This window comes from Homo sapiens, chromosome 1 (assembly GCF_000001405.40).
Source record: "Homo sapiens chromosome 1, GRCh38.p14 Primary Assembly".
NCBI classification, from domain to species: Eukaryota; Metazoa; Chordata; class Mammalia; order Primates; family Hominidae; genus Homo; species Homo sapiens.
The window spans coordinates 175,279,428-175,839,597 of NC_000001.11; the positions used below are offsets into that span (position 1 = coordinate 175,279,428).

Consider the following 560,170-nt stretch of genomic DNA (forward strand, 5'->3'; position numbering starts at 1 on the left):
TCCTAAAGGCATCCAAGAACTGGTAAAACATAGCAGCAAGGATTTATCAGTCCAACATCTAAGGGAAGGCAGGAACCAAGAGAAGTAAGCAAAACTCCGAAACTGGTTTTACCCTAAGGGCTATTGCTGAACATGATGAGCCTGAGCTTCAATTTTCATATTATTTTAGGACAAGTGCCTCTGTGTGTATGGTGTGTGTGTGTGTGTGTGTGCATGTGTGTATGTGTAAAAGAGAGAAAGAGAGAGACAGAAAACAAAGTTCAAAGCCTATTCCCAAATTCTGTAAATCCAACGTGTCACAAGCTAAGTGTAGATGTGAGTGAGATCTAAACCCAACTTCAACCTTTCCACACACAGGAGATTTCACGGCAAGTAGCTTAAGCACCCAACAAAACAGGGGTTAAAAAAACAAAACAAAACAAAAAAACAAAAAAAAACCGTCTGGGCGCGGTGGCTCACGCCTGTAATCCCAGCACTTTGGGAGGCCGAGGTGGGAGGATCACGAGGTCAGGAGATCGAGACCATGGTGAAACCCCATCTCTACTAACATTACAGAAAATTAGCTGGGCGTGGTGGCGGGCACCTGTAGTCCCAGCTACTCGGGAGGCTGAGGCAGAAGAATGGCGTGAACCTGGGAGGCGGAGCTTTCAGTGAGCCGAGATCGCCCCACTGCACTCCAGCCTGGGCAACAGAGTGAGACTCCGTCTGAAAAAACAAACAAACAAACAAAAAAACAAAAAACAGAGCAAAAATCTGAATGGACACCTTACCAAAGAAGATAGATGACATGTAAGCATGTGAAAAGATACTCAACAACATTTGTTATTAGGGAATTGCAAATAAAACAACAATGAGATACCACTACACACCTATATGGTCAAAAGTAGAAAACTGACAATATAAGATCCTGGCTAAGATTCCGAGAAACAGAAACTCACATTTATTGCTGGTGGGAATGCAAAATGGTACAGCCACTTTGAAAGAGTTTGGCAGTTTCTTACAAAGCTAAACATACTCTTAACTATACCTTCTGGCAATCAAATTTCTACATGTTCATCCAGTTAAGCTGAAAATTTATGTCCACTCAAAAACCTTCACACAAATGTTTGTAAGAGTGTTACTCGTAATTGCCCCACACTGGAAGCAACCAAGATGTTCTTCAATAGGTGAATGGATGAACAAACTGGTATATCCATGAAATATTATTCAGTGATAAAAGAAATAAGCTATGAAGCCATGATAAGATGTGGAGGAATCTTAAATCCATGTTGCTTAATGAAAGAAACCAGTCTGAAAAGACTATATATTATTTGATTACAGTTACATGAAATTCTACAAATGTCAAAACTATACAGTCAGTAAAAGATCAGTGGTTGCCAGAGGTTTAGAAAGTGAGGAATGAATGAACAAAGCACAAGGAATTTTTTTTTTTTTTTAGGGCAGCGAAACTATTCTGTATGCCACTATGACGGAGGATACATGATGTTATGCTTTTGTCAAAACTCATAGGGCGGTACAACACAAACAGTGGACCTCAATGCTTGCAAATTAAGAGAAAAATCATTTAGGTGTCTGAGTGATCCCCAGAAATAATGCAACTGTGACAACAGAATCTAACTAGATCACAAATACATTTTAAAAGATCTCACTGAACAGGGTGGGAGAATTGGTGGGAGAGATAGGTGGTAGGTTTGGAAATAAATGGTGTCTGTTAAGACTAAAGGCAAATGGAACATAAGCACTGGACGCTAGCTGACAAAATTGCTTCCCATGGAGGTACAGGTTAACAATTCTGATACTACTACGGCTGTATACTGGAATTGTACAATTAAGTAAATGGATGGCAGATGGTGGGAGTTAGGTGTCTCACTGTTGGAGTGGGAATTTACAGAGAAGCATGGAGAAGAGGCTAGAATGAGCCATATGGACTAGAGTTGGGGACATCAGTAAGAACTTACGTCATCTGATATAGATAAAAATGGTTATGTGTGGGTTAATATACACACAGATATTTATTTGCCCTGTCAACTGAGAGGGCCTGAGAGAAAAAAATGACACCCAGTAACAATGAACACACCTAGCTCCCAGATCTTGATTTATAATACCATTATCCAATAATAATAATTTTAAAAGTCAGGCTTCTTGGAGAAATGGTTGATTCTAAGACTGGGGCAGGAAATATGCAAAATAAGCCTAGAACATCTTGGAATGCCATAAAGTAAGAAAGTGCTCAAACAAACACAAAAAAATTAAAAAAAAAACAAAACAAAAACTTCACCATGATGTAGGGGTGCAGGGAGCCAACTAGAAGAGCTCTCAAAAGCCAAAACTGGAGGAATTTGAGCCACAAAATGAAGTAGTATTGACTTATAACACAAAGTTAAAGCAAATATCCATGAGTCTATAGAGATAAAAATAAATGATTGAATGAATAAGTAAATGAAAGAGAAGAAACAATTCTCCCATGCAGAAAAATTGCAAGTAATTTCTGTAGATACTTTGCCCTCAAGGAGATGATGTATAACTCAAGTGTGGTCTGCACATAGTGACTTCCAAAAAATACAGTATGGATGGGGGAAAAGAAGAATAACCTAATAATGGAGAAACTTGATAAACAGTATCTCAGCCCAGTGAGTGGGGTCAACCTCAGCAGTGATAAGTCATGTTGATAGTATGTACCCTTGTTATGATGTGATGAAAATGGCACTTTACTTCTGTGTTATTCCTCCTCAAAACAAACTATGTCAAGTCTAATTACAAGAAAAAAAATCAGACAAATCCCAATTGGGAGACATTTTACAAAATATCTGGCCAGTAATCTTCAAAACTGTCAAGGTCATCAAAGACAAGGAAAGCCTTAAAAATCATCACAGCCAAGAGGAACCTAAGGGGACATTGTGACTAAATGTAATGTGTTATCCTGGATGGAATCCGGGAACAGAAGAAGGATATTAGGTGAAAAGAAATCTGGGCTGGGCACGGTGGCTTGCACCTGTAATCCTAGCACTTTGGGAGGCTGAGGCGGGTGGATTGCTTGAGTTCAGGAGTTTGAGACCAACTTGGGCAACATAGAAAGATCCCGTTTCCAAAAAACAAAAAACAAAAAAAAAAGAAAAAAAAAGAAATCTGACTTTAGTTAATAATAATGTGTCAATATCAGCTAATTAATTATAAAAAATATAATATATTAACTTAAGATGTTAATAATAGGGACAACTGGGTATAGAATATATGGAAGCCTTCTGTGCTGCCTTTGTAATTTTTCTGTAAGTCTAAAACTGTTCTAAAAAATACAGTTTATTTAATAAAAAAAGAATAAGTGCTACAGAGTTAACAGCAAAAAGATGATCTGATTGGATAAAATACAAAATCCAACTATATGCTATCTATAAAAGAAACACTAAAATATAAGGATATAGGGTAAAAGAAAAAAGAATGAAAAAAGATACATCAGGCAAAATCTAACCAAAAGGAAACTACTGTAATTATTTTAAGATCAGAAAAGCCAAAATTCTTACCAGAGATAATCACTTCATAGAAACAAACAAAAAAACCCACTTCAGTTTATCAAAAAGTTATAATAATTTTAAATTATATATACCTTAATAATAAGACATCCAAATATTCAAGCAAAAATGGTCAGAATTCAAAGAAGAAATAGACAAATCCATAATCATATTGGGTTATTTTATTTTATTTTGAGATGGAGTCTTGCTCTATGGCCAAGGCTGGAGTGTAGTGAGGTGATCTCGGCTCACTGCAACCTCCACCTCCTGGGTTCAAGTGATTCTCGTGCCTCAGCCTCTCAAGTAGCTGGGACAACAGGCATGGGCCACCAAACCCAGCTAATTTTTGTATTTTTTAGTAGAGACAGGGTTTCACCGTGTTGGCCGGGCTGGTCTCGAGCTCCTGACCTCAAGTGATCCGCCCGGCTCCGCCTCCCAAAGTGCTGGGATTACAAGCAGGAGCCACTGCACCTGGCCTCTTAGTAGGTCATTTTAATACTCCTTTTTCAATAATTGATTGAACAAGCGAATAAAAGTATCAATTGAAATTTAGAGTATTTTGAACAACCCGATGGAAAAACTTGACTTAATGAACACATATCATTGCCTTGACCAGTGCAGCATATCCATTTTTTTCAAAATACGCAGAATATCTTACGAAAATTGGCTATATGCTGACTGTAAAGCAAACCTACACAAGTTTTAAAAGACTGAAAAATGTAGATGGAGTCTTCTGAGCACAACCAAATTAAGCTAGAAATTGATGATAGAATGATAACTAGAAGGTTTATTGTTTTGAGGAAGAAAAAACACTTCTAAATAACCCTTGGTTCAAAAAAGAAATGCTTATGGAAATTAGAAAAAATTTAAATCGAATGAAAATATAAAATACTACAAATCAAAATGTGTGAGATGAAGCTAAAGCAGGACTTGAAGAAAATTTTGTACTCCAAATGCCAACATAAATAAAAAGATTAATCAAATTTAACAATGTATAAAACTGATAATACATCCTGACAAAGCTGAGTTTATCTCAAGAATGTAATATTTTAATATAGAAAATTATGTTTATTTTAACATTACTAGATGAATGGAGGAAAGTCATGTTATGATAACTAACAATAGGTGCAGAAAATATATTATCCAGTATAACATTTAGCAAAGCATTTAGCAACGTGGAAGTAAGCATTGTAAACATTTAGCAAAGTGAAAGTAGAAAAGAATTATTTAATTTAATAGAAGGTATCTATAAAAATAAAAGGGGAGAGAAGAAGAGAAAGCATCATTTGTAATGATACAATTTTGAAAACTTTCTTTTTGAGATTAAAAGAAAATGAGATGAGAGTGCTATCTCTCACCACTTACATTGCTCTGGAGATTTTAACCAATGAAATAAGGCAGGAAAAAAAGAATAAAAGATGTAATGTTTAGGACAAAAGAAATAATACTTTATTATTTAAAATATGATTTACATACTATTTTAACTGATGCAGTTTACTTTTACCTTTTTTTTTTTTAAAGAAAACATACAAGATATTATTTTATAGAATGGAAGAATAGGCCAGGCACAGTGGCTCACACCTATAATCCCAGCACTTCAGGAGGCCGAGGCAGGCGGATCACTTGAGGTCAGGAGTTTGAGACCAGCCTGGCCAACATGGTAAAACCCTGTCTTTACTAAAAATACAAAAATTAGCTGGGTGCGGTAGAACATGCCTGTAATCCCAGCTACTCAAAAGGCTAAGGCAGGAGAATTTCTTGAACCTGGGATGTGAAGGTTGCAATGAGCCAAGATGGTGCCACTGCACTCTAGCTTGGGCAACAGAGTGAGTGAGACTCTGTCTCAAGAAAAAAAAAAAAAAGAATGGAAGGATAAATGATTAGAATTAATGAGTTTGGTATGCATGCTAAAAGATTAGTGTACAAAATTAAATTATATTTCTGCGTATCAGCAACAGAGAGTTAGAAAATGAAATTTTTACAAAGGTAATCATTTACAAGATTACTTTTACAAGAATGCAAGGCCCCAACAATTCTTCGTGCAGGCCACAAGGGGTTGCTTTTGCAGTGAAAAATCTTGCAGGACAAGATAATGTCTTCCTCTGGAGAAAAGAGCAAGCCTGCTTCTTGCTTGCAATGGAATAATGGCTTTCCCAAGCTCAGTGTTCCTCAGCTGTCAGGCAAACCCCCTCCGTGCATAGCATCCACCTGTAATCCTTCATGGGACTTGGGTTGAGGAAAACCAATGCACATGCTGCTTGCTAGGCCGTAAGTAATAGAGTTTTCATCTCTTCAGGAGGCTTGTGTCTTCTGCCAGCATTCATGAAACAATAATAGGTCAACTTATTAGCTTGTAAGTAGTATAAAATCAAATCTCAGACCCAAAATAGTACCTGGAAGGGAATCTAATAAGAGACATGTAAAACCTCTTAGATGAAAATTATAACTTTTTATTGAAAGATATTAAATAAGACATAAATTGAGAGGTATTCGGTGTTCATTGACTGGAGGACCCAACATTGCAAAAAGGCCTATTCTTCCAAGTTGATGTATGGAGTTAGTGCAATTCCAATTAAAATTCTCACTGTTTTTTTTTGTGTTTGTTTGTTTGTTGTTGTTGTTGAAAACTTACAAGCTGGTTAAAGAACTTGTTTGGAAAGGCAGAGTCAAGAATAGCCGAATTCACTGACAAGAAAGAACAAGGTGGGAGGTCTTGCCCTAAAGATATTAATAATTGTTTTAAAACCGTAATAATCGAGATGGTGTAGTATTGGAACAGAGATCAACAAAAAGAAGTACATTAGAAAGATGGCACTGTGGATCAGTGGGCAAGATAGACTTGTAAATAAATAGTAATGGGGAAATTTGCTACTCATATGGGAAGAAACAAAAATACATTCCTGCCTCACATCATATATTGTGTTGAATGATATAGAATAGCAATTTTGTAGGTCAAAAGCTGTCAAGTATAGGCAATTTTATTCGACCTAATGAAACCTAATAATAATTTAATTCAACCTAATTAAAAATTCTGGGTAGATTAAAAACCTAAATGTAAAAGGTAAAACCACAACGTTTCTGAAGATAACATGGGAGAATATATTCTTGTCTCAGGATCAGAAAACAAGGCCAACAAACACTAACCATTAAGGAAAAGATTGATAAATTTGACTACATAAAAACCAAAAAATTCTCTTTATTGAAGACATCATAAAGAGGGTGGAAAGACAAGCAAATAGTACAAGATAAGATATAAATGCACATAACTGAAAAATGCTTCCTATCTAGAAAAAAAAAAACTCCTAAAACCAATAAGAAAATGACAAACAACCTAACAGAAAAATGGTTCAATGAGTTATGCAGATCTTTCAAATCTGACATATCTTATTATACAATATCAAAAAATTACATTTTTAACATGACTACTGATCTCATCAGAAAAGATCTTAAATGCTGGGAAGCTGTCAAGCTTACTGTGGTAGATACAAATTTTTCAAAATTCTAATTTTCTCTTGAGAGCTCAAATTTTATCAAGATTGTTTTCCTTGAAGTGACAGGTTCACTTGCTCATTTTTGAGGAAATGTCTGCCAGATACCCAAGTCTGAGAAAACCATAGTTTGTCAGTTGTTCTTTCAAGTAAAAATGGCATTTCATGAAAAAAGCAACTAGTTCAGCTGGTGATTCAAACAATCACGCAAGTTCTTTTCCTCAAGACGATCATTGTACTTGGGTATGCCGCAGAAGTGCTTTAAGCATTCTTTCCATTTAGTCACACAGAATTAAAAAGACATGCAATCACGGTCAAGATGTACTAAAGTTAATAATTTCTGCTCTTTTGTCAAGGATATTCTTAAGGGAAGTGATTTTTTGTTTGTTTTACTGGGAATAAAAAATATAATTACTGTGAGTACGGTTTGTTGCCATTGCCTTGATTTGTGCTAAGACCCCTGTAGTTTTGCCAACCATTGGTGCAACTGTCGATGTGAAGAAATTTTTCCTTAATATTGTTATAAAAATAGTGTGGATTTTGTGGGTCCCCTGAAAAGGCCTCATGGGCTCCTAAGGATCCATGGACTACAGTTTGACAAATGTTGACCCAGAGGGGTGATTTTGCCGATGTCAACAAGGTAGTAATAAAAACACCTAAAATCCGTGTGGTCATTATCTTTCTTTTCTGCCATAAGGTCTCTTGGGACCATTCTGCCTGAAATGGTAATCAGGGCATTTTGATGGGTTCTATATGATGAAGCACTTTTGACATAACTCATTTGACTACACAACTGACATGACTTTGGGATGGATGCAGTGAGTTCAAAGACGGACAGAAATTAAGTTCAACTCTCCTTAACTTTTTTTCAAACCTGGAAGTTAATAATAGACTTCTTCTTTTTAGACTGGGTCAAAACTTTCCTGATGTCTAAATGTCATAAATCTACTTACCATATTTTACAAGGTAAGATGCCTTTAATAGTGTTCAATTAAACTACATTTGGCCTGAGGATGCCTCCATACTTTGAATCCTTACATAATGAACTGCAACCTAACTTAGTACATAAAGTAACTCAAAGCCTAACTTCTGTCACAAATGGCTGAGGCTCAGCCAATCACAACAGTGGAGCTTCAGTCAGTTGCAGGCAGCCCACGGATCAGGTGATGTTCAGAAAAGGTAAACGCAGAGCTGTAACCAATAAGGCTGTTTCTGCACCTCACTTCTGTTTTCTGTCCATTAATGCTTCCTGCCCACGTTGTGGGGAGGAGCTCTCTGAACCTCTGCTGCTTCTGAGGGATTCAAGAATATATTTTTTGCTCAATTAAACTCCTAAATCTAATTTGTCTAAAGCTTTTCTTTTAACAGTACCAATTAACAGAAAACCCAACTGAAACTGTCTTAAACAAACAAACAAAAAAAGGAGATACATTCATGATTCCGGGTCAGAACTGACTTAGCAATTTGAAAATGTAATCAGAACTCAGTTTCTTTCAGAGTTTCTGTTTAGCCTCATGTGGTGTCAGCTTCATTCTAAGCCTGGCTTTTTTTCATTTTAAGCCTGGCTTTTTTCCCTAGTGCAGGGAAAATGAAAGCACTGGTTCTTAGAGTTTCTTTCATACACTACAAAATTTAGAGAGAGTGAGAATTTCATTTCGTGAAGCTAACAGACATCTGCTGTAATACTCTTGAACTGAATTGGGACATGTGTTTCCCCTTGAAAAGATAACTGTGAGCCAGAATGGGATTGTAATAATTGATGTAGGCCTGAACAACTGTGTTCTACCCCTGCAGCAGTGGTTTTCAAAGGGAAATGATTTTGCCCCCGTGGAACAACTGGAGGGAGGGAGGTGTGCTACTGGTATCTAGTGGGTGGAGGCCAGGGAAGATGCTAAACATGTAGCAATGTTATGGTGCACAGGACGGTCCATCCCTCCACCCGCCAACAAAGAATTAGCTGGCTCAGAATGTCAATAGTGCCAACATTGAGAAACTCTGCCCTAGGGGAAGGTGTGTATATCTGAATGAATTTGGGGGAATTTAGCAAGAATAAAGGGAATAGATGTTGGGGAGGCAGGCAAGTATTAAGTCTATTACGTATACTTTTCCCCACTTCTGGTCTATTGGAAGACCTTTCCTGTGGAAAACTATCTTCTATTTGGCCTCAATTCCCACTCAGGAAATTGGGAAGACATTTTTACTTTCATTAGGAATAGAAAAGGATTCAAATGTTGCTGATTGCCTTTGAATACTTTAAGGATTGAATAAGTGTGATAGTATCTGAAGTGAAAGGAAAAGAAAATTCTCTCTTAGGTGGACACTGTGAAAGTTGTCAGAATCAAAATGGAGTTGCTTGTGTTAAAAAAAAAATCTTGACAAATAGATCCAGGGAAGGCCATGAAGAGAAGGTTCTCATGCATATGTGACTGATAATAAGAATATCACAAAAGACTGAAAAAAACACAACTTTGCACAAAGGCCATTACAACCTTACGCAAAAAAATACTCCTGTGGGGACAGCTGCCCAGCAACTGCCTGTCCAGTCTTGAGCTAGTGCTACTCTTGTTCTTGATCCTTGTAGTCAAGGATAGTTAACTACAGTGTGTGTGTTCCCATTGTAATGCTGCACCCCCAAATAAGCATCACTTTCTTCTATACAGCTTCTCTGATAGAAATGGTGTCCAGAAGTGGGACCTTACATAAGATCACTTTTGGAAGGAATTGGTGATTCCTGGAACTGATATGCAGTACTCACCTGAGCTCTATGGGCTCTCTCCTTCATGGCTCACCTTTTCTGCACAAGGAGTCTTGTCTCAAGCCAAACCCCCTTCTTTTTGGTACAGGCTTTTTGAATTTATTCGGGATTTGGTTTTGTTATAAGGCTATCTTAAATAAAAACCTTGCATCTATCTGTCTTGGGACCGTGAAAGTGTTTTATTTTTTTTTCTTTTTTTTTTTGTTTGTTGAAAGCCTTTTCTTGTATAAAGACAAGTGTCCTGGTCTGAGTAGCTTGGTTTCTACAGGATTTACATTCTCTGTGGGGCATATCTTTTCTGGTGAATTCATCTTGGTTCTGCGTGCCTAATTTAATATTGTGTTTGATCTGTATGCCTGATTTAAAATATTTGTGAACACACTGATTTCAGTTTCATTTTGGCGTGGTTAGGTGTGCGTACAAATGATTTGACTCTTTTCCCTTGCTTGTTTTTGAAAATCTTCTGAGTGCAAAAAAGAACATTCTAAATGGTGGATGCAAGATGGCCAGTTAAAAGCCACTTAGGACAGTCACCACCATATAAACACCAGTCCAAACTCCTGATATCCCCCGATCAAAGTTATAGGATTTTCTTTGCTCTGGAAAGATTGATAAGAAAGGGAATGGGATTCTCAAAATTCTAAGGCATGCCAGTTTTTCTATGGCCCCAGCAGACTACATCGCTTTTCTCATGTGCATTTCTAAATCCATGGCTATCATGGAGATGATTTGAACTCACCAAGCCTGTTTTTCTTGGAGCTGAAGTAAAAACTGCAACTACAGAGTTAATATATAGAGCCTTCTAAGATCTCTCGTTATTTATTTATTTTTTTCCAGCCTACTTCTGACCTTTGTGCTGATGTTGAGATGAACACCAAATATTCAGAGCCTACAAAAATGATTAACAGGGAAATAACTTGAAGTGATGACTTGCTTTGTTCAATATGTCAGTTTTCATAAATGGTCTAGGTAAATTTTTGAAAAATAAATAATTTAGGTAAAAAACTGGGTAAATAACAAAATTAAGGCAGAAATAAATACGTTATTTGAAACCAGTGAGAACAAAGACACAACGTACCAGAATCTCTGGGACACATTTAAAGCAGTGTGTAGAGGGAAATTTATAGTACTAAATGCCCGCAGGAGAAAGTGGGAAAGATCTAAAATCGACACCCGAACATCACAATTAAAAGAACTAGAGAAGCAAGAGCAAACTAATTTGAAAGCTAGCAGAAGACGAGAAATAACTAAGATCAGAGAAGAACTGAAGGAGATAGAGACACAAAAACCCCCTCTAAAAATCAATGAATCAATGAATCCAGGAGCTGGTTTTTTGAAAAGATTAACAAAATATATAGGCCACTAGCCACATTAATAAAGAAGAAAAGAGAGAAGAATCAAATAAACACAATAAAAAATGATAAACGGGATATCACCACTGATCTCACAGAAGAAAAACTAGCATCAGAGAATACTATAAACACCTCTATGCAAATAAACTAGAAAATCTAGAAGAAATGGATAAATTCCTGGACACATACACCCTCCCAAGACTATATCAAGAAGAAGTGAAATCCCTGAACAGACAAGTAACAAGTTCTGAAACTGAGGCAGTAATTAATAGCCTACCAACCAAAAAATGTCCAGGACCAGACAGATTCATAGCCAAATTCTACCAGAGGTACAAAAAGGAACTGGTACCATTCCTTCTGAAACTATTCCAAACAATAGAAGAAAGGAATCCTCCCTAACTCATTTTATGAGGCCAGCATCACCCTGATACCAAAATCTGGCAGAGACAAAACAACAACAACAAATTTTAGGCCAATATCCTTGATGAACATCTATATAAAAATCCTCAATAAAATACTGGCAAACCGAATCCAGCAGCACATCAAAAATCTTATCCACCATGATCATGTCGGCTTCACCCTTGGGATGCAAGGCTGGTTCAACATACGCAAATCAATAAACACAATTCATCACATAAACAGAACCAATGGCAAAAACCACATGATTATCTCAACAGATGCAGAAAAGGCCTTCGATAAAATTCAACACCCCTTCATGCTAAAAACTCTCAATAAACTAGGTACTGATGGAACATATCTCAAAATAATAAGAGCTATTTATGACAAACCCACAGCCAATATCATACTGAATGGGCAAAAGCTGGAAGCATTCCCTTTGAAAACTGGCACAAGACAAGGATGCCTTCTCTCACCATACTATTAGTCCATGCTCTTCAACATAGTATTGGAAGTTCTGGCCAGGGCAATCAGGCAAGAGAAAGAAAGAAAGGGTATTCAAATAGGAAGAGAGGAAGTCAAATTGTCTCTGTTTGCAGATGACATGATTGTATATTTAGAAAACCCCATTGTCTCAGCCCAAAGTCTCCTTAAGCTGATAAGCACCTTCAGCAAAGTCTCAGGATACAAAATCAATGTGCAAAAACCAGAAGCATTCCTGTACACCAAGAACAGACAAACAGAGAGCCAAATCATGAGTGAACTCCCATTCACAATTGCTACAAAGAGAATAAAATACCTAGGAATCCAACTTACAAGGGATGTGAAGGACCACTTCAAGGAGAACTACAAACCACTGCTCAAGGGAAGAGAGAGGACACAAACAAATGGAAAAACATTCCATGCTCATGGATAGGAAGAATCAATATCATGAAAATGGCCATACTGCCCAAAGTAATTTATGTATTCAGTGCTATCCCCATCAAGCTACCATTGACTTTCTTCACAGAATTAGAAAAAACTACTTTAAATTTCATATGCAACCAAAAAAGAGCCTGTATAGCCAAGAAAATCCTAAGCAAAAAGAACAAAGCTGGAGGCACCATGCTACCTGACTTCAAACTATACTACAAGGCTACAGTAACCAAAACAGCATGGTACTGATACTAAAACAGATATATAGACCAATGGAACAGAACAGAGACCTCAGAAATAATGCTGCACATCTACAACCATCTGATCTTTGACAAACCTGACAAAAGCAAGCAATAGGGAAAGGATTCCCTATTTAATAAATGGTGTTGGGAAAACTGGCTAACCATATGCAGAAAACTGAAACTGGACTGTTCCTACAAAATTTGACTCAAGATGGATAAAGACTTAAAAGCCATAAAAACTCTAGAGGAATACCTAGACATTGCCATTCAGGACATAGGCATAGGCAAGGACTTCATGACTAAAACACTGAAAGCAATGACAACAAAAGCCAAAATTGACAAATGGGATCTAATTAAACTAAAGAGCTTCTGCACAGCAAAAGAAACTATCATCAGAGTGAACAGGCAACCTACAGAATGGGAGAAAATTTTTGCAATCTACTTATCTGTTAAAGGGCTAATATCCAGAATCTACAAGGAACTTAAACAAGTTTACAAGAAAAAAACAACCCCATCAAAAAGTGGGCGAAGGATATGAACAGACACTTCTCAAAAGAATACATTTATGCGGCCAACAAACATATGAAAAAAAGCTCATCATCACTGGTCATTAGAGAAACGCAAATCAAGACTACATTGAGATACCATCTTATGCCAGTTAGAATGGCGATCATTAAAAAGTCAGGAATCAACAGATGCTGGAGAGGATGTGGAGAAATAGGAATGCTTTTACACTGTTGGTGGGAGTGTAAATTAGTTCAATCATTGTGGAAGACAGTGTGGCAATTTCTCAAGGATCTAGAACCAGAAATAGCATTTAACCCAGCAATTCCATTACTGGGTATATACCCAAAGGATTATCAATCATTCTGCTATAGAGACACATGCACACATATGTTTATTGCAGCACTATTCACAATAGCAAAGACTTGGAACCAACCCACACATATACACCATGGAATACTATATAGCCATGAAAAAGAATAAGTTCATGTCCTTTGCAGAAGCATGGATGAAGCTGGAAACCATCATTCTCAGCAAACTAACACAGGAACAGAAAACCAAACACTGCATGTTCTCACTCATAAGTGGGAGTTCAACAATGAGAACACATGGACACAGGGAGGGGAACATCACACACGAGGGCCTGTAGAGGGGTGGAGGGCTACGGGACAGATAGCATTAGGAGAAATACCTAATGTAGATGACGGGTTGATGTTTGCAGTAAACCACCATGTTACGTGTATACCTATGTAACAAACTTGCACATTCTGCACATGTAACCCAGAACTTAAAGTATAATAATAAAAAAATGCAATAATGAGAAGAAAAAATAAAAAAATAGAAAATAAGTCAAATACATGTTTATAAATGAACTTTTCATGTGATTTAAAGTCTTAAAATTATGTTAAATTAAGTGATAGATATTAACGTCTAGGTCATTTACAAATAAGATAAAATACTGAGATGTAGCTGACAGTTCAAAATTTCTTGCTTCCTAGGTTTTCACTAGAAATTGAGGTTACTAAGAGTCAAAAATTCTAAGTAATATATAATTCTGTTCACAAAGTGTACCAAAAAGTAAGATGTGTTTTTAATGAGAGAAATTATAAGGAAGGCATAAAAATGTATTCCTCAGCCAGGCGCGGTGGCTCACACCTCTAATCCCAGCACTTTGGGAGGCAAGTGAGCGGATCACGAGGTCAGGAGATCAAGACCATCCTGGTTAACATGGTGAAACCCTTGTCTCTACTAAAAATACAAAAAAATTAGCCAGGTGTGGTGGTGGGCACCTGTAGTCCCAGCTACTTGGGAGGCTGAGCAGGAGAATGGTGTGAACACAGGAGGTGGAGCTTGCCGTGAGCCAAGATCGTGCCACTGCACTCCAGCCTGGGCAGCAGAGTGAGACTTTGACTCAAAAAAAAAAACAAAAAACAACAAAACGTATTCCTCATTGAGAAGAAAAAAATTTAGTCTCAATCCAGAGGCTTGTTTCCAGAAGTAAATTTAGAAAAGACGTAGAACAAGATAGAAAGGAACCAGTAAGTAGTAGAGTGAGAGATGTGAAGAAAGGTACAGGTATAAAGATGTATTTTTGGTAAGGAAGATTAAAAAAGAACAAAAGAAAAATTTTCTATGAGAAAGAATTTTGTGTAGTGAATTTTTTCCTAAAGTAAAATGACTAGTTATTTAAGAAAGAGGAAACACAGGACAAAGCAAAAGGCTGAAGCATGTCGTTGACAGTCTGAGTAAGTTGTGATAAGGTTTGTGAAGGATGAATTTAGGAAAGAAATTTTGTCTGTGATCAAGTTGGCTATAATTAGATGGAAATTATGTCTTTCTAAAGATTGAGCTTTGATATAAAAATTGAGCTTTTGATATGAAAAATTAAAAAGATTGAGCTTTGATATATAACTAAAAAATTTTGGTTCCCTGTGTTAGCACAACCAAGTTTCTTTTGAAGTATTGATCTTGTCTTAGTAAAAGTTGCAAGAGGTTTTGATTTTTGATTCTGAAATCTGTTTCTTTTAATTTTCAGTTATCTTCTGAACTGCAGCTTCTTCCTGTTGTACAGTTTATGTTTCTGCCACATTTCTTCCTGAGATACATTTAGTTTTTCCTAGTTTCTGGTTAGAAATGCTGTTTTCCTCATTTAGAATGATAATTTCAATTATCAAGGTAAAGTTTTCCTCTTGAAGATTCTTGGATTCGTATATCAGAAGTTCAGCTTTTGCTGTGTCTCTGCATGAGATTTGTAGGTCACATATCATTGCCTTCTGATCTCCTCCTTTCTCTCCTTGAGAAGGTCTGGGATGAGAACTCTCTCCTTAAATATTTTTGCCAGCTCCTATAATGTTCTCTCTATTTCTATCCCTACTGTTATGGCCTGACACTGAAATGTTTCCCTTGAAAGCCTAGCAAAGCAATGTTTTCCTCCAGTATAACTTGACTCCCTATTCTTGGCTTTTCTTGATGTGTCTTGATTGCTTCATGTAGCCAGAAAACTTCCCATGCTATTACTAAAAGCCATGGATTACCCTGCTCAAGGTGTTGGTTTTCCTGTTTATGTTCCTCTTTAATGTGGTGTACACTCATAGCTTTGAACATGTTCTTCCTGTGTCTGATTAAATTCAAGTGCCTTTTCATCAGGTTTGACTCCAGGATATCTAAATGGGTTTCCCATAAAAAGAAGCAATCATACTGCCAGAAGATTTTAATAAAAACAAAATCCTTTTGGTAACTGGCCTGAGAAACAAAGATTGTATATTTTATTAAGATAATTTCATGTTGTGTTTATTAGGTTTTTGATTACTTAGAGAAACTGAGTTTTGATGAGGTTAAGGATTTTTACATCCACGTAACTTTCTGTATTGCTTTTGAAGTCTTTTGATTATCACTCTAGTTAAATGAATAGCTAGTATTTCCACAGTGACCTGTGATCCTGTTTTGATCAAGTGTTTTAAACCTTTGGGTACCTTTGAAAGACTTCCCCATATCAAAATTCTAAATTAAGTATTTTTGACCTAAAATTGACTTTGATATTTTTCAGTGGTGTCCCTGGAGAGCTTCAAAGGATGTATTCCTCATCTTGTAGAGAGATATTAAATGATTAGGCTTATTTGGTAAATTATATGGGAAACATTGTCAAATGAGAAGTGATACTAGATCTTTTTCCAGTTACATTTATGGGTATGTTACTAATAAAAATGTTTCAAAACTGTATATAAAATTCTTTTTTTTTGAGACGAAGTCTCGTTCTTGTCCCCCAGGCTGGAGTGCAATGGCGCGATCTCGGCTCACTGCACCTCTGCCTCCCAGGTTCAAGCGATTCTCCTGCCTCAGCCTCCCGAGTAGCTAGGAATACAGATGCCTGCCACCACGCTGGGCTAACTTTTGTATTTTTAGTAAAGACGGGGTTTCACCATGTTGGCCAGGCTGGTCTTAAACTCCTGACCTCAGGTGATCCTCCTGCCTCGGCCTCCCAAAGTGCTGAGATTACAGGTGTGAGCCACCGCGCCTGGCCCTATAAAATTCTTAAAAGTGTAATATGTCATATCTGTAACAGTTCTGGTTATTATATTGAATGCCACAAAAATCCCAAATTCCCTTGTCAATTGCTGATTGTAATGAACTTTCATCAGATTTTTAACGATGGCTATTTTAAGTCTGTCTTCCACGTTATCGTCTCAATTTTTCTCTAAAAGCATTTGTAATCAGATTCATGGAAAAGATACTAACAAGTATTCTTAAATACAGGTTTCTAATAGCTTTAAAATCAATGGACTAAATAAAAATGTCCCAGAATTCTAATAAAAATACTGATGGATTCATGAAGATGCTAATCAAGACAAAGCAGAACAAAATTAATGACATTGGAAAACTGGTGAAAAAAACGTTTGTTTCCTTTTTCTTTGAGACGGAGTCTCACTCTGTGCCCAGGCTGAAGTGCAGTGGTGCGGTCTTGGCTCACTGCAGTCTCCGCCTCCAAGGTTCAAGCTATTCTCATGTCTCAGCCTCCTGAGTAGCTGGGACTACAGGCGCACATCATTAAGCCTGGCTAATTTTTGTATTTTTAGTAGAGATGGGGTTTTGCCATGTTGGCCAGGCTGGTCTACAACTTCTGACTTCAAGTGATCCACACTCCTTGGCCTCCCAATGTGCTGGGATTACAGATGTGAGCCACTGCACCAGGCCAAAAATAATGTTTTTATGACTTTTATTTGAAACATCATTCGTTCTTTACTTAAATGCTTTATTTTTCAGATTTAAGGAAATTTTATCTCTTAAGCTATCTATTTGGTAAGGTATACTGCTGTGAACAAAGGTGAAAACATTTGCTTTTTCTTCTTATTTGATCCCTCCAAAATTTGAAAACATTTGTGAGTATTCTTCTTCTTCTTGTTATTTTTTGCAATATGGTTACTTGCATAAATTCAATAAGAATCTGCTCCCTTTATACAGGATATGCCTTTACCTCATTATACTCCTGAAAGCAAGATGGGTCACCAGCAGCTCTGCTGGAGAAAATTCAGCCAGGGTTTGCACTCTTGCTGCGTCTGCTCAAACTGGCATAGTCTGATCCAGAAATATGGCCTCAGTAGGTGCCACCGGTGTTTCCATCAGTACATGAAGGATATAGGTTTCATTTAGTTGGACTAAGTGATCTTCTTTAAATGGATTATCCAAGGCATCCATGCAATGAAAGAAACCATGTTACCTATTTTTACATAAAATAAAAATTTTATAAAACAAGCAAAAAATATAACAGTATACAATAGAATTCATTGGTTATATTACCAAGGCTTTGACTGAAATGTCGTATTTGTGAATGTGCATAGAATGCCTGACTTCAAAGATTCTCACCCTTACAGTGAGTGAATGAAAATTGTCACTTCCTGGCAGGCCCAAGAACCTTCAGACTATAAGTGAAATCTAAAGTCTTCCTTGATGTGGCTTTCTAGCCTGAGGAAGTTTTGAGACTTTGATTTCTTTTTATCACTTTTTATCTCAACATTGATCACTTTTTATCTCTACGTTGAATTACACAGGAAATTCAGATTTGAGTTCCTATGCAATTCCTATGTACTTTCTATGTTTTAAAAACACTAGAATACTCCTTTTATTAAACTGTAGCCATATGCATTGTTTCCAAATTCTTGTTATCTATCTATAGACTGGACTAAATCCTAAATTCTTCTAGTTTCTTCCAGTTCAATTTTCTTCCATAGAATTACCAAAAATAAGAAATGCTTTGTTCTGGAAGCCCTATACACTGAAGTTATTAATAGGTAAATTTTAAGGAACAAGTCTCAGGGTTGATGTATAGGTCATACAAAGTTCATCAAACTGTCTGATGCCATCAACAAAGACATTCGAACTGCAAACCAGTACAAGAAGGTGATGTTTTTATGCTGTAGACAGCTTTTACCAAGATATTAGAACAGTATTCCATATCATAATGAGAGTCTTACGCCTCTTAATTTCTACCTTTTTCATTTGGCAGGATAATGGTTGTATGATTTATTTAATTGGTTGTCTTTTTAAGCCAAGGTTCATGGCTGAAAACTGTTATGCAAACTGGGATTGGCATATTACAATTAATTTTACTTTGTATTTTTATTTTTAAAACTTTGTATCTGTTACTTGTTAAATTTTTGCAGACATATAACTCCTGAGAAAATAATGCAGGCCCAACACTTGAGATGATGATAAAAGACTATGGAACAGACAAAATTGAACCTAATAATGAATTGGGGTAGATGTAGCCTGAGAGCTACTCCCTTCAAACCTCCCTTGTTGCTCAAATGTGGTTAAAGGGATTTTGACATGTCTCCTAGGCACCATTCACTCCTTCCCATGAGGAACCAGACCAACAGTCTGGGATAGGTCCATCCCAGCATCCAGGGACAATGAAAACCTAACTACAGGATGATTGATCACTGGTGCTTTTGGAGAAAGATCTTGATCAAAAAGGGGAAATGTGAAAGCTTTCAGAATCAAAATGAGGTCACTTGTGTTAAACAAACAAACAAGAAAACAAACAAACAAAATCCTGACAAAACCAAGGAAGGCCATGATGGGGAGGTTCTCATGCATAAAAGGCTGATAACAAAAACTGTCATGAAAGACTGCAAAAATCACAACATGGCACAAAGGCCATTGCAATCTTAAACACACACACAGAAAAATACTCCTGTAGGAACACTGCCCAGCAACTACCTGTTAACATTGAATTGGCATCACCCTTGTTACTGATCCTTGTAGTCAAGGACAATAATCTCAAAAACAATTATGTAATCCTCCTTACTTTTCCTTTAAAGGTCTTTGTCTTCCTTTATCTTCCCAACTATGCACGTAGTTTACTATGGCATGTGTATTCCAATTGCAAAGCGGTATTCTCCACAAAATACCATTTTTCTTTTAAGAGAGTCTCTGTTTGTTATGTAGGTTGACAACATCAAAGTATTATGGTTTCCCTAAATTATTAGGTAATCTGTGATTTTCTGGGCTTCCAGTTCCCTAGCTGGATGTTGTGACCAAGCCAACTGTATACTTATAAGGCCTTCCAAATAGTTTCTGCAAACTATTATACATCCTGAAATAAAATGCCTAAATATTTGCAGAGGCCCGTATGGCTGCTTCTCAGACAAAGAAGAGAGAACTCTGACTGTTGAGAGTATCCTCAGAATCCATTTCATCCTTTATACACACACATTTTTTTTTTCATTTTTATTTGACTTCTTAGAGAAAGAAGAGGCAGAGAATCTGAAATGCCTTTTCCTTTTTCAATCTGACTTTTTTTAGGTTTCTCTTGAACATAGACCCCCCACCCTTCTGCCCCCCACCTCCCGTATTTCTCTAGGGGTTTCACTCACTCTAGTCATATTTTCACACCACTACCATCAGTCCTCTGTCAAGGTCACAAATAAACTTCTGACCTTATGTCTTCTCTCAGCAGTATTCAACACAATTGATCACTCCCTTTTCTTTGAATGTTTTCTTTATTGGATTTTTGTTGCTGTTTTGTTTTTTTTTTAGACAAAGTCTCCCTCTGTCGCCAGGCTGGAGTGCAGTGGCACAATCTCGGCTCACTGCAACCTCCACCTCCCGGGTTCAAGAGATTCCCCTGCCTCAGCCTCCTGAGTAGCTGGGACTACAGGCACACGCCACCATGCCTGGCTAATTTTTTTGTATTTTAGTAGAGATGAGGTTTCATTATGTTGGCCAGGATAGTCTGAATCTCCTGACCTTGTCATCCGCCTGCCTCAGCCTCCCAAAGTGCTGGGATTACAGATGTGAGCCACCGCTTCCAGCCTTTACTTGGATTTTAGGATATCACACCCTCCCGAGTTTTCCTCTTCTCTCAGTACCTTCTCCTTTTCAGGATCCTTTCCCCATCAACCTTTTAAAGTTGTAATGTTCCACCTACCAATTATAATCCCCAGGGAAACTATAAAGAAAATAGCTAAAGAATGTAGTAAAAGAAATAAGTGGCAGGGCGCGGCGGCTCCCTCCTGTAATCCTAGCACTTTGGGAGGCCTAGGCGGGTGGATCACCTGAGATCGGGAGTTCGAGACCAGCATGACCAACATGGAGAAACCCCGTCTCTACTAAAAATACAAAATTAGCCGGGCGTGGTGATGGGTGCCTGTAATCCCAGCTACTCAGGAAGCTGATGCAGGAGAATCGCTTGAACCTGGGAGGTGGAGGTTGTGGTGAGCCTAGATCAGCCTGGGCAACAAGAGTGAAACTCTGTCTCAAAAAAATGAGATAGAGGAACAAAAAGATATAAGACATGTAGAAAAGAATAAAATGGCATAGGCAAGTCCTACCTTATCTGTAGTTTTATTAAATATAAAAAGATTAAACACCCTAATTCAAGGGAAAAAATTGGTGGGATAGATTAAAAAAACATGATATAACCAGCTGTCTGTAAGAGGCATGTTTTTGATTCACAGACAAAAATAGGCTGAAAGGAAAAGAATGAGCAAAGCTATACCATGCAAACTAATCTCTCAAAAGAAAGCTGAAGGGTCTACATTAGTTTCAGACAAAACAGACTTTATGGCAAAAATTGCTACTAGAGACAAAGATATTTTATAATGATAAAAGGGTTAATCCATCAAGAAAATAGAACAATTATAAATGCATGTGCACCTAACAACAGAGCCCAGAATCACAAAATAATATAACTGAAAGGGGAAAGAGACAATTTAACAGTAATTGTAGAATTCGATACCCCATTTTCTATAATGCATAGAACAACCAGAAAGAAGATCAAGAAAGAAATAGAAGACTTGAAAACATTGTGAAACAACTAGATCTAAAAGATACCTATAGAACATTCCATCCCAAATCAGCAGAAAAGTCAATATCTCAAGGGCACATGGAATATTCTCCAGGCCACAAAGCAAGTCTTAATAAATTTAAAAGGTTTTAAATCTTATAAAATGTATTCTCTGTCTACAATTGAAATAAATAAACAGAAGGAAATTTGGGAAACTCACAAATTAATGAGAATTAAACAACATACTCTTAAATAGCCAATAGTTTAAAGACCTAATCACAAAGGGAATTAGAAAATACTTTGAATTGGACGGAAATGAAAACACAACATACCAGAACTTATAAGATGCAGCTAATGCAGTGTTTAGAGGGAATTTTCAGCTGTGAATGCCTATACTAAATAATAATAAGATCTAAAATCAATAACTTAAACCTCACCTGGAGAAGCTAGAAAAAGGAAAGCAAATAAAACCCCAGGCCAGGAGAAGGAAGAAAATAATAAAGGGTAGAGCAGAAATAAATGAAATATGAAATAAAAAAATTTAGAAAATCAATGAGACTCAAAGTTTCTTCTTTGAAAATATCAACAATATTGACAAACTTTAAGCTAGACTGAGAAAAAATAGAGAAGACTCAAATTACTGAAATTTGGAATTAAAGAGAAAACATTGCTACTGGTCTTACAGGAATAAAAAAGATTCTAGGACAATATTGTGAAAAATTTATGCCAACAAATTCAATTGCCTAGATGAAATGGAAAAGTTCCTGGAAACACACAAACTACTGAAACTGGCTAAAGAAGAAATAAAACATCTCGGTAGATATATAACAAGTCAAGAGATTGAATTAGTAATAAAAACCTTCCTACAAAGAAAATGCCAGGCCCAGATAAGTTACTCATGAATTCTACCAAATGTTTAAAGAATAATTAATATCAGTTCTTCACAAACTGTTCCAAAATAAAAACATGAGGACACACTTTCGAATTTGTTCTATGAGACTGGTATCACTATAATACCAAAACATAACAAAGACTTCACAGACACACACAAGAAAACCACAGGCCAATGTCCCTTATAAGTATATAATAGATACAAAAATTCTCAAGAAAATACTAGCAAAGTGAATCTAGTAACATATACAGAGGGGTTATATACTATGATCAACTGGGATTTATCCCATGAAGGCTGGGTTGTTTCAATACATGACAATTCATCCAGGTAATAAAGGACAAAATCACACAATCATCTCAATAGTTGCAGAAAAATCCCATGATTATCTCAATAGTTGCAGAAAAAGCATTTGACAAAATCTAATACCAAAAGTACAAGCAACTAACATAAAATAAATTGAACTTCATCAAAATAAAAAACTTTAGTGCTTTAAACGAAACTACTAAGAAAGCAAAAAAGCAACCCACAGAATGAAAAATGTTTGCAAATAGTGTATTTGATAAAGGTATGATGAGAATATGGAGAGAATATAAAGAACTTACAGTGCAGCAAAAAAAAAACCCAATTAATAATGGGCAAATAATTTAATATGTATTTCTCCAAGGAAGATATACAAGCAGTGAACACATGAAAAGACACTCAACATCATTAGTCATTAGGGAAATGTAAATTTCTACAATGAGATACCACTTTACACCCACCACTATGGCAATTATAAAAAACGCAGGGCAATAAGAAAAGTTGGTGAGTATGTAGAGAAATTGAAACCTTTGTTCATTGCTGGTGGTGCAAAATGGTGCAACTGCTTTGGAAACATTGTTAGCTGCTATATGACCCACCAGTTCCACTCCTTGGTAAGTTTCCAAGAGAAAGAAAAACATATCTCGACATAAAAAACCTTGTGCATGAATGTTCATGGGAGCATTATTCAGAATAGCCAAAAAGTGGAAACAACTCATATGACCATCAATTGTTGAGTGGCTAGACAAAATGTGGAATATCTGTGTAATAGAATACTAACCAGCCATAAAAAGGAATGAAGTACATGTTGCAATATGGATGAACATTGGAAACACTACATGAAGTGAAAAGCACCAGACACAACTGACCACATAATGTATGATTCCATTTATATGAAATGTCCAGAATGGGAAAATCCATAGAGATATAAAGTAGATGTGTGATTTTCAGGGGTTGGAGGAAGGGAATACTGGGAATGACTGCTAATGGGTAAGAGGTTTCTTTTTGGAGTGGAAAAATGTTTTGGAATTAGGTCTTAGTGATTGTTGTACAACCTCATGAGTATACTAAAACCACCAAATTGTATACCTTTAAAAGATGTATTTTATGGTATATAAATTATACCTCAATTTTAAAAGATTCTTATTTCAAAAGTCAGGGCTTGGGAGAAATTGTAGTCATTCTTGACTTTTACCATTCCACAACCAATCCATCAGGAAATCCTGCCAGCTATGCTTAGAAATATATCCAGAAACAGATCACTTTCACCAACTCCATTGCTACATCCCCTGGTTTAAGCAACCATAATTTCTTCCTCAATTATTGTACTAGCCTCCTCACTGGACATTCTGCTTCCATACTTGCCTCCTACTCTATTCTTAACACAGCAGCTGCAGTGATGATGCCATTCTTCTATGCAAAAATCTCTAATGTCATTCCACTTCACTGACAGTAAAAACCAAAGTTGCTATTATGGTCCATAGGCTCTAGAGCTATACAGTCCAACATAGTAGCCATTAGTCACATGTGGTTATTGAGGCATTGAAATGGAACCTCAGCAAATAAGGAATTTTGAAAGTGTATTTGGAAGAACTCATGTGTGTGTGAATCTACTTTTCCAAGTGCGAATTTTACTTAGTTTTTGATTTAGAAAGCTAAATACAGGTTGCAATTGTTTACTAGGGATGCCATACAAAGTACCACAGACTGGCCAGCTTAAACAGAAATCCATTTTCTCATGATTCTAGAGGGTGAAAGTCTCAGATGAAGGTGTCACTGCGTTGATATCTTCTGAGGTCTCTTTCTTTGGCTTGCAGATGGCTATCTTCTGCTGTCTTACACTGTCTTCCTTCTGTGTGTGTCTGTGCCCTGATCTCTCTTCTTATAAGGACGCCAGTCATTATAAGGACGCCAGTCATTTGGATTCTTCTTATAAGGACACCAGTCATTTGGATTAGGGTTTACCTATATGACCTCATTTTACCATATTCACCTTTTTAAGGGCCTTCTCTCCAAATATAATCACATTCTGAGGTCCTTGGAGTTAGAATTTCAACATATGAATTTTGAGGAAATGAAATTTAGCCCATAATATGGGTTAAATATGTTTAATGAAAATTTAGCATCCAAATTGACATGGGCTGCAATCATAAATTATAAACCAGAATTTGAAGATATAGCGATGAGAAAAAGAATCTAAAATACCCCCCCACCCCACCCACTTTTTGAGACGGGTATAGATCTTGCCATGTTGCCCAGGCTGGCCTCAAACTCCCGGGCTCAAGTGATTCTCCCGCCTTAGCCTCCCAGGTAGCTGGGACTACAGGTGCATGTAAAAAATCTTTTTGATAAAATTCTTTTATATTGATTACATGTTGAAAAAATAGTATTTTGGATATATTGACTAAATATATTATTAAATCTACTTTACCTGTTTCTTTTTTAAGTGTGGCTACTAGAAAGTTTAGAATCCTATCTGTGGCTCACATTCTATTTCTATTGGCCAGCACTACTCTACAATGTAGCCTCACATTTTACCCAGCTAATCACATTTCCTGCTGCTCTATTCCAGTCTCTCTGTACCAGCTTCACTGGTGCGCCTAGAACTCTGAGGTCTTTGCACTTGCTGTTCTTTCTGTCTGGAACACTTCAGCTCCAGATGTCCCTGTGACTTGCTCCCCGCCTTCTTGGGACGTTATTCAAACATTGTGACACCTCTGATTGACTTTCACACATATGTATATATATATGCATATATATATACACACACATATGTATATGTATATACACACACACACATATATATATATTTACTGAAGCATAGTGAGGTCATAGGGAAGTGGAAAAGGGAAGGGGTGAAAGTCAGTTGGAGGTGTCACAACTGTGGGAGACCCTCTGAGAAACTAGGTAGAGCACATCTCAGAACTGTCTTGCTCAGGAGCAAGGAAGCTGGGGTATATCCATCACCTGCTTTCTCGAATTATTTGAGAATCACTCCTAGGGACAGTCATTCCATAACGTTTCCATAGAAAAACATTGAAGCTTGAGGTGAAATTCCATTGGCATAAATGAGAACTACCCACAAAAGCTACAGGTGACCTGGGGTAGAGCTAACAGTCTCTGCTCTACTCCTTTGCCCCCAACACTCCCCATCCTCTGAGACCAACCGAACTGTGTCCTCCAAAATTCACATGTTGAAATCCTAACTCCCAATGTGACTGTACTTGGAGACAAGATCTTTAAGGAGATCATTAAGGTTAAATGAAGTCCTAAGGTTGGAGCCCTGATCCAGTAGGATTCATGTCCTTATAAGAAGATACACCAGAACACTCGCTCTGTCCACCTGCACAGAGAAAGGCCACGTGAGCACACAGCAAGAAGGCAGTCGTCTGCAAGCCAGGAAGAGAGAAACAGAATTTGCTGGTACCTTCATCTTGTGCTTCCAGTCTCCAGAACAGTGAGAGAATACATTTCTGTTGCTTAAGCCACTGCTGTTTACGGTATTTTTTATGGCAGCTCTAGCAGACTAATCCGCTCTCTGTGTTTATTTATTTACCTTCTGAGGTTTACCACCATCTCACATAGTATTTATTGTACTAGTTTATTTCATTTGTTTGTTTTCTTCATCCACTATTGTATAGAGTCTGTGAGGACAGATATTTTTGTCTCTTTTGTCGTCTGCTATTTCACCAGTGCATAGAAGAATGCCTGGAGTGTATTTGTTGAATGAACAAATGAATTCATGCCTGTAGCTTCCATTGTGGTCAGTATCTTATTGATATTATGAAATATTAAGGACCACCTACATAATTTGTGGGGGCCCGGTGCAAAATAAAAATGTGGGAGTTTCTTGATCAAAAACTTCAAGTGCTGACAACAAAGTGTTAAATCACACATGGGACATTTCTAGCATAAGGCCCTCTGTGACTGTGCAGGTCACAAGCCCATGAAGTTGGCCATGTATGTGATCCCCAGGTATCTCTGGCTTGGGCCACTCCTTTGAATTTTAGTCCTACACATGCAGCTGCCAGTCTCTTTTGCCTGGATATCTGAAGGCATCTCTAGCTGATGCTCCAAATGGAGTTCCTGTTTTTGGCTCTCACCCAGTGTCTCTTCCTTAGCTGGGCAGCCACCACCTACCCAGTCAGGCTGTCCAGAGTTCTATACACCATCATTATAACTTCCTCATCCACATGTTTGGTTCTGTCCATTTAATTCCTAAATATCTCTTGAGGATATATATTTTCCCAGCTCTACTAAAACCACCTGAGTTCAACTTATCCTAATTTCTCATCTGAACCATTCCTGATTTCCCCCCAAATCTTGTGTACCCCTTCACCATTTACACAATAGCCACAGCCAACTCTCTTAAATGCAAACATGATCATCTCACTCTCCTGCTTGGGCACCTCCGATGGCTTCCCACCACTATTTTTTTTTGTTTGTTTGTTTGAGATGGAGTCTCACTCTGTCGTCAGGCTGGAATGCAGTGGTGCAATCTCAGCTCACTGCAACCTTCGCCTCCCGGGTTCAAGCAATTCCTGTGCCTCAGCCTCCTGAGTAGCTGGGATTACAGGTGTGTGCCCCCATGCCTGGCTAATTTTTTGTATTTTAGTACAGACAGGGTTTCACCATGTTGGCCAGGGTGGTCTCGATCTCCTGACCTTGTGATCCACCTGCCTCGGCCTCCCAAAGTGCTTGGATTACAGGCATGAGCCATCGTGCCCAGCCCCACCACTCTTATAATCGATGAAGATTCAAGCATGGCTTGCAGGGCCCTGTCTGATTAGGTCCTGCCGTCCTTCCCAGCTGCACCTGTGTTACCCATCCCCACCCATCTGTGCTTCAGCCACTCTGGTTCTTCATCATGGCCTGCTCCTCACCTTCACTTGGAAAGGCAGTTATTCTTTATACCATTTTACAGATAAGGACACTGAGCTTCAAAGTGACAAAAGGACTTACCCCAGGGCACACAACCAGTAAGAGGCAGAGTGTGTTCTGGAATCTTTATTGAATGAATGAATGCTTGCATGCATGAATGAACAAGTGAATGGTACAGTAAACAAAGGCCCTAGGTCAGGAGTACTTAGGTGGCTCAGTGGAGATGCATTGAAGGACATGGTCACCTGTTAGGACCTGCCAGGGCTCTCTTCGGCAGTGTGTGCCTTACTATGTGTGAGGAGGTGCTGTCTTGCTTTCAGTGTGTAAATATCATGCCTTGATGGAGAAACTGCAGCAGAGAGGCCCCGCTGCCCCAGCACATCTGTCACAGCCCACACAACACCTCCAGAGTGAGAGCAACAAATTCAACGAACTGCCAAGTTGTCTGTACCACCTGGGTGCAAGCAGGAGTGAGTGTGAATGTGATAGTTTCTGTTCCTTTTCTTTTTATAGGTTGGGAGCTGGGAGAGGTGAATGATTTTCAAGGTGGCTATGAGCCTTTTGCTCTTTTATATTGCCAGGCAGAATCAGGGCTAGGATGTGACAGGCTGTTCCCCCAATCCCAGGCCGCCGGGGTGAGGCTGGGGGACAGAGAGTTCCCAGCTCCTAGCTCACAGTCAGTGGGGTGGAGTGGGGGACCTTCTCTGATAGCCCACACTTCTGTCAGTGGGAAGTTTTGGATTTGTTCTAAGGGGCAGAAGCAGATATTCCTTCCTATGTGGGGCTATTGTGCAAAGTTTGGGGGCAAAGCCGGGTGGAGAAATGTGGGTATTTAGAATAATGGCTGCCTTTTCAAATGAAAACTCTTTAAACATTTGTTTCATATCTATGTAGAACTGGGGCTAAGACTGTAGTTACAAGGGGGATATGAGGAAGGTGCTGATGGCAGTGCTCTGCCTCTCTGTCCCTTGGGTCCCAGGCAGCCCACTCAACACAACAGAAATCCACAATCCTTAGGAGCTACTCAAAAGCCCCCTCCTAGAAGTTATCATCTATACTAGTAAAGCATGCCCTTTGCTGGGCTAACTCGAGAACCCAGCAGGCCTCTCAACTAGTGTCGTGGTCTCCTGGGAAGAGTTTTGAAAAATACAAGGGCTCATAGTGAGGTGCCCTCAACCCACACATCTGAAGGATTGCCATTAACTACCTGTTTGTAATGGCTGCTGAGGGCCTGGGGCAGCACAGGTGGTGGAGGAATGGACCGGAACCTGACTACTGTCCTTAGAGAGCTTGTGGCTCTGAAACATACCGGGCTGGCTTTTGCACACAGCCTGGTCTTCTTCACCATTCTTCCCCAGCAGAGTCGTTGTGGGGCTGGCCTCAGATGTGGAGGTTTTGTCCCACTCCTGCGTCCTCTGTTCCCTTCGGCTCCAACCCCACCCTTGTCCCCTTTCTGCTCTCAGGTGTCTATCAGCTGACCCTTGATAGCAGGTTGATGCTCTTATTTTGCCCAGAGCATTTCTTTAAGGCAATAAGTTGTTTTGGAGAACCAGGTGAGTGAAATTTCAGGCCATAACACTGTTATGAAGATAATAAGGCTGCTTTTCAACACCTTTTAACTTCTACCAAGTTAACACATTCTCAAGTTGTAAGAACATCTGCTGTAAAGCATTTTTCTGCCCATTTTATAGTTTGCCCTTCACAATAGTCTGTGAAGTAGGAAGGACATTATTCTTAATCCCATTTTACAGATATACGGACACTAAGCTCCTGAGTGACAGAAGGACTTATCCTAGGGCACACTACCAGTAAGAGGCAGAAAGAGGTTGACTACTGATATGGTGTGACTCTGTATCTGCACCCAAATCTTACCTTGAATTGTAATCCTCATCATCCCCACGTGTAAAGGGCAGAACCAGGTGGAGGTAATTGGATCACGGGGGAGTCTCCCTCATGCTGTTTTTGTGATAGTGAGTGAGTTCTCACAAGATCGGATGGTTTTATGTCTAGCATTTCCTTTGCTTTCACTCACTCTGTCCTTCCGCCCTGTGAAGAAGGTGCTTGCTTCTCCTTTGCCTTCCATCATGATCGTAAGTTTCCTGAGGCCTCCCTAGCAATGCGGAACTGAGTCAATTAAACCTGTTTCCTTTATAAATTACCCAGTCTCAGGTATTTCCTCATAGCAGTGTGAGAACAAACTTATGCAACTATATAGGTCTTTTGACGTCAAATACAATGTTCTTTCCTCTGCTCCTCAGATAATCTTAATATTTGCTCTTCTTGAATATTTTATGGATCTGTCCTAAATTTTACAGTACTAAAAGCTGTTAATTGAGTTTCTTTCATAGACGGAAGATACGGTTGATTCAATTCAGTTTACATCAATTCTATACTGAGTCCAAAGAGAGTTCTGGGCTAAATACTGGAAATAGAAATGGAAAGCCAAGGCTCTTCCCTTAAAGAGTTCACAGATGATGGGAATTCTCTTCTCACCGGTGCTTTCCCAATTGCTTCCCAATCCTCTCCAGCCCTTTGGAAAGAAAATAAACCCTTTACTCCGCCAAGCTGGAGGTCTTTCCTCCTCAGGGTGTTTTTGTCTTGGAAGAGAAATAAATGGTTCTGCAAATCTGGTAGTGGGTTGCAGCCAGGCTCTAATAGGAGAGACCTGTTTGGGGATGCTTCACTGGCTCTCGATCTGAAAGAAGACCCTGTGATAAACAGGATCATGACGGAGAGCAGCATACCTCCTTTAGCACCAAGAGGTGAACTTCGAATTGTCCTTCTTTGCTGTGAGCTCTGTGGTAAGGTCCACCCTTGCAGGAAGGGACTTTATCAGCGTTTCTTGAGAGACTGAACTGATCTGTCTGTCTGGCCAAGAGAAGTAGATGTGAGGACCATTGATGCCAGTCACATTCACATGTTGACCCGATCCCAGGTGACCTTCACAACTAACATGCCATTACAGAGACCTACTGTGGTGACTACATTTGTTTAAAACAAAACTGGACCATGTAGCCCAACAGTCATGGCCAGGACAATTGGAAAGAAAAATCAGCATTGAAACATCTCTGAAAAAGCTAGAGGTGAACATCTGCCCCCACCCTCCCCTGCCCCTAGTCGCTTCCTTTCTGTGTACTGGATTTCTTATCTGGGAGGATGAATTGGGTAAAGGGGTTTAGCTGAGGGTGTTTTCCTCTGCCACAAGCTGAGACTACAGCTGGTTAGCCCTTTGCTTTCCCTAACATCATGGAACACTCCCTTAGGCATGCGACTTAGATATTCACATTCTCCTGGGGAGCTTGGGTGGTGATACTGCCCTTCCTTGCTCTGTTGACTGCAATCCTGGACCTGAATATCATTCTTAGGTAGAATTGTGGCACAAAATCTTCTCTTCCTTCTATCTTTAGTGCCTAATTACCCTGTATTTCTTTCTTCTTAAGAAACCTTTAGGACATATGAGATTGTGAGGTATTTGGGGATCTTAAACAATCGATACCATTTATTATTGTCCATCAGGTGAAGCAACAGAGCCAAAGGTCTAATTTACAAGTGACTCTTGGTTTGAAATCTAAATGATTCCTAGGGAGCCATGACAAACTGAACCATTGTAAGACAAACTCTCATTTTCTGTAAGTGTCATTTTATCAATTCCACTTTCTACCTTGGAATCTAATCTCATACCACAAAAATACCCAGAGTAATTCCGACAAAATGAAACTAAAATAAAACACAGATATAAGCTTTTCAAACATTTATAAACTATATAAAGACAAATTCAATAGAAAAGCTATAACAATGTTCCATTTGGGCGATCCTTTTGTCTTTTGGGCTGAAATGAACCAGCCTGAAGCTTTTTGAAATTTGCTTCCATGAAGTCTGGATTGAAGTTATCTCTTCTTTCTGTGATAAATCTCCCTGTAACAGTGGCTCTCAACTGAGGGTGATTTTTTTTCCCCCAGAGGACATTTGGCAATGTCTGGAGACATTTTTGGTTGTTACAACATGGTGGGAGGCGGGGGTCCTACTGGAATTTAGTGGGTAAAAGCACAGGGCAGGTCCCTAAAACAAAGAATTATCTGACCAAAATGTCAATAGTACTGCTGTATTGAAACACTGCTTTGTAGCGTGGACATTTCAAACCGAGTTAACATTAGGTCATTTCGTTGAAAGATAAAACCAGATTTATGTGAATATGTCTCAATTTCTTTAAATGGTACTGGTTGGGGGTTGGGGAGGATAGGAGGGCAGGCCGTTCCACATTGACTTCTTTAATCATCTCTTGCTTTTCCAAGTCAATAAATCAACTGGGTTACCTTTAATTGCAACCCAGGTTGTTATTGTTGTTGCCAATCGTTTCAGTGTAGCTTTGGTTGTAAATACAAGCTTTGGTTATTACTTTGTGGTTTTTATTTGTGGGGGGAGAAATCATAAACAGTGAGTGGGCTCACAAATCAAGCCAGGTATTACCGGCATGCAGGCATAATATATGCGTTCCTCAGTTTTCATTGTTTATCTTGGATCTTTAAATTTCCTGTACAGCTAGCATACTGAATTTTCATAATTGCTACTGCATTTCTTATAATTTACACATATTTGCCAGAAACCTCTGAAGAGCTTGTTGTTTGTCATGAAGAGCACAGCTGTGAATGAATGCCTAGCAGTGATCTCTGATGATAGCAATTTTTATTTAAAGCATTAAAGGGCATCAACATCTAAAAGTTGATCCATACCTTCCACTGGCCCCTGGCCCCTGCCCCCGGGGAAAATTCTACAGTAATCAGTTTCTTTTTAGAAGGTTCTGTCAACTTTTTGGATTCAAGAGCCTCCTTAATTGCCACTTTTCTTAGTGTTAGAAGTGTTTGAAATGTGTCTGAGTTTTAAAAAAATATTGTCAGTGTTGAAATGACAACGCTCATCTAATTAACTGAGTTTTTTCACTGTGTATCTCTTTCCATTTTCTCATGAACACATAAACATAAGTTTGGAAATTTTACTTTATTCTATTTTAAAAACTTTGAAGCAAGGAGCCTTACATATGTGTGAAATATCTGAATAAGAGAGTAGGGAGTTTGGTAAAAACTGGTGGAAAAGGAAAGAGTCAAAAAGAGAATAAATGTCTGGCCGTCGGGCCATGGATTGCTGAATCTCTTTCTAGAGAATGACTTCCCCACCAGCAGGAACGTCTCTGGGAAAGGAACCACATCTGGTTTGTTTACTGCCTTGCAACTGTGTGATGGTTTATTTTATGTGTCAACTTGACTGCACCACAGGGTGCCCCGATTAAACATTATTTCTGGGTGTGTCTGCAAAGGTGTTTTTGGATGAGATTGGCATTTGAATTGGAGCACTGAGTAAAGTAGATTGCTCTGCCTAATGTGAGTGGGCATCGTCCAATCCATTGAGGACCTGAATAGAACAAAAAGGCTGAGGATAGAGGAATTTGCCTTTTGTTTTCTTTCTGCCCACCTATTAAGCTGAAATGTTGTCCTTCTTTAATGATTTGAGTGGGATTTACAACAGTGGCTTTTCTAATTCTCAGGCCTTTGGAATTGGACTGAATTGTACGACCAGGTGTCTTGAGTCTGTGGCTTGCAGACAGCAGACTGTGGGACTTCTTAGTCTCCATAATCACATAAGTCATTTCCTCATAAGTCTCTCTCTCTCTCTCTCTCTCTCTCTCACACACACACACACACACACACACACACACACACACACACACACGCAAACATAATGTAAATCCCCTATTGGTTCTGTTTCTCTGGAGAATCCTGACTGATACATACTGGTATTAAAGTTTAAATAAAAGAATTTTTTTTAACTGTGAAAAAGAGAGAGACAGAGAGAGACCAAATCTCTTCTGGGAGAAGCAGAGGGTGTGCAGGCCTTTCATCTTTTTGTATATCCAGAATCAGTATTGGATCTGGTATATAGTAGGTAACTATTGAATGTGGATGGTGAGATGAGTGAAGAGGAACAAGAGACTCGTTTATGTGTAGCTTTACAAGTCCAACGCATACTCTTTTTATAATTATTTGAAAGACTGGGCAATGGGGAATATTGTACATGTCACATGAGTGGAAAGATACAGGCCCAGAGGGCCCTAATTTGTGGTGATGTCTTATTGCTGACTGGCAAAGGGGTCACTGCTAAAGCACACATCCCCAGGGACACTGGGGGTATTACGGGCAAGAAGATGCTACTGGGTAATTGCACTGATTACTAATGTTGCTAACATTTCTCTTGCTTAATAATCCACTTTTAATATTACCCCTGGCAGTTCTTCGTTCCCATAACACAACAATAATTAAATTTGTGTTCAGTTGGTTGTAAATGCACCCAGAGGTCTTAAGCAATGGGTGAATTATACCCATTTAAGTTAGAACATAATGCTAGCATTCAGCAACCTCAGGAATAAATACTAATTACTAAAGTTCCTTTAAGTTTCACTGTATCACATTAGTTTCCATTTTCATTTTCAAGACAACGTACAGGACAAATGACAGGTTTTTATCTCAATATTACAGCAGTCACTCCTCCAGTCCCATAATCCTGAGCTATAGGTTTCCAGAATGGCTTATTTAAAACAGGACCAGGAAATGTGGCTGTTTTTAAAGGGCCACCTTGGTCTGACATTCCAGAATTTTTTTTTTTTTTAGGAAATGAGGAGAAAAAGAGGAAATGCGGCACAGGGCAAGGGCTAGGAAAGGTGCTTTGCCTGCTCTGTTTGCGAGGGTGCCTTCTATGGTAGATGGCCATGTGGCTGGAGTTTTGTCCCTGTTTTACACATGGCCCCAGGGGTGTGAAGAAGCCTGCTGGTGTCAAGCCTTTTTAAAAATTTATTTCCAGGGTTGGGATTCTGTTCCTTCTTTAAAGCACTCATTATTTCTCCCTTTTAACATGGAAGATGGAGAAAGGTCTCTCCTTTGTGGTCTTGGGTCTTCACAATGCCCAGTCTGTTCCTGGCTCTGTTATTGAACTTCAAGCAAACATGAGTACTAAACCACACCTGGCCCCGTTCCAGCAGGCTCTGCCGTTTCATGCCCCCGACCCTGGTTCATGAGGCTCCCTCCCACCTCTTTTTTTTCCCTTGGATAATTTCTGTTGTCATACTACCTCCCCCAGACAGGCTCCTAATATCCCCCTGCCCACTCCAGCATGGGAGAGCATGTCTGGGTTTGCGGTGCTTACCCTACACCGTTACTCAGTTATCTCTGCACTTCCTGACTGCCTGTGCTCCTGGAACTGGACTGGAAGAAGCTCCCATCACGACTCTCTTTTTGGGGCTGTTCCCTGACTGGGGTCTTACTTAATGTAACCCAGTGGTGAGAGTTGATCTTATATTATGCACTGGGTCCATTTTTAAGGGACAGAAAGGGAAAAGGTTTTTCCAAGTGACCAAAGCTGAGAGGCAGTGGCTAATGGTGCATTAGCTGGAGCTGCTCCCAGGCAGAGCAACAGAACCTGGCAGTGGAGGAGCTGACGGAGTGGAGGGCAGGCTGGCTCAGCACACCGGGCCTGTCAAATGTTCTCTGGCAGTACCCACAGATGGCACTAGAGCCTTGGGGATCAGACCACCCCTGGGCACTTCAGGGTTGAGGGAGCCAGGAGACGAGACTGGAAGGAGGTAGGCAGTGAGTCACCGTCTCTGTGGCTGATCAAGGACTCAAAACTGTACAAAAGGCCTGTCTGGTAATGCTAGGGCAGCAGAGACCACCACCCGTTGGTGACCTTTTCTGATGGTAAAAGCAAAGGGTGAGATGAAATTGGTGTTTTTACCTGAAAAGGCTGTTAAAGGTTAAAATGACAAAATAAAATTCAGAGGGTTTGGAGGATTTGGTGTTTACGATTCCTCAAAGTGGGTGGAAGGTAGGGAAGAAAGAGAAAGGAAGAGAGAGAGAAAGATGCAAAGAGAGAGAGAAAGATGCAAAGAGAGGAGAGAAGCAGGAGAGTAGAAGAGAGGAGAGAAGCAGGAGAGTAGAAAAGAGGAGAGAAGAAGGAGGGAAGAATGAGGAAGGGGGCTGAGATATTTAGGATATAATGAAAGCACAGAAACAGGGCGGACAAGGGGCATAGAAGGGGGAGCAGGGCCATGGGGGAGAACAGTCCACCCAAAGGGTGATGCGGAGAAGATGGGCTGGCAGAAGCAGGACTGAAATGTTAAGGAGGGGAGGCCCAGAGAAAAGAAGCCAGGCCCATTCTTAAGACAGGCATGCCCCCCAGTGCCCCTAGGACTCAGAAGACACGCATCTTTCTTTCAGGATCTTTTATTAACGTATAGAAAATGTGTTTAAAAAAGGAACTATACAGAGGCTAAAAGCAACCAGGACTAAAAATACTAGTTAACAATGGTTAACAAGCAGAGATTCCAGTCTTTGAGCTACAGTGCCATGAAAGGATCAGAGAAGTTGGTTTTTCCTCTCCCTTCCTCTGTACATTTTTATTTTTATTTTAGCTAATTAAAGTGTGCATCGTCTGAGGAGTATGTACTCCATTTTCTTTTTTTTTTCTTCCTTCCAGTCTTTCTTTTAAGTAAGCGCTTTTTCAAGCTCATTGTAGCTACAAAGTCAATAAATTGGTCTTTGTTATTTTTACCTGAAAAGGCTGTTAAAGGTTAAAATGACAAACTCAAATTCAAAGGGATTGGAGGATTTGGTGTTTATGATTTCTCAGAACAACAATCTAGAGACCACCAGGGTGGGTTTCAGCTGCTCGGAGCCCCAGTTAATGACCCCCTCAGTGTCACAGTGATTTGCTTAGGGTACTTGGGCATCCCCATGGGCCTGGGGAGTATTCGAGGTTGGAATCATTAGATGTGTGTGTTTGTGCATGTGCACCTGTGTATGTGTGCATGCATGTGTGTGTGTGCATGTGTGTGTGTGTGTGTGTGTGTGTGTGTGTGTGAATGATTGGAAGGAGGAGCCTGTGTGTTAACCAAAATAGACTCACATAGATTCTAAACCTTGAGTCTGTGGGACCATGGTGTGAGTCTGGGCCTCCGCAGTTGGTAAAGGAGCACTTAGTTGGCCGACATTTTTGCAGGAATTGAAGTGTCTATTGCATCTAATGCACAGGTGTCACTGCTGCCCAAGCAGCCCCCACACTGGAATGGAACCAGTGTTCTGGGGTTCTTTCTTGGGGAGATCTATTCCTTTATATATAAACATCATTCAATTAAAGGGAAGGGGTTTATGTCTGGAGTTTTGGCCTGGCAGCTAAAAATACCAGGTTGCCAAGTACTGATTTCCTTCTAAATTCCCCAAAGTAGCAGAGAAAGCTGATATTGTAGCCAACTGTCTTCTGATGCCTTCCCACCCACTAGGGATGTGGGGCAGGTAAGGAGTGGGGAAAAGAAACCAGGGGGATAAGTAAACTGAATGTATCTCCTGCCTTCTAGCCTCATTCCCCAAATATTTCCACTGATGTACTCCCGCAGGGGACTGTGAAGGTGTTTGTACCCCTGGGAGTCTGGAAGGAGGTAGCCTAAATCAGTCTACAACCTGCTGGAGTTAGCCTCAAAATTTATAGGATATCTGCATTTGTGCTATCCATACTGGTTTGAATACACTAATAATATAATCCTTTCTTCCCAAATTCTGGAGTAAAATTGATGCTCTGAGAACATGTGCCATGTTTATTCTGTGGCTTCTCCTTCCTCAATCCTGGCTACACTGCCTGCTCCAGCTTGAAAAAAATGACTGGATATCCCACTCTTCTAATGTTGGGATGTTCCCAAAAGAGTGGGGTGGGGGGTATTGGGTTTATGTTCTGGTTCTTATCTTCCCCCTCTCATTCTGTTGGGGACCCTCTCCCTCGTCTACCAAATTTAAAAAGAAAGAAAAGGAAAGAGATGTCAGAATGTTTCTTATTCCCCATGATGATGAGATTGAGGGTCCCCTGGAGTACATGGCAAAAATAATGCAAGAATTTCCTTTTCTTAAAAGTCAGAAGAAGTGGCATCAAAGCCCCCTTGTAAGAATATTAGTAAAATCCAAGATGGTGGTCACTCAGCTAAATAAATATAAAGAGCAGCCTCATGAAGTGGAAAAATCAAGGGCTTCAAAATTAGACAAAGGTTCAGATTATGGCTCTATTTAGTAGCTGTGTGACTTTGAGCATGTTACTTAACCTTCCTGGCCCTCCCTTCCCTCTTCTATAAAATGGTTAAACCTGACTTAAAGTTTATGGTGAGGATTTAGTAAAGTAATATATGTAAAGCCCTTTGCACAGTATCTGGTAAATAGTGGGTATGCAATAAATGCTATTTATCTTAGTGTTCATTTGTGGAGAATCAAATTAAAAAGCCTATACCAGACCCGAACTCAGCTCTGTTACTAATTGCCTGTGTGAATGTGAGCAAATTGCCTAAACTTTCTTGCCCTTGGTTTCCTTGAGAGGAAATAAAATGAGAGGATTATATTAGATGATCTTGAGTCCCATCCAGCTCTGAAAGTGTATTTCCAACATTTGCCTGTTGGAGGCAGTGTTGAGCATATTAGTGCTCCATGTCAGAATATTAAAGAGCAACACAGGGTCTCCCTAGGGGCTGCTAAACCAGTGATGGGAAGAAAATAACAGTTCATGCATTCTTGTCCTTGTGTTCACTTACTGACAGTGCATCTGGACTGAAACCCTTTCTTGTGACCTAGGTGTTCTAGACCTGTTGGGTGTATGGCTTGCTTCTCAGGGAAGATGTTTGCACCACCTGACCTGAATCCATGGTGCCAGTGAGTGAGTGCCAGTACCCAGGAGAGCTGGCCTCATAAGGATAATAGAGTTAAATGTTTTTGAACTGGAACTTTAGCATTAGCCTGGCTTCATGGCCCAGACAATAAGGAGCTGTTTTATGAAGTTATCAGAGGGGGCTGAGTGTGTCTGAGGAACAAGAGCTGTGTTATTTGGATGCACTGCAAGAGCCTTATTAAGCTTGAGGAAGGAGAGAGGATTTCCCCTTTGGAGAAAATGCAACACTGTCCAAAGACTGTGAGGTTTGCCAAGGACATTTGGACAATGAAGTGCTGCAGGTGCAATGAAGTCATGTTTCAGGCAAAGATTGACCTTAAAAAAATAAACAGAATGCTGGAGATGACAAATCAGGCTTGTGACTACTGGTGACGCAAAAGTCAGATCCAGGCAGAACTGGTTGAGCAAAGAAAGAAAGTCCTTCTGCTTCTGGTTTTCGGTGCAGTGACAGGCCTTGGTGCCTTAGTTTCTCCTCAAGTTAAGTGGGTGAATGGCAGAAGCTCTGGTGGGAGGCTGGAGGCCAGAACGTGAGAAGCCAATGCTGCTTCCTCTCCCATGGCCGCTCCTGCCTTGTCTCTGCCTTTCAGTGTGGTGCCACCGGTAGAAGGCTTGTTTTGAATCTCCAATGATCCATCAGCTTCTTCTTAATTTTATATTTTTCTTCTTTCCACCTGTTTCTCAAGGCTTGATGAATGTAGAACTGGCATAAACAAATCCAGAGTGGATACAATTAGAAAGAACCAGAGACATTTTTTCAAATTGGACCTGAATCTACACCAATACATCATCTTAAAGCATATAGGAGTTACTTTCCCTGCTTGCTTTTGAAAGTTTTCATTTGGTCTGTGAGTTCTCATCTGGACTGGTAGTGTCCAAATGACCCAGTATTGTTGAAGAAAGCTTTATCACATATGTGTAGGATTGGGTTATGGAAGAAGCAAAGGTTTGAGGAGGCATTCAGCTAAACATCTTCAGGAATGTGGTCAAAGAGAGGCTACAGGAACAACCCCAGGGGCCAGCCTGTAACTCAGCTTTCTTTAGAGGATAGACCCTCTCTGTCATGGTAACCTGGATGAAAGCAGACCATCAGGGAAGTGAGGCAGAGCTGAGTATGCAGCTCCTGGCATCTGGGTGGGAGGCAGACTCCCAGACTTCACACATCTGCCCCATTCCTCTGAGGTCCTGAGACTCCTCCTGCAGCCGTGGCAAGTTTGAAGCAAGTGAAAACAAATTATCCCAACTTCTTTGGGATTATTGAAACTGAACTGAATTTTGAATCTTTCAGAGGTTTCTTAATAAAAATTTAAGAGTGGACAGTGAGATGCAAGGAAGGCGGAAAGTGTCCCCCAACCCCATGCCCTACCTCCTTGGAAGAAAAGACATGGAACTAAGAAATCAGATTGACTAGTATTCTGGTGATAAGAAAGCAAGCAGTAGAATACCATATATCCTGGGCATGTGGCCCCACCTTTCCTGAAATTCTGGGTGGAGGTTACAAAAAAGAAAAAGAAAAAGAAAAAATGTTTTCATGTCCCTAGGGTATTTGCAAATCCAGGTCACCAGCTAGTCTATTTCAACACCCATAGCTTGGTGTATCTAGTGTTCTTGCATGTTCTGTCTTTTCTCCAGAGGAGAGGACAAAGAGGAACTCATAAACTCTTTCCCAACTGATGCTTTTACAAGAGCTATTTGAAAAGATTCCACAATGACTTTTTGTCCCTTAATCTACAGCTCTGCTCTGAGACTGGATTTGAAAAGTAAAAATGTGATTAGGATTGTTTGGTTTGGCATTGAGGTTATTGGCAACCATGGTTCTTTAGGTCTGGCTTTGAAATATCAGGGTGCTGGTTGGTTCTCAGGTGGAAGGAAGCGGGGCATTAGGAGTCCTACCACTTTATGAGTAGTAGAGGGGGAAGTTGGTAGGTGAGGGACAGGTGGATTCAAATATTTGTAGATGTTTGCTTTGCATTTCCTTGCTGCCATATGTTGTTGTTGTTCTTTTACAAATCAATCTCCCATACAAATCAGCTGGCCGGTTTTCCTGAGTCCTGGTTTGGCTCTCCTGGAAACTTGGAGACGTGGCCTTTCTCAACCCCGCTGACGTTTCACACGGGGTTTCAGGAGGTGACTGCCACCTTGTGGCCACACTTAGCAAGTCCCCTTCCACCAGTTCACTGTGGTCTCAAGGCCAACAGTTTTCCACAGACTTGTCATTCTTGCCACCTCTTCTACACCTGACCCCTTCACCTTCCAGAAATAACCCTGGTGAATGTGCATCTGATATGTTGGAAATTATCTTTATATGTTGGGGAAATGCAAAAAAGGGAAACTGCCTGGACCTTGGGTCTAGACAGTGAATCTATTGCAGTCATTGGTGGTGGTTTTGGTTTTGGGTATTAGTACATATCCTGATGTGTCTGTAGTTAAACAGCCTCTGAGAAGGGTCTACCTCGATTCCTTTTGAGTCCCTTGAGGGAAACTGGTGTGCATAGGGTGGGTGCTTTGAGAGTATTGCTTACTGGATCTACCTTTGGGAAATGCAGTTGTGCTTGGAGGAGCAGGATAAGCAGGAATCAGCGAGGAAAGTTATGAGCATTGAGTCAAGTTGACCATAGACCTTGGGATGAGAGTGGGGCACAGTGTCTTTTAAACATGGTGAAAACTCATGAGAAAATCACCCTATTAAATAAAAGGAATCTATAAATCCTTTTATAGAGGGTTGAATAAGCTGATCTTTGAAGTCTCTTTCTTGCTTCAAAATAAAGCTATGCAATGCCGCTGGTACTATTTATAAAAATGTTCCATAGTGTAGAATGGTTTCAATAAAAGGAAGATTTTTGTTTCCACTGATGTTTCTTGACTTTCACCTGAATTGACAACACATAATCTTTTTCCATTTCAACTTCCTTGATGAAGTGGGCGTGCTGGCACCACCCAGGTACCTGGTCTCTGTTTTTATGGACAAAAAGAGTTCAGCCTCTCACTCGGCATGATCTTTTCTGCAGTATTTTCGTGTGTGTGTGTGTGTGTGTGTGTGTGTTTTACTTATGACTCCTGAATCAATCTCTCTCTTTTCTTTCCCTCCCTCCCTCCCCTTCCTTCTTTCCTTCCTTCCTTCCTTCCTTCTTTCCTTCTTTCCTCATTAAACAGGGAGTCTAGTGAATTTTCATTACCTAATTGTGCTGTCCCACCATGCCAATTTCTACTTAGGTTTTCAGATCACAGATTAGCATCATTGACCGTCAAAACTGAAAGGGAAATTAGAACTCATTCTAGTCTAATCTCTCATCTGACAGATGAAGAAACTGGCCCAGAGAGGTGAAACAACCCAGCCGATGTCATGTCGTAGCTAAGATGACAGCTGTTGGCCTGTACCTCGGCCCTCAAGTTTCCCATGCAATGTGCTTCCTACTATTCATTGTTGCCCCGTCTCTAGGTAAGTCTTCTGTAATTTACATGCTTGTTGAAAGGATCTGTTTCTGTTTTTTCCTCCTCCCAGTTTGTTGAAGCCCATGGTTAACTGAGAAATGCAAGTGGTGCCTAGGTTTTTCAGGGTTATGCCTGTCACATCCACACTGCCGCAGTGAACAAAGCCTAGAAGCCTGCGGCAAGGGAAGCGCCTCCATTCAATGGTGGCTGGCTGCATCCCCATGAGGTCCGAGGCCTGATGGTCAGCCCAAGGGACTTTTCATCTTGGTTCTCAAAGCTTGGTAAGAGTGAGGATATTTCCATTAGAAAATTGCCGACACTAAGGCTCATCCAGTAACTGGTTGGCAAAGGTACACACTGCTCTGGTCAGACAAACATAGGCACTACAGAAAATGGTGCTGGGCCTTGAGGAATGGGAGAGGAAAGGGAGAAGACAGCTCAGGGAACTGGGCATGGATCTGGGCAGATGTTGCGGGGATGGTTGCTGATATTGGATTTGGAGGAGAAATTGAAAGGTCACGGCTTCTAGAGCATCTAGCTCTCTTGGGCTTAAGATCAAATTGTGCTAGTGAAGACAGTGCATCTCATAAAATGGGAAGTAGGCCCACAGTTATCACCTATTCACCTTTGGATTTCTGGATGTAATTTCCTTTGGCTATTGTCATTTTTCCTTTGCAAGGCAGAATAATAAAAGAAGATGGAAAGGCTTCTCATGATCTCACCTCATTAAGAAGGTCATTCCTGTTTCCCATAGGACCAAAAAAGAAAAAAAAAATCAACCTCTTTCCAGGATTATCAGTCAGGGGTATAGCTCTCTGGGCATATACCTTCTTCTCCTGACTCTTATTAAGCCACCTACACTAAGGAGGGCTTGGGTGAAGATAGATATGAGGCCTTCGGTTTGCAATTCAGAAAAAAAGAATCTGTGACAAATAGGACCAGAAATGGAGAAAACAGGGCTAGGGAAGATCTGTGTTTCCCATGGAAACTATAATCTCTATGGCAGTGCCCTGATTTTGACTTCTTCAGTCCTTTCCTCAATGCTTGACCCAAAAGTGCTAAAAACTACAACCATCTCCCCCTCCTACCTTTGCAGAAAGTGACTGTCTGTCTGACCTGAGGGTGGGGGCAGTGGCTGATGACTCACAGGCACATAGCCACTGTGCCACCCAGGGCCAGGAGCAGGCAATGCCTTGGGAACTAGATTCCAAAATGCTGGTTGGGCTTTTGAGGCTCTGGGGTCTAAGACAGGATGGGATTAGGCAAAAGACTCCATCAGGGCCAGAAAAGAGCCACTGTTCTTGAAAGGTAACAGGACATGTGGCTGGTATAATAAGAGTGTCAGAAGATGAGAATCTTTGGCCCATTATAAAGGACTTGGGGCTGGATGCAGTGGCTGTAGCCTGTAATCCCAGCATTTTGGGAGGCTGAGGTGGGAGGATTGTTCAAGGCCAGGAGTTTGTGACCAGCCTGGACAACACAGTGAGACCCCCATCTCTACAAAAAATAAAAGAAAAATCAGCCAGGTATGGTGGCTCATGCCTGTAGTCCCAGCTACTCAAGAGGCTGAGACGAGAGGATCACTTAAGCTCAGGAAGTCGAGGCTGTAGTGAGCTGAGATTGCACCACTGCACTCCAGACTGAGCAAGAGTGAGATACTGTCAAGAAAGAAAGGAGGGAAGGAGGGAAGGCAGGAAAGAAGGAAGGGAGGAAGGAAGGAAGGAAGGAAAAGAACCTGGGTTGTTGGGATGCGGTGTAGTTGATCTGTTTCCTTTTAAGGGGAATTGTTGGCAAAACTCTCTTGCTGAGGCTCTTTTCTCTGGGCCAGTGTGAGAACCTGGCCATGTCAGGCTGTGACAAAATCACAAATACCTGGAAGGCAGAGGACATCTCAGAAGAAGGGTAGAAAAATGTGTGTGCCTGTCACCATAACAATCTGCACCCCACGACTTGGCTTTGAATTGGCCCTTTAAGAAAACTTCCTACTTCTCCTCCTTGGTGGGAAAGGAGGTGAAGGTTGAGGAGGCCTGGGTAGGAGGGAGAATGGAGACTGAGGGTCAGGCTCCAGGGCAGCAGAAACCAAGAGCAGATGTTAGCCAGCGGATTCCTGCGACATCCCTGCTTCCTTCACATACTCTTAATATGTTGCAAAACACATTGCTATTACCCTCCCCCCTTGTTTCATATTATAAAATACAAACAAATGACAGAAAATATTGGTTGGCTTGCAGCCGCCCACTGCTCAGAACTGTAAGGACTGCCGTTTTCTCCCTGCCATGAGACGGTGGTTGTAGGGGCGCATCTTCATTTCCACAAAGGGGATGGAGAACTCATGGCCTTTCCAATGGTACCAGTTGATGCCCTGGGCGTGAGAAAGATAAGCATGTCAGGTCATCCCCCACCATGGAACGCCCCACTTCAAAAAAGGGGTAATTATGGGAACAGGGAATCCACAATGTGGGGTTAGCTATTTTCAGCTAACATGAAGCTTCAAGGCCGAGTTCCCAATAAAGTGAAAGGGGCAGAGTCTCTTTCTAGCTTTCTCCTTAAATGTGCCGGTGGCCTGGGTCTTTCCAGGGAACATGTTGCAGGTCATTCCTTATTGCCAGCTTTGTTTTTGGCTTCCAGGAGTGGCATGCACCAGTAGATGGTTGTGAAATCCCAACAGGGTGGAAGCATTTGGAAGAGAATAACTGTGTTTGACTGCTCACTCCTAATGGGAGACTTAGGCGGTTTCTACCTAGGGTGACAAACCCTTTTGGTTTGCCTAGAACTGAAGGGCTTCCCTGATGTGGGCTGTTTCAGTGTTAACACTTAGAAAGTCTAGTTGGTCATGGTGGTCTCCCTGTCACCCAGCTTAGCCTATAAACTTGTGGTCTCTGATAGGGAAAGATTGTCCAGTTCACACTGGTATTTTCGATGTCTACCTTCCTGGGACCATTTTTAGGGTAAAGTTGAGTCTGTGAAGCTGTCCCCAGGACTGATAAGCTCTCTTCATGGGATCTTCTGGATCCAAGGGCTTCTCTGGGTAAGTTCTGGCTCCTGGGTCCTTTCCTTTCCTTCCTCTGGCTTCTACTCTGTCCTGATCTTATCCCATTGTCTGCATTATTTTTCTCAAGACTCAAAATATTTCTTTTTAAAGGGAAATGAAGGACTCACATGTGCTTTTAAAATATAAAGCTAAGGGAGCACGGATTCCACAGCTCTGGCTCATTCATAGCAGAGGTGGAGCATCGCTTACCTGACTGTGCCTGGACTCCCCGTACTTCCCATTGAGGTTGGTCCGGTGGCAGTTCTTATACCACCATGCTCCCTTGTACGACATGGCACAGTTAGTCACTGCAACATCATTGTCTCTATCCTCTGTGGAGAAAGGGCGTCCTTGATGATAGCTGAGGGAGTCCCCTGCAAAAAAGATACATTCATTAGGCTGTCCCATTTGTCACTGCTTTATCAGGATTTTCTGGACACTTGACCCACTTCCAGCAAACCTGGCTTCCACTTATGGAACCTTTTCATTTCCACCCAGTTTCTCAGAGTGGCTGTGCTGAACTCTTACTCCACCTTACCCCTGGGGCCAACCACTTCCATGCTACTCTCTCCAACCCACTTCCTAATCCCTTTGACCACCTTTGCTGAGAATTTTCTCCACTTAACCCCATCTCATTGCCCACCCCACCCCCAACCCTCAGCTGTTTCCTCCCAGCCTGTACGTGGACACAGGCCACTCATGGTTCCTCCTGTCTTCAGAGGAGATGGTGATGAGCCAGGCAGACTTGGGCCATTCTAGGGCACCACCATGCAGCCTCAGCCTGGCTTCTCCCTGGCTTACCAGGCCTGCTCAGATGACACCCAAGAAACTGCATTCTGAACTTGAGGCCACATGGGAAGAGGGGCATCAGCAAATTAGAATTCCCATCCGTAAGAAACAGGATGATGAAAAAAACATAACCATGTCAAAGGAGAAGTGCTTGGGACATCTGGGCTGTATCTTGGGGAAGAGCGGACTTCAAGAGGGAGACATGGCCTGTGATCACTGTCACCAAATATTTGATGGGCTATTGAGAAAAAAATTAAATAAATTCTGTGGGGAAGTATGAGGATTAGTAGGTGGAGATGAAGACATTTATGCAGCCAACAGACACATAAAAAATGCTCATCATCACTGGCCGTCAGAGAAATGCAAATCAAAACCACAATGAGATACCATCTCACACCAGTTAGAATGGCGATCATTAAAAAGTCAGGAAACAGCAGGTGCTGGAGAGGATGTGGAGAAATAGAAACACTTTTATACTGTTGGTGGGACTAAAAACTAGTTCAACCATTGTGGAAGACAGTGTGGCGATTCCTCAAGGATCTAGAACTAGAAATACCATTTGACCCAGCCATCCCATTACTGGGTATATACTCAAAGGATTATCAGTCATTCCGCTATAGAGACACATGCACACATATGTTTATTGCAGCACTATTCACAATAGCAAAGACTTGGAACCAACCCAAATGTCCATCAATAATAGACTGGATAAAGAAAATGTGGCACATCTATACCATGGAATACTATGCAGCCATAAAAAAGAATGAGTTCATGTCCTTTGCAGGGACATGGATGAAGCTGGAAACCATCATTCTCAGCAAACTATCTCAAGGACAGAAAACCAAACACAGCATGTTCTCACTCATAGGTGGGAATTGAACAATGAGAACACGTGGACACAGGGTGGGGAACATCACACACCAGGGCCTGTTGTGGGGTGGGGGTAGGGGGGAGGGATAGCATTAGGAGATATACCTAATGTAAATGACAAGTTAATGGGTGCAGCACACCAACATGGCACATGTATACATATGTAACAAACCTGCACATTGTGCACATGTACCCTAGAACTTAGAGTGTAATAAAAAAAGAGAGGCATATTTAGGCTAAATATACAAGGATAAATTACCTAAATATTAGAGGTGTTCACAAGTGGAATAGACTGCTTAAAGAGGTGGTGAGATTTTTATTCTGAGGGGCAAACAGGCTGCGTGTTCTCTTTTGGGGATATTGTGCAGGGGGCTCAGGTAAATTGTGTATTTAAGGTGAGGGATCAGACTGTAATTAAATTATAACAGTTTATAAAACTTTTAGCAGGATCAGGATTTGTGGCTCAGGATGTTGTGAAGGGGGCTCATGCTACTTATTGAATGAAAGAGGTCTTGGGTGCTTTTGAGCTTGTGTTAAGCGAGGAAAGACCTATTCTGATTCTGTGGCTTCTGAGTCCAGGCTCACAGGGCCACTCAATGCCTCTGATGCCTCCCACCACAACTTAACTCTCAGGAGGTTGACCTTTATTTTATAGGGAAGGCTGACGCCCTCACTGGGGAGGCCCTAACTCAACATGACATGATCTTCATTCCGTCTTCTTCGTCTTCCCCTTCCAGTCTCCAGGGACTCAGATTTTTATGCCCATCTAGAGTTAACCCCACCATCTGCAACTCACTCTTTCCCATCTCTTCCAGATCCTGGAAAAGTTAAAACATATTGCTTACTTTTTCCTTTTTCTTTTATTTATTTATTTTTTTGGTGTGAGACAGTCTCGCTCTGTTGCCCAGGCTGGAGTGCAATGGCACAATCTTGGTTCACTGCAATCTCTGCCTCCCAGGTTCAAGCGATTCTCCTGCCTCAGCCTCCCAAGTAGCTGGGATTACAGGCATGCACCACCACACCTAGCTAATTTTTGTATTTTCAGTAGAGACGAGGTTTCACTGTGTTAGCCAGGATGGTCTCGATCTCCTGACCTCATGATCTGCCCGCCTCGGCCTCCCAAAGTGCTGGGATTACAGGTGTGAGCCCAGCCCTTTTACTTCTATTTTTTTTTTTTAAGTTTTCACCTCCTCTCACCTTAAGTTACATTTATATCCTTTGTCTTAAAAATTCTTAGATTAATCCTACTCCTTAATGATTATTTCTTTCACTATCAGTTCCTTGATTATGCGGTCTCCACCCACATCCTATCTTCTCACTCCCTGCGTCTCCCTCTGTCATCTAGAATTTGTCTTCATTATTCCCCTGGAGCAGTTCTCTCCAGCTTCCACTCTGAGGCTGCCTTCCACTGTCGCAGATTGCTCCCAGTGTTGGTCTTTACATCCTCCCAAAGCCTGGCTCCCCTTCCCATTTCTGCCTCATATAGCCACCTCATGTGTTTAACACATTAAGTCCTGGTTTCTGTCTCTCAAACCACTGTTCAGATTTATAATACCTTTTTCTTAATTTCCAACATTAGTCAAGACTCCTATTGTCTCCTATTAGGTCTGATGCAGCAGCCATCAGCCGCTCTATGTTCTTCGCTCGGACTTACTTTATCCTGTTTGTGGCTGTCACAGGAATCTTCCTAAACCCCACTTCTATTTTTCTTCTTGGGACCTACAATGGCCCTCCAGTGCTACCATGTTAAGACTGAATTCCTCTGCCCCTTGGTTTTCCAGCTTCTGGATCTGGCTCTACCTGCCTCACCAATCTTCTCTATTCCTCCTGAATTTACATTTTGCCCTGCTCTGCCAGTCCCTTCACAGCCTCCCCTCCTCCACAGCATCTGCTCCTTCTGTAACTTCCAGGGTTTATTTTCCTTACCATGGGAATCCCAGTCGAATGCAGCTGCCTTTATGATGCCGTCCTCCACCACCCAGACTCCTCTTCCACAAACACCCCTTAAACTAGAAATGAGATGCCAGATGCAGTGGCTCACACCTGTAATCCCAGCACTTTGGCAGGCCGAGGCAGGTGGATCACCACAGGACAGGAGCTCGAGACCAGCCTGGCCAGCATGGCAAAACCCCATCTCTACTAAAAATACAAAAATTAGCTGGGCATGGTGGCATGTGTCTGTAATCCCAGCTACTCAGGAGGCTGAGGCAGTAGAATCACTTGAACCCAGGAGGCAGTGGTTGCAGTGAGCCAAGATCACGCCACTGCACACCAGCCTGGGTGAAAGAGTGAGACTCTATCTCAAAAACACAAAAACAAAAACAGAAAAAACTAGAAGTGAGTACCATTGATTGTGTGATGAGTTACTTCCTGTTTCTTTTTAAAACTAGACGATTAGTTTTTGTAAAGGCCATGTTTTATGCTTCTTTTGAGTCCCCACAACTTGCACAATAAACTTTTAGGAGCTGCTCAACAACCTCTGATTGATAACTTAATTTGTAATTTTCAGTTCTGATCCAAGTAGCATCCTAGAGATTTGAATGTTTGCAGCCTTGGGAAATGGGGAGCAGGAGAAAAGGCTGAACTTGGATCGGAGGCCCTGGAGATGGGTTGATTCAGAAGGCCACTACTAAAGATAAGGTCCAGGAGAACTGGGCAATATTAAATGCCAGAAGAGAGGGGATGGGCTCTTCCTCTCCAGAAACCTTCTGATCTAGAAAGAACAACCATTGTGTGGTGTTGCCTAGAGGGGATGGCAGCCTAACGGAAGCCTAGCTTTTCATCTTTTGAAGAAGATGAACTGAATATTCGAGGTGAGAGATAAGACCCTAATTAGCTGATGATGAACAGCCAAACTGTTGGCAGGATCTGCCTCTGAGACATGAGAATAGCGCACAGTCCAACTGTTCTGGCCTCCATAGGCCCAGAAGCAAGACAGAGCTGGAACAGAGGGAGCAAGGGCCAGGCCCAAGCAAGGCAGATGAAAGCACAGGCGGATGAAGAGGAGGGAGGGAGGGGGTGCTGTAGGGAAGTTGGAGGGCTGGCTTCTTTTCCTGTAGGAGAAATCAGAATGGCTTTTCTACAGGCACAATTCTAATCTTAGAAGTGAATAGCGTCAGGTGATTTTTTAAATGATTTAGTCCGGCATCTTGTTTAATATGCTCCATTTCAATGGCTATTTTATGCCCAAAGTGTGGCAAATTGGGCCTTTTGTTGGGGGCACTTCAGGCTGATCTCATTGCTGTTGGAAATGATCTCAGATGTGAGCATAATAAAGGAAAGCATGTCTTCTCTTTGGAGTATCTGGCTAAGAAGAGAAATAATTGAACAGATGCAGTAACTGGAAGGACAACACCTTAATGCTCTTCTTAATTTCAAGAGTCATAAAAATGTTGTTAAAATTATACACCAGCATTTAACCCTAGAATTGGTGTTAATGAAAGGGCCAATAATGCCAAGTATCAAACATTAGAATATTTGAAAAAGCAGGTTTTGTGAAATGTGTTATAATAGAACATGGGAAACAGATTGGCAAAGCCCAAGAAGCAGACTGGGTGTTATGTTCTGAAAAAACTACTAATGCAACCAAGCTTGATGGGATGGTTGTTCTGTTTGGTAGAAATGCTGTAAAAATCTACACAGAAAACCTGACCGTCTATGTGGTTCTTGCGGAGGAATGAAAAGAAACATGGCAAATGAGGAACAGGTAAGTGGCATTGTTTGCTCCTTGACTAGGTGTTAGCATGACCGCTGATGGACAGGGTGGGGTGTTAGGGGCATCTCAGAGAGGGGTGACATCTGTATGATTTGCACTAATTCAAAGATGGTTTTCCTGGATGTCATTGCATGGGAGATTTCTACCCAGACAGTAGATGATTCTGCTCTCACTGCATAAGAGCCCATAGTGACTAATCTAGACAAAGAAAACAATCCTTCTTCATCTTCACATTGCATCTTTTTTAAACCTTAAAAGTACAATCACTCCACTGATTTTTTTCTGACTACTCAGTGAAGTAGGGCAGGCATCCTTATTATGATTTTCCAGATGATGAAACTGAAGTCCTGCAAAGTTGCTTTTAGGTGACTGGTCAGGGAGAGCTGGGACCAGTGCCAGTGGTTCCCAGTGGCATGGCCCTTCTTCTCCCTGGCCAGCAGCGAATGCTGGAACTCTGTGGGTGCTGCTGCTTCCTGAGGCAGCTTACGCCTAGAATCTGGGGGCTCTTGTCCCATGCCCACTGTCCTTGGGGTCTGCTCAGGAGCCATAGGTACCCGCAGTGCCGTTGTAGCTTCCTATGCGGAGTTTGTACAGGTTTCTGCTGTCCTCGACAGAGAACCTGTCGTAGGAGGCGAAGGCGGCCTCTTGGCCATCCCGCATGTCCACGCGCAGCTCATAGCGGCCCTGGGATGTGATCCTGTGTATATTGTCCAGCCCTGTGGAGAAGAGCAGAAAATGCACTGAGACTGGCCCCCAGCAGCTTTGGAAAATGGGAGGGAAATGCGTCTGTGGCTTCAAAACATGTTACAGGGAAGAGGAGGGGACTCCAGATTGCTTTTGCTCTTGGTGCTTCACAGGTTGTTATCAAATGGACCCTGCCAGACTGAATTTCTTCCTGCAAAGAGGACAGTCCAGGTCTGCTGATGGGTTTCCAACACAGGAAACTCAGGGGTTCTAATACCTCCTCTTGACCCAGTAACTGACAAGCCCTGAGCCTCAGGATTCCTGGCCCTGTCCCCTCTCACCTCCTCTGCCAAACCATGGTACTAGAAGAAAATTACAAGAGGTATTACATGGATGTGAGCCCTTGGGCATGAGTGATCGAAAGCAAGAGGTGAAAACATTGATTAGAGGAGTTCAGAGCATCTGGAACATCTTAACATCTCCTAGTAGCATGTAGGAAGGGCTCTGTCGAACTTTCCTTACACTGCCTCTCCTGCCTTCAGCCTAGGCTTCCTGGGGCTCCATAGCCAGGTCATAGAATATTATTCTCTGCCTCCTGACTCCAGTCCCTTTCTCTCTAATCTGCCTGCTACATTTGCACTGCTACCTTTCCACTGGCCTTTTCAGCCAGTTACCCTCATTCATCTGCTTCTTCCTTTGCCTCTAAACTTCCCAGGCCTTGGTCTAATATATTCTTTTAAGGTGCAAACCTTTGTAAGTCCCCAGGTTAGGCAGAGTCCAGATCCCTCTTGGTGATTCTTTCTTTCTTTCTTTCTTTCTTTCTTTCTTTCTTTCTTTCTTTCTTTCTTTCTTTCTTTCTTTCTTTCTTTCTTTCCTTCTTTCTTTCTTTCTTTCTTTCTCTCTCTCTTTCTTTTCTTTCTTTCTTTCTTTTCTTTCTTTCTTCCTTTCTTTCTTTTTCTTTCCTTCCTTCCTTCCTTCCTTCCTTCCTTCCTTCCTTCCTTCCTTCCTTCCTTCCTTCTTTCCTGCCTCCCCTCCTTCCCTCCCTCCCTCCCTCCCTTCCTTCCTTTCTTTCTTTCCTTCGACGGAATCTCTCTCTGTTGCCCAGGCTGGAGTGGAGTGGCACAATCTCGGCTCACTGCAAGCTCCACCTCCCAGGTTCACACCATTCTCCTGCCTCAACCTCCCAAGTAGCTGGGACTACAGGCACACGCCACCATGCCCAGCTCATTTTTTGTATTTTTAGTAAAGATGGGGTTTCACCGTGTTAGCCAGGATGGTCTCGATCTCCTGACCTCGTGATCTGCCCGCCTCAGCCTCTCAAAGTGCTGGGATTACAGGCGTGAGCCACTGTGCCTGGCCGATATTTTCTTATATACATTTTCTTGCCTGCTTGTCATGATTAGCCATGCCCTGGGACTCTCCAATTTTGATCTACCTGCCCAAACTTTGAACCATTCATCTTGTGTTGCTGGTAATTTCTCTGAGTCCTAATTTTTATCTGCTTACTGAACTAGAGTCCCCTTGCTTTGCTGTGACATCTGATCTCTACTTGAGTATGCCGTGATTTAGAATCAAACAATTGCAGAGACTGAAGGGAATTTAGTGGTTACTCAGGCCAGTGTCTGTTTTGCGGAAGAGGAAGCTAAAGTCCAAGAGAGGTGAAATGATTGGCTGAAGGTCATCCAGATCTTTTGGCTTTCCTGTCCCATTTGAGACTTAGAGCTTTACCTTGATTATAAGTCAAAGGCTGTTTGACTGCTGTTTGCTGTTGACTGAGTTGCTGACCCACAACTCACCCTAGACTTGTGCTTGTGCAGATGTAGTAGATGCTGATGTTGTTCTGCTGGGATGTCTTTAATTGGCAGATAGATCCATCCCCCAGGCTGCTACAAGTGTTGGCTGTTAGCAACTTGCAGCTGCCTTCTTCTTGGAAAATTGCCCTTGAGCAAATGGGAGTCACTTCATCCTGGAAGCTAAGCTCTCTCCCACCATGCCTTGGAGCAGACCTCCATCAGTGACTGATGTGGAGAGGTTCAAAAGCTTGGCCTCCTTGTCTAAGTGGTGACCAGCTCTGAGGAGCAATTCATGCTCCCAAGCTTCCTTAGGGATCACACTGAAGTGAGTCTCCAGCCAAAACCACATTTTTGCAGTTTTCTCTGCCCTATTTTTGTTCCCCCATTCCCTTCTCCCCAGTGAAGTCCCCCAGTAAGTCACTTGAACAAGAATCCCTGTTTTGATCTCTGCTTCTAGAGAACCCCATATAGTACATAAACTATGGGTCACAGTGTTATCCCCAACTTGAGTATTGCTTCCAAACTACACCACACCAGGCCTAGCATCTTCAAGAGCCCTCCCTGTCTCCCTCTTACCTACATCATCAAGTAAAGACTTCTCTTTCTGATTTTTAAGTTCCCTACTGTGCCTCTATTCAACCCACTCACCTCATTGTTTTCTTTCCCTCACTGGGATTGGGTTTCCTCCCTGGCCTAAGTTTGCAGTTGTCAGGAGAATTCCTGCCTTCCCTCCTTTTCATCCCTTTCCTTCCTCCATTCTTCTGACTGACTCATCCCTCAATGCCTTCTCCAGGAAGCTGGTCTCTTCCTTCTTTGAATATCTGTGGCCTTCATTTCAGTGACTCTTATGTTAGAACAGTGTTACCCAGTGTGGATGGCATCTCTGATGACATGAGATATATAAGGCACTAAATAACCTTGAATAATAGGAAGAAAGGTATTTCCAAATTTAATCTCAGTCTTTTGTAATAGAAGAAGGAGATACCTTAACCCTGATCCTAACCTTCACTCACAGTCTCAGTTTTGTTCTAGTGTTTTAGTGGTTTGTTTAGCATGAAAAGCATGAAACACTTCCTAATCTCCATTTTTAATACCACCACCACTGCCAGCAACAACAGGCTTGGAGTCCCTGTATTTAACTCTCATTTAGTACTATTAATATAGTTTCTTTTAATTGCATTTATTTTTGAGGTTTTCTTTTTTATTTATGGCACATGATAACTAGCTTTCTATTTTTGGCAATGCTATAACATTTCTTTTAAAAATAGATTTAATTAAAGAGTAATTATAGAAATTTTAAGTGCATGATAGTTTATGTATTTCAGAAAATATGACACAAATTGTGAAAATGGTATACAGCAGCTCAGCTTTGGGAAACGTGAGTCCTGTCTGCTTATGGATGTATCGATTCATGGGTATTACACTTGTCTCCCAAGTTGCTTGCTGATGCTTTCAAGGTAAGAATATTTTTCAATTTGTTTGACTTTTATGTCAATGTTTTTGTATGGCATTTACCTTACATTTTTATTGTCTATATCAGCAAACACAAATCTGTGGATTTAATATGCATTCCATTAATTCTTATCATTGATTGATTTATTGATTATCTACATTTTAGGTACCTACTATCTCTCAGGCACTGTCATAGGTACATAGGTAATGGGGTTAGAAGATAAATATGAGGTGGTCCCAGCCCTCAATGAAGCTCACATAGCAGAGACAGACAGGAAGTAAAATGGACACTATGATCTGTGCCACAAAAGAAGGAGTGGCCACTTCTCCCACAGGCAATAGGGGAGAAAACTGGTGAGGACTGGCTCTGTGGAGGAGAAGGTGCTTAGCTGTGTCTCTGAATATACACAGATGGCACTCACCACACAAGGAATGTGGGGAAAGGAGGACAGTTGGCTAGGAGTGCTCCTGGCAGAGGAAGCATCGGGGGTTTTGCATGTGTGGAGTTTGGTGTTGGAGAGGAGTCGGGGGAAGAGCAGGTGAGGTACTTAGGGTGTAGAGGAGTCTTCAGAGGCTGGTGAGAGAGGGCCTGTACTTTGGCTAAGGCATTGGGCCTTCTCCTGGTGGTAATGTGGAGTCATTGAAAAGTTTTACAAAGGGGATTAGCCATCGCCCATATTTGGGGTGTGAGGAAGATCATTATAGTGGTCATGAACCAACCTTTGCAAAGATCATGACAGTGAGAGAAATCTAACATGGCTGATTCCTTGCTTCTGGCCTCACTGGCTGGCTGCCCTCCTCACTCATTTCTGGGCATAGGCCAAGCTAACCATGGGAGGAATTTAGTTTATAGTTTAATTTTAAAGCAAGGATGATAATAGTCCTCCCTGAAACTGCTCCCCTCCTTTTTCAGGGACTGAAACTACCTTTGCAAGACTAACGAAAGGCCAAGAGATTAGGATTACGGAGGGATTTGAGTTCTGCTAAAATGTAGGCATAGTTTCTATAATCCCTTACTGCTCAGGGTCATGTGGCCAGAGATTTGTGACTTTCCTAGTTGCTCCTATAGATAACAGCACTATTGCAGATTGGTCTTTTGAGATGTTTTTCAGACTTTTGCATTCAGGCAACGAAGTGACCCCACCTGGACCAGTGACACATGACTCAACTGGGCCTGCAGCCCCCACCCAGATGCAGACTCAGGGCACGAGGACCATTTTCCACACTCCTATGATTTTATCCCCAACCAATTGGCAGCACCCATTCCCTAGCCCCTTGCCCACCAAATTATCCATAAAAACCCTAGCTTCTGAGTTTTTGGAGAGATTGATTTGAGTAATAACTCCAGTCCTTCCACTTGGTGGCCTTGTGTTAATTAAACTCTTTCTTTATTGCAATAATGCTGTCTCAGAGAATTGGGTTTATCTGTGCAAAAGACAAGAAGAACCTGTTGGGTGATTATAGCCATGTGGACAATGGGGTGGTCCTAGAGGCAGAGAGGCCGGTAAGAAGCTTGTTATCTAGGCACCCAGGAGAAGAAGATGAGATGAGATAGTGGCAGGGAAGACAGAGAGGAGACCACAAATATGGAACTTGATAATCTTTTCCTCTACCTCCCTTTATCCATCACTATGAAAATCTAACTAAGAGGGGGACACAGGTCATAATAAATGGACCACTTTCCAGAACTTGGCACCACCACCATCTGCCTGGCTTGGATGTGTGTTTACCATCTCACGCCAGTTTGGTTCTCGATCTATATTTCCTGCCGGTGTCAGACTTCTAGGAAATTGCCAGTCACCTCTAATGCCACTTTCATTTTTTCCCTTTTCTTTCCCAGGTCAGGTAATAACATTCTCCAAGGAACTAAGCGGAGTGGCTGTCCTCATTTCTCCCCTGACCTGCAGGCTGGCTGGCTGGTTGCCTTGCTTCTGGGAGATGGCCAGGCAGCCTGTTGCTCCCTGTGCCCCTCACCGACCAGGCAGCTCACTCCCTTTGTGGCAGCCTCATGTCAAAACCCATCAGAATAAGAGACTATTAATGAGGATGGGAAGAGACAGAGAAAAGAGGGAAACACCACAGTAAGATAAAAACAGATCAATAGTGAAGCTAAACAGAGCAAGAGGTTCTGAAAGCAATTCAGGAGCTGTTAGCTTCTCAACAAACACAGGGTTTCTGATAATCTCAGATGGACACAAAAAGGAGAGAGATGGACAAAAAGCCAGAGAAGCACATCAATGGAAAGCAATAAGGAGGCTTTACCCAGCCAGAACTCATCCTCCACGTTCCCGAAGCCAACACGGTAATCAGCCCATTTCCGGAAAAAATCAGTTTGGCCATTCTGCCGCCTCTGGAATACCTATGAAGGAAATAAAAAAACAAAAAACAAACAAACAAAAAAACAAAACCCAAAGAGATGCTAAGGAAAATAAACTGTGATAAGTAAAATTGATATAACTGGGTTTTATATCTGCAATGACAAAGATGTCCAAAGAAGGAACATTTCAGAGCAGAGCTCAGTATTTACACAGCAGTTTTTGTAGGAGACACTCAGAGCATTTCTCTTGAAGTGTAGAGGCCCCTGATGAATAGGCTCCAGTGTGATGTTGACACTAATTTGCACCCCTGCAATGTAGAAAGGACTCAGGATACATATCAAGCCCTAAATATCAGGGGAAATAGGCTTGGCTCTCAAACGAATCTTTTGCACTACAGAGTGCAGTAGAAAGCATTTCTCACCAAAAGAACAGGACCAACTTCAAATCAGCTAGTAACTGTCATCGTCCTATTGCAGGCAAAGCAATATTGCATATCATTCACTTTCTGAGCTGTTTAAGTGCTTATTTTATTTAGCCTCCAATATATCAGCCTTGGCTTCAATTTCCAGTTATGCTTTAAGAAGGAGGCACACATATGTCAGAAACATAAAAGAAAATGTCTCCCAAGAGTAGCTGTTATGAGCACATCACCATTCAAAACCTACCCATTTTGCACCAGGAAACATCCAGCACTGTTAGCAGAGCGAGAGAGGGCATCCAAAGAAGGGCGGAGGGGCTGGTTTTCCATCCTAAAGCGATCCAGCTAATGTTGGGCTGCTTTAGGGCCAAGTGGTGGGAACTCCCGGCTGCTCCGACCGGCTTGCATTAAGGAGGCTGCCCTTATTTTCCCTCACTCTGTATTGCCCTATCAGGCATGGGAGGAGGGTGGTGACAGGAAACAGTGTCTCTCTTTTCCTGACCACTGGTGCTCCCTGAAGGCTGTGTCAGCTCTGGGGAAGAACCAGGGAGACCCCAGGAAGAATGGGGAAGGGGAGCCAGCTATCCATGTTTGGGGCCTCATCTGCTTTCCCAACTGCAATCCTCAATTGGAGGCTTCTGATCATCTCTCTGTGGTGGTGATCACCTCCTCATAGAGAAATAGTTTTCCTCAACTGCCTGTTTGTTTGCTTGTTTGTTTTGTTTTTTGAGTCTTACTCACTCTGTCACCCAGGCTACAATGCAGTGGCATGGTCTCGTCTCACTACAACGTCCGCCTCCCAGGTTCAAGTGATTCCCCTGCCTCAGCCTCCAGAGTAGCTGGGACTACAGGCATGTGCCACCATGACCAGCTAATTTTTGTATTTTTAGTAGAGATACAGGATTTCTCCATGTTGGCCAGGCTGGTCTCGAACTCCTGGCCTCAAGTCATCACCCGCCTTGGCCTCCCAAAGTGCTGGGATTACAGGAATCAGCCACTCTGCCCAGCACCTCCACTGCTTTATTAGAGATGCATTTCTCAGCAGGCAAGATCCTTGGGCCCAACAGACCCGCGACTGCCTTTCCCCAGCACTCTCCTGCTTAACTGTCCTTTCCTCCTCCTTCTGTGAGGACAGATATAGTTATTCCTTTCCCTGCCTGGCCAGATATATGATTGGACTCTGAACATGGGCCTTGAGGGCAATGAGGAGCCCCAAGATGGACATGTGGGGGGTGATAAAAGGATGGCCAGGAGGATGGTGAAGTTGGCTTGGCAGGTGCTGAGCTAGGTAGACTAGAACACTGAGGACGCTTCTGTGCAAGGAGAGCACAGATTGTACTTACAATCCAGCCGCCCCCGTCGGTGGTCATATCACAGTACACTTGTAATTTCTGGCTCAGCTCCCCATTGAGGAAGATGGGGTAAACCCCACTCAAAGTGTCTCCATTCATCAAATGCTGGGCACAGTCTTGGGGATGAGGGAACACCCGGCCTCCTGCAAGGAAAATAGACAATGTCCAGAAAGGATTCTTTCTCTCACAGTGCACAAGAGCTCCTTGGATCATAGAAGGTCTTAGCAGGCCTCCTGGTACATCATCAACAGCTGTAAGAAATCCTCAACGGAGCTCAAGGTGTGGGTGTGGGGACTTGGCATCATCTTGGATTTCCCTTCCACAACTGTTGTTAGACTTATCAGACAACATACAATTTCATGGGATCTGAGAACTAAAGGTCTGTGTTCATGGTCTAGCTCCACCAGTTACCTATTTATTTGACTTTAAGTAAATCAGTTGGGCGTCAGTTTTCTTATCAGTAAAATGGGGATAATAAAAGTCTCCCCCTTGAAGGGCAAAGATGTGTTAATGCAGGTAGTGATTGGTTACTCAGGCAATGATTACAGATGCATGGGCCAAAATAAATCACTGCAGACTCCACCTTTCAAAAGAATGAGAGGCATCTGAGCAAAGCTTTCTGTCATCTTTACAGTAGCCATTAAGGAATGCCCAAACAAGCTCGGCATTAGCAAGAAGATGAATTATCTATTCCTTGTACAAAATACATCCTGATTGGACTAAACAATCAAGTAGCCATGTTTTACAGTTCAGTTTAAGTTTAAGGAGAGGGCAGGGGAAGTAAATTGCAGCTCATCTTTCAGAGACAACAGCCCAATTTGTAGAACAATATCTAATTAGCTGAAAGAGGAGCTTAAATCCTGTGTCTTGAAGAGCTTAGCTTCAGGGCAAATTTTAATGCTGAGCAGGCAAGCCAAGAAGCAGAAAGCCCACCGGAGGAGCTTTTCTGAACTGCAGGAGCTGCTAGAGTGAGCTAAAGGCAGAGCTTGCTGTGTGGGAAAGGGTGGTTTGGGTGCTCTGTAAATAGTATGATCTTCTGGGTTGATGAAGAGCATGCTGCGATTGATCTAGTTCTGCATCCTTGAACTGTTGCAGTCAGGAAGAGAGGCTGGGGAGGGACCGCACGTGTCAGTTACTGCAGTATACCCTAGTGGCAGAACCGGTGCACTACAGGTGTGACACAGGGCCCGCTGGTGGGTCAGAGTAAGTGACAGCACCTACCCAAGGATGGCAACATAGCAACCTCACTGAAAACCCTGAGCACCTAAGACCCCATCATAGATCACCAGTGAAGCCTCCTGTGTCAGGAAGAGGTGGTTAGAGTCGGTTTATGGAAGGCCCCCCTGGAGATGTGTTAACTGCCCCCGCACCAGGACTGCCCTTCAACTTGCTGCCACACACCCGTCGAGGGCGCACTGGCCTAACGTAGTTTAGAACAAAGGCATTGCCTACTGCAGGCATGGTTATACCAGGGAATGACAATAAATTTCTATAGAACCTATCCTTTACCAAGTGTTTTTATTTCCATTTAATTCTTGCAAGAAACTTGAGAGGACAGCAGATTGGTATAGATATACTTATTTTACAGAGAAGGAAACTGCACTCAGAAAGATTACATGACTCAGATTGCTGGAACTCATATTTTCAGATGGCTTAAGTGCTGTTTGCACTCTACTAAAGCAGGAAATATAATGCATGATTGAATTTACTGAAGATAGAAATCTATGCATACAGCAAAGGATTAATTAATACCTGCATTTATCTTACAAGCAAAAAAACCCCAAAGATTAAAGATCTCAAAAATTTCTATGTTCAAATCAAATATCCATACCCTCTCAAACTGATTTCCTTAATAGCTGCAGAAAAGCTAACTGTCATCTGCAGAGTGTCCTAGAACTCTTCATAGTTCCTGATCCCACCTACCCCTAGAGGCTACAGTTACATTTCAGGAGACAGGTGTGAGCTGTCTCTGTCTCCTTCCCTGCTGATTTGGGAGCACTGCTATTATCTCCTCATTCTTGACCTGGCCTCTGGAACAACCAGCCTGTCTGCCTTTCTTTCTCCCCTTTCATCTCACTGTTTGAGTTTCTCATTTTAGAAGATCAGCAATTAGTGCCCTTGGTCTTTAGCTTACTCCTAAGGTATGCACTAATAGCCCCTTTTCCTGAAGAAAGGTTTCTTCATGCAATAAACTCAGCTTCTTGAAGGAGCCAGAACCCCAAATTTCTTTCCAATATCCAATGTATCCCCAACAAAACATCTCCCCACAAATCTCAAAATGACAGTCTCATACAAATACACATATAAATCTAAACATCAGAATGGGGAAACAAACGATCTCATGCAGGCTTCTTCATATTGATAATGTAGATTGATTTAATATTTATATTACAGATACTTTTTAAAGGCTCAAACATATTAGTTGCTTTAAAGCTAGACCTACAGACAAATACAGTAAACTGAGATGACTTAGACAAGGGGAGTTTTGAATACCTGAATGGCTATCATATAAAATAGTGATTCATTTTTTAAAGTTAGAAAAATAAGAATAAAATTATCTTAAGAAAAAAGTGTTTTCTAAGGGGTGCCAAACACTGGATGGGATAAACGTCCCAGATTACACCCTGGGAGAGGAAGGACCATGCTTTCTTCCTTCCAGGCCGGCAATGAGCTGGTTGGTGGGGTGGCGGGGGGCGGGTACTCCCCAGATGTGCATGAGGCAATGATGCATCGTTGCTGGGTGCGCTTGCCTTCCCTTTGACAAATTGCAAGGCCATTTGGTTGTTTATAGATTCCATTTGCTGTGATTTAGTCAGTGGCATTAATGTAAAGACAACAAGCATTTTGCTCACACAGACTATCAAGAGCAGCAACCTGGGATTTTCACATCTTCGGAACTTGGAGAAGACCTCACATTTACAGCAAAACCATTCCTTTTCAACCTGCTTCAGCCTGCAACTCTAGTCCTTGTCCAAAATATTATTCCTTTTTTTGCAGACAAGAGAAGGCAGAGGCTCACTAATGGTTCTCAGACTGGGACCTTATTAAAATTCAGATTCCTGGTTTCCATAGCAGATTCACTGAATCAGAATATCAGGGGATGGCGCAGGGAATCAGTGTTTTACTGAAGCTTCTCAGACAAGTCTGAAGACCAGCTAGATTTGAACCTTCTCTTTGTCTGGCACATTTTCCTCTTCTCTAGAGGCCAAGAAGTGGAATTGGTAAACTAAGCAATGCCTCAGAGGAGCCCTGTGGTCTGTGTTCTCTGCCCAGATCCTTGTGGCTGTGTGGATGAATACTGTAGATTGAATGTCTGTCTCTCTCTCCCACTTGCCCCCTTTCCTCCTCTTTCCCTCTCCCCCTCTTTCCCTTTCCCAGTAGGTATGTCTTGAGTGGGCTGGTTCCAAGAATTGGATTGAGTGCGATAGGAAGGAGAGGGGATAAGAGATTGCATTTAGCCTGGAGTCTAAGCTTTGTGTCCTAGTATTTATTGTTTTGTTCTGCTTTGGGGGTTATTGGACTTTGCTTAGCTAATAATAAAGAACACACTGGTTCCTGTTCTGCTGTATTCAATGTGAACGTACTGGGGCTTTATACATTTTAGGAGACTGTCAGGGCAAATTTCAGGCCCTCCTAGCTCTCTGGATGTCACACCATTTAATATTATCAGAAACTCGCCTCTGACCCCAACATATATCAGCTCAGTAATTTTTCCCAAAGCAAAATCTTAAGACCAAGAGCAAAACTGGAAGGTTTTTCTTCCTTTTGGTGCAATAACTGGAGCCTAGACCGATGGAGAATCTTTTAATTTTTATTTTTTTTAGCACAGGCTGTGGTGATTACTAAGTTAAGAGAAAAGCCACAACAAGTGCTTGGTACACTGAAATGTCTCATAGTTAAGTGTTTCTAGATGTAATTGTGAGATCAACGGGACCATGGCGTTCACCAGAAGAATTGCTCTGAAATTGGTTTGTTTTGGGAAGTGGAGGCTGAATGCTGAGTGGAGTGGAGCAAGCTACATGACACGCAGTGCAGTCAGGGGACCACCACTGCTGGGACAGACTTTCTCTGTCCTGGCCCTGCTCTTTACTTGTTTTGGATTCTTGGGTGTTCCTTTAAAATGATCAGCTTTAATGGCCCTGGCAAGTGTCTGTCCACTTTTCTGGCCTCAGCATCAGGACTGAAGCCACAATGTCAGCATTTGTCTCTGAAAACAGCCTCAGCAGGTTTCTCTGTAAGCGCAGAACACAGTGTTGCGCCATAGAAGTGCAGGCGGCCACCTCTGGTTATCAACACTTAGATTTGCTTTTTCCCAGAAGCTTGTTTGTGGTTGACTCTCCCTTGTTAGAATCAATGGCGCACATCTGCAGAGTAGCTGGCTAGACTGTCAGGGGCAGCCTAAGTCTGCCAACAGGACAAGGTTACCTGCTCAGCCCACATGGGGTGAGCCACTTGGCTTTCTCACAGCGTCTTCCAGTATATTTACCTGTTTATACTCTTACTAATTCAACAAATATATAACAGAGTGTCTGTTGGGTTCTAAATACTGGGCTAAAAGATGGGAATATAAAGAAGGAAAAGACACAGTCACAACCTTTCAGGCTGCTCATGCTGTGGTGGGAGAAACAAATATAACCTTGAGCTCTAAGTGCTCTGGGAAAGAGATAAACATTGTGGGCTGGCAAAACCTGGATGTGGGCGTGCAATGATGCCTGGCTGGCAAGGACAGGGTGAGAAGTGGGGGCCCGGGATAGGGCAAAGGGTGACAACTGCTAATCAGAAAGTTACTTTAGGAACTGACCTGGATGCTGGCCACAAATTGGTGGAGAAGGGTGTTCCAGACCTGTGCAAAAGTACGGCCCCTTTGAGAAGTTGAAGGTTTAGCAGGAGACAGAGCAAGAATTGGGTGGGATGGAGGAAAGAGAGTGCTGGGGAGGTAAGCAGGGATGGGATCATGTCATTTATGGAGGCAATTGGAGGAAGAGTCTTTTGGTGGACTTTAAGCTCAACTTGTTAGAAAGACCATTCTCAGTGCAATGTGGAGAATGAATTAGATGGGGGTGAGCCTGGAGGCAGGACTCCATTCAGGATGTAGTGGTGGGAACCCAGGAGGAGAGTGACAATAGCCTTTAAGGAGGTAATAGAGTGAGTGGAGAATTAACTGAACAAGACAGCTTTGATGTGTTCACCCTCAACAGAGTTCCGGAAGAAGGTCATCAGGCTCTGCAGACCACCTGCCTTCTGCCCAAGGGCAAGTGCAACAGACATCTAAGACATCTAAATCCTCCCTTCACAGGTCAGCTAAAGGCATCCTAGTACTAGAGGAATGTTCTGACATCATTTCTCTTATTATTCCTTTGATCCACTTATATCAGAAGACCCAATTTCATGGCAGATTAGATTGATCACAGACTGGCAGTTGCAGCCTGGCCCCTGTCTGTGGCTCTTGATTCAACATGGCAAGGGAGGGCTGGGTCCTGATGACACTTCCTACTGGTCTCCCTGCTGCCATTCTGGTCCCACCTGCATTCATTCTCCACACTTTAGCCAGAGTGACCTTTTTATAGTGTGAATGTGATCTGATTTCATCCTATCTTTTACTTGCCCAAAACCCTTCAATGGCTTCTTTATTGCAATTAGAATAAAATCCAGAATCCCTACCATGGCCTACAAAGCCCTGTACGCTCCGTCTCTGTCCTGCACTCCTCCCCACTTTCACTATTCTTCAGCCTCATTAGCTTTCTTGTAACAGATGGAAAAGGCCAAACTTACTCCTCCCTCAGGGTGTAGTAATTACTCGTCCCTAGGCCTGGAATGCTCTTCTTTGTGGATTCACTCTCATTATTCAAGTCTTGGCTCACAGGTCTCAGGTAAAGAGACACCTGTTCTGACGACCCTAGTTGAGACCAGGGTCTGGGATCGGTGGAGGAAGTGGCAAGTGATAATCAAGAAAGACTTCCTACTATAGGTGCTGTCCTAGAAGTCAGCTCTTTACACTGTCCCTATTCCATTACTCTGTTTATTTATTTACTTAGCTTTTGGTCAATTCCCACTGCCTCATCCCCTTGAATGTAAGTTCCATGACAGTATAATCATCTGGCTCTTACCTTATTCATCACTCAGCACTTAGAACAGTGTCTGACCCAAAGTAGGTGCTCAATCAGTATTTGTTAAATGTATGATGCCATGTGAGCACTATATCCTATCCCTCCCCTATGGTTATGAAAAGGAAAATTAAAATTAGATTTTCTGAAAACATTTGGGACAACACAATTTAAAATAGGCCAGAGCAAGTTCTGTATATAGTAATATGTAAGGTCCTGCTGTAACATTCACAATGTCACCTTCAACCCATGGTGTTACTGGAAGGCAGGCCTCGAGTACAAGATGTCCAGGTTTTTGGCGTTTTTGAACAACGAATTGGACAAAATGCACAAACAAAGTAACACAGGAATGAAACGCAGGAATGAAGCAGAGAAAGCAGGGATTTATTAAAGCAAGAAAGCACTCCACAAGGTGAGAGTGCACCTGGGCAAGTGGCTCAAGGGCCTGCTTACAAAGTTTCCTGGGTTTTAAGTACTCCTTTTGAGATCTCTATCGGCTACCCCTTATCTGAATGAAGGCTTTGGTTTGTGGCTAACTAAAGGCTGGGGTGAATTGAATGCAGACGAAGGGATGGCCGGTGCTTAGGGTGGCCAATCCAGGACACTTTCCCTTTCCATCTGAGATGTGGTGGATGGCGGGGAGTTGTAGGGAGAGCAGGCTTTGAACCTTTGTTACTAGGCATGGGGAGATGGGGTTTTTTCTTTTGGTTTAACTTTAGGAAGTTGACACTAATTGGCCTTAGGGTTCCTGCCTTCATACCCAGGTATTTTCCTTTTGATCCAGCTTTGGGAAGTCAGCACGAATTGGTCTTAGATTCCCTGCCTCCAGACCCTATTCTCCTGCCTCAATAGTAGGTTGTATTATTGCTTGGCAAGATTCACTGCCTCCCTGTGGGGGATCACATGTCCCTGTCCTATTGAATAGTACAAACAATTCTATGGAAATCAATTCAGTAACTTAGATGACATGGACCAATTTCTTGAAAATCACCACATCCCCAAAGTTGTGCAAGATAAAATGAAAAGATAACCTGAATAGGATGAAACTATTTTTAAAAATTGAATTTGTGCTTAAAATCTCTAGAAAAAGAATTTCCAGGCCTAGGTATCTTCACTGTGAATTCTACCAAGAATTTAAAGAATAAAAATCATCAATTTTATATACTCTTTTCCAGGAAATAGAACAAGAGGGAACATTGCGCAACTCATTCATTGCAGCCAGCATTAGTCTGATAAAAAAACAAAAACAGAACCAAAAACAAACAAGACCAGCCTTGCCAACATGGTGAAACCCTGTCTCTACTAAAAATACAAAAAGTTAGCTGGGCGTAGTGGCGGGTGCCTGTAATCCCAGCTATCCGGGAGGCTGAGGCAGGAGAATCTCTTGAACCCGGGAGACGGAGGTTGCAGTGAGCCGAGATCAAGCCACTGCACTCCAGCCCAGGTGACAGAGTGAGACTCTGTCAAAAAAACAAACAAAACAAAACAAAACAACAACAAAAAAACCCCACAAAACCAAACAGCACCAAAAAAAGAGAGAGGAAGGCTTGGAAGAAAGTTTTGAAAAAGTCTGTTTTGCTTGTCTTTCATATTGCCATGGAGTAATCACTGCCAATCCTTCACATGTCTGTGGCCTTTTTCTAATACCTGCATTACCAAGCAGAGGAGCCGATAACCCCAAAGGGACACGAGCTCACAGGCCAGAATATCCATTCACTGAAGAGTAAGACTACTGTGAAAGAAAGACCACAACCATTATGAGATTGATCATCTGGTACAGAATTATTAGAACAGAATTTAAATTAAGCACAATAACTTTATTTAAGGAGGTAAGTAAATTAACAATATAAAAAAGGATTTTTTAAAAATCAAATAAATAAAAATTAATATATTAACAGTTTAAAGTAAGAATACAGCAGATAGGGTGAATAAGGGATTTAAATAAGCTAAAGAGTAAGCAAGTGAGTTGGAAGTTCTGATTAAAGAACTCTTTGAGAACATAAAAAGTAAGAATAAAGAGGAAGAAAACATTTAAAAAGCTAAGGTATTTGGAGGATAGACTATGTATTTCAACATCTAGCTAACAAAAGTCCTGAAAAGAAAAATAAAAGAGGAGAAAGTGCTTAAATAAAAATAAAGATAAATGTCTCAGAATTAAAGATAAAACAGATCAGATTTAAAGAGTGTATAGAGTGTGAAACTGGAGATAAAAACATAAATGAACTTCAAGACATATAATGAAGTGTAAGAGTTGCAAAAATAAAAGAAATATTGTTTTTAAAGCTTCTAGAAAGAAAAAGCAGATCACCTACAAAAGAACAGGAACCGGATTAACATTCGACTTCTCAATGGCAACACTGCATTTGAGAAGATAATGGAATAGTATTTTTAAATATGATGGGAACAAATATTTTTAGGTAGTATTTGATATCTGATTAAATTACAATTTCAATGTATGAAAAAAACCACAAAAGTTCCTTGGGCATATGAAATTACGGAAGGTTTGCCTTACAAAATCCATTACTGAAAATTTAGAGAACACAAATAAGAGTGACAAGTTCTAGAGATGTGAAAAGTAAGAATGATTAACTACTTGGAAAAACTTTATTTATATTGTCTTAAATAAAAGGCTATAATTAACAGAGAGAAAAGAGAAAGCCTATCCATAAGAATCCAGAGCCAAAACCTAGACAGAGCTTGTTTGTGGGGAGGTGAAGCGGGTAGGGAGGAAAGAGTCTAGTGGGATTTGAGAGGGTGCTCAAGTACTTGGATTGTTACACAAAGATGCCATATTGACACATTTAAGAAAGGAGGAGGGATAAACAAACAGGACTATGTATCTGAAATCTAAAGTCTGGTTCTTTGAAAATATTAATAAAAGAAATATATCACTAGGAAGACTGAGAAGTAAAGACAGAATATGAAAAAAAATAAAATGAAAAAGGGAAAATAGCTACAGATGCAGTAGAGATAATAAAACAATGAAAAGTCTTTTGAAGAATTTTATGCTACTAAATTCTGGAAATCAGATGAAATGAATATATTTCCAAAAATTTATAAAGGGTCAAAACTGGTACAAGAAGAAAGCAAGAGCATGGATGGATAATTATTTTAAAAAACTTAGACGTGGTAGTCAAATGTTTCCTATTCCAAAAACAAAGAAACGAAAAGACACAAACAAAACAATAACAATGTGCCCAGGTGGTTTTAGTGAGGAGTTCTGTCCTGAACAAGTTATTCCACAAAAGAAAAAAAAAAAAAAGAAGCAAAAAAGAAAAAAGAGTGAAAGATGAAGCTGTCTAGCTTTTTTTGTTTCTTTTTAGAGTGAGATTAGTGAACATGGATTTCAAAACCCAATAAAGAGGTATACACAAGAAAAAAATATACAGGTCAGTTTCATTTATGACTGTAGATGTGAAAAGTCTAAACGGATGGTAGCTAACCATATATAACAGTGCATTAACAAATCATATTCAGGAGAGATTTCTCTAAGGATTGTAATTAATATATCGAGAAAGAAGCTATTAATATAACTCACCTCATTAGTATACTAACTGATAAAAGTCATATAATAAATTAAATAGGTATTATAAAAACCATTTGATAAAGTTTAACAACAAAGCTTATTACAAAAACTCTTAACTTAGAAGAAAATTCTATACCTTGATAAATGTTTTAAACCTCAAATCTAAACAAACACTATTTGTGTTTATTCAAGATTAGCCAATTATATATTTTCTTTATTTTAGAAAAAATTAAATAGGCTTTTTTGTTTGTTTGTTTTATTATTTATTTATTTATTTTTGAGACAGGGTCTTGCTCTGTTGCTCAGGTTGGAGTGCAGTGGTGTCATCTCGGCTCACAGCAGCCTCCGCCTCCCAGGGTCAAGCGATTCTCCTGTCTCAGCCTCCTGAGTAGCTGGAATTATAGGTGTGCACCACCATGCCCAGCTAACTTATGTATTTTTAGTAGAGATGGGGTTTCATCATGTTGCCCAGGCTGTTTTCGACCACCTGACCTCAAGTGATCCGCCTGCTTCCAAAGTGCTGGGATTACAGGTGTGAGCCACTGCGCCTGGCCTAAATAGTTTTTTTTTTAATTTAAATTTACATTTTAATTTTTATCTAAAGGAAGTTTAAAAAGGAAGATTTAGCAAAGATTATGCAACATGATAATGCTTTAGTTGCATTCCTTTTGCGAATGCAACTAAAGTCAATGTACCTAATATTACTGTCACTATTTATCATAGTTCAGGAGGTCCTAGGTAATGTGATAAGAAAAGAAAAATAAATAAGAGGTATAAGAATTAGAAGTATAGAAATAAAATTGCCATTATTTGTAGATGACATAAAACATTTACCTAAAAAAATTAACGGAAACAATAGATACTTAGAATCAATAAGAGAGTTCAGCAGGATTGCTAGATACTGGATTGATATAAAAAATTAATGGTATTTTTCTACATTGGTAATAACCAACTAGAAAATATATATTTTTAAGTTAGACAAAAATTATCAGCAATACAAAATGAAATGTTCAGAAATTAGCCAAGAACATATAGAATGTTTGTTATGAATATAAAGGAAAAACTTACAACTCTATTAAAAAATAAGGATGATTTGAACAAAGGAAGATGCATTATAGGCCTTCAGAAGGGATGACTGTAGTATTACAAAGATGTCAGTTCTCCCCAAATTAATTTATAAATTCATTGTCATTTCAATCTAAATTCAAGTTAAAATTTTTGAGGGGGGGACTTGATAAACTTGATAAACTAAACTTGTTAAACTAAGATGCCTTTGGAAAAATAAAGGTCACCAATTAGGTAAGTCAACCTCGAAATGAAAACTAAGGAAAACTGTTTTACCATATATTAATGTATTAAGTTATAGCTATAAAAGCACAATGTGGTATTTATGGAATACCATATGGAAAAACAGATCTGAGAGTAGAATAGGGAGTTCAGAGGTCAAACAGAGATCCATGTACATATGGGAACTTAATATACAATGAGGCACCACAAACCAATACAGAACAGATGGATTATTTAATAAATGATGTTAGGAGAACTGGTTCACTATAGAAAGAAAAATGAAACTGTATCCTCAACTAATACCAGTATAAAATAGGCTAAATATAGAGAAATAAATCTAGAAAGTTAATAGCGGAACATATTGAAGAAAACCTTTTGGCTGAAAAGCAAAGAAAGACTTCTTAAGAAAGGTTTCAAAAGCTCAAATAATAATAGCTAATATTTAGTACAGGAACCCGGTGGAAAATTGACAAACTATATGAGCAGGAAATTTAGAGGAAAATAACACTCAAAGGACTAAAAAACATATGAAGAGATGTTTAAACTCAAACTAATGATTAAAGACATTCAACTAGAAAAATGAGATATAAATTATCTCTATGAGATTATCAAAAATGACAAAGCCAGGCCATGTCAAGGCATTTGGAATGATGCATGTCGTTAGGAAATAGGAGCTTCTGTGCACTGTTGGAGGGAGTGTAGACTAGTACAGCCATGTGGGAGGGCAGTACATGGTTAAACTATGTAAACACATCCCCTATGACCCAGCAATTCCTCTTCTGGGCATATATTCCAGAAGGCATTACCTTAGTGATCCATAAGTGGACATGTACAAAGTATTTACTGCAGCACCATTTGTGGTGGTGGGAGGTTGGAGACAATCTGATGTCCATTTTTGGGAGAATGGAGAGGTAAAATAAGATGGGTGCCCACCATGCAGTATTTTGCAACAATTAGAAGCAAAAGACTATATAGATGCATGACAACACGGATGGGTCTGAAAAACAGTGCTGAGCAAAAACTATGAGAATAGGGAATGAATTATGTAACCCAATACCGCTTACATATATTTAAAATATTTATACTCAAAGTAATTTTACAAGAACACATTTTTCAAAAATACATACAAACAAAAGGACACAAATTTAATGTATCAAATGCCTGCCTATGGAAGGTGGAAGAAGAGAAGAGGGTAAAAGGAAATAAATGAGTAAAAACAGACTGGGACCTTGCTGGAGATTGACATGGGTGGTATGTGAAAAACTGTGCAGTGTGATTAATTGAAACCTCTGATCTGACACCTATCCTTCTATTAATTTTGGACATGCATGGAAATGGTTTGTTCAAATGGGATAATTAGTGCCCTACCTCCTTCTCCACAGCCAGGTCCCAAAGAAAGAAGGTAGACTTCTCCTTTTAGGGGTTTGTTTGTCTTATAATAAAGCAAGAACTCAAGCTGTTTCTAAATAGTGGAGCAGAGAGAAGCCCTATCACCTCTGCACTTTGGTGAAAAGGATTTGTGGCATATCTGAGGATAGATAGCCGTGGATAGTGATCATGAGGCTTTCCTTTCTAACTAGAATATCTATCTGATAAGTATGTGAATTTCCATGATCTGCCATCTATTGTTCCAGAGTGTGGTGTTTGCCAATCTTCATTAATTTTCACAACCTCAAAAGCTGAAGCTTGTGTTAGAGTAGACTCCAAAGTTTTCTTAAAAAGCCCCACAGAACAGCTCAGCCTGGATGTGGAAGGGCAGGGACAGGAGCAAAGGTAATAAAAGAAAACTTCTTATTATCCATCTCTGGGTACCTCTGCAAATGATTGTCTTTACTTAACCTCAAGGTCAAGACAACCTATTTTATAGTGCTCACTGTCTCTTAGGACAAGCTTTAGTGAGAACCTTGTTTGCTTTTTATAGTATTAAAAGAGACAATGAAACTGCCTCTCAGACAATCATTTCACCAAGTCCTGGCTGCTCTGTGGGGAATATTTGTTTCCTCATTTATATTCATATCTCTAAAAGACAAGTAGACCTTGGATGAAATTTCAGGCGACAGTAAATTATAAATAATGTATCCATATTTTTTCTCTTCCATACTACTTGTACTTAATTCCCTCCAGAGTCTTGTGCAAACACCAGAGACAAGAGGACAGGAAGCTATTAACATGAAGGAAAGAATGAAATGGACTTATGTTATGTGGCAGAAACACAACAAGGGAAGACATCTTGATCAAAGGAGGTTTTTGAGGGTTTGTGAGTGCCAGTTCTTTTCTTTTCTTCTCTTTTTTAGTTTTATTATTACTTTTTGACATCTTAACTCTTTTCCAGGCCATCAGGTAGGCATCTTGCTTACAATGAACCTCTTATGGTCCACTTGGGACAAGGTGAGGGTTTATCCGTGGATAAAGGCAACTTTGGGCCAAACTTTAAGCTCTCTTGTTCCATCAGAGAAGGCATAGAAAACACTCAGAATGATGAGCTGAGATCAACCCATCCTAAGAGTAGGATACTGCTAAGTGGGAAAGTCAGGTACTGTCAATGAAGTTGGAAAGGATGCTAATTGCTAAAAAGAAATTAGCCTCTAAATCCATTAGCCCTGGCTTGCGATCACCTGGGAGGCTTCCAGTGTTTCTCAGACTTCTTGCTCAGCAAGAGTAATTCATGTCTGTGGGGTCCTGACTGGCAGCACTCCAGTCTTGCATATAAGTGAAGATACACTGCTCTTCAATTTTGCTTTTCCTTATTGGTAATGTCCCCAATCCCACCTCACCAAGTTTGTAAGCTGATACCCTTGTATTCTTTTCCTCCTTAATAAAATTTGCTCTTGGGCAGGGGTAGAAAACTTTGGGGTAGAGAGGTGGCACAGGCAACGAGAGCTCATTAATATTACCATGCAAATGACTATGTAGCCTAGTGGAATTTATTCAGGGAAATTTGCATTGAGGTGGCTGACAGAGCCTGAAATTAGAGGGAATTTGGGCATCACATCATACTCTTGAAGGTTATACCTCTTTGCCTGTCTTATCCCTACAAGGGGTATTAAAAATCGCCTTAGGCTTTATTTTATCAGAGACCCCTCTTCTGTGCTCTGCAGCTGAGATTTGACTATTCAATTTAACCAGTGTCTATTATGTCTGGTATGTGCCAGGCTTTGTGCAAGATACTTTCACATGCATTATTTCTGCCCAAGAATCTTTCATTCTGCAACCAGTCATTTCAGTGGGTTCTGATAAATCTCCAAGACAAAGCCAGCAGAGTTTGGTATACATGAGTGACTTACATTTAAATTTGAGCTTTCCAGTAAAACTGCGAAAGCTTCCAAACACAGACATATCTTTGCCATGTACCACAGAAGTAATAATACAAACTCTACATGGAACAGCTCAGTCAGTAGCTACACTCACCGCATAGGAAATTGGGCTCTTCTGTTTTCCCCTTTCTGAGCTGGTATTGGTCATGCCCCAAGAGCCTGGTGTCAACTGGAGTCTTGTAAACACAAACAAACAACCTAAATACATCCTGATAGTCCCCTGCACTGTCCACCAAATGAAGCCATTATTCTGCCTCCTCTCCAGATTTCCATGTGTGTTGTTAATCTTCTGCTTATTTGATCCTACTGAGGCCCCAGGTGGATTTGGGATCCCAGATCCAAAAAACTGTACACTGCTTGGCGCAGCTGCATCTAAGAGAGGGCAGTGAGGGGCACAGAAGCTGGTTTGCTTTTACAGCCCAGGTGGGTCTGGAGTGAGGCACAGCTGTAAGATGCCACAGAGACTTGAGGCACATTGTCATACTGCTCACAACTGCTAGCTGTGGCATCATCAGTGTGGGAATTAAAAGCCCATACTACACTGAGCAAACATTGAAACCCATGCATTTTGGGGATAAAATGATTAATTTAGACCTAATAAATATGCAAATTGGGAGCTCAGTTTAAGTGTCTGTCATCTGTGTCCTTTTTATAGAAAAGAAATTCTTAATTCAATGGAAAGCTCCAACCCGTGGGTCTTTAAGTGGTAGCGTGGAAAAGAGGACCATGGAGCCCTCTTTAATTAACCTGCGAATGTGCAGGGAAGGGCTTAACAAGAAGAGGGTAGCACCTTAGTTCTGAGATCAGACACCTTTGCAAGAGCATGGAGGGGGAGCATAATTGACTCCAGCCCCATAAAAGAGATCAAGTGTCTTCTAAGTTCCACTTGGTAAAGATACATCTTGGATTCATGTCTGTTTGTGTACCCAAGGTTTATTTTTATTTTTTAATTAAAACACTTGTTTCTCTGATTAATGTGCTCATTTAAGATACTTTGTGATGTATTGAAAAGTGTAAAAAAAGAAGGGAGAAGAGGACTCGTTCACAATCTCCGCACTCTATAGAACCACTGGGGATATTTTGTCATATCTGATCAGTGTCTTGCTTTGTCATTTAGAACGAGTGCAGTGGGGGAGACACCTGGTGGGGCTGGGGGACTTTCTCTCACCTCTCTGGGGATGGAGGAAGAGGCTCTGAGGCATGGACGGGAATCCAGTCATTCTGGTGCTCTGACATGGCAGGCAGGATGTGGCTGAGTATATGGGACATGCTCAGGTTTGCCTCACATGTATGCACCCACACCCCCATAATGTGGGCCAGGGAGAGAATTCAAAGTCGGGGCTGGGCAGCCTTACATTATGGACTGTAGAGAGGCACAGTGGGAGGTGGTAGAGAGAAACATTAGTAACACAGACCCCAGAGCTGAAACATCTGGCGTCAAATTCCAGCTCCCTTACTTAAGAGCTATGGGATCTTGGGTGAGTTACCTCACCTCTCTGTGGCCCAATTTCCTCATTTGTAAAAAATAGAGATGATAGTGCATACCACATAGGCTGTTGTGAGGATTACATTAGGTAATACATGTAATGCAGTTAAACAGTACTTGGCAAGTAACTCTCAAAAGTCAGATATTAGGTTATTTCCTGTTATAGAGATTAGGAATTTTTTTTATCCTTTAGCAGCGTTTTTCAAGTATCTTCTGCTGACTTAAGGAGGGAAGGCAGCCGGAACAGCTGCATTTAGAAGTAGAAGACCTGGGTTCAAGGTCTGACTCAGCTATTTACTAGCCATGTAAGTCTTTGGTTTCTGTGCCCCTTGGTTTCATCACCTGTGGAATGGGGATCATAGGCCTTCCTGACCAGTTGTTATATAAGAACTGAGTGAGATCATAGGAATGCAAAAGTCCTTTGTGTATGGAAAAGAGCTGCAGGTTTAATGTTGAGGGTTTACTACTGCTGCTTTTACTAAGTGAGTCTCTGATTACAGGTAGCAGAGGAAGGAGGAAGAGAAAGATAAACTTTGCTGGAAAACCACTTGCAGAAAACCTGAACTGGAAGGAACCTGATTTTTTAAATTTTTATTTATTTTTTTTTTTTGAGACGGAGTCTCACTTTTTCACCCAGGCTGGAGTACAGTGGCACGATCTCAGCTCACTGCAACCTCTGCTTCCTAGGTTCAAGTGATTCTCTTGCCTCAGCCTCCTGAGTAGCTGGGATTACAGGCACACACCACCATGCCCAACTAATTTTTGTATTTTCAGTAGAGACAGGGTTTTATCATGTTGGACAGGCTGGTCTCAAACTCCTGACCTCAGGTAATCTGCCCATCTAGGCCCCCGAAGTGCTGGGATTATAGGTGTGAGTCACCGCACCCAGCCAGAACCTGATGTCTTTACTTGGTGCATTTAATTGGTCCGGGTGGATCAGGGAGTTGTACTGCTGGTTCCTGCGGTTACCTTGTTAGTGAGAGGTTTCCTGGTAGGGGCTTGGACAGGGGAAAAGAAGGAGGAGGCAACTGAGCTTTTTTGATAAACTGCTCCCAGAGCAAGTCTCAGCAGAGGCTGCTGATGAGCCAAACATCAGGAAGTGGAGAAGAAGGCATCAAAGTGGCCATGCTCCCTCACCTGTGGTGAAAGCGGTGGAGGTGATGCTGCTCCACGTGGTGTCCTGTGCTGCCTGCAGGAGCACCGTGTAGTCTGTGTTCTCCAACAGGCCCTCCAGTCGAATCCAGGTGTCTTCTGCATCCACAATCAGCTCCTGTATAATGAGCCAAAGGAAGGGTGGTGGAAGGGAGCAACTGGCTTGCAATTTGGGAAAGTAGGGAAGGGAAGTCCAAATCCCATGGGCAGCTAGGTCAGTATTGCAATGGCCATTGTCATCCTCTCCATCCCACAATAAGGATTACTGCACCAATAAGCAGAGAGGAGAGCTCCCATGTGAGATTTAGGCCAGCTCCTATCTCAGGAATGCACATTGGGATAAATTTAGGTACCTGCATTATTGAATCTAGAAGTCTTCAGATTGCACTGTACTTGCTTGAGAGCAGAGAAAGAGCTGAGGAAGTGGGATCTAAGGCCTCCTTACTTCTATCAAGCAGACTAACTCTGCTGAAATGTATTCTGTGCTTTTGGTTTCTGCATATGATTTCCCTTTAAAAAGAGGTTGCTTCACTAACAAAAACTTGAAAATCAGTGTTCTGGATGAACTGTTTCAACTGATGAAATAAAACAAAAATTTGTTGTTTCTTTACTGTAGGCTACACAGATATCACCTTTATAATGCTTATCAAGAGGCATAAAAGCCTATTGAATTTGGTATCCAGCTCATGTTTGCTCAGCCCTGTTGTTGAAAAACTATTCCAATATCATGTACTTGGGAGTTTCCAATGTGCTTTGTGTCATTGTATTGGAAGCACCAGCACAACCCAGTGAAGTTGCAGGGGTAGAGACCTTCATTAGCTAGAGAAGAAAGCAAGCCTTGAGGAGGTTTAGTCCTTTGCCTCAACTTACGTAGAGAGTAGCAGTAGAGCTAGGACTATCATCCAAATCTTCTGGCTTGCAGACTAGGGCTCTCTCATCAACAGCAGGCTGGGTATCCTTGATGGGAAGCTGATGAGCAATCCTTGTGGATTGCTTCCTTCCCCCTCCCTCCAATGTCCTGTGGTCACTCCACTAGTCAGTTTCCACATGGCCTCACTTGGAAGAAATGGTCTTTTCCCTTTCCAGCAAAATCTCACCTTGCGGCTTCCATCGGTGGATTTGTAGGTCAAGACATAATTTTCAATCTCTGCCCTGGGAGGCTGCCAGGAGATCAGGGCACTTTGTCTGGTGACTTCACTGGCTGTCAGGTTTGCCGGAGGGTCCAGGACTGCAAAGAGGAGAAAGTGCCAGGGCATGCCTGCCTCTCCAGCTCCTCCCCCTGCTTGATTTCAGGTATGGGTATCTGTTGCCCACCTCTTTGGTCTCAGGATTGCTCACATGCTGACCCCTGCTCTGGCTTGGAAAGGAGCATAAAGGGTGCTCCTGGGTCAGATGATAATCATTCAGTGCCACGATCATTCTTGCAGCTACTTCCCCTTCCCTTACAGGGCCTCTAGGCTTGGGTGTGACATCTTCCACACTGACCTTCTATGCCTGAGATCTGGACCCTGATAAACTCTCATGTCTGCTTGTTCACTCGTGAACTTACGTTTCCACATATTACCTATGTCTACTTTCTCCTATTCATCACTCTACTCAGCAGCTCTTTCCTAGATATCTAGCCTTTTAATATCCATCAGACTTTTCTGGGGCAGATGCATTCCGAGTACAGACCTCTCTTGACCTGGTTCTTCTGCTGTCACCCAGGGTGAGAGCAGAAAACAGACATGTCTCTGCTGGCCAAAAGTTGCAGCTTAGTTTCACTGAATTTGGGCTGTAGTCAGTCCAAATAAGAACAGCTCATAGCTGCCCTGTCCAAAGCCTGTAAGTGATAATCTAGTCCACCACAAGAAAGCTGATCATTTCCACAAAAGTCCCCAGGGATACGGGTATGTAGGTGACCATGTACTCACGAGTAGAAAAGTTGGTGCTGATGGTGCCACTGGTGAGAGGTCCATTGGTGGCATACATGGTGGCAGTATAGTGGGTGCTAGGAAGCAGGTCAACAAGCCGAAATTCCTCACTGACTCCGTCAACAAGGATGGTCTCTCCAGCGACTGAACTCAAATGAATATGAATAAGGGTTGAATAAGGCTACTCAGTTTAGGAAAGATCTACCAAATCCAAAGGTATTTCACATGGATTTACTACTAGAGAATTTTGGAAAAAAATCTTTCATAGGTTATCTAGCTTAGTATCTTACTCTTTGCAAGGATTCCCCTCTCATCTCATATCATAATTGAAAAAAAGTGTTCTTTATGTGCAGGTCAAATTGTCTTCTCTATAACTTCTATTCGTGTCTCTGGAGTTATTAAGGATAAATCTAGTCTTTTGTGTACATGACCCCTTCCTCTCCACCACCCTTCCTAATCAAGTTCTCTCTCCACTAGACTGAGAAAATTCAGCCCCCACTTCCCATCACATTTATGTGACAATTTTAAAACCTTCACAGTCCTATCTACTTTTCTCTGAACACGTAACAGTTTATCAATGTCCCTGCTAAAGTCCAAAACTCAGAGAACTGAGAATAATGGAGAGGTACTGACCAATGAAATAAACAGGGTCAGTCTGTGCTTGTGCCACTTATATTAATTAGTAAGGTTTTGGGAATGCCATGTGATATTGTTATCACATGCCAAGATTATTGCTAATCAAAGATCTTCTTTGTAACCACTCCCCCTACCTCTCAATCCAATTTTGTTAGTTGATTTTTTATACCCATGGACAGAGCTTTGCATTTATTTCTATTGCATTTTGCCTCATTGATTGAGTTTTGGGCCACTGTTTCAGTTGATTAAAATATTTTTGAACTTGGATTCTATTGATCACAATTTTGTTTTATACACAAATTTGGTAAGCATGTCTTCTCTGAATTCATTCAAGCTGTTGATAAAACTGTTCATTAGTTCAGGGCCAACTCCTCTGTTGGGCAATTAGAATACTTGGAAATTATTTAATATTTAACAGTTTACTAGGCACATTTTCAGAATAGGTAGGGCTTTGAGATTTCAAGTTTCTTGTGGTCTAAAGGCATACAAACAAGTTAAAATTCAAACTAATGCTTAAGCTTTGGAAGAGCATGTATAAGGATATCATCTTTTTAATGTCCCCCTTTGCACATCATGCCATTGATTAATGCTCCAGCCATACCAAACTATGGTAGTTCTTCAGACTTCTTACACTCTCACATCTCTGCAAATGCCCACAGTCTGCTCTTTTTCTTGAAATTCCCTTTCTTCTCCTTTTCTTCTTTCACTTTATCTAAGACTTTTCTTCTTTCTTTCCCTCCACACCTTGACCCTATTCATAGTAGCCCACTGGACATGGCCCATGGTGTTCTGTGCATGTCTATAGCATACACTGCTCACATCAAGTTGTAACTATTTACTTCTCTGCAACATCATTAGAAGTGAGTTCCATAAAGATGAGAGCTCAATTTTTGTTTCTGAATCCTTATAGCCTTATAGAGTGTGTGGCACATGGTAGGGCATCAAAAGTATTTGTGGAATGAATGGAAGTTCATTGCTCTGTTAGAGCTGTGTGTTTAGTGTCTGTGAGCAGATGTGTCTGACTGCCTTCAGGGAAGCTTTGACAGAAGAGATAGGGTTGAAACCACGACTTGAAGGATGGGTTTTCTAGGCAGGCAAATGGGGGAGTTTCCTGGTGAAAGAAATAGCATGTGCAAATGCATGGAGGCTTGAGAAAGCATGGTGATAATTAAAAAATGCGGGATCATGTTATGAAAGGAGGGGTGACAGGAATTGAGATGGATTGTGCATGCTCACAGAGGGGTTAGGACATACCCATAGTAATGCTATCCCTTCTTCATGGAGGGTCATTCATTCAGCTACAGTCCCAGCTACCTCCAAATATGACCTTTCATGTATTTTTCCATGTTAACTAAGGACTAAGTGATAAGTGGGGTTTTCTGATGCCTTGCTGAAATACAAATGTACTAGCAGGTTTGCCAATGAAAACAAAGACATAAAGTAGTTTCGATAAAACTTATTCTTGGTGAATCTGTGCTGCTATATGGTAATCACTAATTCCTTTTCCAAGTTGTTTAATTGTCTGTTTTAGTTTTTACCTTCCTAAGCTTTGACAATAAGTTTACTTCTTTGCAGCTCACAGAATTAGCTTTCTCTGTCATTTTTGAAAACCAAGACATCTGCCTGCCTTCTGTCTTCTGGTATCTTTGTTCTCTGGATTCCTGAATATAACCCAAAACAATTCTGTGATCACATGTTTGATGAAGGCAGGGAAATAACTTCCCTAAGCCTAGAGACTTGGAGGACTCAACTCTATTTTGCTTTGGGCTTCTCTGTTCTGTTCAACTTCAAATGGTGTAAGGTGAACAAGCATGATACAGAAGACAGTGAACTTCAAGATTTCGTGTTAGTTAAACCTGTTGGGCTGGATATGAATAGAGAAGACAAAAACACGGAAGAGTTTAGCAGTCCTGAATCTTTTGTCACCTGTTAGCCTGTACTCTCTGTTTCAAACTTGGTCCTATATCTTCAGTGTTTTTCTTGCTCTGCGAATATTTAGAAAAGCCTGCTTTCTTGTTTGTAGCATTTTGGGGGCAAGTCTTAGCTCTGTTCTGAGTTTCATCTTCCTAGGGCTATTGCTCTGTTTTTGTACTTGCCCTTGGTTACATGCCTTTCTTGTACCTTTCAGATTCAGCTTTCTCAGCTCCTAGATTTGATACAGTTTGCAGAGTTTGGGGATATCTTCTTTTTTTTTTTTTTTTTTTTTTTTTAGATGGAGTCTTGCTGTGACTCCCAGGCTGGAGTGCAATGGCGTGATCTTGGCTCACTGTAACCTCCACTTCCTGGGTTCAAGTGATTCTCCTGCCTCAGCCTCCCAAGTAGCTGGGACTACAGGTTTGCACCACCACTTCCGGCTAATTTTTGTATTTTTAGAAGAGATGGGGTTTCACCATGTAGGCCAGGCTGGTCTTGAACTCCTTACCTCAAGTGATCCGCCTGCCTTGGCCTCCCAAAGTGTTGGGATTACAAGTGTGAGCCACGATGCCCAGCATAGAGTTTGGGGATATCTTGAGGGCTTCATAGTATACCTGAAGTAGGAACTTTTCTAATCTGTCCTTCAGATTGAAAAAATGTTTTGTTTATTCACATCATACTGGTCTGCAGCTCCAATTCCCACCATTCCCACCTGCCTGATCTGCAGGCCTGCAGACACCCACCTGCAAAGTGTGTAAGAACAATGACGTAGTTCTCCACCTCACCCACTGGTGCCTTCCACTGCAGCAGGGCTTCTGTTGGAGTGATATTGGTAGCAATCAGATCCACAGGGTTGTCCATGGCTGAAACAGAATAGATTATCAGTTACAGATAAGAGGAGCTGCAGGATAGAAATGCAGGGAATGATCTCAGAAGTTCCACTCATGGTGCAAGACTGCTGCTGCACTCTACAAAACAAAGAAGTGAGCAGAAACCTCTTCCCTTTCTCCTCTTCTGGTTCCATCAGCCTCTTCCATTTCTCCCTGCCTCCCTTCTCTCAAGTATCCAGTTCTCCCCCAGTCGCCCCCAGCTCTTCCTTTTAATTAATTCAATAACTTCTTATGTGCAGAATACTGTGCCAGATACTAAAGAGGATTTCAAGATATGGCTGGAATGAATTTTCAACATTTAAATCTAGATGGAGCAACCAAGAACCCACAGAAATTGTTATAATTTTTTAGTTAATGAGATAATCATACTTCCCAGGCTATTTGCACTTTTATAAATGTAAGGGTGTGCCTCATGGAAAGATCTCTGTTGAAGAGCTTCAGGAAGTGTGGTGGCAACTCCATAGGGGCAGGAGTATCCCCAGGACAGAGAACATAGAAGATCCACCCATGGAATGACTGCGTGGGCTCAGTCAGGTTGCCTCAAAAGTCATATCTGATTATTGGATGATTGCTTCACTGCTCACAAGTCTCACTCAGGACTGAGTCCTTGGTATTCTTTTTGTTGCATTAAGAGTCAAGAGGATTCTTCCAGGCTTAGGTAGGTCAAAAGGGCCTGTTAGAGGAAAAGATTGTGCTTGTCATAGGATCATCTTCCTAGTCTTACTTGCCCATGCTCTAAGTCTTTGCTTTATTACTGTGCTTCTCTTCCATCAGGTTATAATTTATCACAAGTGGATGTTATTACAACAGTTTAGTTATCAGCTCAACCCAAGTGTCATAAAATTTACTTTTGAGAACCAAGATCTGCTGTGGATCTTGCCCTATTCTCTAATTGAAAGTATTTTTTTCACTTGCCTATGTCCTTTATCACAAAGAAACAACCTGCACAATATTTTCATGTTAAAATTGGAATTGTATCCATAATCTGCATGTTCAAAGAGTTCTTCAAATGCAGCCCTTAGACTACACTTGGCTTGATCTATCTGAGACATGCATGATACCACGAGACAAACATGACACCCTGAAGGAGCACTCACTTCCAAAAGTTGTAAGATCATAGACCTCAACGTAAAACCACAACAAACATACAACAGCAAAATAAGACATTCTGGGGCAATCTAGTTATTGGAAGTTGCTAAAATAGCTCTGCCTAGACTTAAAGGAGGGCAGTTTGGATGGGCATACCATTTGGGTTGGTGTACCAAATATCTGCTTTAGAGATACTAGCTGCTCATGACCCAAGGATTTTTTTTTCTTTTGAGAGACAAGGTCTTGCTCTGTCACTCAGGCTGGCATGCAGTGGCATGATCATGGCTCACTGTAGCCTTGGACTCCTGGATTCAAGCGATCCTTCTGCCTCAGCCTCCCTGGTAGCTGAGACTACAGGTGCATGCATCCATGCCTGGCTAAAGAAATGAGTTTTTGATTGAAGTTGCTGGTCTCTTTTATCTTGGGGATAGGAGGCTCTTGAAATACATTTTATTGTCCTCAATGGGAAAAAGGCTAATTTCTTTAATATGAATTTCTTGGTTCAAGAAGGTGGGATAGAGGCTTCTTTTGGTGTATTGGACCTCACTTCTGGCCAACACTTGTTGATATTTTAATGGTCACAGGTAATTTAATAGATAGGGCAAAACTGAATGGCTGTGTTATCTGTTGTCATAAGCCTGGAAGGAGACTAGGGAGGATCAGAATATCCTGCGCTGTCTTTAGAAGAATAATTTTTGTGTTTGTGAAGGAATATTTCTTGGCCCATTGCCTTAGAGATGCTGTTTCTGAGCTTCCGAGAACATCTACGAAAGCAGTAAGGAATTCTAAAGTATATTTCCCTCATTTGGGAAATACCATTCTCCAGTGAAATTAAGCAACTGTAGAAAATCCAGGTGTTCTCCTAATGAGGCAAGCTGGATGTTTTCCCACGTGCTGTGGGAATGATGGCTTAACTAGGAGGTTTGGTCTAGGGTATGGGAATAGAACACTTTGGCTGTGCCTGCTAGTGAGTTCTGCAGCGAATCTTTGCATGTTCTGCCTGGTGTACTTGCTGAGGGGCCAGAGACGGAGGAGCAGTGGTGCTAGCAAAGGAGCCTTCTCTTCAGCCCCATTGCGTGGGCTTGTTTTCAAGAGGGAGGCCATGGGATTTGGACTACCTTTCCTCACTTTCCCATATTGCAAGCCAGTCTCTCCCTTGCACCTCCCTTCCTCTGGTCATTATGTAGGAGCTGATGGAGGATGCAGAAGACATCTGGATCTGACTAGGGGGCCTGTCAGAGACATGAGCTACACGGTGCCCCTGCAGGCAGCCCAGGATGCACACGGAGCCACATCACCTTCACTGCTTTGGTCCCGGGTGAGGGAGTTATGGCCACTTTGGTGCCTTCTTTCTCCCTGGAGCACAAAGCAAGAGCAAAGGCACCTTCTTGGTGGTTTCTGGCTATATCTGATGATGAATTTCATGACCCCATTCCATTACTGGAATAACAACCCTTTTCTTCTCGAGGTGAAATTTTCTCATCTGAGTCTTTTACAAAATCAGATGAATGATTCAGATATCTGTTTTAGAATTCACTTCCATTATATGTCTGAAAGGGCACTGTTTATGTTGGAAGTTCCATGAAAATTCCTAACCTAAACCAGCAAGACTTCTAGAGGGTGACTCTCTAAACGTTTAGTATTAGGGAGGAATATTGGGGGAGAGAAATTGCAAATTGCCCTGCAAGACACAGTGAGTTGGAGGAGCACCCCGAAATGGAGCCTTAGCCTCCAGAACCTTTCTACAAGCCCGAACAACTTCACCCAGATCTTCAGCCAGGGTTCTGACTTGACACAGCAGGGAGACATTCCCACCTGTGTGCACAAGAGTACAGATGCGCTCGCTTTCCTCCCTGCCCCGCACGCTGTTGAGGCTGATTTCGTATTCGGTAGCTGGGTTCAGTCTGGTGATGGTGAATTCTGTCACAGTGTTGGGCACCACTGAGCTGTCTAGTCGTCCCACTGGAGAAGAGAAGAATCTACAGTTAAAATTCAGCAGCCCTTTCATCCAAGCAGCCCATGGTACAGTCTATGTCAATAAAGCACAGATGGGTGTGGGACTCCGCACTCAGTGGGGAGGGATGATACATGGTTCATGGGCTGGGAATGTTGGAGTGTGAAGAGGCTTTGCACACTGGTCTCACTCCTTCATTTTATGGGCTCCTTGGAGCAAAGAAAAATGACCTACCTATTAAGTGGTTTTCTAACAAGCTGGTCTTCTCTAAGACAATGACATTAAGGCAGTGTAGAGGGCACCGATGCAAGGAGCAGTCCCCACAGTCCAGAGACAGTGTAGTCTGGAATGCTGTCCTGTGTCCTCACTGGAAGTGAGTGTGCCCTCCACTTCCTTAAAAATGCCACATGTACCAGCAAGAACTGGCAGGATGCAGGTGAGGTCTGGGCCAGTTTCCTCTGACTCATAACTTGTCTGGAGTGGCTGAAATGGGACCACATCACTGTGCTTCCCTCCAAGGCTCCATCTGGCTTTGCTGGGTCTTTAGCCATCCCTCTGGATCCTAGTCTTGAACTTCATTCTTGTAGGAATATTCATGTGACCCAAGCTCTTGGCAGATTCTTTTGGGGCTCTTTTTTTCTCAAGACACTGCCTAGATAATGGTGATCAGTTACCTCTGCTAGTGAAGGGCCTGCTCTCTGGGTGAATGTAATCAAGCCTTTCTCAAGAGGCATTGGTGAGTGTGGGGTTTCTTGGCTGCTCACCAGCCCACTCTCATTCTGATGCAGCATGCCACAGAGAAGAGGAAAAACGCAGGCAGGAGTGGATGTTCTGCGGGATATGCTAGTTCTCCCATAATCTTCACCCAAATCCTAGTATCTTTGAGAAATCAAATCACTTTGTTACCTTGGGTGGGTCGATATGATACTCGGTAGTAATCGAAAGATGCAACAGGAGGGCTCCAGGAGACCATCACTGAGTCCTTGGTCACATTGCTAATTGTGATGTCTTTTGGGGGATCAATTCCTACAAGGACCCAGTGATTGTGGGAAAAAGACAGAAAGCACAGTGTGAAAAAGAAATTCTCATCCCTGGTTTTATGTTGACCAAAAGCCAATGTTGTCCCAAAGGCAGACAAGATCTTTCCATGTAATAGGGTATCTTAAAACCATGGTCACGCTGATGTTTCACTTGAAACCTTGTAGGTATGACCAAAGCTATGTTCATGGAGAATATTTTAACAACATGAAGACAAGCTGGCAAGCTCTGTACCTGTTACCTATCTGCAAGCCAACTAGGAACTTTTTTTTTAAGTTCATATGTTTTGTTTTGAATTGGGAGAAACATAGGCATTTTCTCTGAGGTAATTTTTTAAGATAAACCAAATTTTGCCTGTATCTCTTATTCTTTAGCAGCCACCTTTGGTTTCAGTTTTGAAAAACTGCCTATTGACTATACAGGGATTTCAGAGCACAAGTCCAGAACAAATCCATTTTCCTAAATTGTATTTCATTTATGCTATGGGCTTTTTTTTTTTTTTACTGCTAGGGGATCACAGAGTTGATCAGCTAAGTGTTTAATCTACTTGTCCAGTTTGTGAGTTCTTGTTAGTAAGGAGGAAACTACCCAAACATACATATCTTCACCCACATGTACCTCATATTTGAAACTGTGTTTGGGAATAATGAGCTGGGACTGATCCAATTCATCTCTGAGTGCCTGTGTTTTCTAAGCAACATCCAAATCAACCCCATTCTCTGAGTGCCAGGTCACTACCTGATTGCATGCTAGTCCCATGTGAGACTAAGGAAGCATTATTGTACGAGTGAACTTTCTGGGCAGTTAAGAGATGGTTCTTCAGAATAGGAACAGGTGTCTCTTCACTGTAGAGGGATTCCTCTTGGAGACTAGCTTTCTCCAGTGCTTTTCTTCTAAGCTGGTAGTGGGAGGTCTTTTGGACAAATGCATTCAAGCTTTGACCTCCTCAAGACATTGACTTTGTCCCACCTTCCAAGTGGGAGTTTCTTATCTAATGCATCTTCTGCAGCACTGGAGGAAGTAGCTGTTTCAGAACAGGTCACAGACTTTCTCTAGCCATAGAGGAAATCCCCTACTCCTTGGGTCTTTCTCTTTTAAAATTTCATTGATTTGTCAAAGGCTACTGTGAAAACCCCTTTCATCACCTGCTGCCAAGTCCTCCAGCCTCACCTGTGGTGATGGAGCCCACAATGGGCTCAGAGGTCACTGTGCCATGGACAGCCACAAGGTTCACAATATACTCTGTGGCTGGTTGCAGGCCCATCAGGACAGCATGCCTCTTGGTGGCATCCAGGGAGACCTCCATCATCTCTTCCTCCTCATCCCTGGGGCTGTAGTTAAGAATGAGTCTGTCTGCTGGGGGAGATGGATCACTCCAAGTGATGTTCACACTGGAGGAGGTCACATGAGAAAAGTGCAGATGAGAGATGGGACGGAAGCCTGCAAAGCAAAGGAGATGGATGGTCCTGAAACACGTGAGGAGATGGGTCACTGGGCTAGAAGAACTTCTTGGCTAAAGGGACCTGCTCTCCTTGCTAATAAGGGCCACACCTTCACCCACTAACCAAGAGATTCCACCTCCTCACCCTCCAGTGCTGTTCACTCCACTTTTTCCAATCCAAATATAGGAAAATGGATTCTGTTAAAATGAGAACTACTTCTGTGAGTTAATCATAATACTGAACCAGGATTGAAAGCCTGTATCCTGGAATGAATTTTATATGATCCCATGGATCCTCTGAATTCCCACTGATTTACTGCAGCAGGGAAAGATGGACAGAATCAACTACTATGTCAAGGCCATAGAAAAGCCAGACACAAGTTTTCAGGCAGGTAACACTATTGCTCACCTCCCCTCTTTACTTCCAACCCTTCCCTCTTGATGCACTTATTAGTTTTTACTCTATCCTTTTCTACCCACCTCTCTTTTCTCCAAAGGAAATGGAACATTGGAAGAGTGACTTGCCTGAATGAATTTCTCACACTGAGATCCACTGATCCCTGAACCTGGCTGGGATTTCTGCTGCTCTGGTACCTGTGAAAGCATCCACAGTGGACTCCAAGCTCTGCTGCCGACCCCTCTCAGCAGTGACGGAAATGATGTACTCTGCCCCAGGCTCTAGATCTGTTAGTGTGTATGAGGTCCTGTCCTTGGGTACGGTGACTTCTGAGGCAATCCCAGAGGATGGGGTAAAGGTAATTCGGTAGTGGTCAATGGGGCCACTGGCCTTGGTCCAGATGAGGGAGATGGAGGTCTCCGAGGAGGCTGTCACCATGAGGTCTCGGGGACTGTCAAGTTCTGTGGATTGACATAAATGGCCTATTTTACATGTGTTCCCCTGGAGGGCAGTATTTATTGGCCTGCTTTGTGTGTTTCCAAGCTATCAGCAGGCCTGCTGACTATGAGCACTAGCTTGTCATTGCTGACACTTATCTAATATTTTGCTAAGTACCTTCCCTCTGAATGATGGCCAGGGGCTTGGCAAATAGATGAACAATCTGAAGAAAGCCGTGATGAGCTCTGATACCACTGGATTGCATCCACCTCTGGGACAAAGCTGGCTGCTGATTTTCAAGCTCGCCATATTCATTTTCTCCCATCCTTTCTCAATGAGCCAATAAGGATAAAATGGTAGCTACCACCAAGTAGGGATATGCCATTCCTGGCAACAGAAGCGCACCACCCTCCAACCCTGAGGCTATTTTGACTTGTTCTAACCATAGCCAGGCAGGCAGCTAGATCTGAGGACCTGGAGACTTTTGTCCATGTGGTTCTCTAGAGAGGCTGAACCTTGGGACAAGGACTGGTCTAAAATCCCTAGCCCAGCCCAGGCTGCTAGTACCATAGGTGCTGAAATGACTTTGAAATTTACCCAGGATTTGGAAGCAAAACTGCTGAATCCAGAGCAGCAAGGGTCTCAGCTGGACTTTTCTTCTGCCCTCAGATTTAATGGGTTGTTGCAAGTCTAGACCTTCACCCAAGTGGCGTTTGTGAGGACCTCTGTGGTGTATGCAGGGCGAGGATGCCCCATTCTGCCTGCTGTCGGGGTGGTCTAGATAAAAATATGGCCTGCAATGGCATCAACCTATTTAGGATTTTCCACCTCTGCTCTGTACAGCCCTGAGCAGCTCTTCAGACCACGGGGGACCGAGCACAGGTCTGTGGGGAAGAGGGTGACTCTGTCCTGCCTGTCAGAGATCAAGGATTAGGCATAGGGTGGATGTTGTTTCTAGGCTGACAGTTGTCACCAGAGCCCTGTTCACTGGAAGACATTGCTTTCTGATTAATTTTTGCTGGGACGAGCCTCCATGACTCCTTAGGCTTATAGGCTAACCTGGTCTTCTTCCTCAGCAGTCCTCCTACTCACCAGTCCTGGCATTCATGGTGGCTGGCACGCTTTGCTGTGAGTTCATGACGGCAGATATTCCAACTCCATACTCAGTGCCAGGTACCAGATCTATCAGTGGATGGAGAAACAAACATTATTCTGTGTATGGGGCAGGGCTAGGAAGGCTGAAAGTGGGAAGAAAATGATCTTAGACTCCTATTCATATCTTGTGTTTAGTCCTCCTTGAATCCTCTCCTAATTTGAACTATTAAGAAATCCCAATTTCACTATTTAGGAATCCCAAGTCAATAGGATGAACCAGCCCACGCAGAGCTTCCTTCTTGCAGGCAGGCTCTCTGGGAAGGCAGTGAGGCTGCCTTGTCAGTGACCTTCAGAGGTGTGCTCACATAAGTATACAAGGACTCCTTGTATGCTTAGCGTCTCAGGTTGGCTTGAACCAGCGAGAGGATTTCTTGCTTAAATTGTGAATTTCGGGAGTATGTAATCAAGAGAGACAGTGTGGACATAGACCTGAAAAGCATTCCTTGAATGTTATATACAAGGACCAAGCTACACCTTTTACAGGAGCTGAGGCCATATGGGGACTCCTGGGTCCCTTCTAGGGAGGAACAGTGGATGGACTTTTTTTTCTAAGCACAGGGCTGTCGAGTAGGAGCATGCAGAAGTCCTGTTGCTGTAGGCCCCCCGCCAAGTTCAGTAATTCAGGCCTCAGGGTATCTAAAGCTGTGGATCTAATTTTAGAATAACTTTCAGGGGAGTCCAGGAAGACAGAGGAGACACAAAAACTGTCCCACTAAAGGGTGTAAGCTTCTCTGAGGAAATCCTTTGGGAGGTTTACTACAAAGGATCTCTGAGAACCTCCTAGAATATCTGGAATTCTCTAGGTTCTCTCCTTGACCTCTTTCACATTTATTTTCAGACTAACTGGTTTGACTGGTGTACTAGTTTCCTATTGCTGCTGTAACACATCACCACAATTTAGTGACTTACAACAACAAAAGTGGATTCTCTTACAGTTAGTTCAGGAGGTCTGCAGTCTAAAGTAGTTCAGCAGGGCTGCCTTCCTTCTGGAGGCTCTAGGAGAAAATCCATTTCCCTGCCTTTTCTAGCTTCTAGAGGTTGCCTGCATTCTTTGGTTCATGGTCTCTTAATCTATCTTCAAAGCCAGAAGCTTGAAACGATCAAATCTGTTTTCTCTGTCTGACTTCTGCTCCTATCATTGCATCTACTCTGACTCTGACCTCCCTACATCCACTTATGAAAATCCTTGCGATCATGTTGGTCCCACCTGGATAGTACAGGCTAGTCTCTCCTTCTCAAGATCTTTAACTTAATCACACCTGCAAAGTCCTTTTTGCCCTGTAAGGTGGTTATATTCACAGATGCTGGGGATTCTTTGAGGGCTATTTCATCTATTACAACTGGCATCAAACTCATTTTTATCTATTAGGACTGGGGTTGTAGAAAAACCCAACAAAGGCAGGGCACGGTGGCTCATGCCTGTAATCCCAACACTTTGGGAGGCCAAGGCGGGTGGATCATCTGAGGTCAGGAGTTCGAGACCAGCCTGACCAATATGGTGAAACCCATCTCTACTAAAATTACAACAATTAGCCGGGTGTGGTGGTGTGCACCTGTAGTCCCAGCTATTTGTGAGGCTGAGGCAGGAGAATCGCTTGAACCTGGGAGGCTGAGGTTGCAGTGAGCCAAGATCATGCCACTGCACTCCAGCCTGGGTGACAGAGTGAGACTCTGTATCAAAAAAACAAAAACAAACAAACAAGTAAACAAAAACAAAACAAAAAAACCCAACAAAATCAAGTGATCACCCTGAGGGCCTCCAGTGGTCAGTCTGAGTCCTTCCGGTAGGCTCTTTTTGGGGCTTTGTGTGGGCTCATGGCTGATTGGAATGGTATTCTGTATTTATATAACATCTGTGCTTTTCAAAATGGATTGTGTTTTAGAGTCTCATCACAACCTTGGGAGGAAGGTGGGATAAGCAGTCTTTTCTCCATCTACATTAGCTTCCTGTGGATGCTGTTATAAATTACCACACACAGTGTGGCTTAAAACAGACATGTGTCCTCCCACGGTTCTGAAGTCTGGAAGTCCGAAATCAAGGTGTCGCCAGGACCATGCTTCCTCTGAAGGCTCTAGGAGACCTAGGTTCTGGTGGTTGCCAGCACTCCCTGGCATTCCTTGGCTTGTAGTTGCGTCACCCCAGTCTCTGCCTCTGTAGACACATGTGTGTCTGTGTCTTCCCCTCTTCTTATAAACACACCAGTCACATTGAATTTAGGGGCCACCCTAATCCAGTATGACCTCATCTTAACTCTACTGCATCTCTAAAGACCTTATTTGGAAATAAGGGTTTGGGGTGGACATGCATTTTGAGGGGACTGTTATTCAACAGAGTACATCATCTTTTTATAAAAAGAAACTGTGGCACGGAGTAAGTCTGTGACCAGCTAGAGATGCCCCCCCGGATTCTGGTCTCAGAGTTCAGGGCTTTTAGGAGGAATGGGACATCCTATTACTTCCTTCCACCGCTCAGGGCAGCTGTGATTTCTCTGGAATCCCTGATTTTGATCGGAAATACTTTGAGCAACATTCCTTTAACAAATGGCTTGGCTTGGTCAAGAGGAATGCTGCCTGGCAGCCAGGGGGTTCTTCATCCCCTTCCTCAGTAGGCTTTTGTGGAGTCCATGCAATAAATGTTGCTTAAGCATGGCAGAGCTTACCAGGCCAGTTTCTCTCCCAGGAATGCAGTCCCGAAGCCCTGTCTGGGTAGGCATTCGAATCAGCCCTCTTTTTTCTCTTCTTAAACCAGCTCCCTTTCTTTCCCAACCCTTAATTCTTTCTTTCTCTAAAGTGGCAACACCAGTGGAGGTAAACTTTGAAGTTTGACAGACTTTGACGTCTGACATATCTATATTTGGTCTCTTTCACTTTTTACCTGTGTAATTTTGATTACTTAACATCTATGAACCTCAATTTCTGAAGAATGAGAATAAAAACAGCATCTATATCAGAGGGTCATCATGAGGATTATATGAGTCAAAGTGTTTAAAGTCCAGTGCCTGGATCTTAGCGGTAGTAGCTAGTATTTTATTACTTTGCACAGAGAACTATTCCTGGATTTTGAGTACTTTTTTTTTTTTTTTTTTTTTTTTTTTTTTTGGTGAGTGGTCTCATCAACTACAAAAACCGCCCCAGGCAAGTACAGGCCGGTCCTGGGTGCACCTGTTGACTTCTTGTTATTGGTTTGCTGGGGCTTAGCCTGTTGGCTCTGTTGGAAACCAGTGATTCAGGGAGTCCAGGTGGCAGTGAGGACCTTCTCCCTGGCTGGGCCAAGTACCTATCTCTAGATTGAGTGGGTGATTGCAATACCCCCTGATCCATTTGAAGCACACATTTATCTCCATCAATATGTTCAGTGAGTTCCAGGTACATCCTTGGTTGCAGAAATGAGATTACCTTTGGGACATAAACTACTTTTATCAGGCAACTGATTAAGACCTTCAATTGCCTATAATGAAGTAGAAATTCTCCAACATAGATGAAGGGTGACAGATGGAGGGAGTAAGACAGAAATTATACGTTGCCAAACAGATCTAACATGTAACATTTTCATCCCAGTTTCTTATTTATGAAGCTTAAATGAAATGTTCAATAATTTACAATGGAATCATCTTCTCCCAGAAAACTGCAGAGCAGAATTTAATGTGTTCTCTTCCCAGGTTTTCTGTCTAGAGGATGGAAAAGTGGGACTTGCTTATAGGTTTGTGCCTGCTGCTTTCCTTTGATTTTCAGCAGCTTTCTTCCATGCTACAAGTGAATTGTTGCTCTTTGCCAGCAGGTTAGACACAGTTCTGCTGGAAAAAAAAAAAAACCACATGTATCCGAGGCATAGCCAGTGCACTTAGATATCAGCACTCTGAGTACTCCTAGGGATTTCTCACTTTTTAAAGACCCCATTGCTCTCTATCAATGCCCCCTTTATCTCTCCATCCAACTCCTGCAAGTGGTAACATATAAATGGCCCTGTTCCCTTTCTTAACAATAGCACAGAAAATTCATCCCATAGGAAATCACTACTCTCTGTTCCTTATAGAACTTTCTTTGTTCAACTTGGAGGTTGATGCTTTTCTCAACTCTTTCACCTCACACCCATTCTTCTTGGAACCCCTAAAGCACAGTCATACATTCAACAAATATTAAGGGCCTCCTTTGTGTCAGACACAAGGTGGTGTGAGCTGAACAAGACATTAGCCTTGCCTTTTGGGGGTGAAAAGGAATCTGTGCTAAAAAAGTAAAATAATTATTTAGTGAGCACCCATAATATGCCTAGCACTAAGCTACATGGAAAAGAATAATGACGAAGGGGAGGGAAGAAAAAGAGAAGTAAAAAATGAAGACTTTTTGAGTGTCTGATGGTAAAGAGTTATGCAAGTATTACTGAGCTTCTTAAAGATTCACACGTTATTTAATTTCCCTGAAGCACTACTGATAGGGTATTGCAGATGAGCAAACAGGGGCTCCAAGAAGTCTATTCCTTGGCCAAGGTCACAAAACTGATACATGATACAACTAGGTTTGGAACCCAAGTCTCTTGTTATTTTCTGACTCATGATAGCATGGTTCCCATCCCTGAGTCTTACAGGCCAGGAGGAAGGAGTGGAGTAAGCAACTTGGAATTCGAGAGTGATTTGGTACCTGTTATAGTTTGGATGCTTGTCCCCTCCAAATCTCATATTGAATTGCCATCCCCAATGTTGGTGGTGGGGCCCAGTGGGAGGTGTTTGGGTCATGGGGGTGGATCCCTCATGAATGGCTTGGAGCTGTCCTCCAGATAGTGAGTGAGTTCTCGTGAGATCTGGTTGTTTAAAAGTGTGTGGCACCTCCCCCCAACCCTTGCTCCCTCTCTCATTGTGTGATGCGCGGGCTACTCCTCCGGCTTCCCGCATGATTGTAAGCTTTCCGAGGCCCTCACCAGAAGCAGATTCTGGCACCATGTTTCCTGTACACTCTGCAGAACTGTAAGCCAGTCAAACCTCCTTTCTTTATAAATTACCCACCCTCAGGTATTCCTTTATAGTAATGCAAATGGACTAATGCAGGACCAAAGCAGAGGCTGCTAACTAAGAGGACAAGATCAGCATGGGACTAAGAGGACACGATCAGCAGGGAGAAGATCAGCATGGGCTGTAATAGTCAGATAAGTCTTTCCAGAGAAGGCATTTGAGTTGGAACTTAAAGCTGGCTAAGATAAGGAAAGATAGAGGGAAGGAAATATGGAATTCTCTAGTGGCCAGAATGGGGCATAATGAGCATTCATAGATTAATTAGGGCTAGAAAGGAACAGGAGTTAGCACATTCTCACCTGCAGTGCAAGGACTGTGGTGATAAAGGCAGAATGACTCACTTAGCCCTGTTTTGGGAACCTATTCTTCATGCCTGCTGTCGCTAGCAGGGAAAGTGGTAGGGAGAAGGAGGCCCAAGGAACTGAGATTGCTGTCTCTTGCTAGCAAAAACATGAGTAAGATACTTGGGGTCTGCAGACTTGGTTGGGATCAAGTGGACATGAGGAAATATGGACCTTTCCATCTTTAAATCCCTGAGATCATCTCCCAAGTGTCTGTGAAGCTCAAGTCTATGAAACTGAGGTTAGGGGTGTGATTGGCCCTAGTGCACTGGGTGCCTACCTTCACAGAGAGGGACAAACTGAGGACCCTGTCCCCAAGGAACTTGCAGTCAATCTGCGATTTTTATAGTGATTATGTTATTATTGTTAGTTTTCATGTTGGTTTCCTCACTAGACTCTTAGGTCTTTGGGTCAAAGATTTTATTTTTTTCAGTATGTAGTATAGTGAGAAAACATGCACAGAAGCAGCATGGTGCTGGTGGCAGTAGCGGTGGTGGTGGGGAGTGTTGGGGAGACTCCGAAGAGAGGATATCTGGACTGGGTTTTGAAGGACCCATGGACATCTGGTGGCAGGGAGGGCATCCCAGACAAAGGAAACAGGGCATGCAAAGGCAGCTCTGGCAAAATAATTCATGAAAACCCAGGGACTAATATAGGGTCCCTCATAGAGAAATTTCCCATCAGTGGAATTTGGAGACCAGAGGTTTCATGGGGGAGATATGTGGAGAATATCTTTGGAGAGCCCCTGAAATCACACCAGATAGGCACCAATCTACTTTTTAGTTAAATGGAGATCTGAGCAGTCAGCCTCCCCACACTTATCTCTTTGGATAATGACAGGTGCATCTTCAGGATTCCTGGAATGAGTCAGGCTTTCGAGGCCATCTCCCTGCTTTTTTGGGTGTGCATGATGTTCAAGTTTCAAGAGAAGCAGCCAATTCCATCCTGATTTAAAGGAAGGGACTGGCCTAACAAGCCCATTTTTGATAAGAAAAATAATACTTCTAAGGCCTGTTTCCAGATGGAACTTTCTTATTGCTGGTGGAATTAATGAGAAACACAGCTCATCAACCTTGTCATATAGGAGCATCCCTATTCTGGGTTGTTGCTGTGAACAAGTACTCCCTGCTGAGGAGTGGAAGCTGCAGCTGAAATATTCCCACCTGGCTTTTCCCCCAGCCCCCTTATCCCCAGCCTTTAAGACAAATAAGGAATAGGCCCTGTATGTCCCAGCTCCGTGAGGAAGAGGTATGTGGAAGCCTTTGTCCTTTCTTTCCTCCTCTTCAACTTGGGTCTCTGCAGCCCACTCCCCAGCTTCCCGCCCCTGGAAGGTGACACCATGTTTAGAGGGTGCCTTACCAAAGTGACCACTTGGGGTCACTGTGACTTCGCCCAAAGGAGGCTGAGCACTGTCTGGCCCGGGACCCCAGGCCCTGTGCCTGGTCCTTTCCTCCTCAGAAGAGCTGCAGGGCGTTGAAGGTCTGGTGCTGGGTTTGGTGTTTGTGCACTGGCCCATCAGGGAGTGCAGACATAGCGAGGTGGACATTGAGTGCCGTGGTCAGTGCTGACTTGCCAGCTGGACTCCCTCTGGAGTCTCAGATTTCTTCCCCTGCAGACAAGCACGTGGCCTGCCAGTGTACCCTGAGGAGCCGACCTTCTCACCACTAGATCCCCATTTGGGCCAGAAACCTTGAAGGCGGCAACTCCCAAAGCATGATCAGGACGTACTTGCAGGCATCAGCCTAGCGTGTGTGAGTGTGTGTACGTGTGAGGGTATGTGAAAGTGTAGTGTGTACGTATGAGGGCATGAGCATGTGTGGTGTGTATGACTATGAGTGTGTGCATGTGTGTATGAGTATGTGTGTATGTGCATGTGAGTGTGCATATGTGCTTAAGTGTAAGTGCAAGAGTCTGTAGGTGTGTTTGTGTGTACATGTGTGCATGTGGTGAGTGTGAGTGCATCATGTGTGGCTGGCTGTAAGTCTCTGTTTTCTTGCAGTCCTATGTTGTATCACATCTGTAGAAACTGTAAAGCTTCTGGATTTCCTAGGCCCTGTTGGCAATTTTTCAGCTTGTCAACTGGAGATAGAGATAGTCCTGGTGCAGGGAGAGGCAGCAGGTTAGCAAATGCCACCATGAGGCCTAAGGCAGGTGCCCTGTGGAGTGGGTAAGGGGTGCGATGAACGGGCCCTGGGTGGTTGTGAGAGCACGGTGCTCCTGTGACCGTATGGGCCTGGCTCCTTTTGCCTTGTTTCCTGGTCATGAGAATCCTTACGGATCCTAAGCTTCTGTTCATGAGGGAAGACCAGGTGAGAGAGAGTGGATGGCTTAGGGCAAGCCCCCTCCCCTCCTGCTAAAACACAACCACATGCCTTTTTGATGAAAGATTAGAGCAGTCACCTTGGACACAAAGGCCAGAGTAGTGTTTATAATTTGCGTTAGTCCCAGTCAGGGAAGTTGATTTTTTTCGCTAAATTGCAATCAGCAACTAAAAATCTTCTCCCTCCCTTCTCTCTCTCTTTCCCTCCCTCCTTCCACTTGGAGTTTTCTAAATGATTTGTTGTTTTTTTTTTTTGTTGCTGCCCAGAAAGCAGAATGGTATTGTACCCTGTTACATGGTGCCAGGTTCTAATCTGGCTGGTAAGATGTGTAACACTCAAGGACCCCTTTGGGACTATAGGTATGGTGCACAGGCCAAACAGACATCATACAGGCTAAGTGACTGAGACTAAAACAGACTTATTAAGGACACAGAAGCCACTAGAGCAGAGAGAAAAAGTCATTGCAGACATTGAGTCTGTTGTTCAGAAACAAATTCATATCCCAGAAGGAATTCTCTGGACATTGCCTACAGAGAATAATGGGGGGGGAGTGTTTGAATTTTGGGCACCAGCCTGGACTCTGTGTGGCAGAGGGCAACATTTGTAAAGAGGGAGGTCAAGAGGGGGTACTTGCTGCCAGCCAGCTCTGGGAATGTCTCAGAGACCAGGAGAGTCAGGAAGGGCCTGGATTCCACAACAAAGAGGAAAATGGTGGCCTCAGAGACAACGGCTTCTGCAGGGAATGGCAAATACAGGTGCCATAGAGCTTTAAGTGTTGAGTCAACAGTGAGAGTAAAGGGGGCCTGACCTTGTGCCCAGCAAAGGCCAGGCTGCCACGGCTTCAGGTCTGAGCTTTGTGAGGATTAATACCAATAAAAAATTGAATGGGTATTGAGTGCTTACTGTGTGCCAGGCTCCATCCTAAGTTCTTGAATAGGGATATATGTATGATTTCATTTAATTCTCGCTACAACCCAATGAGGTAGATAGGATGTCTTTTAGATGAGAGAACTAAAGTGCAGGAAATTTAAGAAATTTGCTCAAGGATGCACTTTTCATGAAGCTGGTCTCCCCCCTGAGTGGGGTACTTCCACAGCTGTGCTCTAAGTGAGTGCTTCTCACTCATAGATTTCCTTGAAGCAGGGGTCCTAAAATGCAGGCTCTGGGTTGGTAGTTCTCGGGGGAAGAGGCCTCCAACATCTCTGGGCGTAATGCCCAGGCTGCTGGTGGCTGCACCACGCTGTGAGAGGCAAGGTTCTAAACCACTAGGCCACATGGACTAAAGGAGGACATCCTAAACCATCCAGTAGCTCACAGACCTCCTCATCTCTTTCGTCTTCACCACTGTCATCCACTTACTGAGTAGTTTGTTGTCAGAAGCACTACCTTAAACTCGTTAAATGTATTGCCTCATGAATGCCTCATGATGGCACTGTGGGGTCAGTGGTATCAGTCCCCTTTAACAGATGAAGAAACAGAGGTTTAGAAAGATTCAATCAACTGTCCCAAATCACACAGCAAGTGGCAAGCCTGGGTACAGAGTTGAAAGTCTAGGCTCTTAGCATGTTGCATGGAGCAGAGCATTCAGATCAAACTGTGTCTGAACACAGGCATTGGAGGCTGAAAAACTTAACTTTTTACGCTCCAAGTTGGAGAGTGAGTGAGAAAGCACAATGTTTTAGAGCCAGAGTCAAACTTCTCCCTTTTGTCCCTTTCTCTTTTTCATGGCTCTCCCTTCTCTTCCCCCAGATGCCTCAGCAAGAGAACCAACAATCCTTGCAACTAGCATCTCAGCGAGTACAAATACACTTGATTTCCTTATGTGCCAATAATCCCTTCTTAAATTATGTTAAGCTATTTGCCTCATAAATCTCCTCAGCAGTGAACTCCCTGAGATAATTATGTGTAATATATAAATGTAATATTATATATATATATATATATACACATATATTTGAAATGTTTTAAATCTGACTGTAACAAAAAATCAACCTATTTAAGCCCCCTACTCAATAATAATTTTCCCATCGCTTCTAGGTCTGTGGCATTTAAATTTGGACTGTCCCTTACATTTTACTTCTTTAGCAGAAGCAGCTGTGGAAGGGGAATCTTCTGACTGGGACTCGAAAGGACTGGCTTTGAATCACAGCTGTGCCCCTTGCTAGCCTTGTGAACTTGGGCAGGTTTTCAAACTCCACAAGCCTCAGTTTCCTCATCTGTAAAATGGGAATGCTAACCATACCCACCTCATGAGGTGGTTGTGAAGATTAAAGAAGCTATAACTGTATGAGAGTTCCTGGAATAAGAGAGATGATCAGTGAGTGTCGGATCTTCTTTTTTCCCGGTAGAGGGAAATAATAACTAGGACGTGGGGTTTTCTATCTCTCTCATGATGTCATGGCGCATCCTCCATCTGAACAGTTAGCCATCGATTTTATATAACTGCTAATTACCAAATTAGCCTGCGGCTCTAGGCAGGGATGGGCTGCGCTTAGAATCAGTTCCCTCCTGTATCATTTCAGGGTTTTTTTTTTTTTTTTTTTGGATTTAGCTTAATTTTTGTGACTGTTTCTAGCTCTCTGCGAGGCCCTATGCCAGCTGGTCTATCCTTTCTCTGCTTAATTCACCCCCGTTAATCTGCTTGGTCAGCATATCTTCTCATCTCCTTGCTGTGCCTTTAGGAGTGCGTCTGTCTGGAAAAGGCATTTATTATATTTACTTTAACTGGCTGTGTTTGGCAAGGTGGTCTGGGATTTCAACTTGGGAGGAAAACTGCTTTGATTATACTGCCCTTGTTTACCGTATGCACTCTTTGCTGTGTATCCCTTGTCTATCAAGACAGCAAATACTTTTGCAGGAATCCAAGACACAAATTAAACAAAATCTCTGTCTGTGAGCACATTGGCAGCTCCTGGTCCATGACTGTTCTGCACAGCATCTCCTTTATCTGAAAACCACACCCCCATTTCCAGTCTTCTACTCTTTGGTGAGTTTGGGAAGGGAGGTTTTCTTGGATGGGTGAGCCAGAGGCCCCAGGAGTGGTGTTGCCTGGGTCTCACATTCCCAGGGGACAGGGAACACTTCCCAGCCAGGTATCATGGTGACCGAGGACACTGCCTTAGTCCATGCCATCATCATCTCCCTTTGACTCCAGCAGCAGCCTCCTAACCAGTCTTCCTGCCTCTGACCTTGCCCTTCTCTGTACAATCCAGTCATTACATCACCTTATTTAAAATCTTTCAATGACTCTCTGTTGCCCTCAAGAATAAACCTAAACTTTTCATCGGGTGCATAAGGCATGACTCGGCTCTCATTTTATCAGTGAATTCTTGCAATCCATGCCCAAGTCATAGTGAACTTCTGCAGCTTCATTCATTCATTCATTCATTCATTCATTCAGGAAATGGTGAACCCTGAGATTCAATGATGAGCAAAACCAAATATGGTGCAATGTTCACAGAGATTTAGGTGTAGGGTGGAGACTGACAGTCAAATAGTCATGCCACACATGTAAAATGATAACCTGAGGAGTGCTAAGAAGTGAATGGAAACTGGCAAGATGAAGCTGCCGGACAGAATGAATGGAACTCTCTCAGGAACAATATCAAATTTGACCACTAAAGCTCCCTAAAGTGGGGAGTAACCTGGGAGTGGAAAGGGAAGCCTGCATTGGCTAGATGAAGAGGTTCCCATCAGGCAGAGGGAACAGCATTTGCCAGTCCTATATAGCAGGAGGGAAAACGTATTTGAGAAATGGAAAGAAGCAGACTTGTGGGCCTGGAGCCCAGAAAACATCAGGGAACATGGGTGGGAGGTGAGCCTGGAGAGGGCAGGGGAAACCAGGCAGGGCCTGGTGTCCACACTAAGGGTCTGGGCTTATCCTAAGAGCAGTGGGAATTCCCTGGAATATCTGCACAGTGCAATGGCATAATCAAAAATGTACTTTGAAAAAGTCACTGGAAGGCCAGGTGCAGTGGCTCACACCTGTAATCCCAGCACTTTGAGAAGCCGAGGTGGGCGGATCACCTGAGGTCGGGAGTTTGTGACCAGCCTGACCAACATGGAGAAACCCTGTCTCTACTAAAAACACAAAATTAGCCGGGCGTGGTGGCAGATGCCTGTAATCCTAGCTACTTGGGAGGCTGAGGCAGGAGAATCGCTTGAACCCGGGAGGCAGAGGTTGCAGTGAGCCAAGATCACACCACTGCACTCCAGCCTGGGCAATAAGAGTGAAACTCCGTCTCAAAAAAAAAAAAAAAAAAAAAAGTCACTGGAGGAGGTGTGAAGAGTGGGCCAGGAGACAATGTGAGGGGGTTATTGCAATGGTTAAGATAATAGATGAGAACCTGGGAGACAGAGGTTGCAGTGAGCTGAAATTGTGCCACTGCACTCCAGCCTGGGTGACAGAGAGATTCCGTCTCAAAAAAAGGAGATGTTAGTAGCTTAGAACAGGTGATGGCAGTACAATGGATAGTACTAGACATATGTGCTAGGCACTTAAGAGATGAGATCAATAGGAATTGGCCATGGGTTTGTAAGATGTGTAGGTTGGGGAGACAGCTGTGAGGGTATAGACTCAGCAACCAGCATAACCCCAAGAGATAGGTCTTACTCACCTGTCAGGGTGGCCCTGGTGGTTGGACCAATGCCCCTGGGGACCAGTACCTCATGATATTGCTCACCCGCCAGGGTGCTGTACACAACCTTGTACTCCTGAACTTCGGCTTCACTGTTATCCCACTCGAGGTCAAGGCTGGTTGCTGTGCGAGAACCAACTCGCAAGTTCTTGGGGGCATCGATCTCTAAAAATAGACAGACATCACCAACATCGCACATGATAATGTAATGTACATTTGTGGTGCATCTTGAACTCTGAAAAGATTGGTGGTGACAGCCCACACCCCCTGACCCTCTGGCTCACATTTGAATGAACACTGTGGCTACCCTTAGCTTTTTGGTCTGCTGTGACAAATTCCTTGGGCAGGTTAGAGTGATACTTGGGAGCTGAAGATCAATACACTTTATGCTTCCCCCATTTCCATTCAAGAGTTCCAGTGGCATTCTAGAAACTTTAAAAGGAACCAGTCAACATCATAAGCTTAAAAACAAAACAAGGGAAACCCCAGGAGGAGAAAATCAGAGCCAGCTCCCGAGTGATGGAGATGGAATAGAACAATATCAAATTTGACCACTAAACAAAAAGAAGACTGTTGATTTCAAGGTTTTGAAGTGTAAGGTGCCTTCCTCTGTGTTTACTTGAATAAACACAGCTGTAAAGGTAAGACATATATGGAGGATGTGATGTAGCAGAAATAATATAGGCTTTGGAGTCAGGCTTCCGTTTGATCCCCAGCTCTGACATCTTTGGTAATGGAACCATGAGCAAGTCTTTTAACCCTGCTTGGCCTTGATGGCACCTCTGTAAAAGGGGCAAATCATACCAACATTTTCAGGTTGTTGCATGGATTAGGCAATCCATGGGCATCTGTACAAAAATAGGTGCCCAGCGCCTGTAGTCTCAGCTACTTGGGAGGCTGAGGCAGGAGAATGGTGTGAACCCGGGAGGCGGAGCTTGCAGCGAGCCGAGATCACACCACTGCACTCCAGCCTGGGCCACAGAGTGAGACTCTGTCTCCAAAGGAAAAAAAAAAAAAAAGGTGCCCAAGGCCTGGGCTGGCTTCCTGTTGCCTCTGAAGCTTTTCCTGAGTTCCATCAACCACAATGCTTGTTCTCTGCAGTTGCCACAAAGAGACGACGGGGACACTGCTTTTTTTCTCCCAGGACTGGCTATCTCCTCAAGCTGCTTTGGGCAGAAACAGCATAAACAACTTGCAGTGCAATAACGTGCTGCCCGGAACAACTGTCACTTAAAACGTTTAAAATAGTTCTTGCCTTTGACACTTGAATTTAACTTTGGAGTGAACTAGCCATTCATTGTGAGAAAACCTCGAGTGGACTGTTTTAATATGCAAAAGCAAGGCAAGTTTCCACCAATTGTTCTTGTGGAAGACTGAAATGCCGTGAATCAATGTGAGCGCAGAGGCTTTGGAGTGAGAAGTGTTCTGTTTAGCGATGTAAATTGGGTGAATCTTTTAGCAGATTTATGGCTCTGCAGCTTGTTTTCCTGAGAAATTCTTCCTCACTCACTGTACTTTAGCTTGCCAGATACTATGTATTCTTGACGTGTTATGTGTGTTATTTCTCCAGCAGTTGGATGGAGAGAGGAGCTTGGATAGAGAGGCATGTGGAGGAACACCTGCCCCTGCATTGTTGCCCCTAAATTTCATGCATGAGGAGAAGCTGGGCAAAGGGACTGGACTGGGCTTGGGGTGTGCAGCTAGAACTGAACTGGGGCAAAATTAATTTAGGTTTAGGGTTAAGGTTGAGACTTCTACCTAGTGCTCTTCACAACTAAAAACCCAGGCCTTGGAAATGTTAAACTATGGTTTTTGTTGTTGTTGTTGTTGTTTTGTATTTTTGATCATAGGGGTTGTGGTCTGTAGATTAAGGGGAAGTGTTGTCTCTGAAGGGACCAGATACCTCCAATGTCAATGATCCTGAAAGAAGTCAATCCTGAGAATGAGGTCTGGAAAGGTGGTTGTTAGAGCTAGGACAAGGTGAAATTGTTTGCTCCCTCTGGCCTTGAAGTCTGACCTCTAGGAGACTGGGGCCACCAAGGGCACCCCTGTAGGTGGGAGCTGTTCCCTGCAACGTCAGCAAGTCAAGAGCGAGGCAAAGACAGATGTCTAGTGGAGGCTGTGTGGAGAGACTTGAGACTATGGAATAGACATATCTAGCCACTAAAACATAAATTAGATTAAGTAATTCCCTTGCTTAAAACTTTTCTGTTGCTTCCTTTTACAAACTCCTAATTGTAGCCAGCAGGGCTCTGAGTGATCCGGCCCTGCCTGCTTCTCAGATATCTCCATGTACGACTTCTAAACTTATTCATTGCGCTCTAGCTATATTGCTTTTTTTCTGCTCTTGAAACTCATCAAGCTTATTCATACCTCAGGACCTTTGCACTGGCTTCTGCCTTTGCCTGGAATGTTCTCCAGATCCTCACATGGCTTAGGTCATCTAGGTCTCAGTTAAAACGTTACCTTTTCAGAGAGGCCTTTTCAAACCGCTTGATCCAACATGGCCACGCTTCTGTACCGTTTATTTCGCTTTTCATTATAGTACTCATAATCAAAATAATTTTGGGTGTTTATTTTCTTCTGCCTTGTCCAGTTTCTCCACTGGAATGTAATTAATGTGAACCAGGATCTTGTCTATCTGTTTATTCTGTAGCCTCAGTGCCTAGAATAGTGCTTGGCACCTGGTAGGTGTTCGATAAGCACACATCAAGTTGTAGAAAAGTCTTGTTAAATATTTCAGCTGTGGAGCATTGAGAATGCTTGGGGTGAGAAGGTGCAGAAAAAAGGATAGCTTTGACTGAGGGTGCTGGTCTTGTATGAGCAGGAAGTCCTACCCTGCTCTTTGCAGCCAGATTCTTGGCTGAGGTGCAAGTATCATCCAGGTTGAAATTGTGAAAGAATTTCCTGAAGAGTCCTAGAGCGGCATCACTGCCAAGCAGCTAGGGGCTTGAACTGTTGGGACTTGGAAGTTCCTATTAGTTTCCCAGGGCTGCCATAACAAGGTACCACCAACTGGGTGTCTTAAATAATATAAATTATTGTCTCTCTGGGCACGGTGGCTCACTCCTGTAATCCCAGCACACAGGGAGGCCGAGGCGGGCAGATCATGAGGTCAGGAGATCGAGACCATCCTGGCTAACATGGTGAAACCTCATCTCTACTAAAAATCCAAAAAGTAGCTGGGCATGGTGGCAGGTGCCTGTAGTCCTAGCTACTTGGGAGGCTTGAGGCAGGACAATCGCTTGAACCTGGGAGGCGGAGGTTGCAGTGAGCTGAGACCATGCCACTGCACTCCAGACTGGGTGACAGAGTGAGACTCCATCTCAAAAAAAAAAAAAAAGAAAAATTATTGTCTCACAGACTCAAGGTACAGGTGTCAGTAGGGCTGCTTCCTTCTGAGGGCTGTGAGTGAGAATCTGTTGCATGCCTCTCCTAGCTGCTAGTGATTTGCTGGTGATCTTTGGCGTTTCTTGGCTTCTGGAAGAATCAAGAATCATTCCGATCTCGGCCTTCATCTTCACTATGGTGTTCTTCTTGTGGGCATGTCTGTCTCTGTGCCCAAATTTCCCCTTTCTATAAGGACACAGTCATATTGGCTTAGGGCCCACTCTAATGACCTCATGATAACTGATGATCTGCAAAAACTCTATATCCAAATAAGGTCACATTCACAGGCATCAGGATCAGGACTTCAACGTCTTTTTAAGGAGCACAATTCAACCTATAATAGCAATAAAGAGAAATCTGGAGTATTCAGGTCAAAACAGCAGCCTCTGGTTGACCAGATGCCCTGGTGACTGTGCTTGGAACATTGAGGGATCTGCTTAAAGAGAAGGCCTCCAGAGGAGAGAAATGGTGCCAGGAGTTCCCTCCTGAGGGCAACTGAAACCAGAGCTGCTGAGGGCAGGGAGGGGTTTTGGAGATTGGCCTCTGGGTTTTCTAGGCTGGCTTCTCTCCAATCACCGGCCATGGTGCACTTTGTTCAGGGTTCTTTCCTTTTCAGAACAGCTCTAAGACCCAAGCAAATATCCACTCACCATGCAGGAAGCAAATCTCTGCTTTAATTGCCTGTGCAATTAGTGCACTCCTAGTGTCGGAGCCATCACCTGGAAAAGCACTTTGGTTAATTTGAATTTAAGCGGAGCTCTGAAATGACTGAGGGCCTCATCATGAGGGTCTGGGTACCCTCTCATCATTTAACTGGCACCTGCCAACCCAGGCCTGGAGAATCTGTCTGCAGTGCTGTTTGCATCTCCTCATCCCTTCTTTCCCCTCACCCTCCTCCAGCAGAGGGGAGCATATTTGAGGTGTAGGCTGAGGCTGTATTGAGAAGTCAGCCGCCTGACAGCTGCCAATCCACCAGGCAACTGGAAACAGAAAGCCATGTAGCAATGAACTGAAACTCATGGGGAGCTCCTAGGAGGCAGAATGTAATTGTCTTGATCAGAATTTTCCTGGGCCACCAGCCAATCCTGCTTCCATCTTGTCGACCTGAACACCAAGAATTTGTTTTCCATCATGCTGCTCAAGAGCTCTCCTCTCCTTTTTGCCGCTTCAAACTTCTTATCAGAGCAGAGCACAAAGAAACCACTTTTCAAACAAAACTATCTTGAAATTAAGAAAAGGATGCAGGACTCATTGTCCACAGAAGATACCACACCCCGGAGCAAGTGGTATTGTGGGGGTGGGAAATGAGAAGCTGACCTAGAATTAACCAAGAAGGGACGTGAGCATCTTTGGCTAAATGAGGAAGCAGAAGGGAAGAGAAATGGGCAGAATTTAGTTCATTGTTTCAAGATGCACATTCGGTCACTCCGGATTCCAAGATATGTTCAGTAAAAATCCCACTGGGCACCCCCTGGGTGACAGGGTGGCATCTGGCCCAGGCACTACAGAGAAAACCTAAAAGAGTATTTTTCAGAAATAAACTTTGCCTTCTCCATTTTGTCAGTGTCTGTACTTGCTCCTTTTTAAGGGGGAAGCTTTTCCCTGCCCTTGATGTTTCCTTCCTAAGGCTCTTGTCTCTCTTTTGCTGGAGAAAATGAGCTTACCTAAATGGTGAGTTTTGCAGCAAGGCCTGGGCATTGCCCTTCTGTTCCCCTCTCTCGTGGGACAGGCTGTTCCGAGGGTTCAGGCACCTACTTGTTCCTCTATGCTCTAAGTCCTAACCTGGATAGTCTCCCAATTTCTGCCATATGGAGAGACTTGCCTAGGTCCACAGTGGCCATCCAGTTTGCAAACCCATCTGGCCATGACACTAAGTTACATGCTGCAATCTAGGGGACATTTTGGTGTCCATCTGTTTCACTTTTTCCCTTATTTATCAATTGATTTTAAACCCAGCGGAACACAGGGGTGTTATTTATTTATTGAATCTTCTTGAAAACCCTGGACTCATTCCATTCTGTAGCAGGCTCTTATGCCACAGTCTAAGGTAGAATTCTTGAATTAGTGATTCTCCAACTTTATCCCATCTGAAGATGCTGGTTCTTAGATCTTACAGATGTTATCAGTTTTCATTGATCCCTGGGTCAACTTGGAGTTGGCAGAGATATTATTTGACATGTGACCACCCCAAGGCAAAGAGGATGAGACTGAGAATCCAGAAGACAGACACAATCACTAATCTGATCACAGGCCCTTATTGACCCAATTGAGGGTGCCAGAAAGCCTGTCCTTTGGATGGTGCCTGTCCTACTAGCCCACTAGCTGGCCAGACTGATGGGCACTGAGAGAGTCAGGGAGCAAGTCACCCCGAGGTCTGGCCTTTCCCAACTGTTGGCAAAGCTCTTTAAGAGTCCCAATGGCCTTGAGAATGTGGGGGTGGGTGGTAATCAAAGCAAGGCAGGTTTTATATGGGCTTTATGAACTTCCTGTCTGTGGGAGTCAGCCTCATATTAGCCTTACTGCTAGTGCTTACAAACGGCAAGGTGAGTCACAGAATTGGTCAGAAGTTCTGCTTAGAGTTGTACAGGCTGGGCTTAGCATAATGCCAATGCACATCATCATGGTGGTGTAGTCATCGTAGGTTTATAGAATTATTATGATAATTTCCAGCAAATGGTAAGAATGTGTCTTGAGAAAGAGACACCTTTCCTGAATTCTCACAAAATTTCCATTTGGACTAGCGATATGGATGCTTACATGTGTTCAAGGCAAACTTGTCATTTTACAAACGGGAAACCTGAGGCCCATAGTGGGGAAGGATTTATATCAAGCACAGATCTGGTTGCCAGTAGAGGTAGGATGAGAAGCTAGTTTTCCTCTCCTAGTGAGGGAGCGCTGCTTTTCCTGTATGCTGGAAACCTCTTGCTTCCTTCTCGCGGTGTCTATGACAAGGCCAATGCTCTGACACACCTTGCCTCATTCCTAATACTCCTCTTGCTGTGATGACACCACCGGTTGGCTCCACCCCTCTTTCCCTCCTTGTGCGTCTCTCCCCCACCGCAGCCTTACCTGTTGTGAACTGAGTGGTGGCAGAATCGCTCTCGTTGGTCCCTCGGACGGCACTGACTGACACCTCGTATCGGGAGCCAGGCCGCAGGGCCTGCACTGAGTATTGGCTCAGGGGAGGCTGCAGCCGGAAGGTGGTCCTCCCACCTTCCCCGCCCACCAGGCCATATTTCAAAAGAATGAAATCGACTTTGGCTCGAGGGGGAATCCACTCCACAAAAGCCACAGTGTCCGAGACATCGCGAACCAGGATCTGCGTGGGGCCGTCAATGACTGAGTGAGAAGGATCAAACAGAACAAAAAGTTTGAATGAGAAATAAGCCTTGGGTGTCAGCTCTCTCTTTTCCTCCTTATGGAAGTCTGGTGAGTCAGAGAGAGGATGGGTATTGTTACTGCATTTTACAGATGAGGAAAATGAGACACAGTAAGATGAATATCTTTCCTGAGGACATGTAGTTTGCCTTGATTCCCCTGAATTTTGGTCTAACTGCTCTTTTACCAGGCTGTAGTTTCCAGGTGATGGCACTTCCCAGTCTGGGCAGGGGAAGGGCACTTGCTGGCTTGAAAGAGTCAGCCCTGTTTCTTTCTGGAGGTCATGGGACAGGGAATTGAGAACTGGGTTTCTGGCGTGTGTCTGCCACTCAGCTCTCACCTCTTTGAGCCCTGAGGAAAGACCTAGGAAATGACCAGCCCACCTAAACATCCAAGACTTCCAGATTGGTTGCCAAAGAGGTCATCATGAGTATTCAAAAGATGTCCCTGCTCAGCCACTCTAACAGCACAGTCAACACAGTTGCTAAGACCATTTAAAAACCAACAGACATTTGCATATGAGGACATGAAACATGCCTTCTGGGTAAACTTGCTTCTCTGGATAAAAGGATAAAAAGGACCCCAGCTTCGGAACAGCCTCTTACGGGTCATTTTTCTCCATCTGTTCTTGCATATTTCTACAGCAGAAGGACATTGCAGTCACCTCTTCCAGGTTCTCTAGTGTATTTCCCTCATAAGCCCTGGCCCCTGGCACTGTGCAGGTCAGGGCAACACCTGGAAAGCTGGTTGATTTCCTGCAGGGCCCACCAGCTGTGGCTCCAGCACCCACTTGAGGTTCTGTTCATACTGAATTAGATAATGGGGAGGTGAGGGAATGTAGAAGAAGAAAGAAAAAGAAACAGCCAAGTGAGGAGAATAGGAAATGGTCTTCTCAACTTCTCATGGGATGTCTGCATGGCCAACATGCTCTTGCCTCCATGTTTTCATTTATTATTGGGGCTACACCCTTCTGGCTGGAGCTGATTATTAATGTTAATATTCTTTAAGGATTTGGAACTAAAACCAGAACTCTGGTTCTCTAATTAGCCTGTGTTGGACCGTGCAGAGCCAGGGCTGGTGTGGCCATTTTCTACCATTCTGATACTGATATAGAAAACATTTGATCTGGAGAAAAGGGGAAAGAGGGAGAAAAGGAAAGAGGGAGAGAGAAACCAGTGGCCATGCAGAGCTTCTAGAAAGATATATGGAATAACTTGATTCCTGATGTTCCATTTTCTGGTGCAAGTCTTTTGTGAGGCCCAGATGCATTTCTGGTCCTGGGATTCCCATGAGGCACTCTATGTCCTTCCAGTAAATTCTCTCTTTTGCTTCAGCTAGTTTAAGTAAGTCTCTCTTCCTTGTTACTGGAGAGCCTTGGCTAAGACTTGTTTCTAACCAGTCCACTCTGGCCCACCTCCTACTCTGTCTCCAGAATGAAGTTTCTCCCTCAGGGCCGTCTTAGGCTGACCTTGAGGCTTTCAGTTTTTCAAGGTTGAGCCTTTCCCTGGGTACCCCTCCCTCTTTCCGGGTCTTAGCCTAGTCCTGTCCTCTCTTAAGCTGCTTAGGGCTTTTGGTCCAGCACCAGCTAAAATGAAAATCACCAGACCACTTGGGTGCCACCTGGTTTGGACTTAAAATGAAGTCCTGGTTTTCATATTTGAGGTAGTAATGTGATTTAACAGAATATATCCAGTTTCTTTTCAGCATGCTGCACTTGGTGGTTTTAGATAACTTAGGCCTTTCACATTTAATTTAAATTAATTATGAAATGGGGGAAGTGGCCTCCTAGTTGCTGTGTAAGCATGATATCTGAAGCATAGTAGACACTCAGTAAATGTGTGTCGAGTAAATGAAATGAATGGAAAATCTTCTTTATCCATGAGAAAGAAGGGGAAGCATTTCAATAAACTGGAGCTTTTTGGAAAAAAAAAAAAGTGTCAGGGAAATGCAACTGACCACAAAAAGCTTTTGTCCTTCAACTCTTTAAATCCAGAAAACCCGAATCATAATGGATTGAACATATTAAAATGTGATTATGTAGCGCAGAGGGTTTTAGCTGTGGGAGGTCTTGTAATTTGCATTCACAAAATGGCCTGCCTAGAAGAAGGCAGCCTGAGTGCCTGATGAGGACACAGAGCTTCGCAGTAGGGGGTTGGTGTAGGTCAGACCTTAGCAGAAGGAAATAATTAAACAATCGTTTCCTAAAAACAGCACACAGGATTGGGAGCCAACCGTCTATTTTGTAGCCACTCTTGGATTCTGCCCTTTGTTGGCCACTTGGTAGCAATGTTCCATTCCAATCAAGGAGGTATCAACTTGCTTTCAGCTTTGGTCCTAATTTCTAAACAAACACAATCCCTGCTCAAAAAGTAAACTGGAATAAATGTCTTTCCATTTCTTCATGACTCTGTAGATGATGCCAAAATATTAAGGACATTTTTTCTTAAATGAAAATAATTCTGCCTAGCTTTACCACAAATTTCTAGATCTGGAATTTTAATTTTAAACTTAAGGAACTGCCAAACCAAAAAATACTGCAAATGTTATAAGAATGTGGTTTGACTATAAGACAAAGTTGGACTACCTTCTCCATGTTCTGTCAATATTCTAGGAGAAAAATATTCTTCAACTGCAATGTTTTCTATCCTCTTATGAACCATCTTCTCCTTTTAGCCTTTTGTCTTTTACTAATACTTTCTTAATATCAAATCACAGGAATAACTTGGGCACCTTGTAACATTTCATATCAGAAGAGGAGAAGCTGCACCTGCTATTGTTGGGCTCATCACAGACACTCCAAAATTTGGCACCTTGGTGTGCTGAGTACTTTGAATTAAAGAGGAATGAAAGAGCCTCAGAAACAGCCCCGGAAGCAAGCAAGGTCTTTCTGACCATCTGCAGTCCTCCCATCTCCTGACCCTTCTTCTCCCTTTGAAGTGATTCACAGAAATCAGAATTCCTCTTCCTCAGGGCAGGTAATAGAAACTAGAACTCCTTTTCCTCAAAGCAAGCCATAAAACCTAGAAAGGTAACTTTTTCCCTCCTCCCTTCTCCCTTGAGGACCCTCATTCCAGTGAGGTCTTGTCCCACAGAGGAGGTGGAGAAGAAATGCTTCACAGAGAGGCCAAGAAGAATCTGGGCAGACAGGCCTTGCTGGGTCTCCCCCTTAGACTATTACCATTAGATCATAGCCATTTGTCCAATTACGTTTCTACATGGCTGTCCATTATTCCTCAAACCTAAGCGTAAAAACAGACAATTTCCCCCAGGTCTTTGGGTCTTCATTTCTGAAGGCTCCTTTGTCATGTGAAACTTTGATTAAATAAATTTGTTACGCTTTCTCTTGTTAACCTGTCTTTTGTGATAGCAGTGTTGTTGTGATGCTTATATGATGGGTGAGCAAGGGCATCACACCTTTCTGCCCCCAAGTTATCGAATGTCAACTCTTCAGGTTACAGCATAACCTTGGAGCTGTGGAAAACCTCAGCCACCGGCCTTCTGGAGGGATTCCTACAGAGCACTGTAGCTTTTATGGTTATGGGGTTTCTTCTAAAACATACTATTTAGAGCAGAACCATGGTTTGAAAGCTTTTTGGGTGGTAAACTTATTTTTTAAAGGACAAAAATCTTAAATGGATGTACAAAATATAAAACAGATCAAAGTGGAGCTGTCCTGGTTGGAGGCATGAAAGAGGGAGTAATTAGAGGTCTGGCTTTCCACTGGATTCTAGCCTCAAGGCACTGCCATAGAACCTTGGTGCACTAATGGAACACAAGCTACTGCCACAATAGTTCTGAACCAACGTTTTCTAAACTGAGCTTAAGCCTTGGCACCTGATGCTGTTTGGTTTGGATTCAGTAGCAGAGCATGAATCACTAATCTATAAATGTGGTCTCATTACATTGTGTTGTGGTTCTCATCTCTGGTCAACTCAGCCTTTTGTCCTGGACTTAAAACTGGCTTTCTGGTACATCAATTTCTGTTTATGAAAAACACATAAAGCTGTACCAATAGTCACCTATCTCAATTTCTGTTACTGACAGAGAAAGTTGCTTAGCCTCTGAGTTTCAGCTCCATCAACAATAAAATGAGAACCAAAACTTATGCCAGATGCTATTTATAACTTTCGAGACATTCTTGGTGAGGACACACACACATTTATACATCACAATAGCTAATTTACAGCATTGAAGTTGAACACTCTTTGTTAGCTGAGGATACAATAAGGCAAAATATGACAATTAATGAATCAATCCTGGAAATATAATAATCTTGAATGAGGTGATCTGTGGGATGAAATAATAATAGACTTAAGCCATCACCTTGAACAGTGACCCAACCCATACCTACTTATTTTTGAATGACTTGTTTCCTACCACTTTCACTTCTGAGTATGTTCTGAGTATATGTGCGTATACCAAGTATTGAGCACTCACTCTCATCAGCACAGAGCTGATTGCTTTGTGTGCTTTATCTAATCCCATCCTCATATTAACTTAATGAAGAAGGTATTCTTGTTTATCATAAATTATTCTTGCTTATCTTGTAAAATAAATTGAAGTTTGGGAAGGTTCAGATGACTTTCTCCAAATATCATCATAGGTAAGAATGAGTCAGCTCTTGCTGCTTCCAAAGATCATTGACACCAGAGGCTGACAAATGAGTGTTCTTCATGAGTAAGATCAGCATAAATACAATGGAAATATTAAAAAAGAATTGTCTCCATGAAACACTCTCCCAGATGACAGTATTTGTAAGGATGAGTAATAGGGAAGATGATGAGCTAAGCATCTGGTAGAGTAGCTCCATTGCCAGGTACCAGAATTGTCCCAGCTCTAGGAGAAATTCTAGCACCTCTGTTGTCTCTCCACTCCTTGGGCAATTCTGTGGTTCTTTTCCAAGTGACCTAGTAGGCAGCTCTAGGGAGAAGGGTTGGAGGCACTCACCTGTGGAGACGCTGGCCGAGGTAGGGGGGCTGCGGGCCTGTTCTTTCAGAGCCACCACATTGACAATGTATTCCTCCCCAGGCTTTAGTCCTGTCTGGTTAAAGGACGTAACATCGCTGGGGACCTGAGCAATCACTCCCCCTTCATTGTTCTGGACAGTGGGGAGAAGCAGAGAGCAAAAGAGAAAAGTCACTGGGAGAGAAATCTGATGAGAGAAAGATAAAGGTGTGGAATACTAATTGTGGATTGTGAATTTAAAATGGGGGCGATGTCTCTTTCCTCCATGCTGACAGCTGAGTATCTGGGGCCAGAAATAACTCCCCATAGACTCCATAAGAATGACACCACCCTATGAGGATTTGGCAAATGGAGGATCAATTTTTAAGAACATTTCTTTGGCCACTCCTGAGTTTGCTGAGTTTGCCAATAAAAATTAGTGATGAGGTGGTGCAGATTGGCTCTTGCCAAAGATCAAATGTTTGATGGTTGCGGTTAACATTCATCAGAGGTTTTTGGCATTTATCGTAATGAACATGCCCCCGGCTATTTAGGAGAGGATAGTCATGTGTGTTTGTGTGTAAACATCTTTATATACACACACAACACATTTCAAACTAAGACATTGCTATGAGATAATTGTTTATGAGCCAGAGCTAATATTTTGCTATATCTGGAGTTTCTCATGGTGCTACATTCGGTGTGAATCTGTCGATGTCTTGTTTCCCCTTCACCCAGATGAATTAGGACTCAGTGACACAACCACATATGAAGTACAAAGAAAGGAAAAAGGAAGCTTGGAAAAAGATAATACAAAGAAGAGAAGAAGGAGACAAGAGGGAGAGGGAATGAGAAAGAGTAACTTGACGAAATTGAATCTAGGATTTATTATCTATCTTTCTATCTTATCGTTCCCTCTCTCTCTTTCCCTCCATATACTTTCTATGAGTGTCCTTAGAAATGGAGGAGACAAGAGGGCCTCTTTTGGAGGGCACTGCCATTCTCCCCTATTCTTTGGCCTCTATTTATGGTACCCAGGGTGCCTTATATGTAATTTACAGTCATACTCTTATAAATCAGTGTGATGAATGCTCCCCAGTGGCCTCAACCTACAGATCACAACAGTTATTAAACCATGTGGCCATGCATTTGACCTTGGCATTCCCTGGTCAGCCTCTCTTTTAATTAGAGTTTTACATATTGGGTATAGGTAACAGGAGAACCTGGCGTAATTTTTCTTCCTGAAAAACATTGGTAGCAATGTTCCATTCCAATTGACATGATCGTTTCAATTGTTATGTAACTCAATTGCCACATTTTATTTATCATTTTAACTCAAATAGGACACATTTGTATAGATGTCTGTTTAGATTTATTTACCTTGCTGTGATGTGACTATAATATGACTGTAAATAAGAAAATGGGGCATACAGATTTAGTGAACAGAGCCCCGGGATAGGTGGTGGGGACCCAGGTACTCGTTTTAAGCCTGTCACCAACTAGCTGTATGATGTCCTTCAAGTTTTCTGAATCGTAGTGTCTATAAATTAAACTAAACTAGATGTAAAATGAGGGGTCGTACCTGTGAACTTGAAGGTCTTTTGTAACTCCAACAGTTCACAGCTCTAAGAATTTTGAAGTAAAAGAATGGTGAAATCATGGTCTTGTTAGCCAAAAATGTGTCATTTGTCATTAAGTCTGATGAATGGCTAAAAAATGTTCTTTGATGTTGAAGAATAAAGACAGAGGGAAGGAGTATAATTGAACTTTATATCCTCATGAGTGGTACAGTTAGGGAGGACATTGGTAGGGTCAACAAATTCTGGAAATTTAGAGCCAGGCATACACCTGTGGCAATTCGGAAAAGTTAGTTTTAGAATTAAGAAAATAAATAAAATACTGCTTTAGAGAGTAGAAAGGAATCTTAGGATACTTTAAAAGTCATAGACTAATAAAAAAGTTGCTAAATTAATAGGATACAAATGTATTATGAATAATCCAGGAGAGCCAAGGTGTTTTGTTTTATGTCTGTAACCTTTAGGGATTGATGCCATGCAAGCTGACTTTTCTGTGGTGCATCTGTCTGCACAGAATGAAGCTTTTGGCTGATTATGTGATGGATTCAGCCTGGCTTTTCTTATGTCCTAAAGAGAAGCCTCAATTTTTTCAGGGTCTGGTTTTCATGCTCACCAAAACTATGGCTCATCAGACCCCAGAGTTATCTCAGCAGAGAGCTGGAGCTGGTGGCTGCTTCCCACATCCTCTGTTCTGCAAGGCCAGGGTGCCATGCTCAGGGCTACTCTTGTCAGCAGGTCGTTACCACATATTTGTCACAGAAATGTTCTATATCCCAGACACCCACAACATGCCATTTTGTGTCTTTAATGGCATGGAGAGAGATATTGGGTAGCACTTTCCTTGCTGCCCCTGATTCCAAGCTAAAGGTACAAATATTCCAAATAAGTCTGTTTGGCAGTGTAACAGGTGAGTGTTACCTTTGGAATGAAGCTGATTTCCCACCCATCGAAGGAAAATGAGAAGGGCTCCCACTGCACCTCCACGGTGGTCTCTGTGATCGTCTTAAATTGTAGCCCTTGAGGAGTGGAGAGATCTGGAACACAGCAATGTAGGTGACAATGTCATGGCTAACCCTTGGGACAGACAGCATTGCCTGGTGCTTTGTCTTGGTGAACTCCCTCCACGCCATGGGCGTGGTGGTGTCTGGTGGACAATCCCAATCTTGCTCCAGACACAGTGAGTCCCAGGTGCAGAATCAACCCACCCCATGTGGCTCTAGTGCTCGATGTTGATGGAATACATGAGTTAACTTAAACACAATCTATATAAACAATTTTTAATGCTTTTTATTGCATTAATAGGTTACTATTAAAATGCAGACATCATTTTTCTTTTCTTACTAATGTGGTAGATCTTGGCATATCATATATAGTACAGTGCCTTTTTCAGAGGACTTGAGCAGTATCTTTAGAAGCTTTACAGGACTCCCGGGAGGTACTATGATGGCTTCTATCAGTGTTCTCATTTTGCACACAGGAAAAGAGAGGCACAGAGAAAGCTGGCTAAAGTTGTGGAGCAAACCAGTTTCAGAATTAATACTAGAGTGATTTCCTTGATCATCTGATGCACATTGAGAGTATTTTGTTTAGCTCAAATCACTAAGTCTAGGATGGTCTGAATTTTTCATTTCATGTATCTCCCTCTTTTCCTCCCACCACCCCTTCTCCCCCAACCACACAGTCACATACACATGCACAGGTTTTGTGAGATGGAAGTGTGCTTGTCCTAATGGAGTTTCAATTATCAGCCCTGAAATATGACAGCATGACTTTTCTCAGTTCTCCAGGAAGCCTGCTCCCATTTTAGCTTTGCCTCTCATGGGCTATTCCCATTGGAAAAAGGACAGATTTTCTCATCCTTCCTGTTTGGAAGAGTTCTCATGCTTCTTGGTTGGAAGGCAGGGCTGACTGCAAGCCCACTTGAAGTTGTGTCAGGTGGTTTACATGATTTTGTCCTTGTCACCTGGGAGCTTGCCTGAGGGAATGCCCTGAATTGGCATAATAAATGCCACAGGAGATGGAAACCTCATCACTGTGCATGCATGTGGATCAGAGAGGAGACGCTTGGGAGTTAGGCCAGGCACTTAGGGTGGTGACTCATCCCGGAGCAAGGTGGGAAAAGCGGCAGATGGTGACCTGCCTCTCTGCACAATCATTGCAGATATTTAAAACCAGTTCTCAGGCACCAGAGGATTTTTTTTTTAAAAAAAGGTCAAATATAAACAGAGATAATTATAGGCATATTAACAGAGTCAGCACTCTTCTCATAGCGGAGTCCAAAATTATAGCAGAATTTCTGTCACCTGAAAAGCAAGGGGACAAGATGACTTCTTAAATTCCTTCCCCTCTGCCTGTCTCTATCCTTGCATCCTTCAAAGGTCAATTCAGTCCTGGAGCTTCCATGAAGATTTCAAGGCTAAATCTTTCTACCTTGACCTTTTCCTTTTCTGAACTTTCGTGGCATTTGTTACCTGAATACCATCTACCTACACAAAATGGGCTCAGATCTCTTACCCCTTATCTGGTGGTAAGTCCTATTTACTGGCCCGGGGGCTTTCTGAATTCTAGAGGGCTTATGTTTTCATGGTTACTTCTTGTTCCACTTTCTTGGTATTGCTAAAAATCTCTGTATCACTCATACCTCATCTCCTTTGAATGTTCTCTTCTCTCTTCCCAGATTTTAATCAGATACAGCCCCTTTTTCATGATCTCTCCAAAGACTTTCCACATAAGGCACAGAGGCATTTGTGTGCATGCAGGTTTTGCAGTAGACTTGGGGTGATGAGAACTTCTCTTGCCTAAATTATTCTGCCTGGCTTTTGAAATTCTAAACTAAAACAGGCTTATTGTATCAATTTAAGAATTCAGAGGGGTATAAAGAAAAATATAATAATTATTTCCTATCTCCTTCTTATTCTACTCTGTGATGTAGTCAGTGTTAATAATTGTTATGTAATCTTTTATATTTTTCTATGCTTGAACATACACAAAATATAGGTACACACCCACAGAAGTTTCCCTTTATGTATAAAAAAAACTGTTCATTTCTTATGGAGAGCAGTTTAGATTGCTTTCTGTCTCCATCTCTCTCTTTCTTCCCTGTGAATCCTTCTAAATTATGCTCTAGGGCTTCAACTTTTATAACTAAAATGAACTATTAAGATATTTCACTAAACAAAAGACCAGGAGGAAATTATGCCACCTCTCTATCAGGAGAAGGGGATGTTGTCAGCTGTGGTTTTAAATAAGATTTTTTTCTCACTTTGCTATACACTTATGGTCGAGAACACACCATTTAGCACTTGCTTCTTAGAGGTCCTAGTTCATATCTCCTTGTTTTGGATCCCTAACTGATTCAAAGTCTGTAGATGTCTTACACTTTCCTTGACTTCTAGTCAGAGTCTAGCTTATAACAAGCCAGTACTCCATAATTAAAGTACTTTTTGTCCTTTTGGTTCTATAATTTATGAAAGCTGCCTGAATTTGGAAACTCTCTTAATCGAAAGTGCCTTTTTAATGATGTACCCTTTCTAAATGGGTCACATCTCTAGCCCTTCCCCTCAAGGGCAATAACTATTCCAGGCATCCCTGAAGAACTAAGAAAAGACGCTACTATCATGAATGCCCATGATCTCATGTAGGAGAAAAGAAAAATGAAGCAGGACGGGGAAATGGTACGTACGGGTGGCCACCTTGGCAGTGATGGGAAGGCTGAGGATGTTGCTAATGACAGCGTAGACGCTGATGTTGTAGGTGAGACCTGGCTCCAGCTCCGTGATGGTGACACCACTCCAATCTCCAGGCACCCGCTGCTGGAGCTGGAGGCCCCCCAGGGCCGTCGGCTGGTAAGAGATCACATATTCCGTCACTGCCATCGGCCCGTCCCATTCCAGCTCAATGGACCTGTCGCTGATACCAGCCACTCGCAAGTCCTCTGGAGGGGCAACTACCGGGAGGCAATACACAGATAGCATGAGCTCAGAGGATTGCCTTCCCCATCCTGGACTCAACTTTCTTCCTCACATCTCACCCCCCATGCCATGTCTATATGTCCTGCTGGGCTCAATGGCTTTAAGTGATTTGTAACTTCCTTTGTGAGCAGGCTCTTGTCTTTTTGGTGCTTAGTACCCCAATCTCTATAAGGTCATGAACATGCACTGGAGCCAGCTCCTACTGGCTTGTAAATGCTGATTGTCAAATTTTCAGGACTGTTTCAAGACTGTCGTTGAATACAGCCATTATTAAAGATTCAATTTTATAACCTAATACTTAAGTAAATTATATTAAAAATAAAGGTAATAGATATTCAAAATTTATCACTCTCAAATTATTTGACTACATTTTACTATTATGTGTACCTTTAAGATAATTTATGTGTGCTCTGTCTGGTGAAAATATTCTATGATTGTACTCTACTACACATCTGTTTCCAGCTCCATGTTTACTGACGTCATGTTGGTAATTGAAATTGGCCATGGAGAGAGTATTTACATCATGGAAACTGGCAAATGCTACACAACGGGGCTTTTAAATTTTTTTCCTTTAGGGAGCCAGGTTGTTAGGTATTTAACAGCACACCACTGGCCAACATTTTTGGTGGTTTAATAAGTTATCGTCATCAGATTACCCTGGGAGCCAATATCTGATTTGGCAAGTGGAAATAAAGACTCATTCCTGATTATCTTGCAAATTATGAGAAGCCAAAACAGTAAGTCCTGGATACCACGGCCTGATGAAGACACTCAACAGCCCATTATTGTAGAATTTTCCCTTTTAAAGACCACTTATGTTCTGAAAGAAATCTAGCTTGTGTTAAACTAATTTTTATTAGCCTCAATCTTGGAGATGATGATGATAAAAAAACATTCTTGAGGACCTTGCTTTACTTTCTTCTGATTTCTCAAATGCTACTTGGAGTCACCAAAGGGTAAAACACAGAGAAATAGACTTTTGTGTATCGTCTTGGAAAATGAAGATTCACCAGTGTTGTGGCCATTAAATAATCAAGCCTTTAAGACTAACTAAGAGGCTAACTCCAGTGTGTCTGTAATTAGACCTGCCCATAGATTAAATCAAAGATCAAGCCGATATTTAAATGGTCATTATTAACTTATAAATTTATATGTAGTGGAGGCTTCGATGAGTTTAAGAGTTGTCATAGGTTTTGAATTTCTCCCCTGGGTAATCTCACCCCTCCCCTTTACAACCAGGTAGGCTGAGGCCAGCTGTGTTTTGCTGGACCTTGTGAGTGGAGAGTGCTGTCTCCTCATTGTACTCACATGTGCACCCTCAAATCCTCAGCAAAGACAGAGACACAAGGAGACCTTTAACAGATCCAAGACTCACAGGATAGAATCAGCAGCATATATATGCACTGCTGGACATTTGCTTCAATTACTTTTGCCTAAAACCATTCATTGAATAAAACAGTCTAGAAAGCAGAGCTTCTTGAGGATGGCAAATGTTGACCAAAACAAAAATTAAAAAAAATTTTTGTTTAAAATTTATAAAACTCAAGAAGTGTAAACGAAATTTAAATAAGCTTTCAAATGATGTTTTATAAACTGTATCACCTATAGTTTTGACCTTATTAAAGCTTTGAATTTCACTAAAACCTTTGGGACAACCTATATAACACATACAGAATGACTCCTAGGCCATGAGAAGAAGAGTTGATATTTAGAACCTGTCAGGATTTTGCATGATTATACTGAGCACTTATTATGTACCAAGTACAATGCTAACCACTTTTACATAGATTATTTCAATTCACCCTCTCACCAACACCATGGGATTAAGGTATCATTATTACTACCATTTTATAGATGACGAAATTGGGCCACACAGTCAGCAAACATAGAAGCTAGGATTAGAATGCAGGCAGAATGACTATAAACCTTCTTAGCCAATATACAATACCACTTTACATTTATATAGCATTTCACAGTCTATAAACTATTTTCATATATACCATCTAACAAGAATTTAAAAAAATATTTAGTAGCAGTCATATGAGGTAGTTCATGTAGAGATAATTATCCCAGCTTTACCAATGAGGAAACTGAATCCCAGGTTAAGGGATGTGCCAAAAGTCAGAGTGGGTCATAGCAGAACTGACTGTCAAACCCTGATGTTCTACAGTTTTCATTCTTTCCCCTACAATTTAGACAGCAGGTTACAGATTGCGCGAGATGCCTCCTTTCATTTATACATGGTGTCCCAAAGTAAACTATATTAGGAATAATTCAGACGATCTTAATAGGTGTGATCTCTAGACTGGTGCTCATCCTACAGGTAAGAAAATTCTTTTTAAACAGGTTCTCTAGTGCCTGTCTCCTGTGATTCAACACATTAACTCCAGGTTTCCTATGCAGGACTTCTGTCATAGTGGCAGAAATGGCCACTCCAAATTTCAAGTCACCAGCAATTCTTAGGGCATTTGGAACAAATCAGCGTATTCCTTTTTGCTTCCTTCTTCAAAGCTAATATTAACAATAGAGGGTGATCTAAGAAGAGCATTTTGGGATTTTAAAGCAAAAAAAAGAGGTGCAGAAGGATTTTTAAAAAAATCTTGGCAACTTAGCTTGAGGCCTGAGCCTGGTGGTAAAGTTGCCTACACTTCTGAATGAGAAAGCAGCAACTGGCGTCATTCCTCGTGGAAGTGGTCTTGACAATGGTGGCTCAATGGAGGAGACCACCACCACTTTCACTCTAAATTAGCAGCAACTATGTACACTAGGCATCAGTAATCCTTATAAAAGAAAATTATATTGAACTGTACTGCAAACAATCAAAGAGCCTCATGCCTTAATTCAATGAATTCACGGTGGGTGCAAAGTATTCTTAGCCTTACTTTCTTTGGGGTGTCAACTTTGAAACTTGAGGAAGAGCATGCTGTTAAAGAGGAATAAACTGTGGCTTGAGGAATCAGGGTTGCTTATCTGCAAAGATGCCATGCTGTTTCCTCTTTAGATTTTGCATAAATGTTGCACTTATGTGGTGAGAGCAGTTGGAATTAGTTCCATGATGTGTCTTACTCCAAAGAGTAAGTGGTTTCGGGTGCCAAAGGTTGGGCTGGCTGCAGTCCTGACAGAGCAGAGGCTGACACTGATGAATCTCCGCAGGTCTGACTGAAGTCCAGGAAACAGCTTTCTGGATTGTCTCAAGACCCTGTTCTGATGGTTCTTTTATCCTGCTGGCTCCGGGGGAGTTTTGGCCAGCTCCCTGGCCAGCCCCAGCACTAACCACCATCACTGGGGACAGATGTGGACAAATGGTTGAATGTGCTTTTCCACCCTACCTCTGACGTCTCATTTTTTTAATCATGTGATGGAGCTCAGCTTTCATATCAAAGGCTACTTCTTTGTGTATATGGCTTTAAAATTTTTATTTTTCAATTCTATTCTACTTTGCATTCCAGAGAAGATAAAAGAGTGCTAGAAGCTGGTAGGAGACCAGGATTCTTTTTCTTACTCCGCCATTAATTAGCTGTCTGGCTCTGGGAAAATCTGTCTCACTGACTGCTGCTTTTTAAATCTGTAAAATGAGAAGCTTCTTTCTAAGGCCTGTTTTAAGTTCTCATATTCATGAATGTTTTGTTCTATTATCTGTACATGGGCAGAGAATGGAGGCAGAAGTCTTGAGATTTTGTCCCTTGGCACACTATGAGGATAGATCAAGGCTAGGAGTCAAAAGTAGTGACCTTGGCAACACTATTCAATTGTGCTTAAGTGCTGCAGACCTAGGGGGCCTCAGAATGCAATCCACACAATGGGCAGCTATTTTCTACGCCCTTGCCAAAGAGAAAAGAATGCCCTATAACGAAGTATATTTTGTGGCTCTCAGTGTTTTCACCTTCCTAACCCTTCTCTCTCCTCTCCTCAGTCCCATGGGCAATGGGAACATCGTGCTGTGGTGTGTGCACCCGGCCAGGAACGTCAAACAGTGGATAAATAGCCCCTTCTCCTACAGTCTTTTCACAAAGAGCAAGCAAAGGAGCACTTTAGATAATGACCTAGATACTTCTCTGGAAGAGACCTGTAGCACTTGGTTTAAAAAGCAGGCCTTAAGAGCAGACCTCCTGCAAATGAGTGGTGGCTCTAGGGTTGCTATAGAAACAGATGGAGATTATGCAACTGTCCTTCTTCACATGCTTTGGGAACCTGTAAAGTAATTTATCTGGGCCTATTGAAGTGTTCCTCAAGCAGCACAGAGGTACCATGTCAGAGGTAACGTGCTCATAGTTTGGACTCAACCCAGTTGTAGCTATGCTAGCAGCTGCTGAGTCTTCCCTGAGGTAGCCAGGAGGGTTCAGTGTAAGTCCTGGATTAGATCAAGATTTTGTTTGCAAATGAACCTATCCCTGTAGAAAGGCAGGGTCAAGAATATGACAGGTATGTCCAGACCGCCAAAGAGTAAGTCTACTAAGAAGCATGTGCGCTACAGAATAGCATTAACACAGCGATGGCCCACACTGACCCTGGGTGTCCTCCAGATGGGGTCTCATGGAGCCTCATCCCCTGGATGGAAACTGGAGCCATTTGTCAGCCTGGCTTCCCAGAAGGTGCCTAGTGACTTTGGATTCAGAAACAATAAGGCTTAACTTCTGCTTGAATTTCACTTTGGGATAATTGGTGTGGTGACAATATTTTTAGAAAGATATTTCAATTCAGTAAACAAAATTGGGAGGCTAAATGAAATAATTGGATATGGAAAAAATTAAGGAACATTAAATTTTTTTCCCTAAGCACAGTGCATTATTGTTGTTTTTCTTTTCATTATTACCATTGATTTTTGAAAATAATTTAAGTTGAAGTTACATGTGCGGGAACATTGCCTGCCACGTAGGAGTGAGTAACTCTGGCTTACAGAAGTCTGGTGAATCCGGCTTACCAGGCTTTCCCCCTTAAACTGATGTCACATGACTTATCAGCAAATTCCTAAAATTGCTCCATTAGAAGGTTTAAAATGTTTGTTTGTTGTTATTTTTTATTTTAAATAATCCCAGTGGGCTCTCTGAGCCCTGAATGGAAAAGACCAACCACTTAATCTGTACTGTTTAAAACATAAACAAATGTATGAGCAGTAGTCACTGATTTAGTCAGAAGAGGATGAGCTATAGTGAAATAATAAACATAATCTGATTTGCATAAAAAAGGGAATCAGGCCGGGCGCGGTGGCTCACGCCTGTAATCCCAGCACTTTGGGAGGCCGAGGCGGGCGGATCATGAGGTCAGGAGATCGAGACCATCCTGGCTAACAAGGTGAAACCCCGTCTCTACTAAAAATACAAAAAATTAGCCGGGCGCGGTGGTGGGCGCCTGTAGTCCCAGCTACTCGGGAGGCTGAGGCAGGAGAATGGTGTGAACCCGGGAAGCGGAGCTTGCAGTGAGCCGAGATTGCGCCACTGCAGTCCGCAATCCGGCCTGGGCGACAGAGCGAGACTCCGTCTCAAAAAAAAAAAAAAAAAAAAAAAAAGGGAATCAGCCCCAATGAGATACTTTTTTTTTTTTTTCTCACTGTTGGGTTTAGATCCCCATTTTAGTACATCATCCTTCTATCAGCTTTGACAGTGTAGACTATACATAGGGTTGGTTCTAATTTGCTAGATAGTCATCTGGAACAAAGTGAGTCATACTCTTAATATTCTGTACTAATTGTTAGCATGTTAGCTGTTGCCCAATGTCCTTAGTACTTTATTCCTGTTTAGATTTAAGTCCTTGTCTAAAAACACTCTGCCCCACTGGAATCACTTCATAAATTAATAACATCTTGCAATCTGTAAGCTCCAAGATAATCAGAGAGCCTCACAGACCAACCACCATCTCTTGCAGTAGCATTGTGGAAGGCATTCCTGGAATATGGCAACTGGTGAGGGAGACAATTTTGAGCAGGTGGAACGCTTGGGATCCCTCAGAGTTAGAGAATGGCCTTGCCTAAGGTGGTCCCATGACTTCACTGTCTACCCTCCCCCACCTCAAGGGCAATGAAGTGTTGTCATCATTGTTACCACTACCTTTTTCCTAGTCTCAGGGGTAACAATCCAGCTCTCAGCCTGAACTTGACCTTTTCCTATTTCCACTCTTTATCCCTTTTAATCTGCCTCATCAAGACTCAAGAACTCAGCTCTCTTGGAAAGCAAATGAGTACAACTCAATTGAGAATTATTTTGCCTAAACTTCACTTTCTCACTCATCTTTCTTCCCAAGCTAACTGGAGGCATCCAGCTAGTTTGCTGGACCACCCTTGCCAAACACCCCAGAGAGTTCCCCTGCCTACCTGCTGAGCAGTCAGGGCCCTGGTAGCCCTCTTCACAGACGCAGAGCCCCTCCTCACATTGTCCTCGCCCACTGCAGGCATTCAGACACTGCCGCTGGCCGCAGTCCTCACCAACGTAGCCCTCCTCGCATAAACAGGTACCGTTGGCACATCTCCCCTTCCCCGAACAGTCCCCAGGGCACCTCAGTTCCCTGCAGTCCTCGCCAGTGTAGGGCTCTTCACAGACACACTCCCCGTCCACGCAGAGCCCCCGGGAGCTGCAGTCTGTTGGGCACCGGAGTTCGGAACAGTCATCCCCGCTGTACTCGCTGTCACAGATGCACTGGCCATCCACACACACCCCCCGGCTGGAGCAACCCAGCGGGCAGTAGGGCTCCGAGCAATTCTTGCCAAACCAGCCTTCGTTGCAGATGCAGCCACAGGACTCAAAGCTAAAGTTGCCGTGGCCACTGCAGTGAGGGATATAGTCCAGTTGTCCTGGAATGGTCAAGGAGAAGGTCAAAGAGCAGCAGTGGCCTCTCCTGTCAATGGTGCTGGGGAAGGATGGGCAAAGGCCTCTCTACTCATTCTCTGACCAGATTTCTGTTGCTGAGAGTGAAGCTCAACGTAGTTTGGTACATATTCAATTTAATAAATATTTTCACCTAGCATGGGCTGTCTGTGCCTAGCACAGGGCTGGGGGCAAAGATGAATGAGATCTGGGCCCTTGTCCTCCAGAAGCTGACCTTTAAGGTGTCTTAGGATGGATTCCTTAGAAGTAGGTCTTTGCTAAAGATTCATGTAAAAGTGATTTATTGGAAGGTGTTCCCAGAAAAAACTGGTAGGGAAGAGTGGAAAGTTGGGAAGGGAACGTGCTCAAGCCCAGGTGCATTATCAAGCCAAGTTCCAGAAGAGTCACTTGGGTTCAGTTCTGCAGGGTGCTCTGGGCAGTGCAGGTCACATCTCATTGTGGGTTAAGGTCTATGTCCCTGAGGGCATGCGAATCCCCCAGCCCCTCATTCTCTCTCTGGGCAGCCCAAGAAGTTTCCAACAAACTGAGGACAGCCTTCTCACCAGGATGCCCAGGTGCTGGCTATGGGATTTTGTGAGGGACCTAAGGAGGTATAGGCTGAGCACTGAGTCCACTGTGCAGAGAAAGGTCTTATGTGTTACAAACCTGTCTCGCTCCCTCCCTGCCTGCCATCTGACTCACTCTGCTCATTCATCAAAACCCAGCTCCATGGTTACTTCAAAGGCTCCCCAGGACCTCACTCTCATTTAGTTACTGTTTGCTATGACCCCTCTGGGATTCTACGCATGTCTCTGTCCTAGACCTTACTGTGGGATAACTACAGTGGTTAATTTATCTGCCTAGCATGATTCAAGTAAACGTATTAAACAAATACAAATGGAGTACCTGCTGGCATCCTTCTTTGCACTTGGCCTTGAGGATATGAAGTCTAGTAAGTTACATCCTTGTTTAATTCTGCCACTTCATGCCGCCCCCATGAAAATATACTTTACTGACATTATTTAACTTAGCTCTTCCTTGCAGATTTTTCCCATGTTTGCCAGGGATCCTGGTGGAAGGCTGGCAAAAAGTTCACTTATAGAAGCCCCAGCTTCCTGAGCTGCAGAGTCCATGCTCATGGAAACCTAGGACTTTCCCCTATTCTCCTGCTCCATTGAAAAGACAAGCTGACCTGACCATTGTCATTGAAGCACAGGAGAACTGGACTTGCTCTTCTGTTCTGCAGATTGTTTTATTTATAGTGTTGGTTATTGGGAGGAGAAGGAGGTGAAAGGAACCCATGAAATATTTTAGTCCTCAGTGACTGCCTCTAGACTTGCTGTGTCTCAGGGTGAATGTGTCAGGTACCCCTCTACATCTGCGGGCCATCCAGGCTCTGTTAAAATTTCACTCTGCCACCTCCAGCTTTCATCCCCGTGAAAGCCTTGAGATCATGGATCCTATAGAGGTGAGTGCTTGAACTCAAGACAAATGCCTCTTGTCATCAAAGAACTGAATTGCATGGGGTCTAAGGTACCTTTTGGGAGAGAAAACCTGTGCACAAAGGGGTACAGATACAGTTCCCACTCATTGGCGTCAGCCGATAATAGCTGTTGCTTATACGTTACTTACAGAAGCCAGGCTGACATCTGAATAGGTGCTTTTATTGTTAATAACTTCTTGTTGCTCTAGTCTAGCACCATTTGTAGATGAGGAAAGGAAGGCACAGATATGGAACTGCTTAGGTCATCAGCTAGGAAGCAGTAGAGCCAGGATCTGAACTTGGGAATTCTGACTCTGAAGACTTAATTATGTCTTGCAGAGAGGTAAAGGTAACTCACAAGGGTTACTAATTAGGGGGTGGGCAATGTTAGAAGTAAATCCCCTGAGATTTCAGCCTTTTGGAGGGTGCACTAAGTTGTGTGAGTGTGTTGTGTGTGAGAGCATGCGTGTGTGCATGCGTGAGAGAGAGAGTATGTGTGTGTGAGAGTGTGTGTGTGTGTGTGTGTGTGTGTGTGTGCATACGCTTCTGTGTGCTTTTTGAGGGGGCAGGGGCTAAAGCTTCCATCTCACTGGAGAAGATGGGGATAGGTCCTCTGAGACCTTAATGACTATCATCTACTCAGATGGGAGAAAGGCTGCGATTGAGTGAACAGAGCGTCTGCATTCTCTAGTCCCTCAGGTTAACATGGATAGATATCAATTCAACAGCCTGTGAAAACCAAAGATGAAAGAAGACAGACATCAAATTCCCTGCTCGCCATCGAAGTTGCTGTGCTGAACCGATGAACCATTACCTGACTCATCCCCCCAAAATCAGGTTAATGTATTTCAAACTGGCTATGCAGTGTAGAAAATCCCTGAACTGAATCCCTCGGGGAAGAACTGCATTTAGATCTTAGAGACATATTAACCGGCAGCTACAGACTAGGACACTTTTTTCCTTTGACCGTGTGAAGAGATGCCGGGGTTTTGCTGGGAGTGCGTTTTCGCTGGAAGTGCATTGGTCCTTCTTGTTCACTCTCCCTCTCTGCTCAGCCCTCTCCTTCCCCTCCTGAGACCACGCTGCGAGCTCCCGGACTCTACCTGTGGCAGCACTTTCTTGGCAGCAGTTGGCGTTGCACTGGTCTCGCAGCACCGACACCTCCCTCTCCAGCATCTCGATCCGGCTCAGCAGCTCCTGCAGCACCTGGGCTGAACTGGCACATGGACAGGCCTTTTTGGGGAAGTTGATCCTGTGTGTAAAGGTGACCTGGCTCTCGTGGTCTGAGGTCTGGCCCATGTACTCTGCCAGAGTCTCGTCTTCTGCACTCACCTCCTGCTCAGCAGAGGCCTCTAGCCCTGAGGAGCAGAGGTTGTCCAAGGGCACGTTAATGTTGTACACGTGGTTGAAGACCACAGGCTGCTCTTTGCTGGATGTGTTGTAGTTGGCAATGCCTCCCTCCTCCTCCACTGACTGTCTCTGGACCCTTTCTGTGGTGACCTCCAGCTGACACTCTGAAGGCTTGATCATGGAGCCCAGAAGGATCAGGTTGATGCCAATGAGCATGTTCTTCAGAACCACTGTTTCCCCATCTGCCCCCATCCTCTCAGCCAGAGATCTGGGTTCAGGACCAGCCTGCAGCACACAGCATGGAGTTGTGGGAATCTGCAACGGAAACCAAGGAAAGAGACAACCTCTGAGACCTATGCCTTGGCACCATGGCTCTGCACAAGCCTACAAAGCTCAGGAGTAGGCAGCCAGAGATTTTCAAGGGGGGGGCGTCAGGAAGGGACAGTGGCTGCCAATGTCATAAAGGCCCAGGACTTTGTTCCTTAAAGGACTGGACCCCTGAAAATGGACACTGCTTCTGCATACTATTTTGTTTTCTCAAAAGGCTTATCTAGAACACACAGGTCTGGTCCCATGGTGGGCAAATGGTTCTTGGAGGAAACATGAGGGCTGGGGGCTGGGGCCCTGTGGATGGGCTGTTCCTCTGAGGAGAACTCAGAGTTTCTTTTCACTTCTAGGTGAGAAATTGGACCAGGGAGCCTTGGGTGTCCTCTCCTATTTCCCCAGATATTTATTGCAAAGGGACTCTGCCAGCCACTTCAAAATAACTTCATGAGCTCCTCTCAGCTCATCTATCCATACAAATTGTCTTCAGAATAACCAGCCAGGCAAATAATATAGTTCCAGGTAATTGTGATTGTTAATAAACCTTGGGTACATTTGTGATTATCTAGGGCTGTGTGAGCTGAACTTTCTTTTAATCTTCTTGTCAGTATAGTCCTCATGCTCTGTGACCACCAGGTGCTTTTCTTCCAAGTTCCTGTTTAAATTGGTAAAATAATGAATTAGCTCCTCTGCTGGTTACCTAGTCACCAAGAACCATAGAGTACAATAAACTCACTGGGATGCAAATCAGTTTTACAGAAATTTTATTCCTTTTGTATTCTCTATGCAAAACAGAAAAGAGATTTACAAAACTTGGTTCTAAAAGTTAGAGCTACTAAGAAGATTAAGGACTAAGGGACCAAGTGAGTGTGACTATTCGTCGGAGAAGAAGGTCACAACTAGGATTTACTGTATTTGCACTCAGCACAGACTGTGCTGTGCCCCTCACACAGGAGTCTACATGACCCTCAGGACAACCTTATGATGGGTCACTATGAATAGCCCCATCTTCTAATGGAGGAAGTTCTTCCAAGAGAGGTTAAGATTTGAATGCAGGTCTGACTCCAAAACCTGTGTTATCAATTACTATGTCCCAGGGCTTTTCTTGAAAAGAGTGTTCAATTTTCTCTTGTCTTTGATGGAAACTGTGTAATTTCTAAGATCTTCCCAGGAATATCGCGATTAGAAAATTTTGCTAGGGTCAGATTCAATGTTCTTTTCTCCATAAGCATTTGTCTCTCATCTTTTCCCTCCTGCCTCCTCTGCTATTCTCCCAAATGCAGGCTGAATTCATGTCCCTCTCTTCCAGGCCCCACTTCTGACAGCACTTGCCATGCTAGACCGTGGGTTTCCTTTGCCTGCTTCTCCCCACCTGGACTGCTAAGTCCTTGTCGGTCAGACCGTGTCTTATCTGCAATGTGTGACCGTCGCTTCAGGACGGCGAGAGTGCTCAGTGCATAGTTGTTGAATAAGTGGATAAGTAGATCCCTGGAAGGATGGAAAGATGAATTCATGAGAAAATGCTCAGTGAGCAAAAGGTTAAATCATTCTCCAACTAATTTAATCCCTCTCCATTATCCTCAAGTTAGATACTGGTCTGTTCCATTTCAGTTCTGAAAAAAATGCCTGAGGGTTGATTTTATTAGGAGTAACCTGTATTAGTGCCTAGTATAAAATCATGCCTTATTATTCAGCCCTTGCATTATATACTAGACTATAGTCTGTCCCTGCTTCCAATATGGACAGGGAGCAGACCAGAGCAGAGCTGTTGAGACTATAGACTCTGGAGCCTATAGAGTCTCTGTTTAGGTTCAAGCCTCAGCTCTTTCATTTTCTAGCTGTGGGAAGATCACTTAAGCTCTCTGTGCCTCAGTTTCCCTATCTATAAAGTGGAGATAATAATGGTACTTATCTTACAAGGTTGGAGGGCTAATGGAATTATTATCTGTATAATATTCACCCAGAACCTGGCATTAACTAACATAAATAAATATTGTTTGCAGACAAGTGGAATAATTGTTCCAGTTCTTCCCCTAGTCAAGGACTTCCCTGAAATCACTGGAACATATGAAATGTGTTATCCATTTGTGGACAGCAGAAAAGCCCAATCCTTAACACAGCCTTATCCAAAGATGGGTGAGATCCTTGGAGCAATGTGGGAAATGATGATCTGTTGGTCACTTCCAGACAAGGTAAATAAACCTTGGGGATAGGTAGAGTGACATGTTGGAATCAAATTGCCCTCCTAACTGTAAGCTCCTAAAGCCGCCTCTCATCCAAAGCTCTACTCGCCTTCTCACTTTCAGGATCCCTAGGCGTGACTTTCTTGAGCATCACTTCTACCCTCCTATCATTGAAAGTCTCCAGAAACAGCTCTGCTATCAGTCATTTACACACAGACGGGGTCTTGGCTATCTTTCTTATTGAATCCAAGTTTGTTTATCTGATCCATGTGGATATTGCTAAATAACTTTTTCTTCTGGGAATTGGAAAATGATCACATAACACCCCGTAGCACATAACAGCTTTTTTGCACATAGTTGACACTCAAAATAAGTGAATGAATAAATGACATTATCAACGAAAAGGAAGACAAGTGACAGGGAAATTAAGAGAGAAAAATGTTAGGTCCTACACTTTTAGGTCCAAAGTGACAGCTACAAAATTACATAGAGGGGGAAAGGTACAGCTTTATGTGTAAAAAAACACTAAATACTTTAGTCGATAACTAAACTTGCTATGAGTTGGTCAACGGTGTGATTTTTGTAACTACCGAAATCTTATTCAAATGTAGGTTTTATTAATTAAAATATAGGATAAAAGATAGACAAGGGTCTATGTTGTTCTACTCTTTACTGCACTGATTATTGATCACTTCTAGGTGCCTGGGATGTTGAAGGGACTCAAAATCCTATAATATGAGAGGGAAAAGTTTAGCATTTTGGCCCAAAGATGTGAAGACTCAGGGGGTACATTTATTCATTTATCATTCATTCATTTGACAGATATTTATTAAGTACCTATTATATGCTGGTCTTTTTCTTTATAGAAGTTGCATTCAAGTGTGTGTGGGTGGGTGGGTTGGGCATATAAATAAATACCACAGACAATTATATATGTCATACATAATGTATTATATAATAGAAATTATGTGACATTTAATATGTGATAATGCAACACACATGAGTTTGTGTTTGTGTCAGGAAGTGGTAACTGCTATGGAGGGAGCAGGGGTGTTAACAGGGCAGGTCGACATTGTATAGGGCATGGTCAGGACAGGCTTCTCTGATAAGCTGACAGCTGAGAGGACACCCGACAGAAGTGGGGTGGTGAGCTGAATAGATAGTGAGGGAACAGTGAGTTTGAGTCTCTAAGGCAGGGGCCGGCCTGGTGAATTTGAGACATAGTGTGGCTGGGGCCAAATGAACAAGGGAGCCCTGTGGGGAGATAAGGTCAGAGAAGTAGTGGGGGCCAGGTCATGCCCAGCCTTGTAAACCCCTGTAAGTTATTTGGCTTTTACACTGGATAGATGGTCACTGTTCTCAAATGCATCCACATATCAAACATGTATTATGCCCTAACCTGTCCTTGAGAAACTCTCATTTTCATGGAGGAGATGAAAACACAAGCAATATAACGACAATGCAATGTGATAATTACCATGGCTAACAAATACATCAGCTGCTCTGAGAAGGCTGGAGGAGATGCTAGCAACTCTGCCGGGGGCTGCAGGGAGGGGCACGCAAAGTGGGTGGGGTGGCCATCAGTGTCGTTTGCCAAATATTTCTGGCCTGGCTTTCCAGGACTGCATCTTCCAGCCCTGTCTTGGTTAAGTGAGGCCATGGCACTAGTTCTGGCTGATGAATTGTGAGAGGAAGTGGTGTGTGTCTTTTCTGGGCTGGTACATTAACATTGCTGATGGGAGACACCCTAGAGCTTTCTCTCTCTGGAGGTGACTGGCAGAGTTCAAGATGGTGGCTGCTCTGCTCTGCCAGCCTGGGCCTCTGAGTGACCACAGAGTTTCCTGCTGACTCACAGTGGACATGTCATGTGAGAACATGTCATGTGAGAAATAATCTTTTGGTGTTTGAAGCCCAGATTTGGGGATTGCTTTTTCCCACCACGTAACCTACCCTATCAGGGGATAATACCAAACTTGACTTTAATGGATTATTCTTTAGGTGGAGAAGGCCAAAGTTCATTTCACACAGAAGAACTTACATTTGCTAAAACTATGATATGTGCAAGAGCATGGCTTGTTCGATGAATGCAAATATTTGAAGGGTTGTAAAATGCTAAGTATATGGCAAAAGGTCCCAGGGAAGTGGTTTCCACCAAATGGGAGAATCTACAAGGAAACAGATTTTAGCTCAAAATACAGACTAGCATTGCTAATAATGAAAGTTACCTGGGTGTCATGGTAAGTAGTGACTTCCTGGTCACTGGAAGTGTTCAGGTACAAGCGGAAACACAACTTAATGAGAGTGTTGAAGAGGGGATGTTAAGCATCAGATGAGCGATTGGGCTAGAACGAACATTGAGGTCTTCTCTTTCCTGATACTTTATAAATTCTTGGTCTTAGTGGGTTTTGAGGAGCTAACCCACTATAATATGGCATTAGTTCCCTAGGGTTGCTGTAACAAATAATCACAAACTGAGTGGCTTAAAACGACAGAACTATATTCTCTCATAGTTCTGGTGGCAGAAGTCCAAAGTCAGGCATCAGCAGGGTTGATTCTTCCCTAGGTCTCTGAGAGAGAATCTGCCCCATGCCCCTCTCCCAGCTGCTGGTGGCTGCTAGCATCCCATGCCATTCCTCTGCTTGTAGGTGCATCACTCCCGTCTGTGCCTCTGTCTGTGCACTGTATTCTCCTTGTTTCTTCATATAGTTGTCTTCTTAAAAGTACAGCAGTCACAATGGATTAGAGGAACCACTCTACTCCAGTATGATCTCATCTTAACTTCATTACTTATATCTGCAATGACCCTATTTCCAAATAAGGTTACATTCTGAGGTTCTGGGGTTAGGACTTCAACACGTCTTCTTTGGAAAGCGGGGACACAATTCAGCCCATAACAAATACTAGTAGTAATTGGGTCAAGCTAAGCATTTTCCTTGTATTATTTTATTTATTTCTCACAGCAACCTATAAGCTACAGAAGAGTGATATTTAGGAGTCAAGATATTTAGCGATTGTTATGGTTTGGGCTGCAACCAATCAGAATGGGGCATCAGTCAATCAGACTTGCTGCAGACAACCAGCAGGGCCCTATGGTGATTTTCCTGTGATGGTAGGTCCTCTTTCTATCTCCATTATTTAAGATGAAGAAAATCAATCTCAGGAAAGGCCAAAGGATTTGACCAAGATTGCAGTTAATGGGCAGATGAGCCAAGACTGAACCCAGATTTTGCTGACCATGGTCTGTGCTCTTAGTGGCTGTTTTCCAGCCAGCTTTAATTAGGGTCTTCATACTAATTTCATGAAAAGACTTAGAGCTCTTACAAGTCAACACTCTTCTCCCCCTGGGTTCAGATTTAGGACTTCCTGACAGGGATGACTTTGAGATTAATGTTTTCTCCACCAATCCAAGAGATCTCCCCAGAAATTGCTTCAGTCTCTCCTCCTTGAGAGGAGGCTTGTTTGATGGCTCTTTATTTAAAAGTCTCCAGCCTCTATAGTGTCCCCCAAATCAGGAGCAATTGTAACCCAGTAAACCTTGATCCTAGAGGAGCTGGGTGACATTTTCTAAACTTGTCATTTTTCCAGAACAATTCTCCACCGAGCCAGCAGTTACAGAAACCCATGGCCTTTCATGGACTCCCTCTGGCTTCATTCACTTCTCTGAGATCCCCCAATGTGTCCCGCACTCCAGCTCCACCCAAGGGATGGATGATAATCCATCCCTTGTCACACCACCATCAACCTCTCTGCTTCTCTCCTGTGCTGCTTTTCTAGGGGAAGGCAGAGAAAGAAGATAGAATGAATGGCATGAGGTGCTCCACTTTTCTCACTTTCTCTGAGCCCTGCTGAAGGGGGAAGTGAAACTAATGTTTATTAAATGCCTGCTTAATCAATGTGCCTGTAGTGTTGCTAAGCTCATGTCACTTAATTATTTCAAAGTGGCTTTCTTTCTTGTGTCCCTGAAAACTTCACTTCTGGCTTTATTCTCTACTGCCACCTCCCATTCTTCTGTATTGCAAAGAATGCTGACTGTTCTGCAGGTGGCCTGTCTTTGGCACTTTTTTCTTTTTTTTTGAGTCAGAGTCTCACTCTGTCAGCCAGGCTGGAGTGCAGTGGCACGATCTCTGCTCACTGCAACCTCCATCTCCCAGGCTCAAGCAATTCTCCTGCCTCAGCCTCCCAAGTAGCTGGGATTATAGGCGTGTGCCACCATGCCCAGCTAATTTTTGTATTTTTAGTAGATATGGGGTTTCACCATGTTGGCCAGGCTGATCTCGAACTCCTGACCTCAGGTAATCCACCTGCCTCGGCCTCCCAAAGTGTTGGGATTACAGGCATGAGCCACCGCGCTCAGCCTCTTTGGCACTTTTTAGTGATGCTGTCGGGCAGATTTTGCAGCTTGCCATGAGGAAGGCGTGGCCTAATGCTGTGGCATGTCTGGAAGTGCTGCATTGGATATGTTCATCTCCTTTAGAGAGGTCCCACTTGTTCTGGGACCCATTCTGTGTCTTTGGTATGAGGCAGTGGGTAATGTTTAAACCACATGCAAAACCTGTCTCCAAAGGCAACAACTTAGAAGGCTCGAGGGGACTAGCAGAGCCTCCTCTCTGCCCTTCACTCTCTTCCTGTATCTCAGATGAGTCAAAGAGACTAGAATGAGTAAGAGTCCAGGACTAGAACCAAAATAGACCAGTTAAAGAGATAAAATGGTGGATAGGAGAAGCAGGATGCCATGGTCTGAATGTTTGTGTCCCTCCAAAATTCATATGCTGAAATTCCCAAGAGGATGGCATTAGGAGGTAAGGGCTTTGGGAGGTGATTAAGTCATGATGGCAAAACCCTCATGAATGGGATTAGTGCCCTTATAAAAGACGTAGAGAGAGTTGGGCACAGTGGTTCATGCCTGTAATCTCAGCACTTTGAGAGGCCAAGGCAGGTGTATTGCTTGAGCCCAGGAGTTTGAGACCAGCCTGGGCAACATGGCGAAACCATGCCTTTACAAAAATTACAAAAATTAGCCATGCATGGTGGTGTGTGTCTGTAGCCCCAGCTACTTGGGAGGCTGAGGTGGGAAGGTCACTTGAGGCTGCAGTGAGCTGAGATTGTGCCAGTGCACTCCATCCTGGGTGATAAGAGTAAGATCCTATCTCAAAATAAAAGAGAGGTAAGGATACTCCTTACCTGGGACTTCCCAGCTTCTAGAATGGTGAGAAATAAATTTCTTTTGCTCATAAGCCACCCAGTTTACGGTATTTTCTTTTAGCAGCCCAAGTGGACTAAGACAGGGGAAAAAGAGGGAAAAACAGAGAAGGAAGAAAAAAAAAAGAGAAGGTGGAGGAGAAAAAAAATGGAAGAGTGCCAGGCTGGTGGAGAAACAAATAAGAGTTTCGCAGGTGGACTGTGAAAATATAAACCTGAGGGATGGATAATACACCCAAGGCTCAACGATACACTAACAGTTGTGAGCAAGACAGATGGTTAATGACCCTACAAATGGGAGTGCAAGAGAGTTGCAGTAATTCGATAGATTGATACTCAAGAGATCCGTGCATTTCCATTGATTCATGTCCTCCACTCCAGCTTCCTTATCAATATAATTATCATGGCCAGCACCAGAGGTGTCTCCGGGTAATTTGTAAGAGGTGGATAGCAAGATTGTCCTCAAGGCTGATTTAGTGCCTTGTTAATGAGGTGCTCACTCCCCTCTAGGGAGGCCTGTGGGGAGAGACTTGGGTCACCCAGGTTGGCTGAAGCTTGTGTCCCACCTAAAGTTGTTTTTCTTTTCCTCTTCCTCCCCCACATGACCTCCTCTGACTTTTGAGGGACTGGGAGGAAGGACTGGGAAGGTGAGGAGGAAAAGAAGTAGCTAGAAGGTATCCACATGCCTTTGAGCTTTTTTCTTTTCTTTTTCTTTTTTTCCCAGAGTCAAAATGGGGTGGAAAATACCAACATGGGCCAGTGGGGCCTCAGGGCAAAAAAAAAAAAAGGTGCAGGAGGGAGAATGAAATGAGCGTGAAGGTTGTTGGGCAGGGAAGGAGAAGTGACCTCCTGGGGTTGGGTGGCTGGTGCTCGATTTGGATTTTCCAGCTTCTGCCATTTGTGGTCCCCACTCCGTCCTTAGGGGTGATTTATAAACCAGAACTATATCTGTGGAAAATGACACTCTTTTTTTGTGCTTTTTTTTTTTTTTTTGTTAGAATTCGTTTAAAAATAGTTTCCTCCCTGCCGTTGGGATGCTCTGTCACTTGGAGAAAGAGGGTAATTATGAAAGACGAGGGTGTAATGTGATTACAGCCGGCCCCATTGTGTCAGTGGAGGCAGCGCTGGGCTGCTGGGAGAACTCGGAGCCAGCTCCTCTCCATCAGCGCTGGGCCTTTATTGGGCCTGTCAGATTTCTGAAAAGAACCCGAGGGCAGAAAACTCCCAGCAGACAGGACTCCATGGCTGGCCCAGAGCTGTCAACAAGGACATGGAATGGTGTGGGAGGATGTGCTGGGCCAGCCTGGGTGCTGCCTCCCACTAGGCGCGGCTGCCCAACGCCCCTGACCACGTGCTGTTTGATGTATCCCCATGTGGGAATCTGCAGGAAGGGTCTTTGGTTCAGAACCTAATGGATCCACACTCATTTTTCAGCACATGCGGTCAGCCCAGCATGTTCGTGGCTTCGTGTCAGTGTGGATTAGGAGAAACCTCAGTGGGTGGTATATGGGACCCAGCTTCTGGTCTTGTCCTGGGGTTCTGCCTTGTACTACCTGGGAGAACTCTAATTGACATTACCTTTCACAGAGACACTCTTTCATCTGGAGAATGGGATCTTGAGTATCAATCAAGGGAATGATACCAGCGGAGTAATGAAAATATCATGATTGGAAGTGAAGATTGGAAGTGAAGGTGAGGTCAGCTAGTTTGGGGTACCCACTTACAATACAACTGGCAAGGCTGGGCAAATCTTACTGCTGGGGGTGGGGGCGCCTATTTCTTTTTAGGCAGCTGTTGATAGAAAGTCTGTCTTGTAACTTTAGCTTTTAAATTTTATGATGCATGGACTAGGTTTCCCTATGATAAATAGAAACCTAATTTAAGTGAGAATTTATTTGATTTTTATAGGCTACAGAGAATTCTTAACATCTGTAAAGCTTCTGACAATTATATATATATATACACACACACACACTATATATATAAAACACATATACAAACACACAGACACACATACACACATAAACATATTGTATATGATCCCATTTAATCCTCACAAGAATTGATGAGATTATTCCCATTTTATAGATGAGGGTATGGGAATGATTTGCCCAAGACACACAGTAAGTTAGAGCCAGACTAAGTCCTGAATCACATTTCTAGGCTCTCAGTTCAGTAGTAGACACCATAGCCTCCCTTCAGCAGCTGCCTCTATCCTTGGGAAGTAGGTAGGATATAAATAATGAATTCCTAATTAATCTACACCATTTTGGTCAGAAATTCTCCTAAGCACCTGACCTTTTGCTATCATTAATGTCTATTTTTCATCTGTGTTTCTTGAGCTTGGAGAACAGCATGTCACCATTCACTGTTCAATTATTCTTCTTGAAGAGTCATATTACCTTTCATCTTTTTCTTCTCTACATTTAATACAACTGCAAAGAAAGTTTCTTTGCAAGAAAGTTTGCCAGCCAGACTGTAGCCCAAGTTGATGGTTTCTGTTTCCTGCCCACACTCCTTAGAACAGATTGAGAAATTGGTTTGAAATATAAGAAGTGGGCCGGGTGCGGTGGCTCACGCCTGTAATCCCAGCACTTTGGGAGGCCAAGACGGGCGGATCACGACGTCAGGAGATCGAGACTGTCCTGGTTAACACCGGGAAACCCCGTCTCTACTAAAAATACAAAAAATTAGCCAGGCGTGGTGGCAGGCGCCTGTAGTCCCAGCTACTCGGGAGGCTGAGGCAGGAGAATGGCGTGAACCCGGGAGGCGGAGCTTGCAGTGAGCCAAGATTGCGCCACTGCACTCCAGCCTGGGCTACAGAGCGAGACTCCATCTCAAAAAAAGAAAGAAAGAAAGAAAGAAAGAAAGAAAGAAAGAAAGAAAGAAAGAAAGAAAGAAAGAAAGAAATCTAAGAAGTGGTCTCTTCCCTCATGGGGCTTATAATCTAGTTGAGAAGACTAGGCTAATACACACGAAACTGAAGAACAAGGCAAGCCAGTCCATTTTTATGTATTGAATTAACATTACTAATTTAAAATTAGTGTTTTAAAGGTGAGCAGAGATGAGTGTGGGAGACGTGACTGGAGAAGGCTTTGTGAAGAGATGGTATCCGAGTCCAGATGGAGGGGGATGGTGGAGGGTGGAGAGGAGTTGTGGGCAGTGGGTGGGAGAGGGGGCGGCAAAGGGTATAGAATCAACAAAGTTAACTGGAGCCCCCAGGCCAAATGAAAGGAAGTATGGCTGCTGAAGGGACCATCTTCAGTCTTCATGAAGGCTTAAAGTTGATTAACAGTGAAAATAATACATACACACTTGGTGTGTGCCTGTTAGATAAGGGACTGGTCGCATATTAACGTATTAGCAGATGGACCACTGGATATCAAGCTCTGGAAACACTACTAATATGTGCTAAACATGGGCTCAGAACTTCCAAGTAATTATAACTGTAAATGTAGGAACTGATTGCTTGCTTTTTTTTTTCTTAGAACATTGAAACCCTTTAGAAACAAACAAATCTTAGGAATAGTCACCTTTGAAAATTGTACTCATCCACATCCAGAATACCAGATAAATTTATCTGCCCTAAAAATATCAAATGACAGATTCAAATATCAAATTCATGCTGTTTCCAATTATATAGCATAACTATATTGGAGTTGATCCTTCCAGCAGGAAGCAAATAATTGCTTTCATATATTGGATAGCCATTCGTTTCTTCAGATTACTTGTGTGCTAGAAGTGGCAATGTATTAAAGTTCAGCTCTAGTGGTCTAAATGAGTTATTTACTTCATTGTGTACATTATGTCTTTTAGAGCATTAAATAGCACCGCCCTGACCCAAAGACTACAAGCAGGTGAATTATACCTTCTAGTGCATGAAATAACATAATTATTTTCTACCTGAAATTTGAGGAAGCTCTGAGAGTACTGGTATATGGAGCAAAACCTGCTTAATTAAATTCAGTTACACACTGATTGCATGCCAGGAACAGGACTAGGTTCCATTCTAGATGTTGAGGTCAGGATAGAGAAGTCTCAGGCGACCCCCTGTGTGACTAGGAGAAAGATATTCATATAACAAGCATAAATAGCAGGACATGAGAAGTACCATACCAGAGGTATGGGAACTTCTTCTGGGAGTCCAGCAGAAGGAGGCATTTCAACTGCAAGACTTCTCTAGAGAAAGACTAATGGAAAAGATGGCTTTTGAGCTGGGTCTTGAAGAATGAGAAAGATTTTGAAAGGAGGAGGCAATGGAAAAGGCAGTTGAGGCCGGGCGGAGTGGCTCATGCTTGTAATCCCAACATTTTGGGAGGCCAAGGCAGATGGATCACGAGGTCAGGAGATTGAGACCATTCTGGCCAACATGGCAAAACCCCACCTCTACTAAGAATACAAAAATTAGTTGGGCGTGGTGGCACACGCCTGTAATCCCAGCTACTCAGGAGGCTGAGGCATGAGAGAATTGCTTGAACCCGGGAGGCGGAGGTTGCAGTGAGCCGAGATTGTGCCGCTGCACTCCAGCCTGGTGACAGAGCGAGAGAGAGAGAGAAAAAAAAAAAAAGGCAGTTGAAGCAGAGTAGAGAATGAGGGGAGTCATGTTTGTAGAAGGGCTTGGTTCCTGGGATAGTACAATGTAGGGGTGATTGTATTCAGGGATGAAGTGTACTAAGAAGATGTCAGAGATCCCTGACTGGCATTTTTAGAAATTTGCTTTGTATCTGTGTGCTTGTTGAGCCAGCAATGTTTTCAAAGCAGGGCATAACATGATTAAGAGGCCCTTTGATGTCTGCAGTTGCAATTGGCCCCAAAGATGAATTTCAACCTGAAAAACATAAAAGATTTTTTTCTTATCGCTTATCTTATTTTGCAGTTATTTAGTCAGTAAGGCTCAGATTAGCCTTCCTCATTACTTTGGAGAATGGTTCTTCAGGGTACATAATTTCTTAAATCCCCTTTCTCTCACTTTCTTGACAAAATGCATTTTGCTCTCCATTAAGTTATACTGCATCATCTTTGTTCATTATTGTTAAAAGGGGTGCCAATGGAATTCAAATGTTCTTTTATTAACTGCTAAATTTAGGATATATATTGTAAAATATTGGACTTTTAAATGTGTTCAATCTGAATAAAGACAAGAATTGACCATTTAGCTACATGCAGCTGCCTTTCTGACAGCGTAAGAATACAGATGGCACTGACTGGGCTCTGAGGGATGTTGATAAACAGAGCACGTTTTGAGGGTTCCCAAAGTTCGTGTGGGATCCATATAGGTTATTAAAAAAACCCACTAAGGGGATGCAGAACATTTCAGGGGGCTTGGGGTTTATATCTGAAATAACTTGTGCATGGTGTCCAATTCCTCTGTGGCACGATCTCGGCTCACTGCAACCTCCGCCTCCCGGGTTCAAGCAATTCTCGTGCCTCAGCCTCCCAAGTAGTTAGGACTGCAAGTGCCCACCACCACGCCCGGCTAATTTTTATATTTTTAGTAGAGAAGGGGTTTCACCATGTTGGCCAAGCTGGTCTCAAACTCCTGACCTCAGGTGATCCACCGACCTCAGCCTCCCAAAGTGCTGAAATTACAAGTGTGAGCCACCGCACCTGGCCCCAGTCCCCTTTTACTGGAGTTCTTCTTCCTTCAGCACAACTTCCCTTTCTCCCTCAGCCTTTGCAGTGCACTGCTGTGTGGGACTCCTTCTCTTGGCACACACACTCCTTGGAACTCTTAATTTGCCGCTCCAGAGCTTCACTCTTTCCCAGCAGGCTACCTTGCCCTGGAGCTTCCCATTCTGCCGAAGGGGAGCTCCACCCAGAGAGGCGTGGTGTGGAGGAGAGTCAGGCCCTCGCTGCCTCCCTGGGAGGCTGCCTCGGGCTGGCTGTGCCCCTTGGCTGAAGGGCACTGCTTCTCTCAAGGTGACCTTCTCTACACCACTGAGCAGACTCTATTTCCAGGTTTTGGTAGCCTCTCACCCACATCTCTCACCTCTTTGGGGCTCAACTTCAACGAGACCTGACCACCTGGACACAGTTCCCTCACTGACCAACCCGTGGCTGTCCTGTGCCTGTCCCTGCAGGTACCCACAGGAATCTGACTTCCTGGAGGGGCTGTTTAATCCAGATGTTTCTTCCTGTCCCCAAGTCTATTTAAAACTTACTTTCCTCTGTGACTCATTCCCTCCGTAGTCAAATGCCAAAGTGATACAAGATACAGCATTGGCAATAAATTAATGCCTTCTGAAAACCTATTTGGAAACAGGTAAGCCTTATACCATAAATAACAGTGACATTTTCATTTTAACAACAGCCTTCAACTAACCTAACAGTGGACTTGGTTCAGTGTGGCTTCATGCTGTAGCAGAGAAGAAGATTTATTGCCTGTAAAAGATTTCAACATTTTTTCTCACATTGATCTTCCTACCTTTCCCCTTTTGAAAAGCACTAAAATGAGTCAGAATAACAGAACACCTGGTATTTGTAGAGCTCATCTGAGTTTTCAAGGTGCTTTCATAATCACGACTGATTCCTCTACCAATTCTGTAAAGCATGTAAGGTGGGCGTATTGCTCCACTTTACAGATGAGTAAACTAAGGCTCAATCCTATGGATAACAAGCCATGAAGTTGGTAGTAAAGAAGTGCTCTGAGGGTAATGTATGCTATCTCTGAGAAATTCACAGTGTAAAAAGGAATCCAGCTCACATTTTCTTTAGTTTGGTTTTCTCATAGGGAGATTGGAAAAATACAGTGACATTTAAAAAAATAATAAAGGTGCAGGTTTATTTAATTATTTATCTTTGTGTTTCAGGAAGAATACGCTCTCTGAATTTTTTTTTAAAGTTTCAGCCTTCTACTTTCTCTGCTTTCTGGACACTTATAGTTGCCTTAGTGAGCAGCTAGCTGAGGTGGGGGTGTGGGAGCTCACCAACATTGACTCCAAGCAGCAGAGCTGGACATGGGTTGAGTCTGCAGCTGAGGGCGAGATGAGAGTGAGTGAAGTCAAAGCCAGTCATTGCGGAGGGAAACTTTGCTGTTTCTCTCTATGGATTTACTCAACAATTCTCCTTCTCCAGGACTGGATCACCAGGCCCCATGAGGCTCTCAGATTTCCCTAGCAACAACTCAACACTTGATTCTTTCCTTGGAGTACTTAATAGGAAAACCTATTGCTTTGATCCTAGTTTGCATTATCAAACAGGATTGCTGCAGGGAAATCATTATAAAAGCATTCCCCTGCTCCCCTGCTGAGCAAGACACTAGTTCTATTCACTAAATAGAAAGCCCAAAGCAGGTGAGCTATTTCCTAAAAGAATGGTTTTGATTATTTTCCATGTTATATTCATCAGGGGCTGTTAGAAGATAATTATAAGATAGTCAGTGACGTGTCTTTCTACCATTCTAGAATATTATACCTTCATTAGTCTAGACCCACAAATGTGTCTAGAATGATCCAAACTTTTTATCTGTAAGATAAGTCTACAGTATTAAGTCAACAAGGAATATTTATTGCCTTTCTCCAAAATAACAAGATCTCTGGGCTCTTCCTACATGACCAAAAACGTGGGACTGGTGGCTAGGTTTGCCCAAACCAGCTGCATTTGATTAGGAAGGGAACATACCCACCAGCTTCAAGCTAAACTGATCAGATATGATTATATGCCCCAGAGCTTGTGCATTCTGCCCTGTCCCAATATGCATGTGGGGTTGTGCCATGAAGGAAAGGAAAGGAAGGGCTTTCTTAGACTGACATGTGCATTGTCCAGGCACATGCCAACCAATCTTCTAAGGGCTTCATATATTACCTCATTTCATCCTCACAGCAGTCATATCACATCATTACTATCCCATTTTACAGATGCAGCAATTGAAGAAATTGAGGTACAGAGTGGTTAAGTGACTTGTCTAAAAGTCACAAAGCCTTTAGGTGAGGGCACCAGGATTCAAAGTTAAGCAGCCTGATTCCATAGTCTTTGAATGTCAAGAGCTGTATGCAGTTGATTGGGAAGTCTTCTTATAAGAATTTGTGACAATCATCTCCCTCTCTGAGCTCCAGCAGAACTTGTTTTTACACTTATCACAATAGTTATCTGCAGAGCTGTTTGTTTTCCCCCTGGAGGGTCCCTAGAGGGCAGAGTCTATAATCTAGTTATCTTTTATCGCAGCATTCAGCATAGAGCCCAAAGTCTAATAGGTCCTCTCTCTCTCTTTCAATACATATACACACACGTGATGTGGTTCCAGCCATCCTTACCTACCCAGGTGTCCTGCATATTTCCACAAATTGGTCTTTCCTGCTTCCCAAGCTTCTGGAATTTTTCTCTCTGCAGTGCTATCTGGGAGAACTGCTGCTGGGAGTGTGTGGGGTGGCCCCGAGAGGGCTGGGACCCACTGTCATGCTAGCCATTGGCCCAGTTTATTGTTTGGGTAACAAATTTCCTGCCTACCCACTTTGCAGCCTCTCTCACTGATAGCTCCAGGATTGTAGGTCTCCCCCCTAACCCCAGTTTCTCTTGATTACAGCTGCCTGTCACATTGTTTCTTATTATTGACCTTGGTACCTGTCAGACCATCCACACTCCCCAATTGTCTTTCCCTGCCACATGTCCATCTTCACTGAGAAACTGGTTTCCTGGATTACACAGGCCCTATTTGTCTCTCATAGGTGCACCTGCTTCTCAGAAATGGAGTGATCTTTGGCCTTCTTTGTCCTTGGACTTGATGAGGTGGTTGGCTGTGAGCTAGGTCATAGGTACTCCTCTCCAGGGGTCTCCATCAGGGAGATTCTAGAGAAGGGTCATTGCCTGGTGAACAGGTCACCTGCTTTGGAGACACAATGCCTATCTGTCTCTCGTGCCACTTCCATTCTCGGGCTTTATGAGCTTGAGCAAGTCGTGTGACTGCTCCAAGTTTCAATTTTCAGATCTGTGAAGTGAGGACTATTTATAGTGAGAATGAAATATATGCAATAGCATTTCATAAGCTACAAAGTGGCACATAATTGATGGGAAGGTATCAGTATTGTTAATACATCAAATATAAAGAAGCACCTGGTGTTCATTTCCTCATGGGCCAGAGGTTCATTATGGGCCATCCAGCTGTGGGGTCTTCTTTCCTCCTCCATCTTCCTCAGCCTCAGCCTTAGCAGGGGTGCAAGTGGGAGGGTGGGTCATCACTGGGTGCTAAATTAATTGTTGAACTGAGCAGAATTGAGGATGCTTGGGTGACTCTGAGTGACAAATCCCATGGTGGCATTTGTGGTGCATCTTCTTGACCCAGGGTATAGATGAGTACAATTGCTTCATGCAGATGATCAGTGACTCCCAGGGAATGGTCAACCCTGCTTTCCAGAGTGGGGCTGACTAGGATGTGAATCGAGATCTCAATCCCCTAGGATCCATGAGGATTCCTAAAATATTTCTTGGTTTTTCCTGTGTTGTGTGGTCCCTGAAACTAGACCCTAAGAAACCAGAGGGGATTCAGGGGTTGGAACAATCCACCTGGATACAGCAGCTGGACCTGAAGCTTCAGAGGCAAGCATCACAGTCCAAGGTCAAGGCAGGCTGGCCTGAGCAGGGCTGGAGCATGGGGCTGCGGAACTAGGGTGGATAAAGCCACATAATAGGGTGCAGCTAGGGTCAACTGAAACTCACAGAGCTGGATTAGCACTACTAGGGTCAGAGCCAGAAGGAGAGGAGGCACTCAACAGAACCAGGTATGAATCCCACGAGTTCCAGGGGTCTGGATGTGAGTGTGCCAGCCAAAAGCTATGGGCCTTGGGGGTTAGAATCCCTGCACCAAGGCCCTAAAGATAAATCAGTAAGTCTATATTGAAAAAAAAGTTTTTTTCTGATTAGAAAATCTATACATATTTATTATAGAATAACTAGAACATACAGAAAGATTGTATTTTTAATTACTGATTTTGGTGGGGTTTTTTCCACTTTTTAATCTGTGTTAATTTCCATAATTGAGATTGCACCCTATTTCGAATGAATACTTTAAACCAACAAGTCCTTGGTCTTGCTATCTCCGGGGAAGCACTGCCCAATGACTGTGCCCCAACTCGGGCAGGCCCAGAAGACAGGTCTAAGGTTGACTTCAGTCTGCATTGGAAGCCGGGCTGCATTGTCAAGCAAGTCAGACATGCCTGGCCTGGCCAGGCAGTGGTGGGAGCTGGGCAGTTCCCAACAAGGGAAAAGCTTCTGTATTTTCCCCTCTGCCCTGGCACCAAGCACACATCTCTGTCAGTGGAGGAGCCTTGGTAAGTGTTGACGAGGTGACCAGCTTCCTCTCCATTAACAGGTGTGCAGAATTGTGTCTAAACCCCACAGCTCTTGTAGGGGGCATTTTGTTTGGTCCTGATTAGAATAATGAACTGGGCTGATTAGAGAAAGTCCTGTGGGAGGGAAAGGTCTGCTCTCCCTGACTCTGGGGTTTCTGACCAATCTGAACAGCAGGGCCCTTGGGCCAGTGGACCTGAAGGTTGGGGGAAGAGAAATGTCAGCAAGGATGGGAGTTACAGGACTGGAGGCCCAGCAGACAGGCTACATAGGGATGCAAACCCCCTGCTTCCCATTCTCTACCCAGCACCAGCCAGTTGCCGCCAGAGTATCAGAAGCTTCAAAGTGGGCTGGAACGGACAGTGGCCAAGTGTGAGTGGAGCACAGTAACCACTGGCTTCTGTCTGGAGCACGTGCTCAGAAAGAGCTTCAGATACTTGGAAACTAAGCAAAAAATATCAAGCTGAAGACCCTGGAGGGTGACTCAAGCCAGAGGGCTCTAGTAGTGTTGTATCTGTCAGCAGACCTGGGGGGCCTGGGGAGGATGGGTTCTTGCCCTCTAGAGAGATTCTTGGAGTAATTCTCACCCGAAACACTATAAGCAGACCTCAAGGCTCAGATTTGTGGATGCTATTTTGGGCTTATGAAACCACTGTCGAAGACCTTATATTAAGAATACTTGAAGTAGAAGACAAGACTGTGCCATAGGTGTGGAGCTTGGGAATCATACAGCTCTGGATTAGCACTACTAGGGTCAGAGCCAGAAGGAGAGGAGGCACTCAACAGAATCTAGTCTGGAATCTAGTCTGAGTGTACTAGCTGTGGCAGTGTGCAAGCAATGTATTTTCTCTGAGCTTCTGTTTTCTCATCTGTAACATGGAGATACTTAATAATGGCATTGATCTCACAGGGTGGTTTTAAGCACTTAATATATAATAGATATTAAGTATTTAACATAAGGCCTAGCACAAAATAAGTGCCCTAAAAAAAGTATTAGTCTGACTGATAGTGTTTTCTGAGGTGCCATGTGGAACTCAAGGTGAATGAGCTCTTACCATCAGAAGTGTATGATATGACTCTCCTGGGTAATTCATAAGCATGGGATGGAATTGGTTTTTATAAAAATCTATGATGTCAGTTCCTGGAGCAGTGTCCTCCGAAGCTGAGAAAATGGCCTTAATTGACCACCACTGAGCAGGGTAAAATGGCAGCTGGGAGCAATGGGATCTGTTTGCACCCTTTCGCTCCACACATTTTCCCCTGGCACTGCTGCACTTGAATTTGCAAAGAGTAGCATTTTTTTTTCAACATTTCTATAGGCTGGGCCTGGGAACATAGGGTCCATCAGGCCCTTCTTCTCTAAGCAGTGAGTAAGGTGAAAAACAATGCTGAGAGTTTCAGGGCATTATTGGGGTTAAACAGCTGTCACAATGCAGGAAGCCATAGCTTCCATGGTGCCTATGGCCTTGCATCATTGGGATAAGGCCAGGATTACAGACCTGGGTGGGCCTCAGTCTCTACCACCTGTAAGGCCAGGGTTCTTTAAACCATGACTTGCCTCCATGCTGTTGTTGGGTCCTAAATCAACCTGGAACTGGACCTTTGGCTGCTAGAGGAAGCTGTAACAGGAGCCTGCTGAGGTCAGGGAGACTCAGCCTCCAAGAGAGCGCAGCGTCTGTATTCTTCTAATTTAGTTACCTCAAGGGATGAAGTGTTTGGAGTGGTAGATTCCCTGAGTAGTCTGGAGAGGACACTTTTATGGCCATACAAAGATGTGCTGAAGGAAGAAGCACATCTCTATGGATAATATTAGCAACATGAGGCGAGGTCTAATTTGCCTTTGAGGGGTGTTGCTTCTTGCTCCTGGGATACTGGGGTGCTGCGTTTGCTCCCCTGCCTGAATCTACCGGGGCTGCAGTAGTCCACTGTAGGTGCTGTCGCTGCTTCCCATGCCAGCCTCTGCACTCTTATGACTCACAGGGATGGATGAGGAGGTGGTGCAACTGCCCTTCTCTCCTCCTTTAGTGCAACCTCAGGAGAGCTTGCAAAGTTTCCACGGGCAGAACTTGAAAGTGACAAGACTGACCTGATGCATCTCTGAATCTCCCTAGTCAGATACAAATCATAGCCTTTGTTGTTTATGCCAGGACACTCTGGCTCAAGGAAGTCCTGTTTCATCATGGCCAATTTAGAAAAGGGATGTTCAAGCACTTTTACTCTATTGACCATAAAGATACATGTTACTCCGTAACCTAATACCTAATACATCTGTAATTATTGTCTAATGTGTGTTTATATCTATACACGCGTGTGTGTGTATAAATATATATACAGGTGTGTGTGTATATATATAATATATATAAAATATAAATATATATAAAATATATTATATATATAAAATATAAATATATATAAAATATATTATATATATAAAATATAAATATATATAAAATATATTATATATATAAAATATAAATATATATAAAATATATTATATATATATTATATATAAAATATATTATATATATATTATATATATGAAACCAAAGTTTCACAGAAGAATATTTACCTTTACTAAATGCCATGGATTCTAAAATCTTCTGATCCCTAGTCTGATGTGTTCTCCATTGCACCACTGACCTGCACAATGCCATGCATTCTAATATAATTTATTTGTTCTATTCTCCTTAAAAAAAAATACAGGTTGTCACCCACTTAATAGGTTTCATGACCCACCAAGACATAACAACCCACAGCTCAAAAATCATTGCTCCAGAGCAGCACTGTCCAATGACTATACAAGTCAGTGAGTGTGAGCCATGTATGTAATTTTAAATTCTCTAGTAGCCACACTAAAGAGGTAAAAATAAGCAGGTGAAATGAATTCTGATAATATATTTCATATAGCAAAAAATTTTTATATAGCTAAATATTATTATTTTGACATGAAATCCATATAAAAATTATGAGTGATGTATGTTGCTTTTTTATACTAAGTCTTTGAAATCTGGTATGTATTTTTACACTCACAGCACAGGATTAGGCACATTTCAGTGCTCAATGGTCCCATGTGGCTGGTGTCTACAGTGTTGGGCAGGGTAGCTTTAGAGGCTAGTTCATGAAGAAGAACCAAGTGTTTATCATGGTTTATTTTTTATTATTTTTTATTTTTTATCATGGTCTTTACAGGTATATGAGAAGTGTTTTGTTTCCTTCCTTCCTTCCTTCCTTCCTTCCTTCCTTCCTTCCTTCCTTCCCTTCTTCCCTCCTTCTCTCTTTCTTTTCCTTCCTTCCTTCCTTCCTTCCCTTCTTCCCTCCTTCCCTCTTTCTTTCCCTTTCTTCCTTCCTTCCTTCCTCCCTTCCCTCTTTTTTCCTTCTTTCCTCCCTCCCTTCCCTCTTTTTTCCTTCCTTCCTTCCTTCCTTCTTCCCTCCCTTCTTCGCTTCCTTCCTTCCTTCCTTCCTTCCTTCCTTCCTTCCTTCCTGTCTCCATTTCCCAGGCACTTCCCTCCCAGCACCAAAAAATGCATTACAGCAGAATGGGTTTCGGATTGGTGTCTAGATTTTTAGATAAAAATCCTATCTTTTTGTAGCTTTCAGGAACAGTTGAGGGGAAAGTTAAGAAGATAGACATTCTACTTCTTTAAGTAACCTCAAGATGTGTAAGTTGGTGAATTCAGCAAACAATTATTGAATAGCTATTATGTATCAACAGTAAACCAATGCCTTGGCATCTAAGGGAATTTTTAGGGAAGCTTTTCATCAGATCTAGAAGATAATTTGGTTAGGGCTTGTCCCTCTTTGTCCTTAATGGTCTTCCTTTTTAATTCTTGCTGTACTAGAGGCTGCGTATCCCTGTATGCCTACTGCTGACCAGCATCTCCTACTCATGGCGTAAATCTGGTGAGACATGGCTGAGGGAACTGATATAAGCTACTATGGCTGGGTTTCAAATCCTGCTAAGTTTATTATTGTTAATGATGACAGGACTTGCAGCTGACATTTACATAAGCCTTCAAAATTAAAACTTGCTTAAAAATACATCATCTAATTCAATTTTCTAAGCAACCCTGGAAGTCGAAGTTATTATTGTCATCTTCATATTATATATGAGAAAATTAAAGCTTAGGGAGGTTAAGTAAATTGTTCGAGATTACACATTTGTTCAAATCAACATATGTTTTTTGAGCACCTACCAGGCATAATATTATATGTTGGCCATATAACATGGAATAAAGTGTCCACCATTGGTTGAATTCTGACTCAAATACAAATCTCTTTAGTTTGAATTTCAAGCTTTTTTCCCCCTGTGCTGCACGATTCTCATTTTACGTAAGTGGAAATGCTCACCAACTACTCTTAGTTTATTCTTGGTTTGACATGACTCATTTGTCTGTCATCTATCATCACTTACTTAAACAATTAACTGGATATCCAGGGATAGAATCCATTCTGCTTTCCCCATTTAGGGACTCCCTTTAAACTCATTTGGGACCTGAAAAATTGGCACCCCTCCCTTGGGTTTTGAGTCTTCTAGTTATACATTTGGTCCAAATAAAGCAGAAATCAGAGCCAAGGATTTAAGAGTTTCATCCTTCCATTTTATAGCTCAGTCCTCAGAAGGATATTTTCATGGTGCTCTAGAATATTCTATGATATGGGTTGTGATTAGAAGCAAAGCAAAGGGAGAAAAAAGTATCTGTAAGGGGTTCCTTGTGTCAAATAAATTAAAGAATCATAGAATTAAATAGCATTAGATTTCTTTACAGAAGAAATTTTCAGTCTTTAACATGCAAACATGATTTGTGAATCATTAAGATAGATATAGATGTATATGTAAATATAGATTTAGAATTGATATATAGATAAAGATACAGATTATAAATATAGATAAATGCAGAAATGGGAGGCAGCATCAAGTGGTATTAAAAGAACAGATTCTAAACCTGGACTGCCAGAGTGAATCCTGACTCCAATAGTTGCTCTCTTGTTTCAGTTTCCTCATCTGTGAAATGGGCAAAATAGAGTTGTGATGATTAATTTAACTAATACCTACAAATCACTTAGAACAGAACCTATGACATGATCAGTGTTCAGTAACTACTACATGAAAATACTAGTATCTAGCTGAATTTGGCATGCAGAGAATCCTGAATGTAAAACCAAAGGGCCTTCTTTTAAATAGCATCTTATGAGATTAATATTACATGAAACACTCTTTGTAAAGTGCTTCCCAAGGATGTAGAGCACAGGTTGGAATAGGTGGAGAAACTGGGTAGGGTCTAGAATATGGAAGAAGAGTTTTGTATAATGTCACTGATGGAGGAAAGATGTTTTCTCTGGAAGAATTTGATCCTTGCCATTGTAGTCTCATCACCAAGAAGGCACAGGTTGGTAGCCCAAAAGCCCAGAAGCCCAGGGTTAGCAAATAAGTGATATGCGTGTCTTTACTTCTGAGTTTTCCCTCATGACAGACATTGCTAATTGATCACAGCACACTCGCCTGCCAACCTTCTCACAGTACTTTGTGCAACTTTACAAAAATGATGGAATATGTATGTGAGATACAGCCTATTTTATATCTATTATATAATATATCTATTATATAGATATAATATAGATAATGATAACATTATAATATAGATAATGATATTATATCTATTATCATTTAGTGGTGAAAAATGTGGCAGTACTTCACCACAACTGTTTCTGAAACCCCAAGCAATAGTTTGGACAACAAATTCTATTGCACCAACAAATTCTCAGCCAGCTTTGTTTAGAATTGACTCTGCTTAGAGCCTGAGGAAGTTAAATAATGGCCAAAGTAATGGCAGTCATAGTAATAGTAAAAGTGAGAAAGAAATTGCTGAATGGTAACCTAGATGACTCTTAAGAATTAACTCCTTCAGTAGGAATTAAGTCAGGCATCCTGTAATCAGAATTAGACAACAATCTAAATGAGAACATTTGTTTTCTCATATTGCAGGCTAGGAAGATCATTCTAGTGGTTGAAATCATGCTATGTCCTGGAATATTTCCCACTACTCTCACTCCCATCTCTATGCACTTTCAATGAGTACAGACTCCAAGACATGGAATCAGAAAGCAGAATTTAGAGATCACCTTACACCTTTTTATCTGACAGGTGAGAAAAACCAGTTCTTAGCGGTAGAGCTGAGATTAGAATGTAGGTCTCCTAAATCCTGGTTCCATGCTCCTTCCACTGTAGAACCTTCCTCCTTCAATGCTGGCTGATACTTCTCCTTTACATCCAAAGATAACCATGTTTTTCACTGAAATATTTCAAGTTTCTTCTCTGCTTTCCTCTCACTGTCTTTAGATAAAACTTGTTTTGATCTACCATATAGACAAGAGGGCTCAGGGAAACATCATTACTTAAAGGAAAATTATTACTGCAATAATGGGTTGTTTTATATTTTGTAGTAAAAAATATAATTTTCTATGGAAAGGAAAATTTTGTTTTAACTATTTAAAGTATTTTGGAGTCTATCTGAGGTCCAATTTGGGCATCCTTATGTTGCATATCTATACATGGGCTAGGGGAGATATTTGACCTCATCATCTGCTTTTTCTCATAACAGTACCTATTCCAGGGACGGAATCTTTCACGGCTCCACACAGGGCCCAGGGAGCAGCCTGTGTTTTGCATAATCATCTGCATGACATTCAGCACTGGACATTCTAAAACTGCCTTCTCATTTGGGGACCATACCAAATGGACCTTTAGGGAGGAATAAATCAATTGGGAGAAAAATCCGAACCTGAATCCTTTCCTTGGAAGTTTTAAAATATAAATTTGTTATGAAAAGTATTTAAGTTTTCATCTCAACTATGTGGTGCTGAGAAACAATAGACATGTTCTCATGTATTTATCTAACAAGCATTATCAAGTGCCTACCATGTGTAGACAGCACTGTCCTTGGTGGTGATAATAATGTAAAACAGATTTAAGAACACAATCTGTTCTACACCAACTTAGCTTAAATTCTCACTAAGGTGATACCATAGGTGAGATCCCCACCTTTTTCCTCTTCTCTCCCTTCTATGGGGGGTTGAACTAGCATCCAATCAGTCCTTTAGATCCTAGGAAGCTCCAGAGTAAAACTAGCTTACTTGGAGTGGGCACCATTTCTCCTAGGTGGCCAGGAAAGCTTCCACTGACAATAACTTTTTTTTTTTTTTTTGTAATGGGGCCAGGCCTCAGGCAGAGGAGGAAGAACCCATGCTTTCCAGCACAGTCACAGAGAAAGAGTAGTGGTCATGGTGGTAGTCTTCTGGTCCCTCAAGGGCAGAGCCAGAAAGCTGATGAAAACAGATGCTTGTGAATGGTGATTACTTCTAGGCAACCTAGTAAGAGGATCAGCCAGTCTTCAGCTCTCACAGGGGTGGAGGCAGGGGGCAGGGGGCTGTCTGCATTCATTTCTCTTGTTTATGGACCATAATATCTCTCTCTCTCTCTCTCTCTCTCCCTCTGTCTCTGCAGGCTACTGATGGAGGTAAGAACACCAATGTATCTTCTTCCAAGGCTTGAGACCTTGTTTCCCCAGCTGGCAAGATATAAGAAGGCATCATGCGTGAGCCTCTGCCTGTGGGGAGGGGGCCAGGGATATGGGGTTGCTGACTGGGAGTGTTGAAGCAGGGCCTGCACATCACAGGTGGAGGAGGCATCCACAGAGGACAATCTGTCCCAGAGGCGGGTCTACAAGGGGTCATCTAAGTGAATGGCAACATCGACCCTTGAGATGCTGACCCTATAGTAAAGAACTCTGAGAATTGTCTGGTGAAAGCTGATGGCCAAAGCTAGCCAAAAGGTAGGGGACCTGACTGGTCCCATTTTCTAGGCATTGCAGGAGAAAAGACTGGAACAACTGTGGTTAGAAGTAATAGCAGGGAGCCCAGCACCAAGGAATACACAGAAGAAAACCCTCAGCTCCAGAACCAGGAATCTAAAACTTGCCCAGGCAGCAAAAGTCACCCCTAAGGATAGAAAACGGGCACCCGGTAACACCTGCATTACATTTTCCTTTCCCTTCTTTCTATAGCCTTTTCTTTATTTCTTCCTTGTTCTTGTTCCCCATTATTTTTCCTACACGACTTTCTTTCTTACTTTCCTTCTTTCATTTTCTTTTCCTTCTCTGCTCCATCTTTCCTTTCTTCTTTCAGTTTTCCCATTATTTCAAGGCTTGCTCCTCTTGCTGAGTATTTTTTTTTATTGCTTTATGTTCTATGGTATTGTATTAGGAGCCTAGGGGCCTCTGCTCTGCTCCTCTTATGCTTATAACCTAAATGGAGCCGAGACTGCTGGACTTCACCCAATATTCACTCTCCTCTTCTCTTTTGGTGGCAAACACATAATGTTATTTGGGGTCATACTGCATTCAACTCAAAGACTGCATATCCCAGTCTTTCTTTTTAGGAGTGGCCAGGTAATCAAGGGAAGGTCAATGAGATGTAAGTTGATTATAATGTGGGACTCAGAAAGTTGACCAGCTGTGAAATGTAGGAGCTGACCACCTGATAATTGCACCCTTTTTGCCCTTTCATCTTCCTTCTTCCTGTTGACTGGAGCATGGGCATGATGGCTGGAGCTCCAGAAGCCACCTTGGACTATGCAGTGAATGTGAGGATGAAAGCTACACAATCAGAGAAGTAGAGAGAAGACAGAAGGAGCCTGGGTTATGTTGACACTATGTGTCCACAATACTAGTGCTGAACTGGATGTCTCTGGACTTCCTATACATGACAGAGAAATAAATTTCTATATTGTTAAGCCATTGATACCTCCAGTCTCTGTGATTATAACTGAACCCCGCCCTAGTTGATTCACTAACCTCATCAAAAAATATTTCACATGCTCCACTATCCCCTCTTCGGTCTTCACTATCAAGGAGTACTTGATGCTTTGAGGGTGACCTGGGCACCATCATGTTAGATGGCTCATCTTAAGCAATGTAGCATCTCTCACTCTGTTCTCCATCCAACAAACCCTTCACAGAAACAACATGGGACTTTGGGGAGTTAGGGGATGTCACAGCTGAAGGCCTGTGTCCTTTGTACTTGCAGTAGAGCCTCCTACAGAAGTGTCATATGGAGAAGCAAAGGCAATCTGTCTGAGGCTGTCAGTTACTGTCCAGGACCTTGGGCAAGGCAACAATTTATGAGATGCCTTTGACTCTGAGTGTAGGAGAGGGCTTCATCAAGCAGACTTTGCTGGCTGTGTTGTATGTACATTCATAAAGTGATTTACAGTTCCCTTGGAAACATGAAAAAGTTTGGGTCTAAATTTAGAGTGTTCACTCTGAGCTGATGTAATAAGCTCAAAGAATATTCAGAATGAAGAAACAGGGGACAATTCACCCATCAATCTATAAACATCAAGCCCATCCATTGCGTCACGGAGACCACAGTTGCTCCTTCAGGAGGTTAGTACCCCGCTTGCTCCTCACAGTCAAAGGACAGAGGGGAGGTGACTACTTTTCTGCCTGCTCTAGGAACTCTGGTCCTCAATGCATTATTTTTTGGTTTACTCCTTTGCCTTCTCAGTTGTGTGAGGCCCCATGACATTTGCCATCTGTCTTCTGTTAAATTTTCTTGCAAAGTGTCTCAGTGTGTGGTCCCAAGGAACCAGCATGCAAAGCTCTGGATGCGGCCAGATTGCATTTTCAAGATTCGTCCACATGCTGGTTTCCTAGGAAGGTTCTGACAGCCTGTGAGATAATGCACATCCATTTCCAGAGAGCAGGCGTGAGGCAGAGCACTGGAAGGAATGAAAGCTCCAGAGAAGCTCCACCTTTTATGTTAGCATATGGGGTGTCGACTGTCCCTGGGAACACAATTCCTTCCCTGGGCCTGATAATGGATCACCTCTTGCCTGAATTGGAGATGAGTCCTCCAACTGATATTGCTCTGCTTCCTGTATGTCGCCCTCCCAGCCATTCTCCAGATGGTTGGAGAGAGGATCTGGCCAGCACCGCGGCTGCTCGCTGGCACCCCCTACTGGCCTGTAACACTGTGACCTTCCCGCCATTTGCCCTGGAGTTGATACATTGTCCATATTAATTCAAAAAAAGTTTATCAAGTTACTGAATAAAACCACGTTGAAACCTTGAAATGTCTCCCCAACATCTATATTCCAAGCTCATTAACTCGACAATAAAAGTGGTCTACGATATGACTCTGTTTAGGCCCCCAACCTTACCTCTTACCACTCCTGGCCCCTTGATTTATGCCCGGGAATACGGTATGTGTGTTTCTCCCTATTTCAGTTCCTACCGTGTTTTGGTACACAGCATGGAGTTTCTGAATTCTCTGAATTTGCTCCTGTTGCTCCTCTGCTAAAGAACCCTTGACAATTCTTGGTTCCTTACTTTCACCCCATCACATGCACCTTACCTCACTAACTCTTTAATTTTGAGACTCTGATATCACCTCTTCCAGGTTGCTTTCCATGATCCTCACCAGGCTAGGGTAATAGTTTCTCCTTTTCACTCCCACAGCCAGCACTCTGTCATTGCACTTTTACGTTGCCTTGGTAATATATTCTTATATTTCTGTCTTCTCTGTTAGACTGTGAGCTCCTTAAGGACAAGGACTTAATTGAGTTGGGAAACTGTTGGAGAGTTACGAGCAGAGGAGTGACATGATCTGAAGTATGTTTTGAAAGATCACTTGGCTGCTTATGCAGAATGGTCTCATGGGTTGGGGAGGGGTGCAAGTTGGAAGTAGAAATACCAGTTAGGACGGGGGTGAGACATGAAGGTGGCTTGAACCTGGGTGGTAGTGGAAGAACAAGTATGTCATGGTCAGATTCTAGATACATTTTGAAGGAAGAATTAATGGGATTCCAGCCTGATGGATTGATAGTTGGTGAGAGAAAGAAGGAAGTAAAAGATAGTGCCAGATATTTTGGTCTGTGGAAATAGAAGATTGACATTCCATTAACTATGATGGGAAAGACCACGGAGGATCAGGTTTAGAACACGGAGTAATTAAAGGCTCAACTGGGGACATATGAAATTTGAGATAGCGATTAGAATTCCAGGAAGTCATACTGAGGGGAACGTTGAATATACGAATCTGGAATTCAAGGGAGAAGTTGGGCTGGAGATGTAAATTTGGTGAATATTCATGGAAATGAGCGGCGTGAGTGTAGGAGGAGAAAAGAAGGATTCCAAGGACTGATCCCTGTGACACATCAGCATTTAGACAGTTCATTGATGTTAGCTGGTTATTTTGCTCGTTAGTTGATGCAGTTTCTTCCTAGCCTTGATGCCTTTACAAATTGGCATGTTTTTGCAGTGGCTGGTACCGGTTGTTCCTTTCCATGTTTAGTGCTTCCTTTAGGAGCTCTTTTAGGGCAGTTCTGGTGGTGACAAAATCTCTGAGCATTTGCTTGTCTGTAAAGGATTTTATTTCTCCTTCACTTATGAAGCTTAGTTTGGCTGGATATGAAATTCTGGGTTGAAAATTCTTTTCTTTAAGAATGTTGAATATTGGCCCCCACTCTCTTCTGGCTTGCAGAGTTTCTGCTGAGAGATCAGCTCTTAGTCTGATGGGCTTCCCTTTGTGGGTAACCTGACCTTTCTCTCTGGCTGCCCTTAACATTTTTTCCTTCATTTCAACTTTGGTGAATCTGACAATTATGTGTCTTGGAGTTGCTCTTCTCGAGGAGTATCTTTGTGGCGTTCTCTGTATTTCCTGAATCTGAACGTTGGCCTGCCTTGCTAGATTGGGGAAGTTCTCTTGGATAATATCCTGCAGAGTGTTTTCCAACTTGGTTCCATTCTCCCCGTCACTTTCAGGTACACCAATCAGACATAGATTTGGTCTTTTCACATAGTCCCATATTTCTTGGAGGCTTTGTTTGTTTCTCTTTATTCTTTTTTCTCTAAACTTCTCTTCTTGCTTCATTTCATTCATTTCATCTTCCATCACTGATACCCTTTCTTCCAGTTAATCGAATCGGCTACTGAGGCTTGTGCATTTGTCATGTAGTTCTCTTGCCTTGGTTTTCAGCTCCATCAGGTCCTTTAAGGACTTCAGGATCAAATTCACACATAACAATATTAACCTTAAATGTAAATGGGCTAAATGCCCCAATTAAAAGACACAGACTGGCAAATTGGATAAAGAGTCAAGACCCATCAGTGTGCTGTATTCAGGAAACCCACCTCACGTTCAGAGACACACATAGGCTCAAATAAAGGGATGGAGGAAGATCTACCAAGCAAATGGAAAACCAAAAAAAGGCAGGGGTTGCAATCCTAGTCTCTGAAAAAACAGACTTCTTTAAACCAACAAAGATCAAAAGAGACAAAGAAGGCCATTACATAATGGTCAAGGGATCAATTCAACAAGAACTTACTATCCTAAATATATATGCACCCAATACAGGAGTACCCAGATACATAAAGCAAGTCCTTAGTGACCTACAAAGAGACTTAGACTCCCACACAATAATAATGGGAGACTTTAACACCCCATTGTCAACATTAGACAGATCAACGAGAAAGTTAACAAGGATATCCAGGAATTGAACTCAGCTCTGCACCAAGTGGACCTAATAGACATCTACAGAACTCTCCACCCCAAATCAACAGAATATACATTCTTCTCAGCACCACACCACACCAATTCCAAAACTGACCACATAGTTGGAAGTAAAGCATTCCTCAGCAAATGTAAAAGAACAGAAATTATAACAAACTGTCTCTCAGACCACAGTGCAATCAAACTAGAACTCAGGATTAAGAAACTCACTCAAAACCGCTCAACTACATGAAAACTGAACAACCTGCTCCTGAATGACTACTGGGTACATAACGAAATGAAGGCAGAAATAAAGATGTTCTTTGAAACCAATGAGAACAAAGACACAACTTACCAGAATCTCTGGGACACATTCAAAGCAGTGTGTAGAGGGAAATTTACAGCACTAAATGCTCGCAAGAGAAGGCAGGAAAGATCTAAAATTGACACCCTAACATCACAATTAAAAGAACTAGAGAAGCAAGAGCAAATACATTCAAAAGCTAGCAGAAGGCAAGAAATAACTAAGATCAGAGCAGAACTGAAGGAAACAGAGACACAAAAAACCCTTCAAAAAATCAATGAATTCAGGAGCTGGTTTTTTGAAAAGATCAACAAAATTGATAGACCGCTAGCAAGACTAATAAAGAAGAAAAGAGAGAAGAATCAAATAGACGCAATAAAAAATGATAAAGAGGATATCACCACTGATCCCACAGAAATACAAACTACCATTAGAGAATACTATAAACACCTCTACACAAATAAACTAGAAAATCTAGAAGAAATGGATAAATTCCTCGACACATACACCCTCCCAAGACTAAACCAGGAAGAAGTTGAATCTCCAAATAGACCAATAACAGGCTCTGAAATTGAGGCAATAATTAATAGCTTACCAACCAAAAAAAGTCCAGGACCAGATGGATGCCCAGCTGAATTCTACCAGAGGTACAAGGAGGAGCTGGTACCATTCCTTCTGAAACTATTCCAGTCAATAGAAAAAGAGGGAATCCGCCCTAACTCATTTTATGAGGCCAGCATAATCCAGATACCAAAGCCTGGCAGAGACACAATAAAAAAAGAGAATTTTAGACCAATATCCTTGATGAACATTGATGCAAAAATCCTCAATAAAATACTGGAAAATAGAATCCAGCATCACATCAGAAAGCTTATCCACCATAATCAAGTGGGCTTCATCCCTGGGATGCAAGGCTGGTTCAACATATGCAAATCAATAAACATAATCCAGCATATAAACAGAACCAAAGACAAAAACCACATGATTATCTCAATAGATGTAGAAAAGGCCTTTGACAAAATTCAACAACCCTTCGTGCTAAAAACTCTCAATAAATTAGGTATTGATGGGACGTATCTCAAAATAATAAGAGCTATCTACGACAAACCCACAGCCAATATCATACTGAATGGACAAAAACTGGGAGCATTCCCTTTGAAAACTGGCAGAAGACAGGGATGCCCTCTCTCACCACTCCTATTCAACATAGTGTTGGAAGTTCTGGCCAGGGCAATCAGGCAGGAGAAGGAAATAAAGGGCATTCAATTAGGAAAAGAGGAAGTCAAATTGTCCCAGTTTGCAGATGACATGATTGTATATCTAGAAACCACATTGTCTCAGCCCAAAATCTCCTTAAGCTGATAAGCAACTTCAGCAAAGTCTCAGGATACAAAATCAATATGCAAAAATCACAAGCATTCTTATAAACCAATAACAGACAGAGAGCCAAATCATGAGTGAACTCCCATTCACAATTGCTACAAAGAGAATAAAATACCTAGGAATCCAACTTACAAGGGATGTGAAGGACTTCTTCAAGGAGAACTACAAACCACTGCTCAATGAAATAAAAGAGGATACAAACAAATGGAAGAACATTCCATGCTCATGGGTAGGAAGAATCAATATCATGAAAATGGCCATACTGCCCAAGGTAATTTATAGATTCAATGCCATCCCCATCAAGCTACCAATGACTTTCTTCACAGAATTGGAAAAAACTACTTTAAAGTTCATATGGAACAAAAAATGAGCCCTCATTGCAAAGTCAATCCTAAGCCAAAAGAACAAAGCTGGAGGCATCACGCTATCTGACGTCAAACTATACTACAAGGCTACAGTAACCAAAACAGCATGGTACTGGTACCAAAACAGAGATATAGACCAATGGAACAGAACAGAGCCCTCAGAAATAATGCCGCATATCTACAACTATCTGATCTTTGACAAACCTGAGAAAAACAAGCAATGGGGAAAGGATTCCCTATTTAACAAATGGTGCTGGGAAAACTGGCTAGCCATATGTAGAAAACTGAAACTGGATCCCTTCCTTACACCTTATACAAAAATTAATTCAAGATGGATTAAAGACTTAAATGTTAGACCTAAAACCATAAAAACCCTAGAAGAAAACCTAGGCAATACCATTCAGGACATAGGCATGGGCAAGGACTTCATGTCTAAAACACCAAAAGCAATGGCAACAAAAGCCAAAACTGACAAATGGGATCTAATTAAACTAAAGAGCTTCTGCACAGCAAAAGAAACTACCATCAGAGTGAACAGGCAACCTACAGAATGGGAGAAAATTTTTGCAATCTATTCATCTGACAAAGGACTAATATCCAGAATCTACAAGGAACTTAAACAAATTTACAAGAAAAAACAAACAACCCCATCAGAAAGTGGGCGAAGGATATGAACAGACACTTCTCAAAAGAAGACATTTATGCAGCCAAAAAACACATGAAAAAGTGCTCATCATCACTGGCCATCAGAGAAATGCAAATCAAAACCATAATGAGATACCATCTCACACCAGTTAGAATGGTGATCATTAAAAAGTCAAGAAACAACAGGTGCTTGAGAGGATGTGGAGAAATAGGAACACTTTTACACTGTTGGTGGGACTGTAAACTAGTTCAACCATTGTGGAAGACAGTGTGGTGATTCCTCAGGGATCTAGAACTAGAAATACCATTTGACCCAGCCATCCCATTATTGGGTATATACCCAAAGGATTATAAATCATGCTGCTATCAAGACACATGCACAGGTATGTTTATTGCAGCACTATTCACAATAGCAAAGACTTGGAACCAACCCAAATGTCCAACAATGATAGACTGGATTAAGAAAATGTGGCACATATACGCCATGGAATACTATGCAGCCATAAAAGATGATGAGTTCATGTCCTTTATAGGGACATGGATGAAGCTGGAAACCATCATTCTCAGCAAACTATCACGAGGACAAAAAACCAAACACCGCATGTTTTCACTCATAGGTGGGAATTGAACAATGAGAACACATGGACACAGGAAGGGGAACATCATACACCGGGGACTGTTGTGGGGTGGCGGGTGGGGGGAGGGATAGCATTAGGAAATACACCTAATGCTAAATGACGAGTTAATGGGTGCAGCACACCAACATGGCACATGTATATACATATGTAACAAACCTGTATGTTGTGCACATGTACCCTAAAACTTAAAGTATAATAATAATAAAATAAAATAAAATAAAGGAAAAAAAAGTGAAAAAAGAGAAAGAGAGCTCATTGATGACGAGAGCCCAGCAAAGGAGAATGAGTAGGAGGGACTATTGAAGTGAGAGGGGAACCAAAAGAGAGGATTCATTGATACCAAGTGAAGACCATGTTTCAGTGTCGGGGGAGGATTCAGTTCTGTTAAGAGTTGAGAATAGATTCAGTAAGATCTGTTAGTCCTATTAGATCCTCAGTCTGAGGACTGAGAGCTGACCACTGGATTTGAAAATGTGGAAGTCATAAATGATTTAAGAACAGAGAAAATATATGCTACAGAATAGAGAGGATATTTGGTGGACTGGTGTCCTTAAGTAGGAGAGAGGGGATAAGATCCAATAAGCAAATGAAGGGGGCTGGTTTTAGATAAAAGCCTAGCCATGAGAGGGAAGGTACTGTATATGGCCATAAAGGCAAGCTGATTGGTAGATGAAAAGGTGGGGGTGATAGAATTTCTCTTTTGATTGCTTCCTTTTCTCAAAGAAATAAGAAGCCAGGTCATCAGCTGAGTATGAAGATGAGAGCATATGTCTTATTCATCTCTGTGGCACCTTCTTGTCCCCAACAATTAACATGATGCCTGGCACATGGTTGGCATTAACACAGGTTGGTAAATAAGTGAACTGCAGGTCTGCCAAATGACTTGACATTAGGGTTTTGGTTTTCTTTTCTGTCTGTCTTGGAGGTGTAATTTCACTCTAGTTTTGATCTGTTTTATGTGTTCAGAACATTTGTTGGAATTGTGCAAAAAGAGAAGAGGGGATATCATGATAGAAAACAACATGTTTTGACTAAAAATATAATAGATGAGTGCTTTCACAGTGTATGCATATAGTGTATTTATATGTATATGTATGTATGTTATAAATATGCTTACTTTTATACCAACTTAAATATTTGTTAATAATACCAGGTACTATATATATATTAAAGGAGAAGCAAATTCATCTTAGATTATTGTTCTTCCCTATTATAGACATGGACAACATTCTGCCAGCTATAAAAATACAGATACTTTCAAAAGATTGTGGGAAGTCAGGTCCATGGATGACCAGCACAGCTGTGTGTGTGTGTGTTGTGGGTGGGGGGTCTAGGTGGCCCCTCGAGCTACATTATAGAAATCACTACAATTCATCTACCTAGTCCTAAAACTGGCCTGAGTAGGACCATGTCCTGTTCTGCCTTCCCAGCTGATGATTTCTGACCAGCTATTTCTCAGTGACTTAGCCCAAAAAGCTCCTAATACTATATCATATTGCCAACAGAAGAACATGAGGAAAGGCTTCTTAAAAAAATCTAAAAACCAAGGTGGTGGGGGTTAGATAAGCAAGGAAGAGGAGTGTGAATTACTAAAAAACAGAAATGAAAAGTTATGTAGAAGCATGACATATTTTGCATTTGGAAGTCTTCCCAACCTGAAGCTAGCTGCAGTGGTAACAGAGGGGGAAAAGCTGGCATCTGTTGGATGATGGTGGAGTCTCTGGGACTGCTGTGGTTTCAATCTGCAGAGGGGCTCCCTGTTTATCTTCTCCCTAGCAGGGGCTCTTGAGGAATACAGCTGGTAGATAGTGCAGTCAATTTTAGTTTGCCTCATTGACCTCCTTTTTTTAATATCTTATTTTTCACTTGGCTTTTGCACCCTCTCTTCCCCCTTCTCTTTCAAGCAATTCATAGAATTTGCTGTGAAAAGCAGGAAGCAGGGCATGTAAACCAGTCTCATAAATTAGGACAAGACGACCCCCCATCAGTTTGGCTCTGGATCACAAAAGTGGTAGGGGGCTTAAGTAGGAGCAAGATGAAAGCAAGTGGAAGTGAAGTGGTCCTAGGGTCATGCCTGAGGAGAGGGTGGAAGATCTGGAGAGAGATGGCTTGAAGCATTTATGTTCAATCCTAGGGCTCTGAAATTATATTGACTGGATTATTGGAAGATTGAGAGTGAGAAGGTGGTCTCAAGGCCAACTCAGACACAAACAGAGATTGCATTTGGAAGCCCCAAACCATGACTAGAGGTGTTGTCTGTTGAGATAGATGCACACAGAGCAACCAGAGAGAAGAGTAGAATGTTTCCCCTGCATCTGCCCTGGCATGCTTCAGCCATTAGCTCTTCTCTTTCCAAGCATTAAAGTATAATAAATAGGAAAAGTCTTGTCAACTGCCCGAGACCATATTTATTCAAATCAGCCAGAATGGGTTTCTCAAAGCAAACGTCAACATATCAGAAAGGTGCAAGTGATCTAGGAGAACGTAGTCTTGAGACAACTCCAAAACAGGTTGTCACACTCAAAGACAGTTGATATATTTCCAGGCTCCACAAATTTACCTATATTGTATACCTTGTTGTAAAATACCCATACTTTTCCAAGTGTTCAGTGCTATTTTGGTCTTAGAAGGCTGTAATAAGTGTGAAATGGGTTGTAAAGATAGTAACATATTCACCCTTGTATATTTACAGCACATTCCTGCAGGCAACTTGTAGCTCAATGGAACATTTATCCTGTAGTATAATTTTTCAATAATATTACATACATTAATAAAGGTAATTTAGAAAAAGCCCCATAAAGTCATTTGACTTTTTCTGCCAATTGCCAGAGTAATAAAAATGTCTTTACTTTATGCCGCAATAGAAAAGCTGTGCCCTTTTGCTTGATTAAGTCCCTTCAGCGTTTACAACTAGATATTTGTGTCTCACTTTATTGCCATCTTATTTTAATTTGAACTATGAATTTCCTCCTCTGAATGGTACTACCCTTATAGTTTTGGAGAATGTCACTCTTACCTTGCACAGCAGGACGATCGAGGCGTGAATCCTGGCCTAGGATGCCCTACCTCTACTAACTGCTCATGATACTTAGGTTATACCCCAGGCTCCCAGGCCAGTCAGGTCTTCCAGTCAATGCTTAGCAAGTGTTTACTCATCATCTTCTGTGTGCTTAGCTCTGTGGTTGGGACTGTAGGGGATACTGAAGCAAGATTGTAGTCTGGGGTGAGAAGTTTTTAAATAGCTTTGCTAAGGCTCTGGGGTAGAGGGTGAGACAGCCCCAGTACATGTTTCAGTTTCTATAGGTGATCACTACATTTCTCTGCCAGAACCAAAGAGACTTGTTTTGGCCTTGAGAAAGAGGGAGAATAGAGAGATGGGAAGAAAGAGGAGGGAGGGTCCATGAGAAAAGAAGATGATGAGTTAGTAAGGAAGGAAGGAAGAAAGAAAAGGCAATGCAAAAAGATGGATTGTGAGATTGATTCCTCCTTAGTTTGAGAAGTGATTTCCTTCTTTGTACTTCTAAAACCTTCAGAAAATTTTACTGTCCCTACAAATGCTCTGGTTAGGGGTTGATTTTTTGGGGTAGAAGATCTGCAGAGGAATCTAATCAAGGACTGGATTTCTAATTGATGTGGGCTTAAGGCACAGGGGCTTATAAAACTGTGTTTATGGGAGAGCTTTAGGCTTCATCTGGCCATGGACTTGGGGGGTGGTCTGTGTCCATTAAATCTAGATCTCCTGGGACAGGGAGGCCCCAGCCAACTTCTGAATTATGCCATAATCAGAGACTCCAGTCAAAATACTTATAACCAGATAGGAAAATTAAAACCAGCATACAAAGCCGAGGCATCTGATAGAGACAATATAACAAAGTGGTACATTGTGAGTTATGGCTGTGCTGATCAGGAGAGGAGGGACCCCTGCAAGATGAGGATGGGTTTTAAATAGCCTCTTGATTTCGTGACCGAGAAATCTAAGACCCCTTTAAAGGAATATGCGAGACTCAATGGAGGCCTTAAATGGTCTAAGGATTTGGATCAGCTGAACGGAATCTGGGGACATGCCAAGAAAGAGGTGCACATGAACAGGTGCATGACAGGTACAGGAAGTGTGGCTGGCCCACCACTGGGTTCCTTACTCCTTGGTCTGTGCTCAGAGCTTCCTGAGCCCTGGTTCCTACAAATATGTTAGGTCCTGACTCAAACCTGTCCTTCACACACCACATCCCAGAATTAACAAATACCATGGTTTATTCACTCATTCATTCAAGATGGCAAGTAGCATTCTTATGGCTAGAATTACAGTGTAAATAATACAGGCACAGTTTCTGCTGTGCTGTCTCATGGGAGAGACAGAGGCCTAGCATGTAAAGCCACACAACCAGACAACTCTAAATTGTAATTGATGACTTGGAGAAAACCAACAGGCTGCTGTTGGATACCACTGCAGAGCCTTGCTGGGGAGGTGATGTTTCATCCGGGACCTGAAGAAATGATAAAGCAAAAATCATGCAGAGAGTATGGGGACAGAGGAAGGAATGACTCAGGGAGAGGGGAAAGCCTGTGCAAAGGCCCTGAGTGGGGAGCGAATCTGACGCTTTGGAAGATTTTTGAAGATTAGCATGGCAGAGTTAGTAAGGCAGTAAGAAGCCTGAGGCAGCCGGGCGCGGTGGCTCACACCTGTAATCCCAGTACTTTGGGAGGCCAAGGTGGGCGGATCATAAGGTTAGGAGATTGAGACCATCCTAGCTAACACGGTGAAACCCCATCTCTACTAAAAACACAAAAAATTAGCTAGGTGTGGTGGCAGGCACCTGTAGTCCCAGCTACTCGGGAGGCAGAGGCAGGAGAATAGAGTGAACCTGGGAGGCGGAGGTTGCAGTGAGCCAAGATCGCACCACTTCATTCCAGCCTGGGGGAAAGTGCGAGACTCCGTCTCAAAAAAATAAAAAATAAAAAAAGAAGCCTGAGACAGAGCTGGGGAGAGAGTTGGATCAGATACCAGATAATTTAAAGCCTTGTAAGCCAAACAAAGGAATTAGATTCTATGCAGACCACAATGAGAATTCATCAAAAGATTTTGAGCAGAAGTTTTAAACCTGTTCAAGGATTTTTTTTTCCATTTCTTGGTCTCTCTGTGAAAATTTTCAACAATAAATTCAACACAAAAAGTGTTGACTTTACAGGCATGTACAAGCTGCAGTCATCTGTGCTGCAGAAAATGGCATAACCTGCTAAGGTTTACTCATTACAGGTCCCAGAGCAGCCAACAGATGGATAATAACATTTAGTCACTGCCGACTGGTAATTACAGTATATATTTAAAGAAGAAATAAGTACATTTCCTGCTTCAAGTTCTCTGTTATGAAATGGAGAACCAATATTTCCCAAATTGTATACCACTCATGCAATCCATAGTTCCCAGAACTGATAGAAAACTCCCCGAGGTTAATAATTCATGCATGACCTATGATTGCAGTTGTACGTTGTATCTGTTTTCATTAGATGTTCCCCTTTATTGAGTTTTCACAGTGCACATCAGTAGCCTCTATGTGCCTCTGCTCAAAATAAGCTGATTGCTTTTAAAATGTTCTGGACGATATAATTTCATTCGAGCCATTATGGGAAACACACGGTTCCTGTGTGTCTGGCTTTTTAAATCTTTTCACACTCTTGTCTAAGACTGTGGTTTGGTTATTGATCCCAAACTATCTAGGTCTAAAGAATTGTGGCTCTTTTTTTCTTATGGATGGATTTGCCCCTCCTGCTCCTCAGTGCAGGATTTTCTGATTCCGAGAGGAGGGTTTCTAATTCAGGGCATTTTGCAAGAAGGCATTGCACATATGTTGACACAAACGAAGTTCTTGGTTTGAGTGCAGCAAGAGAATCACAGCTCAGCCACTCAGAGCCTGATGCTTGTACTCAGGGAACTGCTGCATCAGAACCAGAGTTTGGGCTCTGACCTGGCTCTGTACCAAATCCTTGGGTCAGAAGCGGGGCTCTGTCACATCTTCCTTTGAGGGATTCATTGTTCCATCCACAAAATGGCTATTATTTTTTCTTTATTTTAGTTTCCTGGGACCAGATAGAAATTTCTGAAATAAGGGTTGCCTTGTAGTTATGGGTGACATAGTCTAATTTATGGCTCTCATCTTTTTCTATCTGATTTAAAAACCAAACTGAAGCTATATTGCTATGAAGATAAAACTCATATGTATAGATCCATCGACAGATATGTACAAACACATACATTATTAATAGTAGCCATTTCTGGAGGGTGAAATTTTAATTGTTCCTTTTGTTATCAATATTTTCTAACTTTTTTGCAATGAACCCAAATTATTTGTATAATTTTAAAAAAAGCAAAACAAAAAAAATCTCGTTCTTGGTGCTCATTGCAAGGGACCTGTAAGTCATGGTCAGCTGGAAAAAGGAGAAAAATGATGGCCCTAAGATAGCCTGCAGGACCAGCCACCCCGCGAGGTACTCAGGGTGTGGCTGCCTTGGACTTTTGTTGTGTGTATGTGTGTTCATGTGTCTGTACATGTGTATGCATATGTGTATTCATATGTAATGGGCATGCATGTATGTGTGTTGTATGCATGTGTGTTATATGTATGTGCAAATGTGTACGTGTGTATGTGTAATCATGTGTATGGGCATATGTGTTATGTTTACATATATGTGTGGTATGTTATATGCATGTGCATGTGTGTTTGCGTGTATGTGCATGTGTGTACGCATATTCGTGTGTGTTCCAGATGCTCGGAACCATCCCCACACTGCCCCCGGGACACAAGCCCAGCACCCTCATCTGGGATCTTTCACTCTTCACTTGGATTTCTATCTTCTGGAAGTAGGGGTGGTATGGAGTCAGGGGAGGAGTGGGTGAGGAGGGGGTGGGGAGGGGAGAGGCCTGGTCCCTTCCTAGTCCCCCACACCAGCAGTGGATTTGTTCTTCTTCTTTCTCGGCCTTCCTCCTGCTTCTCTGAAGGTTTTCATTCCCATTCTCCCCACTCCTCCTTCTCTGATTTTATTCCTGCTCTTTTTTGGAGGGTGGGCAGCGGGAAGGAGGGAAAGGCATGGGTCTTACATCATTCATTGTTCTGCCTTCTTCCCGGCCCTTGTTTATGGCTAGCACGTTTGGCATTCAGTTCCTTCTGCTTTTGACTCTTGATAAAGTCAAACTTTTGGAACTTAGGAAACATTTTCTCTATAAATCAGCAAATTGAAAAGTCTTGGTCCTTTTGTGAATCAGAAGCAGGGGGACCTCAAGAATGTTGCCTCTGCTGTGCCTTTTACAATGCCTATTTTGGAAACATGATTTCTGTGTTGTCTCTTTTTTGTTGTTGTTGTTGTTAGTTGCTTTCTATTCTTGATTTTGTATCCTTTCTATTTGTAGGCAAACAGTGGCTCCTGAGGCAATGAAGGCCTTAGCTCCGTGTGGTCAGGGAGATGTGTGGAGCTCAACAAGGGAAAATTCCTCAGTTAATATCACCAAATTTCATTCCAACACATGTAATGTGGGACCAATTATGTACCTATTCCTTGAGGTTGTTATGAGGATTTAATGCGATAATCCGTGAGAAACCTTTAGCACACTGCCTGGCATGTAGAAAGGGCTCAATAAATGTTGTCTGTTATTATTATTACTATCAGTGTCACGCTGCTCATTGCTTTCCACTAGGAAAAGAAAATAGACTTCCGGATTCACTGTCCCCAGCCCATGAACAGAGGTGGTTTGGAAGCCATGGCAGCACCCAGTGACCTCCACCTGTACTCTTCTCCTCAAACTTGGCTTCTCTGATTAGGTGAGCCCCCGAGCCCTGGTAGGTAGCCTTATCTTACCTCCCACATCCTGCTCTAAGTAGCCTTCAGGGATTTTACTTTTATTTTTATTTTTTTGAGATGGAGTCTTGCTCTGTCACCCAGGCTGGAGTGCAGTGGTGCAATCTTGGCTCACTGCAACCTCCACCTCCCAGGTTCAAGTGATTCTCCTGTCTCCCGAGTAGCTGGGACTACAGGTGTGTGCCACCACGCCTGGCTAATTTTTGTATTTTTAGTAGAGATGGGGTTTCACTATGTTAGCCAGGATGGTCTCGATCTCCTGACCTCGTGATCCGCCCACCTCAGCCTCCCAAAGTGCTGGGATTACAGGCATGAGCCGCTGTGCCCGGCGCCTTCAGGGATTTTATAACTTCCCAGTCTGGTGGTCAGCAGCTCACTGTGCTCCTCTATCCACCTCAGACTAGGCCAAGGTTAATGTTCACATGTAACACATAGACACTTAGGTATGCTGGCTCAGCTTTCGAGCTGTGGAGGCAACCAGAAGCCACTGGAGGAAGCCAACCAACCACACACCCTCCCAGGTGGGTAGCAGTGTTTCCAGGTTCAAGGCTTCCGATATTCACTTTCGTGACCACTAGAAGTCCACCAGCAAACCTGTGGTATAGGACTTAGCCTGGGGCTGTTTCTATTCCAAAGGCAGGCAGGGGAGCACAGGGAGGGAGTGGATGTGGTTCTGAGTTGTCCTGCTTCCCTCCATGCCAAAAAACAGGTCTGGTCTGATCCTGCACCAACACAGAAGAGTGGTCTGGTCAATGTTGTTCACTTTGGTCCTTCCTTGAGTCAGGGAAGACCTGGCTCCAATCTAACACGATTATTTTTCTGTAGGTCCTGGCATCTGACCCAAGTATCAGCCTACCGGCATTGCCACCTGCGGACACATTTACATGGTAATAGATTATGGGAGGTTCTGCAAAGACTCTGAACTGTCTTATCCACAATAGTAGAGACCACTTGGAGTTGTAGGGAGCACTGTGTGGGAATTGCCATCTGCCCAAGCAGCTTGATTAGATGACATCTGCAGACCTCCATAGAATCAGCTGGTAAAAAACATTTTTCCCAGGGCGCTCTGCTCCTCCTTTGTTCTCACACACACAAACACATATGCATGCATGTGCACACACAGATGCATGTGTGTGCATGCACATACAAACAAACACACACTTGCCCACAGAAATTCCCAGGGTACCACAGGCTCTGAGTATCTCAAGGGTGGGCTAGTCCCACAGGATGTCTTAAGGGCCATCATTCCTCTCCCTTTCCTTCCTCTTTTTCTTCTTCCTCTGCACATGCTAGATTCTTGAATATATTCAGTGGTTCTGCAGACCTGTTATGAGTCATTTTGTGCTGGTACTGGGTCAGTTGCTAAATGAATAGTCCTGAAGACTAGATATTCATGGCTGCTGCCTGTCCCTGGAAAGGCGTTAGTAAAGATTAAGGTAAAGGGAGAAACTAAAAAGATGAAGCTACAAGGAAATACTGAGACTTTACCAACAGGTCAGAAGAAGCATGGGGATCCCATGGGATGGTTAGCATGTTGGGCCCCAACTGACTTGGGCTGGATTTTTGAAGAGATTTTCTTTCACCTGCTCATACAGGAGGGAGGAGAGGCCTCTGAGTTAAGATGGCCAGGAAAATCCTGCCACTTTTCATTTGAGATTTGAGCCTCTCTCCCCAAGCCTTCCTTCTTTGTAACCCAGAAGTCTCAGTTTTTCTGCCCGATCACAGATGGACTCCACCTGCAGCCTCTCAGCCACCTTCAGCACAATCATGCTTTGCTTTTGCGACACCTGCTCATCCTGTAGTGCAGGCTCACTGTCCCACCATGCCTATTTTCTCCCTCAGTCCACCTCTACCTGGCTTCCCTTCCTTCTACCATCTGGCTTTAGGTCCTGGGCCTGCCACTCAAACTACTCTCCTGGAGGAGGGTCAGCTCCTTCACTGTCTTATGCATTTACTGCATCTTCTGGAAAAGTTCCAACACTCCACCGATAGACCCTCTTCCTTACCTGGCACTATGGGGAGAAAAACTTCCAATCTTGTCATTTGGTGCCAGGAAAGATTCATGGTCTCTGGATTCAGCAGGGCCCCAAGTGGGGCTTCACAGTCACTCTCTCTGTTCCTCTCCCCTCAGAACCTCACCCCTCACCTCAAGCCCTAGTCCCTTGCAACTGTCAGCTGATCTTAACCTTTAGCAATGACAAAAATGGAGATATTTAGGTAGAATCCTCTAAGACCCAGCTCAGGGACCACCTCCTCCAGGGAGACCTCCCTGATAGCCGAGGACCTCTCCCAGTGCTGGGTTAAGTTCTCTGCTCTGGGCTCCCAAAGTGGCTTGTTAGACAGCTGATAGCTCATAACATGTATCACACCAGAGAGGTCTTTCACCCTGTTTACTTGTTTTACTTGTCTTCTGGACAGTGAGCTCCGAGAGAACAAAGACTGTATCTTCTTTCTCTGTAGCTAGAGTGCCTGGCACAAAGTTTAAGTGCTCAGCACATTTTGTCTGATGAATGAATGAATGAAAGCTTCCTTCATAGAAATATGGACCTTGACCAGGAGGGTTGTGTGGGACACAGCAGTTAGGGGTAGTGGCTCTTCCTAAAAGGGCCCATAAAAATCTAGGGGGTCCTGAGAAACCATCTGCAGCACTGGGGTCTGAAAGCACAGTTAAGTTGCATCCATCTATCTGTGACATCCCACAGATTGTTAACTGCTCATTTTAGGGGAAGGGGAGTAATTTCCTCCACCATTCTTTTTTTCTCACACAGATAAATTCACCTTTAGCTTGAAGTTTGGATTATACAACCCCACTACAAGCTGGTGCAAGGCAGACTGTGAAGGGGATGAAGGCATTTGTGATTCTCCTCTCCTCTCATTGCAACCTTTTGTTTTATCTGACCAAAGAGCTCAAAAACTTAGAATTTCCAAGCTACAAAGGCCTGATAATCTGGCCCAATTGCCTGCCTTTGCACTTGAGGAAACTGAGGCCCAAAGAGATTTAAAGCCTGCTCAAAGCACCTGGTTAGTTTTTTTTTTTTAATGTTTTTATTTTTTTATTATACTTTAAGTTCTAGGGTACACGTGCACAACGTGCAGGTTTGTTATATATGTATACATGTGCCATGTTGGTGTGCTGCACCCATTAACTCGTCATTTACATTAGGCATATCTCCTAATGCTTTCCCTTCCCCCTTCCCCCACCCCACAACAGGCCCTGGTGTGTGATGTTCCCCTTCCTGTGTCCAAGTGTTCTCATTGTAAGGCACCTGGTTAGTAAGAGGGGTGATCTAGAAGCCAGCCGCCAGCCTCCAGGCCTCCAGTCTGGTGCTCTGCCATGCCATGTGGCTTCCTGCAGGGGAAGCCTCAGTTACATCTCTCCAATAGGGGATTTTGTCACTGTGGGACTAGGATTGGGGAGACACTTTTGGATACGCCGTCCCAGAGGAGCAGACATGTGGAACCTGCTGAAAGTAGTGCGGCGGCTGGCATTCCCTCAGCCCTTTATGGAGCCCGTCTATCTCAGCAGCAGGTAGAGCTATCTGCTCCCAGCTTGGCAGGATTGTAGCTCTTACTGATGAAAGAGAAATCAAGCCAAGCCTGAAAAATGACTTAGCATTTTGAACGTTGGAGAGACACAGACTAATGCGTTCTCTCCTTATATGTTATATGGTTCAGTGACTTGGCTGTACTTCTATAACGAATTGCTCTGGTTGTACCCAGCCAGGTCTTACCTGTCATCTCTGAGCTCTCTGGGAATACAAAGCCTGACGTGGCTGAGAGTGGACATGTGCTTTGGGTATTATGTCAAGTGTGCTGTGCCATGCCACATGTTTCTCTGTCCCAGGCTCCCACTCAGGGGCAACCAACGCAGCAGCCAAAAGAGAGGAAGCAGAAGTTAGCAGCTGAGGTGAGAATGTAATGGGGACCAGCATCGTGCACCGGTGCCTCCCTTCTGTCAGCTTCCTTTGAGGTCCCAGGACCCCTCTATTCTGCTACACTTTCACTCTGGATGGTCAAATCAGATATTCAGACTTAAGGAATCCCACAAGCATTGGGAATGCCTCCTGTGTGCAGGCACTGTTCTGGGCTCTGAGGCTCAGCAGTGAACAAAGCGCCCTGCTCGAAAGTCTAGCGGGGGAAATGACAATACACAAGAGTAATGTGATAGGATATCAGGGCTGTAACTTTTACAAAGAAAATAAACCCTGGAAACAGGGCCTGGGGACTGCATGGGCACAGGGGGCTGCTGCAACCCAGGTGGACGGGGGGACGGCTGTCGGAGGAGGAGGGATTTCAGCAGAGACCTGGATGGAGAGAAGGAGCTGGCCACACTCAGGCCTGGGGAAGATTTGGTGCAAAGGCCCTCCCAGGCCATGCTTTGGGTGTGTGAGAGCTGGGCAGAGGCTCACATGGCTGTAGCCTGGGAAGTTGGGGGGACAAAGGTGACAGAAGCTGGGACCTGTGGGGCCTAGTGGATGAGGGAAAAGAGTTTAAATTGTGAAGTTTGGAAGAACTGTAAGGGAGTAAAGAGTGACGGGAACTGATTTGTATTTTTAAAGGATGACCCTGCACACTACTGTTTGTAGCAGCATGATTCACAATAGCCAAAAGGTGGAAAAAGCTCAAATGTCCATTGAGGGATAAATGGAAAAACAAAATGTGGCATATATATACCATAGCATACTATTCAGTCTTAAAAAGGAAGGAGATTCTGACACATGCTACAACATGGATGAACCGTGAAGTCATTATGTGGAGGGAGAGAAGCCCTTCAGACAGGGGGCAGCGGGAGTTACCGTGTAATGGATGCAGAGATGCAGCCAGCATGATGGAAAAGTTCTGGAGACAGATGGTGGTCACGGTGGTACAACAATGTGAATATAGTTAATGCCAGTGAATTATACACTTAAAATTGTTAAAATGGTATCTATTTTTATATATCTCTTACCAAAACAAAAGACAAAAGAGAACCAAAGACAACCCTGCCTTCTGTGTGGAGAATCTAGAGAGACAAAGGAAAGGATGAAAACGATACTTACAGAAAAGTTGCAAGAATAGGGCAGAAACTCCCACTAATGCCTCATCCGGATGATTGGTGACGTGTTTTGGAAATAAAGCTGAGCCAGACTTGATGCTGAGCCAGGTGTGAGGGCTGAGGGAAAGAGAAGTTTATGGTCTGTCCCCTGGAGCCATAGAAAGTTAGATGTGGAAGGGAAGCAACTGAGTCACAGACTGCCAGGTACTAGATCACAAAGATGAGCCCGGAGAGGGGAGGGGACCTCTCTGGGGACACACAGGTTTCTGCAAAGGGCCATGATGTGAGCTTAGGTTTCTAACTTGCAGTTTTTTGGTTTTTAAACTTTAATTATTTATTTATTATTTTATTATTATTATTTTTCAGAGACAAGGCATCTCTCTGTCATCCAGGCTGGAGTGCTGTGGCGTGATTATAGCTTACCACAGCCTTGAGCTCCTGTGCTCCTCCTGGGCTCCAGTGATCCTCCTACCTCAGCCTCCCAAGTAGCTGGGACTACAGGCATGCACCACCACACCTGGCTAATTAAAAAAGTTTTTTTTAGAGACTATGTCTCGCTTTGTTGTCCAGTCTGGTCTCGAATTCCTGGCTTCAAGTGAGCCTCCTGCCTTGGCCTCTCAAAGTGCTGGTGTTACAGTCATGAGCCACTGTGCCTGGCTGTTTTTATTTTTTTAAATCAAGGGTGAAACATTTTCATTTTAGCCATATTTCACCTTTATGAAAAGGTCAGCCAGGTGGTGAGAAAGGGGTGGACAGGGTGAATTTTTTCCAGAGATGGGGCCCTGCTGTCCTCACAGGCAAAGGAAGATGTGCTTAGGCCTAGTACTGTTGCAGCCACTCAACAGTTCCTCAGTTTCTCCATCTTCTAAATGGGTCTGGTTGTCTGTCTGTTGGGGTTGGTCTAGTTGTCTGTCTCTTGGGGTTGTTAAAAGGGTTTTAGTAGACAGAGCTCTATCCAAAACATCTCCCATGCTCCTAAATGTCTTCCACGCTTCTTGCCACAGTGTGTGAAATTCCCATTGTTAGAATCATTCATCCAGATTACAGGCAGAGGCCAGAGAATGTTCAGGAGCTGCTGGCCATACTGCATTCATTCATCCATTCATTCACAGTGTGCCAAACTCTACGCTAAACATAGGGTGGTAGAACTAAGACATTCTCTCTTTCCCACAACAGCTATTCAGATAAGATAAAAAGAGCATGTGCTCTGCAGTCCAGCAGAGCCCTCGGAGTATTGGTTCCATTGTGTTTTATTCATTCATTTATTTATTTTTTGAGACAGAGTCTCGCTCTGTTGCCCAGGCTGGAGTGCAATGGCGCAATCTCGGCTCACTGCAACCTCCCCTCTCCTGGGTTCAAGCGATTCTCCTGCCTCAGCCTCTGGAGTAGCTGGGATTACAGGCATGTGCCACCACACCTGGCTAATTTTTGTGTTTTTAGTAGAGACGGGGTTTCACCATGTTGGCCAGGCTGGTCTCGAACTCCTGACCTCAGGTGATCCACCCGCCTCGGCCTCCCAGAGTGCTGGGATTACAGGTGTGAGCCACCATGCCGGTCTGGTTCCATTGTATTTTAGCTGAATGATTTTAAACAAGTATCTTACACTCTCTGAGGCTTGGTTTCTTCATCTGCACGGTGGGAACACGGGCAGCTTTAAAGTATGGCTACAAGTTCTTTTCTGCTCCTCCCATCATAGGTGGGGTCTATATCCCTTCCTCTTGAATCTGAGCAGCTTGTGATTGCTTCAACTAATAGAGGATGGAGGAAGTGATGTTCTGTGTCTTCTGAGGCTACATTGTGAAGGCAATGAAGCTTCTTCCTTGTTCTCAGGAATGCTGAGCCGCTACATAAGCCACCATGCTGGAGAGGTCACACTCATGCTGATAATCCCAGCCTGTGAGTTATGCCAGCAGTGGGCCAGACATGTGCATGAAGAAGCCATCCTGGAAACAGATCCTCCGGTCCCCAAGAGCCCGAGCCTCCGGCCATTCTACTACCCAGAGACCAGCTAGTTACATCTGCTCTGCATTGTTCAAACTCCTCACCCATGGAATCTGTGGGCATAATAGAATGGCTGTTATTTTATACCACTAAGTTTTGGGGTGGTTTGTTACACTGATAATCAGAACAAGGCCGATACAATATTCCTTAGAATTAATGTGCATTTTAAATGAAAAACGAAAAACCTTACAAAGCATCTAGCTTCTTATAGGGCCCCAATAAGTAGGCGTTTCCCCTTTCAAAAGAAAGATCCTTGCTGTCTAGCAGTAGGAGCAGGCATGCTATTAATAAGTAAATACAATGTGTAAACATCATAACAGATTTGAAAACCAAGTGGAAAACACATCAGTCAAGGCACTTTTTAATATTTTGAGGATTTGGGACTGTGGGACTATGTCAGGGAAGTCTTCAGAAGGAGGAGACATTTGAATGACATCCTGAAAAGCCAGAAGGGTTGTTTGGAGTTCACCAGCAGACAAAATGGGAGACATTCGAGGAAGAGAGGCAAGAACTTGAGGTTGGCAATGATCTTGGAAATAGTTTCTCTACTCCCACCTGGGCTCCTTGTCAGGCCCTCCTAAACAGGGCAGCCAGAGTAGGTCCTTGAGGATGAAAGTTGGGTCCTGTCACTGGGTTCCAACTCCCACGGAGTCACCCTACTGGTGACCTGCATATGGAGGGACCACATAATTTGTCATCTAAACTGGGGTGCTTTGAGAGTGAACGGGGGCACTATTAATAATTCTTCCAGGACAACAGAACAGACCTAATTCAGGATTGTCCTGAGCAATCAAGATGTGTGGTCACCTCACCTACGTGCCAGCTCTAAGGCCTGTTGTACCTGCCTGATTGCATCTGCCCTGAGCTCACTAGCTCACCCGTGCTCACCCTAGTCCAGCCACACTAGCTTTCCTGATGACTCCTGAATACGCCAGGCAAGTTTCTGCCCCAGCCCCTCTGTACCTCCAGGTCCCTCTGCCTAGGGTGCTCTTGCTTTGGAAGGTCACATGACTTGTTCCCTCACTTCCCTCAAGTCTTCACTCAATGTTATTTGAGTGAAGGGCCTTCCTGGCCAACCTATTTAAAGCGGACTCTTCCCATAGTCTTCACTTCTTCCTTGCTTTGTTTTTCTTATAGTATCCATCACCTTCTAATATACTATGTAATTTACTATTTATTTTGTTAATATTTTTGTGTCCCGTCACTACAATGCAAGTTCCACAAAGGCGAGGATTTTTGACTGTTTTATTTGCTGCTGCATCCCTGAATGTCTACAACAATGCTTGACACTTAGACGGTGCTTAATAAATCTCCTAAGTAAAAGTAGTTGACTGGCCTCCTTAATGAAATATAGTCTCAAAATGAACAGTTCAGGCAGTTCAGCCTAAGTGTACTGAAGAATGTTTTGCATGAGAGATTTTTTTTAAGTTAGCAGCTCTTGAAAACATCCTAGAGCCATGTCTAAAACAAAATGTATGGCCCATGTTCAGCACAATTTTCTGTTATAAACTTTCCCTCCACATCTCTTAGTATCATAAATTATTATAGCTAGAAGAAATCAGTTCTAAAATTCTATGATTCTAAGTGACAAGCTCTATTATATCTTAAAAAAGTTGAAATGATCTATTTTCTGGATAGCCAAGAAAACCGGAGGTCAGGGCAGTAAGGGGAAACTGAGGATTTAGACAATTTATGAGTCAATTTCTGAGGTTGGCAGACTGTTGGCCTTTCTCCCAATTGCTGTGGGGGGCATTTCAATCCTGCCTCTAGCTGCTGGAATAATACTTCTTCCATTTCTTTAGCTCTCCTCTAAAGTCTGCAGATTCGGGTAGATAAATTGTCAGCAGTCCTTCCCATTTCTGAGGCATTAAGCTTAAATCCTGTTAAGGTTCCTCATATATTAAAAATAAAACTTCTATTAACTTTTCCCCTGTCTGTGCGATCAGAGTTAAATTAATTTTTAACACTTGGGTAGAACAGCAGAAGAGAAATGTGCCCCCAGAGCCACCATGCACCGGCTACTGGTCGGTTAGGGAGACTTGAACCATCAGACTCCTGGCAGATGCTGCCCCAACCACTAGGATGTGTTGGGAGGGGCTCCATTCCAATAGACAGCGCCCATAGGCATTATAAAAGATATTGGTGGCATCCCAGGCTACAGCCATCAGGCCACATGCAGGCAGATTGCTAAGCAAGACATTGAGCCGTGGCCTGGTGGTAGACCACTGAGTTGGCCGGCCAAGCCAGCCTGTCTGGTTTGGTCATGTGGCATCCTTACTCCTAGATAAGATGCTCTGTTACTCACCCACTGTGCCCAGGGAAATAGCTCGTTTCTGGGGCTGAATCTATGGTGTGTGAGAACATGGGCTCTACACCAGATCTATAAATGAATGTGTTTTCATCACTTCAAAGCTAGGAGACCTTGAAGCAAAAAAACAGAAAGAAAAAAGAGCTACTATTGACATTGCACTTACTTTGTCTTGGGTACTGAGAAAAGATATGCATGTATGTGTGTATAATACATCTAACAATATTACATTCAATAGCTATAATTTGTAATTTTATTAGGTATATATTTATAAAACAGAAAGAGGTTTTCCTCATTGAATCCTCCTTCGTACAGTTAAGTATTATTTCCCCACTTCTTAGATGAAGAAACTGAGGTCCAGGAACAAAAATTGATATCATAAAAGCCATGCAACTGGCAAACGCCAGAGTTGTTGTTTAAACTCATGTCTGTCTGAATAGAAAGTGAGTATCGTTAACCAAATAATACAAATTATTCAAAATCTCTGATCCTAGGTTTTCCATCTGTAAAATGGGGAAATAGTACCCACTTCACAGGATTGTTGTGAAAATTAATGAAGATAATGTGTGTAAAGTGCTGAGCACAGAGCCTGGTGCAGAGCTCCATAAATGCTAGGTATTGTAGCAGTAGTAGCAGTAAATGCTAGCTATTGTAGTAGTAGTAGCAGTAACTAAATTCCCTCTTTCTTGCAAGTCATTAGAAGGTCTTTATGCTCAAATTAATGTTATGATTACTGTGTAAACCATTATGCTGTGTGTACTTTCTGGAGTTAATAATAGCACCATAGATTTACTCATCAATCCATTCATTCATTTGTTCAATATATATATTTGTTCAAAGGGTATGGGATTTAAGAAGGACAAGGCATGCACCCTGTCTTCAAGGAGCTTACAATCTGGTTGGGGAGGTCAAACATATACACAAGCTAAAATAAATAATAATTAACGCAATATATGAGCTAAGGCAAATGAGTAAGGTTTGAGGAGGGGAGTCACCACAGTGTACAGCTGTGGAGGTGAGCTGGAGCTGGGGTCTAGAGTAAGCAAGATTTGGCCTTTAGAAGAGAGGATGGTCAGGACACCTCGTCCCAAAGTCAAGAAAGTGCTTTGGACACCAGCAGGCAGTCTCCCTCACAAATGGAACTTTCATTTTGCAACCTCTATTTTGTGATACACAAATTTGGGCAGGAATTCAGATAAACAGTTTTACAGAGGTCTGATTTGAAATAGGAGCAAAGTGCTTTCTTTAAAAAGAGGTGTCCTATTCCTTAAGAAAAAATATTTTGAATGCAAAGATTATATTGTTACACAGACCACGGCCATTATCACCATCACTGTCAGCATTATGATCATCACCATGTCCACTGTCCTCCAACTGTCATCATCGCTTCTACCACCACCACCATCATCACCACCACCATTAGCACCTCCACCAACACCATCACCACCACGTTAACCACACAACCAAACCATCACCACCACCACTACCACCATCATCATTAACAACATCACTGTTGCCTCTACTATTACCACCATGACCACCACCATCATCACCTCTACTATCATTACTAATACCACCAATATTATTACCATCACCATCCCTTCTGCCATCACTACCACCTCCACCACTACCACCAACACTATTATCATGACCTCCCCCATTGCCATTATCACCACCACCATCACCACCATTCCCTCAATGCCATTATCACAACGACCACCACCATCATCACCTCTACCATCATTACTGACACCATCACCATTGCTACCATCACCTCTGCCACCGTCATCATTACCTCCAAGATTATTACTACCACCATTACCACTGCCATCTCCACCAGGCAAAACTCCTAACCTCTGAGCCAACATGATTATGAAAATCTGCATTTTAAGGCTCACACCAGTGCAAAATGAGTAAGAGATTTATTTCTCCTGCTCTCTAATGTGAGGCCAAGTGGGAGCTGGTCTTGACTCTAAACAAACCTATTGAGAACACCTTCCCCAAATTGTGACAATTTGTTAAGGCCAATGCTACAAAGAAAATGCATTAAGTAATTGGCCTTACTCTGAACCAAGGTTCCCACCTCCTCAAGTGTGTCTGGCAATCTGAAGGAAGATCCAGTTCTTCACAGTTCCAGGAGGTGGGGTGGCAGCAGTGGTGGCCATGGAGAGGGGAGCCTGAGAAAGTCTGGCAGACAGGGGCTGTTTCTCTCCCACTCAAAGCAGCCCACTCCCTTCAGGCAATAGACAGCTCTGACTTCAAACCCTAGCCAGCAATACTGCCACATGAGTAATGCCCGGAAAGATTCTATAAATGGTTTCTTTCATCTCCTATTGAAATGAAAGAACAAGAGAGAGAGAGAGAGAGAGTAGAAATGAATTGTATTCCTACTGCAGAGAGTTCATTTGATAAATAATGTATATAGAGTTTGCAGTAATAACGGCTCTTTTCCGATTCAGCATGTGTGGGTGAGTTTTGACATATATTCTCTGTATTTCTAACAGACGGTGACTGACTGGTGCCCAGATTGGCATTATGAAAAGCAAGGCAGACTGCTAACATTTGCTGTCATGTCAGAAAGGTTAATCTGGTTTTTCCCCTGAGCTGGAGGCAGGGATCCTTTGCCTTTCAGTGAAGGTGTGAGAGGGGAGGCAGGAGATAGGTGGAGGATTTGCCTTGCTCTGGGCTCCTAGAAATGGGAAGCAAAGTGACACGTGCCCAAGGTAGAGTGACCAGGGAAACTGTTTCTTGAAGGTCTTGCTCTCTGCTACCTTCTGCTAGCTTCTTTAACATCAAAGCAAGTCCAAGAGACCCACTGGGCTTTGGAAAAATACAGAGACATGCACGCAAGGCCACAGGAGGTCCCTCACTCCCACCAAGAAGGAAGAGGAACCCAAATATTGGAAAACCTGATTCTCTGCAGTTGTCTCTCCAGTCAGCCCTTAGATTTCAAGGGGATGAACACCGGACTCATGCTGAAATATTAGTAATTGGATCATCACATATTACTTTCTGTTCTGCCACAAAAACAGTGAGAACTCCTGTGTTTTTACAATGTGTTTTGGCTTACAAAGTATCCTCATAAATGTGACCTCATTTAATTTTCACGATAATGAGGCAAGAATTGTTACTCCATCTCATAGATGAGCAAACTGGGCTTCTGAAAAGTTTAGTAACTTGTCCAAGGTGGCAAAGGGTAAGAGGAAGAATTCACTCTAAATATGCTGCAGTTAGGTTTTCTGACTCTAAGGCCAGTGCTTTACTACTCAAAGTTACCTCTCTAGAGGCACTTCCACAGAGATCTTGTTGGTATGTGTAAGGGGGGTTGAGGAGTACCCACACAGAAACACATGGATGCACACACACATACATGCACCCACACACATGTACATGCTCATATATATGTGTGCACATATGCATCCATGCACACATGCACTTATGGGTGTGCACACATACACACATGTATGTGCACACACTGATGCATGCTTGCATGGCTGAAGCCAGAAGGGCATTCCCAGTGGGAGAGGGCTTCTGCTATTCAGCTTGTTTGCCTCTGCTTCAGTGAAAAATTACTCAAAGCCTCAAGAATCGCTCCCTTCCTGGTCCCAGATGGATGGGTGAAACAACCTGGAAACCCCAGGAAATGATTTTCACCCTGCAGGGGTCTGCATTTCTGGAGAGTCATGATCCAGTGGCCTTTTTAAGCCACTGACCTGCAGTTGGGGTTCATAGCAGCTGGTGGCTGCAATTTACTGGGACTAAGATTTATAGCACTCAGTGTCCGGAAAGATGCAATTTACCTCACAGGAGGGATGACTTTTGCTCCCAACAAAATGTTTTACCTCCCCTGGCTCACCTTTAGATTTAAGAAATCACTCCAAGGGGTGAGAGAGTGTCTAAAATTTTAAATATTAGATTCACTTCCCCCAAAATTAGATAACATTAATGTCAGCACTGAATCATGGTTTTATCGGGGCCCTTTCTTAGTTCTCTACTCAAATAACCTCCAAGGAACTTTCCATGAAAGAACAGAAAACGAAATCTCTACATCTATCTTAAATGTTACTTTCATCCTCCATCTTTGGCTTCGATTTCTTTCTGTGACATCTCTTGGAAAATCTTACTTCTTCATATTTTCAGGTGTTTACTGCTTCTGCTCACTATTTTTTTCTGTCAATTTCCAGTTTTCTTTTCAATGAGACCTTTTCCTTCTACCTCTATGAATTCTTAATAGTTTCCTTCTGATAGTTCCTTATTTCTAGATTATTTTGCTTTTCTTCTCACATGTCCTGGGCCTTCGGTTTGTCCTTGCCTTTGCTTTTTCTCTTCTATCCTTTGCAGGGAGGTGTTCTAGGCAGAACGAGGACTTGGGATTGAGAAGAACACTGGTGTGAGTCTAGGCTCTGTCACTTTAATAGCAGCACGACCTTGGCGAACTACTTTCGCTACTCTGCAACCCTGGTTTCCAGATTTGAAATATGGATGTAATATGCCTATAATGTAGAGTTGTTTTGAGACTCAAATGAGATCCTATTTGAAAGCACCTATCCCAGGACCTAAAATGCAATAGCTGTCCAGAGAATGTCCAGTTGCTCTGCTCACTTTCTCCTTTGATTATAAAATATGTTCACTTCTAGTCCTTTTGGGGTTCAGTAATTCATCTAAATTAGGTTGCATGGATTCATCAGGTCACATAAAGGTAGAAGTGTTCCCTATTTGGTGTATGTGGAAGATGACAAACAAGGATGGGTTTGATTTGATGCCGACTCTAATGAAAACACAGAAGCAACTTGAACAATGAAGGAAACGATGAGGCTGACATGAGTCAAAGATCAGTCTTCTCAGGCTTCTTGTGTGTACCGAAAACATTTTGATAAACGGGGAGGGAGAAAAAATCAAAATGTGCTCTTTGGTTCAAACAAGCTGTCACAGCCTGTGAGATAAAGATGTGCCCGTCCACAGAAGCCAGCTTCTAGACACACACCCTCATTATGCACAATTTAATAATATACACAGGCATTCTCCGGAGTTCTTATTTGGCAGCAGCCGACACTCTGAGAGCTGATCTTGCTAATTTTGTGTATTTGGATTCTGCAGTAAAACAAGCAGTCTCAATATTTGGGTTCACTGGGAACTAGTTCTGGAATCATAATGATGATTAAGTGTGGGAATGTCCTTGTTGCCTTAAAACTTAGTTAATTTATCCTGACAAGGTGAGTGATGATTTGCAAATTACACCATCCCTGTCAATGATAACAACACCCTTCCACCACCACCCACAGACATACAGCAACAAGACAAGGCCAGCTGGTCAGAGAACATGAGCAATGGTTGAAAGGGCTATAAGGGAGGGGCAAAAGTTTGCACCCTGCTGTGGTGGAGATCTTTTTTGGTTAATAATCTGCCTTGCCAATAAGATACTTTTTATCCTTTGGACATAGCGAGAGAGCGTGTTTTAGAAACTGTTTCTGTAGAATGTCGAATTGTGTTGTGCTTTTATTAGAGGAAGAACAGGCCAACAGTAACTTTCTGGAAGTCAGGGGCCAGAGCAGAAGGTCAGTTTTCTCTGAATCGCACTGGAGAATCTCCACCTTAAAATATTCTATATCTGTTTTTACCCACAGAGAGCCTAGAGTCCCAAGCAAGTGTCCTGGAGACAGCAGGTGACCTTTACATAGGGCCTCATTAGGTTCCTTATACCACTGACTTGAAGGTTTCAGCAGGAGCTCCTGATTCCGTTTTTCCAGAGATTTCAGCCCCTTCCTGATTTTACTGCATACACTTGTTGAGTGTGCTTTATAAGTATGCTTTTGCCAGCACCACCACTCTTTCTTCTTTTACCACCCTTTCAATGTATGAACTTGTCAAAAGCCACAGCGTGGGCAAAGTCAGTTTATTTAGCAGTTAAATGCAACATCCAGGAATAAGGTTATTTCTGTCTTCTCACATTGACAATTCTCATTATGTTGACTTTCATTCTCAGCCTAGGTGCCTCTTGATTCCAGAGTAATTTACACAGCTCCACTTATCATATCCTTACCCAGCAATGTCCAAAGTTTGGAAGTGAAGTAAGAAGGAGTTTCCCTTTCTCGTAGCCCTTTTAAGATGTGAAAATGTTCCCTAAAGCTGCTTCACAGCTAATTGTCCAGAATTGTGCCATATGCCCATTTCCATGACAATTATTTGCAAGGGAGAACAGAGTTACCATCTCTGGTTTAGATTGATCAAGATTACCCCTTCCCCACTAGAGGCTAGAGTAGGAACAAGCTAAACTACTGTCAGACAGTTCAACCAAACTGGGATTCTGCTGCAAGGCAGAAATGAAGGAAGGTTGCTGGGGAAACAACCACAGAATATATGATTCCAATGGAGTCAATAACCAACTCCATTATCTGCTTTATGTATATAAAGCAGAAGGCTGCCAAGGAGTGATGTTCTTTTCTTCTCTGTTTTAACCTCAGCATTCTTGAATCTGAACCATGGATATGCTGTCAAAAAGAATGTGTGGTTATCACATAAGCTTGTTAATACTGAAGAGTTGATCCCTTGATCCTCACATGACTAATCACTTTCCTCACAGGATCTAAGCCACAAATCTCTTTTCCTCAACACTTAATAGAAAGCCTTGAACTGAAAGGGGAATAATCAAGGAAAAGAATTATTTGATAATAAGACAAAGCCCAATTGCATTAAACTCAGCACTTCTGAATGAGGGGCAAATCCATTTTCCCCACCAGGTTAAATAGACATGGGTTAACCTTTGTCCTAGGAGCCCCAGGGCTTCAGAAATTCAATATCCAGAATTAAAGTGGTAAGTGAAATGTGAACAATCTTGAAGAAAAGCAAGAAGCCCATTAATAAAGACAATAGATGATACAAAACTATAAGACACTGCCAGCTCCAAGGAAGACGAGAAATTGGCCAAAGGGGCTAGAAGAAATAAAGAAGCAGGGACTAGCAATGAGAAGGTCAGAAGCTGCTGGAAAAGACGCACACCTCAGATGTAATAGCACCCAGAACATAGGCGTTCAGGCACCCGGGAAATTGCTAGATTGTGCCTTGGATTATTCCTTAACAATTGGCTGAGCAAAGGTTATGAACAGAAAGGTTGTAAGTATAAGTGAACAATAGTTCATGTGAGCTGAGGTCATTTTCTAGAGCAGAAAAGCAGCTCTTTAGAGACCTTCCACTGTCATATTGCTTTAACAGTAGCCAGAAAATGCTCGTTCTAATAGATAACATTTATTTATATTCTACTGCCTCCAGTCCCAGTCATTGACAATATTTATTTATTTATTTATTTCCTGGTCTAGTACCCTGGAGGGGACACTGAAAATGCAGGGCTTAAGGAGTTTCACCACCAGTTCGCTGCTAGAGAGTGGGTATTGCCTGTCTTGGAGGGGAGAGAGAGAGGGCTGTTAGCTTTCACAGGCACTCATCCTGCCCTGCCTGTTCCTAAGTGGGCACTGAGCCTGAGCAGGCCTGGAAAGCCAGTATACAGATTCAGTTGTTGGGGTTTCAATTCAAAACATCAATATCCTCCTGCCCATAAGCCAGGTGGCATCCACCCAGGCATCATGGAGAACTGAGCAGGAGTCCACCAGCCCTGGCCAGAAGTCTGATAACACACAGCTGTTAAAAAGCTCGGCCAGCCTATAATCCCAGCTCTACCAATTACTTGCAAGATCTCAGGCAAGTTTCCTTCTTTTGGTCTTAGTTTCCTTATCTATCAAATGGGGATAATGATGCTACTGAAACTCCTAGGTTGAAAGGGTTAAAACAAACAACCCATGGAAACTTTTAAGTTCAGTGTCTGGCTTACGATAAGTGCTCGATAAATGCCAGCTATTATTTTGTGCCAGTTGATGGCACAGAATGAGACTTGATGACAAATGCTTAAGTAGATTTTCAAGCATATTGATCATAAAGCAGCTAAGTGTCCTTATGGGATTTTTTTATGAGGTCTTTCAGAAGTAAGAAGATGCTTGCTTTTCCCCTGGAGTCAGCAGGGCCTTGTTTCCCAGTCTCTTCATCCCTGCAGTCAGGCTCTTTCCAGGTTCTTAGGGTCAAGCCTCTCATGTCTGGCACATAGTAGGGAATCCAGAAATATATGTGGAAGGAAGATGGAAAGGAAAGGAGGAAGGAACAGAGGGAGTGAAGAAGTATCCAGGAGCTCCACCTCCTCCTTGCTCTGATGCAGTCTTGCTCATGGTTCCAGGCTAACCTCTAGAACCATCACTGGCCCCGCAAAGGCAAGCCCAGTGTGGCAATCTGCCCACACTCACTCTAGCTCAGGTCCCTCAAGCCCCCCTCCTCTTATAAGCAGACCTGCTGGTTAATGTAACTGCTGGTTGATATAACATTCTTGGGGTCCCACAGTGGTGTGGAGTAGCTTGAGACAGGTGTTGCTTGGTCCTTACATTTTCATACCCTAAATCTGTTTTACCCACTTGGACCCTGGCTCTGCAACCTTGACCTCCATTCTGCCTCTGGTCTCTTGAACTTGCTGTGTGGAATTGGTCTTTCCTGTGGTGCACTAACAATAGACTTTCAGGAACTGAGCTCCATCACCCTATGTAGCCATCACACTGGATGCTATTACGTGCCTCTCCATTGATCCTCAAAACAATCCTGTGAATTAAATATTATGAGCCTCATTTTATACATATGGAAACTGAGGCTCATGGAGGTGAAGTGCCTGGCTTAAGGTCACATAGCTAGGAATCAAATGCCAGTCTCTGGATTCAAATCTCATGTTCTAGTCATTCTTCAGCCTCTGCTTTTCTGATGGTTTTCAATTTGTCTCTCAGAGTCCCCTGAAAAATCAGGGAAGACCCCTTGTTCCCCAGTTCTAGATATGTAGAACTCAGTTTCCCCATTTGGTCACTTGGCTTCTGTCTAAACTAGACAAACCTGCAGTGCTTCCGTCTTCCCAGGAGATTTGTGTGCTGCTGACCCAGTCTTTCTGGGCTTGGAACAAGCACCCCTTGCAAGAGACTGAAGTCCTGGCCCTGGATCTCTGTTCAGTTACTGGGCCCTGCCATCGATGGCCACATTTTTTTCTGGGCCAGCCAGGGTGTCTACCAGCTCCCTATCTGGGGACTCCACATTATTGATCTTTTCATGTTAGGAAATGCTGTTGCTTCTTTCAGATCCCTGATGCCCAGTGCTTGTCAGAAGGACCACCTGGCATTGTCTGATGCTGTGGAGAGCTTGTTCAACCTGCCAGATTGCCTACTGCAACCTGTGCCTACACATTGCCACCCTCCATCTGGCATGTTCTACACCCAGTAGACAAACTAGCCTGGGTAGGAATCCGGGCTCCTCTTTCCTTCTGGGTTCCCCATTAGTATCCAAGCCACCAAGCTCCACATCTGGGACAGGAGACAGTCCCGAACTTCCCTGGCCCTTGCTCTCTGGGGTCTGATTAAATTGTGGCAGAGGTGGGAGAAATGGGACTTAACCCCTGAATCCTCAGAGGATAGAGGCTGGGATTCCAGGGCCTGGCAAATGATTAATAGGCCTGGCATATTAGATTCGACCCATCAGGGCAACATTAAATGTGATTTATGACTTGGTTTTAATTGAGATTTTACTGAATTATTATTCGATGCAGAGAACAGACCGGGACTAATATTTCTAAGTGCCCTAGAGTCCTGCACTCAGAGCTGGGGGAATGTGGTCTGCCTGAGAGTGAGGTGTCTACTCTCTCCCAGTGTGGATCAAGGCAGCTTCTCGCTCTGCCCACCGTCCACCTCTCCCACCCCACCAGCAAGTGCCAAGCTTGGAGTAGTGACAAAAACAAAGCACTTTGCTTTCTGCCTCATGTTCTTTAAAACCCTCAAACCAAGTTCAAACAACAGGTTGACCTAGTTTGCACAATGAAACAATGAACTTGATAAAATTAAGGTATGAGTGACCCCATGGAGAATTTCCACTTTAAAAGAGGACAGAAGAATTAGGCAATGCTTAACTCAGAGGAATGACCTTTCTAGCCGGGGGATGTCAGCCCAATGGGGAGATGTTTGATGGGCTTTGGCACAGGGAGGCATCGAGAGATGGCCACGAGTTTTTGGAGGTGTGAGTCTTGAGGCCACCTGGACCCAGGGGCTAGAAAGTGTAGCTGACATGCTGACTACTAGTGATAGCTGCACTGAACATACTGATATCACAGGGCACAGAGGGCATGAGGTCAGGGAAGAGGAAAAGGAAATACGTGGGAATTTTCTTCCCACCCTCATGAGGCTCCTCTCTGACCTACAAGTGGGGGATCTTGAGCTTAAATAGCATTTATTGAATTTTGAACTCCATTGGGCAAAGAAATTACTCGTTAATATATAAAGGACTGTATTTCCCATAATGCAAATGCTAGTGAAAAATAGATTCAGCCTACTTCATGGAGAGATGCTTGCCTTTAAAGTACTAACATAAATATGTCCTTAGGGAGAGAGGGAATGGCAAATTAGATAGAAGTTTGTGATATGATACGGCAGCAGAGAAAGCTTATGCTCAGCTCCACGCCTGCAGACATGTGGAGATGAAGGAGGAGATTTGCAGAGTAGCAGAAGCAACTGGAGTGGGACAGGGTGTCTTGATTTCGGGAAAGCTGGGACACCTTGGTTTCTGGAGATTTCCAAGGGTGGGAACTTGCCACTGATGCGCTAGTGAAGGAGATAGCACAGAGTGGGGAAAGGGCATGGGATGGAGTGTAGATGTGGATGTGAATCCCTGTTCCACCTCCAGGTGATTACCTTCTTTAAGATTTAATTTCCTCAATCATATATGGATGGAAACAACAATACTTGCCCTGTGGAGTGCCTGTGCAACTTAATTGAGGTGACGCATTGAAGGCATCTGGCATAATAATCACACCAGTTCATTTTCTCTACCTTTAGACACTTCTTTAACAAAATATGTTCACTTAATCAACATGTATTGAGCACTTATTACATGCAATATGGCTCCTGATCCCAAGGAGCGTAGAATGTTGTGGTAAGCTCAACAACAGTGACATGGCCAGGAGACTATGAACACAGAGTAGGTGGAATTAATCCAATCTGAGGAAATGGGGAAGAATCCGATAAAATTACCAGACCAAGGGGATACCTATGTTTAGTGTTCAGTATGACCCGGAGCATCCCATGGAAGAGGCATTCTAGGTAGGAGGGTCTGCACCATCAAAGACGTGATGGTGAGCATCAGCATGGTGTGTTTAAAGACCCGCAGGTGCTTCAGTGTGGCTGGAGCCTGAGGTGGAGGCCAGTAGCAGGAGGAGGTGGGGCCAGCCTGGTAGTCAGGATGGGGACTTTTCTTTCAGTAGTAAAAGAGAATTTCTGAAGGGCTCTCATAAGGTGAGCACAAAGCTGGCGGCCTTGGGGAGGCTGGTACAGTAGTCCAGGTGACAGTCACTGAAGGCAGAAGTAGCATCTTGGTGGCAGGGGAGGGGAGGGCAGACTTGAGAGATATTTAGGAAGTAAAATGAGCAGAAAATAGGCCTGAGGGAGGAGTCAAAATGACCTTCAGTTTGGAGATTGCCACCTAACCAAGATAGAGAATTCAGGAAAAGGAGCATTTGGTGAGGAAGACATTGAGCTCAGTTTGAGGCTTATTGAGTCTGACGGACCTACGAGGCTGCTGGTTGGAGATGATCAGAGAGTGTGGGGCCATATAGGACTGGATGGAAGAGATGCACCTTGTTCTCTGGATCCCAATAACAAGAAGACCCAGCCTCTGCCTTGAAGAAGTTCAGTGTCCTGCTAGGAGGCAGACATTCAAATGGGAAATTATAACACAGGCTAAGAGAGACCCAATTGCTGTAAGAATGCACCCACTGCCCTCACATCCACTGTTTTCTCAGATAGCAGTATGCTCAGTACAACTATCACTAGTAGCAAATGGGTAATTAATGGTGTGTAGTTGGGTCAGAGAAGGTTCAGAGAACAAGAGAGTTTTGAACTGGACCCTAAAGAATAAACAGAAATTTATCAAGCAGGGGACTGAGGTTGGCATGTGGGTTAGCACTTCCCAACTGTTGGGAAGAGACACATAAAAATGTGGAGGAGCTATAGGGAGGGTTTTGTGGCCTCTTGTTGGGGCTGCTTGGTAACTAGAGGGACGGGGAGGAGGAGATGAGAGAGTAAAGGGATGAGAGATTGAGAGGGCTTGGAAGGCAGGCTAAGGTGCTCTGACATGATTCTATGGGAAGTGAGATCTCTCTACTGGTCTTAAATATGGGAGACCTGGGTTTTAGACTTGGGTTTTGGGCCAATTTCTTTGACATCAATATGGCTCATAGATTGGAGTGAAGCACTATTGAGGCTGAAAGGACAGAGACGGGCCTGGAGACTACTGCAATGGTCCAAGCAGGAGAGAGTGAGGGCATCAGCTGCTGTGGGGTAAGTGAGCAGCAGGATGGAAAGGGTGAATGCAAAAGACCCTTTAGAGGGAAAACATGTAATGATGATCACTTGATGGGGGCCAGGGAAGAGTCAGGATGACAGGGAGATTTCTAACTGGCATGGTTGGTATAATCCACTGTGAAAAGAAACTGTGAGGAGTAAAGTGTGGAGAGATGGGGGTACACAGAAGGAGTTCAGTATTGGACGGGTTGCATTTGAGGAGTCTACAGAGAACTCGAATAAGCAGCTGATATGTGGATCTGGAGCTCAGAAGAGAGATTCAGACTTACAAGCTGCCAGTGTAAAGGTGACAGTTGGGCCTTGGAATGGATTAGATCATTGAAAGAAAATGTATAAAGTGAAAAGAAAAGAAGGCAGGAAATGACATAGGGGGATCATCAGCATGCAAAGGGCCGCAGGGGAAGACAAAATGCAAAAAGGGCAGAGTGAGGATGATGAGGGAGAGGTCGAAAGAGAATCCACCCAAAGGCATGCCACTAATGTCAGGAGCAGAAGTGTGCCTCCTCCAGACTCCCATGGTATTTCCAGCCCTCCCTTTATGTTATTTTAAATTTTTAATTGTTTAATTTTTAACAATTTTTGTGGGTACATAGTAGGTGTATATATTTATGGGGCACATGAAATATTTTGACACAGGCATGCAATGTGAAATAAGTTAATCATGGAGAATGGGGTATCTATCCCTTCAAACATTCTCTGAGTTGCAAAAAACCCAAGTACATTCTTTAAGTTATTTAAAAATACACAATTAAGTTGTTATTGTCTATAGTCATCCTATTGTGCTATCAAATAGTAGGGCTTATTCATTCCAGCCCTCCCTTGAACAGGATGCATCTCCATGCCTTGTGATTGTTTATTCACTTGTTTCTCTATTAGCTTGTGGACTCCTGACATTCAGTGGCCATGTTCTGCACCACTATTGGCTGAAATTTGGCACAGGGTTGGGCATGAGGTGGGAACTCGATGACCACTGGCCAATGAAGAGGTTAATGCCACCAAATGTAGCAGAGAGTCAGGTAAAATGAAGAGGCAGAGGCAATTGGATGCACTAGAAATTTTAGCTGTTTCTGCAGGGCGGAATGAAGAAGTCAGTTTGTGTTGCTGGGAACAGGAGGCTCACTGCTTTTGTTTGACACATCTGAGTTAGTCAGCGAAGAGAGAAGGGCAATAAATACACCGCAATTAGTAAAACAGAAGAACTGTCTTATGAGTCACAAGACTGAAGTTAACACGCCGGGCTGAGTAATGAACTCATTTATGTCCTTCCCTGCCCATCTCTGTGCTTGTTGCATCACAGCTTGTAAAAATCTTTATTTGGGATCCTTGACAGAGCCAGTGATCACGTCAGTCTGTACTTGTTACAAGATAAGTACAGTCACGCGTTGTTTAACCTGGAGGATTAGTGCTAAGAAATGTGTCGTTAGTCGACTGTGTGAACATCATAGAATGCACTTACACAAACCTAGGTGGTAGAGCCTATTACACACCTAGGTATATGGTGTATGTAGCCTATTGCTCCTACCCTGTAAACCTGCGGAGCATGTTACTGTACTGAGGACTGTAGGCAATTGTAACATGATGGTAAATATTTGTGTCTCTAAACATAGAAGAGGTACACTAAAAATACAGCATAAAGGATTTAAAAAATGGTACATCTATACAGGGCACTTACTATGAATGGAGCCTGCATGAGTGTAAGCTGCTCTGGGTGAGTCACTGTGTGAGTGGTGAGTGAATGTGGAGGCCCAGGACATCACCATACACTGCTGCAGGCTTTATCAACACTGAATACTTAGGCCATACTAATTTTATTAAATTTTTTTTCTTCAATTATAAATTAATCTTAGTTTACTGTAACATTTTTACGTTATACACTTAAATTTTTAAAACGTTTTGACTCTTTTGCAATAACGTAACTTAAAACACAGACACATGATACACCTGTACAAAAATATTTTCTTTTTTAGATCCCCATTTCTTAAGCTTTTTTCTATTTCTAATTTTTTTTTTTACTTTTTGAACTTTTTTTGTTAAAAACCAAAGCACACTAGCTGGGCATGGTGGCACATGCCTGCAGTACTAGCTACTCAGGAGGCTGAGGCAGGAGGATCACTTGAGCACAGGAGTTCCAGGCTGCAGTGAGCTGTGATCCTGCCACTGCAATCCAGCCTGGATGATGGAGCAAGACCCTGTCTCTACAAAACAAGCAAACAAAGGCATGAACACACAGATTAGCCTATGTCTATACAGGGTCAGGATCATCAATATCACTGTCTTCCACCTGGACGTCTTGTCTCGCTGGAAGGTCTTCAGGAGCAATAACATGTGTGGAGTTGTCAACCCCTGTGATAACAATGCCTTCTAGAATCCTCCTGAAGGACCGGCCTGAGGCTGTTCTACATTAACTTTAAAAAAAATAAGCAGAAGGAGTACACTCTAAAATGACTATAAAAAGTGTAGCATAGTAAATATATAAAATAGTAACATAGCTATTTATTTCATTATCAGTTACATATTGTACATAATTGCATGTGTTAGACTTTTTTATGACTTGCAGTGTGGTAGGTTTGTTTACACCAGCATCACTACAAACACGTGAGTAATGCATTGGGCTACAACATCATGACAGCTACTACGTCACTAGAGGATAGGAATTTTTCAGTTCTCTTATAATCGTATGGGACCACTGTCATATATGCAGCCCATTGTTGACCAAATCGTGGTTACACAGCACATGACTAATTTGTGCTGTATGAATATTTACAAAGATTGGAGGAGCTGTTAAGTCAGGAAGGGATGACATCTCGGAGGAAGGAGGGTATGTAGTCATCTGGGTTCCATTTGGGTCCTTGATTCTCTAATCTGTAACATCTACTATCCCTGGCTGGGCTTGTGATGAATCAGGCCTCACACCTGCCCTTCCAGACCAGCAGTGAGCCACTGTCTGTCTCATAGCCCATCTTTGTGCCTGATAAGCAGGGGTATCTAGCTTTGGGAGATGACACTGAGTTAGAAGTTAAGATGGGGTCTAAGAATAGAAGGCTTTGGAGCAGAGGTATTGAATGTAGTAGTGATGAAAGAGGTGGCTGCTTTAAAATAAGAGGTGGTCCAGGAAGAAATGGCTCTGGCAGGATTAGCCCTTAGCATTTAAGCCCCACTTGCTCCTTTTGAATTGTTATATTTCAGCAGACAAAGATCCTAGTGAGGATTGTCTAACTGATGTCTGAAGACAAGCTGAGACTCCATCTTAGGCAGTAGCAAACCCCAGGCACAAGATCTCTTCATACAGCTTCTTTCCCCAGCTGCCAAATGCATTTTCCTCTTGTTTTCATTAAGCTTCTGGTTTCTGTTCCTGTCAATATCATCACATCAAATGCATGCACACACATGCTCATCACCAGCAGCCCCCCAGAGATGCTCTCGGACATCATCTTGAATTTTAAAAACCAGTATTGCCCCCTTGATGAAGAAACACCAGGGGAGAGATGTTGTTTAGGACATGCTTCAGGCTGAATTGTTGTTCCTAAGAAATGGAGCAACTCAGGTCCTCTCTTAGGGAATGGAAGCTCTAGGATGGGAAAAATGACCCAATGCACTGGCAGTGACTTCTCAGCCATGTAGGAAAGCCGGTGAAGTGGGCAGAGAAGATGGCCAAGGCCCAAATGTCTACAGAGCCTTGGACATGGGATTTGGGTGGCTCCTGCCCCTTGTCTGATTCTGCCCGCTAGACCCTACTGGGTAGCCATAGTGATGCTGGAGGGATAAGGCTGAAGCACTTTGTCTTTGATTCTTGCTTCCCTTTTATGTGGGAGCAGCTAACAGAGTGTGAAAGTGCACTCTTTAATGTACAATCTACCCGGAAAGATCAATGGCAGCTTAACATGCATTTCTGTCTAATATTCACTTTGTCAGGTCTTTGTAATAAAAAATGCTGGTTTTAATGAAGTGCATTAAAATGAGGAGATTCATGGCCGCCTGTATGCTTTTATCACCATTGCCTCCCCTTGAGCTGTCAGTGCACAAGCCGTTCTGTGGAAGCAAGGCAGAGGGGTATCATTTTAGGAATCATACACACACACAAATTCTCCATTTTTGCAAAGATCCATGTTACTGGCGGATATATTTCGATTTAATACATGTTATTTCTATAATATGAGATCTTCCCAGAGATGTGTCTTTGGGAGGAAGTTGCATTTAGGAGCCAGGTAAGTGGACACAATGGGGAGAAGACACCAGTTATGGGCTAAATTGTGTCCTACCAAATTCCTAGGTTGAAGTCCTAACTCTCAGAACCTCAGAATTTGACCATATTTACAGATAAGGCCTTTAAAGAGATGACTAAGTTCAAATGAGGCCATTAGGGTGGGCCCTAATCCAATGACTTGTGTTCTTCTAAGAGGAGATCAGGGCATCCAGAGGCACCAGGGGTGCATGTGCACAGTGAGCCAGCCATGTGAAGAGACCACAAACCAAGCAGAGAGGCCTCAGAGAGGGCTAACCCTGCCGGCCCCTGATGTTGGACTTCCAACCTCCAGAACAGGGAGAAAAGACATTTCTGTTGTTTAAGCCACCTAAGCTGTGGCAATTTGTTATGGCAGCCTGAGCAAACTAGCACAAGATCTCAAGCTTGAGATTGGAGCAGTGGGCTCTGAGCTCATTCTTAGGGAGAAGAAAGTGATCCAAGGGCATGAGAGGGCATCCGTAGCCATGTGTGCCCTGGAGTGAGGTCAATGGGGACATCTGGAAACTTCTTGAAAATAGAGTGCTTTTAATGTTGCCGCTGGTAAGAGGGAACATGCTGCATGAGGAGGCTGTGCTTATAACTATGGGTAAAATGTTTGCATAGGTAGGAAGGTGCTCAGTTTGTATTTGTTGAATGTTACCAAATGAATTGAAAGACAGCATAGCCTAGCTGTCAGAAGCACAGACACTGGAACCTATGCTCTAACACATACCAGCTAGGTGACCTCTCTGACTTCATCAACTGTTGTGAAGATTAAATTGGTGAATATTTTTTAGTGCTTAGAATAATGCCAGGCATAGAGAGAATGTTCTCTAAATGTTTGTTAAGGGCAGAAGTGGCTTGGACTCAAGAAGAGGAAGTCTATAGCAACAGCTGCTCATATAATCCCAGAGGCCCCCTGGATGTCCAGTGAGCTCTTTATCACCCAAGTCACCAAGTCCTTCCCACCACCACCATGTCCCCTGACTCCTCCCTTCCCTCTATTTCCTGGCACTGCTTCCCTGTGGGTTCTCATCAACTCATGTAGACTCTTCTCCATATCTTTCATCTGGTCTCCTTGCTCCTAGCGTCATCTCCCCATTCTCTTACACCTTTCTGCCAAAGTAAATTTAGGGATGATGGCACCTTTCTGCTTATGATCTCTATCATCAAAGGGCTTGGGGAGGAAGCATGGCAGTGTTGGTGAGTTGGTTATGCCCTTTCATGAGATGACATGTAAGTGTGGTGGACGTGCTGGCTTTTCAGGGGTGACAGGAATACAATCAAGCCCTTTGGCACAAAAGGGTCCTTAAAAACCTGATCTTTTATATACTCCTCTGGCTTTATTTCCTATTGTTTCCCATTACTGGAAATTTCTGCTACACAAATGCAAAATTCTTACAGTTCTAGGATCATGCAGTTCTGGGATGGTGCCACTGTGCCTTTGCACCTGCTGGACCCTGTATCCTGAAATACTCTTTTCCTTCTTTTATTAAACTGGCAAATGTATGTTCATCTTTCAAAATCCAGATTGCTTCCTTCAAGAAGGCAATTACTCTTCAAGTAGAATTAAGAACCCCATGTGTTCCTTTTCCTACCCTGGATGAGGAAAAAAAAAACTCATTCTTACCCAGCTTACTTATTGTCAATACATAAATATAAGAAGGAGAATCCAAGAAATAATGAGCAATTTGAGCAATCTAAGGACTAAAACTGGCATTTCTTCCAGAGTATCTAACTTCCCCTCTAACCTTCAATCGTCCTATAATGAAATGATATTTTAAGGTATAAGCTATCTCTGCAGGATAAGGGGAACATTAAAGCCAATGATGTGAACAAAAAAGAGAGCTGAACAGGAAGAGCAAACGCAGCCCAAATTGGAGAATCAAGGGAATATGATGTTGTCCAGTGGCCACAAATTTATCAACACACCTATGCCTGGTAACCTGCTATCTTGTTCTTGCTCCACTCCACCCTTGGGCATTGAGAATAAGAGGTGAGAGTCCTCAGTGACCATTTAACTGTCTCCCAGAGCCTAGAAGCAGCCTGGTGCTTGCCATGATCACAGGACAAGGTGATCTCAGGAAAACCACAGGCTCTCTGGGCATTGGTTTACACATCTATAAAATGGGCTTTCTAGAGTCTAATTGACAAGATTTCCTAGAGCATAAGTAGGTGATGTATGGCAAAAGTACTTTCCTAGCTCAGAATGCTGCCCAGACTTCCATTTTGCTTTTGGGAGGAACTTCTCTGTAGGTAGTTTTGATGCTCCCCACTCCACTTTCCCATCTGACATCTCATTGAGGTACTACTTTGAGCACCTGATCCACAGTCTTCAGTGTCCTCTTGCTGCTTAGAAACCTCCAAAGGCTAGCCTGAGATTGATGCTCTTTGGGCTTCTCTTCTTTGCAGCTGTCTGAAATAATTCACATTCCACACTTCCTCCCCATCCTCCCAAAGCTACACCTCACAATAAAAAACCTAACAGTCTCTTCAGGGGTGCTGGAAAGTGGAGTAATTTATCTGCTAACTGATTTTTGCAAAAGCATTATCGGGTAATAACACCATTGTATGCAACCACTGTTCTGTAAAGTAATAGAGACATATTACCTGACATATTACCAGAACCCTAAATGGTGACCCTTCGGGAATTTGAACTCTGGAAGCTCAGAATGTGGGTGAGGGCAGCAAACTCATAACTATTGGTCTTTAGAGACCCGTAACAGCACTAGGGAGCATCTATTATCTAGGCCTATGAATAAATTGTAGGATTCTGTAATAGAATTACAGTTCCTTCCTCTAACTATGTTTTAAGGAGAGTATAATGGAGAGACAGGACTTCATGGGAAAGAAGAACCAAAAGAATGGCTCTTAAATGTTTCTGTATTTTGGTGATACACTAGCAAAATATAAGGGAAAATACCTGCAAGGATAAATGAGATAATAACAACCATGGATCATTTTTAGTTCCTGGGAAGGAAAGCACCATACAGATTTGAGGTATTATTATTATGCATATAATATATATAGACATTGTATAGTTATTCACAGAGAAGCTCACATATGTCATTCCCACTAATAACATTTCTTTTCTAGCTCCCGCGTAAGAGGAGATATGCCATTTTCATATGTTCCACACATACTCAGAGGAACCTGCGTAGAATATTTTTGCTGATGAAATTTTCTGGGTTGTAACATTTATCTTTTTGAAGAGCTTCCTTCCTATAACCCCACGTGGAGAGCTGTGCTTTTACCTCTCACTGTGATGCTATCTACATGTGGATTTTTGTGTCAACTGCTTATCTTAGCCATTAACCAATTTCTTGTCTGTTTGTATTGTTTGTAAAGTGTTGGGCATACATAGTGCTTTGCCAATGCATGGGGACCTGGCTCCCTGCCCTGTGGAGTGCACCATCTAATGAAAATGGACAAGCCCACCACAATAGAAATCATACAAATATGAGACCCAGAAAGATGCTACTGGCTTGGGAATGAGGGCAGGCCAGTCAGGGATTAAGTGGAGGATCTGAAGAAAGAGAGGAAAGCATTTGGGAGAAAATTAGATGAAGGCTGTTCTAACGGAGGCACACATGTACAACATAAACTCAGTCAGTTCTTATACAAACACAGGGCTGGAAGAAAGCGTTACAGGTTCCCTGTCCATTCTATCTCCCTGAGCGGAGTGTTTCACTCCCTTCCGCAGTCCTTCAGCTTCTGACTGATCATCCTCGGGGGTATGGATAGGCCAGCTAGTGTGGATCTTTGCAAAGTAAGTGCTTAATCTCCAGCTGGCTTCTTTTGCCACCCAACATGCTTCTGGGTGGCTCACTGCCTACACTGTCACTTGCTGGGCGCTCAAAGAATGCAAATTCACTTGGGCAAAGCATAATAGAGAAATTAAATATGCTGCAAATAGAGGGGCACACATTTTATTCTCAACTAAAAATAAACCATTTGGGGTTATGTGTAATTGCTCTCTTGGATTTTTCACTCCATTGGCATTTCTCTTTAGAGTGGATAATTAGAAACTCCCAGTTTAATTTCTATACACAGTCCTACACAGTTTTCAAGTGAGAAAACTTGCACCAACTTTCAATATGTGTGCATATATTGTCCACATGGAGCAACATTAGTATGGGAGGAAGAGAAGAAGGAAGAGGAATGGAGCAGGCAGGACTTGGATGAATTTAGAAAGAAAGCAGAGTGCAATCGAGGGCAGAAATGCAGTGCAAGCCAGACACTGATTCATGGTCTGACCTTGGACAAAATTACCCCAGCTCTCTGTGCATCCACTTCTCTGTCTGATTATGTGCTTTGTAAACATTCAATCACCTTTGAGGTGTGGTTCAAGAGATAGGGCAGAGGCTACCCTGGGGATCATTTCTGTGTCTGTGAATGAATTCTATCCAGCCCAGCCTCCTCTGGGGACACCTAGCCTCCCTACATTAAAAAAAAAAAATCCACTAGCTGCACTTTCCTTCAGACAGCCTCCAGGGCGATGCTGTACGAAAGGAGGGACAATCCATGCCTGGCTCAGTTTCCTGCCACTGAGGAAAAGGAGATCAGGGGACCTTGTTTATATAAAAAGATAATGTGGCTGCCTCCCTGTGGTAAGACCTGCTCTTGTTTTTTCCAGAAATTGTGCTTAAGCTGTCAGCATTCTCTTATTAAATTCTACTTATGATCACTGGCAATTAGGCCAGTGGGGCTCATACTATACAAATGCAGACATTAAAAGGAAATAGGACTTTAGACTATGGTTACAGGCTAGTAAATCCTGGGGCATATGGGTTACATTAGTCTGTGTACTCTTACCATTTACCTTTTCAAAGCCCTTTAAATATATTACCTTATTTCATCTTTACAATAGGTGCTTGACACTATTACCTCCATTTGACAGGTAGAAAAAATTAAGGTTTAGAAGAGTTCAAAAAATTCCTCAAGATTACACACAAGGTAGTGCTGGGATTCAAACCATGGGAAATTTGTTCTCAATCTCTGGCAAGATTTCACCCCATGTTGACTCTCTGGCTCCCTAAATGGTTGCCCAATTGCCCCCTCCTTTGAGATGGGAAAGACACTCTCTCCACTGATGGTCTAACTCTGGTTTCCTTGAGCAATTTGGGACAACTATTTTTCTAGCATTGGGTTAGAATACATTCAGAGGGCCCTCCCAGGGGTTCCCTGACAAGTTTCCCCCCACCAACAATGCGGTATTCCCAGGGAGAGCCTGACTTGCTTCAGTCTCTTCCATCTTCAGATGATTAGGCTGCTCATGTGTGGACTCTCCAAGTGGGTGGGGTAGACTTCACCTTGTTCTCCTCCCTAGGGATTTTAATCCTGGTGACCTATCACCTCAAACTCAGCTCCCTAAATTCTCAAGTTTTCCATGAGCCCCATCAGCAATTTTTGTGCCTAGGTCTCCTGGCTGAACGTGGCAGCCAGAGTTCTGAGGTTTATATTCAGATCGGCCCCACGTACTGCCTTGACGTCAAGCTAAAATAACAGCACTGCTTGGCTACTCACTGATTACTCACTCACAGAGGCAACTGAATCCTCAATCTGATATGTGGGCTTCTGAAGATCTTATCATGTCCCTCTGATATGCTTTGTGGCTAGTAGGTTCCTTCGAAAAACCTCCCAGCTGCTGTGGGTAGCCGCATTTTCCAGTTACTTCTGAGCCAAGCTAATGAGGCATGCTAATTTTGGAAAATGCATAACCATCCACTAATCTACCTCAAATCTCCAGGAATAGAATTCTGGAGAGATTCTAGATAAATACTAAGAAGTAGCTCCTGTCTTCATGTTCCTCAGAAGGTGCAAGGTCAGGTGGTGATACCAGCCAAGTAGGAGAAGGAGCAGAGGGAGGAGAGGCAGGAATGACCACAGGGACTTGTCTGCCCATGTACACTAATGAGGCCTTCCTCCCAGACTCAGAACTGACGGTGACCTAAGGACTCCTCCTACATGTCTCTGGACTGATCCTTGGCTCCATTCTCCAGCTGCATAGTCAGGAGCTTGGATGTGCCCTGAATCCTGTGCTCACTGCAGGACAGCTGCATAAAGTTGAGAAGGCAGCACCAACAAGTGGCTCAGGGAATGTGATGAGCAGAGGGAGGGCTGGACATAGTAAAAAAAAAATGAGGAAGAAAGAAAGAGAGAGAGAGAGAAGGAAGGAAGGAAGGAGAGAGAAAGAAAGAGGGAGAGAGAAAAAAGGAAAGAGAAGAAAGAAAGAAAGAAAAAAGAAAGAAAGAAAAAAGAAAGAAAGAAAGAAAGAAAGAGAAAGAAAGAAAGAAAAGAAAAAAAGAAAAGAAAAGAAAAAGAGGTAGAGGTCGAGTTTGCCCTGCTGTTTCCACAGTCTCATTTATAGCCTATTCCTTCTCTCTGGTCATAATGACTTGACTCATGTTTACTGACTGCTAACATTATGCCCAGCGTCGTGCTAAGTATTTTACATGACATTCATGGCTCAGTTCCCACACGCTATGTGAGGATTTTAGAGGAAAGTTTACAGACGTTAAGAGGCTCACCTGAAATCGGATGCTAGTAAATGAGAGAGGCCAGATTTGAATTCAGAACATATCCTCCAAAGCCACTATTCATACTGCCTTTTTTTCTGACCTCCCTCTTTTCTCCAAGTGCCTAATGGCTTAAATTCCCCCCTGCCTTTTTTAGCTCTTTGAGTCTCATTGTACTACCTCATGTTAGAAGCATATCCTAGATCACTTCTTATCCCTTTTATTAATTAAAACTTACATGGTTCTGTATTTATTCACCCAAAGGTTGCCTTTTTCTGACAGAATAAACTAATTCCTACTAAAGTGTTAATGACTACCAAGGAGTAATCTGTAACTTTGAACTGAAAACCTTCTGCGTTGTCACTGTGGATTAGCATGCTTTAAGACCAAGGAGACATAAATTTGTACATTTCAGGCATTGTCTGGACCAGCGAGAGAGAAAATGTGGGGTTAGGGAAAGGTGATTGGGGCATTCATCCTTGCACCCTGTGAATAGCCTTATCTTATAGTAAATGCTCAATAAATGTTTGCTGAAAAATTACTGATTGATGAATGAGTGAACAAATGAATGAATGAATGTGAATTATCTAGACGAGATTTAAGTATGTGGTAATACTATGTCTGGTCGGTAGAGGCCACTGTTAACATTTTCCAACATCTGTACCTGAAAGGAGAGCCTGGGGTATGGGAAATTCTCAGTCATCCTAAAAGTTGATTTTGGGCGTAAGATTCTGAGATGAGTTCCAGTGTGCTCCCTTCCATCAGTAAGACCCTCGTTGGAGGAATTTTCTGGTACAGACAAGGGATTATCCCCTCTGCTGCTTGGAGAGGACAGGACACTTTCCCAGCCCGTGGATGGCCAATGCAGCTGAGGTGTCCACAACACAGTAGAATGAGACACAGCCTCGGCAGAATAATCAGAGCAGAAACCTGATCAGACTACATGCTTGTGGCTGACTTGGAAAAGAAGGTGGTGGGTGGGCCCATGGAGGGATTGACCATTGGCTAAATGTTGGGTTTTGCTTTTTTGTGTGCCTTTCTGATGGTAGCACTACTAGAAGACAGTATTCCAGGTCATCCTCAAGGTCCAGCCTTACTCTGGTATCCTGAATAGGAACTTGGGAATCTAGATTGACGCAGAACTTTTCTCTAAGAACAAGCACACACGTCTGCCCAGAAAGCACTGTCCTGCTGCCTCCTGCTGGAAGTTGGGAACCATATCTGTTCTGGTTGTCATTCCTCTGTACCAGACCCAACTGAATAGTGTCTAAGGGTTGCCTCTTCTGTGAAGCCCACCTGATGCACTCAGCCTCCACAACCACACCCTGCCTCGTGTTGTCACACTACACACCAACCGTGAGGGGTCAGTTAATTGTCATGTTCTGGAAATGTAAGCTGTGAGTTCAAGAGCAGACACAGTTTTCTTTTATCTTTAGGTATTAGCAACTGGCACAAGAACAAGCACAGAGTCCTTGATAAATGTTTGTTGAATGAAAGAACGAGTGAATGAAGTCCACTAGGCTGCACTGTGGTGATCCAAATCAGCTTCCAAGATGACCGCATTAATCAGACCTATTTAACTGTCATATTATTTATGTCACATGGATACAGGAAAGTGAAAAAAATGAAAACAGCTCTTCCCAGACTTTGCCTTTGTGGCCTGGCTAGGAGACCGGAAGGGATAAAACTTTTCTTGCTGAACATAATGAACCAGAGTTAATTTTATCCATGTTAGTTTTGGGCTCTTGCACACACAACAGGAGACCCTTAATGGCCATCCAAGTTGTATCTTATTAAATTTAAAAAGATAAAATGAATCGCAGGAACCATAAGCTCATATGCTACCACAGGCCAAAGAGGAACATGCTGATTAAAGTTTACTCAGCAAAGAACAGTAACATTCTGTATCCCAGGCATATGAAAACAAATGTACACTGAGAAGACGCCCTAAGAAGGTGAACATCCAGCCTGGCACTTCATAATTATCAATTGAGTATATTAATATGAATGAATTAACTGGCTAGAAACAATCCAATAAATTAAGGCATTAAGACCCCTCTACTCCCTTTGTGATTGATTACAGGAGCCAAACTCACTCAAATTTCTCTAAGTTTCTATAAAATGTGAGGCTTGTACTAAGAGAGCAGAAATTCAAGCCTGTCACCCTCCCTGGGCTTTGTCTGTGCACTAGCACAATCAGGAGTGGTACCAAGACCTCACCCAATGGAAACCTCACCTGGTGGGCGCTCCTGGGGAAGTCTGCCATTCCATTTTGCAGATCAAAGTGTGTCTTGTATGAAATGGGAAGAGGGGTTGAGCAATTCCTCCAAACTGAATTAGGGATTGCCTGCAACTCAACTCACTGGGGACTCATTTCAAGTCAGCTCCCTAAACATTTGTAAAACACTTTGTGTAAGCAAGGAGCTGTGCCAGGCGCCAGTGGTAAACAGATGAATGAACAGGCTCCAGTCCATGCCTTCAAAGGCCCTGTAGCCTACCGGGAAAGACAGTCTAGTCAAGAGATGGTTAAGACATCAGGTGTGGTAACTGCTATGAGAGAGGTGCAGTGAGGGCCTAGGGAAAGGGATGCCTGACCTGCCTGGGCTCAGCAAGAGAGGTTAGTGGAGGAAAGGTTTTCAGGAGCAGAAGGAGAGGACATGGAATCTGGAATGAATCTTAGGGTGAGTTCAAAGTGTATATCAAAGGCACTGTAAGAGCAGGTGGGGCAGGGACAGGAAACATGTCCCAGCAAGGGCTCCTTACCTGTAAAAGAATGGAGGCCTCTTCACAGACCTGCAAGCACTTCAGTATGGCTGGAACATGATGGAAAGACAGGAGAGTGAGTAAGAAAATGGGCACTGTGTAAATACAAGCCAGAAGGAAAAGGGCCTGGATGTTAGGAGTTTGCAATTGATCCTGAAGAGGAGAGAGAGACACTGAGCGATTCCATGACAGATGGGAAACGAGGCTGCTATTGGATTTGATCCTTCATATGCAGGTTAGAGATGAGTTATCAGGATGTCGGGCCTTGAAGGGCTCAAAACCAAACCCCAAGGGAGCCAGATGGTGGGGGCTGGGAACTACACGTTTGAGTTGCAGTCCAGGCTCTGTGGCTGAGCATCTCTGAGGCTAGAGGGCTCTTGGAGGCTAGCCTTTTGGTTTGTGTTTCACTCTGCCAGGTGCACTGTCACCTACCCCTCTTGCTGCCCATGCCACACACACACATGACTGTCTTGGGACTCTTCTGCAAGATTTCCATGGTTCCAGCACTACCCTAACCCTCACATCGTGGTGCTGGCCAGTTCACTTGTCCATATGCCCCCGCTGCACTGTGAGCTCCTTGTGGACAAGAACGTTGTTTGCCTTATTCAACACTGTGTCCCTGGTGCCTAGCACTGTGCAGTGCACACAGAAGGTGCACAATAAATAATTGTTCAATTGTATGAATGGAAGTCAGATGGATAAAAGGTCACTTAACCTCTCATGCCTTTATTTACTTACTGGGAAAATGAAAACCATCTCTATGCTAATTTTCAATAATGAAACTCTCCATTCCAACCATCCGCAATTCCTAAATGTGTTACTTTTCCTCTCTCCCACCCCACATATTTTTTTATCCTCTTCCTCCTTTTCTGTCTACACTCCCACTCTTCCTCTTTCCCTTTCTGTGATTCTTGCTGTGTTTCTGCTGGTCATGTATTATGTTCCAGTTCTTCACTTTACCTTGGCTTTCTTATTTACTAAATTTCCTTCCCTTACCTTTCCACTCTTTCCTTTTGCAGTCCACTCTTTCCTTTTGCAGTCCACCCTCCCCTGGCCTGTGTCTTGTTTCCTGCCTCTCCTAGTCTTTCTCTCTCTCTCTCTCTCTGAGTCTTCTCTGTTTCTTTACATTTATTCCTCCTTCCCTTCCTCAATTGTTTTTGTTCTCATGAAATTTCTACTAACCTAATTTCATGTTTGGCTTTTTGCTCCTGGCGTTTGGTTCTAACTGACCTCCAGACTCTTTTCTCTATTTATTCTGAACAGAACAAATTGGTGACGATAATGGTACTGATGCTATTTCAGCAAAGAAAGGAATAAAGATGCAGAGATGTCTTTGAGGGGACTGGCAGGTCAGCTGTGGATGGAAGAAGGAACACCACTTAGTTCATCACTGAGAATAACCTGTCCTTCGATAGAGCTTCAGAGAGTTTGTGAGCATATGATGAGCATCTAGAACTGTTCCTTCCAGAAAATAACGTATCAGAAGGCAGAAAAATAATTATGTTTCCCTCAATGATCCCAGCAAAGAAGTTTGCTCTCCTAAAGGACCTCAAGGCACTCATAAAACTAAGAAAACTGAGTTAAGTGCTTTTTATTAAACCATTAAGAGATTTTATTCAGCTAAGACAAATGTCTTCACTGAAGGATACAGAGTTTGATAGTATAGAAAATACCCAGATGAAAATGTGTCTGAATAAATTAGACTGATGCATTTGGCATTTCAGTCTCCAAGTGTCTGATTCCCTTCAGCCCCAGTCTGCTGGCCAACCAAAAAATCTCTGATGGTGGATTCACTGAGTCCACCATTAGGCATAAGGGAGCAGGCACAAGAGAGCTTGACAGCACTGGAAGTTTCCCCCAAACTGTAAACAGCTTTGAGGACAAAGACGTAAGTAGCAAAGAATGCATTTTCTTTCTTTGATAGCCATTGGCTCCCAGATCTCCCTGACTTTATCCCTTTCAGAGACCAAGCAATAGACCAAGGAGCACACAGGACATTGGCAAGGAGAAAGGGTTTGGGGTGGGGTGGGCACAGTCAGAGATAGGAGAACTTACATCCAATTTCAGGGTCCTCAAATTTCTGGTCTGCCCCTAAATACGTAGAAGGTGTGGACTTAGAGGAGATAAATTTAAAGGCAGATGAATTTAAAGACACTCACTCCCAGCTTTTCCTGCCACACATGCTGGATCCTTTATCATCCTAGAAAAGATTCTTCTGGGGATATCACAGCTCTCCCCCCACTTTTCAAGACAGAAAAGGAACTGGCCATGGGAATCTTGTGTGCCAAGGGATTTAGTATAATGTTTATTTATATAGAATAAAATTGAGCCAGGCACGGCGAGCTTGCAATGGCTCAGACTAAATAATAGTAATAGCTAACATTTATTGGGTATTTACCATGTGTCAGGCACCATGCCAAGCATTTTACATATAATTTTTTATTTTGTTCTCACAACAGTTCATGAGGAACGTATTGTCATCACCATCCTTCTGATGAAGAATCCAGGTTTAGCAAAGTGATTTAACCTACCCAAAGTCACTCTAAGGCAGTTATTCCCAATCATTTTGGCACCAGGGACTGGTTTCACCAGAGAAGACAATTTTTCCATTAACTAGGAGGTACAGGATGGTTTTGGGATGAAACTGTTCCACCTCAGAACATCAAGCATTAGGTTCTTTTTTTTTTTTTTAGATTATACTTTAAGTTCTGGGATACATGTGCAGAATGTGCAGGTTTGTTGCATCGGTATACACGTGGCATGGTGGTTTGCTGCACCCATCAACCCATCATCTAAATTAGATATTTCTCCTAGTGCTATCCCTTCCCTATCCCCCCACCCCTCGACAGGCCCTGTTTGTGTGATGTTTCCCTCCCTGTGTCCGTGTGTTCTCATTGTTCAACTCCCACTTGTGAGTGAGAACATGCGGTGTTTGGTTTTCTGTTCTTGTGTTAGTTTGCTGAGAATGATGGTTTCCAGCTTCATCCATGTCCCTGTAAAGGACATGAACTCATCCTTTTTTATGGCTGCATAGTATTCCATGGTGTATATGTGCCACATTTTCTTTATCCAGTCTATCATTGATGGGCATTTGGGTTGGTTCCAAGTCTGCTATTGTGAACAGTGCTGCAATAAACATACACATGTATGTGTCTTTATAGTAGAATGATTTATAATCCTTTGGGTATATACCCAGTAATGGGATTGCTGGGTCAAATAGTGTTTCTTGTTTTAGATCCTTGAGGAATTGCCACACTGTCTTCCACAATGGTTGAACTAATTTACACTCCCACCAACAGTGTAAAAGCTTTCCTATTTCTCCACATCATCTCCAGCATCTGTTGTTTCCTGACTTTTTAGTGATCACCATTCTAACTGGTGTGAGATGGTATCTCATTGTGGTTTTGATTTGCATTTCTCTAATGACCAGTGATGATGAACTTTTTTCATATGTTTGTTGCATGCATAAATGTCTTCTTTTGAGAAGTGTCTGTTCATATCCTTTGCCCACTTCTTGATGGGGTTGTTTGTTTTTTTCTTGTAAACTTGTTTAAGTTCTTTGTAGATTCTGGATATTAGCCCTTTGTCAGATGGGTAGATTGCGAAATTTTTCTCCCATTCTGTAGGTTGCCTGTTTACTCTGATGATAGTTTCTTTTGCTGTGCAGAAGCTCTTTAGTTTAATTAGATCCCATTTGTTAATTTTGGCTTTTGTTGCCATTGCTTTTGGTGTTTTAGTCAGGTACTAGGTTCTTATAAGGAGCATGCAACCTACAGCCCTCGAATGTGCAGTTCACAATAGGGTGCAAGCTTCTGTGAGAATCTAATGCTGCCACTGATCCGACAGGAGGTGGAGCTCAGGTGGTAATGCTTACTGGCCCACCACTCACCTCCTGCTGTGCAGCCCGGTTTCTAAAAGGCCATGAACTGGTACCCAACCATGGCTCAGGGGTTGGGGACCCCGGCTCTAAGGCATACTCATTTGATGATCTTCCCGACATCCTTTGATTTTGGACACTGCTTGCCTTCTTCCTTCTGGAAACTGCTTTCTCCCTTTTCTTCCGCCCTACCCATGTGGCTACCATGGTTTTCTGTAGCTCTTCCCCTGGCCAATCATCCTCCCCTCAAAGCTAAGCCCATGCTTTGGAGTCAGACAGTCTAAGATTAACCAAAACTCCATTAATCCCTGCTTCTGTGATCTTGAGCAAGGCGCCTCCTTCCTCATGGCTCAACCTCATCTGAAAATGGGGATAATCACAGTACCCACCACCAAAGACTTCGTAGGAATCATTGTTCAGGTAAAGCATTTTGCTCTGTGCCTGGTACGTGGTAAGTTTCCAAAAAAAGGTAGTGCCTCTTGTTTTTAATACCAAATGGAATTGTTATTTTAGTTATTATTCTTAATCTTATTTCTCCTGATCACTTATCAGGAATTTAATTATGTCTCTATGATGGTACTTTGGATTTTGAACTTGCCACTCAAGGACACAGGGTGTGTGCAGGAGAGTGTGTGGATGGCTGTGAGTGTGCTCAGGTGGGCCTTGGGTGAGAGCATTGAGCTGTTTTCTGGCATGCATAAGGGTGGTTCCAAAAGTAAGAGCTAGTAATATCTTCAGGAGACTTCAGTGCACAGACTGCCACTCTGTGCAAACTGTGAGGTAGGGTGCAAGAAAGCAGAGAGGCAGATTGATTTTTAAAAGGCTGAACTTCCAAGCTGTTGTAAGAAGCAGCCAGCAAATGAGAGATCCATAAACCCCGGAAACATGCACTGCATCACTGGGAATGGTGCTGGGAGATGGATTAGGCATTGAAAATGAGTACTTTGCAGAACAAAGAAGTTTTTATATGATGTCAGAATTTAGAAATTCCCAAGATTGTTTTTTATGGGCAAAGTTAGGTGGGAAGGGAAGAATGGAGGATGAAAATAAATTTCTTAAAAGGATCACCACTGAGGATTAAATACTGGTTGGAAGAGAGGCTGGGAGCCAGATATGATTTGGGAATGCAGTGAGGGGCAATGGAGGGGAATAGATTCAATACAACCCTGCCCAGTTTCTCTGCTGGGCTGGGAAATTGATTTAGGGGGAGCTAAGCAGGAGATCCTCAAAGGCCCTGCACAGTCTTTGGTGGTAAGTTGGGCAGATTTGCTATGGGTCCAGCTTTAAATGCTTCCAGGCACTGCTCTCCAGGAAAGTCACTTGGGTGAAGACACTGAATATTGATCCCCAGCTGCCACCGAAGTTCTACTATGGGCTAGTGCACATGTCACTTAAGGAAAAGCAAGAAGATGAAACTCCCAGAATCCCCCTGCCACTGTGAAAAGCTCATATATCAAGTGAAAAACAGGGAATAAGAAGGGAGTATTTTTGCCAGGTCCCCGAAGGGTGGATGGGGCAAGGGTTGTGGAATAGGTGAGGGAGGAAGGGTGCCTGCACTTTGAGAAAAGGTCAGAAAGGATAGAAAGCTTGGAGTAAAGGAACAGTAATCCTGAGGACAAAGGCATGTTCAGAATTTATGGGTTTTGAATCTGCAAGTGAATTTAAAGTCTACCGCGGGTGGGTTGTGGTGAATGTGCCACAGCCCCAGAATTTCAGGTCATTCCTTTTAATTTACTTGTTTGCAGCTACACAATAGTTTAGATGCCCTTTCAATGCTGTAAGGATGGAAAAAGGTGATATGATTATCCCCGCTGAATATGTGGGCAAACGAAGCCTCCCTCCAAAAACTTAACAGTCCAAGATCACCCGGGGCCCAGCCAGGAATGGAACCTAGAACCTCTTGAATTCTAGCTCCTTCCCTTCCACTTTGCTCACAAAGGGCACATCCACTTCTGAGTGCATAACTCATGTGGTCCCCAGGTACTCTGCCATCTCATGCAAGAAAGACTGTTCCACTCCACAGATGGAGGTTAGATACGGTCATAGCTGCCATCCTCGATGGGGAAAAGTTAGGGGCTGTTACAGTCACCTTTAGGGTCTGTACAAAGAATTTGATCATCCCAAACACCCTGTGAATCATGGTTGCTGAGCCAAGCTGGACAGCGTGTGATTTCCTTCAGAAGGGCTAAGACTAGAGTGAAGAAGGCACCTTCCTGGGGAGACCATGTAACCTTATTCTCTGCCCTGTGGTCTCTTTGCCCTGGGAGACCTGAAACACTAGGGCTCATGGGAGGAAATTGTTAGCTATTTGATGTTGTGAACATCAACAAGAGAATGGTGATAGCAAGCTGAATGCCCTTGTGTTTGACAGGCTTGGTGTTTAATAACATTTGCCATTCAGAGTCTGATATTTTTCTGAGTTTTACATCTGTTTTTTACATCACTTTTTAGAAAGTTGAAATCCTATATACATACATATACATATATGTACACACATACTTTTTTCCAACTTCAACCGAAAGAACTATACATTTTCAATCCATGTTATATAGGTTTTTTATGAACATAATAAATTCAAATACCTGAATAGCCAAGACAATCCTAAGCAAAAATAACAAAGCTGGAGGCATCATGTTACCCAACTTCAAAATATACTACTAGGCTACAGTAACCAAAACAGCATGCTATTGGTACAAAAACAGACACGCAGACCAATGGAACAAAATAGAGATCTCAGAAATAAGATTGCATATCTACAACCATCTGATCTTTGACAAGCCTGACAAAAACAAGCAATGGGGAAAAGATTCCCTATTTAATAAATGGTTCTGGGAGAACTGGCTAGCCTTATGCAGAAAATTGTAACTGGATCCCTTCCTTCCACCATATAAAAAATTAACTCAAGGTGAATTAAAGACTTAAATGTAAAACCCAAAACTATAAAAACCTTAGATGAAAATCTAGGCAATACCATTCAGGACACAGGCACAGGCAAAGATTCCATGATGAAAATGCGAAAAGCAATTGCAACAGAAGCAAAAATTGACAAATGGGATCTAAGTAAACTAAAGAGCTTCTGCACAACAAAAGAAACTATCAACGGAGTGAACAGACAACCTACTGAATGGGAGAAAATTTTTGCAATCTATCCATCTGACGAAGGTCTAATATCCAGAGTCTATAAGGAACTTACACAAATTTACAAGAAAAAACCAATCCCATTAAAAAGTGGGCAAAAGACATGAACAGACACTTCTCAAATGAAGACATTCATGTGGCCAAAAAACATATGAAGAAAACCTCAACATCACTGATCATTAGAGAAATGTAAATCAAAATCACAATGAGTTACCATCTCACACAAGTCAGATAGCTATTATTAAAAACTAAAAAAAAATCAGATGCTAGCAAGATTGTGAAGAAAAAGGAACAATTTTACACTGTTGGTGGGAGTGACAATCAGTTCAACCATTGTGGAAGACAGTGTGGCAATTTCTCAAAGACCTAGAGGCAGAAATACCATTTGACCCAATAATCTCATTACTGGGTATATACCCAAAAAGATATAAATCATTCTATTACAAAGATACATGTATGTGTATGTTTATTGCAGCACTATTCACAATAGCAAAGACATATAATTAACCTAAATGCCCATCAATGATAGACTGGATAAAGAAAATGTAGTAGGTATATACCGTGGAATAATATGTAGCCATAAAAAGGAATGAAATTATGTTCTTTGCAGGGACATAGATGGAATTGGAAGCCATTGTCCTCTGCAAACTAATGCAAGAACAGAGAATCAATCACTGTATGTTCTCACTTATAAGTGGGAGCTGAATGATGAGAACACATGGGCACATGTGGGGGAACACACACACTGGGGCCTGTCAGAGGGGAGCTTGGGGGAGGGAGATCATCAGGAAGAATAGCTAATGGATGCTGGGTTTAATACCTAGGTGATGGGATGATCTGTGTAGCTAACCACCATGGCACCTATTTACCTATGAAACAAACTTGTGCACCTAACACATGTACCCCTGAACTTAAAATAAATGTTAAAGAAAAAAATAAATTCAAATGTTAAATTTTCTTCTTCTCTTCACAGAATCCTTTTAGCACATGACCTCCTGACTTCTTTACCTGCTTACAGGGAGAAAGGCTGAACTATGATGATTTAGTCATTTTTACAAATGAGCAGTAAAGGGTCAGAATTACACAAGTTAGTGGAAGCATCTAGACTTTCTGAGTTAGATAATGCACTTTCTACCATAGCACAAGCATCTGTGTAATTATGTCTAAATTTCCAGGCCCAGACTTTTTTTTTTTTTTTTTTTTTTTTTGAGATGGAGTCTCGCTCTGTTGCCCAGGCTGGAGTGCAGTGGCGTGATCTCCGCTCACTGCAAGCTCTGCCTCCAGGGTTCACGCCGTTCTCCTGCCTCAGCCTCCTGAGTCGCTGGGACTATAGGCACCCACCACCACACCCGGCTAATTTTTTGTATTTTTAGTAGAGACGGGGTTTCACTGTGTTAGCCAGGATGGTCTCGATCTCCTGACCTCGTGATCCGCCCGCCTTGGCCTCCCAAAGTGCTGGGATTACAGCGTGAGCCACCACGCCCAGCCAGGCCCAGACTTTTAAACGATAAACTTTTTCATAGTTGGTTCCATGAATTATTTAAAAGTTTCATGAAGGAAGACCACTCATTGTGGCCAAAGGCCATTGATGGCAATCAGACAAGGGATCCAAATTCAGGCCTCCTAGTAACTATTTCCATAAACAACTTTGCTTTCCTGCTCAATGAACAAACAGATTTCATCAAAATTTTGGAGGAAAAAAAAGGAGCATTTATTCTTCAGTCTTTCCCCCCTCTGGAGAAAGCCCAAGTTTGTTTTGTCTATTGGTTTTGAATATTGCATGTGCTACTATCATTTATGAGAGCCATTTAGTGATCAGATTGCATGTCTCCCTTGTTTAGGTAGTTCTGCAGATGGACTGGCATTTGCTTGCATACAGCTGTGCACATCTGGCATGCAGGTGGGTTTTCTGATAGGCTAGCTTGCTTACAAAATGATTTCTTCTGGGAATGAAGAGGAGAGATTGCCCAAGGCCTGAGATGAAGCCGTCCACAAGCTTGGACACTGATTTGTTTCTAACAAAGGTTTTCTGAGCAGGGTAGTTTGGGAAAGATGATGAGAAGCATACACCTAGAAAACGAGCGGTCACAGAGTTCCCATCCCCAAAGGCAGGTGTGTGTCAAGGCCTAAGTTGATTTTTGGGGGGCCTGAGAGAGTTTGGAGGGTTAATGCTCTAGTCAAAACTATATCTATGGATATTTATGGATGAAATGACATGATAAGTTAGAATTGCTTCAAAAAAATCCTACGTGGGTGTGTGTGGGAGTGTGGGGAATGGGGTTTAGGGATGCAACAAGAGAGATGTTGGGTTGATGATTTTTATAGAGGAGTGATTAGTACATGGGGTTCATTGACAATTCACTCTATTTTTATGTATTTTTGAAATTTTCTAGAATCAAAAGTTAAAAACAAAATCTGTTCCCACATATGGGCCTCCAGAGGCACATTTAATCCTGATAGACTTCTTGTTAATTCTAGGTAGTGGATGGCTGGTGGGGTGCAGGCATGAACACAGGCAATACGAGGAGCAGGAGGTGGGTGGGTAGTCCCTCACACAGCCAAAGGAGGGAGAGTGGACTTGGCGCATTTCTCCTGTGACACATTATTCTCTGCTGTACCCGTCAGAAGGCAGGTGTCATTTCCTCATGCACCATAGCTGTCCCCTCTCCTCTCCTCTTCTCCTTGGCAATCTCTCCAAGATGCTCAGGGTTGCACGGAGCCCAGAAATGACCAGAAAAAGGGCTGGTAGAAACAAAATGGGTATTAATGCCACATTCTGTCAGAATTCCAAACCTAATCTAAGCTATAGCCCCAGAAAAGGAGAAAGGTGAAAGGGAACAGAAAGGTGAAAAAGTAAACCAAGAAACTGAGGAAGTTTTAGAAGAAATGCTCATCTTTTGGGAGAGAGACTTTCCCGGGCCATCTCCTTGCTAATAGAACATGCAGATGCCCAGCAGAAGTGAGAGGTGAGTGCCTCAGGCCACTAGAAGAGACCAGGGCGGCCTCTCTGGCCCTTGATGTGCTAGGAGGAGCTGGCTCCGCCCCACGCTCACCAGGAGAAGGTCATCCCCCGGATTTCTAACAGCTTTCATGGAGGAAGCAGCGGCTAGCTTTCCACAGGACAGCCTCTGCCAGGCCCCCTTCCGGACCCTTCCAAAACCAAAGGTGCTCCGCACTAAGCTTGTAAATGACCTTTCCATTCCCGACTCCGGTTGGTGTCTATGTTTAGCTTCCCTCCTTTCCTCCTGGGGACACTAAGGTGGGGGGTAGTGGTCCTGGCCCCAAGCCATGGGAGCCGGTGCCTGGGCAGCAAGGTGAGAGCACCAGCGGCTTCCAGAGAGTCCATATGGCTGCGTGGCCACAAATAGCTGCACCGACTTGAAAAAAACGCCCACTCCTCTGAAACACACTCTGTGTACTTGAGTCAGACACATTCTGTTCTCTCCCTTCATCCTGACAGGAGCCTCCGTGAGATCCACTCTCAGCTGAGGGGTCCCTACAACCTCTCTTCTTGAACGCCCACTCTCCCAACCTGTTTTTCTTTGTATCTGCTGCTCTCCCTGTGTCTTCCTCCCGCCTCTGACTCTATCCTGCATCCCGTTCCCATCTCTCTGGTCTGTGCCTCCTTTCCCGGATTCCTCCCACCAGCCTGTCACTGTGCCGCCCTTCTCTCCCTTCCCCACCCCGCCCCCTCCCGCCGGCCTCTCTCTGCTCCACACAGCTGGGCTCTCTGGGGATGTGGCTGTTTGGGCTGCAGTTCTATGGGCACAGGTGGCACTGGCAGATGCAAGTCCTTTCCATTCATGTGGGTAAACAGTAAACATTATATTAAAATATTCATCACCAGGCCCTCTGTCTGAATGTTAATCTGGGGCGGGAGCTGATTCATAGTCCCCGGCACCAGCTCCTGGGCAAAGCCCGACAGTGACGATGCAACTCTGCAGCAGTAGAGTGGTCAGGAGAGGTTGGCATGGGAGCAAAAGCATTGATTTTGCATTTGGTTCAAGAGTGATACACGGTGGAGCTTTCTGGCCAGAGAAACTGCCTGTCTACCTGGGGAGGACATGCTTTTGTAGGGCAGTCACTGACAGCTGAGCGCAGGTGGGCCTGAGCAGACCTGTAGAACAAGCAGGTATCTGACACTGGGCTCCTGGTTGCCTGTTTATCACTTTTGTATTTATATGTCTGGCTATGTGCAGAGCGCTAACAAGCCCGGTGGCTCCTTAAAAACCCACTGGTGATCTATTTGCTCTCTGTTGTTAACAGTGGCACACCATGTATCTGTTCCATTTCACAGTCAAAGCCTAGGAATCCTGCTGGATTCTGGACAATGCCTCAATGATATCGAAGAAAAATCTAGACTCTTTCTAAGGGATAGATTTTTGGAGGAAGGATGGCACACGGTTCTTAGTGTCTAAAACAATTCTTCATCAGGAACTTCTTTCCTATAATGAATCTAGATCCCTCATACTCCAGAGGAGTCGAAAACGGGTCGGTCATGGTCCTCTAGGTGAGACCCTTCATGTACAGGAGACCTCTATTAGCTCACACACTGTCTTCAGCGTTCACTTCTGCAGGCACGGCTGCATTCATTCATTCATTCATTCATTGCTCACCCACTCATTTATTTAATGACAATTATGGATTGCCTGCCCAGTGACTCATACTGGGCCAGGCAAGTGTGAAGAGACGAGTTGTCCTCCCAGGCTGCCCTTGAGAATTCACAGTCCAGTGCAGAAGATAGACAGATACATCATGCACAGGGCTAATTACTCAGTGCAAAGAGCTACGGGAACCCAGATGAGGGAGTGACAACACCTCACAGATGTTGTTTCAAGAGATTTTTGAGCTCCTCAAGGGCAAAGATCCTACTGTAGTCATATTTTTAATTTTAGTGGCTACACAGTGCCTGCTTCATAGTGAGTGCTCATGGAATGTTTGTTGAATGAATGAATGAAGGTTGTTCTTAGGACACAAAGATGTGAAAGATGATCCCTGCTATCCAGGGGCTTAGCTTTGTTAGGGAAACAAGAAATTATTGAAGGCATGAGTGAGCATGGGGCCCAACAGTCACCAAATTACTGAGATCTTCTAAATTTCCTTTCTATAATACCCCCACTGTACCCCATATGGGGATATCTAAGCACCCACAAAACTTTACAATATATTGTTTGTTGTCTGCCTCTCTAGCTGGACTACATGGGACCAAGCTCTGGGAATAGTACACCCTGTGGCCATTCCCTCAAGACACATCCATGACAATTACATGCTGTCTAACTGAACTTGTATATTGAGGCAGAGTGGTACTCATGATATCAGAAGTGCCGTTTGTGTGGCGAGAAGCTGGGACCTGCGTCAGGCATTTCACATAGGCAGTCACAATAATCCTCGCACACTCAAACTGTATCTTTTCGAATTCATTCAGGAGGCGGAGCAGAATTCAGAAGTCTTGCTAGAGTCCCTGAATATTACATTGTGTTACTTCCCCACATCCTGTCACCATGCCTCAGAGAAACACTGGATTATACTGCGGGGAGAGCCTTTCAACATCCTGCTGGCTGATGTTTAACATCCCACTCTTTTCAAGCCATTTTGGAATTGACGTGAAGAAGTCTTTGCATTGTTTCTCTATATAGAGAAATTCATGTTCTCGTGAGTTTTCCTGTTATTAAAATAGAAAGGCTCATCACTTTTATTTTTTGAGTGCCGGATTCCCACAGATACTAGAAAATGGTATCTGTGTCCCTGCTATTTTAATACTCCAGTATATATGCTACTGAGGTCTGTTGGAGTCAAATTCGTCTCACTAATTTAAATACCTTTCACCAGGTATTCCCCAACTTCTCCTTGTTTTCCCACCCTGCCAATCTGTGTTGATGTGCTACATATGTCTCTCTAATAACCTGGGTGGGAGCTCAGCGCACACATGGCTCCTTATTCCATGAAATAAGTAAAAATTAAAGTGCTGGCTGGCACGTACTCTTCTTGGTGACTCGGGGCTGCCATATGCAGAAGCATCTCTGGCACTGTTTACTGAAGTCTCTCATTTTCTGTCTTGCTGGGATCTGGGAATACTTTAAATATTCAGCTCGAGGTAGCGCTTAACATTTATTAACTGCTGATTCTGTGCCAGGCACTGGCCAAGGCATATCCACATTCATCTCACCCCCTACAAGACCATTCTGTGAGGCTATAAAATGGTCCTCATTTTATAAACAAGAAACTGAGGCTCCGGGCTGAAAGGAACTGGCTTCAAGTCTCCTAGCTGTTAAAAAGGGACACAGGAGTTCTCATCTAGTCTTCTGTGTTTTATAGACATCTGTATAGGGCTTACTGTGTTCTAGATGCCACTGTAAACATTTTACAAACATGAACACTTTTAATCCTCATAACAACCCTGTGAGGGAGGTAGTATCTGATGCTAACAGATAAGGAAACTGAGGCATACAGGAGTGGAATCACTGTCCTCATTTATCTAGCTGCAGCTCTCTGCTGCCTTTCCCCCGTAAGTCCTAGACTTCAAGTCATGCCTGTCCAGGCCAAGGGTGTTAGAGAGGAGATCCCAAAAGAACAAAGCTCATCCTGAGGCTAAAAAGCTCACTCTTTTCTGATTTTCTTAATTGTGATACTAATTGCATGGCTGTCTAGGCATTCTTCTTTTCCTCCTTGCTTTCTTTTAATAGTCCTTCAGGGGAAAAAAATGGTACTTACAACCTGATTTTCCAGAACGCATACTTTGCGGCCAGCCCTCTCTTTCCTCTTCCCTTCACTTCTCCTCGGTTTTGGTTTGGCGTGGGAGCAGAATCCGCTAACTCTGAGAGATCATGTGCTCCTCCGCTTGCCCCATCTCCCTCTCTCTCACCGTCAATTACAGCAAATGTCATTAATTTGAAAGGCAAGGGACCAGGAAGAATGGATTTTGAATTAACTAGTTCAAATAATCTGATATTTTTACTGGAGCATGACAGGGTATCCAGTTAGCTGGGGAACAACAATTGCTTCCAATTGTGCATTCTCTTGGATAAACCGATATCTGCTTAACAAGGTTTTTCTGTAAAGGGCAATCAAATAGTCATTTGTGTTTCACGGGGCTTCTGAGCCTGGATCCTAATGCCTAGGGCAGCTGCTGTTGTGCTGTTGTGTTGTACTGCCTTGTGGGAGAAATAGGCTTCCCCCTTCATGCAAGAAAGCATGCTTCTGGGACTCCCTGGGGCTCAGACATATTATCTGCCCTAGGCCCTCATCGGTACCATGAGTCGGTCCCTTGGATTCTTTAGTGTTAGGTAATAATCACCAGTGCTTATGTTAAACACCTCCTGGCTGGGCATGGTGGCTCACGCCTGTAATCCTAGCACTTTGGGAGGCCGAGGTGGGCAGATCATCTTAGGTCAGGAGTTTGAGACCAGCCTGGCCAACATGGTGAAACCCTGTCTCCACTAAAAGTAGAAAAATTAGCTGGGCGTGGTGGTGTGCACCTGTTGTCCCAGCTACTCAGGAGGCTGAGGCAGGAGGATCGCTTGAACTCAGGAGGTGGAAGTTGCAGTAAGCCGAGATCATGCCACTGCCCTCTAGCCTGGGTAACAGAGAGAGGCTCCATCTCAAAACAACAACAGCAACAACAACAACAACAACAAAAACAAAACAAAAAACAAACAAAGAAAACAAACAAACAAACACAAATCCTGCTTGGGTCTTGTAAAATTCCTGGTAGCAGAAATGACTAATGAGTCACCAAAAACTTGTGCAACCTCTTGCATAGTAAGAAACTGTTGCCAGGAGCAGCTGCCCCACTACAGGCTACATTATCCAGCCTCCTGGCATTCAGGGCCAGTTTTTGCTGATGGGATATGAGCCTGAGTGGTCTGTGTCACTCCCAGGGTGAGAAAGGAATGTAGGTGAGTCTTTCCCTTTCTTCTCTATCTGCTAGCTGGATACAAGGATTCTGAGGACCAGGGAATGGTGGAGCTATAATACAGAGAAAGAAGCCTTAGCCCCTTGGTCACCACAAAGAGGAAGACTGTCTGCTGATGAGAATACCCATACTGGGCTGGTATGAGAGAGCAAAATAGCCTTCTGTTGTGCAGCATCTATTTGTTCCCACAGCTCTTGTTAGCCTAACTTATGTGCCATCATCCCTCACTCTTCTATTCTTGTGTTTTTCTTCCTAGCATAGGCAGAAAAGGTCCATGCCCTAGTTTGAAGTTAAGCAGAGAAGGAATATGGTATTGGAGAAAACCATCGAGGGAGGGCATACATGCTGGAGAGCTGGCAGAGTGCAAGGAGGTGGGGATTCAAAACCTGACGATATAAAAGTCATCCCCTGGGCAGTAACTTAAGTGAGCTGCTTATCTGGTATGGTCAATTACCATGCAGCACATATAACCGTTAGTATCATCATCTATTAATAATATGCGCTATGTTAACGTGGTTGTAGTTGCATTTGATGATAGCATTAAACTGTTTGCTCTGCCTTCTGTTGCTCATATTCAGGCTACCACATTATGTGTAACAAGGTCATTTGGTCATACTTAAAAAGAAAAACAACAAGAGAGGCAACATTAACAGGAAAGAAAACCTATGAAAGTCGACATAGCACAAAGCACATGCCTCCGGCTTTGGCTCCTTCAAGGTTGATACTGTGTGGGATCTCGCCAATCACGAGTTTAGTTTCTGGCTTGTTTTTGTTTTTATTGTCAGCTCTTCCTTTCCAAATATATACAGAAGAGGCAAAAATATATTGCTTCAGAGTAGAAACTGAACATGACATCATCTTCTTCTCCAATTAAAAATTACAAAGGAAAGCATGCCTCGTGAGTAATAATAATAATCACAATTAAAATAATTGACATGTTTGAGTATTTAATATGGGCCAGCAGAACTCTAAGGGCTCCACTTGTCAAATGCAGGATTGTAAAGTTGGGCTCTCCCTGCAAGGCTGATGGGAGATGACCTGGCTTCTCCCTGCTCCTTGGCCCATCCCATTACCTTTGTTTCCCACGTACCTCTGGCTCAACTTAAGACCTGGGTATGTTTTGCATGTGCAGCCCCTGTTCACCTTCCTCCACACCCTCCCTTCTGGAACAATCAGACTCTGCACCCTAGCTTTAGCAGATGTGGCTTTCTTTACCATATCCCTGTGTCCTATGCAAAGGTCTTCCTCTGACTAGGTTTTTCTGGGGAACAATGGCTAATCAAGCAAATTACTCCTTGTAATTAGTTCATCAAAGTGCTCCCCTTATAGCCATCAGATGCCTTCAGTGTCCTGGCTCATGTGCCCTCGAAGTCCTTCTGGAGTGGGTTAGAGTGAAAGGAGAACCTACCTTTATTGTGGTTTCTCTTAGCAGGAAGTACACGGGCCTATCTCTCTCTTTCATCCCCTCTGCCTCTCCTCCCAGTCAATCTACTACGTAACTACTGTTGCCCCTAAGATTGAACTTGTTTGACAAGCACAAGTCATGGTGCAATACAGCAGAATATCTGAAAATGAAAGTACCCCAGAAAATACAATGCCTATGGTTGTGTCCATCAGAGTCTGGACTTCACATGTAACTTGCCTCATGTCTCTCCTGCCCCCGCATATGATGATAATTCTTGTTCCATGGAAGCCTCAGTCTACTTGAGACTTGAACCAAATGGGAACAATAGTCAAGTCAGAACAGCAGCCCGGTGGAGCTCAAAGGCTGACTTTTCACCACCTGGGGGACGTGAATGAGTCACTACTTCCAGGAGGGTTTTTTTAAGGATAGTTTAGCTTCTACTATGACACATCAGTCACTTGAGTTTCTGGGAATGAATATTGAGCCCAGGGAGTTGCTTGCTAGAAGGGAAAGCTAAAAAGTGGAGCTCAGGCCTTACAAGTCACGTTCTCCTCAGTTTCCATTTTTCTTGTGTGGATGTAGAATTTCTAAGTGGATTTGGGGCCTGGGAGGGCCTCCAAAGCCCAGTGTCTCTGACCTAGCTGCAGACCCAGTAACCCCAGGACCCTGTAATAGGCCCAGGTGAATAGAAGCTGTGTGTTGACAACAAAGGATGCTGGCAGGAGGCTGTGCGGGCAGGGAAAACCAAGGCTGGGCTGGTGCTGGGTGACCTTGGGGACAAGCATGTGTTTGACTTCTGTGCTTTCTCTACACGACTCAGCTAGAGTTTTGTTTTAAAAGCAGAACCAGATGCTGCCTCTGAGCTCAGCTTTAGGGCTGAAAATAAATTAGGAAAAGAGGGCTCCATGCAGCAAGGCAGCAGGGCAAGGAACGCAGCATGCCCTAAAAAAGCCATTAAGACCATGTCACAGAAGGGAAGTCTCCCTGTTCAAAGGGGCTGGACAGAAGAGGTCTGGAGCAGGAGGACGCTTAGACCTTTGGCTGGCTTTCCCCTTTTAGCAGTTGTGCTGTTAGCTAAAGGTGATCTCGGCAAAGAAATAGCCATCCAGTCCTAATGGGCAAGGAAGAAAAACAGAGCCAGGCAGAATGGCAATGGGCTTGTGCTCCAGTGGGTTAGAGAGGAGTCCAAGATGGCCCCAACATTTCCATCCCCTGGTATACATACCCTGCATGATGCCTCCCTGTGAGTGTGGCGAGGAACCTGTGAATATGGTGGGAGATCATGCCCATCATTATGTTATGTTGTAGGGCAATGGGGAGTTTGCAGATGCCTTTAAGTTCTCTAATTAGCTGACCCGAGTTAATCAAAAGGGGCTCTATCCTAGGTAATCTAGCCTGATCTAATCATGTGAGCCTTTAAAAGAAGGTGAAGTATCAGACACACTCTCCTGTTGGCCTGGAAGGAAGTAGACAGCCAAAATATAAAAAATAATAAAGGAAGTAAGCGGCTATGTTGTAAATGGACTATGAATGTGACCATGTAGCTAGGACCTAGGGGTGAGCTGCAGAAGTTGAGATCAGCCCCCTGCCAATAGCCAGCAAGAAACTAGGTACTTCAGTCTGTTAACCACAGGAACTAAATTTCCCCAACCACCTGAATGAGCTTGGAAGAGGCCCCTGAGTTCCAAGTGAGAAACTGACCCAGCTGAAACATTGATTGCAGCCTTGTGAGGCCTGGGCAGAGGACCCAGCTATGTCATGCCCAGACTTTTGACCTAGAAAAACTGAGAGAGAATAAATGAGTGTTGTTTTAAGCCATTAAGTTTGTGATAATTTGTCACACAGCAGTAGAAGACAAATACGGCCAGCTAAAGACAGCAAATCAGTGGATATTTCTTGCCTCCTTCCTTCCTTCTTCTTAACTTCATCCTTTCTTCTTTCCTTTCTTGCTTCCTTCCTTGTCTCTCTTTTTGCCACCTATTTACGTCTAAATTCATTCATTCATTGATATATTGGCCCATTCATCCATGTATTCATATTTTCAATCATGTATTCAACACTGTGAAGCACTGTGCTAAGGTGTGGGTCACAGTGGTGACCTGAGCACAGCCCCTGTCTTCAAAGCCAGTCTGGTGTGGGTACAGACAATGGCAATCATAATTCAGTGTAGTAGGAGTTATGATAGGCAAGAATACAGGGTACCAGGGATGGAAGCACAATGCAATTTTGAGCAGTCGGGGTGGGGGCTTCTCAGTGGAAGAAGTTTCTCCATTGATTCCTGCAGTACAGAACAATGGGTTCCAAACAGTGCTGCACATTGGAATCACTGGGGAAGATTAACTGACCCCCCATGCCTAGGTCCCACCTCAGACTCATTTAATCAGGATGTCTGGGGTGGGAGTCTAACTCAAATGGTATAGGGTATGACCTGAGCACTGGGATTTCAAAAAGCTTCCCACGTAACCCTAATATGCACCAAAGTTTGGGAACTCTGATGTGCAGAATGCTGGAGTGCTCTATTCGGAGCACTCCTCTTTGGGGCAGACACATTGAACCCCCATGCAGGGAATATTGGCTGTTGAAAATCATAGCTGTGGCCCTCACTGAGAATTGCCCTGGGATAGAGGAAACTTTCCCATGCAAGACTTCCCTTTCCAGATCTTTGCAGGGATACAAACTCGGGGCTCCTTGCCTCAAATTGACACAATTCTGATGGGTCATCCTAGTTCCAGAGCTTCCTGTAGGGTTGACTGAGGCCTCAGTTAAAGCCACATACAAATCAGTTCTTCCCACTGCTCAATCTTGCCTTCCTCACCTTCTTAGAGGCCCATCTCCCAAAAGTTCTCCCCAGTAAACCTCTTGCATGCAATTCCTTGGCTCAGAATACGTTTCCAGGAAAACCAGTCTAAAGCAATGAATAAGAGTTAGCACAATAAAGATGCAGTGGCGAGGGTTACAGACAGGGAGAACAGCACCTAAGGAAGCCCAGATGAAAGTGAGGCTGTTGAATTTTAGAAGATGGTATATAAATTAACATGGTTGGAGTATAGAGTTGGAGGGTGGGAGAGATCAGAAGGTATGAAAGACATGATCAAATATGCCCAAGGCTGCAGGATGGATGGACCCCCTAGACGAACCAAGGATATTCTTTGTTTTTTAAAGGGGTGCTACAATTATCCCATAAATATTAGAGCAGGGTTTGAGTGCCTGACACAGGATCTTGAAATGTGGTCAGCATATGCTCATCCCAACCCTGCTCCCCAGGGTGTCCACATGTGTGAATTAGAGAAAATAGGATGCCCCGCCGCAGTGGCGCATGAGTGGACACAGGTCCATATGAACAGCCAGTACACGTTGCTGAGGATGACTGGGAGACCAGAGGACCCATGGCTGAGGGAAGAGAAGCCTCCCTAAGATGAGAAGGCGCAGCTGAATGGGCCTCTGAAAGGCTGCATTCCAACAGCAATGGGCCCTGAGGATGGATCCCAACCAAGGACAGGGCTTATGCCTCGGTGCTCAGAGTTTAAGGAAGCGACAGACCCACGTTCTTTTTCTGTAATGGATTGTAATAGCACTATTCATATGGAAGGAATCAATATATTTTTAGAGTGTTATATTATCATATATTATCTATAAATTAGGTAATATATATATGAGAGTACTTGGTAAACAGAAAAAGAGCTGTACAGATGAAAGGTATTATGTCTTCGTCTATGGTATTTATGTAAATGAGCCGACAGGGATGACTGTCACCGGGAAACTGTAAATCCCTGTACAAATGAGAAGCTGCACGATTAGGTATTTCACAAGGTACCTTGGGCCCCGGGCAGGCAGGTCCTGGCTTCCTTTCCACAAGGGCAGCTTTCTCCCAGCAGAATGAGTGCTGTGTGCAGAGCGAGTGGGCTGAAATCTCATGACGCTCCATTCACGGAGCCGTGGAATAACAGCATTCAAGCTGAGCAATTTGCAGAGAGTAAATTAAGGGGAATGAAACTCCTGTAACAGATCCTGGGAGGAGGGAGGAGACAAAGAGGAAGATGGGGGAGGCAGGCAGAAATTTTTCAGCAATGCCTTCCTTTTGAGGTAATCTGTTACGTGCAGCCTGCAGGGAATCGAAGCCAGGCCAAATTGTGCCCGCATGGAATGCTCTTCTGGGTGGGATGTTGGGTTTACATATTGACAAAGGGCTTCTAGTCTCCAAAAGCCTTCTCCAAGTGCAGCCTCATGGCGGATGCTGCAATGGGCTGCACCGCGGGGTGTACGAAGAAGGCTGATGCCCAGGAGCTCTTCGAGGATTCACACTTGTTTTGCCAATGATGAGGCTGGTCCTAGAAGGAACTGGTCTTTGAAGGGAGTTTCTAGAGTGAAAAATCTCCTTTGGGCTCAATGGTTCAGCTAGCATCTTTAATATTTCATATTACCGTGATTCCAGCTGTCACTTCTCATTCAACCAATACTCAATGAGTGGCTGTCTTTTCCAGGCCCAGTGCTAGGCGCTCTGCATGCATTATCTCTGTATCCCTTACAATACTGCAAGGTAGGTACCATTAGTATCTGTTGTATAGATGTGGACACTGAGGCTTCAAGAGGTTGGATAACTGCTCCACCCAAGCAGAGGAGGCAGGTAGCAGTGAACATAGCTCACTAGAATCGACACTTTGTGCAGCTGCTAACATCTTGCAGCTTCAGCAGCCTCTAAACTCCGTCCTTCACCCTCACCCCTGTCCTGCCTCCGCTGTGAGTCGGGTGCTCATTTCTCCCCCTCACTCTGGCTGTGGCTGCTGTCTCCAGGTCTACTCAGTGTGGAGAGCACCTCCTGCCCTGTCAGCTGATGTCCCTGTGGGTCACTCCCCTCCCCAAGGCAAGTGAGTCCTGCTGCTCCCTCAGCATGGAGCCCCCGGCCTTCCATAAGGAAAAGGTTTAGTCAGGAAAGCTCCAGGAAAGCTAGGTCAGAGTGGTTATCAGAACTGGTTCCCCATGTGTTGGAGCCCTAGTCCCCAGCACCTCAGAATGTCACTGTATTTGGAACTAGGGCCTTTAAAGAGGTGATCAAATTAAAATAGGTCATATGAGCGAGCCCTACTCTGGTATGACTGGTGTCCTTAGAAGAAGAAGAAATTTGGACACAAGTACAGAGGGAAGATGATGGGAAGAGATACAGGGAGGAGGTGGCCATCTAGAAGCCAAGGAGAGAGGACTGGAACAGATCCCTTTCTCACGGTCTGCCGACACCTGGACCTCAGACTCCCAGCCTCCAGGACTGTGTTGGATTCCCGCCTGCTGTGCAAGCCCTTGCCTGTGGGACGCTGTTCGGCCAGGTCCAGGAACCGAATACAAGGTCGTTTCCAATCTGCAGCCCCCAAACCCAGGCTGCCTCGCTGTGCCCACCTCTGGTCCTCTCCCTCCCGCGTGTTTTGGCTGCTTGGCATTTATTTAGCCCTCTCTGCTGACAGGAGCGGCTCTGCGCCACAGTACGACAGGAAGCCTGGCTCCCCTGCAGAACTCTTTCCCACTGGGCTTATCTCGGGCTTCCCCCGGCGAGGCAGGAGCGGGACTGACGGGCTGGCTGAAAGGCAGCTGAGAGATCCCTACCCAGGGCTGACTGAGCGAGCAGGGAGACCGCGCGCTAAGCATGCGTTCTCAGCCCTCCTCCGTTCCCCGGGGACGCAGGGGCTTTTTCCAGGAGGTCAGCAACCCGCCTCACTACACCTATGGAGGAGGCCAGAGACGTCAGAGTAGCGCCTGGGCTGAGGCAAGAGCTGAGATCCCTTCAAGACATTACCCACGCCCGAACCAGCACCACCTCAGTGGGCAGCGTGCTGCCAGGAAAATGACTGGGTGTGAATCCCAGCTCTGCCATTGATTGGCTGTGTGAATTTAGACAAATTACTCAACCTCTCTGAATCCAGTTTCTCCATTTGTAAAATTGCAATTCTCACTTAATAGGATTGTTATGAAGAACATATAAGAAACGACAGATAAGGCCGGACATGGTGGCTCACCTGAGCCATCCCAGCACTTTGGGAGGCCGAGGTGGGTGGATCACCTGAGGCCGGGAGTTCAAGACCAGTGTGGCCAACATGGCAAAACCCTGTCTCTACTAAAAATACAAAAATTAGCCAGGCCTGGTGCACATGCCTATAATCCCAGCTACTCGGGAGGCTGAGGCGAGAGGATCACTTGACTCCAGGAGGTGGAGGTTACAGTGAGCTGAGATCACACCACTGCACTCCAGCCTGGGCAACATAGTGAGACTCTGTCTCAGAAACAACAGATGAAATGGATTCTATAAATGATGAGCACAATAATTACCTACCAGGTGAGGTGGGATAGGGAGGAGAATTGGGAAGCCATCCTTAGTGGCACTAGGCTGCTCTGGAAGGATGATCCTATGAAGGAACACTGAGTAATAGAAGCCTCCTTCAACTTTCTGAATAAGCCTCAAAACACTTTTAAAAAGGTGCTGATTCAAGAGTGCCTTTCTGTTATATTTGTTCAGAAACAATGTGTTTCCTGTTTTCCTTCCAAATTGTTAGTGGTCATTGAGAGCACTTTTGTGGGTTATATTCTAGCCAACATTCTAAACACTTATGTTAGCTCAGAAACTAAATCGTGTCCCCCCAGATTCATATGTTGAAGTCCTAACCCCCAGTACTTGAGAATGTGGCTGTTTTTGGAAATAGGACCATTAAAGAGATGATTAATGAAGCCGTTAGGGTGGGCCCTAGGCTAATCTGACTGGCATCCCTATAAGAAGAGGTGACTGGAGCACATGGCAAGGGGACACACATGCGTGGGGAAAAGGCCCTGTGAGGAGGCAGTGAGAAGACCCCCTTTGCAAGCCTAAGAGAGAGGCCTCAGAGGAAACGCATCCTGCCAACACTTTGATCTTGGACTTCAGCCTCCAGAACTGTGAGAAAATAGACTTCTGGTTTTGAAGACTCACAATCTGCAATCACTTGCTAGGGCAGTCCAAGCAAACAAACACAATCATCACAACAATGAGGCAGGGAATAGCATTGGTCCCATTTTGAGTCATTCACTTATTTGGGACAGATATTCTAGGCACCCACTCTGGGCCAGGCCTCAGTTAGGTGCCAAGGATGGACTGGACACAGGCTTGCCCTGGAAGAGATAAAAGACTGGTGTGCTTATGTGAGGTGGAGACAGACAAGTAAGCAGACCCTAACAGTATAGCAGGGGTGCGTGTCACAACAGGGAGTGTGCGGGCCACAGGGTCCTGGTGGCACAGAGGGTCATGAAGCCAAGTCAGATGGGCTGTATGTAAAGTCTTCATTTGGGTTCGCTGCTCAGTGTTTGCAAAGCCCTTGCCAGTGCTCCGTGGATAAGGACAGCCACAGTGCCTGAGCCTCCACCTCCCTCTGCAGTGGTGCGTGTGCCCCGCTGGGGGTGGAGAGCAGGGGCAGTGTCTGGGGATACAGGCCAACGAGGATGGAGTTGCTATGATGCACCCTCAGTGCCACACGAGATTTCATGGGTTGCCTGGGAATCCTGATTTCAAGGATTCCAAATATTAATTCACTTGCAGGCTCTTTTGGGTCTTCCCACAATGGTCTTCCCTCTTTCTGCCATCAGAGTTCTTTTTTTCTAAAATAGAACCACAGCTAATGATAACTGAACACTCCTATGTGCCAGGAATGTTACATGAGTCCTTTGATATCATCACCTGACGGAGTCCCAGAGTCTCCCTGAGTATCTGAGGCTGTTGATAGCCCTTGCTTTCTTGTCTGTCCGCCTCACATCTGATCCCCCCTTCCCTGTCCCCCTACCTGACACATACCCCATACTTCAGGCCTATATAGCCTCAACCTTATTCTTGCTCTCTCCTGTTTCTATAACAGTCCTCAGCCTCACATGTTTTCCCACCCAGCATAATGAACTCCTACATATCCTTCAAGACCCAGTTTCTTCTATTTGTTTTCATGCAGTACCCAGAAAATACTTCTATTAAAATACTTGTCACAATCTATCACCTCCAACATGTTTTCATGTCTCTGTCTGGCACCAGCATGAGTGACAAGGAGGGGCTGTTTGCTCATTTTGTATCTCCAGCATCTAGCACATCAGTGATGCAAAGTAGGCATTAAAGCAATCTCTGTGGAATTTACTTATCTATTTATCTTTGTTTTTTCTCCTTTTGAATTCTGGTGTTTTTGCTATAGGAATAACCAACTATGGTCTTGTCCCTTTTTTAAAAAGACTGTATCCAGGAACAGAAAACCAAACACCACATGTTCTCACTTGTAAGTGGGAGTTGAACAATGAGAACACATAGACACAGGGAGGGAAAGATCACACAGGAGGGTCTGTCGCGGGGTGGGGGCAAGGGAAGGGAGGGCATTAGGACAGATACGTCATGTATGTGGGGCTTAAAACCTAGATGATGGGTTGATATGTGCAGCAAACCACCATGGCACATTCATATCTATGTAACAAACCTACAAGTTCTGCATATGTATCCTAGAACTTAAAGTAAAATTAAAATAAATAAATAAATAGACTGTGTATCTTTAAGTGGGAAGAACCCTAGATACAGCCCTGTTGGTTGCTGTGGTGAGCAGCCTTTGGGATGGTCCCCAGTCATGCCACCTCCTGGTATTCACACCCTTGTCTAATTCCCTTCCCTGGAGTGGGGGCTGGATTTATTGACTCACTTCTAACAATTAGAATATGGCAGAAGTGACTGGATTATAAAAAGACCAGGTCACTTTTAAGACTGGGTTATAAAAAGGCTGTGGCTTCTGTCCTGGGGCTTTTTCACTCTCAAACTGCTCACTGTGGCAGTAGCCAGCTGCCATGTAAAGTAGCCCTGTGGAGAGGCCCACATGATGAGAAGAGGCCCTCGAGGACCCATGGGTGTGCGTGGGAGCAAATCTTTCTCCAGTTCTGCCTTGAGATGACTGCATCCCCAGCTAACAGCTTGATTGTAACCTCACAAGAGACCCTGAATGTGAACAAACCAACTAAGCTTCTTCCAGATTCCTGGCCCTCAGAAACTGTGAAGCACTGAATGATTGTTGTCTTAAGCCAGTTAGTGTGGGGTCATTTGTGACTCAACAATAGACAATTAATACAATCATGTACTCAAAACGACTTTCTTGTACTTCTCCCTTCTGACTCCTGCAGCACCATGTGAATGAGCTCCTGGGCAGAAACCATCTCATGTGTCCTAATGATGTGAGTCAGCCCTAGTCAGCCCTCTCCTCAGAAGTAGATGATAGATTCTTTGAAGGCAGGGACTGTATCTTAAAAGTAAATAGACATTCTTCAAGAGTATTTATGGAATTAACTTGGAAGAATTTTCCTGTTTCCTAGCAGGAAACCAGTATGAGCCATTATTTTGCTGGGGCAGTTGTTTCTAGTTTTCTCTTTCTTTCTGGACCAGCCTAGGAAGTATGATCCTTCCTCCGCCAGTGGTGTTTTTATTTGATAACAGTAAAAAAAGAAAAGTTTTGACCTAACACCTACAAGCTTTTTTCAATTACCTGGTGAAGTTACTTAAGCTGAACTCTTTTTGCAGCACTGATCCTTTTCTTTCTCCTTTCGAATTGCTAGATGGGAGAGAAAATGGTCTTTGGATGATAAAGCCTGTTTCCAGGTTATCTTTGAGAAAAATGTAATCCACTGTATTCTTCTGCTCCGAGTTTTTCTCCTGCCTCCTGATTTTCTTGGCTCTTATCTCCTTTTCATTATTTCACAGTTGCCTGGGCACCTAAAGAACTTCTCCCTCCCTAACTCCCTGACCCTCACTTTCCAGAGTTTTTTTCATGGCACTTCCAAGCCACCTCACCCCTGATGCTTGACACTAGTGTTGAGAAAAAGCTGGCAGAGAGGACAGTCTTCCAGAAAATGATCTTTTCCAGTCAACTCAATAATAACTTGGCCTAATAGTAAACCTAAAGAGTTAAGAATTCATAGTCTGATGTTAGCTTGAAAGTGCTGTATCTAAACTCTTTCTAACCAATAAAGAATGGATGCTTTGTTAAATGTAGAGATCTCTGGACCAGGGACCATCTTGTACTGTATTTTTAAACTTCCTTCTTTTTCCTGAGGATTGAACTAACATTTTCCAAATGGTGGAGACAGGCTTTATGGGGTGTGTGTATGTGTATGTGTTAAATTCTTTTCTAAAATGTATTTAAGGTCCAGGCATAGTGGCTCACACTCATCTGTAATCCCAGCACTTTGGGAGGATGAGGCGGGCAGATTGCTTGAGCCCAGGAGTTTGAGAACAGTCTGGGGAACATGGCAAAATCCTGTCTCTATAAAAAAAATATAAAAATTAGCTGTATGTGGTGGTGCATGCCTGTAGTCCCAGGTACTCAGGAGGCTGAGGTGGGAGGATCACTTGAGCCCAGGAGGTCGAGGCCACAGTGAGTCATGTTTGTACCACTGCACTCCAGCCCGGATGACAGAGCAAGACCCTGTCTTGAAAATAAATGAAATGAAATGAAATGTATTTAAGGGTTTTCCTCTTCTAAGTCCAGGGACTTTATTTTGTCTGTAAATTACATCCTCATCTTCAAAGTGCACTTGATCCTAAGAACTGTGAAGACCTTTGCCCAAAGCAAAGAAAAAAAAAAAGACACCACAAGTTACCATCCGTGTGCACAAAAGTTATCTGTTACTTTTGACCCTCACTCAGTTTACAACCTCTATCCCGTGTCCCCCATGGCCTTTCCTGGTGAGAGTCAGCACCATCATTATTGTTTCCTATCCCTCTTCCAGGATGGAGGTCGTTGTACCAGGTGAGTGGTTAGGTAAAGCAAATAATAACCATAGTCAAATAATGTCCCTATAACTACAAGCTGTTGAAAAACTCTTAATTGGAACTACAAACTCCTGATTCAGGAAACTATAAAAAGAAGAAAGTAAATAAGTATCTGGAATTTCAAATCAAAATAGTATTATTTGCTTATTTCAAAGCAAGTTTATTCTATAAATCCAGGAGTTGGGTGCATTTATCTTTAAAGTATCAGATAGTAAATTAATGAGATAGCTTTGCCACAGCTTCCCCTGAAGTGATAGTATCCTAGAACTGGCAGATTGTTTTTCTAGAAAGTTTAGCAAGGATATTTTTACAACGTTCCCAAAATTATTCAGTTCAGAATTTATATAGAAGTCACATTAAGACTAGTTTAGAGTAGAATTACTGAAAGGAATTAGCTGCTTATATGGCAAAAAATATCACCAACATGGAGGTGAATAGCTCACTCTTGCCTTGCAAAAATGGATGTAATCGTTTTGTTACACAACTTCCTGCCCCAATTCAGCCAAATTTTCCTGCCAACAGAACCAGAGTGTGGGCCTGTGGGACTCTCTAAGTTGGGACTCCCTGGATCCCTTAGCTTCTGTTTCTTCACAAGCAAGCCTCAGAGCCCAGTGCAGTAAACATATAATAAAACAAAGCTCTGCTGCAATTGAAACAACAGAGCATGCATAGCAAATTAATTTAAATAAAGCATGTCAAATATTTGCTTCACTTTAAATTCATAAAATGCCATTTCATTAAATTGTGTTTTCATTTATGTCAGGCAACTGTCATGCCAAAGCTATTTTTTATTATTTTAGAAGTTGGAAAATGTAGGAAAATACACTTTTAGAATAAAATACTGTCATGATAAAGACATGAGCCCTGTAATATTTGATTTGATAGAGGAATGATGGATTGTGAAGTCTAAGGTTTTATTGTACTGCAATTAGAATAAACATTCATGAAAGGTCTCTACATTCCCTCTATGATGACCCTGTGACAACTGCCATTTGGCGCCTCTGAGAAGTAACATTCCTGACTCTCATGACTCAAGCACATCTTGCAGTGAGAGGCAGGGGTCTGAGCAGGCTGGGATCAAGACAGGGATGCTAAGGAAAATAAGAAGCCCTGCCTGAAAGGGAAGTTAATTTGTGAGTCATGGAGCCACTACTTCTAACTCCTGGGACTGCTTCTCACACTGACAAATCTCTCAGTTCCCCTTTCCTTCCCCTGACCCGTAGTGAGGTGATCACGGACTCTTCTTCCAGAAAGGCACAACAGTCCTGAGTTTTGGAGCTCTCTCCTGGCATTGTTTCCTGGTACACAATGACTTCTCACTAAGCATGATATTATTACATTACTTTTTGAAGAACAAGACTTCTCATTCATTGCTAAAGTCAACAACACATATTGGGTAACCACTGTGATCCAGCACTTTAATAGGTGCTACAGCTATAGGATGATTGAGATAGAATCTCTTGACTCTGGAAGAACTTATGGTCTAGTAGGTCGAAATATTCATTAAAAAAATTCCAACATAAATGGATGTGGCATTCACTCCTAGAACATATCTCCTTGGAAGAGAACTCTCTTCACCCTAGAAAGAAGCATGTAAAAGGGCCAGAACTATCTGGGGAAAGTGAGCCATTTAGAAGGAGGAGCACCCTCTCCAAAGGAGTTAAGATCCGTGACCATTTCAAGTAGGCAGGAGAGGCATCATCTTGAGGATTTCACTAAAACTAGTATTTCAATGAGACTGATTCTAAGTGTAAATTAGAAATATTTTAAAAATCTTTATCAGACACTCAAAGTCACAAGGTTTTCTTTTTTTATTCTCTGGCTATTGGGGAAAAGCAATTTTAAAAATATAGGATAGCAACTCTTAGTAGACTCTTTTGGTATCTACCAAACAAGTGATGACTTCTTTCCTCTAGAATTATCCTCCCTCCAACATATCCCTATGGAGATGGAGAGATGAGTACTATAACCCCAGGCCCCTGAACCTGGTGAAAACAGCTGACCTGACTTGGGTCAGTCATATTCTCTGCCTAGGAATTTAGAATGGAGACTAAAAGAGTGCTAATCTGTCTTCAGTGTCCAGAGGAAAAGCACCTTTAAGAGTTGTGCAGAGTCCATCACATGCATGAAAACACAGAAGACAGTGTAGGTCATCAAGAGAAGCAGAAATGAGAGATGGAGAGAGCACATCGTGGGTTCCTGGAAACGCATTAGTTCCTGGGGTCAGTCCCTTCCCAACACGTGCCCTTTGCTTTTTTGTTCTGCAAGATACCCATGGATCCTGCAACACACTTCCCCTTTTAGGTAAGCCAGCTCCAGTTGGTTTCTGTAACTTGCAACCAGAAGTTCTCTGGTTTAGGTATAGTCCAGCCTAAATGACTGAATGGACCAAGGCATCAGCCATTTCCTCACTTGGATGCTATAGAATTTCAGGTCAGTATGGTTCCCTGGCCCCAACTTACACCTACTGAATCTGAATCGCCTAGGGTAAGGGTCCAGGAAACCACATTTTGTAATAAGTTCTTAGGATGTTCTGTTGGGTTGCCAGGTTTTAAATTGGTGGATAACATGGTAATCCTTGTAATGGGATTCCTGCTGTGTATCAAGTGCTTCTGCGTGGGCTGTCTCTCTGTCTTCCCCACTACACTGTGCTGTAGGCGTTATTTATTGGGGGAAATGTTGATTCATCTCCTGATGTTTCCTCCCATATGGAGGCAGCTCTCTGAGCTATAACTCTCCTGTCTCATCTCCATCCCCTTATTCACTAGTGATCTACCTGCTTGCAAAGTTTGGAAAAAGAAATCGAACACATGTAGTCTAGGTTCTTCTTCTTCCTTTTTGGAGTTGGTCTGCCTGCAGAGAGCAGGTGCTCTCAGATGCACTCCTCCTTCCTAGAAATCCCTCTCCACATGCTCTGTCCCTGCCTGCAGGGGGCTGCAGGGGAGGGACCCTCCCCAGTGCAGTGCTGCTGCGACTGGGTAGGAAGAAGCCCTCCTCATCTCAAGGTTCAATGTTATAGGTGCAGGCAAAAGTAACATCATCAAATATCAGTTTACCAATGTGAAATCTAGGTCTCTACCTGGCTCCCTTCTTTTTCTTACATTTCTATTTGTTCAGAGCTCTGACAGGGAAGAGGGGTGCTATTGACTGGGCTCCTCAGGACCCCTTCCTTATTACGTGTTTCCAGATAAAATCATTTTTCAACACCAGAGTCTAAGCTCTTTCCTCTGCCTGCTCAGGGAACCTCTGGAGAGGGCTTCTCAAACTCACTGCACATGCACATCTAATCCGCGGAAAATTTGTGAAAATGTAGATTCTGATTCTGAAGGTCTGGGATGGGTTTGGAGTATCTGCATTTCTAAAAAGCTTCCAGGTGACTCTGATGTCACCATTGGAAGGTCCACACTGGACCCATGAGGTTATGTAAAGGATCACTTCCAGAGGTCCAGAGTCATATAAGTTGTGATGGGCAGAATAATGACGCCTCAAAGACATCCATACCTTAGTCTCTGGAATCTGTGAATATGCTACCTTATATAGCTAAGGGGACTTAAGGTTGCTCATCAGCTGACCTTAAAATAGGGAGATTAACCTGATGAACTGGGTATTCCTAGTGTAATCACAAGGGTCCCTAAAAGTGGAAGAGGGAGGCAAAAGAGGAAATCAGAGTGATGCTATGTGAGAACTCCATCAGCCATTGCTGGCTTTGATATGGAGGAAGAGGACACCAGCCAAAGAGCATGGGTAGCCTGTACCCTGCATGGAAAATGCAAGAAAACATGTTCTCCCCGAGAGCCTCCAGAAAGAATGCAGCCCTGCCAACACCTTGGCAAAAGCTCAGTGTGACCTGTGTCTGACCTACAGAGCAGTAAGATAATACATTTTTATTGTTTTCAGCCACGAAGTCTGTGGTCATCTGTTATGGCATCAACAGGAAACCAATACACAGATACATCCCTTCCAGCAGCTGGACTATTCAACCAGGGAACCATGGTTCCCAGGGAAACAGTCTGAGAAGTTTTTGTGTAGGGAGATGCTTGGTAAAAACGTAGTGTACCTTGATGAAAAAGTCTACAGTTTTAAATGCCAAAACTACTAGACTGAGTGAATAGGACCAACTAATGCCTGAACAGGCTTGATTTTAAGTTAAGTGAGCATGACGAGCACGTTGTTAAAAACTCAGACCTGATTAAATCTCTGATGAAGCACAGCATGATAAATGCCAGGCGACCACAGCTCTGTGAAAACCAAATGCAGTGTGCAGAGCGGGGGAGATTTCCTGTGGGGCTGGATGACTGCCCCTGAGGAAGGCAACATGGTCACCACATGGTTTGTGCTAATAGTGGTTTCCTGCTGCAGGGAAACATCTCGTCCATGCTACCCAGTCTATTTTTTTTCAGATAAAGAGTGGGAGGATAAAGAAGTTGCGATGGTGTCACTTACTGTGGGGAGACCAACTCGTTCCGGGCCAAGTCTTCACCAACTGAATGTCAGGTTATGAAAATAAACTTTTAAAATGCTTCTGCCCAGAGCTGGAGAATGGAAGTGTGGCTGCTGGAATTAGCATAAATCATGTGATCGGGTGTATTTATTTATTCAGTCATTATTTCTTGTATTCTGTCATTGGCCCATTCATTCATCAAATATTTGCTATGCATCTACCCTATGCCCAGCCTTGACAATATAAGGTGAAACACTGTGTAGTCTTACTCTCAAGGAGATGTCAATCTAGTTGAAGAGAAAGATCTGTGCTCCCGCATATAGTATTGAATGCTCTGTTCAATAATTGAGCTCTGCCCTCAGATGCTAAGGAAACATGGGCGCCTAATTCAGTCTAGGTTTGGGGGTAAAGAGGGAGTCAGAGAGGGTTTGAGGAGGAGGCAATGTTCAGGATGAACTTTAAAAGGAGAGAATTAGTTTGGAGCAGGCATTCTAGTGCAAGGAACAACATGGCACTATGAAAGAGCATAGAACATTCTGGACTTGGGTGTGGCCAGAATACAGGGTGCATTCCTATAGGGGTCTAAGAAGAGATGAGGCTGGAAAGACAAGCCTGGTCCTGAATTGTTGTGCATTCCTTGCTAAGAAAGTGAGAACAGTGAAAATGGTTAGTGAGTGTTAGGCAGGGATGTGAACAGCCACCAGGGTGCTGTGGGGAAAGTGTCCTGACAGGAGGGAGTCTGGATGCAGGTAGGCCAGATGGGAACAAAGGGAATTTCAGAGTCTGAATGGGGCTACAGGCATGGATGCTCTTTTTAAGGAAAGACTCACCTTAGGACTAAACTAAAGTGTATTCTAAATTGGGATGAGGGCTTCAAAATGTATCCAGCTCACTTGAAAAAGTATGAAGAAAATAGTAGGAAAGTGGCAAACCTGGAAGGTTCTTGTTGGTGGCTGCAATATGTTCTTTAAGCTCCAAAAGAATTTGTGGACTAAGAATGGATGGATGTGAGGACTGTTTAATATCCAATTTTATATTGTTGCTGTCTGTTGTGATTATAGGCTTGGCTCTTGGTTTTTTATTCAGAACCATTTATTCAGAAAATTTCTTATTCAGAATTCAAGTTTATTCCTCATTAATTCAGTAGTGGCTTTCTGTAACGTAGTGATTGAATTACCTAATAGCACCTGCCTGAAATGATTAACATAAGAGGAAGCCATGGGGTTGTATTTGATACAAATGATTTGTTTCCTGAAGTTGTAATTTTATTAAAGGGGGACTCAGTGAACCACCTTTGCAAATGAGGCAAGGTCCTGGTTTCCGCAAGGTACCTGGAAGGTTAATGAATGATTAGCAGCTAACAAATGACAGCGTGGCCCAGGAGGAAAGTGGCACTTCTCAAGTGGTGGGTCAGCATCCTGGAAAAATGAGGAATGGTTTCTAAGGGACTGTGTGGTCCATTTCCTGATAAGGTTGGGGACCAAGGAGAGAGGGAGAAATGACCGTGCTCATGATATCGCTCCCTGACACAGCCTCAATCTAATTGCTTGAACCATTCCCATATGGATCAAGCAGGGGTTGAACTTCTCCACTCCCTTCTGGGTTTCTGTTTCTCTGAAACAGATCCAGGCAGACTGATGCCAGCAGGACCTGAGCTTTTCCAAAGTGACTATGGCAGTATGCTAGGATCTTTCAGTTAGCTGCTGATTTAAGAGTTTGAGTCGGAGGGAACAGGAAGAATTAGGGCACTATCTATTAATAAATATTCTATTATTTTGTTCAGAAATTGAAAAAATACATTTTATTTGTAGTGCATTTTTTAGTAATTATGCCTGTTTTCTTTGTTGATAGAAGAATAAACATGTGGACATGTGCACAACTTATATGTCATATAAGGACAGAGATAATTTGTACTTCCCAAGACATAAATTGAATATTTTCATGATTTTGACACTTTTTAATCCCTGAGAATTCTGAAGCACAAATTAGTACATCTGAAAGCTGAGAGAGAGAGAGAGAGAGAGAGAGAGAGAGAGAGAGAGAGAGAGAAAGAGAGAGAGACCTTCAAATACAGCACAGTGGTGCCAACCCCTCACCTCTAAATCCATATCCATCCCCACAAGTAGAGGTGCTGAAATATCTTTTCTGGACACTTTCCCCTACCTCCCCCCAACATTTCCTCCTCTGCTCTTCTCACATATGCTTCAGCTCCTGTACTGCTTTATCTTTATATTCCAGAAAAAAATAGGGGCCTGTGGCTCAGTGCTGCCTATCGCCATAGTGGTATTCTAGGAGTTCTTTTCTGGGAGACTGTGTAAGTCAATTGTGTGACTTCACAGGGGAAAAGTACACCCATGTGCAGATGGAGGAATAGGCAGGTGGAGGATGATTTTTTTCTACCCATATTCCACTGTGAGGACTGATCTCAAAAGTTTGGTTTGTCCTACTCCCAGGAAATATGCCTTCCCTACCTCTTCCCTAATCTTCTCCTTATAAGGGACACAGGTTGGCATTTAGGCAGTTGAAAAAATGGAATAATCTCAGGGGAATTTTTTAAAATACAGATTCCTAGGCCAGTCCCCAATGGATAGAATTGGACTCGCCATGAGGTGAGACCTACGAATCTGTATTTTTGTAAAAGCTGTCCTATTGGTTTTGGTTTTAGTATAGTTAGTCAAAAAGGTAGCATTTAGGTCCCAGAGGCAGAGAACCTGTGTTTCATACACACTTCCTTGCACAGATGATAAGTTTCTTTAGCTGACTCTGATCCCTTTATTTGCTGTGCGTCTTGCTCACATCTCCACATGTGTGATGTGGGTCTGGGATCATTTGTCTGTTTTTAGCTAGTCTACCCACTGTGCATGTTTCCAGGCTGCTCAGCACGGAAACACCAGCAGCACTGGAGATCCTAGTGCATACCCATTCCCTAGGTTCCTTCCCAGAGCCCAGTGTGCTAGACAAGCACAAGAAAGAACTGCAGAGCCTTGGAGAAACAAGCTTCTAATTCTCTACTTAGGAGGAGTGTTGATGGTTTAAGTAAATAAATAAATAAATAAATATCCCCTTCATTCATTCACTTCTTCTGAAAACTCACAGATTTCCCAGATATTACATTGAAATATAATACTTCTGTAAGCAGTTGTGTTTACACATCTGTAATCATGTGTATTGTCATGACTTAAGAACAAAATTTAGATTGCAAGCTTGAATTGCTGCTTCTGCTAGGTCTGTTCATCCTGGATTGGCTCATGCACAACAAATGCCTTGTACAAGCAAGAGCAGCTGCATTAAGCCAAGTCACCCACAGGGCCAGGTCTAGTGAACGTCTCTCAGACTGTGCAGTCTTGGGACACACAAATATGTCCACACAGGTCTGTCCTCGATCCCATCCCCATTCCTCCTCTCATGTCTCCCCCTACAGTCCTAAATACCATCACAAGGCTCCTGATTTTCATGGGGTCATCATCTTTTCCATTAATGTCATTATCATATTCCAGGGTCCATTAGAACTCCTGCTGTAATGAGAACTTTGGGTGCAGCTGTTCATTACTTTCCTGGTCACCCACAGCTCTAGTTGTCATGATGAATGCTCTGCATACAATTCTCACCTGTATCACACAGTCCCTCTTGCTGCCATTAAGATGATCATCTTTTTCCCCCCATTCTGTAGTCATCACCTCATTATAACTCCATTACCTTTTAGCATCATCTACATTATAACTCCATTATCTTTCACATAGCCACCATTACCTCCCTTATCGCCCCCTCTACATTTCGGTTGCCCTCACCTTCTCCTTTACAGCCACCAGCTTTTCAATTACAGGTCCATTATCTTTATTATTACCTCAGTTACAATCATAATTGCTACCATAACAAATTTCAATGTCTTTATCCACCCCTCTGCCATGCAAGAACCTGGCCACCTTTGATAAAGCTACAGGCATCTCTATTATACACTGGACATGTAGTCCAACATCTCCATTAATGTTAGAATTCCCTTCTTTTCTTCCACCAAATCATGTTAACTACAAAATTCTGCCACTTTCTACAGCAATTTCACTATTGCCATTGTCACTCTTATTTACAACTCACTCCTTCATCCTCATTTCTCTTTCTGTAACAGCCAGACAGTAATAATCCTCATCTTAAAGACACAAACACAGTCCTCTGTTACAGTTACCGCTCTGACTCTAAGAATTCTAACTACCAATGTCTTCCTTAAGGCAATTCAAGACCATACTAATATAACTGCAGTGCATACCGGCATTTCTGATCTTCCAGTGTGTGTGTTCAGGGGAAGGAAATTGTTTACAATTGTCCTGTGTTATCCATTAAATTTTGAGCTCATGGTGGACTAGACCTCATTTCCTTCCAAGAGCACTTAGCATCTGGACAAAGTTAGCATTCAGCAGGTGTGGTTGATTGAAGGACCAAAAATGCATCACCATGCTTCCTTTATCTTTACACTTGCAGTCTATTGCTGTTGCATTGATCACTATCAAAACCTCATCAATATACTCTTTACCATTTCATTACCTCAAGCTCTTCCTCTTCATGGAGAGATGCATCTGCTCTTCCATTTCTTGGCCATTATCACAATAATTATCACAGCTTCAATTGCAGTGGCTCCATTACAATTCATTACCTCTTCTGATGAAGGAGAGATAGGTTGCTCTACAGGGGTGCCCTGCTTTCCTTTCAGAACAGCCCTCAGCTCCCACAAGGAATAGTGGTCTCTTTGCCACCAAAACTATTGTGATTTCTCCCCTAACATGCTTTCATCATTGCACAAGTGATATTTACACCCTAACTTGGAAGTGACAAGATTCAACTTACAAAAGCCTGCCTGATTTCCTTCCTGGTGTCTGGCTGTATGGTCTTGGATAAATCATTCAGGGTAGTGCTTGTGTGAAGGAGCCCTGGACTCAAACTACTTGGGTTCAAATCCCTGTTCTTCCACTTACTAAGCTGTTTGAATTCATGCAAATTATTTAGCTTTCCTGCACGGATTTTCTTATCTATAAAATGGAGATAGTAATATTTCCTACTATCGTTGGTTGTTAAGAGAAGTAAATGAGCGAATAAACATAAAGTAATCAAAAAGTGCTTAGCATATAGAAAGCACTTGATAAATCTTAACTCCTCTCAGGACTCTATTTTTTCCCTAGCTTGAGAATGAGGGTTGAGGTAGACTGAGCTCTAAAGTCCTAGGCTGAACATTTGATGGGTCTGTGATTCTGGTATCAGATGAACAGAGTTCTGGCAGAATCCTTACATTACAATTCTTAAATCATCTCCCAGCTTTATTGTTCTCTGCTGACTCAGCAGAGAAGCGTGGCACTCCCTTGGCCCATGGCCACCGTTGTTCTGCACTGGGGCTGATTTCCAGGCATTTTCTTCCTCAGGCCTAACAAACAACTTGCTGTGGTTTTGCCACTGCTGGACTTAGCCACATACTCGTATATTCACCCTGCCACCTGGCCAACTTCACAAATAGCCCTGCTCTGTTTTTCCATATTAAACAATGCTGAGCCTTCTCAGGTGGCACTTGAACATGTCCAACTTTAATGTTGGAGCTATCCAATCAGTCAGGGCTGCTCCAGGCCACATAGCCAAGGATACAGAGTTTGATTCTGGCTTTGTTGCATTGTGATTTTCCTGCTCTTCTCTCTCTCTCTCTCTTTCTCTCTCTCCCTCTCTCCTCCCTTCTGGCTATATTTTCTCCCCTTCTTCTCCTCATTAGCCATCCACGTTCACCACTTGCATCCACCACCCTCAATCCTGTCTTTCCTAGCAGGGTGCCATGTTCTAAAATTATTTTTCCCTCTCGTTTCATCCTTATTTCTCCTCTTCTCTGCTTTTTCCTCCTTCTGTGGTCCTTAGACAGAAATTCTACTAACATAACCAGCATTCCATTGTGGATAAACAAGTCTCTCAGAGGACACCTACCTTTCTGAAGGGAAATCTGGAAGAGGCAACACCTTGACAAGAACATACCTCAAATAGTAGGATTTCAGACAACCTGGCAGAACCGGTGTTACTCATTTGTTAGTTTGTGTCCTTTTCTTAAAATTGGGGTGGGGATGAGGATGGGATGGGGAGTAATTTGAGGGGCAGGAAGATTCCACTGTGCCAATCAAAACACATTTTGTTGGCGATATCCTGCTCTCCATAGAACCCTTCGAAATGTATTTAATATATTGTCCTTACTTTACCAATCTCTTCATTTCTCACAGAGCCTCCTAGAACCTCCAGCTAATGAAGCCATCTCATTTGTTGTGGAGCTTCTGAGGGTTCTTTACACCCAATTGTTAGTCATACGAGAATTCAGTTGTCAATGGTCACTCTGAAGGGTGTGATGTTTTCAGTGTAAACAGCATTCCTCTCAAGTAAACATGAGGAAAAAGATGCCTCACTTTGTGATTACTGAGGCAACAAAACCCGACTGGCTCTGGTCCAATTCTGCGTAGATCACTGGGACCGCAGAAATATTTTCGGCCTCTAAATTGTTGGTCTTTGGCCAAGGCAATCCAAGGGTTGGCACAGGTGCCCAGGGAGATGTGAGTGGTAGCTGCTCTACCATCAACATCCTCAGAAACCTTTTCTGTTTTCTCTTCTCTTTCATCTCCTCCTTTTGTTCTTACTTTTTTCCTCTTACTTTTTTTCATAGTCTGAGGTGTCATGCTCATTTGGCCTTCCTGGGTTTGTATCACCTCTATTTTCAAGGCCCAGCTCAATGATTGTGGCCTCTCCCATGAGGTTTTCTCTGGTCTCCTCCTCTCCCATGAACCCTGTGACACTTGCCCTGTTTCTGCTTTCACTACTGTAACACAGCCAATGCCAGGAAGTAGTATTTAGGGCTTGATTATATTGTCATGCACTGCTATTTTGTTTGTTTCCTGGGTTTAGAATTGCCCTCTTGGATAAATTCTTAGCCCCTGGAGTGCAGCAAGCATGATACATACTTCTTTTGTGTGGACTGTGATGCATACTTTTATATTTGACACAAAAATTACTCAACAAAGACTTGCTTAACTATGCCTTCTACTCCTTTCTCTTAATTTTCCTTTAGCTGCCTTGCATTTCCTTTTATCCACCCCACTCCACTTCTCCTTTTTTTTTCTCCTGCCTAAATGCCACAGGCTGGCGGCACTCGAAGCCACTGCTTAAGTGTGCTGGATGCCATGTGGGCTTAGAAGATTTCTGACTCCTAGTTTCCTAGGAGCTAGGGATTGTGTCTAAGAGTGAAAACTCGGGTACCACAGTAGATAGGGCTAACTCATGGCCAAAGTCTTTTGGTTTGAAACATCGTATGTTCTCACTCATAAGTGGGAGCTAAGCTATGAGGATGCAAAGGCATAAGAATGACACAATGGACTTTGGACACTCAGCATGAAAGTGTAGGAAGGAGATGGGGGATGAAAGACCACAAATTGGGTGCGGCATATACTGCTCAGGTGATGGGTGCCCCAAAATCTCACAAATCACCACTAAAGAACTTACTCATGTAACCAAACATCACCTGTTCTCCAATAACCTATGGAAATAAAAAATAAAAAAAAATTGCTTTCTTAAATAGAACTTATGCAAAACTACAATCTGTAGGCAAAACAATGAAGTTGACACAGTATGTAGTACTGGAGGAAAAAAAAGAATCATTTGGTTTGGCATGAGACAGAGAGGCTAACCTCAGGGTTGTAAAAAGATGCCCCCCCACAAAAAATAAAGCTGTTATGAGGCCATTTAGGTCCACACATAAAGAAACTCATTCACAAAATTGTAAGTTCTGGTTCACTCATTATGACATATTTGTTAACAATATAGATACTTTCATTTGGGGAAATCCAGACAATTTAAATTTGTCTTTATGGCATACCAATGGATAATTTTATAAAGCTTTTTCACCAGAAATACGGGTCCTGCCTATGATCAATTCTCATCTGTATGTTGGAAAGCAATTTCAGTAAGTACTTAGCTTAATCAATTTGTATCTGCACATTGACCTTCGGGACTCTGCACGTGGGTCCCATCATGCAGCGTGCTCTGCAATTCTCTGTCTCTTTAGACAGCATATTTCTCAATATTTGTACATGGTTTTCATATTCAATCAATACAATCATCTGTTCTCTCCTTTCAACCACTTCCCTTGACTGGGGAGGTGAGAATCCAGCAGCGCCTCTGTCACTTGTGTGTATTAGAGAATACTTGTTTACCATTTCCCCAAAACCTGAAGAACTGCAAAGGTAGTGGGGCATTGTGGGATAACAAAAATAATGTGAAAAATAAAAATAAATTTATAAGCTTGTTTACACAATTATGCAAATGATGAGCACTTATACATGGCTGATTCCTCAATTATTCATGGTTTGAAGCCCTTGAAAATTCAATTCAACTAAATAACCTTTTCTTCGGCTCTTATTATGAGAAAGGTACTGTAATTTGAGGAAAGGGAGACAAAGATACAACTTGATAAGGAACGTTAGAGAAATACACAAATGATTGCAATACAAGTTGAATAAGCACAGTAAGAAAAAGTACAATACGTGCTCTGAGGGTTTAGTGCAGAAGAGATAACATCTGTTTGGGTGGATTCATGGAGAACGGAGGAGATTATGTTAGAATCCCCTCTTCTCCATCCTTAGCACAGGTTATTTTGGTTGAGGTCTGTATCACCTCTCATCTGGACTATTAGAGCAACTTCCTATTTCATCTGCCCCTCTAATTGCTGTGTCCTGAGTGATCTTTCTAAAGGCAACATGATCATGTCACTCCTGCCTTTAAACCCTCTATTGTTCCCATTGTTTGCAAGAAAGGGTTAAAGTTTCTCAGGATCTCCACTCAAAGTCTAAATGTCTGTCATTCTGTGAAGCCTCAATACTCCTTGCCTCCCTGCCATGTACATAGCAGCGTCTACACGTCAGGCTGCTTTGGTCCCATGATCTCAATGACCTTGCCCATGCTGCTCCTCCTACTGGACTGGCCTCCCTCTTCTCTCTTTTTCTCGTTTCTCTTCTTGGGTCCCCCATTTGCTGGAGAACTCCTTTGACAATTTCCTTGCTGCCCCCTCCCCCAAGACAGGGCTAATAATGATTCCCACCCTGCCTCTCTATAGTGCATAGCCTCACCATCTCACTATCACACCGTAGTTAGGCGTGAGGGAGGCATGCCTTGCCTTCCTTGTAAGAGTGTGTCCTCCTTGTGTTCAGAGTCCAGATGGGGTGTGGCACCTAGTATATGCTACATGCATGTCTGCCGAATTATGTTGAATTTGTTGCACGGGTAGGTAGGATGCACTGCTTTCCATAGGATTCAGGGATAAGTAAATGGTGAGAAGTGAATGGAGAATGTTCTTCCCTGGAATCCAGGACAAGAGAAAGAGAGAGAGAATCAGGAAATCAAGGGAAAGCTTTTTGTTTGTTTGTTTTAATGGAGACCAAGTATTGTTTACAAGCAGAAGAAAAAGAACTTACAGAGAGTGAAAGAAAATGCAAGTGAGGAAAGGAGAGCAATGGGTGGATCAGGCTATAGAGGAGAAGGGTAAGGAAGAGACCAAGGACTCATTGGAAGAGTTAGTTGTGGCCAGGAGGAACCCTTTCTCTCCAGAGACAGGACAAAAGCAAGTTGGGCAGGATGATTGCACAGAAGCATTCTGAGAAGGAGAGTGAAATTGAGCAAGCTCTTTATAGCTCCAGGCTTAGCGAAGGAGGAGGTGAGTTTGCATGTAAACTGCCAGTTGATGCATCCAATGCCATTACATTTTGCACATGTAAAGCATAAGATGTTGAGAGCAAACACAAGTACTAGGAAGGTACTTGGACAAGCAGTCGCCTGTTAGATAATATGGTCTTAATGAAAGCCTTGTCACAATGGCACAGAATGCTTAATTTCCTGAGATGTGGGTAGGCCAAGGCCTGGAGGCTCTGCCAAGACCTCCTCTGATACTCCTCTTTCCCCTTCCATAGTGATATGGTTTGGCTGTGTCCCCAACCAAATCTCATCTTGAATTGCAGTTCCTATAATTCCCACATGGCATGGGAGGGACCTGGTGGGAGGTACTTGAATCATGTGGGCGGTTACCTCTATGTTGCTATTCTCATGATGGTGGGTGAGTTTTCCTGAGATCTGACAGTTTTATAAGGGGCTTTTCCCTTTTTGCTTGGCACTTCTCCTTCCTGCCATCATGTGAAGAAGGAGGTGTTTGCTTCCCCTTCTGCCATGATTGTAAGTTTCCTGAGGCCTCCCCAACCATGCTGAACTGTGAGTCAATTAAACCTCTTTCCTTTATAAATTACCCAGTCCCAGGCAGTTCTTTACAGAAGTGTGAGAACAGACTAATACACATAGGGAACAGCCATTTGAGCTCTGACTGATCAGAGGTTTGGCATAGAGTCAAACACTGCAATTCTGGAGTTGTACTTTGTTCAGCCTCCTCAACCTAGTTTTACCACGCAGGAAAGCAGACATTTACACTCTAACTGTAGTTTCTGATCAAAGCCATAGTTTAAATGGATTACAAGTAATTTCCTCCTGAAACCCCTCAAGAGTTCCTGAAATCTGGGGTGAGTTTTGGACTGGCAGGGCCAGTGCAGGAAAAGTGGGTTTGCCCACAGCGATGCCCAAGCCCCGGGTGCCCTCCTTCACCTACCTGGCTCCTTGGAGTCCTTAACATCCCTCCAGGGAAATATGGTGGGCCGTCGTTCCCCACCTGAGTGCTAATGCTCAAGGGTTAAGCTCAAGGTTTAGCTTCTCTTGAAAGTCTGTAAGAGCAGCTACATTTGTTAAGCATTTCACAAAGAAGCTTAAATTCAGGAACACCTCTTTCATGACCACCCATATACAGAAGGGCAAATCGTGTTTTTAGGAGTTTCAAGATTTAATTCTGGGGGTAGCCAGGTGCCTAGTTTGGTTGGGGCAGTATAGCAAGCAGATAACTCGGTTTGTTTGCCTGTAAGAATATATTTACCTAAACATTGAACCATTTGTTTATGTCCACTTTTGCTGGTTTTTTTTTTTAAATTCCCCTTTCCCATTTTGCTTTTATTTTTATAAAATCTGACGGAAGGGTATTAAGTTGAAAGGCTATATCTATTTGGCTTGATAAGTGTGTTTTTCCTTTTTGGGAGTGAACCCACCCATAAGAGTTACAGAGGGTGCTGAACATATTCATAAAGTGAAACATTCATATTTCTGACTATCTTACATTATTCTCAGCCAAAGTCAGGTACTAACAGCATTAATATCAAAGTAAATGGCTAAATAATAGTTGCTCAATAAAGGTTATTGTCTGGAACTGAAAGTTATCATAAGGTGTGGGGGTATAGAGTGAAGCTTTTCCATAGATTATCACAATTGAAGGACAGAACTCTGTCCTGGGCCCCTTCCCCCAGATTACCATTTTTTGAAAATGCATGATCATGGAGACATATCTACACAGAGAATCACAGACCTTTAGAGATGAAGGGCACCTTATGGACACACACAAACCCAGTTTTAGGCTGCAAAACGGGAGAAAGTAGTACGGTACTTCAAAACCTGTCTGCAGTACAGAACAGGCTTGAAGCTGGGAGCTCAACTCCCCAAATATCACATTTATCTCAATTTGGCAAGAAGCTGAAAACCTATCTGGGACCATTTAAATTCTAATGTTATTAAGGGCTCATCTAATCAGCTTTTAAAATAAGCTGCTTCAAATGCATGGGAAATGAAGGTGAGATAGAAGCAGGCAAGCAAGGCAGTTCAGGCCAGCCTGTGAGCACCTGGGTTTGAATTGCCAAGGAGCCATGAGGGGACCTGGCTGCCTACCTATTTGGTAACTCCTGCAATTCCAACACCAAGCCATGCTAGTGAAAAGTGATTTGTAAGTGTGTGGGGAAGGGGACTAATCTGGACAAGCTATGTTCTCCTGTGAGGTGGTTCAGACACATGTGACAGGCTTGGCCGGGAAAGATGGACTGCCCTCTGTGCCAGGAGGTGGCTTTGAGATTTAATCAGCAGGGTTTGTCAAATATTCTTTTATCCACACAAGTGCTTTCCCTGAGCAGAGTGCAGGTCAGTAAAAATGTCTTCATTGTAATACACTGCCAGTGTTGCTTTCGCGACAGGCAACCTTAGCCGTTGGTACACCCTGGTCCACCTTCCATGTCTGCTTGGTTGCAGAGAACTTGATCTGAACCAGCTGGTATCCTAGAAGCAACAAATTAACCAATTCTCCCTTAAGTGTGAATGGTTGATAGCCAGCGTGATGTGATGATGTCTCTTGTGAATTGGAATGTTCAAAGGTGTTTTAAATGGCATGGGGTACTTTGTAGTCAAGTGCCCCCAAGGAAGGCAGGCTGCCACTGAGGGTGTTCTGGGCTGATTCAAACATGGGGCTTCAGAAAAGACTTGCCTTAAATCTGTAGAGTAGCATGAGGGATACTGAGACTGTAGTGAGTCTAAGGAAGAAAATGAGCTCCCGAACAAACTTTTCACAACAAACTTAAGCTGTATAACAAACTGTATAACAAATACAGAGAGAAGACTGGTGGCTATATTATTGTTTTGTGCAATAAAAAACGGCCACACCTGTTTGAAAAGTTCCCAGTTCAGTATATCAAGTTTGAGTGCCATGGAAAGTTATTAAAGGAGCAAAATATTCACTGTGCCTGACAACTCTATGAATCCTAAGAGCCTTCTCCTGTGGACCATTTTTTAGAGGTTATTATTTCAACCTGAAAATTCTTTAGACATATATATGTGGTATGAAAAAGGAATTAGGAAAGCTTTTAAATTAAAGGAAATAAAATGACAGGTTTTTCCTCCAGCCATATAGTTATGGATAGAGATAAAGAGATGGATATTTTTTCATAATACTTTATTAGGGGTTTTGGAACTCCAGAAATTTTAGAGCGAGACTGGTGAATAATTTATCACTGATTCATGCGGGCCCAGTGCAGGCACAGGCAGGCTGGGAGTCAAGTCTAGCTTCTTGGAGGGACTGAGCACAGTAACACACTTTCATTACCAACCGCATCATGAAATGCATTCAGAAATATTTTATGAGAAGCCAAAGCCTTGGTACCCGGTTTCTCCAGCTTTTTCAGAGACTGCATGAAGCCCAGAGGAGCTAATGCTGTTGACCACCTCATTTCAAGGAGACTAGCCCCCAGGGTGTTGTTCCAGTAACAAAAGGTCTCAGATCCCTGGGAATATGCAGTTACATATGAAAGCCACAGACTGGCCATGGGAATGATGAATGATCAAATGTTCACAGGAAATACCTTTTGTGATGGTGTCTTCGATGCTTTCTCTTTACTGCACTTTCTTTAATCCTAATTCCAAAAGAGACCTGCCCTCTATGCAGTTAAAACGATACAGCCACCTGAAACAGAAATAAGGGAGGGAAGAAATATATTAATGGTTTCAAAATAAGAAACCCTGGTTTCCCTTTCTATTCTAAGTACCACATCGCCTTTAAAATAAATTTGTAGGTGCACCATGTGAATTTCCAAAGCAAAGAAAATTGTTGCTTAGTTGCTTTTTCTCTCCAGAGACTTTCATTTATTTCATTGATTTTCTTTCATTCATTCTCATAGTTTTCAATAAAAAGGAAAATATTTGAGGTAAACAAATCTATGGAATGATTATAAATCCAGAAATGTGCTTTAGGTTTTTGAAAGTGACTGTAATAACATGCTTAGCTGATCTGATTATGACAAATGCTTGACACTCCCTCCAAAAGGCCTCCCATACAAACCTCCTCCCCAACCTGACCCCCTCTTATGTCCTTAATGTCCTTGGCACTCTAAGCATTCCTATGTTGTGAAAATCTCCATGTACTATAAACCTCTTTATTTGTGCCATGCTCACTCTGGACTCCCAACTCTTCAGGGTCAGAGTCTTCAACTTTCTCACTGCTTTAGTTCCTGTCCCAAGCACAATGCCAGTGCATAAAAGTTCAACAAAGAAGGAATAAATGCATGCAAAACAAAGTAATTCTCCCAGATTAGAACAACCTCCAACAGAAGCAGTGGCATCGATTGTTAAGTGAGAGCCTTCTGAGTAAGCAAATTTGTCAGCTTCTGTAACCAGGGGTCCTACGCAGATCTTCAGCCAGGCCTCCGCTACACAATTTCCAAGGAAGTGTCAACACAGTTGGTGGCTCGATAATTATGCCTTCAAGGGCTTGCTTCTCACAAACCCTGCTAAGCCTTCTCCAAATGGGACACTGAGCCCCAGGGATATCATTTATAGGTGCTTCAAGAGGATGGATTTGCAAAAATCAGGCGACATCTGAGAGAGGAAGAAGCAAGCATTTGGCTGAGGTAGAGGCTTGCTCATCTAAGACATCTGTGAATAAATTAACCTTCCCTGGAGGACCTCATGAAACCCTCAGAATTGGAAGAAGTGTAAAGATTATTTAGTTCTGGAAGGGCAAACATTTTCCATCTTGAGTGAATACTCCAGTGCATCCACTGTGGCTGCCTGGCGAGTGGGGACAATAATTCTGAGGTGGCATCACAGGGAAAGAACTGGTCATCAATGGGTTTGCCAGGGCCCAGGACTGGGAGGTGTTGCAGGTGATATAAATGCCAGGTATTTTTCTCTTCCAATTCTAATCTGGCTGCTCACCAAATGGAAGAATCGCAGGTTCTTTGGACAGTGTAATTTAGATGGTAGCTGCCCACAGATTGCAGCCTATTTGGGGGGCAGATAGCTCTGAGACTAGAAAATCTCTTCTTCCATGGAATTACAACTCCCCCTCCTGTTTGCTTCCACCCACTGACCTTTCTTTTCCTCATCCTCACCTGTGAGGTGCTAACCTCACTCTCAGAAAGCTTGTCCAATATCTTTTGAACCAACTGCATCAAAAGTCATGAAAAAAATTATGAAAATCCCCTTCACTTGAGTTTATTAAAAACACCGGGTACTTTTGACATGCTATTTTATTGTTACCTATTTCTCCAACTAGATGTAGGCACAGTTATTCACTCATTCAACTAACATGTTTATTACATTTTAAAGTTCTTCATTTGATATTCCTAAAATTATAAAAGTGACACATGCTTATTATAATAAAAAAGTCAATATAAAAATGTATGCAGAAGACGCTAATCGTTTCTCCCAATCTCGGTTCCTTAAGTAACATTTTAATACACTGGTAAGTATCCTTCCACACTGTCATAATTCCCAGGAAACAGCTTGAGACTGGATATGCACACAGAAGGCTTACTGAGACTTACTCCTGAGGGCTACGGCACCTGGGGGAAGTACAGGAAGTGGAACTGGCCAGAGGGAACGTTGGAGGTGTCCTGCATTGAAAAAGGATCCAGGTCTTAGGGCCCCACACACACCCGCCTCTCTTTGGCTCTGGGCTGCCCCCAGGGAGAGGATGGGCAAAGCAGCTCTTTTTGGCTGGTGGTGATTCCTGAAAAGGGACTCAGCTGTGAGCTGTCAGCAGCCAACGCTCCCAGCAGCTGCAAAATTGAGTGCCTCAGTTGGGTGGTGTCTCAAAGCACCCAAATATACACCCTCCCTTTTGCTCATTTAAACCTAATTATGCATATATAACAGATATATGGGATGTTTTTGTTTATAGTTTTTAACTGAAATACTCTGCAACTTGCTTTGACTTAACATACAAACATCATCATTTTTCCTCTAATTTGTTTATGCATACATACACATACTTTTACAAGATTATACTATACATGTAGAATTTTTAGTGCACTCTCTTTTTTTTTTCTCCATTGCTTGCCTCTCTCTACCTCCTCTTCTTCCCTGAACTATCCACATTACCTCGGCCCCTGTGTTGGCAGCATGGAGTACATCCTTTTAGACTTCCTTTCACGCTCATTTAACCACATATATACATATGTGAATGTGGATATGTGCACTTATTTACTTTTTTAGTCATTGGCAGCAACCATTTACTGAGAGCCTTGTGAGTACCCAGGCCCATGCCAGGCACCAGGAATATGAAGAAGAGGATACAGCCACCACCTGCAAGAAGCTCCTGTCTTTGAGGGAGAGGGACATGGGAACTTGTCAGGGCATGCACCTCCAAAGTGATTTAGAGGAATAGAATTAGAATGTGGGGTTTCTGTATTCCAGTCCTATCCTCTTTTCCACTTAACCAGTTTTATTTATTTAAACGGGTTTCCAACTGTTGGCTGAGCAACTGCCAAACTGAAGTGGAGTGTGTGTGCCAATCTTCCTGAAGTCATTACCACACTTGTTCTGATAGAATGAAGCTCATCGTGAACCCCATATACTGGCCCTTGTGATATAAACACGCATTACCTCACTAGTAGATCCACTTAATTTGATGAACAAGTCCTACAGCCCTAATGATATCACACAAAGGCCTTATCTTAAGATAGATTCATATAACTGGTGACAAGGCAAAGGATTATTATCACAGCCATTCTTGAAGCTGATGTGTCTCAAGGTAGTCATATATTCCTGCAGCAGCAAGTTCTAGAGGCAAAACCACTGGCTTAGACAAATATGGGGTACAGGGCTCATGGTCCCAAATCCTTTTAGCTTACACAGTTTCAGAGGGACCCGAGGGAGAGGGGAAGTGGCACCCCAAGAGACATACACAAAAGTAAAGAGCATGCTGACCTGACTCTCCAGCAGCTTCAGTAAATGGGTGTGTTCTTTCTGTCCACGCTGCAACCTACTCATTTACCTGTATGTACCCTTTCCAGTGCTCTGCATTATCTGGGGTCAACTTGCAACAGCTCATCTTTGGAAAAAACATCCTATGAAATATGTCTAGAAAATGTGCATTATATTTTCCTTCCTCATCAAGTGCTGACCCCTCTGTAACACAGGTGAGTTCAGCCATCAGAGGGGATTGGCTTGGACTTTGTAGCATGGGCTCCCTGCCCCTGACTGCCTAGGCAAGAGCTGAGGATCTGGACAGTCCAAAAAGTGCAGCCCAAGAGACTCTGTTGACCTCAATCACAGATTTTTCTCCAGGGCTTTGTGTTTTTGTCCTCTTTGGCTTAGGTGAGTCATGGACTTTAGAAGAAAGACACCTGCTGGGCCAGGTGAGATCCAACAATCAAAAACTGCAGAGATTTCAGACTTCACAGTAACAGTTCTTTTTGACATCCAGTATAAACCTTGTTGCTTGAAAGGTTTTGGTTGATGTACTGCAAATTGCTGGAGATGTTCCAGTAATGGATATTTGATCCCAAGGATGCTGATCAGCTATAGACAAGATTGCCCAATACCCCAAAGTATGGTCAATTTATTTTGTTCTCAATTCTCACAGCAGTTGGTTGCTGAACAATGGATCAGATTGTGAACAACCTTCAAGTTGTTCTTAGTCATCTTAATGTGAAAATGGGAAATTTAGGCAACTGTTGGTGATCTGACCCATATTCTGCTTCTAAATAAACAAGGCTTCCTACCAGGAGGGATCTTGAATGGCTGTTATTTCAGACTCCTACTTTCAGGCATACAAATGTGAATGTTTCTTAGAGGGATTTCTCTGACCCACTGGTATTGGCAAGGCTTTGCAATTCAGCAGAGTGTAAGAAGTTCATGAATTCTCCATTTATCTACTGATGCATAACAAATTACCCTAAAACTCAGTGGTTGAAAATAATAAACATTTATTATCTCATAATTTCTGTGGGTCAGGAATTCAGAAGCAGTTTATCTGAGTGGTTCTGGCTCAGGGTCTCTCACGAGGTTTCAGTCAAGATGTTGAAGGTTGCAGTCTTCAACCTGGTAGGAATAGAGGATCTGCTTCCAAGATGGCTCGTTTGTGTGATATTGGTCATTGCAGGAGGCCTCAGCTTCTCCCCATGTGGGCTTCTACAAGGGTGCTTGAGTGTCCTTACAACTTGGTGGCTAGCTTCCCCGAGAGTGAACAATCTGAGAAAGTGCACGGTGGAAGCCACAGTGTCTTATAAGACTAAGCTCACCATCATTTCTGCAAGATTCTATTGGTATGCAGGTTAGCCCCATTTAATGAGGGAAAAAGCTGCAGAAGGGTATGAATGCCACAAAGCAAGGATCAACTGGGGGTCATCTTGAAGGCTAGTTGCCACAAATGCTTTGCGCTTTTGCTTTGTCAATAATGGTAAAGACAAGGAAAAAGACATTTCTCTTTCTTGTACCTACCTGGAACTACAAATGAAAAGTGTAACATTTGGCTCAAATCCTAGCTCCTACCAGCCACAGACTTGGAAAGGAATTTACTGAATCCCTCTAAGCACTTATTTTCTAATCTGTAAGATGGGAATAATAATATTTCTTTACGGGGTTGCTAAGAGAATTTACTTAGGTAATATATGTAAAAGTCGCAGCTCAGTGTGCAGCAGAAGGAAGGAACTCGAAACTTCTTAGTTCCTTTCCCTTCTCCCACATTCTTTCCTCTCAGGGTCATGGTGTAACAACTGAATGCTGTAGTTAAATGGCTAGTCCTCAAAGTCAGCCTTCCTCCCCACTCACCCGACACCACCCTGTTTTGTAAATCCAGGGAAGGGCTCAGCCTTGGCTATTTAGGTTTCTCATTTCCTGAGGAAGATTTGCTGAGGCTTAATAAAGTCAGGATGTGTGAGAGACGCTGAAGTTCTTTCATATCTTAATTAGCAGTTAATTAAGTGGAGGTGCTGGTGTCTGGAATATCTGACAGACAGAGTCCATAATTATCTTTTATTATTATTACTAATGGAAAATATGATCAGGGAGTTCAAGTTTTCCCAGAATCTCAGGTTTAATTGAATGACCCAGTGGAGGATCAAAATGAACAGGCTGCCCTTTCCACATTGTTTTATTAAAAATATTTTGAAATTGAGTGGTGCCTTGCATGCAGGAGCTTTGTTGGTGATCTTTAACTAGGCATAGAGGAAGCTTGGTGTGCTACCATGGGGTTGCAGGGTCCCTCCAGAAAAGCACACAGTCACATTTTGATGACTGTACCAGCAGCATTTTATTAACACCCCGCTCCTCCTCCCAGGGAAGGTCTTGGTTTGGAGGTCAGAAGACATTGCTTTAAGGTCTGAACTGAAGAAGAGAAGAGAGGAGCTTTTTAAATGTTGCCATAATGATATTGGCCTCAGTCTTTTAGAAGTTGCATCCAGGAGGTGCAGCAAATCCCTAACTTATGTTGGTGGCTCAACAACCTCATGCTCACACAAGAGCAATGGACCATCCTGGCTGAGGCTGGCCATGCCTGGAGGACTCACAGGGTTGGGTGTCCTGAGGGATGTTGAGGAAAGCAAGCTGGGGCCTGCCTCCCTTGTGTCCTGAATTCACATGGGGTGGACCCTCCACAGAAGTTGCTTGACAATGACTAGACAAGCCATTCTAAGCCTTCAGTCTTCTAGAGTTTCCTTGGGACAGCTGAACATATGTCAGACTACCTTCTCACCTCAGAGAGAGCTGCACAGTGTCACTATCCACACACAGGTGTGTGTTTGTGCAGATTGTATCACACCTCCTAGATTTAGTGCTACCTCATTCTCCTGATTTCTGAATGGATTATTTGAATGAGTCCTCACACACTGCCCAAGTGCATCAGGGCTCTGACCCCGGTATCTGGCAGGTTCTAAGTGGTGTCAGTTGGTATCCTTTATCTAGTGAGCAATTTCCATTATTCATAATTCAGGATTCAGACAAGACATTCATCAGGTCTAACAAGAGATTTGAGATCTGTGGGACAGCTGGTACTAGAGGGGCTGCAGGATTCTGGCTTGGCTTCTGGGCTGCTAAGGCAAAGACTGGCTTGCCCTGCCTATAGTGGCTGATATGGTTTGGCTCTGTGTCCCCACCCAAATCTCACCATGAATTGTAAGAATCCCCACATGTCAAGGACACTACCAGGTGGAGATAATTGATTCATGGGGGCAGTTTCCTCCATGGCTGCTGTTCTCATGATAGTGAGTGAGTTCTCAGGAGATTTGATGGTTTTATAAGGGGCTTTTCCCCCTTTGCTTGATACTTTTCTCTCTTGCCACCATGTGAAGAAGGACATGTTTCCTTCCCCTTCCACCATGATTGTAAGTTTCCTGATCTGTGGAACTGTGAGTCAATTAAACCTCTTTCCTTTTAAATTACCCAGTCTTGGGTATTTATTCATAGCAAAGTGAGAATGGGCTAATACAGGGGCCATGCTGAGAAGGGCAGAAGCCCTTTTCCAGAAAGGGGGCTGCATGTAGTTTCTGGCCTATATTTGTGGTGCTTAGAGTTGGCTCCTTGCTGAAGTCCCTGATCAGCATTCCCTGTTCCTCAATGTCCCTCCAAGTGAAGAAGTTACAATCGAATAATCCTACCTGCAGCAGATTCAGTGCATGAAAAATAGATTAGCAACGAGCTCCACGTCTCAACAGTTAAACTACTATACCAAATGTTAACAGTGGCTCTCTCTGGATGGTGTGTTTAAATCTTTGTCTTTTTCTGCTTTATCTGTATTTCTTTTTTATTTATTTATTTATTTTTTGTTGTTGTTGTTGTTGTTGTTGTTGTTTTGAGACGGAGTCTCGCTCTGTCGCCCAGGCTGGAGTGCAGTGGCGCGATCTCGGCTCACTGCAAGCTCTGCCTCCCGGGTTCACGCTATTCTCCTGCCTCAGCCTCCCAAGTAGCTGGGACTATAGGCACTCGCCAACATGCCCGGCTAATTTTTTTTTTTTTTTGGTATTTTTAGTAGAGACGGGGTCTCACTGTGTTAGCTGTATTTCTTAACTTTGGTATAATGTTTATATTTGGCTTTGGTAATGAGAAAATAAATATTTTAAAATTTTAGAAAGGATGGAGTTTAGAAAGCATTATTTCATCAAGCTTTATGGCAGTGGTTCTTATCCTGGGGTTCACAGAGGGTCCATGAACTTATACGGAAAAAACTGCATCTTTAATTTCATCAACCTCTAGCTAAAATTTAGCAGCTCCTCTAATTTTAAATGTAGGCAGCAAGTCACAGTAGTATCAGCAGAAACTATAATTTTTCACCAATAGAAATCACAGATATTTTTATATCTCATTACAGTTGTTGCAGATATGTTGAAATATTGTTTAAGCTTATTACTAACTTCAGAATCACACTAGTTATTAGACCTGCCAGCAGATCTTGTTATTTACTGTGTTAATAAAGAAACACATATATTACTATACCACAAATCTGTTTTTTAATATTTTGATAGCAATATTTCAATAAAAAATGCAGTTTCCTTTGTAATCTTATATATTTTATTTTATACATTTATACCATTATTTTGAGAAGGATTCGTGTGCTTCACTAGGCTGGTTGAATTTTTTCAACCATGCCTTTTTTATGGCATGATCCATATTTTTTATGGACCAAGCCATTAAAAAGGGTCAGAACCCTGGCCTTGGGAGGAAGAAATGACTGGCATCTGTGGACATTGCCATGGCTAGGGCCTGGGTGTCCTGGGCACTGACCTGCAGAATCCTCACAAAGAGTTAAGAAGGAAAGTTCCATCATTATCCCCATTTTACAGTCAGGAAACTGAGACACAAAGTGATTGTGTAACTTGCTCAAGGTCACTGAACTTCCAAGTGGCAGAGCTGAAATGAGAGCTCAGGCAGACAGGATCCAGATGGCCTCCTTTGTCCTTCCTTCTGGTAGCACCACAGATGAGTCAATGTTTAATGTACTCCTTCATGTGTTTGTGTGAGGCCGGGTTATCCACTGATGCCTGGAAGTTTGAGGGCAGTGTTTTTGACCTTCTCAGCTAGAATACAAATAACTCTAGGGCAGCAGAGTCTGGGCTGAGGTTTTTGGTCATCTCTTCCAGGCACCAAAGGAAGTGGAATTAAGGAATTCTACTTCTCTGAGCACTAGGATAATTAGCAAATATTATAGAAATTCAGTCATTGAAGGCACCCACTAACCCCCAATTCATGTTTGGGCCCCATATTGGGAATGTCCTTCTTGGCCAAGTGGGCCCATTCTTCTTGGGATGAGCCTTCCTTCAAACTGGGAGTGCTCCCTAGCCTCCACTCTGTCTCTTCCCCACTCCACCTTCCATTCCCACTTTTTTGCCCACAGCCTCTCTGCATCTAAAGGAAGCAGGAAGTTCGGGTGGCCAAAGCTTGACAGAGACAAATGTTTCATTACCAGGAGGCTTTGGTGCACGATCGTTAAGTGATCACCAAACCTGGAATGCCACATTGGAAGGGCACCCCTTGGAGAGCACTTAATGGGTCCTAATTGCATTTGCTAGCCATCAATCACCAGGGTAATTTCCTGTCTTAAGACATGTGCTCTCCTCAGTGAAAGAGCCAAAAATGAGGCCAAAAATGAAAGAGAAAGCTTCAGAATGAAGGAGAGTTCTGGTCCTCTCTTCACCTGATATAAAGCCCTTCCTTGCCCGGGTGTGGACCTAGGGGAATATTTCTTCTCTCCTTTAAATGGCTCTTGTAGGGCAGGTAATTGCTTACTCAGTGCTTGGCTGGCAAAGTTGTGACCTTCAGGAGCAGAGCCTGAGTACATTTTTTCCTAATGGTGGCTCTCAGGCCATCCTTCAAGGTAGCCAGTTCCCACCAAAGGATCTGACTTGAGGGACTGACCTGACTGGCCCAGGAATCTCTGTCATCTCAGAACAAGTTCAATTTTAATTTGCTTGATATCATCATCTCCCCCGGATCTGCATTTAAGAGGGGATGAGTTGCTAGAATGATAAAAGCTTGACTTTCCAGGCATTTGATGAAGGACTCTGGGTTAGGTTGGGCTGTGAGCCAAAACCCTTCTGTATCCCCATCAGTCAACCTGAGAGCAGAGAACAGAGGATTCTCCGAGCAGATGGCACAGATAGCACCTAAGTCCCTCTCCCTCGTCAGGGGCCAAGCCAGGCATCTGTGTGAGCCAGGGCCTGCTTCTGGGACTGTGAACTGGTTGGGTAATGGTGCAGAACTGGTGGTGGGGGGCGGTTCCAGTCAAACAGGAAGTGGATCCCACTAAGAGTCAAGTGCAAATCCAGTGGAGACATGATTGCCATTTTGAGTGGGATAATTCTTTTTTGGGTGAAACTCTCCAAGGTCACAATGTGGAGAAGTAGAGTATTTAAGAAACCTGAGCAAGGGCAAAATATGGGAGGTAAAGCTGGAGCTTAAGAGCTTAGTGCATATAGGAGCAGGCCAAGATGTCGGAAACCAGGCCAGAACAAGACACAAGGGGTCCATTGGGCTGTGACCATGGCTAGGGTGTTCACAGTTGCTCTGTGCAGATGACAACCTGTGGAAAATGGGAAGGGGAGGTACAAGATCAAAGCAGAGAGTGGCCAGCTACAGTGTGACTACAAGGCCACTGTCTTTTCGGCTACAATGGTTTGAGTAGAGTCTCAACTTAGCAGAACCTGTGTTCAGGTCAGAAAGTTTCCTGAGAAAAAAAAGGTTGAAGATATTTTCCTTACAGTTCGTTCCCAAATATGGAAGTATAAGAGATTAATCCAACGTGGAGGAGTGTTGATTGTGGGTTAATACAAAGTAGGCCTTGGAAAATGAAAATATATTTTCTTTAGGCAGCAACTGGGTCTTCAAAAATTAAAATTCTATCTAAAACCTTGACTTCTTGGGGTCCTGGTATGATCCAAGGTTGTTGTGTAGCCTTATGTTTTAGAGTGCATGATTACCATGTGGGGTGAGTTGATTCCTCTTTGGATGAGACTGTCCAGGGTGCTGGAGGTGGACTTCCACCTCTGGCCTCCATCCATGCTGTGTTGGTATGCCTTCTGACAGCATTTTGACTACCAACGATACCCCTCCACATACACATTTCCAAATATTCCCAGGGTGGGAGGGAGGAGGCAGTCAAGACAGACTCTGGCTAATCCAGCTACTTTCTTGGCATACAGGAAGGTTGCTAATGTCCCAGATGTTGGGATTATGCTCAAGAACTTGAGGCAGAGGCTTGACAGCCTCCTCAGACCCTGAGATCTCAACCTAGTCAGAGCTGGCCAATTCCCAAGTGGTGGATTTTCAGGACAAGGCCATCCTCATGGGGGAAGAGAAAACCATGCTTTCAACACTTTCACCCTCTTACATTTATGTTTGAACTGATATTGTGAGATCCTTGAAGACACACATAATGACTTTTTCATTCTGGTCTCCCCAGTCGGTGAGGGCCTGATGAATATGAAAATATAGCCTTGAAAAACACCAGAGGCATGCTCCCAAATAAAATCACACTCAGCTTTTCACAGTGCAGTCAACTGTTTACACAGTTCCCCAGGAAAAGAAAAGGAAAAGAAAAAAGAAACAAACAGTAAATTACTGATCACTTATTATCAGCAAGAGCTAAAAATTGCTGGAGGCAAAGACAATAATAGAAAATGGCTACTGCTCTTGAGAAAGAAGCTCACAGCCCATGAAGAAGACACAGTCATGTACACCTGGAGACATGTCCACATGGTTTTGCATCAAAGATTTAATGGAGGTGTAAACAAACTTCCTGGAAACCCATGTGTGGAATCTGGGAAGGCTCCCCTTCCCAGGGGAGAGGAATCAGATGAAGACGGAAGTGTCAAGTTTCAGAAATCGGAAAGATTATCTCAGGCAGAGAAAAACAGTTGCACTGAGACCTGCTGGCTCTGGAAGGTCTCATGACCTAGGATCCATATCCTCAGGATGAAGTTGAAGGGAAACACAGACCCTCTCCCATTTGCCTCATTGACTTTCTGAAGAAACCTCATAGTTCCTTCCGGGAATGTGCCAGAATCAAGAAGGCATATCCTGAGGCCAGGCTGTTGCTCATGCAGTGTGATTGGAAGGTCTTCGCAAAACCCTCCAAATCTCTGTTTCTAAAACTCCTACAACTACCATTAGGTTTATACCTTTATGTTATGATTTGCCCTTCCCAGAGATATTTGCATTTTAAACCAAATCATAAGTAGCTCACACTATAGCATAAACTAGTCTCATAAGTTATTGGTCTGGGACACCCAGAGAGAAGAGGGACTTAAGGACTGCCATGGAAGACATCAAAAGGAGAGAGGAGAAATTGTAAGACCACCAAGAATAGAGATAAAGAAGACAAGTTGAATCTCCCTCACACTTTCTGTGCTTTTCCAGAAAGGATGGCAAAAGAGGCACTGACTAACAAATCAGTCTCAGATGTAGAGTGGGGAGGGAACTGGCACTGTTTTGGTTTTCTGTTTTTGCTTTTGTAGTCAAACCACATTATTACCATGGCAATTCCCTCATCAACAAGTCCTTCCTCTGATCCCACTAACAAGTGTCATCCTGATAACAGAGGCTCCATGTGACCCTGCATTCAGAAGCTGTGGAAGAAATCTCAGGCAGAGATTCACCTTTCCCTGCAGCTGAGCACCACTGATCACACTCCCAGAGAATCCTTCAGCTCCAGGGTTTGACTCAAATCTTTGAATGGTGATGCCAGACTCCCAGGAGGGCCAGATTTATCAGAACTTGGGGATGGTGAGGAGAAGGGAAAGGTTTTCAATTTCCTTTCATTGGTCAGGATCACTGTAAGAATTACACAGTGATGTAATTCTTATGGCTAAGGAAAGGGCCTAGCTCTCAGCTCTGTTGCTGTGACAGCCCAGTCTCAGCTACAGATAGCCCTGGCCTACAGCTAGATGGTTTGGTTTCTTTGGGAGCAGACAAGTACCCCAGCTCATCTTTGAAAGAGTACAGCTAGACACTTGACTTTGGCACTTTTTTTCCTTTACCATCCTTTCTGCCCCACCCAGCATTCACTTCAAATCCATCCACTCTCCCCTTCCCCAGAGGTAGCCACTTCTCTCAGCCCTTGTTATCTCCGGACTGGTTCACCGCCTCTACCTCCTTTCTCCTCACTGGGTTTCCTACTTCCACTCTCAGCCCGCTTCTAATCCATTCTCCATGCTACTCCTAGAGGATTTTTTCTAAAGCAAATCCATGTAAGTTATTTCTTCTTAAACCTCTCAAGGTTTAAGGTGTGCCCAAGGCCCATTACAACCTGACCCCACTTATTTCCCCAACCTCCTTTCTCAATGCCCACCCTCCCCTGCCTCCTCTCTGTACTCTAACCATGCTTGACTGCATACATATTCCCTATCCCCAGGCTTGCTCACCCTGGACATTTGCATCTGCTGTTTCATCTGCATAGAAACACCAGCCTGGTTACTATTTATTCTCCAGAATTCACCTCCTCCGAGAAGACGTCCTGACATTCCAGGGATGGGTTAGATGCCATTCCCTCCACCTCCCCTCCTTGTACCATAAACTCTCGCAATAACATTTTCCAAGTTGTGTTGCAGTTGCCATGTATAAATCAGCATATCCTCAGCACCCAGCTTTAGCTTGGCCTGCAGGAGAGGGTCAATAAGTATTAAACTAAAGCAGGAAGGCTTAGGGCTCCCCATGGCAGCTCCCTGCCCCTATGGCTTGGAAAACTCAATTCGCTCTGTAAAGGGAAAATGTTCACATTAAATACTGCTGTATGCTGCTAGAAACTGTGTGCAGAGGGAAAACAAACAAGTGATTAAGTAATGGCAGGCAAGTATTTCACTAAGAGTCCTATCCAAATAAAATAACAGGAAAAGTGCCTTTCAGTACTGATTAACCACAGCTGAGAATTAAAGATCATTTGTAACAAATCATTATAGTCAACTGATTAAAAATGAATGAGTTTGTGCAGAGAACCATTACTGAATCTGGGGCTGAAAAAAAAAGACAGTTAAAGCATATTAACATGAAACTCCCAACCTGTGTATATGTTGCTGCATGAGGTTGATTTACAATTTACACCAAGGGGGATGCCAGGTGTGGAGAAAAGCATGTATTTGAGTTGGAGTTCTGCTTAGGGTTCAACCCCACCCCTGGCTCTATGAAACTGGTAAAGTCTCTCTAAGCTTCCATTTTTTGCTACTGAAAAAATGGGGTTAATATCACCACCAGTGTTAGTCTGAACCATATGAAATTGCCAACGTTTGACCACATTTGTCCTACCGAGATGGCAAGTTCATATGGTTTAAGCTTAAACTTTCCAGACAAAGCTGTTATGGGGATCAAAATGAGATAATGTAAACCAAAGACGCTCTACCAATGCAAGCCATCAGAAGAACCTCCTGGCACTAGGGTAAGACTGTGACAACGGACAGCAGTGTGGTGCTCAGCTTGGCATGCCACTGGGTTTGGGGCAAATCTGGGAACTACGAACCTTCCTCATTTGCATTAATTGTTAGGTTGAAGGAAGGGAAAAGAGAAAGACCAAAAGAAATAAAAGAATTCTTCCAACCCGAATGCAGGCCCTCCCTCTCTCAGCTCTGTCTCTCCTCAAAAATACTATACCCCTCCTCTCTGGTATTTTATTTGTAAGTGTAAGCTTTATTTAGTGTAAATCCACAGGAAGTTTGGAAGGGGGGTGCTGCATGCTTGGAGGCATTTAGCCCACCTCGGGTTCCTGTGGCCAGTCCCCATGTCTCATCATGTAGCTGCCCCTGCTATGAGGAAACCTTCTAATCTGAGTGACTGGCATACAATGAGTCCTGTCTAAGTGTTTAGTTAAATAAATGAATGAACAAATGAGTGAGTTCTCCAACACTGCTTATCCTATTGCTTGTTCTTTTGCCATCTGACAGAGCCCTAATAGAGGATAAAGGCATTTCCCACCCACACCTCCAAGCAATGGAATTAACGTAATCACTCTACATCTCCTGATTAGATGCAAACATTGACAAGCAATTTTTTCATAATTAAAAATGCTTTTGATGAGACAACTTATTCTCACTAAAACCACTTCTACATGGCATTGGTCCAAAGTCTTTACTTATCAAATAATCATATATATTAATCATACATATACACACACATATAATTTTTTAAACTCTCTTTTTTCAACTAAAACTTATTCCACTAAATTCTTTCCAACGCTTTTGCCCACATGTAGGGTCCCCTCTCTTCACCCTTGCTAACTCATTTTCCTGAAGCATTGATATATTTCTAGTTTGACCTTCTGAATGTAGCTACTGTTTGGAACTGTCAGACAGAGCTCAGGGCCAGATTCATGGGCATGAGACACAACCATGCAGTCACAGTGCTCAGAAGGGCCTTGTGCTTGGTTTACTGCTTTGCTGTTGCCATTTTGAAATTATAAATAACGTTTGAACACACGGCCCCAAATTGTCATTTTGCACCGGGCCCTGCAAAGTTAGTAGCTGGTTCAGACAGCTACTAGAGGAAACGAAACAGTGAGAAAAAACAAAATGGGGCAGAAAGGGTAATAGGGTAGTCCAGTTTAGAGAACTCCCAGGGGGGAGCAGAAAAGAGTGACTGAGCTGGCCTGTGGGGGGTCATTCAGGAAAGCTAGAGAGCAGAGAATGCAGCTGCAGAGGAGCCATTTAATGGGAGAGACAGGTTCTAGAAAAGGGAGATTTGCTAAGGAATCCTGTGAAGCTAGCACTGTCAGATTCAGGCTGTCAGGGCTTCAGAGAGAGTACTTTTAATATGAAGACAAGAAGTTAGTCCTCCAGCATAGGAAGGGGACCTAGAGCCAGAGAGCAGCCAGAGCCAGAGAGCAGCCAGAGAGTAAAACTGACAAGTAGAAAAACCTGACCACTGAGCTAATGGAACACAAACTGGAGTACATCATTCATTTATTTATCCCTTCCTTTAATATGCATACATTGAGTATCTAATGTGTATGTACTGTGTTAGCTCCTGGGCAATTTCAAAGATGATAATGACTCAGTTCCTGTTCTGGGAAACTCGTAATTTATATAAGAAGAGAAAGACATGTGAGCAATAACATCATGTGATTAATGTTATTAAAAAGGTTAATGTTACCTATTGTGAAGTAGGGGCAAGGGGAATGGGCAAGTTTGGGGTAAGTTTTATGAAAGATGCCCAGACTATACTCTGGTTTCTCTTCAGATCATATTAATCTTTCACCTTTTACTGAAAGGTGCCCAGACTAGGTCTTGAAGGATCAACAGGAAGTCACAGAGAAAAAAAAAGAGCATTTGGGCAGAGAGAATAGTGTGAGTAAATACACAGAAATGAGAAACCTCATGGGGCATTTAGCTACCAATAAGAAGTCCCAAACAGCCAGGGCAGAGGGTGCAAGACAGACAGCAGCAGGAATGGGTGTGCAAAGACAAGCAAGGTTTGGTTATGAAAAACCTTGAATGCCACACCAGGGAGCCTGAATTTTACTTCAGGTATGTGGGAGAGCCTTTGAAGGTCTTAAGCAACGAAGAGGCAAGATCAGATTTTGGGGGAGATGGGAGATATTGCTTGCTGCAATGCAGAAATGGTCTCTAGGGAAGAGTGACTGAAGCATGCAGGCCAGTTAGAGAATAACTGATGGCTAAAATTCAAGCAAAGGATAGTGAGAGCCCAAACTCAGGCAATAGCAGAGTAAGTAAAGAGTAGGGAAGAGAGTAGAGACTTCTTTCAAAGGTAGAATGAATTATAGTTGACTCACTGGACGGGATAGGGGCAGGGAGGAACAATTAAGCCTTCTCAGGTTTCTGATTTAAACATTTGGGTTAAAAACATTATTAACCAGGAAGGAGAATAAGGGAATAGGAAGATAAGAAAATGAGTTGAATTTTGGACATATTAAATTCAAGGGCACTGCTAAATATGTTCAGCGAGGGTCTGTGCTAGAGATTTTGGAAGTCATAAGAACATAGGTATATTGGTGCTAATTGGTGTTAAGGGCATTGGATATGAGTACTCAAAGAATGGATGCAAAGCAAGAAGCTCTTGAGGACACTGATATTTAGGAAGTGGGTTGAACATGACAACCTGGTGAAGGAAGCGATCAAGGAGCTATTGGAAAGGTAGAAGGAGAACCAGTGTGGTATTATTTTTTCCCTATCATTGGCTGTTTTTCTTGGGAGATGACTTTATGTCCCTGCTTGCTGCAAGTCTTTTGATATCAGGCTTGGGCCATGTGGCTGGCTTTGGCCAATAGAATGTGAGCAAAGGTGATAGACACTATACCCAAGCAGAAGTTTTAGGAATCTCTCTGTATGGGTCAGTGTTAGCCCTTTTTTTCTGCCATAAGATCACCTATTCCTTCATCCTGGATCCCTAAATGCAGACGGTATGTGGAGCAGAGCTATATCTAACCCTCAGCTGATGTAAAATTTGAGCATAAAGGAAAACATTTATTGTCGTAAGCCACTGAGATTTGGGGATTATTACTTGAATGTAACCTAACAAAAGCTGACTGCTACAACCAAAAAAAGAATAATGCCTCAGAAAAGAAAACATTTTGAGAACAAGTGAGTGTTCAATAGGGTCAAAAGTGACAGAGAGGTAATTAGGTGTCTCAATAGGTAGGTTAATGGTGATCTTAGTGGGAACAGTTTTAGTGGTGTGGCAAAAGCTGAAGCCAGATTGCTATGGATTGAGGCATGAATGGGAGGTGAGTGGGTGGAGATTATCAGTGTAGATTACTTATTTAATGATGTTGACTGTGAAAAGAAAGAAATATATAGAGAGAAACAGCTTAAGATGGAAATAGAGCATGAATAAAACTATTCAGTTTAGAAGAGATTTGAAACCACAGACTGAGGAGGGAGATTTGGTGGAAATGGAGAGACTGAAAGTGCACTGAGGCTATATGCCTGAAAACATTTGGACCTCTGATTCCCTCTTAATATTAAAAATAATGATAGCAAACACATAGTGCTCACTAAGTGTCTGGCACTGCTTTGATTGCCTTGCATGTATTAATTTATTTGATCTTCAAAGCAACTCTATGAAGTAGGTACTGTAGCTATGATTCCCATCAAACAGATGAATAAAAGAAGGCATAGGGATTTTGATTAACTTATTCCGATTCACACAGCTAATAAGTAGCAAACGGAGGCCATCCAGCTTCAGAGAGCGGGTCCTTCACTACCATGCCAGGTTGCCTCTCACAGAGGTACAGAAAGATTTTGAGCTATAAGCATGGCCTGGGAAGAGGATATGCCAGAGATGGGCTATATGCATTACAGATGAGGGATGTGGCAGGGAAGTATAAAGAGTGTGCCTCCAAAGGAGAAAGTTCTGGCTTCCTGGAGAGTGGAATTGGAATGTGAAGAACACTGAGGCTTCCATTTGGGGTACCAAGTTGGTTTGTTCACAGCCTCCCCTCAGCCCCTTTCAGCCAGACTGGAGTTGGAATGTGAGAAGAAATAAATGAAGAGGCGAAAAATTAGATTACAAGGGACGGCAGAAGAATCAAAGGACAGGAACAGAGGAGGAAGCCAAGCTCATTTTTGTGGTGCACTTGTGCTCATGATGTGCCCAGCACTGCATCAGAGCAAGGGCACATGGAAGAAGACCCGGCTGTTTCTGAAATGAGTTACCCAGGGTAATGGGCAACTTGGACATAAAGAGGCTGCTTTAACATGGGGGTGAGGTTAAGTGGGGTGTATATGAACAGCTAAGGAAAAATAGGCTACAGAGTGACAGAATCTGCTGGTGTAGCGGCCATCAAGCAAGAAGCAGAATTGCCGGCCATCTCACATCTTAAAGATGTCTTCTGTCCACTGTTTCTTTGTGAGGATCAGGACACGGCTAATGGGATGTGGAACTTCCCTCCAACCTGGACTAAAGGCAGGGAGGCCACGAGGGCAGAGTTGCTTTTCAGCGCTCAAAGCTGGAGAAATCTAAAACGATATCACATAACCAAGTACCCAAGAGTGGCGTGCCTTTCAGGAGGCATTTCAAAGTGTGAGTGGCCTTTCATCACTATCGAGTCTGTGGGACATGGTGTGAGTTGTCAGATCACCCCATGTCAGCTCAGTGTTCAGAGGATGCTCTGAACTGGAGAGGATTCCTCTGGCCTCTTCAGAAGTCTGAAGACTTCTTTCCATTGTAAATAAAGATATGCGGGCAAGGGAAGCAGGTGAATTTCCCAAGATTGGCAGTGAGCTGAGTAAAACAAGGGTCATGGAGGTGGGCAAGTGGGCACAGGCTCACCTCAAGTTGACCAGAGTCAATTTTTTCCCAGATAAGGAACTGGAGGCCAGTAACAATGGGCACTGCTCTGCAAAGTGCCAGTCACTTTCCCCCTTCCTTCTTTCCTTTGCACTTTGTATAGTACTTTGTACAGTACTTTGTCTTTCTAGCTCATCCTGACACTCCATTTAGGAGGTACCACTATCCAGACAGGCACAGCATACACATTAGCTTTCTTATGTATGGCAGAGGTCCTCTGTCTTCAAGTAGGCCCCTTTGCCTCTTGCAAGCCTGCGTAGCAGATTCCTGACCCAGGAGCACCCGAGACAGCTCATTCCAGCAGCTCAGATATCAGCATCTCTGCCCCAGTGTCCTCCACATCTGACTGATCCCCACCTGGGTCATGTTGAAGCCACATGGCCCTGAAATCCCTTTTATGTGGGACTGTCGCCACCCTCCTTGGAAGAGTCTATAACTTCAACCCCTTCCCCACAACTTTGAGCTTCTATAATCTTTACTTCTCCTTAATTAATTGCTAGCCCAGTCTGCAGACCCCTGTGTGCCTTGAGGAGGAAAAGATGAAGTAGGAATCAGTGGTAAGGAAAGATCTGCAGAGGAAGTGAGACTGAGCTGATACTTGAAGGATGGGTGGCATGCTTTCTCTCATTTAGACAAAGGAGAAAGAAAGATAGAAGGAAAGAAAGAAAGAAAGAAAGAAAGAAAGAAAGAAAGAAAGAAAGAAACAAAGAAACAAAGAAAGAAAGAAAGAGAAAGAAAGAAAGGAAGAAGAAAGAAAGAAAGAAAGAGAGAGAGAAAGAAAGAAAAAAGAAAGAGAAAAGAAAGAAAAGGGTGCTCTAGACAGAAGGAGAAGCATGTGCAAAGGCACCAAAGTGTGACAGTGCAGAGTGATTCCATGAGAAGTGCAAGTCAGTGGGGCTATAGCATAGGTGTATGGGGCACAGCAGCTGGAATTGACACTGTTAAAGCCACTCTGTAGAGAGCGTTGAATGCAATGCTCAGAAATTTGGCCTCGGACTTGGCTCTGTCAACAATTAAAGTCCATAAAAAATTTTTAAGTATGGATCTAACATGATTAAATTTGGGTTGTAGAAAGCTGAAGGTAGCTGCGTGAAAGGTGGATTCATGTGGGCAAAGACCAAAGGCAAAGAGACCTGGTGGGGAGCTGTTCAAATCACATCCAGGCGAGACAACAGCTAGGTCCTCGTTGAGTCCATGGTGGACCAGGTGGACCATGCATCTGGCACAACTGAGGCGGCTCTTACGCAGAGGCTCTGGGCACTTCTGCGGAGAGGAATCTCAGATCCTCCCTAGAATACAGTTTTAGAACCCCATGTCTACAGTTTTAGAACCCTGTCTCTCCACTCTCCTTTTCCCAGGACAGTGAATAAAGTGGATTTTCTGAAGAGGAAGCACAGAGACCCTTGCTAAGAATGAAGGCAGAATGGTATATAGAGTAAGACATGCCCTGCTGCTACTCTATCTAGTAGCTGCACGAGGAGTCTCCTCGATGAATTTCCTCAAAATATTGCACACATTTCATTGGTTTACTGATGCCAAGTTGGCTATAATGAGAAATGTGCCAGCATCAGAAAGATTCCAAAACAGACCACTCTCCCCTGTGTCAGTCTCGTCCCTCTTCCTATATCCGCTCTTTCTCTCTTCTCTCCCTGTAATCTAAGACCAAATTGTGCATGACCTTTCTCTCCCCTCAGGGCCCCTCTTTCTGCTGGTTACCTGCTACTGGCTCTCCTCCTGGTTTTACTGTAAGCAAAATTAAAAAAAAAAAAGGCGGGATGGGCAGGGAGCCTCTCTACTGGGGAGCACCCGACAGTGAAGGTTAGAAGACATGAGGCTAATGAACTACAGAATATTGGTTACATCTCACTTGATTACACTTAGAAAATGTAAAACCACCTTTTAGTCATGACTGGCCATTTATCTGCTGGAATGCTCAGAGCAACACTCCCAATCACATTTATTTCCTGCCTTCAGGTTCCAGTCAAGGTTTCTGGAAATTAGTGATTCATCACTGAATACAACAACTAGCACTGGGATCTGCCAAGACAGGAAAAATCACCATGTCCCTGTGCCAAGGAGCTGTCTCTCATTGGTAATATCTTCATGCAGCTGCTAGGACCAGCACACAAAATCCATACACGTGCCAGGAGCAGCAGAGCCACCTGATTATGTGTGCCATTAATAACAAAACAGAGTTCCATTGCTCCAGTCTGGCCCCCAGGCCCCTGATAGGAAGGGAACAGGGGAGCCCACTGAGGGTCTGCTTTGGGTCCTTAGGTACATGAGGTTTACTCATTTGGGTGAGAGAGAAGGAAATCTTGTTTTTCCTGGGCCATAACTAAAGGGAGCACCACTCACACATGAAATGTTCAGAGTCAAGTTTGTTGTAATGTCTCAAACACTGATATTAAAAACGGCAAGGCAATAACAATAGCAATGCATTGATGAGGGTATGAGAACCTTCTAATCAAACACGGTGGATTAGACATACATAGTTATTTCTGCTCCCTCCTAAAAATCTCAACACTGTGGTGGCAGAATCTTAAGATAGCCTGCAAGATTTCTCCCTTCCTGGTACACATGCTCTGTGTAATCCTTGGAGCTATGAATATCAGATTTTACTCCTGTGATGAGGTTATGTTACATGACACAGTTTGGTGTTAAGACAGAAAGATTATAGAGGTGGGCCTGTCCTAATCGCATGAGAACTTTAAAAGCCTTACTTTTTTTCAGCTTGTTGCAGAGAGGGAAGCATGAAAGAAATACAATGCAAGAGAGGTTCTCTGTTGCTGAGTGGAGGTGGCCCATAGCAAGGATCTGAGATTCATCAACAGCCAGCAAAACAATGGGGACTTCAGCCCTACAACTACAAGGAAATGAATTCTGCCATCAACCTGGAGTAGCTTGGAACAGTCTTTCCCTAAGTCAAGCTTTCACATGAGGGTGCAGCTGGTCAACACCATGATCCCAGTCTGAGAACCTGAGCTAAGTACCCAGCTAAAACACCCTGGACTCCTGACCCAGGAAAACTGTGAGATAGTTAATTTGTGTTGTTTTAACCTGCTATTTTTGTGATAATTTGTTGTGCAGCAATAGAGAGCTAACACACTCTCTAAAAGTAATAAAGATTTAAGCCCATAAAGGGAGGCTATTACAACAGAGGAGAGGTGGCCAACAAATTTTGCAAGATGAGAAACAGGTAGACATAGGTCACTAATTTAGAAGAACAGAAAAAGCACCTGCAGAAGGGGAAGCCAAAAAGTAACTATCTGATTTGGGACTCAGGAAGTAGAGAGACAAGTGCCTCTGAAGAATGGGGTGCACATGACACTGCAAACCGGAAGACTAGGCAGGAGGCTGCATGAGGAGCTGCTGGACTCCCTAGAGTCCCCTCTCTGCCCCTACCCAGCCAAACAACTTTCCAACCCTCACCTCCACAGGAGGCAAATGGTTACCCTCTGAGATGCTGAATCAGATAGACTCTGGACTTGAGGACATCTGTCACAAAGAATAGTAGGTGTGAGGTGAAGTACTAAAACAGGAGTATTAAGTGAGGCCCCTATACTGAGCCATGGAACTCTTCCCCCCTCACCCCCCATCCTTTTCCCCTTTCCCTCACCCCCTTGGGAAGGAGACTGGAACAATGTCTCTGTAGAAATGAAGCTGATAATGCTTCTCCCTACCCTACTTCCACTCCATGTGTGCACATGTATACACACGGATATGCACACAGCATATAATCAGCTTTTTGTACCTCTTTTATACTTAAGACATGACTAGAAAAAAAATTAGCAGACATTTGAAATCTCTAGTATAGAAAAAAATCAAAACAAAGAAGAAAATGAGAGTCAGAAAATGCAGGGAACAGGAAAAAAAAAACCTAAGCAAAAACAATATTTCATCCATGAAACAACAAAATAGGATCCTACTTACAAAGGGACACATTCAGAAAACAAGAAAAAGCTCTTGGATATTAAAGATTAAGATAACAGGGAAAAATGTTTAAATTGACACCATGTGTAGGAGATAAAAGTGAGGCAATCTCCCAGAAAATAGCACACAAAGATAGAAAATAGGAAAGAAAAGATAAGAAAATTAGGTGATCCATCCCTGGAGGTCCAACTTCCAACCAACAGGAGTCAGAGAAAGAGAAATGCAAAGAAAATGGTTGAGTGAAAATTATTAAAGAAATATATAAGAAAGTTCTCTTCTATGGAGGATCTCATTAGAAACTTCCAGAGAAAAAAGGCAGGTGACAAAATATTAGAAATCTGAATGGCATCTGACTTCCAAGGCAACACTGGGTTCTAAAAGACAATGGAGGAGTTTCTGCAAAATTCTGAGTGAAAACAATTTTCAGCATAATGATATATACTCAATCAAATTACTTATCAAGTGTGAGGGAGGGATAATTGCATTTTCAGATATTAAGCCCTCAGTCTCAAAAAAGTTACCTCTGATGCACCATTTCTAAGGAAGCTAGTGGAGGATGCAGGCCACAAAACAAAGGAATAATCCAAAAAGGGGGAAAGCACTGGGTCTGGAAATCAGAGAATCTCAAAGAGGACAAAGGAAAAGGGTTACTGGGGTGCCAGTGAAGGGAGTTTCAGAAGGCTGAGTGTTGCAGACTTAGAAAGCAACCAGTCAACAGGTCGGGAACATCTCCCAGGAAATTGCACAAATGACACATGGCTTGGAGTACCTATTTGTTTTCAATATGGTTTGTCAAAGGGTTTGCTAACAATTGTAATTAAGAACAAAGAAAAATGAGAAGATTAAAAATTAAACTCCAGGACAACCAATAAGTTATAGAAGTGGAGAAATGTGATCATTGGTCTCGACACTGCTTTGTTGTGAATAATACTAACAAAGGTAAAATAATGAAAATACAAAATATCAACTTAAACAATGATTGTAATTAACTACATATATTGGAAGAATGGGGAGGGGCAACGTGTGTGCACCTGTGTGAGTGTGTGTGGTGAATGGAGTGGAGGGAGGGTTGTAAGGGTCTAAATCCTTACCTTCCACAGTTGTAAATCAACATATGATTTCTACATTTGAAAAGCAAAAACATACTCAAGAAATAGCCTTATAAATATCTTATCTAAACTTATTCAGGTAAATACTAAAATAAATGGCTAAAAGTTGTTGCCCCTGAGGAACAGCCCTCAGGGTTGAGGAGGAATGAGCCAGGAAATCATTTTTTATGTGTGAAAAATCTTATAGTATTGTTTGACTTTTCCAATTCCATGTCGGTAGGTAGGAGGCCATAGAAAACTATCTAATTTACACAGTACCTTGATAATAAGAACACTCTCCTCTCATCCCATGGTAGGGGTGGGAGGTGGAAAAGCATTGTTTCTGATAACTTTAACCTGACTTGACAGTGATGTCCTTGCAGGTGAGCATATACCTCCAGTTCCTTCTGCTAACCCCCACAATGCTCTGAATGGCAGGACCCAACTGCAGAGAGCTGAGACAAAACTGTAATCATGTCTTCTACCCATATGGTGCTGTCCAGTTTACAAAGTCCTTGCACATATGTTATCTCGTTTGATCTTCCTAACAACCATGTGCAGTACTCAGGGTGAGGAATTTGTACAGAGAAGAAACTGGAACTCTTAGAGGCTGATTGGCTTATTCATTGTCACACAGCCTGGACTCCAAACTATCTGCTACTTCATGGGCTGACTGAAGCCATCTATGTAAGGCAAGGGGAAATACGGCACGATTTTGGAAGAAGTCATTATCTCTGGTACATTGTCTATTTGAAGTCTTCTAATTTTGTGATATTGAGTCTTTCTATTCTTTATCTCCCCTGTCTGTCCACCACATCAATTCCTAACTTTTTCCTTCCTGTTCCTGAATTACTCCCGTTCTGACTTTTTGGATCCTATTCCTGCTTCTTTTCTCGTGCCTCCAGATTTAATTCTTGGCTTCAGGAATTGAAACATTTGAACACTGAGCCTAATCAGATAAACCGTGAGTATAGTGTTGACTTCATGGTTAGAAGTGGCCACCCTGGCCAGTCTACAGCCTGGGAATTTGAACTAGACCTGAGAGCCCTCTTGATGAGAACCATGAGGCACCCAGGCCATCACATATGATCTGCTTGGACCTCTGTTCATCCAGTTCAGTCTTCCACAAACACAGGGGCTCTGGCACATGAAATACATCACTGAAGATAGATTTCACATCATATTTTAATCTTTTGATTTATTCCTCAAGCACACACTAAGTTTGAGGCTAAAGAAATGGTGGAAAAAATGAGATGGGAAAAGTGGTGGGGATGAAACACACTGTATTCAAAACATTAGGGTTTGTGTCCACCCTCAATGGCTGCTGAGGGCTAAGGGGATTAGAAAGGCTCATGTGTGAGCCACCAACACTTTTTCCACCCTCAGACTCCTTGGAGATTTCTTGATCCATTTTGTGATTGAGGTAGACAGGATCACAGCATCCAGTGTTATGGCTGCAGGCATAATTCCAACATCTGAGAACATTTTCCTCCTAGATATTTAATTTCCTCTTCCAGCCGTTTACCACTGGGGCCCTAAAACCACTTCACAACTCTATCCACCACATCATCTTAGCCTCTTTTGCAAGTCTTTTAATATCCATTGGAAAATAATGCTGTCTTTGATTCTGAGAAATCCCTAACACTTCTTCCCTTGTTTCTAATTAGCAATATTTCTGTGGTAATTAAGATGAGAGTAGCTCCTCAGTTCTGCAGCATTTTTAATTCAGAAAGAAAGAAAAATACAATAATAATATAAAGTGGCTCTAAGAATGAATTTGTTAGGGGACTTGAGTGTATGATAAATAATTTCAGCCCATCTTAAAACACACACACACACATTCGTGTAGATATACATACATATCATACATATGCATATACAAGAACAAACACACACACACACACACACACACACACACAAACAATAATTACCCAATTCTGGAAAAACAGGATTCAAAATGCACCAATGGAAATACTGTCATTCTGTGGGCAGAACAAATGCATTATCTTAAACTCTAGGCATCCCACAAAATGAACAACTGCAGTGAGCTGAATGCTGATGAAAAATGGCCACAAACAGGCCACCTTTCTTCTCTCATGGGATGGCTGGAAATGGGCATATTTCCTTGCTGGTCAAACACCCAGTGACTTGGCATTTTCAATACTTTTCAAAGGCCCGCTGCATATATTCACTCTGTGTTAGCTTTTGTTCTTGCTAAGTATGGAGTGGAGTCAGAGCTCTGCATTGCCAGACAAAATCTAATGCTGTAGGCTGAGCCAAGAGTCAAAGGTGCTATCATTTCTACTTTACAGATGGCACTCCTATCTCTAAACTTGGGTTTGTGCATGAGTGCACAAATACATGCTTATACATCTTCCTAAGGGATTAACAAAAAGATGTCCTACATGGCAAAAAAAAAAAAAAAAAAAAGATATCCTTTCTTCATTTCTGACTTTTTAAAATCAAGGCATATTTTGAGGCTGGTGCTCATCAGAGTACAGGTAATGAGCTCTTGCTTGTAATTTTGTGAGTGTATATTTTCTCAGGGAATTGACAGATAGCATAGGGTTCTATTTGTTTGGAAATCATAATTATTTCTGGCAATTTGGTAATTATTTCTCCTGTAGCTAGTTACTTGTTGCCTTCTCAAGCAAAATTGTGTTTGCCAAGAGCTGGCTGTGGCAGTGCAGTATTTGGTGGCTAAGGCTCTGGGCATGGCTCATGGGGATGCTGGCCCTGCTAAGGACAGGCTCCCAGCTCCATGATTTCTCCAGCCCCCACCCCTGAGCTTGTCCATATCTGAGGAGAGTGAGCTGCTAAGTAGAATGCTTCTCTTTGTTTTAGTTGTTTCTTCCATTGTGAAATCCAGGATTCTCCCACTCCTATGTTTATTCAATCATAAAACCATTGGGAGTTAGAGCTCATTGAGCCTTTGAGATCATCTTATTCACCCTCTCATTTTATGAATGGAAAATCTGTGGTGCACAGTGAATGGTTATGCCAAGGTCATCCAGCAGTCGGGAAGGGCTAGGCTAGAACACAGGTCTCTTTACTCTCTGGCCAGTGCTCCTTTATCCTCCATGTGATGATTTAACTCTTTTTAGTTAAGCAACTTGTATAGATTTTCCAGTATGGATTAAGCATAGTCCTAGGTGCTGCAAGCTCAAGAAAGCCAAAAAAGAGGGAATGGTAGATGTCAAATGAGACAACATTAGAAGAGAACATTACACAGTGCCTGGCCCAGAGGAGATATTCCATGGGTCCCTGCTTTTCTCCCCTTTGCTCTTCCCCACCCCCTATAGATACATACAGAGGGGAAAAATCTCAGATATTTGAGGTAGTCAAATTCTTGCAAGTGTCAGAAGGGGAGCTGATAGACAACTCCAGTTACTCCTTTAGAAGCACATTTTCTAGTTCCTAATAAAACCTCTCAGGCTAGGCCCACACCTGGAAGAACTCCCCTGGTATTCTATAAAGACATCAGCTCCTGGGCTGCCCCTCTATTCCAGAGTGTTGATGAATGTGTGGCTCGCCCACACTGCCTGATTCATAAGCACATTAGTGCTGACTCACCGACAACTGAGAGAAAAAAAAAAAAAAAAAAATCTCCTCAGGTTTTGAGTTGAGATGAAGACACTTACAAGATGCAAAATTCAGCTCTACTGATGGAATGATAACTGAAACACACCATGAGCTAGTCATCTGGGGAAAATATTGTCAAGGGTATTTGGTCTCAAACCCAAGCTCTTGTACCCATTTTCTGAATTCATAATAGAATCTTCGTTTTCCAGAGATTTAAAAATCTCCTTACTTTACTATTAATGAAAAACAAGAAGCGTAAAACCATGAAGAATCTAAAGTAGCTGACCCAAGTTCAGCTTATCCCTGAGTTCAGCCTTGATAGGAGGATTTGGCTAGAAGGCTCCTTCCAACCATGAGTTGTGTGGCTATAAGATTATCACCAACCATCTTAGTGCCAGCTTTACATGAATCTGTTGTTCAATGATTTGAAGCTTCTCTAGATCTTATTCAAAGCAAGGCGTATAGGCTCAGACAGCCTGCTCCACCCCTGGATACTTATATAGAATAATCATGTAGAAATTATTGAATTGAGGGCAGCCAGGGCTGCAACTTGAGTTCCTGGGCCCCTCTGCAAATACATCTCCAAATAAGAAGACCGACGGCCTTTTTGGCATGTAATGAAATACAGAGCCATTCTGAAGATGGGCTCCTTGGCCACTGGGGAAGGCCATCCTTTGGTTTTGGCCTCAGCTCCTTGCCTTTTGATTCTTTTCCACCTCCTCATCAGAAGGCTAACAATCTAAACACCAAGCTCAACACACCCACATCAGTTAGTAGGCAGTTTTAGCCACATATAGCACAACACAAGTAATGTCCATGAAGGACAAAGCATATTCAAGTGCGTAAAGGACTGGTATACTGCCTGGTACAGAACCAAGCCTGATTTTAGCATGCATCTTTCATCTTTTTCTAAATCCAACTTGTACCAAAATACATTATGAGAAAAACTGTCTCTCTAAACTCTGTGAAAACAAGACCTTTTCTGGCAAGACTCCTGGTGTAGCCTGTCCTGTCTTCAAGCAGGACCCCATTATCCACAATGGCTGCTCAGTAAGCCTGGGCGTCCCTGTTACACTCACCTTCTCTGAACTCTGCTTTCTTGGTTGTTTAGCCTCTCAGCCTCCCTGACTCTCCTCCTCTTGCTCCTTCTCAGTCTCAGCTGTGCTTTTCTGTATTTGTGCATGTGTGTCTGACTCCTCTGTTGCCCCCTCTCATGGTACCCAGGGAGGCACTAATACTCCGGTGTCCTCAGCACAGTCCCCTTCCTTGGATAGACAAACTCAGAAATGGTCCCCATGATCTTTGCCTCCTGGTACTCATCCCCTTATGTAGTCTCCTCGCCATGAGTGTGTGTGGGACCATTGATGCTCTTCTAACCAACACCATATAGCAAAAGTGTTGAGATGTCACTTCCATGATTATGTTGTGTACAATTGTGACATCTTGTTGGCAGACTCCCTCCCTTGATGGTTTTGATGAAGCAAGAAGGCACATTGGAAAGGTCTATGTTTCCAGTATAAGACAGGGAGCTGAGGATGTCTCCCCACTGCCCAATAATCAGGAATTGAAGGCAGCCTCTCACAGACAGTCAGCAAGAATCTGAGGCCTTCAGCCCAACAAGCCAGAAGGAAATGAATTCGCTAACAACCACATGACACTGGAAGCAGACCTTTCTCCAATTGAGAAGAGACCACAGTCCTGGTCAACATCTAGGTTGCAGCTTTCAGATGAGACCCTGAGCCAGAGGACCCAACAAAGCCATGCACAGACTCCTGACCCACGGAAGTGGTATGATAATGTGTGTTGTTTTAAGCCACTAAGTTTGTGATAATATTACTCACAGCAATAAATAACCAATATACATCATACTTGAAGCACTCAACAATATGGCTATTCAGTTTCAAAGACTGTTTAGATTCAACAGTGTGTGAGGAGGATAACAGAAAACATTTACCCTAACATCCCTTTTGCAGAATTCCCTCTCCCCAGCACCTTGGACAGTTCACATCCAATCTCAACTTGAACTTTGATAGCTTTGAGAAGCTTAGTGTCATACAAGATAGCCATCTCACACCAGTTAGAATGGCAATCATTAAAAAGTCAGGAAACAACAGGTGCTGGAGAGGATGTGGAGAAATAGGAACACTTTTACACTGTTGGTGGGACTGTAAACTAGTTCAACCATTGTGGAAGTCAGTGTGGCAATTCCTCAGGGATCTAGAACTAGAAATACCATTTGACCCAGCCATCCCATTACTGGGTATATATCCAAATGACTATAAATCATGCTGCTATAAAGACACATGCACACGTATGTTTATTGCGGCATTATTCACAATAGCAAAGACTTGGAACCAACCCAAATGTCCAACAACGATAGACTGGATTAAGAAAATGTGGCACATATACACCATGGAATACTATGCAGCCATAAAAAATGATGAGTTCGTGTCCTTTGTAGGGACATGGATGAAATTGGAAATCATCATTCTCAGTAAACTATCGCAAGAACAAAAAACCAAACACCGCATATTCTCACTCATAGGTGGGAATTGAACAATGAGATCACATGGACACAGGAAGGGGAATATCACCCTCTGGGGACTGTTGTGGGGTGGGGGGAGGGGGGAGGGATAGCATTGGGAGATATACCTAATGCTAGATGACGAGTTAGTGGGTGCAGCGCACCAGCATGGCACATGTATACATATGTAACTAACCTGCACAATATGCACATGTACCCTAAAACTTAAAGTATAATAATAAAAAAAAAAGATAGCCATTCTATCTATGGACAACTCTTTCTTTTTTAAAATAATTATCTTATATCTATGCCACACTTATTCTGTGCTATTCACTACTCCATAATGTATATGCTTCATTGAAATTATTTCTCACAGTAATTCCATTAAGTCAGTACTATTATTATCTACACTATAAATATGAGGAAACTAAAGCTCAGAGAAGTTAAGCAACTTTTCCAAAATGAGTGCATTAAACAGACTTTAACCCAACTCTAACTCAAAGTCATATTCTGAACTACTATGACATACTGCTCCAATCTTGTTAGAATGTTCCTCCTTATGTTAAACCAAACTTTTCCTTCTTCTGATACACCGTTATTGATCCCATGGGAGTTTTACAGGATAAAAATTGTATTTCTCTTCCATAGGAAAAATTTTAAGATGTGTAAAAATAGTTATTATGTTTCCTCTTTCCTTCTTTATTATAATTTTTTTAAAGCACCCTACTTAAAAACTCAGTATGGAGAGGGATGAGTAAGCAGAGCAGCGAGAAATTTTAGGGCAGTGAAACTACTTTGTGTGATACTGTAATGGTGGATACATGTCATTATACATTTGTCCAAACCCAAAATATGTATACCAAGAGCGAATCCTAGTGCAAACTGTATAATAATGATGTGTCAATTTAGGTTCATCAATTATAACATATGTGCCACTCTGGTGGGAGATGTTGATAGCTAGGAAGGTTGTGCGTGTGTTGGGGTAGGGACACATGGGAAGTGTCTGTACCTTTCATTCACTTCTGCTGTGAACCTAAAACCACTCTGAAAACTAAAAATCTATTTTTTAAAAAAATTTCACTATACAAACAAACAAATGAACAAAAATTCTTCTATGGGGAATGAAGAGAAACTAGCTAATGGATATGTGGTTTCATTGGTAGTGATAGAAATGCTTTGAAATTAGATAGAGTTGGTGGTTCCACACACTGTGAATGTACTAAATAGTACTGAATTGTTCACTTTAAAATTGTTAATTTTATGCCATGTGAATTTCATTATAATATGTTTTTAAAATTCCTCCCTCAAAATGCATTATTTGTATTTCAAACATAGAAAATGATAAACAGAGTGAAATAATATGGACCTATATATCCAACCACCAGCTTAAGAAAGAAAACATTTTAAATAGAATGAAAATTGTGTTTTTCCACCACATACTACCTAGCCCTCCCTTTCCACTGAGACATAACCACTACTCTGGATTTGGTAGTTCTCACTCCCACGAATTTCTTTATTACTTTCCTTCGTACATATGTATCACTGAAGAATACATATCAGTATTGTACATGTTTTTAGATGTAAATAAATGCTATCATATTGTAGGTATTCTTACTCAACTTCCTTTTTCCATTCTGATTATGTTTGTGAGTTTCATAAATATACCACATTTTCTTTATCCATTCTCCTGTTGATGGACCTTCAGGTTATTTCTGTTTGTAGCCATAACAATGAATGCTGCTAGGAGCATATTTATATGTGACTTCTTATACACAAGTGCAAGAATTTTTTAGGTTATATATCTAGAAATATCTTTAGCTCCACCAGTCATTGCCTAGTTACTCTTATGGCAACCTTCTGAGATGACTCATCATTGTATTTGTCCTCCCTGGAGAAGTTCTGGGTTGTCAGGAACACTGGTCCAGGGAAATGAGATGATTGCCTCTTTTGTCCTGGGCAGACTACATCTAGCAGTGGTCTGAGATTGCAGAAAATGTTTTATCAGTCTTATACCTTGTAATCTGCCATTGATATTTTTGTCAGACAGTAAACCTTAAGTGTTTTTCACATGAATTATTCTTAAACCAGGTATCCCCAGTCTGTACCTGCTCAGCTTTTGTTTTAAGCCTGAATGCAGAACTTTAGTTCTACCCCTGTTGAATTTCACCTTGTTAGTTTTAGCCAGTCCCATAGTCTGTAGATATATTTTGAGTCCTAACTCTGCTATCCCATCCATGAACTCAATAATCATGCTTTCTGCATCTTCATCTAAATCCTTGATAAAATAGAGGATACAGCCAAAGATGAAGCCCTGTGATTTATGACAAGATGTTCTCAGATGTTGATGTAATCAGCTGCCTGCGCATGGCTGGTCAATTAACCATGATGTAGCTCTCAATTTCCATTCAATCCATAAGAATACCAAGGCAAACTTTGTCAGGGGCCTTGCCATATTGGCGGTATTTAGCTGATTTACATAACTAGCAATCTGGTGGAATATGGAAATGGGATTCCATTTAATATGCCTTGTTCTCAGTGAACCCATGCTAGTTTCTAGTGACTACTGCTTCTCATCCAAGAGGCCATAAACCATTTGAATAGTAATTCATCTTAGGATTTCTATAATGATCAGTATCAAATCCAGCAGGCTGTACAATCTGAAATCTGCTTTCTTTCTACAAAAAATCTAGTTTTTCTCATCTCTAGTCTTTTGGTATCTTTCCCTTAATCATTTCTAAATTGTGGTTTTATGAGCATTTGTACAAGTTTTTTAAAATTCTGGCATAAAACTTGTCAGGTTTGAAAACTTTTAAAGCCTCTGGGTGACCACTTAAATTTGTTTATCCAGTTTGAGTTTCAAGATTATTTTAACAAAATCGATTTTGTTCCTCTCTGTTGAAAGATCTTGCCTTTTGGTAAAGAAACAAAATACTTGAGTGATTCTCCTTTCTCTTCTCATCTTTAACGTTGCATCTTTAACGTTCCCCAAGCAGTGAGCTTGTCCCTTCCTTGTTCTTCTAATTCAGAACATAGCTACTGAAAGCTGTTTTTGTTGTCTCTGGCATTTTTCTAGTCTCTGCTCATTCTGAGTGTTAGCCTGTCTGGCACTATTTTTACAGGCTTATAATACTCTTTTGTATTTGTCCTTGGTTATGTGTTTCTCTTTCCATCCTTTCTACATAGTATTAATATATTGAATTCACTGAACAGTGTTCTGGCTTGCCTCACTGTTATTTCAGGATGTCACCTCATTTCTCTCCTATCTCTTCAGAAAAAATGCTATTGCTTGTCTGCTTCTGAAGGAGATAATGGGGCCCAATATTCAAACAATCGGAAAGCAGCATAATCATCATACATAGATCGCCTTCCATGCCAGCCCCACCTCCTATGATTGGTTTCTTCCTCCTTTCTTCTGTTCCCTTCACTCACATGGAGGCAAAGAATAGCAGAGAACCAGAAGGAAATCATGAATTAATGGATGCAAGAGGCTTTTCAGCCTCCTTGAGCTCTTTGGCCCCATAATTGGTAGGGTTTTATGGTACTAGAGATGCTCAGTGGATCCCATAGTCATCTGCTTAAGCCTGAATTAAGACCTGATTTTCAGAGGAGGAAAACACAGAAGCTAACAAACTCTGCTGTGTCCAGACCTTAAAGAGTCAATCAAATCTAGATTGCAAAATGATAGGAGTGCATCTAAGGAAAGAAACTGGTTGGAATGATTCGTATTCATTTCTTCCCACATTAGAGCTGGGACTTTTCTATAATGGCTTGGTATGTATAATGTTGTAGTACACAGTCCCTTATTCTGGAGACCTGTGAGGCCCGTGAGACCTGGGCCCCTGAGTCTGTTTTCAGTGGCCATGATCCATTGGCAAGAATATTAGAATAGACCAGTTCAGCTAGGGACCACTCCTCACATATCACAAGCTCTTTCCCCTTTCTGAAGCAAACTTCCAGCCGTGAAATATGAGAAAAATTACATGACTTCCTGCCATCACCTGTGGAAGAAGGATAAGAGGGCTAATGACTTAATATATTGTAAATCTCCTTGGCAAAAGAGGCTACATTATATTTTGATGTACATGATGGTGCTCAAATCTAGTAGGTGTTCACAATGTTAGCTTCTCCTTTCCTATAAGCTATATTGTTATATTTATTTTCTCACTATCTAAATAATTTTTCTGGTCCATTTTTTCTCCAGCACTGAAGAAGCCTGATGGAAATTTTATAAATTCAGTGGCTCCCAAGTTCTCTAACCAAGCCTTCCACCCTCACCATCATTCAATAAATGCTCAACTCAGACACATTTATATGCCCAAGTGCCTCACATGGCCAGTGATTCCTAAGTGCTAAACAGATTTGTTCTGGACTTGGAGTCTGAGCCTAAGGAGCAAGGCTGAGATAATTTAAGCACCTCTTGTAACAGAAGGCAACTGGAATTCAATAGAGATAAATGTAAAATGTTGAACTAGGGAGCTGAACCATTGGCAGGGTAGAATTCTAAATGGAAAGGTTATGGCTGAATGACTAAGCAAGGGAGAACACACACCATACCCAAGGAATTCTTGCAGAAATGCAAGTCTTGGGTGGACCCTGCAGAGAACAAGAGACAGGATGTGGTAGAACAGCATGGCCAAAGGAGAGCTACTGGGGCTCAGTAGAGGCCACTACTGGGAAGTCTCCCTCCTGAGGCAGACTGTCTGACAAGGGACAGAGGGATTTGGCTGGCTATGTCAAGCTGCAGGTTTTAGCTGCTGTCATGAGCAGTCCATTTTGCTTTTTCTCTGCCAGGCTCCAAACACCAGAAGTAAAACATCTAATGATAACCTGAGGTATTGGCTGTGTCTACTAGGAAAACAAAAACAAAAACAGCCACTCAGGTTGATTAATTCAATCAAATGATTGGCCAAGTTCCACGAAGAGATCGATAGAATCAGTGGTTGACCAAATGGAGAGGTTGAATCAGGAAGCATGATTGATCCCATAACCCCATGCAGAGTCAGCCAAGCAAGGCAATGTATTTGTCCATGAAAGGGTCTCTTGGGTGCCCACAAATTTGTCTTGCAATGAGTCCATGACATTGGCACGGGCCTGAAATACATCTGACATGGTTCTCTCTTTTCCTTCTTTTAAAGTATGTTTTCATACAATTAACGGAAGGGCAGGAATTTGCCCTCTTTTAGATTGGCCACACCAGGAACAGAAAAAGGGAATGGAGAAAGCCAGTAAAAAGGCAAGTGGATGAACACAGGCTATGATTCAAAAAGTTTTCAAAGCAGTCAACACATTTCTTGGGACACAAAAATTACTTGCAGTATTTTCTGGACAAGATCCATCAACACTTAGCAAACTAGCAATCCCCACGAAAGCACTTCATTCCTTAGCTAACGGTTTGCCTATTTCATGCTCCTCAACAGCCTATCAAAGGGTATTAAAAGACACACCAGTTACTAGCCTTGAGAACAAAAGAGGTGACACAAGCCCAATTTCTCCCTTTGCTTAGCCTCCTCAATGTCCACTTTGACAGCCCCCAGTCCCTAATGAAGAGGGCATCCATCAATTAAATTAGGGCAGCCTTACAAATCTCTATAGAGTGTTGACATATATACTAAGCTCTTTTGGCCCAAGTTCCAAATTCATTCCTCGCTTTTGGCAAGGAGCAACATGGAGACTTCTGCTGGGAAAACGCATCGCTATTGGAATGCATGAGAAAGACGAGCTGTGAGTGCTGGTATTGTCCTCACACACACTCTCCTGCCTTCTATTTTCCAATCAACTGTGAACAATTGGGTCCTTTCTGACATGTTGGCTGGGTGATAAAGGTTCTGTCTTACAGCTCTGTGTTTTAGCAAAGTGCTTTCTCTAAGGCTCACGCCACCCTTCTCCAAAGTTCACAAAACCTCCTGGAAAAGCCAGGCTTGTTTGCTTTCCTCCATCACTTCAGAAACTGGTGTGTGCTGAATCTTCATTCTTTAGACCAGAGTCACAGTCAGACTTTCTAGAGAACCAGTTGTTGATTTAGACAACGATTAGCAAAAGCATAATTATTAGCTTTAAAAGTGCTCTCAAGGCAATCTGTAAGCATCAACAAGCCAAATTGCAGAAATCCCACTCTGCTCTCCAAGACCCTGACTTCTTCAAGGCACTTGGCAGCTTATGGAAAATGAATTGTACCTGTGTCTTCCCTGCCAGAGGCCCTGGGGCCTCCCTCCTGCTGCCTGCCCTGTCTCTCTGACCACCCCAAGCAGGACGGGCGGCTGCGAAGTGGGCACCTGGATTCAGATCCATTGCCCCAGAGGTTCCCTCATTAGCATTCAGTTGTTATGCTTTCCTGGGGCCTTTTGTGGTTTACAGGATGGGAAAGAAATCCCTCGTCAAGAGCCTTAGAAAATCTCGTGAGTGGTGGTTCTTTATTAATCCACTTAATCAGTAAATTACATAATTAATATATCAAATGGTACCTAGAGGCTCAGAATATTTAAAAATAATGTTGTATTGGTTGCACATTTTGATGCTGACTCTAGACATTCCTGGGGACAGCTCCAGAATTTCCATATAGGAGGGGCTTCAGGGTGCAATTTGGTTTGAAGGGGGGAGCTTAGGGAACACATGAAATTAAATGTTTATTTGGGGTGGTTTTTGGGGAGGGGAGGTCAGCTGGAGACTGGGGCCACTCCTGAACACACCTACACACTGATTTCTGAGCCCTTCTGCATTCTTGCTGTATTGAAGCAGGCAGGCCCTGGGAACCCAGATGGCTTTGATAAAGCACTCACCTCCAATTTTCTCACCCCTCTGCCAGCTTCTTGTTCTGCCCTTGGCTCTTTGCCTGCCCTATGTCTGGCTTCCCTCTTCAGCTTTCTACCTGCACCCTTGCCCTTTCCTTCACCACTAACTTTGTTTCAAAATCTATCTCCTCTTTATCTCAGTCTAGTAATAAATGGCTAAAAGGCAGGAATGCCCAAGGGACTGCCATAAACCAGAATTATGACATAGCATCCAAGGCTAAAAGCTGAGCTCACTATTCTAGTTTGAGAGCAAATGTTTTAAATGGTTCAGCCCATAAAGAATCCTGGATCTTAAGAAAATCACAAAAGTTTGGCTTTCTTTTCTTTTTACAAATAAGGACAAACAGGATGACTCTGCCAAGCCAGACATTTTGTTTCTGAGGGTGCTGTCTTTCTAAGAGTGGGCGAGGATACGTTGCTTCTTTCTGGGGCTCTTGTCTTTTTAGCATTTCCCTCCTCATTCCACTCCCATCCCCACCAGAGGTGACATCACAGAACAGAAATGGTGAATCTACAAACGAGGTCAGACAAACCGGTGGAGGATGAAAACAATAGGTTGACCTTTACAAATATACAGTATTAGATTTGAAAGGGCTTGAACCCAGAGATCAGGAGCCGAGGGTAAAAGCACTGAATAATAATGCCACCCACTGGGAGCAATTCCACGTAAGGAAGTTATTTCTCACTGAGATCCAACCCTAGAAAATGTCCTCCCAGGATCCCCTGAGTGAGGGTGCAGGGAAATCGGAACACTTATACATTGTTGGCATAATACTTTTGGAGTGTAAATCAGTGACATGTATCCAAACCCTTATAGACACACATTGACTTTTTTCTTCAGCATTACTTTCTAGGACTTTACCCTCAGAAAACAATTAAGAAAGTGCACAAGACTTACTTAAAAGGATGCTCATCAAAGTACTGTTAGAAATACTGAAAAATGATCTATGTGTCCAATAATGATTCTAGTTAAATAAATTATGGTGTATCATACAATGAAATACCATGAAACTACTAAAAAACGAATTACATTTGTTGTCATGTTCATAAGGTATTTTGGGTGGGAATGAAAGGCAGGAAGGATGTGAATTGAAACTGGACTCAGACCTGGCCCTCAAAAAGCAGGCAATCTAATAGGGGATGGACAACAGGTAGAATCTTGAAAAGGCTTTCAAAAGAAAAGACAAGACAATCAGATCCTGGTTGATTGTTTTGTGTTATTTCCACAAAACTCCTTGTTGCTCTATACAAGGTCTAAATTACTCAGCCTCAAGCAGAGAAGGAAGAAAATAAAGAAGACCACATTAGCTTGGGAACATATCCCTGAATAAACGAGAGTTCATTATGGACTCTTAGTACATCAAAATCCAATTAATTCATTAGCTCTGCACTTGCATTTTTATTCTTTTCCCCTGGCTGCCAGCCTTTTACCCTATGATGTAGTTTACTAGCAATCCCAAAATGGGGTGAGTAGGGGAAATAAAAAGGAGATGAAATCCAAATGAATCCATTTGCTACATGTTAAGTATGATGGACGAGAGCGGGTGGTGAAGGCAGAGAAAAGTGCTGACAACACGGTGTTTGAGAGTCTCTGGCAGAGGCCCCGCCTTGCAAGAGAACAGCCTGTGCGGTGCACATGGGCCCTGAGTAGAAGGTGAGTGAGGGAGTCCATGTGTAGTCCTTGGAGCTATAGGGCCCCCAAGCCACATGCTGCCTGCTGCAGATTTTCTGGGATTGCCAGTGAGAAAGGGGGTTCAGCTGGAAGGGGATCTTCCTCTTCTGACTGCCTACCCTTGAATTCTTTCTTTTCAGAAACATGACTCCTACAGTCACCACGGAGTGTTTGAGTGACACGAAGTCTCCATGTCATGGATGGCCAGGCAGCTGCTGAATGAGGCATGCTCACGTTCTGATTCCCCAGATTAATCAACCTCACTCCTGCCATCTATTCCATCCCTCTGCAATCTCCTACTCACTTGAATATCATAAGTCTACGTTTTTTTGTCCACAAGGAGAAAATAATTCTTATAACTTTAGTCCCTAGACTGTTACTTTTCAAAGTATTCTTTAGGGAACAGAAAGAGAATGCATCAAATCATGTCTGCAGCTACTGTCCCTACTGAAATGTGGCACATCTTGTGTGCCATTAGCCCCCATGGCTTTATATTCTTTTCCACAAAACCATTACTCATGTTTTTATTTTCTGCCCTGTTTCCCTCAGCCTGAGTTGCATTTTTAAAAATGATATCTCAAGATCTTTAAGACACCTACAGTGGTTACCCTTTTATTAGTCCTCCTGTTCAAGCCTTGGCATGAAAAATTTAAGACCTCAGATCTCCTAAAAATCATGTGTGTATAATTACGTTTAATTTTGTTTGGAACAATATTTAAGTGTAAATTTCCTATGAGAAAAGAAGAGCCTGGGATGTATGCATTGGAAAAGGAAAGGTGGCCCATGTCGAGGCATTTCCACTGGACCATCTGCCAAGCGAGTCCCTGAGAGCTGACAGTGCTGCGGGCTGATGGGCTAGCATGTGCACAATGAAAGTTCAACCTAGACAGAAACAGCCTTTCAGGGCTGCCTCCCAGGAGGCCACGGAGGACTGTGATGATTGACTTGCAGCAGAACCTTGTGCCATCCCCCAAGCAGTCAGGTGATGTGCTATTTAGAAAACACCTCAGAGCCAGGGCAACGAGGAAATGATGGTTGAAGCATCTGCGGGTCTAACATGGCCATGGGAGGAGCATCTCTGTTGTGATGTTCATGTCATATCAAGAACTCTTTCTATCTAAGGTGGAAAGTGTGGTCTTGTGGAAGAGAGTGGGGAGTGAGAAGGAGGAACCTGGGACCTCTGCCCCTGTATGCCCTGCACAAGCCCCTCCCTGCTCTGGAACTCATTTGCCTCTCCTGTGAAATTGCAAGAGAAGTAGGGGCTTTCTAAGCATGGCCCTCCAACTCCTTGATCATTCTAGGAATCTCTGATACTTTCATGTGAATGAAGTGGGATGGACGTTCTTAATGAGCTTCTGCCAGTCTCACAATTCCTATAGTTTAACTTAAAAAAAAATCAAGGAAAACAAAGACTGGAGAAATTAATGATGAAAATGCAGTCTGGCCATTTCTTTATTTCAATTTTCCTGTCATCCTTATGTCCCTAAACCAGGGATAATAACAAGTTAGCAGGTATATTTCTTTACAATAACATAAGTCTGCCAAAATATTTTCAAGTTTCTTGTTTGACCTTGCTGAAGGCAACATGAGCTCTTACAGCTGACAGATCATCTCAAGCCCAAGCCTCTGTGGTCCCAGAGCAAAGTCCCACTCAGGTCCAGCTGTGGACAGGCAGGTGCCCATTCAAGGACTGCTTTTCAGGTTTCTTTTCATATACTATCACCCTCATATAGTAAATAATTATTTAGCTGTCTGAAGTATGATGATGGATCACTGCTTTTCTCTCTTTAAACATACAAGCCTAACTGCTGTTTTTTTTTTTCTTTTTCCTTGTTGATAGCTAGTTTCTACCTGTTTCATGTAATTGTTTAAAGAGCCTCGGGCCCATGAAACAAGCTTTGTGGGCATTCCTCGGCAATCAATTTGTCCTGTTAATAGCTCCATCCCTTCCCATAGAGAAGATCCTTCACTTTACAAGAGGTGCTCAGATTTGAAATGATCTGTCTCCCTCCATCCATCAGTCCTTTGCACCTCTTGTCTGCCTCTTTGCACTATGTGCTCTCCCTTTGCATGGGTCCTTCTGCTTATTTCACTCTCTGAGGTTCTGGAGCCTGTTATCTCGTGTATCCAGTCCTCGGCCTCCCATCCAATCCTGGATCAATTGCTGGAGCCCTGCAAGTCACTTCATCTCTGTTCACGGTTTCTACTGCAAGGCACAGTGCACAGAAGAGCAATGTGCTGAGGCTAGAGTTCACAGGAACCCTCCTCTTAGGGACTTGAGACTCTTGAAGGAAGCCATAATGGCTTCCAGATAGATGAAATGGAATACAATGAAGGCAAGGCAGTTTCACTCTCTTCAGTGCAGACTGCATTGAAAAGGAAGAGCTTGCCTTCATTTTGATGCCAAGACTAAGGAAAAGTTCCTTTGAAGGGTTTCTCTCTCTTGCCCTGTCCACTTTTTTTTTTAAGTAAGAGGCTTTTTTTTCTAGTCTCAGTATTTTTATTCTACCTTCTATGCAGGGACTGCCAAGGAAGGGCCCGTGGTTGGCCGGGAAGGAGAGGAAACACAGCACTGAAAGTGAGGATGAGAGAAGGCAAAGAAAGCCGATAAGTTAACCCTCTAGGAGATGGCAAAACGCTACCCAAAGGGCTAGGAAGAAAGTTGCATCTCAATTGCACTTGCTGTGGACATCCCATTTTTCTCTTATTTAATTAGAGGCACATGAGTTGAACACAGGAGATAAAGACATCTGCAGACAGGTCTTCAAGAGCGCTTCAAGAGTGCTCTCCACTAGCCCTCCTTCTTCCCCACCCCTTCAGTCTGACCAGCAGAGGGCTGTCCCATGCATGAATGTCCTCCCAGCATCCCAAATTGTGTCCACAAAAGAACCAAAGATTCAATCCCCAAATATTTACTAAGGTCAACTATTGTTCCTAGCTGATGCCAGGCAAGCTGTATACAACTGGATCTCTGCTTTCAAGCAGCTGACGATATAATTGTTGGGACAAGACAGAGACAAATGAAACAAAGAAAAACCAGTGTAAAACCATATATCACTCTGTGATGAAATTTGTGGTTTTTGCAGTTTTGTTTTGACCGGTACTCATAGAACTGTCAGCGATCGATAAAATGCTTGCCGGTGATATCAATATGTCATCAAAATTAATAGCACACCATGGCTGAGCTCCATTTATTCACTCATTCAACAAGTACTTATTAAGCACTTACTCTAATGATATTTTTGGATTTGCAAAGAGCTTTACACTTTGCTAAACACTTTCACAGTGACTTATTTGATTCTTATCGGGCAGGCAGATTTACAGGAGATAGACAATGAGACTCAGAAAGGTTAGGTCGTTTTCCAGGTTACCAAGTTGATAAGCCTGAGATCCAAGACTGTAGCTCTCTCTAGTCATCCATGTACCCTCTTCCAGTCTACCCCTCAGGCTCAGCCATAAACAATGGCTGTACATTTGAGTCAATATGGTTAGCTGGCGGCCAAGACCTTATGCATCCTACCCACTCCTCCTTCACATACAATTATGGATAAAAAGGCTTTCCTTCAAGTTCTATAAATAGGAGTCCTAGGAATTCCATCTATAGGTTTTGTATAGATCTGCACACACACACTTTCCTGGCCCTTATACTCTGCTTCTTTCATCCCCGCTCCTTTTGTGTGGAGAAGACCAAACTGCTGATTTGTGATCTTTGTGAATGTCTCCAGAGGCCCAGGATGAACTTTACAAACCCACCTCAATTTCAGGCCGAGGGGCAGGGTCATTTGCACAACTCTGTCCATCTTTCTCACCCCTCAAACTCTGATTAAAATGGTAATTGAGGGCAGTTGGGGTGCGGAGGAGAAAAAAGAAAGGAGCTGAGCTTTTATGAGGCTAAAAAAGGCAGCTGTTTTCATTACCACTTGGAGAGGGTGTGTGGGGGGTGTTCATGTGCAGGGTAGACATGAATGATATGACATGAATGGATTTTATTACTTTAGTCTGTGCCATAGCTGACTATACCCCCAAAGACTAGGGTACCAAGATTGATATGTAAAGATTCCCCACAAATCAGAGTGAGGGTGCCTTTTCATGTACGAAGATTGAATTTATCTTTTTCTCTCTTCCCTTCTTCTTTCCTTTTTTCCTTCCATTTTTCCGCTTTCTCCTTTTGTCCCTTCTTCCTTCTCTCTCTTTTTCTTTATAATGTTCCCCCTTTCACAAATCTATTCCTTACAGCACAAATGACTCCTTTATAAAAGGAGTCATCAAAATTAAATTGCATTCCAGACTCCATTGCAAAAAACAAAACTCACTACCAATATCTCCAAATATTTCCATAATGTTTTTTCTCCCACACCTTTCCTAAATAGAAACATGTCTCTTCACATGACACCAGAATCTCCAGGTTTTTTCATTGGAGGCTACTCCTCCTTCTCTCACCCAATAGGACCCAGAGATGGTGTTGACATTCCTTGAGGTGCATGTAGATTGATGTCATTTACTGTCTTCCAGACCCACCTCCATTTAGAATTGTGGCACTCTCTGCTCTTCACCCAGCCCCACTCATCATCAGAGTTAGCTCTAACCCATCTAACACCTCAACCTTAAAGTTTCTTTACCTTCTGAACTAAACACCTTTGTCCGCAACCCATCCTGGAGTCCCATGACCTTGGCCCAGTTGAGAAGCTATCATAACATGGGACTGCTCCACCTTTAGAATGTTCACTTTGTCATATCACTCTCTGACCACCTCTCCTTCTCTTTCTCTCTCTTTTAGTGCCTTTTTAAAGCCCCATCTTCTTTTGAATCTCAGTAAAAATATAATTCTATAGTTGATGTTTACTGGAAGCTTTTTATGTGCCAAATCCTGTGTGTATATTATCTAATTTATCCTCACAACAACTCTATAGATGTACGTGTTATTACTATCTCCATGTTACAGATGAGGAAGCCTCAGCTTAGAGCAATTCCCTCAAAGTGGCACAATTAACAAATGTGTTAAAAAGCTGGCAAGTGCCCCAGAGCTTATACTGCTAACCTGTATGCTAAAACCCTTCCATTTTGCCTACTCCATTAACTCACACATAACTCCACTTCCTCTCCTATCCGCCCTGAAAATCTGGATGCATGACTTTGCCCTCCATTTAGCCACACCTTTGCATTTTTCACTCCATGTCCTTCTCCTGCTGTCACCCCACTAACCTCCAGGCGTGAATTCATCCAACTACCTGCATGTTTTACTCCAGCCCTGGGCTGATGAGCCCCCCAGATTCATACTTGGGTTGAAATCTAATGTCAATGCCACTTTACTTGTGTCTTCAGAGGCCAAGTTCCAAAAAGAGCATCAGGCAGAGTAGGGACTGTCAAAGGCAACCCTGGCACAACCACCAGAGTCCAAGTGAAACTTTATGTAGGGAGTATGCATGCTTTCCATGGAACCAGGCCTATTTGCCCTCAAGGAAGTAGCCACCAATAAAACAAATAAGGAAACAAACACCCTAGGTGTTTGTTGTTGAACAAACTTCATGATGCCTGCAGTCTCATGAGAAGCACCCTCACCCTCAGCAGTCTGTGCTGTCTGAGCACCTTCTACACCTGGATTGGACAGGAACAAAGATCATGGGCCGCTACTACTGACAGCACTGATGTGCACTAATGTTAATGAGCTCACACCGAGGTCAGCAGAACGACCTCAGCCTGAGCCTACTGCCTCAGTTGGCTTAAAGAGTAGCCACTGCCATTTCATTCATTTGCTCATTCATTCATTCAACAATTTCTTGAATGTCCTGAGCTAAGCAGTGAGGATACCATAAAGAATATGACATTTACATCTGGAAATATTTACATTCTTTAGTAATCAAGACTTCATTCCTATATTTACTGTCAGAAAACCACTTATGAAACCAGAAGAGGCTGAGGTATTTTAGTAGAGAATGGGCCCAAAGAAAAAAAATGGACAGATAATGTCCCTCTTGATATTCCTCTTGATATTTTCTGAAGAGTGTACAGGAGAGGGAGAAGCACCTTTGATGCGGGTCACATCAATCAGTCAGTCAATCATAATGGGCACTGTCATCCATCTGTGGTGTTTGTGTTTAGTTCAAGTACAAAAGTACAGGCTTATTATAAGAAACTTAGAATACATAAAAAAATTGAAAGATACATATACCATAATATAATTACATGTAACAGAATAACATATAAATTACATATAGAGAGAATATATATATATATATATTCCAACATCTGAATTTAACTATTTTATCATTTTGGTGTATTCCCTTCCAGTATGTTTGTCTCATTCACATCTTTCTCTAAAATAAAATAAAATAAAATAAATTCATCCATATGCATTCTAGATGCCATATGAGTAGAGCTCATATCCTTTCACCCTACCTAGCCTCCCTAACCATGATTTAGAATTTCCCAGGTGACTTTCTTTTTCGTCCAGGGAGACATGCCTCAAGAGAAGGAGGCTTAATTTTAATAGCTTAAGTTGAGAAGATTGACTGTTAAATATCTTGCGATTCATCCTGAAGCTAAATGCATTATATATCATCTTGTTTGCATTTGTTGGCAGTTTTTAGTGGTCCAAATTGATCCTCTGATTAGCGTGCCTAAGCAGACGTTGACCATAGAGGTATTTCATACTCCCTGTACTTGTGTACAAGTGTGTGTGTACACCCTCCAGCCACACTCCACCAGCTACTCTCTGACTTTGATTAAGGAAGAAATAAATTTATGTCACCTGCAACCTGCCTTCTGTTTTGTACCAGTAAAAGATTCTGCCCTTGCTAGGGTTGTGAGCCCACCCTCCCTCAGAGCCCTGCGGCTTTTCCAGGAAGCAGGGAGGTGAGGTATGGAGCTAGCACTGCAGCAGTCGTGTGGGAGAGCAGGATGGTGGCTGAGTAATAAAGATCCTGGCTGCTGTTTTCTGGAGGGAGAAGGCCTGGCTTGCTAAGCAAAGTAAGATGGAAAGAAGTAACTGGAGAGTAGCTTGTCACACCCACCCAGCCTGACAGCCCAACAGGTGAGTTAGCAAATGCTACACTGTAAGGAATTGCAAGCTATTTTCTGCAAAGTGGGCAAAGACTGTGGGATTAACGACTGTACAGCATGATAGATGTTGCTAAAGAAGGCCATAAATTACCAGCCATAAACCTGGCAAAGCTTATCCGATTGTATGTTGCAATCTGGGGCACTGGCAGATTTCCAGCACGGCTGGGGGTGGCAGGGTGGGCGTGGGAGTTGATGCAGAAGCTGGCAATGCATACTCCTGGCCGTAGGGTACAGATGGTGAGCTTGGCAGATGTCCAGAATTGGAGGCTGTGGAGGCAGCAATGCTACTGGATGAGCTCTGCCTTCTCTGAATGGCAGCCCTTGGTCAGAGATGCTAGAAAAGCCCACAATAAGGCTTGGCATGAGCAATTAAAATAAAAACAAAAAACCTCAGTCTTCTTCCCATTTCCTGCATATGGGATGGTTGGCCAAGGGGGCCCTTCCTTGGATATGAGTTGGGAGATCAGATCCCAGTTGTTTTTTATCTCAGGTCTTGAAGAGGAAGATGAGAGGTGGTGGGAGTGGGCGTGGAGAGAAGACCTGGGATGATGTCTGCTCCCAACTTCCTCTGTCAGGGATCCTAAACCTAGTTAAGTGCTGTGGATCTAACCTGTGACCATGACAAGGACCTTCAGGCCATTACCATGGCCTTAAATGATGACCAATCTCCAGCCAGACCCAAGTCCAGTTCTCGCATTCCCAAAACCTTCTCCTTTCTCCCCACCCTGGGTGAAATGAAAAGACGTCCTGTCCCCATTGTCCTTTTCTGTCTGCTCCTGTGGTTTTAAGAAAAGGTATAAGATAATCAAAGTACAGAAAAAAGAAGAAGAGAGAGAAAAAAGAGGATCAAATGAAAGAAAAGATGGGAGTAGGAGTCAAAGAATCACACCATTTCCTCAGGTCTTTCCCTCCAATCCCCACTACCAAGAGTTGCATCAAACATGACACTGATTAACTGCTAGTGGGAGATATGCAGCGATAAGATATGGCGCTATCTTCTACCTTCTTCCCATCCAGTACACACTTGTACATACACACACACACACACAACCTTTTTATACACATACTTTTCAAAAAGTGTCTGCTTACCAAATAACAAAGATCAGCCTCAACAGATAATTGTTCCCCTCCTTTCTTTCCTCTCCTATGGTGCAGAAGGCAATACACCTAAGCAACACTGACCCTTGTGTGTAAGGACTGCAAAGCAGTGAAGGCATGCTGCTTCCTTCCAAGTGCTGATGGTCACAGAGGCACGGAAGGCAGATCAAAGGCCAAGAAAGCACATGAGCTCCGTTCTGCATGAAGATAAAGGGTCAGAAAAAGTTGACTATCAGCCTATGTATTTACTGAGTACCTATTATGTACTGTGTCAGCCATTAGGGATTCAGTGGTGGACAAAACAGATGTAGCACATTCCTCATGGAATTTAGTAACTAAGCAGTCTGGAGAAGTCATTGGTGCTATTGACCAAGTATCTCTTGCTCTCTGCCTTCTGGAGGCCTGGCAGGATTGCACTTTCTGGCCTCTTTAGGTTTGCTGGGGCCATGTGGCTTGTGAGTGGAGGTACACCATGTCACTTCCAGGACAAAGCTTTATTTCATTGTCAGTGTGAGACCTTCCCAAGCAATATTCAAGTTGGTGGCTGTTCTAACAGCCTGGGTCCCTGAGAAACTAAAATAAGCAGAGTCTGCCAGCTAACTTGCAATGGACAGGTGGTGTGAACAAGAAATAAACTTACATTGTTTTAAGCCACTGAGCATTTGGGAGCATTTTTTACTATAGCATAACCTAGCCTGTCCTGACTGATATACTTCTATCAGGGACCAACACCTTTATTGAGAATCCACTATGTGCAAGCCTTGTGCTAGGCACCGTGGTTGGATAGAAGCATTCATGGGTACTCATCTCTACCCTCAGCCTGTCACAGCCTGGTTGACGAACACATGAGGAACATGCCAACCATCATTTTTAGCACATAGACACCCAATAAATGTATTGGTTGCTAATAGGAGTCTATCAGTCAGAGGCTAAAGAGGAGTAGAACTCAAAGGAGAGAGAGAGAGTGCCTCAGATTGGGTAGTGAGGAAAGACTTTGTGGAGGTTTGGACTTGAGATGGGCCTTGAAGGCTAGATTGAATGTAACCAGGTAGACAGCAGTGGATAGAGCATTCCAGGTGGGAGAGAGCCCGCACCACAGTGCACCGGGGGACTGTGTATGATGGGCTTAGGAGGCAGTTGGTAAAAGTTGCTGTCCCCACACAAGCAGTGAGAAGGCTAAGTGGTGGGGACTGCACTGCTAAGTTGAACCAAGCTGGAGCCTGCAGATGCCAGTGGAAAAGTCATCCTCCTGGGAGCTGTGGGGGCAAAGGAAAAGGTGTGGCAAAGTGGATGGCCCAGGCCTGCTCTGCTAGGGGCTGCGATTCGAGACATCCTCATTTGGGGAGCTGTGCCTCCAGCCAGCAGCTATTTTTTCCCCTCATTCTCTGCAGAAGGTAATAACCCGTCACCAGAGCAAATAAAGTCTGATTTACATGAAATTTAATGCTAAGAATTTTCCTTTATTCCCCAGCACTGCTGTGGTAGGATGGCAGTGATGGCACAGCTGGGCCTGCTGTGTGCAGCTGCGGGATTTCACTGGATAGAAGTTTAAAAAGAAATTACTTTTCTGTGACAGGGTCTATCACCATGGGCAGGGGGCTCTCAGTCAGCTTGGCAATTTCCCACCGGTTTTCCCTGAAAGAGATGCAAAGTCAGGTGGAGAGAATTTGAGCAAGGTGGGAGGAGAGGAGGAAGTGCAGTCAGAAATCTATTCAGTATTTCCGGGCGCTGGTGGGTGATCCTTAGCCTCACTGCGACAGTGACTTGAGTCTCATAAAGCAGCACTGGTACCACCCTTGCACAGGCCATCATGATTACCATCTATCACCAATGATCAGAAATATTCTTTCAGGACCAGCCCTGACTGTACTAGGCACAGCAGCTACAAAGACAAGGCCACTGCCCCTAGGAATTTATCCTTAGTGACACCAGCTACTCACATAAAAGCATGATCTTTCCCCACCTCCATCATCATCCCACCACACCATCCCAAGCTTGTAAATACTTCATAAACTTTACTATCCTTTGCTAAATGTTCACCCTTTCACTTAGAATATCTGTATACATCCTATTCATTTTTTGAGACTCTGCATAATCCTACTTCATTTTTGAGACACTATTTTTTTAGATGCCACCTCTTCCATGAAGCCTTCTTAAACCCCCAAACCAAAATAAGGCTCCTCTTCCTCTGTGCTCCCAATTCACACTAATTACAACTTATTTTAGTGCTCATTATTTCTCTACTCTGTGTATGATAATTGAGATGCATGTGTTTTCCCATCACTGGACTCTGTAAAATCCTCAAAGACTAATATAAAGACCCTGGTAATTAGCCAAAGAAGGGCCATCCATTCTTTTTCAAGCATGCCCCCTGGGGGTTTCAATTCATTCCCCCACACCATATGCAGGGTGATTAGAGACCTTGTGTTATTCTCATCTGGCAGGGAAAGGGAGTTCATGCAGCGGGGTAAGCATATATAGGGTACAAGATGTAGGCTACAGAGAGTCTTGAATCTCAGGCTAGGGAGTCTGGATCCAACTCTAGAGACAATAGGGGCCCAGGGAAGAATTTGGGGTAACTGCCTTCAAGTAGTTCAATAACTTCCCCCACAGTTTGTTGGGCAGGTTGTGTCTTGTTATTACTTTTCTTTGTCCTTGGGATCAGCGTTTTAGGAGTTTGCTAGGTCTGGGAGTGAAGACATTTCTTTTACTTGACCAAGTGACCTGAGGATTCCCTGGTCACCCTCTTGGGCCATGACGGTTCCATTTCCGGGATCTCCCTGCTGCCTAACACACAACAGACAATCAATTACTCTTGCCATGATTTATCTGAGGCCACACTGGAATCTTCCATCTTCACTAGATGTCTGACACTGCCCCACACAAGCCTTGGTCAGTGTGGGTGCTCAGGAAGTACAAGTGGCTTGGAGGGCTGGGGGTGCGGGTTTGGGAGCGAGGTAGGGAAAGGGGCTGGCAGCTATCATACTGACCCTTCCTGCGCCTGTAAATAATGCCATCTATAATATCGTTTCTGTGGAGGGCCACGCTAACTGTCAGAGTGTTCAGAATCTGTGGTCTACCCATTGGCCTTTCCTGCACTGTATTTGATGGTCCAGCTGCAGCAGAGCAGCACGAGGAGGGAAATCTACTGCCCCAAATGCTATATTCCCGAGCCTATTAGAAATGAGTTTCACATTTTTCTGCAGGGAAAGATTATCCATGCCATTGCTCATGCAGATAACTAAGAGTGGGTTGTCAATATCCTACATATTAACTGTGTGACCTTGAGCGAGTTATTTCACCTCCCTGAACCTCGGCTTCCTCCTCTGTAATATAAGGAGGAAATTGCTTTGAAAAGTTGTTGAAAGCAGAAAATGAAGACCCAGCCCAGGGCCTGCCGTGTGCTGGATGCTCAATATATGTTAGCGCTTGTTATTAGTAGTGAATAGATCCAGACCTCTCGGGTCTGTAGTTGTGTGTGCCTGGCTGAGCAGGGCTCGCCTCACAGTGGAGTTTAGTAGGTTCCACTTGTCAAATGTGGACGTGGGTGTGAGGTGGAGCGGGCAGGCCTGCCGGGGGAAACTGGATGCATTCAGGGGAGATCTGGGGACAGAGAGGGAGGGGTGAGGGCAATTTAACTACATAGATAACCAGACAATAGCAAGATGAGGGGCCATAGAGAAGGTAAACAAGATTGATAAAAGAGATTAAAAAGGAGGGAGAGGAAAGGCACTGGAGGGGAATATAAATAGAACAGAATATCAACAGGATAGATGCTGTGGATGAAAAGGGGCTGTAAAGCAGAACAGGCAGAAAATACAAACAGTGCAAATAGCTCAGTGGATAGAATATGAAAATGACATGGGCATACAGAGGGGGAGCATTACCTAGATCGATGCAGGAACAGTGGGGAGAGAGATGAATGAGAGAAGGGAGGAGGGAGACCCTCAAGGCCACAGCTCCACCTTGGGTTCACTGCCTCTGCCTAGTCTCTGGCCCCTAATGGCTTCAGTGATGTGGCTTAATGAGGAGATCCCTGGAGCTGAACTAGAATTAAAACAAATGGAAATCCTGTGGGGATTTTGTCACCTCTTCTGCACTCACCATTGAGAAGAATTTAAATGAGAGCCAGCCTGGCAATTAGTGTGTCATCCTGTAGCTGTGACGAAGGAGTACTTCTGTGGGTTCTGATGCTGGAGCAGGTGAGGGTGGTGGCTACCCCTGGTGAGGTGAAGTCTGTCTAGGCAGAAGCCCCCTCCTCTACTGCCAGGAACCCTGGATGTCATGGCAGGCCCTGTCTCAACTCACCAAGGCCAGGAACTCTTTGCCTTGGCCACAGTGCTACCACCAAATGTTATCTGTATAACTCTCTCAACTAAGCAAAAATAACTGACTGAGAATCCTTCACCATTTCCCATCATAAGTCCCATTTATTCAGAGCTAGAGGCTGAGGTAAGTCCTCCCTCTCTCCCTCCCTCCCTCCCTTCCTCCTATCCTTCCCTTCGTTCCTTCTTTCCTTCCTTCCTTCCTTCCTTCCTTCCTTCCTTCCTTCCTTCTTTCCTTCCTTCCTTCTTGCCTGCCTACCTGCCTGCCTGCCTGACTGAATTTAAGATTTGCTAAGCATTTAGCCATCATTATATAACACAAGATATTTTACATGGGCTATGGGAGTGCTACAGACTGTAGGAATGATGAGGAGTCAAAGGCAGGAAGACAAGCTTGCTGTGGGCTGGTGAGCATGGAGAGGGGCTTGAAGTATGAGCAGGTTCAATACGGAAGATAGGTGGGACTGGCAGACCAGGCAGAAGGGAGGGTCTGAGAAAGAAAATGAAGGGCACATTTGGGCAATGGCGATTAGACCAATGTGGTGGGAGCTGAGGATTTGACAGAAGAGCAGTGGGCATAAAGTATGGAAAAGTCATTTGGATGAATGGGATGGTCAAGGTCAGGAATTTGGATGTTATCTAGTATCAGTTATAACCCACTGAGGTTTTGAGGAGTACAGACAAGGTCAGTTTGGGATGGTGATGGGTAAAATGATAGAGAAGAAATGGGGTAGGAGACAAAGAGGCCAGGGCAGGGGTTCCGTCCTTGGAAATAGAGGGGAGAGGGTCAGCAGCACCACCCACCCTTCTTTCCCATAGTCCTTCCCTTGGATACCCAACTTCTATTCTGATCCCCAGGCAGGTCCTGCCTTTTATCCTTCCATTGCTTTCCTTCTTCCTTCCCTTTCCCTTTCAGCGGGGTGGCTTCAGTTTTTAAGGAGGCTATTGGTCCCCATGGCAACTTAGACACATCAGAGATCCCTGAAAAGATGCTGAGGTCCAAACGGCATAAGGAAAGGAAAGCTGGAGACAGGCCCCCACCATCAAGGCATTCACCTACAGAGTCGACCCCAAGAAGCCCACTACCTGACATCTAGACATTTGATTCGGGGAGGCAGCTGCTGGGGAGAAAAGTGGGGAGGTGGCTCTGGCAGCTGATGCAAGACAGCTTGACGCTCTCACATGAGGTGTGGCCAATTATTTTGACAATTCTGTCTTGCGTGTCAGTTAAATGTTTTGTGCTGTACAACCTAACTTCTCCCCAAAGAGAGCAGGGGCAGGAAAATGAAGCCTACCTTTTTTGTATGCCCCGTAGAACCTGGCACAGTGCTGCACACTGGGTAAGAGCTCAGAAATACCATTTAAATAAATGAATGAAGCCTGACACTGTACCTGGGGGGTCTCTATTTGCATATGAAATGTGATTAACTTTTTACAGAGATCCAAGGGAGGGCTGTCATTCAAAGCAATGCCTTTGCTGATTCTCCCACTGCTCAAAATATCCTTTGAACTTCTCTTAGAATTATCTTTAAGGCTAGTTAACGAGCCACACAAGAATAGCAGTCTTATTACATTACAATCACTCTGTGCACATGGAATAAACCCTCCCTTCTTCTGCAACTTTCAGCAAAAGAAAGCTTGTGGGATGATTTTTACCTCCTTTCAAAGAAGCCCTTTTGTGATTCATTTAACTTATTTTTTTTACTTACAAGATTGTCCATGATATTTTCACGTAATCTTATTTACATGAGAGAAGGGAATGGTGTTTTTGTGTTTGTGTGGGATACGGTCAATTAAGGGCAGCTTGCCCTGCCCTGGCATCCCACCATTTTATGGCATGTAGATCTATTTCCTTCAATTGCTTTAAAAATTCTCAATATTGTCTTTCCATTGTGAGAGTGGGGAGATCCTGTATATTCTTCTAGAAAGAACAGAGGGTTTCAAGTTGTCAGGGGGTGGGGGATGGGGGTCTCTGCTTTGAAAACAAAAACTGTGTGAAAAGGTAGTTATGACTGACAGCAAGTCAATTTTCCTTCCAGGTTTACAAGTGGGAACACTGCCAGTCTAGCCATCAGGACTGAAAGCTCAGTGGAACAAGCTTGAACTGACAGCTGGCTTTTAAATATCCACAGAACTTTCTGCATGGTGTTGTGGCTGGCCCAGGCTTTGCAGAGACTGCTGCTGCTGCCCACAGTGGTGTCAACTAGAACTGAAAATGGGAACCGCTCATCCTTGCCTACTGTCTGTGTCTACCCAGTGTCTTTTCCTCCAGAGCAGGGGTTGCTGGATAGAATGCCATAGATGCGTCAAGAACAGCCTTCACTGTAATCTCCACACTCTTAGACAGGGGTTCATCTGAGCAGAGGACTAAATCCTTTCTTGGCATGTGGGCTAAAGTCTCTTGGCAAAGAAACGGAGGTCCCAGCTCATCAGAAATTCTATCTTCGGCAGCCATGAGCAGATGGATTGGAGTTTCTTGGGGTCGAGCATTTGCACTTGTCCACCTCCACCTCCAAACTGGATATTTATAGTAGAAAAACAATCTGTTGGTTGGGAAGAGCAAGGAACCCTCATGGCAGCATGGGGTGGTGCAGAGAAAATGTGGTGGGAGTTCTGATCTTCTTGAACTTCTATGTGCCCAATGCTCATTGTCTTTGACTTCACTACAATGAAGCTTTGGAATCTTTGGGGCATTTTTTTCTTACCTTTTGAGAGTTCCATTTTTATATTTGCAAAATGACAGATTAGATAAGATGATCAGGTTTATAGTGTTGGTGACAGGCATAAAGTGACATGGCCCCTGCTAATAAAGAAAGATAAGGCTAGAAACTCAGTAACAAGTCAGTATTTCCCATTACTAGTATATCTAGAAGCCGACAAGCTTGTGCTTATTCATCCCTACCTACATGCCAGGGACTGATAGCACATGTTTGGGATGTGAGAAGCCAGAATTAGAGATATTATCTCTGGCCCTAGACTAGAGCAAAACCAATCAAATCCTGCAGGCCAGAATCTAGGATTCATCAAAAGGATGCTTCAACCTACTAAACTCACAAATTCTGGGTGGTACCAGGAAAAGATTCTCTTTTTGGCTGCAAAATCTTAAAGATTAAACAAAAGTAAAGCAATATTCTAAAATATTATCTCATGACTTTTCCTTTATAGGTAATGCCTTTTTACCTACAACTCTTTCACCTTTGAAACTAGACCATCAGGCTGAAGCTAATTGCCCCAGGGCACCATAGAACCTCTTGAGAACCAAGACTTAGAGTATTGTTTTTGAGTTCTTGAAAGCCAATATTTGCTATTGCAAGAGCTAGGACTCACTGTAGTTATTGCTGCATTGTTTTCGTTTTAATATCAAAACTTAGCTTTGACTGTGGCAAGAAAAGGCTGAAGGACTCAAGCATAGAATTTACACTACAAATTAGAGGAAGAAGTTCCTAAGGATGTAAAGACAGTTGCACCATCACACAGAGAAGAGGTAGGACCTTTTCTAGACTTGAGAGAAAATCCTGAAGAAGATGGGAAGATGACTACAAACAAGTTTCAGTGGTAAGTATTGGCCATGCTCCATGTTCTACTTTGAGGTTGAAACCCTGGGAGAGGGGGTGGTGGAGAACTCCACATAGTGAGCCAAGAGGCCTTTACCATGCTTCTTGCCTGGACTAGTAGTATCAGTGTTCTTGCCTGGACCCAGAGGACCACACCACTATGGAGAGTTGTGTAGATGAAAGGTGTAATGGTTTGAATGCTTATATCCTCCAAAACTCATGTTGAAATTTAATTGCCATTGTAACAGTATTAAGAGGTGGAACCTTTACAAGGTGATTAAGCCATAAGGGAGGGCTCCACCCTTATGAATGGATTAATGCCACTATCATGGGATTGGGTTCATTATAAAAGGGTTAGTTCAGCCCCCTTTTCTCCTCTTAACCTCTCTCTGCCCTTCTGCCATTTCTGTGCCTTCTACAATATGATGGCATGCAAAAAAGCCCCCCCAACCCCCGAGATGCCAGCACCTTGATCTTGGACTTCCCAGTCTTCAGAACTATGAGAAATACCTTTTTGTTTATTACAAATTACTGTCTCAGCTATTCTGTTATAGCAGCATAAAATAGACTAAGGCAACATGATAGGTATGGGCAAAGAGAGGGCCAGAGGAAATAATTCCTCCTACCTCAACCCCCTAGACTGCCTCCCTAAGGGTGTGGAAGAGATCTCATGTGCCCGAGTAGAACACAGGTGGCCATAGTTTGAAATCCAGGAGACCTTCCAGGGTAGCCAGGGGAAGGAGAGCCCAGGTAGGAGCTGAGCTGGCATTGAAGCCTCAGAAAGCCACAGTGCCTGTGAGAGCTGAAGTAGGAGCCCAGCTGGCTAGAGGAGCCTGTTGAGCTGACCCAGGACAATGACAAGCATCCTGCAAGAATTGCGAGACACCCAGCAGCAGGCAGCAGCAGAGAAGAGAGCCGGCTGCCAAGGTCATGCACAATTTCCACTCCTGCCCATACCCAGAACTTAAGAGACCCCTGATAGGACTGAGACAGTGACTAACAGGGGGCTAGCAGGTCTAAGAAAGCTCATGGGACAGAAGAGGAGGGCACTGGGAGACTGCATGGACTGGTCAGTGGAGGCCATAGTAGAGCAGTGGTCAACTAGTGGAAACAACCTTAGTGGAAACAAGCAAGGCAAAAGGATGGCTTAGATACCAAATACCCCCTTCCCCTCATTCCTGTAGCATTCAGGGTGTCCTCTGACTGTACATGGGCAGGCATGGTGAGGGTCAGCCACTATTTGAGACACAGAAAAGGGAAAGGACATCTCCAGTTGAGATAGTTCATGCAAAGATTACAGAACTGATTGATCAAATTCAGACAAATATGTGCTGTAGAGAACTGCAGGATCAACCATGTCATAAGACAGGCCAGCTCACCCTGCCCAGAATGACACACCAGAAGAGCCAGCACAGGGAAGCCAAGGAGTGTGGGGATCTAGTCCAGAAGACGTGGAGCTGTGTGACCTGGACACCTTTCTTGACCCTATTAGGCTCAAATACCTCATCTGTAATACAAACCTTAATGGGTGCTATTAATGGCTAAATTGTATCCCTCTAAAAAGATATGTTGAAGTTCTAATCCCCAATGCCTCAGAATGTGACCCCATTTGGAGACAGGATTTTAACAGAGGTAACCCAATTAAAATGAGGTAATTGGGGTAGGCCCAATCCAATGTGACTGGTGTCCTTATCAAAAGGGGGAATTTGGACACAGATGCAGACATGACAGAGGGAAGATGATTTGATGACATGCAGGGAAAAGGCAGCCACATGACTGGAGTGATACCTCTACCAGCCAAGGAATGACAAGAATTGCAGAGAAACACCAGAAACCAGAAGAAGCAAGGGAGGATTCTCCCTTAGAGACATCAGAAAGAGCATGGGCCTGCTGACACCCTGATTCTGGACTTGGACTTCTGGCTTGCAGAACCGTGAGACAGTAAATTACTGTTGTTTTTAGCCATCCAGTTTTTGATACTTTGTTATGGCAACCCAAGGAAACTAATATAGGTGGCCTGCAAGGTTTGAATGTGTGATGTATGAAAAGCATCAACTACATAACAGATTCTAAAACACTGAAAATTATAACAATAAATACTCGCTATTTGATGCTTAAACCTCTTTATGACTCTGGGCTCAAGGGCCTAGGATCTTCTGGTTCAAAGATAACCTTGGTTGGTACCAACATTTTTACTCATAATAATTGGCATGTGATAATAATAACAGGAAGTTCTCAATATTCTCCAGCCTACAGCCACATTTTAAAAAAAGTTTGGTTTAATTTATTTTAGGCTTAGGAGCTTGTACTAATTAGTATAGCTGTATATATATTAAGTGTAAATGAACTTTTCTACATCTCCCACCCAACTGTCAAGGAAGGGCTCCAATTTCAGATGCTTTGGTGTCTCCTCCACAATTGCACAGAAGCAGTCTGGACAGGGGTGTGTCTGCACGTCATTGGTTTACTGGCTTCCCTTAGCTACCTCCTACTAAATAACGTTGTTAATAGCAAATACAAACATGAGTGTTGATGATGTGCAGGCACATTCTGAGGCCTTAACTCATGTCAACCCATTTAACCTTCTTAACAAAAACTGATGATGTGATCTGGGCACAAAAACTGATAAAGTAGGTGCAGTTATCTATATTTGATGGAATAAAACAAAAAACAGAGGTATGGAAGATGGAGGAGGGTTAAATAATTTGCCTAAGGTCATATAACTAATAAATATAAAACCAGGATTTGAATGCAACTACTCAAACTTAAGCACAAAACTATATGAACTATCATTTGCTGCAAAAGTCATTCCTGAAGTAGTTCTGAAACAAAATCACAAAATGTTAGAGAAAATCGTGAGCATGTATTATGTGCCAAGAGTATTGCAAAAACATTATCTTGTTAATTCTCATAGTAGCCTAAAAATGAAACTACTATTATTCCCATTTTATGGATGAGAAAGCTGAGGCATACAGATTAAATAACTTGAATGAATACCATAGATCTTAAGTCTCAGAGCTGGGATTCAGACTTGTGTTTTTCAGATTCCAAAGCCCATGTTCTTTATACCAGATCACTCTGGCTCGAAAGACAGGAAGACCTTAATAGTATAATAGCATAATATCCTATCCAGATAGGAACTGCTTGAAGAACACCCTAGTAAATGGTGGTTCTTGAGTATCTTCAGTTGCTGAAAATCTGTTCTCACATGGTCAGCCTCCCACTTCCTTCCCTTCCTTCCTTCTCTCTTTCTCCCTCTCTCCCTTCTTTCCTTTCCCTCCATCTCTCATTTCCTTCTCTCCTGTCATTAATGAAGGGCCTAGAAAAGTTTCCTAACTTTTGTGATGTCTTGGCACACATAAAGAATAGTTTCCAGACTTAGGCTGCTCAGGGCTCCAGCAGCTAGGATGCCCTAAGCACTGAGGTGTGCCAAAACTTGGGCACACTTGTAACTCACCTGGAGAACATAATTAAGAAGCTTTGATCTAAAATAAGTGACTAATAAGTAATGAGGCAATGTTAATACAGCATGGTGTGTCCTATGATGAGATGAGTACGGGACTGGAAGAATATCAGCAGAATAATGACTCAATCTTTGGTGATCAGGGAAGCCCTCAAGGAAGAGGGATTTTCCAGGATGTCATCTAAAAGAGGTTGATTTCAGCCTGGGAAAGAGATGGATGCTGGGTAGGGGGATTTGTAGTCAGGAGGAATCCTATCTGGAGATGCCAGGTGCTCCAAACATAGCTTTAGTTGTCTTTTTATTTCTCTTTTCTATATTTCATTTTTGTTACTTCTACCCCCTTCTCTTTTCTGGACAACTTTCCTTATACTTTTTTTTCCCCTGCAACCTCCGCCTCCCAGGTTCAAGCGATTCTCCTGCCTCAGTTTCCTGAGTAGCTGGGATTACAGGCATCCGCCACCATGGCCGGCTAATTTTTGTGTTTTTAGTAGAGACAAGGTTTCACCACGTTGGCCAGGGTGGTCTGGTCTTGAACTACTGACCTCAGGTTATCTGCCCACCTCAGCCTCCCAAAGTGCTGGGACTACAAGCGTGAGCCACCGTGCCCAGCCCTGCTTTCTTTATTCTTATCATTCCTTCCTAGCTGCTACTGTCAGTGTATAGGTGGCCCCCATAAATAGCCCTCCAACCTATGGAGAAAAAAGTGGCCATCTTCATTAGAGTATGTTCCAGAAGTTTTGGTGAGAAGAGTCACAGAGCCACTGGATATTGGTCATGGTACTGAGACTCACCTGACTGGGATGGTCTTTAAAGGATGGGATAAATCTTATGGCTGAAACAATGTGAAGTCATTCTGGTCACTTCAGGCAAAGAGACCAAAGTTGTAGGGATGAAGATTGGCCAGGGCATGTCAGCTCTTTCCTTAATTACCAAATTTGCTCTACTTAATGAAACATCAGCAACAGCCCATCAGTATTCTACAGCTTTGTGGGAAATAATTTTATATATGGCTCTTTATTTTCTCAAACATTTTATTCTGACATTTATTTTACAACCAAATACTAAAGACTTATTTCTCTACAAAGCCTGCATTACGTCAACATGACTTTTCCTTCAAGAAAACATACCCATAAACAAATCATTGAGAAAAAGGAAAATGCTCCATGTCCCAGTGCAGCTTGGCAGATTACCCCAAAAACTTCAGTTCATAACAGTTGCTGGCTTAGGACATGTCTAGCATAGGGTAGGTCCTGATTGTTAATAAATAATTGTTACGTTAATTGAATTAAGGAATGCAGAGTGGCATAAAAGAAAGGTAGGCTTTGGACTGTGATCCAGGTTTGAATCTGAACCCAGCCACTCGCATAGCTGAGTAACCCAGAGTGAATTATTTAATCCTTTTGAGCTTCAGTTTTCTCTTTTATAAAACTGAGGCAAAACCACCTGACTCACATTTGAGGGTTAAATGAAATCATGTAGTTAAGAATCTAGCTCAGTACTTGTGTATGGTAGATACATAGAAAAAATAGTTCTCTCCTTTTTTCAAATTGGCCCAGCAACAAAGTTGTGTAGCATGCTCCAATAAATCATTGGCCAGTCAAAGCAACAATCAAGGACCTGGTGTCAGAAGCATTGATTCTTAATTCTGGCTACACAAAAGAATTACATGGACTTTAAAAAAAAATCAGAGCCTAGACCCTACCCCAATAATTTTTAATTTAATAGTTCAGGGATGGAGCCAGGAAAACAATATTTCTTTCAAAAGCTGCCCAGGTGATTTTTAATGTGCAGAAGGGTTGAAAAGCACTGGACAAGAAAAAGAAAGCCCTTTTGCTCTACTCTGGTCTGATCAGCCTGTGCAGGTTGTTGCATTCCATTCCCATGTAACCACTAAGAGAGGGGAAGCAAACAGTGAGGGCCACTCACATGGTGGAGGGGATTAAGCCTAAGTCATAAAGTGAAGAGCTCAAGGATGGGGGTCATTGGCTTGACTGACTGAAGATGGCCAGGAGTGAATGATCACTTTCCAATCATGTAAAAGGTTACTAAGTAAAGAGGGATTGGATTTGTCTTGCATAGTGTGAAGAGGTGAAGTTCAAGTTGGATATGACCAAAGGTGGGATGGACTGCTTTTAGAGATAATGAGTTCACAGTCACTGGAGGAATTCAATAAGATATTCCATAACCGCTTAATGGCAACAGAGAGGAGGAATTCAAGCATTGAATAAGCAGTTGGACTAATTCTTAATGGCCTATCTCAAAACTTTGTGGCGGTAGCAGTGTGACTAATTTTAAGAAATTTCTTGGGACAAAGATGTTGGATGATATGAAAGGGTAAAAAAATTCAAGCCTTCATTCTGCATGTGTCTTTACACCTTGGGCCTTCCTAGCCCATGGGGTTAAGTGAACACATCTTTCAGACACAGCTGAAGCAAATTTGGCACTCCTGAAAGCTGCAGCCAAAAGACCATAGCATCATAGTAGCTGCTGGGATTATCACAATCATCTAGACAAATGTTTCATGTCTTTTTTTTTCTAAGCAGTGAAACTTTTTCTCTCTTTTTTTAATCCAAATAAAATAAATCCTATACAGGTATCTGATAATTAATCAAACACGGGCTGCTCTGGTTGAAGCATGTGGCTATGTTCATCTGCCTCACAATCCCATCAGTGGCCCCTGAGAGACCTGCTCATAACCCTAGAATTCCATAGTACAGGTTTTGAAAATCATACTGTTATAGATAACCCTCTCTTTTTACACATGAATAAACTGGCCTCAGAATGGCTAAGTAACTTGGTCAGGGTAACTTAGTTCATGAGAGTAGAGATAAGCCCAAACCTAATCTCCTCAATTCTGGGCCAGTGCCTCTCCCATGAGCCCACAGTAATGCCTTAACTGGGAACAAGAGTAGACCCAGTATGGCCAGTTCTTGTCGCATTCATCTATGGTAACAATGATGCATAAGAAGCCCAAGCACCCATTTCAACCAAAAATGCCAACCTTCTGCCTGGGGGATACCCATTCTTTGTTTCTGGTGGTGGCGATGGATTTGCTCTAATAGTTAGTCTCTTAGTCAGTGTCCACAGTAATCAACATCTTCTTTTTGTACATTGACCAACTAGGATTGAGGAGGGGAAGGGGGGCACTCTCTCTTGAGATCGAAACCAAGCAACTGGCCCACAAATACAAGATCTCAAATCTTGACCCCATCATATGGTGCTGCAACTAATTGAGCAAAGCACATTTAGCTGACTCAATTTACAGCATTATTTTTCTTTTCTTCCTTTTCTACAAACTTGGGAAAGGGTTTAGATGAATTGAACCAAAAGGCAGATAATAGAATAAAAAAGTAGTTGGTAAGGACACACTTGTAATTCTGGAAGTAAATATGGACACTTTGGATAATTAGAGGTTTATTCTGGAAAGTTTTCCTAACCATTCACTCATGTACTCACTCAGTCACCATCTCCCTGACTCTCATTTGATATTCATAGAGCACCTATCACAGTCTGGGCAATATTTTTAAAACAAAAATTAATGCAAAAAGTATGCATATAATTAATGCAAAAAACAGGTAGGATGAACAAAATTTTAAAATTTTAAGTTAAGACAGAATCAGAGGCTGGATAAAGAAAATGTGGCACATATACACCATGGAATACTACACAGCCATAAAAAAGGATGAATTCGTGTCCTTTGCAGGGACATGGATGAAGCTAGAGACCACCATTCTCAGCAAACTAACACCAGAACAGAAAACCAAACACCGCATGTTCTCACTCATAAGCGGGAGTTGAACAATGAGAACACATGGACACAGGAAAGGGAACATCACACACCGGGGCCTGTCAGGGGGTTGGGGGCTAGGGGAGGGATAGCGTTAGGAGAAATACCTAATGTAGATGACGGATTAATGGGTGCAGCAAACCACCATGGCATGTGTATACCTATGTAACAAATCTGCACGTTTTGCACATGTATCCCAGAACCTAAAGTATAATAATAATAAAAAAAAGACAGAATCAGTATTTCTGATTTTTCCTTTTGCCTCAGACCCTAGTATGATTTGATATGGTACTGCAACTGATCTATCTTTATTTCAAATGTTGAGGGCTATAGTTAATAGTATTGTATTATACACTGAAAGATTGCTAAATGAGTAGATTTGAGATCCTCTTATCAAAAAAGAAAGAGGTAAGTATGGGAGATGATAGATATATTTGCTTACCTGTAGTAGTCATTATTGTATGTCTATATCAAAACACTATGTTGTACATCTTAAATTTCTAAAAATGATAAAATAAAATAAAAATTTGATATTTCATTTATCATAGATTTTTGTATTAATTTTGATTTTTAAAATATTGCATTAAATATTATTTATTTTAACTGCTGAGTTTTGTTGGTGTCCCTTTACATTTTGTGTCCCCACCAAGTGCCTCACTCACCTAACTTTAGACCTGGTCCTGTTGAGGCATTGGTAAAGGCAGAGGATACAAAAAGTAAATACAACATGTCTATTCTCAAGGAGTTCTCAGCCTGGTGGAGAAGACAGACAGGTAAACAATGAACTGAAATACAAATATTTCTATAATAGAACTATGTGCAAGGACAGTGTTGGCACAAAGGAGGGGGGGATCCACTCAGTTGAGGTGGGTGGCCAGCAGTGAGGAGGGGAAGGGCATTCTAGGCCAAAGGACAGCGTGGGCTAAGGTGAGGAGAACTGCAATGGCAAGATGAGTGGTTCATTCCAACCAGCAAGGTGAAAAGTGAAAGCAAAGCAGGTAATAGCAGGAGGTAAGCTCAGAGAGGTAGTCAGGTGCCAGGGGCTGCAAACACTAATTGAATACCTTGTATGTGTGCAGTGTTCTGAGCGTCCCCACAAAGCATCAGTCATAATATGAGCGCTGAGGATCTCACGCTAGTTATAGCAGACAGGGCAAGTCATACAGGAAAAACAAACAATAAAACCAGGTAACAACAAGGAGTGCAGGGACAGACTGAGAGGACAGCAGTTCCAAGGAAGGCACAGTCAGATCTCTGAACTGGGGAGGGGAGATCACAGAAGAAATAGCTTTTAGGCTTAGCTCTAAGGGAATAAGCAAGGTCTCAAGATGCCACATCCTCCTGGCCACCTCCTCTCTGATGTGTGTGTCTGCATCTTTGTAACTAAATAGCCTCCATTCACTCCTCTGTATGAATGCAGACTGGGAGCTGGCTGAGGAGGAAGAGCCCTCAACAGCCCTAGCTTGGATGGCAGCCAGGGCTCTGTGTCCCTGGGACATAATCCCAACTGACTCTCCTTGCTGGATGAGCACAGCAAAAGGTATAAATAACAGCAGAAATGAACCCCTCCCAGGACTGCTGTGGGATTAATAAGCCCTTGAGACCCTGGCACTTCAAACCCTGTGGAAACTAGTGCTTCAATTGCTATTATGAGCAGACTCCCAGCCATGGCTCCTTCAGCACATGCTGCTAGATAATCTCTCCCCAACCACTGCCGGGAGCTATCAATCACCCAGTGCCTATCTCTTAACCCACAGCCTGAGAAGGGAAGGGAAGAGGCTGCAAGGACAGTGTGGGGTGGTGACATGAAGGGGCCAGAGATTATCAGCTGGTTGATCTCTTCCAGAAGTGTGAGAATAGTGCACAGGCTCTGAAGTCAGCCAATGTGGTTTTGAAACTTGGTTTTCCCACCTATTACATCTGTGAAGCTAGGTGGCCAGTAACAGGGCTGTTGACAAATATTCCCATTCTCTAACTGGGTTCATGGTAGAATTATACTTATCTGCCCCCTCTGGAGTTAGGTGTGGCCATGTGACTTGCTTTGGACAAGCAATATGAGGGAATGAATGTGGAAGTGGGAGTTTTAAAAGCTAGTGCAAAATTCACCACATTCCTTTCCCCCTCCTGTAGCATTTGAGGAAGCATGTGTCAATTTGGATTTAGCCTGGGAATCTAAGTGACCAAGATAAACAGAGACTCCTGGTCACCTGCTTTCAATGTAAATAAAAAATAAACTTCTATTGCTTTAAGCCACTAAGACTTGAGAGTTTTTTTACTGCAGCATCATGTAGTGATCCTGACTAGTTCAGGGCAAGTTAAGTTACTCAATCTTTTGAAGACTCAGTTTCTTCACTTGTAAGATGGGAATAATAATATCTATATTATAGAGTTATGGTAAGACATAAGAGATAACTTATGTAAAATCATTAGCAAATAGTCCATAATAAGTGCTCAACAATTGTTAACTCGGGTGGTTATTATCACGTTTATTACAACTCTCTTCTTAGGCTCCTCCAGGGGCCAGTGCACCTCTCTACTCTGATGCAGCCAGTGTTCCCTTCACCAGTTCAAGTGATAAATAGGTGAGGAGCTCACATATCTCAGGTTTGGCAATGCCACTTTATGTTGGTTGTCAGCGGAATTCTTAATGATCTCCCTGTGGATGGTGATCCACGTAGGTGACCCAGCCCCTGCGGGAGCCTGACTGAGGGACCCCTGGCTCGAGGAGCCGGAGGCTCTCTCACTTTTCCGGCTGGTGCTGGGTGAGATAGTCTTTGCTCTCACTCTCTCTTGCCATCACTCATCTAGGCAGTACATTTCTGAGGATCAATCACTACAGTCCTTTACATCACAGTTTCACTCTGCTGTTAACCATCATTCAGCGGAGAGCATCAAGTGAGTTACAGAGGAGGCAACTGAAGTTCACTGAGGTTAAGTGACTCTCCCAGGGACACAGCTTAGGGCTGGAGCATGAAGAGGGCCCAGCCTCCATTTCCTTTGGTGCTTAGTCTCCTAGTTTGGACATTTTTATTCTTGTTAGTTTCAGGTTGGGCAGTGATTTTAAAAGCCTCATCTTCTCCTCTCATCCTTCCTTCTCCTCATTAATGGCCAAGCAAGAAATTCTTCAAGGGCAAACTGGTTTTTCTGGGACTTCTGATTGAAGTGTAGAGCTGTTGTTTTGGTGGGTATCTACCTACAGTGCTGGAAGATACATCCCTGTTGTCCTTGGTCATGGGAGGAAGAAAGCATTTATCCATTGCATCTCTGACTGGGGGTTTTCCTTTGATGCCACCGGTTGAATCTCTTCCAAAGAGAATCAATAGTGGCAGAATTTCTTTATGGAAGGGCATTAAGAGTAGCAATCTGGTTGGGAGGCAGCAGGTGTAGGGAACTCATCTCGAAGTGTACTTGCAGAGGAACCATCTACTTTTACTTAGTCTGTTTATTTGCCATGGTTGTATGGAGAGCACTGATAGAGGCCACGAAAGAGCTCAAGCCAGTCCTACACCCTCCAACCCAGCCCTTTACACTGTTCACAGTGCTGTTGTAAACCAAGCCTCACATAGAGCCAGTTAATGGAGAAATAGAAAAGTCAAAGAGAGTGTAGATCAATCGGAACCAACCCAAGCCAACAGTTTGCAGCTCAAAAAGCAGTGAGAATATAGAGACCCCTCTTATGTAGGGCCCTCTTAATATCTACCAAGTGGCTTTATGGGCAAGCAATTCCTGTACAAATAGAATCTAATAAAAGATTGTCAGCTGAGGTTTTAGGAGTCATAAGTTTTGGAAACTAGCATTGTTTGATAGGCTCTCGATTCCCTCATCACTATGAGCTTCCTTCACTGGTTGAACCAAAATCAATAAAATTGTATTCCAAAAGAGCCTGTCCTTCAGAAACCCTGTCACTAGCAGCCCCAGAGTCTTCACCAGACTCTGTCCCCTCTTCTATTGTCTGCACAGAGAAGATGTTGTGGGTGTCTTCTGCCTGGCAAGTAGGGCCCAAGATATTTGTTTTCTCCATGATAGAGAAATATTCTCAAGTTTCCCTCCACAGCACCAAGTGTCCTCCCAAACAGATGGGGCACAGGCAGCATATTTCACATTGATGACTTCAGAACTCTGGCTGGCAACAGTGCTGAATTTCTTTTATTAGACTTTATTTCTGTGGTCATTATTCACCCATAAAAAGCCACATGGTAGATCTTAGGAGGCTCAGCACAAGAGGAATCTCTCTCTTTTCACACATCTCCCCTCCCTGTTACTTTAGCATCTCTTAGGAGACTCCCATTTCCTAGTGGGCATTTTGTTATCTTCCCAGAGTTCCTTAAGCCCCATGGAACACTTTCTAAAGAAACAGAGAAGGTGGGTGTACCAATCAGGTACTATAATTTTCCAGGGTCTTCCTGATAGGGATTGGGAATGTTATTCTGGGGCCTGTAGGAATTATGCCTCTGAGCATTTTTTTTTTCAGTTCTCTGAATCTGTATATCAGTCAATATAGGGAAAGGCAAAGGGCTTCTACCCACTCTTCCCACCTCTTTGCTTTTGGACTTGCTGTTATTCCTACAGAATGCACTTCTCCCACCCCTTTTGTTCCTGTCCATCAGAAATACACCTATTATTCAATCTTTCCCTTATCAATATGGGTCTAACTTATTTTTCCCTTTCTATCTCCTAAAGCATTTATTTGCATCTTTTGTTTATGCATTTAATCATATATTATCTTGAATTGTTATCTGTTGCACATATATAATATTAATCTTTCAAGTGAGATAAAAAATTATTTTAGAGGCCCAGGCACAGTGGTTCATGCCTGTAATCGCAATACTTTGGGAGACTGAAGCGGGCCAATGTCTTGAGCCCAGGAGTTTGAGACCAGCCTGGGCAACACAGCAAATCCCCATCTCTACAAAAGATACAAAAATTATCCATGCATAGTGGTGCACACCTGTAGTCCCAGCTACTCAGGAGGCTGAGGTGGGAGGATCACTTGAGCCCAGAAGGCAGGAGGTTGCAGTGAGCCAAGATTGCAACCATTGCACTCCAGCCTGGGCAACAGAGTGAGACCTTGTTTCTAAAAAAAAAAAAAAAAAAAATTATTGGCTGGGCATGGTGGCTCAAGCCTGTAATCCCAACACTTTGGGAGGCCAAAGTGGGTGGATCACCTAAGGTCAGGAGTTTGAGACCAGCCTGTCCAACATGGTGAAACCCTGTCTCTACTAAAAATACAAAAAAAATAGCTGGATGTGGTGGTGGGCACCTATAGTCCCAGCTACTCAGGAGGCTGAGGCAGGAGAATTGCTTGAACCTGGGAGACGGAGGTTGCAGTGAGCCAAGATTACACCACTGCACTCCAGCCTGGGTGACAGAGGGAGACTCCATCTCAAAAAAAAATTATTTTAGGATAGGAATAATTGAATCATTGATAACTGACATTTGGTGATTGCCAGCTATTGGTAGAGAATGCATTATGTGGAAGAAGATACAGACACAGCCTCAGAAAATTAAAGCTGAAAGGGGCTAAGAAGTTGTCCAGACCAACTCCTTTCTTTTCCAAATAAGATGCAAAAGCAACTACTAAAGGAGCCTTTCACATTCCCAAGTATATACCAAAACTGAAACCCAGTTTAAACCCTATTTCAGAGCTTACTCCTGTGCCTCCCTCTCTGCTAGAGTTTGTCATCAAAAATTGCCTTGTGGAAACATGGATGAAGTTGAACCTCTTGGATTCTTCGAAGCCATGAGGGTAAAATCGGTATACTTTTGCATTGACTTAGTTGGCTTTGCAACTATTTCCCATCCTGCAACCCTCAGAAGTACTGGCTTTCAATGGTCTGTCCCATCTTTTCTGTTTTAAGTCTATAGTAGACCCACTAAATTACCAGACTGAATTGGACCAAAGAGAATTAGGCAATGGAGACAGTGTCATGGAACAGAAAGGGTATTAGATTCGATTCCTAGCTAGTTAAAAATCGTTAGCTAGTTAAAAAAATGAGAACCAGCAATAATAACAAATAGGGTTTAATGAATGCTCATGATTGCTAGTGTGCTAGCATTTTGCACTTATTCTCTCATTTATTACTCATAACATCCTTATGAGGTAGGTGCTCTTATTATGCTAATGGTACAAATGAGGAGACTGAGGCACAGAGAAATTAAACAACTTGTGGTGGAGGCAGGCGAATATGATAATGGAGGAGGGGCTATCAGAATCCTATGGTTCTTCTGTTATTCTAAGACTCTATTGGTCTAAGAAAATCCACTTTTAAAAGCCCATTCTAGTTTCATTGGAAAATTCACACTCGTTTAGGGCAAAGGTTGAAAACAACATCCCATGGCTTAGATCTTTGGTTTGGCTACACAATGTTTTTTTAAAAGAAAAAGAAAAAGAATTTGTGAATAACATTTCACATTGGGAGATGATATATAGAATTATTGATTTTTGACTTCCCTCGAAAGATGAAGAAACCCGTGTTTCTGCACGGTAAGAAGGAGCTGGAGCTGAGGAGTGGAGGGTCCTTCTAGAAGGTCCTCCAGTTCCCCCCACCCGTCGTTCACCACTTTCTACCAGTTCGCAACATGGTGACCATGCTCAGCTGTCATGACGTCTGCCCTACTTCCCTCTTGTTTGTGGCCTACCTGGCTCCCAGAATCATTTCAGTTTGAGACACCTGCTGTACTGTGGGCTCTTCTGCTACTCAAAGTCTGATTCTGCAAAAGAAAAAGAACTTTGAGAGTTCTTCTGAAAATCAATGATCTTTCTAAACTGGAAGGATGGATTATTGTCAACATAACAAACCTCATTTTCCAGTGTGGGAAAAAAAATCATTGAAATAATTTCTCTAGAAAGAAACAAATTCATTATATGGAAAAATCAGCCTCCGTTCAGCAACACTTGAATGGTGGCTTCAAACATTAGAAACTTGCCAAACCAATTTTCTCCTCTCAGATTTAACACTGCTCCATTTATCTCAGTGGGGACTAAAGACCAGCTAAATTTGAAGTCATAAAGCTCAGCCTTTTTGAATGATTTTGGTCAAAACAGCTTTTTTGTAAGCAGACAAAGTGTGCTTATTTAATGTTCTTCCTTCTCAAAAGGGACTAAAGAGAAATTTCTAAAATTTTCCCAAAACATTTCACCTCTGAGCTGATTATAAAGGTGGAGAGTTTCAGCTGGAAAAGGGGTGCATATTTCAGGGTTATCAGCTCTCAGAAATAGAAGATTATAATGGAATCAGGGCTCCTTCCCACTTGCTTTTAACTACAGTTAATGCTTCTGTAATCATTATAATAATGATGTTTTGCATTTATATAGCACTATTCATTCTTCTTAGGAGCTCAGAATGCTTTGCAAACATTATCTCATTAAATCCTCTTGACATCCCTGCGAGGCAGGTGATGACAAGAGAGATTGTCCCTGAGGTACAAGGCTCTCTCAGGGGCCAGCACAGTGGTGAGATGAGCTGCCCATAATCCCAGACCAAGTCCCCACAGGGCTGGAAATAGAGCACTGGTCTGCAGGATGCTTGACAGAACCTCACGTGAGGAACAGCATCTCCTAGGGAATGTGAGAAGTGACTTTGTTCCCCACATGTCCTGGCACAGCTTCCAGAGGCTCATGTAATAGGAAACAATGCCTGGGTCCTCCCATCTGGAAACTGCTTTTGGATACTGTGGATAGAGGGAGCATTCAGTGAATATTGCTGAATGCATGAATGCTAGTTTAGTCTCAAGATTTCCAGCTGCACTTGGTTGTGCTAAAAGTTCAAATTGTACCCAAGAGCTGAATTTTCAGAGGCCTTCCTTTACTTTTCAGACACTGGGGCTTGTCTATACCTGCTGATGGTTTTAGATGGAGGAAGAGGCCTATTGGTTTGGAATATTCTGGTAAAAACCTTGCTGAGGGGTGTATTGGAAATGTGGGGGCATGGGGGCCCTAGTTAGCTGGACCAGTCATGTAAATTAGCATTGATCCATTCACCTCCAAGCATTTGGCCAGGCCCAAAAGAAAAACAGATGGCAGTTAGGGAAGAATGAATTTTAATAAAAATGGAAACTACTGACTTTTCTGCAGTAACATTATTCCTCTAGGCTCATTTCCATTGTTCTCTGTCATCACTAGAGAACAGAGAAGGGTTAGTGAAAATTGAACAGACCTCTGCACCAGCTAGGGTCTTTAAATCCAGCTTCTCAAGAAGTTCACAAGAAATCAGATAATCTTAGATTATCTTTCCTGGACCTCACCTTTATCATCAACAAATAATTCTTTCAGGCCACTACACACAGGGCATGTTCCTGAGGATGCCGAGAACAATATAAGGCAGTAAGGCAAGGGACCGTCCTTGCATTAGTCAAACAGGATGTGTACTCAAGAACAACAGTAACAGTCTCCAGAAATCAGTGTATGAACTTCCCTCAGGAAGTAAAGATCACCATGCAAATGCGAGGTGTTTTCCCACCGGTGATTCAACTGTAGACCTCATTTAGTCCAATTCTCTATTTCAGTTAAGTTTAACGATTATTTTTAGAGCATTTACCAAAACTAAAGGCCATACAGGTTAAATGACTTGATCAAGATCACTTCATTAGTTATATCATTGAAAACATAATAACAAATCAACTCACCAAGATTAGAGGTGCTATTTTCCATGGGACACAAACAAAAGGAATATTAAATGCTGCAGGAATTCAGGCAATACAGTTATAGTTTTCAGCAAGCATGTTTTAGTTACCAAAGCCTTGGACGTGGGCATGAATACATGCTTATGGAATGTACAGTATGCTGTATAAACAGAAGGCATGCGTGAAATGGCATGGTGACTGTGAGAATCCAAATTCTAAAAGGTTATGAGTGTCTAGAACTGGAGAACCAAATGAATAGAGGTACATTTAGGAGAAGTATGCACTCTGCAGTTAGTTTCTAGAAGGACAGAATATGGGTCACATCTGACCCTGCTCCAGAGACTTTAGTCAAGTGTTGTGGGAAGGCACTCAAAGAGCCAAGGTCTAGGTAAGACTCCATTAGGTCAGGCACCCAGCCGCTCAGTGGCATGTAAATCACTCTGCCACTCTAGAATCTCAAGTTCCCCAAGTCTTCACATTTTCTGGAATGCTCTAATGAATCTGTAAGCTCCATGAGGGCAGAAATCCAACGTGTGCAGGAACCCCTCCCTCTTTGTTGAGCAGAGAGGAGATGCGTCCTTAAATCGAATGCACTCTTAGGTGGCTCCGGCTCTCCAGGAGCTAAAGGGCTTCCCCAAGGTCACACGTTCAGTGACGGAGAGGCAGGGTGGAGCTGCGGTCTCCAGACTCCATTCCAGCCTCTATGGGCCCCGGGTTGCGGGGGGTCACCAATTTGCAGAGCTGAGGGAGAAGAGAGGAGGGAGGAAGGAGAGCAGGAGGGAGGGGAAGCTGTCCCCAGCTGCCAGATGGGAAGTGTCAGCTTGGCCTTGGCCACCTCGGGTCACCGCTCCTCCCTTTCAGGCGCCCGGGTTTGCCCACCGCGAAGAGCAGTGGCGGAGACATCGCAGCAACGCTAACGGGGCAGACCGCATAGGGGCCCTGAGAGGCACACACGCGCCTTCTGCTCACACCTCAGGCAGTCGGAGGGGCCCGGCGGAGCTGTGTTCGTGTTGTCATGGCGACGGAAGCAGACCATTAGAGCATTACGAGGAAATGAGAAGACTTGGGGTCTTGCGATCGCCGCCGAGTGACGGAGTAATTCGCAGATGCCACCGAGCGGTGGGGCGGCGCGGTTAATGGGGTCTCTGCTGGGCTAGTGTCCCGCATCAGCGGTAATGGGGCCGGCCCACCCGGAGGCAGCCCGGAGCAGCGTCGCCCCAGCAGGCTTATGCGGACCTGGCTAACTCCAGAGGCCGGCGGCTCCTTGCGGTGGGGAGAGGAGGACAGAGGGGCCAGGTGGAGCGGGGTCTGCAAACAGCCCAGGCTTTTCGTGAGACCCATTGGCGGGTTCCCTGCCACCAATATGCAGTCTCACAACCGTTTTCTGTCCCACTTGAAACCAGAAAATACACTTCCCAGATAGCAAGGAGGGGTGATTCGGATTCAACTCTTGCTGCAACTCGGGATGGAGGCAACCCCTCGGCGTGGGGATGCTGAGGCAGGCAAGAGACTGGGGCCGGTTCTACAGGAGGGAGGAAAAGAGTGAGCCATATGATAGAGTAAAATCCCTTGCAGGACTTCCATTCGACTGCACGCCTACTTATCCTGGCATTCTGCATGTTTCCAGCATTTTAGGAAAGTGTCACAGTGGTTAATTAGCACAGACTCTGGAACTGGACTCGGGGATTGGAACCCCAGTTTTACCACTTGTATTAGCTGTGATCTTGAGCAGGTTACTTAACTCCCTTGTGTGTCAGAGAAGTTCTGCATTTGTACAATGGAGATAATAGTAATATACCTTAAAGAGGTGTTATGAGGTGTATATTTAGAATGATGCCTGGCATATAGTAAGAATTAACTATTTTTACTATTTAGCTATTACTCGTATTATCATAAGTATTATTAGTATCAGTCTGGATTTATGCAGTGAGATATCCTATAAAATAAGAGGGTTGGAAGAAGTGATCTTCCATTGCAGTATGTGGAACAGTTCTGCAAACATAGTTTTGTATGTTACTCTTGGCTACCAATATCTATTTGATTTAAAGGTGATTTGGCTTAGCAGAAAGCAAGGCTTCTGTTTATGTCTATACATGAGATGCACCACCAGACACTGACTGTATTGAATTGAATGGCCCCACAGCTATAATACCCACAGGGTTTGCACGTAAAGATAGGGCCACCATGTACAGTTGAGTTGGTTGTATATCCTGCACAAAGGTGCCCAGCTGAGGGGTGAGTAGGAGCAGAACCCCAGCCCCTGCTTTACTCCTGAAGCTATGCTCCCTGGCGTAGTGCTATGTCTGCCTGGAGGAAGGAGCTCATTTAAAAAATTTTCAACAACTTACCTTACGGGCTTTCAGTAGCCTTGTGATCTTTGGGAAGGTCACAGCAAAACGAAAACAATGAAAAACCCAAAAAGCAAAAAACAGAAAACAAAGCATGACATTTAGTCAGATGCAGATCCTGAATTTAAGACTTACGCTACAGAGGAACTCCTGAGTTTGTTTGTGGTCTTGAGTGAAAAAAAAATTTGCATTTCCTCTGACAGTTCCTCATTCTCTTTCCTCTAGCTTTTGCAGCATTTGTTTAGATAAACTTTGCTGAGGAGATCAAATCACTTTGCTTATAACAGAAATGATATTGTAGTTTCAACATATTTATACAGATTTATATGTGTGCCAAAATATGTTTACATATGTAGAAACATGAAGGTACAGAAATGCCTTTATCTTCTGTTTGTGTTTAGCTGACTTTGACAGTCCAGTAGCTATACCTCTCAGAGGAGTCTGGTAAAAACCGCCACATCCTGCACTTGCTCTGCAGCGGGTAGAGTTTGGGTAAGGTCACTTGGCCAGTTCTTACTCAGAGATGCGGCCCTGAGGCGCTGAAAAAGCCGAAACCCTCGCCTTTGAGGTTGGCCATGGCCACTATTACACAAAACTTAGTCTTTCAATTTGATATATGTTTGCATGTCTTTGGGGGACTTAGTGTGTGATCCACAGACTTCTAGTCATCATGGCAGAAGAGAAAGGTGAATGGGCCTAAACTTAAGAGGCCTGAGTTCCAGTTCTGGATTTGTAATATTAAAATCTGTACAATTTTGATAAACACTTAGCCACTCAAGTTTGAGTTCCTTGATTTGAAAATAGGGATAATTATACTCATGAATATTTATGGAGATAAAATGTTAAAAGCCATGTGAGAATTATGAAAACGCTATATACAGTCAAGAAACAGATTCAACTAAGAGTCATTGAGAACCTGTTGTGTGCCAGGGCCTGAGTTAAGCAATACCTAGAGAGAAATCGCTCCCCTCTCCACTCACTTATGATCTGTAAGATGAGGAGGTTGTATTATACTATCTCTATAGTTTATTTCAGCTTTAGGGCTTTTAAAACTCTATTCCTACCTAATAGAATAGTCATATAATTTTACAGCTTGGAAGGACTCCATCTTGGGAGGAAGAATGAACATACTTGCAAAACACACATGAACAATTTAAAGAAAAGCCATGAATAAATGCACACAGTAAGGAAGGTATCTTCAGAGGACACACTTGGCCCCACTGTTGGCCTGCCCCAGCACCCCACTGTATAGAGCAGGGAGATCAAAAACCATCTGGGGAGACTTAGCATGCAGAAGAGGAAGGATGTCAACCAGACTCTCCTCTGAGTGGGTTTGGAAAGTATGTGGATCTGCTTTAAATTGATAATATAAATATTTGTCCTCCAGGCTCCTGCCAAGACAATGTATCTTCCAACTACTTGCTGCCTGACTCTAATCCAAGGACCAAAGGCAAAAAAAAAAAAAAAAAAAAAAAAAAAAATAGCGTTCCTGTAATTGTCAAAAGGACATGCGATCTACTCATTCCTCTCTATATCACACTGGTCCTCAAATTGCATCAGAGCTTGTTAAAATACAGATTCCCTGGCTCCATTCCCAGAGTTTCTGATTCTATAGGCCTGAGTTGAGCTAAAAAAATGTGTATATCTAATAAGTTCCCAGGTGATAGTGATATTGCAAGTTCAGGACTACTACACCGTGAGAACAGCTGGTCTGACTAACATCAAGTTTATCAACAGGTCAAGCCTAAAACAAACAGATGCATACTTGTAGCACATTGTTCTGATCCCTCAGTAGAAGCAGGGTGTCTTGAATTTACGGACACTGCACTGTGTCCTTCTCTTGCATTGAGGAATAATACAAATAATGGCCTTAAGAAATGACTGGCATCTTCACTCTTGTGAAGTTGTTGAGGATGCAGATTCCCACATCTCTCAATGTCCTTTTATTAGTATCCAAGAAAGAAATCTCTATCAGTTATTAGAAGGAGGAAGAAGTGCTCATTTTATCCCCAGAATGATTGGGATGCTTTCTTCTTTCAGGTTACATGACTTCATTTGCTTCATTAGCTTCCTAGAAAGCTCCGAGACCAACAAACAGCTCATTTCCAATAAACGGGGAGAAACTTATGGCACATATTTGAGGGTACTAATTTTCCCTGTAATATATTTTTATTCAACTTATTTTTTCTTTGTCTTCTTCTCCTTTGTAAGTTTTCCCAAATCTTTCCTAGAATAAAGGAGGAAAAAATAAATACATACATAATAAAATAAGGAAATGGTGAAAATTACGTGTGCTAGTTCTGAGGGGACAAGAAATAACCGAGTAATAGAAGTTGGTGTCAGTAAACGTGTGTTGTCTGTTTTAGTGTGGTGGGTAACAAAAGTGATTTACCCAAGGTCCACCAGCTATGTGCTGTAGACCTGGCACTAAAGTATAAATCCTCTTGCTCCAGTGACAGAGACCTTTTTTTCTAGTCTTTCCTGCTTCCCATACATAAAGCATTGAGATAACTGGGCTCCTGCCTCAGTGTTTGGTGTCAAGTTATCCAACCTGAGAAATCAGTAAAGTGAGTTTGCTTCAAGCCCAGGCATTCCTCCTCCCAAAGGAAATAGTAAGGGGTCAGTAAGAATTGACAAAAACTTGAAAAGATGGCCTGAATCATTAATAGAGAAATTTTTTCAAGTTGCGAGGGGACTAATCCTTCCTTCTACTTCTCAGCAGTCACTGTAGCAATTACTGAATGGACACTAGCAGGAGCAAGAAGTGTTAGGTTTTTATAGGATGCTAAAAATGATGCTTTGATGAATTCTCACTAAAAATCACATGGGTGAGGAAGAGTGATGCTAGTGGTTAAGTAATAGCCATTGCTCACATACCCCACGTCTTTGGGGTTAAATCAGGGGTACTGGCTGCTTGGCAGTCTGTGTGGATCACTCTAGGCTTAGCATCTGTGAGTGGCAAGGTATAGGTAACCCTCTCATCAACCCAGTGCTCCTTTACCCCTTCTGGGAGGCCTGGAGGGGGCAGGTCAGCCCTTCCTCTGGCCTCTCACTGCCTCTTGTGTGCTGCACTCACCACGTCACCCTGAAGTTATCTATCCCCTGTCCATGTGGCTAGACTGCAGGCTCCTTCAGGAGACAGCCTGAGAAACGATTCCAGCTTGGTCAACACAGAGAAAGGAGTCCCTTTTATTTTCAGTATTTTATTTTCAAGTAAATAGATCAAAAATTTTTAACCCTTGCTGTGGGAGCACACCAGTGCTCCCACCATGAAGACCCATCAGACCCTGATCAGCTTTTACTTTCTTAGTTGAAAAAGCCAAACTGAAGGAGTGAGGGGGTGGGGAGATGAGGACAGTGGCAGCTTTTCCCCTTCCCCGCTCCCCTCTTCTAATGAATTCTTCAAGCAGCATCCAGAGGAGGAGATGGGCCAAGGCAGGCCCACGCTGCTAGCCAGCTACATTAATCACACTCCATCCCTTCAGCCCAGCGGAGATGGATGGCCCCTCAGCAGGCCAGTGTTCAGGTGCAGTTCTAATAATAGGCTTCATTCAGCACTTCTTGACTCTCACAGTAGCTCCCTTCTCTCCCCGACAACTGACCAGCCCCATGAAGTAAGTTACATCAAAGACCTCAAAAGGCATGAAGTTCCAAGGAACTCCGGGTTGGAAATGTAGGCCTGGTCTCAGCCTTCCTTTCACAGTTGGGAAGACTCGGGCCAAGGAAGGTCACCCAAGGTCACAGTGGGAAGGCTGGGCAGCATAAAGAAAAGCTCACTTCCTTGCCCGATGCTATCTTGCTGCCCAGAGAGAAGGAAAGGGAAGCAGAGACAGACTGGCTGACTCCATGGAGCTCCAGTTTTTTGAGAATCTATCTTTATGCCATCCTCTCTCCTCCTCTCCTTTTGTTTAAATTCCATTTGCCCTTCAAGAACCAGTCTGTTTTGTGTACAAATGATGGATTGATTCTGTTATTGGTAGGGCTTTCAAAGGCAGCTCCTGTGCACCTCCCATTTATGTGCGACAGTCCCTGGGTCCCTAGCGCCCTCATTCTGTCACCCTTTGCCGCAGCGCTAACCAGGGCAACATGACCACCTATGATAGAAATCATACCTGTAAGTGCCTAGGGGAAGAATGTCCAGAGAAACACAAGATGTAGCTCTTGGAGTTTATATCCTAGAGGAGAGGAGGAAGCATACACAAATGGAACACCCAAAGAAGCATCTGACAAAGTATAATTAATGAATTGGCTTGAAGCTCATCTTTATCCTCTCTCCAGGGTACCAAAGGGAGAAAGTGTAGGCAAAAGATGGAATGACAAAATGGTGGGCAGCATAGGGAAGGATGATGACTCATTCTCACATCAGGCAGCCAGGCTGCACATCATAAAGATTTATCAATAGATGAATTGTCAATCCAATAAAAACCATAGACTTTGGAGTCAGAAAGACCTTGGTTTGAATTCCAGCTCTTCCATTTATTCACTATCTGGCCTCAGGAAAGTTATTTAACCTTTCCAAAAATTTCAATTTTCTTATCTGCAAAATGGTTATACCTATCTCACTGTTGAGAGGTTTGTATGACTCAAGGAGGTCAATGTCTAGCACTGTGCCTGGGTCAATATTGGCACTTTAAAACTGCCAGCGCATGTATACACTTACTTAGTCATTTAACACATATATAATGAGCACCTATCATGTACTAGACATTGTACTAAGCCTGGCATACATCAAAGGTGAACAAAAAAGACAGTGACCTTGTCCTCATGAACATAGCATTGTGGCCAGTGAAATAGATAAGCAAATTGACAATTATAATTCAGTCTGTTAAATGCTAGGATGAAGGAAGCACAGGTAGGGCCACAGGAGACCAGAAAAGACATCCCTGTTTCATTCTTAAAATTTCTTTTCCCATCACCTTAGTCACTTGCATTATTTTTTCTCCTTCCTTCTTTTTAAAGATTATCTGGCCAATTGATTTTTTTTTCCTTATGCTGATAAATCTTTACTGCTCTAAGGAATTGCTGGTCATCTCATCTGCCCAGCCAGCAAGCATGACAGCTTTCTCATCTTTCAGAGTTTCTTTCCTCCCTGCCTGGTTGTCCTCACAATTCTTCAAAAGCAGGCTTAACCCCTTGGTGGCTCTCTGCTGTTTGGTCTGTCTATCTATCAGAAGAGCTGGCGAGAGAGATTTAGTGTTGGGAAGGGTTAGGCAAAGCTCTGGATTGAAAAATCCTGATACAAAGCTGAGGGAAAGAAAAGGCAGAAGCCATTTGCGCACTCTTTCCTTCATCCACTCTTTCATTCTTAAACGGACAATAATTTATTTGATGTAGGCTGAGATTTATTTTATGACTTACAGGACTGGAGATTTTGGGGCAATAAAAATTTGTCAGACTATTCAGACCTGTCATCTTCTGCGTGCCTTCTTCAGGCGCCAAGGTTTCCTTAACTACCCAGATAAGTCTTCCAGATGACTGTGGGGCCCTCTGTCAAGGGAATAATTCTGTTTTCTACTGGGCCACCAAGCAGGGCTCAGTGGGCTGGCTGGGACTTACAAGGACAGATGCTGGGCCTCAAAGAAGCCAGACTCTGGACAGAGAATAATGTAAATAAAATGCAAAATATGATCGACTGAGTTGGCACAGTATTCCTTTAAGCTTGCAGGGAAGTGAGGTGGCAAGAAGTAGATGAAAGAGAACTAGACGTAAATTAAGGATCCTGACACTCTAAATTTGTCACAAATCCGTTTACACGATTTTTGGAAAGTACTTTAACCTCTCTGTGCCTTTACTTTCTCATCTGTAAAGTGAAGGGGTTTCCTAGGATCCCTAGGAATGCCTACAGGCTGGCAGAATTCCTGAACATGACTTATGGATGGGCTGCAGACCCTTGTCCAGAGCAGCTCTGTTGATGCTCTGCCCAGGACCCCCCACCCGACCCCCACAGCTTCTGTGAGCCTTTGCCTCTCTGTGCCCAGTTATCCTCTGAGGATAGCCCTCGACCACTGGAGCAGCTTGGGGTTTGCATTCCACCATCCCTTCTCCTCTGGCTTTGAACCAATGCCTGATAGATGGGGGAGTGTGAAAGCCCAGCAACATGGGGTCAAGTCTGAAGAAGCTTTGAGATGCCCAGTGCACTCCAGGGCTCCCCTGCAGGATCAAGCTGAGACTAGGATTTTGCCTGAAATGTTGCCTTTGCTTGGCTCCTTTCCTTCCTTGTCCTGCTTCACTTCCTCCCTTACTAGGCTCTCCTGAGCCACTTTCACATGGGTCTTTGTCCTGCGGTCTGCCTCTGGAGACTCCAAACTGTGACAGCTTTCAAATCCAGAAAGTTGGTAGAGTTTGTTCTGTTAACAAAACATCCATCTATCCCATTTCTTTCTATTTCTTCTTTCTTTATCTCCAGTGTTTATGAATTTGTGGCCCATATGTTTCCTTTGCCAATGGTGGACAATTGTTGAGACTGAGTCGTCTTGAGACTAGAGGTCACATGACAAGCTTGCAAGTGGCTCAAGTAGGAAGGACATTTCATGCCAGATGAAGGTTCTCTCCTTTAATTCATAGAAGCCCAAATGGAATCCCTGGCACTACAGTCCTGCTAAGCATTTGTGCAACCCAAGAGTCAACATGCAAGTTTGTGACTACAGCATCCATGGAGGTCTAATAGAGTGGGTACCTCTTGGAGAAAGGTAAAGATTGGAAACATTTCCCCAAATTCTGAGTAATCACAGAACACAGTCCTCCTCTAAGGCAGCTCTGCTTTCCTGACCTATATTGTACTGGCTTGTAGCTACATCTTATCTTCCGGGTAAGACCATATGCTTGCTCTTCAAGGACATACTCCTCATCTGATGAATCCTTTCTGCACCAAACACAATACGTTACAGTGGTCAGGACTCAGTAAACATTATGTCTGAAAGGATCAAAGTGAACGTGAAGAACAGTACGCCAGAGGGAAGGGCCAACAGTGATGGAGTTAAGCTCAACTAGGTTCAAACCTAGCTCTGTCCCTTCTCTGTTAGGCAAGCTGGTTGGTATATACTTATTCAGTCTCTTTGCATCTCAGCTTTCTCATCTGTAAAATGGAGATGTACTAACTATTTCATGAGGCTTTCCTGAACATTAACGATGTAGTATACTTAAAGGAATTATGAAAGTTTCTATCTTACTGCAGCTGCTTAACTGATGTACAGGTTATCTCTGAGCTTAGTCAGTTCTGTGGTCAGAGAAGGGACAGCAGAGGCTTTCTGACCTACAGCCACTGTGCCTCACTAGGAAGAGGCAAGGAGCTTTGCTGTCTGTACAAGTTCTCCCCTAGATTGCAGCTCACCCTGGAAGTACTACAGGCTTTTAGAAGCCTTTGTCATTCCTATTTTCAAGAATTCTTCTGAAGGCTTATTACTCCCTAACAAGTGAATCCAATCAGTAAAATTTCTGGTAATACACATTCTATGGAAATTTAATATATAGTAAAGTGGCACTACAACTCAATGGGAAAGGGATACATAGCTTATAAGATGTTCAGAAAACAAGAAGATTTCACAAACTTATCTGCCTTTTACATTTGCTGAAGATATCTTTCTGGAAAAACACCAAACTGGATTCCTTTAAATGCACATCACATACAAAAGTAAAATTATGGACAGATTAAAGAAGTAAATGCAATTGTAAGTAGAAGGTTAAAAGAAGAAAATATAAGAGAATAACTTTTTGACCTTGGGATAGGCAAGGATTTATTAAACACAACTTTGAAAGCATAAGATATAAGGCAAAAGGCTGGATTTTACTAATTGAAAATTAAGGATTTATGGACAGTGTGGATAAAACTGAAAGATGATATTGGGAAAAAGTAGTTGTAATGTCTAAAACTGACAAGGGATTGAGATATAGCATGTTCAAGGAGCTTCTGTAAATCAACAACAAAAAAGCAGCAACACTTAACAGAAAAAAATGGGCAAGAATAGGAGATTAAGAGGAAATCAAACCCCAAAGCCTTGTACGTTTGAGAAGAGATGTTCAAATTTATTGGTAATCAGAAATGTGCAAAGTAAAACAGCAAGACACCAATTTTAACCTGTGGGAGTATCAAAAATTAGAAAGCTGGATGCTGCCAGGCAGGGATGTGGACTATAGAAACCCCCAGGCCTGCAGGCAGGAGTGCAGCCCTCAGTCAACTTGAGTGCACACAAGCAGGAACCCAGAAATTCTGATCCTGGGCAAATATCCCAAGAAACTGTCCTTCCACAGGCCCATAAGAGGCACAAAAGGGAATACTCCTCACAGCACTGTGTGTTGAGAAGTGTGGTAGTGGTTCTCTGAGTGTCTGTCCCTGGGGAATGGATAAGCCAGGCATGGCATGTGCACATCATGGAGCACTTTGCAGCAGAAAGGAGCTAAATACTGGATGCACAAATACTGACACAGATGGAGCTTTCAAACATAGTGGGAAGAAGAGAAAGAAGGAAGTTGAATGACATCTGTAACCCAGTTTGACTTATATAAATATTAAACACAAATCAATAATCAATAATTTGCAAGAATGTATACATATATACATCAAGCACATTAGAATGCTTGCCTATTGGGGTAAGAGCATGGGAGCAGGGACTGAAGATAAACAGCAATAAATCAATAAAAAGAAGAAAAAAATATTGAGGATGGGGTCCATGTTTTCTCTCATTCTTCAGTGGCTGCTGAGATCAAAGTGACTTGGGAGATCGATCTTTCTGACAGTCTGTTGCAGAGACTAGAGGGTTTTATAAAATGGTAGCTGGACATAGTAGTGGTGTCATCTGAGGTGATATCCAAGGTGTCATCCTTAGGGGGCACCCTGCAGATGCCCCTGTACTCTTGGACTTGGTTTTGACTTTGCAGGGCTAGAGACAAGCTGTCATTGGCCATGAGACCCTGGGGACCCACCTGTGCTGAGATGCATGTGAGACAGGTAGATGTCAGAAGGCCAACTGATAAGTTACAATAAGAAGTAATTGTCATACAACCAGAGCACTAAAAGCTGCCTGATTAGTGCATTCTCTTCTTGTAGTCAAACTACATAGGAAGCCAAATCATAATCAGAAGGACAAGAACAGAGATGAAGCAAAAGAAATTTAGATGATCTTATAAAAAGCCACTCAACTGAGACAGTTTGAGGGATTGTTCCAGGACACAAATAGTCTTGCTAATAATGGGAATGTGATATTGGAATTACAAACATGTTGGAGTTTGGGCACATAAAAAACATCTAATTAAATACAACTAATTAGAAAGAAAGATAGGATGAAGATTGGGGCCTAAACAATTTTGAACATAAGCAGAAACCTGATTCAAGACAGATAATATAACCAGCCACCTCAGGAAAAATATATCTCAGAACAAATCTTCCCTGGTCTCTGCAGACTGTAAGGAATAAATGAATAAATGCAAGAAAGCCTTCTCACACATGGGAATGTTGAGTTTTACCTAAGACACATGATCCTGGAAAACAGAGAAGGTTAAGAAATAACCCCCCTCTTTTGTTCTGGGAAATGGCTTACTACGAAGAACCACTGTTACCCTGTGACTTAGCTAAGACTCATGGATGCCCCTTTGTTTACCCATGGCAAGGCCAGACTCAGACTCTCCAAATTCCCATGCATTGCTTCATGAAGGATTAGCTAAACAGCTCTTCATTCCTGGCCAATTGAAACAAAAATGCTTGTTAACCAAACTTTAGTTAAGCTTCTCTTCTGCTCCCAGTTATCTGAACTTTGGTGAGCATACAACTCCCCTTTAACAGCCCCTCCTGGGAAGCAGCTGGCCTCAGGGTCAAACACTCTGATCTATTAGCCCATCATGGCAGACTTTCACCCCATCTCCCCACACCTGGTTCTTTCCAGTCTTGTTTACTCCTCCCTATAAAGGAAAGTTATTTTTGCCTGTCCCTTGAGATGCTTGCAGATCTTATGGTCACCGCAGTCCCACTATTGCAATAGCTCCTTTTATCCCTCGCAACCATTCTTTCTAATAAAACCTCTCCTTACTAAGTCCAGAAATGTTCTTCGATTTGACACACATCATAGACCATGCCCTCTAACTTCTCTGACACTCCTGGAGGAGATGCCACCACTGCAGTAAGAGAGAAGGGGAGAGAAAGAATACATTCTGTAGGGCCTACTATGCATTCATGCCACAGTAGAGTTTTTTACTAACGTAAATAATATTACATGGCTTGATCACTGAGCCAGTTTGGTGTGCCCTGTTGGCAGGGAAATCTAACCTGTCCGGATGCTGTTGCCTACCTTCTACTTTAAAAGTTACCTCTTGATGTTTCTGTGAAAAATTCTTTCCTCCCCCTTGCCCTTTGCTTGGTTCTTCACTGATATATATTCTTCAAAAACCTTAAAAAATTGCAGGCTAATTTAACCCGTTCCTTCATTTGGGAAGAAAGCCATAAAGCTTTTGATCACTGGAGGCTTGTGTTCATCTGGGAATCGCTCTTTATTTTATCACATCAGGGAAATGATGTCCACCCAGGTCCCTTCTCTACAAATGTTTATTTTTTTATTTTTCTAGGCACCTATCCTGGTCTCCATTTCCTTCGTTTCTACTCTTTTTTTTAAAGACATGGGGTCTTGCTCTGTTGCCCAGCCTGGAGTGCAGTGGTATAATCATGGCTCACTGCAGTCTCAAACTACTGGACTTAATCAACCCTCCTGTCTCAGCCTCCCAAGTAGCTGGGACTACAGGCACTCGCCACCATGCCTGGCTAAGTTTTTAAAATTTTTAAAGAGATGGGGTCTTGCTATGTTGCTCAGGCTGTTCTGCAACTCCTGGCCTCAAGCAATCCACCCTCCTTGGCTTCTCAAAGTGCTGGGATTACAGGCATGAGCCTCTATGCCTGGCCATTTCTGCTCTCTCTTGATCTCCATCTCTTTCTTTTCCCTCATGTTGACCCACTGAGAAATTAATTAATGTGTTCACTAGCTAAACAAGTGCCTATGGAACACTGACTATATATCCAGGGTTATTCTAGGCACTGGAAACTCACAGACGCATAGTCTCTACCATCAAGAAGCTCACAAAGAGCAAAGGAAACAGACCTATAAAGTAATATAGCACAACATGATTAATCCTGTAATGGAGATATAAAAGAAAAATAAAGTGCTGTAGACCGAATGTAAATCAATGGGTGGAAAAACAAAGAACCGACAAGTAACAGTTGAAAATGTTTCCTTTTTTTAATCAAATACTCAATCTCCTTCCAGGCTGGTTAGATGACATGTGGCTTAGAGTTCACAGACTGGAATATAAGGATTTTAATCTTTTAGGTACCTGCCACAGAGTCCTTTCTAGGATGCAGTATGATAAACCCTGTCTTGATTTTGGAGAAGCAGCCCACAGGTTGGGTTTTTGGGGGAGCACTGGCCTGGATTCCCTTGCCCTTGCCTTTCCACAGTCACTCAGAGCACCTCCTCTGTTAATCTCAGAGGTTACAGAGATGTGAGTGGGCCCTATCCCACCCCTAGGTTTCTCCTACACTGCCTGGGGCTAAAAGGTGTTCCAGCAACGGTAGCCCTCAAAGCTCTCAATGACCCATGTGGTTTTGCTGGGGATATCTGAGTCTCTTTCTTGCAAAGGCAGCCCCTTGTCTTTGCATATCTGGTGAACTTTATAGGAATTCCTCTTGTTGCAGAGGAAATTCAGGTTGTGGGCAATGACCTTCTATTTCAGAAATGCCCTGCAGGGACAGGCATCAGTCAATGGGTCAGGCCTCCACTCTGTTATTGAAAGGCTGGGCCCACAGGCAGTGCTAAATACTAGGATTTTTCTTCCCCCTGAGAACTTGATAGATTTTTATTTCTATTACCCAAAACCCCCCACTTTTCTTCACATATAAAATAATGCAGCAGTTTTACAAATGAAATAAGGACCTTCTAACCTTGACAAACGTATCCTTAATCTTTCTGTGATGTCTTTAAAATCCCAAACCACTTATGAGATGAGAAAAAGGCTGGGAAAGAGAAGAAAATCATACTGTGGGAATGTAAACTCCTCCAAGTTTTCTGAAGATATGTTGACTTTCTTTAATATTCTTTTTCCATTAGTGAACTTGATTCCAATCATTTACTCAACAAATATTCAAATGTTTTTCATGTGTCTGGCATTGTGCTAGGTGCTGGTGTAGGAACACAGCCCCCCTTTCCCTCAAGGTATCTACAGTTAAGAGGCAATGAAGGTCTATGGTTTCAACACAGCACCTGGTACCTTGAAAGACCTTAAAAAATGTTTGATAAATGAATGGATGAATCATTACCTTGTGACTAGTGGTTTTTGGTCCAGATCCCTAAAGCTGTATGTTTAGGAGAGTTAGAAAGCAGTGAAAGGTTGCCAGGAGAGACTTTGCAGGGTCTCCTCTGGGTATTCTGTAAGCAGAGCTATCTTTCTAGAAGGGTGCTACAGGGCAAAGACATAATCTCTCTAAATTCCTGTGATTCTCTCTAGGCTTCTGAGTCTCTGTAGCTAGGTCCTATTTTGCTAGCCAGGGCCCAAATCCTTCCCACAGTGCATCCTTGTTCTAATGGTAAAGGCTCCTTGTCCAAATCTGGGGTATTTTGTGAGCCAGTCAACATCACATTGGTAGCTTTAAATTGGCCATGTTGGGAGCATTTACACCTTGGGAACTGGCAAATCCTACAAGTTAGCACCCATATCCCCCTCCATCAACCCCACCCCATCCCACCCCAGAGCCAGTTTATCAGCATTCCCTGCCTGGTTCTTCTCGCCTGCAGCTAATCTCACTGGCATGATTGGAGCCTGCCCTCTGTAGCCTGGCTTCTCCTCCTGCCCTCTGATTCCAGAGGACCTGTTGCTCTGCCCTGTTCCTTCCCTTGGTGCTGTGGGTGTGTCATTATTACCATCTACTGAACAGATGGTCTTCTGGCCTCCACTTTGGCCAGTGGACACCAGAATTCTCTTGTCCTATCAAGTTACTGCCCTCTCCCTTCTTCAGGAAAACACTGTCAGCAAAGCCAAGGGAGCCTGCATCAGAATTTGGCCTCCTGCATATCCAGTCTACATCAAATCTTTATTAAATGCCTCCTATAAGATGAACATGATGCCGTCTGTGCTCAAGGAGTGTCACAATTTAAATCCCATCCCCTCAATCAGAGAGATTTTATGGTATCCTGAGAAAGGATGTGCTCTGGAGAAATATGAACCCGGTCAAATCCTAGCCCAGCCATTTACTAGCTATGTGGTCCTAGGCAAGTTACTTAACTTTTCTAAGCCTCCGTTTCTTTATCTATAAATTAAGGGCAATAGTATTTACCTTGCATGGTTACTGTTATTATTAGAGATGATGTACATAGTAGATGTTCAACAAGTTTTAGCTATTACATCTTGCTTATGTGTTAATATTTAATTTTTCTTATTAAAGAACTGAGTGCATGCCATCAAAATTCTATTGTTGTCAAATTGGAATATGGTAGGAAGAGAGAGAGAGGTGTGGGGAAAAGATTATGATACCTATGTATGGTGTGGAGCAAGGTGAAGAGGGAAGCAAGGCTGAGCTGATATTGACACATGGGCTTTAAGTGAGCCAGGCACCCTAGGTCAGGAGGGAGAGGGTTTTCTTTCCTTTCCTCTCCCACCTGTGTCCTCTCTGTTATTGAACCAAACTGGAATCTGCCCACCTGGCTTGGGAGGTATGCCTAGCAGACACTTAAGAGAAGTCCCTGCTCTGTCTCACCTCTTACCACCTTCTTGGCAGAATGTCTGACTTTTTCCACTTTCTAGGCATCTTTTTATGACTGTTTTCCTTGATTATTTCATCCCTCCTTTCTGGGAACATATCATCATCATCTCAAATTGTTAAAAGGAAGCCTGACTCTTTGTAGCATACACTATGGATATGCACTTCAGGCAAGAAGCTGGGCAGTTCCCTTGGTGACCTTAGTGTCCCCCAGGGCTCCCCTGCCGTGTTCCTCTCCAAACACTCCTCCTTGGTATTTACAGCTTCTTGGAAGGGGAATTTTGTAACCAGGGGCTCCTTGGGGTAACTGTGGTCTCATCCTGACCTGTATGAGCACACACAGAGACGTCTCAGCACTCAGGTTCTTCCACACAGTGGGTGACCGGCTGTTCAATGGCAGGGCATTTGGGTGTCATAAAGGTGACAATGAAGCAATGAGCAAAAATACTGAGGAAGAAAAAGCCGTGGAACTCCCTTCCTCTAGCCCACAGCCTGGAGGGCTGCTATGCAGCCATCTGGACTCATGGGGATCCCCCCACCTGAGTGGGGCTGGTGAAATAGCTTTCTTCCTGAGGGAGGAAGGAAGGAAGGAAGGGAAATGGCTCAGTTACATTAGTGGAGATAAATCGAGGGTGGACAATAAAGGCTAAGAGGGCTGCTGAAAGAATTATAAACCTTTCATCTTTGGATGTGGCTGGTGTGGTCAGAGCCTGAAGAGAGTACAACCAAATTCTATTTTTAACTGGTGTGTGTCTCCCAGCTGAAGGGGAGGGAGGATTCTTGGACCTTCTTTTCTCCTTAAAGTTTGCTCTATGAGCTTTTCCATAAAGGGATGTTGAGCACCAAGCCTGGACTTCAGTCTGGGCAGGTGATTAAACAGTAACTCCTCCTTTTTCAGAAACTGGATTTTAAACATGTATTGGGAGAGGAGGGATCAGGCTTAGTCTGCAGGCCTGGAGATGCTTCGGTGATGTTGAGGACTCCACGTCCTGCCCCTTACACAGGCAGGGATCCAATGCCTGGAGGAGTAGGGGTCTGAGGGCCACATCAAGGCCCCGCCCTGAGGCTTCGAGGTCACAGAGCCTATGTGTCTCCTTACGGTGTAAACTCAGATGAGTGTGAGCTCTAATCCTGTTCCTGACTCACTTTGGCCGGTCTCCTGACCCCTCAGGACTTCAGCGTCCTCCTGCTTCAGGAATTAGAGTGTAGAGAGGAGCATGGAGATTAAGCGGAGCCTTCCAATTGTGCAGTGGTACTGAATGGAGACAAGAAACCAAACTGGAGCTCTAAACACACTTATTTACAGTCTGCATCACAAACATAGCTTGCACCTTTCAGTTAGGCTTCTAAAACATCCCACATCCACATATATTTAGGTTTTACTTTGCATAGTAGTTAAGAATCTCACTGAAGCCTGTGCTCAAAAGATATTTAATGACGTTCCATGCTCAATGCTAGGAGTTTCAAAAGCAATACTGTAATGTAGGTAGATATTAAATGTGTTTACCTAAAGTACATACCTAAAATAGCTACATTAAGGTAATTTTTAAAAATAACTGAGAGAATGGCATGTGCATAGGCTCTGTTCTTTCTGCGTGGGACAAACCATCTACCAGGAGATGTGCCAGGGGCCAAATAGGCTTCCAGGTCAGCTACGTTTCCCCATGCGACCCTAAAGGGCATTTCTAGATTCCAGGGGTTCTGTTCAGAAGTATTCTCTGGGGGATGCATTTTATCTGATCTCTTTGCCCTTCACCCTGCTCATGGCCCTGTGTTCATGACCAAAGCCTCCCCTCTATAGCCCTCAGTGTCTGGGATGTCCCCCACCTGCCTTGGCATGCAGGCATTACAGCCCTCAGGAGATGTCACATGTCTCCTTGAGAAAGTGACACTGATCCTTAGCCCTCTGCAGGCACCCACAACCTCCTGGCAGCTGGCGGGTGATGCTAGGTGTGCTCTGGGATCCAGACATGTGAAAGTGGCCACCTCTCTGAAGCAGAAATTTGAAGGCTTGGGGGTCTGGTGTAGCCTGGTTTCTCCCTGTTGCAGGATGGGGGCAGAGGAAACAAAATCTCTTCTCTGGAAATCAAACAGGTGGTGTTCAGAGCTGAGGGGATCACGGGGCTCAGCACAGGCAAGGAGGGCTGTGCTCCTTGGTGGTCCCCGCTGGCCATGCTCCCACTGTCTGGGCGTTGGCATGTAGATATTTCAGGAAGCAAGTTTCATTTATCTGGCATGAGGAGCATAGGAAAGAAGACAGAGTTGAGAACTGGGAAAACTGGGCTCTAGTGTTCCCAGCTACTCCCTGTGTGACTTTTGCTACCAACCTCCTGTGTGGCTGACTGCATGCAGCTTTGCCACCAACTCCCTGTGTGGCTGTAGGACAGGCACTAAGTCTCAGTTTCTTGGACTGTGAAATGAGAGGTTGAAAAAGATAATTTCGAAGATGCCTTCCAGCTTCAGCCATCTATAATTCTGGTATTATTTTTGGTGCCAGCCATTAACAAATATGTGAAGTTGACAATGTCTACTCTTTCCACCACTCCCAAAATAAATTCATTCCTCCCACTCTGCTTCTTCCTTCCATCAGCCCTTCTTTCTCCTCTTTCTTCTATTAAGGAGTAGCTGAGCCCCTTCCACAAGCCAATTGTGAGGATTCAATGGCATGGTTAGAGTCCCTGTCCAGGACCGTGCTTGCTGCCATATTCGCTGAGAGTTTTCTGATACCGGAACACCTTTACTGATCATTACACAAAAATATCTCTTCCTCAGAATCTTCCTATGTCCTCTCCCCATGGAGATTTACCCTTTTAGGTGTTGGTCCCTTGCACTGAAGACCTGACCCTTAGTCAGACGTGAGTGTCTGGGTGCCTCTATGTGCCAGCCTTCCCAGACACAGCTTGCATTTCAATTACCACTGTCTGCACCAGGAGGTCTGGGAGCTAAGGTCGGCACTGGCTCCAGTCAGCGGGGTAGAGACGATTTGGTGACAATGCGATCCCTCTGCCCTATGTCCCATTACCTTCCACAGCAGGATTCTTGCATCGGGATGGCCTAAAGCCTTCTATTCATAGTGTGGTGTGAGACCAGCCACATCAGCATTACCTGGGAACTTCTAAGAAAGCAGAACCTAAGGTCCCATTCCAGACCTGCTGAATCGAAATCTAAGATCCTCAGTGATTTGTTTGTGCGTTAAAGTCTGAGAAGTACTGGCTGAAGCCTTTGGAATATTGATAATAACAGTTTCACTTTCTTTCAGTATCAAAGAATGTTCCTCACCCTGAGAATAATAGTAATAGTTAATAACTACACAACATCTTTTTTTATTTCACAGAAGTTTCACACAAATACGATCTTTTAAAAAATCTTTATCTTTTCAAAGTAGTTTTCATTTTACCCATTTTAGATCAGGAAACTGATACTCAGAAAGGTTTAGTTCTTGACCAAGATCATGCGGCCAGTAAATAAAAGCAAGAACATGAACTCAAGACTCTGGACTTCAAACTTGACTTCCTGCATCACTCCTAGGTAGAAGTACCTACTTTTCCCCTAAAATCTCTTTTGTTACTTAATTGGGAGGGTCATTCAAGCTCAACCAACATTCCTTATGATAACTACAGTATTGGGGCAGGCTCCCTGCATTCACCCAATTTATATATTTTCATTCCTTCTCTTAAGCTGAGTAAATTGTATGGAAATAGATCTGGACCCTGTTTGTAAATGTTTATTGCCCACTAATCAGAAGTAAGTTGCAATTAGACTGAAGTTAGAAAGTAATGGCATAGTAGTTACCATGTGATTAAGGAGTAATGGCATGTGATTATATCTCTGGCCCTGAGGTTTAAAGTGATATCATTAGAGCCCACCTCCTATTCAGAGAAACCTAGAATACAAATGTAGCATCAATGCAGACAGTACAAATCAACCTGGCAGGGCTGGTTATTTTTCCCCTCTCCCCTTTAATTTTACTACAGTTCCTGGACTCAACTGAATGCATATTGGCAGCCACTTAGCTGCTTTTGTTCCATGCTATTAAACTGCAGTTCTTTTTCACATGGGGAGTCTCTGCCCCAACTGGCTAAGATGAAACCATTTGTTCCCTCTGCCCACCCTGCTGGTAGACACTCTCCTTAGCCCTAGGAGTAGGGCACTGCTTTGCTCAGGAGAACCATACAGAAAGCCATAGGGCCGTTGCTTACAGCAGGGAGTGGAATCCCCCAACCTGGTTGGCCTGAATACGCCAGCTTTATAATCTACAGAGGAACCCACATCCTGTTTGTCACCTCCAGGAACACACTGGAAAGAGGGTTAACCTGGGTGCTGGGACTATTGGAGCTTCTACTTTAGGCAATGCCATTGATCAAACACTGCCCTTGCCTTCTGCCCAGGAGCACCTGGCACACAGGTTGTGATTCATTTGAGAAGACTGAGGATTTGGTTGGCCACTAACCTAATGTGCCTATTTGGTTTTCCATCTGGCTGTTCATTAGGGCACAGCTGTGCCTCCCTGGCCTCATTGCCCAGGTGGGTGAAGGGCTGGCAGGGCAACTTCTGCAACTAAAGAGCAAATGGCCTCCATGAAAAGAGACCTTGCTGCCCTGGGGTGCTAGGAGGGTCTCCATTAGTGACTGAGTGCCTGTTCTCTCCAGTCTCCTCCTCTATCACGGTCTACTCCTCCACATCCCTCCTAGGCCATCTCAAGTTGCCTAGCTTGCTAATGGAAAAAGACAGTTCCATTAGAAAGCTGGGCAACCATGAGAGCAATGGACCATGAGAGCATTGTCCATTCCTGTCCAAAGGACCAAAAGGAACATCTAGTATTTATAGAGCCCTTTACCAGCTTGCAACACATAAAACTTCGTGCAGAATGTCAGTCTAGGATGGCCTCCCAGGACAATGGCCCAGAGCAGGAGGTACATTATGGAACCATTTCAATGCAGAATGATTCCAGTTTCAGGAGACCAGAAAAGTCACACAGATAACCCACCTGATGTATTGAGTAGAACAAAGCTAAGCAGGCTCATTAGTCTATCAAGTGCCAACCTGGCTGGGGAGAAAACAAGTATCCTCCACAGCTCGCTTTGGACCTGAAAAAAGAGTAAACCAATACCAGCCATGGATGTACAGAATTAGAACACAAGTCTTGGGAAATTATTCAATCCAAACCCACCGTCTTATAGATGAGGTAATAGAGTTCCAGAGATGTTGTGACACTTGTTCCCAAGACCCAATACTCGCCAGAGCAGAGCCAGGAAAAGTACCCAGGTCATGATGCTCAGGAAATTGGTAGTAATCAAATATTTTCCTGCTTTTCCCCAGAGGAAAAAAGCATAATACATACAGCCAATCACCACTAAAACAGTGCAAACACAGAGGTTGTGTGTTGGAATGAAAACAAGGAGGACTTCAGAATAAGAAAGCATTTGCTCCAACTTGTTTTTACCCTAGTGGCATGGCCTCTTGTGTAAATCACTGAAACTTACCCATCTATAAAATGGGATTAATAAAACCTACCTCACCAATTAAATGGAAGGGGAGAATTAAATGGAAGGTAAAGTGCTGTGTAATTGTTATAATGCGTAATTTCACATAGATGCAGTCATCTCTGTTAATAAATCTCCATCTGGCTCTTCCTTGGGCAAGGAAGTCCAAGAAGTGATTTCAGGGGCCCAGAGGTAAATTCTGGCACAGAACTCTTTCTCCCTGGTTTTTAAGAGAGTAATAGGCAGGATAGACAAAGTGCTTAGTGAGCTCAGAGCAATGAGTGTGCACTTTCAGCTAGACGGATTGCTCTCAGTTTTATTACCAACCCCACAGTTATTGAGCTTCTGCTGGGTGTGAGCTGAGCTTGGAAGCCTGATAGAATTGGAATAGGCAGAGAGAACTGGGTAGACGAAACATAACAACCAGGCTGGAGTATTGGTAGGAAAATTTTGACCCAGTAACCTCAACCGCCTTTCCCTTAACCTGGCTTTTATCTGAGCTGTTAACAATGAGCCAGAGAAACTAGTCCAAGTTCTGGAGGCTTTCCATCCCTTCGCCCACCTCCAGCAGAGCTGCTAACAAGCAGAACACAGCCCAAAGGCTGGCAGCAGGAGGCAGAGAGAAAAGAAGCAGAGGGGCTGAGCTAGCCAAGCCTGTATGATTGGGCAGAGCAGTGGCGAGTAGGTGGTTCAAAGACTGAGGACCTAGGATGCGCTCCTGAATTTAGTCACACCAGTCATGCTGTGCACTGGGCTGGCCTCTGGTGTCCAGCACTGCAACAGTCACAGCTGAAGAGCCCCTCACCAGGGTGAGCAGGTGTATGGGATGCTCTTTCATGGAAGCTCGATCTCAAATGAGTTTGTGTGAGTAGAAAAAAAAAAGAGAGAGAGAAGCTTTTCTAAACTCCAACTTGCTTTATAAGCTCGGTTGTTCTGTTTAGTCTCATACTTACCTGCCAGTTGGGCTGGCCCCTGACCCACAGGCATAGTTTCCAGAGTGCTGAGAGCACTCTGAATGCCTCCATTGCCATGTCCTGTTAATTCTAAATGCGAAATGCTATGACCACGCACCCCTCTTCCCTTTGCTATCGCTCTTGCCTTGATTCAGGACGGCATTGCCATCGTCCTTGACTGTTAACTGCAGGAGGGTGGAGACCTCTTCTTTCCAGCTGACCGCTCTGTTCTGGCACATGGCAGGCACTCAACATGTATTGTGACCAACTGATGGGCATGATGTACTGTAATAGGACCCCTGCTCATCTCACTGTCTACATCTATCTGCGCTCTAGCCTGAATTCTGCTGCCAGACTAATCTTCCTGATCAAAATCTTCTAATGCCTCCTTACTGCCTGCTGAATCAAGTCCAAATCCTTACCTTGAATTCCCCACTTGTCATGACCTGGCCCCATCTGACCCTCCTTGCTTCCCTTCATGGATCTGACACCCCCACCACACTCAGCTACTCACTGCCCCAAACTCACCCCTGAGGTACATTTCAGGACGCTTTCTTCCTCTGGCCATTATCCTCACTGCCAGATGTATCTATCTAAATTATACTCCACTTTCCTGTGCCTCCAATTTCCTAATGTATTAAATGGGTTAATAGTAGTACCTATCTCATAGGGTTGTTGTATAAAGCATTGACACAGTTTCACAGCTAGCACTTGCTTGATAAACTCTTGTCAATATTATTAGCTACCTACCCTTCAATGTCCAGCTCAAATTTCACTTCCTCACTTGGAACTTTCCTGCTCCTCCCTCCTTCCTCTCTGCCTTTATATCCCATCCATCTTATACCTTCTCTAAGCACTTAGAAACTATCAACATTCAACATGTTTTGAATTATGGCTGTCCTACCTTTCCTACTTGATTATAAGCACCATAGAGGCAAGGATTTGTATCGCACAAAGGTTAAGGGTATGGCCCTAGATTGAGCCTACCCTGGTTCACATCTCAGCTCCACAGCTTCCTGGCTGAAACACTTTTGCAAGTTATTTTATCTCTGCAGGTTTAGTTCCGTCTCTTTGAAAGAGGGATAATAACGTTATTCACTCTGTGAGGATGTTAAGAGCATTGAGTGAGATAATCCATGTAAAGCACTAAGCAGAGTGCTTTGTACATAATATATGTTGGGTAAATGTTAGGTATTATTGTTATACATTTCTGTATCTTACATATTGAATGTAGAACTTTGAACACTAAATAAATATTTGGGAAATAAATGAGTCTTGGAGACTCTGAATCTGGAAGGAGCACTGTAGGCAAAAAAGCCTTACAGGCCCTCATTTCCTATTGAATCCCTGACTGATACTCCTCTGCAGCAGGGAATCAGGTGTTTGCAGGTACATGGCAGAGCTGGGGCACCAGGCACCCATAGCACTCATGCCAGTTTTGGAGAACTACCTCAACAGAAGCAGGTGACCTGGTCCCTCCTTCTTTTTCTGGCCACATTGCTTTTCATTCCACATCAAGCCCCGTGGGATGCCCACACTAACCTCTATCTAACCAGGCTTTCTTCCGCAGGCATTTGTATATACTGTTTCCTTTCCATGGAACACCCTCTAGCCCGATATCCACGTGCCACTCACACCCTGTCCTTTGCCAACTCCTACGCATGTTTAAGGCCCCAGTATGGGCATCTCTTCCTCTGGGAAGCTTTCCCAGAACTCTCTAGACTGCTTTAGATGCCTGTATTGGTTTCTTAAGGTTGTAACGAAGTACAACAACTGAGTATCTTAAAACAACAGAAATTTGTCATCTGATAGTTATGGAAGCTAAAAGTCCTAAATCAAGGTATTAGCAGGGCTATGATGCCTCTGAAACCTATAGGGAGAATATTTTCTTGCCTCTTCCTAGCTCCTGGTGATTTATGGGCACTCTCTGGCATGCCTTAACTTAAAGCTTCTTAAGCCCATCTGTCTTCATATTTACATGGGGTTGTCCCTGGTGCCTCTGTTTCCCCATGTCTGTTTTATAAGGACACCAGCCACATTGGATTAAGAACCCACCCTACTCCAGTATGACCCCATCCTAATTACATCTGCAAAGATCCTATTTCCAAATAAGGTTACATTTTGAGGTACTGAGGGTTAAGATTTCAACGTACATTTTTTGGAAGACAAATTCAACCTATAACAGTGCTCTTCAACTTGTCTCTCATGGGATCCGAAAGTACTATTGGCTTACCTTTCTAAAGGATCAATTGACCTAAATTGACCTGGTTGATCATAAACTCTGTGTATACAAAGACATCATCTGCCAAATTCACCACTATTGTGTGTGTGCATATATATGTTGGGTAAATATTAGGTATTACTATTACACATTTCTCTATATACCTACACAGTATAATATATATCTAGTACCTGATACAGTCTTTGGATAATAAATAAAAGACTCCCAGAAAACAGTTTCTTACCCAAAATGTAGCCTCCTAGTTGTTCCTAATGCTGTGAATCAGCCCTCTTGCTCTGGGCATCCCAATTTGTTGGAGGTGCAGGAGGTGATGTTTGCTCACAGGACTATTGCCTGCAGGTGACCTGGTCCCTCCTTCTTTTTCTGGCCACATTGCTTTTCATTCCACATCAAGCCCCGTGGGACACCCACACTAACCTCTACCTAACCAGGCTTTCTTCCCCAGGCATTTGTATATACTGTTTCCTTTCCATGGAACACCCTGTAGCCCGATATCCACGTGCCACTCACACCCTGTCCTTTGCCAACTCCTCTTTGCAGAGAAGAGGTGACAGGGAGGAAACCAGCAGAGGATTAGAGTGAGCTAATTTACCCACATGTATGATGATAAAATGCTAGGGGAAGAATTGACATAGGAGTCTTCTGGTCCTATCCCCCCATACTACAGAGGAGCCTGAGGCCACTGAAGTGCTCCGGGGCCCACACTGGTTACAGGTGAAGCCAAGGCTTGGGCCCAGGTCTCCTGACACAAGTCAAGGGGCTGTTTCCTCTATGCTACCCTGGTTTTCTGACTCTTATTTTTTCTAAGAATGCCCTGATGTTTTATTTCCATCTATATAAAAATGCTAGCATGATGATGAGAGCCACTCAACAAGATTAGGAAGAGTGGGCACACACCCACCTGGATTAATCTGGTCCTCAGGCCTTCCCAGTGTATAGAATTCCACCTTCAGAGATTCATTCATAGAAAATCTTCCCTCTCCACCAATTGCTTCTCCTCTCCTAGCTTACATGGTGGTACCTCTTAATGTATCTTTTGGTACACCCAGGCTCATCTGTCATCCTCACTATATTGAGAATAAGATTATACAATTCTTTCCTGGAAATAGATGATAGAGAGTGTGTGCTGGGTTGATCATGTCCCTTCCCTCCATCCCCCAATTCATGTTATTCCTGGAGCTTCAGAATGTGACCTTATTTGGAAAAAGGATCTTTGCAGATATATTAGCTAGTTAGGTCACACTGAAGTACAGTGGGCCCATAATTCATTATGACTGGTATCTTTATAAAAAAAGGAGATGAGACAGATACAGAGACATACATGGAGAAGAACTCCATGTAACAACAGAGACAGAGATTGAGGGAAGCAGAGGTTTCAAAAGCAAGCCAAGAAATGCTAAGGAGTGTCTGCAAACCACCAGAAGCTGGGACGAGGTGAAGAGGTAGTCCCACTACAGGTTTCAAAGAAATCTTGGCCCTGCTGATGCCTTGATTTTGCGCTTCTAGCCTCCAGAACTGTCAGACAATATAATTTCTGTCGTTTTAAGCTGCTCAGTTTATGGCACTTCATTACTGTAGCCCTGGGAAACTCATACAGACAGCCTAAGGGAATGGTGGGCTCCTGGGGTAGGGAATGGACAGCCACCAAGAGGCAGATGGAGCAACGTGCAGAGAAGATAGAGTTCCAAAGACAATCGTATTCTATTTCACCATGGGGTCACTAGAGGATGGGGCCCCCTTCTTCAGTACTAAGGGAAGACCAGCCTTCAGCTGAGCACCTCCTGCTTCAGATTTCCCACTTGCCCGGTTTTCTGGGGAGCTGCTAGATGAGGAAGCTCAATTGCACCTCTAGGGCCTCATCCTAAGCTTGGCCAGAAGTACTGGTGCTCCAGCACCAAGGAGCTAGCATCCATTGCAGCTTAAGAACTCTAGGGAAGAAGGGACCTCTACTTACCTGAAAAAGCTCCCAAGAGCCTTGAATAGCCACAAATTTGGCTTCTACGATTCCCAAGTCAGCTGTGATAGTCCTTTCTGATGTTTTTTTCCTTTCTTTTCAAATAACCCTCAACTGTGAAAAACAACAGTGTGATTTTTCTGCCCATTCTTTCTGTAAAATATCCCTTCCTAAGTGCCAGAGAAACAGAATATCATGAACGCAAAGACTGTAGCAGAACTAGATGTTGGGCCCTGTCAAAGCGAATATGTAATGGCTGGTAAAGGGGGACACAGGAGTGGTGTTGGCTCGCTGGCACTAGCTTGCACTGGGTCTGTTAGCAGCATCTGGGGAAATGTGCTTTTTTGGCCTGTAGGCTGCCACTGCTCCTTGCAAAAGCCCTAGTGTAGCGGAATTCCCAGAGGCCTGAGCTCCAGACTGGCTCAGCCAGGCCTGTGTGCTCCACAGTTGCTGTAGGAAGTAAGAGTGACTCTGAGCAGAGCCTTCCCATGGGATTCACCACCCTGTTCTCAATAGAGAATGTTTCTGCTGCTGTTAAAGGGCTCCCCACTACTTCCAGCCTTCGCCTGTGAGAGCAGGCACTGCAGAAGTTGATTGCAACAGCAGCATCAGAGCAGACGGGACTGAGACTGGTCCACTTTCTGCAGAGGGCCTGATTTCATGGTCAGCAAGGGTCTCTGAGCCTTCTAGCCCATCCCCTCCTACCCCCAGCCATCTGCACATCTCCCCACAGGCTGAAATGATATCAAACCAAACAAGGACAAGATGCTCCTGGATATGGCTTGGCTCTGACCCCACCCAAATCTCAACTTGAATTGTATCTCCCAGAATTCCCAAGTGTTGTGGGAGGGACCCGGGGGGGAGGTAATTGAATCATGGGGGCCTGTCTTTCCTGTGCTATTCTCATGATAGTGAATAAGTTTCACGAGGTCTGATGGGCTTATCAGGGGTTTCCACTTTTGCTTCTTCCTCATTCTCTCTTGCCACTGCCATGTAAGAAGTGCCTTTCACCCTTCACCATGATTCTGAGACATTCTCCAGCCATGTGGAACTGTAAGTCCAATTAAACCTCTTCCTTTTGTAAATTGCCCGGTCTCGGGTATGTCTTTATCAGCAGTGTGAAAATGCACTAATACATTCCTGTTCGTCTTCCCTCTCTTCTACCATTCCCCAATCCAGAAGTAGGTTTTGATAACTATGATCGTGCAAAGGTCATTAAAATCTCACCCAAGCAGGTCATGACTGTGAAGTAGCTGCTTCCAGAACCATATCACCCACCTCCAGCTCTCTTTCTGCTGCTCCCTCAGTGCTGAGCTGCTATCCTCTCTCTTCTGCCTTCTGGGTGGGCTCTTGCATTTCATAGCTACCTTCTTGGGTTGCCCTAACCTCAATACCCTTTTGCTCTAAAACAATCCCTCCCTGTCCCTAATTCTCAACAAAAACCATTCTTCATGGCAGCCTTCAGTTAGTAATTGAGAAGAAAGCAACTGAGAGAGAAATTGAAATAAACCGTATATGTTTTCTAATGAGCTTTGTGTATTTATACATATGTCTTATTTATATTTGTGTCTTAAAATACTAGTTACCTATTGTGGTAGATTCAATGCTGGGCCCCAGAAGATATGTCTATGTTTTAACCCTCAGAACTTGTGAATGTGACCTTGTTTAGAAAAGGGTCTTTGCAGATGTAATTAAGTTAAGGATCTTGAGATGAAATCATGCAGGATTATCCAGGTGAAGCCTCAATCTAATGACAAGTGATAAAAGGCAGAAGAGAAGAAAAACACAGAGGTGAAGGCCATGACAGAAGTTAAGATTGCAGTGATGTCACCACAAGCCAAGGAATGCCTGGAGCCCCCAGAAGCTGGAAGAGCAAGAAAAGATTTTTCCCCTAGATCCTTCAGAGGAACCTAGATCCTGTTATCACCTTGATTTTGGACTTCTGGCCTCCAGAACTCTGAGAACATAAAATTGTCTTGTTTTAAGCCACAAAGTAATTTGCTGTGCCAACCCCACCAAACTCATACACTTGTTAATCTAAACTAACAGTATTGCTGCCTCTTGGGCATATAACTTGTGATTGACATGGCAAGAGGACAAAGCAGAATCTCATGGAATAAAAAGCCCTGGATTGAGAGTAAATGCCCTGTGTTGTTCAAACTTTGACTGTTTCTTACCAGTGCACAAGCTGGGATGAAAAACTCTGATCCTTAGATCAGAGTTTATAAAACTTGTTCTCATTTATAAAACTTGTTCTGTCTGCCTCACAGCATTGGTGTAAACATCAAAACAGAACAGTGGATGGGGATGGGCTTTAGCTTTATAAATTTCCATATACTTGAAAAGGAGTTACTAGCTTCAGAAAGACGGAGTTCAAATTCTATTATTATATCAGTTACTAGTTATGTGATTTTGAACCACAAATTTCTCATCTGGTAAAAATGGCATAATGATACTCATCATATCGGAACATTGTAAAGATTAAATGAAATTACGAGTAGTTTGCACCAGGCTTAGAACTTGATAGGCCATCAATAAATTATAGCTCTAATTGTAATGATCATCATAATTGCCATCCCCCATCCTTACCCACCCCACCCCCAAAATGACTAAGATCAGTTCTACTTTCAAGTTAATCTGAGGCTCTCCTAACGTTTTTACACAATCAGATGTGTTCTTTGGAAACACAACTTTTCCTATTGGAGAGAGCTCAAGAGAGCTGTCTTGGAGGAAGCTGCAAATTTCTAAGAAGACTTTGGCCTTTACCATAATAGCCACTGAGAGTAATGAGAGGTCTGTAAAAGCCGAAGAAGCCAGCAGTCTCAGCTGCCCCAATCCACGATAGTCAGAATGAGCCAGGACCACTGGGAGAAACACCTCCAAATTATAGCCAGTGGCTCTCAAACTGTGCCTTAGAATCTCACAGAAGGCAGGTGAAAAAGCTTATTTCCTTGGAAGCCATGGCAGAGATTCTGATTTAGTAATTCTGGGCAGGGAACTAAAAATATGCTCTTTACCAGCATTCCAGGTGATTCTGATGCCATTGTCTGCAGACCACACTCTGAGAAATGTTGCCATAAGGCAGCAAGGAAAATGTGTTTTCAGGGTTTATCTTTCTCCCCAGGGTATCAAGTCCCAGAGCTGTGATTTGGTGTGGAGGGAACCTCTCCTACAGGTTCCTAGAGCCTTTTTAGGATCTCTGAAATCTGTGGCTTAGATAGTACTTTGCTTGAAGGCCACTTAAAGGGACCTATGGGGAAGGGGTAAAGAGTGGCACCTTTTAGGAGATATACCTAATGCTAAATGACGAGTTAATGGGTGCAGCACACCAGCATGGCACATGTATACATATGTAACAAACCTGCACATTGTGCACGTGTACCCTAAAACGTAAAGTATAATAATAATAAAATTAAAAAAAAAAAGAATGGCACCTTTTTTTGCGCCATTGTTAATATTTTAGCTCATATGAGCTCATTGGGTGGTTTCCAGCTGAGAGCTGGAGAAACCCAGTGTCACTGGGTTTGAAGCTTGTGCCAACACTGGGCAGCTGAGGAGCAGGGACAGACAAAGGGAAGAGGAGCAGCAGAGAAAGAATGAAGAAGTGCTGGGGACAAACTTCCTCTACAGCACTTTGCAAGTTGGCCCAGTGCCAGCCTGGAGGGAGATGGAAAGAGAAGCCCATCCATCGTCTTCAATGGTGGTGCCAATTCATTCCACTTGTCTATCAGATCCCTCTGGGCCTGCAGTGGGGCTTCTTGTGGCCATCGAGGTTAAGTCATGAAGGACACTTATCTCTGGGACTCTGTAGAAAACAAAAGAAATCTCATTTTCTCTCAAATTTAATTTTACCTTGTGCTCTGAGAGTGTGATCCTATCAGGGCTGGAGTGTAATAGCCCCATTGGAGTGGATCAGATTGGATTTTCTATAGCACCTGAGAGCTCCCATGTGGCAGGCACATCCTGCCTCAGCTGTCTGCGGTGCACTGGGCTTCTGAGAGCGTAGGAGATGATTCGCCTCCTCTCCATCTCCAGCAACTGATCTTGTCTCTCTGCTTTAACATATGGCCAGAGGTACTGAGGCACTGAAAATGTCCTACAGATCCAGGCTAAGATGTTTCTATCATAGGACCCCAGGCTACGATGTTTCTATCACAGGATCTCAGGGGAAACCAGATTGTTTTAAACTTTTCTAGCCACTGGGAGAAAATGATGCCAGGATCATAGCCTCATACTAGGCTTCCAAGAGTAGGCAGGAATGTCAGGCCAAGACAAGCAGCTCATGAACATTAAAAATGCAGAAATGTGGAGGGCAGGCCTGCAGAGACTGGAATGCAATTAAACAGCCAGTGCGTGGCATTGCTGAGAACAATTTTTTTTTCTGTATAGAGATGTGGGGGAGGGGTGAGAAGAGGGGACAGGTGGGACTGGCCTCACTAAGCATCTGCAGTCACCAGGCTGGCGTCAAACCCTGAGCATCAGAGGGGTGGAGCTAGGAGCTAGAAGGCTGCAAGGGGTTGCAGGAACCTGAGGGCCTGGTGCGGCCTCAGAGTCAGTACTGAGAGATCAAAGCCAACACCATGGTCAAAGTGGAGATTTGGAAGCCAAGAATTTTACCAGTGGAAATAGGGTTAGAGGCAATTGCCAGATAATTGCTACAAAATAGCCTTGAGGGGTCTGAAGCTCACTTTTATCCTTGGATTGTTCTTAAAGAGCTAGAATGGGACAGACACAATCATTAGTAGGTAAATGAATGGAGATATGGACATAATACCTATAGAAAATAAAAGCGGTGATAGTTGAGGCACGGCTCTTCATTGTACAAATAAGTTATTATCAGCTCTTTAGGCTGAACCTCAGACCCATACTGAGTCCTGGGGAGGGACTTTCTGGTGTGTCCTCTGCCCAGGGTCATTTCCCAGGACACTCCCTAAAGCACACAGAGCTCTCTGGGGTCTGGAGACCTGCCTGCCACGGCTGCTGAAGTGCAGGCCCAAGTCTAGGAACAAGGGCTTTGCAGGTGGAAGACTCCAGGGGCTCCATGCTGAAAAAATATCAAGAGCGATAGGTTACTTTTATGCTCTGGACTCCAAGAAGAGATCTGAAGAGTAGCAAGGTCCCATTCTGCTTTAGAGAGAAGAGCCTTTACTTCAGGCCTGCAGAAAAGAGGAACTCTTGTCTTATCCCTAGAAGCTACAGATAAGTAAAGTCTTTTAATAGAAACTTTCCTGAAATCATGGTTCATTGAGTGTGTGTCTATCAGTAGCAAATCACAAGTTGAAAACAATTATGTTGTTCAGTTATTTGATAATGATAACAGCAATCACAATTGATTAAGCAGCCGCCATGTAGCAGGCATGGGGTTAGGCGCTGTACATACTTCACTACTGGTCTACAGCAATCTGCAAGGGTTCAGGATGTGACTCCACTCGTTCTCTCTCTCTTTTCCTCCCTTCCTCCCTTTCTTTCTCTTTTATCTTTAGCAAATAGAAGAGTTTGGCAGATAGGAGGGTTTTGGCCTCTGTTTCAAATATACTTCTTCAGGTGTTTAGGAGAATCCCTTTCCTACCACAGTATTTAGCTTCACTGTTAGGCATCCTTTTAATGAATAAAACACAACCTTTTATAACTGTCAGGGCTATTTCACACTAAATTTACTTGTGCTCCTAAAACTACCTGAGAATCCAGCTGAGCTCTGCTTGCAAAAAAAAAGGAAGCCGGACAGCTTATGAATAACAGGCTGAATTCGCACCAAACAAGGGGAGCAGGGCAGGGCCCAGGCCTCTGCATGGTCTATCCAGACTGGTCATCCAGCTGCTCTGGAGAGAAAAGCAGGGGCAAGGAGATTCATTTAATTAATTTCGGCTTTATCTGATTCACAAAAAATAAAAAGACTGGTACTACCCAGGACTGGGAAGGATGTGGGTCAGCGGGTGTTCTCAAATTTCAACGGCGCAATCTTTGTGAAATAGGACCTGGAATGTCCTATGAAAATAAAAAATGCCCAAGTCCAATCAGTCATCCCTCATTGTGAGACTTTAATACAGAAATATATATGTGTGCATGCAGATCTATAAACACATATGCACCTACATACATGAAATGCATATATAGGAATATTTCTTCTGGCCTTATTTGTTAAGATAAAAGAAAACTAGAAACAATTGAATTCAGATTATGCAGAGAATTGTCAAATACATTTTGATACATCCTTACAATGGAATGTTATATAGCTATTTAAAAATAAATTACATCTACAGGTCTATAGCAAGCTTGTTCAATCCTTGGCCCACATGGCCCAGGACAGTTTTGAATGCAGTCCAACCCAAATTTGTAAACTTTCTTGAAACATTATGAGATTTTTTTCTTTGGTGATTTTTTTTTAGCTCACCAGCTGTTATTAGTGTTAGTGTATTTTATGTGTGGCCCAAGACAATTCTTCTTCTTCCAATGTGGCCTAAGGAAGCTAAAAGATTGAACACCTGTGGCCTATATATTGGGGGTCAGTTTGCAGGGTAATGTGTAGTGAATGATTCCATTTGCCAAATCAGACAGAAAAATATATGCATGTGTATGAGTGTGTGTGAGTGTGAGGGTGTGTGTGTTTGTGTGTGTGATGTGTGTGTTGTGTATGTGTAAACATAGAGAAAACCATGGAAAGGACACACACCAAACTCTAAACATTGGTTTTCTCAGTCAAGAGGAATTGGGGGAGCAGAAAGATATTAGCTCTTTCTTTATGCTTCTCTACACTGCTTTATATGTCATAAACAGCATGTAATGCTTTTTGACTAAAAATGGAATTTTAAAATCATGTTTAAGTATGTTTAGAAAAACCAGGAGGCATCTATCATTGCTAACAATAGCAATGTTTGACTAACTAGTACAATTTTTGCATTAGAGGAGATGGGTAGGAGGAAGTAAATACCATCAAAGTGCCCCAAGGGGCACTGGGAGAAGGAACCTTAGCTCTGTGGAAGATCTCAGCCTGGGCCTTCAGGGCCCATGTCACCCAAGCCCTTGCAGAGGGGCCATTTAATGAGGATACTCATGCAGTTTCATTATCCACAGGGTTGCTGCACCTGGTAGAAATTTTGCAAACAAAAGAAAAGCAGCTTTGGCAAAAGTACTTGGCAAATGTGATTCTTAGAGATGGTGTGAAGAGAACCAGTTTCTCTCTGTTCCCAAGGCTCCCCCGTGCACTGTTGTCAACAACGGAGGACTCTGTAGGGCATCAGTGTGGGATGAAAAAGTGGAACACCCAGGCTCTCATCTCACCACATGATCATTGAGGTCACCCTTGCTCCAACAGAAACTATTATTTCAACATCAGATTATTTTATTTCACTTAGAAAATAGAGTCTATATGGGTAGACAAGGCTAAACAACAAAACTATCTGAGATTTGAAAATGCTGGTAACCATGAATTAAGGATTGACTTTTGGTTAGATCCTGCAGAGACCAAGTACTTCTGTATATTTGTAAAGTATCTAATAATTTACAATAAGTTTTGGTGTTAAAAACAAAATAACATTAATATCAACCTTTATTAAATACCTATTTAGCACTGTGTACCTTATCTCTTTCAATCCTGAGAATGGCCCTGCAAGGTCTTATTGTGCCTATTTTCCAGATGAAAAAAACGAGATGGGAAGTTGGCGACCTGCCTAGGACCATACCGATGGTACATGGGAAAGCTAGAACTGAAACCCAGAGCATCTGGTATCCATGACTCAAATCCAGAACCTCAACATTAAACTGAGACTCTCTCACTGTACCACACTGCCTCCCTATACAAGGTTATGATGTCTCTTCCCCTAAAGGAACAAATAGTCTTTGGTGGAGTTCTTGGCCATATACAGCTCACTGTAGGGAAGAAACTTCCACCATTCCCCAAGCTCCTGTCTCCATACCTTGTATACACTGTCCCCTCTATCTGGAATACCCACCCCCTCTTCCCTGCTTTACAACTATTTACTACTCATCTCAAGACCTGGCTCAACTCCCCAAACTGAGTTAGTGCTACACATACATCCAGGCCTGGTTCAAACCTACATCCATCCTCTTCAATCCACTGCATATGCAATTATCATCTGTGGGGTCTTTCTATTATTCATACTTTAGTGTCTTTATGGATTTTCTCCTTAATTAGACTGTATGCATCTTGTAGGCCAAGACTTGGTCTTATGTTCTTTTTTTGTTTCCACTGCCCTTAGCACGCAGAACTGAGGTATGGCTGGCCCCCTTTGAGAGCCTATGTGTCAAATTACAAGGAAAGAAAAAAAAATAAAGATCAGAGGATTAGAGGAATGGTGGGGAAGAAGGAAAGAAATTATAGCTATGGGACAAGAGGTTTTGGTGACAAAGAAAACACATTTTGGACAATCCAGTTTGTGCTAAAATTAAAATAGAAATGGCTTTCAAGGTGGCATATGTAATTACAATTAATTAAATATTCTGCTACCTAAATTATTTAATTACCAAATCTCACAGCCTGAGTTGATTTAATCGCAAATGCCATAAAAATTAGGGAAGTGGTGAATGGATGGCCTCTTAGTACATTCCATATTATAAATAGAACTTTCGGCCAGGAAAGGGAGGAGGAAAGCAGAGAGAAGAAGAGAAAGAGTGAGATAATGCTTGCTTATGCTCCAATCCGCTGACATTTTTGTCTCAGAATGGGAGAGGTGGAGGGAGGAAAGGAAGAATATTAGGGAATTGTGTTCACATCTTCCATAGACCAGATATGGTTCTGGCAACAGCAGGGGACAGCAAAAAGGCTGTGGGCTCAAGAGTCAGACAAACCCAAGTTCAGCCCAGCACTGGCAGTTACTAGATGAGTAGACTTCCCTGACTTTGCTTTTTTCTTTCGTAGGACTGGGATGATGATGATGATGATGACGATGATGATGATGATAAGGCCAACCCCATGAAGTCACTGTCAGATGAAATAAGCTAATCTATGTAACCACTTGACACAATGAATGGCCCCTGGGACACTCAGTGATTGTCAATTTCTTGCTCTGATTTTGAAAAACGTTTGCTGTTTATATCAGTGGCAGGGAGGAAGATGGGGAGGAGGGCAGAGCTGTGTGCCCCCATGTTTCAGTTCCCCTGAATGATTGTCTTTCTGTGTAAGACAATGCAGATGCTGATGAAATGCTCACTTCTCTTGTCACCAGCTCTGCCGCCTTCCCTCCATTTCATCCAGCCAGCTGCCAACATCTCTTATCCCACATCCCCATCAGCCTTGCCCTCTGTCTCACCTGTGGATAACTCTGCCTTGTGTGTGGAGCCATCTATTCTGCTGATGGGCCTTTATCATCTTTCACATTTTGTTTTCTTGGCTAAATGATTGTCTGACTATCTCAGATGAGTGGCTTATCTCAATAACCCAAGTGCGTGTGAAGAATGGAATATATCAGAGAGGAAATGTAAGTCAGTAGAGTGAAAATGTGGGCGTTGTTTGGGACTTAGTATGTGGGAGCACAAGACAGGACTCATGGGCTTGAAATATTAGAGTTGGAAGGGCCCTTAACACATCCCCCAATATTCCCTGTCTCCACCATCCTAAGTTCCAAGTATGGACACCGAGGCATGGAAATGGAAAATGACTTGCTTGTTGTGCTCACAGAACTCCTGTAGCACCAGAAGTCAGTCCCAAGTTGCCACTCCTAATCGATATGCTTTTTTGATAAACCACACTGTCTTTTCATAGCACATTATAATTTATACAGTGCTACTTATTACCAACCGCCCCCTCAAAACAAACAAAAAACTAAAAGAGGTTGTCATGGCTATTCAAAGTTGCCCCAGCCCTCCTCATTCTCTTAATGGCAAAGGTTCCCAAACCAATATCCTAAAGCCACGGGTCCCTACCTAGCCCCTCCTCTGCTCCTTTGTGGGGTGCTACAGAGGCTGGCCAGGGGCACAGGGACAGGATCTCTAGTTTGTTAGACAGTTAATAAGGTATATCCCAGAAAACAAGAGGGCTGCTCCATCCTCACATACACCCAGAAGCTAAAGCCATGTGTGAGGGTCACCCTGCAAGGAGCTGGCCCAACAGGTCTGACTTAGAGGCCAGCTCTGACTTAGAAGCTTTCATTGCACCTGGGCATATCTGGAAGGTTTTCGACTTTGAGCAGCTGGAGCAGCTCCATCTCGAGTGTGTTCACCAACATGTGTGCAAACAAAAGGTCTCTAATTTTTCTCTTTAAACTTTGCCCCAGGGCAGTGAATGACCTCTAGTAGTTTGGAAATTCTCCAGTTGGGATTTGTCCTGGTTTTAACATTTGCCTGCAACATCAGCCAGATAATTCCAATATTCGGCAAGAGTGAGTTTTCTTATCATGACTCCATATCTACATTTGTAGAACACATTTTATCAAGTGCTTGGCAGGAGATACGAAGTAGCAAGGAGGTAATTATCTTGTATTGCACTGATTTGAGAATTTTTAATAAAAACTCCCCCAAATCCAGTTGCACCAAGACAGATGGAATTGGTAGTGTGTGCTTCAGATGGAATTGACTCTATAGAGACTGAATTCATTGCAGGAGTCCTCAGCAATCATCCCATTATCTACACTCCTGTGTGATGCTATGTTCTACCCCTGCCACAGAAGACCCTCAATTAAACAATAGCACACATTCATCTTGGACTATTACAGTCCATCGAGCCCCACAGATTACAGAGAAGAGAGTTAGCATTACCTACATTTGGATTCCTGAGTGTTTTAGAAATATGAAAAATCCATACTTTAGAAATATGAAAATCCATTTCAATTCAAGAGGATTTATGTTTCCCTACACAGATATCATACATACTCAGTTTTGGAGAGCTATTTATTACATGTAACTGCTCCAGAGTCAAATAATTAGGCTAGTCTCAGGCCATACCATGGGTGCCAGCTCCACCCCTAATTTTCTCTGTATCCAGGTCCCCAAACTGGACCTACTATTCCCTCTACCTGATGGATCATCCTTATGTTATTTCCCAGATGTGACTATCCAGAGATGTCTAAGGCAGTATCTAAATAGCCTCGCCCCCAGCAGTTGAGATTAGCATTGGTCACCTTACTGAACTGACATCCAGCTGTCCAATATTAACTACTACCTCCTCTGTCCTCAGAATCAGGATGATAGTGGTGATAATAAAAATAGCTAACACCTACAGATGGTTTACTTTGTTCTAAGTCCTTTACACATATAAGCACATTTAAGTTTCCCACAGACTTAATAGTTAAGTCTCAGTCATAGTTTCTCCCTGAGAGCCCCCTGCCCTCTTCTCCATGCCCCTGACTCATAGTCTTTCCTTGAGAGCCTCTGAGTCATAGTTTCTCCCTGAGAAGCCCCTGACATCCATGCCCCAGGTCCCAGGCTCCTTTGATTCTTTACCAATTGCCAATTCTCTTGCTTTTCCTAGATTCTCTTGTAGACTAAAGATCTTCCCCAAATCCCAATTTAAGGGCTATGACCAGTCACCCATGGACAGAACTCCCAGAGAATGACCAACTGTCCCCTCAAATCTGCCTGATTTCTATAATTCCTCTGTGCAGTCTTTGCTGGAGCCCAGTTCCCTGTCCTTAGAATTCCAGTGCTCTCTGCTATGTGAGTCTTGACAGAGGTGGTCTCTCTGTTTGGACACCAAGACTCACAAACCTCAACAAACTCATGTTTGGTGGTTGTAGGTCCATGCTAGGTCTTTACCTGATGCCTCAGGCAAGAGTCTTGAAAAAAGAATGACAATATGTCAACAACACTATTCAATAATGAGTTCCCTTTGCGACCTCCATAACTAACATGCATTAGATATGACTAAGCCAACTCAATTTATACCAATAATGAAGAAAGTGATAGTGCAGTTCCAGCATGGATCTTACAGATTTGATTTTGAAATTTTATGGCAGTTTGGAAATTCTCTAGTTGGGATTTGTCCTGGTTTTAACATTTGCTTGCAATATCAGCCAGTTAGTCCCTATAGACTTAGTCCTTATGAATCTGATGTTTAAGAAATTAAGAGAAAAAGAAAGATGGCTGAGAATTCAAGACAGCTCTCTGGGCTTGCCTTTTGTTTATTTTTGTTGCTCTCCAGTATCCTGAGTTCTAATGATCCCTGATAAATAGCATGCTAGAATATGATAACAGAGCAGACTTTGTTATTACATGGTGCAGTTGTCAGCTGTACAGCCATTACTACTGATGTTCAGGGATCCATAATAATGAAAGTAGAGATAACATGGATAATTAAAACTTAAAGAGAATTCAATATCATTTTTAAGCCATTTAGTTTCTCCAACACCAAATCTTATCTCCTAACTCACAAATGCACAGACTACATTGAGCTGCCCCTCTTCTTTGGACTCATACCCACCCTATGGTTGAGGGGAGATAGGACTGATTTATAAAATCATCAAAATACAGAAAGTAGCAAAAGAAAAAAAATAGAGAATCCCTGAGTAATCCACAGCCTGATTAATCATGCCTGGGTGACAATGCATGAGAGGTAATACATCTACATTTTCATGATAGGTTCATCTTAAGGGGCCAAAATAATCCAGGTATCAGCTAATCAATGGCTGGATAATTAAGTGTTGGATGAACTTCAGTGCGGCTCCAAGAAGAAATCTACCACTAGGGGGGAAATGTCAAATCTAATGTCCTCTAGGCTCCTTTTCATTGTCTAAAGCTTGTCTCAGCTGTGAGTTTGGATTAGATCTCTTTGCTCAGACTTCTTATCTGTACATGTGGCCTCATGATCACCATCAGTCACTGCTCCACAGTGAGGGAGATGCTGAATATAATGAGGGGGAAATGAGCATCAATCCCTGGAGAAGACAAACTCCTTCTCCCCACCCCCATCTCCAGTGAATTTTAGAAAAGACTCATGGATTTCCCAGGTTCCTCCATTACTTGACAAGCTGCATAGAAGCATCTAGTTGCTCCTCTCTGCAGAAGCATACCTCATACAGCTGGGTTCCTGTGAGTCAGGCTCTTGTGGAGCAGGAAGTGCAGAACTTCTAGGAATGTCCCTAATACCTGATGCTGATATGGTCTCCAGAAGGAGTAGAGATAGCAAGAACAAGCTTCTTTTTATACAGAATCCTGCTGGAAGAGATGCCTTACAACTCTGCTCTTGTTCAACTGGTCAAGAGAACAAATTACAAAAAGTTTCTTAGTCACTGACAATAACCAACTGTGGCACTCTTGGGCAGGGTACAAGGTCCTCCTCCTCAGTGGCTTCTAGAGGATGTTCAACCTCCCTCCTGGGGGAAATGTCAGGCTCTCTCTCATTCATGGATTAGGGCCCCAAAACCCATTTGGACTGACTTTCCTTCGGATGGCTTCGCGGTAAGTGGGCACTCGTGCATATGGCTTCAGGCCGGGTCTCAGCACAAATGACCATCCAGCAAAATACTGCTCTGGACCTCTGCACCAGGGCAAGGGAAAGAGGTGAAACTAGTACTGAAGCTAGTTGGTTGCAGATAACAAGGGCCTGCACACCAGAATCCTGGGGGAATGGAAAGTTAGGGTACCAAACTCCTCCAGCTGAGATTAGAATGTTACCAAATCATCTTCCACAGGATCCCTCCCATGATGATTGGATGACTCTAAAAAAACACCAAGTCCAAATTCCAACAAATCATCCACCCATAGGGCTAAATTATGCCCTGTGGCATAATTTAACTAAACAATCCGTCCTTGTTGGCATCTAGAATTTTTTTTCAAACAGAAGTATCAATTTTTCTTATTTTATTTTGTAACTCTTATTCTTTCTTATGAAAATACAGAACTTTATTAAATGAAATATTTTCTTTGGGTTGCCCAAACCAAAATCTTAGAATCTTTCTTGACTTCTCTCTTTCTGTCAACATCCACATCCAATCTATGGGCAAAGTCTACCAACTTCATCTTCAGAATATATTCAAGATTTGATCACTCCTCCACTTCTATGGCACGCACCCTGCTCCAAGTAACCAGCATCTCTCATGGAAGCTGGTGTCCCTGTTTCACTGCCTCATTATAGTCTATATTCTACATAGTGGCCCAAATGATTAGTTTAAATCTCAAGTCAGATGACACCACTGAGGAGAGCAAAGATTACCTGGTGACCATCAAACAGATCATCTGGAGGCAAAACTTCTTGTCTGAGCAATGTAGAAGGGAACAAAAGACCACCTGGTAGCATGTAGTTCCAGGACTCTTTCTACTTTTATAAGTAAAATTTCTATACATCTCTGGAATGCCATGCTGAAACTCATTTTAGAATCCTAAGTTCCCACCTTAAGGTCCATAAATACCCCTAAGGAAAATCCACCACGGCGTGCTGAGTGCTCTCACTGAGGTGCCCTTCTATGCCCTCTTGCAGTGTTCTTCCTTTCTAATAAACTTTCCTTTTTCAAACCTACACTGTTGTCAGTAAATTCTTTTTACCAACCCATGAATCAACCACTTCTGAGTGTTGGGGCTCTGACACCTTGCCCGGCAGCCACTCCTCTGCTCAAAAACCTTTAGTGTCTTTCTAGCTCATGTGAGGTAAAAGACAAGGACCTCATCATAATCTACAAGACCTTTCATGACCTCATCCTGGCTAACTTTCCAGCCTCACCAAGGACTTCTAGCTTAGTCCTCACCAGCCACCTGATTTCCAGCTTCATTCCAGCCTGAGAATTTTGAATTTCCTCTTCCTTCAGCGTGGAATGCTCTTCTCCTAGATATTCATATAGTTCTCTTTTTTCACTTCATTTTGGTCTCTGTTCAAATGTCCTCTGTCAGAACCTTCCGTAACCATTGAACTCCATGTCCTCCTTGTCTTGCTTATTTTTCTCTGCAGAACCTGACAATCTCCATGAGAATGTAAACTCAGGAAGTGCAAGGACTTCTTCTGTTTACTGCTGTAACCCCACTGGCTAGAACAGTGCCCAACAGGTAGCATTACCCCAAGAAATATTTGTTGCCTGAATGAATAAAATCAGTTACATAAAGCTTCTTGCATATTTGGAAGGTGACATGAGTAAATAGGTAATTCCAGAGATAGATCTTTTTTAAGGGAGAGCCTGAAGATTTTATCCCTGTATGCCTTCTACACAGCTTAAATTCAGATAAAGTTCTGGGACCACAGAATAAGAGTATCCAAGTCTTCAAATTTCCTTCTTCTCTTTCCTCTATATGGCCTGTGTGCCAGGCAAACATTGAGCACATCCTTTCAGAATATTTACCATGAACTGTAAGGGCAATGAGCTCCTCAAGTATTTGGACGTCTGTCTGGGAGGGAGAATTTAAAGGTGTCTTGGTTGTTAAGCCATGTACTGGCACCATTATCTCTAGCACCAATGCCAGCCAGAAATTTTTGGCAGACATTTGATTTAAAGCTTGCCTGTCCAATTAGTTCAGAATCTTTATTCTAAAAGCTTACTTTGCCCTACCTACTTCAAAAGATTTTGTGAAGAGCCCATATTTAGTGGTTCTTTACTATGTGGAAGGACCCAGGGTAAGGTTTCTGCCATTCCCTTATATCTCCTTGGGCTCACGACAGTTCTCAAATCATGTGCATATTCTCTCCTATGCAAGACAATGCCCTCAGCTACCCTTTAAAGTACCTGGGCTAAGTATTAGTTGTTCACCCATTTCATCTGATCAATAACCTGTTACAACTAAATATATATATGTGTGTGTGTGTGGGTATATATATATATATATATGATAATAAGCCTTAAAATAACTATAAATTACCAGAAACAAAAGCAAATTTTCCTTCTAAGAATTAAATGTGTAACCCCTGTCCTACCAAATAGAAGTGCCTTGTATGAGATTATGTAACTGCCTATGTGCTGCTGGAAAAAGGTAACAACCTAGATTGTTGATGTAGAAATTACTCATCAAGCTGTCTTCTACATTATACATACTCTCACTTTAGTCATTGTGACACATATTTATGTGTTGATATTGTACCTCGATAATAAAAGAACTCAAAGTGCTGATAAAAAGATAAACTATAGAGCAAAATAAAATACATGAAATTTGGAGAAATTGGTTAAATAAAAATAAAGTAGGAAAACAACGCATCTTAAAATGAGGTTAATACATAAAATTTATACCCTGGGGTCATACATACTAGCAAGTGGCCAAACAAACATTTAATTTCAAGCTTTTTACCAGCCAATGGTGGGACGGAGGGCAGGGTTGGAGAGAAGGAGGGGAAAAAGAAAAAAGAGAGAGAGAAAGAAAGTGAGGGAGAGAGAAAGAACATCAATTTTGTGGTTTGCATTGTTCATAAGATAAAAATAAATGAGTTGTCTAGAAGTATCTAAGTGAGAATACCAAATAATTATCCTAAGTGTCCTTATAGGGAGGACATAGTAATGTAAAGATTAATATACTCAATGGCATCTTCTATTACTGTGGAGAAGGTACAATGGGATGGAATGGCTCATGGGGCAAAGAGTTTTTACCCTATCTGTAGGAGAAGGAGGCTGCTCCACAGTGCAGTGACCCTCCTTACATATTTTTGTCTTTAGCTAGGATAAAACAAAAGAAAATAAACTTCCCAAGTCTGACACTGGAATAAAAAAGTACTTTTCACTAATATGGCCCTTTGTTCATAAAGTCAAGTTACAAATGGGCTTGGTGTAGGATCTAGGATCGTGCTGAGGATCCTTTGTATTAAACCAAAGCGGGAGATGTGTTAGTCAATTATTGACTAGGAAAGCCTCATAGCGCAGGTTAAATAAATGAGTTATCCGAGGTGCTGGAGTCTATCAGTACAGGAAGAAAATGTAATTTTCATGCCAATGTACTTCGGTTCAGTTTAAAAGACATTTATTTGGAATCTAATAGGTGTTAGATACTGTTAAGCTAATGCTATGATGATTAATAAAACCCTGTCCCTGCTATCAAGTAGGTCATAATCAGAGGAGACAGAGAGGCAGACCCGGTAATCCTAATCCACAACCATATCATCCTTTAAGGACACTCTGCCAGAAAAGTGAAGGGGCCTGCAACTCAGCCCAAATGGATAAGAAATGACAACCAGAAGGGAAGATTTGTGAACTGAATCTTGAAGAACACTTCCCCCACCACCCGCCCCCAGTCCACAAGGGATAACCAGAGTATGTGAAAAGTGTATAGGCATTGTGTGCACACATACACACACGTGCTATGTGTTTGTGGTGGGGGAGAAAAAGTGTTGCAAACTTAGGAAATAGCATATGCAAAAGCTAGGAAGCATGAAACTGTAGGAAACTTGGCATGTTACTGAAACTTAATGTTAGAGGCAGGGAGTCACAGGAGATTCTTCTGGAGAAGAACCCAGAAGCCAGGTTATGATAGGAACTTGGGCTTTTTGTAAGCAATGAGGAATTACTAAAGTGGTTTAAGTTGAGGAGTGACATGGTCATAGTTACAGTCTATGTCAACCTTGCAGTGCAGTAGAGGAAGGGCTGAGGTTGGCAGCCAGGATGCGGTGCAAGGATTGCGGGGAGAGTGAAGACCTGGAGAACTGGCTAGGCTGTTGTAATGTCTGTCAGAAAGGATGGGGCCTCAGCCTGCTGCGGTGTCTCACACCTGTAATCCCAGCACTTTGGGAGGCCAAGATAGGAGGATCACTTGAGGCCAGGGGTTTGAGACCAGTCTGAGCAACACAGTGAGACCCCATCTTTACAAAAAATAAAAAATTAGCCAGGCGCAGTGGCATGTATCTGTAATTCCAGCTACTCAGGAGGCTGAAGCAGGAGGATCACTTGAGCCCAGGAGTTTGAGGCTGCAGTGAGCTATGATTGCACTATTGCACTCCAGCCTGGGTGACAGAGCAACATCCTATCTCTAAAACCATATATAAGAAATGCACATATATAATATGTAAAAGCAAGTATTGAGCCTAAAATAGGATAATGACAACTGGAAAGAGGGGCAAGTGATAGTTTTGAGAATCACTAGAGAAACGTTAATAGAATTTTATAATCTATTGGGTGAGAGGTGAAGGAAACAATGATGTTTCTCTCATTTCTCATGAGCGATGATGCACTGAGGGAACCCAGAAGGAGAAGCATGTCTATATTCCTGGCCTGCACCTCTTTTCAGATAATGTTGGTCCCTCACACCCAATTCCATAATCACTCCTGATATCCTGGAGTTATGCTCCATGCTCCTCTCAGTTGTAAGAGGACTTATGTGACATCTTATCAGCCTCTGATGAGAAGGCAGTGCTACTGAGTGGGAAGTGTTTGGAAAGGAATCAGGAGTTTTTGGCTTTTAAACCATCACTGGGCCACAGTGGTATTTGTCTCCATGAGTCACCAACGCCCTGTGCCTCAGTTTCTTCATATACACAGTGGAGATTTCCATGGCCTGTTCATCCACCTCATAGTCAATGTGAGAACCAGACACGGTGCTTTGTTGGACAATGCCTTTAAAATATGTATACTATGCAAAGACAAGACGCTGTTATTATTATAGGAAGGGAAAACAAAATAAAGGATGGTTTGTTTGAAGGATCTAGGAAAAAGAAAAATCTAGAAATGCAAGGGTGGTTCTGCAGAGCCTAGAGAACTTTTAATTATTTTCCTTCCTCTTTTCATTTTCTTTTCAGTAGGCAATGAAAATCACATAGAAATATGACCACAGAAATGATGCCAAATTCAATACTCATAATATCTATTCAATATTCAGCAATACACAGGCGATATCACAGATGGTTGTGGGATGTGATGGTCTCTTTCCAATAGTTCCAAAGGGGAAAACAAAATGTTATAAGACAACAACCAGTCATTTGATGCATCCTGATTGTTTAAGTGATATGAAAGTCAGCAATCATGTGCAAATTAAAACATAATTATGCACACAGACCACCCAGGATTAAGTAACATTTCACAGATGCATGGTAAATTACTAAACACCCTCTGAAATAAATTGTGATCATGATTTTCTATTTCCTCAAGAACATTATTACTTTAAAAAGTCAAAGTACAGAAATGTGTATTGCCTAATATGTTAATAGTATGCATGTGATGAGAGATTGTTACTACAAATTAGGGGGTGTGTTAGCTGCTAAGTATTTATGTTACCCCACAGGGTCAGTAAACAATTTATGAAAATGTGCATCAACAGACACATTGTCCAACAGCACGCCATTCCTCCCTTGGCAATGCAGGCTGTTTAGCTCTGAGGTAGCTGGTCTCAGTTTATTGCAGATCTAATCAGTGTCACCTTCTCATAACCCCCAGCTGCAATCAAGAATACGTTTCTCTATCCTTGATGTGAGCTATATTATACCGCAGTCTAACCAGATTATGGCTGTGGGCAGAAAGGCCACAGACGTGGTGGTATTGGAAGTTGGATCCAACAGTTGGAAGATGAAGAAAAACTGAACTGTGTGAGGACATATGTTATAAAGTAGACCAGTGGTTAATTCCTCATTGTCACCATTCCTCAGCAGCCCTCATCCAATTCCACAAAGCTGGACAACTCCAAGGGAAAGGTGACAATGTCCTGGGCCATTTTGTGAATTGTGGCACTGAGGATCTGTGTCTTCTTTTCTATGCAACCAGGCTAGGCAACTCCCCATCAATTCTGTCTTCCTTCTCCTGGCATGGGGCCAGGCACACAGTAAATACTCGATGCATGTTTGCTAAATACAGGAAATCTTAAAACAGGTAGAATCCATTTTCTGGTCTTGAAGTGCTGTGGCATGCTGGGAGTTCCTACTGGAATCCAAGCCTTCATTGAGTAAGTCACACATCTTCTTTCTGTGTCAGATGCCCTGTTTATTTACAGAGGAGGGAAAGAGTGTGTGAAAACTGTTCTTTCTCTCACTTCATCTTTGTGAATAAACTTTAATTTTTTTTACATGATTTAAGCTTTTTCCTTCTTTCAGAGTCTTGGGAATGAGCCATTAGTCAATGATGAAATGAACAAATTAGCAAGTATTTATTGAGTGCTAACTGGGTGTAGAGCTCTGAGTTAAGTATAACTGAATTTTTTATTACAATTTTAGCTGAGAAGATTAAAGAGATACAAATGAAGTAATTTGAAAACAATAATAAAATGACACATTTTTAAATGACCTCAAAATATCTGTATAATTTACATACTGCTTACTTTCAAAACTATTTTAATCAACATACAATAAAACACATATATACATTAAACAATTAAAATAAAAACAACAGGATGAGACCAAGAAAATGAAGCAGAAGGACAGTTATGCTCCAAATTTAGGGATATATAGTTGATGCCACCAGCATGAAGATAGGCTTTAAGATTCCCGGCAGCCATGGTGAAACAGAAAAGGGAGCATTCTGAGGTCTAGGATCTTTGTGATTACTTAAGAGGAAGCATTCTGTTTTGCCAAGAGAAGCAAACATTTTCTTGATATTAAATTCTAAGAGGAATTTATAATGTGGATCTTTGTATCAGGAACATTGAACGACATAATGGACAATATCTTCCACAACAGTTTTTAAAGAAAATGTGAAAATGTTCTTCATGTGGCTGATTCTTAAAATGGCCTTCCATAAAAGTCATGGGCGTGATAACCAACACGACTCAGTGAAGATATTTCTGCAGGGAATGAAGTTAATATGGTCCAGGAATATAGTTTTTTGAAGAGCCAACAAGAGTCAGGGAGAGAATTTAATTAACTTTAAGCAATAAATGATTGTCATATACCTTGATCTAACTTAAAATGTATCCATTATCTCAACTAAGCTTTTGTCTGAAACTAAAAAGCAGTTGCTTTAATACTGAATACTGTCAAATACTAGAATGTTGAGTGAAGACAGAGGCATATGCTTTAGATATAAGCCCTGCATATAAGACAAAGCCGGTATTTTTTACAAAAGTCAGGAAATCTGATAATTTTTCTTGCCTGGACTAAGGGCCACAAGAAAGGATTTAGACAAAGATAATTTTTTCCTAATGCTCAGGTGCCAAGGCAAGGAGGTAAGTTTGGGGTAGTATATTAAAGGGTGAATGTGTTTGGGGCAGGGAGGTAAAATAAAGATATTCTAGTTGCACGCATTTATATCAGAGTGTCTCCCCACACTTTCTTCCTTATCCTTCTACTTAGATCTCTACAAACTTCCCATCCTATGGCCACTAAAAGGGCTCCCATCTGACTCAGGTAGTCACTCTGAAAATGTTACTCAGGATCTAACACCAATTTTGCATCTGTATTTGACTGCATTGACTGGGTCACTTTTTACTGGAAGCTAACCACATAAATAGTGATGGCATTATGTGTGGGCAGAGCACCAAGCTTCCAGGATGACATAGTCTGCCAGTAGAGCAGGAGCAGTGCCAGGTAGAATTCTTGCTGAAAATTACTTTCCCAATGGAAAAGCTTCATAAAGCTTCCAGCTTTACCATTAGAGACTCCCTCTTGTAGGCTTCTTACCCTTAAGACGTTGCTGTTAAAATACTCAGTAGAGAAAGGAGAACTTTAATCCTCTACTGATTAACTTGCAGAACCAGAAGGGCCTTAGACATTATCTGATCCAGAGATCATAGGCTGACCACCTACAGGCCAAATTGGGCCTGCAGCTGTGTTTGCCTGGCTTGAAGAGTCATTTAGAAGTTCTGGCAACACTAGGCTGGTCTACCTTACGGCAGCAATCAGTCAATGGACTAGTCCCTGCTCCTTAGTCATGACAGGCAGGGTTTCTCCATTCTGCCCAAGGTTCCACCACTCCTTACTGTCTTCTGCCAGGTCCACTGGAATTTTACATGACCTGCTTCATTCTGTGGCCATTTGAGTTTTAATTCCTCTTGATCCAATACTCACATTTTGGGATCCAATACGTCCCAAAGAGGGAAAGAGACTTGCTCAAGGTACCACATCTGGTTAGTGGCTGAGCCAGGAGCTGACCCCATCTTTCCAGGCTCCCAGCTGCCCTCGGCAGGCAGGATGGGGCAGGCACCAGCAGAGGCCAGCCCTGAAATAGGACAGAGGAGTTCGGAGAGCACCACAGACAAGCTTCACACCATTCACACAATTTTGCCCCAGGCAGGCTCTGCCTGCAATAATATTTTACAGCATCCTCCAGAAAAATCAATTGTTTAAAACAGCAACTGATTTCGCCCTGGGTGAAAATATTTGGCATATGCAAAAAAAAGGAGCATCGTGTTTTCTTGAAAGCTCTTTCTAACCCATGAACAAGCAGGATTGTTCACCACATGCACAAAAAATGGTTCAAGTGTATTTTCTTGGGGGAGGAACAGATTTAAAATTTAGGAAGGTGGAGTTTTATTTAATTCTTTAAGAGCCTTTCTTTCCTCCACATGCCTTTCTTTGTTATAGTATTTGAAAATACGCTTGTTACTATTCGGTGCAAAAAAAAAAAAAACCTCATTGTCTCAGGTGTCTCAGGCTGCCTTTTAAGAGAAAGAAGCAAAGTAAAGGGAAGAGGGGAAGCTGGAGGAAATGGTTCTGCCTAGATGAAGAAATCACAGGCAGAACATTTCCAAGCTACCAAGCACGGGAAGGAGATAACAAGTAGTGTGTGAAATGCCAATTATGATGGTAACAATAATGAAAATAGTCTTAACAGCAATCCCACTGTGCTTTGGAAAGCCTGGAGTCCTCAGCAGACTTGAGCTTCTTTAGCTCTCAGGCATTCTTGACAGTGGGGCCTTCCTCACCTGGAAGCTGTGTGAATTTAGGGGTGTGGGTCAACAATAAGAAGACCCAAAATAACCCCAAAAGGAAGATGACCCCATCAGTTTCTTCTTTCAATTAATTGGCATGGTTTCTTCTCCAAAGCAGAAGCCCTGTTTTCCCAGCCTTTCCCACTTCAATCCTCACAGACTCCCTTCTCAACTGTGTTCAAGTGCAGGTGGCAGGAGCTTTGGCTCACCTTATTTCCCCATTAGCGTGCCCTTCCCACCTTCAGCTTGAGGCAAAATTCCAGCCCTCTCTAAAGTTCTCTTCTCCTTGAAGCCTTCTCTGATCTCCCACACCCTCCACCCATCAGAATTATATTTTACGTTCTCTTCTCTCTGCTACCTCTGGCTTGGGATCCCCTTCCTAGTCCTGTTTTATTCTGCCTGGATTTACAGCTCTGGTTTAGCTGTCACCGTCCCTAACGAGACTGTGAGTTCTTTGAGACTGAGGACAATGCCGCAGCTATGTTTCTACCCTCAAACCTGCCAAGCTTTTTATCTATAGTAAGCACTTAATACGTGCTCAATGGATATAGGACTCTAATTTTAAAAAACGAGCTGCTTTGCTGGAATGGGAAGGCCCTATGTGATACCAGCTAGGTAGAAAGTAAGTTAATTATGGGAACACAGCCTCAGGCTACCCAGTCAGTTTAAAACATCTTAAAAGGGCAACCAACCAAGGCCCCACACCACCAACAAATGGCAGCAAGTGGCTTGGCATCCCATCTAAGAGACTGAGATGGGCTAATTTTAGTTCTCACCATTTCAGATTGTCTATCTCTGAGAAGGGAGTGCCTCACCCCATACCCACACAATTCACTCCTTCTCAGTTCCTCCCGCCTGTCTTCTCTCACTTGCCTGTTCGGCTTTCCTTCCCTGTCCAGAAGCCCTTTCTCCTTCTGTGGCAGCAAACTCAGTCTTCTCCCATAGTAACAAAATGTCTCCCGCTTCCTTCAAGTCATTGTTCTCCTCTTTACCTCTGACAGCTCTCTGCCTAGCCCTGTCCTCAGTCTGCTCCACCGTTAGTCTTCCCATCTCAGTAAATGCAATGCTGTCTACCCAGATGCTTAGCCTAAAGTCTCAGGAGCCACCCTTGCTATCTCCCGGACGTCCACCACCTTCCTGGTTCATGTTGACTTGGGAATACTGCCTGATCTGCCCATGTCTCTCTCCACACTGTGGCACCCATCATCTCAGGCCTGGACTACCTCAGCAGCATCCAAACTGCATCCTTGCCTCCACACTGACCTCTATGACCTTGATTCCTCCCCATAGCCGGAGGGATTGCAAAGCCAGGAGAGGCCATGCCCCTCCCTGCTTGGAGCTGTCCATGGCTGCCCACAGCATGAGGACCAATTCGGCCATGGTCAGGCCGGCGCTGCCCACTCTTCGCTCACTTCTGTTCAGCGGCTCTGCCTCCTAGCTTTGCCTTCAGCACACCCAGCAAATCTGTCTCAGGGCTATTGATCTGCTGTTCCTTCTGCCTCAGAAACTCTTTCCCAAGCTGTCTTTCTCCACCTTCAGATCGCAGCTTGGTTTTACCTCCTCAGAGCACTTTCCTTCACCCCCTATTTAAAGAACCCCTGCCTGCAGTTACTTTTAATTATGCCACTGTGCTTATTTCCCTCTCAGTACTCAGTTCTGATTTCTGGTTATCAGAACTTATGATATCACTGTGCTGTTTGCTTATGCAGTGTCCAGTCCTCATCAAAATGCCGTCATCTCCTTGGGGGCAGACAGCATCTTCCTTGTTTCTTGATGGAGCACAGTACTCGCACAGAGCCCGGCACAGAGCCCGGCACACAGAATGGGCCCAATACAAGAGTGACCACCAGGAGGTGAGCTTTCCACTGCTACCTTCACCCAGGCATCACTTCTTCACAGCCCGGCCCCCGGTTCCATGGGAGACCACTGCCTTCCTCACACTCCCCTGAAGCTGCTCCTAACTGCCATCCCATGGCCTCCTTGCAGCCCTTATCTTCCTCTGAGTCTCCGTAGCACCTCATTCATTCACAGCTGTTTTTCTACCCTTACTGCCCACTCTTCATGAACATGTGTTCTAGAAACTTCTCTACCTGGGGCTCCTCACATGCACCCTCTGTATTCTCCTGATCCATATCTTTGCAAGTGATGTTTCCTCTGCCTGGAAGATGTTTCCCTCATTTTTTTTTGAACTTGCAAAATATTACAACTTCCCCATGTTAACATGTGTTAAAACGACAAAAGATTAATCTTAAAAATAAATAGAGCAAAGCATGCAGGCAAGAAGAAATCCTTAAAAAACTGTGCTGTTCAAACTGGGATTAGCAGAACTCTAGGGATTTTTCAAAATTTGTGCTCTTCATTTTGATATCAATGTTTATTGGGAGGCTGAGGCAGGTAGATCACTTGAAGTCCTGGGAGGCCAGGAGTTCAAGACCAGCCTGGCCAACATGGTGAAACTCCCATCTCTACTAAAAATACAAAAATTAGCTGAGTGTGGTGGAGCATGCCTGTAATTCCAGCTACTTGGGAGGCTGAGGCACGAGCATCTCTTGAACCCGGGAGGCGGAGGATGAAGTGAGCTAAGATCATGCCACTGCACTTCAGCATGGACGACAGAGCAAGATGGTTTCAAAGCAAACAAAAAAACAAACAAAGAAAAACTAGTTAAGAATAGTTTGGATTATTGAGTTGACCATCTTATAACCAAGCACTCTGATGAGACTTCAATGCCTGTATTTGCATTATAATAACATTAGCAACAACTAGAGAAGTCTAATTGGTACAGGCTAACAAACACTAAATATGGGAACAATATGTCCACTACTCTTGCCCCCACAAGATTACTAAACTTTCCCTACCTCCTTTCTCCTCCTCCCCCACCTCAATATTACCCATCAATACAGCCACTGTATTGAGGCTGCCTCCACCTTATTACTACCTTTCCCTACCCCATTACTACCCCTCCCCCTACCCCTCCCCGCCTCATTACTACCCCTCTCCCACCTGATTACTCCTCCTCCCCGACCTCATTACTCCTCCTCCCCCATCTCATTACTACCTGTCCCCCACCTCCTTACTACCCCTCCCCCACCTCATTACTACCCATCTCCCACCTCATTCCTCCTCCTCCCCACCTCATTACTACCCCTCTCCCACCTCATTACTACCCCTCCCCACCTCATTACTACCCCTCCCCATCTCATTACTCCCCCCCACCTCATTACTACTCCTCCCCATCTCATTACTACCCCTCCCCACCTCATTATTCCACCTTCCCCACCTCATTACTACCCCTCCCCACCTCATTACTACCCCTCCCCATCTCATTACTCCCCCCCACCTCATTACTACCCCTCCCCATCTCATTACTCCTCCTCCCTTACTTCATTACTACCCCTCCCCACCTCATTATTCCACCTTCCCCACCTCATTACTACCCCTCCCCACCTCATTACTCCTCCTCCCCAACCTCATTACTAAGCTTCCAGCATTACACTCACAGAGACAAGGTCTAGGCTTTTGGGATCAAGAGACACAGCTATGGGAAGAGAGCCTGGCCCAGGCAGAGGGTTCAGCATGTTTTCTTTGAGGGGAAAGGTTACCTTGAGGGGAGGGAAGGGATGAGTGGCGGATGGAAAGTGTCAGATCCACAGAGAAGCATAAAGGTTTTTTGCCCTAAGGGGAGAAATTCAAACACAGCAGACATTTTTAAAAAAATAGTATTGAAGAATTGTGAATATGTTTTAATAAACTGGAAAAAAACCCAGATAAAATATATACACTTCAAAAAATATATAAAATATATTATTATTACAGATATTATAATGGTAATTGAAGAACTCCTTCCAGAGAATCCTAGGCCTGGTCATTTATACAGGCACATTCTGGTAGTGTTCAAACAAAATAATCCCTACATCATACAAGTTGTTTCAGAAAACAGAAAAAGAAAGATGCCCAACTCATTTCATGAGGCTAATATTATTGTGAGCCTAAAACTGCGTAAGGACAGTGCAAGAAGAACAAAAATTATAGGTTCATTTCACTTATGCACACAGAAACAAAAATTCTAGACCAAATATTAACTAACTGAATACAACAGTTATGAAATCGTAACCAAATAAGAGTTATTCCAGAAAAGAAAGGATAGTTTAACATCAGAAATCTGTTCAAATTACTATGTTCATGGATGAAATAAGAATAATTATATTATTATTTTAATATATTCAAAAAAGGCATTTGATGGAATATAATTCTCTTTATGATTTTAAAATAACTTTCAGAAAACTAATAGAACTTTTTTAATCTGATAAAAGCTATATACTAAAAATCTGTAGGAAATCTCATACCTTTAAGCTAATAGATTATGTATAATACATTATATTATATATTATACTTTATATAATATATTATGTATATAATAATATATAATGTAATATATTATCATATTATATTATTCTCTCAAATATATACATATATATGAACATATTTGTCACCTCGAGTTGAGAAAACACTTTTGAAGCAAGACTTAAGGGGCACAAATGACAAGGTGAAAACTTAATAGTTTCAACTACATCAGAATTAAAGATTTTGATTCACCAGTGGCCATGGCAGACAAAATTCACAGGTAGGATACAAACTTGGCAAATATTTTTCAATGTATAAAACCAATAAGAAGTTACTATCTGTATTTAAAAAAAAATCCTGAAAATAAACAAAAAAGGGAACTGATAATAGTTTGGATTTATGTCCCTGCCCAAATTTCATGTTAAATTGGCAGAGGGGCCTGGTGGGAGGTGACCAGATCATGAGGGTGGACTTCCCCCTTGCTGTTCTTGTGATAGTGAGTGAATTTTCATGAGATCTGGTGGTTTAAAAGTGTATGGCACTTCCCCGTTAGCTCTCTCCCTCCTGCTCTGCCATGGTAAGACGTGCCTGCTTCCCCTTTGCCTTCCACCATGGTTGTAAGTTTCCTGAGGCCTTCCAGTCGTGCTTCCTGTTCAGCCTGCAGAACTGTGAGTCAACTGAAACTCTTTTCTTCATAAATTACCCAGTCTCAGGTAGTTCTTTATAGCAGTGTGAAAATAAACTAATACAGGAAACCCAATAGAAAAGTGAGAAAAAGCTGTGAGTAGAAAATTCACAGCAAGGGAAAGCAAATTGGCTAACAATAACCATTTGAAGAGACTGTCAATGTCACTATTAATTTGGGAAAAAGTGCCACTTAAAACAATGATACATTACTTTACACCTATAAAGTTGGCAAACATCTTAAAGTCCGACACCATCAGGGAGAGGAAAATAAACCTAATGGACTCCTATGGGAAGCGTAAAGGGCACAGCGACTCTGGAGAACAACTGCATTGAAATGATGTACATGAAGTTTTCTTATAACCACTGGGCCCATTCCTGGAGACATACTCTAGAGAAACTTTTATACAAATCTATGAGGGCATTTGCCATAGCTTTGTTTGTGGCAGCTGGAAGTTGGAGTCAATCTAGGTGTTCTGTCCTAGGAAATGAGATGATTAAAACGTAGCCAACGCATAGCATGACACCGCATGCACAGTGAGAAGCAGTGTTTAGGAGCGACATGGGCAGTTCTTAACAACGTGGCAGTAAATGATGAAAGTGAGAAGCAGAGTGAAGTATATTGCACCATATCAAAGCTCAAAACAACACTATATATGGTATTTTAAAACAAAACAAAAACAAAAACAGCAGGTGTCCAAGGACACACTCAAGTGGGTGTTGATAGGGCTAAGAGGACACTGGGAAGTCAGGGAAAATGAAGGAAAGAAAGAAAGTGGAAGAATACAAGAGAGGGGTCTGGTAGTAACAAATTATGATATTTTGCCATGATTTTAAAGGATGTGATTAATTCAACTTTCTGTATCTTGAGTTTATAGGAAAGAAAAGCCAAGTGTTGGAAACATTGGGTTATTATAGAACACATACAGATATCTCAAAGTCAAAAGAATTGGCACTGTATTGTTCAATACAGTCAGATTTGTTATTCACTTTCTAAGCAGAGATTTATTCTGAGCAAATTAACAGACTATCACATTAAATTGATGCTATTAACTTGAATGTGGGTTTTGTTAGTTTTTATTTAATTTCTAAATTTTCCTTTGTTTTATAATTATATACTATTTCCAAGCACTGGGAATATATACCTCATTTTTGCTTGTGTAAGTACCATTTATAATAAAAGTAATTTAACATTAGGGGGCCTTAAGAATACTTTTTCTACAAGGGATTTTTATTTACTCCAGCATGCAAAATACTGCTTGAGAGGTGTGACTTTTCTCCACCCCAGGAGATTTGATTATTATCTTAAAGCACACTGGTTTGATGCTCCAACATATCCTTTTGTGCCTTCCTCAATGGCTTTAGAGTATTTCTGCAAATATCCTCTCAATCCTTCTTGCTTATTGCCTTTCATGGCCTTGAGACACCCAATTCCCCTTTGGCATATACATGCAAAAGACTGTTTCAATTGGATTCTTCAAGAGCAAGATGCTGGTTATAGCTGCAGAAAATCCTAGGTGTTTGGAAGGCATTTAAAGTAGTACTTGTCATAGATAACATAAAGAATGCATAAATGCAGAAGAAGTTAACCCCCCTTCATCTTGGAAAGAAGGGGATTTTGTGGTCTATATAAACTAGGTCAAGATGTTGCCCTTGGGTCCTGACTTGAGAGGTAACATCGCGCTCTCCCATGGAGTCTCTTGACTTGGTGGGGATCACATTTTTTCCAGCTCACGGCAATGAGTATCATAACACATTACAGGTATCCCAAGACCCAGCAAAGCTGGACTATTTCACTGCTCAAAGTTTGGTGCCTTTGTCTAAGTTCTTCTCGCTTCTTGAAATGCATCCTCCTTCCTCCTACACAGCTGCCATCTGTCAAACTCTCTAAAAATCTATCTCGGTGAATGTCTTCCACTATCTCCAACAAAAGTTCCCTTCTTTTTTTTTTTTTTTTTTTTTTTTGGAGACGGAGTCTCGCTCTGCCGCCCAGGCAGTGGCGCGACCTCAGCTCACTGCAAGCTCCACCTCCTGGGTTCACGCCATTCTCCCGCCTCAGCCTCCCGAGTAGCTGGGACTACAGGCACCCGCCACCACAGCCGGCTAATTTTGTTTTTGTATTTTTAGTAGAGACAGGGTTTCACCGTGTTAGCCAGGATGGTCTCGATCTCCTGACCTCGTGATCCGCCCACCTCAGCCTCCCAAAGTGCTGGGATTACAGGCGTGAGCCACTGCGCCCAGCCCAAAAGGTCCCTTCTATCAAGTGGGTGTGATCTCTTCCTCCTTTGACTCCCATGCTTCTGTTTTGACGCTGAGGACTGATTTAGCTTTATGGTGCACTGGAATTGTGTTGCTACTGAGGCCTTGCAGGGTGGGGATGGTGGCTTGTTCACTGTTACAGCCCATGTATACCTGAAGGGCAACATGTACCCACAAATGTTCCAGGAGGTAAATAAAAAATACAATTCAGCCTCTTCTAAACCATCCTTGTTGATATCTCTGCTACTTCCGAAAGTTAATTCGTTATTTGGACTCCATAATTTTTCCTATTAATTCACCCTATGTCCAACTCCAACAGTGAAAAAAATTTATTTAATCTTTGCAATAAGCCTATAGGCAGGCAGCATTATCCTCAGTCTGCAGATAAGCTAAGGCTCAGAGAGGCTGTATACTGTCACTTAGGTAGTAATTGGCAAGAGCTGGCATTCAGACCCAGATCTGTGGGACTCCTCACTCCATTCTCTTTCCACCACACTAGGCTGCTCCTTAAAATAGAATGATGCTGATGAGTGCTGTGGGAGTCCTGGTGGTCACAGTTCCTCTCGTGCAAAAGCACCTTGAAGACTGTGAAGTATTATCTGTAATCTAACTATTATAATAAGTGTTATTAGTGCAGCTTATCCCACCACCATTAGCAAAGAAACAGCCATGACCTTATATAAGTGGGTTGTTCTGGTCATTTCCAGAGTGGGGACAGCTCAGACATCACACCTCACCAATGTCCTGCCCTGTGAGGGAGAAAGGAACAGGGAAGTCAGAGAGAGGTTTGTCACCCTTTGGTTCTGAGCTGTCACTATAAGGACAATGAGGAGTCTCCTTGGGGATAGATGGGGAGATGGTAGGAGGATGCCTGTTCTAGGTGGCCTTGTAGGGTTAGGGTTACACAAGTTGTGCTGTCCACAGGCTCAAGTGTAGGGATAGGGGGTGCTGGATCCAGCCAGGGCTCTGTTCACCAAGCTATGTGCCCCATGCAGAGGAAGGGGCAGTGGCACACTGAAGCACCAAGCCACAAGGCTATCTCCCCAGACAGGGCACCTTTAAAAAAATCTATCCTTACAGGGGAAGACGGGGAGGAAGGTTGAAGTGTGTGTGTGTGTGTGTGTGTGTGTGTGTGTGTGTGTGTGTGTGTGTGTATGTGGTCTACCTTTTTCTAATTTGCCCCAAGCATCCATCAGTTTGCCAATCTCTATGCCAGCCCTGTGCCAACCCTGAGGTGTTACACAAACCAGCAATGACCTCGGCTACGTGGTGGGTCACGCAGGAGAACCTCTGCCAGCTAATGCAGGGCAGCCATAAGCTGTCAGACGAAAATATTTTTCAGTTCCTACTGACCGGACCTGGGTCTGAACCAGCAACCTCTCAGTAAAAATCTCTCAACTCCATTAATTCAGCCAGCTCAGCCCAGCTCCTGATTATGGTTTAGTCCTGAAATCAGAGCCTTTGGCTGGGGACCCAGTGTTTGCTGAGGTGCCCTGTGCAAGAATATACTGGATGAGCTTGCAGCTGGCTGGCTCTACTGCCTGTGCTCTCTCCTATCCCAATTGGTCCAGGCTGGGGGTGGGAGTGTCACTGGAGGAGATGTGACTGGTGCCTGTAGTATGACAGCTCATCAGAGCAGAGCTGTTGGTCATGTCAGCCCTATGCCAGGAGCTGATGCAGGCAAGGAGATGAGAACTCTGTGGGTGTGGGGGCATTTTCTGAGTGAGGTTGTACGTGGCTGTGTTTGTGTGAGGTTTTGCATTACATGTGGTTGTATGAGCTTGAAGTTTTGTGTGTGTGGTGTGTGCATGTTGTGTGTAAAAGAATGCAAATGTGGTTATGCATTTTTATGATTGGAAGTATATAGGTGTGCAGTTGTGTGTTTATTGTATGTTTGCTAAAGGATGCTATGCACATTGAGTGCAACAGTGAGACAGAAAATTTGAGGAAGAAGGTTAGAAAGAGAAGATATAGGAGGTAAAGTGGTAGATCCAGAAAGGAAGAAGAAAATTTGCTAATGGAAGAGATGCAATGATTAAGAGAAAGGGGAAGAGCCTGTCCTTTAGGGCTGGTGGTTCTCAGAAGCAGAGGACTGGAACATTCTGTACCAGATGGATGTTCTGAGGTCCCCATCAAGATGCCAGGTGACCATCAGAGAAATGCAAATCAAAACCATAATGAGATACCATCTCAAACCAGTTAGAATGGTGATCATTAAAAAGTCAGGGAACAACACGTGCTGGCGAGGATGTGGAGAAATAGGAACACTTTTACACTGTTGGTGGGACAGTAAACTAGTTCAACCATTGTGGAAGTCAGTGTGGCAATTCCTCAGGGATCTAGAACTAGAAATACCATTTGACCCAGCCATCCCATTACTGGGTATATACCCAAAGGATTATAAATCATGCTGCTATCAAGACACATGCACACGTATGTTTATTGTGGCACTATTCACAATAGCAAAGACTTGGAACCAGCCCAAATGTCCAACAATGATAGACCGGATTAAGAAAATGTGGCACATATACACCATGGAATACTATGCAGCCATAGAAAATGATGAGTTCATGTCCTTTGTAGGGACATGGATGAAGCTGGAAACCATCATTCTCAGCAAACTATCACAAGGACAAAAAACCAAACACCGCATGTTCTCACTCATAGGTGGGAACTGAACAATGAGAACACATGGACACAGGAAGGGGAACATCACACACTGGGGCCTGTTGTGGGGTGGGGGGAGGGATAGCATTAGGAGATATACCTAATGTAAATGACGAGTTAATGGGTGCAGCACACCAACATGGAACATGTATATATATATATATATATATATATATATATGTAACAAACCTGCACGTTGTGCACATGTACCCTAAAACTTAAAGTATAATAAAAAAAAAAAGGATGCCAGGTGAAAGGGGGAATGGAGAGAGGACAAGCAAGAGCAACCCCCCTACCTCCACTTGGGTTCCCAGCAGTGCTGCAGACTTCCACTCAGGCAGCACATCACTGTGTCAAGTGACAAGCCCCAGGGGCCCTCAGCTCCAGGACTCTTACTCTTAGCTTGGTGAAGTGAGACCCCTGAACCTCAAGATGTGGAGTCAAGGCTGCTGTACTCTCACCCCCAGACCCTCAGGTCAGCAGCCCTCAGGTGTGTGGAACCCAGGCTCTCAGTTGTCCTTGGGTCAGGACAAGGACTGTGCAGGAATGAGGTGCTACTTTCCTTTGACTTTATGGGGAGAAGAAATGAGGCATGGGGCAGTTAAGCAGGTTTGCCAAAGTCCATTTACTCTACACATCACCCTGCTGCATGAAAGGTGGGAGGTTAGGAGCTCACACTCTCAGGAGGCAGGCCAACCCTGTGGGTGAGGAAGTTGTTCCTATGTGTTCCAAGTGGTATGCTGCTAAGGCCAAGAATGACCTGTGCTGAGGGCAAAGTAAAACCTCACCTTCGGCACAGCTGCTAAATCATGGGCTGCAAAGGCCTGGCCAGGAACACACAGGGAGGTGCTAAGTAGCTTGCAGAAACCTTCTATTCTCAAGTGGTCCCAATGGCTAGAACATTTTCAGAGCTAATGCTCATGATCTGGCAATATATCTTCCCTTCTCTCTTCTTCCAGTCATTTATACCACTCAAACCTTTGGTGGGGTCAGACAGACTTTATAATAAACACATGTCCATTGGTTCATTGAAAAGAGGCTCACAAATAGGGATTCTCTCCAAAATTCATACCAGAAGACAGAATTTCTCCTTTCCTCTTTTGCCAATCCCTGGATCCCATTTTCTGGAAACTGAACCAAATTAGAGGAAGAGAGGGAAGAAAACCAAGTCTAAAGCACTGACTATGCACAAGCTGCTGTGCTTTCACATCGATGTTTTAGGCACTCCTGAGTTGAGCTAGACCAGAGGAAGTTGGCAAATATTCAGTGAGGGATTCTCAAACTAAGCACTTTCCAGGGTGGGAGAAGGGGAGAAAAGAGAATGGGGGTGGAAGCCACCTCTGCCACTACTCGCCCCTGACTCTACTTCCAAAGATGCCAAGCATTGCCCCAGCAGTCTCAGCTCATCAGAAGCCCCAGCTAGCAGCTCAGGCCTCCACTGGCAGAGCTAGTTAGAATCTCATGTCAAAATCCTTATCAGGTAAGTGAGGCTAAAAGAATCATGGCCTCCCCAAGAAGGCTGGAGCCGCAGCACACCTAGATTATTGGAAGCAGCTGAGGACAGGGGAAGACTAGTGGATCAGAACCCAACTGAAATAGATTCTCTTCAACCCATTATGTATAAAAGCAAAGAGGAAGGTCTCTGCCAAGGATGAACATATCCCTGGAGCAAGCTGCTTTTAAAGACTGTGTGTGCCAGCCAGGATGGGGAGAACTGGGAGGAGATCCTCTCCCAGATGAAGCAGCCCAGGTGACCAGGCATGTTGACCTATGGGCTCCACTTCATTCTTGCTTGTGTGTGTTGGTGCACCAAACACCTCCCTTCTTCACCTTCAGAATGATCCCTTTGTAAGAAACCAGGAAGGCCAGTTGAAGATCTTGGCAGCAAGACCCCAGGAGCCCAGGACTTTATCAAAAGGCTCAGAGCCTCATCAAGCACTGCTTCTTCAGTCTCCCCAGCCATCAAATGGGAAGAATGGTCCCTGTCCTGCCTTTCTCACAGCGTCATTCTGTGGGCCAAAGGAGCTGACGTCTATACACTCTAGAGGACTGCTCACAGAGACCACAGCTGCAAAGCCTCACTGCTGCAGGATCAGGCCACTGGGATAACTCCAGGAGGTGGCAGGTGTGGTGGGGAGGAGGGCCTGTTAGAAAAAATAACCTGGACTTTTACATGAAGTCCTTTGGGTGTCATTTTTTTTTTTTTTTTTTTGCCTTCATCGCTGCTCTTAATTTTTCTTTCGCCAGTTTTTTTCTGGATATAAATTTTGGAGGTGGATCTGGGTGGAATGCTAGAAAATTGACCCCTGACTTAGATGCATAGATGCATAGTGTGTGCAGAAGAAATAGTGTGGGTGAATTCAAGACCCTCTATGGGAGAATACAGTGACTTCAAAGCAGTGTCATCCCCTCTCTGGACTCAGTTTCCACAAATTTAAAATGAAAGCATTGAACTAGCAAGAGGCTCTGATGAAAGGCTGCATGTGACATGAATCAGGCATTCTGACCAACTAGGGTGGTAAGTCAGGGTTGGGAGACAGGCACAGAGCAGAAACAAATCAATGACTCTACCATTTTGTCTTGAGCTACTTAGCTCATTCAGTTCCTACAATGCCCCAGCCCGCACATGGGCTGGGAATAGCTCCAGAGGCAGGCCCTGGGGACCTCAGTCGCCCTGGGCCCTGCGAGAAGGTCACTGATCCAACCAGCAGAAAGAATTTTCCTAGGGATTATAGATCACTTTATTGACTGGTCATATGACCCTGGGCAAATCCTCTCATCTTTCTGTGTGCCTCAGTCTCTCTCAGTAAAATGCCCTGTATAGCTCTCAGGCTTTCCATGAGGATCAAGTAAAAAGATAGTTATACAAACCCTATAGAGGCATAGACTGTCCACAAATAAGTTTCCGTCATTCAATATTTATGGGACTCACAAAAAATACCCAGAATTATCACAGACATTGGAGAGGGAGTGAGAAGTTGGTGAGAAGGGACCCAGAGACCACAGCTCCTTGGATGCATAGAGCTACTGTTGGATTATAGGAGAGAGGAACAGCTCAAGAAAGTAGCTGGACAAACCATGGAGCACTGAGTCTACAAGTCCCAGAAGTGGAGGGAAGTTCATTCATCTCTACTGACTCAGCAGAGGTTCCAGGAGAAACAGAACAAGAGTTGGGGCCTTAGAGATAGGAGAGGAGGCTCCAGCTGTACAGGGCCCTGGGAGTGAGGGTCATGCCCCCAGGAATGGCATTAATGTCTGGCACCCACTGCCGCCTGAAACAATTGTGCCCAGCCAGAATCAGGATGTGTGTCGACATTATCATGATGCTCAGAGTTCTTGGGTTTGGGCGGTGCCCCCAAGTAATGTTCCATTCCACTCTTCAGTTACATGTGCATCCCACTCACACTTATTTCCTGAGCTCCTGCCCTCCACCAGACATCTGGTAGAAGAACCAGGCAGCCCAGTCAACAGTGAGAATGGAGATCACAGACCCATGACCAAGTGGAGCCACCCTCGCTGAGGCACCAGACACACAAATGGAGAAGCATCTCAGGCATTCCAACCCCAGCTGACTTCACAAGGAGCAGGAATGAGCCATCCCCACTGTACCTGTCTGAATTCTTAACCCCAGAGCTTATGATAAATGATAAAGATAGTCACTGTTTTAAGCCCCCCTAAATGTTGATGTAATTGAGAATGAAATAGGAACTCAGAGCTGGGGTGAGGCCGTGGAGGAGCACTTCTGGCAGGAACATCAAGGAAGACTTGGCCGGGGCAATGGGTTTGGGTTGGGCCTTGAGAGAAAAGGGTTTCTAGACCTCTTCATCCTGCCTCACGTTGTACTGCTCCACCCAAGAAGAGGCCTCCCGCTGCTTGACAGCAGGGTGGGAGTAAAGCAAATGTCTTCCCATAGACAAGGATTGTTCTGCAAATCCCTAATCAATGAAGAAAAACTCAAAGAGATTAAGGTAGCTGCCACACTGCACATGCCTCCTCTCCCTGCTCCCTGCTGGACATTTCTCTCCCTGACTTTATTTTCTCCCTCTTTATTTCCTCCCCCTCTACATCTGCTCATCCTCTTTCCCTCCCCCCTCCCCCCACCCTTTTCTCTTCTTCCCTCCAAGAACTTCTTCCCAAACTGTGTCTCTTTGCCGCACCCCTCTTTCTCCTGCCTCCACAGCAGCTCTCCGGCCTTGAGAGGCTGCATTCACTGCTCATAAACTTAAGACCAGACAAAGCTACTCTTTTGATGGACCTAGAAGGTGGCATTCCCGCTTTCATCCCCAGCCCCTGACACTATCCAACCTCAAAGGCAAAGAGCTTGGCCTCCTGACACTTGCCTGTCTTCATGTTTTAGGAAGAAGAGAGCAGGATTGGAGCATGGGGATTAGGACCAGAAACCACAGGTGAGCAAGGAGGTGGGGTGGATTCAGGCTTGCGAATAGTAGTTGTCAGAAATCCAGATGTGGGCAAGAATAACCATGATGATATGACATGGTGGTTCATAAAAGCTGGTGTTTTCTACATCACCCTATCAGCGTCTCAAGGCACTCTTCTATATGTCTTGTTTCCTTCCTCCTGTAGGGTCTCCCCTAGTTACTCCAGTTGTCATGTCTGATCCCACCGTGAGTCCTGCCTCTTCCACAAAGCCCGGTGGACTCATTCCTGTATCCCTGAGCAGCCCCTTCTCACAATTTGACTCCTGATCATTCCCTGGCCTGTCTCCTCTTGGTGTTGCCTGTGTGTAAGTCTTATCTCCCTACTGGGCCTCCCCTAGGGCCCCAGCCAGGCCTAATGCTTCCTCTGTAACAGGGCAGAGCCTGGCTGGGTGCTAGGCATCAGGTAGGCAGTTGATAATGTATGATTGATGAATTGATAACTAGTCTTATCCAAACCTGTGAGGCAGGCAGGGATGAGCATCTTCTTTCTATCACTGTGATGCAAACAGAATGGAGCTGGAGGGCGTCTGTAACCTGTCCTCAGGACCCAAAGAACGTAGTTATTTCATTAACTCTGCAAGACATTCCACAGTCTGGGTGTGGGGGGCAGCGTAGGAAGAAGAGGCCGAGAAGGCCTATTACTGGTTTCCCTCAGGTTGGGGGTACCCTCAGGGTCTCACCTGCTCAGCTGTTTGGGGTGGAGGTCATGTCTACAGAGTGAACACTTATAGTGCCTCAAGTATAATGATGAAGATTTCAGATTTGGTTTCAGATAGAATTGTATTCAAATCCCATTTGGGCTAGAAATATCTCTAAATATTTTTCTGTGAAATGGGTTTAATGTCTACCTCACTGATTTGTTGAAAGGATTACACGAGATAATTCATGTAACATCCTCAGCATAGCCCTTGGTAAGTGCACAAAAAATTACAGATACTGTTATCTTTTGAGGTCACAGGCTCCCGGTTGCCTGGGCCTTACTGTCAAGGAACCATTAGAATCCAGGAGCCACAGAGACCTCCTTCAGCTCCCCAAGCCGCCACGCTGGCGGGGGATCCACCCACCCTGAGCTCTGGCCCCTCACTCAGGGACACTGCCCTCTCTTTTTCCCCTCAGAATCTCAAGTGAGACGCTGGTGCCAGTCAGGCCGGGTCACTGCAAGGGTTCATTCCCAGGAGGAGTATGAGGGAGAAGAGAACTGCACTTTAGGAGCAGGGGGAAAACAGCCCCCTAATGAAGAATTTGTAGTGCACAGGCAGGCAGAGGACTGCCCTGGATGGCTAATTTGCCAGCAAGACGAGAAAGATGAAGCAAGCTTGCAAGTAGAGGATGGGGATAAATGGCTTGTTAGCAGCACGCACAGAAAACACACAAGGATTTTTGTTGACTCTAAGTTCACCATGAACCAAGGATGTGATAGGATGAGAAAAAAAGCCAACTCTAACCTACAGACAGGGAAAAGCCTAAATGGATGATTATGATATAGTGACTAAAAGGAGGGAGGGGGAAGTCCTACACTAACTACTCTGTTAGATTATGGATCTCAAGCCTGGCTCTCACCCTTTAAATGCCAGAGGAGACAGTGTGTTTAGAAGAGAACAGCCAGGACGGCTGAGGATGGAGAACTGTGACTTACAGGGAGCAGATGAAAGACCAAAATACTTTTAGTCTGGGGAACTGGAGAGTCCAAGGGCATCATATCACCCAATTGACAGGAAGCCTGAAAGAGGGATTTCACTCTTCCATGTGAACTCAGAGGAGATATTGACTGGGGAGAGGGGTAACTTGGAGATGGCCTGTCCAGAATAAAGAGCTCACCAGCATTTAGAACTGTCCAAGTGTGGGTCCCAGGGGAAGGCAGTGGGCTTATGTGGGTGGCATGTGAACAGAGTCTGGACCTCACTGCAGGGAGGCCAGAGACCTGGTCACTTCTGTGTTAGGAGGGAGGCTAGGCTGCATGGCCAAAGGGGCCCGTCTAACCCTCAGTAGCTATTTGATGAATAGCTAATTCTTTAAATTGTTTTTCTCCTTGACCAGCTACAGCCAGCTGGCCTCTGGGCAAAAACCTGGACCTAGGCTTCCTCCCTGTGGGGTTGGCCATGCGGGACCTGGGAGAATAGGATGACCTGGTTATCTTCCCCAGCTGGGATAAATTCCTATCAGAAGGGGCAGAGTGGTAGAGGTATGGTGTCCAGGAGCAGAGTAGAGGGGCCTCTTGCCAAACACCCACTGCATCAGGTGCGATACATGTGTGAATGTCTGTAGGTAAGTAAAGGAAGGAGTGAGGTATAAAAGTGGACTGCTCTGATAGCTGGTTGAAACCTTTCTGAGGCAGGGAAATGGGGAGAGGGAAAGGTGAGGTGGTCAGGGCAGAACTCTAACATGTGGTAGGCTACTCTGAAAAAATCAGGGATTTCAGAATTTCCTAGATCATCTAGCACCTGTGTGAGTCTTCTATTTTCTATAATTGCAAAGCTTCCCTAGAACTGTGTGAACTTTTCCCAAACATACTGTCCGTTCCAATGACCACAGGAGAGGTAAAAGATGTCAACATTTACATAAACAACCAATGAAAGATTCAGGTTAGAATAAGCCTACTTTTCTGTTTATTGTACTCAAAATCCAACTTGGTAAATGTGATCAGCACAGACTGACAAAAATCAAAGGCAGAAGAGGCTGGAATGTGGGGCTGTTAGGAAACATGCTCTAAAATGACAAAGACAAGGAAATATAACAGAAGGCAAAACTTCCAGGGATGGCCCAAAGACAGCATACCTGAGTGAGTTTGCTTAGTGAAGGTAGAAGAAATTCTCAGGCAGAAACAAAAACCAGTCAAAAGGATGACAGAATCTGAAGAGGGTGAATCTAACTTCCTACCCACCTGAAAGAGTGAATGATACAGCCAACGTTCACATGAGCAGTAATGCTGACAGCTTGGTCTCAACGTTAGCCAGTTGGTCTTCTAAATGCTGGACATTGATTTGAAATGAAGAAATAACTATAGCACAGTTTTGTTTCATTTTTTCTCTGCCACAATCCTGGGAAAGTTGAGCTAGCACTTTGGGGATTTTATTTAAAATCAGGGTGTTGGATGAGGTGACTTGATTTCTAAAGTGTCTTTGAGTCCTGGTATACTAATTCTGTGGCCCAAACCCATGCTCTCTGTGAGCTGGTTTTCCTCCATGTGTAAGAGATACTGCCAGGCACAGCTCCCCGACTGGCTTCCAGGTGGTGACCTCAGGACTGCTGTGGTGCTCCCTGGGGCCCAGAAGGCAGGTGGGTGTGTGAAGAGGAGGAGGAAGCTGGCACTTTTCTCATATTGTCCACTCATATCCTGGAGGGTCCATCAGAGGACAGCCGAGGGACAGCAAGGGACCCAGAGAATGTTCCTTTTTATCAGGGTGGTTCATAAGAGCAGCCACACAGAGCTGTGGTGTCACCTCATAGCACATTTGTTCTGGGGAGCAATAAAAATGATTCTACTGATGAAAAGGAAATGAATAGTTGTCACTTAGTCTTTTACTTGCTTATCTATTTCTTTATCCAACATTTGTGTGTTTCACCTGTACCAGGCACTGTTAGATACTGGAGATAAAAGGGTAGAGAATTCCCTTCACCTTTTCCAGTCCTAAGTGTTTTATAGTTCAGCGAGGAAGTCAGGAGGCAGTTAGGTCATAAACAGGAAATGCCCTGTGATTATTACGTTCATGGTACAATGGAACAAGGGACAGGTATGTCTGAGTCTGCTTAAAAGAGTCCAGGACAGCTGACCCTACAAGCTCCTGCTTACTGAATACCTACTATGTGCCAAAACTTGAGTAATGACAAAGATCATTCCATCCTCTTGGAAGGGAACAGTTTCTTGAGAAACCTCCCTAATTTACCATAAGGGAAAGAAAAACTTAGTCATATATTAAATTTCTACTGAGTACCTGTCCTCTCAGGGGTGTTAGATACATGACTAAACTCAAACGTCATATAACCCTGAAAGGTAAGTATTATTTATTGTACCCATTATACAGATGAGAACATTGAGACTCAGAGAGGTTGTACGACTTGCCCAAAATGAACTAGGGCAATTCTTGTCTGCAGTGTCCTTTAAGATGGGACATTGCCTGGCTTTATCTCTCTGGCCAATAGTCCAAGGGTGTTGGTGCTTTCCCTTCCTGCTTCTTGTATCCTAAGGAGCAGCTTTCTAAACATGCTGTCATGGAACCAGGGCTCCCTGCATTCCCTTGACCACTCTTAGAACCCCAGTCTCCAAACCACCAGAGCTCCAGGCCAGCCTCAGGCCCTGAGGGAGGCTGTCAGCCACATGGAGTGAGGCCAGTCATCTCCTCTCTTCTCTCCAATGTTTCTGTTCTTATCTCAGGTGCTGAAGCCTCTAGAGAGCTGCCCGGTGCTCCCAGTATAATGCTGCAAGCTCCGTGCTGCCAAGCCCGTCATCAGTGAAGCCAGCTTACTCCCACTGGCAGGACGAACGTCGGACTGGCTGGACCCGGGGTTGCCCCAATAGAATATTCAGTTCCCACATCTCTGAAAACCTATTCTGGATGCTTCAGGGCCTTGCTTTCGAATCAAAACTTTCTCTGCTCCCTAGATTCGTTGTTGTTATTGTTTATAGAGACAGGTTCTCTTTCTGTCACCAGGCTGGAGTCTAGTGGCATGATCAGAGCTCACTATAGCCTCAAACTCCAGGTTCAAGCAATCCTCCCACCTCAGCCTCTCCAGTAGCTAGGACTACAGGCACACACCACCATGTATGGATAATTTTGTAAAACATTTTTTTTATAGAGACAGGGTCTTACTATATTAACCTGGGTGGTCTTGAACTCCTGGCCTCAAGCGATCTTCCTGCCTCAGACTCCCAAAGTGCTGGGATTATAGGAATGAGCCACCATACCCAGCCACTCCCCTCTTTTAATCATACTGTTCCTTCTTCCTGAATGACCTTCCTCATCCTTCTTCACCACTTGAAAACCTGCTCTTCCTTCAAGTCCCAGATCATACACAACCACCTCCATGACATCTTCCTTCACTCCCTAAGCCAGGCCTTGTCTCTCCATCCTCTGTGCTCTCCCCACAAAATGACACTTTGCACACGTGGTCTGCTCTGTGTGGCAGTTCATTGTGGATAGCAAGTCTCCCTCAAGAGCCTGGAAGCTGTGATAGTGAGGACCATGCTTTAGCTTTCCATTTAAACCCCAGCCCACACCTAATGCTTTATAAACATTCATATAATATAAGAAAATAAAGAGGCAGGAAGTGGAACCCATCCAGCTTGTATGTGAATAAATCATCCCTTATTCATTCTTAAACATTTCTTAAGCACCTGCTATGTGCTGGGAATTATGCCATATGCTGGGGACACAAGGGTGAATAAGGCCCTTCTTTGAGGAATTTCCAGTCTGATTGGGGAGGCATACAAGTAAACAGGGAATTTCACATCAGAAGTACCAAGAAGGCACACCTAACACAAACTGGGAGATACAGCAGCGAGAGAGGATGGGCATTGTCGGGAGCAGCTGATGTGTGGGATGAAACAGCACAGGGAGCTGCAGATCCTGCTTCTTGGCATCCTCTCTTCCCTGATTCCCTTACCTGATTGTTCATGCACCCACTTCCTTCTCTCCTCCTGCCTGTACCCTCTTGGTCAGATACACTTTTCTTGTATGTTGCAAAAGGATCTGCTTGCCCCAGCTGGTGGGAATGGAAAGACAAGTTGGAGGAACTCAGGCAGAAAGCACTAGTCAGCAGGTCAGCCAAAGAGACACAATCTACTCATGCCTTGCTACTCAAAGTGTAGCCATGGGTTAGCACTGTTAGCATCACCCTGGAGCATGTTAGAAATGCAGAATCTCAGGCCTCTCCCCAGATCTACTGAATCAGAGGCCACATTTTTAACAAGGTCCCCAGGTGGTTCATATGCTTATTATTCACACTGTAAAAGCCCTGGTCTAATACATACCTTTTGATGAGCTTTAGTGGGAGCAGACTCAGAATCCTGCCTTGTAGAAATGGGACCTGGGGGCATCTCTTGTGTACCATCTACCCAAGAAATTTGCTTGAGGGAAATTAACAGATAAAGTATCTTACCAGAGAAAAGAAGTCAGTGTGAGAGACACAGGGGGAGGAAGGATAGCCCCACACGTTTTGGTAGACCTCAGTTTGAGTGGTCAGGTGGCTTTCAGGGCAGTTGTTTGAAGAGAGGTGTCTAAGTGTCATCGTCAGCCCCAGGCTCTGTTTCCTGCCAACTGCTGTGTCCCTGCACCGCAACCCATGCCTGCAATCTGGCATCCCCACAGTAGGGAGGGGGCTCTTCCTAAGCATGGCTGTTCTGAGACTCACCCACTGGGTACTGAGAAGCAATCCACCCTTTGCGGGAGGTAGAACGATGCAAGTGCCCTGAGACTGGGCAAAAGGGAGAAGCAGAACTTGCTGGCTGTCACGAATACTGACACCTGGCATCTCAAAAAGAGTCAGGGACTTACACCGGACACAGCTGTAATGAGCATAAGAATTGCCATTTATTGAACACCTACCGTGACCGGCACCATGCTAATATTACACATATTCTCTCTAATGATCTCAAGAGCTCTACAAAGAAAGCAGCCTTACCTTCCTCTTAAAATTGAACAACTGAGGCTAAAAGAAGCCAGGGACTTACATGAGTTCACACAGACGGCAAGAGATAGGGTTGTGATATGTACTCAGATCTGTTTACACCAAAGCCTGCAGGTTCCCACAGCCTCTTACCTCCTTGGCCTGGTGTGCATAGCCCCCTGGGGTGTGGCAGCCCCACTTGCTCAGTTCCAGTGTGTTGGGCCTCTACAAGGAGGATGATTTCCAAGGCTGAGTGAGAGCTGCACTGGGAGGCAGCTTCCCCTAGGAGCTTGCCCAGCTGCTTCCCCAGAGGCCCTCCTCCTTTGTCAGAATCCAATCACATCAGCTCCTGCCTCAGTTTCCCCATATTCTCCCAGTAGGCAGCAGTGAGAGATAATTCATTATCTCATGCAGGGCTCTGAGTGTTGAAGAGGTAATGATGGTAAAGCATGTGAAAGATTAAATGCGGTAACCATTATCATCACAGTCCTGCTCCAGCTGGAACTCCCTTCTTCTCTGCAATCTAGAGTAGAAAACATTCCCTGGGAAGGCCGTTGCCAGGCACAGGGCCAGGCGCTCAACATGGTTGATGAATGAACAACTGAATGAAAACCTCCAAGTTTGTCTAATTCCACTCCTGGTTATCCTTTGCATACATACTCCATTACCCACATCAAATAGGGCACCCATGCAGTGGTCAACACTGTAGAGTGACTTTGCCCTCCACAGAGCGCCATTGCACCAAGGTTCAGTGATAAAACAGTTAATCATATTTTAGTAAATCTTCAGGTGTTCCTCTCACAGGGCATGCAATTACCCAGATGGATCATTTCCTAGTAGAAGTCCAAGTTAAGGTTTTGCAAAAAGGCCCTACAAGAGTGTTAATGTCAACCATCACCAGCCGAGCCAGGGTTTCCAGAGGGTGCAGTCTGTGTGGGCAGAGAGGAAACCTCTAAGATCTTTCATGCAGAATCAGAGCTGGCTGCAGGGAGAGGGCTTTTCTGGGAGTAGGCAAGAACAGAGGAGGAATGGGTGGTTCCCTTCCAAATACCAATCTGAGTCATTGGTTTAATGATGTCAGGAAAAAATGACCTTTGCTGCCACCTTTACTGCTTCTGAGCATCTCCAGTGCAGGAACAGGGACTCTCTCTGCACCTTGCTTCCAGCACGTGGCACAGGAAGAACCTCAGGGTCAGGCTTGGGCCCTTGGTCCTCCCCAGGGAACTCTACACTCTGTTTCACTGTGTGGTTCACACCATGCCAGGCCTCCATGTATAGCCAGCCCAACCCACAGCATGGCCTCTCCCTTTATCCTCTCACCTCTCCTGCAGTAGTCAGCCAGCAGGAACAGGCCACTTTGAGTTTCCGGAGTATTGGAAAATGCCTGCATAGGCTCCAGATTGAGGTCATGAAATTCATTTCTCTTATACTGAGACCTCAGCCACAGCAATATTTCCTATGTCCAGGGGCACGAGGCTGGTTACTTCATTAACCCCTGAGAGCTGTCAAAGCCCATTTGGGGATTTCAATCACATCAGGATCTGGTCATCCAGGGTGTGAGAGCCTCAAACCTAGGGCAGGAAGTCTGGTGGGAAGAACCTGTTGAGTTCCTGGGACCACAGCATCCCTCAGAAGAGGGTAAAAAAGGCAGAGGTGGGTAGCATCTGAACAACAAGGAAAAAAAGCATTTTAATCCCATGTTGGCAATTTGTGAGCTCAGAGAGTTTGGTAAGTAAGTTTTCAATCTGGTAATTGCTTGTACATTTACTTATTCAGCTATCATTTAGTGAGCACTTACCAGGTGGTAGATGCAGCTCCACACGGGAACACAAAGTGCCACAAGTGATTGAGATGAGCAGGCCCAGGTCGCTGGGGACAAGAGGAGCAGCTGCATAACCTCAGAGGGGAGGGGTTCTCATAAGGGATGACAATTGGGATGAATTTTTGATGACAAATAAAGTTAGGAAAGAGCATGACATTTTCAGGAAAGCGTGAATGGTTTTAGAGAGAGGGGGATGTGGATACGGGAGGGTCGGATGGACCTAAAAATGTGGAAGAGGTCAAATTATCAAACGCTTATACCCTGGACTAAAGATATTAATGTTGTTCTGAAATCCATGGGGAGCCAGTGACAGTCTGAATATGGGCAAGTACAAAATCAGGCTTAAATCTGGGAAAGATCACTCTGAGAGTGCTCTGTGGGGGGTAGGTTGGAGGAAGAATGAGTTACAAGCTATTAAAATAATTCAGGTGAAGGATGATGATGGCTGGAACTCAGGCCATGACATGGAGATGGAGAGAGGAGGACAGGATGGAGAGAGAGTTTTGAGGGAGGAAGAACATCGTGAGTGGGTACTGAACACCCGTAGGGGTATCTAAGTCTAGGAAGAGAGACTGGCCAAAGTTGAGCCCACTGAGGGTGAGAGGTGCAGGCTTGGGGGAAAGACGATGGGCCAGCTTTGGACATGTTGGGTTTAAGTTTTGAGGAGCCTGTGACCACCCAGGTCATGGTGCCTACTGAACTCCTCCTTTATGCTCAGTTCTCAGGAGCCAGGAGATGCAGAGACATAGCCTCACCCAGCAGCTGACACTGTGCAGCCAGGCAGACTTGCTGCCTTTTGGGCAAGCTGGCCATGCTGAGGAGCACTGATCATCCAAGAGTGAGGGAGTGGGGACTGCCCTGACCCTTTCTGGGTTGGCAGAAGCCATTTAGTACCCCTGGCACTTCTACCACCTTGCCAGGGCCCCTGAATGGGTATGGTGATGCCAGTCTTCACTCAGCATCGTGGCAGTGACAGGTGGCAAGGGCATAAGTTTGCTGGATATCATAGTACAGCAAGTGAAATTTGAATCTCAGATAAACAATAAACAAATAAATGTTCAGTATAAGTATGTTTCCAAAATTGTGTGGGATACACTTATACTTAAAAAGTATTCATTGTTTACTAAATTCAAATTAACTGGGTTTGTCATATTTTTATTTGCTAAATCTAATGACTCTACAAGGGAGTGAAGCAAGGCTTACCTCCAGGAACTGATCCTACTAGGCACATAAAATTGCACTTGTGATAGTAGTAGCAACATAATTACTCGGGCAGCCCAAGCTGGCACCTGTAGGCCCTGCCACATGCTCTCCTTATCCAAGGGAGTCTTATGAGCTGTACCTGTGTGTGTGTGTGTGTGTGTGTGTGTGTGTGTGTGTGTTGGAGAGGGGGAAAGGAATACCAATCTTTAACTGAAGGGCACAGGCTTTGGCATCAACACACTAGTTGGCTCATAGCAGAACCCCAATAAATATTTGAATAAAGAGATGGATGGATAGATTCAAATTGCTGCTCCACAAGCAGAATGACTTTGAACAAGTTACTTATCTCTCCGTCTCAATTTCCTCATTAGTAAAATGGGGACATTAAAACCTTCTTGCAGAAGTATTATGAAGACCAAATTTAAAATCTTGTGTGAAGTGTCAAGCACAGGCACTCAACAAATGTCCCATCCCTGCCCTGCCTCCCCTGGTCAGCCAGCTTGCATTCCCCCACCCTATCTACCTGTGGCCAACATGAACCAGGAGATTCTCATGGATATAGCATCCTTCTGTAGTTGCCACCCTGACTTTGGCCCATGAGCTGGGACAACTCAGGGACTGGGCCTGAAGTAGGAATAGAGATGTGCTGACTTCCACCATTTGATTTTATTTTTTTAATGTAGTGAGTAGAAGGTGGGGCAATCACAAGTGTTGTTCTCCCTAAGTGAGGATAAACTGTCTTTGTAAATTAATATCCATTGACTGACAAGCCTTCACTCTCCATCCAAAGGCAGTTTCTGCAGGCCTTCTCAGTGAAGACAGCCACATACAGGCCACAACCTGTGCATTCACAGAGGTGAATTCTAACCAGACAAGAGGATATCCCACAGCTCTTTTTGCTGACAGCACTTGAGAAACTTCCAAACCACTCCCCAAGCCAAATGAGACCTGGGGTCCCACTGTTTCAGGTGTGCTGAGGAGGAGGAAGCAGGTGCATCCTTCAGGGCTTGGGTGTGATTTATCATTGTCATCAGCTTGCATTCATATTCCCTTTTCAATTCTACAGTACCTTCTGCAATGCTGCTTCCTGCTAGGTTCGTCACTACTCTTTTCCCCCAATCAACAGACTCACTTCTTATTCCAAGTCTGCATGTCTCTGCTCATTCCTCTGCTTGGAAATGCCCTGCCACAGCGCTGCTCCAAGGCCTCTTCTGAGTTCCAGCTAAGGCTGAGCAGCATCCTCTGACCTCTGAAGCCACACAGGGCCCTTACCAGTCTCAGAGTTCCCAAAGCAGGTGCATCTGCATCCTTCACCTGGGTCCCTTACTAAAATCTGGTTTGAGCTTACTAAGAAACTAGTTCCTCTGAATGCCTTGTCCCCTCAACCTGAATGGCAAGCTCTTGGAGGGAAAGGCAGAATGGGACGTTTCTTTCCTGTCCTTCTCAAGCCCGAGCCTGCACTGACCCAGGAGGAAGCACTCAATGGATGATTAGAGAATGGATGAAACAATGGAGAGCCAGCACCAAGCATGTTCATTTGTCCCGAGAATTAGCATGGCTGCAAGCCTTATGGGGAGGCAATTAAACAGACAGGGATCCTGCCCTTCAGGGGTTTATAAACTAAGACAGACAAGATGACTCTGATAGAGAATGTAGAAGCATTCAGAGGAATGAGCAGGTGCTGGATAAACAGTTAAGTGTTTGCTTTATGTGGAAGTAAAGGGGCAAGCATATGTAGGGTGCTGGAAGAATAAAAAGGGAGTCTCAAATGTGAGCTCATTCATTTAGTCTTTCAACAAAGGCTTCTAAGTGCCTCCTCTGAACTCAGCTCCATGCTGCTAGCTGAGGATGTGCGGATGAATGAGTCTTGCTTCCTGCCCCTCAGGGCCTCACAATCGAAGTGAGTAAACACTTCCCCTCATCCAGACAGAACAAGACAGCCTTCTTTGCAAGGTCAGATTTTAAGATCTGCTGGTACGGGAGGGTAGAATTAGAAAGAACTGAGAGTGCAGGGCATTTTGGCATGCCAATCATAATAAAAAGCAATCAGTGTATAGTTATTACCGGTCGACAGAGCCACAAAAGATGCACCCAAAGAACAAGAAACTCAAAACAACAAAAAACCACATCGGAAGACTTGAAGTGGCTAAGTACATAGTGCCATCCACCTAGGAGGTGCTGGAGGCACTGATGCCTAAACTTCCCCTTCACCCTCTCACTGCAGGGCCCAGCACTGTGGAATAATAGTGCTGTGTGCCTCAACTCTTCCCCATCCTGGTGGCAAAGAGGAAACAAGGGAGAAGGATATGGTGGTGCAGGGAACTGGGGGAGTGAGGGTCTAAAACCAGGTGCCCATTAAACAGGGCCTGTGTGTGCCCAGCTTGACCAGGGAGGAGATGCAAAGGGAGGAGTCCTACCTGGGGAAAAGTTAAAGGAAAAGGGAAAAGGGCCAAGGAAGTGTAGAAAGAAAGGCTGGGGATGCAGGGATGAATGCTCATTTTCTTTTCTTTTTACCATGAGATAGCTCCCCTCCTGAGCAATTCTGTTTAAAATGGAACAGAAAGACATAGCTCTGAATGGCAGCTCTGGCGTGGAGCTGGACCCCTGGAAACCACAACCCAACTCCATCAAAGTCCATTCTTTATATTTGAGCTGAAAAGCCTCCCACCAGGCTTAAGCTGTCAATCTTGCCCTTCTCTACCCTGCAGCCCATCTCACTTCACTACATGCACATGTGCACATGAATGTGCACACACAGCACACATGCCCCATACTGGCCTTACTACATCACTCTGTGGGGTTAGGGGGAGCAGTATGTTGGAGACCAGGGTGGCCAACCAACCCCTTTGCTAAACTGAGACAGTCCTGGGCCATCTAGACGCTTGTTCACCCTACAGTAGCCTGACTCCTCCAGGCTCAAACAGCAATGTCCTAGCGCCAGGCCAGGTGGCCTCCCTGGGTAGTTCCTCCCCAGGTTCCCTCTGCCTTCTCAGTCCTGCTCCTCTTATGCATCCCTTGACAGAGAGGAGAGGACCAGGCCCCCCAGCATCAATCTGCTGGACTTCAGAAAACCTGTCCTGCTGTGATGGATTTTTTAATTGGATTGTGACAAACATTTAATACCTAATAGAGCTCTTACCCGCACAGCTAATTAAGAATGTGACTAATCTAATTTAGTGGGAGTGCAGAAAAAAAGAAGGAAAAGCCAGGAGAAGGGGGAGCAGGATTTGGGGAGATGGGGGTGGCTGGAGTTGCAAAATGACTATTGAGCTTATTTTTTGTTCAGGGTGAGGTGGGGACTCTGACATATAATGTAGAAAGATTGCATTAAGTTTGCAAGACAGGAGCAAAATGTTGGCAAGTTGCAGAGCAGCCAGGCAGACAAGGACCTCTCTTAGCTTCTCACTCTGTCCCATTGTGCATATCGGCTTGTCGCCGCTGGCTTGTTAGCAATGCCTGAATGAACGGGCTTTGTGGATCCTCTAAAGCTCTATGGATAACGGCTGAGTATTACAAGCCTCGTTACTGAACCTGCCTCACAGAGGGTAGCACGGCTTGGCACTGCCAACCCAGAGCCAGTGGGCCCCGTAACCCTTTGTGGAACCCCACTGTCATGGCAGACAGCAGTGTGAACACAAATATTGCATTCATGACTCCCCTTAACCACACAGGTGCATGCACACACAATCGCATTGTGTGAGTGTGCAGTGTATACATGCTCCATAAGTGTATGCTGTACACTTCAAGCATGCAGGTATCATGGTGGTTCCACACAGCAGAAATGCATGCAGAAGCATGTAAGGTGTACACACAGATGGAGTTACCAGCAGAGTAATGCACATGGGGCATATCTGCACATCCTTCATAGGTACATGACCTGAACATAGGACCCCTTCTGTCTACGAGAAAAGTTTATCTCTTCCTTAGCCTTGCTGCTACCTAAGCAGGAACCTCCCACTCTCCCCCTGAGGTCTAAGTGTCTGCTTTCTGGGTGGGATGGGGCATAGCTATTAGACAGCTGTCACTTTCATTCTGGCAGGTAGCTCCATGTACAGGGGTGGGGAGGGGGCTTCTGGGAGGACGCTGGGCTGGTGTTCTGTGACTCTAGGCAATGAAAGATGCCCTGGAAACACTGGATTCTGTCAACATCACACCTGATTGTGGGGAGGATGTGAAAGGGAGGGCTCAGTGTCAGGGTTACCTTTCAAAGGGAGTGGTGGGGGGAAATATTAATCCATAATATGCATGGTGCCATAGTAACTGCTGGGGAAGAAGAACTATTTTGAGTTTCTCTGTGTTGCAGCACAGTGCAGGCACTGCACTGAGCTTTACAAATGTACAGCTTTCATATTCTGATCTTTAATGGCAGGTGATAAGATTAGGGCAAGAAAGCTGCGATTTAACAGTTTCCAGGCACTTGATATCTCACCAGAGCTCAGCTACCAGTTGTCTGCATTAATCCCCAAGGCAAACCTGAGAGGCAGGTGGGTGGAATTGAGCTACCTTTTATCTCAGAAAAGGGAAAAGCCAAACCCCTTGAACATCAGTTTCTGGAGGGCAAGAGGGCTCTTTCCCCAGCGTGCACCTCACCACCTCCATACTCAGCTCCGAGCCAACTGAAGCCCTCACTTTAACTGTCCCTCCAGAGAAAGGCCAGGGCACCTCCCAGCTAACCTGGTGAGTGTTGAGACCAGCAAGCGGAGCAGGCCATGCAGACCTGGCTGTGTGTGCAGAGTTGGGACAGCTGGCAGAACTCTCATTGGAACTGAAACAAAGGACAAGTCTCCCAATAGGACTGAAAAGAGATTGGGGATGAGGATCACAGCTGGAAAGGCCAGAAGACTCACCAGCAACAACCAAAAATGCTAGAAAAGAGGAAAAGCAGCCAGAAAGGGAAAAAATCCTATTTCTCCCTTCCTTCTACACTTGTCTACTCCTAGTCGATAATTATTCCTTACGTTGGTATGGGCATTTACTATTCTCAGAAGCTTTCACATATATGGAACTCTTGAATACAAATGCCACAAAGAACCACGGGACTCTCCTGCACACAGAGCTAGTTAGAAGTGGAGCTACAAGAAGAACCCAGGACTCCTCGATCTCAAACAAGAGCTAGCTCCTCTACACAGGACCTCACTTAACCCTCCTGCGACACTGGGAGGAGGCAAGCATTGTTCCCATTTTCCAGGTGAGAGGACTGGGGCTCAGAGGGTAAGTGACCAGTCACACCTGAGCCCACTCAGAAAAGAAGTAGCCGAGATAGGATTTGGGGTTAAGTGTATGCAATCCCAGGGGAATGCTTTTTCTACTTCTCCCTTGCTGGGCTACTGTTCATTGGCAAGAAGTATTAAGAGAGGCTGAAGAAAGAAGGGCTGGCATATAACTGGAACATAACTGCACTGCTGTTCCTTAACTGCCAGATGGCATGCTGTGCTGGCATGCAAAACTGAGGGGAGTATGTCAATAGTTGTAACCAGAGTGCATTCAGTGAGGATTTCCTGGGTGTCTTCTTCTACCTCTACCTCCCCTTTGGCCTCTAAGCAACTTTCTTAGATTTCCCTCCATTGCCTCCTAGTGTTTCTGCTCCTGGGCACTGCTGTCTCTCTTTGGTTGGTGGAGGCAAAGTGATCCTCTGTTATTTTGTGACTTTGCTTTCTGGAAGTAGCCACAGGAGGGAGAAGTCATCCTCACGAGGGACTCTCCCATCAGAGCACATCACTCCCTCCCAGGGCTGGGCACCAAAGCAGAGACCCTTTCACAACAACATCGACAACATTGCAGGCCTTTCTCTGCATTAGAAAACCTCTTAGCAATTGCTTCCGTAACAACTCTTTCCCAGGAGGAAAAGCCAAGACAGGCAGGGAGGAGAAGAAGATGGAGAGAAGGTACAAGGAGAGGCAGAGTTGTGGCAATGGCAGGCTCAGGCTAGAACAAAGCCGTGTTTACCACTTCCTGGTGCAGTGACCTTAGCCAAGGCAGTACACATTTTGAACTTCATCTATTAACTGGGAATTAAAAATCTCTGCACACCTCGCTGGATTCTAAATAATAGACAGGAAAGAGGTTTGAAAACGGCAAAGGGCTACCGAAATGAAAGGTGTTTTTATTAAGTAGAGAAGAAGGAAGATCAAGAATGACAGAGAGAGGAAAGAGAAGCCAGGGGGCTAGGAGTAAGTGCCAGCAGGAATGAGTGCTTTCCCACCGAGAAGTGCATTAGGCACTGTCAAATGTTCATTCTGTTCTAGACAATCATAAAGAAAAAGCTGTTCCTAATGGGCATCAATTATAAGACTTAAGAGTTTGTGGCACCTGTGATTGGGTTATATCATAGCAATTCTTTTCATTATTTCCCCAGCCCCAGCCTGGTACACAAAATTTCCCATTTCTTACCCTCAGCCATCCTAGAAACAGCATCCCTTCCTAAGGATGAGGGAGGTGGCGTTGAGTACCCCATGGAAGGTGGGCTGGGGTGGAATGATGGAATTTTGTGCTCCCCAGACATAGGTCTGCCTAGTGGGTGGGTAGAGGGGGCACGTGTTAAACACGCAGGTTCCCTTGCCCTACCCTGTACCCACTGAATTCACATCTCCAGAGGACGGCCCTGGCATCTGTATTTTTTTAAAATACACAGCCACTTTTGAAAACCACCACTTTATCTCATGCCCTCCCAGTCACATGGGCCAGTCTGCAGGCTTAGCTGCCTTCTCGTCACCCCTCATTTCACAGAAAGGGGTCTCCTCTGGAAGACACAGTGCTGAGATAATCCTGACTCCCTGCCCTGCCCACCTCCCCTGTCTGCTTCCTCTGGCCAGATATCCTTCCTCTGACTCAGAGTCCAGGGAGCTGTATCTGGGAGTAGGCTAGCTTGCAGCTTCAGGGCATTGACCAAAGAGAGATCTCAAAGACAAAGTCCAGAGGCAGAGGTGACATTGACAGCTAAATAAGCAAAACAAAGAGCCTAAAACCAAAGGGCTTGGCAGAGACAGGAAGACCAAGTGGGAAGGCATAGTGGTCAGGGAGGAGAGATAGAGAATCCCTGGGGCCTGTGGCCCTGCCCTTCTGGGAAGGCAGAGAGACTAGGAGATATCCTTCAGGCAAGATCATCTGCATCATCAGAGTACAAGTGGAAAGCTGTGGTCAGTTGGGGTGACTGGCTATGCTCCCTGCCATTTCTAGAGAGCAATTGGGTTCTGCCCTGCTTCCAAACCTATGTCTGTCCACACTGCCGGGGAATCTCTGAGTCAGGTGGGCACAGTTCTGCCAGAAGTGGGACAAACAGTTCACATAAAGCAGCTTCTGACTTGCGGGAGGGCTTAAGAAAAGATGTTCCAGTGAATTCTCTATATTTTACTATTGATAAAGTTTACCCTTAGGGGTCAGGGTAAAGTACAGGAGGGCTTTTTGCAATCTTGCTTGGATGGCCCTAGCGGGTGCTTCGGAGCAAAGCTGCAACATCACTCAGGCTCTGCTTTCCCTCTCTGAAGCTTGCTAGACTTTATACATCCTCCTTGTGCCACGGGGCAGGCTCCTGGGCCAGACAGCTGGGGCACCAGTGAGAGATGTCCAAATTTCCAGCCAGATGCAAGCCCTCTGGGCCATAGACCATATTTACTGAACACCTACTGAGTGCTTGATGCTAAAGTAGCAGCTAGAGGAGGGAGAGAGACAACATTAATAGAAGACATGATCCCTGTGTTCAAAATACCTACAGTTCAATTGGATACGCAAAATGTCTAGTATGTGTCCACTCTATTATGAGATGCTATCTGCCTAGCCACAAAGATTATATCACAGACCATTACCAGCAAGCTACAAAAGACAAGCTACTGAGGAAAGGAGGGATTGGAGGGAGGCTGGAATAATCAAAGATTTCTTGGAAGAGGCCAGGCTTGAGCAGGTGTGAGGGATGGGCCACTCAAGACTGTCCATGAGAAGGCCACAGGGGAGACCAAGAGCCTGCGTGGCTCCCTGCTATTAAAGCAACGTTCCAGAAGGCAGCGTGGAAGAGGAGAGAAGCCTGCAGAGAGGGAAAGGAAGGCCTAGATTCTGTTTGGCTCAAGTCATTCCATTGCTCTGACTTCTGTTTCATCTGCCTGAATGATAGCAGTGCCAGTGAGATAATTCATGGTCACTGCCAGCCTATCAAGTCCAGAGGTCCTCCGAGTACTGTGCTTCTGTCTGCTGAGGGCCTCGAGGGAAGACAGAGCTTCCCCATGATCATGTAGCCTCCACCTAACTACAGCCTGGCCTTGGCTTTGAGAGGAGGCACTAGCTGAGAACCATGTACACCCCCAGCTGAAGCCAACAACCACCCAGCTGCTCCATCTGTATGCAGGGCACTCCCCAGCCCCAGAGTTTATAAATAAAGCAAAGAAGTCATTTTGTCCCAAGAGATCGCGATGTCTCTTGAAATACAGAGCTGTTCTTTCTTGTGCCTCTGTGGTTCCTGAGTTCATTGTTATTCTTTGGCAAGGAACAGGGCTTGGATTGAACATGGTTCCCATCTGCAGCTGAGAGTCTCAGAAAAGGGAGAGGGGGCAGGGTGGGCAGGCAGAGACAGACAGAGATGCTCTTGGTTGAGCCCTAAAGTAATAAATGGGGCCACTAAAGGAACAAGAGAGGGAGACAAAAGAGAAGCATGGCAGAGAGGGAGTGAGAAAGGCGGGAGTGTGTTAAGATGGGAAAGGGGAAGTGAGAGAAAGAGATATTGACAGAGACATAGAGAAGAGATGCTGGCAGGATGACAGCTGAACCCTGTGTGCCATCGGAGTAGAGAGATGAGAGAAATCAGAAGGAGAAAAATACAGAGGCAGACAGCTTGAAGTGAAGCACGAAGGCTGGGGAAATGCAAGAGAGACAGAGACAGAGCCTCAAGGGGTCAGAAAGCATGCTAAGGTACAAAAGAGGTGCAATAAGGGGTGGGGACAGGGCATGGGGGACTAACACAGAGATGACAGTGAGTTATAAAGGGGTGCTATGAGCACGTGGGGTCTGAGTGTAAGGACTGAGTACCAGTGTGTCTACAAACAGGGCAGCATTGCCTGCCTTGCATTTGCCATGGTATAAAGAAGTCACTTTATGTGGTATTCAGAGTATTAACTCTGGACCAAGACTGTCTGGGTAGGAATCTTGGTGCTACCAGTTTCTAGTGGTGTGACATTGGGGAAGTTGGAACCACTCTGAACCTCAGTTGTTTCCCCCTGTGCAAATGGGGATGATATTAGTGCTGCCTCTAGGATTGTATGAAAGCACCTAGAGCAGTGCCTGGCACATAGGAAGACCCTTTGAGGGCTCCAGGTGCAGACAGGTTGGTGAGTACAAACAAATAAAAAGGGACAGGAAGAAGGGGGGCAGGGAGAAGCAAAGGCCAAGGGTGAGCCACCTTTTATTTACAAGTCTATTAATTTTAGTAGGCATGCTTTTCATTGTGAGTGATGGAGCTGAGGAGGAAAGAACAGCTCCCAACAACGCATCAGTGCAGGAGGCCACGTGAGGAAGCCCGAGCCCAGAAAGAGAAGGAGAAAGGAGACACAGGTCAAAGTCAAATAGACTCTAAAGCAGCGATGTGGAAGGCAAGACTGGCTTGCTGGGGATGCCAGTGGGACCCAGAGGTGCAGGAAGTCAAAGAGAACCAAGGGAAGAGCTGGCTTTCATGGCAAACTATGCTTGCAGCAAAGAGAGCAGGAGCGAGGAGTGTGGAGGAAGGCTCCATCTATAGGGAGGTGCTGCGACTTGCCCCATTGATCCTTCCATAAAGCCCAGGAAGAGAAAGTTAGATTAAATCCGCCATCTCTCACTCAGCATGCTCCTTCCTGTCTCCTGCCCTCCAGGGATGGCTTGTGTTTTATTCTTCCTAAACTGATATGAGACTCTAGGAAATGATTTCCTCTGTAACCACGTCTCCACCTGTACAACAGTGGGAGCAGTGACACACTCCATAAGCAAGGTGCAGAGATGTCAGTGAGCAGAATCACAGATTGAGCAACTGCAGAGGGAAGGGCTGGGAGCAGGAGTGGGGAGTGGGGTAGGGTAGAAGGAGAAAGGTGGGAATGGGCCAGAAGCTAGTTCTGTTGGCGTCTCCACCTGCCACCTGAAGCTGGCTTCATGCTCTCAGGGTGAAATGGGGGTCTGAAGGGAGGAAGGATAACTTCTCCTTCTGCCCCCCGACCCCCAAGAAAGGAGCTGCGACTCATGCAGGAGACACAGCCAGCTTGAGAGCAGTGCCTTGCAGAGTAGGTGATTCTCAGTAAATGGCACTTTGTCATCAGAGATGGTTCCTGAATCAGTTAAGAGCTCAACAGCATAAGGATGGTTTTAATCCTGAGAAAAATGCAGGCATCCAGTATCTTCAATCCCACATTTACTAAACCAGGCTCATGGTGTTGGAATTGAGCCTGAAGTAACAAACATAAGGACCCTCTGAAAAAGTTACAATGTATTAATTACTAACTGACTATGCTCACTTGTGGTCATGGATATTATAATCATAGCTATCACTTACTGTGAGCTTCCCCGGGCCCAGGTGCTTACATGCATAAGCTCCTAAATCCTCACAATGACTCTATGGAGTGGGGGTGACGATTCTTGTGTTCTAGGCAGAGACGCCGCTCAGAGAGGCGAGTACCTTTTACAGTCAGACAGTCAGGGTGCAGCCTCCAGAGCCTCCACTCTTTCCATATCTAAATCTACCACAGGTTCTCTTAAGGAGTGTGGATTTTTTTTCATTTCACATTCTACTTTATATTCAGTCCACTGGAAGTCCTGACTCCCACCATCTTCTGCCCTTGTGGGATGGAATGCTGGGCTCAGCTGAGACCATCCTTATGATCACGCCTTATGATTATGGCATAATCCCAAGACTCTGATGGAGAGGACTAGCCTTCTGAAAGGTGCCTGCCCTGAGACGGATGTCAGTTCTGCTCCCTTCCTGCCTCGGTCATGGACTGCTTGGACTTCAGGTGGAAGCAGAACTGGGTTGTACCAAAGAACCTCCTCACAAATTCTTATGGTAATAAGAGGGGTGCAAGAGCATGGCACCCTTCACCCCTGGGACCCCACACGCACTCTACATGGGTGCTGGAATGGTGTGATTTCCCTTTTCAAACATCCAAAGCCTAAGATCTTACTCCTGCAGAAAGGAAGTATTCTATGTGTAGCTAGAGCCAGGAAAGTCCACAAAATAGTGGGGCCGCCATTTCTTTTTGCAACAGGACTCAAACTACCCCTGGCCAGATATTCCCAGAAACAATGGGCGAGCTTGGGGGCAAGGATTGGCACCAACTTGACTGTAGTCTGTGGGCCTGTGACAGTTCTTCCTGCTTCCCCTTTTCTCTCCCTGTCCACTTGAATGACTTTGTGCACTGGTCAAAAGATCCCAAGGAGGATCTGCTTAGAGCCAGCTTCCATGCCCTTCTCTCCTTACTAACTGTGCATGCACACACACACAACACACACACAGCTTATTTCCTTATGAGATTAAAGACCTCACGGAGATCTAATCAAGAAAGATAACAAAGGCTTGTCCTAGAAAAATCATATTTTTCTTTCTTTCTGTCTTTACAGGCAGCAGGTGGTAACATGTTACCAGTACTGATCAAATTTAGTCTGGATGTGACCAACCCTACAATCTCCAAGTCAGAGCTGCTTTTACTGGAACAATTTTTCTCAAGGAGTGATTCCACCACCATCCTTCTCCAAAAAAGGCTCTGAAAACGTCTAAACTGACCAAGGGTGAGTCTGGCAGGTGGAGCCTCTAAGCTGCTTCATCTGCCCATGCCCCTTCAGCACAAGGCAGGCAGATGTGCCCTATCTTCTTTCCCCAGCCCAGGCTGGACATCCACAGGGACCTGTGTGGTTTGCATACCAGTACCTGTCAGGCTGTCTCCCACCTCAGCTCAAACACCTGCAGTGGGAGGGGGAGGGGAGGGCAGGGAAAGGACAGATGAGGAAAGAGGGAAGAGCTGTGAGAGTATGTGAGGGTGTGTTTGAGGAAACCCCAGGAGATCAGCTTCCAACAGTGATTAATTTAGTGAGAGAAAATAGATTCTCACTGCCAGCCACCAAGTCTGCAATAGCTGACAATGAAGCAGTCAGTTCTGCTTTCAGGCAGCTCTGGTCCTGTGAGAAGGCAATTTGTGAGCTTTCGTGCCCATACACCAACAGGAGAGTGACTGTGGGAGCCAGTCCCAAGGTGGGAAGGGAGCCAGCCTGCTCCGGGAGCTGGGAGACTCCAGCCAAAGTGGGATTCAGGAACCCAGAGGTGCAGACTTCCTATGGACTCTGATGCCTGGCTGCACTATTAGGGAGAATGTCCTTGTGGAACCTCTGTGCTGGGTGTGTGCATCAGACTGACTCAGTCACTGGAGGAAGGCTGAGGTCTGGGATGTCAGCATTCCATCTTCTTTTCTGACAGGCATTACATGATGGCTCATCAAATATGAAGCCACTCATCTGTTCGTTCAACAAAATATATTGAGCTTCGACTGTCTCAGGCCCTGTGTTAGGTGCTACAGTCAAGAGGGTGCACAAAATAGATGCAGAGCCTACCCTCCTACCCTCCCAGAACTTACAGTTTAGAGAGGAGGACAGAAAATTGAGTGAGGAATGGGTTTCATCCATCTATCCTATAATTTTCACATGATTTCAATATTCAAAGGGCATCAATTAGGACTATAAAACCTAAAATCAAGTAGACATCAACATCCTCTAGCTCGCTGTAATTGACATGTGAGCAAACTAAAGCCCAGAGAAGTGGTATAACTGAACAACGTTACACAGGTGGTGGGTGACAAAGGCTAGGACTGTAAAATTTCCATTCCTTCTTAAAATAATTTTCCTGCCACACCACCCTGCCACAATCCAAAGAGACCCAGTATGAATGATGCATATTGAACATTTCTGAAGTATGTTCTTTGAATACCTTCTCTGTCAAATGCTCCATGAAAAAGAGTGCTCTATAGTTAGCTAGGTTCAGAAAATGCCAGTAATGCATTTTCCTTATGGAGGTTGACAGTATACATGATCATATTAAAGGCTCCGAAGTCTATGGGAAAGAACTCTGTTTATCATGGTTTAACCTAGAATTTCCCAAAGTGTTTTCATCATTGAAGCCCCTTTATTGATGTAACTCAACCCCACACACTCCTCTTCCTCAGAACTTTGGGAAACCCCAAATCAGTTAAGGTTCTGTTTATTTTAGACATCCAACCCTTCCTTTCTGGCTTTTCCTATTTCCTTTTTTTCATCAAGGGGGCTTGGTTCTTCCCCTCTAAGTTATATTAGATCTGACTCTTCATTCTCCTCCACTCTTCAATACTTTCCACATTCTGGATAGCCCTTCTCCCTGGAATTCTGGGACCCCTTATTCTCTGGATTTTCCTCACTTTGTTCTCTCTGAGTTGCTTCTGAGATCTTTTCACCTTTTTGTCCCTCAGTAATTGATCTTCAATTTATTTCAGGCTTGCTTTTTCCTAAGTACTCAAGGAAAAGACTTGAAACTTCACCAATCATCTCCTTATGAATAAATCACAAATCCAATAACTGACCTGTGACCTTTCTCCACCATGATTTGCTTCTCCAGCTAACAGTTCATTCACATATTCAAACAATACTCATTGCACACTGCTGTCAGGCCACATTAAAGGCCACTCTCCCAGCAATCTCTGGCTAGTCAATTCCACCAGTTAGAGAACTGTGGGGATAAGGTTAAGTTCATGGATTTGACCCCTGTTGGGCCCATGAGTTTCATTCTGCCCATGACCATGAATCCTGGCCAATATTCTCTCAAATGGGTGTCCATGGCATGAAGGAGCAGGATAAGAAGGTGTGTCTTGGCTTGGTTCAATTTGTCGCCTTTAAAGGAAAAAAATAGTCAAAGTCTATACCCTGGGATTAGAGGCGTCATCATATTAAGTATGTCAAAGTGACCATCAGCTCTTCCCTACATCAGCCTTCTACCTAGTTTTCTCAGGTCCCAAATCATCCCCCCAAACATCTCCCTCTGCAAAATCCCATAATTATTTCATTGGGAAATAGCTAACATTTGCCTTTTGTTCCTTTTTTACTCAAACAAACCATTAGCTGTTTTTTTTTTTTAAGTCCCCTGACACTGTGGTTCTCATGTGTTGCTCAGAGATTTCATCTGGACCTGAAGAAATGAGAGAAGTGGCCTTAAACAAATGTTACTATTCAACAGTAGAATTATAAGCATTATGGCTCCTTTTGCAAGAAGCTTTCTACCACCAGGCTTGAGACTGGATCTCAATTTTGATTGCACGCACACACGCACACACACACACACAGAGTGTTTTTCAATAAGAAGGAAAAAAATCATAAGTTTTTTATTTGCCATGATTTGCTTCTCCAGCTAACAGTTATTCATGTATTCAAACAACACTTACTGAACACTCATTTATAGGCCACACTAAAGGCCAGTTTCTTGTAATCCCTGGCTAGTTAATTCCCCCAAGTTCATTTCCTGATAAAACTGAGAACTATTTTCATGGTGTACCACCTATCACTCCTGCTTCTTCAATCATCTTGGAAAATCTAAAATAGAAGACAAACCACATTCAACAGAGTCATTAGATGTGTCATAGAGAGCACTAGTAATGCTCACACCAAACATTAATTTGAAGACTGCGTATAGATGAAGAGAGTTCCTGGCCAGTCTTAGTTTGCAAAACTCATTCCCTTTTGCCTACCATTAGGGATTCTTATTTTATTTTATTATAGATTCTGGGGTATGTGTGCAGATTTGTTACAAGAGTATATTTTGTAATGCTTGGTACATTTCATAATGCTTCGATTGAGCCCATCACCCAAATAGTAAATATAGTACCCAATAGGTAGTTTTTTAACCCTTGTCCCCTCCATCCCCCTCTTTTGGAGTCCCCAGTGTTTACTGTTTCCATCTTTATGTCCATTTGTACCCATTGTTTAGTTCCCGCTTATAAGTGAGAACATGTGGTATTTGATTTTCTGTTTCTGCATTATTTCACTTAGGATAATGACCTCCAGCTGCATCCATGTTGCTGTAAAGAACATGACTTCATTCTTTTTATGGCTGCGTAGTATTCCATGGTGTACATGTCCTAAATTTTCCTTATCTAGCTCACCATTGATGGACACTTAAGTTGATTCCATGACTTTGCTACTGTGGATAGTGCTGTGATAAATATGTGAGTGCAGGTGTATTTTTGATAAAATGATTTCTTTTCCTCTGGGTAGATACCCAGTAGTGGGATTGCTAGGGATTCTAGATTATTTTCCCTGAGAGGGCAGGAAAGACTTGGGAGCACAGTTGCATCTATGCTCAGCCCCAGACATTCCCAAGGCACCATGGCATGAGCTAAAGCTTAGTCAGAGTCCTCCTGGGCTCAGCTCTGCCTGCTCTGGTGCCTCCCTCTCCTCTCCACTGGTGCCTGTCCTGCCTCCCTCCACTAAGCTCTGGCCAGAGGAGAAAAGAGAACATCATCATTTCCACTGACAAGCACCATCTCACTTCTCTTCTTACTCACTTTTCTTATCTCTTAGAGCCCCCTTCGTGCCCTTAAGTTTCTCTAAGACACCTCTGCTTACTCTGTCTCCAGCCCCTGCCTTTACCCCTGCATTACGGTCTTCTTACAAAGGCTTATTTTTCCAAATGTTCAGTCTGCATTAGTCCCATCAATTCTTTACACCCACTGAAAGGAAGCATGCTATAATAGGAAGAACATAGCATTCAAAACAAAGCAACATGTTCTGTCCCTTCCTTTCCTTTTCTTTCTCCCAGAAACTTCCAGCTTACTTCTTCCCCATTTCTAAACCTTTCTAGACATAGTTAACCCCGAAATGAAGAAGAGAGGTGGTATGCTGAGCTAGCTCATGCCCAGCCTCATCTCCCATGTGCCTTCTTTTCTTTTCGAAAGACAATAATGGGGACTGAATTCATGATGAAGTCCCCTGCTCCCCACACCGAGAAAACATGAGCCACAATGTGAGGCAGATGCCCTGTCAGGATCACATGCTTCAAGCAAGATGCATCCCATATGGCTCAGGCTGAAGACTGCCCAGCCCTCCCTATCTTCTGCTGTTAGCGCCCCCCACCACACCCTCCCCTCCCCCAGAATACGCTCCAATCTTCCAGCAAGCTGGGCGTGAATACACCAGCCATCTCAAACACCCAGGGATTTGGGGAAAGTGTTAAGAAGGAATGTAAACAATACATACTAATTGCTGCTGTGACATAAGTTATAAATTAAATTAGATGGGTCAGAGCGCTGTACTCCCCTTCTCCCCAGCCTCCTTGGGAACACGATGGGAGAACAAGCGTCTCACATAGAGGAAACTGACTTCTAATGAGCACTTCTGACATTTCAATAACTAGGGCCCTGGATGCCTTGTGTCAAATGAGCCCTCAGCTCTGCTGAGTGCCAAGGTTCCAGAGCATTCTAGGCTGGGTACAGGGAGGAGCCCCAGTCCCACGGGGGTTGTGGCAGACAAGCCTATCTACAGCTCCTGTGCTTCTCATTAGGGTTGCAGACTTGAGAATGAGCACTTCAGAATCAGCCCTGACTTAAGAAGAGGCCGGGAAGAAAGGAGGCAGTGAGCTTTCTAAATAACTGTGATGAGGCTTGCTATTCCGTTTTGTTGTGACTGCCCAGGAAATCTCTCTGCCTGGAGCAAAGCAGATGCTAAATGAACATTAGTTGAGCAAATGAATGAATGAACAAATGAGGAAGAGAATGACTGAGTCTGTTGCAGACCCCAAATGCCACAGACCCCAGTTTTGTTCTGTTTTGTCCACTGAGTAACCCAGGAAGCAGAGGGCAGTGGGACCAGTTAGAAAGGAAGGAAATGAGGATGCAATTTGCATGGTGTGGGTACCTGAGAGGCCTTGCCTTTGCCACTAGCAATCCCTAAAGCTGGCTGGATTTAACAGAATTCAGAAGCAACATGTGACTTTGTTTGGTAAAGTCAGAGTGCAGTGAGGACTAGGCCCTAAGTTTCTGTTTGTTTTTTCCCAAAACTCCCTACCCATGAGCCAGTTCTCTGTAAGTCACTTCCATTCTCATCTTTCTGCCCTCTCAGAGAGTTTCTTCCATGCTGCAAGGCCAAGGCCATGTCTTTTATGACAGAAGCCAGAGATGGTGTTGTCAAAGTCATTCACTCAGCAAACATTATACAGTGACCTCTGCATGCTTGGCACTATGTTGTGCTCTGGGAATCCATAAATGAATAAAACACGGCCACTAACCTCAGGGGGCTCCCAGTCTAGTGAGGAGATGGCAAGCACACAGGTAACTAGAGTTCTTGGCATCCTGCAGGCCTCAATGCCCTGGCTGTCTCTGTAGGACCACGTCGGAAACCCTCCCACTGATGGCTCATGTGAAGCCCAGAGAGGACCAGAGGCCTGAGCCTGGAATCTTCTCCTGGCTTCTGCCTAGGGCTCTTTGTCCTTCACCAGGCCACTATGCAACATCTTGGCCACCCAGAGGGACTCCAGACAGTGGCACACTGCCTCTTCATCACCTCCCTGCTTGCTAAAACATGTCACAAAGAGCCCGTCTTTCCACAGGGATACCAGGTAGCATGACCGAATACCTTAATCTACCCCAGGTTTTTTTCCCCATTGTTTTCATCTGTACAAATCCAAGGTGCCAAATACCTCTTAGATTGGAGGCCTGCAAGCTTCCAGGGAGGGAAATGATGCTGGGAGCAGGGCTATTTGCATGTTTTCATTAACGCAGGCTATGGCTGGCCAGGCTGCCAGCTCCCTTGAATGCGTGTCTTCCTGGGGTGATAGAGAATCAATTGGCTTGATGCAACTTCTGGATCCTTGTTACAGCCCTGGCTTGGGTCCCGTGGAGGCCCTCAGACAGACATCAATAACCTTGCCTCTCATTGCCTTTATTGGCCTCGATGCCATCCCATTAGAATGCACCAATATTTATGCACATTTTAATGGCACTGCCAACAGCAGCATTATAACAGGGTGGCCAGACAGGGAGGGGTGAGGGAAGACTGCAGGCTGCGTTTTCTCTCTCTCACTGTGCTTATTCAATCTACAGGCAGAGGGTTTCTTTCTCACTAAGTCCTTTTCTCCAATACCTGAGGCCTCGGTTTCCGTTACTACCCAGAGGCTCAATACTAATAGGTAGAATTTGTTGTGAATCAATAATAGGCAACACACACTATTTTCCATGATTCATTGTTTCATGTAATTGTCACAACATTAAGTAGGATAATGGTACTGCTATTTAACAAATGGATAAGTCAAGGCTCAGAGTTGGTAAGCAAGTTCAAGGTCATACAGCTGTAAGCAGGTTTACAGGCAAAATTACAAGTTCATATAGGAAGAACCAGGCTTTTGGCTTAGATCCGGGCCAAAGCTATGTCTTTTTATTCTATTACATTGCCGTGGATCTTTATAACTCAATAAACATAATAAATTTTGATTTGAGTACCTACTACGTGTGGGGTACTGTTATAGGCTCTGAAGTACTGAAGTGACAAAGACAGATGAGGTCTCTGCTTCAGTGTCTGGACATCATAAGAGAATCAACAAATGTTTACACAAGAACATATGATCTGGTGACAAGTGTGCAAAGCATTAAAATAGACTGATGTGAGAGTGAGTGATGGGGTTGCTACTTCTAGATGGGGTGACCAGGAAAGTCCTCTTGAGAAGGTGACAGTCACACTGAGTCATAAAGAGCAAGAAGGGGCATTCCACATGACTCTCAGAAGACACAGCTCAGTCCCCAGGTGGGAATAAGCTGGGTGGGTTTGAGGACAGGAGGGAAGACCCGTGTGGCTGTAGCAGAGCAGTTGGGAGGATGAGAGGTGGTGAGGCAGGTGCAGAGCTAGGCAGGACTGGATCCTCTTGGCTTAAGTGCCAGGGGGAGCCATTTGGGTTTAAGTTTGATTGTGATAACAAGTCACTGGACTTGATCTGAAGTAATTATTTAATGTTCCCTCTGGCTTTGCGCAGAGAAGTATTGGAGTAGAACAAAAGAGAAACAGGTGGAGTGAGTTAGGAGACTATTGTGATGGCAGCTGAGGGAAGGGTGGGAGTCATTGAAGGAGGAGAGAAGATTGAACATATTCTAGATAGATTTAGGAAGTAAGATACATGAGACTGGCTGATGGATTGGATATGAGGTGTGAAGCAGAATGACAAATCAAGGAAACCTTCTAGGTTTGGGAACTAATCAACTTGGTGAGTCATGATAGCATTTGTTAAAATGGACTGTTGGATGAAGAATTTGTTGGGGTGTTTGGCACAGGAAGTCAAGAGTTCTTTGGGGCCATTTTAAACTTGAGATGTTAATTAAACATCTCTATAGTAAGTAGTTGGATAGCACCATGGACAGCATGCAGCTGAGAAGGGTGTCCAGTCCTATCCACACCTTAACACCCAGCAGCAGAGCAGAACAAGGTGGCTCTGCAGAGCAGGATGGGAAACGCAGGCCACAGGTAGGAAGAAAACCTAGAGAAAGTGATGTCAAGGAAGTTGAGAGATCAACGGTTTCAAAATAGTAATATTAATGATGATGATAATTATAAGAGGAGGAGGAAGAGGAAGGTAGTAGTAGTAACAACAAAGAACTTATTATGTGACAGGCACAGTTGTAAGAGTTTCCTGTGTTTTAACTAACTTTAATTCCCACAACAAGCCTAAAAAGGAGATACTGTTATTCTCTCCAAATTCTAGATGAGACAACTGAGGCACAGAGAGGCTACTCAAAAGTGAAATCTCTGGTCTCTCTACCCACTGTGTTCCTTAACAAGCCAGACCCAGCCCCTTCTTTCCAGGCCCTAAAAATCAGCTTCAGAGCCTTAAACAGGTACTGACTGAGTTCTCGGTAGGTCCTGTCCTTTTTCAGCCCCAAACTTGGTTTATTAATCTCTTTGTCGGTTTCAATGCTCAGATCAGGGGAAACCTGTTAGCTTAGGTGACAGACAGGCAGCCTGCAGCTGTGGGGAGTAATCAGATTTCTTATTTTTGCTCTATTCTCCAACACAAACCTTTTCTTCAGGCTCATTCTCTCCCTAGCTGCCAAAACCATCGTGTGATATTCCCACATGCATTCCGTTTCAGGAGGGCTATCCCATGCCATCCTGAAATGGCTCCAATTCCTGTCTCAAGACTCATCCAAGCCTCACCTCCTCTGAGGGGCTTCCTTGAGAAGAATACCCACATTCATCTCTACAACCTCTCAGAAATTATTTCATATATAATTAATTTTCATTCTTAATTAAGTTCAATTTTGCACTTTGCATCGGCAAAGTAGTTCGGTTCCCATGACATACTTCACAGTCAAAATGCTATTACCAGAGGTGGAAGTAACAATGAATGGAGCAAAATGTATCCGTGGGTGTCAGGAAAGGGAATAAGAGGGATAAAATGAAATTAGATGCCAATTAACCTTGGGGCAGACACATGCAAGAAGAGGGGCCATTGAAGAGAGCCAGGGAAAACATGGTCTGGGTCGGGACACTCCAGGACTGGGAAAAGACCTGGCTCTGCCCCTGGCAATGCTTGGGACATGGTCTTGTGCAGCTAGACATGGCCCTGGCTGGACCTCCAGAGAGGAGGCACAGGGGCCATCTGGGAATTTACTGGTTCTTGTCACATCCTTCCAAGATGGACCAAATATATGTGTGCGTGGCATCTGCCCTAGCGATGGTTAATATAAGTGGAGAGTGCCTCAAGTTCCCTTCATCCATCTTTCCATCTGCCTTGGGTCTGAAATTTGCACACTTGAAGAATAAAGTCTTTAATTTGCAGCTATAAACAAGTAAGCTCATTTTCCCACGTACAGTTGAGAGAACACCATGGGCAAAGATCAGTCTCACTGAGGGCTAAGCAGGAGTAAGCAGTGGAGAGGTGGCCAGAGGAGTTACTGCCCTGAATGGGTCCACTAACAGGGGAGAGGAGAGGAAGGTCTCATGAAAAGGGCAGTGGGAGACTTGGGAAGAAGAGTCATGAACTTCACAGGCCCTAGTATAGGCCCTACCTTCCTTCAAGGTGTGCAGACAAACAGAGACAAATAGGGTAAAGAGGGATTATTTGTTACACATTGTTATGTGAACTGGTGAGGACGTATGCAGGGAGACAACATCACATGTAGGGAGAACCATATCAGTCCTGCTTCACAGAATTGGGAAGAATGTTCACCCATTCATTCATCCAACAAATATTCATTGAACATCTACTCTGTGCAGGCACTGTTCCAGGTGCTTGCAATATGCCATTGAGGAAAACAGACACAGACCTCTGCACTTGTAAAGTTATTCAAGTGACAGGACACAGACAATAAACTACAAACATGACAAACAGTTGTAAACTACATAGAATGTTAGAGGTAATGAGGTCACAGTCTTTGGAAAAAAGAGACTTATTTCCCAAAAAGTACTGCATCATCACACACAATCCCAGCTTGCTCTCTGTTACCTCTCCAGGAGTCTCTGAGGCTGGAGTGGCCACACTGCTCACTTCTCTTTTATTTCTCAAACACCCTCCACCATCCACCTGTCTCCCTTGTAACCTGTACTACACATGTGTGGGACACAGAGAAGGTGCTCAATCATGTGTGGCATCAAATTAACCATCCTAGTTTAGGAACACAAACTGTCTCCCGACAGAAATCCTCCTCTAAGATGATCTGTTTACCTGTTTGCCAGGGCCCTAGAGCCCCGTCTCCATTGATCATCCCCTGTGTCACATGTGGGAAATGTGGTTATCCAAGGAGACTTTGATGATTAATTTCCCTCCCTCCTCTTAGGTTTCCCAGGAGCCCATCTGTACGCTGTCATTCACAATGCCTCCTCTCCTGGCCATTCCTGACTCACAAGAGGGATGGGGATGAGGCAAACACTGTGTTCTACAGGTGACTGTTCTAAAATTTGCCACATAGGACTGAGAATGCTTTGATTGAATCTCACGTCTACAGCCCCAACACCCTGAATGCGCCCAATCTCATCTGATTTGATCTCATTTCCAGCAATGTGTATACATGCATGAAATGGAGAAGCCAGCCTCCTTGCATGTGTCCAGCACGAGGGATGATGAGCAATAACTTTCTGTACAATAAAATCATGGACCATGCTGAAGTACATTTCAACTGCTCTCTTGTCCTTAACTTATTCATGTATATAAAACATCAAATTCTATAAAGACTTAGCTGAGGAATGCCTTTAAATTCAGTATATGTAAAAAGTAGAAGAATAAGCCTTCAAAATCCACTGTTTGTATATGCCAGAGTTCTTTGAGGCTCAATCCCAGGATCCTTTCTCTTCTTACTCATGTTGTATTTATGTCTAGTTTTACCCATGTCCTCTCTTCAGACACCACCTCTCTGCCAATGGCTCAGAATCCAATATTTACAGTCTAGACTTTTCCTCTCAGTCTTATAACAAAGTACCATACAGTATCCCAAGGGATATCCCTACTTGGTTGACCTCCAGGCTCTTCAACACTCCACAATCAGAACAAATTCATGGTCTTCCTGCCATCACTTCTGAATCTGGACCTGTTCCATCATTCTTTATCTCACTAGAGATAAAACGTCACAACCATTCAGTGTCTCTAGCCAGAAATCCAAGCATCATCACGGACCTGACCTCCCTTGTTCTTGCCCTTCATATTCAATCTATCCAAAGTCCTATCAGTTTTGCATTCAAATAAATAAATTTTTGAATTTCACTGTTCACTGTCCAATCAGATCCCACATTGCAACCAGAGGAAATTCTAAATGCAAATAGTGCCACCCCTATGCTTAAATTACTCTAGTACTTTTCTATTGCTGTAACAATAAATACCAAAATCCTTATGGGCTCAATTATGTTCTCAAAATCATATGTTAAAATCCTACCCCGCCCAGTACTTGGAATGTGATCTTATTTGGAGATAGGGACTTTAATGAGACAATTAAGTTAAAGTGAGAACATTAGAATGGGCCCTAATCCCCTATGGCTGGTGTTTTTATAAGAAGATATTAGGGCACCATCAGGCAGAGAAGGCCATGTGTAGACACAGTGAGAAGAAGACATCTACAATCAAAGGAGAGGGAACTTAAAGAAACCAACCCTGCTGACACCTTGATCTCAGACTTCTAGCCTCCAGTACCATGAGAAAGTCAATATCTATGGTTTAAGCCACTCAGTCTGTAGAACTTTATTATGGCAGCCTTAGCAAACAAACACATCTCAACAAAGCTATAACGTCCTCTTGGCTTTTGTGGTGGTTTTAAAATATGTCCATGAATTTTTTGACACTCCCCCTTCAAAAGGTGGAGCTGATTCTTCTCCCCTTGGGTGTGGGCTACACTTACTGGCTCCCCTCTAAGAAGTAGAACATGGTAGAAGGGATAAGGTGTAACTTCCAGATTAGGACATAAAAGGAATTAGGGCTTCCTGTTGCTCTCCTTTTTGGATCCCTTGCTCTTGGGGAAGCCAGCTGCCACATCATGAGGACTCTCAAGGGGCCCAGTGGAGAGTCCACATGGTGAGGACTGAAGCCTCCTGCCCACAGCCGTGTAAGTGAGAGATCCTGTACACAGATTCTGTGGTCCCAAACAAGCCTGCGGATTATGGCAGCTCTTGCCAGTGTCTTTACTGTAACTTCAGAGAGACCCTGAATCAGAACTGCACAGCTAAGCTGCTCCACAATCCCTGACCCACAGAAACTATGAGACAATAAATGTTTGTTGTTTTAAGGTGCTAAATTCTAGGGCAACTTGTTAGGCAGAAATAGATAATTAGTACGGTTTGAGTCTATTCTTCTAGGCTAATCATTCACCACTCTTGTCTTGCTCTCTGAGCTCCAGCCTCATTTCCTCTCTTGCTCAAATTCCCTATGCTCCTTAAACCCCTCTTTCTAGAATGTACCCCTACATTCTTCCTTATTTGAGTCCTACTCATTGTCTTGATCTCTTTGAAGCATTAATTTTTCAGAGAAATCTTTTTTGACCCCATTCCAGTAATATGTTTTATTAAACCATGTTCCTTTCCTTCAGAACACTTTCCTAAGTTCATTATTATTTGTTCATTAGGGTGATTATTGGATTGATATCTATCTTCCTCACTAGACTTCAAGCTCCTCAAGGCCAGACATGGTGCTGTTTTTACTTATCTCTGTGTTCCCAGTGCCTATACAATATAGTCATTGAATACATAATTGTTGGATGGATGGAAGGATGGATGCATGGATGCATGGACAGATGGATATATGGATGGATGGATGGATGGATGGATGGACAGATAGATTAATATTAGCCAATATGTGCATAGGAGCAAGTCTTGCATTTCAGGATTGTGCTTCTATTTAGTCTCCTGGCTGCAGGATCCTCTGTGAATTTACAAATACTGTTAACCAATCTGTAGCTAAACATGAATGAACTAGGCTCAGAAATCTGTACATGATTTGCTCATTTTATGCCATTAAATGAGCCTTCCTGTAGTTTTTTTTTTTTTTTTTTTTTTTTTTTCCAAAATTTAAGGGACCAATCTAGAACAGATAAAAGGGTAAAGCCCCCACAGGTAAATGGGCGGGCCAGCTGGGAGTGCCATTCCTCCTTTTTACAGCTGTAGGATACAATTAGAGAGGTTTAACACGTGGAGAGCAGGGTGGGCAGAGAGAAAATGGGCAAGGCCAGTCCTCTGGACTGAAGACATAAAGGTTGTTCAGATGGTACACTGCAAATAGTTTTGCCTTAATTGACAAGCCTTGAGAAAAAAAGCCAAATAAAAACATTGGTTATGAATTGGATAATCCTGCCAAGTACAGACAATAATACATATAGCTCAGTACCCATCTGAGAGAGCAACCCTAGAGGAGAAGGCCCCAACCGATTTTAAAAAATAAATATCATTAGAACTTTGGGAGGCCAAGGCAGGCAGATCACCTGTGGTCGGGAGTTTGAGACCAGCCTGACCAACATGGAGAAAACCCATGTCTACTAAAAATACAAAATTAGCCGGGTATGGTGGCACATGCCTGTAATCCCAGCTACTCAGGAGGCTGAGGGAGGAAAATTGTTTGAACCCAGGAGGTGGAGGTTACAGTGGGCCGAGATCGTGCCATTGCACTTCAGCCTGGGCAACAAGAGCGAAACTCCATCTCAAAAAAAAAAAAAAAAAAGAATATCATAATTTTAAATGAAAGTAAATGCTTTTATATCCAAGAGCTTTATTAAGTCAAACTATTTAGCTGCACTTGGGCTGGTTTGCCCTAGTTTACATTTGTGTTATTTGTGAGTGTAGTTTGTGAATAACATTTCTTTAAAAGAAAAAAAAAAACCAGAAACCTGTTTATCCCAAGCCTCTTTATCTCAGGCAGTTTGCGTGTATATGTATGTACATATATCTGTAATTTCTCCCTAGGACCAGCAAAGTCAGGCTTGAGAAGAGCTTTTATTCATTATTTAATCAAGGAAAGAGCTTTAACTCAAACAAGAGCAAGGTGGGGAGGGGGTGGGGTCAGAGCATCCAGGCTGCAGTGAAAGAGGCTGGCCAAGAGAGAACATTTTTATAAACAGACTCTTGAGACAAAAACCTGAACAAAGAGCAACAAACAGCTCCTTTCTACGTCTTTTTTTTTTTTCTTTCTTTCTTGAAGCTCCTGACAGACTCAATTCTCTTCCTGCATAATCTCCTCTCATTTTTTTCTGGAGCAATGTCACTGTTCTGAATACAGAAATACATCATCACTTGTTTTCCCTTAAGGTTGCTCCTTCCTGTGGCTACAGGCAGAGGCTGGGAAGTCCCCGCCCAGCCCCCCACAGGTTGACTATGCCTTCCACTTCACTCCCAGCCCCATCCTTTCCTTCTTTACTGCACTTTGATTTCAAGTCCTGCAACTGTCTACCCCTGTGGACCTTTCCCCTCACCTGAGATGGGTTTCCATGATCTAATTAGTTCTGCAAGGAGCAAATGGTGGCTGATATTCAGCCTCAGTTCCACTTGGGAGGGCACAGGGGGACTTGGCCCTGCCATGGGCCCGATTCAAGCCCAGCCAACCCTCCTGAGTCCCCCCACATGTCAGGCCTCATGCAAGCACCATTCCATGTGAGCCTCACAATAACCAGGGGAAGCAGGCCACTCCCATCCTCATTTTGCAGATATAAGGTGACTAAGGCTCAGAATGGGAGCTTCATGTTCATGGAAGGAGTCCTGACTTCAGAGTCAGCCCTGCCTTTCCATCATGAGAACCTCTCCGACTCTCCCCGTGTGTTTCTTGCCTTCTCCACTAAAATATTTCCCCTGAGAACATCCTTTTGCGGTCTGAACCTACCCTCTGTGTTTCTCTCATTAGCTGGACCCTATTCCCTCTTTTAACTTCCATTCATTCCGTAATCCAATTACTATATATTGTGCACCAGTGTGTGGGCAGGGACACTACCCTGGTGGCACTTACAATCTAGGTTAGGAAGACAGACAACGAACAGTCAAACATACCACATGTCGGGTGGCACTCTGTGCCAAGTAAGGAGAATGCACTGAGCAGGTTACAGAGGATAGAGTGCTGGGGTGGGGAAAGTCTTTGCCGTTCCATATGGTGAGACCAGGGAGGCCAAATCGAAAGGTGACACCGAAGAGCAGACGTGAAGGAACCGAGGAATTCAGCAGTGGGGAAAGAGGGCTCTATATAGAGGGGACAGTGAGTGCAAAGGTGCTGACATCCTTGACGTGTCCAAGAGATGGTGAGGAGACCAGCGGGCAGGGGCAGGGTGGTCAAGGAGGATTGATGGGTGAGGCTAGAGTGGAAAGAGCAAAGCCAGTGGGAAATAAGAGGTGGTGTCGGCCGGGTGCAGTGGCTCATGCCTGTAATCTCAGCACTTTGGGAGGCAAGAGGCGGGTGGATGGCCTGAGGTCAGGAGTTTGAGACCAGCCTGGCCAACATGATGAAACCCCTTCTCTACTAAAAGTACAAAAATTAGCCGGGCATGGTGGCAGGCACCAGTAATCCCTCAGGAGGCTGAGGCAGGGGAATCGCTTGGACCTGGGAGTTGGAGGTTGCAGTGATCTGAGATCACGCCTGGGCAATAAAAGTAAGACTCTGTCTCAAAAAAAAAAAGGTGGTGCTGGCAGTGACGGGAGGCAGAGCCTGTGGGCCTTCTATCATAACAACTTTGGTTTTTGCTCTAAGTGAGCTAGAAAGTTATGGGAAGGTTGTCAGCAGAAAAACAATATGATCTAATTTGATCACTCTGGCTGCTGTGTTAACAATAGACTGGGAGTGGGCAGGCAAGATCAGAAGGAAGCAGGAATACCAATTAGGAGGTGCCACAGCAGCCCAGGCACAAGGTGATGGAGACAGGGGAAGTGATAAGAAGTGGTTTGATTTTGGAGCTGCTTAGAAGGTGGAGCCAGCAGGGTTTGCTAATGGCTTGGATGCAGGATGTGAGAAAAAGGGAAGAATCCAGGCTGACTTCAAGGTTTTGGCCTGAGTAACTAGAATAATGGAGTCACCATTATGGAGAAGAAAAAAAATGGTGAAAGGGAGAGGAGTTGTTTGAGGAAAGAGAAAGTGAGAAATCGTATGTAGGAGAGTGAATGGACAGGAAAGATAGTGTGGCATTGCCCACCAGAGCTGAGGGCTCATTTGAGGTTTGTGACCATAAGTTTAAAGTAACATCATGGATTTTTTTGTTCCTCTAGCCATTTTCAGTTGCATTCGTGTCAGTATGGAGTAGGTGCAGAGTTGGCTTTAACTGAGGTTGGAGATTTGCCAGCCAGTGCAATGGGAGAGTGAATGCACTGATACACAGGGGAGATGATAATAATCAGTGAGGGCTAAGCAGGCTAAGGAGGGCAAGGGAAGATGGGGAGAGGGACAGTTAAAGTTGGCAGGCAGGATCCATGGGCTGTCTATTTTGGTAGGTGGGAGAGTTGTTGGAGTGGGGATACAGAGGAGTAAGCTGGGTAGACGGAAGGTGGTGGTGGCCAGCGACTGACAGGCTTACAACAGAGATTGTGGAAGGGGCATAGAAACTTTAGCAAAAGGTTCAAGGGTATGAGTATGGGAATAAGTAATGCCCAGGATCATCTTCCCTGATATCTCCATACCTTGGCCTCAGCTCCTTCACTTCAGCTTGTGTGCATTTCCAAGAATCCTCTCCCTTCCTGGTATTTGTATCACTAGCTGATACAAACTTGGCTCCTATTCTCCTCCTCAGTGGCCTCCACTTGTGTTAGTCTGGGTCCTACAAGAAGCAGAAGGATTAAATACACAAGACTTTCATTAAAGGTAGTATCTATGTGAGAGGGAATGGGGAGGGAGTGGGTAAGGCTGGGACAGCTGCCGGACCACCATGACCCCAAGCGAAGGAGAAAGAGGGAGCACGTTGGATGGAAGCATCCTAGATTGCCGTGCAGTCCAAGGAAGGCTAGAAGGTTTGGCAAGGCTGTCAGTGAGTCCTCTAGCTTAAGATAACTGTCAGAGGAGTCCCTGTCCCAGGAACAGCCCTCTCTTGGCCTCCCTGACACATCCAGTCATGGCTGAGCTAACACAGCAATGGGTTTCACAGTCCAGAAGCTTGGCCCCATGGTCAATTATGCTGCCCATAATTAGAGTGATATGAAGCACCTTCTGACGCATGCCACACTATTGTAGCTACGGGACCAAGCTCAGAAGTGATGTCACTGCTCTTAAATTCACTATCCTGAGCTTTTTAGCCCTTTGCTAAGATCTGGGTGCTGAGATCGTCTTGAGAGAAGCAGATAGGCAACATGCAGCTTCCTTGGTTTCCTTCACACATAGCAGCACTCTCCACACTGACTTAACTTCTGAGAAGTCTCTGTGCCTTTGGAGACGGTGCACCGTGTATGCCCACTGCCAAGCTCATGTCCAGCCTCCACTGTTAAAACAGGCATGAGAATGAGCACTGGGTCTGCAGGAGCTGAGCTTGGAGAGGATGAGGGCACAGTGTTCCATACATCAGGTGACCACGGAGGTAGAATCAGGGGCCCTCTTGGGTCCCATTTGTCACTCCTCTGCTGACACTAGCAGACTCTAGGTCTCCACTGAAAGGCTATTTTCTTCCATCCATTTGGCATTCTTCACGTCCCACCAGATTCTCTGTCCTGCATTTTCTACTCATTGACACCTGAAAATTCAGCCTTCACAAAACCTTACCTCACTCAAAGCCTTCGTCCGCCTCCCCGAGCCTGATTTCTCAGGCCTGCCATCCAAATAAATACCCATCTTCAGCCCCTGCCAGTTTGTACTTTCACCACAAACTGCACCCTTGACTTCCCTTTGCCTCTGCAATTCCTTTCACTCCACGCCCCTCCACAAGGCTTAGCATATCATTTTTGTGCTACCTCTCAAATTCTCTGTCTTTTTATGCCTGCTGCCAAAACACTGGTTCATGCTCCAGTTATTCCCCTCCTCAACACAATCTATTGCTTTTTGCCTTTGCAGTTTCTTTTTTCATTTTTGTTTTGTTTCCTTCCCTAGACGTACTCCCTCTTGCTGTGCTCCTGCCTCTCATGATTCCTGTTCCTGCTCTCCTCTCTTCACCATCGAAATGGATCTCACAGATCCACTTGCCCCACCCACCACTTCTTCTCATGGTGGCCTTGAATAAGTCACCAATGCATTACTCTCAAAATAGTCTTCTCCTAAAAACAAACAAACAAACAAACAAACAAAAAACACCTTCCAAAGGCAGGGCCATTGACAGGAAAGTCTTAGTCCAACAAGTCCTTGGCTCCTCAACCCCAGCTGACTGGCGTGGTCCACACTGGATGCACCCCTACAACAAGAGGGGCTTTTGGAGACTAGGGATGAGGTTAGAGTTGAGAAAATAATAAAGTGGAATGTGGCTTCTACAGGGGAGGGAGAGTGTCTCAAATTTACCCACTAATGAGTGGCTGAGCCAGAACTCACATATAGTGACACTCAATTCACCATTCTTTCAATTGTATTAACAATGCTGTTGATTAAGAAGAAATTCCAGCATTGGGTGAGAGCAGGGTTTTCAGCCACTCCAGAGAGTTGGAGGAGGAGCAGCACCAGGGAGCTGGTTAGAAATGCAGCCTCTGGGCCCCAGCCAGACCTACTGAGTCACAATGTGCATTTGAACAGGATCCCCAGGTAATTTGCATGCACATTAAAATATAAGAAGAACCAATTAGAGAACTTAAGCCGCATCTCCTTTCTCCAGGTTAGAGGCTCCAGAACACAGATATTTGGCAGTCGATTTATAGTGGAGTGCAAGGAGCTCTCTGTAACACAATAGATGCTGAATCAATTTTATTTACTGACAGATTGATTAAACAGTCTTGCCCCTTAATTATTTTTGTCTTCTATAAAGGGCAAGTCAAATTACTTATTTTCCAGGGTTTTTTTCCGAAGTAAGATACTCTAAGGGTGACTCTGAGACACATTCTGTGGTTATTGTATCTTCCATGTGTGCTAAATGACCACACACTGGGACCCCGCTCTGCAATTTAGGAGCCTGCACTTGGTGAGGAGCAGCAAGCAAATGTGAGTAAATCACAGAGGCAGCTTCTCAGCTCTGCCCCACCCACTGAGACGCCTGCTCAGTGCCCCAAGCTATTCTTAGACTGACATGCCACCTCTGGGTTGTCACCCAGCCAGGATTCTTTGTGCTCCAAAGAAAGAGAGTCCCAGAAACATTGATTTTTGGATCCATGAGCACCTTCCAGCTTCCAGACCCACAGACAGGAAGAAAGGCATCCTTGGCAGGTGCCAGGTACCCTGGACCCAGCCTCTTGCTGGATGAGGGGCAGGAAAACGAATATGAGGGGTTGGCAATGTCTGGTTATCCCATGCTGAAATGGGGTAAAGGGTCAGAACACACTGGAAATAGTTCTACCTCTAGGCACAGCAGGTGTGTGTGTGTATACAGAGCAGTTACCAAAAAGAGCTTCAAGGAAGAAAACATTTCCATCCGAATGGCAGTGTCTGCACTACAGTGACACGAGATTTGGGGTTAGATGTGGGTGCACCTGCCCAATACACATAGAAAAACATCTGGAGCCATTAAATGTTCCACATTTGGGGAATGTTCTGGATCAATACCAAATGAGGATGTAGATATCTTTCTGCTCAGGGTAAAAATGTGCTTGAAACACGTAAAATCCTTTGGATCTGCCTCCATTTAAAAAGCACAGTTATTCCTAAAGTTTTCAGTTTGCTACCACAGACAGTTTCCTGCTCAAATATAGTAATCCAAAATATCCATCTATAATTCTTAGCATCTGCTCTATACAGAACACCATATTTCGACATTCCATGAAAATTTTTTAAATAAAAGAAGGAAGGAAAGAAGTAAAAAAAAAAAATGGAAGGGAGGGAAGACAAAAATAAGTATTCTCTGAGAGTAGTTTTTTCTCTGATAGGCTAATAATATATAAATGTTAAAAATATTTACATTGGCAGATTCTTATGCTGGTTAATTGATAGTCTACATATTTTCAGTAGAAGGCTGTTGGCAAAAGCAGGTGAAAACAATTAGTAATGCAATCATTATAGATCAATTTACTGTAAAGGTTAATAGCTCTTTGTTTCTAATAAGATCTCTACTAACCCTTCTGTGAACTGTGATGTTCCTTTGCACTCTTTGCAAACTTTAATAGTTTTTCCTATACCTAGCACAGTTCTTGGTTCAGAGGCATCATTCAATTAAAAGAAGTATTCAATGAATGAGCAAATCAATGTTTATGTTTCTATGAAAACTGCCTAAATATATACCAGAATATTTGAATTTTATATATCCTGCATTTTACAGCTAGGGTAGGGCCTAGACTCAGTTAACACTTGGCTGTACTGATGACTTTAATTAAGATGTAAGTAATGATCATTTACCAAAGAAATCAGAACAGAAGCATTTCTTAAACTACTAATCAATAAACCACCCAATAGACAAATGAGCAAAAGATATGAAAAGGTAAATCACAAAAAAAGAAAGTATAGATGACCAATAAACATATGAAAAGATGTTCCCCAAACAAGCAATCACAAAGTGCAAATTAAAACACCCAGAAGACACACCATGTTTAAACCATCAGATGGGCAGCAGTCAGATAAAATGGCACAGCGTATAGGGGTATGGGCTCTGAAGTCAGGCGGAGTCTAAATCCTGGCTACCACTTGCCAATGTAGGCCCCAAGACAAGATTTTTAACTTCACTAAGCCTGCAGAGGGTTAATAATATTAATTGGTATTGTATTGTGTATGGTAGTCAAAGAGGACTTTATTTCTTTGTGTTATCTTATTTTTTACAATGCATTCCTCTATTGTTTATATAATTAAAATGTAGTGAAGGGGAATAGAGAGTTAATGTTTAATGGATACAGCATTTCAGTTTGGGATGATGGAAAAGTTCTGGAAATGGATAGTGGTGATAGTTGCTGCACAACCATGTAGATGTCCTAATAAGTACACTAAACTGTACGCTTAAAAATGATTAAAATGTTAAATTTTATGTTACGTGGATTTTACCATAATAAACGAGTTGTGACTTAATAGAAAATCCTTTGTACCATAACATGTGACAAGAGGAAGACTTTAGTCAAAGGTTTAGTCTGTGCCACAGAGTACAAAACTTGACGAGATTTAAGTTGAGTCTTTAAAGACATGCAGAATTTGGATCTGGAAAGCTTGGTGGACAGAGCTTGGAGAAAGAGGCATTGGGGAATGGGGCATCTGCCTAGAGAAGGATAGTCTGGAAAAAAGAAGGGAAACAAAATTAGGTAGATATTCTGTGTGAAGTCAAGCAGTACCCCATTGCTGGAAGTCGGCCCTGATCTGCCAGGAGAGAAGGTAATTCCCCCACCTCCTCCTTCCCCCTTTCTCCAGTCAACAGCCCTCCAGAGATGCTTTCCCCAATGGGGAGGAGCAGGGGAGGTGATGCAGAAGGAGAAGAAAGGGTCATAAAAAGTAGAATCTCCTAATGGCTTGTATTTTTGCTGCAGCAGCTCCTCCTTCAAAGAGCTGCCATGCACCTGGAGGGAGCTTGATTTCCTTCTGAGAATATGCCTTTCAAGTAGATTAAAAACTATTTTCATGAGTTGCGGCTGTTTACATGCAAACCTGTCATTCAGATGATGTGTGCCTTCACAGACGCCCACAGAGGCTTATCAACGGCTCCCTTCTTTTTCGGGATAATTTCCTTTAAGTTCCTATGCAGTGTGTCTGGGCAGGGGAGGGAAGTGAGGGGACGGGGGATGTTTTGTTTCCTCAGCAAGGTGAAAACAGAGATGCAAAGAAGATAATGGAGGTGGGGCCAGAGCAAGAGTCCAGAGTCTCCTTCAGCTGGGCTAAGGGCAGGAAGGTCTCAAACGTGAGCGCCTGGTGTGAGCTCTCCTTGACACAGGCAAGTCTCACCCTTGCCTGCAGATATGACAACTTCCCATAGCACCTGGTTCCTGCCTCCCATTCTTCAGTATTGAGGCCATGGTCTCAGAGATAGAAAGACTTTTTCTAGAAAAGAGCAGGCTGACTTCAGGAAATTGAAGGAGGTATAATAAAGCCTTGAACTCAGCCACTGTAAACCCCAAATTCTAGAATAAATTTTAAAATGTATGCTGAATTGAATTTTAGTTTTTTTCTTTTGTCAAAAATTAAAAAGGAAGAAAGACATTAAAAAGCCACTGTGATCTAGAAGCCACATTGTTTTCTAAGGCTTATGAAATTAAATGTAAGTGTTCTCTACATTGAAGATTGATCTAAATTCTAGAAAGATAAAGATATGGTTTATGAGCCTTTGGAAAGAAAAAGTTGGTGCATTCAAAGCAGCATAAGACAAAAATAGATGCCAAACCAATGGTGTGTATGTGTGATGTGTGTACCTATGTATGTGTGTATGTGTGTGTGTGCGTGCGTGTGTGTGTATTTGGCTGAAGTAGTTATACTGGTCTTAGGTAAATGCCATATTATAAAATGTCCATACCAGATGCCATGGATCCCATGTGTCTTGATTTCAGCAAGACTTTTAAAATAATGTCTCCTGAACAAAATGGAAAAGCATGGTCAGGATATTAACAAATATAAGCCGACAACAACATTGCCCCAAGATTATAACTTTTATAAATCTAGGTTTCTTCATGTATATAACAAAAAAGTTGAATTAGATATCCACTAAGTTCTTTTCCACTTCTTCAGCCTGTGATTGTATTACTTCAAGGAAGTTCTCAAAAGATATTTCCCAAGATTTTTCAAGGCCCAGTCCTGACTTGTGTAAAAATGTAGGAGATGTGCTTACACAGCCAGAGAAGACAACAAGGGGAAGTCCACTTATGGCCTAGGGGATAGAGTCAGCATTCAAAGTTACCCACTCTACCCCCGCCAACCCCCCACCAAAATCAATAACACCATAGTTTGACATCAATGAGATAAAATGTAACAGAATAAAGTTTTGATTTAAAAAACTCATTCCATAAAGTCCACGTATCAGAGATCTATCTTGATAGTGGTTCGGATAAAGAAGTCACAGGGATTTAATTAACTTTAAATTAAGCACCAAATATCAGAATGCTATGTGTCAAGCCTGGGTGCAAAGGAGGACTTGGTACAGGCTAGGCTGTATTAATAAAACTTAGGGTCCAAATCAAACAGCATCATTACCCCCACTCCATATTCTACCCTGAATTTGGAGTATTGGGCACCACCCATTGAGAAGGACATTAACAAGCCAGAAAGTATCCAGAGAAGAGGAAAAGATGACAGGAAGGCATCTTAAAGGTGTGTGGTAAGGACCAAGGTCTCATCTGGCCACGTCCACCCACTGGTCTCCTTGCTGTCACCCTTTCCACCCAGCTGAGCTCTTTCCCAGCATCTGTTCAGCATGGATGCCAGTTCTTGCTTGAAAAAACAGGATAGAAACATACCATCTCCCGAGGGAACCACCTTCTGATGGGCCTATTGCAGATTTCTTCCTTACCCTGAATGGAAATCTCATTCCCTATGACCCTTCCATTCACTGGCCCAGATTCTAACACTCTGGGCCCGTGCAGGTAAAATCTAATTCCCCTTCTACATAAACAGCCCTTCAAATAAGCCAAGAGGAGAGATAGTCACCACCTCCTTACCCCCAAAAAAACCCTTCCAAGTAAAACTGGTCTGTTTTGAAAGGTGAATCCGCAAGAAGTTGTAGCTTTCTGTCCTCCATGTGTCCTGGAGGTCCTGGAGATAAGGCCTGACTGGGATTCTTACCCCCTTGCACAGGTCAGAAGCAACCATGAGTGGTGAGAAGCTTACGGTGATATGACCTCATTGGTATTGCATCTGGCCTGTCATCCAGGGCCTACAGTCTTAGAAATTGGAGTGATGACTCCTAAATGTGACTTTTCTGATACATTAGGGTATTTCTAGTTTACACAAAATTCTCAAAACACTATTTTATCTCACATTAATTTCAAAAATAGACATATGCCCTAGAGCACTTTAAAAGCACTATCAAAATTCCAGGTCTCAATTCCAAACAAGCAGAAATCATTGGCTCATTTTGCCATTTTTCTAGTCTAAAATACCTTAATAATCTTACATTTTCTTAATATACTCTGAATGTTATGTGGATTCCTATTCTATATCTGACAGCCATTTATATATTTTTAAATTCTGCTGCTGGTATTACTACAAACTTCCATTTTTCTGATATTTATTTGAGTGCCTGTTTTGTGCATGATACCTTGAAATACATGACAAACAAAAACAAAATCAAAAATCCATAGTAAATTTGTTCAGACCGTGGTATGAAATGAAATCCCAAATTTATAAAGAAACACTGAGCTACAAACTGTCCAAAAGGTAGTTTGGCTGATCTGCCTTTAGAGGGTACAGAATTGGAACTCATCCTCCACCAACCCCATTTTTTCACAGGCCTAAAAAAGACCAGGAAGTGCTGCTGGGGTGTCCTCACTGATATTTTATAGCCTCTTTTTAAAACCCAACTTGTTCAAAGTAAATAAAATGTTGCTTGTGTAAGTAATTAATCAGAAATTATTCGGAAGGTTTATTATGAGGCCAATAGTAGGCAATCTCCTGAGGCACTCAGCAAACTCTCTCTCTCAGTAAATAATTATTTAAGTTAAAATTATTTACTAAATTAAGTCGTTCCTTTTGTGATATCTCTGAGACTTCAAGTAATTGCCTAGGTTTGCTTTAGTTTGGTGTTTTATAAAGAAAAAACAGGGCTACATAATGAATTAACTGTGCAATTAACTATAAATTTAGCACTTCAGAAACACATTTTAATGACTAGGAACAGGTACAAAGAGCCATGTGTGTGTTTGTGTGTGTGTGTGTGTGTGTGTGTGTGTGTGTGTGTGTGTATTTAAACCTAGGTGTAATTTTCCATCTTAATGCAGCAAGGCTGGGAAAATGTTAGCACAGCATAACTTATTACTTGCCATTTACAGAGAGTCAGTAACATAGAAAGCCCAATTTAGGCAGAGCCATAGCCACAGGCCTCTGCCCTGGGCTCATGGTGAGAACTGCTTTGGCCTTGAGGCAGGGCCACCTCCTTCCTTTCTCTGTTGAGCTCCCACCAAAAGGACAGGCTCTCCAGGAGAAGCCTTCCCTGAACCCTCCTGGGGTTTGGAGAATAATGATCTGATGCCTAGAGCTTCCTCCCTTTCTCCAAACCAAGACTCTTCCTTGTTATAATTATGAAGAGAGAAATGATGAAAAGTAGGGTCTGGGTTAATGAAAGCCTGAATTCATCTCATCAAACGTCTGTACCATGCAAGAGTATATCCTCGCACTTTATGATTTTCCACACACTTTTGGGTTTATAGTTTTGTAACGGGAAGGAAGCATCCACCATGTGCCAAGCACTTGGCTTCCTTCCACAATGCATGGAAGGATCGTGGAAATAAAAGGATGTGCCTCTGTGCGTGGAGACAGACATCTACCTCCTGACCAGTCGTCAAGACTGGCCACTGCGATGCTGACAGACAAATGAACCATGGACTTGGTGGTGAGATGATACAGGGAACACACTTCGGGCCTTAAGAAGGAAATCTTACAGCCACCAACCAACCATTTCAGACAAATGGAGTCTGAGTCCATTTTGGAAGAACTTTACAGGAGGAAATTCTACTTGCATTTTCAATTGTTCAAGTTACTTACAGCTAATCAATCTGTGATATCGTCAAGCACTATGAGCCAGCTCTGGAGGGGAAAAGGAGCTTACAGTCTCATAGAGACATGAGATATAAACAAATATCTCATTATGCACACAAGCACCCCCACGTGGCGAGCATGTTATATCATGTAATCCTCACGACAGCTCCATGATATTGGTGTGGTGAGTGTCGCCTCACTGGGGGAAGATGAAGGCCTTTCCATGAGATGACCTCTGCCTACACAGATGGATCTTTGCTGTTGCCTTCTATTTGTTCAGTGCTCCCCAATGAAGGTGATATACAGGGCCTCCTCCACTTCTCCATCTCTTGCTTCCTGTGGAGGGATGCCAAAAGGACTCACAATGTGTGGAATGTGACGATATGCCTTGTGTGTAGCTTCTTTGTAATACAGCCAAAATTGGGCTTCCTCCCTTGCTTTCACACACACACACATACACACACACACACACACACACACACACACACACGCACTTCCAACAAGGAGAAATCAGGAATTTATTCAAAATGCTGTCTAGGGCACATTCTCTACCTTTGCTTCAAACATAAGACCAAAGTTCAAATGAGCTCCCCAAATCCCCCATTTATTAATTAGGTTTCTGTAGTTAGTTGCTTTGGTACAATTGCTAAAGGCAGGGAAGTAAAACACATGTGTTGTAAAAAGAAATCATTTTGCCAACAAGAGTTAAAACAGAAAAGTTTGGATCTTCACCCTATGCAGACACATTAGTTAGCCAGAATGCTCATTCCCCTAACAGGCCAAACAATTAAGGCCTCACATGCTCAGTGACATCTCTTTTTGCTCCTAGACATCGTGTTGTGGTACACAAACTTGCTTTCTGTTCCCATGCCAACTCCAAAGCCTTTTGCTCAGCCCTTCTTGGCCTCTTCGCAGCATTTGATCCTACTGAGCACCCTACTGCTTCATTCAACAACATCCCTAGTACCTCCCATATGCCAGGCACTCTGCTTGGTGTTCAGACATGATCTCCATCCTCAAAGAGCTCAAGGACTATCAGGTGAGGCCAACATTGCTGAAACTCACTCTAATGCAAAGTGAGGATGAGACAGATGTGGGTCAAGATTACAGTGGCAAGGCTTCGAAGCCACGTTAGGGATTTGGTAGATTATTCTAAGAACAATGAGATACTATTGATGGGTTTTCATAGGAAAAAGTATGATTCGACTTGCATTATTCGAGGGTCACTTAGGTTATGTTAAAATAAGTAAATAAAACACCATTAGAGTGAATGGATTGGAGCATGACAAGAGGAGCCCCTGGAAGATCACTCAGGGAGCTACTGACATTGTCTAGGAAAGAGAGGATGGCTGCCAGGCCTAGAGTGATGGCAAAGGAGAGAGAAAGTCATGGAGGACATGGGGAGTGCGTAGACATGGGAAGGGAGGGACCTGAGATGGTTTCCTAGCTCCTGGCTGGACAGTGAAGCCTTCCCTGAGCTGTGGGCATGGAGCAGGCTGTAAAGGGTGGGGATGTTGATTTCTGTCCTGCTTATGTTGGGCATGAGGTCCCTGTGAGGTCTCCCAGGGGAGCTTCTAAAAAGCGTCTATAGCTCAGTGACCTGCACTGGAGTGACATATTTGGGAGTTCTGGCCCTACGGTTGATAGCTGAAGCCATGGGAATGGCTGAGATCACCTTGGGAGAGAGTGCAGAGTGCCAAGTGAAGAGGCCCTCAGTACAGAGCCCTCCAGACAGCCCTCTTAAGTCCCACCAGTTACCCAGCCCTATCAACAATTATTCCCTTAGCAGTTTCCTCAATCTGTCCCCCTTTCCTTCCCACTTCCACTCTCCAAGCTTAGGCCCTAACCACTTTTTTAAAATGACTGCAACAGTCTGGTCTCAGGAGTCTCACTCACTCCCTTCTATTTACCTTTCTCATCATTGCCAAACTAATTTTCCTAATGCTTGGCTCCTGTCATGTTGTTTTTCTCCTTCAAAACCTTCACAGTCTTCTCATTTCCTGCACAATAAAGCATAATTAGTTCACCCGGATGCAGAGCCTTCCATACGATGGGCTAGCTGACACAGGCGTGCCTTTGCTGCTGTCCTCTACCTGTTCTGTGCTCCCCATCAAAGGTGATATACGGCACCTCCTCCACTTCTACACCTCTTACCTGCTAAGGAGGAATGCTGAAAGGACTCATGATGTGTGAAATAAGAGGATGTGCCTCTGTATGGGGAGACAAACATCTACCTTCTGACATTGGTTTCTCCCTAGTCTTTAAAACAGGCAATACACACAAGAAATAAGTAGACTATATACTATGCCAGAGGGTGATTAGTGCTGTGTAGAAAGACAGAGCCAAGTAGGAGACTGGGAGTGCTGGGGGTGTGATTTGCTGTAAGTTCACCAGGGCAGGCTTCACCATGAAGGTGCCATTTGAGCAAGACTTGGGGAGATGAGGGCTGAAGCATCTCACCCTGGGGGAAAGAGTGTTTCTGGCAGAGGGACACCAAGTGCAAAGCCCTAGGCAGGAGCATGCCTGCCACATTCAAGGAACAGGAAGGAGGCCAGTGTGGCAGGAGTGGAGTGAGAGAGGGTGCAGGCAATGGGAGATGATAAGAGGCGTAATAGCAGGAAGGAGTCAGATGGAGCAGCACCCGGATTGCCCCAGTGGAAGATTCGGGGCAGGGGAGTGATTTAACTTCTGCCATAAAAGCAGCCCTCTGGCTGCTGCAGGAGAATAAGCCACAAAGGGTGAGGGCAGGAGCGAGGGACTGGGGAGAAGGCTAGTGCAGTAGCCCAGGCAGAGGACTGTGGCCGGGCCCAGGACAACAGAAGCACTGAGAGAGGTGGTGGGAGGGGCTGAATTCTGAATAGATCTCACAGACGTGGAAACAGGACTTAAAGATGGAACGAATGGGGATCCATGAGAGAGTGAGAGCAGTCGAGGTTTTTGGTATGAGCTCCTGGGAGGAAGGGATTGTTATCTGAGTTGGGAAATTGTCATTTGAGTTGTGGGCAGGGCATGTTTGGGGGATAGAATATAAGTTCAGTTTTGAACTTGCTAAATGTGTGATGTACATTAGACATTCAGGTGAAAATGCTGTGTGGCCAGTTATGTACATGAATCTGCAGTTCAGGAGAAAGATCGGTGCTGCAGATAGAAATTTGGGTTCAGATGATAAAGACTTTCCTCTATAATAACAATAATAAAAACTACTCTCCCCTCTTCTCATCACTGCCATCATCTCTACCCCACTATTGATAACTGCTATGTGCCAGGCACTGTGCTAATTATTTTACTCATATTACCTCATTTGCTTCTCATAACAACCCCATGAAGCAGCTACCAGAATTCTCATTTTCACAGATGAGGCATCTTAGGCTTTGAGAACTTGCGTATCTTGCCCAAGCTCACACAGCTGGAAAGAACTTCATGCTCATGCAGTGAAGAGCCATTAAAAAAATTGAGAATAACACCATCAAATGTTCACTTTAGATGAATTGCTCTGAGGATAGCATAGCAGCTAGAATAGGATGGTTTGAGACCAGTGAGGAGACCACTGCAATAACTCAAGAGTCCAAGCAAGAGGTGACATAAGACGAACTCAGGCTGTGGCTGCAGGAATGGGAAGGAAGGAATAGGATCCAGGAGTTACTAGGTAGCAGGACAAGGCTTGGGGGCTGATAGGGTTTGGATATTTGATCCTGCCCAAATCTCATATTGAATTATAATCCCCAATGCTGGTGGTGGGGCCTGGTGGGAGGTGTTTGAATCATGAGAGCAGATCCCTCATGAATGGTTTAGGCCATTCCCTTGGTGATAGGTGAGTTCTCAGTCTGAGTTCACATGAGATCACCCACCCTCTCTCTCTTGCTTCTGCTCTGCCATGTAAAGTGCTTGCTCCCCCTTTGCCTTCCACCATGATTGTGAGCTTCCTGAGGCCTCCCGAGAAACTGAGCAGATGCCAGCACCATACTTCCTGTACAGTCTGCAGACCTGTAAGCCAATTAAATCTCTTTTCTTTATAAATTACCCAATCTCAGCAAGGCAAGAATGAAAGAATGGCTAGTACAGGGACCTATTGCAGTGGGGGCATAAAGAAAAAGTCCATGATGTCTATAGGCTCCTGGCTGGGGGAACTGATTGAAGGGTGGTACCCTTTGGTTGAGATGGGGAGCACAGGAGAAGAGTCAGGACCTGAGTCCATAAGGAGCCTCGCAGGCCAGTGCAAACGGGACACCCAAGGAAGCAGGAGCGATAATGCTGGACGATAGGCTGGGATCAACCAAGGTAAGTCTTTCCTATGAGGCTTAGGAGGTTAACTTTGCTCTGCAGACAAAGATGCCATTAAGACTTGAGGCAGATAAATGTGGTTACACGTAAGAATCAAGTCTTGTAATTCTTTAAGTCCTGTGAGGACAGGACCTGGGTTTCCTGTGTGACATGTACTGCACAACCGTCTATGCACAGCAGCTACTTAATACCATAAACAACACTCTTGCCCCTATCCTTTTTTTCCCCATTTATCGGGCATACTTGCAGAAGATTTTTTTTTCAGATGCAAGAACATTGTGGGTTGAATAAGCTGACTAAATCCATTCACTATTTCTATAGAACATTTTTAAAGTCTAACTTATAACAAGTAACAGCCTCCTGACTCCTCCACAACTCGCTACTCCCCACCACCCCTATTGTCTGTCCTGACTGGGATAATGGGTAATTGTGTTTCAACATGAATTATGCTAAAACGCTTCTCATTGCCTGGCTTCAATCATCACCAAAACCCAGGTCCTAATCTAACTTCATTGTCATTAAGCCACCAAACCAGCTGCTGCAGTGAAAACAGGCAGGCAAAGGAAAAAGTCTTAGGAGAAGAGTGACATTTCTCTGAGAAACAAAAGAACCATCTCTGATCAAGTGACCTGCATGAGAGAAGGAGGAGAGAGCTCCCAGCGCTGACTAAACTGAAATTGCCAGTTAGGCCCTCTTCTCATTAGTTTTTCTTTCACACTTCACATTAGCTCAGTGAAAGGAAGATGAATTAAGAGTTAAATGCACCAAAATAACTTAAGCAATCTTTAAATAAGGCGTAAATGTGCTTTATGTTTCTACCTACACCCTCTTCCTGTCTCACTCTCCTCTCTCCCTCATGCTGGCCCTGCTCCTTCCTTTGTGCCTTCTCTTTGTCTCTTTTCTCCCTTGTTGATTCTGTTCTCTCTCTATGTGCTGTTCTGTCCTCTGCTTGTATGGTTTCTTCACTCCAATAGCTGCCCTCTCTTTAAAACTCCTGCACCCTTTAGCTCTGGCCCACCTGGGTGCCCTCCTTGGCATCTTTCTCTTCCCACTCCCTCTGCTGTCCTCAGATCTCCTTCTACCCATCACGCCCCTCTTCCACACCCATGCTTTCTGCCTTCCCATATCTGGCCTCAGATGGCACCAGAAGCCAAATTTCTAGTGACGGAAAGCCCATTGTTGCCTGATGAAGGCAGATGATATAAATGAGGCAATTGCTTCAATACATAATTAAAATAAGCCAAATGAAGCAGCAGCAAAACAAGACAGATTCATGGTTTGGAGATCTAAGGATGAACCCTTTGCAGAAGACAGTCCTCCCTCCCTCACCCCAGCTGGCACTGCGCCCCAGAAGCGTATTGACTGGCCAATCAATTCTCAAATTCTAGATAGATGGGCTGGTGATAAACAATGACCACTCAGCCCCTTTCTCAGCCCTGCCAGGCCCAGCTAATGCACACTGAACCATCCCCCGTTTTGAAAGACCTTCCTGGGATTGTTTATCTCTCTACCCTCTCCACTTTTGTTTCCAGCTACAGGGAACTCCTAAGTGGAAAATCGATAGGCGCTTTAATTACTGGCCCCCAATTCATCAGGGCCTCAACTGTAATTACTCTGCCTGAGCCAGGAGCCAATAAGCAGAGACCGCCAGGCACTGGACAATGTGCAAGACAATCAGCCCAGAGTCTGTGGCTCAGCCTGCGGGGAGCCTTGTGAGGCTGCCTGCTCACCTTCCCGCTATGGCTTTCCTGTCCCCTTTCCCTGGTCAGCAGCAGGGGAGAGGCAGTCCCCAAAGAGATCCCAGGGCAGAACTGGTAGGGGGCATGGGATGGACACAAAGCCAACCCTTCTACTCTCTCCCAGGCTCTTGACTCAGTCAACTGCCTCTAAAACCATGCTTCTCAAAGTGTGGTCCCAGGACCAGCAGCTTCAGCATCCTGTGGAAAACAGACACATAAAAGCTCAAGCCCCAGCACAGATGCACTGAAACAGGTTCTGCATTTAACAATATCCCCACATTGAAGGATGAGAAGCACAGTTTGAAAATACATCCTGGGGTTTGTTTGCTTTGCTAGGGCTGGAAGGGAGTAGTGACTGTGCTCTCAGTACCCATTCCATGGCCTGTCAATACTTATGTCACCTAGAAGGGTTTCTTTAGAGTCTTTTTATTTAGGGTATGAAGGGCCCATAAATGCTAAAATGTTATTTTCCACTCCATGGCATCTTCATTCTTTTCCCTCCACTTCTGAGCTTGCCCCAAAGGCAGGGAGGTAAACTGAGGACCTGAGGGTTGATTGTCCACACTAGATTCTTCCCTTCTCTTTCATCCATGATGAAGCCTGACCAGCTATGTGCACAGATGCAGAATCCTGTTCCTGGGCCCCAGGACCCCTAAAGCTGATGTGTTTCTGATTCCTGCCCTCCTCAGCTCTTGGGACTCTTGAAGGCTGAGTATCAGGGAAACCCACAGGGCTCCTCTCAGGAGCTAAGTTGGTACCATGGGATGATGCTGGGATGTCATAAGAGATGCTCTCATGGGGTCCCCTTTAAAGAGTGGGGGCTGATTACATTGTTTTCCCCAGGAGAATAGGAATTCATCTTTGGGATGGCTCAGAATAAATGACTTATTTGTGATGGGTGAGTTCATAACCTGTGTGTGTCTGGGGCTTATTCCTCCTTCCTGCTACTGAAGGCCAAGAGTGGTGGCAAAATGAGCTCAGATTCTCTGTCAGAACACTGAGCAGGCTGTGTTTCTGGCGAGGGAGAGCTGGGATGCAACTGCCCTACTTCCTGCACACACATCAGTGAAGCTTCGTGTCTGAGCACGGAGCTATTGACTCAGCTGATCAATTTCCGAGTAGCAGGCAGCCAGGCCCATGAAAAATGACTCTGTTGCCCATTGCCCATCCCCCGCAGACACTGGCCTTGGCTAATGCAAATGGAACAATTCTCCATTTAGGAATTGCTTCTAAGCTCCTCTTTGTCCTTCTGCTTCCTAGACCTAGGCTTTCCCACCTGAGCCCTCTGGTCTTCTCTTTCTCTTTTGTGTCTCAAAGCTCATGCACTGCCTCAGCCTCAACTACCACTTTTAGGAAGATGAGTCCTCAAGATTCTCCATTTTCCATTCTTAACCTAAATTTAAACCCACTTGACTTGCTGGGCATTCCTGTCTGATGGCCTAATAATCATTGCCTTTAAACTCAAGACATCTCAAATCCAAACCTTACTCCTCCCACATCTGTCTCCCCTTCCCCCTGGTTGTTGTTTTCTCATTCCTGTGAAGGGCACCCAGGCTTGCATTCTAGTTGTCATGGCTTGTAAGTTCCTGTGTATGCTCAGTCCTGGAGGTACTGCCTTTCAAAGAGCTCTTGCCCAACCCTCTCTTTCTGTTCCCATTTTCACCTCCTTTATTCAGATCCTGTTGATGTTGTACCTGTGTGATTGTGATGGCCCCATTGTGGAACCAACCATCCCCTGCCCCAAGTCCTTCAACAATGCTAGTGAATCTCAATCCAAGCTGCAAATAGAATCATTCAGGGAGTTTTATAAAACACCAATGAGACCAATGATTAGGATGAATTAACCAGAAAAGCTGGACATGAGGCCCAGGAGTTGGTCATTTTAAAGCCTGCTCAGGTGACTCTAATACGTAGCCAGGTGAAGACCACTGCTCTAGCCAATCTAGACCATTTGCTACATGCAACCAACTTCTGTCCACATCGTCCTTTGTCATTTTGCTGTCACCCTTCCTTCTGCCTAGGATGACTTCCACTTCTCCCTCCATAGATGAAAATGCTCCCTATCCTTCCAAGCTGAGCCCAATTTACCCACTCTGTGACCTTTCCATTACAGAGCCCTCCTCAGAACTACCATAGCACTTACTTATACATTAGCCATAGTGTATGCCCTGCCCTTCCTCGTACTATGCTCTGTGGTCTTGCCATATCCTCTTTATCTAAATGCCACCTCCTTGAAAGACTAAAACATTTCTTAGAGCATTTATCTTGGAGCCAGAAGAGCTAAATTTGTGTTCTGACACCTCATAAATAAAACTTTGGCTGTGAGACTTTGGATATGTTTTTTAAAATCTCGGTTTCCTGTTCTGCAAAATGGGAAGCATGATTCTTATCTGTTTTATAAAAGTTCTAGTAGAGTAGGGAGGGAGGTAGAGGGACAAGGGTTGAAAAACTAACTATTGGGTACTATGCTCAGTACCTGGGTGATGAGATTAATCATACCCCAAACCTCAGCATCACGCAATATACCCAGGTGACAAAACTGCACTGTACCCCACGAATCTAAAATAGAAGTTGAAATCACTTTTAAAGTGTTCATCATTAGTAGTCTAACAGCGATTTTTGCCCTTCATGTTGTTTAACAGTGGCTTGGACAAATTAAGTGCTTAATAAGTGGGTGTTGAATAAAGGCGTGAATATATCTATATTTTTATCTTAGACTTTTTTTCTCCTCCTGAAAATAATTTCAAATTAGAAAGTCAATGCACTAAGGTGTGGGACCTGAGGTCATGGGCCCAGTGCTTCCTACAGTGGAGTCAGGCACAGAGACATCTGCTTTCCTAACTACCCTAGTCAAAGGCCCTTGCTGTGACATTTAAACCACGTCCCTTTGTCCCTTTTGTCAGGTATCAAAACCAAAAGCACAGATGTCACAGTTTCTGTGTCTGCATGCAGGGTGTCCTCATGGGTGAGCGCACATGCACACACACACACACAGCTAATAAATTGTTCTGCCCTTCATAGATACCTGCATAATCGAGAAAGCCAGCTTCCCCCAGCAAGTGCTCTCAGAACCAGCACTCCAGGGACAAGGACTGAGCCTGGAGATTGTGGTCTGCAGCTCTTAGTAACACATGGCAGAGGTTTCTGTTCACGTAAGTACCAAAGATGCCTACTGTCAGTTGTTAGTAGCTGGTCCCTTTTGGCGCAGCCATCGAATGAGTTAATAAAATGTATTTTTCAAGAGAGGGGCATGAGTGTGGGGGAATTCTGGAGCAGTGAAAGCTGAATTTCGAGGAGACTGAGATCATGGGTGAAACAAAATATCATGTAGAGCCAAGGGCATCTGCCAAGCAACTCCCCAGAACTCTGCCCCAGTCCTTCCCCAGCACCCCCTGTCCTGGCCTTCTCTGACCTGCATTCCCCAGCCTTCACTCTCATTTAAATGCTCATTTATGTTTCTGGATGAATAATCCCAGAAACAACTAGATTAGAAGAGTCCTTTATCCTGACTCGCAGCACTCGCACTAATTAGAAAGCATTATCCTATTCATCCCCTGAAACCCCAGAGAGGAGCTGGAGACCTGGGTAGGGGAAGGAGGTGGCCAAGGTCACAGGTAGGCAAATGCAAGGAGCAGGAAAGTGAGGGGCAGGACCCACGGTGTTTGTCAGGCCTAGGCAGTTTAGTAGGGTGGGTCCACCTGGGCTTGTGGCAAAGCCACAGAGACTTTTATCTCCCCTCGATGGGTCTGGTAATATTCTCATTCCATCCTAAATAGACAAATAAACTGAGACCGCATAACCCTGAGGGGTCAGACAAACCAAGAACGTCGTTAGGTGTTAGAAGGGCTTGGGAGATCTGTCACATGGCCATATCATGTAAACAGAAGCCCGGGGGATTATATGACTTGTCTAACGTAACACAGGTCATTTATGGCCAAGGCAAGCCTAGAATGCAAGTTTTCCGACTCCATCCAGTGCTTCTCCAGCATGCAGACATACACTTAGACTCTGTTGGTGCTGGGCAAGAGAACTATCCCTGACAAACAGCTTGTCTGAGTTCTACCAGCAAGGACGTTCACTTTCCCCTCCCCGCAATCCCACAATCTGCCAATTTCAGACAAGAAGGTCCCTTGAAGCTGCAGTTGGTTTGTCCCCAGTGGCCATCCAGGCCTATCTGTGGCCTTCATTTGCTTATCTTCTCTCTCCCTGGTATTTCTTTCTCTTTCTCCTCCTCCAGTCTCAAGTCCCTCCTTGTCTCTGGCTCCCTCCCTACAGAAGCATGGGTGAGAAAAGGCCCAAAAAGTGAGGATATGGAGTACCCCAAGCCTCAGAAGAGGTGGCAGCTGTCCCCGGGCTGTGGCCCACCTCTTGGGCTGCACACAGGGGTGTCGGGATATTGGGGCATGATCTAAGAAGCTCAGGCTACTGTGGCTTAGCAGAGAGGTCCTCACCCCTCCCCCATCCACACACTGCAGCACCCCCATTGAAAAGTGTGCACAGTGGCAGAGGCCACAGCCCTGAGGCAGCCTGTGCAGCCATCAGAGTCTTGACTGCAGAGTTTTGAGCCGAGGTTCCCAGCTGCCATCACCAGCTGTGAGGATGTAGGCAGGTACTTCATCTCCCTCAGTTTTCCAATGAAAATGAGGTAACCAGTATGAGGATGCAGTAAGTTAGCACACATAAAGCACTTAGAATTGTCCTGGGATGCAGTAAGCATTCAAAAACACGTTCATTTGTTTTGCTGTTATTCTTGCCTAGCCCCTGGCTGCCCAAGTAGAATGGTCACAGTCTTGCAGGAAAGATAGCCAAGCCCAAGTGTCCCTGATTAGAGAGGCTGTGACTAGGACACAATGATAGCAGAGACCCCGCTGGGAGATACAGCAAGTTCTCCTTTATTTCCCTACCTGCTGTCCCTTCCCTACCCCACTTCTAATACCCTCCCCATTCTTCAAACCAGCTCTCAGACCAGGATCAGATTCCACTTATTTGGCCTGTGTGGGACCCTGTTGGAGCCAAGTATGTTTCTTCCTAAATCTTCTCATTTCCACAACAGTTCCTGTAGTGGCAGGCGTGCCTGCCAGGCAGGGCACTGCCTGCTGCCTTCCCGGGACAGCCCTGCTGAGCAACACGTTTCTGCCCAAAGAGGGAGATCTGGACTGTTTCCAGCACTGTCTCACTCACTCATATCTTCACTTACTGTTATAGACTGGATGTGTCCCCAAAACTCACATGTTAGAGCCCTAAACCCCAGTGTGACAATTTGGAGATAGGGTCCTTATGGAAGTAATTAAGGTTAAATGAGGTCATAAGGGTAGGGCTCTGATCAGATAGGATCAGCATCCTTATAAGAAGCAGGAGAGACCAGAGCTCACTTGCTCTCTTGTGCTCTCTCTCTCTCTCTTTCTGTCATGTGAGGATACACTGACAAGTTGATCATCTGCAAGCCAGAAAATGAGCCCTCACCAGGAATCTCATTAGCCAGAATCTTAATCTTGAACATCTAGTCTCTAGTACTGTGGAAAATGAATTCCTGTTGTTTAAACCTCCTAGGCTATGGTGTTTCATTATGGCAGCCTTAGCTGACTAACATATCCACAATTCATTTGGTCCTTTAACTTCCATGGGGACACCTGCCCCAAGACGGGAACTGTGCTTGGGCTCAGAGCTTAATAAGGAGTTTACACGTAAGTAAAGGAAGTAGATGTTTCAATAGGTTGATAGCTTTATGAACTATTTTAAAAGGCATAATGAGATAAGCAGTCAAATAGAGGTATTCTGCAATGGGAGCAGGAAGTAATAGATTTTAATGTGCAACAAGGCTTCCAGAGGCAACAGAGTTTGAGCATGTCTGCCTTTTAGGACAGAAGTTTCCTGCCCAGTGGAGGAAGGAGGATTACGCCTCAATCCAGAGGAAGCAGATATTCCTGTTTTGCTCTCATTCAAGGTTTTAGAAAACTATATAGCTTTTATGCTGGTTTAAATAACCACACTAGCGCTCTAAGGATCTTTCTTCAAGATCCAGCTCAAGTCCCACCTTTTCCATGAAGACTTTCTGAGATTTTACGCCACACTGAGAAGGGCTTAGCAATCATCTTGCCCAACCCTCTCATTTTTCAGATGGAGGAAGCAGAGCTACAGTGAGGGCATGGGACCCTTGTCTTATGCATATTCATCTTCATTGCTTAGCTGCATTCTGAGCTTTCTGCTTTCTGTTTTCTTCAGATGAGCACAAGACTGGCTTCTGCTCATCATTCAGGGCTCAGCTTAAATGCCACCTCCTCAGGCAGGTGCTTCCTAACTGCCCTCACTAAAGCAGCCCCACCTCTACTTCCCACATACCCTGTGAGTCTCTAACAAATCACCCTATTTCATTGTTTCCATAGCTCTTTGGGGTATTTAAAATAATCTTACTTGATTATTTGTTTACATGTTTATTATCTATTTCTTTGAGTTAGAGTGTAAGCTCTTTGAGAGATGACCTTTTTCTGCATGCCCAGCCTGGCGCATAGTAAGTGCTCAACAAATATGTGTGGGCATGCCGAGTTGTGCTATGCTCTTAGTGGGGCAGTAAACGTGTACTGGCTGTGTTCACCCCACCCAGGTTTTTAAACCAGACTGATCTGTCGCCATTCCACCCAGCTGCCTCCTAACTGACTCTCTTGAAACCCGTTAGCTGTAATCCTGCTCCTGACAATGCCGTGGGCTTCTCTTCATTCTGCACTGCCTTACTCAGCTCCTGAAACCTGCCTTCACCTTTTTCTCTTACTCACCATGGGCTCCCTCTCACTTCTGCACACCCCTAAGTCTGTCTTCAGTGTTGAGGAACAAGCCTTGTCTTTTCTCCCTAGCTCCCCAACCCTGTTCACACACTCAAATCAACTGGAGTGAAGAGCAAGTTCTTCCCAGAGGGCGACACCTGCTCTCATCCTGCGCATCCACTCTCCCCCAATTCTCAGATCCACCAGCGCCCTCCCCCCACCCCACTGACCAGCCTGCCTCCCCGGTCGGATGTGCTTCCCCTCTCTTGCAATCACAGGACAGCTGTGAGCCTGGCATCAGAATTTATTTTTAAACCCAATCATGAGCTGCTGGACTGCTACCCCAGCTGTGACTGGCTTTCAGATGTAGGGACACTCCCTCAGTTTACCCATCCCAGGATTGCAAGACCACCCTCACTCCCTCCAGGTGTTCTCAGTTCCCCTGTCCAAGTCACTGGTGGGCTTTCCTCCCTCCATCACTCTGGCCTGGTCCCCTTGGGCGGCAGCTCCCATTGCCACCCTCCGGGCCCTCCCTGGCCATGGAGGGTTTCATTTCCTTGATGTTCCTTTCCTGGTCATTCCCCTCCTCCTCCTTCCCCTATCGGTTTGAATTGTGAATAATTCATGTGTTTCCATGATCCTGCCACGGGTTTTCTGCCTCATGAATCAAATCCCTGAGACACAGTTTATTTCTTCACCATCCTCTAGTCCAAGTTGCTGACAGGGAAAGGGTTTATTCCTGTAGGTCATGAATGGACGCCAATACTTATGCCTGCTTATGGTGACAGTAACCATTTTTCCCACCCTATTCTTCTACCATGCTCTATTTTTCCTGTCTTTTTAATTTTTTTTAAGACAAGACCTCACTCTGTTGCCCAGACTAGAGTGCAGTGGCACCATCTCAGCTCAATGCAACCTCTGCCTCCTAGGTTCAAGCAATCCTCCCATCTCAGCCTCCCAGGTAGCTGAGATTACAGGTGCACACCACCATGCCCAGCTAATCTTTGCGTTTTTTATAGAGACAGGGTTTCACCACGTTGCTCACACTGGTCTTGAACTCCTGAGCTCAAGCAATTTGCCTGCCTCAGCCTTCCAAAGTGCTGGGGGATTACAGGCATGAGCCACTGTGCCTGGCCTATTTTTGTTATATATATATATAGTTGCTTCCCCCCTGCCCCCGAGACAGAGTCTTACTCTGTCGCCCAGGCTGGAGTGCAGTGGCACAATCTCAGCTCACTGCAACTTCTGCCTCCTGGGTTCAAACAATTCTCCTGCCTCTGCCTCCCAAGTAGCTGGGATTACAGGCACATACCACCATGATGGGTTAATTTTTGTATTTTTAATTGAGACGGGGTTTCACCATGTTGGCCAGGCTGGTCTGAAGCTCCTGACCTCATGATCTGCCCACCTCGGCCTCCCAAAGTGCTGGGACTACAGGCATGAGTCACTGTGCCCAGCCTCTAATATATTTTAATAGGTGTGCATTTGTATAATATTACATGATTGGATAGATAAACAAAGAGATACATAGAAAGATGCACAATAGACAGACTTAATTATTTTCCCACATAGCTTTCTTCATCACCTTTCTTATTTAAGGTTTTTGGGAGGAACATGACAGAGGCATCTAAACATATTCCTCATACACAGTGGATGCCCTAATGCCCAATTTGCAGCCCTCTTCTAAAAAGGGGTCCTCAGAAGGACTTTCATAGGAGCTCAGCCCTTATCTGCAGTCTACCTGGGTGTCATCTCCACTCAGTCTCCAAATATGTATGGAGGATTCACTACACTCCAGGGACTGGGCAGGACTCTGGAAAGACAAAGGTGAGCAAAAGAGACTCTATCCTTGCTCTTTTGGAGCTTACAGTCTACTGGGAAACATGGATATTAACTAAGTAGTCTTATATATATGGTTAGAATATATACGTATGTATTTCTAAACTGATAAATTTATTTTGCTAGACATAGTGGCTCATGCCTGTAATCTCAACAATTTGGGAGGCCGAAGCGAGTGGACCACTTGAGGCCAGGGATTCGAGGCCAGCCTGGCCAACATGGTGAAACCCCGTCTCTACTAAAAATAATTTTTTAAAAATTAGCTGAGCGTGGTGGCTCACGCCTGTAATCCCAACTATTCAAGAGGCTGAGAATCACTTGAACCCAGGAGGCTGAGGTTTCAGTGAGCCAAGATCACACCACTGTACTCCAGCCTAGGCAACAGAGTGAGATTCTGTCTCAATAAATAAATAAATAAATTTATTTTTTCTTGGCTCCTAACAGGAAAAACTCACAAATTTATATATAAAGTATATGTTTATACAGAATATAATATTTTTATTTTTAATATTTTGAGCAAATTTGAGAAAATTGATATTGGATATATAAACTGTATATATTTCTATGTTTATAAATTCTAAACCCTCCAAAAGTGAGGAGATTATTACCATTAAGTCAGGAAAGCAGTTATTGCCAGTGGAGATGAGGGTTTGCGATCAGGATTGTATTAGTTTCTTCTCACATTACTATAAAGAAACACCTGAGACTGGGTAATTTATAAAGAAAAGAGGTTTAATTGGCTCACAGTTCTGCAGGCTGTACAGGAAGCATGATGCTGGCATCTGCTTGTCTTCTGGGGAGGTCTCAGGAAAATTACAATCATGGCGGATGGCAAAGGGGAGCCAGTACTTTACATGGCCACAGCAAGAGGAAGAGAGCGAGAAGGGACAGGTGCTACATACTTCTAAACAATCAGATCTAGTGAGAACTCACTCACTATAATGATGACAGTACCAAGGGGGATGGTGCTAAAACATTCATGATAAATCTATTCCCATGATCCAATCACCTCCCACTAGGCCCCACCTACAACACTGGGGATTACAATTCGACATGAGATTTGGTGGGTACACAGATCCGAACCATATCAGGGGTGTTCTTCTTGGTGTCTTAGTAATGATCTATTCCTTGACCTGAAGGGTGGTTATGGGGAATTTGATTTATTGTTATTGATTAAATTTAATGTTTATGTTTTATGTACACTTTTATGCATGTTTTACATTTCACAATTTAAAACTTTCAAATGATAAAGAGAAACTTAGAAGGTTCTATGAGAACATGTAACCATGGCACCTGGCTTGGTCTGGGGAGCCAGGGATGGCTTCCTGAAGGAAGGGGCATCTCAGCTGAGATCTTAGATAAAAATGAGTTTGGCAGAGGGAGGAAGATGTGGCGAAATGGCCTGGAGGGGAGAGGAAGAAGGAAAAAGGGGAAGAACATAGAGCAGACCCTAGGGAGTGTGGGGAACTCAGAAAACAGCTCAAGTGTGGCTTGAGCCCAGGGTGTGAGAGGGGGCAAAGCTAGAGAGAGAAACAGGGACTGGATCATATAGAGCCTCGTTAAGAACTTTTGCCTGTGTCCTAAGATCAATGGGAAGTGCTTGAAGGTTTTAAGCAGGGGAGTGACATGATCAGATGTACATATTGCTGAGACCATCAATGGAAGTGTAGAGAACAGATTGGAAAAAAGCAACAGGCCCCTTTCCACCATGTGAGGATGCAATGAGGAGGTGCCATCTATACAGAAGGCAAGCTCTCACCCAAACATGAATCTGCTGGTGCTTTGATCTTGAACTTCCCAATCTCTAGAACTAGAATATCCAACATGTGCTTTCCAGCCATATAAGTGAACCTTCCCATAGCACTGTGGAATTATCACAAACTTTAGTTTCCTCAGTCTTAAGCAATATGACAGTCATCACCATGAAAACCACAGCATTGTCAAAAATGGCAACATCAGGGGTCTCAACAGATACGACTTCCACCACTTTAAATTCTATAACTAAAATGACAAATGTTCACAAAACACATCCCAGATGTCAACATCCACGATGACCAAAGCTCTCAATAGTTCAGTGACATCTGTTTCTTCATCAATAACAGTCATGGCAACTATTTATTTTAAAGAAAATAAAGGATCACAATTTGGGGAAAAAAATAACAGGCAAGAGAAGATGTGGGGAAAATAGGTACTTGTTTTAATAGTAGAAGAGAAAGACGAAGACAGTTTAAGGTGCTAGCAGGTTAGAAATGGAGAGGAATGTCCTGATGTAAGAGATATTAAGGAGGTAAAGTCAACAGAACTTGGCGATGGATGTGTTACATGTCTCCCCTCAATGAATGTTTCAGGAGCTCAGAGGCCTTCGTCACTGCTGGATATTCAGCACCTAGGACAGTTCCTGAAGCCTGGTTGCCTCTTACTTGAGGGCTCTACAATGTGTTCTTGTTTCTGTACTTCAGAATATGTCATGGAAATGAAAGTGGAATGATGGGAGGAAGCATTAGAGGTGCCAAGTACATAAAAACTGCAATGAGAAAAAAGAACTTAGAGTGTTTAGGAGCCACCCTGAGGTTTCCAGCACGTCTTTCATAGAATGGACAAATAAATGGGGCAGAAAATTGATTACTTAAATGATAGTAAATATGATAACAGAAAAACATATAAAGTTATTAGTGCTATTGGGTATGCTAAAGTACCAGTCCTCAAGAACATCTCAAAGATTACACAGATAAGTAATAAAAGGCCATACCAACACCCATCAACTAATCATCTGTTACTCAGATGATACAGGCATCTACCCTATGTTACATTCAGCAGTGCTATAGAAGACCAGGAAATGATGAGCAGCAATATATTTGGTGGGATCTTTGGAGATGTAGGAGGAAGTCCAGGTTGCTGCTGATTAATAAGTTTTAAGTTAAAAAGTGTGATTGTATAGATTTTCTGCAGTTTAGGCCTGAACCTTAATATGAAAGTAAAGTTGCATCTCAGATATCCCTCCTCAAACTCCTAAGGTACCTGTAGTCAAATAAGAGTCTGAGGGTGTTGTTCAGTGAGTTTTCACTAGGAACAAAACTACCCTCCTTGTCTGTGGTCAGAGAAAGTACCTCTGCAAAGCAGAATATACTCTGTGACTAAGAAAACATCTTTTTCATTGGTTGTAGGTCAGCAAATGCCTAGGCAAGATCTGCATTTGAGGTTTAGACTTTTAAAGACCAAATCCAGGCCAATAATATAAAATATAAAAGAAAAATTGAAAGACAAAATGTGATCACAAATTATTGCAAAGACTGAGTACTTTTAAAATATTATTTTTTCAAAAAATTTATTTGATAGCATGTTATGAAATCCTTCAAAGTAATGGCTGTTTTTCAGTGAAGTAAATATGATATACAAATAGCTCTTGATTATAGGTAAATCAACAAAGAGGTGGAAGTGGGCAGGGCTGGGGAAATCAGCTTGAATGAGCCCCAATGTGGCATGTAAGGAGTGACAGCCAAGCAGAAACAAGGGCTTGAAGAAGCCATGGCTCAACACTGGACTGAAATGAAGACCCTTTCTCCCTGCCTACTCCTTGATGACTCCAGAGAAAGAGGCCAGGCTCTCACAAGGGGGCTGCCTAAGCAATGACAAGGGAACTCTCCTGACTCTACGACCTTGCTGGTTGACCTTGTTGTCTACTTAACAGTGCATATGGAGTCAAAAAAATTGTGAATCTTTTTAGAAGGTACACATTGCCTAAAACTTTGGATCTATAAGATCTTTGTTTAAAACCCCAAATTTCTCCATAGTAATTATCATGGACCCCAGTTTTCCCAATAGTAAGTACGAATAATTGTCCAATAATGCTGAGAGGCCAAGTACCAAGTTAACATAGAAAAAGGACCAGGAGATTTGGTGAGATTAAGTTCACTGGAGACCTTGACAAGAGCAGTCTCTTTGGAGTAGTGAGGATGGAAGCCTGCTTGGGAGAAGAGAGACTGGAAGTGAGAATTGGAAACAGTGATGTTTTCAGTAAGTTTTGCTGTAGATGGGAGCTGAGAAATAGGGTGGAAACTGGAAGGAGAGTAGAGTCAAGAGAGGCTTTCACTTTCTCAAGGTAGGAGATATCAGAACACATTTCTATGCTTACAGAAAAATAAAGCAGTAAGGGAGAAATTGAGGATTCAAGTGGTGATAATTGCAGGAACAGAGGCTTAGGAAGCCTGAGATGGTGTGGTCCAGGGCACTTGGGGAGGGTTGGCCTTGGCAAGAAGCAGGGCCATGGCACCCATGAATAAAAAGGGAAGGCCAAGAGGATGGGCACAGGGACAACAAGAGGTATGGGGTAGTGGCAGGAAAATGAGGGACTGCCTGTCTATAAAATACAAGGCAAGGTCATCATCTGAGAGGAGATTAAAAAGTGAGGGCAACTGTCTCTTGAGAAAGGAGAAATAAAATTGTGGAGGCAGGAAAGGTAACTTACTAGGAAAATATAGTGAGTTTGCCAGACTATTTCTAGTATTCATTTGGGAATTACGGTCATTATTGTTAAGTGACAACAGTCAGCACAACTATCTATTTTTCTCTGGCAATGTATAGTTGTTCAGACATAAGTGTGGATAGACCAGAAATTGGGTTTAACCAGGTTGGGGTTTTGCCAGATGAGTACAAGAAAAGAAGTCCAGAGAGGTTTCTGCAGGAGATCAGTGGTAACAGTGGATGGTGGACTCTAAGCCTCGTAAGGTGAGGCCAGGGTGAGGCTATGGATGGCTAAAAAGAGGCAAGGTCAGAGGCTGCAATTATGTAATTGCTGGAGTTGGAATACTAGAGCCAGAAGGAAAAGACAAGCTGTCAGGAGGCCTGAAGTCAAGACTTTGGAGAAGGTACAATTAATGACACTGTCAAGGTCAAGGATATGGTCAGGGAGTGGGTGAGCCCTCTGATGCCAACATTAAAATTTGAGGGTCCTAACGCCTGCTCTTCTGATCCTGTGTACCATCTGTCCTTACATGTGACGAGAGAGATGGTTTCCTAGCAGGCATGATTTAAGGAACTCTGCTGAAGCCTCATCACCCAAATTCTCGCTGCAGAGGCCTATAACTTGTTTCTAACATTCTGCCATTAAAGCTTCCTTTGGTTCTTGCCTTCTGCTTTCCATAAGTGCTACCACCTAACCTATTAATTCATTATCAATCATTTATACATAGGTGTGATTTAGTGGCTCAGGGCCTTTCAAGTAGGACAGCAACTGGCTGCAATCAGATTTTAATAGGCTATAGGGCATGGCCTTTGAGGAAGCAACTGAATATGGGATCCTATACAGGGTAAAGGAGGTAGGGAAATCAATATTTGTTGAGCATCTACTATGTGTTATGCTCTTTCCAGGAGCTTTGCATAAGTGATATTGGAGATTCCATTGTTTCCTCCTACTTAAGGAACAGAAGAGGTAAGAGAGAAATGCTTGTTATTTACCCAAGCTCCCGAGCTAATGAGTGATGAAGCCGGGGTCTGAAGTCAGAACTGCAGAGCCTGGGAGAGGTGTTTGGATCAGAGGGAGAGGCATTCAAAAGGAGAACTGCAAGGGCCTGAGACACATCTTGGTGAAACTCACAACCCTAGTGTTCCAGTTCCTTTCCTGAGGCCCTCATATCCTATGTGTGGCTATTTTTTATTCTCCTTAGCAGGTTGTTCCTTGACGAGTTTTTTCCTTCCTTCCATTTTTTTTAAACAATAATTTAAATTTTTATTAGGTGCTCAGCCACAGTATAAATGCCCCCATTTGAATTGCTGACACGCAAATCAATAGGGAAGCATTTTCCTGGAGTGGAGCCCCTGGCATGGGAGCCTCCCAGCCTCATCCTCTTTCCAGAAGAGAAGGGATTTAATAAGCAGAATGGACAATTTTCTTAAATAAGCCACAGTTAGAGCAAACAGAATGAGCATTCAAGTTTCTGGTGTAAGGCCTCTCTCTCTCTCTCTCTCTCTGTCCCCCTTTCAAGACAGGGTCTTGCTCTGTCTCCACGCCAGAGTGCAGTGGTGAGATCATAACTCACTGCAACGTCGAACTTCTGGCCTCTAACGATCCCCTACCTCAACCTCCCAAAACACTGGGATTACAGGCATAAGCCACCATGCCTAGTCTCTTCCTTCCTCCCTCCCTCCCTTCCTTTTCTTTCATTCATTTATTTCTGTATCTCTCATTCTCACTAAACAATCTTGCCTTTAATCTCTATATTACCAATTTGAGTGGTGTCATTTTTATGAAACTATCTAGAATGAATGAATCAGCATGGGTGGCTGGGAACTGGCCTTAGGTTGTTAAAACAAGAAGAGCACAGCATCCCCTGGAATTCTACTGAAGATGGGGAATCTGGCAGCTATGTGGGTCCCATCTGCTCACCCCAAGTCCCTCCATCACTCTCGGACTTGGAGATCTTGCATAAAAAGTGTGACTAATATAAAAGAGCATCTCAATCGTCAATAAAATTTAGTTAAGCTGCTCCTGTAATTCTCTGATGAAAGAGGCAACAAGCTTGCATCCTACAACATAGCTTAAGATCTCATGCCTAAGGTACTCTGAGCAGCTGGTAATTCTCCCCATGAGTATCCTGAAAGGAAGACCAAATTCCAGTCTCCTTTTTCAGTATCATCTCTCACCATTCTCACTACCGCCTGCATGAAGGCCCAATGCTTCTCTGTTCCAGCCACATCACGTTTCTCGGTTACCTTCCAATATGCCTTTTCTAGGACCCCGAGCCTTTGCATATGCTGTTCTTTCTACCGGGAGTGCCCCTTCTGGGTTGGCAAAGCCCTACGCACACTTAACCTGCAACCCACCTGCCATCTCCTTTGTGGAACTTAATAAGATACCCTGAGCAGAATGAGTCACCCTTCCCTTGACTCCACTCCTACCTGACACAGCTGGTTCCTAGACATTAGCACAATGCTAGGAAGTTATCTTTGTGACTCCCCCTCTACTCCAACCAGATTGGGAGATCCTCAAAGACAGGGAACCATCTGTCACTCAACTTCACATCCAGTCTTTAATGAAATGACTGGCAGAGAGTAGATCTTTAATAACAGCTTGTTGAAATAGAGAACACTGGATGAAAACCCATTTGTTCATTCACTCAACCAATATTTACTGAATGCCAACAGAATTCCAGGCTGGGAATGTAAGTGTGAATAAGACAGAGAATGTCTTTATTCTCACCAGGTTTATATTCTATTGGGAGGGAACGGACAATAAGGAAGAAATAACATACATATATACTATGTTGGCTGGTGATAAATGTGATAAACAAAAATAAAGTGGGAGAGTGGTGACAAGGAGAGCTATTTTAGATAAGAGTACTATGGTGGGCTTCTCTGTGGAGCTAACATTTGAGGCTACTGACCTGCTGCACACACAGGCTTTGTCTTCTGTGGTTAGTGGAGGAATGAGGTAGAAGCTGCTTCCTTTGCAGTGGACATGCTGGGTGACTCAGGTTCCCAAGATGTCTGTCCGGGGGCAGAAAGCCAAGGCTATTTGACTTAAAGGAAGCTTGGCCTCTATAGCATTCAGCACTAAGCTACTAAGGAAGCTACCTCAGAACATATTGTAGTAATAAGAGGACCTGAGAGGCCTGGTGCCAAAGTCTCTAAATGACACCCCAGGCCCTGCCCAGTATCCACAGAGATACTGCAGAGCCCATGAAGCTGGTTCTGTCTTCTGGCCATTGGAACAGTGGGTCTTCTTGACCTTCGTGATTTCAATCACCAGCCCAATTACAGGACAACAAAAGGAACCATAAATGGTTCAACTGAAAAGTGCGAGTTAGTATGGTTGCGATCTCAATTCTGTCACTGTTGCCCTGTGCTATCTTGGGCAAGTCACTGAAACTCTATAGTAATTCTACCATCTATAAATTGGCAGTAATCAATAGCAATTATTTTGCTTACCTTCACCAATGGTTGTGCAGATCAAATATAGTATATAACTATGAAAAGTATAAAGCACAAACAAAATGCAGGAAATTATTCTTTCTACTGGGGGAATAAACATTTTCAGAGTACCTATTAAGTGCCCGGAGTCCTATATATGTTGCCTTATTCAATTTTCACAAAATTATGGACAGTAATTATTATTCCCATGTTAAAGACTAGAAAATGAAGGCTCAGAGAGGCTCAATGATTTCATTAAGGAGGCACGGCGGGCAGAGCCAAGATTCTGGTTCAAGTTCACTGTTCCCAGATCTCACGCTTACCCTGCATCCTGCTGCCTGTGGGTAGTTGTTCCAAGACTGGCATGGGTTCTCAGCTCTGAATCACCTTACCCAGAGCTGTGATGTGCCTCCCCACCAACTGTTTCCGCTCAGCATCTGATGCAAAAGCTAAACCCTAGCTTCTAACCCAGCCTGCACTGGGGTTCTCAGGCCTGCCCAGACCCCAGTGCATCTCCTCTGGTAGGAATCTGCCTCTTGGCATGGTTTGCTGCTGTGTCTGGCATGTTGTGGGTGGCTATAAAGTGCTGAACATTCCACCTGCTTCTTCTGCTGACACCCTGCTGTCATCTCCATCTCTGACTCCAGAGCAGGAATGTGCCTGGGCTGCCCCTGCATTGCCCCATATCCCCACCAGCACTCCCTGCCTCCCCTTGAATCTTCTGGAGGCTCTGGCTACCATTAGGGTTCAATTTATGGCCTCACAGCTCAACAAGAAACCTCCACAGGAATAAATTGGGCTTGGCTGTATCTGCCTTCCATATTCCTGCCCAGCTGGACCATCATTTCAGAATCCATTTTAGAAATTTCATTTTTTGTGATGGCAGATCAGAGTTAAAAGAAGTGGCCCACAAGTGGATGAGTAGTTACAGCTTTGGCCCAGATAATCCCCAAAGTGAATAAGCCACAAAGTGAATGAGGCTTTTGTGGATAGATGAGAATTGACACTACCTTGTGAGACTGGATGAAGGAAAACCCATTTAAGAAAACTCACTTGCTTTGGACCTGGATTCTTTTCTCATCTTGAGAGAGTTAGATGGGGCTTTGTTTAAAAACCAGAATGACTCCCCAAGGAAGGGGGTAGGACTGGCAGAACCAAGCTCCAGAGAGAAATAGTGACTGCTCTGGTCTTACTTTGAACCTGACCTTTGTGGTTCAAACCAAGCTTATAAGGACTGTCATTCTCCAGCTCCTTGTGTCATTCTCTGGCAGTGGGGAACCTGGAAGGTTTCTGAGTGATGCTCAGAGACAGCATAGTCATTAGGTACACAGAATCCCTGGGTTCAAATTCTGGCTCTGCCATTTGTCACGTGTCTTCAGGCAGGTTTTGTAAACTTTGTGTCTTGGTTTCCTCACCTGTGAAAAGGGGTTAATAACAGCACCTCATTCCAAAAGGGATTGTTGAGATCAGTTAGTTTCTATACATGAAGTACTTAGATCATTGCCTGAAAATAGTTTTTGTCATGTAGATGTTAGCGATTATTTTGCTACTGAAAATAGAGGTGGAGCTATTTTGGGACCCAGTTGGTGATTTCTAAATCCAGGAGATCCTAAACATCCCCAAATCAGATCTCAGGTAACCATTTGCCACAGTGCCTCCTTCATCACTGGCAGGCCTTGGTCAGGCCAGTTGCTGAGCCTGGCTCTGGAGTGAGATGCAAAACGTTAGAAGTAAAAATGCTATTTTCCCTCTCGCAGGCTTTTGCCACTGGCAAATAATCTCTTTAGCAATATTTGACCTTAAGAACTTAAAATGAAAAGGTCAAAACATTTCAAGGAGTGGGAACCGGGTCCCTTCCCAGATTTCCCACTGTCACAGAGTTAGTGAATGTCAGTTGTGGTTGCCAGAGGCCCACAGGACCCCCCTCCCATAAGAAATAGCGAAAGCAGTGGAACAGGGTGAGTGCAGAGAGAGAGACAGGTCTCTGCACTTCTCACTGTCTCCTGGGCCTTCAGCCACAAAGAAGGATGCTGCTTGGGAGGGCTCTGTTGGGTCAGAGTGAAGACACGGCCGGAGAAGTCACCCCAGGCCCTCTTGGGGGCTTTCATCCCTTTCCCTCCCAGTCTCCAAGAATGGCTGCCTGAGTTTCTCATTCTCACTAAATTAAGCTGACAAAACACAAACGAAAAAAAGGGGTAGGGGTAGAGGGGAGGGCATGGCACACTCTTGCTTTGCATTTTAATAACTCAGGCACAGTGCCTCAGACCATTTTTAATGAGAGATTGACTGATAGTGGTCTCCTCCCCACACCCTACTCGGAACAGATCAGGGTCTGGATCAACAGCATGCTTTCCTCCCCTCCAGAACATCTCACCTGGCCCCGCTCCTGGTTGGAGGGTGGCCCACAATGAAACTTAAGCCCTTGGCATGATTTGCTGGCCTCTCGAGGGTCCAGTCTGGAAGGGCATCCCTAGTCACCCAAGACACACTTCCCAGGGAAACCATGCCCTGGTGAGCTACACTCCTGCTTCTTGCCTTGTGAGGGAGTCAGTTATGAGGACATAGCCAGGCCCACCAAGGGCAACTTCATGGAGATAAGAGCTATCTTATTTGGTCAGCCAACCTTCCCTTGAGCTCAGAGGCCTTGCAGCCAGGGATTGCTGGTGACAGTATGAGAAGGGAACAGGGCTCAAGGCCACTGCCTGTCTCAAGAATGCAATGTCTTGTTCCTGCAGCCAGCCTCAGGCCAAATAGGGCCTCCCCACTCCATGGGGAGAATGTATGTCAACATATATTGACATAGATGAGGGCAACCTTGTGCCCCTGATCTCCAGCCTCAAAATACACCCTTCCTGCCTGAAATTCCCAAAAAATGAGTTCTCTATTAATTGCAGAATCTGTATGTGCTAAGGGCTGTTGTAAGTCTTTTTGTAGAAAATGACATCTCATTTAAAAGACATGGCTATTCTGAGAGGTAGGAGCTATTTACCCCATTTGATGGGTGAGGAAACTGAGGATCAGAGAAGTCAATGGATTTCCCCACGTCTCCACAGCTAGTAAGTGGCAGAGCCAAGATTCAAACTCTTGTTGGGCAGAGTTTCATCGACTGTTTCTGCCTGGCCAGCATGGGCAGCAGGGGATGCAAGGTCAGCGGAGACACTTAGAGGGTGGAGCTGGTCAGGTGGGCTTTGCAGTCACATCCCATCTGGAGCTCTGAGGAGCAGGAACCTGGCAGCTTCCAAGGTAGATGAAAAGCTGACCTGCCTCAAATTGTTTTATTTAAAGCCAGGCTTCTGACTGTTTGAAGCCGCTTGGTTTTGGCAGTGCTTTTCCCTTTTTCTCTTTTTTCTTCCTGTTTTTAAACAGCCCTCGCAGAAAAGGGGAGTGCATCATTGCTGGGCGCCTCACTTGCAGATGCTCAAAAGACCTCTGTCCCTCCCACCCCATGGCTGGCTCCAGAGCAAGGCAGCTGGGCTGCGTGTGAGCGAGTGGGCACACGTGCTCACAGACAGCTCTCATTTGCAGAAAGACAGGAAGCCCTGTATTGATCTGCACCTGAAGTGTAGATACAGATGAAGTATTTTGCTTTTATAGTGAGTTTCACCAGCATTAAACTTCATTTATATCTCTATAAATATATACGGCTTTGAATGGGAGGCTTTACAGCTTGCCTTATAAGTTCCATCTCTCTGTGGCACAGACTGGGTCACCGTGAGGAGACAGTCCCTTTATAGGTGGCTCTGGCCTCTGCCCTTTTCAACACAGCCATTTGCAGGGCTTTCATCTGGTGTTCAGGGCCCTGTCTGTCTGCCCAGCTGGACATCTCTCCTCCCAGCACCTGGATAGACATGGGCTCTCCAGCCCTGGCGCTGCCCTCTCCTCTGTCTGCCTGTGCCCTGTCACCCCTGGCTCACAGCTGGCCAGTTGGGAGGAGGGAAAGAGGGCACCGTGACTGTCAGCTGATCTGCTCTCCACACCTGTCCCTGGGCCCAGCCACCACAGCTGACCTTGGTATTGACAAATTCACAGGGGACATCATGAGGTACTTACACAGGACAAGCTGGCAAAATCTGGCTTATTAGGGTATATGTTTTACAGAAATCCATTTAGATAAACAGGCTATCCACACAAACGCCAGCACTCAGTGGCCACAAGCCTTACAATACTTCACGAAGCAGGCAGCAGCTTCTGTCCCGATGCACTTGTGGAGATAAATTCAAAGTAATCTATATAAACTCAAGCCTTTGAAATTGCACAATGTCAAAAAATTCAAACAATTACTCTAGCCCAGCCAGGAGGTGGTTGTTAGATGTTCTTCTTATGGAAAACAAAATTATAAAGGAAGGGAAAATGTTTCATAAATAAAATTCAGAATGGTAGAAGAACCTGGAGGGAGGGGAAGGTAGAAAAAAGGAAACCCAAGTGTTCATGGTCTCTGGCTGACTGCAGAATAGGGCTCGGAAACCCTCCTTAAGGCTCAAATTAATTTCAGTCTAGTACAATTTCAAGGTAATTAATTGGGAAGAGGCATCTTTCAGGTATTTAAAAATATCAGATTGGCTCTTGGTACTAAAAGAGTAGGAGAAAAAATAGCCAACACATGCTTCTAAAATCAAGGTGATGTAAAACAAGGGCCAACCCAACCCATTAGCACTTGAGGAGCATATAAAATTCGGGTCAACCCAATAATTGCTAGCTTGTTGAAACACCAAGTACCCCAAGCTGCACCCAGTCCCCAGGCCATATTAAATAGCAAGTGGCACAATCTGGGCTAGAGGACATGTTCCATGACAGACACTGTCCCAGGGACTTTGTACTCATGCCTCATTTAATTCTCACAAAAAAAACTTAAGGAAGATGTGGTGGGCCGGGCGTGGTGGCTCACGCCTGTAATCCCAGCACTTTGGGAGGCCAAGGCGGGTGGATCACGAGGTCAGGATATCGAGACCATCCTGGCTAACATGGTGAAACCTCATCTCTACTAAAAATACAAAAAATTAGTGGGGCGTGGTGGCCGGTGCCTGTAGTCCCAGCTACTTGGGAGGCTGAGGCAAGAGAATGGCGTGAACCCGGGAGGCAGAGTTTGCAGTGAGCCGAGATTGCGCCACTGCACTCCAGCCTGGACGACAGAACAAGACTCTATCTCAAAAAAAAAAAGATGTGATGATCTCTATAGGCTTTTCGGGGGTGAGGGAGGGTGAGGGAAAGAGGGGATGTGTAGGAATTTGAAGTCCAGTTTCCTGTTAATAACTCCCCAGGTCTTGCTTCTTGATGCCTTTGCCCCATGGGTTCTGTGTACATGTGGCCCAGAGCAGGGATGACTAAGATACAAGCAGCAGAGAGAGTGGAAGAACTTAGTCTCTGTCCAGGTGCTTCTGCTTATAATCCCAATACTTTGGGAGGCCAAGGTGGGAGGATCACTTAAAGCCAGGAATTCAAGACCAGCCTGGGCAATATATCAAGACCTCCATCTCTACAAAAAAAAAAGATCAAAAAATTAGCTGGGCATGTAGGTACATGCCTGTAGTCCCAGATCCTCAGGGGGCTGAGGTGGAGGGATGGCTTGAGTCCAGGAGGTAGAGTCTATGGTGAGCCATGATCACACCACTGCACTCCAGCCTGAGTAACAGAGTGAGATCCCATCTCAAAAACAAAGCAAAGCAAAAAGAAAAACAAAAATAACAACAACAACAACACAAAGTAGGCTCTGTTCCAAACAGATTTGGTTGAAAACCAGCCCTGCCACCTACTAGCTGTGTGGCCTTGGGCAAGCACGTTAGCCTCTCTGAACCCCTCAAGAGCTTGGTTTTATAAAATGTGAGCGCTTTATAAAAACTTTCTGATTTTCTGTTGGTTCTGTTCAACCCAGAAGAAAGTCATTTAGCATCACTATGCCTCAGTTTTTTCACCTGTAAAACGGGGACAATAGTATATATCAAAATGTTTTACTCACTAAATGATGTAAAGTATTCAAAATGTTCATTAATAGTCATGACAGAAAACATTTATTAAGGGCATTCTCTGTGCCAAACACTTGGCCAAAGTTTATAGTAAGCACTCAGTAAGTGTTGACTAGCTTTATCATTAAGCCATAGAAAGACCCAAGCTTCCAGGGCCCAGGAATGTGAATTTTTAGGTGGACTAGGGTCAAAGACCAAATTCCAGCCCAGAGATGTTGCCAAGCTTTTGTCAGATGTTAGCCACCCTGGGTTGATAATGTCCTAGGACCAATGTTCCAGACTTCCCCCTTTGTCTTTCCTCATACCATGCAGTTTGAGGAGGACACATCCAGATTTAAATAACCACAACTTCCTCCTGGGTCCTGGTAATAAACCTTTATTGAGTCATTTACAGCCACAGCATGAGATGTTATTATAGAAGCCAAGTTGGGGTGCCCTTGGCAGTGCCCTGCTCTAGGATAGGGGTCCCGAGGAGACCAGGCTGGAACCCTTCAATAAACTAATGGGTCTGTTGGCTCATTTGTCCCTGACCCCAGAACTCCTTCCCCCATTATGAAGTTTCACCTTGTAATACATAACCCAGAGACGTGCTCCCCAAGGGTGAGGGCTGCACCTCTTCCTGCCTGCTAGTACCTCTCTGGCATAAGATTGGGGCACTTTGTTTAGCATCCATGCTCACTTAAACTTTGGCTGTTGTACAGATTAGCAATGAGAGTCTGAATATAGAAGATAAATCTGATTCATTCATGTGCACCAGCCCCAAGTATCCTCCTCCGTTTGCCTCCAAGAAGCCACCTGCTTGAACGTCATAGGGAAAGTGTACAATTTTAACTCATGGGAGTGTCATGACAAGAAAGTTTCCTTTTCTTACTTGATTGGAGAGTAAAGCAGAGGCAATTGGCAAGAATTAAAGGAGGGGAATAGGAAACAATGCAAGCGTCCATTAATGGATGGATGAATAAACAAAATGTGGTACATACATACAGTGGAATATTATTCAGCCATAAAAAGGAAGGAAGTTCTGACACATGCTATAGCATGGTTGAACCTTGAGGACATTATGCTAAATAAAATGAACTGGCTACGAAAGGACAAATATTGTATGATTTCACTTACATGTAGTACCTAGGATAGTCAGGTTCATAGAGACAGGAAGAAGTTGCCAAGGGCTGGGGGAGGAGGAAATGGAGAATTAGCGTTTACTGTGTACAGAGTTTCAATTTGGAAAAATGAGAAAGTTCGGAAAATGGATGATGGTGATGATGGTTGCATACAATGTAAATGTACTTAGTGCCATTGAACTATATTTTTAAAAAGGAGGGAAAGAGAAAAAAACAAGGTTGCTTGAATTCCCTTTGCCAATTGGCATATTATCAGCTTGCTGTGTTCAAAATTTACCAATACAGTCGTAATTCAAAGTCACGTTTCCAAGGCTAAGTATAGTGGTTCTTATATATGATGGGAAATAGCTTTTGAACAATCCCATTCCAATTCCACCTTCCCCACTGGACTGTCTCTTAAGGAGATGAAACTCTAGTTAGGTAGGAAATCTCATCTTTATTAGCATAGCACATCATCAAAATGAGGCAAAAGTGTATCTCTGCGCTTCTGCCGAATCATCTACTGGAATTGGCTTGTGGGCATCGTTCAACTTTGTATTTCTGTATTAGGGAGTCCTCACTTTGGCTGTCTTCTAACTTTCCATGACATGGTGGTTTAGCAACCAACACTTTACTCTGTGGGATCCCAGCTGGCAGAAGTGACTCAGGAGCCTTCCCCTAAAAGAGCTGGCTGGGTGCACTGAGTGCATTCTCAAAGGCAGGTGACCCCAGAAAGAGGCAAAACCCTGGAAGAAGGTGTTATAATAAGGTCTCCAAATGGAAGGAGGCAGAGGACATCAGCAACCTCTGAACATGTAAATAGGTCTGTGACCTACCTGGACACATTTTAAGCTCTACTAAAGATTCTAATTTACTGATTAATCTGCCAGAAACTCTGATTTCCTTGTGGAAGACCCTATGTACAAACGGTGCACGAGATTCCCCATCTTTATCCAGTGGCCCTTAAATGAGGGACAGAGTAGAAGAGAATTGGACAGGCAAGGTGTCCAAACTGGTTATATATATTTGTACGTGTGTGCTGATACCACACATGCACACACATGCACACACACACACACGCACGCACACACACACACATTCACCAAAGTTACCAAACCTTCTGATAACTCCGTTACTTCTTAATGGTAAAATGCAAGAGTACTACCTCACCCAGCCCACAACCCAGGGACGGAAGCAGGGTGAATGGAGACATCCCTGCATAGAGCTATGTTGGTACATGGGTCTCTGTAAGTGGCTTCTGGTTCTAAATTTACTCTTAAATAAAGAGAAACGGCACCCTCCTCAGCCATGACCTTTGTGGATAGGACTCAATTTCATGGTATAAGCTCTATCACAATGAACTCTCCTCTTTCTTTCTTTACTAAGCTCACATAGGTACTCTTTCCTCAGCTCACTCTCCTGGAGCCCAGATGGGGAGACATGACCAACCACCAACTTGGAATACTGAATTCTAAGTTTTTAATAAAAATTTCAAAATCATCTCTATGAACTCCATCAAATAACTCAGGTCAGCTCTGAGGCAGTTGCCTGCAGGAGCTTCCACAGTTTCTGTTCACATTTGATTGTTGGTTTCTATAAATGCGGTTGAAATGACCACTTGACTTTCTAACACCATGACCTCAAGGCTGGGGAGCAGAATGTACCCCTCCCACATCTTTGCTACTTACCCAGTAACAATAGCCTCAGAACTCTGAGGTGTTCCCTTGAAAGTCTAGGGTTTACATACCACATCTATTAAGTAATACATTCAGCAATACATTTCTGCTGCAAAATGTAGCAGCATAAGCTATGGTGATACCACATATGCACAAACACAAGTCAGAAAGTGATGGTGTTGGGAGAGGGAGAAATTGGAAAGAAGCACAGGGAACTTTTATACATCTTTTTTGGGGTATACAAGTGTACACAATTGTCAAAACTTAATCTGAATACTTAAGATCAGTGCATTTTATTATATACAAATTATATGTCATTTTTTTCAACAAAAAAAAAGTAATAATGGCGCTTTCCAGGTAAAAGATGGCAACCTATGGCCATGGAGAATAGGGCAGAACAGCTGACCTCCTCCTTCCATCTTTCCCCACCACTGCTCATCTCCCCAGTCCTGGGTGGCAGCCCAGCAGTCTCCCCTACACAGTGAAGGGGGGTTGGGCATGAGAACTTAGTGGCTTTGTCTCCAGATTGCTGGCCAGATATGATGGCCAGGAATGCTGCAGAAGTGGCATTATATGTAAAGTGAGTTTGTATCCAGTTTCCCACTCCTCTTCTAGTGGTTCTATAGGTGGTCAGAGCCCAGCCCTCTCCTGCTCCTTAGTCATCCTTGCCACATTCAGAGCCACAGAGGACTCAATGAAGGTGGTCCCAGAAAAACGTTCTTAGAGAGAACAGTCACCAAACACCCAAAGCCAAGACATCCATGGCAACATGCCCCAGATAGGGTGGCTTCAGCTGGGATTTCTGGGGCATGGTGATGTGACAATCAGGTGCACGACATCAGTTCAGCCTAGATGCCACCAGCCCAGGGTTCTCTCTTTGCAGTAAGCCCAGAGAGCTCTTTACCTGGCTCTTGGCCATCTTCTTAGCTGAGAAGTAAAGGCCAGCAGCACCTTGAGACTTCTGGCTGATTCTCATTCTTCACCAGAGAGAGGCCATTGCTCCACACTGAGTTCCCTAAAAGGCTTTGGCTGCAAGTCTATCCAATGGGGAGCAATCCATTCCTTCTCTCCTGCACATGAGCATTACTGCATTTCCTAGGTGAGGGAATATTAGCAGGCTAGAAGTTCTATTTCTGCTTTCGCTATCCTCTGGCTTCCCACTTTAAGCGTCTGTGTCTCTCCATTTATAAAATGGGTCCAATAATGTCACTGAGCACTTTTTTTTCAGAGAAAATTTAAGGGCATTAATGAGATAATGACTACTAAGTATGGTGACTTCAGTAATAAACTGTGGTTTTGGACAGGGTCCACTGCAAGGGCATAATTTTTTAAAAATCCTCAGTGATGTGTCATGCAGAAATCTATCCACTCACTTGTTCAAACTGGAAGATTTCAAGGACAGGAGGTTTGGAATGTTAAAATACTGAATGAGTCAGTGTTGGTTTCTGATGCTCTGCATTTGTCTATTTCAGTCTTTCTTCCCTACCCTTACAACCTCTGACTTCACTGTCTTCCTGGATGCATTCTACTTCCTGCCACTCTAGGGAGATGCTAAGATTTCTGGATCCAATGCCAAGCATAGTAAAAAAGAAAAGTGGTGCCATTTCACTCAGAACTGTGTCTCTCACCCAGAAGGCTCCCCAGCCAGAGGCAGAGAGTATTTTCTTCATCTTGGAGAAGGGGCCCATTGTGCTGAATTAAAAATAAGACAAAGAATCACCATTCTAGGGTCCATTTGGGGTTGGAAAGAGTGAAACCACCCCACCTTGCCTATGTATCTCCCCTGTCTCAACACACTTGAAGAAAGTGACCAGAACCATAAACAGTTAGGGGTTAAATCAAGGGAAGACTTGCTCCTACAAGAAGCCACATCTCTTTCAAGTTCCCTGTAGGATGCTGGCTCCACGGAGACTTGAATGATTGAAGGAAATCCTCAACACCACTTGTTGAATGACTCAACCAGGTAGGTGTGGCCAGGACTGAATGGGGCAGGGGCAGGCCTATAGTGTCTCCAAGACAATACCAAAGCAGATGCAGGGAATTGACTGAACATACTTCAGAGAGGCAGAAAGCAGGAGAGACAGAGTAATACCTTGCAAAAAGTAGCAGCAGTGAAGAAAGAAGTAATAATGAGCTCCTGTTTGCAGAGCCTCTCAGTGCTGGAGGAGAACAGAGTACCACTTCAAGCCCTCCTGAGTCTGGGACAAGTCTAATTTTGTTTCTGCTCACCCTAGACATATAGAGACAAACCTTTATTCTTAGTTGTTTTTCACTGCCAAATGCCCCAGAAAACAGGGCAGAACAGACTTTGTCTTCTTTCCAACCACCCATAGCCAAAGATGGCATAAAAGTGGAGGGTACCTCCTGCCTCCTTGCAAATGTAATATAACCCACACCAGCCAGTCTCTGCAAAGCTCAAGACACTAGCACTTTCCTACCACCATGAAGTCAGAAGGGACCTCAACCCCCCAAAGCCGCCCCAGCCTGAGCTTCACCTGTTGCACCTGCCCACTTACCATGGGTTCACACCAGAAGAGAAAGTAAAAGGTCAGGTTGGGCTCTCTCCACAGCAAGAGCCCAGAGAATACTAGGAAACTGACATTTTACAAAGCACCTCTTTAAAGCTCTCTCAGAGGTGCGTAACTTTTAACTCTACCTCCACTCCCAACCCCCCAGGCTTCCTTTGCAACTCTTTCCCACCATGGATGGCTTGTCGGGAGAGAGTTAAAGAAGGTGCACGACTAATTCCCCAAACCATCTCGCTTATCTACAGACAAAAAGAACAGCCTTACATGGAGACACGCAGAAACCACCCGCAATTTAGCTCAGACCTCACCTGTCTTATGCAACAGTACACACACACACACACACACACACACACACACCCGCAAGGCCAGAGTCCAATCCCCCTTTAATTCGGTAAACATAGTTTTGCGCCTTTCTTTTCCCTACGCAGAACCCGACTCTACTGGCAGCAGAGAAATAGATGTAACCCTAGTGCCAAATGCCTTGCAGAACACACAGATACACAGGAACCAAAATGCATCTCATAGCTCTCCTTGGTGCTGAAATCACGTTAGCCAGAAAATCAAAGGAGCGAGTGCTCTGGACTTACCCAGGCTGGGGGTGGGCGGCCGGGGAGCGAGAGGAGCTTCCTGGGAAGAAAATTCTTGCTTGCTCAGGCTGGAGCCAGCTGATGCGCTCACCTAGAGAGCCCTCCTCTTTCCCTTCTCTTCCCTTCCTCCTATTCTGGGAGGAAGAGACAAGGCTCCACGAAAGAAATGAAACCCAAGCTGTCAGGGCTACGGGTGGAAGGAGAATGAGGAGGCAACCAAAATAAGATCAAAAAGTCAGGTGGCTTCACTCCACTAGTGGTAATTCCTTGGGTCAGAGAGGACCCCCTTCTCTCACTCTCCCTGGGTCTGCCCGTCTCCTCTGGGTGTTGAGCCAACAGCCTTAGCACAGTCGGTTCCTGCCTCTGACGTGAAAGAGAGGAGGAAGCCTGGGACTGCTTTGCTGTCTCTCTCTCTCTCTCTCTCTCTCTCTCTCTCTCTCTCTCTCTCTCACGCGCTCTCTCTTTTCCCCTCTTGCTGAAATTTCAGCAGCATGATTTTTTTAAGCCTCCGTTTTTTCCATCCCCCTACAAGCAGCCCCCTAGTGGACAGAAAAGAAAAGCATCCTAAATCCTCTTGAACAGTCCAGATTCAGGCACAGAAATACTCCCCGCACCCAACTCTTGGAGCTGCCTCTGCATAGGCAGGGTCCTGAAGAAGATAGAGGCTTCCCTCTGACCAACCCAGATAAGAAGAGAAAGGGAGAGGATGGAAGCTTTTGCAGATCCTTTGCCCATGATTGAAGGAGAAATCCAGGGTGGAATGGGTTGGGATAGAATGTTTTGGAATAAGGTCAGTTGTGGGGTTCTCAAGTGGTTTGAGGTCCGGGCTCAGCAGAAGGAACCCTCCAAAAAGTCAGCGTCTGCAGCCAGGTGAAGTATGTGTATACGTAGCACAACCCAGGCATGGGAATGCCTAAAGAGGCAGAGGATACAGGGAGCTGGCCCTTCATCCAACTCCACAATATAGCTTTTTTGTAAAGCTAGTAAGAAAAATATCTGAAAAGATATGGCCTGAGATCATCTCAGAAGTAGAGACAGAAGTGACCTTGATGCACATTTATGGAGAACCTTGGCAGAGAAGGGGCATCAAGGGGTCACTGCTCATAGGCTCATAAGGGATATCTAACATTCTCTTTTAAATGTACAGCCACACAGCCTCCCGGAAAGAGTCCTAATACTTACATCTAAAAATCTGAGTCCTGGTTTCAGACTGCCACTTGCTTACTGGACATTTTGCTTCTCTATGGCTCAATTTTACTGTTTGTAAAATGTGGATAATGCTGCCCCCTCCCTACTGAATAGGAATGCTAAGGGACTGGAATGATATAGAAACATAGAACCTCAGGATTGGCAGGGAATTTAAAGGTAATCTTATACAAACACTCTTCTTATATTTGATTCACTCCTGGCAAATAACAATAGCTAACATTTATAGAGTGTTTATACCAGGTGCTAGGCACTGTTATAAGCCCTTACATGTATTAGCTCATTTAAGCCATACAATAACTCTATAATGCAGAGGCTATTATTGCTACTCTATAGACTGGGAACTGAGTAACAGAGGAATGAAATAACTTTCCAAAGATCACACAACTAGTGAGTGTCAGGGATGGTAATGGAACCTGAGCCATCTGACCCTGGAGCTTCCTCATTGAATTACCATGTTCTATAAATGTACACTTCAGGAGTGACATTTGAAGTAAATAGAAGATAGCACCACAGTTATCATTGCTTTTATTTATGACAAAGTGCCTAGATTGTTACAATAAATTTATATGTGGCTGAGTTTTTAAAATAAAATATTTACCACTAGGGGTGCCAAACAAACTGTGGAAATTGCTATTACCGATGAGAATCTCCTAAGAAAATTAATTCTCTTGGTGATTTGGGTAGTTTCACATATACAAAACTGGCTTTAAATCTTATAAAATTGGAAACTATTGGGTTTTAACATCAGTTCAGAAGACACATCACTCAATTTCTGTACCAAAAGCAAATTATTGCCCACTGCCTAACACAGTGCAAGAACGGAGCCAGCAATTTGAAGAGCTGAAACGTTGTAATGCATTCAGGTAATAAACGCTCAGTGAGAAATTGACATTTTCTTCAGAATCTCAGAATTATGAATTCCTTAGCTGAGGTGGCTTACTTTTTCTGGCTTTTTTTTTTTTTTTGGGTGAAAAGTGGATGAAGTAGGACAAAGATGGTAGGTGACAATTAACAAATCATGGTCCCTGTCCTCAACAGAGTTACCAGTTCCTCAAAGGGGGAAAGAAAGAGCAAGACACAAATGATTACAATTCAAGGACTAAGTGCCAAGAATTTGGGCAGTGAGCACATGGAAAACACAACTAACTTGATCTTTGAGGGCTAGGGGAATTCCTAAGGTATGCAGCATCTAAGCTGAGGCCTGAATAATCAGAAGTCTTCCCAGCAAAAAGTGGGTGAGAGAATTAAGCTGAAGGCATAGCATGTGCAAACTCATGGAGGAGGGAAAGGGGAAAGAGCATAGTAGGAAACTTTCAAAGAAAGTATTACCCTTCCACTGACAAATGGGGAATCTGAGGCTCATAAAAGTTAAGTGGCTTGCTCAAGTTCACACATCTAATAAGTATAGAACCCAAATCAAATGCACATCTATTTGACTCTAAAGTCATCCCCTTTGTGAAGCATGATGATATCTTCTCTCATCACTTAGAAGTGCCCACACCATTTAATAGAGTGTTTCAATAACATAGAAGCTAACATAACCGAGTGAGGGTGTAGCATCTACCAGGAAGCTGGAAGTATGATCTGTTACTATTAGATGAGAAACCCATAAAAAAGGCACTAGTCAGTTCAAAAAAAGGGGAAATTTAGGGTGCTAGTATTTTTTTTCTGGTGGATGTACAATTATTAAATGTATTGGGAAGTAGGAATATTTCAGAAGTACGGAGACATCAGAGACTTGGATTTGAAATGAAGATGAATGTAGAAACGGCTAAAAGAAGGTTTCAGATTAAGTGCTCTGGGAGCCCAGAGGAAGGAAAGGTCCTTCTGCCTAGGAGGGGTTATGGGAGACTTCACCTGGGAAGTGGCCATTCATCTGGACCGTAAAGAATGTAGGTTCAGGAGACTGCTCCATTGCACCTAGACATTTTATAAATAGAAACATGAGATCCGAGTTTTCTTAATGAATAGTGAGACACTGATTAGAGGGAGAGTAGAAAGAAGATCATTGTAGACAGAAAGATGTGAAGCTTTGGAATATGGATGGGTTTGGGAAGAGTAGAAGAGAAGTGAGATTGATGGATGAATTTGATTTTGGATATGTCAGGCTTTGGGAGAGTGAGCTTATATACTATAATAGAGCTGTCCTGGCAGTGGCTGGAGTTCTGGAGCTCAGATGAGAGATCTGGATTGGTGATTTAGATCTGGAGCCCATTTACATGGACATAATAGTTGCTGGATGGAGACCACCAACAGGAGAGAAAACAAAGAAGACTGAGGGCAGAATCTCAACCCTATTTCCTTGACCTCTGGATCAAGTTTTATATTTCTTCTTTAGTCCTTGTAGCTGAAGTGCTTGATACCCAGAAAATAGCCTGAAAATACTTACTGATTGGCTCATAACAATAACCAAATATGTAGTTGAAGATGATATTGGGACTGAGATCAGTTACTTGTTCTTTGGATCAGTTACTGGTTTCTTGGCTTCTGATCTACTTCTAATGACAAGACCCCTCAATCACCATTCCTCTTTGGAAGCTGGTAATCATTGGCCCCTGGATCTTTTGTTTGTTTGTTTGTTTGTTTGTTTGTTTGAGATGGAGTCTCACTCATTCTGTCACCCAGGCTGCAGTGCAGTGGCGCGATCTCGGCTCACTGCAACCTTTGCCTCCCAGGTTCAAGATATTATTTTCTTGCCTCAGCCTCCCAAGTAGCTGAAATTACAGGCATGCACCACCACTCCCAGCTAATTTTGATATTTTTAATAGAGATGGGGTTTCACCATTATGGCCAGGCCAGACTTGAACTCCTGACCACAGGTGATCCACCTGCCTCAGCCTCCCAAAATGCTGGGATTACAGGCATGAGCCACCTGTCCAGCCAGCCCCCGAATTTTTGTTTTCTACCTAGCACTCCAGCCCCCAAGCTCTCCTCCACCAAACCGAGCATCTCCTTAGGCACCCAGCTATCTCCAGGGAATCAGGAGCCACTATGTGGTGAAATACCATGGTGGAATTTCACAAGGAAAATCCATACCATGACCAGCATTCCAGAAAGCTCTTGGATCAACCCTTCCAGTACTTGAGGTCTGGACATAGGGACTCAGGAAGTGCAACTGTGGCTTTTTGACAGAAAAGGGAAGGGAACCTAGGATCCAGCTTTGAGATATGGCAAGTACAGAATAGCCAAGGGAGCCCTCAATTCCTAGACTAACCTAGGCCCCCATCTTGCCACTGTTTCCATGAGCATAGAAAGACAGAAAGTTTGGTGTAAACACCAGATAAGACCTGTGATGACCTCAGAGCTCTGGCCAAGAAGAAGGGGAAAGAGGAGCAGTGGACACTATCTAGATGATTAATCAACACCCCCAAAGCCTGTCCTATCCAGGTAATGTTTTGGGAGTAAGTCTTCCTATTTCCCACTCATCCTTCCTACACAATTTCTGACTTGCAAGCCTGTGTTCACCTGGCTGTAGCTATGTAGGATTATAAATTATTGCCCTTTCATCCTATGAGGATACAAACTTCTTGGGGGCCAGAACAAGGTTTTCATTTAGGAAGCATCTAGCACTGTGGGTCTCGGTCCATTCCCACTCCCAGACTGAACCTGGGAGAGGGAGGGTGTTGGAAAAAAGAGATGGAGAGAGGGAAGGAGAGATAGAGCTGGGGGAGGGGGGAAGAGAGACAGAGAGAAAGACAGAGGGAGAGAGAAAGAAAGAGAGAGACAGATGGGCTTCCAACTAAGTCTGCTAGGTTAAGAGAGAAAATGGAATGGATAGACTAAAGGTTCTTCCAGGTGGAGACACTATCTGGGGGGTAATTTTCTCTTTTCTCTTTCTTACCCCAAATATTTTCCCCATAGCGAAGGTGAGAAGGCTGAGTACCCCATGCAGTCTTTACACATGACTCTACCCACCACTGGGAAAAAGAGCCCTGCTATGAGCTGCCAACTGTGTGCCTCCACATCTCCTTACAAGAGCATTCACCACCACATTCTGTAGGCAGTTGGCTCAGGAGTGTTAGGCACAGAGACCCAGGAAATAAATGGCTTCCCTAAAGCAATGAAGCAGTTCAGCCCTACCAGAGAACCCCAGCACTGGGGGAGGGAGTTCAAGAGTGGACAGTGTCCCAGAGTTTCCCATGGAGCCCTGCACGCATTCCCATGCACGGCACCTGACCATGTGTGGACTAGGGGAGCCTCTGCAATGGCTGGGAACTAACGCTTTCCCAGCACCTACCATACAGACAATCAGGAGTCAAATGTTCACACCATCCTAGGGAAGCTGCCCGGGGAACTCCCAGACTTTTAAAATAGGGGTCTAGGCACAATGTGATACTCACAAGGCCCACAAAGAGAGTGAAGAGCAGAGAGCAGGCGTTGCCGACAGTAGTCAGACTTGCCTAATGGGCACTTCCTAAAAGTAGCCTAACTCAGGAAGGACAGCCACTTGTTAGGACATTGTGGGGGCATTCAAGCATTAGCTGGGTGGTTTCAGTAGATGACTTGTTTACTCCCTTCCAAGTGAGATAATGTGGGGTTGTGCTGGACTAATGGCTAAGAGGTTTACTTAGAAAGGACTATTGCAAGACTTGGGGCTTCTTTTCTGGGAAGTGGAGGAGGGACTTCTTAAAAATGGCAGTGAATAAGCTGCTAAGTACTGGGTTAATTGTTTTAAAAGACAAAAATAAAAAGATGACCATGAGGATAGTGTAATTAAAATGCCTACCCTCACAAGGAGCTAGAGAAGGCCCTGTATCCCTAAAGCCAGGGCTGAGCTGGGTTCTGTCCCAGCCTGACTCAGCAGGACTTGGTGACCTCACTGCACCATAGGGATGATGTCTGGGAAAAGTTCTGGAGAGCCAGCTGCCTGCCACAGAGACAGGAAGGTTGGAGTTACAGGCAGGCACTGGCTGGAGGAGGGAGCATGAGAAAGTGGCCACAACAAGCAATGAGGAGCAAAAGGAACCTGGGTGGTGGGGGGACTTGCCTGAGCTGGAAAAAAAGGTGGATGGTTGTACAGCTCCAAGCTCTGCCAGTCCAGGAAGAGCCAGGATCTTCCTGCTACGTTAGTGGAATAGGTGGGAAGGGACCCTACCCCTGCCCCAAATCTCTCTCCTACTCTGGTCCCACAAGATAGTAAACACCTTTATGGTAAACTGTGACAGCTAGCACTTTGCCTGCTGAATATCTCTCCCCAACCCATTTTTCTAGAATCGGAACCTGCCCATCCCCCACCCCAGGCAATAACCCGGATATTTGACCTAGGCCTGGCCAACAGAAGTTCCCCATTTCTCTAGACACAGTGATGGGTTCAGTGCACATGTCCCAGGCAGGTCCAATCAGAATCTTTCTCAGAAATTAGGAAAGAGAAGCTCTCTTTCTAATGGGCTTCCCAAGTAGGGACCATGTAAGCCCAGAGTTCACCACAGTCATCTTTCCTAGCTTTATGGCAGAATCCTATCCACAGTAACAAATAATGACATCAATACCCAGCAGGAAATAGAACAAATACAGAAAGAAATGGAGTCCAGACAATGTTGTTTGAGCTCCTAGATCCACCTATCCCTGAACTCCTAGGTAGGAGAGCCAATGAGTGCTCCTCTGACTTAAGCTAATTTGTGTTAGGCTTTTGTCAAGCTGGCTTACCTTTTAAGTCTTTGAAAGTCCCTGGAAAAATTCAAATTCCCATTAGGTATATGCCTTGACCCAGGTGAGAAACACCTAAATGGGAACCCAAGAACCAATAGTTGCCTGGGTCCTGGGAGCAGAAGCAAGAGTGGAGAATGAGTTGGGCATTCAGAGAGGAAAAATAAACACTTCCTTCTCCATCATTCTGCTGGGGACAGGTACTGAGGCCCATGTGCTTTTCCTGGGGAGTGTGAAGAGAAGGTCCAGTGGAATTGTAAGGCAGCCATTGCTACATCTGAATAGAAGACAGGGAGTCGTGGGGTGGGCCTACGCAAGAGTACACACTTGTTATGAAGCTTGTGTGCTTACTGTGCTTTCCAGCTGGAAAGGCACCGTACCCAGGGCCAGTTACTGCTGGCATCACGAGGCTCTGCTCCCTGCTTTGTGGAGTGCCTGCCTGGGTGAGGATGGCAGTCCCAGGCACCGTGTCCATCCGTGATAGACCTGTTTTCCTCCACCCCCGGCTCCCAGCATGGAACATCTCCTTTGAATACTTCTCAATCCTTTTGGCTCCTCTATGGGCACAGCTGGCTCAGAGGGCTCTGAGCAGCATCTTTCTATTCTGGGAAACTACAGCCACGCGCCCGTGTGAGCAAGTTTGCACCATCACGCTCTGAGACCAGAGTCCTGCCCTTTCTCCTCCTCTGTGCCTCAAGCTTCTGCATGTAGTGTGCCTGGCCCACTGAACCCTGCCTGGGGAGGGTGGGGTGCTGAGTGATGGAATGCTAGCCAGGGAGGGATACGACTGAGCCCCAGCTCCCCAGCCTGCCTGCCAGCCAGCAGAATAGTTATCTACATCCAAGAGTGAGCCAGGCTTCCCACACTAAATTAGCAAGAGCAAAGCAGATGTCTCCCTTCAGTGCAGCAAAGGATTATATGGGATAGAGTCAGCTTATTTCCCCTTATGTTACAGATAAGGGCAAGTGTGGGGATCAGAGTAGCTGCCTTTCTGGCCCAGGACCACACCATGAGTGGGCAGACTAAGGTCAAAGCTGCACTCACCCCCAGCCTGGTTCTGCTCCTCCCTGGCTAACCCAGGCAAGGTTTCCTTCCCCATAAACTTCTGACTCTCATTTTGCTCTTGGAGCTCTAGTATTCATTTCTTATGGCCTCTGAAGAAGGAATGAAGGCCATATTTTAGGTTTCATCTTCTTTTGTGTTGGCCATTTTAGAAACTTCACATTCTTGCCCTGTCTTCTGCCTTCCCCCCTGAGCCCACTCCCCTGTGGGAGAGCTCTGGTCTGAGACACTAAGCCCTCTTCTCTTCTCTAGATGTTCTCCCCTGCTGCAGTGCATACGAAGTTCCTCATCAGTAGCATAAGGGAGTTAATGCAGTTTAATTGTTTGTGTCTCCTCCAAAATTCATGTTGAAACTTAATCCCCAATTTAACAGTATTAAAAAGTTTGGCTTTTAGGAGATGATTAGGCCACAAGGGCTCCACTTCCCTCATGGATGGGATTAGGACCCTTATAAAGGGGATGGAGACAGTGAGTTTGAACCCTTTTTGTTCTTGCATCCCTTCCACCATGTGAGGACAGCGAGCGAAAGGCTCTATCTTGGAGGCAGAGACTGAACCTCCCCGTGCTTTGATTTTGGGCTTTCCAGCCAACAGGGCTGTGAGAAATAAATTTCTATTATTTATAAGTTACTCAGACTCAGGTATTTTACTATAGCAGCACTAACAGACTGAGACAGAGTGGAGGGGCCAGGCTCCTTGCTGGCTTGTCATACTGTGATCTCCCACCATCTTCAGCTTCTCAGCCTGAGTTCTGGCAGGTGAAACCTTCCCACCTGAGATGGTCAGGTTCACACCTCCCTCTCTTCAGCACTTACACTCACTGCAGGTGGCAGAGAATAATCGAGAAAGCATAGCTTCCTACACAGCCTGCCTGAGTTTGAATTCTCGCGCTGGCACTTACTCTCTGTAAGTTTAGAAAGTTACTCTCAGTTTTCTTGCGTGTAAATTGGAGATCGTCACCAGATGGGGTGGCACACACCTGTAGTCCCAGCTACAGGTGGGGAGAGGAACTGTGGGAAGGGGGTGAGGGTGAGGCAAGAAGGTTGCTTGAGCCCAGGAGTTCATGGCTGCTGTGCACTATGATCCTGTCTGTGAATATCCACTGCACTCTAGCCTGGGCAATATAGCAAGACCCCATCTCTAAAACAGATAAATAAATGAATTTGATATTATAATCTTCCCTACTTCATAGGCCAGCTGTGCTAATTACATGAGTGCATTCGTGGAAAGCCCTGGGATGGCGCATTCTGCTGCAGAGTGCTTCATTCGTGCTAGCTGTTATTCAGCAAAGATTTTTGAATGCATATCAAAAGAAAAAACACCCTACCCTTGCTTTAACTTGAGTTGGTCCTGACTTTATGTGTAAACCTCCTTTTTGGGGTTAGCACCTGCCCCCTTGCCTCTTGCTCGGCTGAACACCGATGGGACTCTATGGCTTTGGCTCTCTGGGGCTTTGTCAGGTTGTACCAAGAAACACCTCTGAGATGAAGGAGGTAGGAACCTAACCTGGGTTGTGGCAGAACTGGGTTTAAACTTCTGTTAAACCACTTAGTAGATGTGCAGCCTCTGGATAACTCCTTATCCCTCCATATCTCAATTCTTCCTTCTGAAAGAAGTGGTCATCATGGGGACCCCCTCTTGATGGCTTATCGATCAGAGGAAATCACAGATGAGTGTTGCAAAAGCAGTGTCCAAAACGTGGTGGAAACTCAGCAGGGTGTCGAGGGTGAAGGTCTGTGGCATGTGCCCGATCCTGCTCCCTCCCCGCTCAAACGCTACCCCTCAAAGAGGTCTGTCCTGACATCCCCTCTAAAAATGCCCTTCCCAAGGCCCTTCCCAGCACTATTTTTCTTAATACCCCCTAACACCAGCTGGCATTTTATATTTCATCCTTCCATTTGTTTATTGTCAAATTCTCCACTGCACTGACCCTCTCAGAGGGCAGGCCCTCTGCCTGAGTCTGGTTCCCAAAGCCTGAAGCAGTGCCTGGCTCATGTGGACATATTCAATAAATGTTGCCACTTGAGAGTGTATTTTTTATCCTAGTCATTTTTGGTTCCCTCATGGCATGTTTTACGGCAAGCGGCAAGGTTTTGAATCCAGCAGAACAGGATTTAAAACTTGCCTTTTCTACCTTAAGAAATGAACTCTGAGCTCCTGTTCGTCCTTTTGTAAAACAGAGAGAATAATATTTATACCACAGGGTTATCGTGAAGATTAACTGAGATGATGGTGTCTACAACAGTGACTGACACACAGGTAGCTCACGAAACCCTTGCTGAATTGATAAGTGCAGGAAGGAAAGATGGAATCAACTCCCCCTTATCTGAGCCCCACCTGCCCCACCTTTCTTTCCTCGCTCACGTCCTCCTTCCTTCCCCTCCCCGAGGCTGGCACACTGGGGACCCTGCTGATCCTGCAGCCACAGGCATCTGTCTGTCTGCGTTCCTGCTGGCAGCAGCAATCTGGATCAGCATTGGAAATTATGACCCTTTGAAGAAAGGGTCAGCCACTATTTTAGCTCAAGTGCCACAAATAGGAAACAAATTTTGCCAGAGGCACCAGGGTGGCTGAAGGAACATTTTTCCAATTTTCACAAAGGCGTCACCAATACCCATTGGAACTTTGGCTTTATGTTTGGTTTTTTCTATAAGGCCACTAATATTCACTTCCTGTATCTCTTTTTTCCTTTTTTCCAATCTATGCAAAGTCATCTTCCTTTTTCTTGCTTCTATTTTTTTTTTTTTTTTTTTTTGAGACAGAGTCTCGCTCTGTCACCAGGCTGGATGGAGTGCAGTGGCACAATCTCTGATCACTGCAACCTCCGCCTCCCTGGTTCAAACAATTCTCCTGCCTCAGCCTCCTGAGTAGCTGGGACTACAGGCACACGCTGCCATGCCCAGCTAATTTTTTTTTTTTGTATTTTAGTAGAGATGGGGTTTCACCATGTTGCCCAGGCTGGTCTTGAACTCCTGAGCTCAGGCAATCTGCCCGCCTCGGCCTCCCAAAGTGCTAGGATTACAGGCATGAGCCACCATGCCCAGCCTCTCACTTCTATTTTTATACCTCTCCTTTTTTTCGGCTTTTGTCCTTTTCTTCTTTCCTTAAGAAGCAAGCCTCCTTGCGCTAGTCTCAGTGCCTTCTCTCACTGGTCCCTTACTCCCAACCCCATCTTCCTTGCTCTGCGGGTGGACAGAATATGGTAAGATTTCAGTATCTGGACATAGGAGGAGATAGAAGGCCCAACATTGTTAGGCTTACATCACTGGGGAAAATTGATCCTACTGGTCTCCGTCCCTCTCTTTTCAAGCTGTCAGAGTGAAAGCACTGGGTTATCCCTGCCACACAATTTTCTCCATTATCCTGTTAGTAAGTAGAAAGAACTACACAGTTAGAACAAATACAAAGACAATGTACTCTGTGGGGCTTCTGAAAGAAGGCATCAGGGTTGTTGGGTCTGGGCTAGTTTGATTTCATAGTCTTCTCAGCCCCATCCAAGAGTCAATCTGTAAGACTTCTGTAAACCACACACAGGCAGCTCACAGAGCACAGGCTCTAATCTTGGTGTTCAACCAGGGACCTACCACTCTCCCTAGGGTCAGTCACCCTACCCTTCATCATTCATATATAGCCTCTTGAGTTTACATTTTCTCTTCTGTCAGATGAGAATAATAATCTCTACTCAGCTCTGCACCCTTTACAGCGTGTTCTGGGGAACAAATGTGAGGCTGCAGGCTCTAGGCATTTGGAAAAAGGGTAGGGAGGGGCTTCAGAAAAAGTCTGTAAATGCATCCTGCTTTCTTCCCTGTTAACACGGTTAAGTGGAGGCCCAGATCACATTTTTTTCTTTTTTCTTTTTTTCTTTTTTTGCAAATTTGAGGAAAGCCCAGATTCAGAGGAGCAAGTCCCATCTGAGACGGAGTATTTTCTCACTTGGAATAGCAGAGTTGGAAGGTGTCAACTCAACAGCTCAAGTCAGATTTTGAATACACTTGGCCTCAAGGCAAGCTATTCCTTCCTGTATCAGCATCCCAGCTTCACACATCCCATCTGAGCTGAGCCAGGGCTGGATCTCAGAAGACACACGCTCCTGGGGCCTTTGCTCAGTCTGAAGTCAGGGGCCTAGCCTTTGTCAGAATGTGATATGGTGCTGGGTGCCTTGAAGTGACTGGAGTCCATGGTACTGTGAACCTGAACGTGTCAGCCACTTAGGAGTAATCCAGAGAAACCTTTTTCTTACAAAGGACAAGCTGAGTGGCCCTGGATTTTACAAAATGAAAAGTGTTTTAAATGACACAGATATTTAGGTTAAAGGAGAAAGTTAGAGGAAGATATATTAGGGGAATATATACATGCACATATACAAATGAATACATTATTATGAGCCAGGCATTGTGCTAAGCACTTTACATGCTAGATTTCATTAATTTAAATGCTTAAGAAGAAAAATGGAGGAAAAGAGTTGTCTAAGTCGCTGAGAGCATACATTTATCCTGTACCACAGAATGAAGATGAATGAAAAGCCCTGGTAAGAAAGTCGGTAAAAGGATCCTACACAGAGACCATTTTTAGTCTGGGCTGCTAGCCAGAGGTATCTAGAAGAAAGGAAATAATGAACTTGTAGAATGTCAGAGCTGGAAAGAGCCTCAAAAATGCATCTTGTCTAACTACCGTCTGTTCCATCTTACAGATGAGGCTAACGAGGTCCAAAGAAGGGAAGTGGCATACCCACCGTGACACAGTTGGTCGGATCCAGTGCCCACTCCTCGGCCAGAGATCTTTCAGAAAAATCTAACAGGGTCCTCAGTCTCCTACCAGCTAGATTTTTTTTAAATGACTGTTCTTATGTTGCCCAAGCTGGTCTCAAACGCCTTGGCTCAAGCAATCCTCCTATCTCAGCCTGCTGAGTAGATGGGACTACAGGCACACAACCCTGCGCCTGTCAGCCAGATTTTTAAGTCACCATATTTCGTGGACCAGAAAAGTCATCTGTCCTGGAGTGTTGTACATGTCTCTGCTATTCACTTGTTAACCTGTGAATGAGTAATCGCCATGTGTTGCCATTGCCACGCATCACATAAAAAGTCTCTTTTTGCTGATGCCCAGGCTTACCAATCCAGCACTAGAAGTGATGTGCCCTCCTTGGCTTGCTAATGCATCTGCTTATGGAGCCAGCCAGCCAGCTTCATCCTGGATTACGGTCCCAATGTCTTTATTGAGGTCTGGCCCCTAAGCGCAAGAAAGCCAGGCTTGGCATCTGCCATTTGAACCTGTTTGTGTTTCTTGGGACCTTAGATTCACAGGACATTCAAGCTGATAGAGAGCCCATGTGGTATCTGGCTCAACCCCACCAATTATAGAGCAGCAAGATGACTTGCCCAAAAGTGGCACAACTAGTTAAAAGCTGTGATGCCAGTGCCTCTGCTCACTTCCTATAGGAAAGTACTAGTGTTGATTATGGTCATGTACTAGTATAGATCACTAGTACCAATGGATACTGGGAGAGTGTCACTGCTGGGACCACAGTATGAGGAGAGAGGAGTGGCAGGAAAGAGCATCATCCATGCAGCCGGATGCTTGTGCACTGCACACCTGGTCAGGGAGGCTGCAAGAGCTCTGCTTCCTTGCATTTGCCCAGAGAAACACTTTCCACTGTACAACTCATTTACATCTCATTTGACCTTTAGGAAGGACACAGAACAATAATTCTCAGCTCCACTTCCCAATAAGGTTGTACAGGCTCAAAGATAAATAATTGATATCAAATAACAATATGATTTAAGTTTAATATAAATAATAAATGATAATAATATAGTATCAAATAATTGACTATGTTCACACAGCAAGTAAGTTATGGAGACTGAGGTCCCATATCTCTAGGGGTGCGCTTCCTACACAATAATAGCCTTGATAATAAATGACACTTATTTAGCATTTACCAGGTGCCTCTCACTGTCATTCTAAGCTACACAAACATATATATATGTATATATGTATGTATACGTAACTTCTCATTCATTCTTCGTAACAGCCTTTTTAACGTAGGTACCCATTTCATAGACAAGAATATCAAGAGGTTAAAACAAAGTTCAAACCAAAACCATATTCAAATAGCAATACTTTGTTCAGGGATTTCAGCTCGTGGAATCTGCCCAAGACTCAATGCTCTTGAATCACCAGTTGTAGGCAGAACTTTCCTTCCCTCATTGCCTTCCACCCAACCAAACACACACACTGTCTCTTCATTCCAAAAAGGAGCTAAACTAAAGCCCAGAAGTTCCATGAACTTTTTGTTCCTGGGTTGCCCAGGATCTCTCATTTTAAGCTTAATAATAGCAAGAGGAAACCTCTGGGTGCGGCGGCAGCACTTGCTGGGCTGCACAGCCTGGGCGAGCATGTCCTGAGAGTGGGGAGGCGGCAGGCCGCTCCAAGAGCGCCTCCAGAGGCCGAGCAAGGAAGTGGCAGGGCCCAAGGCTCCTGCAGCATGGGCGAGATGGGGATGCGCTTAAACAACAGTGATATTAAGAGAGTTTGACTCGAATCTAGAAAGCAATAAACTGAAATCTTTAAATCCATATAATGCCCCACAATCAAAAACCAAATTATCTGGTATCAAGGGCAACTGAGTAGATAGTAAGTACAGGCAAGGAACGGGTGGGTGGTGGAGTGAAAAATCCAGGGTGGAAAGAACATGCCAGTCAACAGGTGGGAGAGAGAAAAAGCAGGATAAACAGAGGATTTGCAAGAATGCCCAGGAGAGAAAATGAGATATTTGAGTAGAGCCGAGCTGCAGGATGGGGGTGGGATCGGCGTTTGCTTCCTCAGCACAGCATGATCAGAGGGTGCTAGCCTCAGGGACAGCGGGCTCCATGTTCTGCTTCTCCAGGTCTGGGATTCTGTCACCACAGGGAAGAGCTTTTTCAGGAAAGGCATACTGGAGGGACATGTATCCTGTGATCGGTGTCAAGAGTGTGGTGCCATCCCTAAGGAGAGGCTAGAAATCAAAATTATAGCTTTAAAAATTGAAAAAAAATTATTTTCATTTCTATCTATTTCCAGGTCACTAAGTCCAATAATAGGATCATTCACTTCTCAATCATGCTCAACCCCAGGCATCTGCTCAGTTCATATGTCTGCAGAATGGAAGAAATATGCAACCTGAATATCTACTAAAACCATGACAGGTTCTTTCTTTATTTCCTTTTTTTTTTTTTTTTTTTTTTTCTGATGGAGTCTCACTCTTGTTGCCCAGGCTGGAGTACAGTGGCACAATCTCAGCTCACTGCAACTTCCGCCTCCTGGGTTCAAGTGATTCTCCTGCCTCAGCCTCCCGAGTAGCTAGGTCTACAGATGCTCATCACCATGCCTGGCTAATTTTTGTATTTTTAGTAGAGACGGGGTTTCACCATGTTGGCCAGGATGGTCTCTATCTCTAGACCTCGTGATCCGCCCACCTCGGCCTCCCAAAATGCTGGGATTACAGGTGTGAGCCACTGTGCCCAGATGCAGGTTCTTCCTTCGACTCTGAAGAGCTCACATTCCAAATTTGTCAGTAACTGTTTTTTTGTTTTATAGAATATCTCACAGAGTAAGAAGCTCAGAGCTTCAGACAAGTGAGGAGATAACACTGCATATGTAATTCTGTCAGAATCCCAAGCCAAGAGTTTGTGATGCTGAGCTGAGAGAGCATAGGGCCTCTCAGTGTTACTGAGTGTGTGTGTGTGTGTGTGTGTGTGTATTTGTGTGTGCGTTGTGCATCTGTGCATGTAACCCACGGGCAACAGGGAATATGAAGTGGTCTACAGTAGACACTGGTGGGCCTGTCCCAAAGGTGTCACATGTGGCGTGCACATGTTCATCACCATCCCTGAACCAATCTGGAGAAGCAGGGTCCTGTGACTGTCTTACTGAAGGCTCCCACCCAGGGCTTCACTCTATGTATAGGGAATAAATCAAGCTTAAGGTAATGAACTGCTGGGGGCAGGTAACAAATCTCAGGGAAAGATGGATCCCTGTGAGCTACATTTGGATGTGCAAAGCCACCAAAAGAATAATAAACAAGGAGGGACATTCACAAAGACATAGCCCTGAGAACAAGGAGAGTGGGGGCTGAGATGTACCAAGAGGGGATCCTGATGAAGGATTAAGCTCCTTGGGTAATTTTCTTCCATCAGCTAGGTGAAAAATGGCACCGAGCTGCAGCGCTACGTTTTCCATTCTATGAGATAACTCCATCTGTGCTTCTTTTCTAGGGCTGTGGCAGCAAAGTACCACAAACCGGGTGGCTTAAAATGACAGAAATGTATTGTCTCATAGTTGCGAAGGCTGGAGGTCCAAACTCAAGTTGTCAGCAGGGCGGTGCTTCCTCTGCAACCTGTGGAGGGGATGCTCACTCACCTCTCCCAGCCCCTAGTTGCTGCCAATCCTTGGCATTTCCTGGCTTGCGGCTGCAGCACCTCAGTCCCTGCCTCTACTGCTCCATTGCCTCTCTTTCCCCCATGTCTATCTGTGTCCAAATTTCCCTTCCTCATAAGGACATTTTTCACTGGATTAGGGCCCAAACCTAATCCAGTGTGACCTCATCTTGACTTGACTACATCTCTAAAGATTTTATTTCCAAAAAAGGTGACAGTCACAGGTAATAAACATGTCTTTGAGGGGACACAATTCAATCCATCTCATCACCGATTACCCTAGCCTTTTGGTAAACCTCACACAGCCTAGAGTTGTACTGTGAAGAGAAAGAGACAGAACCACAGAGGAAGTGTAGCCTGCCTCCCACCCCTCTCCACTGTGGCGGGAGAGAGGGGTTCTATTTAAACCAGCTTGGGAGATGCTGTGAAGAGCAATAGCAACTGCCTCATGTACTCCTTCTCCTCCCCCATATAATTTAGAGGGTAATGACCCTTAGAAGGGGTGTGTGTGTGTGTGTGTGTGTGTGTGTGTGTGTCCCATTTGCACTGGTCTTATTCCACCTCCATCCCCAGAAAATCATAAACCTCTAGGGAACAGAACGGTGCCTGGCTCTCATGTGTATTCTCTATATTCCAGGTGCAAGCTGCTGCACTCAATAAATATTTGTAAAATTGAATGGAATGAACCTAAATTGAGTTGTGGGGAACAAATCATGCCAACACTCCTTTGGCCTTGGAAAGTAAAAAGAAGGGAATTTGTTAAGAGAAAGGCCAGGGCTGGGAAAGGAGAGAAAATGATTCCCCCGAAGTACTGATGAGGCCAGCCATGTCGATAGCTCTTCTTCTAGCATGTTACTAACTTTTCAAAGGTTCCACCTCTCTTTGTCCTCTCAGTAAGGACATCTGTCCAGCTCCCTCTCTATGTTGTTTGAAATTATAAAAGTGTCACCTCCACTGAAGACCCTTCTGTTACCACATGACTGCTGGTGTCCCTCAGGCGCCCCCCGCAATGATGCTCCTGTCACTGTTAGTACCCGAAAAGTAACAGTGTTGCCACTAACGCCCGGCTCACACCTCTGCAGCATCACTGACTCCCACCAAGCACCAAGGCCACCACCACTACCAATGTCACCAGCTTTCTGTGGAAGCCAGCACCACTGCCCCAAGCCTGCAACTCCTGTTAGCAAAGCTGCTGCCAAAGCAGCTGCCCCAGCCCTGAGGCTACTACCATGCTGGGCTCTCCATGCTTCTTGGAGAACATAGAAATACTGCTTCAGGTATCTATAATGCCTGTCTGGCAGCCCCCTCACCCTAAGGCCCAGCACAGGACCATGGGGATGAAGGCATCCTGAGCAGAAGACCACACTAGTCTCTGGTCGCCCCTCCATGCTGCGATGGCCCACTGTCCTTGACCCAAGCACAGCTGCTGCATCCTTCCTCCAGTCAGATTTAGTCCTGACCCGGATCTCAGGCCCTGCAGACCTCTTTGTGGGACTTCCCAGCAAGCCTGAATCCTGCAGCAGACCCCGATAAAACCAAAGCTGGAAATCTAACACATCAAAGCTTAATTTTTGCCTAACATGTATTCTAGGTAAAAAAGCTAAGCCTAGTGGCAGGGCCCAAGAGCAAGCAGGACAAGGTTAGCCAGCAGCTCTAACAAGGATCAAGCTTTGGGCAACAGAGAATCTCTGCGGCTCCATTTTCTTTTTCCCATTTGGCCTTTCTAAGAACTCTGAATGTGTTTCCCGTAGTCATCGTCCTCGCTTTGGGAAATTGATTAAGAGCAAAGGCCAGGGCCTTGATACAATCAGAAATAGCCCAAATTGTGTGGGACAAAGTGAAAACTGCAATGCAGGCAGCCTGCTGGCTTTGCCACAACCATACCCAAGGCTGAGTGCAATCCATTTTATCAAGCTCTATATATTCACTTTTTTAAAGAAATAAAGAAGCTCCAGTATCCTACCAGTACCCCCCGCCACCTCCTCTTATGATATCAAAGTGTTCAAGGCCACAGCAGGCCCTTAGGCTTGGGCTGTCCTTGACTGGAGCTCTCTGGGGCTGATGCCTCCTGCTTTGAGGGACAAACCACAACATGACTGAAGGTCTCTATAGAGCTGTGAAGAGCTCTAAGGGTGCATCATAATCTTAACAATGGGTCAGACTCAACCATCCCTCCCCACAGCCCCACTTGACTCAGGGATCAATGCACAGGAAGGCCATGGGAGCTGGCTGGAGGACTCTCAGGTCCTGCTTCTATACTCAGAAGAGGCACTTAATGGAGAGAATGAAGTCACGTGCACAACAGTGATAGGAATGGAAAGACTTTGAAATAAATATGTCTTTTAACAAAAAGGGAGATCTCACTCTGTGTCCACCCAGTGCTAAGTTCTGTGCCTAAGAGATGCAGAATGTGTAAGACATGGCCTCCTGTCTTCAAGAAGTGCTTTCTTCTTGAGGGCATTTAATGACCAACAGTGATCCATGGAACACCAGAAAGAATAATTTAAAAATGGACACACAGAAGGGCCCAGCATTCACCTTTCAGTTGTTTGTGTGTTTTAATAGACTTTATGTTTCAGATCAGTGCTAGGATCATAGCAAAATTGAGCACAGGTACAGAGATTTCCCATATACCTCCTCTCCCCACACATGCGCAGCTTTCCCTGCTATCAATATACATCACCAGAGTGGTGCATTTGTTCCAGCTGATGAACCTACCTTGACTCATCACCATCACCCAGGGTCCATAGTTGACATTAGGGGTCCCTCCTGGTGTTGCACATTCTATTGGTTTGGGCAAGTGTGCAATGACATGCATCTACCATTACAGAATCATACAGAATAGTTTCACAGCGCTAAAAATTCTCTGTGCTCCACCTATTCATCCTACCTTTCCACTTTTACTTATAAGAGTTTGCTTCAATGAAAACAACAACAACAACAACTGGGAAGTAGCTTTTCCTGTTCTTGATTCATTCTGAACAACTCCTTGGGGAATGGGCTATGGAGAGTTGGCCCCAGGAAATTGGATGCTGTTAATGCCGACGTGAAGTAAACAGATTGGAGAGTCGGGTTTCACCTCATTTGAAGGTTTTAACTGGTGAGAACCCTACTTAAGTAGGTACCTTCCTGTTGTGGGTTGAATCATGTCCCCTAGAAAGACAAGTCCTACCCCCGATATAATCAAGCTAAGAGGAGGTCATTCTAGATGAGAGTGGTTCCTGATCCAATGACTAGTGACCTTATAAGAAAAGGGAAATTTGGACACAGAGACACACAGGCAGAGTGCCATGTGATGACGGAGGGAGAGCCTGGAGTGATAAAGCTGCAAGCCAAGGAACACCAAAGATTGCTGGTAATTACCAGGAGCCAGGCAGAGGCAAGGGAGCCCTTCCTCCAGTGCCTTCAGAGGGAGCGTGGCCCTGTCAACACCTTGATTTTGGACCTCTGGTCATCATAAAAGTGAGATGACAAATTTCCATCATTTTAAGCTACCCTTGTCACGGCAGCCCAGGACACCCATATGCTTCCCAACCTCTACTTCCCTGTCCCTGCCCCTCAACTCCACACACGCCCCCAATGCTGGTGACGCTTCTGCTGTTTTAAAGCAGAGACTTGGAACTGCTTCCTGCCTGGCCAAGATTTCCTCACTCCTCACACAGGGCCCTTGATCCTGGAGCAGTCTCTTGTGGCAGAGAAACATGAAGATGGTCAAAGCAGCCAGAAGAGACACCTCCAGGGTGCCTGAGGAGCAAACAACTGAGATAACAGTGAGCGAAGATGCCACCAAAAAACATACTGCGGCTAACCTGACACAGAGGAAACAGACTCTTGAGAGAACAGCATTTTATTTGTTCCAAGCTGGGACAGCCCCCAGCTAGGCCTCCCAGGACCGTTTCCCTTCCTCTGAGGCTAGGAGAGCCCCTGGTGAGGGGAAGTAGCACCCTTCTCCATGCCAGGGCAGACAGCCTTGGAAGGTGGATGTCACTTACAGGGAGAACTCTCAGGTGCCTCCTCAGCTCCCACTCCCATCCCACATTGGCAGTTGAGGCCTCTCAGCACTCCCTTGTGAGTCTAGCCACACCCTTTCATAAAAGCACAGGCTCAGTTGAAATTAAAGAGATTCTCAGAGCACAAAAAAACTCAGCCAGTGAAAACCCAGCCACCTGCACAATTGAAAGGGCCCAGAGGCTTGGTTTCATTGTCTATGTGGAATTTATTTGCATTGATATTCCCCTCCAAACTAATTGGCATACTCATAAATACCAGCCTATTCCCTAACTCACTAAGTGACAATAAGAAGTCAAGGGACTCCACGTCCAATTCAAGCTCTCCTAAGACAGAGCTGCCTTCCCCTCTTCACTACTCGCAGTGCCTCACACCGGGGGAGCTCAGCAATGCTGCCAATTGGCAGGTTAGGTGAATTGAATTATGGGGAAGCACAAAGTCAACACATCCAAGGAGGTATTGCACAGAGCCAGGGTGTTTATTTACCTCCCTCGTGCCAAGAGATCTGCATCATATTTAGAAACCCATTTTGGCAGAATAATAGTGAAAAGAAAAAAATTCACTGAGAACTCCATTAGTCCAACACCTTCATTTTGCAGCCCAGAGAAGTGACATAATTTGCTAAAGCCATACAACCACCTATGGAAAGACAGGGACTTGAACCTAGTTTCCTTGACTCCTAGTCCAGTGGTCTTTCTGGAACTGAAAGAGAGAAAGGGAAACAATGTGTACTTTGATGAACCAAGGACAAGAAGCAATAGGGATACTCAGGCCCAGGAGGACATTGAGAAACTGGCACTCAATTTGCCAATTTGATAACCCTGGCCAAGAGCCCCCTTTTCACCCTTACTAGGTCATCCCCTAGTCACTAAGCCAAATGGGGGCATTGCCTATATGCTTGTTGCCTGAGAAAGTGACTCTTAGGGGGTTAATATAGTTGTCCAAGCCACATTAAATCCAGAAAGTACTGTTGATCTGCTCCTTGGTGTTATGATGACCAAAAAGGAAAGCTCCAACTTTTTGTGCTTATTGTTGGATATCTAGGCATTCAGGGCCCTCTACAATCTGATTCCAATCTCCCTATTCAACCTTGCCTCTCTGGGAGGTGTAGATGTGTAAATTGTTTTACTGTCCAGCTTTCATCCCTCTTCTTATATTCATTTAAAGTAATGCTAGCTAGTAACAGGTAAACCTCAAAATTATTAATATAATAAGCATGTTTCTTTTTTTCACCTAACAGACCAGACAGGCTGAATTGCATCTCCTCCAGGATGTAATTCAGAGATCTAAGCTCCTCTATCTTGCAGAGAAGCACCTTCAACATGTGGCTCTCAAGAAGATATTGGGTAATCATCTGCATTGCAGCCGGCCAGAGGGGAAAGGAGCATGGAAGAGCATACCTGGGAATTTGCATGGGAGTGACGCATGGGATATGGCTTCACTTCCACTCATATTCATTGGTTAGAACTCAGTCACATGTCCACACCCAAATACAAGGGAGGCTGGGACATACAGTCTAGTTCTGTGCCTAGGAAGAAGAAGAAGGAGCTTTGTTAATTAACTGGTAGTTTCTGCTACCTGTCCCAAATTACTTATGTGTACTTAATCTTTTCCTTATTTTGTGGAATTGACAGAAGGATGATTTTTAGTTCTCCCTCTCACTGGCCACCTCCCACTATGGAAGCCAAGGGATCCAGCAACTTCCTCTACAACATGCACAGCCCAGGACCAAATATGTGACTTAAGCTCAGCCAATCACTTATTTTCTATCAGGATATTGAATCTTGAAACAAAGGCACAAAAGATGCAACAAAAGACAGAGTGCTTGGAGGTCATTCTGATTACACAATGGTGGTGGTGATAGTGATGGTGATGGTGGTGGTGATGGTGATGATGGTGGTGGTGGCAATGGTGATGATGTTGATGGTGGTGGTGATGGTGATGGTGGTGATGGCAGTAGTGGTGGTGATGGTGATATTGGTGATGGCAGTAGTGGTGGTGATGGTCATGGTGGTGGTGATGGTGATCATGGCGGTGGTGCTGGTGATGGTGGTGATGGTGAAAATGATGGTGGTGATGGTGGTGATGTGGTAGTGATGGCGATAGTAGTGTTAGTAGTGATGATGGTGGTGGTGGTAGTGGTAGTGATGATGGTGGTGGTAGTGGTGATGGTGGTGACCTCTAGTGAACACTGAGATGTCCAGTGCATAAGCAGAGCCCAGGTTTGTGCCTTTACTTCTGTTTTCCACACCCACTCCACTTATCCTTCTTGCCATGGTGCCATGTGTTTACTTTTAGCATCTAAATATCACCACCTTGTTTCGCAGTAGAAAGAAAGTCTGAGAATGACTGTGCCGGGCAGAAAGAGCTATCCCTTGGAAATCACATAATACTCGCACCACCTGTTGCCACCGATGACTGAAGAAATTCAGAAGATCTCACCTTTATTATAATCCCTTTATTTTCAAATGAGAGGAAAGTAAGTGGCAAAAATTTAAAGACTTCAAACCTAGTAAGTGATGGGTGGAACAAATATCTTGACTACCCACTGCAGTCACCCACTCCCCTATTTCCACCTCCCTTTGCTTACAGAAGACTGTCACAATTGGCAGCCTACCCAGTGGCTGGAAGCAATTTAGTGTGAACTTGTTAATCTTAGCATTTAAAGGCAGCATCCCAGTGGCACTCCTCCCCTCAGTCTCCACAGGCTACTCCACTGTCCTCTCCTCTCCAGAGACCTGGGGTTGATGGGCTGCAGTGTTCAAGTCAAGGGAATGTTTTGGAGAGCAAGGCCTTCTAAGAGTCTTTCTACTTGGAATGGAGCTGTCTGCCCGTGTTAACTGCCTAGCGTGTGATAGGCACTAGAGATGCCAAAATGAAGAAATTCCAGTCCACACTCCATCTCTGAAGTGTATACTTAGATCAAAGTGAAGGCAACGGGTCTGAGGCAGATCGCTCTTCCCTAGAGAGGTGAAGCTGCCCTTCTGGCTGAGGAAATCTGAAGCAAGAGCGTCACAGAAGGTAAAGTGGAAGCTATCACAGAATGATATGGTTTGGATTTGTGTCCCCACCCAAATCTCATGTCGAATTGGAGGAGGGGCCTGGTGGGAGGTGATTGAGTAATGGGGGTGGATTCTCCCTTGCTGTTCTTCTGATAGTGTGTGAGCTCTCATGAGATCTGATGGTTTCAAAGTGTGTGACACTTGCCCCTTCTCTCTCTCTCCTGCCACCACATGAAGAAGGTGCTTGTTTCCTCTTCACCTTCTGCCATGATTGTAAGTTTCCTGAGGCCTCCCAAGCCATGTCAATTAAACCTCTTTTCTTCGTAAACTACCCAGTTTCAGATAGTTCTATATAGCAGTGTGAGAATGGACTAATACCTAGATACTATTTAGTCCAGAAGTTTTCAAACTTTTAAAAGTGAGAAACCCTGCTTTCAAATGAAATTCCATGTGGAATCCCAATACATAACAGATAAAAGTAGAGTGCTCTCTTTGAAGTAGGAATAGAAATTCTAGAGCTCTCACTCCACCCTCTTGATGGGCTCACAGGCACTGAGAGTTCCAGGAATGCCAATTTGAAAACCACTGATCTTGCCTGGGCACGTGGCTTACACCTATAATCCCAGCACTTTGGGAAGCCAAAGCAGGTGGATTGCTTGAGCCCAGTAGTTCAAGACCAGCCTGGGTAACATGGCGAAACCCCATCTCTACTAAAAATACAAAAATTAGTTGGGCATGGTGGCGCACACCTGTGGTACCAGCTACTCTGGAGGCTGAGGTAGGAGAATTGCTTGAATCGGGAGGTGGAGGTTGCAGGGATCCATGATCATGCCACTGCCTGGGGGACAGAGTGAGACTCCATTTCAAAGAAAAAAAAAGAAGAAAACCACAGATGTCATCCAGCTGGTTGCTTATTTCACAGATGAGGGATGCGATACTAGGCATTTTAGCCACATTAGTGACTGGAACCCATGTCTCCTGATCTTCATTTCTAATCTCTTTCCACCAAGTTTGCCATTTTCTGACTCAGTTTCTTCATCTTTAAAATGGGATAGACCCATCATATCTGCTTCACCCACCGGGGGCTCCCTGAGGATCAAGGGGGTGTGAAAGCACAATGAAAAGCCTAGCCAGGTGCAGTGGCTCACGCCTATAATCCCAGCACTCTGAGAGGCTGAATGTGAGGATCACTTAGAGCCAAGGAGTCTGAGACCAGCCTGGGAAATATAGTGAGGCCCTGTCTCTACGAAAAAATTAAAAATTAGCTGTGATTGGTGGTGCACACCTGTGGTCCCAGCTACTGAGGGGGCTGAGGTGGGAGAATCACTTGAGTGCAAGAGGTCAAAGATGCAATGAGCTATAATTGTGCTACTGAACTCCAGCCTGGGCAACAGAGTGAGACCTTGTCTCAAAAACGAAAAGAAAAACACAGTGAAAAGTCTAAATCTACTGTTATTGCTCCTCTAGAGTAAGGAAATTGTACCCAATGATGCTTCTTCAACATTCCTTGTTCCCGTTGAAACTATTCCTTCTTCATCTCCAGGTGAGTAGAAGAAAGCCAAGGATCGGGGCTTAGAAACCAATGGGAGGCTCCCCATAAACAGGGTCTGCAACCTCCGGTACAGAGGGCAGGTGAGTGCTGCAGCAGTGTGCCTCAAAGGAGGCATAGCATCTGAGAAGTGCCCTCCCCTCTGTCAGAATGTCTCCTTGCTATTTAAAAGGAGCTTTAGGTTTCTCAGAAAAGTCTCAGAAGCCCCATTTTCTTAGTGTTTTTGCTGTGAGGAGCTACTCTAAGTACCTCAGGGCTGCCTGCTTAGAGCCCAGCTCCCTCATGAAGCTTTATCTTTATATCCCATTGTTTGCCTCCTGGGGAAGATGAGCAGTTTCTTGCCTAGGGCTTCAATTAACACAGGGTAGGACCAGCAGCCCTGCACCTTTTCTTGAGTGTGAGGGTAAGGCACCCTGCAGGGGCTCCTTGCGATGGAGGAAAGATGAGCTTAGAATGCTGCGGCTTAATTCTCAGGGCTGGGAATGGGCAGAGAAGTAAAAGCAGATTCCTCATACTTTCCCTCGTCTGGAGATAAGGGGGCATCTAGGAGGATCCAGGCACTTTACTTGTACACCTTCACTTCCAGCTCCAGAGCCTCCCAAGCCTGAGAGGAGCAGGGAGGGCATCTGCAGGGGATGGGACTAGATGTAGTCAAACCTTTCTCATTGCCCCAGAAGCCCGTACCACGTGACTCACTGTACTCAGGCACAGAACCTTCCCCAGGCACATTCTCGGATCCCGCAGATTCTGGTAGGAATCACGCAGCGAGAATATTATTAGTTCCACTGACAGATGAGCAAACAGATGCCCACCAAGGGTAGGGGTTTGGCCTGCATCATGTGTGGGGACTTCAGCAGACATATGCTAGCCGGGGCTTCTACACCCCAATTTAGGACTGTTAATCGTCTGACTGAATATTGTTCCATCCCAACTCTGTGGGAGCTGTGGATCTGCTCATCTGAGATGGTAAAAGGTGAGAAAGCAAACATGGGGAAAGAGACCTGGAGGGGAGTCCCAGGTTTTCCAAGGCCCTAAGCTAGTTTTCCCACACCAGCCACACTCAGCACGTTTTATTTGAGTCACAGTGAATCAGACAAGTGTCAGATCCAACAGATCCAGACTGAGGTGGTATCTGAGTGCCTTAACTCTAGACTTTCCTGAAACTGTGAAGAGGCAGCACCCAAATGGAAGAAGCTATACAAGATGAGTGTGTTTACACCACAGCAAAAGGGATTTAATTTAGATTGCAGGAGGAATTCCACAACATCAGGTATGCTGTTTCAAATGGTTTGAAGAAATGATATCTAAATCTCAAAGGCCTGATGATTTCTCTCAATTCATTCTTTCTTTCTTTCTTTCTTTCTTTCTTTCTTTCTTTCTTTCTTTCTTTCTTTTCTTTTCTCTTCTCTTCTCTTTCTCTCTCTCTTTCTTTCTTTTTTTTAGACAGGATCTCACTCTATCGCCCAAGTGGAGTACAGTGGTACAATTATAGCTTACTGTAGCCTTGATCTGCCAAACTCAAGTGATCCTTCCACCTCAGCCTCCTGAGTAGCTGGGATTATGAGCACATGACACCACATCTGGCTAATTAAAAATAAAAAAAAAAGTTTAGTAGAGATGTGGTCTCACTATATTGCCCAGGCCGTTCACAAACTCCTGAGCTCAAGCCATCCTCCTGCCTCGGCCTTCTAAAGTGCTGAGATTACAGGTGTGAGCTGCCACTCCTAGCCTCGAATATTTCTTTAATCTGTCCTCCCCTCTCCTAGGTTGAGGGAATTCCTCTTTCACTTAGACAGCAAAGTGAGTCTCCTAACTGCCTCTCATCTTGCTTCCTTCTAAGCTGTCCTCCACATGGGAGATAGAGGCAGCTGTGAAACCAAGCCTGACCACACCACTCTCCTCCCCAGATCATGACTAAGTTGTTTGCCATGGGGTCCTACACTTTTGCCTCCCAGCAACACCAGTCTAGTCTCCTGCCCTATTCCATGCTGTTTTCAGCTCTGTGGCTTTGCATATCCTATTCCCTCTGCTTTGAAGCCCTTCTCTCCTACCTTGCTTCATCCTCTTCTTTACCTGGAAACTCTTACTTATCCTTCAAGACTCAGTGCATGTGTTTCTACCTCTAGAAAGCCCATCCTGGCCACAGTGGGTTTGATGCCTCCCCTTCAGGTTCACTTGGCACCTGGACACACCTTCACCATTGCCCAGGTCATCCACGTCCTCACTGTCTGGATCTGTCTCCTGATGTGGCAGTGTTCTTTGAGGGAAGTGAGCCACATTCAACTCATCTTTGATACACAGGGTATGGCCTGAGAGGGGTTTAGTAAGTCTTGGTGGAACTCTTTGGAACTGAACTCCCTTAGCGTAGGGCAGCCCAGGACCACAGCATGAACTGAGCCCTCCTGGGGCTCCAGTCCCAGGGTTCTGTATGATCATGTGCTATGTGTGAGGCTCCGTCCTATAGGTCTTTAGGCCCAAAAGGGAGACTTCAAACATCCTCAAGGAATTCCTGAAGCAATGGAAACAAAAATCTTATGAAGAATTATTAATAATGATGTGATTAAAAGAAATAAGTCTTTCTGAGGGTAAAAGTAACATCTTTTGCTGGGAGGAGGAGATATGAGATTGTTCATTCACCAGAACATTGAGAGAAGAAGTAAATCCATTTATCTATATTTGAAACAACTATTAGCCCTTTGATCTGGCTCTTCCCTTGGTCAGGTGAGCTTGCTGTGTCTGAAAGATCACCAAGCACATGCAGGGCTCAGTTTTCCCAGTAGCACCCCTGGGTCTCCAATGTGGCCAGGGATTTTCTAGTGGGGATTTTTACTGAGGCTCTGAGGCTGTGGAGCCTGCACGTAAAGGGGTGGGGTGGGAAGAGGTTGAATTTAAAGACACAAATGAGATATCTTGACTTTGTTTTCTGATCAAGATGTGAAAAGCCCTTGTTTTGCACCTGCTTGTAGCATGGCTGATTTCACTGGGGGAGAATACTCGATGGCAGGGACTCCAGTCGGTTGGCCTCTGCTCTTGCTTCTGCTCTATGAGCTCACTGGCTGCTTTGTCCATGTCACGATCTGGCCACCAGTGCAAATGATCCAATCACTTCCCCTGCTCCAGAGCAATAGCCACAAGAAAGGAGCCCTCAGGGTCACGTTTGAGAGGGTCCTCTCTGCCTCAACCACATTGGGGGCTCACTCTCCTCAAGAGCTTGGACGTATCTTTAGTGTAAAATATCGTGGTTTGGTTTTGCCTTTGTAAAAAGGCAGAGAACTAAAATTAGCAGCCTGTCTGGAACACATTCCCCAGGGTGTCTCTACCCTTTAGAGAGAATGCAAGAGAAATGCCTCCCTAAGCAAGAGCAATCCACCCACAGGGGTGTGGGGACCAGACTTCATACCTCCCTTTCTCTGACAGAAGCTGTCTGCTGGCATGGGACTTCAACAGAGAAAACAGCAACTGCATCCTTTCCACTCCCATGCTCAAGATCCAGCAGTGAGTTCCTGTTGCCTTTAAAACTCAACCTACTTAGAAGGACCTGCAAGGGCCTCTAGAATCTGACCTCTATTGATGAACATTCATTTAATAAATAGTGACTGACTACTTGCCCTTGTAGCAGCCTGATACCAAACGCTGTGATGCAGAGGTGAAACCACAGTCTTTTCCTTCAGAGAGTGCACAGTGTGGTGGGTATGATGGTCATTTTTGTGTGTCAGCTTGGCTTGCCTATAGCTACATTATTTAATGAAACACTAATCTAAGTGTGGCTGTGAAGGTACATTGTAGATTGAAATCCATAATTAGTTCACTTTAAGTGAGGGAGATTATCCTAGATAATCTGGGTGGGCTTGAATCGGTTGGAAGCCCTCCAGAGCAGAGGTGGGGCTTCCTGAAAAAGAATAAATCCTACTTGTGGACAGCAGCTCCTACACATATCAAAGAGTTCCAGCCTTCCCTTCCTGATCATCTGCCTTACAGATTTCAGACAAGCTAGCCAGTCCCCACAATTACATAAGCCAGCTACTTGCAGTAAAGTGCTTCATGCATATCTCCTATTGCTTCTGTTTCCCTGCTTAAGTCTGACTGACACAGTGATCAGGCCATCAGACTACATAACCTGCCACTACGAGTTTGTGATCCTGAGCCACATACACCTTGGACTAAGTGCCTTTTCTATGCCAGGCACTGTACTAGACATTATCCCATGTATTAGCTTAGTTATTCTTCCCAATTATAGGCTATTTAGAGATTACTGAGGAGAAAACTGAGGCTCAGAAACATTAAATAATTTACCTGATGTCAGGCAACTAGGAAGTTGCAGAGTTGGGATTCAAACTAATTCTGCCTAACCCCTACACTTGTTATTTTTCCACTACACCTCACAGCCTGGTGACCTTTTATTTCACTTAACTGGTGACCTCTTATTTCACTTAACTGAGTGTTAGTTTCCTTGTTTGTGAAAAGAGGATGACCCCTCAAGTTCATTCAACTATGAGATCTCAAGTTCATCCAACTATGAGATAGCAAAGTGGTGAGGTTTATATTACTATGATAGCTGGGAGCCAGATTTCTCTTCAGAAGAGAGCAATCTGTTGAAACTATACTTTGAGGCCAGGCACAGTAGCTTACACCTGTAATCCCAGCACTTAGGGAGCCTGAGATTGTCAGATCACTTGAGCCCAAGAGCTTGAGACCAGCCACAGCAACATGGTGAAACCCCATCTCTACAAAAAATACAAAACATTAACTGGGCATGGTGGCACATGCCTGCAGTCCCACCTACTTACTCAGGAGGATGAGGTGAGAGGATTTTCTGAGCCTGGGAGGTCGAGTCTGCAGTGAGCCATAATAGCAGCACCACCATTGCACTTCGGCCTTGGAGACAAAATGAGACCCTGTCTTGAAGAAGAAGAATAAGAAGAAGAGGAGGAGGAGGAGGAGGGAGAAGGAGAAGGAGAAGGAGGAGGAGGAGGAGAAGGAGAAGGAGAAGGAGAAGAAGAAGAAGAAGAAGAAGAAGAAGAAGAAGAAGAAGAAGAAGAAGAAGAAGAAGAAGAAGAAACAAAAGAAGAAGGAGAAGGAGGAGGAGCAGGAGGAGGAAGAGGAGGAGGAGGAAGATGGGGAGGAAGAGGAAGAGGAGGAGGAGGAGGAAGAGGAGGAGCAGGAAAAGGAGGAAGAGGAGGAGGAGGAGGAGGAGGAGGAGAGGAAAGAAAATATATTTTGATAACTGCTTATAGTAAGAAAGAGTCCTTTCTCCTTTTGTCCTGAAAACTGAGAATCAAATGACACCAGGCTGCTGAGGAAGGGGAGGCTACTCTGCAAGACAGAAGTGGGGAATTGGAGGCCTCAGAGACCAGGAGTGAGCAGTAGAGTGCAGAAGGAGAGGGAGAAGGAAGAAGCCACAGGATGGGACAAGTCCGTGTCCCTGATGGCAGCCTTCCCAGGATCCTCAGTACAATCCACTGAAAACACAGCACTTAGTAAGAGTAATTTTTTTTGGTTGGGGGGAGACCTTTGAAAGATTTGAGTTTCTCTTTGTGATCAGCTTAGAGAGGATATAGGGATGCCATTCAACAAAGCTGGAATCCAAGAGGCAAAGGAAGCCAGGACAATGTAAACTCCATCTTGCCAAAAGTCTAGCGATCAGCTGTTTCAGAGATTAGTAAAATTCTTGGGAAAGCCTTTGAACTTTCATAGTCTGTGAAACTTGGGTCTTATTCCAAGTAATTTCATCCAGATTTCAAAAGATATGGAAGCCCCAAAGCAACAGCTGGGTTTCACAAGTGACACGTGATCATTCCAAGGGGGAACTACATCCTTCATGCCAGAGCCAGCTCTCACCTGGGCTGGTGATGCCCCACTTGTCTGGGGATAGCATCTGCCCATGTATGAAACTCATGATCTTTTACAGATTGCATTTTGCCTCTTAGGGGGTGTGTGTAATCTTCTTAGGTAGGCTGAATATTCCTTGATGCATTTACATAACAATGAGACTTCCTGCTCCTTGGTAGACCCCATAATTTCCAACTTAAGCCTGGTGCATGGGCATATGGAATCCTGTATCTCTTGGTTGACCTCTTTCCTTAGTCCCTTAAGAGAAGGATTAGAATCAGGCCAGGAGCGATGGCTCATGCCTGTAATCCCAGCACTTTGGGAAGCCAAGGTGGGTGGATCACGAGGTGAGGATTTAGAGACCAGCCTGGCCAAGATGGTGAAACCCCGTCTCTACTAAAAATACAAAAATTAGCCAGGCGTGGTAGCAAGCGCCTGTAATCCCAACTACTCGGGAGGCTGAGGCAGAAGAATCGCTTGAACCCGGGAGGTGGAGGTTGTAGTGAGCCAAGATAGCACCACTGCACTCTAGCCTGGGTGACAAAGCAAGACTCTGTCTCAAAAAAAAAAAAAAAAAAAAAGAGAGAGAGAGAAGGATTAGAGTCAATGGCAATTGCTAAAGAGGGGTGTCCTTCCAGGGCACCTGAATCCAGAAAGCCCACACCTGAGACTTGTAGCCCCACCTCAGCAGCTGGAGAAGACACACCAGGACTGTGCCAAGACTAGATACCCTACTATTGTAGGCCCTACAGAAAATGCTTGCCCACTCCTGGGAAGTCAGCCAAGGCACTTGAGCAAACCTTTGACATGAGGAGCTGGGACCTTGTCAGTCCTGCAACTGAAAGGATCCCTGTCCATCCCCAAATGGCACAGTTGAAGAAAGCAAGCATCAGAAGGAAGTTACCTCAAGTGGTATCTATGGGATCACCCTTCAACACTTCAAGAGAAATGAAAGTTCCCCCGTCTTTCATGTGCCCTGGGAGGACTATAGTAAAAAATACTTTAATTGTACATTTTAAAATAACTAAAAGAGTATAATTGGGCCTCACCCTGGTGCTAACACCACCACCAGCATGACCTCACACACAGTCACCAGTGGGGGGCCCTTGGCCTCTTGAGCCACGCTACGTCTGCCACTGCTGCAAATGCCCACACAGAGGCTGACATTCCAGCACCTGCTAGCACCCTGCCATAGCCAATGAGCATGCATCCTGTTGTGGCGCCACTGCTGCTGCTGCTGGTACATGCAAATGAGAGCAGATCCCACTGCCAATGCCCCACAAAATACTTTGGCTGGCACCACCCATCAGATTGTTGTGACCAGTGGTCCAGGAGCACCTCAGCCCCCCACAGTGCAGTGGGTTCTTAACCTTGAGGAGCCAGATAACAAAGTCAGAGCCCGATGTTAGTCTCTCAGAGTTAGAGCACAAAGTCAAACACACTCCAGGAGTTGGAAGCTGGGCCTTGGCCCCACAAAATCTTCCAGAAATGAAGTCAGTTGACTGAACCCACCTTATACCACAACCAAAACCTCAAGGTCATCAAATAGGATAAAAATTTAAAAAAAAACTCATTCAAATGACAGAACTTTAAAGATTGAAGGAACATCAGCCCACAAAGATGAGAAAGAACCGGTGTAAGATCTCTGACAACTGAAAAAGCCAGAGTGCATTCTTCTCTCCAAATGACCACACTATCTCTCCAGCAAGGGTTCTAAACCAGGCTGGGATGGCTAAAATGACAGAAATAGAATTCAGAATGTGGATAGGAATGAAGATTATCAAGATACAGAAGTACATTGAAACCCAAACCAAAGAAGTTAAGAATCACAATAAAACAATACAGAAGCTGTCAGACAAAATAACCAGTATAGAAAAGAACATAACCGACGTGAAAGAGGTGAAAGACACGCTACGAGAATTTCATAATGCAATCACAAGTATTAATAGCAGAATAGATCAAACCAAGGAAAGAATCTTAGAGCTTGAAGTCTGGCTTTCTGAAATAAGACAATCAGACAAGAATAGAGAAAAATGAATGAAAAGGAATAAACAAAACCACCAAGAAAGATGGGATTATGTAAAGAGACCAAATGTATGACTCATTGGTGCCTCTGGAAAAGATGGGGAGAATGGAAGCAACTTGAGAAACATATCTCAGGATACTGCTCATGAGAATTTTCCCCAAATTAGCTAGAGAGACCAACATTCAAATTCGGGAAATACAGAGAACCCCAGTAGGATACTTCACAGAAATATCATCCCCAAGACACATAATCATCAGATTCTCTAAGGTCAAAATTAACGAAAAAATGTTAAAGGCATCTAGAGAGAAAGGTGAGGTCACCTACAAAGGGAAGCTCATCAGACTAACAGCAGACCTCTCAGTAGAAACAATATTAGACAGATCATTGAGGCAGAAAAATAATAAAAATATTCAGGACCTGAACTCAGCACTGGATCAAATGAACCTGACAGACATCTACAGAACTCTGCACCCAAAAACAACAGTATATACATTATTCTCATCACCACATGGCACATACTCTAAAATCAACCAGACAATTGGACATGAAACAATTCTCAGCAAATGCAAAACAACTGAAATCATAACAACCACTCTCTTGGACCACAGCACAATAAAATTAGAAATCAAGAATAAAAGAATTGCTCAAAAGCATACAACTACATAGAAATTAAATAACCTGCTCCTGAATGACTTTTGGGTAAATAATGAAATTAAGACAGAAATCTACAAGTTCTTTAAAACTTATGAAACAAAGATACAATATACCAGAGTCTCTGGGACACAGTTAAAGCAGTGTTAAGAGAGAAATTTATAGCATTAAATGCCTGCATCAAAAAGTTAGAAAGATTTCAATTTAACAACTTAACATCACAACTAAAAGAACTAGAGAATCACAAGCAAAACAACCCCAAAGCTAGCAGAAGACAAAAAATAACAAAAATCAGAGCTGAACAGAAGGAGATTGAGACATGAGAAACCATTCAAAAGATCAGTGAATCTAGGAGCTGTTTTTTTTTAAAAAAAAAAAATTAATAAAATAGATAGACCACTAGCTAGACTAATAAAGAAAAAAAAGAGAGAAGATCCAAATAAACAGAATTAGAAACGATAAAGGGATATTGCTACTGAGCCAACAAAAATACAGATAACCATCAGAGAATATTATGAACATTTCTATGCATACAAACTAGAAAAACTAGAAGAAATGGATAAATTTCTGGACATATGCACTCTCTCAAGACTGAACCAAGAAGAAATTGGATCCCTGAATACACCAATAACAAGCTTTGAAATTGAATCAGTAATAAATAGCCTACCAGGCAAAATAATTAAATAAATAAAAGCCCAGGACCAAATGGATTCATAGCTGTATTCTATCAGATGTACAAAGAAGAGCTGGTATCATTCCCACTGAAACTGAAAAAAGTGAGGAGAAGGGACTCCTCTGTAACTCATTCTATGAGGCCAGCATCATCCTGATACCAAAATCTGGCAGAGACACAACAAAAAAAGTTAACTTCAGGCCAATATTCTTAAAATCCTCAGCAAAATACCAGCAAATCAAATCCAGCAGCACATCAAGAAGCTAAACCACTATGAACAAGTGGGCTTTATCCCTAGGATGCAAGGTTGGTTCAATATATACAAACCAACAAATGTGATTCATCCCCAAACCAAAACTAAAGACAAAAACCACACGATTATCTCAATAGATGCAGAAAATGCTTTCGATAAAATTCAACACCCTTTATGTTAAAAAAAAAAAAAACTCTAAATAAAGTAGATATTGAAGGAACATACCTCAAAATAATAAGAGCCATCTATGACAAACCCACAGCCAACAATGTACTGAATGGGAAAGAGCTGGAAGCATTCCCTTTGAAAACCAGCATAAGACAAGGATGCCCTCTCTAACCACTCCTATTCAACATAGTATTAGAAGTCCTGGCCAGAGCAAACAGGCAAGAGAAAGAAATAAAGGGCATCCAAATAGGAAGAGAGGAAGTCAAACTATCCCTGTTTACAGATGACACGATTCTAAATCTAGAAAACCCCATAGTCATGGCCCCAAAGCTCCTTAAACTGATAAACAACTTCAGTGAACTCTTGGGATACAAAATCAACATAGAAAAATAACCATTATTCCTACACACAAACATCAGCCAAGCCAAGAGCCAAATCAGGAACACAATCCCATTCACAATTATCATAAAAATAACAAAATACCTAGGAATGCAGTGAACCAGGGAGGTGAAAGATCTCTGCAATGAAAACTACAAAACACTGCCCAAAGTAATCAGAGATGACAAAAACAAATGGAAAAACATTTCATGCTCATGGATCAGAAGAATCAATATTGTTAAAGTAGTCAAATTGCCCAAGGCAATTTATACATTCAATGCTATTCCTATCAAACTACCAGTGACATTCTTCACACAACTAGAAAAAAAAACTATTTTAAAGGTTATATGGAACCAAAAAAGAGCCCCAATAGCCAAGGCAATACTTTTTTGTTTGTTCGTTTGCTCATTTTTGTTTTTTGAGATGGGCCAAGGCAACTCTAAGGAAAAAGAATAAAAAGCTGGAGGCATCACGCTATCTGACTTCAAACTATACTACAGGGCTATAGTAACCAAAACAACATGGTATTGTTTTGGTACCATGGTGTTTTGGTACTATACTGTTTGACGTATATGTAATGTGGTACATATACACAGAACAGCATGATACAAAAACAGACACATAGACCAATGGAACAGAATAGAGAGCCCAGAAATAAGGCCACACACCTACAACCATCTAATCTTTGACAAAGCTGACAAAAGCAGGCAATAGGGAAAAGACCTCCTATTCAGTAAATGATACTGGGATGACTGGCTAGCCATATGCAGAATACTGAAACTGGACCCCTTCCTTACACCATATACAAAAATCAACTCAAGATTGATTAAAGACTTAAATGTAAAATGCAAAACTATAAAAACCCTGGAAGACCACCTAGGCAATACCATTCTGGAAATAGGAACAGGCAAATATTTCAAGACAAAGACATCAAAAACAATTGCAACTAAAGCAAAAATTGGCAAATGGGATCTAATTAAACTAAAGAGTTTCTGCACAGCAAAAGAAACTATCAATAGGTAAACAGACAACCTACAGAATGGGAGAACGTTTTTGCAAACTATGCATCTGACAAAGGTCTACTATCCAGCATCTATAAGGGACTTAAACAAATTTACAAAAAACAAACAACCCCATTAAAAATTTGGCAAAGGACATGAACAATTACTTTTCAAAAGGAGACATACATGTGACCAAAAAGCATATGGGAAAAAGCTCAACATCACTGATTATTAGAGAAATGCACATCAAAACCACAATATCATCTAACACCAGTCAGAATGGCTATTATTAAAAAGTCAAAAAATAACAGATGCTGGTGAGGTTGCAGAGAAAAGGAATGCTTATACACTGTTGGTGGGAGTGTAAATTAGTTCAACCCCTGTGGAAAGCAATGTGGTGATTTCTCAAAGAGCTAAAAACAGAACTATCATTTTACCCAGCAATCCCATTACTGGGTATATACTCGAAGGAATATAAATCGTGCTATCATAAAGACACATGGACATGTATGTTAATTGCAGCACTATTCACAAAAGCAAAGACATGGAATCAACCTAAATGCCCATCAGTGGTAGACTGGATAAAGAAAATGTGATACATATACACCACAGAATACTATGGTATACAGCCGTAAAGAAGAATGAGATCATCTCCTTTGCAGGGACGTGGATGGAGCTGGAGCCATTATCCTTAGCAAACTAACGCAGGAACAGAAAATCAAATAACACATGTTCTCACTTATAAGTGGGAGCTAAATGATGAGAGCACGTGGACAACAACATACGCTGTGGCCTACCAGAGGCTGGAGGGTAGAAGGAAGGAGAGGAGCAGGAAAAATAACTAATGGGTACTAGGCTTAATATCTGGGTGACAAAATAATCGGTAAAACAATCCCCCGTGATATGAGTTTACGTATATGAAAAACCTGCACATGTACCCCTGAACTTAAAATAAAAGTTAAAAAATAAAAGAATATAATTGGATTATTTGTAACATAAAGGATAAATGTTTGAGGTGACAGATATTCCATTTACCTCATGTTATTATTATCCATTGTATGCCTATATCAAAATATCTCCTGTAACCCATAAATATATACACCTACTATGTACCCATGAAAATTAAAAATAGAAAATTATTTTTTTTAAAAAAGAGCCCTGGGTGGTCTCCTGGTCTGTTAGGGTGCCCAGCAGACCATGCTCTGGCAGAGGCCCTCCCCAGCATCTAACCTGTCCTCATCACTCCCCAGCTCTCTCTTTTAGGAAATGAAGAGAAACTGAACCTCTTGCCTTCTCCATGGTGAGGCCTGCTTGGGAGCCACTGAAGTGGCAGCATACCACACTGCCTGCACAGTAAAGCCCTGGCCTTTTTTCCTCCTGCCTGCTGTTATTTCTCTAGTAACTATGTTATATGCAGATGAGATCAAGAGAGTCAGAGAAAATCCACCTGTGAGGCCAGGAAGAGAAGGAGGAAAGGGCTCTAGGGAGGCAGGACTGGTCAGGCACAGACATAAACACATGGAACCTCTCCTTCCCCATCTCAGCTATGTGCCTTCTCCACAGTAAGAGTTAGGTGACAAAGCCTCCAAGCCACAGACCCTGCGCTTGGTTGCATAGACTTCTCTAATTATTGGGAGCCAGGCACAGGATCCTTCATCTCATCACTGTGTTATTATTGTCTAGCAGTCCCCACTGAATGCCAAGGCAGGAGGACAAGAGGACAAGAGAGAAGGGGAAGGGACAGCTCTAGAGGGAAGATTCATACAGGGCCAATCTCAGGTCCACTTATTCCCTGCAACTGCTATTGGCTCAACCATGCCTACTCTGCCAGGGATGGCCGAGAGGGAGATGGAACTCAGGAGACGTGGTTCAGACGTCCCTAACACATGATTTTCCACTCCAGGGAGAATGTTTCAATTATGTAAAGAATAGCTGTTGTCAACTACCTTGAATGATCTTGAAAGGTCCATTTACATAGTAGTTGTATATGATCAGGCTGACTACAAACAATTTTCACCTCTTGATTTAAGGAAGTCTCTTAAATGGGACCTTGGTTCACCTACTTTGAGTTACAGGATCTCCTTGAAAATGAAAGAATGCATCATTCCTCTCTATAATTGGTACTTCTCACTTATCTGTCTGGCCCTCTTCTGCTCTTAGTAGGGCACAGTGAGCTAGGCATTGTTGAATGGCTCTTGTGTCTTTCTCCTTCTTCTAAATTCAGTGGGCTGTTTCCTGTCCTCCTGGTTCCTCTGACTCCAGCCACTGGCCTTGTTAGGCCTGGCCTGGCTGCTACGGTGAGCTTGTTTCTGGGGCAAGAGCTGCTTCAGGCCTTGAGCCTGCATCTCCAGAATTCCTATACTCCACCTCTTGGCCTGCTCCTACCCCCAGTCCCTTTCTCTGTTTTCCTTTCTCTATCAGCCTCTGCCTTTTCCCTCCATTTCCATCTAACACTTCCTTGATTCCTCAGATGCTTACCCCTCCTTTTCTTCCACACCACTCCCCTGTTCAGTGTGGTAGCTGACATGCTTTGAGTTTGCCTCTTCTCTCCTGGATTTGCAGCTCCAAGAAGACTTATCTTCTCCTCCTGATTCTTGTTACTTCTCAATGCTTGCTCCATGGATCAACAGCACCAGCACCACCCAGGAGCTTGTTGGAGATGCAGAATCTTAGGCCCCACACAGATCTATGAATCAGATTCCCAGGTGATCTCTATGCACATTAAAGATTAAGCACTCTGCTCTAAACTAGAAGATGCATTCTAGTGCAGCCAACAACACCATGATTTCTTTTGCCCCCATTGTTTTTCTAGCACCAACTACTATGCCTGGCAAATAGTAGATGCTCAATAAATATTAACTGAATGGGTGGAGCTCTCTGGGTTTTTCTCTATGACTTTGTGAGACACTGCCTCTTTCACACTGCCCTACACCACCCTTCCCCTTGCCCTCCCCCACTGCCTTTTTCTCCTCCTTCTCTGCCATCAGGGATAGGGTCAGACTGGTGTGTGGAAGAGAGGCTTGCTAAAGATGGATCTGAGACCCCAATAGAAGATGTCACCAGGCCATAGAATTTGCTCATGCAAGCTGTGGAGCAGAGCCCTGCACAGAACAGGAAAGGTATCATGTTCCCACTGCTGTCTTATTCACTCATCAGCCAGCAAGCCCCAGACATAATAAGACACTGTGAATTACTTGGAGGCTCAATACAATCATGTCTTTTAGAGATGACAAATTTTGGTTCCAAATAACTTAAAACCAGAGCTCTGGTTTGCTTCTGTATTCACCTTTTTGTTAATTAAATGCACATGTATGAAATGCTAGTGACAGGGTAGGAAAAGAAGAAGATAGAAAGAATAATAAGAATAAATTGTGCCCTCAAGGAGCTTATGAAAGACCAGGCAGTGAATCGTGAGGCGTTGAGTCCTAAGATACCTTAGTTGTTTCTGACAATTTTCTTTTATCATAGTGCACCTCTCATGTGAATGACAAGGAAATCAAATTGAGCTCCTGCCCAGATTATACAAGGACCGAAGGACTGTCAAAGTATGATTTAAAAGGAAGAGGAAGGGAGAGAAAACTCGGAGATGGAAGCTGACCGCCTTGGCAAAGAGGAGGATGAAATGTAGAGATAAGGGAGAGGAGAGAGAAAAGAGAGAAAGAACCAAGAAGAAAAAATGGCTTTTGCTGCCATGAAATTTGTGCAGTATAAACCTTTCGTATATATAGTAAAAACCCATCTACCTTGCAGTTATTTAGTAAGTGGATAAGAAACTCCAGGCTGTGAGCTTGCAGACTGTTTGTTCAGCCGCCATGGAAATGTCAAGGGTGGACACCTCTGATGAAGTCTGCTCCCAGGGGCTGCAGTGCCCTTACTCGCACCACATATTCTCCAGTGCTTTGTCTGGTGCCATTTAAACTATCTCAGGCAACAGTCCAAGTTCTGCAAGGACATGCCGGTTGAGAGCCCAATCTGCAGAACTCCTCCCAAGCAGCCTTCATTTTACTGGTCAGGGGCTAACAGTGCTTTCTCGTCCTGTGTAACCCTGAGGCAACCACCCACCCCACAACCCAATGGGCATGGGCAGATTTGGACAAAATCTACAAAGCCTGATCTCTTGGGGAGAAACATCAGGGGCCAGTCATCCTGACTGGGCCAAGAGGGGCAGCTGTGACAGAGGGCACGTTACTTGGCCTGGCTTCAATGGGAGCATGCCAGGCAGGGCAGCAGGCTCCTGCTGATTAGCACGTGCACTGGGTGAAAATCTGACCAGAAGGCATAAAGCCAAAGATCAAGTGACTTTTGCCAGTTGAGACTGTGAATGCTTATTTCTGAGAGACTGAGGAAGGGCTGATTGCTTAATTACAAGGTGGAAAGTAAAAAGAGAAACAGGAAGACAACAAACAGGGTTGGAATGTGAGAAGCTGAGGGTCATTGGACCTTCTCCCCGTGGTTTCCTGGAGCATTTACTATGCAGTCTGCTGCTGCCACACACCAAGCCCTTGGCAGACTTGCTCATAGCTACTGTTTCTCTGCCACACATGGAAGAGTTAGCCTAGTGGACTTATCCTTCATACGGTCTTAGGACAGAGATGGGCTTATCCTAGAGTTGCAGCATGGGGACTCTAGGAAGACACGTGCCTCAGTCCAGGTTACAGAGGGGCTTAAGTCAGCAACACTTACTAGCAAGCTGCCTAACCTCATCAACTGCCATCAATAAAGTGGGGTAGTAACATATATGTCATGAAATTGTCAGTGGAATGAACTGCGATGGAAAATATAGCATGTCATTCCACACCCAGAACATAGCAAACATTAAGTGATGACTAGAACTACTTTATACTTGGTGATTATTTTGGAATGTAAGCATTCATAATCTCAAATGAAGAACATATTTGTAATTCTTAACATAAAAAATAATCAGAATTGAGTGACAATTCCTTCTTAGTTATTTGAGCGGTGCTTCTCAAACTTCTGTGAGCATAAAGATCACCCAGAGTGACTGTTAAAAATTCAGTCTACAGTTACCCTCCACAGCCCACCCCTGCCTACGACTGTCTGATACAATATCTCTAAGAAGAGGCTTTGGCCACAGTTAATGGAAATGAGTGTTTGTGTGTCTGTCTATAAATTCCTTGAGGGAGGAAAGTGTATCTTCCTTTCTGTATCCCCAAGTCCCAGCCCAGCTCCTGGAACAGAGGAGGCACCTAGTAATATTGTTCTAATGTTCAGAATGCCCATTTGCCCTTGAGAATAGTATCTGGGGAAAATCTTAACACAGAACTACAGTTAGGATTAATTTTACATCTTATCCAGAGGATGGGTGCTGAGCCAGAGCACAATAACATGGCTAAACCCACTGAAAATATTTTGTGCCTTCTGACGGCAGCACCTAAGATAAGACAGAGGAGAAAGGGCTGCTTTGTGCATTCCCAGGAGCAGAGTTTACCGAGACAATGTAGTACATTTGCAGAAGGGAAAAAAGGGTAATTTTCCTAAGGCCAGGAAGGCAGGAAGAAAGGTGATCCAGAAAATAAAGAAATGTGGAAGGAGTGAGAATTTCCTTTGTCTCCCACTCCAATTCCTGGTTTGTACTCCCTTCCATCAAAGGCATCAAGCCACTGAGCCTGCATCCAGCTCTGCCACTACCTAACTTTGCGGGCAGAGGTAACCTCTCAGTTGTCCCACCTATAAATAACAACAATATCAGCTAATAATTGTGAAAGTGCCTAGGAACGTGTGTTCAGCAGAACGAATGGAAAAGGAGGAGGGAAAGGTCCTAAGATTATTTTCTGAGATGAGAAAAAAAGTGCCTGGCTATGCAACAAAGGAAAGAAAGGATGACAATCTCAGTGCTCTAAAGAAGGCAGTTGAGAGAGCAGCAGGCAGCAGGCAGCTGACCTTCACCACCCCACAGGGCCGGAACCCCAGCAGGCTGGGGGTCCACTCATTTGCATAGGCCACTCCCTGAACAGAAGTTCCTTTCTTCCTCACTTCCTACTGACAGCAGTGCACAAAGGAATGGCTCATCTGTAAAACTGAGGTTGAATCTCCAAAGACACTCCTGGGAGGAGTACACCATGAGCAAGGAGGGGGCAGTTACCACCAGAGAAACCACTACAAATGATGCTCCCACGAGCATCTCCCTGCTCTCTTCAGTGCTGCCCGCCCCAGGCAGACCCCTTTGAGTGAAGGTACCATGCACTGATCAAGGGTCTGGCTGGTTTTAGACTGAGCACGTCTGAATCCTGCTTCCTCACCCATGTACCTGGGTCCTGGGTACCTTCCTCACCCATGTACCTGGATCCACTACTGTAATCCTATAGAGTCTTGCTGTCTTTCTCTGAAAATGGGGATAACCAGGGTTATTATGAGTAGGCTCATAACAAACAGTAGTTATAGTTGGTATTGCTCCCTTCTGCAGTGGATGTTCTTCCTGCAACTAAGGACACTGAAGAACCTGAGATCTTTTATTACTTTAGTTTGGTTTGACTTCTGCTGTCTCCTTCTCTGTCTCCAGTGATGAGAACTGGAATGAAAGTGATGCTGCTGTTTTGGAACTACTATTGTTGTAGACTAGGACCTGCACAAATGTGAAAGATCAGGTACATGGGTGAGGAAGCAATCATATGTGTACAACTGCATGGATTTTTGTATTTCCTCACTGGCAATTGGGAGCAATAAGACTACCTACTGGATTTGGTGAAGACTGAATAAGAGACATATGTGATGCCCTCTGAACAGTGCCTAGCATATATTAGTGCTCTGTTAATGTTTCATGAGGACTTTTATAATGATGATGACAATGATGCTGATGATGATATCTTGTGTGTCCCAGGCAGATAGTATGCTTATCTTCACTGCAGGTTGAGGTTCCCAGAGTGAGGACCAAGATGTATCTACTGCAAATGCAGATGTGTTAGGTCATCTATAGGGCTGCCATGACAGCTGGGCCAGGGTCTATTAGTGTGAGAATCTGAGGATCCTCATGGAATGACAATGTTGGCAGTGGTCGCCGAAACTAAGACTCCCAAGCATTTGGATAACCACAGCAACGCTTTAAAAGAAAGTAATGATAGGACACATTCATGTCAGGCTTTAAGTCTTCAAATGTCTCCCCTTGACTTTCCAGATAAAAAATTTACACCTTCTCTTGGCACAGGAGGTCTCCTGCTTTGTGATCTGGTCTTGGTCCATCTCTCCAGCCTCAGCCTCTCTTCTTCCCATGACACACTCTTGGCTAGCCATACTGTACTCTTGTCATTCCAAGCTTTCCTATTTGTAACCACTGCTGCCAGTAGTTCTTTCCTCAGCTATCAAACTGCTGCTTATCCTTTAAAATAAAACACAAGCATCAGCTCTTTCAGGGAGCCTTCCTTAAACCCTTGGTCTCATTGAGGTGTCCCTCCTTGCACAAGGTTTCCCACAGCACCCCACTAGAGGATGTCATCCTCTTCTGTATCTGTTGTCTTGTCTGCCTCCCCATGAGAGCATGAGTAAGAACTGTCATATTCATCTCTGTGTTCCTATATTTTAGCACAATACCTGGTACATTATAGATGCTCAACAAGTGCTTAAATAATTAATTGATGAGAAATAAACCTGATGAAAGGTAAACTCCCTGGGCAGTGAGGAATGAGAGGCAAGAAAGCAAGATGTGCAAATGCCCAAGGCTGTCAAACACTTGTTTCTTTTAATTCCCAGGAAAAAAGAAAGTGAACAACCAGGTGCACGAGGAGGATTTTAACAGACTACAAGCATGGGGTAGTCCTGCTCTGTGGTCCTAATAAGAAAGCAAGTTGAGAAGGGAACTTAGGGTATTTCTCTGCGAGTGTTTTAGAACAGAAATGCCTTTTACAGCCACTGGCAAAAGTCAATATCAAAACAATGGGTAGAAGAAAATCTCCATTCAGAAATCTACTTGAAGAGAAGATTTGGGTCGGGTGATATTAGTTGGAGGTTAACCCCAAGATTTCTTCACTTGTAACTGTAAGTGGACCCTGTTGAACTTTCTTCTCTGGGAGATGCCAACAGGAATGGGCTTATGGAGTTGGAAAGCCCTTGAATATGTCAATGGGGGAATTGGCTTAGATGCTGAATGACATTCTTGTTTCTCTTCAATAGTTTCCTGAATATAAATTGTCCCCAAGAAAACTGTTAAGTTGTTGAGGAAAGCACTTGCGTTTTTAAGTTAATCTGTATCCCACACACAGCCTAAAATGAGGATAGGCAACTACACAGGCTCAGACAGAAAAGGGTTTGAATAAATAACGCCACACTCCCTTGGGTTCGCATATTTTGACAAATATTTACAACAGTGCTCACTCTGTGCCCAGCTCTGTGCTAAAAGCTTTACATGTTTTGTTTCATGGAATCCACATCATGAGTCTATGAGGCTGGAATATTACTAGCTCCATTTCACCCACGAAGAAACCAAGCCACAAAGAGGTTAACAAACCTGCCCAAATTCATCCAGTCAGTGGTAGAGCTGGGATACAAACCCAGGAAGTCTGGCCCCACATCCCTGCTCTCAACCACTGCTTCATGCTGCAGAGGCAAAGCACGTGTGGATGCTGACTGCTATTCTGTCCCTGCCATCACCAGGCCACCATCCTGCAGGGCAAAAAGCTGGAAAGATATATGAAGTAGGCAGAATATATCTCCAGTGCCTCCTCACAGACCCTTTGAGTACAACCTCCTTCTCCTGCCTCATTCGCAGGGTTGGAGCTGATCCCCCTACCCCAGGATCTGGCTTCAGCACTCCTGCAGCTCATCCTCTATCTCCCACCGAAGTTCACCTGTCCTGTGTCCCATCCTAGCTAGTGTTCAGACTAGGTTTTCAGGTGTTGTGTTGGTGCTCTCAGCAATACCACCTTGAACCCCATCACTACCCAGTGAAGCTAATAATGTAGCATCTACCTGACTGGTTGTTGTGGAGATTAAGTGTAGTGACTCATGTATAGGGCTTATAACAGAGGTCATCCCTCAGTGAACATTGGCTTGACAGGATTGCATAACTCTCCCCATGTCCCACAGCTAATTGGTAAAGCTGGGATACAAACCTTGATCTTTCTGCCTCCGAAAACCAAAGTATCTGTTTTCGAAGGTGACAGCCAGCTCATGGGATAAACCAATTTAGCATCATATCAGTAGTGGCTCCCTTCCTTATTCATGGAGTAATAGGATTTTCTTTCCAGTTCTATTCACTACTTTAGGTTAAAACAAAAAAGTGTGTAATATGTGTTGTAGGCAGTGTGTGTGTGTATGTGAGTGTGTACATATGTGCACATTTTTTTTCAGCTACGTCATGCCCAGGCACAAAACCACGTTCTGTGAGCATTTCAGGCTGTGACAATCTGAGGGACATAGCCTGACAGTCAGTGCTTCTAACAGCTGTGCTTCATTCCAGCCCTGGCTCTAATTTCTTAAAAGACAGGCAAAGGTTGCACATTTTTAGCACCAGCCTATGGCACATAGCAGGTTCTTGGTACATATTTGCCATGTTGAATTGCTATCAAGGTAAAGGGAGGCAGGTACCAGGCTGGGCTGGCATGGGACACACAGACGGCCACATCCCACATAAAAGCCAACAGGCAGGATGGCTCCTTTGTGCATGGCCCCAGCTCACATTTTGGACCTACTGATTAAGCACTCAGCAGAAATAGCTGTGTAAGTGCTGGGATGGGACTAGAATTTTAAGGAACCATTAAAAATAAGCAGTGCCCATGACATCATTGTCTGCTGCTCAGTGAAGCTGGAGGAACTGCAGTGAACCACTGGCCAACTGGGAGTTAGGCCACAAAGACAACAGGGGCAAATGAGGCCAGAGCACACAGAGCCCAGGAGCAGCATCAGCTTGAAGAAAAGGGGCCCAGCCATTCCCATAGTCCTCAATGCCCCATGTCTCAGTCATCTGTCTGTTTAATGGAAGCTTGAATTTCCTGGGTCTCACCATTGGTGTTTTTTGCAATAGTCCAAAGTCCTCCCAGGAAGAGAAGTCAGTCCAGCTATTCTGTCTGTGCTGGAGTTGATGGCTGGGAAGGACCTCTGCAAAAGAGCCACATAAGCTTGTTGGGGAAGACTCAAAGTTCTTCCCAGCCAGTGCTCCACAGGGTACAACTGTGGCTAAGCCACTCCCATCATCTTACAGGCAAGGCAACCCACCTGCATGGCTGATTCTAAGGTTTTATGTATTCTCTTTCACAGGGAAATAGACCAAATTACTAAGTTTACAAATTACTGAGACCATATTGCCTTATCCCAGCCCTCTCGCCACTTCTAGTGCGTATTTCATATAGATCCCCCCATGCTGCAATTCCTTTCTACTCACAGCGTCTTGGCTGCCCACTGCAGCCCATATTCCTCTCTCCTTTTCAGAACCATCCTCTTCAGTATTTCAATCACTTTCTCATTATTTCTCTCCCCTAAGCCTCCCATGTTACACCTTAGATGAGGCCATTTCACAAAATCCAGTCTCTGCTTTCTTCTTCAAACTACACCCCTGCCTGGGTAGTCCCATCCACTGTTCACCATAAACTCAGTGATAATTCAGAAACACAAATCCATTCACATTTTTCTCCTTAAATCCCTTCAGAGGCACTTGAAAGCCTGCAGAATGAATGCCACATTTCTTAGTTGAGCACATAAAACCCTCCAAGATGGGCCTCCCACTTCTCTCTCCAGCCTCACTTCCAGCCACTTCCCCCTCCACCATGTGCTCCAGCCATATGGAAGGTCTTTCTCCATTCCTGACATGCTCCCAATGCACCACATGCATATTGTCCCTGTCCTCTAAGCCTTTGCTCAGGCCAGCCAGTCATCCAAGCTGGAAAGCCAGACCTTCAACCTCTCTCTCACCAAAACATCCAGGGATCCAACAAGCCCCGTGGGCTCAATTTCATGGACATCTTTCTCATTTTTCCCCTTGTCTCCTTCATCGCCTCTTGCTCAGATGATTGTAGTAGCCTCTGTCATGATATCTAACCTCAATCTCACCCCACCCCCACCAACACATGCTCTCTACCTTTTTCTTAATTTTCTTTCTAAAATACAAACCTGACTTGGTTCCTTTTCACAGGGTCCTTTCTCTTTGCTCATAGTAAGTACGAGTGTTTTACGTGCTTCCACAATTTTGCACATGTTATTTCTCCTGGTAGAACCATCTTCTCTGCTAGCAAAACTCATTTTATCCTTAAAAATTAAACCAAAATTCACTGCTCCTATGACAACTTCCTACCAACTCCAACCCAGGTACAGTTGACGCATTCATCACACTTACCATATTAAATGGTAAAGATCTCCTTGCACACCTGTGCCCCCATTTATATCTGAACTCCTGAGGGCAGAGCCCCTTTCCCATTCAACTTTGTGTGCCCAAGTGCCTGGTGTTGTTATTTTATTGAATGAACAACTCAAATAGAGGGATGTGTCAGCTGCGTTAGTCTCATCATCTCAACTAGATAGCAAGGTCCCTGATTTCAGAGACCATGTCTCTACTTCATTGTCCAAGGGGCTGTCTTTGAAGAGACAGAAAAATCCATGTATGTGTCTCCTCCTACTCCACTGACAATATTTTCTTAGATCCATGAAAAGCATCAAGGATTCTAAAAGGTAAGACAAGCCACAAAATATGGAGCTATACAAGAGGGTCTAGAAGAGGAAAGACCTGCATCCTTTTCATGGTGTGGAGAGCGTGGCTGTGTATAATGACATTTGATTTGTTTGGGGTCCCCACCAGCACTGGTGAACTAAGGAAGAGGAAGGAAGGGCTCAGAGCCCCCCTCACTGACTCCCAGCTACATGCTAAGGCCACTATCTGCCTGCAACTTGTAGATTAGACTTGCAGCTTGTTCTCTGGTTTTTCCAGTTTGCTGAGCATCTACTTTGCAAAGCCACCACTAGTTGCCTAAATTTAAGCTGCTTGGAAATGTTCATTTTATGGCCAAGGATCTGGAGTCACTTTAGACAAGGAAAATACTGCAGACCCCATTGGCTCATACTCTGCCACTGAGGATATTATAATATCCTCAATGAATGGTCAAATTGCTGCTTGCCTTCGAAAAGGTGATGTTATTCCTCTGAATGAACACATTCAAGTAAATTATTGTTTTGAATCCAAGACAAACACATAGCTTATGTCATGGGAACACTCTGAAAGAGGTCAGTACACTAAGTTCCAAGGACCCACAAAGGGCCCTGGTCACTGGGTCTTTTAGGGAAAATCACTTCCAGGGACACAGAGGTGAGAAACATTCTGAGCCCACTGCCACTGTTAGGTGTGTTTGTTAGGTGTCAGAGGCAGAGACCCAAGCTGCTACCAGCCTGCAATACATGATTCTAGGGGAACTGTGCCTAGGGATGTATGCCCCTGTCCCAGCAAGCTCACTTCAGAAAGGTACAGGGCCCAAGAGCAGGGACAGGTTAAGGAGGCCAAGGTCCCAGGTGTACACAGTTTTGAACTTCTGCAGTGTTCTCACAGTTGGCAGCAGCAGGGAATCCCAGCAAGAGAGAACTCTCGGAGCCCTAGTGGCAGCCAGGCTGGAGTAATCAGGAATGAGGGTAGTAGGGAAGAGACCGGAAGAAGCAGAAGATACCCCAAACATAGGAGAGAGCTTCTGTACAATGAGGAGGGCGATGGGGGGATATTTACCACTACAGTTTTTTAAGGAGGATGTGTCTGATTAAATAAAAGCTCTCAGTTCTGCTGAGCATCTGATGGATATGGATAAACCAAGGTGGGAGACCTCCTTCCCTAGCACCTTCTATCTGGCTCTGCCTAAATGGAGCAGGAAGAGGTCAAGGTCCAGGAGCCCATCCTAGAGTGAGGGGAGAGATGAGCACAACATAGAGTCAAAGAAACCTCTGAAGTAGCCTCAGGGGCAGGTGGTCAATGAGCTTTTCAGAACAGAAATATCTAATGTTAAGTTGGAAGTTGTAGGATTGTTGTAGTATCAACTACACCCCCATTCCAAATCAACATCAACATCAGCTTTACACTCACAGATCACAAATCAAAGAAAATAGGTAAGATTCCCATCTGGGTCAACATGAGACAGAAGAGAGGCAGCTGATACCATGGGACAGTTGACCATCCATGAAATGACCCCAGTCTTCACAGGCAGGCATTCAGAGAACTCGCATATGCTGGGAAAGAAGGGAAATTGTGATGTAGGCACTGCAGTTCCATGGAGCTTGCAGTAGCAGCTGGAGGAAATCTGATCCTGATCTCAAGGGCTGGGATACTCGCCAGGCAGATTAGAGACATAAAGGCAGACATTAGGCAAGGGTCCAGATAAAGTGGGGCATATGGGGGCCCCTGGGTTGAAACCTCATTATCAGAGGAAGACACCAGGAAGGAGCATGGTCTGTAGCTCAGAGACCACCACAGAGGCCCTCATAGCAGATACCGCTTCTGGGGATAGCTCAACAGGAAGAAAGCTTTAGTACTTGATCCTGAATAAAGGAGGGGTTGGAGCAGCTGGTATCTTCCTGTTCCCCCAGGTAGGTGGACCCCAATAGCCTACCTCTAAATAGCTCTCTAAGGTGGTGTCCTTGGGAAATCAGGTGGAGAAGGACAAATAGGAGCTATGAAAAGTTTGGAGTGCTGACATGATGAGAGATGTTCCAGGAGGATAATGTGGGCAGAGGTCAGGGTGAGTTGCTGGTGAAAAGACTGAATGTAGGCAGAGGTGCTGGTTGGCATCTGTGATCATAAGACAAGAAGTCATGAATACCTGAATGAGATAGGTGGTTGTGCTGATGGCAGAACAAATAAGACTATGTGAGCCTCCCTCAACAAGGTTGAGATACAAGGCCTAGAGAAGGAAACAAAACAAAGACATTAAGTTTGGCTGCTAGATAAAATATGAAAGTGGTAGAAATCATGAAGGGGGCATAGTTCTAAAGAAGACAAGATCATCTTCAGAAGTGCTGAGTCTGAGGCGACAGACAGATGGCCAAGTGAAAGTGTCTAGTTAGGTCATGAAAAATACAGGACGGGATTTAAGGCCAGGGCTTAAGATTGTGTTTGTGAGTCATTTTCCTAAAGTAAATTAAATTGCAGGAGAAAGTATGTGATAGAAAGTTGGAGATGTCTGCAATTACAGAAGTGGAGGGAATGGCATGAGCAGAGAACAAGGCACAGCTAGGGAAGAAGGATGAGAGAGAGGAGAAGGCGGTGCTGTGGGGCCACATGAGGGTCACAGACAGTGTCAACAGCCACAGAGAGGCCCTCAAACCCTGACTCCAAAAGAGACCTTGGTAGATCCTCTGGGGAGAAAGTGGCCTGATCAATGGCCTTTGGGGGCCTTTTTTGAGAAACATCTTCAGGAAAGCACTCAGATGGATAGATGTCAGGGAGAGAATCTGGCAGAAGAAACCCCCACTACTTCACCACATTCAGTAATAACAAAAAGAAATGAAGCAATGCAAAGTTGTAAAAGGGTGGGATCATCTCCCCTAGAGCATGTGCAGAGGAGGCAGCCAGTGGGGAAAAGGCTTTTAGAAACAGAGAAGTTGACTAAAGACAAATTAGCCCCAGAAAGAAAGAGTCTCTGTATCAGTTATCTGTTACTGCATAACAAATCACCCCAAAACTCAATGGTTTAAAACATTACTGTGTTAGTCAAGGTTATTCAGAGAAACAGAACCAGAAGACTATGTATGTGTGTGGAGAAAGAGAGAGAGATTTATTTTAAGAAATTGGCTCATGCAATTGTAGAAGCTGGCAAGTTCAAAATATGCAGGGTAGGACAGCAGGCTGGAGACCCAGTGAGGAGTTGGTATTGCTGCTTGAGTCCAAAGTCAAACTGCAGGCAGAATCTCTCTCCCTTAGGAAAGTCAGTCTTTTCTTTCTTTTATTTTTAAAATTATTATTATTATTTTTTGAGACAGGGTTTCCCTCTGTTGCCCAGGCTAGAGTGCAGTGGTGTGAGCTCAGCTCACTGCAGCCTCAACCTTCTGAACTCAAGAAATCCTCCCACCTCAGCCCCTTAAGTACAAGGACTACAGGTGCATACCACCATGCTCAGCTAATTTTTAAATTTTTTTATAGAGATGAGGTCTCACTATATTGACCAGGCTGGTGTTGAACTCCTGCACTCAAGCAATCTTTCCACCTCAGCCTCCCATGTAGATGGGACTACAGGCATGTGTCACCATGCTTAGCTAATTTTTTTATTTTTTGTAGAGACAAGGTCTCACTATATTGCCCAGGCTGGTCTTGAACTCCTGGGCTCAAATGATCCTCCTGCCTCAGCCTCCCAAACTGTTGGAATTACAGGCATGAACCACTGCTCTCAGCCTGAGGTCAGTCTTTTTCTTAAGGCCTTCATCTGATTGGATGAGGCTTACTCACATTATGGAGTGAAATTTACTCAGTCTAATAAATTAAATGTTAATTAAAAATAATTTCACAGCAACATCCAGATGGGTTTGATCAAATACTTGGGAATTGTGGCCTAGCCAAACTGGCACGTAAAATTAGCCACAACAAGTACCTTTAATTTTTAACACAAGTATATATGTAAATTGAGCAGTTCTGTTTTTTGGACCAGGCTTGACTAAGGTCATCTAGATTTTTTCATGCATCTGTGGTCAGCTGCTGAGTTGGCTGGGGGCTTGGCTGGCCTGAGATGGCCCTGCTGGGGCCTCAGCTCTCCTCTCTGTTGTCTCCCATCTTCCAGCAGGCTAGCCTGGGCTTGTTCTCATGCTGTGAAGGGGCTCTGAGGAAGAGCAGATGCCCATAAAGAGCTCTTAAGACTTGGGCTTGGAACAGGTGCACCATCATCTCTGCTGATGTTTCTGTTCAAAGCAAGTCAGAAGTCCAGTCCAGATTCAAGGGGAGTAAGGGAGTGTCTACCTTGTGATTGGAGAAGCCACAAAGTTACATTGTGAGAGGAAAGAAAAGACTGAGGCAATTTTTGCAAATAAGATGCCAGAGTTTTCTTGCCCTCTGAAACGTGGAGAGAAGATGTGTAGATGAAGAGGAAGGAAGGTAAATAAGGTCACAACATGGTCTTAATTTTCTCAGGAAAATGGGAGGCCAAGACCCCAGCAATATAATAGAACAGGGGCTTAAGAAAAAGGAAAAAATATTAAAACAGCCACTGAGAGTCATGTGTGAGGGAATCAGCACACAAGAGAGGAAAGGAGTGTCAAATATTGCAGAGAGGACACACTTGAAAGCAGGGAGCAGAGACCTGCCGTGGCCCAAGGCTACACTGCGCCTGGAAGAGGAAACATGCACAGCTAGGGGTGACTGGAGATGGGGCTTTAGGGAGAGATGATGAGACAGGGCAGACAAGCAGCAGGGTCAGGGATGGCATTGGAGCCAGTGGTCCATTGGGGGTGCCTCTTTCTCCTCAGAAATGTAGACAGGCAGCCTGTGTGTAACGTACCCATTTACCTGGGGAACTGGTTAGAGCCCTCTCTGAGGAGACGCTGTGGCCCTTGGTGTCTCAGAAGTTCCCTCAGAGTTGGCAGGACTCCCTATGAGAAGCCCAAACCATGTAAAAAGGGACTGAGTGAGCAGATGCAGCTATGAAGGGCAACAGAATCAATGAATGGAAAATAGTTCATTTTTGTCCCATTGATTTTTTTTCTGCTCATTGAGGACACAGCTACACATTGTCATTAAATTCAACACTTTTCAGTGAAATGCATTAATCCTCTTTAAAACTGACGCCTGCATAACCGATTCTTAAAATAAATTATTTATAATGTTCCTCATTCCCCAAAAAGTGAATTTTGTAGGTGGTTGCATAACCACAGTGGGGTAGACAATCCAAAGGTTTTCCTTTTTTCACATCAAGACAGAGCCTCATTCTTATTTTCTTTGCAACATCAACACTTTTAGCCACATCATCCCTTGTGAAATTTCCCCTTCCCTTAGCCTCCATACCAGTCTGGGTTTTCTTCTATGTCCTGAAGCCCTTCTCTAAATAGTTCCTTCTCCACGTCCTTTGATTCTCTTCTTTTTCCCTTCCCATCACTCACTGTTCACACTTCAGGCCTCCGGCGGCTGCCAATCTTATCTTGCCCCAAAACACCAGACACACCCTCTTGGTTCAGAAACAGTAGCTCACCATGGGAAGGATTCATAGAAAGAAGGGCATATTCAAATCTTGAGGGCATATGTATGGTTTTAAAAGCCCCCATCTCAATTGATTCTGATGTTCTTCCTTCCCCTGTCCCAAGTTAAGATCCCTCCCCACCTCCCCACCCTGACCCAGCAACCTTGACATTTTGGGCAAATGCTTGTTCACACAAAAACCTTTGGCTAGAAGCCTGAATGACCACCTGAAAGGCTGGCTCTTCCCTACTGGACTCCTCATAGGGGTGCAACTTCCAGGCTAGATTCTGAAGGGGTCAGGAGAGGGTATTCAGACTTTCACATCATTGCCTTTCATGTGAAAGCTGCCCAACTCTCTATTTTCAGGGTTGATCTTTCTCCTAGCACTCCTCCAGTTGCCTAGGGGACCCTTCCACTTGGATGTTCCAACAGTAAATTAAAACTCAAAATGCCTAGTTTGGGATTTTATTACTTGACCTCCAAAATCAGTGCTACCTAGTGGTTTCTCTGTTTCTATAAATGGCATCATTATTCACTTACTCAGATTTGAAATCTTTAATCGTTTTGGCTTTATTTCCCTCTCATTCTTCCTGGCTCTCCTTGGCTAACAAATTGAGCCATTTTCTAAGTCCTCCTGTTCCTTCTTTGTCCTGTCTGTTCTTCCTTCCCTTTCCACTCCAATTTGTTCAGCTAAGGTCATCTGAACCTTCATTGCTTCGCTCCTAGACTGTACAAGTGGGATCTTAAAATTTAACCTCTGTCTCTTTCAATTCCACCTTAAGCTGCACTTCCAGATTGCTTACATATCACTTTGTTAGTGTCACTCTTGTACCCCCAAACTTTAAGGGCTCTCTGTTACCAATCACTTATGGACTAAACTCCTTACCTGATACACAGAGCCTTTCAGAGTCCGGCCCCAACATATTTCTCCTCACTGATCTCTTGCTCTCCAAGTGCACCTATCTGACCCGGCCAGTCTATGCCCCAGGGCTTTCCCCAAACACACCCTGCTCCTGACAGTCTCCATGTGGGGCTCATGCTAGTCCATGCCCAGGAATGTCTCCTTTCCTCCTCTCTGCCTCTCTAAGTTCTACCCAGCTTTCCAAGCTTGGCTCAAGTCCCAAGTTCCACGATCTCTTCTCTACCTATGCCCTAAAATGAGGGAAGGAAAACTGACATTTGCCTGTTCTCCTGTTTGGGTTCTACTTATACTTTGTTTCTCAGAACTCCCTCTGAATTTATTGTTCACCCACTTCTAAGACACTTACTCATACTCTCCATCCTATTGGGTTTCTGAATATCTTACAATGATTAAAATGTCAGATAAGTTATTTGGAGCTTACAGGATACTTCCACTTATATTATCTTGTTTTATTCTTAAAACCCTGTGTGGTAGGAATTATTTCCCACATTTTAAGGATAAAAAATCAGTTTTAAAATAGCTATGTCTGGAGCACAAGCTCAAAAATATTTTGCAAAAATAAGTGATGCTTTTCCCAGATCCCAAGACTCACCAGAATGTAAAGACTGGGGCAGAAAAGGAGTTACAGCATCTTCTGGCCTCCACACTGCAGGGATCCTAACACATGATAGCAAGAGCACTGACTGAAGCAGGAAACAGAAGGAGGGGGTCCAATCTTGATGCTGCCTTTTGTTAGTCCTATGACTTGGTAAATTCCCTCTGTGGGTTGGGAAAGCTACAGCTAAGATGCAAGGAACAGCCAGTGAAAAAGAAGGTAGATCCACTAATATTTTTTAAAAATCTTTTTTTTACACCAATAACCATCTGTCTGAAAAATAAATCAAGAAAACAATCCCATTTGTGGTATCATCAAAAAGAATAAAATACTTGGGAATAAATTTAACCAAGGAAGTGAGAAATCCACATACTGAAAAGTTTAAAACATTGATGAAAGAAATTGAAGACACAAATAAATGGGAAGATCTCCCAAGTTCACAGATTGGAAGAATTAATGTGGTTAAAATGTTCACACTTCCCAAATTAATATACATTTTCACTGCAATCCCTATCAAAATTTCAATGGCATTTTTTCACAGAAATAGAAAAAACAATTTTAAAATTTGTATGGAACCACAAAAGACCCAAAAGAATCTTGAAAATGTAGCCAAAACACTCTTGAGAAAGAAAAACAAAGTTGGAGACATTATACCTTCTGATTTCGAATTATATTACGAAGCTATATTAATTAAAATAGCATGGTACTGGCACATAAACAGACACATAGACCAATGAAACAGAATAGAGAGCCCAGAAATAAACTTAAGCATACATGGTAAGCTAATTTTCAACAAGGCTACCAAGAAGACACAATGGGCTGGGCATGGTGGCTCATGCCTGTAATGCTAGCACTTTAGGAGGCCAAGATGGGCAGATCATGAGGTCAAGAGATCGAGACCATCCTGGCCAACATGGTGAAACCTGTCTCTACTAAAAATACAAAAATTATCTGGGCATAGTGCCACGCACCCGTAATCCCAGCTACTTGGGAGGCTGATGCAGGAGAATCGCTTGAACCCGGGAAGTGGAGGTTACAGTGAGCCAAGATCATGCCACTGCACTCCAGCCTGGCAACAGAGCAAGATTCCGTCTCAAAAAAAAAAAAAAAAAAAAAAGACACAATGAGCAAAGAATGGTCTCAAGAATAGTCTCTTAAATAACTGATGTTAAGGAAACTGGATATCCACATGCAAAAAAATAAAACTGGACCCTGTCTTACAGCATACACAAAAATCAACTCAAAATGGGTTAAAGATACGAAACGGAAACACCTAAAACTGTAAAACTTTTAATAAAAATCATAGGGGAAAAGTTCCTTGATGTATGCCTAGGCAAATATATTTTTGATATCTCACCAAAAGCACGGGCAAAAGCAAAAATAAACAAGTGAGACTATAAACTAAAAGCCTTTTTGGCAGCAAAGGAAACAATCAACAAATTAAAAACCAGCCAATGGATTGGAAGAAAATATTTGCAACTCATATATTAGATGAGTGGTTAATATCCAAATATATAAGAAATGCAAACAATTCAATAGCAAAACAAATAAACAAACAACTTGATTAAGAAATGAGCAAAGAACCTGAATAGACATTTCTCTAAAGAAAACATAAAAATGTCCAACAGATATATGAAAACGTGCTCAAAGTCACGAATCATCAGGGAAATGCAAATCAAAACCACAGTGAGATATCACCTCACAACTACTAGAGTGGCTACTATCAAAAACAAAACAATACAAACAAACAAATAAAAACAAAACAAGAGGTAACAAGTGTTTGTGAGGATGTGGAGAAAGGGGAGTCCTTCTACACTGTTGGTAGGAATGCAGATTGGTGCAGCCATTGTGGAAAACAGTATGGAGGTTCCTAAAGAAATTAAAAGTAGAACTGCCATATGACCCAGCAATCCCTCTTCTGGATATCTACCCAAAGGAAATGAAATCACCACTTCATAATAATGTCTGCACTCCCACGTTCTTTGTAGCATTATTCATGGTGGCCAAAACATGGAAACAGTCTAAATGTCCATTAACTAATGAATGGATAGAGAAATTGTGTTATATCTGCAATAGGATATTGTTTAGCCTTAAAAAGGAGACCCTGCCATTTGCAACAGCATGGTTGAAACTATAGGACATTATGCTAAATGAAATAAGTCAGATACAGAAAGAAAAATACTGCTCAAAATTTCACTTGCTTATGAAATCTTAAATATAATAAAACAAAACAAAACACAATGACAGACATAGAAATAAGGAGTAGAACAGTGGTGGGCAGAGGTGGGATGGGAGAAATGGGGAGGGAGAGATCAAAGGATACAAAGTGATAGTTACGTAGCATGAAAAAATCTAGAGATCTTCACCATGAGGACTAGAGTTAATAACGTTCTATACCGACAGAAAACCTTGAATTTTTATAACAAATATGCACATATTATTGTTACAATTAAATTCACCCGATTTCACATGTATAAAAATGTAAAGATTGGGTAGTGAGGAAATTGAGTCCCAAAATGTGGGTTTTCAAGGCTTCATACATCTTCAGGTTATCTGATCATCGGGTTGGCTGAACAAAATAATAACCTAAAAAGTTCCAGTTTTGTTAGTTCATTTGTTCAGGAACTATTTAGAACTACTATGTCCCAAGCACATAGTAGGGATGTCACAGTACACAAAACAAAGATTCTGCCCTCACGGAACTTAGCTTCTGGGGAAGGAATCACCTGGTCCTCACACAAATAACCTCACATAAAATGTCAGGTGATATCAACTGCTAAGAAGAAACATTAAGGCCTATTGGGAGCATAGAGAGTTCCTAGATGTGAAGAATGTTGATCTTTCATGTGATGTAGCCAATGTGAGCTAGAGAAGTGACATTGAGTAGACTTGGAGGAAGTGAAGTGTGATCTCAAATCAGCATTCTTCAGCTGTCTGCCCTGTCTTGGTTGGAAATGGTTCCAATTTGGTCATTTCTGGTCAGATTTGACTGCAGGAGGGTGGTTCTCAAATGCGGTGTGGCTGGTTTCCATCAAAGAGTCAACTTAAGGAACCCTCAGCCACCCCTGAACTCTCCATCTTGTTTGTCCTGCTCCCATCTGGTGCAGAAATAGCAAAATGGGACCCTTGCCCTTGGGTGAACCAAGTCCTCTGATCCCTTTCTGTAGCTCTCTCTGATACACCATGAGCACATCAACGATGGAGGAAGAGAACAGAAAAAAGGGAGGTGGGGCAGGGATAGAGGGTCAACCCTGCTGTGATTGGCTGGAGCATCTCTAGAGCCAGCCTCGCTTGGCACCTACAAACACCAAACTCCAAAGTACAAACAATGCTTCTCTAAGCAAGCTGGGCATGAGAAAGGAAAATGTGGTCAACCTCCAGATAGGAATCCTTATAACAGTTCAGCTCAGATGCAAGAAAGTCCAATCTGATAGGTTTAAGATTTCTTCCAGCAAAATTGTCCTTTAACACTTAGGAAATGCTGCGGAAATGCTGCCCTTTCTCCATTCTGAATATTTATTATCCCTAGCCTCTTACCCCCCATTCAAGGCGGCAGACTCATGATAACAAGCAAAAGGGAGTTTCATGTTGTTTTCAGTTTAATTTTCATGATATCTGGCCTTTTCCCTTTCTTCTTCCTTTCCTTCTCTTTCTCTCTCTCTTTTTTTTCTGCTTTTGCATTTACTCAGACTCATAGAGAATATATCAGTTGTCTGCATCTCAGTCAGAACTTGTTGTATACTCAAATCTGAAAGTAGAAACATTAATGATAAAAAGAGGATAGGAGACAAATAAGAAAAAGGAAGTAGCAGGAGTCAGTGGAGAGGAAAAGTCACAATTGTAGAAGAAAAGGCTCCAAATAGAGTAATAATTGACAGTGTGATAACCCCTCAATTCTCCCAAAGCCACAGCCTCAGGCACATACAGCACTTGTATTAGTTTGTGAGGACCGCCATAACATAGTGCCGCAGAGTGGAGGGCCGAGACAGCAGAAATGTATTTCTCACAGTTCCGGAGGCTGGAAGTGTGAGATGAGAGTATCATCAGGGTTGGTTTCTCCTGAGGCCTCTCCTGGGTTTGCAGATGGCCGTGTCCTCCCTGTGTCTTCACACGGTTGTCCCACTGTGTGTACTTGTATTCAAATTTTCCTCTTCTTATGAGAACATCAGTCATACTGAATTAGGGTCCATGCTAATGACCTCATTTTAACTTCATTATTTCTTTAAAGACCCTGTCTGAAAATACATTCACCTTCTGAGGTACAGAGGGTCAGAACTTAAACCTGTATTTTTTGGAGGGAATTCAGCCCATAGCAGCCCTGAAGCTTCAGGATCAGTGAACACCTCAGTCCTCGCTGTCCTTTTCCTTCTTTTTTGCTGGTCTATTTATTTTGGAATCAAGGAGTAACAAAGAGGGTGGGCAGGGCCAGCGATATGGCAGAGGCTGTCTCCACAACAGCTGTGACTTGGGTGCCATGTCAGCAATCCTCCCCGCTCAGGACAGGCCCTAAGAATAGGCACCATGTGGCACCTGCCTCAGGCCCAGTCCAGCGGGGAAGCTGCCTGTGACCCCTGGAACCAGGGACCAAAATCTCCGTCTATTGAAGGCTGACAGGAATTGGTTTCCTCAGTGATGAGCCACTAGAGAAATAAAAGTTTCCTCTTTTCCAAGGAGTAGTCACTAGTCTACCAACAGAAGTCAAGTCCTAACCATCGCCAAACTCCTTCCCCCGACATCCATCTTCCCTGCTCCCAAGACCTGAACATGCTGCTCTTCTTTTCCTCCATTACAACTTTGCCATTTTCTTTTTCCATTTCTTTCTTTTCCACAACATCTGAACGTTAGTGAGAGAGAGAGAGAGCACCCTTCCCAAAGGATCCTGGAGCCCTGTCCTCAGAGGTGAGGACACGTTCTGCGTTCCATCAGTCATCACCTTCCCCTTAATGCAGAATTCTAGGAAGTTCTCAAGCCCTGTTCTAAAACTCTGCCTCACTCCCTGACCTCCTGCATATATTTCCCTGCAGAAGTGAGGTTGGCAATCACTAGGGATCTCTAACTTTCTAATTTTTGTAACCCAATGAACAAACCCCCTTCCAATCCTTTGCAATTGGGTGCAGTCCTGGATTAAAGGGTCAAAGGTAGGACTTTTCTCTCATTCTTTTCTCTTAGACTCCTCCAGCTTTGCAGGAAAGGCAGCTTGAGCAGCGCCCCCATGCCTGAAAGACACAGCTATGCAACACCATTCTCGGGCAACACAAGGAGGCCCTGGGCTAGAGTGTGTGGTATGGTGCTGATAAGATGGATTCTGAGAGTGTTGCGCAGAGTTGTCATATGATGACAGAGCTTTAACGATGATGCAGACACAGCCCTTCGGGTGCTCTAGCTCATCAATGACACATGTGAAACCTATTGATACTGCTGGACCGTGCAGGAGTCTCTGCTGTGTCCTCTTTCCCCACCCCACCCCTGCTTCTCAGGAATCAGGGAGAGATGGGCTGCCTACAGGGAGGTGTCAACCATCCCACAGAGCCCATCAGATAGACATGCCCAAGGAGCAAAACAGAGTTCATTAAACTCACTGCAGCAAAGGGAAACACCGTCTTGTCAGAGTCTTAGTGCTGCTTCAAAAAGAGGACAGTAAGGAAGGCTATTTTTAGTGTTTTGACCCGGGACTCAAATAGTTTTAGGTGGATTTTTTAAGGTAAGGACCTAGTTGGAATTGGACAAAGTTCCTGACATAGTAAAGTTTAGTGGACACAGCAAAGAAAGGGTCTTGATATGCCAACTCTTGTTTAATACGCAAGTTATTTCTTTAGGCAAGCAAATTGTCTTTCTGATAAGGGAGCTATTTGTCCATATAAGAAAACTGTTTGTCTGAATAAATTGGTTGGCAAACAGTAAGATTACATTGTCCACAGCTGTCTCAATTCTCAGTCCCCACTTGTGGCCAGTCTCCAGCCTGAGCTAGAGAATAAATCATTACCTTCTGGGTTGCAATTAATCCACATCTGCACTGATGTTTGAGGTGTCATGATCATGTATCAGTTTCTAACTGTAGTTGTTTCTACCTCTATAAATGTCAGGTTTTCCTGTTTGTGGAAGACAAAATAATGGCCCTTCAAAAATGCCCATATCCTAATTGCTGGAATCTGTGAATATGTTACATTCAGTGACAAAGAGAACTTTGCAAGTATAATTAAGGTGACAGACCTTAAAATAGGGAGATTATTCTGGATTATCTGGTGGCCTAATCTAACCACAAGAGGCCTAGAAAGCTGAGGGCTTTCTTCAGCTAGAAGCAGAAGAAATTAAGCAAAATGAGAAGTCAGAAAGACTCCAAATGTGAGAAGGACGTGATGTGCCTTTGCTGGCTCTGAGATGTAGGGGCCCATGTTCAAGAATCAAAGAGAGGCCCTTGGGAGCTAAGAGTGCTCCCCAGATGACAGCAAGGAAACAGGAACCTCTGTTTTATAGCTGCCAAGAACTATATTTTGCAAATGACCTGAATGTGCTTGAAAGCAGTCTTCTCATAGCTTCTCAGTAAGAACCCAGTTGCCAACACCTGGATTGTGCCCTTTGAAAAATCAGACAGGAGGCTGGGTGTGGTGGCTCACGCCTGTAATCCCAACACTTTGGGAGGCCAATGTGGTAGATTGCTTGAGCTCAGGAGTTCATGACCAGCCTGGGCAACATGGCAAAATCCTGTTTCTACAAAAAATATAAAAATTTAGTAAGGTATGATGGTGTGTGCCTGTAGTCCCAGCTACTCAGAAGCATGAGGTGGGAGGATTTCTTGAGCCTAGCAGGCAGAGGTTGCAGTGAGCTGAGATTGAGCCACTGCACTCTAGCCTGGGTGACAGAGCAAGACCTTGACACACACACAAAAAAATAAAATAAAATTTGGAAAAAAAAGAAAGAAAAGAAAATCAGACAGGAGAAGCAGTCAAACCAACCCAGACTTCTGACCTACACAACTGTGCCATAATAAAGTTGTGTTTTTAAACCACTAACTGGTGGTAATTTATTATGGCCGTAATAGAAAACAGATGCACTGTTCTTATTGCCCACTCATGATTTGTTGGCTCTTGATCAAATGACAACTGCACACTAGCATGTGAGCACTGCAGTAAGGCAAATACTGAGAGAGGGAATACGGTTAGAGTCTGTAGTCCTTTTCTAAGCTATGAGCCTAGTATGTCCTAGAGAAAAAAAAAAAATCTCATCCCAGTGAGAACAGCCTGCAGAACCATATAGGAAGGTGTTAGTTAAATTACGTAATTTCCTGATATCTTCATTGGTTTCCCAGATCTGCAGAAATCTAAGTACAGGCCAGGTGCAGTGGCTCACACCTGTAGCACTTTTGGAGGCAGGGGATCCTTTGAGCCCAGGAGTTTGAGACCAGCCTGAACCACAAAGTGAGACTCTATCACAATTTTAAAAAATTAAAATTCAAGTACAGCATTCTCTGCCTAAGAAAATACATGTTCCACCTTGAAAGGCCTACATTACATCTCTAGGTCTGCACTATTTTGAATCACCATCTGCCCAATCTTATAAACTTCCCTAGTCAGTTCTGTAGACTTAGTAGCATTGTATAATTCTGTCAATGACTAAGGCATTACAAACTCAGATTTTCAGACTTTCAGGTTTTTATTTCAGCCATGAAATAAAGAGGCTTGAAGAGGAAGAAAGTAGTTCTGAATTCTCCTTAATAATCAAGATTTGGGGTATCAGGCCAGGTGCGGTGGCTCACACCTGTAATCCCAGCACTTTGGGAGGCCGAGGCGGGTGGATCACGAGGTCAGGAGATCGAGACCATCCCGGCTAAAACGGTGAAACCCCGTCTCTACTAAAAATACAGAAAATTAGCCAGGCGCGGTGGCAGGCGCCTGTAGTCCCAGCTACTCGGGAGGCTGAGGCAGGAGAATGGCGTGAACCTGGGAGGAGGAGCTTGCAGTGAGCTGAGATCGCACCACTGCACTCCAGCCTGGGCGATAGAGTGAGACTCTGTCTCAAAAAAAAAAAAAAAAAAAAAATCAAGATTTGGGGTATCAAATGAAGGCCCAGTTTTCTTAGTTATCTAAAATCTCTTCTTCTGAGAGGAGAAATGAATGGGCCAATGCAAATTCTGGGTGATATCAAAGACTATTTGATAGCAGGAATCCATTTTTTAAGATAACAAATCCCTGACTGGTTTGTGACTTGTAGGTTTTTGGAACACAAATCCAATTCCAGTGATTGGGAATGTCCCAATGATCAGGAGTCAGACAAAATCTCTACAAAGTTGTCAAGTAGTATTATCTGGTTTTGGCACTCCTTAACAGAAGTGGTTTGGCACTAGCCAGTGAGATTTGTAGAACAGAGATCACTAGGCAGATTTAGAGCAAAAGTGCATAAAGCTGGTCTAGGTAGTGATGAGGTCTATCAAAGTGAGGCACCTCCCAGATGTTCATAGTCCCATGGCCCAGATGTTTCAGAGTTGCTTTCCAAGTTCTATCTATGGGAACACTTAGTTAGAAAGACTAGTTCCTATAGAAGTTCCCCAGGTGTTTTTAGGTGGAAATAGAAAACTTCCATTCTAGGTATGACACAATAGCAAATTTTATATTTTCAGCTTTTAGGCCTTTTTTGGTGTTTGCCATCTAAAAACTCACCAAGTGGTTGAGAAAACCAACTGATTCATGGCTGTTATTGAAGAGAGCTGGATGCTGACAAAAAACTTAAGTATAAAGCCAACCCATTGTTATTGTGTATTTTAGCCAAATTGTGAGCAATCCATAGCAAGATATTGGACTTTTGCCAAGGAGTGACTAGAGATGCAAAGACCAGTAATAAGAAGAGGGTCCTTACAGATACTGCAGTTAAGGGTCGACAAGTGTTTGCTAGAAGATTTTTAAACTAGCAGAGAGAAAAAAAAAACTAGCTAATAAAATACAGGACAAGATATATAAAATAAAGCATGACAATCTATGGCTCTGAAAATCTGGATTTTGTTTTGTGGGTCTTGGGTGGAAGTTTGCGGAACCAAATTACTCAGTTGTCTACTTGATCCAGGTATTGGGTAGGAGCTATCTCCTCCTTTCTGAAGATTATCAGAATCCTCAGCTAAGGTCTCCAGCAGGGACAGTGATCTGAGGGTGGCTTGCGTCTCTTTATGTCAGAGGCAAAAATCCAAGGATCAACCCCTTGGCGTTTTACTGCTGTGTTCTTTATTTCTTAACAGTATCTAAGGTTATTTTCATTGGTGTTTGAAGTCTGTCTTTCTCTGATGTCTCTTTCAGAAAACCATGTTCCCAGGGTTTAGATCATAAAAGGATTGTTTAGGAGGATGTTGAGGGAGGCCGCCCATACCTGTTGATGCTAAAATTGGGTGCAATACATGAGTCTCTTGCAGTATTTGGCCATGTTTTCTTGAAAAAGAGCAGAGTCTGAGATCAGAAGTGGTATTTCTAGACACAGGAATCAGCTTTTAGCTAACGTATAAAGGAGCACTGAGGAACCCCAGGGTTTGATCTTATTGTCGTTAAAACCAGTAGCAATAACTTAGTCCAGGGAAGTTCAAGAGGTCTCTAAGAGTTCTGCTAATCTTAGTTCAGAGTTCCATTTTTTTTTTAATTTTCCAAAGATTGGGGGTAATACGGATAGTAAAGTCTCTGGGCAGGTAAAAAGGCTTCACAAAGCTCTTTAATGACAGTCCCAGTAAATGAGTGTCCCTTTCACTAGAGAAATAAATTAGAATTTCCCAGAATGGGAATGCAAAATCAGGCAATTTTTTTCCCTGCCTTCAGAGCCATAATTCTTTGGCAAGGAAAAGCATCGGTTCCTCCTGAGAAGATTCAAACAATGGTCATATTCAAAACCATTGTGAAGGATAATATGAAATTCTTTCGGAGATGTTCAAAGGGAACCTGAAGCTTAGGACTTATGTGCTTATTATTTTTTCCTTCAGTTTCTTAGCTAGCAGAGGACAATTGTTTGTCCCATGTCCTTTTTGCTTATAATATCTATGGACATCTAAAATAAGAGGCTCCTTTACCTGATTTTATTGACTAGAGAGGAAGTATTGAGTTGTTTTATCTTTAAGGCATTAGCTTCATTCTGCTTTTGTCCTAAGGCTCCTTGAAAATGTTCGGCAAGGCGTTGGAGATATGGCTATGGAGCTCTTTCCCTTTTCAGTCTTTGCTTACATATCAGATTTCCTATTTCTGGCTCAAGATCATTCACAAAGATGAGGAGGAAGCCAAAGTTACATCTGTATCAGGATCTACTCCTGAATGCAGTCTAAAGGTTTTAAAGACTATCTCTGCAGTCTCCAATGGATTCACTCTTTCTTTGCTTACAGGACCAAATTAGAGTCCAATCTATTTTCTCATGATAAACTTTGGGGATATACTCCAAAATAACTTGTTCACTATCTAGAGCTATTGTAACCTTCTTTGTGTTCCTATGTAATTCAGAGTCCTTCAGGAAACTCTCAAGTTTATTACAATATGCCTTTTCCATCCAAAGTGGTTTTTTTTTTTTTTTTTTTTTTTTTTTTTGAGACGGAGTCTCGGTCTGTCGCCCAGGCTGGAGAGTGCAGTGGCGCGATCTCGGCTCACTGCAAGCTCCACCTCCCAGGTTCATGCCATTCTCCTGCCTCAGCCTCCCGAGTAGCTGGAACTACAGGCGCCCGCTACCACGCCCGGCTAATTTTCTGTATTTTTAGTAGAGACGGGGTTTCACCTTCTTAGCCAGGATGGTCTTGGTCTCCTGACCTCGTGATCCGCCCGCCTCGGCCTCCTAAAGTGCTGGGATTACAGGCATGAGCCACCGCGCCCGTCCTCCATCCAAAGTTTTTGTGTCAGGGGTCCATCTGAGGTTTTGTGTCAGGGGTCCCCAAGACCACCTTGAGGCTCAACAGGTAACTAGAAAAACTCACAGGACTGAGAAAACCAGTTATATTCACTCTTCCAGTTTATTACAGCAAAAGGTTACAGATTAAAAATCAGTAAAAGGAAAACGTTCACGGGATGAAGTCCAAGAGAAACCAGGCACAAGCTTCCAGCTGTCCTCTCCCAGAAGAACCACAGGAGGGCCAGTTTAATTCTCCCAGCAACAATGAGTGACAACACAGCGTGAAGTGTTGCCAATCAGGGAAGCTCACCTGAGACTTAGCGTTATAATTGAAGGTCAGTTCTTTCTATTGTATCTGAGCTTTAGAAAATACTTAACAAATTCTTTTAGCTCAGTCTGATATAAGATCTTAAAGGCAATCATGGAGATTTTGCCCTGTGTTGAAGGGGTTTAACTTTAAAAGGCAATTGAGTTTAGGGTGTTTCTCCCATCTCAATTAAAATGACCTTTCTGTCTCTAAGGCCAGAAATGAGGACTAGTCCCAGACTTCTCCCTTTCCTCAACTCCCATAGTCAATAAGTTTTTAGGAACTGCTTCCATTTCCTGTGACAATGTTGTTCTGTTTATGAAGCAGTTTAATGTGAGTATTGGGGGAAGGGAGGAGTGTGTTTCTGGGTGTTAAGATAACATAATAAGCAGATGCCACACAAGAAGAAGGAAGTAGCACATTGCCTAGTATGCATTTAAACAGGCATTTATTGATTACATGAGATTTTTACAGAAATATGTTTTTACAGAAGTGCCAGTTTCATTTGGTGAAGCTGACTGGTTCATAAAGAGATCCAAAGAACACTTGGGTGCCTTTTATGTCTTTTTACTGAGATTTTGTGTGTCTCCATTCGTTAATAATAGCAGAGCAGAGAAATTCTGGCACATTTTATCATTATGCAAATAAATGAACTGGCTTTTCAATAACTTTCTTAAGATAAATTGCTAATTTCCATTAAAAAAGAAAAGCCAGAACTCCTTTATAGAATGACCTTCGTCCCAAGCTGTTTTGCAAAAACAAGTCTTTTCAAAAGCCCATTTCTAGAACGTACATTTTCTCTGGTAGGCGTTTCAAAAGGCAGCACAATGCGTGCACACACACACCAAATAAATAAATAGTTCCTAAAGCCACGGTAAAATATCCTCAGGCTTTCCTCCGATTAGTGGTGCTAAATTCAGGGAGGATATGAAATTTCTCTTCATAGAGTTCCCTCTAACAGTTGTAATCTTTAGACCAGCCTCATATTGATCATTCTACCTCTTGTGCTACTGAAGCCCATTGCACCTCTTGCCATCTACCCACTCTCTTATTCCCACTTCAAATTGTATCTTTCAGCACCACGGAACTGCTCCTGTGACTCTTTCAAAATTCCTCATGGTGAATCCAAAAGACAGTTTCTTGGTACCACGGATAAATAAGGTACAGGGCGAACAGCAGCAGACCGATCCTTACTGTGTTCCAACAGATCAGCGCAGCTCTCACCAACTAAGCAGTGAGCCTTACCCATCCCTCAATTGAAAAGTTCAGAAAATAACTCCTTGTATTATTGCCTTGGGCCAATGTGGATACTAACAAACAGATAGCCCTCTACATTCCTGCAACATTCTTCCAATAAAACCTTTCAACCTGCATCCTCACCTTTCTATGAGAAAAATGGCAAGAGATCCATAAGCCTCCCTCTTCATACACAAGAACAACAGCTTGGCTGAATCAGGAAGGCGTGAATCCCATCAGTGCCCCATATGCCAGACACTCTATCCTGTCCTCCAGGAAAATCCAGAGCAACAAATTCTCAGGACACCAGCAACCCCTTCTCAAGCATGGGTTTTCCTCAGTGCCCCATCCCCCAACTTTTTCAGAAAAGGTCCATAAATCAAATGACCAATATTGACACAGCGCACTGGGCTTACTGGGAGGCATTTGGAGCCAGAGACAACAGGCCTAGGGCTCTGGCTGTCTCATACCCCAAGGAAATCAATACTTCAGACACACCTGTTTGGAAGCTCCGCTGGAATGGCCTCCTCATGACTTTTACCTTAGTCTGAGTGGTTTATTTAGGAATATTTCCAGGTAAGGAACTAGCAAGTGGCAACCTGAAGATGAACCCTAGGTCATGGGGTGAAATATCTGAAACTCTTGTCCTTAGAAAGAATTACTAAAACCAATTCCTGTCAATTATTGAGCACTGATGGAAGGCACTCTGTATGCATTATGTAATTAGGTATATGCAACACCATGAGATAGCTATCATTATCCCCATCTCACAAACAAGACAACTCAAGCTGAAAGCCATGGCAAAGGATCAAGCCCAAGCCAGGTCCATCTCTCACCCCAGAGATAGAGCCTGGCCTTCTCCCCCTTGACACAACTCCTACTAGGCCACAAGCTGAGAGTCCTTCACTTACTATGAACTGACCCCATCTGGCAGACCAAACACACTTACCTATGGTTTCCTGGTTGGGAAAACTAGAACCTTTTTGTGAAGCAGTGAAAACAGAAATAGTTTCTAGGTTAGGGCTTTTCTGATAGATTTGGCAGAGTAAGGGATGAAGAAAGGTTTGTAAAGGGAAGTTCCATTTTCTTGGTCTCTCTCAGGCCAACAATAACACATTTTGTCTTATTTTATTTTGAGGCTGAAAAGAATTCTATAAGGACAGACAGGGAAGAATATGCCTTAGACTGTCTTCATATAATTCCCATATTTAATGCATAAATCCAGTAGTATGTTAACAAATATTTTAAAACTGGCACTCTGGAGTATGGGTATGGGGCTTACTTATTGCATTTACTAATTTCCCTACTATAAATACTCCTATAATGATTTATTCAAGCTACTGATATGCAGTATTGTGAAAATTTAACAGTAGGGTCCCATGAGCCCATGCCAACAGGTTCCAGTACACCACTGCTTAAATTCATCATAGAGGAAGAACAGTTAGGAATTCCCCAGAAATTGACCCCAACCAAAGACCCTCTTATGGTTTGAAGCATTTTCCTCCTGTTAAATATAAACACCTCTAAGAGGAGCAGCATATTATCACTAATTGTCATTTTATGATAGTGGTTACCAACCTGTCCTAAGGCTACTGGCCACGCAAGAGGGTTGGGAAAAGAGGCATTAAGTGACCCCAGGGACCCCGGCTTTGTCCGTAGCATGGACATTGTTTGAAGGCTGAATAAGAAATACATATGTCTTTCCTGCTTAAAGAAATCAGAGATGACACAAACAAATGGAAAAACATTCCATGCTCATGGACAGGAAGAATTGATATCATTTAAATAGCCATACTACCCAAAGCAATTTATAGATTCAATGCTATTCATATTAAACTACCATTGCCATTCTTCATGGAACTAGAAAAAAAACTATTTTAAAATTCATGGGGAACAAAAACAAATAAATAAAATAAAAATAAAAAGCAAGCCCAAATAGCCATGGCAATTCTAAGCAAAAAGAATAAAACTAGAGGCATCACACTACCCAATTTCATACTATACTACAGGGCTACAGTAACCAAAACAGGATGGTACTGGTACAAAAGCAGACACATAGACCAATGGAACAGAATAGAGAGCGCAGAAATGAGGCCACACACCTACCTACAACTATCTGATGTTTGACAAACCTGACAAAAAAAGCAATGGGGAAAGGATATTCAATAAATGGTGCTGGGGTAACTGGCTACCCATATGCAGAAGATTGAAACTGGACCCCTTTCTTACACCATATACAAAAATTAACTCAAGATGGATTAAAGACTTAAATGTAAAACCCAAAACTATAAAAACCCTGGAAGACCACATAGGAAATACCATTCTGGACATAAGAATAGGCAAAGATTTCATGCCAAAAATACCAAAAGCAGTTGCAACAAAAGCAAAAATTGACTAATGGGATCTAATTAAACTAAAGGGCTTCTTCACAGGAAAGGAAACTATCAACAAAATGAACAGCAACCTACAGAATTGGAGAACATTTTTCAAAACTATGCATCTGACAAAGGTCTAATATCCAGCATCTATAAGGGACTTAAACAAATTTACAAGAAAAAAAACCAAATAACCCCATTGAAAAGTGGGCAAAGGACATGAACAGACACTTTTCAAAAGAAGACATACATGCAGCCAACAAAAATATGATAAAAAGCTCAACATCACTGATCACTGCAGAAATGCAAACCAAAACCACAAGGAGATACCATCTCACACCAGTCAGAATAGCTATTATTAAAAAGTCAAAAAATAACAGATGCTGGCAAGATTGTGGAGAAAAGAAAATGCTTATACACTGTTGGTGGGAGTGTAAATTAGTTCAACCATTGTGGAAGACAGTGTGGTGATTCCTCAAAGACCTAAAAACAGAAATACCATTCGACCTAGCAATCCCATTACTGGGTATACCCAAAGGAATATAAATCATTCTATTATAAAGATACATGCATGCATATGTTCATTGTTGCACTATTTACAATAGCAAAGACATGGAATTAACCTAAATGCTCATCAATAATAGCCTGAATAAAGAAAATGTGGTATACAACACCGTGGAATACTATGCAGCCATAAAAAAGAGTGAGATCATGTCCTTTGCAGGAATGTAAATGGAGCTGGAGGCCATTATCCTTAGCCAACTAATGCAGGATCAGAAAACCAAACACCACATATTCTCACTTATAATTGGGAGCTAAATGATGAGAACACATGAACACATAGAAAGGAACACCACACACTGGAGTTTATCAGAGGGTGGAGGGAGAGGATCAGGAAAAATAACTAATGGGCACTAGACTTAATACCTGGGTGGCAAAATAATCTGTACAACAAACCTCCATGACACAAGTTTTCCTATATGAAAAACCTGCACATGTACCCCTAAACTTAAAATAAAAAGAAATATATATGTTTTTGCACTGCTGTTTTTAAAATAGACATAATACTATTGTGGTTAATAATATTCTATTTTAGATTATAGCATTATTAAATTGACAGTGGCTTTTTGTAATTCTGAACTTTTTCATAGACACACACACAGACACACAAGCAGCCATTAATGTGTGTAAATTCTGGGCCAGGCATGGGGAGAAGAAAATTGCAAAAGTACTGATGTTGGAAAAGTGTTTCTGAAAAACGTGGGTTGAAAAACATATCAAATGATACCAGAAAGATGCAGTCAGCCAAATCCAGAATGTGGGAAATTCTACTAGAGAAATGAGCCTATTTCCTCAACAAATAAGTGGCATTTAAAAAGAGAATGTTAAGCCAGGTGCGGTGGCTCACACCTGTAATCCCAGCACTTTGGGAGGCCGAGGTGAGCAGATTACGAGGTCAGGAGATTGAGACGATCCTGGCTAACACAGTGAAACCCTGTCTCTACTAAAAATACAAAAAATTAGCTGGGCGTGTTGGTACATGCCTGTAGTCCCAGCTACTCGTGAGGCTGAGGCAGGAGAATGGCTTGAACTGGGAGGTGGAGGTTGCAGTGAGCCGAGAACACGCCACTGCACTCCATCGTGGGCAACAAAGCGAGACTCTGTCTCAAAAAAAAAAAAAAAAAAAAAAAAAAAGAAGGATGTTACAGGTTTAAAGTGACACATCAGCCAATTGCAGTGTGTGGATCTTGATTGGATCCTCAAACAAACAAGGAAAGGACATTGTTGAGGCAACTGGGAAAATTTAAACATGGTCTGAGCACTAGAATATATTATAAAATTATTACTATTTTGTTAGTTGGGATGATGGTTTTGATGTTTTAATTATGTCAAAATATGGCCGGGGGGTAGAGGCAGACATGAAACTAGCATGGCAAATGTTAGCAGCCTGAGTAATGAGGGATTCATCACATTTTTCTCTCTACTTCTTCATTTTGTGCCAAAGTTGCTATTACAAAATTTTTAAAGCAGGAAAAAATTATTTTTTTGAAAAAGTTGGGAATCACTCTTATAGAAATGATCCAAATAAGTAATTCACAATGGGTGACAGAGAGTAAAGAGCATATCCCCAGTATGACAACTTGGTGTGTGATTTCATAGGAAAACAAACAAACAAACAAAACAAAATAACAAGTTACAAAACATAGTTTTTAGTATGAACCACTACTTACCACCACTTACTTTACCCTCCCAGGACCTCAGACAATTCTTCCTCTGTGAAGACAGGATAATTGATAACTACCAAACTACTTAAATAGGCATCAAATAAGCCTGTAGCATTAAATAAGACAATTCACATTAACACTATCTAAAATATGAAATCATATATGAATGGAGGGGATTGTTATTTTGTTAGTCATTCTCATCATCATTATCATCAACATCATGCTCATTCCAATGTATTTAGTTATGGGAGAGTGAAGACAAATAGATCCTGGAAATGTCCTATTGAAAGTAAGCGTGGTGATGGGCCCCAGTGTTTTATGGAGAGGAGATGATCAAACAGACCAGAGCAGGGTTGGATTCTCCTCCCCTGGTTCAAGAGATATGGCCAGGAAGGTGGGGCCTCCTGGGCTGCGACTGAATTCATTCATTCATTCATTCATTCATTCAAACACTTACTGAGGACCTGCTACTTCATGTCAAGCACTGTGCTGACTGTGGAGGATGAAATGAAGCTCAAAGCTGAGTGGGAGGGGCAGATGTCTAAGAAGATGATGGTCACACAAGATGGTATTACAGAACACGGGATAGAGAGACCCAACCCAGCCTCAGGATGGGAAGTGGAAATAGTAGATAGGCTTCTTGGAGCTGTATTGGTTTGATGGAAAGAGGGGAGAAAGAAAATCATCAGAGGGAGAGAAAGACCAAAGATATAGAAGAGGTGCCTTAGGAAACCACTACGCAGCAGCAGTAGTATTTATTCACCAGAGGCAAGAGGACCTGAAATTGAGGGGACCTGTCAGAGCTGAGATTGAGCAAGGTGAGAGAGGACAAAAGCCAGAAAAGAGCCTGGGCCAGGCCTCGGAAGTGGAGTCCTGAAGCAGGGGTCAGCAGCAAGTGGGAGGCTGTGAGGGTTTGGAGGAGGTACGCAGGGAACTGCTGTGCTTTTCCCTGCATTCTGGCTCAGCTCTACTTAAAGGGCCTCCAAGGTAATACTTCTCAATTAAAGGCAAGGAAGCCCAAGGTACTGCTCAGGTGTAAGCCACTGGGCCAAGGGCAATATAAACAGCAAACTTTAATCAGAGATGCCACAGGGGAGTGTGTGGTGCTGAATGCACATTCATTAGAGCCTCCCAGGGTGATCAAATGGAAGCACCACTTTCAGCTCAGTTCAGAAAAATGGCAATTAAAAAAAACTAATATAATAAAGTTCAGGTGCTTCTCCACTGCCTCTTCAAACATGGTCTGAGCACTAGATTATATTATAAAATTATTACTATTTTGTTAGTTGAGATAATGGTTTTGATGTTTTAATTATGTCAAAATATGGCCAGAGAGTAGAGGCAGACATGAAACTAGCTCGGCAAATGTTAATAAGTTGAGTGATGAGGGATTCATCATGTTCTAAATTGGGTGTGGTGAGTGAAGACACCCACTTCACCTGTGCAGCCGCAGAGGAAATGGCCTCCCTTGCCACTGCAGGTAGCAGATGGCTCCATGGAGCCCCTCCACGCCACCAGCCCTCACCTCCCAGCTCATTTGTGACTCACACATCACTCTCCTCCTTCCTTATCTGAGGGTGAACCTCAATGTGGCTGACTGATGGGACTGCCCTCCCAATAAGAGAGGCTAAGACGCAGTGTTTTATTATAGTACTATTTTGTTTTCTCTCTCCACGGAGCTGGAATCAGTCCACCCTGGAAAGCGGGGAGATGAGAAAATACTGTCATATGAATCTCTCAAAGCAGAACTCACGACCTGTGGTGTGGGGCTACCCTTGGATATATTCTCAGTGGTCTCCAAGTTCACTGCATAATTTTCTTTTAATTTTGAGTTGTTGTTTTAAACATAACCTTAAAAATAATGAAATCATATACTGATGTCATCTTATCATTAAGTGATATAATAGGATTGGGATTTCATGCTCCTGTTTGTCCTGTGTCAGTTGAAGTCTAAATTATGTCAAACTACTCTGTGAACAAAAGTTTCCATATCATGTACATTGAATAAAATTGTTGGAAGAACAGTCATCACATCTATTCTCCCACAATAGTGCATTTAATATATCTGCATTAAATAAAATCTGCAATACTAATCCGTTCTTAAAGTACATAAGATACCTTTAAAGAATGTTTAAATCATATTTTATTAAAACTGGCATTTGAGTTTGACATGCTGGCAGTTGTGATCAAGGTTGAGATCTGATTGTCTGGAACTGGAAAACACAATCCTGAATTTACTAATATCATTTGAACCAATATGCTTAAGTATATTCTTGTCTTTATTATTGTCAAAGTCAAAATAAAGAAATAAATATAAAAGTGAATCTCAGGCTGCATTTTTTTACTGTTAAGCCCAACAAGCTGGTTTCAGGAAGCCCTCATCATCTGCCAATGTGGGCAGGCTTTGGAGTTAGTCAGCACAAGGAAAATCTCCGCTCTGCCATGCCCCATCTTTGTGACTTCTCTATCTCAACTCCTTCAACTGTAGAATAGGAATGGAAACAATGATAATATCTGCTGAACAGGGTTTTTTTTAAAGAACTAAGTGAGAACATGCATGTAAAGTTCTTAGTACCCAGTGCACTAGACAGAGGTAAAGAAAAAAATTAATCATGAAAATTGTGGTTTTAGTGAGCTATGGGCAACTTTGTCAAACCAGGGAGGGTGCATGAATAGTCACTAGTGACTGCCCATTATGTCTTTCAGAGATGCCTGCTGGAGACAAGACCTCTGTGAAAGAAGTGGCCTGCATAAACTTTGGGTGGGGTTTCCAGTTGTCCTCCTTGGAACTCAAGAGTACCCTGAGTTCCATGGCATGCTTTGGGTTCCACAAATGTTTTGATTCAAATTTCTCATGTAATTTTCAAAACTATAATAAGAATCAACACAATCTGAAATGTGCTTTATGCTAAATTTGATATGTTGAAGACAACCAATACTGCCTTGTTAACGGTTTTCAGGCAGACCTTGGAGAAAAGCTTCTACTGCCAGATCTGTGGATATATTTGAAAGTCTTGGAAATGAGTCATTGATTATGACGTGTAGAGCTCTGCACTGATCTTTTTAAAATTCAAAAAGTGCATAAGTAAGAATCAAAAAGTAAAAATAAAAATGTAGATATAATTTAATACTTAATGAGATACCAGGCAAGGTTGGTTTGTCCATTCATTCATTTATTTTACATTTATTTTATGCCTACAAGATGGTAGGCTCTTCTCTAGGCACTTGTATATAGCCACAAATGAAGTTCAGGCACATTTATTCAGCCTGTATTGAGCTATAATAAACATGCAATGACAAGGAAAATCAGAACACATTTCTTTGTGTTAGTGACATAAAATTGATAAGCTTGGCATTTATAGTAAGCATGAGATGTTTATTGACTGACTTTTGTATTTATAAGGAAGTAAGCTAGTTGTTAGATATTGTGGCAATATAACTTTGAAACAAAAAAATTCTGCAAATCCTCTTCAATGATTTGAGATCAGTATGATTGAAGAGAATCTTGAGATTGTAGGGTAAGCTATTTATCTGTTTGAATCAGGATTTTCTTGATATTGTGTATCCAAGAAAGATTATAGAAATAAATTGGACATTGAGATTTGCATAAGACTGCCATTGTCAGCCACAATCATGATTTCCAATTTTTGTGAAAATAGCCTCAGTATTCTCTTTGATTGACTTTGTAATAATTAGGAAAAGGTTTAAGTATGAAAAAAAATTAGCTAGACATGCTGGTGCATGCCTGCAGTCCTAGCTACTCAGGAGGCTGAGGTGGGAGGATCACTTTAGCCCAGGTGTTTGAGGTTACGGTGAGCTATGACGGCACCACTGCACTCCAGTCTGGGTGACACAGTGAGACCTTGTCTCTAAAAAAATTTTTTTTAATTAGCCAAGTGTGGTAGTCCCAGCTTCTCAGGAGGCTGAGATGAGAGGATTGATTGAGCCCAGGAGCTAGAGGCTGCAGTGAGCTGAGTGTGCCACTGCACTCCAGCCTGAGTGATAGAGTGAGACCCTGTCTCTAAAAGAAAAGAAAAATTTTAATTTTGCCTGGAAGAAAAAATTATGCTCCTGACATTTTTAAATTGCTAGCTTAAGGAAGCCAGCAGACTGAGAGAGAGAGAAGTTTTCATAAGTTCTACCCTTAGGAATTAAATAAGAACTAAAAACAGAGAGCAATCAGGGCTTCCAGCTACTAAAAGAGGAAAAGAGTCAGAAACAGAAGAATTTTCTATAAGAATGCTGTAAGGTTCCAGAATCTTTTTAATCCTCACAAGTTTGTTATTAAAACAAAACAAACCTCCAACTCTCTTTTCCTTGCCCTTTCTTAAATATTGGGAATAAAAACAAAACAAAAATAGAACTCTCAAAGCAAGATCTGTAGGTCTATTTTAAGGGACTGCAAAGTAGAGAGCAGCTAGGGAGACTGTGCCTCACCCGCCTTCTAGAAATATGATCAGCCTTGAGGTCTCTGAATTGGAAGGCTAAGTTAAACAACTAACACCTGCTCTCCAGCCTCACCTGCATTCTCAGTGGGATGGCAATCTCTTCCCTTATCCCCAAAGAGCTTTCTCTTTCTCCTGTTATAACAGTTATTCCAAACATTTAACATGCTTCAAGTCCTCTACCCCAGCCTTCCTCAAAGTGCACCTAGACTAGGCATTGTGATCAGAAAGGAGGTATGTGTAGTGGGTAAAATCATGTACTCTTCTTGGCCAGTCTTCCTGGGTTTGAATCCTATCTCTATCATGTAGTAGCTTCATTACCTTGGGTGAGTTAATTAGCCTGTCTTGGGCCTTGGTTACCTCATCTACAAAAGAATGTGATAATGACACCTTTCTCATAAGTTCAGTTAATGATTTGATGGGTATAGAGCTTATAGAAAAGGAGCTAGCATGTACTAAGTGCTCAATAAACATTAACAGACTAAACACACAACATTGCCTCTCTTCCATAATCACTAAAATCACACACACACACAACAAACTTAAAAACAAATCCATAGCACTGTTGGAAAATCAAGAGAGGAGCCAACTAGCACTCCACAACCAGAAGAATTTTCTGAAAGTTAAAAAGGGAAAGATTGGCAACAAAGCCCACAAAATTAAGGAAGCCACAAATTCAGCAGGAGGAAAAAGAAAGCTCTTTTTTAAAAAATGTAAACTTTTCATTGGTACCCCAGAGAAATATAAAAATGATGGGCATCAGGGGATAAAATAAAGGAAATTAATTAAGCTTTCCCGCTCAAGTCAAGAAAAAAATAAAATGCTCATTTTTAAAATTATTTTTTATTTTTTTAAATAATTTTTTGTAGAGACAGGGTCCCACTACATTGCCCAGGCTGGTCTTTAATTCTGAGGCTCACGTTATCCCCCCACCTTGGCCTCCCAAAGTACTGGGATTCCAGGTATGAGGTGTCACATAAAATACTCATTAATAATGCTTCAGTGCAAGATTATTTTCACATCCTTGCCAATGCAGTAAGGCAAGAAAAAGAATTAAGAGTATAAATACTGGCTAGTAGAATACTAGGTTTTACTTATCTGTAGATAATATGAGTCTTTATCCAGAAAACCCAAAAGAGTTAACTGAAAAACTTTTCGAGTTATTAAAAAAAATCCAGTAAATTGATCAGACAAAACTAATATGCAAAAATGAAAAGATCATTAATCAGAACCCTTTTAACTTCCAGTCCCACCCAGCTGCAAACTTATTTGTATCCACATTCAACCTTACTTCTTTCACCGTTCAACTTTAGGATATACTGCAAGCAGTTTTCCAAAATTGTTGTATTAAGTACACTTCTGGCAGGGTGCAGAGGCTCACACCTATAACCCCAGCATTTTGGGAGGCTGAGGTGGGTGGATCACTTGAGACCAGGAGTTCAAGACCAGCCTGGCCAGCATGATGAAATCCTGTTTCTACTAAAAATACAAAAATTAGCCAGGCTGTGGCATGAGAATCGCTTAAACCCAGGAGGTGAATGTTGCAGTGAGCCGAGATTGCGCCACTGCACTGCAGCCTAGGCGACAGAGCAAAACTCTGTCTCAAAACAACAACAACAAAAAAAACACTTACACCAGAAGGGTAAGAGAATTTCATTTCCTCCACATCATTGCCAATACTTGGTATTTTTAGTGTTTTTAATTTTAGCCATTTTAGTGTATGTATAGTGATAAATACTCATTATGGCTTTAATACGCAATCCCTTGATGACTAATTAATGTTAAGCACCTATTCATGTATACTGAGCTATTTGGCTATCCCCTTTTGTAGGGTGTCTTGTCTTCACAAGGTATTTGCTTACATTTTTTATTGAGCTCTCTGTGTTTTTCTTAATGACGTATATATACTAGAGCTGAGTTCTTTATTGGACATGAGTATGATTAATATTTTCTTTTACTCTATGGCTTGCCTTTTCACTCTGTTAAGAATATCCTTTGATAAAGAGAGGCTTTTGATTTTAATGTAATTGAATGTATTTCTCTTATTTAAATTTAGTCATTTTTGTGCTCTCTTTAAGAAATATCTGCCTACACCAAGATCATGAAAATATGATGCGCCATTGTCTTCAAAAAGCCTTGTCGTTTTCCCTACTATATATCTGTAATTGATTTTTTAAATTGGTGTACAGAGAATCCAGAATTAATGTTTACTTGGTTATCCAATTGACCCAGGGTCATTTATTGAAAATATTTATTTTTCTTATCCAAGATTGTCTTGGCTATTCTCAGCCAACCTAATATATTTCTACTTCTCTTCTATGTCCTGAAACTACTTTTGATGATCTCCCCAATTTCCCAAACATCAAATACAAAGGAAATTTTTTCACTTTGACCTTAATTTTTCTCCCACCATTTAACACTCAGCCTTTGGCTCCTTAAAACTTCCCTTCCCTTATCTTCCAGGACACCATGGTTTTTCCTTTTTTTTTTTTTTTTTTTTTCCTGTACTGCTTTTTTTTCAGTTGCTCATTCTCCTCTCCCAGGATCCCTTCTTCAGTCTTTTCACTTCTCATTTCAGGACTCACACTCCTCCTAAGTGATCTTGTTCAAATGCAGGCCTTTAACCACTTCTATTCATGGGTAGCTCCCAAGCATTATTCCCAGCCCAGGTTTCTAATTCTCAAGTGCAGACGAAGATACTCAAACATATCCAAAACTGAATGCATTAATCTCATCAGAAAGAAGTCCAGTAAAATGGCCAGATAAAACATATATGCAAAAATTAAAAAGACTATTAATCAGAACCCCTTTAACTTCCAGTTTCACCACACCTAGAGACTTCTTAATACTCCCCCAACCACACCTCATCCTTCTTAGATCTCCATTAGCTAAAAAGACACCACTGTACTCAACTGCCTCAGCCAGAGACCATGAAATCTTCAAATACCTTGTCCAGGTTCTGATGACTTCACTAAGCTTCTCTCCTAACTATTTCCTCCTCTCAACCCCCACTACTGCTGCCCTATTTCAAGCCTTCACTGTCTCTCACATGGCTTTACTACAGCCTTTTGCCTTATCCCCCTGTATTTGGTCTCACGTGTTCAGTTTCCATACAAGGATCTCCCAACTGGTAACTAACATTTCCTTCTTTTTCCTACACACCAGCAATTGGTTCTCCCAGTTAAGTTACACTAAATCCACATACAAAGTCTCCATAAATCAAAATAGCCACCTGACAAGTAGGTGCCTCATGCCATGAAGTGTAATGGAAGACTTGGATACAAAAGCAAGGGGGCTTGAAGCACTGCTGGCTGCCCAAGAGGTGAGGGCATCACTGCAAGGGCAGAGGATGCAGAGGGGAAAGTTCTTAGGGCTGATATCTGGTCATGCTTGTTATCCTCTACATAGAGAAATAATACTGGCAGACATTCCCCACCAAATCCTTATTTCCTATCTATATCCTGTGGCCCAACTCTGATTCAACAGACCCTTGATATCTAAGAAACCAACATTATCACCTGCACCATTCACCAACAGCCCTAAAGACCCGTCAAGTGAAGATGTGTAATTTTGCAGAGGCACAAATCTCAACTACATATGCTATGGGGCTTCTTATTCTGCGTGAATCATTTAGCAGTTTGAAAGCCAAATGTCTTGGGGTTGGTGAGTCATGCCCTTGGAATAAAACCTGAGGGCTGAAGTTCAGGATTTGCAGCAAATGACTGAAACCAAAGGGGCCCTGGGAAATTGTCATTCTGGGAGCAAAAAGGAGGGAGGAAACTGAGATGGCAGCACTGCTTTTCACAGGGAATTCCAGGGACAGGAAGACCACCAGGGCAAGAGTGTTTGCCCTGGGGTCAAGACCCCCAGGGCTGGTTTTGGGCAGCTGAGTTCCTGGACCTCTAGTGAAGAAAGAGGAAAGTAGGACAAGCTGATCTGGGCCTCAGACAGAGACCCAGAGCTGGGCTAAGGCAAGTCCCATATGCAGTTTACAACAAGGACCTTAGCTGTTCTGAAATGGACCAACCCAAAGAGACAAGCTAACATCTACTCCCCCCATCAGCATGAAGATTCATATTCCTTTTGTTGTCCAAAGAAGAACTTACTTGGAGCACAGCAGGTCAGTCAGAACCATAACTGGAAGAAATCTGTGTGTAAAAGATCAGCAGGAGTGACACAAAATCCTCAGGGTCCTTGCCCAGAAGATTGATCCTTCAAAAAAGTGAGTCTTATTTGGGCAAAAGTGTCAGACTGCTAATATCCGTTTATTTGTCTGGTTTCTGCTCCATCTTGTATCCAAGGGTGTCTGGATAACTCTACCCAGTGAATAATAAGCCCATTTTATTTATTTAGGGGATTCTGTACTTTGTGGGGATACATTATCCTGGATATCAAATTAAATGCCCATTCACATTGAGCTCAAGTCACATGTCACCAAGGGCTGGGTATAGTAGCCAAGGAAGATGACACCTCCAGGGCTGGGTTTTGCAAGGAAATGAGTTTTAATCATCAAGTTCAGTTTCAACACTTGGAAATCATCCATCTTGATGAGGAAATAAAATCAGCTGATCTTTTATTTTGCTCATTTGAAGGCAATGAGACACTTCTTTGCATCAGATAATAGGCTTGTGACCCCAAAGGACACCTATTCTCACTTTACCATCTCAGCAGCTGTAAGCCCTGAGCAGCACACATGAGCATGAAGGAAAAGGGGCTTCCTTAATGGGCACAGTCAAGGATGGATGGTCTGAGCCAATAGCAGGGTCAGAGATACAGGGAACCCCAAACAGCAATTAATTTTAATTTTAATTTTAATTGGCCTAGGCATACACTGGATGACTTCTTGCACAATAAATCCATCCTCCTAATTATTAGCTTAATTAACTTAATTATCAGTTAGTCTAATATTTAAGTTAGTTGGTATTCTCTAAGTTATTCATAGTGCAAAAGGGCCCATGAGCATGCAAGGTCAAGAGGCCTGGGGCTGAGGTCACACTGATGGGTAACTGGGAGTTGACAGGCATTCCCAATGAGAACATCAGGCATGCCACTGACCTGATGTAAACCAGCTAAACAGGGCTCTGGGTCAGCCAGGCCCCTATCCTCTCCAGTTATCTTCGGGAGAGTTTTTCTCAAGGGTGTTGATCATCACTGAATTGAGGGAAGTTGCCCTATGTCACCATGCTGGTGCTCGCCTCCATGCCCTTATTCATCCTGCCTGTGGTACCCTTAGCCTTAAACTTCACTGAACTGTCTCCTACCCAAACTTTATGACTCAGCTCAGTGACGCCTCCTGCTGGCAGCTGTCTCAATGGGCTTGCTAATCAACTGTTCATGTATCAGTAGCACCCAGCACATTTACCTGTGGGGCAATGCACTCTATAAATATTTGATGAAGAAATGAATCAATTATTGTGTGCTTAGCACTTTTTACATTTAAAGTAATAGCCTCTTGTCTTATTTATCACTGTCAGTATGGTGAACCCCTTGAGGATAGGAAACTTATTCATTTTTATGTTCCTGCTCTTAATAATGAATGCCACAGAAAAAGTACTTAATAAATGGGGGCAGAGCCCACCTATCTCCACCCTAGGAGACTGACTTTTTTGCTAAGTAAGATAACTTTTGTGTGAACCTTCTTGGTGTATAAAGTATTTTCATGTGTCTTATCATTGTTTATCCTCACTGGGACTGGGGATGAAGGAGAGTGTATATGGGGGGCAGGGGTGGTGGGGGTGACTGTGAGTTAGATACTTTCATTATTCTCATCGTACAGATGAGGAAACTAAAATTCATGAAGTTACATGGCTTGCACATAATCACAGGCTCATAGGTGAAACAAGAAGTCTATCTGGATTTCCTGACTCTAAATCTACACTCGGTTATTTTCTAATCAACAGCCAAAGTTTGTTCCCATCTCTTAACCACAAGTCCTATCTCCCAGTTATACTCTCCTATCAACCGGCTATGAACTAATGTCCATTTAGAGGTTAACTCATTGCAGCTTAAGGGTTGAGATAAAGCACATACAGGGGAGTTTGACTTTCAAGATGATGATACTGAAAATTGATGTTCAGAAAGGAATGAGCTTCAAGTGCAAGAATTTTAGACACATGGCCAGGTGAGGAGAAGTTGATGAATAGCTATAGGCAGTAACCTGAGAGACCAGGTTAGCCATTTTTATGTATGCTATGTAAAATGACAATATTAGTCATTTATTACTGCATATCAGATACTCCTTAACTTAGCAGCTCCCAAGAACAGTAAACATTTATTATTGCCCACAGTTTCTAAGTGTCAGGACTCTGAAAGTGGCTTAGCTGGATGGTTCTAGCTCAGGGTACCTCCTGAAGTTCCAGTCAAGCTGCCAGCCAGAGCTGCAGGCAGTCACTGGGAGGCTTGAAGGAGATTGAGGATCCATTCCAAGATGGTTTACTCACACGGCTACCAGCTGTTGGTAGGAGTTATAGGTCCTTCCTATTTGGAACTCTCCAGGGACTACTTGAGTGTCCTCAGACCATGGGGGCTGGCTTCACTCAGAGTGATCCAAGAGATAGTAAGTGATGGGGTTCAGGACACACTACCTTCAAGTATGGCACCTTACCATTTGAGAAAATAGCAGAAGCAGGAAGATCTCTTTGACTTTCCCCTTTGACCTTCTCCCCTGAAGCTGGTCATGAAAGAATTATCTGACCTTCCTTTCTGAAGTAGGTCATAAGACCCTTATTCCAGAGATACCCTCCCTACAACCAGAGGAAAGGAACATACTTATCTTCAAAGACACAGAAATGCCAAGAAGAATCTGAACAAACCGGTCTTGCTAAGTTCCTCCCAGTTGATCACTAGTAGATCACCCTTTTGTTCTCCAATCATAATTCTCCACAGTTCTCCATTTCATCAAACTTGGTGTAAAAATGCACAAGTTTACCTGTTTCTTTGGACTTCATTTCTGAAGGCTCCCATGTCACATTAATTTAAAAAAAAAAAAGACAACTTATGTTAAATAAATCAAAAGGTGAGGGTAGAGGGCAATGAAGAAAGATTGATTAAGGGGTACAAATATACACTTAGAAGAAATAAGACCTAATATTCAGTAGATCAGTAGGGTGACTATAGTTAACATTAATCTATTGTATATTTCAAAATAGCTGGAAGAGAATAATTTGAATGTTCTTAGCATATAGAAAAGATGAATATTTAGGTTGATGAATATTCCAATTACCTGATTTAATTACATGAGTGTATCAAATTATCACATGTGCCCCGAAAATATGTATATCCAATATGTATCAATAAGAATAAATAGGCTGGGCGCAGTGGCTCATGCCTGTAATCCTAGCACTTTGGGAGGCCAAGGTGGGTGGATATCTTGAGGCCAGGAATTTCAGACCAGCCTAGCCAACATGGCAAAACTCCATCTCTACAAAAAATTTAAAAAAAAAGATCCAGGCATGGTGGCATGCGCCTGTAAGTCCTAACGACTCGGGAGGCTGAGGCATGAGAATCACTTGAACCCAGGAGGCAATGGTTGCAGTGAGCCGAGATCATACCACTGCACTTCAACCTGAGTAACAAAGTGAGACTCTGTCTCAATAAGTAAATAAATAAATAAAAGTGAATACATAATTTTGTATGCTTTTCTATCATTAATCTGTTTTTTTAATACCGGTGCCTCAGTCATGAGCCTTATGATGGGTGAGAAAAGAGATATTACTTTTTCTCCTCTACACAAAGTCAGAAGCCACAAAGTCTTTTCTGATGTAGCCTTGAAGTCACACTTCCTCATTTTCACAATATCCTTTTGGTCACAAGGTCAGCTGCGTTCACTGTAGGATGCATTCAATATATGGAGAAGTGAATATTACTGGGGACCATCTTAAAAGTGGCCACCATAACACCAACAGGTTGCTCTGAACAAGATCTTTGCTCTGCCCCAAAATTTAATTCACTGATGGTTCCACCATGAAATCACAGTTTTGATTTTTTATGTGTTTTAAACAATTAGACCTTTAGCAAGAGAGTAAATCAAAGATAGCCAAAGACACTAAGTTAGATTTTCTACCCTGATGAAAGTATGAGTGGCCAAGATCACACAGTTGGTTTCTGGAAGAGCTCAGAAGAGACAAGAAGGGCAGGAGAGCCAGCTGGCCTCTACATTCACCAAGGTCTCAGATTAGACTTTTAACTTTATCCCCAAATAAGATCTATCAGACAGTCCCAAAGATATAGGAGCAAAGGAAAGCAATATTCATTGTCCAACCTTAAACCCTGAGCCTTGTGACTATACAACACTGTCTATAGCACAGGATGACTGTGAATTAATATTTTTCCAGATTTTGTGACTATTAAAATGCACTATATTGCATTTTTTCTGGAAAAAGTTTTAACTTATAAAATGTAAACATCAAAAAATTTCGTAATTCTTATGATTCCCATTTTTTAAATTGTTTCTTTTAATATACAAGGGACCTCAAAAAAACTGAAGTGACCGTGATCTGTTAACATCTGAGAGGCTTGTCTCATGACCCCTCAACCCCTCAACTCCTGGAGTTTCATTCTTTTCCTTTGAAAAAACCGGAGGGTTGTGTAAGTGACCTCTAAGGTTGGTCCAGGTCTTGCATCCCTTCAGGCACTAAAGCCATAGTAGTCAGTGCTTATTTTTCAATGCTCTGTGTGCCCTGAATGCTCCTTTAGTAAAGAATAGGAAGAAGGAAAGGGAAGTAAGTGTAAAGGGCAAATTCTGACCACCACACCATGTGGAGTAGTGAACCAAGTAAGAACCTGAAATGGGAGAAAAACATAGAACAATTTTTGCAGGATTTTTTTTTCGTTATCCACAAAGTCACGTTGAGACTGGTTTCTGGTTTGAAATAAAAGGGAGCTCCAAATATTCTGGCAGGAGGTCATCTTTCCTTTATGGCCTTTGCTCAGCCTGGGCCTCTGACTGTCCCAGGAGCTGGGCCCTCACCCCTCCCAACAGATCCGCTCTGGAAGAACAATATTTAGATGCCTTACCTTAGAAACCTGACCACAGAAGGGCTGGCTTTTTTTGTAAGAGATGGGGGTTGTATTAGTCTGTTTTCATGCTACTGATAAAGACATATCTGAGACTGGGCAATTTACAAAAGAAAGAGGTTTATTGGATTTACAGTTCTACATGTCTATGGAGGCCTCACAATCATGGCAGAAGGCAAGGAGGAGCAAAGTCATGTCTTACATGGATGGCAGCAGGCAAAAAAAGGAGCTTGTGTAGGAAAACTCCCCCTTTATAATACCATCAGATCTCATGAGACTTATTTGCTATCATGAGAACAGCACAGGAAAGACCTCCATCCATTATTCAATTACCTCCCACCAGGTCCCTTCCATAACACATGGGAATTCAAGATGAGATTTGGGTGGGGACACAGCCAAACCATATCAGGGGTTTTGCTATGTTGGCCAGGTTGGTCTTGAACACCTGGGTTCAAGCAAATCCTCCCACCTCAGCCTCCCAAAGTACTAGGATTACAGGCGTGAGCCAGTGTGCCTGGCCTATTTTTGTTTGTTTCTTGTTCCTACTAGAATTGCTGCAAAGAATCACAAAAGCAGCAAGGCTAGGACACTGGGCTGCTGTAGCAAAGGGAGGCAGCAAGTGAAGCAGTGATTCTGGGTGACCATGACGCCACCAGGCAGACTGCTGTTTGTGCTGCCAGTGTTGAAAAACACGTTCTGGGTCTGTGGAACCGGCAAATAGATTTCTGTCAAAAGGCAAAATTACAACAAATTTAGTCTAAAAATCTTAATTGCCTTTTATTGGCAACTCTAGAGTCTGGCAACACCTCATTCCGTAAAAAACAATGAGTGCTCCAATATGCTGAGCAGAGGAGATTGGCTTTATGGACAAAAAAAGAGCTGAATAAAGCAGAAACAAAAAACAAAAAGTAGACTGGCAATTTCAGTTATTTTCCTTGTAAAGGTTAAAGCAGAGGGGACTTCCTTATGTTGGCTAAAACTGGCCTGTTTGGCTATTTGGAGATTTGGCTATTCTCTCTCTTTCTCTCCTTTCTCTCTCCCCAGCCGCCGCCCCCCATGTCTTGGAAGGTTATATAAACAACTTAGTTTTAGCTTGATTGCATGGAACTTTAGAATGAGTGACTCCATCTTGGTTTGGTCCATTGGGCCTAGTGCAACAGCTCAGGCCAAACCAATGGCCTCCTATACATTTTATTTAACACTTCCTTGGACTGGGGCAGGGGTGTGGCCAGGTGAATGAATGAGGAAGGTTCTGAGCTGCCTCCTGACTTTGGGCATGACCAATAACCATGACTTGTTTTGTTTCAGGCCCTCCCCTCCTCCTCCTATCTAGTGAGCACCCAGTGATCCAATGTCCTTGTCCCCTGGCAAGGCTACTTTGCTTTCCTTATCACTGGAATTCAGCAAAGCCTCCTTCCTGGGTATCATATACAGAGGAGGATACAAATATTGCTAGTGAGCCAGTCTCATTTTGCCTGTTGCACAGTGTGTCAATCAATGAGAAGACTAGTTTTATAGCAGAGAAGCTACCAAGTGAGCAGATGGGAGAAGAGTTCTCAAATTTGCCTCTCCAAAGACAGAGTTTAGGGATATTTATGGGATAACAAAACAGGGTGGTCTGAAGCATGGGGAAAGGTGACTTGAGGTGAGGAAAAGTGAGAATCAGTGATCTGCACAAGGGTAGGCAGACTTCATGGCTTTTCATATGATGGTGTTGGTGCTACCAGTGCCCCAGGTTCTTGCAGTCTCCCAGGATTTAAATCAAGAGTGATCACCAGGCATAGAAATAAAGGGAGTTTATGAGCTGGTGCACAAGGTAGCCAGCTGCTACCTGAGGGTAGTGTTTGTGTTAGTTTGACAGGGTCTTTCTATAGGGAAGGGTTACATCAGGGCATGTATACTAGGGGTTTTTCTAGTGCTTGCGTAGTGACTCAACATGTTTCTTCATATATCATATGTAGTGCTAGCATTTTAAATCTCCACCCCAGGGCATGAACTTTAGCATTAAAATGAGGAAAGTGTAACTTTAATTTGGAGTTTAAGTCTGATGCACATGTGGGGCTCCCAGGAAGCCCCTAGCCCTCAAAATAAAACCTTGCAGTTAAGAACTTCCTGGGTCTTTTGTTACTGACTGGCTGATGGTTAAATAAGCCAAACTTTTTCATTCAGACCATCTTAAAATAGGGAATTGGCCAGCCTGCATGTCTCATTTGCATGATCTGAGAGTGGAGTTTTTGGTCCTCTGACAGCAAAAGGTCACCCATAGGATGCTCATGTAGGCTCAGTTGGAGGGTTGGTGGTCTCAGCTGGTTTGAACTGGACAAAAACTGACCCTAAGTTCCTGAAAAATAACTTAGGCAACTGTTACCATAGTGACCATTACATCAAAGCTGTTATCTATAAGAAAGCTAGTGAGTGGAAGTTTAATTATATTTTGCCTAGCTACATGATTTTTAGCTATATAGGTTTTAAAATCAACTAGAAGTGAATGACTAAAAGCAAGCAAGTTTGACAGGCCTAATCAGGTTAGCCCTTCTGTTTCAACATTTCCCTCAAACTTCCTGTTGTACCTGCCACTGGCTGGAGCTGCAGAGTCTGGCTACTCAAGAAACTGACATACTTCCCAGTGGGATGTAGGCTGTCAATTCAGCTGTTCCTTTAGCAGAAAGAGCCAACATCATTGCAGCTGAAGCTTTCTTCCCTGAGGTAATTTGCCTCAAACCCTGGGGAAAAAAATAGGTCTGGCCTCTGCTTTTTCCAGCTTTTCCTTCTGGAGGGGCAAGAGAGATTGATCCGGCCTCCAAGGTTGGAGATGCCCCTGTGTTGAAGATCTGTCCTGTGTTTTCACTGGAAACCAGCCAGAAAGGTGGGGCTAAGCAGAACTTTTCTACGTTGGTGTTTGATTGCAACAAAAGAACCCATGAAGACCTGCAGTTGTTGTCTACAACCATGTGAAGGACTGCCACAAAGAAAAGTGAATGGATCACTTAGTAATCCCAGAGGAAGAACTAGGACCAGTGGGAGAAGTTAATGGGAGGCAGAGTCCAGCCCAGTGTAGCACATCCTGCCCCAAGAAGTAGTGATCTCCCTGTCACTTACAGCGTGTAAGTAACAATCTGTCAAAAATGTTGGACAAACTCCAAATGAAAAATAAATTTCAAGAAGCTTAAAAACCAGTTGAGACTTTTTAAAATGGACTTGAAGAAGTGGATGAATGTAGGAGTCCAGAGAGACTTGAGCAAGGGCTTTCTTGCTCTATCAAAATTCCCAGTCCTAGGAGCTGGCCCATCTTCTAGTTTTACCCCAACTTCAAAAAGCTTCAGGGACCTGGAAGGAGTAAGACAGTGTTCCTACCACAGTGCCTGCCGGGAGAGTGGGCTGAGGGAAGATGGGCCTCTTCAACTCTCAGCATCTGTGATTCTGACGAGGAAAAATCTCACAGGAGATAAAGAAAATTCTTCAAATCATCCCCAGACTGAATATTTAACAAAATTGGGGTTTGATTTTTTCAAATAAGGCATCAGTGGCTCTTTTTAAGCAACAAGGAGATTGTTTTATGCAAATTTCCCCTTAGGGCTTTCATTAAGATGTTAACATCTTTCTTGTCACAATATCTACTTTATTGCAATGAGTCATAGTCTTTCTCTATTCTCTTGCTGAGACATCTTTGTAAGGTAAACTCTGGGCTGAGAGCAGGGCCTAATTTTTTTCTTTTTTTAAGTAAAAATCCCTTCCAGAGAGTACTAAGGAAAGGATTGCGAGACAGAAATTTTTTAAAAAGAAAGAACATTATACCCCCAGTATGGTGAGATCAATAGATGGAACCAGAAACATTCCTGAGGAAGAAACTGGGCTTACTGTACTCTGCTGGTTAAAACTCAACTCCCATTGGACCAAGTACATATCTCTGGTGCTGGGAACATGCTAGAACCATTTTGCTTCTACCAGTGGGGATATCTAAGCCCCTTTGAAGACAGCCCTCACCTCTCCATCCAACCCTTAGCTCCCTCTCTGGACCACAGGTGAGTGACTGTACAGTCACAGATATTTTTCTTCTGTAGAGATCCAATCTGTGGCCCTGAAATGGAAAAGATAGTCACAGGAAAATAAATGCCATATATAACACCATGGTTATGGGGATAGAGATGTCAACAAAAAGAGTCTAACTCTGTAAAATATTTGAAGACATTTATTCTAAGCCAAATATGATTGACCCGTAATGGCCCATGACACAGCCCCAGGGGATCCCGAGAACATGTACCCAAGGTGCTCAGGCTACAGCTTGGTTCTATACATTTTAGGGAGACATAAGACATCAATCAATACACATAAGATATACATAGGTTCCATTCATAAAGACTGGACAATTGGAAGAGGGGGTGCTTCCAGATCACAGGCAGATTCAAAGATTTTTCTGATTGGATATTGGTTGACAGATGAATCAATAGAAAGGAATGTCTGGGTTAAGATAAGCAGGTGTGGAGATCAAGGTTTTATCATGCAGATGAAGCCTCCAGGTAGCAGGCTTCAGAGAGAATAGACTGTAAATGTTTCTCATCAGGCTTTAAGAGTCTATCAGTCTTGGCTGGGCATGGTGGCTCATGCCTGTAATCCCAGCACTTTGGGAGGCTGAGGTGGGTGGCTCACGAGGTCAGGAGTTCGAGACTAGCCTGGCCAACATAGTGAAACCCTGTCTTTAATAAAAATATAAAAAATTAGCCAGGCGTGGTGGCAGGCACCTGTAATCCCAGCTACTCTAGAGGCTGAGGCAGGAGAATTGCTTGAACCCAGGAGGCAGAGGTTGCAGTGAGCTGAGATGGCACCATTGCACTCCAGCCTGGGTGACAGTGTGAGACTCTGTCTCAAAAAAAAAAAAAAAAAAAAAAGAGTCTATCAGTTTTAAGGTCTCTGTGTTGATGTTAATGATGATCAGTTGTGCCTGAATTCCAAAAGGGAGGAGGGTATGAGGCATGTCTGACCCCTCTTCTCATTGTGGTCTGAACTAGTTTTTCAGGTTAACTTTGGAATGCCTTTGGCCACAGGGAGGGTCCATTAGTTGGTTGGGGGCTTATGGTTTTATTTCTGGTTTACAGAAGCCTTTTGTGTAAGATTCAAACAGGGGGAGAGCAGGGGTAGTTTCCATTTAGGGCGGAGCAGGCTTTAAGAAGAAGAGACAGTCCTTTAGACTAGAAGTGAGCAGCCTTTCTCCAAAGGGCCAGAGGTAAACATTTTAAGCTTTGAGGGAGGACCATGGGTTCTCTGCCACAACTGCTCAAATTTGCTGCCCCTGGGAACACAAAAGGAGTGAACTGTGTTCCTATTAAATTTTATTTATAGACACTGAAATTTTATTTCATATTATTGTCACATGTCACAAAAAAGGGATTCTTCTGATTCTTTTTTCAGAAGATTTTAGATTTTTTCAGAAGATTTCAGAGGATTTAAAAATGTAAAATCCATCCATAGCTAGCAGGTCATATAAGAACAGGCAGCAGACAGTAGAGTTTCCCACCCCTGCAGGGGATCCTAACAGCTCCATCATGCAGTCTTTCCATGTGCTGTGTCCTGGGCATAGGACTGCTTTTTATGCATAGGAGGAGCTTCCTGAACACGGGGGGTGGCCAACTAAACCCTCCCAGGAGGTTTCCCTCACCACTCAGGCTTTTCTTGCCACCAGACCCCAAACACAATATTCCCTTGAGAAAACCACATATAAACGTTCAAAGTGCTTCTATTCTTCCTGTTGGAATGTGACTTAAGTGTGCAGGAAGCAAGGTAGGGAAGTAAAAGCCCTTCAAAGGGACATTTGGCTCAGACAGAAATCCTGATTATAAAATAATTCTTTTAGAATCATCTTAAAATATGTTGGTGTTAAATATTCATAGGGAAAGAGATGTGTATGAGAGAGAAGTGGGTTAGAAGGGAATGACACAGAGCCCAATCTTTCAGAGTGGCCTCACTGGAAAGGTGGTCACGAGAAAATAAACATCACAGATATGCCATGGTTGTCAGGGTGGAGTTCATGTACGTTCATGTCACAGGAGGGAGAGCTGGGGACGTTATTCCTTTTAGACCTTGACCATAAGGGCTGCAGTGGGAATTAGAAAGTGGCTTTCCTCTGATGAGGAAAGTCTTTAGCTGAGACATTTTACCCTGAGAAAGAGAGGGAGTGGCCAGTGCATTCTGGAAAAGTCTCCTCCCAACTCACCAAAATAAATCAGCTGGGCCTGCTCTAAGAAAACATTTAGAGACAGGTAGAATGTAGGCCTCAAGAAGTAACAGGTTGTATTAAGTAGTAATGGACCCTGGAGTTTGAATCTCAGCTTTAAAATTTACCAGCTCTGTGGCCTTGGGCAAGTCACTTAACTTTGTGTGCATCCGTTTTTCCTCTAGAGTTCATACCTACTGCTACATTGTTGAGATTAAATAAGATAATTTTCATAAAAGACATAGCACAAGGTATGGCAAAAATGAAGGCTTAATGAAAACTGGCCTTGCTTATCATCACAACTGTAAACAAAAATAAATTCCTAAGCCCCCTACCAACTGAACAGACCCCCTCTTGGCCAAGGTAACTCCAGATAAACCTGAAAATGGAATTCCTGGCCATGTTGAGAAGGGAGGTCTGACACACCGCCACCTGTGGAGTCCTGATAAGTAAGCAGCAACAAGAAAGGGGTCCCAGGTAGGGGAGAACAATTGTTCTGAGAGACAGCTAATTACAGACAACCCACTGGCACAACATCCTGTTCCCAAAGACCCAGAAACACAACCTTATCTGCACATCTTATCTACATGTAGCCCCTCCATCATGACCCTGTAACATTTCCCTCCAGCCCCTGCCACTTGGCAGACATCCTCTTCTCTGCTGTGCCCCCCATTGCTTTCTTGCAATGTATCTTTGTACTTTTTCCAATAAATCTGCCTTTTTTACCCACAACTGTCTTGGTAAATTCTTGTACCACCCTCAACGCCAGCCCCAGCCAGTCACACCAATGACACCATCTTTTGGAGTTTACATTAAAATGTCGATCATAAGACTGGCAAAACAGACTATTTGTAGCAATAAGATGTCAAATTATTAAGAAGACGTAAGGCCATGCAAGGCAGAGCTTAAGTGACACCTACAAACCATAATATCTCATTAGATGGGTTTTTATTAATCCAGCATAATGTGGCTGACTTTTTCACCTGACTCTGGTATGGCATGAAATGACAGATAGCAGACTCCAAAGGAAATCAAAATATTTTACCCCCAAATACATTTTTTGGACATGTTTTGAAATGGCTACCACAGGGCCAACAAATTGAAATGGTCCTGCAAAGCCCTCTTTTGTGGGAAAAATTTGCATATGTAAAGCATCTCTATTAATGCAGCAAGGCCTTCCCAATACAAGTCTTTTCCTGGATATAGGAGAGATTAAATAAGAGTCTGACACCTTTAAGGTCTGAAAAGAGACATTTACTATCTATTATCTCCAAAGGCTGCTACCCTTGAAGCTCCATCTATATAACAAGAACCTTGACCTCCATGTACCCCCTTATCTTAACTCAAGCATTTCTTTCTACTGACTTCGAGCCTTTAGACAAAGTTTAACTCTTTCAACCAATTGGCAGTGGGAAAATCATTGAATCCACCTATGACCTGGAAGTTACCCTCCCTTCAAGGAATCCTGCCTCTTCAGATTTAACCATTGTATACCCTTTATGTCTTGATTTATAATTTTACCTACAATTCCTGTGTTACTAAAATATATAAAACCAAATTTTAACCCAACCACCTCGGGCATACTTTCTCAGGATCTCTTGAAACTGTTCCCCAGGCCATGGTCACTCATACTGGCTCAAAAAATCTCTTGAAAATATTTTATAGAGGTTTGTTTTTCCATTAACACAACTATCACCATTTCTTAGAGACTTTCCTGTAATTTTCAATAATACATATTATTTCTAATTAGTTATGCTGAATGGATCTTACATTTTGTGCTTTTCTCTTAAACACTTTTTGTATACTTTTTCCATGTATCTGTTTAACTTTCAATCTGTGGGTAAATGGTTTTATAATATGACTTTTGTGGGGGCTATGGTCATTGGCCCCCTAAAGGTTTGCTGAAAAAAAATCAATGGCATGAGGCAGATTGATTAATAGGAGAAAAGGCATACATATTTATTTAACCTGTATGCACAGGAGGCTTCAGAATGAAGATCCAACTTCTCAATGAGTTATACAAGCTTATATACCATCTTGAAGTTACAGAAAGAATGGGGCCTTGGATTCTGGTAAAGCGGGTGATAGGAGTGGGGAGAAGAGGAATTCTATTGAGGGGCAATAAATTATTACTAGGGAAAATGATTGGATGAGGAACGGAAATTAACTTGTAAATAGTTTGTAGAGTCCTGATAAGATAAGTCAGGAACAATGAGGAAGGGACCCCAGGTGGGGGATGACAATTGTTCTGAAAAATAGCCTACTACAAACAACCCACCTGCACACCTGCACAACATCCTATTCCCAAATACCTCGTTTGGTACATAGCCCCTCCAGCACAACCCTATACAACAACTTCCCTCACTCATGCCTCTTTGCAGACAGCCCTTTTTCTGCTATGCTGCTTGCTAAAGTCTTGTAACATATCTTTATACTTTCTCTAATAAATCTGCCTTTCTTTACCCACAACTGTCTTGGTAGATTCTTTTACTGCCCACAACGCTGGGCCCAGCCAGTTGCACCCACAATATAGTTTTCTTTGGAATTTAAATGATCCCCAAAGATAGTCATTATACTCCTAAAAAGGTCTGCTAAGATATGGCCACATCTTGGTCTTGTTTTCTGCAATAAATGATGAGATAACAGGGAGGAGAAAAGGAGCAATTATGCTCCTTGGTGGGTCTGGATCTTAGGGAGATAAAGGAACTTTAGTTTCTTTGGGAGAGATGATGGGGTGGGGGCGAGGTCAGAGAGACCGTGAGGTTTCTTCATTTCAGTATATGTCAAAATGCCATATTTTAGGGTATTGGTTTCTGAGTGAATGAATAAGATTCAAAGTGAAGATTCATTCACTTTGAATGAATAAAATTCAAATTACTTAACCTCTCCCCAGTGTATGAGTATTTTGATCTTTAGTATTATGAACAATGCTACCATAAACACCTGTATACAAATATATTACAACTTGTATGCAATAATTTTTTTGACTCTCCCAGAGAAGGAAACATTGGCTTGAAGCACGCACTCAGGTGTGAGTTTCATGGTCTGTCTTATAGAGATTAACATTGACACTAGTGATGTGTGAGAATTCCTGTCTGCAGAGAAATGTACCAGCATTGAGTTCTATTATTTTGGCTTGTTTTTGCTAATAAATATGAAGTGGGAGCTCACAGTTGCTTTTTTTTTTTTTTTTTTTTTTTTGAGATGGAGTCTCGCTCTGTCACCCAGGCTAGAGTGCAGTGGTGTGATCTCGGCTCACTGCAAGCTCCACCTCCCGGGTTCACACCATTCTCCTGCCTCAGCCTCCCCAGCAGCTGGAACTATAGGTGCACACTGCCATGCCTGGCTAATTTTTTGTATTTTTAGTAGAGACGGGGTTTCACCGTGTTAGCCAGGATGGTCTCGATCTCCTGACCTTGTGATCTGCCCGCCTCAGCCTCCCAAAGTGACAGTTGCTTTATCTTTAAATTAAATTAATTACCTGTGAGTTGATCATCTTCCTCACCAACTTTTCTATTATATTCTATTTTCTATTATATTTGCTACTGTTCACATTATCCAGCAACAGGTTCAGTAGACACATGTTCTTGTCCCTTGTACGTGTGTATAGCCTGTTGATATATTTTGAATTCATCCTTTTCTCTATCTTATCTGTGATATGCATTTCCCATTTATTTTCTTTATATCTGGATTTTATTGTTTTTCATGAAGTTTTAAATCTGTGTGGATCTTAACCTGTTATCCTTATTGCTAAAAATGTTATGATCCAAGCAAGGAAGAAATTAACATCCCTCCACAGTTGCATACGGATAAGATTCTATTTTCTTTTCCTTTCTTTTTAACACTGTAGTCCCTAATCTACCTAGATGTACAATGCTATAAGTGTAAGTTATAGATCTGGATTTTTCTCCACATCCTTTCTAGTGATCCCAGCAAAACATACAATTATCTGTTTCCCTTTGGCTCCTTATACTTCACTTGTCACATATTTTTAAAATATTTCTTTCTTTAGAGTCTGTTTCTGGAAACTCTATTATATCCCAATGACCTATATTCTGTTTTTAAGCCAGTTCTACAGCATCTGAATAATTGTCACCATGAAACAAAAAATACTTGCTAGATCAAGTTTCTGGCAAGCCAGCCCAGTAACCGGCATACGGTAGAGGCTTATTTAATGTTTATAGAAGGAATGTACAATGATCTCCAAATTATCTTTATCTCTTTTTTTTTTTTTCGAGATAGAATTTTGCTCTTTTTGCCCAGGCTGGAGTGCAATGGCATGATCTCAGCTCACTGCAACCTCCGCTTCCCAGATTCAAGTGATTCTCCTGCCTCAGCCTTCCGTGTAGCTGGGATTAGAGGCTTGCGCCACCATGCCTGGCTAATTTTGTATTTTTAGTAGAGACAGGGTTTCATCATGTTGGCCAGGCTGGTCTTGAACTCCTGACCTCAGGTGATCTGCCTGCCTCTGCCTCCCAAAGTGCTGGAATTACAGGCGCGAGCCACCACACCCGGCCCCAAATTATCTTTATTTCTACATATTATCATTTATAATAACATCTATTTACCCTTATGGAGTATTTTTGCTGTTAATTTAATAGGATCAAATCTGTAAGATAACTTGGAGAACACTGTCATCTACAATACTTAGCCTTGTCATTCAGCAGTAGGTTTTCCTTTTTTCCTTATAGGAGTATAGATACATGATATTGTAATTAAGGATCTTATCTTTATACTAATCCCCATTCTATTATTTAGTTTTTCATATCTCAGCTACTTGAAATCGTCTGAGAAATTATATTTCTCTTCTTTATATTTGCTTGAGATATGCCTTTGTCTTTAAAGCTTTACTTTAATACTATTTACCAAAGTATTTTCTGATCATCTTTCTCTGGTAATTAATCCTGAAGGGACTCTATACAGATTAAATTATTTATTAGAAAAAGCTCCAGGAAACTTTCTACTATTATGTCTTTATTTACTGTTTCCATATTTGGTTAAGCTTTCCTGCTTTCTATTTTTCATAGAATAAATCTATTTTGTTAGCTCGGGTTTTTTTTTTTCATGCATTACTATTATCTATTTATTTAGTTCTTTGTTTTTGTTTAGTTTTCTAATTCATCGTCAGTCCCAGTTTCAGTGTCGATTCTAGTCTTTTTTCATTTCTAACAATATTGAATTTTTTACATAACATCTATTATGCAACTATAGTCTCCACCTACTTGTGTTTATTATTATTAATCCTTAGATCTTCTTTCACTTTTTTTCG

The 560,170-nt window shown here is 43.4% G+C and overlaps 1 protein-coding gene, 1 long non-coding RNA gene and 1 pseudogene across 4 annotated transcripts, besides 15 other annotated features; 2 read left to right on the forward strand and 1 right to left on the reverse strand.

The window, feature by feature from the left end:
• On the forward strand, positions 8,083-56,082 carry LOC105371623 (uncharacterized). 2 transcript variants are annotated; one of them, XR_001738299.2, is made up of 5 exons: positions 8,083-8,173; positions 41,555-41,694; positions 49,997-50,083; positions 53,895-54,026; positions 55,862-56,082. It is a non-coding gene; the product is annotated as an uncharacterized LOC105371623 (long non-coding RNA). The 2 variants fall into 2 exon arrangements; XR_001738302.2 differs by lacking the exon at positions 49,997-50,083.
• Positions 8,096-8,155: a silencer, noted in NCBI's record as "silent region_1567". NCBI's record gives its function as "represses an Ori minimal core promoter by ATAC-STARR-seq in GM12878 lymphoblastoid cells {active_cell/tissue: GM12878}" and the evidence as "EXISTENCE:reporter gene assay evidence [ECO:0000049][PMID:35858748]".
• RPS29P4 (ribosomal protein S29 pseudogene 4) lies at positions 17,653-17,814 on the forward strand (annotated as a pseudogene).
• TNR (tenascin R) lies at positions 35,767-464,168 on the reverse strand. 2 transcript variants are annotated; one of them, NM_001328635.2, is made up of 23 exons: positions 463,799-464,168; positions 248,842-248,942; positions 126,789-127,350; positions 123,713-124,189; positions 117,117-117,276; positions 114,353-114,468; positions 111,861-112,011; positions 106,605-106,874; positions 100,125-100,310; positions 87,781-87,870; positions 86,448-86,711; positions 85,583-85,852; positions 84,281-84,400; positions 83,236-83,382; positions 80,185-80,304; positions 76,892-77,035; positions 76,076-76,206; positions 74,964-75,096; positions 58,101-58,252; positions 56,284-56,380; positions 50,647-50,808; positions 44,929-45,092; positions 35,767-44,049 (listed from the first exon to the last, which is right to left on the reverse strand). In NM_001328635.2, the coding sequence occupies exons 4-23, from the start codon at positions 123,791-123,793 to the stop codon at positions 43,930-43,932; spliced, it is 3,078 nt and encodes a 1,025-aa protein (NP_001315564.1). In that variant the 5' UTR covers positions 123,794-124,189; positions 126,789-127,350; positions 248,842-248,942; positions 463,799-464,168; the 3' UTR covers positions 35,767-43,929. The 2 variants fall into 2 exon arrangements, with proteins under 2 accessions (NP_001315564.1, NP_003276.3); NM_003285.3 differs by having other exon boundaries at positions 117,117-117,380.
• Positions 59,106-59,400: a silencer, noted in NCBI's record as "tiled region #1508; HepG2 Repressive non-DNase unmatched - State 13:Ctcf". NCBI's record gives its function as "represses a minimal TATA promoter and a strong SV40 promoter by Sharpr-MPRA in HepG2 cells {active_cell/tissue: HepG2}" and the evidence as "EXISTENCE:reporter gene assay evidence [ECO:0000049][PMID:27701403]".
• Positions 85,475-85,524: an enhancer, noted in NCBI's record as "active region_2135". NCBI's record gives its function as "activates an Ori minimal core promoter by ATAC-STARR-seq in GM12878 lymphoblastoid cells {active_cell/tissue: GM12878}" and the evidence as "EXISTENCE:reporter gene assay evidence [ECO:0000049][PMID:35858748]".
• Positions 94,479-94,628: an enhancer, noted in NCBI's record as "active region_2136". NCBI's record gives its function as "activates an Ori minimal core promoter by ATAC-STARR-seq in GM12878 lymphoblastoid cells {active_cell/tissue: GM12878}" and the evidence as "EXISTENCE:reporter gene assay evidence [ECO:0000049][PMID:35858748]".
• Positions 120,897-121,425: an enhancer, noted in NCBI's record as "NANOG hESC enhancer chr1:175369460-175369988 (GRCh37/hg19 assembly coordinates)". NCBI's record gives its function as "activates a minimal SCP1, AML or CMV promoter by ChIP-STARR-seq in naive H9 embryonic stem cells {active_cell/tissue: H9 hESC(naive)}" and the evidence as "EXISTENCE:reporter gene assay evidence [ECO:0000049][PMID:30033119]".
• Positions 133,480-133,529: an enhancer, noted in NCBI's record as "active region_2137". NCBI's record gives its function as "activates an Ori minimal core promoter by ATAC-STARR-seq in GM12878 lymphoblastoid cells {active_cell/tissue: GM12878}" and the evidence as "EXISTENCE:reporter gene assay evidence [ECO:0000049][PMID:35858748]".
• Positions 134,020-134,119: a silencer, noted in NCBI's record as "silent region_1568". NCBI's record gives its function as "represses an Ori minimal core promoter by ATAC-STARR-seq in GM12878 lymphoblastoid cells {active_cell/tissue: GM12878}" and the evidence as "EXISTENCE:reporter gene assay evidence [ECO:0000049][PMID:35858748]".
• Positions 284,334-284,835: an enhancer, noted in NCBI's record as "H3K4me1 hESC enhancer chr1:175532897-175533398 (GRCh37/hg19 assembly coordinates)". NCBI's record gives its function as "activates a minimal SCP1, AML or CMV promoter by ChIP-STARR-seq in primed H9 embryonic stem cells {active_cell/tissue: H9 hESC(primed)}" and the evidence as "EXISTENCE:reporter gene assay evidence [ECO:0000049][PMID:30033119]".
• Positions 284,836-285,335: an enhancer, noted in NCBI's record as "H3K4me1 hESC enhancer chr1:175533399-175533898 (GRCh37/hg19 assembly coordinates)". NCBI's record gives its function as "activates a minimal SCP1, AML or CMV promoter by ChIP-STARR-seq in primed H9 embryonic stem cells {active_cell/tissue: H9 hESC(primed)}" and the evidence as "EXISTENCE:reporter gene assay evidence [ECO:0000049][PMID:30033119]".
• Positions 321,233-321,302: an enhancer, noted in NCBI's record as "active region_2138". NCBI's record gives its function as "activates an Ori minimal core promoter by ATAC-STARR-seq in GM12878 lymphoblastoid cells {active_cell/tissue: GM12878}" and the evidence as "EXISTENCE:reporter gene assay evidence [ECO:0000049][PMID:35858748]".
• Positions 446,323-446,523: a silencer, noted in NCBI's record as "peak472 fragment used in MPRA reporter construct". NCBI's record gives its function as "represses an SCP1 promoter by STARR-seq MPRAs in K562 erythroleukemia cells {active_cell/tissue: K562}" and the evidence as "EXISTENCE:reporter gene assay evidence [ECO:0000049][PMID:32103011]".
• Positions 529,114-529,736: an enhancer, noted in NCBI's record as "OCT4-NANOG-H3K4me1 hESC enhancer chr1:175777677-175778299 (GRCh37/hg19 assembly coordinates)". NCBI's record gives its function as "activates a minimal SCP1, AML or CMV promoter by ChIP-STARR-seq in naive H9 embryonic stem cells {active_cell/tissue: H9 hESC(naive)}" and the evidence as "EXISTENCE:reporter gene assay evidence [ECO:0000049][PMID:30033119]".
• Positions 552,858-553,399: an enhancer, noted in NCBI's record as "OCT4-NANOG-H3K27ac hESC enhancer chr1:175801421-175801962 (GRCh37/hg19 assembly coordinates)". NCBI's record gives its function as "activates a minimal SCP1, AML or CMV promoter by ChIP-STARR-seq in naive and primed H9 embryonic stem cells {active_cell/tissue: H9 hESC(naive and primed)}" and the evidence as "EXISTENCE:reporter gene assay evidence [ECO:0000049][PMID:30033119]".
• Positions 553,400-553,941: an enhancer, noted in NCBI's record as "OCT4-NANOG-H3K27ac hESC enhancer chr1:175801963-175802504 (GRCh37/hg19 assembly coordinates)". NCBI's record gives its function as "activates a minimal SCP1, AML or CMV promoter by ChIP-STARR-seq in naive H9 embryonic stem cells {active_cell/tissue: H9 hESC(naive)}" and the evidence as "EXISTENCE:reporter gene assay evidence [ECO:0000049][PMID:30033119]".
• Positions 555,118-555,675: an enhancer, noted in NCBI's record as "OCT4-NANOG hESC enhancer chr1:175803681-175804238 (GRCh37/hg19 assembly coordinates)". NCBI's record gives its function as "activates a minimal SCP1, AML or CMV promoter by ChIP-STARR-seq in primed H9 embryonic stem cells {active_cell/tissue: H9 hESC(primed)}" and the evidence as "EXISTENCE:reporter gene assay evidence [ECO:0000049][PMID:30033119]".

What these genes read in the sequence shown, in the direction of transcription:
- TNR (NM_003285.3), bottom strand. Translation starts at nt 127,287, where the DNA reads ATGGGGGCAGATGGGGAAACAGTGGTTCTGAAGAACATGCTCATTGGC. An exon ending in TGTGGGCTCCATCACCACAG is followed by an intron (nt 84,401 to 85,582) that starts GTGAGGCTGGAG and finishes GGGTCCTTGTAG; the next exon opens with GAATTGATCCCCCAAAAGAC. An exon ending in CCACCGATGGAAGCCGCAAG is followed by an intron (nt 75,097 to 76,075) that starts GTGAGATTTTGC and finishes CTCATTATACAG; the next exon opens with GAGCTGATTGTGGATGCAGA.